We start from the raw sequence: 576,716 nt of genomic DNA, 5'->3' as shown, positions 1-576,716 counted from the left end.
CTTTTGGGATCAAGTTTGCTTGTACTAGTGATTGTGACACCAATAAGGCACTAAGACCTCGAGGAACCACAGAAAAAGTCATGCTGTGATTTGTAAACAAAAGCTTGACATTTGGAGAGTTCTGTAAGAATTGTGTGAGATGGAAAGCTCTTCAGAAACCCCATTATTATCAATATACCAGGGAAAGTAATATATCTTCTGGATGACCTAGGTATGTAGTTTGTGGTTGTTAGCCTCTTCCCAAGGTCCTTGACACTCGAGACTGATACCCATCAAACTGCAATGACAGCTTTAGTGGGGATAGAGCCCACTCCCAAGGCTCTAGGACCTTTCTATCACCCTAACCCTAATCCTAGCACTAACCCTTATCCTATGCTTGGCCACGCCCCCAGCCCAAAGCAATGGGAATTGTCTAATTTCAGATTAGATTTGAGAGGAAATGGTGCATAGTTACAAAATCATTTCACAACAGGTTAATAGCAGACCACATCAAGGTGTCACTCAGAGAGTACCAGGACATTCTGATGTAGCATTTCAAAATGAAAGCCCTTCAAATCACATTCATGAGACAATTTGTCTAATTTCAGGTGGTTATTGCCCCCTTAAGTTTCAACAAGCTGTGATTATCTTGGAGGTCACAATAGGTCATTTTATAGAGTGACAAAGTTTCAAAAGATTGTCTCACTATCATCATAACACATGTATACAATTGGGATTATTGAACCCACAAGAGTGTTAACTTTCCAGTCAAAGGCAGTTTATGCAACTCCCGACAATTCTTAGGTTTTGCCCCAAACTGCATGGGACTGCGTGTATGTAAAGGGCGCATTGTGGGTACCCACAACATTTGTATTCACCTATCTTGAGGTGAGAGGTCAAGAGACCCCTTTGAAAATGGCCATGCCAGTTTTTCCCTTGCCAAAATGTAGCCTACTTTGAATGCTATCATTGGATTCCTTATGCCTGATTCAGATTTCTGATCCTATGGATTCTGTGCAGGCACATCTCGCACACGCCAGGCATATATAGTACTGCAGATTGCACTAAGTAAGTAATATCTTGTCAATTTGGACCTGCATTTCACAAATCCTTTGCCAGGTGGTCTTTACATTTGATGGACATGTTTCAATAGTTCCATATTTGGTAAATCCCATTACCCGGCTTTGATGTTCAATCAAACTTCTGCGGCATCTGTAGAGCCAGGCCCGGGTCACATTATAGTATAATTGCGTATAATGATTATACGCAATGCTACTCTGCGGCTCTCTGGATGCTCTGCACAAGCTTTTCAGCAGAAGCCTAAATTACACTTCAGGTCTTCTAGTTTCATATGATACCAGGATCTTCTCTAGCTTTAAAATGTGTCAGCCGGGCCAGCTGCTGGGCCATTGGGTTAAGTTAAGATCTGTGAATATCATCAACACATTTTTAGAGGCCCCATTCTTGCCAAAGATATTCAAGATACAATAATAGACAGTATAAAAGAAGTGGACATAGTTGTTGAGACGTCACCCATTGGTTTGTGGACTTTGAAGCCTTGAGTTTGGCATTTTGTCTGTCAACATCTTGAATTTTGGCTGTTGCCATCTTGGTTTTTTGCAACCAGTGACTGGAAGAGGCCATGTTTGGAGTGTGGAGGAGTGGCGTAGAGAGGCCTTATATGACTCTGGTAGTGGTAGTGACTTGTAAATCACAAGGTAGCCCTCCCTAAAGCTTACCCTGCTTTATGGTCTATTTCCCTCTAAACCGTGTTGTGTTGAAGAAGACTTGAAACTAGTGCTTGAGACCATAAAATCACATTTACAATGTTTACTATGTTATTAAACAAGTTAGAAGTAGGATAATTCTATCATAGACTTCTATACAATCAGACTTCTTTTTGCAACCAGAGGAGTTGCCCAAGATGGTCAGTAGAGATTTAAGGCACTTCTGCATTGGCTTCACCTTTCAGAAGCCACCAGTAGTAGTAGTAGCCACCAGAATACAATATGTTATCCTATCGAGCTGCTTGTCCTTTCCCATCTTTATGTTAAGCTATGTCATGACTCCAGCTCGGTACATATTGATGGTCTCAAAAGGCAAGTGTAGTGTAGCGCAGACAATGTAGAACTTTTCCTTTAAACATTGAGGTGTGGTCAGAACTATTCTATATAGTATATGCTACATTGCATGGACAGTAAGCACATAGTAAGCATGAATGAAATGTGACATTTGTAGCTTTAAGTGACCAGCTTTAAATTCAACAACCGGTTTGAGTTGTGATAACTTAAGTGATCCCCTGACTTTTTCTCTTGCACTATCACCACGTTAAGAAGTGATTTCTTTCAGAGAAAACTGATCATATTCCAATGAACCACTTTGTGTTAATTACTAATTAGCAAATACTAGCATACTAAAGATGGAGAAAATTGTTAAAAACTACTGCTCTATGTAGTTAAATTGCTTCAAAACTAACATCTTGTAAACCTCTACCCTTACAAACCTCATGTCATGGAGGCAGAGTGACGTGTTTGTTTTGGGATCATCATGACACTCAGAAGCAACAACACAAATGAGTTCCAGGAGGAAGCTAATTAGTGTCTCGTGTGTGTAATTTAAGTGTGCATGTGTGAGTGTGGGCCTCTGTGTGGTGAGTGTCTTTGTACCTTAGTGAATTCTCATCTCAAAACAGTCTTATGCAATGTTGTTTTCCCCAGAATATTCTAAACACTGTTTCACATACATCGTCTGTTGAACTACTTCTTTCCTCTTACTATCTTGGCAACTATTTCATATGGTATTAACACGTGAACTGACACCTGAGTTAAGTTCCATAGATTTGGGAGAGGCAAAATATGAATGCAGAGAAATGCCAGTAAGAAGTGTACTGTAGCCTGTAAGGCAGCAATACCGTCTCATACCTCAGGTTCCTGTAGGGCTGCAGTAGCTCTTTAGTGTGACCACGTATGGGTCTCAACAGGTTTATGGTGTTACATAAGACCTTTAATAGGATTTCACTGCAGCATTTTGGACCACATGTAAGGAAAGTTCTGCTAAAGTAGGTGAAAGATAATTGCAAAAGTCAAGACACAATTTAAATTGATAAATGACTGGTGTCATTGACTAATTATCAGCCAAAATCCATCCACTCTGTTCATAGTTTTTTCAAAGAAAGAATGTTGGTGAAAAAACTCAAGGCGGCCTTGATTGCATCTAAAATTAATGTTGTGCTTTTGCCGCCATCTTTAGAGATACTTGTTTGAAAACTGAATTCAGGTTTTACCATTTAGAAGAATGAAGCTTCTGTACTACTTACAACACTAATCACGCTGCTGCTGCTACTCTTTAGTGTAGAAGTGAAGACCACCTAAACAGAGAGCAAATCATGGCCAGGACCAGTGTTTAGGGACCGTTTTGTTTGATGTTAACAAATGAATCACACAATACACGGATAATTTAGTGATATACCTCAATTGTGGTCTGGAAATAACATCCAGAGGCCTCTGTTTGAAACCGAGACAACACGGAGTAAAAATGTGGCTAATTCTGAGACCTTAACAAAGTATTCTTGAGAATAAGACCGATCTAGAGTTCACTCAACACTGCTATTTTTATCATTACATACTGAAACTACAACTACCACAAAATAACTGTTAATAACTGTAATAATAACAACCACATGTAGACCTTGTCCAACAACTTAAAACATAAAACTCAATAGTCAACAAGCTTCAGATGTCATGCTTATCCTTTGCTTGTAAAGTTATGCTGTAAAGCAATGCTCTCAGAAGAAACCATTAAACACTGGGGATATTAACACTCCCTCCTCAGTATTCATTTAGGTACACAGTGGGGGTTTGTTCAAGTGCAATTGTTTACTCCTATGGGACTTATACTGCTTTAGCATTATTAAATAAACAGTTCTTTCAAACAACCATCATGGGATGAGTGTTGCTTGCTATGCAGAACATGTATAGTAGTTCCCCACTGAACTATTTCATGTTCATTATTGGTGAAAATATTAACACCTATTGAGAAAAAACAAACTTATGAGACAAAGTTACTATTACCATTAATGTTTATCTAACGGATGCACGTCTATCTGCTTGATGAAGTTATCTCATGACACTTTTTATATGGAGCAGCTGTAGACTCTTCAATGTACAGACCCAACAGTTCCCACAATGAGCGACTTTTCCTTTAACACAGGGGTCCCCAAACTTTTTCCTGTGAGGGCCACGCCATATCACTGAACATATCGTTTGACCTAGGGCCGCACGATTAGGGGGGGGGGGGGGGTGCTACGTGGGTGCTACTCGCAGGTGAGCGACTGTTGCATCGTGCACGCGGATCGGGGCGGAACACCGCCGTGCGCGATACAGCGAGCAGGGGAATTGAAAACGCGCGACCATGTAGTGACAGATATGACATGCCGGCGTGTAAATAAATTAAGCACAAGTACTCGTCCTTCAAGCTCCCGTCTCGCTGCTCTTCTACTTCTTCTACTCTTCTACTTCTACAGGGTGCGCGCATGACAGCTTTCATCTCGTTCGCCCCCTGGTGGTTGGCTGATTCAGGAAGCGTTTGATTTGATATGTAGCAGAGCACGTATTTTAAACGTCAATATCGCAGACGATCATGCTCATTTAATCGTGGCAGCCAAAATCGTGATCGCGATTAAAATTCGATTCATTGTGCAGACTGAAAAAAAATCATAACGCGTCTCTGGTATTGTTCAGGGGGCCGGACCAAATGTGGAGGCGGGCCGTATCCGGCCCGCGGGCCGTAGTTTGGGGACCACTGGTTTAACAGGAAGAAACCTCGAGCAGAACAAGATAGAGAGGGAGGCAGAAGAGAGAAAGACATTAGTGATCCACAGAGAATAAAAAAGATGGATGTGTACCTTCATCACAAGATATGCTTCCCAAAGTCTTTTTAAGAGCTGAATTAGCCGGCGAATCGGCAGAATATGCTGCCCAACAGTTTAAGAACGGTAAGTGTAAAAGGTTGAGTCCTAGAAATGTATATAGTTGGCTGAAGTCTTGTAAGACTTACACATACTTTGTCAACCAGTTTATACTAATAAATTAAAACCATTAAAATATAATAAATAAACAAAGACAATTAATTATACCTCAGAAAAAAATGTGTTATTGCTGCATTGCTATTGTTTAAATGTTTGAGATGATGTTTAACGTGTTTTATCTGAAGTGTTGACTCACTGACCCCATATTTCCTTTTCAGTGTATTGAGGACATTTCTGCTCCATCATGCCAGAGGGAAATCAGAGCACCGTGACTGAATTTATTCTTACTGGATTCCCTGGACTTTATCCAGAGTACCAAGGCCTTGTCTCAGCAATATTGTTCTTAGTTTATGTCTTAACTTTGACAGGCAATGTTACAATTTTTTTTTTATTTGCAACCAACCGAAGTCTCCACAAGCCAATGTATTATATAATTCTAAATCTGAGTACATGTGACATCCTTTTTAGCACAACCACTTTACCTAAGATTATCAGTAAGTATTGGTTTCAATCAGGGACCATTTCATTCACTGCTTGCTTTGTCCAAATGTACTTTGTTCACTATCTTGGCACAGCGAATTCCTTAATTCTCTTCCTGATGGCTTTAGATAGGTATTTGGCGGTCTGCCATCCTCTCAGATATCCCATTGTTTTTAAAAACTCCACTATCAAAATTCTCAGTATTACAGCATGGATTGTTGCAAAGGCAGCCCCTTTAATGTTAGTTATTAGGGCATACCCTCTCCCGTACTGTGCCTCTAACATAATCAACCACTGCTTCTGTGATCATATTGGTATCACAACCCTGGCATGCACTAACAGAGCCCCTTATGGTTTTCCTGCTTTTGTGCTTGCAATGGTTTTCTTACTGGGACCTCTGGCATTTATACTGTTCTCATATTGCTCTATAATTATAGCAGTACTTAAGATTGCAAATTTACAAGGTCGCATTAAATCTCTGTCCACTTGCAGTACTCAGCTGATTATAATCTCCCTCTATTATTTACCCAGATGTTTTGTGTATTTAGCCAGCAATGTTGGCATTACATTTAGTGCTGATATGCGAATAGTAATAATCATGCTGTACAGCCTTTTCCCCCCTATGATTAATCCACTTATATATTGCTTAAGAGCTAAAGATATGAGAGAAAGCTTGTGGAAGCTATTCAACCGACGCATCATTCATCAAAAAGCACAAGTTTCTTCGATTAACAACTGATAAAAAAATGCATTAATCAACGTTTTTCCATTCAGCAGATTTAGGAAAGTTTCATTAAAAACACTGATTTGGGACAAATTGAAAGCTAAAGCTGTCACAATGTTAACCATGTCTGTTGGAAATTGTCTGTTCATGCAGTTGTTGCCAGGCCAAACACCTGCCTGGAAGTGGGAGTGAAGTAGTAGTTATACTACTACTTACCTACTCCCTCTTAACAGAAATATTGACATTGTCTTTTGAGCTGCAGCACAGAAATGTAGCTTATTTGACACTGGTCAAATAAATACTGAATTCAGTTTAGATTTTAGGGAAGTTTCGGATGTGCTCACGTTTTTTTTTACTTTGACTGCAGATGTTTGAAAAAAATATTATAACAATATTACTGTTACATCGGAAGCAACATATATTCATTTTTTGTCTAACTAGGAGGGTCTGCTTGAAATTTTCCTAACTGGCTAGAGTAAAGTTAACAATAATTTAAGTGTAGAAAATTATATAATATTATATTACACAAACATTTAATATCAATGAAAGAGTGAAAATATTTTTCATAAAGGCCCAGACAGGTGAAGACAACCTCTGTCACAGGGTTAGGAAGAGTAGCAACAAGGGAAGACTTAGGAACAGGCAAAAGGCAGGAGATTAGGCAGTAAGGCAGACAGGTAACAAGCGGACCAGTAACAGGCAAAAGATGCTCAGCAAGAAATTACCATATTGCAATTTTGACAAACTGACAAGGGGACACATGAACCGGACCGTATATCTAATCAGTGAATGATGAAGGTACTGAGAACAGATGAATGACGAAGTCCGGCAAACAAGCCTGAGGGCATCTGGTGGACAGGAAGGGAATGGCAAATGATTTTGAGGACGTGGGAATGTGGCTGAAGAGGTGGACAGAGAGGCAGAATGCGACAGCCTTAAACAATAAAAAAACAGCACCGCTGACGGTCAACTGATCAGACACTTTGCTTTGCTTCATGTCTCCTCATGTCACCTCATAAAAAGTTTCTCTTGAACACGATGCAAAGCAGGTGGATGGCCATTAGCTTTTGTGATTCACCTATGTTCTGTGCCTCACTGAGAGCAAATCAATCATCAGTCTGTATTCATTATCCAAAAAGCATAAAAAAACAACAAACACAAGTCGCCGGCCTCTTTCTCACACTGTGAATATGTTTACAAACAGTCCTGCTATATACTTTAAATACAAATTGAGAATACGTCTCATAGAAAGTCGCAACCGCATTGCACTAAAATCAGCAGCAGAAGGTTTAATTCTACTTGTGAAAAAAACAAACATTTGTTTCTGTCTTACCAGTTGCATTACAAATATGATTCTTATTTACAATTCCTTTATTGCAAGTTGTTATTCCGTGTCCTACAATAATGTTAAGTCTAAAAAACTCCCGGGCAGTAGGCACTGCATAGTGCACACAAATGAATGACATAATGCAATCTCTGGGGTAGCTAAAGATGTCGTTACGTCATTCACTATGATGAATATATACTGTGCTGTAAAGGATTCAGTTTGGAGTGGGATGCACCTTGATTGTCAGAATTGGGATTTGCCTCCAAGCAGCAAATGCGACATAGATCATAAAGACTATCTCTAATGTCTAAAGAATGATCGATGACTAATTACAATCTTACCAATTTCTTACAAGAGAGCATTTCTCCCAAAATTTTAACACCAAAATTATAATGATGAATACAAACATAACAGCAATCAAAGATTTTATAATACTTGGATTTCCAGGACTTGAGCCAACATATTATGGACCTGTCTCAACTCTTCTTTTCTTTACCTACTTGGTTATTCTAGTTGGAAATGGTTTTATTCTGATTTTTGTTGGGGTTGAGAGGCAGCTTTATAAGCCAACATATCTGATCTTCTGTCATCTGGCAATGAATGATTTGTTATTCGGGACAGTGACCTTACCAAAAATGATATCCAGATATTGGTGGGATGACAAGGTAATATCTTTTGAAGCCTGCTTCACTCAGATGTATTTTGTTCATTCCTTAGGAGCAATTCACTCTCTCCTTCTGCTAATTATGGCCCTTGATCGTTTTATTGCGGTGTGTTTTCCATTTAAATATCCCGTTCTAATTACAAACAACATTGTTTCTATGGCTTGTGGGTTTTCGTGGATTGGGACATTTCTTAGGATGATGGCAGTTGTATTTCATGCTCTGACTTTGACTTACTGTAATTCTAACATCATTGTGCAATGCTATTGTGACCACATTTCAATTACAAACCTGGCATGTGGTGGAGCTATAACATATGTCCGGGCTGTTGCTGTCAGTCTTGCAATGTTTAGTCTGTTGCTTCCACTTTCATTTGTAATTTTTTCCTATATTTCCATCTTTGTAGTTGTTTTAAAAAGAACAAACCAAGAGGGGCGATACAAAACCTTATCAACATGTACACCACAGTTATTGATTTCGTGCCTGTATTACCTGCCAAGATGTTTTGTTTATCTAGCTCATGCTACAGGATTCTCTTTTAGTTTGGAAATCCGTGTTGGATTGATATTGTTGTACAGTCTTCTTCCTTGTGCTGTTAATCCAATCATATATTGCTTCAAAACCAAACATATCAAAGATATTCTGATGAAGAGATTGAAGAATTCCATAGTTGGAGTGAAATAATGTGACCAAATGTGTGCATTAAATTCTTACCATAAAGATCTGAACAAATTTCTGCACTAAAAGGTAATTGTGAGAAAGTGACATGATCCATGGGGCATTAAAATAAAACAATGTAATATACAAGAGACCATAGTGCCTTACTTTTCTTTCACATCTACTAAGTTAACATTTGGTTATATTTCAATGAGCCAGATTAAAATGTGCAAACAAAATGTTTAAAGTTGTACTTTATTATTTCTAACACTAGTTAACCAACTGAGATGTATTACAATCCACACCGAGGGGATTTTAGCATGTGAGCCAGTTTCAGATATAACATAATCAGTGCATTCTTACTCCCAACTCGTCAAACACTGCCGTTTGGCCAGTGCCTCTTTGCATCGGATCAGTCTACTGTGCTGTAATACAAATATTACATCACGAAAACAGAACGGACACTACTTTCATTTTCATAGAGTTACTGTGAGGAACTTTTAAGTGTTAATGGAACATTTTCAATGTAATGACTCTATATGACCTACATAAGTGATCGAGACCAGCAGCAGAGGATGGCCAATTTCTACATCGTGATTCTTGATGCTTTTCGTTGGTGCCACCGGCTCAGATTCTGCACGAAATCAGATGAAATCATTTTTTAGGAGAATAGTACTTTAGCAAACTTATATATTGTATGTATTATATACTGAACAAAAGCTGCTCATTTTGTTGTGGGTGAATCAGTTTAGCATAGGTTTTGCATGCCACCCGCATGCATCGGCTCAAATATTAACCATATCCATTGTAGTAAACTAAGTATACAGTTCGTTGTTTTATCTTTATCAAAAGTGCTAAAATGACACTGTCCATTGCACTTGTAACTTCCTACTGTAGGAAATTGGACAGAAAACCCCATTATAATGCTGCAACCTTTTAAAAAGCAAAATGATGGGGCTGAAATAGACTCCATCCTGCTAAAATACTTTGACGCCAGACATAAGTGTTTGCAGTGTGTTGTTAGGCTACATGTTTAGGGTTAGGGAAAGACAGTGGTTGACTTTTTAAATATTTAAACAGGGTCACAGTCTTTCTCCAACCTCAACCAGGAGCTTTGAATTACATTATCATAACCATAAAAACAGATTGAATATTTACAAGTTCAAAAGTTTGGAATCGGCTGCCACAAACACTTGATTCGGTACAGTCAGATGGCTGAGAAGACTACGTGTTACAAATGTTTATGTATTTCATTGAGGGTTTGCAAAAAAGTAATGGTTTGTACATGAAGAACAAATCGCTGCACAATGGTTCACCCAGACGGATAATTCAAAGGGCAGAAAGAGACAGATTTGTATGAGCACCAGTTTAATAACAATAGAAGAAATCACCATTGCCTATAAGAAGCTGGAATTAACAGGCAAATTGCTTGAGCAAAGCAATTTTTTAAACTTTGTAATAGAAATAGAAGGTTAGTGTAGGGATAGCAGTATTGGAATTGGATCAGTGAATATCATCTGAACACACTATGGACTGAGAAATTACGGTTTAAAACCTCTTGCACCCGAGAAGGGTGCAAGAGTGCTAGAGGGGGGGCGAAGAGTGTACACATGTAGTACAAATCACTTTTGCGAAAGAATGAAATGATATTTTAAAATATTTCAAAAACGTACATGACGAAGAGATTCTGATCAAATGGACCATGTAACCTATTTTAATCACTTAAAAACATATATATACACAAAGTACTTCAAGGTACTACAAGTACTACCACAATTTCACCTATTTCTCGCCAGGAGAAGGCGAGCAATGTTCTCCGTTATCGATCCCAGCCGCGATCTACGGCACTTTCACACACACACTTCATATCCAGGAGCACGAGCACAACAAACTGCATCGAACTATCGCTTCCAAATTATTCTACTTTAAACCATTATAAAGTTACTATTGATCTGCCACAGATATCAACTCAGCCCATCATCATAAACATTGAAACGCTCCGTACCTTTTAGATGTTTCCTGGGTGAAAATCGAAAAAAATAAAAAATTAATCCGTGCCGCCATTTCGCTGCCGTCTCTCTCCTATGCTGTGAAAAAAACTGAGTCTATGACGAATGAGTAATAATTTCAGTTTTGGCCAATGGGTTTGACCCATGGGGGCGGATCAGAGTTTTCGATTATTTTATTGGCTTAAAATTCTGTAAACAACTCAAAGAACCAATGACTACACTGCCCAGAGTCTGCCGGGTTCAAATCTGTGGGAATTGCGCAAATCGGCCAATCAAAGGCTGTGTTAGGTTCAAATACATCACGTAAAACTGAAATTCTGACGAAAATTAGCCATATTTTACAAGTTTTTATATAGCCCAGGCTCTCAAAATGATGCCAAACTTCTGTATTAGATAGATTGAACACTATTAGTGATAAAAGAAGTGAAATATATAGATATATAGTATTTAAAAGTACAATAAGACAGCGATATGTGCGCCTTTCAAAATCAGAATTGACGTTGGCTGACCTCAGCTGACCTGTACACCGGCATTGATTTTTCAGGCATACTTCACTCTATCAAATCCAATTTATTTTTTAAAAGGACTGCTGACATGTTATGATATGATTTGGGAGAGTTTAGGCCTGCCTGTGCATCATGTAAAATCAATAAAAGTGCTTTTTAGGCACAAAAAAAAAAAAACGAACCTGAAAATTTTCAATTTGAGCTGTGTGTAACATTAGTTTCAGCATTTACCAGTAACGTATACAATGATATGTACACATATTAACAAAGAACACATTTATTTGTGTTATTTTGCCATTTAAATTATTCAAATATACCTTGTCGTTAGAGATTTACACTCTCTAGAGTTTGAGTATGACATTTTCGAGCAGAGGTCTCAAAATAGGCCTAGGGTTTAAAAGGTTTTAAACCTATTCAATCTAATCATGTAGTAGACTGCAGAAAAATGTTTTTGATAAAATAAAACAGTTCGAGCCAAGCACGGTTGGGGTTCAATAATGTTCTCAAGTCACTCAAGCAGTTTTGGACATATATACTATACATACAAATGTATATTCATCATTGCCTATATTTATTGAATTTGTTTTCCTTTTTTTTTCTTAATACTTTTGGTTTAATCCAAGCTTTTAAAAAAGTAGATAATTAGATGTTTTGTGTTCCTCAGTTTAACTTGGAAATAGAAAACAACAAACAAACGCATGGCTCTTTGATTAACATGATGATCCTTTGAGGATAGGTCAGATCAAACTTGATAAATGGCTGATATAACCTGGCATCCAGTCATTGTAATGTAGTCCTGGATATTACCTCCAAGCTCGAGCCGTATTCAGACAGGAGAGAATCAGAGTCATTAGATACACTTATTGGAATAAGTGATTTTTCAGATATAGGGGCTCATTTTGAATAGTTGGGTCTTGGATATCTCTTTTGAAATATATGGTATATTGATAGTGTATCCTGCATTTAATATCGTAAAGGTCTAATCAGTGTGCTTACCTTGCAGGTCTTCATTTCATGTCTTGTTTCTAATTTCTTATTGTAAACTTAGAATTATGATTGCCAATTTTACAGGGATGAGAAGCTTCCTCATTCTTGGATTCCCTGGACTTAGTCCAAAATATTATGGACCTGTGTCAGCTCTGCTCTTTTTCTTCTATCTTGCTATTGTTATGGGAAATATTTTCATTTTAACAATTGTTGTCCAGGTGAAGTCCCTGCAAAAACCCACATATCTGGTCTTTTGTCACCTGGCACTGAATGACTTAACATTTGGAACTTTGACTCTCCCAAAGATCATATCAAAATACTGGTTTGGTGATAGCATCATTTCATTTTATGGGTGCTTTACACAGATGTTCTTTGTTCATTATTTAGGATCAGTAACTTCTTTCATCTTGTTGGTAATGGCTCTCGATCGCTTTATTGCAATATGTATTCCACTGCGTTATCCTGTCCTAATCACAAACAACAACATATCTGTGCTCTGTGGGTTTGCTTGGGTCATCCCTCTGCCTTTGATGTTGACCATTGTAATCCATGCCCTCGCTTTACCTTTCTGTAAATCAAATGTTATTGCTCAGTGCTACTGTGACCACATTTCTATAACGAGCCAGGCATGTGGTGAGAATGTTATAATTGCACAGGTCACTACTCTCTGCATGGCCATGTTTTGTCTCTTGCTTCCTCTTGCATTCATCTTGTTTTCTTACATCTCTATCTTTGTGGTTATTTTGAATATATCCAATGCTGCAGGCCGCAGGAGAACCTTATCAACTTGTACCCCACAAATTTTCATCACTTGCCTCTTTTACCTTCCCAGGTGTTTTGTTTATGTAGCCAATACTGTTGGATTTTCTTTCAGTTTAGATGTGCGTATTTTATTGATATTGTTGTACAGTCTTTTCCCTGCTGCTGTTAATCCCATCATATATTGTTTCAAGACTCAAGATATCAAGCAGACTTTGATAAAGAAAATGAAACAAACCAGGATTGGAATAGAGATAAAACTTTCATTCTAATAACAGAATGAAACCTCAGTCATCCAGTCAAAACGTTTGGCTTAATTTGCAAGAAATGTGACAAATGAAACGTGATTATTTGTATTAAAGCTTGGCATGATGTGTAAATTACATTTTTTATGTGCATGGGTGTTTCTCTAATGTAAAGTCTGCAGTTCAGATGATAATGATATCTAAATGGAAATATCAGATGTAATTGCTTTACAAGAATGGCACTGTACACATACAAGGGATGTAATGAGCTAATAGAAAGAAATAATACAGTACATTTCCTGCAGTCTGAGGACTTTAGATACTAAAGATAAAGTCCTGTACTTACACACAAGGGTTTATTTTCCATTCATTTTAGGGGTTACATTTACTGAGCCCTACACTAGCCACTATAATGATGTAGTCTTCACCAACAGCAGTGCTACTCTCCAGCTAAAGTTTATGAGCAAAAATACAAGTACATTGCATTTTGTCAAAAGCCTGACAACTTGGCAAACCTCCACCAGTAATGGACTGTTCAGTAACAGGTGTGTATTTACTGTAGGGGGGCTTTGGGTAAAGTAAGTGGTGCTCCACACCTGATGCTAATCAGCTAATGATTACTTCTCAGGGTTTTTCAAGACGCCAGTGCTTACATGTTACTAATGATAACTGATAATTCACTAACAAGGGCCGCGGCAATAAAAATATGAGTTTCGAGAGGTTTATTGCGTGATGGAATGATCGTTAGATTTAGCAATCGTTCGTCCTTGGTACAAAAAAACAATTACTTCTGTTTTATCTTTGTTTAATTGAAGAAAATTCTGGCACATCCAGTTGTTGATTTGTTCAATGCATTTACCCAGCCCTTGTATGGGATTATAGTCGCCTGGTGATATAGTTATGTAGATTTGTGTGTCGTCTACATAATTATGATAACACACTTTGTTGTTTTCCATAATATGACCTAGTGGAAGCATGTAGATGTTGAACAGAAGAGGCCCCAGTATTGAACCTCGGGGAACACCACATGTCATTTTAGTCAGCTCTGATGTGTAATTAGCTACAGACAAAGTATTCTCAGTCCTTCAAGTAGGATTCAAACCAGTTAAGTGCTGTGCCAGAGAGTCCCACCCAGATTTCTAGTCTTTCTAGTAGTATGTCATGGTCGACCATGTCGAATGCAGCACTGAGATCCAGCAATACTAAGACTGAAATTCTGCCATTGTCTGCGTTTAAGTGGATATCGTTAAAAACCTAAACAAGAGCAGTTTCAGTACTGTGGTGCTGTCGAAAGCCTGACTGGAAGACATCAAAACAGTTATTTTATGGCCAAGAAGTTGTTCAGCTGTTGAAAACCCGCATTTTCAATTATTTTACTTAAAAATGGGAGGTTTGATATTGGCCTAACATTTTTCATTGTTGCGGAGTCTAAATTAGCCTTCTTTAGGAGTGGTTTAATAACTGCAGTTTAGGTAGAGGGATGAAGGGATGTAGGGTAGGGATTTGGGTAGCGGGATTAAGGGATGTAGGGTAGGGGGATGAAGGGATGTAGGGTAGGGATAGGGGTAGAGGGATGAAGGGATGTAGGGTAGGGGGATGAAGGGATGTAGGGTAGGGATAGGGGTAGAGGGATGAAGAGATGTAGGGTAGGGATAGGGGTAGAGGGATGAAGGGTAGGGGGATGAAGGGATGTAGGGTAGGGATAGGGGTAGAGGGATGAAGGGATGTAGGGTAGGGGGATGAAGGGATGTAGGGTAGGGATAGGGGTAGAGGGATGAAGAGATGTAGGGTAGGGATAGGGGTAGAGGGATGAAGGGGTCGAGGTAGAGGGATGAAGGGATGTAAGGTAGGGATAGAGGTAGAGAGATGAAGGGGTCGAGGTAGAGGGATGAAGGGTAGGGATAGGGGTAGAGGGATGAAGGGATGTAAGGAAGTAGGGAAGAAGAAACAAGGAGGGTAGAGAGGGTTGTAGAAAGGAGGTTGGGCGAGCGATAGGGGACCGTTGGTGTCCGGAGGCTGGCGGGAACTGGGGGAATGGAGACTGGAGGGTGGGGGCCGTCTCTTCGGAAGCTCTGGTGGTGCAGAGTCCCCCGTTGGTCCTGTAATCCTGCGAGAGAGAGAACGAAAGAGAGCGAGAGAGACTATATAGAAAATAGTAAGACAAAAACGGCGTTGGGGGAGGGATATGAAAACAGTCAAAGAGGAAGTGAACAGGTTCGTTGTGCTTAAATACTTTGTGCAGAAGAAATGAGCTGTGTTCTGGGCGTGGTCCCTGTTCCTGAACTAAGTTTATAAAACTCAATGTAACATGCATGAACATGAGTTCAGACTCTGTGTTATGGATTTAAATATGTTCACAAGCACTAAAGACTAGATTACAGTAATTGGCCCAGGACCTTCAGGTGACCTGAAAGGTCCAGTTTACAGTGTGACAATTTGATTAGTTGCAAATTAATGTATGCAACATTTTAGTACATTAGGTGGACAGAGAGGCAGAATGCGACAACCTTAAACTAAAGAAAACAAAAAAAACAGCACCACTGAAGGGCAAAAGTCGTTGAATCCTGTGTTGACTTTTTAAACATTTAAACAAGGTCACAGTCTTTCTCCAACCTCAACCAGGAGCTTTGAATTCCATTATCACAACCATAAAAACAGATTGAATATTTACAAGTTCAAAAGTTTGGAATCGGCTGCCACAAACACTTCATTCGGTACAGTCAGATGGCTGAGAAGACTACTTGTTACAAATATTTATGTATTTCATTGAAGGTTTGCAAAAAAGTAATGGTTTGTACATGAAGAACAAATCGCTGCACAATGGTTCAACCAGATGGATAATTCAAAGGGCAGAAAGAGACAGATTTGTCTGAGCACCAGTTTAATAACAATAGAAGAAATCACCATTGCCTATAAGAAGCTGAAATTAACAGGCAAATTGCTTGAGCGAAGCAATTTTTTAAACTTTGTAATAGAAATAGAAGGTTAGTGTAGGGATAGCAGTATTGGAATTGGATCAGAGAATATCATCTGAACATACTATGGACTGAGAAATTACAGTTTAAACCTATTCAATCTAATCATGTAGTAGACTGCAGAAAAATATTTTGGATAAAATAAAACATTTCGGGCCAAGCACGGTTGGGGTTCAATAATGTTCTCAAGTCACTTACGCAGTTTTGGACTGGAGAACAAATTCAAAAGCTAAGGGTAGTTGAGGGTATAGTATTGTCCCCTGTCATGCAAAACTGTACGGAGATTGATTAATTTCAAGTCTTTTGATGTCGGCATTATAGTGCCTTTATCTTTGTTGAAAATAGCCACTATTGAGGGAAAGAAGTAGAACATTATTATAATTCAATTTTTAACAGTATACTGCATATGTATATATATACTGTACATACAAATGTATATTCATCATTGCCAATATTTATCGAATTTGTTTTCCTTTTTTTTCTTAATACTGAATTTGGTTTCATCCAAGCTTTTAAAAAAGTAGATAATTAGATGTTTTATGTTCCTCAGTTTAACTTGGAAACAGAAAACAACAAACAAACGCATGGCTCTTTGATTAACATGATGATCCTTTGAGGATAGGTCGGATTAAACTTGATAAATGGCTGATATAACCTGGCATCCAGTCATTGTAATGTAGTCCTGGATATTACCTCCAAGCTCGAGCCGTATTCAGACAGGAGAGAATCAGAGTTATTAGATACACTTATTGGAATAAGTGATTTTTCAGATATAGGGGCTCAATTTGAATAGTTGGGTCTTGGATATCTCTTTTGAAATATATGGTATATTGATAGTGTATCCTGCATTTAATATCGTAAAGGTCTAATCAGTGTGCTTACCTTGCAGGTCTTAATTAATTTCATATCTTGTTTCTTATTGTAAACTTAGAATTATGATTGCCAATTTTACAGGGATGAGAAGCTTCCTCATTCTTGGATTCCCTGGACTTAGTCCAAAATATTACGGACCTGTGTCAGCTCTGCTCTTTTTCTTCTATCTTGCTATTGTTATGGGAAATATTTTCATTTTAACATTTGTTGTCCAGGAGAAGTCCCTGCAAAAACCCACATATCTGGTCTTTTGTCACCTGGCACTGAATGACTTAACATTTGGAACTTTGACTCTCCCAAAGATCATATCAAAATACTGGTTTGGTGATAGCATCATTTCATTTCATGTGTGCTTTACACAGATGTTCTTTGTTCATTATTTAGGATCAGTAACTTCTTTCATCTTGTTGGTAATGGCTCTCGATCGCTTTATTGCAATATGTATTCCACTGCGTTATCCTGTCCTAATCACAAACAACAACATATCTGTGCTCTGTGGGTTTGCTTGGGTCATCCCTCTGCCTTTGATGTTGACCATTGTAATCCATGCCCTCACTTTACCTTTCTGTAAATCAAATGTTATTGCTCAGTGCTACTGTGACCACATTTCTATAACGAGCCAGGCATGTGGTGAGAATGTTAAAATTGTACAGGTCACTGCTCTCTGCGTGGCCATGTTTTGTCTCTTGCTTCCTCTTGCATTCATCTTGTTTTCTTACATCTCTATCTTTGTGGTTATTTTGAATATATCCAATGCTGCAGGCCGCAGGAGAACCTTATCAACTTGTACCCCACAAATTTTCATCACTTGCCTCTTTTACCTTCCCAGGTGTTTTGTTTATGTAGCCAATACTGTTGGATTTTCTTTCAGTTTAGATGTGCGTATTTTATTGATATTGTTGTACAGTCTTTTCCCTGCTGCTTTTAATCCCATCATATATTGTTTCAAGACTCAAGATATCAAGCAGACTTTGATAAAGAAAATGAAAAGAACTAGGATTGGAATAGAGATAAAACTTTCATTCTAATAATGAAATGAAACCTCAGTCATCCAGTCAAAAAGTTTGGCTTAATTTGCAAGAAATGTGACAAATGAAGCGTGATTATTTGTATTAAAGCTTGGCATGATGTGTAAATTACATTTTTTCTTTAATGTAAAGTCTGCAGTTCAGATGATAATGTTAAATGGAAATATCAGATGTAATTGCTTTACAAAAACTCCACTGTACACATGATGTAATGAGCTGATGGAACAAAATAATACAGTAAATGTCCTGCAGTCTGAGGACTTTAGATACTAAAGATAAAGTCTTGTACTTACACACAAGGGTTTATTTTCCATTCATTTTGGGGGTTACATTTACTGAGCACTACACTAGCCACTAGAATGATGTAGTCTTCACCAACAGCAGTGCTACTCTCCAGCAAAAATACCAAGTATATTGCATTTTGTCAAAAGCCTGAAAACTTGGCCAACCTCCACCAGTAATGGACTGTTCAGTAACAGGTCTGTATTTACTGTAGGGGGGCTTTGGGTAAAGTAAGTGGTGCTCCACACCTGATGCTAATCAGCTAATGATTACTTCTCAGGCTTTTTCAAGATGCCCGTGCTTACATGTTATAATAATAATTGATTCATGCATGAACAAGAGTTCAGACTCTGTGTCATGGATTTAAATATGTTCACAAGCACTTAATTAAAGACTAGATTACAGAAAAGGGCTACTACACCAGGGCCCAGGACCCTTAGGTGACCTGAAAGGTCCAGGTCCTGACTCTTAGTACTGAATACAGCCACCAGATGGTGACAGACTTGGTCGCATCCATAGGAATGTGTGGATACCTCCAGCAGAGTAATTGGGGCCTACTATTCTGCATTTATCTGCCTGTATATCTCCTGAGTCATATGAATCTTGAACAATATTCATTGTTTTTATATCTATTTAAATTTTGGAGGGAGAATTACGTTTCTTTGTAACGTGGCTATATGGGATTCAAATGTGTCTTGACGTAAAACTCCCCGTAAACAGTCAACTTGTAAACAGCAATGGCAAAACACTGAGATTGCCTCATAAATTGTATCATGAATGTTGTATTTGAGTGTATTTTCACCAAATGTATAGATACAGTTGAAGTCAGAGGAAGAGAACACGTTCAGTTGCATGATTGTCCATAGTCTTTTAATGGTGATATGTCTTTGAGATTCAGATTTTATACTAGGCAAGGATAAAAATCATATTTTTTCCTTCATTGCTTCTCATGGTAATGGAATGGTAGTATAGTTTAGTTGACTTACAATGGATTCAAATTCCTTAGCCCCTAACATTTTAAAGGAGAACAGGTATATAAGCCTAATGCTTAAGGAGCTATTCCTGATTAATTCTTGTTCTGTTATTTTAGGCATTTTTTCCAAGGAATATTACTAGAAGTTAGGAGGTTATGAGACAGAGAAGACGGGAACTGTTAGAGGCATATAAATAGTTTGTGTGGTATTTACATTAAACGTGGTTGTCTTGAGATGGGTTTTAAACATTTAACCATCATTACCAGATAAATCTTCTAGCTGCTCTGAAGATGTAAAAAATAACCATGTAAACATGAAAAGATCAAGAGGTTTGGTTTATGTGAAACATCTTTTACTGCCTGGTCAAAGTGTAAACTAAAACATATGATTTACATGTCATTAATTAACATTTGTATTCAAATTTGGTGTATCAAATCATTTCAATAAAGTAACAGACTGCCTAAATATTTACCATTATTCCACCTGACTCATTCACGACACCAAGTGGCCATCAGATAATCTCCTCTATGTCACTTTGAATATCAATGCTATGACAGGGCTCAGTGGGTAGACATGCTAGTTCCTCAAATACAGGAGCATAGCTGCTGAAAGGTAGTTGCATATTTAAAATACTTCCCCATTGCTCAAACATACTGGATGGAGCACTCTGAGCTTCATGCTGACCTGCAGCAGAATGACAGGTGTGTCTGAAGCTGCACGCTGACAGGGATGACTGGTCATGTATGCATTTCCTGGCGCTGATGAGAGAAAACTGTCCACACTCAGACTGTGAGCAGGTGAATGTGCTGTCTGATTCACTGTCAGACGAAGCACCGATCATCGTGGTGGACTTGGCAGGTTCAGGCCTCGGGGATGCTCGAGGTGACATTGTTTGCTCCCGAGGAGTGTTTAATTTACTAATTTCTTCAAAAGTGAGGCATTGTGCAGGTTCCAGGAACTCTGGTTTTTGGAACTTCTTTTTGTAACGAGGGGGTGTTTGCTGGGAGTGCTCTGCATCGATCTTAGTTAACAACTGCTTGTTTAGGAAAGCTACATCTTGAGGTTTCGTAGGACTTTTTGGCCTCTCTCCACTGGAGCGTTCTTTCTTAAATCCTGCTAACAGCATCCTCAAATCTACCCACCGTTTAGGATCAGCTTTCACACACTTTGTGTCGTACAGGTGGTGTGTCAGTGAGGCAGTGTCTGAGTGAAGTGCACTAGAGATGCTGCCGATTTCATAATACTCCAGCTCACTGTTTGGCACCGGCTGAACACTTGATGGACTGGCATCACCGTAAAACTCCACACTTAACCTCTGCTGATCAGCGCTCATTGGGTTGTGTTGTTTCTCTTTTTCTGCACACGCAGCATGAGCGAGAGTTCTGTTGTCATCACAGTGAAACACTGTATTGTCTGTCCCTTGCTCTGTTTTCTTTGGCGAGCTATCACTCTGACACTTTGCATTCTTACGCCTCACTCTGTAAAGGGCAACACACAATCCTATAATCACCAGGACGGAGATCAGAGGAAGAATCACAGCTATGAGCCACAGAGGCACACTGCCCTGCATCTCAGAGCATTGATTACGGCTCTCTGTTGTAGAGATGCAGATATCACAGGCGTGGTCAGAAACGTTGTGTAAACAGACGCAGGACCTGTTCTGCGCGGCAGGTCCACACACACTCCACCGGTTTTGACAGTGTGCAGAGAGACAACGCCTCCTGGCTGTGTCCTCCTCAGAGCACGGCGAGGGGAGGCAGACACCCGGCGAGCTGCAGCTCGACTGGACAAGAGTCGAGCTCGGCCAGACATCCATCATCACACTCTGTCCACTGACAGGCAGAGTGTAACCGCTCACATTGAAATACTGCACACAGCCAGTGAACCCTGCCATAAAAAGAATGAAGTTGACAATTGTTCATTGTTACTCAAAAATGCTGAAAAACAACAACAACAAAAAACGTTCATTTTAGTTCTATTCCCACACCAGCATGTTTTGGCCTTTTTATGTCTGATTCACATATTAACACTTAATGAAATGTGAGGTGTATATTTACCTAACTGTTGTAGGTTTGAATCACCGGTCAGAGCTGCACCAAAAATAATCTTTTCCACACTAACAGGAGTGAGATCCATACTGCGGTCGGTGATGTTCAAGACGGAGTCGCTATCCAGAAGCAGGAATGTGTTCTGTCCATTGCTGAACAAGGAGAGGACATGCCAAAACCCGTCGGCCACGGGGGAGTCCACAATGAACTCTGACAGGTGGCCTGACAGTGTGTCTTTGGTAATGTACACAAGCTTTCTGTGTTTTATCTGAATGAGACAGAAAGAAAACAAGCAATTTCACACTTCAAATGTAAATTCAAGATGAGTAAATATCTGTTTAATTGCAATCTATACCTTCAGCATAGTGTATCCTGTCTGCCCAACAACAAATATTAACACTCCATTATCTTGGGTCTTAAACTTGATGTTAATCCCACTTTGGTCTCTGGCGTTTCCTTCTTTTTCATCATCCAACAATTCTTTTAGCAGGTAGTCTCTCTTGAATCGCTCCTTGATGACATACTCAATGTAGTCATTCCCATCAAATCGCAAAACAAGCCCCTCCGACATTTCTATTTAAGAAGACAAAACATGAAAAAAGAGTATTGTGAAATTGATGAAAATCAAACAAAAATGTGATCTGTTTATTAAAAGGTATATTTACCTTGAACACAGTTGCTTCCAGTAAAAGGGCTTTTGCACTCACAAAGATAGTCAGACCAAAGGTCATGGCACAAGCCGCTGTTCTTACATGGGTTGCTGTGACATGGTGACGGCGTTGCCCGAGGACACCTTTATAGAACAAAAATGAGTTACGAAGACAAGTTGTTGAAATGTATAGACAAAAAAATAGAGACATTTTCCATATTACAGTTTTTAAAGTATGTTTTGCTATTTTCATGCTTTAGTCAGGTGGGGGCAGTAGAGGTATGATGGTAAATGAGTTGGGAGAGAGGTGGTATGATACAACTAAGGTGCCCAGCATGACTCGGAACCCCAAAGTTTATTATTACAGTAGGAAATTGAATTGTGTATACTAAATACTTACCTATCAAGGATGTTATATGTTGCAAGGGCCATTGAAGGTCTCAGGAGGATGCCATTTACATAAACGTTACGAATACATCCAACAAAGTCATGCGTTTTTATCTGAGCAGGAAGCAGTAAAATAGATTCAAAAGTCCTCGTTCCTCCGAAAGTCATATTACTGCCAACATCTAGTGTTCTGATTGTAGATAAAGACAGAGAGAGATCATTGATGAAGGTTAAACACAAGGCCAAAGAATTAAATTATGAATTGTGCGTAAAGAAGAATTAATTATTATTTCACTGCTACCTCTTTAAGCTACTGCCATCACTCCGTGAAAAACAAAATCCATTGTTCTCAATGTCTGTGCAGTTGTCCACATGCAAGGAACCCATCTGTTAAATGCAAGTAGTGCGACATCAGTCTTTTCAGATTGACCTCTTTCATTTCCAATTAAAAAAAATGCCATCTCATTAACCTTGTGTATGTGCTGACATATCTAAAACTCACGTTCCCAATCCTCCTGGCAGTGACACTATGGAAATATCCATCGGCCACTTGCTTGTGTGTCTGCAGCCTCACACGTCCTGGGCCCAGGTCATAAGAGAGATGTATAGCCCCATTCAGTATCTCCAGTGCAATAAACTCCCTGCTAGATGGTCCTCCAGGGTTGTACAGGAGCAGGGAGTTCCTCTGCACTGTAGCAAACTCTAGAGAGATTAAATTAGTCCTGCGATCCAACGGGGGAAACTCCATGAAGGACAGCTCCTCAAAGCCATAACTGTGGTCCTCACAGTGGACTCCACTGACCCCTAAAACAAAGATGGAACATATTGTTTGTAAATTGTTCTCAGTTGTAACACAGCACACCTTAAAGGTCACTTGTTAAAACTGAATTGCAAATATTTGCAAATTCACAATTTGTCGTTGTGCAGGACTATTCCTTGGGCGACCACAGATAGAAGAGCTTGTTGATGTCTCACGTGCAGGTTTTTTTAAGGATTTTGTTTATTAATTCGGGAAAAATGGCAGACAATTTCAAACAGTCCCTCTTATAGTGTTGCACTCATTTGTTACACGTGAAAAGTGACAGAAGCCATTGCGTAAAGAATGAGAAACGAGACATCGGAAAGGTGTGGAGGTATGGGGTTTCAGTAGCTATTCAACCATCCGACAAGCCCTTCTAATGGAGTGTACTGGTGTCTGGTGTGTGTTACCTTTGGACAAAGCCAGGCCAGCAGTTTCACCCTGTTTCCCATCTTTGTGCTAAGCTAACCTAATCAGATGCTGGCTGTGGTCTTGTATTTAACTGACAGATTAGTAGTATAGAACTTCTCATCTAACTTTCCACAAATAAACAAACTTCCCAAAATGTTGAACTTTTGCTTTAATTAAAGAGCCTTGTTTTTGCGTTATTCTTACCAAAGGGACAATGACAGGAGAATCCTGTCTGTGAATTGATGCAGCTGCCCTGAACACAAGGGGTTGATCTACAGTGGTCTATGAAGTGCTCACACATTTCTCCTGGAAAACACAAACAAATAAAACCATGACTTTGAAGAGATTCTGGATTCTAATCATGCAATATAATGTTATTTTTTTAAATAATGAGTCTACCCTCAAATCCCGGCACGCAGTGACAGTGATATCCGTCCTGAGTGGAAGAACAAGTTCCCCCGTTTTGGCACTTCAGCTTCAGGCATTCATCTACATCAGTAGAGCAGAAAGAGCCAGAGAAGCCACTCTGACAGTGACAGTAGAAACTTCCTGCAGTATTCACACACGTGCCTTTATTCTCACAGGGATTCACCTCACATTCGTCGATATCATCTTCACACAGTGTCCCGTTGAAGCCGGCTGCACAGGTGCAGTTAAAAATCTCTTTCTGCGGTGACACAAAGATGACCGCCGAGCTTTCCTGAACAGCAACATCCTGGCTGATGTAAATGTTTTTCTTGCACGCTGCCCCATTTAGACAAGGGCCAATGAGACATGGATCGCTTGTGATGTGAGAAATCGTCACATTGCTATGGCCTTCTAGTAATTTCTTATGGCCTACAGAGATGCCAATGGCTATCTCTCTGCTGAGATATTGACCGTTGTAATTTTTCACCGCAGCCAATAGAAGGATTTCACTGCCAAGATGTTTAATTCCAAATACATGAGTCTTAGAGGCCTGTAGGTTAAACAGACTGTCCAGAGCTTTCACAAACCGCAAATACTTATTAGACATAAATTCTTCCATTGAGGATGATGACACATAGAATAATATGCAGCTGTCTATGGAAGCATTTGTGAAACCTTTGTAGTTCACATAGATGCTGTTGTTGACTGGGAAGTGAAGCTGGTCTGTAGCCTCGACTGTGATGTTAAATGTAGCCTCGCCTTGAAAAGGAGGCGACCACAGCTCACATGTGCCATTAGGTATTATGAACATATTCAGTTGTCCGCTTTTGATGGCGCAGTTGAATGTATCGGACTCATCCTGATCCTCAGGATGGACGTTACCGATCATCCCTCCTTGGAAAGAACTGCCAAAATATTTCACCTCGATGACGATAGTTCTAGGCAGTGAAGGGCTATCGTTTTCATCCACAATCTTGATGTGGATCGTTGTTGTTGATGATTGCGGTGGGATCCCAGCATCCCTAACAGCCACAAGGATGTGATATATAGCGATTTGTTCCCGATCAATAGTCCGTCTGGTGGATAAAACTCCATCAGAAGTCAGTGAAAAAGCACTTCCTGTTGAAGGATTTACCAACCAGTAAGTAAAAGGTCCTCCGTTCGGAGGAAAATCTGAATCAGATGCATTTAATCTGGCAACTACTGTGCCTTGAGGCTGATTTTCCTTCACTTGAGCCTCAGTGAATGTGAGTTTGGGAGCGTTGTCGTTAACGTCGTCGATAGTCACAATGACATTCGTAGTCCCAGTGGCTGGTGGAGAGCCGTTGTCAGTGGCTGTAACGGTCAGATTATAAACTGGACTGAGTTCTCTGTCAAGTGGAGCGTTTACTGAAATAACACCACTGGATGGCTCAATGGCAAAAGAGAAGTTTGTGTTTCCATTTTCAATGCTGAAGAAGAAACTATTCCACTCCAAAATGGAGTCTTCATCCAGAGCCCTCACTGCTATCACAGGTGTCCCAACCGGGTTGTTTTCTGTAACATTGGCCAAATAAAGTGCAGTGCTGAAAACAGGTGGATCGTTCGTGTCGATCACACTGATGTGGACAAAAGTTTCATCTACGTTCATGCCAGTGATAACACCAGAGTTCTTTGCCAGAACTTTTAAAACTACGTGACTGTTGCCTTGTTTTCTCAAACTGCCAGTTGTGTATATTTCTCCAGAAAGTTTGTTGATTTCAAAGCCCATGTATTTGCTTTGACCAAACATCAGGTAAAACACCTGACCTTCAGAGCCTTGGTCATAATCTGAAGCTGTTACTTTTCCGATCCTAGTTCCAACAGGCACATTTTTAAATGCAGAAAAGTTGTATTCTTTTTGCCTGAACGTAGGTGTGAACTCATTGACATCTGAGATTTGGATGACAATGTGTGCCAAACTAAATAAAGCATGGCCACCAATGTTTAAAGCTTTAATCGTTATATCAAAGATCTGCTCTCGCTCATAATCAAAGACGTCCGAAGTGGTGATAGAGCCATTTCTTGAATCAATTGCAAATTTATCCACATGGCCAGCAATAAGAGAGTAGGATATTTGAGCACCTGAATCAGCATCCGTAGCGTTCACAACTAGGACATTTCTTCCAATTTCTGAGTTTTCAGGCACTGACGTGGTGTACTCTGAGGATGAAAAGACCGGAGGATTGTCATTCACATCCATAACTACCACTGTAACATTTAACATGCCGGTTTGAGAGACCCAGCCTCCATCCACGGCTTTGATTTGGAGATGATAAATAACTTCTTTTTCAAAGTCAAGCTCTCTGATCAGTGTTAGCAGCCCAGATGTTTCTCCTACAGAGAATGGTAAATTATTTTCTGGGGTAATGCAGTACATGATGGCACCGTTGGGACCGTAATCTCTATCTTCTGCATGAATTTTCCCAATTACTGATCCTACCGGCAAGTCCTCAGGGACAGAGAAAATCACATCCGGCTCCCTGAAGCTCGGAGGAAATTGATTCCTCCCAGTAATTTCAAAAGTGATTTCAGTCTGTGATGACAAAGAGGGGGTGCCCTGATCTTTTGCAATAACTGATACTGTGAAAAACAAATTGACGCTCTTTATCAAACTCTGATTTAACATCACTTTTCCATTGTCGACTTGGATACAGAAGAAATCAGATGCATTGCCTCCATTGAAAACATATTCGATACCAAAGCTGGTGTTGCTGACATCCTGATCTATTGCTGTGAACTGAACCACCTCAGTACCAACATCCATGTGATACGGGATAGCAATCAGAGGCTGGAAAGGTAAAAACATCGGTGGATAGTGGTTATATGGTTCTAATCTCACTGTGACAGTGGTGTTACTGTACAGAGGAACACTGCCACAATCGAATGCAATAACACTAAACTGGTAGATTTGAAAAGCAGTATTATGTAACATCAATGGCTGCTTTGTATAGATCTCACCAGAGGATGCATTCACCCAAAACTGCTCATTTTGAGGTTCAATAACATACAAAACCTCACTGTTTTGCCCTATGTCTGCATCTAAAGCAAGAACCTGCATGACAAACACCTCTTTACCTTGTGTTTCAGGGAGGACAACGCTGTAAAAATGATCAGAAAATACTGGTCCATTATCATTGACATCCACAATGACTATAGTGACATCGGTGCTAATGCTCCATGCTGAATCATTTGCGTTTACCTTCAAGATGTAATGATCCTGCATCTCCCTGTCCAGAAGTCTTTTAACAGTTATGTCGCCAGTGTTGAAGTCAATATTAAATGGCAGATCATCACTTTGATCAATTATGGAGTAATTTATTACTGCATTGCCACCAGAATCCTCATCAGTTGAGGTGACTTGTATAATCGTGTGTCCAACAAGGGAATCTTCAGGCACCTCTGTGAGAAAAATCTGTGAAAAACGAGGTGCGTTGTCATTTCTGTCTAAAACATCCACAATAACCGTTGCTGTGTCTTTGTGAAGAGGGTTGTTTAGCTCTGCAGCTTCAACCGTTAAATTGAATTCAGGGGTATTTTCTCTGTCTAAATTTGCAGTGGTGCTCAGTAAACCATTTTCAGGGTCAATTGTGAAAAAACTATCAGTGTTTCCTTCTGTAATAGTGTACTGCACTGTGCCGTAGCTGCCTGAGTCAGCGTCAATGGCGAGAACATCACAAACCCAGGATGGCGGGGAGTTCTCCAAAACCTCACACCTGAACTCAGCTTGGGTGAACTGAGGGAAGTTATCATTTACATCACTGATGTTTATGTGAATTTCTGCAAATGATGAAAAAGGAGGCGAGCCGGAGTCTCTGGCTTCTATCAACAAGGTAAGTTCCTTTTTGCTTTCATAATCCAGAGGGTTCTCCAGGATCAACGCTCCACTCAACTGCTCCACATGAAACATGTCTTCAAAGTTTCCAGAAGCGAGATAAAAGGAGACTGGATCAGCTCTGGCGCTCGCCGCAGAGACAACCGCAACTAATGTTCCCACTGGCTCGTCTTCAGAGAGGAAATCACTCAGAACATCCACAGTCATCTCTGGAAACTCAGAGGCGTTGTGAAACCGGACACTGATAGTAGTAATGTCAAATTTGGGATTTTCTCCAGCATCTTCCACAAGTACACTGACAATGATATCTTCCGTTCTCCAGAAAGCACTTGAAGCAAATACAGTGCCGCTGTGTGGATGGATGGAAAACAGATCTGAACTTTGTCCATACAACAAAAAATGCAGTTCTGCGTTCATTTCAGTATCTCCATCTGTTGCTCTTACTGCACAAACAACTGAGCCTGTAGGACAAAAAAAAACATAAAATATAACTTCATCCTATTAAGTCCATGTTATCCAGGATGAAGCACATAACTGTCAAGTGGAAGTAAAAACTCTCACCTGGAGCCATCTCAGTGGGCACATAGGCCACATAGGGGCTGTACATAAACTGGGGCCAGTGGTCGTTAATATCTCCAATGAGAACAGTAACAAGCACTGAGCTTGACAGAGGCTGAGTCGGATGCCCATCACTGCCAATCACCATCAACCTATAAATGGCTACTGTCTCCCTGTCCAGGACATCAGTTGTAAACAACTCTCCAGATGTTTCTTCGATGTCAAAAGGCACATCAAGGTTCTCCATGGAATACCTAAAGGAGGGTCAAAGGATGTAATAGTCTATCAGTGAACTGGGATTAAGAATAAATCATTACAATGTATATATTGAGAGAGAGATTTCCAGTTGCTCTTGTGCAGCATATTCTGCAAATACACTGAGACTACAGTGTGAGAAATGGTAATCCTAATGCTACACCACTAGAAACATGATGAACCCAGCTTTAGCAGTATTTTAAGTTTGTATTATAGACGGTACTTCTCAACATTGCTCTCAAATTTTTAAAGGGACTTTTTACGTGTTACCTTATTTCCCCACTGACTCCCTCGTCAACGTCAGATGCAGTTACCATAGCAAACACGGTGCCTGTGGGGCTGTCCTCGGACACTATGGTGTTGTAGACTTCCTGAGTAAACTCTGGACGGTTATCATTGACATCATCCACTATGATTTGTATGGTTAGAGTTCCTGTTAGAGGCATCAATCCTTCACATGACAAAGTAAATAGTGGTTTATCAAACTGGTTGAAGTGACTGAGATTTGAAAAAAGATTACAGAACAGCACTTTATAAAGGTATCACATTTAACTTTGGCCTGAATTACCTGAATCAACAGCAATGATGTTGACAAAGTAAGATGATTCCCTCTCTCTGTCCAGGCTGTGTACAATTTGAAACGTGCCACTGGGAGTGATGGAGAACAAACCGTCGCTATTTCCTTTCTGTATCAAATAGGTCAGCTGGCCGTTGGCGCCTAAATCTTCATCCAAAGCTGATACCTGGTTAAAAAAAAGACAATATTAACATTTTGGAATCAACATTCAATGAAGTCTTCAATTAACATGAACCAGTAGCACCTGACGTGTCAGTTGAGCGGGGTCCTCATCGTTTTCTGTTACATGCATGGTCAGTGTTTGCGGAGTAAAGAGGGGCGCAAAGTCGTTAACATCCAACACTGTAATACTGATAGCAGCAGTGGCAGATCTGTGTATAGTCCCCTTATCTACAGCTGTTATGATTAAGGTGTAGTTTGAATCCCTCTCCCTGTCCAGTTTGTCCATGGCTGTGATGACACCTCGAACCGCGTCCACCACAAACGGACTCTCCTGGCTCAGCATGTACCCAACTTGTCCATTTGTCCCAATGTCTCGATCCAGAGCCTGAACCTGGAACAGGCTTATTCCTCTGGAGATGTCCTCCCTGATTGTCAAGCTGTAGGTGCTTTGAGAGAACTCGGGATCATGGTCATTAGCATCCTCAACGTGCACCGTGAGATTCATAATGGTTGCCATTCTGGGTGAGCCTTCATCAGAGGCTGTTACAGTAATAATCAGAGTGTCTACCTGTTCTCTGTCCAATGCCTCCTCCAGGTATATTTTTCCACTCCTGTTATCGATGCTAAACTTGCCACCGGAAGTGTTGTTCAAATAATATAAAACTTCCCCGTTGGATCCAGTGTCTTCATCTTCAGCATGCACAGTCACAATAGCAGAATGAAGTGCAGTGTCCTCTGGTATACTGACTGTTTTGGCTGACACAAACAATGGAGCGTTGTCATTGACATCATCAACCGTCACAATAACATGCGCCGTGCTGGTGAACTGTAACGACACAGTCTGGACACAGTCATTGGCCGTCACAGTCAGATTGTAGAGGGGTTGTCTCTCTCTGTCTAACTCTGTGTTCAGGCACAAACTGCCAGCTGTGTTTATGAAGAACACCTTCTCCTCATCTCCACCAACCACCCGTAGTTTCAAGTCTCCATTGTCACCTGGCAGAGAGGAAAAGATGATACATGATGTTACCACAAACGATGGATTGCCCTTCTCATAATGGCTTGGTGTGCTATGTATAAAACAAGGATCATATTTCAATATGTACAGACAACAGAAACCAACCACATAACCATCAGACAAATAACTAACAATAAATACAATATAAAGATCATATTGAGTTATTTAAAAGGCCAATGACAGCAGGGACAGATGAATTTGTCTATTAGTCCGGCTTCTTGGCAGATTGTATCTGCGGCCAGACAGAAGCACCTTGGAGAGGGAGTGGCAAGGATCAGCCAGGATTGACTGGGCCTTCTTTAAAGTCCTAACATTGTAGTAATAAAGTATTCATTAGCAATAAATAAAGGGGTCAAGAATAGGAATTCACTGGAAAATGTGAAAATAAAATGACACAAAGATAGAGAAGATGTGCGATCATGTCTCGATTAGACTTGCCAGATGTGGCAAGTCGAGCTAAGAAATGTGTGAATAATAAATGTTCACACTCATCATAAACAAGTATTTATTTTATTCACTGTTGCTGTGCAACATTTTGATCCTTTTGGATGTCGTATTTATATTGTACTCTTGCACTTACCATCATCGATATCTGACACATTCAAGGACAGGAAGCAAGTGCCCGCCCGAGCGTCTTCCAGCAGTGACGCTTGAAAGGTATCCTGACTGAAAACAGGGGGGTTGTCGTTCACATCTAACACATTGAAGTACACCCTGACACCGGATCCCTGTGAATCCCCCTGCTGCACCACCACAGTGAGTATGTAGAATCTTTGTGCTTCGAAATCCAGGCTGCGGGATAATAGGAACTCCCCTGAGAAGGGGCTGAGGAGGAACAGGTTCTCTCCATCATCCTCCTGCACTGAGTATGTGATAGGCGTGAGACTCTCAAACACAGTTTCCAACTTTCCCACAACTGTCCCTGTCAACACATGGATAATGCACAATCACTGGTCTAGTGACTGTGAAATGAAAACACAACATTTGGCAATATCCTCGTCATAAACAGAAGGACCTAAACTATCATTTCTAATAGATATTCGAAATGAGAATATATTTTAAATAAATCTTACTGACCAATAACAATAACAAATGAGGATATTATATCAAATCACAGGTTAAATTGTAGCATTTAAAAAGCAATAATGCAATAAATTAACATTATACATTTGTGCCTAATTTACATGGGGAAGGTCTTGCTGCACAGATGACTAACCTGGTACTGTGTCTTCTTTCACTTCAAATGAATAAACAGTTTTGGAAAGAGCCATCTGTGTTCGCCATCTGCTATGGGAGTGTAAGCCGACAGATGTATAATACCAGGAGGAAAGCGTATGCTGCCCTGAGACGATATCAGCAAACTGTCTCTCACTGCTCACATTTACTGTATTTCCAGATGAATGTTCATGTGAGGAAGTAGCATTAAACACCTGAGGGACCATGGAAAAAAATAAGAAATTACTCTTGTTTTTTTTGTTAGAATAGGCAACTTTTTAAGCATTTATGCAGATAGATTCTACGCATTTAAATGCACCATAAACGTATATACTTGATCAATTCAAACAGTGATTGATATGTTAAAACATAAGTTGCAATAAGTTATCTCTCACTGCTGCAACATATGAGCTGAGAGACCAACTTACCAGAAAATGAAACAATAAAATTAAATACTTTCTCCAGTGTCCAGTAGAGTCCATTTTAAAGTTCACAAGTGCCTCTTACTTGCGAAATCAAGTGAGAAAACAAGCAAAACAAAACAGACGTGGCATTAAAAAGTGAGATCCTAGAAACTTCACGGCATTAACTCCAAACAAGCCCAAAAAAAGGAAAACTTTAAAAGCTGTCTCCATAGTGATTACTCAATCTTCTCAGCTTGTAATCCTGACTGACACGCCCCTTTGACATCATTCTATGCAAATTCAGCAGCAGAGAAAAAAACTCTGTTGAGTCTCCAGAATGCAGCAGATTGAAAGTGTGTTGTTGTTGTTACATATATAACAAAAGAAAGCGTGCCTCGCAATCTTTAAATTAATTAGTCCACGTGTCTTTCTTTGTTTTCTTTGTTAAATGAATTCTGGCAAGTGAAAAAGAAAAGCGAAATAATATATAACACTATGTTTTGCTGAATCAGTCTGTTTTATATTCTCTCCGTGAACAGAGGTTCCTCGACGTAGCGCTGAAATGGACTCTTTGAACAGTTGCCTGCAGTAATGTGGCCTAGAGGGAGCCTTTCTTGTTGCATGTCAGATGAGGAATTCATTCAGAGGCTGCAGGGCGTTCATTCAGTGGGTGAAAGGAGAGAAAAGAAAAGAAAACTGCTGCTCTGATTCACAGGTTTCAACAGAGAGCTGACATGACACTGTGGCACAGAATGTTAAAACTGAATTACGTTTTCTTGGAGCAATTCATTTGAGTATATGACAAGCATTGCCAAAGTACTTTTACATTGATGGTTTACTAAATTGCTGTTACTATAACACATAACTGGTCCATCGGCACTGCTTTTCCCATTTAAAAAAACCAACTGTTATAATCTTTCTGTTCTCTACTTGCAGGAACACCGAGGAGGAAAGCCTGTTTCTCTGTGAGACCCGCTCATTGATATTTGCTAACACTTTTAAGAGGACAGTCCTTTGTATGGCAAAGGTCAACGCCACTGAGAAAAGCCTGATAAATGGACATGTGAACCCCCTTTCAAGTGACTGTGAGGCCACCGGGACTGTGAGACTGTCTCCAATTACACACAGAGGGAACTCTATCGCAGCGAAGGATCACAAAAGGTCTCTGCGGGTCTCACTGGGGGAGTGCACACAGAGAACGTTTCTCTGGACACTTAGGAGAGACTTGAATAGGCGCACTAACACCTAATGTCTTTTAAATGTGGCCAGTATAACTCAGCCAACAGTTTGGATTTATCTTCCTCTACTAATTCTTTAATATGACTATTATTTGTCTTCTCTGATTGAATTATACCCTTTCAGTAATATAATATGGGGACATTTTATGCGCTATGTTGTATGTTTGGTACAAACATAACTGGTGCAGAACCCCATGTGAAGCTGAATTTAGCCAACAGTTCATTTGCATTAACATTAGCTATAGAAACAGGAAGGATTCATTGATTTTAAGAAATGTTAGTGTTTTAGGGAGGCAACCTGTTTTGTCCGATTTCATTTGTTGAGTGTGGGACAAAAGAAAACGTTCTTTGTTTGCGATGTTAAGTTAAAATGATGTCTGACTAATGCAACAGTTTTTGTGTCCTATGAGTACATGTGGACTGAGCACTGTGGGCATGACACAATAACCAATTTAACTATGGTTTGAACTTTTAACTGCATATCCTCTACAGTTTACTTAACCGTGGCGCCACCTTCTGGATTTAGGTTCCCTAAACCACAGTACAATTCGCAACATCTCACTTTTCAAGGTTATTTGGGGAAAAAACTAAATAGAGCAGAGGGAGCCTAAAACATGATCGGACACAAATCAGGTTAGATAACATACATTGTACATGTGATTTATACCTCATACTCTGAACTTTTGCATATTTCCAAAACATTAGAGCACTTTTATTAAAAAGAAAGAAAGACATATAACAGATGTTTTGCAATATTTTTATTGTGCTCTTTTCTATCCTTATATTTATGTTTCTAGAGTTTTGCAGCGCTGCTTTGCATATTTATTGTTATGCAACAAAAGACCATTGGAAATTCCTATTTCCTTATATCCAGGTAAATGCAATAATCCTGCAGAGCACCGATTGATGACATCTTTTCAAATCACAGAAATGTAAGTCATTCAAATCGTGATTCTAACTATTATAGTAATAATGTTATTATATATAAATACTCAGATGCTGCTACGCTCCTGTCGAGTTGATCTCATTTCTGTTAATAGCAGCGTTGTTTCTACTATACTGTTGACTTAAACTGTGTCACTTTGCACTTATTCACTTGTGCAGCCACCAGCTATACTTATTAAATGAAAAACGTCAAACCACAGAATATTTTAAATGTTTATGTGAATACTTGGTAGGCTACATGTTACACATTGGGAGATGTGGAGATGGAGAAAAACAAACTTCTTTTTTAAAAAAACGACCTTTATTGAAGACATTCTTGAATTTCAACAGCTGTGTTTGATATTAGAGTGGTATTCAAAGAACAATAAAAAGACACTGGGACAGCACATAAAAAAATATTTTTTTTTTTGAAAATAAAGAGAAATAGACTACCAACTCAGAAATCATTCTTTTGAGTTGTAACACCTAAAGACTAGTTACTTTCATACTGACTTTTGTCCTACAAAATTGTTACATAATATGGCAGGGGATAAAGTACTACGACTAAAAAAAATATCAAACGTAAGATATGTAGTGTTAACTTTACAAAGGAAAAGGAGAATAACACTGTACATCTTAAAAACATCAAATATACACAGGTTCTTGTTCAGTCTGACTTATGTTTCAAGATGGTGGATTGAGTATATTAGAATTATATGGCATAAACAAAACTCCCATCCATATGCATTTCACTCATCATCCTCATCATCGTCGTCGTCGTCTTCCTCATCTTCTTCCTCATCTTCCTCCTCATCATCGGCTGTAGCAGCAGAGGCTGAATCCACTGTGCCCTTTGTGCGGTAAGCAACGACATCCTACGGGGAGCACAACAAATGTGTTTTTAGCACTACAGAGGAGCCGACTCTTTAACGCGCTTCAAAGTAAAAAGACAACAGCAAAATGCGATTTTTCAAATTTCACAGAAACAAGGCCATGCTTTGTCGTCTCACCTTGTCATATTTCTCCTTCAGCTTGGCCGCCTTCCTCTCATACGGCTGCTTGTTCTCTGCAGATGAGCCGTTCCACATCTCTCCCAGCTTCTTTGCTGTGTCCCCGATGGTAAGACCAGGATGCTCAGTTTTTACCTTGGGGCGAAAGTCTGCACAGAACAGGAAGAATGCAGACCTGTGGGGGAAAACAGTGTGTCAGATAAGTCATCATAATCCACTTGTCAACTGTCAGAAAAAATAACTGGTGTGGAGAAAGTTTATTATGGTACATACGGTGGTCTCTTGGGGGCATTGGGGTCCTTGTACCGTTTCTTCTTTTGGCCCTTGGGGGGATCGTAATTCTTCATGTCCCTCTCATAACGCACCTTGTCTAGTTTGGCCATATCTTCAAACTTGCCTTTCTCTTTCTGTGACATTGTCTTTGGGAAGATAAAAAGCAGTTTCAAACAATTTAGAAGACATGTGCTACTTGAAAAAAAATATTGGATTCAAAGGATAAAAAAAAAAAAAAGACAATGATATAGATAGAGATACATGTATTTTACCTTCCATCTCTCAGAGCATTTCTTGGAAAACTCTGCAAAGTTGACAGAGGCATCGGGATGTTTCTTCTTGTGTTCCTCACGGCATGTTTGCACAAAGTAGGCATATGAGGACATTCTGCCCTTCGGCTTCCTAGGATCCTTTGCCATCTTGGACCGCTAAATAGATATGAAAAGAAAAAAACGTTTTAAGAGAAATGCATCCAAGCCTCATCATGCAGCAGTGGCCATATCTAAATATATCCCTAGTCAATTGTCCCCCCTCTTGCTTTGTCAGTTCCATCTATTGTTTAAATCGGGTGGTAGGAGGGTGTCTGGGATGACTAATAATCCATTGTAGGTAGAGGCCAACATGATGCATACTTTAATATTCAACTACGCATTTAGTTTAGTGGTGCTTTATTTCCAGCATGTGTGCACGGTGATATAGCCGTTGGTAGAGTTCGTGAAAACAGAACGGAGCGTTGATGATATCATCTAGTTACGTTCGCCTCCCATTCAAATAGCATGCAGATGAGTAACGGTCGATTAGCATTAGCTTCCACCGCATTTGACTGTTCGCTAGCGGCTGGACACTGTGGGTCCACTCTCGCTTTGTGTCCTATTGGTATTGGCGATAGCCTTTTAGCTAAGCTAGCTAGCTTTAGCTGGCATGACACACTGCTAATTTCATGAGACGATTATTAAAATGGCTGATTTGATTGCGAACAAAGGCTAACGGGATGCCACCACGCGCCTCTAAACGGGCCTCGCTTTAACATCAAGTGGCGTGTCTGGATATTGCAGATTAATGTATTAGAAATGTCAATAAAAGTGGCGATAAAGGCATGGAAGGATGCTCCGCCTGCATCACAGTGGCGATGCTGCTTCAGCACCATTAACCTACGTTCACCTTCTAGCTGCTGTTAGCTTTTATCATAGCAACACGACCAGACCATTCAGCCACCATTACGGGGCTAGCGTAGCTAACGTAACAGGCTAGCTACCGTTATGAGTCGCTCGCAACACATTAGCGGACGTTACGATAACCCAGACGTAATAGTTGGCTTGGTCATTGGGTGATATACATCGGACCTTGTTTGGGTTATTACACATGGCCGAAGGTTATGTCAGCGGAGGTAACTTAAGTAGCAGGACTGTATTTAACATTAGCAAAAACTTGCTATTGTGTTAGCATCTTATCCAGCTCCGTCATGCAACTAAATTTGCAAGGTTATACGCAGATGTATACTGTGCAAAACTTGCCGCAGCCCACGGTTTCATTCACAGCAGTTCCACACAAGTCGCTGTGTGAAGTAAGTTAACATGGATCATGCTTACCCCCACTACGGCGCTATATGAAGCCATCTTTGCGTCGGTACGTCTCAAACAAAGGGAGGAAAAGCAGCGTTAATGCGCGGTCCTTCGGCTGAGAGAAGGATGCCTCTGTGCCTGTGTGTCGGGCTCCGGCTGTCGGACATTGGCTGCCGTAAACTCCTTGGAGTATCTTATTGGACACTCACTGTCTCGGTCCTGCTTGTTGTACAGTTGGTTTAAAAAAACTAGCGACGGTGGCGCTAAACTTGAATATCAAACCTCCATCGCATTTATTTAAGTGAAGGCAAAAAAAAATAATCAAGTAACGTTAAAATAAAATAATCCTTTATTAGTCCCGCATCGGGGAAACGTACAGGATTACAGCAGCATAGTGGATAGTGCAAACAAGATCAAAACAAGTATTCTAAATAAGTAAATAAACAGTAAAGAATATTAACTAAGTAAAAAGTAAAACATCTACAATAACTAAAATATAATTAAAATATAATATATACAGACAGAATATTTTTTTATTGCACGGTGTATTAATATTGCACATGCCTTGGAGTGAAGTTGCGTTTGAAAAGTGCTGACTTGTTTGGTGGAATAATTACCCATTATATTGTTTACTTAAGTAAACGTGTCCTACATTAAGGTAAATGTAGATTAATATTGTCAACAAATAAAGTATCAAATACATAACTATAATTTAGAGCGTTGTATTGTAATAGGCCTGACGTTATATAGTCTATTGCTGAATCATCAACATTAGCAGCGTTTTAATGCTGTTGCTGGTTAAGGTGGAGCTAATTTATTTTATTTTAGGTTTTTATCGATTTAGACAGGTTGAAATCAGATTTATAGATTATGATTATTTGATAACTGTGTGGTTGAGTCGAGATTGAATTTTGAAAATAACACGGGGAATCATCTGGAGGACTTCCTTCTCTGAATTTCTTGTGAGCTCTGTATCATAAATTGCAAATAGACGAGTTTCCTCAAATAAAGGAGGGGGGGGGGGTGAGAGACATTTGTAGTAGTTTATATGGGGCCTACAAATCATTCCATAAAATAGTTATAGCTTTTTTTAGGCCTATATAAAATGTTTATGTGCTGCGTAACCAGTAATTATAGGTGTCATTTACAATAAATGTACAGTATTTCTTTTGGAAATGTCATTGTTGGATATTATAGCACTAAATGAAATTACTTGACTAAATATACCTATTTTGCACTACTGTCGGTAACAGATATAAATAAGGCATATGGCCATGTTGAATTTTTAATGCAACATCTCCCCTGCTGAGCAGCTCACTGTGGCCATGTCGTAGGTCTCCATAACCACAGCACTGAGAGACATTCTTCTGGGATCAGCTCTGCCTCTGCTTAGATAGAAACAATACCTAAAAGCCAAACTTTCTAATTGTTATACACAGGGGCTCAAATGTATAGGATCCACAGCGGTCAGTAACGCTTTTTGGCAAACCACAAATGAATTGAAAGAAATGGAAAAAGAAAGGTTTTTATTATAGTGAAAACAACCATAGCACAAGATTCCAAAACAGTGGTCAACAATGGCAACCAAAGGTAATGTTATACCAAGAATAGCCGATGTAGAGATTGAATCTTGTTAACTAACTTGAAAGTTACTTAATCATTTTAATTGTTGTTATAGTTCATTTAGCAGCCATCTTATTACTTTCTTGCATTTGTATTACATGTACTGTTATATAATATGTTCATCTCATTATGTCGTGTAATTAAGCTAAATGATAGACTGGTACATTGTAATGTATTTCTAGTTGGAATAATTATTACTTTTGAGCGTTGCAGAGTCATGTCTTATTATTATTATTCATAATACTTACATTTTTACTTACAGCATTGTAATTATTAATGTAGAAATGTCACATTTAGTTTCCCTATTCATGCTATCTCGCTTTGGGGTCATTTTGGTTCATACCTGTTGTGTCTGAGTGTCACCAAGGGTGTTATTTTCACTGGGACGGGGATATGACTGCATCACTTTCCAAAATCCTATTCTTGTCCCCCTCAGCTGAACACCAGTCAAAAATAAGATAGTCAAACTAAAAAAAGGGTCACAATACAGAGGTGTGCATAGCATTTCTAACATTTGCATATTTGTTATTTGCTTGAATGATTTACTATTTTTTTTTCAATCTTCATTGTGCACCCAACTCATTGTCAGTAGCTTGAAATGACAGAGAACATATCAATAATTCAGGGTCGCATTCTAATGGTACATTTTTCTATAGAGGGCAAACAGTGGTGGGATCCATATCAAACATCTAATAGAAGACAATTCGTCTACCGGCCAAAGTCGGCTGCAGAGATTCTGGTGTAAGTTCTATTTACAGGCTTCTGGTGAAGAATAGGCATACAGAATATGTTTGTTTGTGTGTGTGTGTGTGTGTAATTGTATGTATATGTTGATGCATTTGCAGGAGCCCAACGTCAACTTCATTTATAGACTCCTATTCACAGTCTGGACCTTTTGGTTCAACAGTGTACAACAAGGATTTTAGCTGGAAGCCACCCTGTAAACCTGAATGCATTCGCACAGGAACATCTTCGGGGCAGAGGAGAAACAACCCGCATCCCAGTCAGGTTGGTATTTAAGCTGCGTTAGCCTCAATTTTACATTTATAGCTGAATGCCATGCTTGACCTCTCGCTGTGTATCGTAACCTTTTAATCAAGTTGTTATTTTTCTCCACATCGAGTCCTTCATGAAGTGGAGGCTGCCTAGGGATGGCGCACAAAACTCTGAGTACGTCGGCTTCCCTTGGAAATGTCCCCCATCTGAGGGGGAGATCTGTGAGGCCCTGACAGCACAGTACAGCTCCATCTACAGATGTGACTACATGGGTATGCGTCAAGGTATGACAAGTCTGTTGGTTCAGTCTTGTGTATGTGAAAGCATGTCAGAACAGCTACTGACATTCAGGAGCTTCCAAATCAAACAGTCTTAAAATGTCTCTCTATTTTTCTTTTGTTGTGGTACTTATTTGACAGGACATGATCTTAGTAATAAAGGAGGACGACTTGCACCCCGGTACAGCAGGCCTGAAATGCCACTTTCTACTGACACTGAAATGAGGGACAATTATCGCCAGCCAAAGCAAAGGCTTGAACTGCTGGGCAACTACTCTCTCTTCAGCTGCACAGAGCCTAACGTGGCACGTCGTGGTATAGGTACTATATGCCTAACAAATATGTTAATGTAAACACAGCAAAGAGTGCTTGCAATTCCCCAAGCTAATGCTTTCTATCCATTCATTATCTTGTGTGTTGCAGTTCCAACTGTTGTGCAGAGACACACTCAGCAGAAAAGATCAGATTTGACAAACTACGACAGGTTTTGTGGAAAGAGAGTCACTAATGTCACAAATATGATCAAGTCTCTGCTGCCCCAGGAGCTGCAGCAGTTACACAGCACTTTACCCGAGGAGGGTAAGCAACACCGTTAACAAGCTGCTTACTATTTTTGATTTTTGACAGATGGATAATTCCTGTTTTGTGTCTTTTTTCTTTGCAGAAAAAGAGGCTATAACAAAAGTGAGTACAGATGCTTATCCAAACTATAGGGATGAAGTGAATAAACTCCCACCTGTTGCGCTTCATTCCTGCTCACCAAAGTGGATATCAAGTTGGCCAGGACCCCTCTGAATCTTAATGCTTATGGTAGTTTATGTGTCTTTGTATTTGGGTTTTTTATGTCATTTCGTTCCATGCTAGGGATCAAAACTGTAATAAACTAGAATGGTGCACTCATCAGAGTGCAGATTTCGCCAGGTGTGTCTGTAACAACCACTCCCCGTCTAAACACCACTTATGCACCAACATTATGCTCACTCACGCACTCAGATGTGCACAACTGATCCATCGTCTTCCTGGCAGAGATAATAACAATAGAAGATAACATAATAATGTATTTGATTTGTCATTTGTGTGTGTAATTCGCGTGTCATACTTCTAGCTTTTTCTTTCAATTGCTAATACACTAGAATGACACATAGAGCACAATGATTGCATCTGACACTCAGAGAGGAAAACCTTTGCACAAGTTTAGAAATCGCTAAACATATATTCTGCTTTGCACCCAATTTTTTGTATTAGCAATTAAATGCAAGTAATTTATGCTTTATTTTTTGTTTGTGCACTAAATTGTACTTCTGTTCTGATTTTCAAAACAAAATGCAACCTTTGGAAATGCATGGCTGTGTTGTCTGATTTTAAAATGTGGAGAGAAAAATATATAATATATTATCTTCATCAGTCTGCTGTACTGGCCTTGTGTGTTGTCAATATTCATGAACTTAACTCTAACAATGTGTCACAAGGTGAGCAAAAATGGTAGCAGAGGATGGACCCAAACGCAGAGAGACACGGGGGAACAGAGGGTTGAATAACATTGGTGATTTTAATTATAAAGAAAAATGTTAAAAACAAAACTTGCAAAGCATGGAAGTCCAAACATGTGTAGTAAAAAATCCAAGTGAAAAACAAATAACTGGCAAAACAGGAAAAAACTGAGCAGAGCAGGACATCGAGCCACACAGGGAACATACCATTAATAATCACAGCAGAGCACGTAACACAACAGACAAACCGACACTGAGACAAGGGACACACAGGGTTTAAATACAGTGAGGGGGTGCAGGTGATTAGACACAGGACGATTCAATCAGGGACGGGGCAGACAATCGCAGGGGGTAAAACACACAAAGATAGGAAGTGAAGTGAACACAGGAGACAAGAGGCAGGGAAATTCAAAATAAAACAGGAAACCAACTAAACCAAAACCAAGACCATGAAACATGTCGCTGAAAAAAAAGTCAAACCTTGACTGTATCATTATAGTAAAAAAGTAAACTTGTTAAAAGGGTTTTAGATTGAACACAGCAGTGTGTAACTGGTTCAAACACAATCAGATCGTATGAATCATGTGTGTGCCTTATGGTGACAAAAATGTTAGAAACCACCTGTGATTAATTAACCAGCATAATAATTATAGTCTCATCCAGAGGCTGAAGGATGTGAGATGTATGTGGTGGCAGCTACAAGAGAATGACACAAGTGTAACAATCTCTCTTATATACAATCTATGGAAACAACATCCTAAGATGAGAAATGTAATAAAATAGCATGATACATTTAAAAGATAAAGTGTTTAACTAGAACACTATCATGTGGTGGGTATTGCTAACACGAATGGAAACAAAAGATGTTACTGGGTGAATTGATCAACGGTTTGAAGGTTAAATTCTTGATGTTTCCCTGATTAGTATCATAAAACACATCATTAGAGATATATACAATGCAGTCTACAACTACAGTATATATACGGTCAGCAGGGAACCAGCTAGCTAAGATAGTATGAAGAATATCACCTTATTTATTGTATCCTACTGAGATACTAAATCTTAAAAGTAGGAATGATAGATAGAAAGCTAAATGTCTTCTTTATAGCTTTATATATAATATACAAATTACATTATGTCTAGATACTATATATATATATATATATATATATACACACCCAAGATTAATCTTTGATTTTTCCAATTCATTAAAGTGTACAAATATTGTGTTATGCAGCCTGTATCATATGTGTTGTTCAAAGATGAAATCAAATATAAAGAAAGGCTGTTCTTAAAGTGAAAAATAAAGATTTATTATTATATTACCGTATATATTTATACTATAACCTGTTCTTAGGCTGCACTAGTTCCCTGTTAGGGGCTGGTGACATCGGAGGATGAAGTTAATAATCAGACAACCTACTCTTATGATAAGATGACAGTCTTTGGTATGTCAATGACTTTCTTTTGTGATCAGTATCAGTCTCCTTACTATGATAATGACAGACACATATACACATGGCTTTTGGATTTTTAGTTTCCTATTCACTCTCCGCTTATAGATAATGTTTGTTTAACTGTATACATTTCAAAGATGAACAACAGTGTTGATGAAACATTTGCTTTATTGAATGCAATAACTGTTTGTGAACATCCAGTTCAAATTTGTTGACATTCTGATCATTATTTCCAGAGCTACATATCACTCTTCACAGGAGTGTATGAGAACTAGACATCAGCCTCCTCCAGCCCGTGAAGCTGCTCTCCCTCCTGACTGGTGCTGAGTTCCTGTTTAATGTGTGGGGGCTCTGGGTCCTCCTGTTTCAGACTGGAGCTCCACTCCTGCTGCTGAGGGGGAACCTCTCCTTTAACCACCGACAGCTGCTGGAGGTCTGCAGGAAAACAGTAAACACACACACAGAGACGTTACAAAGACATTTTACACAACGCACCAGCAGCAATGAGGTCATCAGTAGTTTACATGGCAAAAAAGTGTGGCACTACCCAACATTGTTAAGAAGTATTCCTCCACAAAGTCCAGCTGAGATTTGATCATATGGGCAGTTATAGTTGCCTAATGTACGTAAACCTGCAACCGTAGAAACAGTGGATAGAACCTTCAGAAGCAGCCACAACGTAACCGTGGACGTGCATCAGGTGTATATGAGGCAAAACTCTCTGAGCAAAACCACCAACTCCTTGATCTCAGCAAGAAGAACGAGAGTCTCTCACAGAAGCTCAGAGTCTCAAAACCAAAGAAGCTGAACTCGTCCAGAACAATGAGGCCTGGAAGGAAGTCTACGACACTGTGGTGGAAAAGAACAACCAAGTCCTGGACCTGAGGGACCAGATCTGGGAATCCAAAATAACAGATTTGCAATTAGTCAACAAAGGTCTGGACGATCTATTAAACAAGGAGCTGGCTAAGACCGAACTGTTGGCAGAGACACAACAGAGCCAGGAGACAATCATCCAACAGTTGAAAGAGGATAACAAGGACCTGCAGGACATCTGTCCGACAGTAGAGAAGAAGAGGAGAGGATTCTTTTTCAAAAAGGATGGACAAACAGACTGACAGAAGGAAAATGCAGGAGAAGGAGATGAAGAAGAAAGTGAAGGAAGAGAAGAAGGAGACAGGGTTTTTCAGCTGGATGCACAAGAAGAAGACGTGAGACGGCGACAGAAAGGTGGACTGTGGGCTGGAAATCAGTAGCTACATCTTCCTCCCTCCTTCATCTCCTCTTCCTTCATCCAACCTCCCTCAATCCCCACCTCCCTCCTCCTGTGGGTCTTCTCCTGGCATGCAGGTTTCTCCCAAATAAAACAAAACAAAACAAGATCCCCTCCTGATGTCCGAGCTCCTTACCCTATCTCTAAGGCTGAGCCCGGCCACCCTACGGAGGAAACTCATTTCGGCCACTTGTAGCCGCGACCTTGTCCTTTCGGTCACAACCCAGAGTTGGTGACCATAGGTGAGGGTCGGAACGTAGACCGACGGGTAAATTGAGAGCTTCGCCTTCCGGCTCAGCTCTCTCTTCCCGAAGACGGTCCGGTGCAGCGCCTGCTTTACTGCTGCAGCCACACCGATCCGCCTGTCGATCTCCCGCTCCATCTTACCCTCACTCGTGAACAAGAACCCGAGATACTTGAACTCCTTCGCTTGAGGTAGGCACTCCGTCCCCACCTGGAGGTTGCAGTCCACCGGTTTCCGGCAGAGCACCATGGCCTCAGATTTGGAGGTGCTAACTCATCCCCGCCGCTTCACACTCAGCTGAAAACCGCCCCAGTGAATGCTGGAGGTCACGATCCGAGGAGGCCAACAGGACCACATCATCTGCAAACAGCAGAGAGGCGATCCCGAGACCCCCGAACCTGACGTTCTCCAACCCCCGGCTGCGCCTAGATATCCTGTCCATGAAAGTCACAAACAGGACCGGTGACAAAGGGCAGCCCTGGTGGAGGCCAACACCCACCGGGAACGAGTCTGACTTATTGCCGAGAATGCGGACACAGCTCCTATACTGCAGTCGTACAGAGATCGGATGGTCCGTTGTAATGGATCCGGCGCCCCATACTCCTGCAGCACCCCCCACAAGAACCCCAGAGGGACCCGGTCGAAAGCCTTCTCAAAGTCCTGCTGCAGATGTTTCAGATGGAGCTCACTTTAACTCTTTTATACTCTGTTGTTCAGTTTGGGTAGTTAGGAAAGGTTTGAAAAATTATAATGTGCAAAGTAACTAAAGCTGCCAGACAAATGTAGTGGAGTAAAAAGTACAAAGTTGAATAAAATAGAAATACTCAAGTAAAGTACCGTGACTTTGTACATAGTACAGTACTTAAGCAAATAGACTTAGTTACATTCCACCACTAATCATAATATTTAATCTAACCACTCGCAGCTTATCAAAACCTACATTTCAATGTTTATAAAGAGGTGGAATAATATAGAGCAGGACTGAGGTGTCAGGAACCTATAGGTCAAGGTTGACTCATGTGACCATGAACATATGAACCATTTTAGAATTCAACAAGCTGCAAAATCCACGTGGCGTTATCAAAGAGAACAAACTACTTTAAGTTGAAATATGTTCTGTCATATAGAAGCTGAGAGGACAGATCAGAAGAAGAATTGCAACCGAATCGCATTCCAACCTACATTGAAAAGTTAGCAGCCGGAGCATGAACAGTGTTTGTAAACTGAGAGAGGAAACAAAGTGAACCAACCTGCTCTTTGTTTCCGGACATGGTTGAAAACAGCCAGTAGTTTCAGTTGTCGCGCGTTCTCCTTTTTAGTACTAGAGAGTTCTTCCTCGAGCTCTGCTATCTTTTCTTCAAATACACCAAATACCTCTTCACCAGCCGCAGTTAGTCGTTGGCTGACTAAAGATCTCAGCATTTGGTCTTTCGACATTTTCACCAAACCACAGAATTGTTTCCTCTAGACAAACTAACCGTTACAAACGTTTAGCTCACTCTGACCTGCGCTGTGTTGCTAAGTTACGTTGGGGTCCGTCTACTTCCTGCTAGCATGCTAACTTCATTAGCTCCGTAGGACAACTCCGGTCACGTGAGCCGTCACCCGCGTATTAGTTCCTAGATACAAAAAGTACGTGGTGCGGTGTGGTAACCGTAACAGTTGTACTTGTATAATATAATTGTTACAATATTTACTATTATAACGAAGCATAAGAACTATTTAAAAGTTAACATACCGTTTGTCTTTTCCATATCTACACCATTGTATATGTATTTAAGTTCAACACTATAATAGTATACTCACAGACAATTGTATTATTTGCACAGAGCTACATTAGCTACATAGCTACATGTTTTCTTTCCAAGTATAAATTAACTGAAACTAAATGTCATCTTTATAAGAGCCAGGGTAAAACAAACAACTCCAAAACATCTCTATACAGTAAATACACACAACTCTCACTTGGATGTACTGTATATTTTTTAAAGTTTATGTTTATTAGTTGTTGACACCGGCTTCTGTTTTTTTTCCCCAGTACTTTTTTTTTTCATTTTGGCTATATATATTTTATATTAATTTAATTAAAAACTGTTTCCTGACAGTTTAGAATCATTATTTATGGAAGACTCCAACTCTGTTAGAGTAGATGTTTACAAATGGTCACTGTTAATGTAGAGGTCAGGGTTAGAACAGCACAGACAAAGGGGAGCACACAGACTAAATAATGCAAAGAGGAGGAGGAGGAGGAGGGTGATTGGGAACAACAGGTGAAGCTGATCAGGGCAGGGAAAGGTGATCACACTGGCTGGAAACACACAAGGTTCAGGAAGTGAAGATATCTGAAACGAGAGGGAGAGGTGAGGGACAAAATAAAACGGGGAACCTTAGAAAGATATGAATTCAAACTGACGCTTTAATATAATATATCAAAATAAACACCATAAAACAGATACAAAATATCCACAATCAAAAAAAGAGCTGCCTCTACGAACAACTCATGAAGGGCAGCTGATTGTCTGAACTTCAAACTGCATAAGAGCTAGAGAGATATAAATCAATATGTTGTGAAGTTGACATATTGTCAGCAGAAGATACAATATCTCAGCACATTTATGAAAATGTATGTGTGTTGAATGGAAGATGAGAGATCCTGATTCTGATGCTACAACTGACTGGTATCTATCCTTCCTCGTGCCATATCTCTCCCCCTCATCCTCCACGTAGAGGCCTGTAAAGCAGCACCAGATATAGGACCATGTTTTGGGACGCACCAGTGTTTCTACTACAACTCCTCAATGAGCTGAACTTTGAAGATAAGAGAGAGTGTCTGCAGAGATGTCGCACTGAGGGTGAGGAATGGAATACGAAACACATCATATGGGATGATGATACAATACATGCACCATCAATATGTTGCCAGTTTATTCTGTGTCAGTGAAATGTTTTTCTTGTTTGTTTTTTTGCATTTCATACATTTTTTTCTCATGTGTTAGCTGCGCACAATGCATGCTGGTTAGATTTGTGTGCGACTTGTCTGAAAAAATCCAACCTGGACTATATCATTAGAAAAGTAAAATTGTTAAAAGGGTTTTCGATTGAGCTCAGCAGTGTGTAACTGGTTCAAACACAATCAGATCGTATGAGTCATGTGTGTGCCATATGGTGACAGTAATGTTTTTCAGTGTTTCTAATTTTGCAAAAACATCTGAGGTGTTCCGCTACTGGTGTGTGGGGTTGTGTGAATTGTGCGTATTGTCTTGACAAAACGAGCCCTTTTTTAAAAATGGTGCCAAAGCAATCAAGAAAAAAAAGGCTTTATGTTTCCTTGTCCCCATAGTCTGCTGTCCGATGTTATGCAGTCTGTTTGCGGCCTGATAACGAGACAGAATCAGAATGTGTTGCGTTGATCTAATGTGTTGATCTATCGCCACAGAATATCACAAGCACTGTTTGATTCTTCTGTTTGGCATTGTGAAACACTGTTTTATTAGTCTTTCCAGAATGAATTTCACTATATTTTTTATTTAATTTATTCTTTCCCTTGGTAGTTGCATTGAAAATGTAAAAAAAAAAAGTGTGTCTGAAGCTGAAATTACATAACAGCTGACTGATTACAATGAAAAAAAAAGTGCAATATATTGCTAGTTTGTAAACTAGATTTATCCAGGCAGTTTCTCTCCCTGTGAGTGCAGCTTCTGGTGTTTAGTTGTGCAGTCTCAGTTGTCACTCTTGGTTTCTTAGTTACCGTGGGGCCACCTGCTCTGCTCAGGTGTAATGTTCGAGTGAGTGTCAGGTAGACTGATCTGTCCGATCAACATCTGTTTGGAGTTCTGACTGTGGAAATGTGCTGCACGCAAGTCTGCTTTTTACATTACATCACCATCTAACAAGGATGCCATTGGGGGAAAAGGTCCGCTCTTCTTCTGCTTCAGGAAGATTAGAAACCCAGCATGTGACCAGGTAATCTGCTGTTCTGTTCTCCTCCTCACCGCCATTGTACATCACATGTCTTTGATCAGTTTTGTTCCCATTTCTTTTTATCTTCATATGAAGAGCATTATGTCGGGTACCAAGGACATGTTTACTGTTGTCATGGCGCTTGAGTTGCCATGTGTGGCACCCCTGAGCAGTTACCATGTAGTACAGGAAGTCTGGTCCCCTGGCACCTACAATCACTCTCCTCAGATTAAATAGATCTATGAGTATGAGCACTTGCACTTAAGTAAAAGATACAACATTGACCTTTCTGATATGCTTCTAATGAGTGCCAAAGCAATATTTTTACATAATAGCAATGTACTATATAGGGCATGCATTTACTCAAAACTATATCTCAAATCCTCCAGCATGCTCTCTGAACTGGGGAGTGCAGGGAACAGGGCGACAGGGCCAGGTTCCCGGGGTGAGAAAGTCAAGGATAACTTCCCAGCACCAAGACAAAGGGATGTCAGTGAGGACAGACAAGAGCAGCCTCAATGGTTGGCTCGAGAGCTGCTGAGACAGAACGGCCGAAGGCACTCTGTCACACTGGGAGATGAGGCTGAAATCATGAGACGACAACACCACCGTATTGATTCAACTCGCAGACTCTGCAGCCTCAAGGTGTAGTTTTCAAAACCTCTAACAAAGTGATATGAGATAAGTAAATGGGATCAATGCGCATCTGAAAAGTAAATCTAGATTGCTTCGGTGCCATGATAGATGTTCACCCTCTCCCAATCCAGCTACTTTGTTAAAGTTACTGCTTATAGCCTCAAGGTGTCACTATAGTGCTACATTGTTGCACTCGGACTCTTTCTGGAGTGCTTCAACTCAACTACAGCAGCAGCATATCTCACTCACAAGGTGAGCAGCAGGATGAATGTGAGGTAATACCGAAAGGGCCATATTCAATCAAGCTGATGATCAATTTGTACTCGCAGCATGACAGCACATCGGGCAGGACAATCTGTCCCAGAGCCAGGGATGGACATTTGTCAGGCCAAAGTAAAACAAACATACAGTTGCCGAGCCAACTACTTAAAAGGTCCCAAGTAGATTCAAATTCTAGCCTTCAAGCTGACAGGAACGATGGACTGATGTAGGCATTGCAGTCGCAGATGTCAGTCTCACACTCTCCTGCTTAATGTTGTGAGCAATGTGCCGTGACAGATTAGACGGAATAGGCTCAGGAGTTCAGAGTTATACAGCTCTAATAAAGGGGTTTGGAAAGCAGTCCAGGTTCTTTTTAGCACTTTCCATCACGCTGACTGATAAAAACAATTATCTCTGCAGTTCAGGAGATACCGTGGGGAAACCTCGACTCTAGTTACATCCTTGAGGAATTAGGCTGTTTAGCCCTTTTATTTATTAACGATGGATCAAAGAGGTTCATGGATCAAGGACCCGTTGCTAGGAAACCGTGGCAAATTAACGGGGAGCATGGCCTGACATCTGGCCTTCTGCAAGCATCTTACAGACAATTGTAGCCGGTGATGGCTTGTGGTGGCCTTTACAGATAGTCATTAATACTCAGAGGTGGAGCCCTAATCATGTGTGTTGATAATTACATAGTGTTAATATCTCCTTCTCTCTAGCACGCACACTTTATGAATTGGCGCGTTTTTGCCAATCAAACTCTATTACTGGTATTATTGGGCATTGTGCTCTTTTCGTATGAGTATTCCTAATCAACCGGCGTTATTAATTGTGCTCATTTCATAGTACAATGTTACAATTTGTCCTCTCTCCAATAAGATTGATGAGACGATATCCCTCGACAACCTCCAGGAATTGAAACTAGCATTTGAGGTACTGTATAAACCCCATCTTTTCAGAACACACTGACAGCCTGGTGATTCATTTCTGGAATATTTGTCTGTATTTTCTCTTGTAAAGGAATGTGAAACGGGTGGCTTGAGATCCATTGATGCGAATAATTTTGGACGTATAGTGAAGAAGTGTCTGGGTTTGCCTAAGACGGTAAGACAGTGTGACATTTCTCTTTATATCTTACTCTCTCTCAGATTCTCTCATCTCTGTGTTCTCTATGTCTTATTCACAATAGCTATTCCTTATTCTTTTGTGCTTTAAATTTCACAGAGCAATGCGCAGATTCAAGGCTTATTTAAGAAGATTGATTATTCAGGCCAAGGAAGGATTTCATGGGTGAGATGACATTCATATTTGTTTCTTAGGGCATGCAGCTTTTTTATTTTGGAGAGTTGCTTTAGTTATGACACTTCTCATGCATGCTAATACCAGGAATTTGCAGTAAAAAACAGTTAGGGAACTATGAAATGTGACAGGGTTATTTTGGCAATTGTAATTCAGTTAGGATTACAGGATCAAGTGAACACGAGCATACATCAGCTTTCCTAACGCCAAGTTGACTGTGCAATAACACATGGAACAAAGCTCATTGTTTCCCAACATTGCTATTGACTCTAGACACTTGACTTAATAATCTTGACAGTGTTTTTTCCTTCAGCTGGATACGACTGTGAGAGGCTGTATGGATTGTAGAGCGGAAAAATGTTGTCCTGGTTTGCCAATTTTAAAGAAATGATTAGAAGATATTTCCAGATGTTTGGTGTAACACTGGAGTATGGATTGATTTTTTAATTCAAAGAGACAAATAACAAATGTTACAATTGTACTCGTATACATGGGTGTAATTTCCACCGGCGATGGGGGAGACACGTCCGCCTCACTTTTCAAAATCCTACTTTCTTGCAATAATTGAACATCAATCAAGTATTAAATATTAGAGAGAGACAGTAGAGCACTTTTCTCTTTTTAGTGAAGACATATAATATTTATCTGTAACAAAGAATGAGGTGTCGATCAACAAAAAATAAATGTGACTTTAAGGTTTGTGTATCAATCATACAGCAATTACAAAAAAATCTAATTTTTTATTAGACTATTATTTTGGAAAACAGGATCTAACAAACTTCATAATTTCTAGATTGATATCGGGAATAGCATTCATAATCTACACTTGTTTTTGCTTGAAGAACTTCTGTCTTTTTGTTTCCCACCTACCTCTGAAACCAAACCTACGGCTCTACTCATGTAACCACGATAACAATTTAATAAATATCAACATGCGGGCTAGACCACTTGAACCTAACGGCAGGTAATGTGACGCAGGGTGAGTTCTGCACACACATGCTGCAGAAATACAAGGAGAAGGAGGAAACTGAAAGACGCAGTAAGCAGGTGGCGTTCACTCTGCCAGCCACCATGAAGGCGTTGTGTCATGGCATCCCCATCGTCAACATCCACTCCACCCATGACGGCACCATCGTATCAGTGCGAGAGGACGGGGTTGTTTGCTACTGGAGCCCTGAACTTAAACCACTTAAGACCAAACACATGTTTGTATGTTTTACCTGTTTTACATTTATCTGATCACTTTAGGGATAAGTTTGGTGTCATTCTGTAGTTTTTATTGTCAACAACAACAGAGTAATGCAGGGATGATGTATTTATGTAGGCCACCTTGACAAACTCAAGTTCATGATACGTATATACGTTTTCTTCAGAAAGATAATCTTCACAAATGAACACAACTTTCATGATTTTTGAAGTGTGAATGCAATCGGCAGCTGAAGTTAGTTGTGATGACGTTTTGTAGTTTCTATTGTAGTCGTAGAACCAACGTAAAAATCTCTAAAGGTTGTGTTAACCACAGACCTTATTTCAGGAATCTAAACAAAAGACCCATTAAAAAGCCATTAACTTTGAGACAATGGAACATTTCCAGGTTTAGGACTCCTTCCTGCACCACTTTATGGAGGTCTATAGACCAAGCCTTGAATATTGTCCAAATGTATAGAAGGTGTTTTCCCTTTATATGTATAGAGAGGACAAAATACCACAGCTGAATATTTTTTTATAATTATTCAAGACTGCCTTGATTGCCTCAAATTATATAGCTGAGAAACATGGAACATTTTTAACACATCATTTTTAAAATTTCTTTCAGAATGATGGACCTGCAAACAGGAAGTCAAAGTGGGCAAGTGATTTTACTCTGATGACAGAGTTCAACAAGCTGATGATCGGAACAGGGTACGTTTTAACACAATGAATTAAAGAGCACATCATTTATATATAGATTACTCTCACTGCAGGTTCCAGACTATTCTAGCTTTGTTTATTGTGCGTGTCTTCGTTATCTTGCAGGGACAGAGAGATCCAACTTTATGAGCTTTCCACTCTGGAGCCTTATTGCCAGATCAATGCACTAGACACAGTGCCTTTGACATTAGACTATGGGTGAGCAACAAGACTGCACGTTAACATATCTTCCAAATGTCACAATAAGTCACAATCATGGTTTGTTTTCTTTCCCCCCATAGCTACACTGGCCCTGATAAATGTTGTATCCTGTACGGAGACACAGACGTAAACCTGATCCAATTTTAAAACTAAAACATTTTGTTCCACTTGATTACTGAAATGCTGGCAGAGGTTCATTTTGGTGTTTGTGTTTCAGGGATGTGTCACAATCATTTTGATATCCTCTGCTGGAGATACCCTCAGGTAAATTTGCTTTACGCAATACACAATCTTCTGTCACTGCACTTTGTACAATCTGGCTGGATGGTAATCACTTGCTATGCGCAGGATGCAGCGTTGGTGTAATGTACAAGGCCATTGTAGGCAGGTCACTCATGCATAGATTAAGGATGCACGGATCCAACTTTTTCAGTCCCGATACTGTTATCGATACTTGGCCTCTGGGTATCGGCCGATGCCAAGTACCGATCAGATACCAATGCTGAGTTGTATGCCTCGCTGTGTGGAAGTCAATGGGATCATTCTTTTATGTGTAAGGCAACATCAAGCTTGATTTAAACATTGCTTTCCTAACTTTGTAAAACAAAATGTAACAAATAAAATACATATACATTTTTTTAATTATTATTTTTAAACATATTGGTATACAGAACCAGATTGGCCCATTGTCACTTATGCCTGATCCACCTATTCGAGTCAGTAGCAGACAAATATCCAATATCAGTATCGGTGCAGCTGTAGCACATATGATGATTGATAGGAATAAATTTGATCTGGCTTAATAAGGGTTAAATAAGTAAAAAGTTAGTTAATCACAGTACACACTGTTATTCAGTATTATTCAAACAGTAAAAGACACCATGACAAGGTGTCATAAACACATTATGAAGGTATTACTAGTATACATATACAGTATAGACTAACTGTATAGTAAATAATATCATGTATGTCAACTTTTCCAGCAATATTCTGCCAGATACTCAAAGTCAGTGATTAGACTATTTTCCTGCACAGCAGGGTGACCAGAGAAAACATAGCTGAGCCTAAGGGAGACATCAGTCACAGCCAATTAGATGTGTGTACCTTCTTGTTTTCCTCTCACGTTCTTGACTGAGCAAAAGGAATTTGTCAGTGAAAAACAGGAATCTTTCCTCTGAGTGAGATACATTTGCAGCCGTTTTTGGTGTTTCCTGAGCAAAATAACGTTTTGTGCTGATAAGTAACAAATGTGAGACTCTCTGCTCAATAAAGTCATCGATTGCAGCCATCGCATGATTTAACGTATATTCTTTATTTGGATGTGTAGTTTACCAATACTGCAAGTAAAAAAACAAAACAGTTATTAACTGAATAAGATGAAGACTCATATATTTCCTTTCATCATTTTTTTTCGAAAGGCCTATTTCCATTTCCATTCTCAATTATGATTCACATTAGCAGGTAATCAAATGTTCTGGTTCTTCTAACATAATAACACAATTTTCATCTTTTCATTATTATATAGTGATCTCTTCATTATATCACAAAAAAATCTGAAATATTCATGATCATATCAGTCGATATGAAGGGCGTGATTGGGCTACATTGGCAGATTGATTCATTTATTGGATTCGTCTTTCACAGTGGTGATTGTGCAATTATTTTGTTCTGGTTATCACAGAGAACTGAGTGTATGGACTCGGTGAAGTACTAAAAAACACAGCTGGGTAGGAAGCTGTATAAGCTTCAAACTTCAAAAGTATGATGGTAAATTATACCCTTGCTTCCTATCTCTTCTTCCCCGACAATCAAATAAATGATATGCAGGTTATGTGAGTTCGGAAGTGTCTCGGAAAAATGTGACCTGTTTCAGGCCTGCTTGTTCATTTCAATTTCAATTTTTTTTTATAGATTATGGAATAAATCACCGAAGATTGAAAATATGCCCAACATAGCGGTTGACGATGCAGTGCTATCTCCCAATGTGACATTTGTCAGATGGAAGGTTCATCACGACTGGGTGACACAGGTGACATTTCACCTTTCCATCTGTATGTACACTTCCCTTACAAAGGAATGAATTTAAGTTCAGCTCAGTGACAATTTACAATATCTGCAGAAGCTATGTAACAACACATTTGACTTGCATTATGAGCAGATAACCCTGAAATAGACTGAGCAACTCTTCTCTCTAACTTTAGGCAAAATATTTTCAAAGTTTTCAAGCTGTTGCCTCCTCATCGAATGAAGAATCTTCTTCCCTCGTTATAGGTAATTCTGTTTTTCTTTGTCTGCTTTTGTTCAGCACCATCAGGACAATATCAAACAATCCGAGACTTCCATTGTCGTGATTTAAGATCCAGATTAGAAATGACGAATGCTGATGGAACAAAGTATCAAGTACTTTCGCTCTACAGTGTGCAGCAATTAAGCTTGGTGTTGAACATGAGGCAGCCTGGTAGGAGAGCTGTAAGGGATGACGCATGATTACTCGTCCTTCTCAAATTCACCAATCAATGCCAGCGTGTGTGTATGTGTTGTGTGTGTGCGTGGTCGGCCGTGTCTGCTTGCCAGCTTGCTCATTTATTCTGATAATGGCCTACCCTTGATCCAGAAAACATGTTTGATCGATGCTTACACACGGGCCTTGTAATGAAACACTTCTTTTTTTCTTTTTCTTCTTGAGGCTGTGCGCTACCTTTAACAGACGCTCATTGGCAGTTGAGTGAGATCAGAGAGGCCTGCTATGAAGGTAAGACCAAGAAGGTCCAACTGAGCTGGATTCCACAGCTCCGGGCATTGGGTGACCAGACGGTTTTCACCATCTACAAAGGTGTCAAGACCTTTGACCTGTGTCAGAAGCACAGCTTGCTGGTCACTGGAGGCATGGACAGACTCGTACGCATGTGGAACCCACATTTTTCTGGGTAAGCAGACCATCAACAGAGAATCAGAGAACAGAAAATCAACACTAAATAAAAAAAACAACTCCTCTTTGTTCTGTTTTTCTTGTTAGGAAACCAACCGGTATTTTGAGAGGCCACTCTGCTCCCATCGTCTACCTCCGCATCATATCAGAGGACAGTCAGATCTTCTCTGTCTCCACAGACAACACAGTGAAAGTAATTATTATTTAATTTTTTTTTGCTGTTTCGCTGACTTTACTACGGTCTAAACGGTTCCCTGTCTATATGTGTGTGGTACACGTGTTTAGGTGTCAGATTATGTCTGGAAAAACAGTTTATTTCTGTGAGTACATTTGATTCCAGTCCAGCTCACTTTGTTTTTGCCATTAGCTTTGTTCGCATGCAAACATTCTATAGTGGCTGAGACACCAGCAAATAACCAACATGATGAAACCATTAACTAAATCACTGCACATTATCTGACTAAAGAGGCCGTCTAAGCTCTGTGCATCACATGGCCAGACCTTGAACCAAATACAAAAGAGCTTTTATCAAGAGACCTCAACAGATAAAAAGCTGCAAGTCTTTTATATTTATTTAGTCAGAGATGACACATATAGATAGACAAGCATTCACATTAACACATAGTTAGATTATGAATGGACTGTACTTGACTGTACTTGTTTGACACATGTCATCATTCACCCATTCACACCTATTCATACACCATTCATACTATTCACACCCAGTCATTACACTGACAGCTGGAGCATCAACTAATAACATTCACACAACACTCATACACTGTGTATAGGCACAGCTTCAGGAGCAATTGAAGGACGACCCTGCTTTCCACTGAGCCACAGTCGCCCAGAGAGACCGATTCATGGGTGGCATTTCTGAAGGATCTTCTTCAGGACACTGTGGATGCTGGTCACAAGGCCAGAGGCATTTCCTTCTTTGATGAAGTGCACTCCATCAAATATTTTCCTGTTGTTGTATCTCAGGTGGGGATGTTCAATCACTTCACCGTCACAGTTGCCAACAGCCTTTCTGATTCAATTGTTGACGATCTTCCTGTCAAAATTCACCTCCCCTGGCTGTCCATATCTCCACGCTTGACGCTCATTGATGCAAGAATATGCAATTGTCATTCGAGGAAACTTTGCATGGAGCTGCATCAGGTTCTTTGTCATTCTGGATACAAGTTCATTGGCGGGCGTCAACCGCAGATCGTTTCCACCAGCGTGGATCACCAAAATGTCAGGGAAACTTTGAGTTTTCAACTCGGCATAACAACTGGGTAGGACGCCACTCCAGCACAGGCCTCCTTCGCCAAACCAATCAACTTTGGCATTGAGTCCGAAGTTCTCCCCAATGTTCTGATACGCTCCTTCCTCGTCGAATGTAACTCGACCCGATGATCCATATCTTAGCTCTTGTATCCTTCGTGTCCTCCTTCGTCTTAGGAGAGTTCTCAGGGGAGAGAGCTGGGAAGGAGATCCTTGGGATTATTTTTCTGCCTTGGGAAAAGTCACCAAAATACCTTTCTACCGGAGGTGTACCTTCCAAGATCTGTGTCTTTATCCGCACAGGGGAGGAGATCTCTGGGATTTCTCCATACGTTTTTTTTTTTACTGCAGGTGTACCTCTAGACATCTTCCTCTTCTTCCTTATAGGGGAAGTGCTGTCTGAGCTGTCGTTGCGTCTTTGTGAAATTTCAGCATAAGCCCTCTTTCTTTTTGCCAGAGGCTTGATGTAGACAATGCTAGATCTATCGTCCTCTGAAAATGGCTGTGGGTTTTGTGGACCACAGGAGGATCTGGTCGATGTCTGGTTATCCTCACCTGAGCTCAGACTTTGAGGACAACAGAAGTCCTTCAGGTGGCCCATTGTAGCGAAAGGATGCTGCAACACTTGGCTGGATGTTATCCTCTGAGCAGGATCCAGAACTAAGTAGTCCGAAGACTTGGAGGAGAGCTGGCTTCCTCTGACGACTTGAAAGTCCATGTTAGAAGAGGCAATGAAGCTGGACTTCTCGCACATTTAGAAATGAGAAACCTGCTTCTTGTAAATGTTTTTTTTCCAAACTTTTTACTCAACTACATTTATTTTGATACTTTTCAGATTAAGGTTGTACGCACAAACATATAATCAGTTTATCAAACAGATTAATACAGCAGTATAAAAAGCAGTAAAACATTAGCTGCACCTCAACAGTGTTTAAGTGCTGCTTACGTACATTAATAGTAATGATCCAGCAGTATAATAGAACACAAACTGGAGCCAGTCTGCAATATAAGTATGTTATATAGTATTTTAATACTTTAGGGTGTGAAGTATTGCACATTTTTGTACTTCTACTTAAGTGGAAATTTCAAATGCAGGTATTCTTTAGTGTGGTATTGCTTTTACTTTATTTATATGAATTCTTCTTTGATCGCTGTTCACCTGTTCCCATTTCAGATTTGGGATATTGAAGATCAGCATTGCCTGGTTACAGCAGACCCCAAAGCCAGCGGGATTCATGGCGACATGTCTGCATGCTCGTATTCCTCTGCTATGAAATGCGTCTACATTGCGGCAGACTGTATGGCTGTGCTCTCCCTGAAGATAAGGTTGGCTGTCATGCCTTTGTTCTTTTTTCATCATGGAATCCAATGTACTCTGAAGATGCTTTTTGAAAATGTTGAAAATGAACTCATTTAAGGACGATAGTTTGTGGAATTCTATGAAACAAGACAGCTGATGCTTTTGAAGATTTGCTTTTGAGGGATTAAACATCTCAATTTCACCCAACAGCTTTTAAGATTTAGTTTTTCAGAGATGACTGCAGCACCTTAATATTCATCCCCATGTTATTCATTTTATTATCTTCTGCCTCTGTAAGGCCACAGCTTCACAGCCGTCTGACTGTTTCACATAATGAGACTGTAATGTGCTGCGGCTACAGTGAGGAGTTTCGTCAAGTTGTCAGCTGCACTGAGGGATCTGTGAGTACATCCTTTACAACATTACATTTCCACTGTGAAGTTAATCAGGTCTGTCTTCAACATGATCATTTTTATTCAACGTATGTTATCTGTGAAATTACCTAAAAATGGTACTGGTTTCAGGTGGTGAAAGTCTGGGATTTTGACACCGGGCATCAGGTTTTTGAGTTTGGTGGCACAAATGATCTGTCTGCCACCACATGCATGACTTTTGACCCCAAAGGGAGGAGGTACAGCACAGGAAGCAGCTTGTGAAATGTTTCACTTTTCATAAAAAACATAGAGCCACTACTTCATCACACTACAGCATGTTCTTGTGTTTGCAGACTCATCACAGGTGGAAGAGATGGTTGTTTAAAGATCTGGAACTTCAACAATGGTCAGTGCCTAAAGACACTGAAGAAGGGTAAGTACTGCACATTGTCATTACTTCCTCAGACCAAAAACAAGAAAGAGAAAAAGAAATACTATATTATCCAGTAATTGTGAAAAGTCCCCTCCAATCTTTCCTGTAGAGGGTGAATGTCACGAAGTGTGCGACTGCATCTTTCTGCAAGTTCACAGGAATTTGTGAGTAATGATGTGATATTCGGCAAGTGTTCTTGGCTCAGTATGAATTTTAATCCATGTTGAGCTTGTGTAATCTTACGTTTGAAGCTATGTGATGTCTGTCGGCCGGGACCGGAAGATAGACATTTACCCAGTGAGTACAAAAGACATGAGTTCTAGATATTATTTGTCAGTTGTGTTTCAGAAATCCCAGTCCAATTATTTCTCCAATCCCTCCATCTTTCCATCGTATTGCATCCATTTGCATTTGTTTACATTGTCATTACTAGCTGAACTCCATTCTAAAACAGCAAAAAAAAAAGAAAAAAGACTGATAGATCATGCTGCTTATATTGCCTGTTTTGAATTTCATTATAACGAACATGTTTTGCTACAGGGCTGATGACACTTCTTGTCATTGTCTGGTTAATACGAATTTTAATGCGCCAATAGAATGTTCTTCCAGCTATTTTTATGACCCATTACAAAGTGTGTTTTGATTTAAAATGCCCTGTCGGCTGACTGTGCGTCTGCATTGTGTCAGGACATACCCGAGGACCTTCATCGTGTCCAGAGACCACAGCCTTCGTGGCAAGATGATCTGGTGATTAATGAACAGAAAATTGTCTTGACAATAACTGGCAGAAAAGATGTTCAGGCAGACCAAAATGATAACAATAGGCTCCGACTGACAGTTAGTATTCCCTCATGACATTCATGTCAGGCAGACTAGATGACAGAAACATCGAATGGATCCATCCATTATTCTTCCATTTCTACAAAGTACAGCTATCTGTGCTGAAAGTGACAAAAAGACAAATTGGGTGTTTTTGTTGTGAACTGAATGCTTGATCAAAAACTCATTAAGCAAGGGCACATTGTGTGCTAGCTAACCATCAAGGCATCATCTAGTTGCTACGGTTTATTTTCATTTATAAAAACAATTTCTGAAAATGTTCCAGTGGTGAGCAAGTATGTTTTCCTCAAGTACTGCATTTAAATACAACATTGAGGTATTTCAAATACTTCAAAGTATTACCATTTAAATGTCATTTTATTCTCGTACTGTAGTTTCTACTCCATTGCATTGATTTGACAGCCATGGTTACAAGGAATCAGATTATGATTTTAAATACAAAACATAAAATATGATGCACCGTATATATTTAAATAGCTAGTAGTATACAAAAGTGATAAATTAGCTCCACATTGACTGCACTATACCCATAAAATGCTGTTTACACACTAAATCAGTGTGTTATATAGAGTAGGGATGCTTGGCCAGTGCTGTGCTCTGCCTCAGTGCACCTTCACAACTGGAAAGATAAAGCCTCCCTGTTGGTTATTTGTTCATACCCACATGCACACACACACACACACACACACACACACACACACACACACACACACACAAACGACACTGCAGTCTTCGGTCCTACGAGTCATTTTTGCTGACTGGCTGGAAAGTTCAGAGAGATATGAGTAACAAAGCCTCCCTGATCTCTGCCCTTTATGCAGCATCACCTGCAGAATTATTTTTAATGCAGAAAGTTACCCCATCCCCGTGTCTTGCTTTTATTCTCCCTCATTCCTTGTTTTGATTTCTCTCAGCTTTGAGAATTTCTATTGCATATTTTGAAACGTTTTAGTCTCTTGCCACCCCCTGTACCCAAATGTATACACTAATATATATACATAGTGTAACTATATAGTAATAAAGTTTTCTCCCAAGCACATCATTGGTGATGTCCTCACATCACACTGCTTTTCTTTGTGTCAGTGCAGCCAAGCTTTGACCTGTCAGTATACCTGTCGTTTATGACAGGCTCTGCTGAATACCTGAGCTCTCACTGAAAGAAGAATGCCTTTATCACTGACTCAGTTCAGAACTAAAGGTGTGCAGCAAATGCCCCATGCACTCCTGCCAGTGTCTTATAGGGTTAAATATTTTATACCCTGTAGTTGTTTGCATATAAAATGGTATCAGGATTAGATTCTTTATTGTTGTTTATCCCAAAAGCAATACATGTATCTCAACAATAATCACCAATGCAGATGATTGTTCCCCTTAAGTGTCATAGTTTTGTAATCCAATAGCTGCTAATACATTGGTCTTTAGGGATTCTATTTCTTATCATTGAGAATTTATATTTAGTGGATTGGGAAAGAAACTCTTAACCTTTAGGCTATATATAGTCTGTGCTGTGAGCCAAATGCTAACGACAGCATGCTAACATGCTGATGTTTAGTATATTTAAAATACTCACCATCGTAGTTTAGCATGTTAGCATGCAACATTTGAAAATTAGCACTAAACACAGGGTTCAGATGCATCATTAGTTTTGCAGGTATTTGGTCACAAACTAATATGAGACAAATGAACGTTTTGGCATGATGGTGGCGCTAGAGAAAGATACTTGGGGATCACCATAACTCATTTGCATTCATCATCTGAGCATTAAGGATGTTTTTACCAGCTTTCATGGCAATCAAGAAAACATTTGTTCGTATATTTTACTGAATTCATTTTAAATATTTCTGCAATTTTAAACATTTGATAACTGATGATGTTACCTGATAATGAAGTACCAAAATCCCACTTCAGCACCTCGGGTAAAATCATCAAATACAATGATTAAGGCAGCCTCATGCTCTCAAAGATGTGTCTTCAGTCCGCCCAAAGATATCACACGACAGATTACAGTTCCTTTATCTGATTCTACCAGGATAAAGTGGTCAGGTTACCGTTGAAAAGCAGGGCAAAGTTCTCTCTCTACATGAGCTGTAGGAGGGAAAATGTATTCTCATTCACGCTGTGATCCATTATAGGAGATAACGCTGATTCCCCTTCCATCTCTTTTATCATGGCTGATGGTTACACTCACCCCCAAAGAGGCCCAGTAACAGAGCAGAAATAATGCATTACAGAGGCTAGTAAGTGACCCCTTTGACTATCTACAGAGCCGTCTCTTGAAATTGTTCTTTCATTAATGGCCTGCAAGAGGAAGATCAATGGGTTGGTCTATATACATTGGTATCTTTCCCTTATCCATTGAGCCTCGGGTTCACTGTGAATGTTTCTGTTCCTCCAGATGGCCAGTGTTGTGTTGCATCTCATTAATATTGTAACTCATGGCCCAGTTGAGCTAAATATTTTGCTTGGCCTAAAAATATAATTTACAGTTAGTCCACTAATCAGTGCCTAAGTCAAAACGTGCCATCTGCTTTTCCTGATTTGTGCACAGTTTCTTGTTGGCAGCATCACTCCAAGCTAAATATTCCTGTTGAGGCCAGACAAAGAAAGCAAGAAGCACATCAAGCATAAGATGAATTGCATTGCATCAGTGTGAAGTACAGTGGCAGGAGTAATGTTTGGCTTTTCGGCTCGCTCAGGGGTTTGACATCAAGCTTCTTACAGACAGTCGATAACATTTAGACAGTCATTGATCACACTTGGCCAGAGTTCTGTAAGAAAAAGCAGAACTTTAGTGAAAACTCTGACATTCATGGCTAAAAATGAGTCAAAACATTTTCCACCACGATTTATCTCAGGCCTTGAATGGGACTCCTTAGGTCGTCAGAGAGAAATTTACTTGAAGTTTTTGGTGGACAGACAGGTGACCTTTAACCTCACTTCACTTATTCTGTGTTGTACTTATTCTAAATTGATATAGTTGAGAAAAGCACTTCTTCACTTTTTCACTGGGAGTTAAATGAGAAGATTGATAACACTCTTATGTCTGTATTATGTAAGATAAATATAAGCTACCACCAGCAACCGGTTAGCTTAGCTTAGCTTAGCATAAATACTAGAAAAAGGGGAGCTTGCCTGGCTATGTCTGTGTCATTTTTAAACTTTGCTTTTTGCACAGTCTAAAGAAACAAGATATCCCATTGACCTCATATCCCATTAACTAGTGACCTTTAGAGGTGCTGGTGGGCAGATTTATTTCTCCCTCCTGACAAACAAAGCTAGCTGCTTCCGTACCATTCGTTGTGCTGAGTTTCTCATTTAACTCTGTGAGAGAGAAAATAAGCTTTTCCCCCCGAAACATTCCCAAGAAGAATTTGTTTTCTAAAGATCTGTACCGTTTGTTCCAAATCAGGCTTTATCTGTTAGAAAATACTCTGTAATATTTAAGTATTAAGTATATAAGTTCAAAATGTTCCGTAACAAAGGAAATGTAATACACTATATCTATTTTTGACCTGCAAACAAAGACAGGAATCTTTCAAAGGTTAGAGACCATTGGTAATAACGTGCCTGAACTTTTAACCCTGCAGTTGTTTAGAGACACTCACAATTTGTCTTTCCTCAGAAAAATGGCCATAAGGAGGACATCCTGTGTGTGGCGCAGTGTCCCCCCTCTCTCCTAGCCACCAGCAGCTATGATGGAGAGATTATAGTGTGGAACGTGGTTTCTGGACGTATACAGTGTCGGTTTGTCAGCCCTCTTCTTGCTGAAAATCAGAATGTTGAAGGTGATTTTGGAGCAAAGAGAATGTTGGGTGTATTCAATAAAAACTCTGACGTGATCAGAACATTGCATTTATTTAATGTGTTTTTTCTGTTACACAGGGCTGGATACAAGTGTTCCAAGCATCATTTTCCTGAAGGACTCCAAGTTACAGCACTTTTTCTCGACTACAGCTTTGCTGTCTTCTGGAGCCATGGGTCGGTGTTATGAACAGCACTAATTACGGCGCATGATTGCATTTTGCAACCTTTCAGTACACCGTTAATTACTGTATGAATTTCCGCTTTTAAAGGTTGTGTAAATCTCTGGAACGTGCTCAATGGAGGAAAATTTGTGGGCAGCTTCAAAGCTGTAAGATATTTAATTTTACAGCATTTCTCGGTTTCACTTTTTTTCTCTCTTACCTTCAGAATTGCTGATTAAACAGTAAGATAATTTGTGGTGCACTGTTTCTATGCTTTGGTTCTAGCAGATACCTTCCCTGCAGATGCATCATGGGACCCCATATATTAGAAGGTGGGGGAACATGGGGGCATAAAGCGAGAATAAAACTCATGCCTGAAAGCAGAAATTGTGTTTTGAGGCTATTAAACATAAAGTGCACTTATATTTCACAATAGACACAAAATACCTTGACAACCTTTTACCTATCATCATACCCCACTTGTGTTTTGTTACCTAGCAACAATGGCTCTTAACAATGATGGTGTTTTTAATTCATCTTTGATTTCTTCATGATTAGTTTCTACAAATTGTTGCACATTTGGTTTGATATTTGGTTCAGATAATCCGGAGAGCACTTTAAGCAGGGCGAATGCATATCTGCAGGGAGGAGAACAGTTAGTCAGCCATCACCAAGAAATGAACATGAATAGTTGGGATGTCAGTGCTATGACTGAAAAGCAATCATAACCATTGTATTCCTTTTTATTTTCATTTTCAGTCTAGATTCCAACAAAAGATTACAAAACTGGCTAAAACAGACAAGGACACGTTGCTGTACGCTGCTGACCGAATTGGTTACATCTACGTATACAACATAGAGAAGTTTGCCCCTCAGCAAAAATCACCTAGAGGTCAGCTGCATTTTTTGTTCTTCTTGCAATTAACTTTGATAACGCATATAATTAAAATGTGAAGAGAAACTGTCCATCAGAACATGCAAACTCACATTTGTGAGAGTGTTCCTGTTTGTATTGTTGACTTTCACTCAGCTGAAAACTTCTGGCGTGCCCACACCAGCAGAATTACTGGGTATGTAAAATACACAAATATGTTTTGTTACGGTCGGTCACAAATTAATCTTGTCTTAAGTTTAAAATGATCGGGTAACTGCTGTCAAACAGCAATTAGAATTTGCCTTGTGTCATTAACTTTTAGCTGCTTGTTTTTACTTAATATACCCCGGAGGTACAGTCATTCTCAGTCTGGGGTGTCACAGCCAGCAGGGGCTCCATTACTTTTCTCTGCTGCAGTAGACAAAGTATAGAAGAAACTGTGTGTGGGAAGGTCTTAAACAGACGATCAGTATAGGTGAGAAGCGGCCCGGGGTGCATCTGCCATTAGACGTAACAACAAAGTGGATGATTTAGAGTGTTCTGCCAGAAATGCCTTCTCTCATTTCATCTCATGTCTCTTTATTCTTGTCCAGCCTGCAGATTGTTGACAGTGATCAAGTGGTGCTTACCTCATCCACTGACTACACTGTGCGCCTTTGGAGTGCACATGGAGAATTCATAGGTCGGTGTCATTTTGCATCTGTCAATCCCCTCTTTCTAGACATTATTAATGTCCATGCAAACACTATTAATCATGGCACAGTGCTGTTATTTGTGGGAAGGTTCATTTCAATGTGACAGTACTGGCTGGGTTAACCCATTGGGGTAAAAACTAGCTGTTGGGCCCTTATGCTACCCCCTTCCTTCCACTCACTCTGCATTGTGTATGTGCCCTGTCACCTTCAAGTACCCGTCAAGTACTGTGCACACAGCAAATTACATGGCAGCTTAATTATATTTTGCCAAGAGAGCTGGTGTACTCCAACGCTACAATACTACCTAGCACCAGGTTTACAGTGTGTCAGTGTGTTACATTTTGGTGAATTCATTTCGCAACGTAGACCATGTAAGCACAGTATTAGCTTAATAAATAAACATATTAAAACTAGATTTTGAACAAGGTCATTCAGTCAGGTAGAGATGTCGGACCAACCTTAAGGTCATAGCATTGTAAACAAATATACTGGACATTTAAATGATAACCACTAACCAATTGACCCACAGTGAACCTGGGGCTTTCAGGAGCTGCACCCCTTAAAGAGATGTGTCTGTGCTAAGCTAAGCTAACTGGTTGCTGGCAGTAGCTTCATATGTCATATTTAATGCACAACCTACAGACAGTGGTATTACATTTTCTCATCTGACTCTTGCAATGTATTTACCAAAATGTCGAACTATTCCTTTAAATGTCTGTCACCAACCTCGTTGGTAGTCCACCCTTGATGTAAACACACTACAACTCTCACTGAATATCTACAGCCAAGGGAAGAGTGTGATCCACCTACTGAGACACTGCATTCATAACTATTACAAGAAAACTGGACAGAAAGAAGATGCTTTTCAATTTGTGCATAACATAATATTTATTTGTACGGTCTTCCTAATTATCAGTGTTATTTTAGTTTGAACTTAAGGCTCATTAGCTTTTCCCACTGAGGGAGAGAAAACAGGAAATTGGAAATGAAATTCACATCTAACTTGATGTTTTTGCATACTTTTTTACTAAATAGTTGCCTGTGAGGAAATGTCATTAATAACAATTTGGCAATTCTTTTTCAAACTGATTCATAACACATTGGAGAAAAAAAGGAAATTTCCCTGTTCTGTGGGTTTGTAGGAATTGTGCTGCACAGTAGGGCACTGCAGAGAAATGATTTCAAATGGATTCCGACATTGTGACATTTTAAAAAGCCAGAGTTTTGACTCCGTCACATCCCTTCAGCACCATGCCACACAACTTGGAAAAACACTGAAATGGAACATTTTGGCCTTTGTCCACAGGGACCTTTGGGCAGTCTGAGAGCTGGGGCGTCCACATCTCTTCTTCTTGGAAACATCCTGCTGTCCCCTATGAGGTCCTGATTGATCCTCTGAGTATGCCTGATCATGAAATTCTGAATGTGAACACATGTCTTTCTGATGCCATCAATCCTGACGAAACTGGGGCACAAAGAGGTGAAGCAAAGGTGAGCTGCATTACTTCAATAATCATTATGCTGTGTAAGCTTAAACTATGTGTGTCTCTCTGTCTCTCCCTCCTACAAACGTTGAACTGAATTGTGCCTGCTTCTCTTGCGGCATAATTGCAGTCAGAGACACACAGTAAACTGAGACTTCCCCCGACATCCATCAGTGACACAGACATTGAGGAAGATTAAAAGCACATTTTACCCAGAGGAACACAAGACTGGGTGAGTTATAACCATTACAACAGCAAAGGCTACTGTACACGTACTTTGGAAGTCTACAAACTGACAGATTTATATTAAGAGTGAGTGTGTCTTCTTTTGCATTTCAGGCTCAGTCATGAAACTGTCAGGCATATATATATATATATATATATATATACAAGCTATCGAACCAAGGCTGTCTGAAAGGCTTTGATGCTGTGGAGCCACCACCAGTGTAAGACCTGACCTCTCATTAGCAGCACTGAGGAGCTGGAGTCAACTGAATAAGATGAAACTGTACAATTGGGTCACAATTGGGAAACCGGATCATCCGACATTATAAAGTCATTGTTTTAAAATGGAAATAGTGAGAATGAGGGCTTTAGGTAATCATAGCAATGTGAAAAAAAATAATGGATTATTAATGAATGTGTGAAAACCTGTGGATTGCTAAATGAAAAGGCTCTGAACAAAGTGGAAAGTTAGGAAAAATACTAAGAAATCAGAATTTCTTGTCATTTGCATTTTTAAACACACAACTGTCCAGGTCATAGTCTTGGCATGAAGTGAAGTGAAATAAAAAAAAGGGGTTGGAAAACCATTACCATTAGACAAGAGCAATAATAACTTTGAGATTCATGACTTCAGACTGTGAGGAAGAGCATATTTTTCTCAGTATTCCTGAGACTCAAGTACACAGAGAAGCTAGTGAATATAGCGTAGTAGAGCATTTAGCAGCTAGAAATCCTGATATATTTCCCTCAGGAGTTGGTGGAGACCAAAACAGAGTTAAAAGGTCTGTGAATATCGTACTTTCATTCATCAGGTGAAGAAAAACATGGAACTGTTGCAACATAAATGTTATGTATAGCAATAGTAATTGATAATATTTCTAAGCTGTGTTTACATCTTGTTTCAGTGACCCCAAGTGGCCAAAATAATACCTGTTCTTGCAGATATTAAAACCTTTTTGTTCTGAGCTACTGGCTGGGATAAAGAGAATTTTACATTACTGAGCCAGTAGTCCAGAAATGATTTTAATCCAAAAATCAAATATATCATATCCTTTCATATAACATCCTTTCTTTTATACACTTCTTTATCTCCGTGATGTGATGTATTATCCGTGTTTTAAAGGCATTATCTAGGATCTGGCATATATTGCATTATTGATAACAGACGACATACTTTCACATTTGTCATCGTTATATGATTCAGTTTATACATGAGAAAAACATTAAAATGTATGTATTGCCCTTGTTGCAGTTGTTTTTGAAAAAAACCACAATTATTCTTCTAATACAGCAACTAGCACTACCCTATAACATAATTACCCACATAGGTCTTTATTATTCAGGTATGCTCAGTGAATATAAGTGCCTAGAGGGAGGGCGAGAACAGTCATTGTGAAAGTGGAGGATAGAACTGGGTGGGAAACATTTTAATTATAGGCCGAAGCTGTCCACAAATCCATGTGTTTTAGTTACACCCACGCTATAAAAAGAGTGTGGTGTTGTAACCTAAAATATGTGATTAATTACAATGACAATCATCCAGTTTTCTGCAGATTATCCATTATAAGGACATGTGCACCTCTCACAGAACTACAGACCCAAGGCTTTCATCAGACAGACACGTATAGACGCTTCAGTGACAGTGAACTGCTGAAACACTTTTTCTCTTTTGCCAGCAGTCATGAACCAGAAAATCTGACTGTGTTTCTGTAAAATCAAGTAACCGTCACTGTCCACAAATGTGCCCTTTCATTTACTGTCACAGGAGAAAATATCTTGGGTGGCGCTGCTTTGATTTTCTTGTGGAGAGACATATTCAAAGTCACAAATCTGGACTGTTCTGTCAAATCCATTTGAATAAATGCCACTTTCACAGGATGTCGGGTGTGTGTTTCTACAACTGCACACAACAGAAAAGGAATTATAAAGCTGTGAAAGTGGAACGCCCATGTTGACAAAATGTGGCATTTATGGGGCTCAGAACACAGAGGTATTGTCAACAACTAAAGTTTTATTGATATTATATTTTATGTATATAAAATAAAATTAGACCATGTTTTATTTGTTTTATATTGCTTTTAATCAAAACAACTTGATTATAATGCACATGCTTTGATGTTCCTTTTCTATCATTTAAAAGCTAAATCAAGCCACCACTGTGGTTAGGGCTGAGACATTTCTACAGGATCATTAAGCTCTCAGCTTCTATAGCTCTCAGAAAAACACATTCCCTTCAAATGATGTATTTCATAACTGAGCAAACCCGGAAAAGAGACATAACTGAACTGTTATCCTCATTCTTCATACCTTACAAGAAAATCTTTGCACAATTCCTGTAACAAGAAATGCACAGGGGTAACAAAAAAATGTTTCAGTTACACTCATGTGTACCAGTAGGCCGGCATGCTAAATAGCCCAGCAACAATGTAGCCATGCAATGTAGCCATTATCAATGTAATTTACTGGTATAGTTGCACATAATGTTTGACATGTAAAAATGCCAAACTCGTAACTCAGTAACTACACATATTTACAGGCTCAGTTCACCCGCACACATGGGTGTTTTCAGTTATTGTGCTTAATTATGCCTCTGCTTGGGTTGAAGATTATGCTGGAAATAAATTATGTAACCAATTTTCATGTGCTCATAACGATGATGGTGCAAGTTGTCAAAACTCTAAAATAAATTGCGAGCCCTGACTGGCCATTTTCACAACAGCCACTTTGACTCGTCATTGTAAGAAAGCACAGGTGTTATTTATAATATTAACCCTTAACTCCTCCATCACGGTCTGGTACGCTGCAGCCACTGCCAAGGACAAAGGCAGACTGCAGCGCATCATTCGCTCTGCTGAGAGGGTGATGTATACTGTGCACTATATTTTATAGTACATTTTAATATGTTTCTATACTTTTTGCACTGTGTTGATTGTTTAATGTTACGCACTATCCACCAGGTCAAATTCCTTGTATGTGCAACATAATCTGGCAAATAAACGGTTGTGATTCTGATTCTGATGGCGGCTTCCCATTTAGGGTTTCCAAAAGCAGGGACCACACTGGCATGGCTTACTGGGATGACCAAAGGGAATAGAGCCATTGTTCATTACAACAATTACACACCTGGGTCTTTCCTGCTATGACAAGACAAAATGTCTGGTGTGTCAAAGTTCAGAAAATGTAAGTCATTGTCCTTGGCATTGTTCCTCAGAATTATATATATATATATATATATATATATATATATATATATTGACACAGCTAGATGAGGCCTTTTCACTACACATGGTCACACAATGTTAAATACAGCTCCTTTAAGATATTCCTGACCTCAGTATTTTTTTAAAATCCTGGCAACGAGCCTGTTCAAGTTACCTCTGTATGAATCGCATTTCTGCTGCAGCTTGAAACTGGAGTCTAACAAGAAGCACTTGAAGGCAGCAGCAGAGATCCCGTGTTTTTTCCCCCATCCCGCCAGCAGAGCGCGTGCCTGCGCCTCGTACAGAAAACGGGGATGCCTCTCTTAGCAGAGCACAAACCCACTCCCCGTTTTCCGTGAAACTGTGAGAAGGAAAAGCTCTGTTGCTGCTGTTGTTGTTGTTTTTAAAACATTGTCAGAAAGCCCATGCACTGCGAGCTCTGTCCACCGCCTCCACTGCTCACAGGACTCTCACAGGATGCTGTCGAACGACCCTCACATCGGGCACAAAGTGGCAGGCTGCTTGATTTTCCTCTCCCTCTGTGAGTACTCACTTTACTTTCTAACGTTCATGTTGTAGTATCTTGGATACACACAGCTGCGAGGGACGCACCGACAACCTCCGCCGGTAACGGCGCGTGCTGTTTCCCAAAGGTGAAGCTCGTTGTTTGGAGCGAAGCGACGGCGTAGCGCCGGTTTCAAGCTGCGAGAGCAGACGAGCCGTGAGCGCATTTCCATAACTGTTTGAGAAGTGCGGAGCCATGATTCAGCCTCAACTTCCTGAGGAGTTGAAAGGCGATTTGTTCTCGTACTGATTTGCCATGTGGGTTCAGGCAGACCTTTTGGCTGTTAAGTTTACGTTAAGAGTCAATCGCGTGAAAACAATATCTGAAAGTCGTGTCATTAGGAATCACGGCATTTGCTGCGGAAATCCGCTCGCAAGCGGCGCAAAGTAGCTTCTTCCTGACACATCGACGTTTGCACTAGCGGGAGACGAGCCCGAGGATGAATGCGCCGCGGGCTATAGCTACTGTAAGCTTTACCAAGTTCTCTCTGCCAGTCTGGATGTGCAGCAGGAATTCAGCTACTGAAGTAGAAGAGTTGACGACACACGGTGATTGACTCCTCTTTTTGTTGCCATAGAAGGGGGAAAAATAGTCCTATCATCTACAGTCTTACCAGTTTGCGAGGACTGAGAGTGTTAGTGCACTTTTATTTAAGAAAAACAAAAAAAGTTGCATTCGCTGCAGGAACGCTGTGGATAAATTAAATTTGCAATTATCTTCCATGGAGTTAATTGTTTAATCAGACAGATAGTTAATGGCTTCGTGTCAAATCAACTTGCATGCTATGCCTGTCATCATTAAAAAATAGAGATCTCTACGTGCATGATTGCCAATGCACGTGTTCTGCACGTACAGAATAACCTACTCAGCGATGTGGCATGCACATTGGGTGGGGTGCGGCACACACAATGTGTGGCTGCAGCTGTGGAGAGGATTACAGTGGATATGGATAATGTGGACCATGTGGATGTCCTCCTGAACTGTGTGAGATACACGCTGAGCGCAGGACCCTTGCTGGGTCCGAAAACGGTCACTGCAATCATAAAAAAAAAAAAAAATCGATGTGCAAATATTGCTGCCACAAAAAGGGCAACATCTGCCTGGCTAAATAACACAGTCAGGAAATAGTAATGTCATGTGCAAGACAACACACAGATCGGTTACAGTGTTGATGACTCCTAATGCTGCAAGAAATTGCTTCTGGTCATACTGATATTATTAATTGGGGTCGACATACCATAGGATAATCAGGTTATTTTGCATGCATTAATCATAGATACTGTACGCACATATACTTACTGTTCCTAACCCACTATTGTTTACATGCAAACCGTTGGTAAAGTGAATTGTTGAAGGGCCTCTGGAGCTTTCTAGTCCCTTCCTCTTTGAATCAAGTCACTTCGATCATTGGGAAGTGATGTATCAGCGGCTGCCTTGCATTTATGAAGCTGCTCTCATTTCCTTTTATTTTGGCACTGACTCCATGGATAGTACTCTGAAGATGTCTTCATACCATTGCGTTAACAGTGTTTTATTGGGTTTTTTTGGATCCAATTGAATAGTATGCATTCTCTTGCTTAGAGAATAAGTTAATTCAGCAACTTAGATCTTCGAGAGTCGAAGACTCTCTGCTTTGAATGGCAGAATGTATGAGATATTACACTTCAGCGTTGTACTCAACTCCTCTCCTGACCAGAGCTTAGCCATTTTAGAACTGTCCCAAAAACACTGCATACAAGCTCCAGCTGACACTTTACACATGGTACACAGAGGCTAGCTGCTGGGGTCATTTGTTCTGTATTGTCTGTGTAGTACCCGATATTGCATTTCCTTAAATCTATTGCGTAGAAAAAAGGGATTGCGAAGCTCAGATACAGTCGTCCTGCCCTTTTCATAAACAGCTTGAAGATCCTTTTCATTTCACCTCCTTGTCTATATTGTGTCCGTTATATATGAAGGTGTCATGGGAATATTTAATACAACCTTTGTGTCTGGTGTAGTGGGTGATAGATGTCTTAATTGGCCCAAGAAAGGTCTTGTCCTCCTGAGTTACCTTGCATCTGTGTTAATAAGGTGGCGAGTGTAAAGATAAGCAAAATGTAATTTTGACGCGTATAAGTACATTATATCCTGCCTTGAACAAAAATAGCAGCATTCCTGCTGGGAAGTTCCTGTTGTTTATTGTCATTTTTAGCCTACACTTTGTTTGTGTTCTTCTCTGCTTGCGCTACCTAATCAACCCTATGGCATATCAAAATCTGCTTAATCTCTTCATTTATCCAAAATTGTCATTTTCAAGTTTTCATGGGAATGCAGCTAAAGTCGTCGCATATTATTTAGGATCATCTTTTCACTCTCAATTCTTAACTGGCCAGGGTGAGTGCTGCATTTCACCGGTGTGCACGAGCGAAAGCTGTATTAATGTGTTTGGCACAGAGACAGGCCCGTTCAGCTGGGCATCGGACTCTGACGAGGCTGCTGGTCTGCTCCCCCTGTATGTAATATTCATGGAGCTAACATCACGGTGTAGCCAAGGTCTGGAGAGAGTCCAATTTGGTGACATTAGGGTGTCACCTCTGCTGTTCTTCAATGATGTTGTTCATGAGGCCTCAACAGACCGTCATTTCTGATGTGCGCTGGGGCGGTCCGAGTGTGACGGTCTGAGTTACAGAGGCTTTACTTAATTCTGCCACTTGCGGTAGCTCCACAAAGTCTGCATGTGATTGTTGATGGGGATACCACGATTGCGCGATGTTTTGGGCAGAGAATGATGTACACAAAGTGTGGATCTGATTTTTAAAGCTGTTTTTTTTAATATGCGAGTGTGGTGAAACACTGCATATGTTAATATTTAGTGCAGCTGGAGATGATCTTCATACGCTTGGTTGGTTGAGGGACGACAGTTTCATAGCACACCGACAAACAACACCTGCTTTGTCATCTTAATTTAAGGTTGAACATCTGGAGAGTTGCTGATTGCCATTTTATCTCTCCATCCCCAGATGCTAAGACACCTCACTTCAAGTGTCTTGTGGTCTCACTCAGAAGTGACCATAAGGATTGTGAGATCGATGCGGGCGATGGTGGTGAGGAGAGAGCTCAGTCGCAGAGAAAAGATCTCAAGTAAACTGTCTTCCTTCTTTACCGCCAGCTGTCACGGGTTTTTTGGGGAGTGATTGAAGGACTGAGTTCACAGACACGAGCAGCCGCGTTGAGTTCTCTCGGCACGCTGGACCCACTCACTGTGGGTGAGGAGGCCTGTGATTCAAGAGGGCTTCAGGGTTCAGCTGCTGTGGCTGCCACTCACTGAAAGAGCCAGCTGAAGTGGATCAGGCACCTGGTAGAGATGTCCTCCAAAGAATGAATGGATGGAGGTCTTATTCATGTATCCAAATGAATCATGATTAGATTTATCTTCAGTTACTTATCATATAAGACAAAGCAGAACATCTTCACATTAGAGCAAATGGAACCAGAAAGTTTTTTGCCTCAATTATTAAAATTGTTGCATTTAGATTATTTCGATAAATCGACAAATCAATTGATCAGCTTAGCTTTTAATCTCCACCTATTAACAGGACTGATTCCTAGTCCTAAAACCATGACACATGTGGTTCCTTTTACAATGTATTTCCCATAAAAATGTTCACACTATGCAGAGATATATAAAATTACACATACTGTGATATAGGATTTTATCCATCATCTACAGTTAAGTGATGCTAAAGACAGTATTATGTTTTGCCTTTCCCTGTAAACACAGACGTTTGGCCAGGCAGAGCCACTGTTACAAAACTATAAAAATGACAAATGTATAAAGTCATTAACAGTAACATTTGAACATGGGTGTTAACGGTTAGTGTTAAAACTGTTTATATGATATGTTACATACATTCCAGATCAACTAACTAATGCTTTATGTTATATCAGACAAAATACTTCATGTTTAACTGTTTTTTTGTTTCCCTAAAATATGGCCTATCACTTTCAAAACACCTGAAGATGTTGCATATTAAGCATCCGAAGCTTTAACTGTATTTAGTTCAAAATAAATGATCACGAGAGAATGCTCCTGCCTGGGTTACGAGTGCCAGTATGGATTCTAGACGGCTGCTGGCGGCGCTTGAGTGGACATGAGAAGTTTAGATTTAATATGACTCAATGGCAGATGAATCCGGTGCACCTTGCATGCTTGCATTATTACAGTTGTATGTGCAGAGCAAACTGTGTGCCATCTGTGCCTGTTCTTTGAGGAGATACCTTTATCATGACAGTGTCTGCTGCGTCTGGCACCGTAAAGTCTTCATCCGTGAAATAATTATAGAAAGAAACATTTACATTTTGTGATTCACTAAACAGATTTTTCACCAACAATAAAAAAATAAAGAAGTGTGAAAGCTGCCTTAGTAATCCTTGATCAGGAACATAGAGTGGTATCCCAAAACTCCCTACAACAAACCTTGACATTCTATATCAACTCATCATCGTGAAATGTGTTCAGACTGAGCACAAAGCAAAATTTCAAAGGGAGACTGAAAGCATGCGATGGAAAGAATCAAACAGACTTGGATCTATGGAGCACAAATTGATGTTAAATCAGGTGTGCAGAGTTTAAAGCGTTTCTCATTAAGCTGTGTGACTCCGCTCCTCGAATGCACAAAGACCAGAATGAAACCGAGAGGGGTCATAGCAGACAGAATTGGAGTTCTTGATAAGTTTTGAGAGCGGTCTGAGCTGCACCGACCATATCGCCCTACAAGAGCGTCCATATAGAACCATTCTGCAAAACCCTGAATAGGTTCAGTGGCGAGGTCTTTTTTTCATCGAATGCCAATGCTTTAAAAAATCTCGCGTTCTGCAAGATCTGTGCACGGTAGCTAGGTTTGGTGAATAAACGTGGTTAAAAATAGAAAGCCAAACGTAAATGGAACATTGTTACATGTGAACAAACTCTACTTTCCGCCTCGCTACATATTAGGCAAACTGCTTCCTGCATTGGCACTAAACATTGGCGCTGGAATCACAGAATCATCCAATATGGACGTAATTTCGAGGTGGGTTGAAGGCACAGTCTGCACGGTGAACCAACAGCTGCAGCTCACCTCGGTAGTCAGAACTCGTACTGTGGTGATTACAGACGGCAAAAAAAAACCCTCTGCAGCCATCAAATTTGCATGAAGATGAAAGTGAACTTTGTGTTAAATTTTAACACACCTTAATGGCAGAAACAGACGACATGAGAATCCCATTTGAGTCTACTTTGTCACCATGGGTAGAAGTCCAATATTCATTCAGCTCTTACCTCTTATTTGATCTGCCAGCTGTAGAGGAAACATCTGAGTCTCTTTTGCTTGCTGAATGTTTTTACTGTCTACACCGTAGAGATAGCGTTTCTGCACAAACTCCGTGGCTGGGAACTGCTGTCCGTGGTTTTAGAAGGGCTTGGTGAGAGCTGAATCCAGGTTTAGTAGCCCTTTGTTTGGGGATGTTTGTGCATTGGTCTGCATGGCAGTTCAGTGCAGCTTGAGCTCTTCACTATTCGGCCTCTTTGGAGGCCTTCAGTCGTCTCAGTTTGCTTTGAACAATGACACGTGGACGTGGTGATTATCAGAGCTCCTTTAAAGCTGGCACTGACGGCTAATTAGCATTAAAGTCAATGTAATACAACCTCCACGTTTGCCCATTTGTATTGTGTAGTGTAAAGTGTGTAGCTACTTCAAAGTACTTTCATGTGGAGTCTCCATTTATTTCGACTCCCGCTGTACCCATTAAATCCTGGATGACGTGGAAAGTTCAGTCAAACAACAACCAACTGTCAATCAAGCAAATTATGGCACCACTTAATTCCCCTGAACCCATCAAGATTCTTTACCTTTCAGACAAATGGTTCGCAAGAAGGACATGGCTGCTGGCACAAACGTTCACCTGGAACAAAAAGGATTTATAGTCCTGTAAAGTACGTCGCCCCACCCACAATGCATATGTTCTTTGTACACCCGTACCAACCTGATTCCCTTCCATAGTTGAGAGCACAGTGTTCCCCCGGCTAATTGCATCGAGCGTCTCATTTTGTTACAAAGACGATGGGAAATTGAGAAGCTTGTTGAAAAGGATTCCGAGCTTTCAGCGTGTAGAGTGATTTGCAGAGTTTCTAAAAATCAAAGCAGGCGAGTGCCCCCTCGGTACGGCTCAAATGAAAACACGCGTAGAAACAACAGACTTGATTATGCAGGCTGAAGAGGCAATGAGATGGAGGTGCTCCCCTCAGCACTCCTGACTTCATGTAGGGAGTTACTCCTCTCCTCCGCGTGTCTCTGCCTCTCCCTCACCAGGCTGAGCAATGAAAAGATGGCAAGTTCGTTTTAGTATGTACTGTGATCATGTTCCTGTTGGAGGCTTTGTTTCACTGCAAAAATGTTGCATTTTTGGTGGTGTCCGAAACTGGGATGCCACATGACAATGCAGTGGTTACTCGCTCTACGGAGTTTGGGATTTGCTCGATCAAATGTTATGTTTGTGAACTTCACTTGGCAATTATGATTTGTGGACATTAGATAATACTGTGTTTAGCTTGAATTTGGTTTAGTTAGCTTTTCGTTGCTGATAAATAAAGGAGGCAGTGAAATGCAAATTGTTATTACATTTCCCATTAGTTCCTCCTTTTATCAGCCAGCACAGGCTTTTCTTTTCTTTGGGAACCATAATGATCCGTATAGGAAATTATACAATGGAGGACAATGGTTCGAGTGCAACAACTGCTGAAAATATGTAATAGATGTTTAAAGAAAAATTGTGTAGCTCAAGGTCTACTTAGCTTTGGTTTCTAGGGCTTTCAACCATATCACGTGATCATCAGGAGATACATTACATTACATTACATTACATTACATTCATTTAGCAGACGCTTTTATCCAAAGCGACTTACAATAAGTGTATTCAACATAGGTATTCAAGAGAACTACTAGTCACCAGAAGTGCATCTCCTTTTTTAAACAAGCATCTAGTACAGAGACAAACTAGTATGAATACAATAAGTGCTGAGTGGAAGGCTCAGAGTAGTACTTCTTGAAGAGGTGAGTTTTCAGTCTGCGCCAAAAGATGGGCAGTGACTCTGCTGTCCTGACGTCAGTGGGGAGTTCATTCCACCACTGTGGGGCCAGGACAGAAAACAGCCATGACCGGGTCGATCGGCCGCAGGGACCTCTGAGCGACGGGGCAATCAATCGCCCCGATACAGTTTCTTTGTCACAGAACTGTAGATGTTCAAACTTTACATTATTCTGAGCTCCTTTATGACTTCTCGTCCATGTTGGCTTATTAATTAAAAATTGAGATCGACAGTTTATTCAATAGTCGGCGATTTCAACAATATTGTTATTTATAGTATTTCTGATGTTATTTGGTATTATATTAAACAGGTGAATTCTATTAATGAGATGCCACTTTTTCTCAGCTTATTTGTCCTTATTTCTAGGGACTCTGGTTGATGTGGAGGACCATCAGAAGAAGGCATATTCTGAGCATTCCTATTCTCATCACAGAAAATGCTCTATTACCAGTAAACTGCAGTGAACCTATTCAAACAGCAAACAAAACAAAAGTGTGAAAATCTGATCTTCTCCCTTTTTGTCTTTCTGTGAAAGTCAGTGAAAGTGTAATCACTGTTTTCTGCTCTTTTGAAGACATCTTGTATGTCCTCTCTTCGAGAGGAACATGCAAAAATGATATTCCTTTGGCCTGGTTGGCACATTTGGACTGTGTGAAAACTGGTTTGCATCAATTGTTGTTTTTTGGCGCCTCAATGACTAAAATAATTTGGTTCATTACACTGTTCGTTTGTTGTGAACTGGTGGCTTTACTCCAGGCTTTAGACACTGAAGTGTTTTGAAGTTAAATCCGCTCTGAATAATTCAAGAAGAGGGTTCCCTTGCAAGGGAAATTGTATCTGATCAATTTACTGCAGAATGAGTTGCAAAAACAAAGTCACAGAGATGGTGTTTATCTTATATGTACCTTTTTTTTTATCTGACTTTTTTTTTTATTACAGTAAAGCCGGAGTTCCGAGAAATCGTTTCTGCGTTTAGCTTTTAATCAACACTCTCAGTTTCCCTCTATTAGCTGCTGCGACTCAGGAGGAGGAAATTTAACTCTTTCTCAGTTCTATCACCTAATTAAAGTCAGATTTAAAGCCAACTGATGTTGCAGCGCAGGCAGCCTGATTTAATTTGAATGGCTGTATAAATTCATTATTAGAGATGCCGCTGTTTTTGACGTATTGATTTGAAATCCTGGGAATCTTTCTGAGAAGATTTTCTCATCTCAGAATCGATGGCAATTTAATTGGCTGGAAGCTCTCACGGCTCTAATTACAAAATTGAATAGACGAATGGAGCTCTTAGAGTTCCAACATAGACTCAGCAGGAAAGGAATTAGGCTCTGAGTTATCTCCTTAATATGTCTTTTTATTTTTTTAAATACAATAACTTAAAGCAGGTCGTTCTGTTTAGCCCTGCCTGCGTACGCCAGCTTTAAGATAGCCTGAGGTTTAACGTTGATTTAAAAATAATTCATTGCTGTTTGTGTCATTGTGTAAAAGAATATAATTTTTCTCTTTCTATTCTTTCAGTCCATATCAACTTCTCTGCTGGCAGCTCAGGAAAAGGCTCACAGGTAAGGAAAAGAGTTGACACGTGATTCTTTAGTTCTTGTGTGGAGATTAGTCTGAACCTTTTCACTTTTGCTTGTTTCTTGATAATTAGGTTTAATCATTCATCACCTCTATTAAAGCCTTAATTACCTGACCAGCTGAAATTAACAACCGTCTTTTTTATGTTTTTATGGATGGATTATTGTATCCTCTAGACCGGAGGCTTAAATTCCTCCGCGATACAAAACCATGTGCTCTTTCCTTAAGTGCGAGATGATTTTCTGCAGTTGCATTCTCTTAAGTCTGCTGCTCGATAAATAATTAACATGTTCAGTTGCTCTACTTCTCATTGGTGTGAGAGGATGTTGACAGTAAGTCGCTCGGCAGAGGTGCTTAGCAACACAGAAATGGGAAATTACTGTCTTGCTTTTAACTGATGTCGACCGCTTCTCTCCCTGGAGAGGAAGTTTCACACTTGTGCTTTGTCGCTTTTTCATTTTTCACATACAGTTGTAAAGGATGTTAGGCAGTATTTACACATCCAGTGTAATCTAAGTGAAAATATACAAAAAACATGAAAAAAAAGTTAGCTGAAGTCTTCCTTAAAAAAAGCGAGTCACATTATCAGCTTGCCTTTTAATTAAAGATACTCAGTCATAGCGCAGTCTCACACAATCTCAAGTTATTTTTTGTTTTTTTCACCCCTAAAACGATTAGGGGACAGCTGCCTGTCAAGAGTGATAAAGCAACGATTTAAATGGCATCCATTCCGGAGAAGAAACCCATTAAAGGAAAGAAAAGAGCAGTGCTTTTGTAACAATGGAAATAAGGATTAAAAGTAATGTAATGTGCTGGGGAAAAGTAGGCATTATAAAAGCTGAGAAACTGTTTTATGGAGTTAATGTTTGCCTAAACTCTCACTTTATATCTGGACATAAATGTCAAAAGCATCAGTAAAGCAGCTCTTCCTGTCCTCGCCTCCCTTCTTGACCCTGACATGTGACTGCTTCTGTTTTTGTCGAGCTCATGGGTGGTGTTGCCTAGTTACCACGGGACCACGGCGGTAGTTTGTCTCCTTCACTCTCCCAACGTGCCCTGTGAATGCATTTTAATACCACTATTCTGACAGGTGTTTCCAAGACGAAGAGTGGGGCCCACAATGTGTTTTACTCCTCGTATCAGACATTTGTTGTATTTAGCAAAACCGGTGCAGAGCCCGTTCCAAAGATGGCTGCTCAGAACGGGCCAAATGCTCGGCCTGTGGCGATGCTGCTCGCAGCTTCCTCGAGAATCGCTCATACAAACAATTTCACACTCGACGCGGCGCTTCCTTTGGTCCTCCTGCCATGACATAGTTGCATCACACACTCGGGAAACACCGTTGAAATAGGTCTGTAGCCTAGTTCACCAGAAAAAAACACCGGGGGCTGACTTTACTGCAACCTTTAATGCCCCCCAACTAAAAGGGCCCCTAACAGCTTAAGATTTATTACAATGTTTATTTCACTTTCCTAACTCATTGTACCTCGAAATAATCCGCAAAATCCCCACAAAGCATTTAAACCATCTCAGCTGTATGGTAATCTGTATTCGTGTGTCAGGGAACTGTTACCGGTTACGTTACAGATACCGTTAAAACATAATGCATTATTATTCCTTAAACTAGCGAAAGAGCAGTTCTCCAGATATGAACAAACATTCAGATTGAGATTCCTTGCTTTATAGTTGGTGTGTTTTTCTCATCAAGCCCACCTGCAAAGTGGAAACCAGGTTGTTGCCCCCTTTTTTTTCGGTCTCCTGAGCCAAAGAACAACGTGAACAAATTAGAGAGGAATACAAATTTGTAGGTCGTGGAATCGCTCCACTTAAGTCATAGAAAGTCATGGCGGGAGGCCGGGCAGTCATTTACATACGGTACACAACATTTTGCAACACATGCATTATAAATTAGTAGAGTATAAAAGTTAACGCGCTTGATTTATTAGTGTTTTTGTTGGTTCTAGATGTTTATGAGATCATCAGAGTGTACAACAGCCATAACTCAGTTGTTAAAGACATCCAACATGATTGATATTTCTTTCAACTATACAGAGTTGTTTGGAATCATAAAATAGTACTTCAAATACTTTTAAGACATCACGCTGCCCTAAACATAGTATCCTACACATGTTTTAATGATTTACAACAAATCAGTCACTCTTATATTATTTCCACCCGGGGTGTGCAATATGACGTGAGTTTCGCTGTCTGTTTTGGTTCGTTGGTGGTTACTAACAGGGTCGGTAATGAACGACGCGTGATGACAGTTTTCAATGTTTTTGTATTTTTAGCTGAGCTATGATGGCAGTGATGCCGTTTTGCCCTCAATGTTCTCTGTGAAGTTTGCTGGCAGTGATGCAACGTAGCCTCAGTGTGTTTTATGTGGAGTGAGCGCTGCGCCAGACTACATTTAAGAAATAGCCTTTTAATTGCTACATTGTTTGCCAGCAGCCAGCCATATGGTTACTTTGGAGGCAATTTGGCCCTGTGTGCAGTAAACACGCCAGTCATAATTTTGTTATATTGAAAACTGAACTCCGGGCATTTGCTCCTGGTGTTCTTCACTACTGTTTTGGAAGAAGGAAATAATGGAAGTAACAGTTTAACCAGCTTTAAAAGTCTTTTCTTAATACTGAAGTGCTTTGAGGTGGATTTAATTAATGCCGATATAAAGAGTGGTTCATGTGGATTTAAAAAAAGTAACTTTAAAGTAAGTAACTTGCAATATAGTCTTAAAAATCAACCTGAATGAGTGTCACGATAAGATTGTGGATCTATGTATTGTGGTTATATGATAATAATGCTATACCCACATATATTTTCCCAAAGTATAGATTTCTTTAATGCACATTTCCTATCTTTCGGTCAGCCACTGTTAACCAATATGAAAAACAACTTCGACAGTTTTGCCAGTCTTGCAGAGCTTGATTGTGATTATTGCAGCCTGAAATTACTGGCAGTGATTGAATTTTTGTTATCTTTTAAATAAACGTCATTACTGTTTAACAGTTGCAAATAGTAGTGATGGAAGTAATTTGATCCTTTAAATAAACCATTAATAATCATGAAGTATATCGTTTATCTGGCTGCTGAGAAGCTGAGATTTTAGTGTGCTTTGTAAAATGGTTAACAAGTTAAGGTACAGTGCATTCATTGCATATTAAACCACCAACGTGTGCTTTTAAAGTACTGTTTAGGTTATCAGCTTATTTGAAGTGTTTTTTGGGCCAGTGGTCGGTACTGGAGATCTGGCTCTGAATACGAGAGGATTGCCCATCTGACTTCAAACAGCCAGGCTCAGCAGGATTAAAATCCGGCTAAATCTGCAGCGGCTCCTGAAGTGTGTGTGATATGGGTAACACTGATCTCAGAATGCAAAGTAGCAACCGGTAGTATTACACTTCCAACTACATGCTCATAAAATAAATAAAAACCGTGGCTTATTGTTTGCTCCCTTACCGCGGAGGAAGAGATGCTCATCTGTTTCAGTTTGCAGGCAGGATTTGAAAAGTTGCTCTGCTTTGATCCATATACATATATTGCTAAACATTTCTACAAAAGCCCTATGATATGTAAAGCAGGAAACATGGTTGCAGCAGTAAACATTAAAGTGTAATTGTCAGTGTCTTTGAACACAGTCCATGACTTGCATACAGAACCCGTTTTAGTACCCCTCCTCCTCCTTTTGAAGCCTGGAGCCGATGATGACTGGCTTCAGTTTGAACTTAGAATGACTTGGAGGAGTTGGCGAAGGCGAGCACAGGTACCGTGACTATCTGCCGCTTCAGGGCTTCATAAACGGGCTAAACAACATGTGTACTACAAGTTTGGTAATTTAAGCAGAAGTGCCTTAATCTCATGCACTCAGAGGACTCAGAGCAGTGAGAGGATGCACAAAGAAAGTATTTACGAACTTCCTGCTGAGGGCAAAGCCCATGAACAGCTTCAACTTGTTAATGTTCCTGTCACTTCTACTGACATTCGTGTCTTCATAAGACACATGAGGACACTTTTGAAAGTAACTGCACGGCCCAAGCAGGAAGCATTATTCTGAAAGGGGCGACTTTGCCTTCAGGCTCATTCCTAGATGTTAGTAAAAGCCACAACCAAGTCATACGACGTACAGCAGTACAGCAGAAGTAATCAAAAGTGAAAGTGCTAATCTTTGTGAGTCATTCCGTTTTTTCATGTTTTCCAGGCTAAATTGTGGCTTCTCAAGGTTACATAATCCAAACATTGTCTTAGGTTCTGTGCAAGTCAACAGCATATTTACTAGAATTCCAAATAATGACAAAATTACACTAAATAGTGTAAACTTGTAACCCACATAGGAGACATACGCACTTCTTGTTTGCCACCTTTAGTGTTTTGAAGAGAACTTCATCTCTCCGTGTAGACTGCATTCGATCTTAAGTGCCATTCAGTTGTTGACGTGATGACCAACGACCTATTCAGTTAAACTCATCGCGTCTGATTGGACAGCAACATATTCAGGTTGTCCTGCTTTATTGCAAACATCTTTTTGGAAACGTTGAAACTGTCATCAGCGTTTTCTTATCCTCCAGCATCTCCTTACCTTAGGCAGCTGTTGAAAAGAAAAATAAACTCAAGATGAGATGTGTGACTGATGTATGAATCATTGCCCCAACTCTGCTGCAATGACCTTATCTCAGAAGATTTCTTTTTCTTTTTTTTATGATTACAAATCTTCATGAATGCTGCCAATGTGCACCTAGAAATCCCATTGCAACTGGACAAAATCTGTGGTTAGCATCAGTTCTCCAGGTTGTACACACACACCTGCAACCATTAGCATCTTTTTCTGAAACCATTTTGTTGGGACAAAACCTGTGGTACTTGTAAATTTGGCAAATTTAGTTTTCTGTCTGTCAGGTCCATTCTTGTGATCTTGGGAAACTCCTTGAGCAGATTTCTTCAAATTTGGCACAAACACCCACTGGCACTGAAGGTTAACCTGATCAGAATTTGTGGTCAAAGGTCACGGTGGCCTCACGAAACACGTTTTAGGCCATAATTCAAGAATGCATATGCTAATTAGGACATTTCACACAAATGTCTGAAAGGATAAAAATTGAAGTGATATGGATGCAAACTGCCACATGACAGGTTGACAGAGTCATACAACCGCGAGGCAGTAATTCTATTTCTCGATATTTTTGGGATTATTAAAAGGAAGAAGGAGTTGTCATCTTGTGTTGTGTAGCAGGCTGCTGTCTGGCTCAGTGTGACCGTCTGCTCTGCCTTTGACAGAGCGCTGATGTTAGTGCTTTATCAAAGATTTGATTGGCTGCATCGCGATAAAGTCTCCCTACGTAGACGGATACCATAACAATATTCTGTCAAATGAATGCAAAACTAGGAGGAGCCATCATGAAGCAAAAAAGAAAAGAAATAATAGAAACGTTTCCCTTTTGGTTTCAGATCATTTTTCTCTATCACAGGACAAGTTATTTACAGAGCAGCTATGTATGCTATAGCAGACTCCAAAAAACAATTACATTTAAATTGGTACTTAAGCTTAAATTATTTGTTTTTCTACTTTCTACACTAACGACCCTGAATTTAAAGGATTTTTTTAAACGACTTCTTCTATTACCTTATTATATTCATAGAATTGTGCCCACTCATTTAATTTACTTTGAGCAGTAAGTAAAGTGGCGACAATACTGCGATATAATCCAGCAAGTCGAAGCGTCAGCGCTGGAGTAATGCTTTCCTGTGTAACCAAGTGGCTAAAATCAGGTGAAAAATATCAGGCATCTCATGTGAGGCCAGGGAGCGTACCATGACCCTAACTAAGTACACAGCAGGGCTTGACAGTAACAGTTGCCCCGCTGCCCCAGGCAACCAGATTTGGCCCACTGTCAACAATTTTGTGCGCGGTCTGGTCGCCTCTGCTGGCAACAGTTTTTTTGTTTTTTTTTCTTCTTCTGTGGTTAGAAAAACAAAGCTGAAGCCCTCCGTGTGCAGTCTTCTAACTAAGTGAAAGTGCCCTTGTTGAACCATTTTACCGTGTGAGAAATTCTAGAATGATGAGTAAAAAAAGAGGTATTTGCACAGAAATAAGGAGCAGTAGAAACTTCATAAAAGCTTGTGAGGTTATATAAAGTATATACAGCGGGCTGTGTAGGTTTGCCCATCCAAGTAAACTCAACATTTAGAGTCACAGGGCTGATAAACAAGAGAGGGCAGCGAAAACATGTTACATGAGGAAGAGAGCATTGCAGCGAGCAGGTGCAACTATACAAGAACAAACCAGAACTGTGCTCAGTATATGAGCTCAGAAATAAATCAGGATCTTGACAAACCTTTGATATTGTTTGCTACGTTCTGGAATGCCAAGAGCCTTTTATTTTTTCAGATTTGCCTCACGTCTCCAAATTAAAAAACCTGTGTGATGTGACAGAATATGTCAAGCTGTAGATTAAGCCAAGTTAAATATGCAGCCGATTGTAATTTATCCTGCTAATTACATTATCTTGCAAATGGGAAATTTGAATGCAGTAACATTAGTTGTTCACTCTCACTTTCATATTCCAGATTATTAATGAAGCAAAAGCCGCTTCATCAAATCCATTTTAATTGTGCGTTACTCAAAGGGAGAGAAACAAAGAAGGGCATGTAAAACAAAAAGTGTGTCATTTAACGTTGTTTTCAAGGCGACAAAGTTTTTATTTATTTTTCATTTTACAACTCAGGGTTGCACGCTGAAATGTAAGTTGTCGCCCCTTCACCCCACACGCACAGAGCACACTGTATACACAGACGTTTGACCCGTGCATATGAAATCATTCAGATGGAACATTGCACCCTACTTCACTGCTACCTACTTTACTGGGGGCAGGATGATGCTTGTTTCTATGGATACCATCCAATTATATATACACAGCATCTTACGCCAGTTAATTAGCCTATAAAATAAGATGCCTGAACAGGAAGCATATCATGACTGTCATCTGTTTTGGTTTTGTTACCTGCACAGTAAAAACGAGTAACAGCAGCTGCAGCGATGTAGCCTAGCATAAGCTAACGGTGGCCGTGTTTCCATGTTAGCGACTTTATTTAACACAGCGCCGAGTGAGAAACCTGGCAACTTTTTGGGCATATCTTAACTCCTCCCCCTTGAAATAAGTTGCCAGTATTTCTCAGAGAATTTGATCTCAGGTGACTTTGGCTTTGACCAATCAGCCGCCAGAGAGAAATGTCAATGTGTGTACCTAACGTCCAATCACTGATCCACGTTCTATTTGCAGGCAGCTACTTGCTTTTATTTAATTTGACCATTGTTCATTTTTTTCTCACAGCGCACCGTCTTTACAAGAGTGACTTTACTCCACTGTCTCTATTCATGACACTATACGTCTGTACAACTTGATGACGTGTTTGAATTTATATGCATCTTGATGAGATGATAGCAGCTTAAAAAAAGGATAATAGATAATGATAAAGCTAGCTACAGTCAGTGAAGTTTAGCTTGGCCTCATTGGCTTTGGCTACTTTCCATTGAAAATAGTCTGCAACACTGGCCATTAGCCATCTCTCTATCTTGCTCTGCTCTACACTGTCCATTTGTCTTCTCAGGCGTGGAGGGATCGAGTGAATCTGTCACAGACTTCCCTGACGTTTGATTACTTCTTTTGTGTTTCACACAGAGGCAGACAGTCCAATATTTATGATTTGACCATTCTTGAGCTCACTTTTAGAACTTAGAAAGAAGTTTTAATTGACTGTTCGCTAAATCCTTCCCCCCCCCCCCCCACCCCCCGAGCATTTATTGTCCAACCACAGCTTAGCAACCGTAACCAGGCACGGCAGGTCTGTGGCTCTTCCACATGCCGGACTAGTGTGCATCAAGCTCTTTATGAGAGCAATACTCGGCATTTAAAGAGTTTGGAGGAGTGTTTTTAGCCTTTCAAAAAACACAACAGCATGAGAGTAGGCAATTGATTAAACAGTGTGTTTTAAAGTGCTGCAATCCTCCATATGAGCACATCATAAACAGGTTACGTGAGAAAAAGCCCATCTACGAGTAGCTTGTTCTCTATTTAGTGTTTCGTAAATGTGTGTGGGCCGGACCTGGATGCTATCAAAGTTTAGGGTCAGTTCTATCCGGCTATTTATAAGTGAATACTCCAGAAACCTCCGCCAACGTTAGCCGTTAGGTTTGCTTAACACATCGGTCGGTCCTAATTGTACAGGCCTTTTCTCTCATATATGTATTTTCAACAGTATGTTTTTGCTCATAACAAGTATTTAAGCTAAGCAGCTAAGCAGGGTTTTGTTAGAAGTTAAAAGAGAGAAAATGATGGAAATGTCTACCAACTGAATTGAAAATGCATTCAATAGTGGTATTAAATATTTGCTTAAAATTTGATAAAATATTGTTCTTGCAAATTATACTGTAGACATTGTTGCCTGTTTTATAGCATGTCTTCTATATGGTTCATCAACTGGTGAGGATGCTGACATTTTGCCTGATATCATGTATGTAGCTATTGAAGACCCCTTTTTACAAGAATCATCTTTTAAAGCGAGTCTGCTGGACATAAAACAATCAGGAGACGGCGTCCTCAACCAATTCATGAAGCCATTTAGCTGTGTTAGCCAGTACAGCCACGTCTGATCAAATCTAGCATCGTCTACCTGCATCTGAAATCAACGAGGCATCGTTTCAAAAGTGGAGTACGGATTTCAAGAGGCAAATCTGCCGCAGTAATCTTTGTCAACTGCAGGCTTGACTGGCTTAGCAACAGTAACTAACAGTGGGCGGGCCTTAGCAAAAGGTCAATTAAAGACATCCTTGGTTGCCAGGTGGACAATGTCTTCTAAAAGTTACTGTCAGCCACAACATCACCTAACAGTTTTTCTGTCTTTATTTTTGTCCTAATATCCACTTGAAGTCAACTTTATGCAAAAAGAAAGGCCGTGGAAAAAAAAGCCTTCTGATGTTTCAATGCAGCAGTTAAGTCATCACATATTAAGAGCTTTTGCTCTGAAAAATGACTCTTCAATACGATTTTTCAAGGATACAAAAGGGGTTTTCATTTTTAAACCTGCTCAATAGATCTGAGAGCATCCTCAAATGAAGCTGAACAATTTACAAATCCCTTTATTCCTCATTTAATGTAATTATAGAAAGGGGAATATGAATAATGGGGTTCAACTCCTTAGGTACGGAAGGTCCTTCTAGACAACTAGCTTCTGTAAACATCCAATATTTTTCTCTCACATGTCAGAAGTCAGAAAATCCCGTAACCTTGAATCATTCTTGCCGTCAGTGAACAGAAAGCTAATGGGACCTGACGGGTCACTCACATCAGTGGAGCGCCGGTGCCCTCGGGATTGAGAGATGTAGCACGGGGCAGGAGCTCCGCCGTGCATGTGAAGGGCCTCCAAATCAAAGGCAGGCCTCAAAGGGTCGTCTTTGTGGGTGTCCTTGATTACATAACTATCACAGATTATGTAGGTTGAGCATGCCGAGGAGTTTACGCATGTACACCTCAGCCGGGGAAAACCTCTGCCGCGATACGCTGCCAATGTTCTGAGTTTAAACTACATGAGGCACAATCTTTCTGTCTGTCTGCATCAGTGCTGAGGTGCCAGAGACCAAAAGCGCTCAAGGCACGGTGAAACTAACCCCTTCAGATAGACAGTGTAGACTCATAGCAATTCCTTTTCAACACCTATGGGTGTCCGATTCCTGCTGCAAATGGCTGACAGCCGGCTGTCAGATGTGATTAAGGAGAGCGTTACCTGTGTGCAGAAGCATAGAAGGCCAAAAAGAGCTGAGCTCTGTGAGCCGAGAATAATTCATCTTTCAGTAATGGAGAAAATGATGTTAGACCTGATCTGAGTTCACTCTTGTGCAGAATATTGGACAATTTACTGTAGAAAGATGTGTGGCCCCGGTGTCACTCAACTACACAGATCTTTTTTGAAGTGTAATCAAGGAGCAGGATTTAAAAAGGTTTTGACCATGTAAGTTCTCAGTGCATTCATCTTGTTCTCACCAGGTTGTTTACATTTCAATCATAGATTGTGCCCGTGAGTAAAAATGCAACTTATAAAATATTAATACTGCAATAAAGCAACCATTTGCCATATTCATATTGGTGTGTAAACAAAAAGATGGAAATCAATCAGCCTTTTTGCGGGGGGTGGGGGTTCCAGGCGAAGTCTGACATGTTTTTTTTTTTTATATATTAGAAAATCGGCGATAAAAGAACCAGCTAAATGTAGATCATTTGACATAATTCAACATCTCAGCATGTATGTAATTACCCATAGCGCCCTAACTCCAGCAGGAAAGATGCTCACTTTGTTAGCAAAAAGAATGCAAATGCATCCATTGGTGATAATTTGGTTTTGAACCAAACTAAAAAGGAGAGCCAGTGAACGTGAAAGAAGTGATGTGCAAGCTGTGCTGTAAACAAGTTGAAACTAAAGATGGAAAAACAAATCTCCGCTACCGTCTTAAAACTCACCATCCGACAGAGTACGCCATCAGCCGGACTAAAACTCCTAAAACTCGTGACAGTCAACGGTGGATAATGAACATGTTAAACAGGGTATTGAATAAAAATAACCTCACCAGTTGTTATTCGTTGTTTTTAATAAGGCAACATTGTGGGTAGGGGAATTTTAATATCGCACAACCCTAAGAGTAAAAAGTCATTTACAGTACAAAGAATGTGTGCTCGCATGTCACTGATTGGTCAGAGCAATGCTTCGCTAGATGAGGTGTTGCCAGATGACCCCGGGGTTTTGTGCCGTAGGCAGCTGCGTTGGCAGACCTGCTGTGCCAGAATAGTGCACTAATTGAAATGAATTAGAGGGCTGCCCTTTTATTCAGACTCAACACAGGCTATAATACTACAGCTCATAACAAAACAACTCCTGATATACATAAAACATTACAAACTGATTTAAGAGAGTGTAGGCTTTGGCTAGAATTCTAATTAAGACCTCATTAAATCCTGTCATAATTCATTGAGTGTTATTTACCGTAAGGTCATGTAAAATCATGTACGAAACTCACATGCACACATTGCAGACACACACACACACACACACACACACACACACACAGTTGCACACTCACGATCGATATAATTGGTAACTTCTCCCCGACCAGTCCATTCATCACACCGGAGGTCTTGATTTATTTTGTTTGACAGCGACAGTGCAGTGATTTTCCGTTTCCTCTCTGCCTCAGAGTTGATTATGCTGAAGGAGACGGAGTAAAAAATCTTTGCACCTGCCACTCTTCTGTCACAACAACCATATTCATCCAGGCAAATTTATTTTATGATTATTTGCCTGTTGCCGTGTATCACATTTGTCAAAGTTGAAAAGATTTTACAAGAGTAATTATCTGATAACGAGTCAAATTCTCCCGGCCTCTGCATTTTTTTTTTCCTTTAGGTGCTCTCACTCTTCAGCTGAGGAAATGATTTCAGAGGAGAAGTGCGTGTGTGATAAGATGAGACAGAAACCTTGCGGGCATGACTAATGCTACTGAGTCCAATTAAGCTGATGTCTTATGAATTAAATCACCCTGATATGATCTTGTCTCCCTGTGCATATATTTTCCTTTTAACTCTGATCACCTGGAAATACGACCAGAGACAGAGCCTCGCATGTGCATGAATCATCGCTGTATATATGGAGAACTTTCGCTTATTATTTGTGCATCTGAAAATAAAATAATAATAATAATTGAATATAATAGGAGAGATAGAAAGTGTGAATCATGTGCCCTCTGTAAAATAAATGATTTGTTGCCTTGACAGTTGCAGGAAGCTGTTCATGAGCCGGAAATTGACTCAATGATTTGTTTTCTGTTATGAAATTTGCTCGCCCTCTAAATGTGATGAGATAGCGGGTTACATATAGGCCAGCTCACACAACAGCCACCAAAGTATTGTGATTCCCTCTGCAACACACCCACTGAGAGTGAATTTATGACTTAGTTAAGCTCTCTGAAGGCTGCAACAGCTTGCCAGTAAAGTGATTGTTAGTCTAGAGGAAGTGATAAATCAAAACAGGCCTGCGTTTGTCATTATCTATTAATACTCTGCCGCTCTCGTTCTGGAGTTCTAGAAACAGCCAGAACTCGCACGTTCACGTTCTTCTCCCAAAGACTGAAAGATTTCCTCAGGAAGATGGAGGGAAAAGACAGCTCTTCAAAGTTTGCTCAGCTTGTGATTGATTTACTCATCCCTCCATGGTCTGCCGCGTGCGCTGACAGCTCTGGAGGTGGAACAGTGTCGAGCGCCTTAATTGAGAGCCGAATGTGCGGAGCTTAAATGCTGCAGGCAGAAAACCCACACAATTAGGGAGGACTAATGACGTGGGGTACCACCCATTTTTTTCTCCAAATAACCCGCAGGGCTTTCCATATTTAGTATCACTAAGTCTTAATTAGTGATTAGGAAAATGAAATGGAGCAGTGAGCCGAAACTGAGAATTTTCACACAAGACATTTTTTTGACACTTTCTGCATCTTTTGTTAAAACATAAAAGTGGATTTATATAGGTCATTATTTAGATATGTGTTTGAAGATCTTCATTTTGTTGCTGTCATTTTTAATTAAAAAAAAACATCTGTCTTTTCAGAGCCACGATGATATGCGTGTCATCCACAACAATCAACTGGGTAAGTCTTTTTCTCTAATTTAAGCTGTAGGTAAGTAAGACACTGAAGAGAAGGAAATAATAACTGGGTATTGCTTTAGATTACAGCCCATACATACAGTGTAAATATTCTGCGCATATGCTAATGAAATACTGACTGAAGCTCGAGGAATAAGGAATAACACATTTTTATTGAGCAGGAACCCTGAATTAAAGTGCTTTTATAATCACCCAGTACATAATAATAACTGGGTACAGATAGGAAACCAATGGGCTTAACCGTTGTGTCATTTTAGCAATAGCTATAATAGCTATGCCATGAAAAGATGCCAACCTACACTTTTGCCGCTTTGCAGAAAATATATAAATAAGGTAATATTTACTTGACTGAAAGGTAGAATGGCTCCTCACATTATTCTTTATGCCGTGTGTTAAACTCCAATAAAGTTCTATTCAGGTTTAATGTCTTTACTGCTCTCAGATTTGATCGCCAGATGATCATAATTCTGAAGACATACTGTTTTATAGCTGCTGCTTTATAGATGCATCTCTCTTCTCAGGCTTTGTCTAATATTTTCTCCCCCAGCAACAATAATGTAGTCAACACACCATTTGTATAACAACAAACAAAAAGCTTTTTACAAAATGGTAATTGTTAAGTAGAGTGAATGCTCTCTTTCTCACACAAAGTTGTTATCTCCTTGTATTTCACTGATATCCCATATATACAAATTACATTGTGATTTGCAGGCTGTAATCTATCAAAAGTCTCTGTGAATATTTCTATTTACTTATATCAATGAGATCGCTGCTGTCTTTGATTATACCTTAAAGCAGCTATTCATCGTACGGGTCATATTTTGGACTCTGTTATTGTGTTAGATGTTTCAATAAGTCTGCATCAGAGGAACTCATTCTAAGAGATGACCTTTTGCTATTACCGAATATTTTTCAGTTTTAACCGTGTGCTCAAAGGATTGAAATACACTATTACTTGAGACAGTCATGAATAGTAAATCTTAAAATGAAAAATGTTGGACAAGGTGACATTTGAATAGCACATGCTAATGAATGAAATCGTTAAAAGGGCTTTTGTGTGGTGCCTTCCTTGAAAATGTAATCTTCAGAGTTCCTCAGACTTTTCCATAAAAATAGTCCCATCTCTTTATCGATTTGACAGGAACCTAGAAATTTCATAAGTAGAGCAAATAAAAAGATGTCATGCATGCCTTCCATGCTCCAGGGGGCTCACACAATCACTATCTGAGAGTGATTTCCGTGAGCATACAGAAGAGTTTGGAGCCAGTTTACTGGACCTCTGCCTGTTGTTCATTCAACTGGGTCACAGCAAACGCAAAAGCACACAAAAGCAACTTCATAATGCTCTCATTTGGCACCTCGGCACAGAGAGGAAATACAAACAGACAGCCATCTGAAAAATGGAGCTTCACTATCTGCCACCGCCATAGTAATTCCCTTTGTCACACCAAAAAACAAAAAAAGCTGCACTCGCCTGCAGAAAATATTGTTTGTTAGCAGGAATTCAGATCATGTATCAAGGAAAGTCTGGCGTTCTATCGTTTTAACAATACTGCATCAAAAGGAATAACTCGCTTGTTTATTTGAAAAGAACAGGTGACCTTTTAGAAGGTATTGTAAGTCATGATTCGAACAATGTTACTTTCAGAGGGAATGCAGGGGGCCGAATCTAAATGGAATGATGTTTCAATGATGTCTGAATTAAATCAGGCATCATATTGAAGTTTGTACACACTACAAATCTACATCATCACATTACAAGAAGCAGTGTGAGTCCTCTGGGCGCATTGTGCTGTGGTGTTTTTAATAATGTAACTTCGTACATCTCAAAAACACGGATAGCTGGAACTTAGGAGAAGATCACCTACAGAAATGCCTCAGGAAAAGAGATTGTTCAAATCAACCGCAGTATAAAGATGCATATCTGCATTGTTAAAATATGAGAGCTATAAAAATGTTCTCCATCAGTGCCGTGGGCCCCAAGTCCCTACTGAATGTAACTTCATTTCACAATCAACAAATGTCTGTTTTCCACACATTGTATTCTAGCTTCACAGTTTGCAGCATAAATGTTAGCTGACAGGAGCATATTTCTTCAATTGGCCATTCAAATTGAGTTCATAAATGTAGAAATATTGCACTAAAATGTTTTCTTCTTCTTTTTCTTCTTCTTAATCTCTAAATCAATTTATATTAAAGGATCAAAAAAACAACGTTATATTCTGCTGTATCACGAAAAACAATAGACATCCTAATAACACAAATCTTGTCGGGCCTTTGGCTGTCTAGCCCGATTAATTCAGTCACTTCACTTCATTTTCAGACTAAGAAGAAGAAAAATTACAACAGATCAAATGCCGTTTTATATGCAGTGGCCCAGTGGAGCAGTCGCAGTAATGAATGATAATGCATGTAAAGAACTTTTATAGAAATGAGTTTCCGATCATGTCCCGTGTTCTAACTTACTGCTCCTGCACACACGATGAAGTAATGCATTTGGACAGAAGTAGCTGTAAAGAAATTGAGAAAAAATCTAGTTTTATCCTGATTCAGACATTTGGATGTCTTGTCTGCCGGCTCAGCTGTTTCAGTAAGTAGATGTGAGGCAATGATGTTCTTATCTCTTATGTAATGTCTAAAGGAGGCCGTTTTGACTGAAATCCAGTTGGCTTTTCACCCAGACCACAGTAATTGCTTACTTTACTATTAAGCTGATGTCCTATTCTGTACCTTTCTTAAAATGTAGGCAATCACTGTTTTTCACAGATTTTTTTTTTTTCCCCTCCACATTTTTGTTAAAAAGTCAGAAAAGCAGATATGCAAGTTTTGATCTGATATATAACAGCTGGCTGCCTCGTCATACATTTATTTTTTCTCAAAGGAAATGAGAACTGAATACAGAGACCGTGAAGCCGGATTTGATCTCCTTACTTACTGTAAAGCCGCTTGTCTCTTCTGGTCATGGCCAGTATCTGTGTACTGAACGTTGTTGCAGATGTAGAAATATAACCTACCTCTTTGACTTTATCAAGGGAACACTACAGCAACAACATCAGATGTTCACCGTTGAAGTTGTAGAAAAATAAACGACCTCAGGTTTTGGTTCTTTTATATGTGAGAGAAAGAAAAAAATGTTTCAGCATGCAGCAGATACAAGGTACATCGACAAAAGCTTCGTTTTTTCGTTGTTACGTCAAAGGTGTTTTGATAGTTTAGGGCACAGGGCCACAGACAATGAATGGTATTGTTTGAGAGCAGAGAAGGTGTGCTAGAATGTAAATCTGATTATCACTATAACAATTATTGCGCCCAGGAAAGCAGTGCTACTGTCCCCTCAGCAGCTGTATTATATTCAGGAAGTGGCTCGGAGCCAGCTTCTTCAAACCCACGAGATACGCATTGCATACAATGTCCACAAGATGTTGACCGAAGTCTTCCTGCATACCAGCTAACATTGCAGGATTTGACTTTGTATTTACTTTGACTTATTTTCTGTCTCCAACCCTCTCATGTTTCCTAGCGACCGGCTGCATGTTTCTGCTTTTCTTTCTTTATTAATCTGAACACCGCACATCACATCTTCAGAAAATGTCACAAACGGCGCTGGCTTATGTTGATGTACGGAGTGTGAAATCACGTATCGTTAAAGAAAACTAAAACAAGATCTGTTACCGAGGATAAAACAAACTTATTTTCAAGTGGTGTCTCATCCAATTTCCTCTTTTATGGATAATGGGTTTCGTAAGCAAACCTGGAATCTGTTAAGTGTTAATTGCCCCAGCTTCCTGAATTATTGATGCTAAGTGAGGTTTAAGGGTTGAGTTCAGCTCTCATTAGTCTTCGACAAAGTTGTCCATAGAGTCATGAACTCTGGAGAACCTCTAATGAGTGTGTGATTATCACAGATGGGAGACTCTTTGCTCCAACCTTTACGTGTTGCATCTGCTGCGTGATTGTTTTGTGCGTGTGTGTGTTTTTTGCTTTACGACTTGGAGAGAATTGTAATGAGCTTACTTTTACATGAGAGAGTGACTTTTCCCCCTGATGGCTTTCCCCCTCATGCATACCTAGCACACACACACACACACACACACACACACACACACACACGCACACACTTCCTCTCTTTCTTCTTTTGCAATCTTTGTGCATCTACCTATCTCTTTCTATTGGTTTGCATGCTCATCCCTTTCTGTGTGCCTCTCTCTGTTTTACTGAGAGATATTTATGACACTGACCTTTTCAGCAGTAAGCTGAAAGTTAAATACACCATGTTCTATATTGATCGTGTGCCAGGCAATTCAAATTCTGTATTAATATGAGAAGAAGGCTGATAGCAAATCGTTTCACTTGCTGCAAGACACATAGGTCTCTGCCACACTAGATTATTGCCTATGGGGAAGGTAAATTCATTTTATATGGCTTAATCAAACCACAAACAGCCTAATAAGCTGGCTGTATTGGATTTGGCAGCCTGGTCACCTACAAGTTATGTTCCCATACAAACAAAAAACTGCACTGTCAATAACATTTCGAGGGAAGCTCCCAGATTTATGTTTGTTTTTGACGCATCACAAACACATTTTATATCCTAGTCCGTTGGGATGGGTCAAACAAACGCAGGACTTTTACCCAAGATGCCACCGTTTGTGTCCCAGGTGAAACAAAATGTCACGGTTGATTTATTTGACTTAATGTAAATGACGAAACAAACTATTTTAAGCCAAACAATGATGTTTTACTTAACCTAACCAAGTCGTTTTTCTTGTCTTTGTTACATATTTGTTTCGAATTCAACGTTAACCCTGTGTTTAAAACTGTGGCCCCAATCCGGGAGACAATAAACGTAATCGAAAAAGCAGTTTTGTTGTATGGAAACATAATTTTCTAGGAGACGGGGTTGAATTTGGCCTTCCAGATTGAATATCACCGGATGTCTGTGGATTGGCTATTAAACCCTGGTGCTGTCTGGTGTGACGGTCATGGTTAGTTTGGTCAGGAAACTGCAATCCAATTCTCTTCGGTGTAGTACGTCTCTTGGATGGGCCGGATTGGACGTGAGAAAGAGAGAGACGAAGGGGATTTTTTCGGAGAAGGATGATTCTTGGCCATCTTGTCACTGGGAGTGCAATAATGTGAGTCACTGGAGTGTAGCAGGTTTTACACCAGCACCATCATCAGCTGCTGGGTGAGGAAGCCAGGCCCGTCGACTATGGAAATGAGCTATTGACATCCTCTGTCATCTCTGAATATGTGCTGGCAATGAAGAGCTCTGGATCTGTCGTGACAGTTTCATTGTTCCCACAACAGCCTAATGGCCCCCCTCACCGAATCTTATCCCTCTCTACTTTTGCAGACGTTTGTCATTGAAATTGCACTATTGATCTGCTGTCCCTCCTCACACTCCTCCTTTTTCTTTTAGAATTCTCAACTAGATTCAAGCGCCGCTCTCCCAAACTTCACTCATTTGTGCATGCTCACTTCCGGTTAGCCATGCCATGGAGGTGTGTTTTTTGTCTTTACCTATGGGGATGGAGGTACTCCAGGCTGAAAGGAAACATTCCTGTGACAGCTCTGGTGACCAAACACACCTGCTCCGTGACACTGATGGAGATGACAGAGCTCCTGGAGTGCCTAGAGGTCAGTGTGCTCTCAGCTCCTCTGCCACTTGGCAACGTCTGCCATCCCGCTTCAAGGAAGTGTCACTATTGATTTGTGCCAATGAGGTGACAAGACTGCGGGGGCCAAGCCACTGTGAGAGCTACATTCAAGTGCAGATATTTACTTCAACCTCCCGTGCGCGTGCACACGGCAAGAAGTACAAATACATTTTATTTTATCCTCCTCGATTCTTTTATCAGTCTGATCCTCTGCCCTCTCTTATGCAGAGTTCTTCAGACGGTGATGGCCTTTAAAGGGTGGCTCCGTGCGCTGAGAAAATCATCAGATCAGGGAGAGAATGAGGCAGAATTCTCCTGTGTCTCATTTCGTCCAATATATTTCAAGGCTGATACAGTCTTTCTTTTCTGCCGAGTGGCCCCTGTGGAATACTGAATGAGTGAGGGGAGACAAACGAACACTAGTCTCATGCTTTGTAGTTCCATCAGCCTGGCAAAATAGAATCATCTGTTCCAAGGTGATGGGGGCTTTAGCCTCATCTTCCCAGTAACCTTCAATCTCTTTCATTCGAAGCATATCATTTTCAGCCACGAGGCATCCTCGGAAAATTTCACTTAACCACCCAAAAAAAAAAAAGAGCTTTGTGGCATGTTTGGCACAAGGCTGCTGCTTCACATCTTTGCCGTACTATTAAACAGATGAATTAAATGCATACTTTCACCTCTGGGAATACTGCTATTGAGAGTTAATACTGCTGGTACTAATATCATTACCGTAATCTAATGAGGCTGCTTTCTGTTATGATGGCCCTAAACTGTAGATCTTAGAACAGCAAACTCCCTTGGAAGTTATAAAAATAAATTAAAGACCCATCTTTTTTATTTGGCTTTTAATTCGGTTTGACTTTAATGGTATCATTGTTTGTTTTGTTGTATTGGGATTTTATTGTGATATTGGCTTTGCATTTAATGAGCTGTACAAGTAAAGTTATTAACCATGCAAAAATTAAAAAAACACCTTGTCAAGCCCCCAGAGTCACCGTAACAACCATTGCAATGACCACAAACACCTGGAAAACGAGCAACTTTCCTCTATATCTGAATAAAAAAACTAAATTAACCTTTTTTTTTGTCTATATGTACTTTTTTATGACAACGTTTAGTCCCCCTAACGTGTTGTAAACTTGTTATATAATTGTCAATCCCCAAAAAAAGGAAAAGAAAGGAGGGAGCGAACATAGTGAAGGAGCAGCAGCTAGGACTCTGGGCTATGGTTGAAAACCCTAAGAAGTATCCAAGAAAAGTTTCTGGAGTGGCTTCTCCAGATAAATACAAATTTGGCATTCAGAGGAAGGCTTGAATAAAAAAAAAAAAGAAAATGATCGACGGCGAGGACAAACACTAATCACCGGGGGAAATGCAGCGAGCTCACCTGCAGGCATACGTCATAAACCGGCGTTTGTGTAATTACTCTCAATGCCTGATGGGGAAGACAAAGGTTCTGCACCCCAGCTTGAAACAACGGCTGGACAAAGTGTAAAAAACACAAAATGTAGATTTTTTTTAACCATTCTTATTAAATATGTATGCCAATGTAGCTTCTCTTACACATTGCATGACACTGTCCCATATAGTCGAGGAGCAAACACAGCAAAGTAATCTCTGGTGTGCCTCCTTGCCCTTGGAACAGTCAGAAATCCCTGTTCTGATGGTGTGAAACACCTCCCATGGGACACAAGGCACAAAAACAAAGACCTCACAACCATGAACAGTAGTAACACCCTAGCAGTACTCAGAATTTCCTAACAACGATGTAGCAAACCACTAGCAACCATCTAACCAGCCGCCTCGCGACTACATCAAAAGCTCAAGCCTGGCCACCTCCCAGCACCTTAACGTCCCCCTGTAACGCCCTTACAATGCCTGAAGTTTTCTTCTCAGGCCAGAGGCATCCTTTGATAATCTCACCAATCCACTAAGAAAAAGTGTTTTGTGGCATCCTTTGCACCAAAGGCGTTGTTTTAAATCTTTGCCCCATAATTAAATACAGGTAGACGTATTGATTGCACAATTGTAATCTTGCACTGGCTGCCCTGAGTGTCGAGGGTGCATCAAGGGGATTTCTACCTGATAGAAGGACACAGGAATGATGGAGGTGAAGGAAGACGTTGTAACAGGATTTTTTCCTTCTCTCCCCATTGTTTGATGATTAATCGAAACCCATTAGTGTGGAGACGAGGCCAGTGAATTCAGTCTTAATTAGTTTCTTTTCTTATTTTTTTTACCCCCCCCCGACTCCCGACTCTCCTTGGCTTTGACATAGGGGATGTGCATTATCTGCACAATGAGGGATTGGGAACCCGCTTATCTGATTTTGCTGTTAGTCTCATGCAGCTGGCATTATTGCTGAACTGTGCAGTATCAGGAGGCTGGTACCAGGCCTGGGGCTTTAAAATGCACTGCTTTATGTGAAACCGTATGCTCACACACGTACGCACACACACACACATGCATAGTCAGTCATTTAGCAAACTCAGCAGAAGGACATTTAGAGGTGGTGTAGTGGTATTCACTCCCTAAGCTCAGCTCTCGACGGGGGTTAGATCTGTTGGGAGATGGACATGCTGAGATTTAGCAAGTAAACCGCCCCCGCCCCCGCCCCTCATCAGGGCTCCAGGATCAATGGGATCTTTGTTATGAGCAGGGCAAAGGAGCGACACACCCACCACCACTTAATTAAAAAGACCGGACACAGATACTGTACTCGGACACAGCGTCTACCCCCGACCCCGCTGCTAATATTTGAACCCATGGGATAGGTTCAAGTAGCGTAATCGAGGAGGAGGCAATCCATCTAATCCTGCCATGATCAGCACTCGCCCGGCCCCTTTTCCCTTGCATTGCTTCCACTGGGAAGATTATGGACCTGTCGGCAGTGGCTGTTACTTATTTATGTTTTGGAACACTAAAATACACTTAGTCAGCAAATTTTGCCGCACTTCATGGGAAAAGGTCCATCTAATCATAATTCATGACATGGTATACCCTTAATGACTATATTCTGTATAAATACTTAAGCAGCTAATTAAAATGTCTAAAGCAAGGGTGAATGATTTGGAACAAAGCTTGTTATGTTTGTCACAAAAAGATCTCAGCACATCTCATTACCGGGAGGTTTCTGAGCCGCCTGTCACAGCAGGGAAAAAAAAACTCTGACATCTCCTCTGCTTTTCTTCGCACCTCGTATTGGTTCCCACCTCTCGGCTTTAAATTCTTGAAAAGCCTGTTTTGTTGTCGCAGTCATTCCAGCCAGGTGCTGCGGACTATGTGAGGGACAGCTTACAGGATTTAGCAGTTGTCCAATGTAATTGTACTGAGCCAAAGATGAAATGACAGGATTTTTTTGTTTTGTTCTCTCCTCCTCCTCTTCCCCCCTCCGGTGCTTTGGTCTAGTTTTGATTGTACTGGTCGTGAGAGCCCCGGGGTTTATGTGGACGTGTTTGTGCAGCCAATGTCATTCTTCACTGAGCTGTGTCACTGTTACGTCCCTTTGAAGGGATTTCACATGAAGAGGAACTGCAGCAAGCTGGGCCAATGACAGTGATGGTATCTTAACATGTCGTGAGCGTTGAAGCAGCCTGTATTAGCAGCTTTTTTTTAAACCGACATTGTTGAGCAAGTGGCTCCCTGTTAACCTTGGCCTTAGCATGCAGTAACAATGCCGAGTTTTACTGTCGGTGCAGTTGTGACGCTCAGCCAGAAGTGGACAGCTGGGCTGTGTCAACCTTTTGGGGCGTTACTGCACCTCAGAGGAAGACTCTTCTGACTGCTAATCTTTTTTTTAAGTAACACGGACTGGGCTGTGACATTTATAAACTCTCTCCCCAAGCCAATTAAGCTCTTGTTGCGCTGGTTATTATCACCAGGCCAATAATGGAGATGAGCGAAACCACCTCAGTTATTCAGACTCTTATCTTGTCTTGCACTCAGAAGGTCATCGATTGCCATGATCCTTTTTTCACAGTATGTGAGCAGTCTCACATCTCCGTCCTTTGTGTTCCTCCAGACCTGCGGGAGATAGTGTTTGTCATCCAGAGTCAAAGCAACTCCTTCCATGTGAGGCAGGCGGAAAGACGGAGAGCAGACTTACTGAAGCAGGCACACAGTCTCGCAGAGGTAAGATTCCACACACCTTCCACTCATGCACTCAAGCTCTTATTTTGGAAGAGGAAGCGCACATGAAAGCTTTCTGAAGATATATGTAGCTAACGATCATCACTAGCAGCAAAAGTAGCGTCTGAATATGAGTTGTTGCAAGCTGTAGCATTTCTTTGATTGGACATGTATTTGGGAGAAAGTAAACATGATTTCCCTTCATACATTCATTACTACCCAAAACTGATCATTTTAAATATGGAATGATAGTTTGAAGAATTATTCATGATAGCCTCTATATTAAACCTCTTACGTCCACAATATGAAAGTGTAGTTTGTCGAAATCTGTATGTATTTAGGAAATCCAGACATTTGTGCAGCTTTGATGTTCTTCTCAGCAAATCAACCTTCCATTCCCGGCCTCTTGTAGGTACATTTTTAATGAGAAGTGATGATTATCCGAAGGCATATTGGCATCTTAATGAATGTTGTAATTCCAAAAAAGCTGCAGGAAAGTAAACCTTTGTTTTCTCCAGGGACGTCGGCTCAGTATTTTGTGCAATTTGTAAAGACTTCAGCATCATGTCAGAGGAAGACACAGAGCACATTTACAGGTCGAAATGCCAATTTTCTTCTCTTCATTAAATCTCTTCAGAGCCAAATGAAATGGGGTGAAATACACAAGTTGTATTCCGTTTGGTTAAGTAGTGAATGCAGCGTCCCTAATGACAATGTTACAGTAAATTAGATGAAGGAACTGCTTGCTGCGTTTGCTGTAGCGAGAGATTAATTTAGATCTCCTATTTGGGTTTATTCTTCTGTGCTCTTGTGTTTGTCGTTGTTTTTGTTTTTGACTCAGTCTCCACTACTGCTGGATGTCACACACCTTTTATCTTCACTACTGACTCACTGTACCAACCTGAAAAATATATAAATAATCACTTTGAGTCATAATTTCTCTGTTTATTGTTGTTAGAAAAATACTTAGTATCACACAGCATTTAAATATCTTGCTGCAACAACACTGAAATCCTTTACTTCACCTTCAGCAATACAAAGTCCAAAATACATTTATTATTTGAATCTTATAAGTGAAATTTGTTCACAATTTGGAAAGATTGTTTCATGTTCCCTGTAACGAATAGTGGCATCAGTCTGTGCCAGTGGATGGTATGTATCATGAACGGATTCAGTTACACTAATGGACATCACATTTTACCAGAAGAGACAGACTTTATAAATTCCACATCATGTTGTGTTTGCATTTATGATCCCAGAGATGTCTGGCGTTTTACTTTCTGTTGCATGCAATTACACAAACTAAGTCCAGGGAGAATTTTAATCAGCGACTTCTCAAAGAGGCAGTAAAGGCTTGACAGCTTTTCAAAGAGATATAAGACCCAAAGACTTGTGATCAGAATGAGTTACCTTCACAGAGTCAGAGTGAAAATAGCGTTAGCCTCAGGTGGACACACGGTAGAAAGCACTCAGACATCATGTGCCTCCACGGACTTCAGAAAGAAACTACGATTTATTTTTTGATAACAGTAAATGTTAAACATTTTAATTTAATTTGGATTCAGATCTGTATAGAAGATGATTTAATACGATTGAAATTATAAAAAAAACTATATACAGCTTGAAAAGCCAAATGGAATACCGAGTGGAAAAGAGAAAATACAAAAGAGAGGGATGAAAATGAAAAGGATGGATTCATACTTCATTTTCCCTTTTCTATTACACATTACAATTCAAACATTTGCATTTAAGCTTTCATATTGTTTACTCCTTGTTTATTGATTATCCTGAGTAGTATTTTGTTGTTGTTGTTATTTTCATTTAAAGCTTTAATTCATTTTTTGTTTTATAATTTTCAATTAAAATAGGAACAGGGGTTTATGCAAATCATGTCAGAAATAAACAGACAATGTTAAACGATCATGGATCCACACCAAAAGCTGGCTTGTTTCTTAGACCATGACCCAACTGAACACAATACTTCATTAACATCTGTTTTTAAGATCTATAACTGTCTTTTCAGTTGTAAATATATTTAAAACTGTCAGCAAAGTAGCTTTGAAACTAAGATTAGTAAATACCAGACCTCATGGAAACTGTGTTGGGATTATGGCATACTGTAATGCAAAATGTAAACCAAAAGCTAAATATGTTAGTAACATTAGTATACACTGTAGAAAACATGTAAATTCTCCAATTCGCCATCCACCACTTCACTCCCGCCACGGAGGCACAACACACACACACACACATGCCTATAATTCAGCTGTTTAACAATCATAGAGGGTGTTGGTGGGATACTGAAGGAAAAAAGATCAAAGCCAAATAATACAAGAGATTAGCTTAGTTTGGAGCTGTTAAAGATGTTTGATGTACAGTATCGTGTGGTGCATTGCCACGGAAAGCTTTGAGCAAAACCCTTGCCTTGAAAATATCTTGAAACCAGAACGACAGTGGAGTCTTTGGAGAACTGAAATAACCTTTGATTTCTAGTCCTACACGCCAGACACGAGGTTCAGCTTTTGTTTGAACTTGTATCATCCAGTTGTATTTGGACTTTATTTACTGTAGGTCAGGGAAAAAACGTAATAAAAAGCACCAGCTTTGTGGTGAAAAGCATTGTAAATAATACAAAAATGCTTTCTTTAAAGCTTCTTAAACGATTCGAGGCTGACTTAGTATCACTGAATCTCTGCACTTTCTGGCCAACATCAATGATAAGTTGAAGATGTATGACCTGATCACTGCACCGCCGAGACGGGAAACGCATGTACAATCTGTTTTTTCTATCTCCGAGCCTTTTTCATCCTCCTCTGACTGTGGAAGGTTTTGTGATATCCATAGATTTACACAGGCAGGAACTTGTGTATTCTATGTGGCGGCTCTCAGCCCATTTTCCTACAGTTTGGCACTGTGTCTCCCGGGAGGAATTCACATTGCATTTATACAGTGTTTGTGTCGTTTAGCCGATGTTCATGTCCGCCGAGACGCACACGTACAACAGAATGAGATTAAACTCAGAGACCTTGGACACATGGTGTGGTAAAAACACACCATGTGTCCAAAAGCTTTCTCATGCATCACCTATTATCTTAACAATGTTTGCATCTAAGGTGCCACTGGGATGAAACTATTTTAACATGGATCCCTGTTCTGCAGTCTGTGATTTGATCGACTATGTCATATTTGACTGCGTTTCATCACTGAAGTGGTTTTGACAGTCTCCCCTCCAGCCCTTCCTCGGGATAAAAGCATAGCTTCCTGTCCCTCCATTACATCCAGGTCTAAGTGACCCCTATCTTCTCCCAAGTCACCAAGCAATCAGTGTTCTATTCGTTGCAAGCATGTCCACATGAGGCCCAGCTCTTATCTGTTTCGGAGTCTGCAGCTTGCACACAGTTGCCGCCAAAGCATCCGTCTCCTCTTATTGAACGCTTCCTTCATCCCAGGACTGTCAATAGCTCTATGAGGCAAAAGCTTTGTTTTTGTGATTGCACTATTAGCTGAAGATGATGCTTTATCATTATTTTTACTTTTTGCTCTTTTTATATAACTGCGATGATGTGAAAGTCACAGACAGAGCAGTTTAATAAAAGAAGTTAGGCGTTATTGTGACATTAGCTTTAATATAAAGCTCATATTAGATGAGAGCTAACTGACTAATAGGGTGTAATAAGGGTAAACAGTGTCAGACCCATCCCCTAAATCAAACAGGCTGCCGTTAGACAGAATGGCTGAGAGGAGACTCTTCCCCCTGACTTCATGCATGATGAGTGGACCACGCCGTAATGAACCACAGGGTCTTACGCTCTGCTGCTTTGTTTTGCTCACAGTGTGAAACATTGGCTCTCTCACACACCTACTCGCCGCCCTCACCACGGAACATGTTGCTGAAACAGATTGCTCTTATGTGGACGGGATTGTGTGCACTGTCCACATCCTGAAATATCCTCTGCTTATTTCCATTAATATCTTATTTCTTACAGTGTATTGCGTAGTGTGAGGGCAAACGAGCAGCTACCCTGAAGGCAAAATTGTTTTTTTTAAGGGATAATGCCAGTTTGTTTACCAGCTTTATCTCCTTAAAAGATAAGATTGTAATTATTCTACATTTTCTTATTGTCAACCAATGACATGGAAAGATCAAAACAAACAAAACCGAAGGAAAGCCAAGGTCGGACAACACAATATGAGCCTGATAAAGCCCGGCCGTACAGACGCTGGGGATGAAAATGAGGTAAATGTGTGATTTGTAATATTTGGCTATATAAATAAAATGGACTTTATTGGAAATGAGCTCTCGGGTGCAACAATTGCTCATCTTACTCTGTGTAGTGTGTCCTAGTGAAAGACAACTGCTGTCCCAACAAAAACACTGAACAGCGTCTGCAATGTGTTCTGTGACGTCGGCCTGTAGGCAAAGCAAGAATGGTTATGCCTGCTGTTGATGGTACTATTACTAGTATGGTACTACTTCATACCATGGGTTAACTTTGTATCTTTAAAATCAGACTTTTCAAAATAAGGTGTCCTTTCTCACTTTAAGAGGCTTAGGTGGTTGACATTTCAGAATAGAGTGTCTCAGATCAGGCGCATTGGATTGAGCATTGTGTTGTCCCTCAACACCTAAAAACATTTGATACAGGTGAGGAATATCTGCAGCTTTTCCACCAAGGGCAGTTCTGTATGTAGTGTGCGCTATGTAGAGCCCACTATCACTGGCAATGAACGATGAATTATTGCAGGTTCACTGTCATTCATAAAAGTGTGTTTACATATGTAAACATGTATCGTTTAGTTAAGTATAATAGTTAATTAGGTATGCAAGGTGGCCGGATTCATGGTAATAACGGAACATGTCAATGCATTACAACAATGAAGATCTGTGGCACATCAGACAACCCATGCTTGTACTACACATGTATTGTTGGTCTTTTCATGGGATTTGTGGATGACTTGCAACCCTGCAGTCTGTCTTCATTTTTGTCAACATTGCACAATATTGCTGTGAGGTCAAGCGGCGCAGATTGTTCAAATTGCATTACCATGCAGTGATAATGTATCATTCACAAAAATAACGGCAGACAATGATGTTCACTGAGATGGATTAAACAACTAAAGTTAGATTTAGCGGTCAAGACTCTGCTAATAGATTTTCTTATCTTACAGACAATCTTTCAGAAGACTGCTTGGCTGCGTAGAGCGGTAGAGAAATATGTAAAAAAAATGTGAAACAAACCAGCCTGGATTGCAGAATGGTTGGATTTAATGTGGAGTTTAATTATGCAATTTGCAGTAAATGGGCTAAAACTAAAACTCCCTTTTAAGTAACAGACAAAAGGTCAATGCTAAAATCTAGACCATGCCTGTCCCCGTTAGAGGACAGTCTCAACACCAGTGCACCCTCGGGTCCTTTGTTGAAGAAAAGCTGCTTTAACTGTCTTAGGCTTTGTGTAGCTGTTGTTCAGTTAATAAACAAAACTGCATCTCTGTTTTTGTGTGGTGTTTCTTTCAGAAACCACCGGTGGTTTTGCTCTCACACACTTTATCAGATAGCGAAGGAGATTGGAGCATCCTTCCTCTGCTGCCTACGTAAGTATCCCTGAACTCTCGGGACTCGGTGCGCATGTCATTAACCAAAGATTTCAGGGTTCCAAATGAGGACAAAATGTCAGATACATTGTGTCTTACACAGTTGAGATTTTGGAGGTTATATTTTGGTTTTGAGGACAGTTTGTTAGCCACATTGGAAGGCTACGAATTGCTGAGAAGCTATTACCGACACAATAACTGTGATCAATTGCCTCACATTATAACAAATGCCCGTCTATAACTGCAAGAATAAGCCTCTTGCTGCAATAACCCAGTGGTCTGAACAGCATGATAACGACGTTAGTTACGGTCGTCTACATGCTCGGGCCTTCTCAAAAACCTAATATGTGTTCAATAATTGTTTTGTGGAGATGTGGAATAACATCTGAATCTGTTTTCTTCCTCCATCATGAAGATTTCAGACATAAATCACCAGAAGCACCCCGTATCATTACAGAGCAGCCCTCGCTGAAAGAAGTCTGTGTGCTTTTGAAGTTTTTTTTTGTCTTTCTGCCCTCTAGGGAGAACTGTGTGGCTGCCTTGATCCGACTGGGTCAAGAGCCTCAGTTGGTTATAGTTCCCCAGACTGGACTGAAATAACAAAAACTGCTCTGTGTAGTTTTTTGTCTATGCATGGCAATGTTCCATTTATTCTTGTTTTATTATTTAACTCTTCTTTTGATGATACTTTTCTTTTTCTTTTTTCAGCTTATCGTACTCCTTCGGGAAAAACTCATCATGGATTGTATTTCTCGAGGAGGAAACAAATGTGAAGATGTCTAAGCTGGTTCAAGTCCTTGCAAAATTTAACAAGAATAAAGTAAGTAGACAATATTTTCTCTCTGCCTGTCTTTGCAGCTCTGTCTCTCTGTGCCAAATTCATCAGCAAGACCAAAGCCTCCTATTCTGAGCTCCAGCTTAGTTGATCATCGGTTCAATTAAGAGATACAGTATCAGTTTGGCTCCAGCTTCGCTGCAGCTGCTGAGCTGCACTGAGCTCTGCCAGCTCACAATGTAGCCTGTCACACATGTCACTCCGTTCTCTACTGTAGCGCTAATCTAAGCTCTGTCTCTCCACTCATGAAATTATTTTTCTTGTATATGGGTCGGTGGCACAGGTCGAATATAAACGCTGGAGTCAGACTGCATTGGGGTTGTAATAAAAATTGTTCTGCATCAATAATTTGTCGGCTTATGCATTTTTTAATTATTCCAAATAACTGCCGCAGTTTAATGTTTTTTTTGTGCTGTTTGTTCTTGTTGACAAGCCTTCACAACACAAGTGTGAGTTGGCTTTCAAGTGACTTTGACCTCTTTCAGTAAAATTCCGCACAGCAATGAATGGAAACCTTATTCATTGTCATCTTGGACTATTTATATCCTGCATGGTGTATCACCTCCAAGTCAGAGGTGGAATTAAATAGAGTTGAGGGGGAGGCTGGGGTCATGTGCTATGGTGAGTGCTTAGCTTGTGATGGCAGTGTCAATGAGGGCTGGGAGGTTGGGAGCAGAGAGAGAACAATGGTTTTAGAGGCGGTGTGTGTGATTTTGAGGCGTTTCTTCCTGCTGGGGGACGGTGAGCATGGTGAAGTTACATGTGGAAGTGTCAAAAGGGTGACTTCTAAAGGGTGGACCCAATAGCAGGACCACTGACATCCGCATACAAAGGCAGGCGACCTCACACTGACACAGAGAAACACACAAGCTAAATACACAATAGGCTGATCAACTGATGACACGCAGGTGTGGTGTAAGAGGCAGGGAATTTCAAAATACAACAGGAAATGAACAAAACAAAACCCAAGACCGTGACAGTAGAGGACAATGGGTTCTGTGATGCTCTTGTTGGTAGCGTTTGTGGATGTAGGTAGTGTGATGATCAAAGGTGAGTTCATTGCCAAAGGACAAGAGTATTCATTATTGTGTGATTATCTACAACCTTATCCTGAGGAGAAGGAGACGGTGGAGTGTGCTGGAATAAGCAAGACAAAAACACCTCTGAGTATAAAGCTATGAAATTGAACAGCTTCCACAAACAGCAGCTTCCACAATGACCATGAAGTTCAATGAACACCTCTGTAAAACGGTTTCAACAAAAACTGAACTCTCAACCTGTATTAACAGTGCGGCTGCTGTATTAGACTGTTGTTGCTGGATGCTTCGAATATACTGGCAACCACGTCAGTGTCTTGAATCAAATATTTCAAATGACTTCATAAGCGCACGTAACCGCCATCAAAACAATAATGTGACATTCTGGCGGAGAGTTAGATGAGAAGATCGATACAACTCTCATATCTGTGCTGTGAAGATGAAGTTAAAGACAGCAGCTGGTTAGCTTAGCTTAGCACAAAGACTGGAAATGGGGGGGGGGGGGGACTGCTAGCATGGCTCTGTCCAAAGCTAACATAAATTTGGCTCCAAGCAGTTTTAAAGCACACCGAGACTTTCCTAAAATGTTGAACTATTCCTTTAACATGAATCTATTCATGTACGTATTTTCTTTGAATATAAGATATTTTTTTTACTCGAGATATGTCATGTTGATTAGAGCCTTTATGGCTACACTACCTGGTATTTCTTGATCTTTTTTCAATCACAACATCTCGTTATTTTCATAGCCGGTGACAAACGTAGTGACAGGAAAGAATTTCAAAGATTTTCTGGCAAGTGCAGTGTGAAAACTCCCAAATTGGGCCAGAAGCTTGATATGTTAATGGTAAAAAAAAAAATAATTTAAACACCTTAAAGTATAGAGAAGTAACCTGCTCTCATGCTAACATCCTGTCACGTACTTGTCATTTATCAGGAGTGGTTTCTTGGTAAGCCCCTCCATGACGAGGAGTCGACCATCATTCATCATTACGCGTTTGCAGAGAATCCCTCCACCTTTAAATATCCAGACTTTGCTGCTGCTTGGGCCGTAAGCACCCCCCTTGTTGTGCGGTGAGTATGTGCAATAAATCTGTTTGTGTCTGTAAAATGTATTCATTCCGTTCTATCACAGCTGTAATATTTGAGGGGTATATGTGTATCCATTTGTTGCATGTTTCAAATAAAGTTCTGTGATTTGTTATTTTAGGCTTGCAAACAAAGTGAGAGATGAGCCGCTGAAATCTGACTTCACCATTGACCTGAAACATGAGGTGAGGTAACACACTTTACAAGTCACACGGTTACCTTCAGACCTGTTGTGTTTGGAAAGTGATGATCAAGCGTCCTGTTTCTCACACTCAAGCCAGCGCCGACTGACTGTAATCTATTTGCACAAAAAGAGCGAGGCATGAAATCCATCTAACCCTGAAGTGAAATCGTATTACTTCGGAGAATTGTCATGGTACAGCATTGAGGTTCTTATTTTTATCACTGAAATGCAGTCAGGGAGGCATCTATGGGGATTTTGTTGGGTAAACACGGCATCAGATTTATCAGACTCAGTCTGGAAAAGGTGGTTTGGCTAGAGATGGCATGAGTTCAGTCCTAGAGATTCAATTATAGTATGGCACTGTATATTCTTTACATGCTAAAAAAATACAAGATGCAATGGGATCTTTTTTTAAATGGAATCAAGGAATGGTAAATTGTTTTAGAAAAACGTTACGTTTGCAGATTATTGGCCCTTCAAGCACCACAATGCACATCAACAACACGCACATGCAACCTCATGCAAGTAGAATAAAGTACAGACAAATGTTGCATGAATCCTCGATGTCAATCCAGTTCACTGTCAGTAGATTAGCTCCAGGCTGTAAGTCAGCAAAACATCATAGTTTCCGGTTTTTGTAGCTTATTCTTCCCGACAGTTGCCAATATTCAGACAGCACTGATTTGACTGTCCTCGTTACGTATTCTCTTACTGTAATGTCTAGATCGTCCCCTGCAGAATAGTTTAAATCCTAGATCTTACTTTGCGCTCCAGTAATACTCGCTAGCTCTCAATTTCTACCTCTCCGTTATCCCCTTATCTGTTTTGTTAGGCATCTTAAATATTGCTGTGAGAGAAACAGCTGATGTTGTATTTACTAGGAAAGAAGACTGAAAACATAAAGCTTATAATGCTCATATTAAAGCACTAATGCCTTAAAGATTGCATCTTGTCTTCAGATCAAATATCAATCTGTGTTATTACAGGTTGCTCTGTATATCTGGGACAATGGGAACGGTCCTCCTCTCACTGCTGTCCCTGAGCTGTGCACTGAGCCGGAGGACTCCCCCCAGACCCGCCACTGTGCCACCGCTCTGAGCACCGAGCCTCCTCTGTGTGTGAGTACTGCATTTGCTCTGTGTGCAGATCAATTAGATTGTCCTCGATTCCCAGGAGATGGTCAGGGAACAGAATTAAGCAACATAAAACAGAGGGCGCTTCGCTTGAAGATGCTGGCAGTTCTTGCGTTGATGTACGATATTCGGGCATGCTCACGGCCGCAGCACCAATACTTCACAGTGCAGCACGGCCTTGGATATGATTGCCTTTATCCACCATTCAGCAGAACACTGTGCATTAACCCCAAAAAGACAGGAGGACATGCTAAATTTGATTTATTCATCCGCCAGGAAAGAAACTAAGCCACAACATCCTTCAACATCCTCCCATAATCTAGAGTTACATCTGACTATTTTTGATATTCCTCTCAATGTGTTAAAGTTTATCCATCTCCAATACTGACTTGGTGTCAACAAATACTAACCTTAGAAGTAGTTTTAACAGGTTTTTGATCATCTTCCGTTAGATTTATCCTTTCATCCACAGCTGGTGACTAGCGGCTCTCAATCGCTCCTTTATCCTCTTTACCTCTTTATCTCTGTTGTTAGTCATCAGAATTATTTTACATGAGCACATATTTTGGGATGAATTTAAAATAAAGCACAAGGGTATAATATATTGATTTGGCTATTTCAACATTAGACATAATGATCAGGTCGCAAAGTAAGTACGGACAGTGCTCTCAGTGTCATGTACAAAATAACTAGTTTAGTCTACTTCAAATCAAAGTGTCTGTGCATTTGCATTCATTGTAAAAAGAAAGAGAATACTGTTACAGTATGTTATTGTGGCATGCTTTGCCACATTACACCCGATATATTGTCAGTATTATGTGTTCTCTCGCTGTGAGCCGATTAGAAGGTGTCAGCCATCCGTTAGCCGGCAGTTGTTGACCTCACGTGCGCCCTAAAACGATCAATAATGTTAAGAAGAACAGCAGGGATGTGTGCTTGACTGTAGCTTTCTCGAGAGTAGGTGAGGGGAGTGAAATTTGGGATGCGAGAACTACAGCAGAAAGTATCCCAATTCTGCGTTTCCCTCCCTCCCCCTCTTAGATCTGCCAGAAAAGAAATCCAATCTGATCTTCTCATTTGTGATTCAAATCACATTCTGCATGTGCATATGCGGTTTAGATTCTGATACATATTTGTTGCAGTCTGAATTGTCAGATTTATATTAATGCATTTTTCACCTCCCGGTGGAATCACTATCCTCATAAAACGGCATTCATTTGACCAGCAATAGGACAAAGACTTATGCAGCCAGTGGAGAATCGTGAAGGTCACAGGGAGAAGTTTCCATTCAGACCAAACAAGAGGGGACGTATCGTAATCAGACAGTTTTCGAAACACTTGCAAGACAAATTGCCAACAGGGGACCGCTGTGTCAACAAAGAGTCAAAAGCCTCAAGTGGCAGATTCAAGGAGGCAAGTCAGTCAACAAAGTCAACAAAGTGGCCGAGGCAGCAAAAACATGTCCTTTTTATTTCAGGCAATAAACCTATAGTGGTATTGCTGCTCTCTGCATTTCAGCACGGAGGCACACATTTGTATCAGACGTGAGTCTTTTTATAAAATGAGTGAAAACAGAGAAAAAGAGCCTGCTTACAGTACACACTGTCCTGTAATACTTGGATGAGAGTCTGTCTGACGGTGCTGTCAGTGTAGCTGGATGTTCTGTATGATCAACATTTGTAGATTCTCAAATATGTTGCTCTATAACTGCCGCATGTGTAAGTAAACAACTGTTTCCTAACAGGAAATGAATACAAAAAAGAATGACGAGTTGCTGCCCTAATTTGTACATTATTGATTTAAATTCCAACTTGTGTTTTTTATGATGCTCAGGCGTCATCAGGGCACAAGCGTTACTTTACATCACATCCTTGGAAAAGGGATGGTTTGCGCAGCAGCCGCTGACGTTTCTAATGTAGCGTACGCTGTTAATGCATTCTGTCTGTTGTTGATTTAGTGAATCTCTCTGTGTGACTGTTTGAGTTTGTGAAACAGTCCAGCCTCGTTCGTTTTGCACTGCATGTGGTAACAAAGGGCTCAGAGATGCGCACAGATCATCATCTTTCCCTGTCTCACTTGTTGCTCGTCTTTTTACTCCCAAGGCTTTTACATTTTGCAAACGTACACCTAATTCAGCATAAAGTCCTTCATTTTCTACACATGCTGCAGTGTTATCAGCTGCTCTTTCTGTAGTTTCAGAGGGAGAACAAAGACAGATGACCTCAGACAATTTACAGAAATATCCAATTCTAATTTCACTTTGAAGATAACAGCTCCCACAGATCACTTAGACACTGAATATTGCCTGAAACACTCAATTTCAACCATTTGGCTAAGCTGCATGCACAGTAAAATAGATTCTGTGTAATCATAAATGATTTATGTTCATGTGAGCATTTCTTTGATTCATGTCTCCTGTTTTCATCAAAGGGGGAGCCTGTAAATAAAGAAGATATATTTGTTGCTGTGAAAACGTGTAGGAAGTTTCACAGTGAAAGAGGTAAGTCACACTCCCACTCTTACAGAATCCCCCAAAGATGCACAATTTCCTTTTAAAATGGCACGTGCTTTTGTCTTGTTGTTTACTCGTAATGGATTTGTTTTAATGTGTGACTATAAAAGGTCTTTAGCGTATCATCACAATAGAGTCTTTTATTGAATTTTTCCACCGTTATGTCTGAATGGATTTGATAATATTAAGGCTTATTAAAAAAAATAATTTGGAGTGCTAATTGCATCCTGCAGATATTAAGAAATGACTTATTGATTTGAATCGGTTTATTTGCAAGCCTTGCTTGAAATTACGCTATCTGTGAATCTGCTTCTCTTTTAAACCCGATAACAATGTAGCCGGTTCAGTCAACAGATCAAATTGCAGATTAATTTCAGAGGGATCAGACAAATTGTACACTTCATTCAAAGAGTGTCACTCAAAAGTAATTGCACTAATTACCTTAATTACCATTTCCTCTGGCAAGCTGCCATCATCTGTTTCAAGATGAAATGAATATCAGATTTATGTATCAACGGTTAGCTTAGATCAAGAAGCTAAAGACATGAAATAGCCTCGTATTTCATTTACAATGTCACTAAGTGCTTCTTCTTCTTTATCTGTAGTGATTATACACAGTAGTACAAAAACAATGATATGGACATGAAAAGGCGCAGTCATCTATTTAGAAATTAGAGTTGGAAAAAGAAAGGTCTCTTACAATCTGATGTGGTTGCAGAGTTTTTCTGTTATTTTCTTTTTATGGTAGCTGAGAGATTTGTTGGGTTTTATTGTATCAAATCCGCACACAACACACTTTTCCAAATATTCTCCCGAACACCAAAACAAAAGAAATTGTAATTCCTACGTGGGACAAAACATACTCAATTCAATAAAAGCATATCACACAAATGTCTTATGTATAAAAATGAAGAGTGCTGTGCCTCTGCTTCATTACAGTCTCAATTGCAGGTTGTGACATGCATGTTGAATAGTACAATGTAGTGTAGTAATATAGTACATTCATTTGGTACATTTGTACCGAAATACTAAGTACAGTCACCATTTGCTTAAAAGGAATTTTAAAAAGTATCTTGTGTCCTTCTGTAACTCAGTACCAGTAGTCTGAAATGAAGTTTTGCTTTCCACGTGTTGGTTGTGTAGTTGGAAGATGTGTGGGTTGGCAGCATGTTTTAATGTGTTTTCAAACTGATCCTTAACATCTATTGATTGTCTGCTACAGTACGACAGGCAGTAAACCTCTGACCTGCATGATGCACTTTTGGTATATGTGGCGATATTTAGCACTTAATTGTCTTTCCTTTTCTTCATGAGTTCAGTTCAGAGCCTTAAAACGAAGCGAAGGCCAGCCAACCCAACTTTTGTTCTTCTTTGGTTCATTCTTTCAGTGTTCGATATGCCACTCTGATTCACTTTTGTTGATTTATGAGAGTTGAACACAGCCTCGAGCTGCTGCTGTGAATCTCCGGGTATTCTGTGTTTCTCAGCCCGCGTACACTCTCGCCTCAACAACCCAGAAACTCATCACAAAACCTCCAGATCTCATCAGTCAGGTTCCAATCAAATCTACTGGAAAACTGTCGGGGGGGGGGAGAGAAAAAACTGCTGCAACTGCAGAGAGTGCTTTTTTTTTTTACAGGATGTAAAGGTTTTGTGATTTTAACCATTAATAACACAAATGGAACATTAAGTGGCAAGGATTTAAACGTATTTAAACTTGAATTACTCAAATGACAAAAGGTGTCGTACACTCCACACTGTATCTGTGTCATACACATAATACCGAGGTCTGTTTTCGTGTCTTAGTTATCTGGAACCTTTCAACAAGGTGGGTTGATTAAAGACTAAATAAATCAACCTTTCTGTTGACAGGAAGAAGCATCAGAGAAGCAACGTATAGCCATACATATGAAATAATCATTTGCACAGAACCAGAGGTCTGCTTGTGGTGAAACTTGGTGAACACTATTGATTTTTCTCCCTTTTGCTTTAGTTCCAGTGATAAAGAAGACTTGGGAAAAGGATGCCTTCTTTTTAGAGTACTACAGTGACCATGCTGATCCTTCAATACCAACCATTAATTTAGGAGTCCCGAATACTGAAAGAGGTAAGTGCTCCCTTTGCAGGCTTTTGATGACACAGCTCTGATGAGTACTCGATTCTGATTGGTCAATAACGGCATGCTAAGGTCTGTTATTTCTTTATAGCTTTTTTACTATCAGACCATTGCTATGTACGATTTCTTTTTCATCTCCGTGCTCAGCGAGTGGACTACTTTTTCAAAGGGGATGCCAATAAAATCGTCTTTAAATCAAAAGCTACACGAAATGTCAAACCAAGGTTGAACCTTTATTTGACATTTTTGTCAATTGTGTTGGTATCTTTTCAAACTATTGCACGCCTTCTTTTATGTTTCCCCGAATAATTCTGAGTTGATAAATGGACCGGTGCCTTCAGTTTGTTCTTGAGTGTGAAGAGCTTCTCTCTGAGAGCTATAAACTGCACATTTACTCACCTGAAGCTTGGCCAACATCCACTGCTGAATTGCAGGACTGTCCGTATTTAATGAAATGTTTGCTCCAGATATTTGTTTGGTTAAGAGCTGGTGATAATATGTTTTTGTGGGGCGTTTGGGGCTCAGGAGGGAGAGTGGGTCGTCCACTAATCGGAAGACCGACGGGTCGATCCGCGGCTCCTCCAGCTCGCATGTCAAAGTGTCCTTGGGCAAGATACTGAACCTCAAATTGCACCCGAAGGCTGTGCCATCAGCGTGTGAGTGAGCGTGAATGGCAGCCTCTGCTATCGGTGTATCGATGTGTGTGTGTCAATGTTGACATGTAGTGTAAAGCGCTTCATGTTCAGGAGAATAGAAAGTCACTCTATAAATGCTCATCACTTTAATTCTCAATTGATTTTTAACCAGACATTTTTGAAACACACCTTTTAAAGTGTTGTTTTAAAGGAATAGCTTGTCAATTTTGAAACACGTTTCTCGAGAGTTATATGGGCTGTTTCCCCCCGTTTCCAGTCTCTATGCTGAGTTAGATTAGTTTCTACACACATGACAGCGGTGCACATATTCTCGTTGAAATTTATTTTATTAAGCCGGTGAGAGCATTTCCCATATTGTCAAACTATTCCTTCAAATCCACATCCATCATTATTAATTAAGTGTTAATATCATCTAACAGAATAGAAGTTTGAGAAAAAATATTTTTAAACGATGCAAAAGACATCTTCAATATTTATGTTTCATGTAATGGTGCAGACACAAAAAACATGTTGTCACATGTATAGGAACAAGCAAGTACAGAACATGTATCTTATAGTATTTATTTTTACACCAACTCAAAAGTAAGTTGAAATCAAGAAGCAAAGAAAACAAGAAAACAAAGCCCACAGTGGATCTTGATATATGTGCGCGGGGTATGGCTGAATGGGAAATCCTGGAACAGAGAAGGAAAACGCAATCGGCAGCTGGGAGAGCCTGGTGAATCCTTCAGCTTTTCCCGAGGGAAATGCTAGACGCGAGAAATCCATAATGAATAATAAACAGAAACAAGTATGAGAACATCAACCGCTCAAAGCAGTCCAGGGTAGCTTGCAAAGACGGCAGTAGATCTCTGCGTCTCTTCTGGTTGCCTGTGCCAGAGGCCACTTTGGCTATTTTACAGGACCTTAGACCTCTTATGTTGCACCTTAATGAGATGATGCATAGCATAGGCTGTAGCCGCTTTCAGCCAACTGGTGGGGGTTGTTGTTCAAGAGTCTTGTTTAGTCTCTTCAGGTTCTGTCTGCAGGCAGCTCCGATATTTAACAAGGGCCTCTTTGCATTGAGGCAGTGACTGATGCAAACTACTCGCAGGAACATGCGGACTAGTCTCTTGCAGAGCCGAGCCTCGTCGAGAATAAAAGTCAACCTTTCCTTGTAAAGCCACTCTGTTATCTGTCCAGTTTGTTGTTGATATGCAACCCCCGTGCATGAGGGCCGCCTCATCTCCACCTCGCCGTGGATAGTGACAGGTCTCAGCTGCTTCCTGCTCTGTAACAAATCCACCACCAGCTCCTTTGCCTTCCCGACTCTGAACTACAGGTAGTTCGTGCACCAATTGTCAATGCTCTTAGATTTCAGGCATACTACTGGATCATCACTGAAGTAATCACATTGGATTCTTTGAAATCAAATGTTCATGGGAAATATCCACATGGACCATCTGATTTAAGAAAGTTTGATCAGATTTCTGGAGATGCGTCTCGGCCCCAGCTGCTCAAATCTGATTTCAAACCTTTACGTCACACCTCAATGTCACATTCAGAACGATGTTACCCCCGTCAGCTAACCACAAGACAGCAGCGGGGATCAGCAGGGATGGAGGAGTTTCACTCTGCGACGAGATATTGTTGTTCTGTGAAGAGCAAGACAATCTGTCTTTTGTCCAGCCTGCTGCTTGTTATGTCTCCTCCGTATCTGGTGGTAAAATGCCACCAGTAAATGCAAATGTTTTGTTTACACCATTGCTGCAACCACTGACCTTACGGACGCATCTCATGAAAGTAGAATCATGACTGCAGAGCCTCTCGAGATGGCAGACCTACAGTGTAAAGTTGGAGGTGACTATAAAATCCCAGAGGCCACCACAGGGCCTCTCTCCTGCTTCTAATGCATCCCTACATCATCACTACATGTGTAATTGTTTGAAGTCAGGCCACTTTTGACCCTAAGAAATGATTAAAGATGTTACGACACAGTGAATGGTTCGGGTTCATTGTATGTGGGAACATGTTCATACTGTGCAGGGATAGACCTAATAGAGCCTCGTGGTTTAAATACGTCATTAAACCCTGGCTGCTTTATTGTTTGCCTTTTCCTATTTCTTTTATTAATTGGTGTATTATATTGACCTACCCATTGCATGGTTTTCATCCCATTGGTGGTTGTCAGAATAATAATTATACAGAAAGAATGTCCAGTTCACCTGCATTTACACACATAACAGGCTGAGAATATAATAACGTCCAGTACAACAACGCTATCTGAAGCCTAGAAAATGGTCATACATGGAGAGCTGTTGAAGTAGATTGCATTCGATAAGGGATGCAATAACAATCATTTTCATTATTGTTACTGTAAATCTGACATAAAAATGAACATGTTTACATGCTTATTTTCTTACATCTGTCTACGTCTGTCTGAATATTCCTGTATTCACCCTCTTTAACGACTCTAGTTAAGCCTCCCTTAACTGACTTTGTGCAAGGTGCACCTTTACAAAGGTAGTTCTCAAGCCGTGGGGGGTGGTACATTCTAATGCGTGTGACATAGGAAGAGGAGCCACATCTGATTGGCTTGTTGAATCACATGTTTTCTGATCCATTGCAGCCCACAAAGACGCTGACTGGCTTGTCTTATTTCACAGTTTGTGGGGATGGTCGGCACTCCGGCTACCCATATGTATGTGCACAAGCACTGAAAAAGGTATTTTTCATGATATGTCCCCTTTAAGTTTACTCTGATTTAATATATAGATAGAAAAAAGAATCAAATCCTCATATTTGACAATGTGGAACTAGCGAATGAATCGATTAACTGACTCATAGTTGCAGCTCTAGTGCGTAGATAAACCGGGAACCTATTCTGACCCAAAGATATGTTCAATGGTCTTCTATTCTTTCCCATTAAGCAGAGCATCATTAATAATCCAGATGTTTAGTTGATGTTGGTCATGATATTGTGCCCCACGCTGCAGATACTGGGCACAACAGGTGATGTGTGCTCCCATTCACGGTTTGCTTACTCCCAAGCTGGCAGGCTGACAGCTGGTTATGCCATGACAGATAAAAAAAGAAATCAAGTGCAAGTTGTCCGGCTTCTCAAACCTGCTCATTTGCATAAGTCGACACGTTACCTAGCCCAGAGCACTGAGAGTTGCTTGCGAGTTTGATGTCTCACACCAGAGAAAGCCACGGCTCTGCTCCTTTCAACCAATAAATGATGCTGTTACTGAAGTCTTTTCCTCTAATTTTGCCTTCCACTGCATGCCAGGAGTTTTACTTTCCGAGAGGCAACAATTGAGTGTTGGAAGTTTGGCAGCAATCCACGATGCCATCATCAAAGCGGGGGGATTTTCTGTAGTTTGGTAAGCAGCCAGATACTGAAGCTACTTTCAGTTTAGTAACTATGCGTACTGTCAATCAAACAAAGCACTCTTAATTTCCATCCTGGAATACGGACAGGATGATGGACAGGGGTGTGATTCAGGTGTATAGAAAAAGGGAGGTTTTAAAGATGAATGACCTTTGATTAAACAGCGCCATGTCAACAGAAAATCTCATTTGTACTATACCGTATATTTGAAAACACATATGCAATGGAGTCAGTCACGTAGGGGTGAGGTAAAGCCACTCGCCACTCTGCTAATCAGATAAGCATGCACTAAAATGATACATGGCTGAGGTCAAATGAAAAATGAGCAGTTTTATCTATCCCTCGGTGCCGAATACCCACATGATACCAATCAATTATCAGACTAGAATTGAGATAAAGTCGGGACATACATATTTACTTCCTCTTTTTTGAGCCCTTTCTGTTCCTCCGTGACCTCAGGACTTTTGGTAATAGTTGCTGCTTGACTCAACAGTCAACGGGCATCAATATGTCAGGAATCTGTGGTCACCCACATTATCCTATATTTTTTCACCTTCCACTGACTTCATTGATTCCACTGACTTGCCAGCGCTTTGACTATAGCACTAATGTAGGCTTGTAAAATACAATATTTCCGTATATTTTGAAGAGAATGGTCAGACCTTAGCTAATAGCTATTATTTAGCTCATCCATTTTAAACGGAGAGATACATACTATGCATGAAACATAAAGAAAACTGACCTACAGTCTAGTTTAACCAAAAAGAATACATTCACTTGGTTGCCTCCGGTATAAAGCTTGGACCCCATTCAAAAACGGTCTGGGTAATGGCGCTGCCATCTGTAGTCACAAAGAAATATGAAGTCTGGTAAAAACACAAAAAGTATATACTGTATATATATATATATTTTGAAAGTGGAAAAATAAACTCAACAGTCTGAGGTTGCAAGTTTTTTGATACAGTCAAGACCGAGCAAGTGAGGGTGATGCAAGAGCTTGAAATGGGAAAATGGCGTAGGAATTTAATCAAGTAAATACTCAGCTATTCATGGTCAAGTGTCTTATTCCGGGAGAAGACCCGGTATATGGAAGACACTTCTGAGGAGCTTTATGCTCAAGTAAACGTAGCAGTGGTAGGTCTCTTTTTTTTTGTGCCGACATTGTAATGATAGATACTGCATCTTTCCATGCCCCGGAACGGCGCTCACTAACCTCCTCCAACTAGAAATACGATTACCAGGCTTGTATGGAAATCTGCCTCTAAAAGTGAATTTTGGGATTTTATTCCTGTCAGCGGTTCAAGGTGTCCTTACTTATTCTATATTCAGATACTCGGAAAAAAACACCGTGGGTGCCTTATAAATAAAACAGTACGGTCTCAGTATTCTTTGTGATGCTTGCCACCAGGGATTTCCATGTCTCAGCCCTGATGGTGCGCAGATATTGGGATTCTGATGAGAATATCTCTTATGGTTCCGTGTTGTGTACTACCACGTCACTGTTTTTGTTTTTGGGAGTTGGCAGAACATTTTGTTCCATCTGGCAGTCATGTCAAACATGCCAGAGTAAAATTTTGATCTGCCTGGCGAAACATACCTTATTATGTCTTTGAGATGCCAGAATGTAGACAACAGCTTTCTCTCTGCTCACAAAGCTCTGGAGGACACATCCTTGCATTGGAGGGATTTTCTTTCATGCTGTACAATATGAATCTTAACAAGGTGGCAAAGTCATTTTTGCCCCTTTTTAATGTTTGACACTTGTTTTATCACTGCAGTGTGGCTGAGGTGTCCGCCTACAGCCCCGAATGCTTTTGAGGTGTCCTTGAGGAGAATGCAGAACCGCTACTTTGTAACTTGTAAAGCATGCAACTGTCAAGTTCATGCTAAAATAGAAGCGAAAGTTGCAAATGTACTGCATCCTTATTAGGTTTGGGCTCCGTAGTCGCGCTCATTTGTATCGCCTCCTCAAAGGCTCCTTTCAAGAGAACGAAAGTCTAATTAACAAATTGTTGTTTTCATATTGCTTTAAACACTATCGGTCACATCTAATGTTTGTTTTTTTTCTCATCAGGCATCGAAGCTGTTGTCTTATGTAATGTCTTCTCCTCAGTATAATGTTGCTGTTTTCTTAGTTAGTAATTGTGACAGTTGTTTAGCTTCCAAATCCATAAGCATTAGCGTAATTTACGACTCCTGTTCCTCCGTATGTATTTGTGCGTATGCAGGCGCGTGTGTGCGCATGTAAATACCTGCTTATGCCAAGTGTGTTTTTTTCTTACCACGGCAGGGTCATTTATCTTTGTAAACCAGAATACAGCACATGGTCAATATGTGATTAAGTCGTACAGGCCAGTGTATTGATAGCATGTCTCTTTTTGCAGGCCACTGCGGGAAAACTTTTGCAATCCTTCAAAGATTTCTAAGCGGCGCTGTCCCGGACACCAAGTGGCTCCTTGTCGTGGATGATGACACACTTATCAGGTAGATTTTCATCATCTGGAAATGAGTTTTCAACGTGGCGTTTCTTCACCTTCTTTTTTTTTTCTCAACTGGGACACAGCATCTCATTCTTTAAATGCCATGCTTTCATGTTTCTCCGAGTTTGAGTGACATTTACTCATACATTTTGTAACAGATTCTGTCTCACAGCCATGAAAAGGTCTGCCGAGTGAAAGAATGAAGTCATTTTGGGAAAATGAGTTCCAGAGATATTACCATCTTGTCGAACATCTGAAAAGCTCGGTGCATAAATCGAAGTCCGGCTGGCTTCACTAGCTATATATCTGTCAGGTTGCCCCTTTATGTGGAAGCCCCTGGATGTGTAATGGTGCATGAGGGACAGCAGTTCTTTCACCTTCTAAATGGACGGTTTCATATGTGTGTACGGCGCGGGCATTTGTGTATAATGATTATGAGCGCAGGATGAGTTTGATCTGTGCTTCCTTCAGCCTCTCCCGACTGCAAGTCTTGCTGAGCTGTTACAACCCCTCTGAACCAGTGTGTCTAGGGGAGAGGTACGGCTACGGCCTGAGCCAAGGCGGCTACAGCTACATCACGGGAGGTGGAGGGTGAGTATCTCCGCTCGGGGAATAATGATGAAAGATACAGAGGCGGCGGAGGGACTGTAAAATATGTAATGGAAAACCTGTAATCTGTAATTTACTGATAAACCGTTTCAGTTCAGTTTAAACGTGTGTTGCTTCCTTAAGGGACATCGTGGTTTGCAGGCTGCATAAAAGACACTCAATAAAAATATGGAATCACCGCAAAATACAGCAAACGGTTGATAAGACAAGATAGGGAGTCGATGCTTAATATTCACACTACATTATACAAACTGCAAGACAACATATAGGACTAATATAATAATTCCAAAGGGCCGATATTTGTGTTATTGCATGCAAGAAGAAGTGGGCAATAAGCACAAGTTGCATGTGAGCTGTCAGTGCTGGAGGGAAGCTGTGCAACAGACACATCTTGGGCTGTGAGTGAGCTCCGTGAGGAACTATTTACGGACACTTCAGTCTCTGTGACACTTTACAGCACTGCAACTGCCAGTTTTCTCAAAAGTGATATCTTCTAATAACTGTTATAAGTGGAGATGAGTGATATTTCTTTTTTTTTTTTGGCAACCCAAGATTTGTTTTTTCAAGTGTAATTGGGTCTCTTTCCAAAGAGATGTCACATCATTGTTGTGCAGAGCTGATTCACACCATATCAAACCATATCTCCCTCTCAGCTTGATTTTCAGTCTCACTCACTTACACTGTCGCCCCTCTGTGACTGAGTGAAATAAGCATGCTGAACAAGATGACAGCTGAAAGATATACTTGTTATTTTCTGGCCATTTCCAACATTTGCTGCCAAACTGATCATTTACGGTGCAGCTAAAAATCAGCCGTCCCATGTATCTATTTTAACATTGGTGATGTCCGTCTCTGTGCTGCTGCAGTATGGTGTTCAGCAGGGAGGCTGTGGTCCGACTTCTTGACAGCGGCTGCAAGTGCTACAGCAATGACGCGCCGGATGACATGGTGCTGGGAATGTGCCTCAATGCCGTCGGACTTCCCGTCACACACAGTCCACTCTTCCACCAGGTTGTCGTCACACTGTTACAATATATTCTTTGTGTCTCCGTCTGTGTGTATTTGTACCACTGTTGGTGGGATTGATATGGCTTATTTTCTTTTGGAATGAAATCCAATCCAAATATTTACTGGAAATACTTTTCTTGAGCTCGGTGACAAATCATCTTCTCTTCAGTGCCTGTTCAGTTCAAGGAGAAATGTTGCAGTGAGATTTGTGATGCCTTTAAACGAATGTACTGCAGAGAAAGTCAGATTTCATCACAGCTTTTACAGACTCATCATCCTGAGACAGATGGAAACCTCTATCTTATTGGTAGTCGACAACAAAACTGGCTGGTATCTGATGTTCAGGAGCCCTCACAGGTGTTTTCAGTTTTTCCAGCTGATTCGACCCCTGCTTATGCAGCGTTTAAGTCATATCTTAGACCGCTTTGCGGTACTTGTAATTTTACCTTGGAGATATCGTGAATTTCTGACAGCCACCGTATCTCCCATCTGGCAAACAGGATAAAAAAAAAAAATGACTGCAAAGCTTGCAGTTACGTGAGGATTTTCCAGCTCTAACCCTTCTGCTGACACAATGTAATTGCGGCATCATGTCACATTCACGTCACACAGGATGGATGGTAAAGATGGAAAAGATTCCCGAGGGTATAACTTGCTACTATGCACATCATTGGACGACTCAAGATGGTTGCAGGATTGGTTTTGTGAAGGTTAAAAACGCTGTGCAATGATATCATAGCTCTATATCAATTAATATGGGTGTAATTACTTTGAATGATTGATCTGAATGGGCATCCATATGTTAACCCTTTCAGGACGTATTGTTAAGTATGTGTCTGAGACATTTTGACTTCATCATAGCTGGAAAAGCACATGTGTTACTCATAACATTAACAATGGCTCTGCTCTATTCAAGTGTCCCAGTTTGCCATGGCAGTGTCACAATGAGCCAGCAACTGAAGCAGCTCAAAGGAAATCATCCATCATTAATTTTATTACAAACCACACTTGAGATTTTCCTTCTATGACGGGTCAAAATGAGTTCTGTAAGAAAATTGATTGAAATGCACACTCACACAGTCTGGCTTGGAGTGCTAATAAGCAGAGATGTGAGTGCACTGTGAGTGTGAAGGACTTTTATTAAGATACCAGATTTTTGTTGACAAATCAATACATTGAATTTTTAGTCTATTGTGACAGATACTCAGCCAATAAAATCAACAAAAAGGCCCTTTTCACAGCATGTCATAGCCGGGTAAACTCAGGCGTAATTGATCAAATTAACTATGGTCCTCTTCTAATTTGTGTGTCACAGCCATTCCAGTGAGCCAAAGTGCATAAAAGCAGAGCCTAAATGGAAGAGGGCCATAACTAATGTTATTGATTACACCTATGTTTACCCTGCAGTGACATGTCAAACTGGCTGCCGTGAAAAGGGCCTATTGTTACAACTTATTAATACGGTTACTCGTGTGTGGTTGAATTTCATCTCTAAACACACAATAGTTTCAGTTGCTCAGTTTTCAACATAAACTTATACCTTCATGCCTTCACTGTTGCTCTCTGCAGCACTTGCACGCAGTCTCTTGTGGCTGCTTCCAAATAAATGACTGTACTTAATCTTACCTTTCAGGCACGCCCAGAGGACTATGCCAGAGACTTCTTGGCACACCAGGTGCCCATCTCTTTCCATAAACACTGGAACATCGACCCCATTGCTGTTTACAACAAATGGCTTAAGGATGACTTGAGGGCAAAAGCTTCGGATGGACTTAATGAGAACGCTAAGACGGAGTTATAATCATTATAAGCACGTGTGTGTGTGTGTGTGTGTGTGTGTGTGTGTGTGTGTGTGTGTGTGTGTGTGTGTGTGTGTGTGAGTGTGAGTGTGAGTGTGTGTGTGTGTGTGTGTGTGTGTGTGTGTGTGTGTGTGTGTGTGTGTATAATTAATGGAACTGAAACATTGTTCTTCACAGATATAATTGTTTTTGTATTGTTGATGTCGAACTGTTGTTTAGAGGGACCGTGCGAGCGTGTGTCTACGACTTAATCTGTGAGTGTCTTCATGGCTGAGATGCATGTTGAGGTTAATGTTATTTTGGAAACATGGATATAATATGTGGATATTTATATCATATGAATAATCTGAACCTTACAAAGGAGAATCTGCTTCTCTGGGAGATACTGTATCTTTAAAAAAAGGCTCACTAATGCTGTACAATGTGCTCTATTTTGGCATAAAAGTATAGAATTGAGATTGAATTGTTTTTTGCTTTTCTATTTCATTGGAGGCTTATTATAGGATTCAAACCAGTAATGTATAAATGTAAAGGTTCATTGAGGCTATGACTAAGATGGTGAAACACAGACTGTTTAGTGCAGCTAAAAGGCATTAAAGCTCTCTAAAGTATGCTGAAGGTTTGTAATTACTCCCAACATGTAGCCTTTAAATGGGTCCAACTGCTGCTCGGGCAGATAAACGTCTTACCTTTACTTTAGACTCACCCTGACACCCTCATTACATTTTTGGCCTTAGACCATCTGTTTCTTTCGGCTCTCTTTGAGAGTTGCAGGAACTAAAAAGGAGCATCATTTCAAAGACACAATTGCTTGTAAAACATTAGCTGATATCCTGAGGTATGAGGTTGAAATTGTTTTTTATCAACATCAATAATCTTTGTTTTTCACAAAACGAATTGTCTTCGATAATTATTTGGCAGACTCAATGAGTTGCTAAACATTATGAGAGGTCTTTCAAAGACCTTGAGCTTGGGTTGAAGAATTAAACCTTTCTCCTAGCTGTTTGCCATCTCAATAAAAGGAATTTGCAGCTATAATGTATCATTCTCACAAACATAAATGGAGGTGGCTGTTTTCTTATGGTGGCAAAAGCTTTAGAAAACTTGAGGATCAGAATCACAAATACTATGTTGATCCCCGGGGGGATATTGGGTCACGTTACAGTTGGTACTTGTTCCCTGGATTATGAAAGGCTTGATATTCATTACACTGAACTAATGAAAATTTGAAATGTTAATGTGGAAAAACGCATTACTGTCAGTTCGTGAAAGACATACTGTGATACAGAAGATGTTTCTCTAGTACTCTTAGACAGGGAGAATTGTGATGCTAAATTTACCCTGTCCTAATAGCACAGTCGGCCAGCTCGAGTTCATGAAAAGTCTATTAGCCTCGGGCGTTTGAAGCATGTGTAATAAGTCAAGCAGACATCTCCTCACACACCTATGAATTGTAACCTATTTGCTGGAAACAAGTTAAAGTCCTAGTGGGACTCACCCACACATGGAGTGATGAGTGGTGGTAAGACAGTACTTTGCACTGAGGGAAATCCTCTGAGTAATTCTAAGTAGGTCCACACAACATGCTTGCTCTGCCGATATTTCTAGCGTGTCAGCAACAACATCCCAGTCGGGTTAGACTTTGTCTGGTGTTGAATTTTACGCTTTAATCCTTGTCCAAAACACTGAAACAGTAAGATGAGTGTAGCACTGTATTCCCTCCAAAATAACATTTGTATTTCCTGTTCAGCTAAGAGGTTTTTTTTAGAAATGCTGAGGTTATGCACTCCACCCCCTCAGAAGAAAGATGACAAGTAATTCAAAGAAACAAATGTATTTATTATTTGAACCTGCTTGATTGTATTTAGATTTGATTTCCCTACTTAAAGGTGTAATTGCTGTTGCAAGGCCTCTCCACACTGCCATGTATACATATTGTTGTATATATTGTTGGCCTAAAGAAATAGAAGTGCTTAAAAAAACACCATGTGTAACTTTCAACTATAGACTCTCCTGCAGAGAAAATGAAATTATTCACAGAAAGAAAGACATGACTTGGGTGTCCTCAGTAGGGAAGAGCACAGTCTGCAGAGCGACGTCCTGACCTTGCATAAAAACATCAGCTATGCGGCTATGAATGTGGCTTTGATGACCATTTTAGTTACTGCAGGGATTTTGCATCATATGCTTAAAGAAACACCAGGCTTGCATTACCTAATTCATTTGTGCCACAGTATTGCTCCATGAACTGTTTTTTTGTAAATGTGTTTTTTGCCATTTGTCCTCTTTGGTATCATCATACTTCACACATTTCATCCAGTTAGGGTTGTGTGATTTATGTATCATTTACTCATGATAATAGATAGAAAATCTGTCCAATTGTGTGAAAGAGGCAAAATCTGGGATGGGTCTGCAAGGCTTAACTTAACAATATTCGTCCTCAGTTTTACAGTGTGATTCACTTAAAGTGCAAAAAAGCATCCTCACTTACTTCTAGCTGTCATGCAGACAGTTGTGTTGTCCAGGTGTTTAGATTCTGAGATTATTTCTACCAAAGCAAAAGTCCTTATTAAAACTGGAATGCATGTTTCGTAATTTGGGGCGAACTAGCCTTTTATAATTTCTGTGGATTAAGTTGGGAACAGCAGCGAGGAGGTGGCGCTCTGCAGACACTCACCTTTATTCCTCCCCTTGAAGCAGTTAACTAGATTGGAAATTAACTGTACGGAAAGTTCAGGTTCTCATCATTTTTCAACGTATGCCTTCGTCTTTGTGACTATAGATTTGTGGCTCACATGGGCGGATTAATATTCATTAAGCTTTATTTGAATAAAAGCATGTGTGAGCCGTGGGGAGATATAGAATTTTCAGTTTGAACATAAGTGCTTTTTCCTCAGAGGACTCACTGTGACCAGCGGGCCCTCCAAAATGGAGCAGATGAGAAGAGCTGCCGCAGTCAGTGCCATCTCCGATCTCTGTTACAGGCGGCTCAGCTGGGGCTTTTATCATCACTCAGTGATCTCACTTGTTGCCAATCTGTTTCCCATCCCTCCAGGGGAACAACAGTCACTGCAAAGATCTCTTTAGCAAAACAATTATGAGACGCGAGCGAAGAAACTTAATTCTCTCCAGTTACAGTAAGTGATCTCATTTGGTAAAAGTGAAGCCTGGTGAACAATACACTGTGCAATGTCGTTTCTGTTGGAGCATTTTAGTGTCACTTGGCTCGAGGGATGTAAAATGATTGGTCTGTTAGTTGGTCCACAACAACTCGTGTGAAACGACTTTGACAATGCCGTGATATTGATCAATACCTGCAAAAAATGACATTCCCATCGGCCTCAGTTGTGTTTTGTGTTTAGTGCAATTTAGCACATGTTGGGTATGGCAACACACCAAACGAAGACAAACTCACGATAAACTGCTAAATCAACGATTAGCATGCTGAAGTTAGCATTTAGCTCAAAGCACTGAAGCCTTGTAATTGGTAGAATCCAAGAGATGGATTGTCTCTTACATTGTTTTTTTAGAAAGCTTTTTATATCAGTTTGATATTGATGGCCAATTTCACTGATACTATCCAATCAAATTAAGCACTAATTTTGAACTATTATTCAGTCAAAAGGTGTTCCTCAACAGGAGTCATCACTTTGCTTGTCTATTTGGAATAAGAAAATCATGATAATGAATGTTGGCAGGGCTGTTGAATTAATTATTTTCATGTATGTATAATTCAGTGGTGTCCTGTAAAGGTAATATGATTGCCGGCACAATTTAGCCTCAGAATAAACCCGGTGTAAATTATAATGCTGATCTCCAGAGGGGTGAATGGATAAAACACAGGGTGTTAAACCTCTGCAGATGTGCCGGTAAATGGGCGGTTGCAGTTAAATCCATGCAGCCAAGGACAAGCGTTGAAAGTCAAAACGCCATCAGCTCTTAACCACCGGTTACACAAGATTGGTTTTATAGCGAGTTCATAGTAAAATAAATAGTGTGCTGTCATAGTGTCAGGCTACTGATCGCGATTAAGATATTTCTGAATCCCCCTCCACCAGCTTGCTTGTTCCCGAGAAAAAGATTAGATTAGATCAAATAAACTTATTGTCCTTGAAGGGAAATTTGTCTTGAACATGGAAGTCAAAGCAGCAAGGACATGAAAACAGCAGTGCAGGATAAAAACAAATATATCATACAAAAATTGCAATTAATGACCTACACCATGGGGAATATAAATCTTATTAAACCAATTACTGGACACTGTTTGCCTTTGTTGTCATTCTTTTATAGTTTATTACCACACAATGCTCAATAAACCTCAACATCTCTACAGTTAGTGTAATTTGCATTGCATTATGGTTGTTGTGCAGATTTATGTAATTTACAGTAATTTTTGCAAATGCAAATTATGCAGATCAGATTCAGGTTTATTATTAGGTTTAGTAGGTTTTCACATACATGGAATTAGTTCTAGTGATTTGTTACAAAACAAAAACATTTAGATTAGATTCAGTTTTTTTAATTATTATAATCTTTGTATTGAAGTTGAGCAATTCAATTCAATAAATGATTCAAATTCAGTCACAAGTAACACATATTTCTACTTCATATTTTACATGTACAGTTTCAAACGAGCACTTGCAGGTGGGTGATGACCAGACTTTAAAACGATGTTGAAATGAATGCACATCAGTACCATGAGCCTCATAAATCTACATGACCGATGGACTAGTCACATTCACAACTCCCCTATGGGTTAAGGCAAATGAATGGGAACATGAGCTGGGCACCTGCCTTCACTGATGTTTTATGGTGAGGTATTCATACTGGTCCAACTGACGCCTTACAGAAAACATGTATTTCAATGTCTTGAAATACACCCCCCTCTGCACAACCTCTACACCATGCACCACTATCACCTCAACCTATATTAGGATTGTTTTGCATATTCCGATAGAAGCTTAAAGTTACAGATTGTAAATGCACATGATGTCACCCAGTCAACTACACAGACTGCATCCACTCAGGCTTTACTTGTAGTTCAACTGAATGCCAGGCCTGAGCTGCCCAACCATCCTTATCATTATTAAGTGAAACAATTACATTTATGCTGCAAGAATGAAACTACCCATCCAAATATGCAAACACAAATACAACTTTGACCCATAGAACACATTATTCTCCTAAACTGGAATCACAGAATTCATGGTTTTATGGTGGTGACACATTTTTCAAAACAACCAAAAATGCTACATTTTCATTTTATCATCACATTGAGGTCAGTATACTTTTGAAACTTCCGAATGAAAATAATTTAGTTGGATGTATTTGAATGTATACTGCATAACAAAAAAGGGATGAGAAGCGGGGGTGACAAAAACATAATTTATCGCCTCATTTCAACAGCCGCAGCACTGCAATGTTAAGCAGATATTAAACAGCACAGCACCACATGTTTGTATATCTTAAAAAGGTTTGTTTTAAAAAGTACATCCCAATCAAGCATATTGAAACATTACCATTTGCTAATTTTCCTTACTTGTAATCCATTCCCTGAAGGACGATATGCGCACGTAGGCATCAGGGTTCCTGCGGTCTCCACATTGCCGGCCGGAGGAGAAGACAACACCTGCTGCAACGCCATCGCACACCAACGGACCTGAATCCCCCTCAAACAAGAATTAGTTGCTTGCTGCACACCTAAATTAAGGTACCATCATTTTGCTCCAACAAAAAAGCTGATTCAATTAACAAGACAATCTGAGATCTTAACAGTAGATGTTTAATGTCTTTTCAAGACGTGTGGCTTTAAGGTATGCCATTAATGTATGTTTCAACTTGTGGCTTGTTTATATATATTATAGGTCATATGTATCTCATTATAGGGCCGCGGAATATGGTGTTGGCTTATCGTATAGCACTGCCTGTATTCTGCAAAGGTAATGCAAAAGTAGCCGCCTGGTTAGTCTTCCCTCACTGCGATATGTAGCCCTAAACGTTAATTTTAATATAATATTCTTCGGCCCTTTTAGGAGGAGGGACGTTGGCACTTCTGTTTTTGTCTATACCAAGTTTCTGGGTGGGGACTAAAGTTAACGAGAGAACGTGAGAAGAGCTAACTGAAAGCTGCTAATAAAAAAAAACACTTGCTTTTATGTTTGGTAAAGTTTCTGTTTATTCATTCAGTTAAAAGCCTGAATAAGAAATGGTAAAGTTAGTCTCGTTTGGAGCTTGGTTGGTAATTTTCTCTTAATTGGTGCAAATGCGGTAACCACGCCATATCCGCTCGCACTAGCTGGGATGAGAAGAGACTTGATTGTGTGCGGGAAACACATTTCTGAGTTTCTGAGCGAGTAGGCTCACAGACTGTAAACTGAGTACGTATGGACATGTCTGGTTAAAGAGTATAGAGACTTATTGGTGTTTGGATATCTGGATGCTGCATGCCACAACCATGTGGACAGAGCTTGAGGACTGTCCCTCCACCGCACCGATTGGCCATAGCTGGAAAGAGGATTTGAAAAACTTTTTGAACTGAAAGAACAATTTTCATGTCTATTCAAATAAGCTCCAACACGCCAACGATAGACTTGAGTTCCCAAAAAATCCTGGGTATTTAAGATTCTGTTTCTGTTTTCATTTTCATTATCACAAGGTGGCATGCCTTGTTTTTAATAAATATTTCAGTGAGTTACTGCATTTACATTTTGCTGCTTTGCATTTCCTCTGCTACTAGTTGACGACCGATAGATAGATAGATGTGTGCGTTGTACAAAATGCTTGTATTGTTTCTTCAAGCCATCGTCTTAAATGAGTTTTATGACATTGTTAATACCTAATGGATTTCATTTGTACACATTTTTGTCTTATATACTATTCTTATACATACTAATACCTCTTCTATGAAATTTAATTTTGTACTGTAAAATATCAAATATTAAACAGTAACCAGTGTTTCAATCTACAGTAAATAGTTAGCAATTAATGCTGTATAGCATAGACTATATTTAGTGATTTACAGTTGTGGCGACCCCTGCCCTTCCCTTTAAATCCTTAAGGATCCTTAAGGCCAACCGGGAACACCTGGTGTCAATAAAGCCCTGATTGTGACTCGTCTCTTTCTGCCTGCTTTGCTGCTGCTAATGCAGCTCTCCACTTGTCCTTTCAGGCACCTGTCGTTTTGTTGCCTAACTTCATATTTAGTCTTACACTCGAACACACACTCATGCATCACACACACTACCACCACCAGTGATCCAAACAGTCCACACCGTAAACATTCAGCTCACTTTTAATTTGGTCCAATTCGGGTTAATTTAGTTTGAATATAATTATCATAGTGTGTCTCCTAATTGTTGGGGCTGCGTCATAACAAATATTGTACTAAGAAACACAATTACAGTATCATACTCCAGAACATATTTACAGTACCATACTATAAAGCAGTTACAGTATCATTCTGCCACAGTGCTGCCTGTACGTTACCGCAAAAATACAACAGTGATAACAACTCGCCATAAATAAATAATAGGAAATAAGGAAAGGAAAGGATATAGGAATGTGAGGCAGTGTGTGTTTGCGCAGTGGAGACCCAGACATTCATTCTAAGTTAATCAGTTTTATTGGCAGGGGAACAACAGACTCCTTGTATCTGTTCAGGCAGCAGCATGGGACACTGTATCATCCGCCTGATGGGAAGAGATGGTTTTAGCTGTCCAAGATGTGAGTGGAGTCTGCCGATATATACACTGACATATAGGCTATATGTATTTGTTCTTGTGTGATCAAATTTATATATATATATGACAATATATCGATACAGTTAAGATGAGACAGGGGAAAAAACTAAACAAACCTACATAAATCACTTAAATACAGCATTTACAGTTCAAAGAATAACATTTTCACAGTGTCCCCATTTATTATTAAACTATAACTGTACTTTCTGGTTCCTTTTCACAGCTGTACATTGATGGCAGTACTGACCTTGAATGGTTACGTGTTGATTGTTGGTACGCTTCATGACGAGTAAAAGGGTGGGTCTTTAATGTTCAATTGAAATTAAGTTAACATTTTCTTTGGGAAGAAATTGTCATCACACTCCCACATGTATATAACCTGAGGCTTTATTTTGGGAATGTGTTGTTTTTTTACAGCCGTTGGTGTAAAAAGTAACAAGGATTGGGTAGAAGCTGACAGCAGCTATGTTGATAGTCGTGGGCTCAGGGAAAGTATTAACTTTAGCAAGTGTATATATGTGAAAAAGGAGTGGGAGCACTTGATTACGTGAGCTTTCACCTCCGGCTTCCAACACTGTACGAGCTACACGTATGGAGGTGTGACATAGCTGCAGGATTAGAGGAGAGTTCAGTTCTGTCACAGAGGAAGACGTACACTGTGATTTTACTTTAGCAGTATAATGTCTTCTTTTCCTGCAGACTATAATGTGTGTTTGTCGGGTACATTATTGTACACAGCACAGCCATTGCACTTGAAGTAATATATGGCGTGCCTCTGAGAGTTCCTGTGGACAATTTGTCCTCCGAATTTGACCCAACCCAACTATTTAGAAGCAGTAGGCCGCCACACTGCTGCACCCGGGGAGCAGCTCCAATTCTGAGGCAACTGTCCTTGACCGAGGCACATATTATATTCAGGAGGTGTCTTTCAGAATAATACTGCTCATCGCTGGTCCTGATTCAAATGGTGGAAGCAAGGATACCACCATAATGGTGATGGTGAGCATCGTTATTCAATAAGCAGGAAATAAAGAGTGCAAAGCAGCCCGGTGTGCAGGTGTCTCGATACTGTAACTGTGCATTGCAAACAACATGGTGTGATGGAACTAGTCGGAATGCCTCCCACACATGTTAACCCTCATTTATCTTTGGGACACAGAAAGCAGAGGAAGAAAAAAAAGCCACCTGTTCATTTTCATCAGCGTGGAATGTAATTATTTTGAGAGGTGTGGGTAAGTCGGAGAAGCGTGAGCTCCATAAGTCGCAGCTATGGTCTCTGATATGTGAAGAAATACTGCACCAGTTCATTTTGTTTCTTTGGATTCAAAAATGTGACGCCTCTGTTTGAACTTCTCTCTTGAAGTGTTTCAGTACACCGAACCACGCTTCCTTTTTAATCTTAGTTAGGTGACAGTGGTAACAAAGAAATGTTCTTTTAGAGTGCGCTGTGAGCCCAGCTTCCACAGTACTGAGAACTCATTCAGTGCTGTTTAATGGATGTGTTGTGTTTCTCCCACAAGGTTGGATGCCGCACTTCTTGTGTACTTGGGTGACCTCACCTAATGCCAGAATTGTATCGATTGGCTTGTAAAAAGATATTTTTAGGCAGTAATCTGTGCCATAATATCCTCAAAATTTGCTTTTACAACAGTCAGTCCGTCTGCCTCTTTAAATCCTTGAACACTTATTGATGACCTTTTGACCCAACCAAAGTTACTTATTACCATTTGTGAGGATGTTTGGAGTGAAAATGGTGGATTAGATGAATAATAATACGTTGAACGTATGACCTGTAGCCCTTTAGCAAGAATAAAATGGTGCGATGGAGGAGGGGAGAGCAGCTTTGAAAAGAGCAGCGTTTTAATGAAGAGCAGAATTAAATATGAGCAGTCTGAGAACGGTCCAAACACAGTTACTTATGTTCTGAGGGTGACCAGCATCTGGTATGGGTTTGTTGTTGATGTTGGTTCATTCTCACAAAGCTCGCCAGGCTACGCTCTTTTGAAAAATTGTTCATTTGTGAATCTACACTGTGATGGCGGCACCATACAGAGGATGCAAACCTCATGAATACGACCTCCCCTGCTCTGTATGTTGACAACGGTTGGCAAATATCAAGCAGCATGTGGCTACAAGTGATTAGCAATTTCTTTCATGCACACTTGATAGATTTCCTGGCTGGTCTGGTCTTTAGTATCATCTTATTATAAATTATGTACTTGTTGGAAGATAGTTTTCTGTTCATTCTGCATCTCCAAGTTAAATCTCTGGAGAGGTGCAATAAGATGTGGTGAAGCAAAGTTTTGAGTTTTTGAGGCTAGATAATTATATGTTTTTGAAATATGCATTTTAAGCATGATTAGCGTCAGTGTGAATTAAACCCCTAAATCTTGTACTATCAATATCATTCTCGGCCAAAAGAGCCTGTATAGGACCCGGTCCTGTAAAATAACAGCAGCAAACAAACGTGAATGTGAATAACTTGGCATAACAAAGGGAAAACATTCACTGCTGGGTCCATTAGTGCCCACTCAGCCGAACTAAAATAGCAGAGAATACATAGCAAATTGCACATGGAGTGGGTCAGGGGTCTATTAAATTGTTTCCTTCTGATGACTACTTAAATATGCAACTGCCATTATGAATCTAATTTCCTCACCATGTAGTAAGACCACTGTAGATGTCAGAAGTGTATTTGTGCTTCTCGAGTATGGAGGCAACCAGATGGTGCTCCTTGTGAGTTTCTTGTCAACAGAGTTTGCCCTTCAGCAGCTGTGGCATGAAACTATAAAGACGGAGACGCTGGTCCTGTTCTAGTTTTTTGAGACCAGGCTTTAGCCTCTTAGTATTTCGATAACTAATAACTTTGGGTGCTAAGGGATACATTTATTCGGTCATCTGGTATAAATCTACATACATCAGTCCAGCATTCCTATGTGTCCCAATGGTTATTAATATCACTTAAATTGCTGTCAGTATTGCATTATCTTTATTGTCTCCATTATTATTGCTCTGGCCTCATGAAATATAGTCCTCCTGCCAATTCATACAGCAGCGATGATGCCAGAGTGCAGAAATGTTCAACTGATCAGCAGGGAAAAAAGGAAAAGATGTAATCAAGGGTGACATTTAAAGCAGAATGAAGCTTCATCTGTCCCCTCTGCGTAGGGATGTTGAAGAGAGCCAGATACAGACTCTCTCCCCTTTTGTTTTATGTAGTAGTCACACTGCTCTCTGTTCAGCTAACTGATCCAAGTCAAAGCTGTAAAAGCAGTGGTTGACTCCAGGTACTTTGAAATGTCTATTTTTTTTAAAAACAAGACAAGTCTGGCCCATGCTAGTGGCTCTGTCAGGTTGTAGATAAATTGTTCACCTTATTCATCGTTATAGTTTAGTGTGCTAGCATGCTAACATTTGCTAATTATTAGCCATAAACACAATGTACAGCTGGGGCTGATGGGAATGTCATTAGTGTTGCAAGTCTTAAACTCAAGGCGAAATATCTTGTTCTGTTATCGATTGAACGCTTTACTTTTGTTTTACTTAACTAACTCACTTCAACGTTCTCACAGAACAGTTGAAGGCAAACAAAGTTCCGATGCAAGCAAGCGCGCCCTTATTGCTTGCGTTGACCTTCGCACCCAGACATGATTGCTTGGCCAGCAATGTGATGGATTTTTATTGTATTGCAGTCAATTCTAAATGTCTTCCTGGTCTGCTGAGCGTTTACTGAGCGAAAGCATTATTAAAAAAAACATCACAGATGTAATTAGTAATGCATTTAATTGTGTTAATAGGAGAGGATATTGCAGTCTTGGAAATATGAGAAAGCTAATTACGTAAGATATATGAAGGTTAAAAGTGTTGTTCAGCTCTCTTTGGCTTACTGGAATAGAATTACATCGTGTTCATGAGTAATAGCTGCATTACAAGCACTGTAAGAATATTGAGTGTATATTGTCTGTGATACGGTGTGATTTGTCCGCATTTGCTTCCCTACAAGTGTACTCTGTGTGGGTGAACGTCTCTCTTAATATTATTAGTTTCAACTTGCCATCTGTTAGAGATGTATAGCCCCTGATAGAGGCTCTGATTGAAGCTGTCCAATCCGGTTATGTGAGGCAAATTGGTGTAAAACACAAAAGGGTGATACATATTCCTGCAGATAATGATGATCTCTACCCTTCATCCTTTAGATCCCTACACAGTAATCAAATTAGGAGACGACCGGAGGACAAATTCTACGCCTTGGACACGCACAAAAAGAATAAAGCAGAGAGCAGCTTACCCGGCTGCAAAATGCACAGTTTCTGAGACAGATGTTTGTGCTCTTTTAGTAGCATGTCAATAAATGGAGTAGGATTCGAGGTTAATTTTAATATTATCAGAGGCCTCTCCATGACTATTAACAAATAGATAATTGTGACTCTGTTTCATTTTTTGTTCTTGTCTGTGATGCTTTTCTAACTGTGAGTCCTATATCATCTTGAGAGGAATAAACGTGTCTCCAGGCAGATTTGATCACACATTTCCATCTCAGATATTGTGAGTTATACCATACCCAATAATAATCTCCAACCAAAATGATTTGATAAGTCCATCTCAGCACCCTCTTCTTTTCTTTTTGGATCTTTTAATTTTAAGTGTCATTCCTTGAAGACTAATAACTGCCTAATAACTGGAAGCTGGGTTGTCTCTTGGTGTGTTATATTTCCAGAGAAGCAGATTGTTGATCAAATCAAAGATAAACAAGCGGCCTTCCTGCACGCCTTTGTGCCAGGCCCAGGCCTTCCAATCCTCCTGGAGAGATTAGCAGGTAGAGGACAGATTGAAACCAGACAGAGAGGGGATGATGAATTGAAGCATCATTTCCAGGAAAGTCATACACAGTACCTCACCGCCGTCTAACAGTGAGACACACACACACACACACACGCACAGATGTTCCAGCTGTTTTTCATCTGGAACTCATATCCATTTAATAGTTATATTACTTTTGCTGCCTCAATCAAATGTGGAGCAGTCAATAAGAATTACAGAGCCATCGTTACGACAACAAGAAACATCAAGGTCAAAAAGAGATCAGATGCAACAATCACAGATTATGCAAATTGGACACAGAGATGTACAGGCCATCATATTTATTACCAGCAATGATAAATTCCCAACAGCAGTGAGGCGGCAACGCTCAATCATCTTTCAAGTGATTTCTTTTTACGATGTTTGTAATCACTCACCTTAATTACATTACATCAACAGTTTGACAACCAAGCCTAAAACATTCTGAATCAAAAGATGACAATGTGCAAAGTAGCCACCACTGGAAAACATGCAAATTGAACAGATCTATCAGGTGTTTACAGATATGAGAGGGATGTATTCATCTCTGGAAGACTACTCAGGGACACTACCTCTTTTGTTTTGGGATGCTGGCACAATTCGCCGCTTAACTATATATGCTCTTAAAGTTATGAACCTATCTTATTTTCGTGTCCTTTTACGCCTTGACCACAACTGTCTGCGACAAGTAGATAAATCACGGCCCCCTGAAAATGAACGATCAGGGTGTAAAGTTCCTTACAAGTCACCTCAAGGCCTCATTGTTGTGTGTTAAAGGCTGACCACGCAAAATGCACTCAAACGAGACAAGTGTGACTCCACTGATGTCCTGACCAGCCGTAGGATTTGTTGCTAAATCTGAAGTGGAAAGAAAAACCCATTAAAGTCCTCTTTAGTAGTGCAGAGCATGGGGGCTGCAGTGTGCCGTGCACGGTGTGCCAAGTGGCTAGCTGTGCATAAAAGGAAATCATTGCCGTGGCTGAAAATGCCAGCTCCTAATTTGCACTTAAGTCAATTGTTACTGGTTTATTTGAACATTAGGATATATTGTCTTTTAATTTCATACCGTCCCTTGTCCTTCCTTGACCTCTCTATGTAAATTTCAGGCCCTTCACTGAAGGTGAATTCTTCTCTGACCACTGGTGTGAGGGAGAATGCTTTAATGTGGGGGATAATTAGCACTGGGTTTCAGGTTTGGTTTGCACAAAGAGATGTAGATTTTTAATTCCACTTGGGGAATGTATTATCCTCTTACTATTTTTGCGTTGATCATCTCTGCTCATGTACAAATAGTCTTGATATGCACATTAAACCTACCTTTGCTGTGGTGGCATTAGAGCCCGTAATGCGGGCGGCAGAATAGCTTTAACGCCACACTAGGCAAGATATTTATGGTAAGGACACCTGTTTTAGCAGCTTGTGCAGATTACAGGGCTGCAGTGGATTTGAGTGTCACACCCCTGCTGCAGTACGCGAGACCCTGAACACTTGTCAGCTCACAGAAAATGACTACATTCAAAAGTAAAATAGAAACGGCAAATTGCACACTTTCCATCTGTCTGAGCTCCATTATTTGGATCGACCTGTTTGCTACAGTTAAGACCACACATTCATCTCAAGCTTTCCCAAGCCGCCTTGCAGTTCTTGCTTAGTCTTTATATCCTCTCACATCATTTCTTATTTTCCTCCTCTCCAGTAGCAACAACATCACTTTTCTCCATGAAGCCACTGCTAATTCTGCCAAGTTCCTCTTTGTTACGAATTACAAAAAACCCAGTCGACTCCAATCATCTGAACAATTTTAATCCTATTTTTTTATGCTCACTTTTGGGTATTTTTGATGGGACTTCAAATTACAATACCAAGCTCTCTGCTACTGGTCTAAACTAACTAATGCAGAACAACTATTGCAGGACTGTGGCACCAAATCGTCACCGTGTCTCCTTGTTCAAATAATTTGCAGAGCTGGCTAAAGAGGCACAGCACATCTGTTGCCTCATCAATACTGTTTGTGGGATGGTGCTGCACGGCCCGATCCATGTGGCCAAAGCATCCCTGCAAGACATGAGAGCTCTGATCCACACTGCTGACCTGCCGCTTCAGTACCTTCTCCCTCTGTAGCCGCCTCTCAGTGGGGGACTGATCTCTTGTGCCATAACTCAAAGGTTTCAAAGGAACTCGTATTCTCCATTAGAAGAGGCAATGCATGAATCGAGGGGTCATCATGCCTCCGACTTTCAGCTGTGAGGTGGGTGCCATGCGGAAAACTTTCATATTATAGCAAGAAATCCCATATGGCGGTGCTGCAGGAGTATCAGCAGCCACAGAATAACACCGAAAAAATGTCAAGTATGCATTGAACGACTGTACGCTATCTCCAAGTGGAAAGTAAAACATGGCTTACTTTGAAGAAGATGTGGCTAATGTGATTTTATGCATGTCTGTGTGGGTCATGGCTTTCACAGCTGGTTTATGGAATCTCTTTTTAATTGGTTTGCAGAGTTTCATCTGAGCTGAAAAGTACCTGTATCAAGGCCCAGTGTGGCACTGTGACAATCATCCACATCCTCCTTTATCCTACATTTTCTCTACTCTCCGAAGAAACCAACAAGGGACACTTGACTCGGGTCAAAGCCGCGGGGCAGCTGCTTTGAATCGTGTCCTTTTGTGTTGTGGCACTGATGTGTTATTTCATTAGGTAGCCTATCACCACAACCAATATGTTGCAGCCAAGAGCACCTGGCTCAGTTTGGAGGACACACAGGAAAACAATTTCCAAGAATGAATTCCAAATTGCATCAGTGCTACTTTTCATTCAAGCTGAATGAATACATGCTGGTTTTATCAGAGCACCACAGTTATCTCCATGCACATGTCTGTTTATATTCCATTCACATGTCTGTTTATTTCTCCGTGATTTGAAAAGAAAAACTGATGTTGTTCTTTTTTATTTATTTATTTGTCTTGTAGTGCACCTGCTGCTTTTTAACTCCCTGGCACTCTGGAGCTCTGCTGTCATCGTGACAACTGACAAGCGCTGGTGTGTGCATACAGTCGACAAAGCAATTTTGTTGTCCTGGGCTGGACGGAGCTCTTGGGCATGCTATCATCTTGAATCAGTTGCATGCTCTCCCTGAGTGCTAAAACAGTGATGTCTGAGAGGTTGATGGCTAGCCATTGAACAGCGTAGCAGCCTTGTCAGGGTATCTGCTCTCATCTACAACAGCTGTGTCTCTCTGAGGCTTTGAGTTCACATATTACAACACACACCTTCGTTTTTAGTTTTGACATGTCTGTTTGAGAGATAATTGTGGATAGAATTTTTCAAGAAGTGTGGATGTGTGAAGTGCGATTGTAAACTAGAGAAAACACCAAGCTGTAGAATCATGTGCACATTTATTTCCTAATCCTATTTTCCTAAAATCTTTTTTGATAATCATTCCCTCCTACACTTCTCAGGGTTATTATTTTCCAAACATGCATGTCAGTGGCGTTGCTCTTCACCCCTTTTTTTTCAAAGCTATTTCTGCTTTTGTCATGTTCTTTGACGCCATCTGCTGGATCCTCATTAGATAAATTTCACAATAATCCTTTCTTATTGATTAGTTGCGCAACCGTAAACAAATTTGTTCAAGGAAAACAAAGTGTGGAGTTGAAATGGCAGACAAGCCAGGAAACTCAGTAAGTCTATGAGCAAAACTCTCCACATACAGCAGTTCTGTGTATATACAGTAGTGCTGCAGCAGTATATACCATATAGACAAATATAACTAATAATATGTGTAACAACTTTTTAACCCATTTTTAAAGAGCTATCATTCATAGTCCTTTTTTTGGTTAGATGGTATCTTGATTACAACATTGTTTTTCTTTGTAATAACTAATTTTTGTAATAAAATAATAAGTTTTCATGTTTTTTCCTGTAGAGTTATGTAATTGTGCAAAGGCCCATCTATCCATAATGGTCCGACTATTAAAAACAAACCATAAATGCAGTGGTATATAGCATTGGTCCGTACATGTCCCCACAACATTAAACATGAAATAGGTAATTATATCGTCAAATGCATTACAAGAAAGATAAATTAACTGTTTGCATAAAAATAAGAATCACTTGAAAAAAGTTTACGATCGATTCTACATGCGAGAGATGCACGTGGAGTAAATCTGCATTTATTTTAATTTGATTTTTTGCACCATATGAATATATATGTGATGTCTCTAGTGACTGTTGAACACCATAATGGTGTTGTAGTTTCTATACATCACTGTGAGTAGGCCTCCCTGTGAAACGAAGCACAGGGCCGCAGATGTGCGTGAGAGCGGCTGACATGGCCCTGAGCCAGGCCGTCGTGCAGACTGCAGAAAGCCAACGCTTTGCATGTTCTTCATTATTCAGGAGGACATGAGCAGGGTGGCTGCTGGGGGCGGAGTCTGTCTCTGCCGAGCTGATGGAGGGAGACCGAGGCGGAGAAGTGCATCTGAACAAGTGGATCGCCTGAAGGGACGCTGAGTGTCAAACTTGGAACCACTTCTCAAGTGGAGATGGAGTAAGCAAAACAAACGCACCTGCTCTAGTCGAAGGTATTTATCATCTTTACAAATGTTGACAAGTCTGTCGGAAGTTTTTTTTTTTTTACGGCCGTTCATCTTCTGGCGCAGTAAGTGTAGTGTTTTCAAGCTAAGTTTCTTTTGGTCTCTGCAGGTTTTATTCAGTAACATGAGGTCTTTCATGCCCTTGAAATTATGGTCTGGTTGCTCTAATTGGCCTAAATTGGAGTCGGAATCTTCTTAAATTGCATTTTAAAGATGAGATAATAAGTCTTTAATGGAGATTAGTTGTAACACAAAATGTCGCCAAATTGAGTTTTAGCCATTTTTTTTCTAAAAGAAACCCGATCTTAAAGGGAAACACCACCTAAATTAATAATTTTCAATATGTTATTTCCATGGCCAAGGAAAGTTCAATCAATAACACGAGCTACTCTCTCAAAGCCAGGAAGCAGAGAAGAAGTCTCTCTCTAAGTTGTGCTGTCATCAAGTCCAAAGTCTGGAGCTGCTACAGAGACAGTGAGTGGGAGAATGATATTGTGAATCCACAGATGTTTGTTTTCTTTTTTAAACCCATATGAGCGTCATTCTACTGTGGTGAAACAGAACATGTACCCATATACTCAGAACATTTCCCTGGGTGCTCTCACAGTCTTCTGTAACATATCCCACCAATGTGCTGTCTATGGAGCAGTTCCACACTTTACACTTGAGCACTCTAGTTTTTAAATTTGGTAGAGTTTTTTTATTTTGGGATTGTATTAGACCATAGGAATAACATGTGGGAATTTTGAAAATGGGCGTAGTTCCCCTTTAAAGCACCGCATGCTGTGTTGAATAAACTTTTAGCTGAAGTTCCTTAAAAGTAATTACCCAGAGCGGGCGGTGTCTTTCATTGGGAAAATAACATTCCAATGAAAATAATGTTTTGGTGTGCTGTTTCACAAACAGCACACCATCTCTTTATTGCCTGCAAATGTATAATTGCCTTAAAATGCACTTTTCCCTCTCAGCAACCTCCTAAATGATCAAAGCCTGATTCCTTCAGCTTGAAAAAAAATGGAAACTGTACAGTTATAAATATGTGTTACTGTAGCCGTGTCATGGACTACCTGCCCCGGATGTCCCGTCTCTAGCCTCATGCATGCTGGGCTAGACTGCAGCCCCCCCGGTGACCCTTGATGGATGTTTGAATGGTGCTTGGTTTTCTTATAGTATTTCAGTTGTCATTGAGCAGTCGTGGACTTTTTGAGTAGAGGTCCTCAGTGTTCTTTCTCAAAGTGAACATTTCAAATTCTCTCTCACAAAAACTTTCAAGCCGTCAAACTTTGCTTCAAAATTATTTCCCTACTGTCAATATGATTAAATTGCAAATTGAGGCAGAACATTATAATTTAGAATTCAGTGCAGCAATTCCTCTTCAGTTCAATATGATTGAAGATTTTTTTTTCTTTTAGCTCTTAAGTGGTGTAATCAATAAAAACACAGGCGAGAAAGACATTTTTCAAAACAGTTTCAAATTGATCTTCTTCCAAGAGGGGCAGGCGTCTTCAGTGCTTTTAAAGATTTACAGTCTCTCTCTCCCTCTATCTTCGTCAGAGTTTGTGCATGCCTGTAGGCAGTGATAAAATGAAGGCTTTAACAACTCAACTTAACATGTCGTTCCTTTTTGATATTTATGATCCCTTCTGAGTTACACGGATAAACCCCCGAGCTACCCACCTGCCGAAAAAAGACTGAATCGATGGTGAACATGTACTTTAAAGTTAGTAAGCGTACCATGCTGGGCAAATGCTCAAATATCCATCAGGGGCAATAAAGAAGTGATTTTACCCCAAAGAGGTGAGGCAATCCCGTGAAAGCACACAAACACACACGAACATAATCGCGTCACTGTAACTGATCCGCGCTGCGTTCACCTCACCTGGTCTCTTGTTTTCAGAGGCCTCATTGTGTTCAGTGTGAAGCCCCTCCCTCCCCAGGTTGATAATAGGCCGGCAGAGCAGGGAACAGGTGCAGATTGTGGACTTGTTTGCAGCCCTTGAATAGTCCTTTTGTGCGTTGACCCAGACCCAGATCCGTGCAGAGAACCGACCATTTAATGCTATGCTGGCTCCTTGTGTTTTCCTTACCTGTTACGGGAAGTTATGCACGTCAAATGTAAGGATGGATGGATCAAATGTCCGAGACTATGAGGCGTGTCTGACAAATACAATTTGGAAAAGGTTGATCCCATGTGGTATTAGGTTTTTATGCAAATTCCTTCCACTTTCAAGAGATTTGCAAAACGTTTAAACACAGTCACCTAATGCTGCTTCTTCTCCCGAGTGTCGAGTGTAGAGAAAAACATCGAAGTGAAATGCACTTCGGTGGCACATTTCATGCGCACCAATATTTGATCACTTGAAGCCGCTAAGTGTGTTACGCAACAGTCGTTTGGAGGCTGCAGCAGTTCCCACACTGTGCTGCGGGTTTTGTCTACTTGTTGCACGAGTGTGCGACTCAAGAGTCCACGAGCAGAGCTGTAAATGAACCTTCAGCTGGTTTGTGCTAACATTAGCGGCCTGATATCTATCAATTATTCATCATCTTCTGCTCTGCCTGTGCGAAGCTAAATGTGTCTCACCATGGAAACAGCCTTCTGTCTCAGCCGGAGGGTGTTTCAGCGGCCGCGACGACTCCGACCTCGTTTCTCAGTATCAGGCTGTCCCGGTCTGCTCCACATTCTGATACATGCGATGAGACAAACATGGGCCTAACTTCACAGTTTGTAGTGGGTTTTATGTGTCAACTTGTATTTGGTTCAATTTGTTTCCAGACTTGACAGATGTGAGTATATATAAGTAAGTACTACTAGCTTTTGAAGGCTTATTTCTTAGTACATTTATTTCCTTTGTTTTCCACATTGTTGTTTAGGGATTTGCTCGGGTTGATTTTTCTCCTGGATGCATAAAGTGCAGTCGTAGTTTTGTATTCACTCTCATTTATAAAGTGCGTATTAGATCTAGTGGGTGTTTTGTTGCTGACATTTATAGATCGTAATAAAGTTGTAAGCTGCTATAATATAATAACCATTGTCATTATAACATCCTGCTAATAAAGCTCAATCAATTCACAATTAGTTAGAACATTTCACACAACAGCGAGGCCGTTCCCTCAAAAATGAAAGTTGTTGTTGTTTTTATTATTGACATATCCACATTTTGCAATATATTTCATTAGATTGAGAAAGTTGCATCAGCTCCAGTTGTATCTGTCAATAGACAGAAAGGCCAATTATTATTGGTAAAGAGGAATAATAGTAAGAAACAGTACTGAATGATGACTGGGACTGCTGGTATTATGGTGACGGATTGCAACTTTTATGTAGTCGAATGCTGGTTAATAATAGACTCAGCAAGAGAGTAACTGCACATTGTGTGTGTGTGTGTGTGTGTGTGTGCAAGCATTCTTCCATTAATTATGGTATTACTTGTCAGTGTATTTTTGTTCAACACTAGAGGGTGCACTGTTACTGAGACATCCTTTGCTAGCTCCTGTTGTTTACAGTAATACTACATTACAATACTACACAGTGGCATGTGCCTCAGATACTTAGAATCTTTTAATGTTGAGGGTTTCTCATTCCCTAATATTTTATCGAAGGGGACAATAATTCCTGATAAAAAAAGAAAGTCTACCAAACGTAATTCAAACAAAGTAAAACACTTTAATATACATATGTGTCTGATACTAAGGATTCCTACTGTTGGTCTACTGACTGGGGATCTAGTCCTTTAACCCCAAACAAAGCGTGTCCTTACATGTTGCCTATTCTCTGCTTGTTATTTACGATAACATGATGATTCTTGTCCTGGAGGACGTTTTGATGTCGGTCAGGACCAGGACTCATAGATCATTATAATTCAGACTCTGTAGGTGTGGTGGAAACATGATGAATGCAATTTGTTGTTTTTGACAGTCTTCTCAAGTGTGCCGCTGCAGAAGCATTCCATTGAAACTGTTTTCTTTAGGCTACCTTTCTCTTTGACAGGTGGGTGAAAAGTGAAATTACTGCCGGACTCATTAGACTGAAGGAGGACTCGTTGCCAGGCGCTCCCTGTTGTGCAGCTATTTGACACAGTTCAGCTCTGTGTGTTCAGTCACTTGAGAAGTTGATGATATTTTGGTGCGACGTTTGACATTTTAATTGTGGCCACATGGCTCTGTTTTGTTCAGCAGCGCAGATTCTTGAAAAACACATCAGTGAAAAAAAAAAGAAAGAGTGTATAGGCTGGTTGTTCCATGTTCTAACTGTGGTTTGTTCCTAAAACAGAAAACGCCTTCCCTTCACGTACATACACAGGGTGTTTGTATTGCCAATGTAGGTCAGACTTGGAAAAACTGGTTCATGTTGTAGGTGTGTCCAGTTTGACTTAGTGTTTGCTTCAGTGGTTGAGAAAGACTGAATAGAGCAAAGGCAGCAAGCTGTGTGAATGTTTCTCTGGATCTACGTCTTACCTATTGCTTGATGCTTTCACACCTTCCACTCATTTCCTCAAATGACGCCAGCCATAAAGAGCAGGAAATAAGGCAGTGGGAGGACAACATGGTTCTCAGCACAGAAGACTGGATTTAGCAGAAAGTGCCGGGAACGTGCTGAACTGACGGAACCAGTGGGGACTTTTTCGGAGAGGGTGTAAATCTCTGTCAGTTATTGTGCGGCTTTTAGCTCTTCTCATGCTGGTAATGACACCGCCATTATTTGAGAAATTAGTTTGCGCCTCATTAACGCTGCCAGAGGCAAGACATGAGTGACTTTGATGTGTGGACTCCAAAACAAATACAGGATATTTATTCAGGAATGCCTCGTGGGCATGCAGTGGGCGGGGATGTTGTAGCTGTCACAGCGGCCTCTCTTTCCCTCTCCCACCCTATTTAGTTATGACTTTGCCCCTCTCTTCTCTGCCTCTTGCCTTTTTGCTGAAAAGAGGAGGGGCCTTTTAAGTAATCCAATAGCTGCCCAATTCATGAATGTTACTGTAACTCGCTGAACTGCCCTGACAAGTGCAGGGGTTAAAACACACCAGCAGACCGAAGCTGACAGCTCCGGCTGCATCTCTGAACAGCAGAAAAGTCGCTGCCCGACCTAGAGAGGTTTGCAAGGAAGGAAAAGGAAGAGAAGAAATAGACACTACACTCCAAAAAAAAAAAGAAAAAAAAAGAGGGGGAAACCTGGCACAGCTTCAAATGACTTCTTTGGAAGAATGATAGAAGTAGATGTGGGCTCCCTGCCATCCAACATGTCTTTAGAGGAAAGTGCTGTGAGAGACATGGCTGAGAGGGAGACGGATTGCTCTGAGGGACAGGATGAGGTTGTCCTGGGGCGCATTGCCAGTTTACCTCTGGATCCATTCCCACCCAGGGACTTCAGAGGAAAGTTTAAAAAGATGCGCCATAAGCAGAGGCCCACCATTCTTGAAAGTAGGTACCGCTTTGACTCTGTGAAACTGTGTTAGTCGCCTCAAGAATTCTGTTTTTTTCATCTGGGAGCAATGTGTCTTTTGAAAGAAATCTGGTGCGAAAGGCAATACCAGCAGTTTAGCTGCTACTACCATCGCCACTCTGTGAAATACCTCACCTCCCCGCTGTATTTGTCAGACTCACCTAGGAATGTGATTGCTTGTTAATAATGGAGTCAGACGGTGCAAGACACTATTTGTGATATTATTGAGCTCACATTCACAAATTAGCTTTCTGTCTGACCTCACTTTCCAGAACTTCAGTACTCCTTGTGTGTTTAGAAAAATGAGCATCCATGAAACAGTAAAGACTTGGAGAAAGTAGGGACTTTGAGGAATATGTGACCAAAAAAAAAGAGGAGAAGATGAAGAAACAACGGGCACCAGGGCCGGAGAGTAAGAGTGAGAGGGAGTCAAGTGTTAGAGCTTGATAACCACAAAGATGGCTGAACTGGACAGACATACCTCACATTCCTGACCTCCATCAGAGCCTGATAATGCTTTTAATAAGTGCTTAATGTGTCAGAGCCATCGCCCACCTAAAGCCTAATTAAGCAAAAAATGCTTACGACCTTTTTTGTGGTCAGCAATGCGTTTCTGATTCATTACTGTAGTAGTTTTTTTGCACAAAGTGACACTGATCCTATCCGGTGTGCCAGCAAACTGTCAGTGCTTTTCCTTAATGTGTGGCAGCAGTTGTGCCGACAAGTTTAGAGATTTACCGATAAGGCGTTCTGCCATAAACATCGTATTTAAGCTTCTTCAGAGTGACACTAGGTCTGATATTTTCATGATATCCACTCCTGGCTGTTATGATGTGGTGCGATAAAAACAGTGTGTTGTCTTCTCTGGCATATTTTTTACACATGTTTTTTTTTTTTAGATATCTGTGGAAGCGTACAGTCTGAGTCATGGCTGTCTGGTTCGGTCACCTTGAATCTCTCTGAGAGACAAGTCTACTAAAGTTACTACTGCTTCTCAAAAAAACAGGAAGCTTGGGAGATATCTCCATCGGTACGCCTCTACTTTAACTTTTTCCTGTTTAGCAGCCTTGTTGTAAAACGTTTACAATTATTCTGCTGGGGAATTACATAACCATCTGCCCTACAGAGGCCCTCTGAATGGACAAGTCAGGCTGACCAGATTATTACTGATGGATAAGTCAAGTAGTATTATGCTGTGACCATAAAAGGACAAGCAATTGCCCATAATAAGTCAAATTTAGTCTGATTAGAGTATATTTCTTATCGGTGTTTGTGTTGATTTTGGTACAGACATAAACATACAGTACATAAGTGAAAGATGTCTTTCTGAATACGCCCTGATCATATCTATAACAGAGCTGCTTTGCAGAATTCTCAACTTTATCGTTATCAGATTACTTGTAATTTACAGAGAGAGGATGATTATTGTAGAGTTTGTCCTCTAACTGTCAGAATGATCTTGTGTAAACTAGTTAAAATGCTAATATTGGCTCATTGTATTAGGGTGGGGAGATGTTTGCTGATAGGGCAAAAATACTGGTAACATCTGAAGATTTACTTATTTTAGAAGAAGCTATAATGTTCACCAGGATACATGTGGAGCTTTTTACTCTCTTCATTTTATCAAAGCATAAGCACATTAATAGACACCACAGACGAACTAAGCCAACAAATAGCCGGGACATATGGATTTGGGTCAATAGTGTGAATATGAGTGTGCAATTTTCACCAAAAATATCATTCGCATGTGAATTGTGTTTGTGTCAGCACCAGTTTAGGTAAGATGTGAGTTACACATACTGAGTGTCCACATACTGTCCCACCTAAGGTGTCTATTCTTTCATGTATTATTCAATACCCTGTTCAACTTAAAAGTGATGACAAGTTGCAGTATTTTCCCTTTAATGCCGATTTCACACAAACTTCATTACCATAACCAGCAGAACTGCTCCGCAAAGTGTACACATTGTCACCAGTCAGGTTCTTCACATGTTCAAAAAACAAAGCTCTCTGACTCCCTGTCCCTTTTGTTCATCATCTATGTCGTGACAAAATGAATGAGCGTGTCAGAAAGCGCAAGAGGTTGCAAACACAACCCTCATGAATGATGGCACAAGTCACAACAGCACTTTCGCACAAGGCGGTTTATTATGTGGTGGCAAAATGAAAACATAGTCACTGCTGTGGGAGGGAGGGACATCCTGTAAGGAGCAGCCGGGCAGCACTGACCTCTTGGGTAGAGTCAAGACACCTGAGGCCCTGAAATGTGTGTTTACCAAACACTGCGGCAACCAGCGATGGCCTCTCCATCACAGTGTGTGTTATGTAAGGAAGGTCAAGTGGCTGTCGCTTGATGGACGGACAGAGTTCTGATAGGATTATGCTAAGAGCGCTGAGGGACAGTAGAGTGAGGGGGGATTGGAGGATGTGCCGTTTGGTCCATATGGTTGATGACATGCATCTGATTTATACGTAGGAAGAAGGTTGTGAGGACTGGATTTAATTGTTGCATGCCAAAAGCAACAATAATGTATATTTTTTAAATGGTTGAGGCTGAAAGGCTGAAAATACAGATTGTTGAAAATGTAAAAGTGTATTTATTTGTCTTTTATATTAATAGTAATATATATGATACAATAATTGCTAGAATATAGAGGGAAAAATATAATGATCCCCTAAAGGCATGCATCATATTTGTCTTTATACTTGGTGCTGTTAAGGCAAATAAGGGTTAAAAGCCAACGGTCAGCCCCTGCTCCCATGCAGATCCCTTGTGTGCAGTTAATCCCGTCTGCCCGCTGATCACTTTGGTGCCTTCTTCTTTCCGCCGCTCTCACAGATGTTGCCTGCTATGTGTCATACTTCCCGCGTTCTCGATCTCCTCTGTCAGTGGCGGTGGCCTGTCAGATGCTCAGAGTCACGCTGAAAGACGCACGGGCCCAGCGATGTCATCGTTATCAGGCCCTGCACGCAGACAAACAGTGGTTATTATTAACTGCACTCCGCTAAGAGGATTGCTTCCTGCACTCTCAGCCTCCGCGCAGTTATTTAAAGGGAGCTTGCATTGCCGCCCACTGCCTGCCACGGCTTTAGAGAGAGAGAGTGAGAGGAAGGGGAGAGAGAGCGAGAGAGAGAGAGAGAGAGAGGGCTGATAGCCATGGACAGGACACAAGAGGAGGAGTAGAGCAGTGCTACTGTGTTTTCCCAGGGTCTCGTCAGCGCAGCATTGTGTGCGTCACAGAGAGGTGACAGCAGGCGCTACCTGCTGGTCCCAGCTCAGCTGCTGCTGCTGCTGCTGCTGCTACTACTGGAGGGAAACCACAAGTAAAGTGGGGGACACTCAACGGCAAGCTGCAGCCATGGCCAGCCAGCAGGACTCGGGCTTCTTCGAAATCAGCATCAAATCCCTGCTGAAATCGTGGAGCGGCAGTGAGTAGCGGTTTGTCTGTTGTTGTTGTTGTGGTTTTTGTCCTCAGCTGACAGGGCTGACTGACTCCACTGCGGAACCTGACTTTTTATAGCCTCTTGTTCCTGTTGTGGCTCCGACCAGGATGGGCTGTTGCTTGTTGCAGAATGAGCAGAGTGGGATTTGACTGTTCAGCAGGCCAGTCGCTGCAAACTTGGAAGCATCGTACTTTTAGCGGCAGAACACCGCACTCCATGTGGTTTTCAATTGTCTCATAGCAACAGCCAGGGAGATAAGTATCTAGCAAGAGTTGTAGGCCACGAAGAAGTTGCTCATCGTACACAGGCACACAGTGCTGTGGTACAGTTACTATTACTCAGATTACCCTGCGTACTATGCAGTAAATTCTGCTGATGTATCTATATCATATATTCTGCTTTTCTTCAATTCCTCGCGTTATTTGTCTTCAGACTGTGAGTCTCTAACAGAGTCTAAATAGCTCTTATTAAGTGTGAGGGCACAGTAATAGGATTAGCGGAGGTTCAGCTTGGTTGCATATTCTGTCCAGAGCTCACAGCTCCACTGTCTCCCATCATGGCCCATGAGGATGGAGCAGGATGCCTCTCTGCAACCGATTCATGGCATAATTCTGTTTTATGTAAGATATGAGAGCTGGATTATGAAGAAGGACTCTCTCTGGGGGAAAAAAAACAACAGGCTGTAGCTAAACCAGGAAATGTCACCTCAGCCAATGATACAGTTTGCAGTATAGATCCCCAATAAGAATTTAGTAACATATCTGACGTTTAACGTTGCTTAAGATCCAAAGTGAGTTATGCCGGCAAGTCAGCTGTGCCTCTCATGCAGCGTGGTTGCTTGTGCTATTGAATCTGAATGAAAAGAGATACCACAGAACATGCCGTCCTCGTCCAAACACTCAACATTGAGCCATCTCCCGATGATGTTGCATAATCCTCAGAGTGGGTCACTTCGCTGATAAAAGGCACAGGCACTCATTGTGCAATATCAACCGTGGCAGCCCACAGCTACGCATTTAACATTAAACGTACATGTAAATATGTGATCTCCTAATCTCATCTCTCTGCTGCCGTTTACATGCGCTGTTTCGTAAACGAATCACAAGATGACAAGAGAGACGGTGCATAAATAATCACTAGGATTTTAGATGTATTGGCTGCTGATCTGGAAAATAAGAAGATATATATATTTATCTTTTAATTGTCGAATGTATAAGAATTGATGAGGTTTGAATAAGACTAGAAACAACAGTGTGTGTTTCCCTGTTTATCAGATACTGTTTGCACTGTGACCACAGGGTAAACAACGTCGAGGTCCTTCAGCCAGTGGCCTCTTAAAAGTCAGTGTGTCCAGCTCTAATAAAACAGTGACAACCAGCAGCACACAACTGGCATTGTGCAGCAGCAGGGTCAGGTCTGGTGTTCTAATTGCCTGAAGGCCGGTCCACCATCAGCCAATCAGAGCAGGAGATGAGCTGCAGTGAGCCGAGCACAGCGGTGCTCCTCTTATGAGTAGTCACACGTGTCCAGTTCAGTTGTTTCTGTTGTGAAACGCTATTGTGCTCAATTTGCGTGTAGTTTGGCAGTTTCCTCACATTTTGACCACGTTTTTTTTAAATAATCCTTCCTCCCATGTTGTAGCTTGATGCTATATGCGTGCTGTGCTATACTTGTGCTCTATTTTTGAGGAGCTAGAAATAGTGTTTCAACAGTGAATGAAGTTATTCATAGACAAATCCTTTCCGTTTAGCTGGAAGCTTTTTATGGTCGAGGACTTTTATAAATGAAACGCGCCCTCACAGCAGGCAGCCGTTTCCAGCATGATGTCAGCTGGCTCAAACAGGGCTGATGGTCAATAGTTTCAGACTGACATTTAATCTACTTTTCACAGAGATCTGTAATCACTCACTCTCCCCATTGTTTTTGTTTGTTTTTGGGACACTCAAACTGTGAACTTGTGATAATGTATTAGTATTAGGATGTTGTTACTCTATTGCAGGGGTCACTAATAGGCGGACCGCGGTGCGGGTCCAGACCGAGACACCGTTGTGTCCGGACCTGGACCTAGAACCGATAAATAATTGAGAATTATTGAATTTTGATGGATCGCCTCTATTTTAACCGGCGCAGCTTTATTTAGCCTTTAGCAGGAAACACACCGACCAATTACATGCGTTGTAAATCATATCACGTGATGCTACTCAGCCAATCAAATGTGTGTATTCTGATAAGCATCGCGGCTTGAGTGAGATATAAACAGACGGGAGAGACTGGACGAGAGGCCGGACAGTCGGAATAGAACGTGAGTCAGAGAAGTCTTTTACCAGGAATGGACAGGCTCTTATATCTTCATTCTTCCCACAGACAGTTGAAAACCAGTATGTGTCTCATGTTCAGAGACCGGGATGATCATTAAAAGCGGCGATGTGAAGCACCACTACGAGACGAAGCACAACTCTTTTGAGCACTAACATCCAAAATGAAGGCACAGAAGAATAAACCTAAGAGCCGAATATGATCAGAATCATAATACATTCATTCACTGACCAACAATGATGTTAAAGAGAGGAATAGAGCTGAAACAAGTGGTTTCAATAACCACAGATAAAGTCCCTGCTCACTAATTTCTCTTTTTAGAAGATGAGAAAAATATTGTATCATGTTTTTTGGGGGTTTTTCTTCACACCTGAATGAACTGAATTTAAAGCTACAGGACAATTCAGTTCAGTTCATTTTTCTACAATTAAGTACTTTATTCTACATTTTTCAAAAGCTTTCTGTTTTATTTTTATACAACCCTTATAGTAATTGAAATAAGAGAAGAACATTCATTTATTATTTAGAATTCATCCAGTAAATTTAAAAACTGCCGATAAATATTGTTGAGACATTATTCAATTTAAACTTTCTTTATTGGATTTGACAGTCAGATGTTCACTACATTCAGACGTCAATACAACTTTTAGGCTGTTTCAATATATATATAGGACTGAATCATAGCACAAGTTAGACATCATTGTGATGTTCTGGACCTTTGCGTGAGGAAATTCTCTCGAACTGGACCTCGTTGAACTTTAATTGAATACTTCTACTCTGTTGGCTCCAGCTGTTGCCTGCCTCCTCTTTTGATAAATATTTCTGCAAAAATAGTTCAGCTTCAACTCCAAACAGCATTCCAGGATTTTAAGTCATAGATTAAATGAAAGCTCCAGTGAGTAATTCTGTTTCATTTTAATATGGAAATATAGTTAGTGTGGCACATCTGGTGGTTAACAGGGTTATTTCCTTTGACCTTAAACTTTATGATCTAAACCAGACGACAACATTTTTCCCGCTCATTACGTTACGTGACGCAAACTTTTTTTATTAACAACCACCTTTGGTGGAGCACCTAAGAACAGTGTCCCTTTATACCCAGCCTAGACGGATAATACTGTACAGTGGTGGAGGAGAGAATTAAATGCAATTTAAAAGCCTATAGATTGCTTACTAATCCCTCACAGAAATGCAGAGTCAATGCTTCTCCCAGCAGCTGGACAAAGTGCTCCCAAAGGTCTTTGTTGACTTTGGAATTTCTGGTTCCGTTAAGGAGGTCAGTGGTATCTAAATATCCACCCACTCTGTTCACAAACGAGTGCTAAGGCGGTTGTTTACTCAGTGGGACAGTAGTGAACTGCATTCTTTGCACATGTGTGTGCGTGTGTGTGTGCGTGTGTGTGTGTGTGTGTGCAAGAGGGACACTTGTTAGCCTGTTTGCATTGTCCTCTGGGGAGCACCACAATGCTCAGGGTGTTTCCAGCATGGCGATGATGTAATGCACACTGTGCCCGCGCTCCTTGTTTGCAGAGTCACATGTCGCGTCGAGTCGCGGAGACAGGGCAACAGAAAGGGCTTGATATGCACACTGGTTGCTCTCTTCGCCTCCTATTTACAGTTTAAGTAATTATGGGATCGTTTTGACACAATTATATGTCAATTAGATTTAATCAAACAAGTTGTGCCCTTTAAAATGTTCATTAAATCAGACGTGTTTGCATCTAGACTCTGTTGCTGGGAAGTTACCTAAAAGTCTGAGATTGATCTGATTTGCCTTAACGAGTGTAGTGCTTGAAAAAGTGTAAAAAGTCTTTAAGAACACGCCTGTGTGCCGAAGCAGTGCCTGATCAACACTGGTGTTTACACTCTGGTGGTCTGTCCCTCGTGCTTCAGGATGGTAAAGGAAAGGGGAGAGTTGCTCTGTCAGTATAGTGTGTACCCCGGGATAAATATAGTCACACAACTATGCCACTGTAGCATGTTAGACCTCATCGCCGGGCTGTGCCTCAGCTAAAAATTCCTGCCTGACCTTCACTCTTGGAAGGCACCGGGTGGTCACAAGGCTAGAGGAAGCCATAGCAGAAGCAGCTCAGAGAGAGAGAGAGAGAGAGACGGAACGAGAGAGATCTAGAGGTTGCGTGGTCTCCCGTACTAAACGCTACTCCCACTTTTTAAAACACACCCGCCGTTCGGCTCTGCGCGCCATGGAAACTATGCCCAGCAGGACAGTGCCATCTGACACACAAGACATGGACGTCGGTGGATTTTACTAGCAAGCGTTTGCCTCGATTGAGGACAACCCTGGATACCATATCGTCCTTCCCCACTATGGACAGGACGGCTGTGTGCTGGAGTAAGGCCAGCGTCATCAGCTTCATCAAGGGCCTGGGTAGGTGCTGAGTTGTCAGATGTGAGGGCAGCGTGTTCTGAGAGTTCGTCACACGTGCTGGGCATTCCTTGAAAGGTATCCCAACGCTTTGTGTCCTGAAAAGACCCGGAGAAGAAGACCTGTTCACTGGTACCACAGCGTTTCTCCAGCGTCTTTTGTGCAGCTTTGTCAGAGCTGCACACTCTTAACTGCACAGCCTCTGAAATATGCTCATTGGAACTTCGCTCAACTCCTGTCTTTTTTTGTGCTGATGTGCATCTCAGTTCCCCATTCCTTTGAGTGCATTGTGTCAGTTTCTTTCAACTACCTGTAAAGAGGTAAACTTTCTGAGTAAAGCAGTTTAGGTAATTCATTAGAGCCGCGTTTATCCTCCTTTGATCTGCAAGAAAATTGATGCTCCGGTTTGTCTGATTCCTCTTTTGGCAGACTATAGAAGTAATTACATTAAATTACCAGCTATGTGATTCCTCTTTTTAATACACACTGTGGGTTTTTGTGTCGTCTCAACATGAATACATAAATTAATTCAATTTCAAGGTTCGACGGGTCTGCTTGTGATGTGCTTAAACATGATGTGCAGGCCTACAGTATGCTAAAGTGCTGATTCTAATAATCTTATCTCACGTTAATTTAATTCAGCATTTCACATAGTGGTCTCAGAGAAATCTGTCAATATGACATTTGCACTTTGCATAACTTTGCAGCAAGGCCGAGCTGTTTTCAAGTGCTGTGTTTTGTCTTAGTGAGCTCTAACCCAACCGGTTTTAACAAAGGTTTGAAACAGTTATGATCCATAATTCAACGAGCAAAGAAAACAAAACTCCTGCTGGCCACAAAGTCTGGTGTTTGATATGATACTTTGACAGATGTATTGTTCTCCTGACACAGTGCAGGCTGATCTTTGCCGCTGCTGCTGACGTGATTTCTGTCCTGTCCCATTTATTTATTAGACTCACACACTTTAACACGCTCAGATTGCTTTGGCTGAAGGAAATGTGGTTGTAATTGTGAGGCAGTAAGTCTCCTCTGAATATTTAACACGTTAGATTTATGGCAGAGTGTGAGGTGGACGTGCAGTTAGCGCTCGCGGCGTTTCAGGCTAAATACAAATCTCACAGTTCTAATGAAGATGTTTGTATGCGGTTCTTCACTATATTTAGCACTTTTGTGTCTGGAAGCAGCGGAGTGAAACACTGAGGAACATTTTAACTTGTGCCTAAGCCAGGCCATCCGTAATCACACGTGGGCCACATCATTGAAGGATGGTCACGTGCACAAGATGTTTCGCTTCCCTCAAAGGGCAATGACATCTTTGGGACGATATGAAAACACCAGCTGCTGGCCATGGTGTTTTAATTTCCATATGCGCTCTGTTCACTGTAGCAGTAGGAAAGAAAGAGCAGGCTCGGGGCAAGCCAGTGCCCTTTGGACCGTCTCCCTCAGGAATGTTCAACATGCTGGGAACTTCATGTCCATGTTTGGAAGCTTCACAGTAATACTCTATTCGGTGATCTCTCTTCGTAAACAGATCAGTGGCTGGTCCTGTCCCACTCATTTGGTCTTGAATAGGAAATGTTCGACCTAACAACATTGTTTTCTCTCTCCGCAGCCTCGCCTGTGGGGAACGGATTCAGCAAACCCCCCATCCCTCCAGTCTGCTGTCCTCAGGGAGAGAAGGGCCCACCGGCCATGTTGCCCATCAGCATTGACCCGGAGAGCAAGCCGGGCGAGTACGTCCTCAAGAGCCTGTTCGCCAACTTCACCACCATGTCAGAGCGCAAGATCCGCTTCATCATGGCTGAGCCGCTGGTGAGTCGTCACAGGCTGCTGCTCTTTGTGTCCTGTGGTGATTGGCTGTTGTTGATATTTTTAAAGATGTGTGGAGATTGTCACGTGCTTCAGAAGTTGACACAAAATAAGAAAGATCAGATATTATCACTGCTCGTCAGAGGTTGCATGAATATAAGTAGTGTGCAGTTCAAACACAGCTTGAGTAAAGATGTTTAAAGATTGTTCCATTTGAATAATTTTAGGCTGGTAAAACTGTATTCAATTATTCAGGAAGTAAAAAGCAAAGATTGGAGGAATGTCCCCGACATAAGCACATTGCTTTTAAGGTTCATTTGTTTTTTTTCCTTATTTGCTGCCCTGTTAACCATCTCATGACCCCTTGTGGGTGTCCCGACCCCCAGGTTGTGAACCGCTATAACAAGGTCAGACAGGAAGCCTCGTAGATAGGCTAACAGTAGCTGGCTTGACATGAATGAATTACAAACTGTGGTAAAAGAAGTATTTAGATTCTTTACCCAAGTAAAAGTACCAATACAACTATTGAAAAAGTGCTTCAGTACCAGTTAAAATAATTAAAATCTACTTAAGTTAAGCTACAGTACATATTATTAGAAAAATGTAAAGTAAAAAGTACTGACAGATCACAAGCCACTGGTTGCAACAACTCATTTTAAAAGCTTATCATCCTGAATGTTTTTTTGATCTGACTTATGATAAATTCATAGTATACTGATATATATTGTTGTAACAACCAACAGGCTGACTCACTGCTAATGAAGCCAGTAACAGTTTTAAATTCAAAGTGATATAATACTGTCAAGGCCTTGGGCATGCAACTGAGTCTCGCACACATAAGAGCGGAGATGTTAACTACGTAGTTATATGTAATTGCCGTCAGCTAAAAGCCTGGTGGTTTTGTGTGAAGCGGCAGCTCCATCAGCACAAAGAAGGAAGCAGCCTTGGGACAGGAGGGGGAATGTTTAGCCAGCTTCATCGTGCGTGCTTCAGGGTTTACAGGCTTCAGCGTTTATCAACATAGCAGTTCCAGGTTGTTTTGTTAGTGATCGTGATGGTGATAGTCTCTAAATTGCTGCAAGACATTCTGTATGAATGGATTCATATCTACCTCACTTCATTGTTCAGTTCAGTAAACTTTTCAGTAAACAACTGCATTGTTACTTTACAGGAGGGTAAAGTAGCAATTATTTTCATTAGCAGGTAATCTGCTGATTATTTTTTAGATGAATCAATCAATCGTTTAGGATATGAGACCCTTAAAATGTTCAGCTTAGAAGGATAAATGACAAAACAAAAGCAGCAAATCTTCTCATGTAAGACGCTAGAATCAGAGAATGTTTTAGATTTTTTTCACAATCATAATCACACCATTCTGAGGCTTTCAGCTAACTCTCAAATGCCTGATATTTTAAATAGGAAAGTACTTCCGGCTTGAATATTAATCAGCAAGTCGTTACATTTATTTGCTTTGGTCTGTTCTATAGTGTGTTTAGCCCTTGTCTTTATACTACGACTGAAGATACAGACTAATGAACATTTCCTGAAAGTTAGATGAAGGTAAAAGCTTCCAATACAATCTTTGAGAGACTTTTTGTCCAGTGGAGGTTGAAGCCGATCAGTGGGGCCAACAACAGCTGTCATAAATAATTCTGTGTACAGACAGTCAGGCAGACAGGGAAGAGCTACCACACTGCTCAACACCTGCTCCCAGAACCACATTAGTATCATACAAGAGCTGCTGAAAGTCAACTACAAATGACCAACTGATCCATCTTACTAAGAAAAGCCTCAGAGAGCAGAACCTGTAGCTTTATGTCACTGAAGCATTGTTTACCACAAATAGTTACCCTTTAGTGGTGTGTAAATGAAACCAAAGTGTGGTAAACAAAAAGATGGTGTGGATACTATTTACAATGTTTTTATGCAGGTTGTACAGGGCTGATTTACTGTGGGTTTACTTGTGGCTGCTATGTCAGTCTCCAGTTTTAGGGAGTGTGATTTATAGGAAGCTGTTAGTCACCGGTCCCGGTCTGCAGGGAAGTGTTAATTGCAGGGAAAGTGAGCACCCCGTCGTTTCAGTGTAACTCCCTCTAGAGAACTGCAGGGAGGCTGTGTCCGTCCTTGTTTTTCCTCTCAGTGGAGACTGGGCTGAGTAATTTGTTTTAGCCCTGCCTAGTTATTGGCACACAGTTGTCCCTCCTGCTCATCCTCATCATTCAGGGGAATTAGTTTCACTCAATCTGTCCTGTTTGACAAACTGTAGTCAGAATTAATTCATCAAATACAGAAGGAATTTAATTTTGCAAAAAAAAGATGCTGTAAATCTGTGAGCTAATTGAATACAAACAGTGTTGCTGTATCAGACGGCCACAAAGGGCAGTAAAGTCCTTTTAAAGCTTGACTGTGCATGAGGCATCGACTTTTCTGCCCTAAGATGCAAGCATTTGTCCAAAAACTAAAAAGTTCATCAGATCAGGGCCTTAGCTGGCGTTGCAGCTGCAAGAGAGAGAGAGAGACATTACCATCAGCCCACGCAACGTCAGACACATGAGACGGTTAGCTGCTTTGGATTAATCATCAAGTAAACGATGTGCTGTGATTTGCTGTCTGGCCAACGAGGCAGCAGAGGGACCAATCTAGCAGAGCAGAGTAGCAAAAAAGGTAAAGGGAAGCAGATGCTTTTATTTGTGCAAGGATAGATCAGGTGGCAATGTAAACATGCTCCTATTACTGTTGTGTGTGTGTGTGTGTTAGACAGAGTGCCCTGCTAAAGCTGCGTTAAATATCTTTAAAAACTCAAATTAAACCTTCTTAATTTGATTTATTCATCTTCATTTTGACTTTTTCCCCAAACGATTACAAAGTCTGTGTTCAGGCAAGGCGTTTTATTTCTGCAAAAAGGAAATGGAATAGAACCATTTAAAGTTTGAATGTGTTTTATTGTAACCAATTCAGATTTACTGTAAATATTGATTAATTTAATTCAATTCCTTAAATGGAATATAAAAAAGGGTGCTTCATTGAACCAATTAGAAATATCTTAAAACCTGGTCCAAAATATATATATAAAGGCTTAAGGAAGCTAAGTTAATGTGTTAGTATGTAGTCAAGTGTTACAATGTTGTGTCAGGCAGAATGTTCAATACATTCACCGTCCTGGTCAACAGCTCTTGATATCTAAACACATTCAGCCTTCATTTACTAACAAGTAGGATGTGCTGCTAATGATACACAGAAGTCAGGACTGTCCTCACAGCCGGAGAAGACTGTGTATAACCCAAATCCCCCATGAAGGCCTTTATCTCCGATGATAGAAGACTTAATAATAATGGGAGCTGTCATGCCTGTCCCATCTCTAATATCTGACCCTGGCATCAGACTGATTGATGGCTCTCTCATTAGCTGGGCTGTAATGAGTCCCCGTTCAAAAATACTCCACACAGTCTTGGGACCTGGCGGATGGAGTTACGAGCTTCAGACCAAACTTCTCCAGTTTGACTTTGTACAAATATGAAAACCTACAAGAGTTGTAACATGACTCCCCTTTTCTGTGTTTTTTAGGAAAAGCCATTGACAAAGTCACTGCAGAGGGGAGAAGACCCTCAGTTTGACCAAGTAAGTGCTGTGAAAAAGAAAAAGAAAAAAGTGATGTACGCAGTTACTTTATTCATTTCACAATTAGATTAAAGGATGTGATTTTGTGGTTGTAATTTTATCTCCACGAGTTTTACAGTATAACCTGCAAGCGGTTATATACAAGACCAACATTGAACTGTTTTGCCTCTCCCTGTGAGCACCTTGGCAAGTCATGCATGATGCACTGTACCATGAAATAGCTGATGGGTGAAAGCTCTGCTCACATCCCAAAAGGTCTTTTACATCCAGTCAAAGGCAGGAGTGTTTACCTTGAGAGCTGGCACTAGCTACGCGCTAGGTGTGTCCAGCAGGTCCGTGGTTCTGGAGAGAAGGCCCTTTCACAGCCACAGAGGTGTGTTTGTGCTGCTGCGTGAGGCCATTCAGCCGCCACACAGAGCCAGGATTCTTCTCCGGCCTCGTGCTGAATGAAGGGCTCGCTGTGTTCCCAAGCCCGACCAGACTCTCCTCCCTTCCTGTGTGCCCGGCCCATCCCGCCCGTTCCTTCCTCTTCCCTCTCCCTCCCCCAAGACTGAGGGAGGCTGCCCCATGGGCACCTTGTCTCTCTGCATAGTCCGAATAAGGACCAGCTCCCCCTTCAATCTCATCTCTGTCCCTTAATGCCGCTTTGGACTTCACTCAAAAGCGTCCTCGTTTACTCCGTCTATTGTTCAAATGTTAGAAACATAGTGACACATACGTGAATTCTCTTTGTTTACATAGCTGTACAAATAAACAAAGGAAACGCCTACTGCTATCTCTTAGTTTGGTATGTGAACTGCCAAACACAAACATGCATTTGCACGACGTATGTGTCTTCTTCTTCCAGCTGATAAGCACCATGAGCTCTTTGGCTGAGTACTGTCTCCCCTCCATCCTGCGCACGTTGTTTGACTGGTACAAAAGACAAAATGGACTAGAGGAGGAGTTGCACGAGTATCGGCCAAGAGCCAACACCAAGTCCAAAAAGTGAGAATCGTTACGTTGATTACTGCATGCAACAATGGGTCACTTGTGGAAAGTATAAAGAAGTAATGGTGAAGCACACATGCACTGTACTATTGTAGCAAACCTGTGCTCTTGTTTTTTTTCTCTCTAACAGCGATGAGCAGCAGAGAGATTATCTACTTGAAAGGAGGGATTTGGCCATCGACTTCATCTTCTCTCTTGTTCTTATCGAAGTTTTGAAACAGGTGACTTGACTTAACTGTTGTGCACAAAAGCTGCCTAGTTTATCCTATTTTTATATGATATAAAACTCACTTAAGTAGAGCTGTTGTGATTTACTGCTGCTGAAAAAGGATACGTATCATGACCGGTAGTTTGTGAATGTGTTGTTTTTGAACATTCCTTCTCACGCCATTGTGTCTCCTGCTTGTTAACTAGATGCCGCTCCACCCGGTCCTCGACAGTTTGGTCAATGAGGTCATTAACTTGGCCTTTAAGCACTTTAGATACAAAGAGGGGTAAGCTTCTGTCTTTGAGCACCGCTCCTTCTTTCTTGTTGCTTTAAGTTTCTCTAAGGTTTGTCTTTTTTTCTGTCTGGTGTTGTGTTTCCCACAGGTATCATGGTCCTAACACTGGCAACATGCACACTGTAGCTGACCTCTATGCAGAAATCATAGGCGTATTAGCCCAGTCCAAGTAAGTAGCAGAGACAGAACTATGGATATATAATTAAGTATTATTGTTTTGTTTTTTTTCTTTTTCATCTGTCTTCATTGTAATTCTTCATTCTCTGCTCTATTGGGCTTTGGTGTCATAATGGTGTGTTGCCATTCCTAATGCCTTTCTGCGAAACGTCTCCCTGTTCAAGAGACTGGAACAGACTGTAGGGACAACACACGTTCGGACAGGTCGCCTTCACACCAAACTAGGACTGGAAATTGATGTCTGTTTATTTGAGGTTTTCAGATCATTGCAGCAAGGAACAGACCCTTTAAATAGAGATATGGTTGAGCCCACTTCATTCCTCCTTTCAAAAGTGCGCTCTGCTTAGTTTCCTGCAGAAGATACTTCCCTGAGAGGCTTTTATAGAGATCTTTACTTTCCTCTGAGGTCAGGAAAGAAAGAAAGAGGTCATGGATTTTTACTGTGATCCGAAAGTATTCAGGTGTAACTCACAGTGATATTTGGAGGTTTCTCAATAAGAAAAAATAAGAAACAATTTCTCCTCACTTTATTAAGGTGCAGAAACAGCTGTATTCAGTTGTGTATGAGTACACTACCAGGCACCAGAGAAGAGATTAAGAGATGAATTATCTTCTAAATTTAGAACAGCTAAAGAATCCCATCTCTGGTTCAATTTGGGCAAGGGATCCGGTGCTAGGCCAGGAGTTCATCTTGGGCCACAGACTCAGAGTCTGCATACTGAGGGTAAGACGAGGGGGTGATATTTTTGGGAGACGTGCTCCTTGAATATTGTCTATATTCTCTCCCCGTCACGACTCTGAAGTGGAGGAACTTTTTTGTGGAAGTGCTGATTTGGGATTTGTCTGACTGAGGCATGTCTTTATATAGAATTTCATTTTTTCTTCCTCTCAGGTTTCCTGCTGTGAAGAAGAAGTTTATGACCGAGTTAAAGGAGCTGCGGCAGAAAGAGCAGAGTCCTTATGTAATCCAGAGTACTATTAGCCTCATCATGGGGGTCAAGTTCTTCCGAATTAAGATGTATCCTGTCGAGGACTTTGAAGCCTCTTTTCAGTTCATGCAGGTACAGCAGACTTCTATAATCTATAATGATTATCATAAACCTGCCTTACTACAGTATAAACTCTATTTGTGTTATAAGCTATGGCTTCACACTCTATTTTCTTTGTGTAAACACTACATGTATAGTAGTGTAAAGTGTTTTCATTGTGTGTTAAATGTGTTACTACTCTGTTTATTACAGGAGTGCGCCCAATATTTCCTGGAAGTCAAGGACAAGGACATTAAGCACGCCTTGGCCGGTCTCTTTGTTGAAATCTTGGTTCCTGTTGCGGCCGTAAGTTGTTGTTTTTTTCCTTCAGTATGTGTTGCATGCATTAGATAAATATTGAATTTGAATCGTAGAAGAGCACTACTCTGGATAGGGCTGTGTCTCGTCACGTGACCGTGCGTAATGTTGTCCTAGGCCGTGAAGAACGAGGTGAACGTACCCTGCCTGAGGAACTTTGTGGACAGCTTGTACGACACAACCCTGGACTTGTCCTCCAGGAAGAAGCACTCGCTGGTTAGTTACTCGGAAGAAAAAACAAACTGACACTTGATTGTTGGCCTTGTTAGATTTGTAGACCTCCGTTTTCACTCTTGACACCCTCTGCTGCATGCTTAGATTTCCTGGATGCCTGTGGTCTCTGTGAATCCTCAAGCATTGCAAGGTCACTCTTGTGTAATGTTCTCTTACAACGTCATCGCCCACACTAGAAATAATTTATGAGGGAAGACAGGCGGCCATTTCAAAGCATTAAAACGAGCATGAAGGCAGTGGAGTATATATAAGCACATCTTAAAGTCTTCAACACAGCATTTCAACACAGCACTTCACAGTGAAATGGAAAGACAACAACCCTTACAGCAACAGCAAAAAGCATAACAAAAGGAGAAAAGCTCAGCATGTCTTCAAAAGAGAACTGGTCTTACGTTGCTGTATTGCAGAAATGGTTCAGAGATAATGCATAATTCCTCAAATTATCCACTCGAAGGACAGACGCAAACATCACACCTGGAAACTATTGTTTTTCAACCTCTCGTTAAGTCAGTGTGAAGCTATTTTAACATGATGAAAGAGATCTAAACACTGACTGTTCTCCACGCAGGCGTTTTACCCGTTGGTGACGTGCCTGCTGTGTGTCAGCCAGAAACAGTTCTTCCTCAACAGATGGCACGTCTTTCTCAACAACTGCCTCTCAAATCTGAAGGTAACGCAACCTTGAAACCAGCAGCCTTTAAGTCAGACTACAGTAGTCTTTGTTAATCACAGAGGACTGTTCAGATACATACAGGTTGTGTGTATCAAATGTGCACAACATTGTTTCAGTTGTCAACAGAATCGTGCTAATATAAATTGTTGCTTGGTATTTTATTGTATTCATGGCTTGATAATGGGGCTTCAGGTAGAAATGATTCTAACAATTCTCATCAGCATTACAGATAGCATATGAGCCTTGTGTGATTACAGTCACGATCTCTGTCATTTAGTAATCATATCATAACTTACAAGAAACCTTTAGGCTGCCACTTGTTGAAAAGCTGTTCTGTCATTGACTTTGTTTCATGACTCGTGTAATTACAGAGCAGAGACCCTAAGATGGCTCGTGTGGCACTGGAGTCCCTGTATCGACTGTTGTGGGTCTACATGATCAGAATCAAGTGTGAGAGCAACACTGCAACACAGGGGTAAATATCTTAAAACTCCTTGACCTCAGCCAAAGAGGAAGAATTATGGACTGCTTTTACTATTTTTTTCCTGTGATAATAATTTTCAGTCGGCATGGATTCTGGCTTCAAGTAGCCTTTTTACTGCAAACCCTCCATCTTTGTTACTGATTTTATTGGTGTTAGCCGAAAAAGGAATGCTTTTTTCTTTTCTGTTCCTCTTTTTTATGAACTGGGGTCAGGCCTGCACCAGATTGTCAGTTATTATGAGCCTGAGCCCACAAAAGAATACCAAATGGGTTAAGCCGGACATTTTAAATGTCTTAATTAGGCCCAAAATAAACATGTCCTAAAAATAAACCTCCTCTCAAGCAATGAAGTAAACCAAATTATTAAAGTTTTCTATGTTATTAGATCAAACCTTTTAAAAATGCTTGTTAAAGGTATCCTCATAACGTGTTTATTTCTCTGTGTCCACAGTCGCCTCAACACCATTATAACAACACTTTTCCCCAAAGGCTCCCGCAGTGTGGTACCAAGAGATATGCCTCTCAATATCTTCGTCAAAATCATCCAGTTCATTGCACAGGTAAACACAAGAATGTGCTCTACTGCACTATAGAGAAGTCACACAAATTATAATTCATGTAACTCTCTGTTAAATATACCAATACAAGGTATCTCATTGAAACTTGTATCTCTAGACAATCATGACATCACATTTTCACTTTCGTATTTCATTACAGGAAAAGCTTGATTTTGCCATGAGAGAGATTATCTTCGACCTTCTTTGTGTTGGGAAACCCGCAAAAGCCTTTAGTCTTAATCCAGAGGTATGCATTCAACATTCACTCATACAGTTTAATGTGTTTATAGGAAAAATGTAAAGAAGAAGCAAATGCCCCATTTAGCCCTTTAACGAAATATAATTATCTGAAAGTAATAATACTTCCTAAAAGCTTCTTTGTCATAAAGTGTCCTGGGCTCCCTACATCGATCTATAGTTCAAAAAGGAAATTAAGAATTGGTTGTGCTTCTTACAGATAAGCCAGTTTGTCTCTTATAAATTAAATGTGAAATAAACATAGTGTTGCTGTTGTTACAATTAGGTTTAACAAATATTTTCAGCTAGTTTGACAGTTAATATATCTACTGGACTTACAACTTTGTCTCACAGCATTTCCCTCGATTGTAAGGCAACAAAACAATCTATATTAATCTATTGTTGACTTCCTGAAACTGCAGTAACTGCTGATACAATCGATTCATTGTCTGTTGTGTTTACTCGCAATTTCTCGCAGGACAAATAATGCAATATTGAAAATTCATCCAAAAACAGCTGAACTTTTTTTGTGCAGAGAATGAATATTGGTCTGAGAGCATTCCTGGTCATAGCCGATAAACTGCAGCAGAAGGACGGCGAGCCTCCCATGCCTAACACTGGTTGCACTTTACCCTCTGGGAATACACTCCGAGTCAAGAAGACATACCTGAGCAAAACGCTGACAGATGAGGAGGCCAAAGTCATTGGTGAGAGAGACAGACCGTGGGTCAGGAATGCTGAAAATGCCATGCTGTTGCAGACTCAAATAGCAGTGACAGCTTAAGCATTAAATGTGGAATTTAAATGGCCATTTGCAGATGAGTAACAGCGGTATCAACCGTTTTTCTTTCTTTCTCCAGGGATGTCACAGTATTATTTTCATGTGCGGAAGGCTATTGACAATATCCTCAGACACCTGGACAAAGAGGTGGGACGCTGCATGATGATGACTAATGCTCAGATGTTGAACAAGGAGCCCGAGGACATGATCACGTAAGTGCACACGCCTCTCTGTCAGCCTAGCGGCAAAAACATTTAAAGTTGGTAAAACTCACGAGTGTTAAAAGTAGTTTCAGCCCCATCATGAACTCTACCTTAACTTAATTAACCCTGGGTGACAATCTGGTTATTTTCCCAATGCTAGTTCAGTTTACACTTGACAGTTGAAAACACTGAAAGCAAGCTTTTTGCCGTTAAACCTGCTGTAAAATGTGACCTTAACAGAGGTGAAAGAAAGCCCAAGATTGACTTGTTCAGGACGTGTGTCGCTGCCATTCCTCGCATCCTGCCTGACGGGATGTCCAAGCCAGAGCTCATAGACCTGCTCTCACGGTGAGTCACCTCTCTTGAGGAAAGCACCTTTATGAGGAAGACAAAGCACTGGCGGCACACTCCCACTGCCTGACAAGATAATGAACAATCAAGTGCTGTTAATGTTTGCGTTTCGGAGGAAAGAAACTGCCACAGTAAGAACCTGAATTTCCTGCTATCCCAGTTTAACCCAAGATGATAATTATAATATATAATTGGAATGATATATACTGTATGTACATGTGTTTGTGTATGTATGTGTATATATATATATATGTGTGCGTGTATTTATACAGTCTCCACACTCAATGGTTATTTACTTTACTGTGTTTAAAACAATGTAATATATGCAGCTTTCATTTTCATTACTGTTTGCTATGTTTGAAGACTCAGAATCTGGGGTTTCATTAAAATTGCTGTCGAAAGAGCATTTGACAAACCCTCGTCTGATGAAAATGCACTTACCATCCATAGATGACAAAATAGTTTCAATTCTGATCAGCACTTCAACAATCAGTTTGTTTTCTTACACTTAATGCTTATTTCAGATGTGAGGCAACTGGAAGCTTGACAATTTATCTTGTTGTACACAGCAGGCAAATTTGAGCTAGCTGAATGAAAGAAGTACCTCAGATGAGATGGATAAGATTTTTGCACTGTTAACATAACTGCCCGCCGGGTAATGTTCAGGTTTAGTTTATCTGAAATGAAACCTTCTCATTGGTAGAAGATAAGGGACTTAATTTAATGCCTCTAAAGAAACCTGTTTGACTCTAAGTTTTTCTTTGTCTTCTTTCTCAGATTGACAATCCACATGGATGACGAGCTGCGCCTCATTGCCCAGAATTCTTTGCAAAGTCTGCTGGTTGATTTCTCTGACTGGCGCGACGACGTTCTGTTTGGATTCACTAACTTCCTGTTGCGTGAGGTCCAAGACACTCACCAGGGACTGTTAGATACATCCCTCAAATTACTGCTGCAACTGCTCACACAGTGGAAACTAACCCTGGCCGCCCCAGGGAAGAGCAATGACACCGCTAAAGTACACACAGCAGAGGTACAGTACGCAGCTTTGTGTCATATTTTTGTGCCTTTCGCAAGTAGTAAATCACAATCCGACTCATTCAGGTTTATTCTGCTCCAACACTTGACAAATACCTGTTCTAAAGTCTCATTTTAATCATGCTTTTTTTTTAAATCCGCTTTTGTTTTATGTCCATGTTTATGTCACAGCTGCTGCAGTCCAGCTCAAGTGTTAAGACGCCTGCAGAGCGAGGCCCTCACTCCACTGTGCTGCATGCAGTGGAGGGACTGGCACTCGTACTGCTCTGCTCCTGTCAGCTGAGCACCCGCAGACTTGCCATCGCCATACTGAAAGAGATACGAAGTCTATTTATGACCATCGGGCAGTCTGAGGTAAATGGGACAAAGTTATACTGACAGAATACCTTAAAGTTTGATGACTGAGTATACAGACTGTGATTTTACGTGTTTTTTTTGTCAACCGCAGGATGATGATAAACCAATGATAGAGATCATGGACCAGCTCAGCCCTGTAATCCTGGAGAGTTTTGTCAATGTTACAGTCTCCGACACGGTAAGTTGTTTGTAGCTCCAAACTACACCTGGAGTCTCAATCGAGATTCATTCACACACAGATGCTCATTCGTTGCGTCTACTCAAGCTACTTTCATGGAAAGATCTGGTGTCATTTAAATATCGAGCCTCGTGGAATCTGGTTCACAAAACAGCAAATGCCTGTTACGTCGACTGTAAGACAGAAGCTTGGTTTTGTAATCTAGTGTGTAAAAGAGGGAACAGCTGGAACTGAGCAGCTGTTGACCTTTTGACTCTGACCTATGTAATCATCGCTCTCTCAACATGACGCTAAGATTTACTGAGAAAGGGATAATACAGTAAATGTCCGTGTATGCATTATTGAATTGTTTTTCAAAATATTCCATTTGATTATCTGATCAAATGGAATTTGATCAATTTCTTTTAATAACTGCATTATTTACATTTAAATCATCATTCTTAAGCATCAGGATGAAGAGAGAGACGGAAAAGACATGTTGCTATTAGGACGAGTTGTTCAGCCATCACCTTTGACCCTACCGCGCCACTTGCTTGTTTGCAGGTCCCGCTGCCAGCTGGCCACCACGTGGACCTTCAGTGGCTCGTGGAGTGGAACGCACTGCTCGTAAACAGCCATTATGACATTCGGAGCCCTTCACACGTGTGGATCTTTGCCCAGTCCGTGAAGGACCCCTGGGTGCTGTGTGTATACAGCCTCCTCCGGCAGGACAACCTACCCAAGCACTGCTCCACAGCGCTCAGCTACGCCTGGCCCTACGCCTTCACTCGAATGCAGATGCTCATGCCCCTGGTAGACCCAAAGTAAGTGTCCTTGAACATTCTTGTTTTAAGAATATCCACTTGATACCACTTCCCCGTTGCATACGATAAACTCCTCCTCAAGATCCTCTGTTATACACAGCTCAGATAAAAACAATGATTTTCTTTTTGTATGATTCACCAGTAACCCAGTGTATGCAAAGAAGACCAACACGTCTGGCAGCGGGGACAATTACGTCACCCTGTGGAGAAACTACCTGATCCTTTGCTTCGGGGTAGCCAAGCCCAGTATCATGAGCCCCGGCCATCTGAGAGCATCGACACCGGAGATCACGGCCGCCACGCCCGACAGCGGTGTCAGCTACGATAACAAGGTAGCTGCCTAGCTGTCCTCTTATTAAGTCCCAGAGTGCTTTGTCTCTCCAGGATCAGGTGTTCATACGGAGCTTGTTGATATTCAAGCTCTAAGCATCGAATTACACAGCAGCTACCTCACATGAATGGAACAGGACGCCGGTATATTCTTAACTTCACAGAAACACGTTAATGCAGCCCTGTGTAATTAGTGGTGTTCAAGCAGCGTGGGACATTTATGTGTGTGACTGAACCGTCGATGTTTGATGTTTCAGGTTATCGGGAGCCCATCTGTGGCTTGGCTCCTGAAGCAGTTGGTTCCACTGATGAGAGCAGAGAGCATCGAGTTGACAGAGTCACTGGTTCTGGGCTTTGGTCGCACCAATTCCCTTGTATTCAGGTATATCAGAAGGCATCATTTTTACTATAATTGATTGACACATTGGTTTTAAAGATGGAAAGCAGCACAGCATCAAAATATTATAGCGGCTTATTGAAGTATTGTTGTTGTCTCTTTTAATGGGACAGGACCAGTTAAATTAAAGTTGAGGTCTAATCCATTATTGTCTCTGTAGTAAAAGTGTAAGTTGACCTGTACTTGTGTGGATTTAAAGACAAAATAAACAGAATTATAGTTGAGTGATGCCTTGTTGCAATTTACAGCTGCATCTGTTTCCTCAAATCTTCTTTTTTTTTTTCCTCAAATCTCTTTTCCTTAGAAAATAACAACAGTCTTACTGAAGTGCAGTTTGTCCATTTAACAAAATGTATTTACGATGGTTGTTTGATAATGCATTTTACCTTAAGATGACTTGTGTATATTTTGACTGCCTGCACACAGGGAACTTGTGGAAGAGCTACATCCCCTAATGAAAGAAGCGTTAGAAAGAAGGCCTGAGGTTGGTTGATTGTATTTTCAGCACGGTACACAACACAACCAAAACTAAATAAAGAGTAATAATGATATCACCAGGACTTAAGTCATGAAGGATACTTCTTAATAATTGTTTGCAGAACAAGAAGCGGCGTGAACGGCGAGACCTGCTGAGACTGCAGCTGCTGCGGATCTTTGAGCTGCTGGCTGATGCAGGTGTCATCAGTGACAGGTTAGTGTGGCATTTGTTGACACATTACAGCCCCACTGTACACCGTCCTACTCACTGTACACACAGGCGGAGCATAAGTAAGATAACAAAACAAGATCATCAAGATAGAACCTTGGTGTTACGTGACTCCTGAGCATTAATACATGTTGAAAAAGAAGTTGAAATATTTCTGTTTGGTTTGGAATTTATTTTCACTGGGCGTCTCCCTGTTTTTCCGACAGTACAAACGGAGCTCTGGAACGTGACACCCTCGCCCTGGGCGCTCTCTTCCTGGAGTATGTGGATCTAACCCGGATGCTCCTGGAAGCTGAGAATGACAAAGATGCAGAGATCCTCAAAGACATCCGAGCTCACTTCAGCGCAATGGTGGCCAACCTCATCCAATGTGTACCAGGTACTAAAAGATTCAGCCTGAACGGCCTTTCTTGTCAATGCTCTGCGGGTCGGATTGATTGCTGAATATGTTGTTTTTATTTGGATGCCTGATACAATCCATCTGTCCTTTTTATCAATTAGTGGATTGTGAATTCTATAATAGGCTCCCGGTTCGGCACATCACATGGAGCTCAAGACTCCTGATATTGATCTTGATGTGGAGGTAGCCCAAGGGGAGTAGATCCAAAAATAGTGCAGCTTAAGGACAGAGCAGCCAAGGATAGATGATGACTCATGGGTTGCCAAGCCTTCACAGGTCCCCACTGAACAGCTAATGATCTGTCAAGGGACATCAGCACCTTGTTATATCGTGAAATGCACTTTTAGTAGTTGTTTAAGATGCTTGAATTTGTTTTTATTGCTGACTCCTTACTCTCTCAATGAGCAGACCTATAACAGAGTTTCTTGTCTCTCTCCCCAGTGCACCACAGGCGCTTCCTGTTTCCACAGCAGAGCCTGCGGCATCACCTCTTCCTCCTCTTCAGTCAGTGGGCCGGTCCTTTCAGCATCATGTTCACCCCTCTGGACCGCTACAGTGATAGGAATCACCAGATCACAAGATATCAATATTGTGCCCTAAAGGTAAACATACATAATACAATCTATTGCCTTCCACAAACTATTACATAAAATAATATTACCCCCTAATGCAGAGAAGAAATAGAAACATGTGACTCGGTCTGTTTTTATTCTATTACAAAGCGTACGTTTGAGAACAAGTGCAGAATAAGTCCACAAATGTCCTCTGTCTATTGTAGAATGATACAGTGAAATAGGTTTTGTGTATATAACGATCGAACCTATTTTGCTGACCGACAATCTTTGAAACGAGATGCTGCCACCTTTCTGAGACCAAAGAAATCCACCAATCTGTGTGCTAGCAAATCACTTTTGTGAAACGGCCCCTGCATCACTGCAGAAAAATCCTCCCATTCTTTCTCTGCTTTAAATGTAATTATGTTGTTTGGTATGGACTCTTCTCTCCCCACAAGACAAATACAAACGCAAGCACAGAACACTCTCTCCTGAACTGAAGTGTGACCGTGAGCATAAATCAGCCTAGATTTTCCCAGCCCACTTCTATCTTTAGGTTTAAAGCAACAACAGACTTTGTTGATTGGTAAACATGAGCGCTGCAGTGTAAAGTCACACAAAAAGGCTTCAGGGAGCTCAACACGTACCTCTTGCGGCCATTCTGAGCCGTGTGCAGTGTTGCATCTGTTGACTGTTTGTTCTTCCAGGCCATGTCTGCTGTGCTGTGCTGCGGGCCTGTGTTTGATAACGTTGGCCTCTCTCCAGACGGATACCTCTACAAGTGGCTGGATAATATACTCGCCTGTCAGGATCAGCGGGTATGTGGCCAATGCTTTACCACCGCGGTGCATTTAAACAAAGCGCTGACCCAGAAAGCTCCCCTTCTGATCGCTTACTGAGGCCTGCTTTGACTAAAAGCCCAACACTAGACATTGCCAAGTGCTCGCCATTATCTTGCAGGATTGCTGGCAAGAAGTGAAGATAGTTTTTGTGTCAAAATAAGTTTGTCTGATGTTCTCTTTTTTCCAGTTTACTGTGATACCAGATAAATCACCTGCATGTTTATTGAACACATTCTTCCTTGTCAAAATTGACTTTGAGCCCTCATCCTATCGTTACATGGCTTGATGTGTAGCAGGCACGGGGCAGGTAGCCAAGAAAATGTAATTTATCATATTTGCTTTATGACAGAAGTAAAGCCATTGGAATGATTTCACTCTCTTGGATCTTTGAGAAATACACACAGCCTCAGATATTTGTGTCATGTAAAATCAGGAATAGAGGTGATGCGTAAAGAATATGAGAAAAGACAGTCTGTGTTGGTATCTGCTCCTGGCTCAGGTCCACCAGCTTGGCTGTGAAGTCGTCATCCTGCTCCTGGAGCTCAATGCCGACCAGGTCAACCTATTCAACTGGGCAGTGGATCGCTGCTACACAGGCTCCTACCAGCTCGCCTCAGGCTGCTTCAAAGCCATCGCTACAGTCTGTGGCAGCAGGTAGGAAATCTCACATTCTCTCTGCTCTCTGTTCAGCTAGTTAAGGTCAGCTGCCTGTGCACAAACACGGTTTTCATCAAGGGCAGTTATGTTCCATCAGGTGTGATCATCCAGTTTTCTAGTCCAAGTGGGGAAACCAACAGCAAACTAGCTCTTTAAAGGATCACCTCAGCTGATCCTCTTACATGGTTCATTACTTATCTGAAGTTGAACTTCCTTTTGTGCTTTAACTCAAAAAAATGATCCCAAACATTATGTGGGACACTTAAGATATTAATACTGAACCTTTAAGTTATTTCTTTCTCTCTGTGTCCTAACTAGCAGAAACTATCCAAGTGATATAGTAACACTGCTGAATCTGGTCCTCTTCAAGGCATCAGACACCAACAGAGAAATCTATGAGATTTCAATGCAGCTAATGCAGGTGAGATACACAAACACAGCTGCTTCTTGTGCTTCTGTGTAGGGTTTAATGGATAAATGACACACTTCTCCTCTTTCTTTGAACAGATTCTTGAAGCAAAGTTGTTTGTGTACTCTAAGAAGATTACAGAGCAGAAGCCAAACAGCATCCTCTACGGCACCCACGGTCCACTGCCACCTCTGTACAGTGTCTCCCTGCCTCAGCTCTCCAGCCAGCTGGCCAGCATGTACCCTGAACTCACACTTCCTCTTTTCTCAGGTAGCTGTTTATATCGTATCTGTGCTGCGTATGTGGACACAATAGGGTTAGCCGTGGTATTTCCGCCTGCTGTAATACTCTCACAGGCTTGACATCTTCTTATGGTTTCCCACTAAATGCTGCACGCTCATCTTCCAGAGTAGACTTCCTCTCCCACCACCCACACAAATACTGTATGGACACTCCCACTGACCACAGAAACACTGAGAGCTTAAATCGAGTAAGGGAACCCCAGGCTTAAGTTGAATTCATACGCAGTCCAGGATTAAACTGACGATTATGGTGAAGCTGAGTATACAGCGTGTTTGATTTCCATGTAGAATATAAACACAGAAGTCCCCGCTGATGTTATTCTGATGTTAACATTGCCTTTTCCCTGCTTGTTCCAGAGGTTAGCCAGAGGTTTCCCACCACTCATCCTAATGGGAGGCAGATCATGCTGACCTACCTCCTGCCCTGGCTCAGTAACATTGAGCTGGTGGACAGCGGCCTGCTGCTCCCGGTCTTCACACCATGCACCTCGGATTATAACGCTTCTATCCAGACGACCAGCACAGGTTCATCCCACCAACTGAAGGGCACTGGCTGGGGCTCCTTACAGGCCACATCCATGGTTCTCAATAACCTCATGTTCATGACCGCCAAGGTAAAGTCGTGTTGGGGAAATGTGATGAAATGGGTCATGGGTAATCAGTCAGTGCAGCTAACATGTCGTCTTTTTTTAACCCCTGTGGTCAGTATGGAGATGACCTACCTGGACCAGAGATGGAAAACTTCTGGAATGCTTTAGTCTGCAATGAGAAGTGGCGCAACAATCTGAGGACCGCCCTGCAGTTTCTCATCAGCTTATGCGGCGTCAGCAGTGATACCACCCTCCTGCCATATGTAAGATATATGTATCATTAAGGCCAACTGGAAAACATCATGTAGCTACTTCTTTTTTAGTTTCTCACGTATGTTCTGTGATTTATTTGTTCAGATCAAGAAGGTGGTGATCTATCTGTGCCGGAACAACACCATGCAAACCATGGAGGAGTTGATATTTGAGTTACAACAAACAGATCCAGTCAACCCGGTGGTGCAGCACTGTGACAGCCCTCCTTTCTATCGCTTCACTGCTACAAGCAAGGCCTCCACAGCAGCTTCAGGTACGTCTTCATCTGAAACACTGAACAGAGGGAACACCAGTTGAAATTTGTATTTTTCTTTTTAATGAGGAAGGATCAACCAACTAGGAAATCCGAAATGTTCCAGTGGAACCATTTTGTGGCCAACCACAGACAATTGTGTTTGCTCTGGACAGATCCCAGTGGGGAATGTGAAGCGGTGTTGGTGTTAAAGATTATGCTCAGTTGACTTTCCTTAAACATACTGTAAAATATAAGTATTTTGCTCTTTTTTTTTTTTCTAGGCACCACATCAAGTAGCAATACTGTTGTTGCAGGCCAAGAGAGCTTTCCTGACACAGATGATACCAAGACTGTAAAGGAGTATGAGGAGAGGTAGGGAGCAACATATTAAAGCACATCATTAGATGAATTATACTCCTACCAATGCCCATCATGATCATTGTTTTTCTGACCTCAGGCTGAGCCACTTAATGAGAGCCCACAACCGCCTGGAATCACGCTACAGCAACAGCTCAGGAGGATCTTACGACGAAGATAAGAGTGAGTGTATTTCTGTACCAGACACCCTTTGAAAAACTGTAGTTGTCATAGTCTGGTGAGTGTGGAATACACAGGCTGGTTTGGAGGGTAAGATGGTGGCCGGCATGGTGTCATTGATAATGCATGAGCAGTGCAGAGTGTCCCGGGGTTCCTAAAAGGCTTCTGTGAGAACTGGCACTGAAATAAAAGTAGTGAAGCCCAGGGCCTCTGCACTGCTGCCAGTGACCCAAAAACGTCTTTATGATACTCTCTTGATCTGACTTGGTCCTGCAGACTAATGTGAATAAGAATGAAAAGCACCCTTTGACAACTCAGCTTAAAAATGGAAGTTCTCATGATTTTACATAGTTGTACATTATTTAAATGACCCTCCAATCTGTCATTTGCCCACATGCCATGTCCAGCTATGGAGTTCCACAAACTCTGATTGCAATTTGTCATATGTGTGTGTGTGTGTGTGTTGGATAAATGCCAGCATTATAATTTTCTGTAATCATTTAGGTGAACCTCTGCCCCCCTATGCTGATTGGCTGATGGTTGTCATTGAGACCAATCAGCCCCATCCTCTGCCCATGCCTCTGAATGGAGGATGTTGGGCTCCACTGGTGGATTTCTTGCCAGAGACCATCACTCCCAGAGGACCACTGCACAGGTTAGACTGCTGCATTCATTACGGCAAAATGTGATTCTGAGTCAAAATCTCTTTAAAATAATAACTAACTAGGGCTGTTTACTTTGAGATCAGACTGATCTTGGCCCTTAAATAAACTGTCACAGTTTATCTTTGAATGCCCGCAGATAAAGGCAGCACCACTCAGCTTTTTCCCTCTGATACTGTGCAATTCAAGGTCATGTTTTTGGAGATTAGATATGTTTGGTGTGTGGTTGTGTTTCATTTGATTGAGAGGCTTAGCAGTTGATGTTTTTGTTTGCTTTAGGTGCAATATAGCGGTCATCTTCATGACAGAGATGGTGGTGGACCACAGTGTGAGAGAGGACTGGGCCATGCACTTGCCTTTGCTGCTACATGCCTTGTTTTTGGGTGAGTTTACATTATTATCAGTCATTCCCGTAAAACCATCCATGTCATTTCATGATATTTGATGTAATACAACAAAAAAATCTCATGGCAGATAATGTTTAACCCTCTGAACTGCTAGCATTTTTGCTCCTGTAGCATTTTACTCACTGTGGCCTTTTGTCACGTGACTGTTGGTCTCAGCCGAGTCAAAAGAAACTCTAGTCGTTGCCATAACAACCAACACCGTGTCTCAGTGTTGTATTACTCAAGATCGATCTTGGTCTCAAGACCACTTTTTGAAGGTCCTGTCTGTACATCTTTCCTCTGCCTTGTCTCGGTCTCAAAGAGGACTTTTATTACAGGATCAGTCAAGACCAATAATCACTAAATTGCCTTTGCATTGTCTGATTTATTTATTATCATTACTGTGAACGGATGTAAAACGTCCTGCTTCAAGTGCCACCAATAACTACGAAACAAGAAAAGTCTAATGTGTTCGGTGGATGGTGAAACATAGAACGTGTTGAATAAAGATGGTTAAGTTGATTTCAGCTCATTAGATTTCTTTGCTGATAGAAAACAAAGGAACATTCTTCTCTATCAAGAAATTCCTCATGGTAAACGTATACTGAACATTCACACATATATATGAATAAATGTCTTCATTTGTTTTCTGTGGTTGTTTTTTATGGGAATGTGGATATTTCAGGTCATCATGAGGAGTGCTTAAGGTTTGCATGTTCCACATTTTGTCATAAGTCATGCAGTGGGAGACTCGCACTGGTCTGGTCTTGACTCAGTTTTGCCCTGCCTTGGTCTTGGTCTTGACTAGGTGTCAACCCCTCAAAGTCTTGGTCTTGTCTCGGTCTCTATACACTCTGGTCTTGGTCATGATTTGGTCTTGGTTTAGGTGGCCTTCTTGACTACAATGCTGCTTTATCTTAAAGATCACTGAAAAAAACTGACTGGTCCGTTCCTTTCCTCAGGTATGGATCACTACCGTACGGAGGTTTTTGAGCACAGCAAACGTCTCCTCCTCCACCTGCTCATCACGTTGTCCTGTAACAACAACTTCCAGGCCATCGCCTCAGTTTTACTGCAGACACGCGAGATCAACGGCACTAAGACCCTCACCTGCAAACCAAGTCTCCAGCCGGAATATTTACCTTCAGGTAAAAATATGAGCTTTTGGTAATACTCAACAGAGTTTTCTCAACTAAAACACATTCATACTGAAAGGCTTGGAGTCGACCTGGGTCCAGTTGACAGAGCTGCATTGGCTTGACACATTGCTCCTTTCTCTGGCTAATAAAAAACTTCAACAACAGGAGGGGAATGCTACCAACACATCTATCCTTACAGAGGATGGATAGGTTTCTTATCGGGGGAGAAAATATTTGGACACTGTGCCAAAAGCAATATTGAGCACAAAGGACATCAACGGTCTTGATTAAAGCATTCCATTCTGCTATTTTTGTCCTCTTGCCCAAATTGGGGCCATCTGCTCGGGCTTGGATAGGCTGGTTTGGCTCCCCCCACCTCCCCCTATCAATTATTTGTTTTGCAAATGTGAAGAGTATTATTTGTCCATTGGACAGTTTGAATACAACTTTCATGGTAAAGGATAATGTTCTTCCACACAGCCATTGAGATCCAAAGAAAACATCCCATTTTCCTCTCGGTCTTTGTAACATCTACACTCCCATGTTTATTATATGTGTATGAGGAGATTAAGTGTGCAGCAATTTAGGAGTTAAACTTGACAGTTTACCACATTAAAGGCATCTTATCAGTAGACAAGGCTAATTGGATTTAAATTCCAGACATGTCAAAACACAGGACATGCTGCTCCCAAAACGTTCTCTCCTCCAAGTTGCAGTTAGGGAAAAAAAATCAAACATCCAACTGAACCGCTGTAACCTGTTTCTGATCACAATCCTGTTCCTCTGTTGTGTTCAGGAGGATGTTTTGACTTCCTACGGGAGTGTCAAGCGTCTCCTGTGCCAGACTCTGGTCTGAGTTCTTCTTCTACATCATCCAGTTTGAGTCTGGGAGGCAGCAGCAACAACCTGCCGGAGATCTCACATGAGGTGGAGGAGCTGGTGGCTTCCAATAAAATGGACGAGAAGACTAACAAGCTCATCGAGTTTTTAACCACCAGGTGCTGATTTAATACGCTGTTCCCCCATTGAAATCATTTCCAGCAAGTGCACAGGAAAGGCATGTTACACAGCAGAGACGACCTTCTGATGCGCTGATATGCTTTCTCATATTTCTTGATGTAGATTACCACCTAGTGGTGCTGCCTGCATAGTGCAATAGATTATTTTATAAGTACTTTAGATTACATATTTCAATTTAATGAGTGCCATTTACCATGATTAATTGTACACTTTGGAAATATCAGTTAGGAGTGTCATCTTGCAAACTCTCTTGAAATGTTTAGAATTGGATTTGTTTAGAATAGAATATTCAGACCAGTCAGCTAATTGTCCCACTTTCTTCAATAGTGGACCTCCACATAGACACATAGACAATGTACTGTGTGTTGTTAGTAACTATGAAACTGTTGTTTTGTAGAGCATATGGACCACTGTGGTGCCATGAGGACATTTCGGCAAAGAACTACATTTCAAAAAGCACTGGGCAGCTGACAAACTTTCTGCGACATGTGGTTTCTGTGTTCAAAGAGTCCAAGTCAGGTAACCCTTCAGTAAATCCTTCACAGTAACTACTAATGAAGTAAACTACAGAACCTCACTTTACCACTCAATCGTTCTCATTTTCATGAGCACGCTCTCATCTGTGTCCTCGTTAGACTTCCACCTGGAGCAGCAGCTCAGTGACGTGGCGCTGCAGACGGCCTTGTGTAGTTCATCGCGTCACTACGCTGGCCGTTCCTTCCAGGTGTTCCGGGCCCTCCGGCAGCCCATTTCCGCCCACGCTGTCTCCGACCTGCTCTCACGGCTGGTGGAAGTCGTGGGAGAGCACGGAGACGAGGTGCAGGTTAGTGCTCTGTGTGATATGGGAATGTGGATATGAGAGCATTAGACATCAATAGGTTCAGGTGTTTAGGGATCATCCATGTAGGAATTCCTTCTTTGCAGAAACTGAGGAATTGCCTCAATAACCGTATATACTCATTTACTGTATCATTTGTATGAGTGTTTTTTTAGGGAAGTAGCACATAAATTCAATGCTGCTTAGCAAATGAGTTTGATGCCCCAGATGTTTGACCCTCTTATGAGCACATGAACAAATCTAGTAATCATCTAATGGCAGAAATCCTAGATCATCATTAAAGTCTAATCAGCATATCCTTGAACTACCTGTCCATCAAATATGATTTAAATCTAGCTGTTGCCTTTTAATCTATTTTCGTCACCAGTTAGGTGCTCTGTTATAATTAAATGATACAAGAAAATCCTCCACAGAACTGCAGTTGTCTTCTTCTCTCTTGCAGGGCTATGTGATGGAGGTATTACTTACACTGGAATCTGTGGTGGATAACTTGGCTGAATGTCTCAAGAACAACGATCTCATGGCCATCTTGACGAGGTGTGTGTCTCCTGTACATATATTTATTTTGAAAGTATTTTTTGTTGTTAAAACATACAGTAACTTGAATTTGTTGTTTGTTTAATTCCAGAGCCTCGTCTCCAGATTTCCTCACCAGTCTCAAGCTGCTGTCCAACAGGAAGAGCACAGGGCAGCTCAATCTTAGAAGAGAAGAGAGGAGCCGACATCAGAGGAGCTCCTCTGTCCCCAAGAAGTTTGGAGAGGCGGACAGGTGGTCTGATCCACCTCGCAGCGCGACGCTGGACCGCATCCAAGCCTGTGAACAGACCCGCAGCTCTTCCTCATCGAAAGACAACATCAACGACCCAACCAACATCAACCACCCCAGCAACCTGCTGGCCACCATCTTCTGGGTGGCAGTGTCACTGATGGAGTCGGACTTTGAGTTTGAGTATCAGATGTCTTTGAGACTGCTGAATAAGCTGCTGGGCCACATGTCGCTAGACAAACAGGAGAACAGGGAGAAGCTGGAGAAACTGCAGAGCCAGCTTCAATGGAGCAGCTTCACTGGGCTCCAGCAGCTGCTGCTGAAGGGCTTCACCTCCGCGTCCACCACTGACCTCACGCTCCAGCTCTTCTGCCAACTCACACCGGTGTCACGGGTGCCTGTGGTGGACACGTCACAAGCTATAGGTACACTGTAGGAAACAGTAGATATGGGATTGTTAGCACAGATTATATGATTGTTGATATTCTTAGATTTTAGGTGTCTGTAAACTGCTGTTTTGTGGCAGTATTGTAATAATGTGGTGCAGCACAAAAACCATATGTGTATATTTGTATTTGAAATATTGAATGAATTTGTCTGCTTCATCCATTAGGGTTTCCCCTGAATGTTCTCTGCCTGCTCCCACATCTCGTGCAGAACTTTGACGGGCCCACGCAGTTCTGTCAAGACGTTGCCGAGAAGATAGCCCAGGTTTGGCTCCATCAACATGTCTTTCTTAATTTTCCCTTAAAGATAATGTGTTTTTAAGCTAATGCTCTTTTTGTGCGTAGGTATGCCTCGAGGAGAAGAACACTAAGCTCTCCAACCTTGCTCATGTCATGACTCTGTATAAAACGCACTCCTACACACGAGACTGCTTCTCCTGGGTGAACGTGGTGTGTCGGTATCTTCACGAGGCTTTCTCGGATATCACCCTCAACCTGGTCACTTACATGGCAGAGGTTTGTGCAGCTACTTCAGCTGATCATATATTTGCAGTAAAAGGCTTGTAATATTAATGATATACTACAGCTTTACAAAGGGTGCTACATTAATTCATGGCATTTCGTTCTGTTGTAACAGCTGTTGGAGAAGGGTCTCCCCAGTATGCAGCAGACTCTTTTACAAATCATCTACAGCCTCCTGAGTCACATGGACCTGGGTGGAATTCAAGCCAAACCGTTCAACATGGAGGTGCTCAAAACAATTGAGAAATTTGTTCAGGTGAGTTTGACCATGTGTCCTACTGCAGAAAATGAGTTTAAATATGTGGTGAAAGTGTGCCTCACATTGATTTTCAGTCAAAGGCTGTATATATTTTGTAGTAAGTTTTGTGGTAACACTTTTGCTCTTTGAGATATATGTGCTCGTAAAGGGAAAACATTGAGATCGCCTGCGTCAGATGTGATCATTGGAAACCTTTAGGCATCGTGCTCTGAGTAAGAGTCTTGTGTTCCCTGTTCCTTTTGTAAGTGTTCATGGGGGAAAAAAAGGAGGGAAAAAAAGCTGTCTTGTGTCAGTGCAGTCAATTTGTAGACACACCCAAACTATAAACAGTCTGCCCTTCTGCCACAGGCTCGGCCTCTGCTTATTCTCACACTGAGTCCACTTTCCTTCATCAGCCAGAACACTTGTCTCCAAAAATAGAACCACATTAAAACACACAGAAAGACATTTGCGGTTGTTTCTTTCGAAACATGTGGTTGTGTTGGTTTTTTGTCTGCGTGTACGGGTGAATTAATGATGTGTATGTCTGTGTCAACGACAGACTGTCCATTGGAAGGAAGCACTGAATATCCTGAAGCTGGTGGTTTCTCGATCAGCCAGTTTGGTGCAGCCGTCATCCACACAAAGTGTCCTCTCCTATGAGGACATCAGCCGCGTATGGGACCGCTCCTCCAAAGCTTTGCCTGGGAAAACGCTGGATTTCCACTTTGACATATCTGAGGTTAGAGACGCTTTCTCTTTTACCGTGTTCTTGGTTTGAAAGTCCCTGTAGCTTGGGGAGAGCTTAATGCTTGTCTGATTTCCCCCGTATGCTTTCCTGTATTTTCCAGGGTGCGGTGCTTGCTGAGGTTGTGTGTAAAGCTTTTTGGAAAGGAAACAATTCTTCCCCTTCCGTAATGCTGATATTTCTTTTTGACCAAACCCCTCGAGATTAACTTGAAAGCTCCAAAGTTCAACACAATTAGCCAAGCAGGAGCTGGAAAGTGATGTCAAAGATACAGACAGAGTGGTGTATGTGTGGGAACTAAACAGGGAGCTATTTGGGCAGTTCATGAATGGCAGGAAATGATGTCAGCTCTTTGCTGCCGTCCTTTGTATGTGAATCAGTGACTTTTAGTAGATAGCTAACAGTGTGTGAATCTAGTGGGTTAAAGCAGAGGGATAAAGCCGAGCAAAGGTTTGTTTTTCCTCAAATGCTTCACGCATTCGTAATAACGAGTTGAGTATAAATTGTGAACATTGATAAAAGATAAATGCCAGTCATGAAACGTGAAATATTGATCATCTCAGATGAAAACAGGAGCTAACTATGGAGCCTGAGTCATTGATTGACTAAGCAGAGAGTGACTTTCTCCTCTTCTAACTTTCCCTGACTCATCGAGGTTTCTTACTGCACGTGTCTGTCTTTGTTTGCGTCCACGCTGTTAGACGCCGGTGATTGGTCGGCGTTTTGATGACCTGCAGCGTTCTCCAGGCCTAGACGTGAAGAGCAGGACCACAGCAGTGACCCGCAGCACCTCCTCCACCTCCTCTGGATCCACTTCCAACAACGTCCTGGTGCCAGTCAGCTGGAAGAGGCCTCAGTCTTCCCAGGTGAGCACTTCTGCCCTGTCCTTCTTAGAATAATGCTCATAAATATGATGGGGGATGATTTGATAATGGTTCTATTTGGTGCCTATTTAATTCATTTTATTTGCATCTTTTGTGAAAAATATCTCTTTCTCTGCAGAAAAGAACACGTGAAAAACTGGTGAATGTATTGTCTCTGTGTGGACAAGAAGTGGGGCTCACAAAAAATCCTTCGGTAAGATACACTTTATTTTAGCAGTGCTCTGAATTGTAATACTTGCCGTAAGCCCTTTTTAATTTGCTTTGACTCTTTGTTGCTCTTGTAGGTGATCTTCTCCAGTTGTGGGGAGCTGGACCTCATGGAGCACCAGCCCAGCCTGGTGTCCTCCGATGATGGGACCCGGGAGCCAGACAACACGGACGACACGACTTCAGAGCAACAGTTCAGAGTCTTTAGAGACTTTGACTTCCTTGATGTGGAGCTTGAAGACGGAGAGGTGAGTTTCTGGACCTCAAAAGTTTTGAAACAAGAAAACAATTTATTCTCCTTCTCACCCCCTCGCACATTTGATTGAAAACAAACATTGTCAGACTTGTGAAGCAAAAGCAACAAAAAGGAAACATGACTGACATCAGCACAAAGGTGCCAGAGTATTTTATTCCAAAGAGCACTCGTATACTGTTCTGGGTCAGGTTGCCTGCTCTGAGTAATGGGGTTTCTTTTTTCTGTTTTTTCTGTCTGTGCTATCTAGGAGCTACAGGTAAGTTTAGTCATGTTACATTTTCTTTAAAAGAGCGTTTGCTTGTGCAGATCAGTTAGTGAACTGCCACACTGATGGCAAAGGGAAACAAATGTGTGTGCATGCCTTGTAATTTACAAAACCGATTCTGCAATGTTCATGTAGTGTAAGAGAGATATATCCACACAATTCGTAAGTATTAGAAACACAGTAGCTTTAGCATATAGACATAGACATCACATAGGACTAGTAGTCTTAAAGTCACAACATCTTTAACCAGGATTACTGATTTTTTTAGCTCATGTAACCTCAGTTTTATTAAACAGTCTTTTTTCCTGGTTATAGAGAGAAAACGTTTTTTTTTATATTTTACACACAGCTGACCTATATTAGAGTAACATTTTCCCCCCTTCATTCAAGTTGCAGATCTCACTCGATTTTTCTAAATATAGTATGTGCACTCATTTGTACATAGAACTGTAAATGTAATTGCAGATGGGATCGCCATCTACAGACACAGTACAAACTATTCTCATACACATCACACTGAAATCCTTATTTTTGAAATACCAACAGTAAGTTATACACCTTACCATGTGTACACTTATTTATTTAATACGTTCACGCAGTTAACTTTTCTGTTGGTTTACCTTGAGGAGAAGAACATTAGACTCTCTCAAGTCAGTTCTGTCAATTTACACTGAAGCCCAAATGCTGGTGATATACACATTGTTGTTCACATTGTTTACCGCAATAACGTTGCTCTAACTGATTCAATTTAACATCACTCATGTTGCATTGTTCAATTATGAATATCTCTTTGTTTCATTTTAGTACTTCTTAGTCAAGCTTAAAAACCACAGTAACATCTTGGCATTTTCAGCAAAGTGATGCTGTGGGAATAACACATCTCTGTGTATGTAAAGCTGCACACTTTGCACACTGGAAGACAGTGTCAGCTGTTCTCCCAGTGCCTGCTTGAATTTCAGACGGACTGAAAACCTAAACAAATGCTGTGGTCGCCAAAAGTGCTACGCTGTCAGTTTTTAAGTTAATGACACCACAACAAGTCCAATGGCCTGACAGGTTTTTTCACCACATACAAACTTTGTTTTTGTTCACAAATGGTTTATTTTAAAAGAAAAAGAAGCTGGTAGACCAAAGTCAAAGCCTTTGCTTCCTATCAGTGGTAGGCATTAAGCTAATCGCCACAGGAACTCTCCCTTGTCGAATCTATTGATGTGGAGCTTTGGCGGAATGTGGAAGTTGGCTGAGTCCAGCTGAAAAGTCACTCCGCATTTTAAACAACAAACAGACAAACTCAGGGGCTAAAGACCTGTAAATATTTTAGTCCGACAATATATCAGTGTTTTTACATCCACATTTTTCTGCCAGTTTCACCATCATCTTGGCTATTTGGTTGTAGTTTGAGGAAACTCTCTGTGTGAGAATACTCTGCTCCAGTATTCCCTCCATTGTGAGCTATGAGGGGAAAAACCTCCCTCAGAGACTAGCCCCTCCCTGAACCTGCACTGCATGGTTGCGTGAATGTGTGTATACGGTATGTTTTTGTGTGTGCATGTGTTTGTGTTGGATTGTGCTTCACTTCTTGGAACTTACTTGGTAACTTAACGTCATTCTCTGTTGCAGGGAGAGACTATGGACAACTTCAACTGGGGTGTGCGTAGACGCTCCATGGACAGTCTAGACCGGAGTGACCTGCAGCCCCTGGAGGAGAGTCAGCTGTCCAGCAGCATGCCCAGCCTCAGCAAGATCACCCATGAAGACTCAGACGAGTCGTCTGAGGAAGATTCCCTCATCGCCAGCCAGATACTCTCCCAATCACAGCTCGTAAGTTCACTTCCATCTGTATGCCAATAGGTTGATGTCATAATGGAGGGAAAACCTAGCTGTTAAAGCATCAGGAAAAATATCTTTATCACAGGGTATGTGCAGGTTTTGAAAAGTCCAAAATACAAACATATTAAAGCAAATTAAATTTCATTTTGGATGGACATAATTCGCTAACCAACAGCTGTTCAACAGTAAAACATAACATTCATTTGCATTCTATGTGGTATTTAAAACATCTAAAAAGGTCTTACATTTTACTTGGTGAACCCTGCAGAAACCTTTTTATCAGTATCATGATATTGATTTCAACCATAATCCCTGACAAACCATATTGGCAACTTATTTGTGTCTTGGACAATCCACGAGCTCTCCTATTGTGCCCCCCTCAGGTTATTGTCAACATTGCACACATAATATCTCATAATTCAATTTGCTGAGCACATTCATGCTCCCAAGTGAATAAGGCCTTTCGACATTAATAATCATTAAGCTTTTCCAACCACAGGATAACATTTTTAAATCTAAAAAAAATAGCAAAATTGTCCACATGCTGTTTGTTCGTCGTAAATTGTAGGCTTTAATGAACACTGCAGTCTCCAGGGGCTGCTAGCAGAGATTTAAACGTTTGCATCATCTTTCTGTTATCCCTCGACTACTGGTCCTCTTGCAGTATTAGCTCAAGTTTGTGGAAACCGTGGTGGCAGATGGAAAGCCCATGTGTCCAAACAGCTGTCGTCCCACTGCTCTCTTGTTCCTGATTAGTTAGCCAGTCTACCACTGTCGGTGCTTACAGCTAATTCAGGAATGTTGACTTTGCAGCGTTACAGTTTTTAATCCAGTGTTTTGAGCTCTGCTTTTTTCTGTTTCTAAAAAACTTAATTGTTTATTAAAAAAAATTATTTAGAGAAGATTTCAACAAATTTGACTTTGTCTCTTTTGCAGATGGTCAGCCTCTCGCCAACAGCTGAGATCAGTAACAGGGACTCTCCTTCTGCCTTTTTCGATACAACCTCAGCTGATTCAACTCCCCTGAACACCAAAAATCCTAGTTTGCCAGAGGACTCGAAGCAGCGGGTGAATAAGGGCTTCAGAGTATCTCAGATACTGGGAACTACTAATGCCTATCGCAACTCCATTCTAGAGTTCTTCACTAATTTTGCCAAATAGGGAGCTATTCTGTTGCATCTTTTCTTGGGAAGTGTCTTGGATGTTTTATGTGCTTTGGGTTCAGTCTTTGTAAAGTATTATTTTGTGGCGCTGTGACTTTTCTCACATTTCCCCTCTTCAGAGTAGTGCATGAGCCGGCCTTTTCTTGATATTTATTTCATTGGTTGCATGCTAAAGGAGAATGAACTAAAACCTGCAAGCAGGCAATCTATAATGCTTTGGGCTATGGGCTAGTTTGTGCCTTATTTTAATTGTGGCAGTGTTAGGGGGTCGTAGCCAGCAATAGAAAAAAAAAAATCTCTTTCTTTCTGTGTCTGTCTGTTTAAGGCAATGTGTATACCTATTGCTCCTGTGTGGGTGGCTCTGAGCAACAACTAAAAACTCTTGGCATGTGGGAGGTCAAGAAAGGTTTACACATTGCCTGCCCCCCAAAACATGAGTGTGCAGGGCCACAATGCTGGCTGACTGAAATTATTTTATAATCTATTTGATTGGCCTAATTTATGCACACTACAATTACCAAATAAAAGAGAACAGCACAAGGAGTGTCCATAGGGTCCCACGCCAAGGTTAGTGTATCCATTTTACCCACGCAATTATCTGTTCAATAATGAAGTCTAACATAGGGAACACATTTCAGTTCATTATAACCTTCACTGCATGCTGTCTCAGTGTTTGTTCGTGACTAGTTCACTTTGCCAGTTGCTGAGAAAGCGTGTGTCCTCCCTGTGTTCTTTCAGCATGAGGTGTCACTAGAAGATGAAGACACCAATGTCCACGAGGACGACATCTCTCTCTCCATCAGTGAACTACCCCTTGAATTTCACTGTGGAGACAGTTTGATAATGGACATGTTTCACGTTAATTACAAAGGAGAACTTGACCTTGACAGCTGCCAGCCCAGGTACCTGCTCACGACTTTTCTCAATAGTAGATGATGTTCGAGGGGTAAAAATGACATTGATAACATGGCTTTATGTCCACTCAGTCTCGCCAAGGAGGAGAGAGACGACATGCTGGAGTCCCGATCTTCACCGCCGCCGTCACCCTTCTTCTCCGCCATCCTCGCAGCTTTCCAACCTGCAGTATGCGACGATGCAGAGGAGGCTTGGCGAAGTCACATCAACCAGCTTGTGTCTGACTCAGATGGATCGTGTGCAGTCTACACTTTTCATGTGTTTTCTTCACTGTTTCAGGTATTAGAGCATGGCCTTGTAACCAGCATTGCCCCCGCATTCTGTTAGCAGTGTGCCTGGTTAAAGTGAATAATTAAACTGAAAGGCTAACAGGATTAGTTATGTGGCTGACTAACCTTTAGAGAAAGAGCCTTCCTTTTAGACAATATCTGAATAATTACAAATCGGGGGCAGTCTATAGATGCTTTCAGCTAGAAAATCTTCAGATTCATTAGCCAGATGTTGTTCACTTCACTGACCAAAGCTGACAATGGGGATTTTCAGAAAAACAATGACAGAATGTAGGTCCCTAACATGATCTAAGAGTGACTTTGACAGTGTCACAGCCAGCCTGTTTTTCGTACTTTGCAGAATATCCAGGCCAAATTCTGTTCCTTGACCTGTGACGCTGTGAGTTACCTCGGCGATGGCATGAGAGGATTAGGATCAAAGCTTTTAAGGTCTTCTCACATGCTGACATCATGCTCGGAGTGCCCAACACTATTTATTGATGCAGACACAGTGAGTAACCTGAGATGTTTGTTTTTTTAACAGAATGACATTCGTGGTAGTTGAACAAATTCAACAACAAAACTCTATTTTCACAGATTATGTCTTATGGTTTCCTGGAAAAAATGAAATTCAGCGTGTTGGAACTTCAAGAGTATCTTGATACTTACAACAACAGAAAAGAGGCAGCTCTCACTGTAAGGACATTCAATAGTGTGACCTCCAGTCTCAATGTCACCTGCATGTTGTCACTGAGTTGTTAACGCTGTGATTCTGTTGTCTCTGTTACTCACAGTGGTTGAGCAACTGTAAGGCCACCTTTCCCAGGAGTGCTGAGGGCAGCGTGATAACAAGTCAACCAGCGGAGCACAAGGACAAGGTAAAACCTTTTTCTATGGTACAATAAAACCTGAACTTTTTAGGAATGTGAGCTATAACTCTGACATGCTGTCATATCAAATGAGTGATAATGAAAAATAACTGGTTTGGTTCTGTGGTTTAATGCATCCAGCCAGTGTGCAAACACACAAAAGGCTGAAGGATTTTAATGAAAAAATGTGTTGCTTCTGTAAGAATGGAATTAATAAAATTACTGAAAAATAGATTTCACTTCAACTGACCTCTCATACTGTACTCTCTGCATTACGATTACTGTGTGATACTTTAGCTCTGTGAGTGTTACCTCTAATTTTCTCACACTATGTCAATTTTAAGTTTTTGACAACGTTGAGTTGCCGCACGTCACATTGATTATTATCTCATTCCGATGTGCATTGTGATCATTTTCAGCTCTGCTGGGCATGGGAGCAAGGCCTCTTAAGTTGCATTTGATCTAGCAGTAAACAATTACACTCACTTCAAAATGGAGGAAAGGAAACAGCTAAATGGAAAGTTTTGCTGCTAAAACGTTGTATTTAATAGCTAAGAGATTCCCACCAAAGTGAGTGCATTTGTGCTAATTTACAGGCAAAATTTTTATTTGCTTGGCTGTTTTTATTTGGCTTTTTTTTTTATCAAAGGTGCCCTGTGGAGCTTTCTTCTAAACAAAAATAATGATTACATTCAGTTAAAAAAAGCCTTCCTCATTCAACATTTGCAAAGTGTTTTGGATCTTTGTTGCCGCATTGCATCATATCTTGATAAATTACCTGTAGATCAGTAGAATAATGTGACACCATCAGAAGAACTCTGTATCACATCACCCGCGTGCACACGATAAACAGAACAGGAACCCACTCAGAAAAGCACCTTGCTAGTGCTGCTAAACGTCAAAAACTCCACAGGGATCCTTTAATTCATGGCGACTACCAGCCCTCCTTTCAGTTCTAATTTGCACATACACCGATCCTCACTTTTCTTCCTCTCTGCATGCCAATAAAACCTGTGCTAATACGTTTCACCCTCTTTCAAATGGAAATAATGAGGAGTTGCATGCCCTTCTTTTGATTCTCTGTTTTTTTCCGACCTCTTTTCTGTCCTGTAACACGCTTGCTTTGTAGCAAATGGAATCTCTGGCTGTAAGTTGGAATGACTTGTTCCTCTTTGTCATTTTAAATGGTCTTCTGTTTTTAAAAGCAAACTTTTGGCTCACTGTAATCCTATGTTCAGCACTTTTAAAGTGTTCTATATAACTGCTGCAGGTCTGACTTAGTAGTTCACCAGTAGCTCCATGTGAGTGTATTATCAACCAAATGCAGAACCATACCCGATAAAGTATCAGTTAATACATGAGAAAGAGAAACCTAGATCAATGAAAAGGCCTTTTGCTAACAACCACTTTTCTCTTACTTTCAGCAACTGGAGCTCTGTCAAAGACTCTACAAACTCCACTTTCAGCTGTTGCTGCTTTTTCAGTCCTACTGTAAACTGATTGAACAGGTCCATGCAATAAGCTCTATTCCCGAGGTAGGTACACAATGCATTTGCTTGTCCTCTCTTTCCGGAAACCATGGCACCCACCTTCTGATGAATTAATGATATGAATCTCTTTTAACTTATAGCTGACAAATATGTCCAGAGAGCTAAACGAGTTGAAGAGCAACCTGAGAGTAGCAGCCGCCTCTGTGACGAATGATGAGATGGCTGCGTGTGAGAGCTCCTGCTCTGAGCCCACCTTCAGCTCATCCGAGGCTGCTGTGCAGGCCATCCTCGAGTGTCTGAAGAACAACGAGTTTCCGACGGCCATCCGCTACATTCGTGAGTGCAGGTGAGAAAAGGCTTGTTTTTCTCTATATGAGGAATGTATATAGTCAAAATATGTCCCCAGTGAAACAAATAACATGTATTTTTTTAATGCAGAACAATGTGGCCTAAAGACATCTTCGGCAGCCACTCTGAGGAGGAGGTCCAGACTTTACTCAACATCTACTTCAGACATCAAACCTTGGGTCAGACGGGAACTTTTGCTGTGGTGGGCTCTAAACAGGACCTGACAGAAATATCTGTCAAGTTGATGGAACTTAACGGAGAGATCCGGGACATGATCCGACGATCCCAAGGCTACCGAGCCATCACAGCTTTCCTCCCAGACTCCAGAGTTTCAGGCTCGACTCTTTGATGACGGTCTGGCAGCGCCTGACACCCGTTCCTGCACAGCAACCTGTCCCATGCCTTGCCTCTGGTCCTGTTTGGGGCTGCTGCTATTGTCTCAGTGGTTAACAAGCGCTCTGCTCTCACCTGGGAAAAACCAAACCCCCTTTCCCCTTCCTGCTCAGAGCACATCAGAATGTCATAAAGTCAGGTCATCAGATGTGCAGCAATACTGTTGTTTGTTTTTTAGAAAGATGAGAGACTTTGCTGTTGCAGAGAAACGTAAGCTTTTATTGCACTAATAATAGAAATTGTCACAAAGCGACCCTTTGCTACTGAGGTCAACAACTTTCACATTTAACAAATGACATACCAAAGCTAAGTGATTCTCTTTCAGTTATGTTGTTTTAATTGTCAAGGGAAAATGTGCAATCCTACACTAAAGTGGAAGAATTTTACTGTATCCTGAAAGAATGTATTTGAATATCATAGCATTGGAAAACATAAACATTGTTAGTACAGAAAAAGGGAGGCGTCATTACTTGGTAAAGGTAGTGGGTCTTTTGTGTGCGTGTGTGTTTCTGTGTGCTTGTGGTGTGTGTGGGTGCTCGAGTGTGTGACATAAACCTGAACACCATCACAGATGGAATTATGGATACTGATTTACAGAAATTGTTTGCATTTAACTACTTCGACATGCTGCAAAACTACTGTAACGTCTCCCAAACCTACACTACATGCTGCTGGGTGGGCTGTCTGTTACATGAAACATCTTTACTGTACCTTTTAACTGTGCAGCTTTTAGCGATTAGGCAAATTATGTAATATTATTTGCAATAGAAAAAACATGCATTTATCAGACTAGATTTATAGAAACCAAACATTTTGTTTTATCGTTAAACCTGCCAAGCTTGCAAATTCTATGTAAGTGTAATAGTAATGTTTATGAACAAATACAGATACTATTTTAACTGAATGATTGTACATAGTGCAATGGGGGCTTTGCTCAGACTCATAAGATTGTATTTTTATGAACTTACAATTTGAGCTGCATGTAGAGGGAAAGAGATAGCTATTTATAAAGATTCCACAAGAACTGTTTGTGTAGCTTCTCGCCGTGTAAATACTACTGCCTTTGCAATGTACTGTACTTTGGTGTTCTGCACACTTATGTAACAGTAAAATAAAACGTACATTTGTTATCTGTGGTTTCATTTTGTGAGTTGTGTAATATTGTTAATCCTAATGCCTGGAAAGTGGACGAGAGAGCGGGCGGCAGCAATAGGGGGCGTTAAAAAGAAACTGCTGTCAAGTAGGACAGTTTTCAGCTGCCTTCAAAGAATAAACAGGAAGTCAAAGAAACAGTTACTTCCTGTTAGATCGGATCTGTAGGCTACTTGTAGTTTACAGACCTCAATCAGATTAATTCATGTTTGTAAATATATATTTACGTGGAAATGTGCGTGTATCTGCAATATATGTTATCCGTTCTTTTTATGTCTGCCTGGGAAACACGTTGACGCTCGTGATATATAAATATGCTTTATTATTCATTTTAGCCATTTTGTTTTAAAAAATGTTTAGGCTAAATACGACAAAATTGAAGCCTTCAAACCAAAATAACAGTGTTTTTAATAGAGTGTAAATCATGGAGGATAAAATATAGGTTAATGTGGTATGTGTGGAGATTTCTTTGGCCTTGAGCCTCTGTGTGATGTCTACATGGTAAGCAACATCTAATAACTGATTCGATAGAATATAAGTAAATAAATAAACAAATAAATAGATAATTGTGCTTATCTCACTTATTATTTGCCATAAGAGAAGTAAATAATAATTTCAGAGTAAAATTCTGCTAGTTCAGGGAATTTCACATTTATATAAAGTACAAAACAACAACAACAAAAAACTCTTGCATCAGCATTAAAGTTATAGTAGCACCCCTCTGCTGAAAGAGCTGAACATTTTGATAGTTGAACGGTTTCTGTAGCTTAAAATATGAAGAAGAAGAAGAGTTTCAACAAAAGGGGGGACGGAAGAAATAGAGGAAGAATAAAGATTTGAAGAACAATACTTAAAAGCATTCCAACAATTAGCTGGACTTCAGTCTCCGTAGTTTAATTCAAACGGGACTCTTATTTTGAAGTTAGACTGAGTTCCGGTGTGCAGCGCGCGACGTTTGTTTTCCAAGCCGGGGCAAACTAGCTAGCAGGTTGACTCTTATTTAAAGTTCTTTATCATTTTATATCGTGGTTTTGTGGATTGTCGTCAACATTTTGTCAATAGTCGCATTGAGACATGAAAGTCAACACTACGCCGCCATGGTAAGTTAGACTAACGTAGTTAAAGTAAGTAGTTACATCTATTGTTGCTCTGTTTTCTTTTTGTGAACGTGTAACATCAGCAGTCGATGTAAGTTAACCTTCATGATGCGTTAGGGGGTTTCTAGGCGTTGGCAACCAACTATACCATTTGCCATGACTGTGAATCCAACGTTAGCAAGCGTTACTTTGTCGACATTTTGTCCGAAGTATTTTTAATGTCAAGTTGAGTTGCCGAACGTTAACGGAAGCTGATGAAGTTGATCCACGCTAGCAGCTCGCGCAAGGCTGTCCTTGCCCACCCTGGGGAATGTATACTAACGTGGACTGAGATAAGTTTCAAACTTTTAACTTGTGTTACTTTGTCCTCGCAGCTGTGCCACATAACAAAGTTGAGGGGTTACTTAAATCACCTGGAATGGATTTACCCTCTAAAAACATGTACGAGACATTCAAAGATGACATCTGGAAAGGTAAGACGTCTCTGTTTATGTCACAATGAAACATAAACATTACAAGCTACACAAAGATTGTCCATGTTGCAGGACCATTATAATGCATTACATTGTACAGCTCTTCCTGATGTTATGTCTAATCCTTTAAATCCAGCAGCATAATCAGATAATGGTACTTTTCGTGCAATCACAACAGACAAAACGTAAAGGTTGTGTTCTCATTACTCTTCTTCATATCATTATTCATTTTCTAATATAGACTTGGGAGCCTTGGATCCCGACTGGTTTGAGACACTGACATCTCAAATGTTCACTGAGGGCAATGTCTCTGATCAAGATGACCTGTGTGGGAACCAAGAGGCCAACTTTAAAACCCCCTTTGACAAAACTGCAGGAGACAGTCAGCTGTTCTCAACCCCCAAAGTCTTCAGGCACAGACGAGTTGTGTCTCCTGAAACTGAGGATGAGCAGTCATTCACTGGTGAACGAGGTTATGTTTGATTACAGTGTGACAGTACTGCATGTTATTATTTCTCGTACATACACTCATGCTAAGCACAACAAGAATATGGATGTCTGCATGGCACATTCTGAATGAAATGTTGTAAATTGTAGTAATCTACTTGTGCCTGCATTGAAAAGCTTTCTTGAAGTTGCATCTAAAATGAATGTTCCTCTGTGGTACCACCTAGAAAAGGAAACATTGCCGTGGGCGACAACCCAAAGTCCATATTTGTTCCAGACGTCAAAAGAGGGGTGAGTGCAACAACTCTGAGACTTGACTGTCTCTGCTATAGATATATATATATATATATATATATATATATATATATATATATATATGTTATTAGGCATTCTGAAGGGCTTTTCAGTTAAAGGAAAAAAGGAATAAATATTGTTTTAAATATCTCTTAATGGTGAAGAATTGTTCTTTGAGAAAATACTATAGATATAATAATAATAATAATAATAATAATAATAGAAAATGTTCACTACTAAAATATATTCCCATACTTTGTTAATTCTGTGTTTTATGGAGATAATTTAAAAGTAATTTTGCCAAAGTAATTTGTTTCGTCACTGCAGTTTATTATGTCTATTGTGGTCTTTATAGGATCCCAGGTGCAAAATATAGAGGTTTCCATCCTCAGAGTCTGGACCGTTTTGGTGAGCTGTAAATGTGTCTGTATTTCATCTGTTTGAATTATATCTGTGAAAAAAAAGATGTAACCATCTCTGGTTAATTTGTTTGCTTTTGTCATACGCACAGATCTGCTTCACACCCCACACAAATCCCCAGTAAGTGTACTGAATCTAACAGTGATGTTCGCTTATTTTCAGCAAATGTCAGTATGTGAATGTGGATAAATGGATAACATTAAGGTTTCCCCTCTTTATTCTGTTTATGTAATGATACAGGTCAGCCATGACAAGCAAATATCTGAAAGTCTCGGAGCCCAGCTTCACCCTGATATGTCGTGGACCAGTTCTCTGAATACCCCACCAGCCGTACCTTCCACACTCATTTTGTGTAAGCAAATCACACAATTGGTTGTTGTTTGTTTTTGTAAATCTAGATATGTGAATTACATGTAAATAGTTGTGTCTTTATTTTATAGCTAAAGGGGATGAGAGTCCCTTTCCAGTGAGTGTTTCTGCAGACAGAAATGTTGTGGTGAGTACTTTGTCCAGTCCAGACATGCAAGAGATAAATCTCTCCAATTTATAGAGAAATAAGAGTTACAAATATTCTGCTTATTCTATATTTCATGATCTGTATCATCATATCATATGAAATGTCAATAGATAAGGGATCAAGAGGAAGAAAAAAGGCAGATGTTCACATTAATTTATGTATTTTATATTTTTATAACTCTTTATTGAATTTTCCAAGTTGTATACAAAAACATCCCAACACACACGCGCACACACACATACACGCACACAGAAAGACTACATCCTAGCACACACAGACACATATCTGGCCTCTGAAACGTACCCCGTCCCACCCTCCCTCCTAGTGTACAGTAAACACAGTGAATAAGCCGGTGTGACAATTAAAATGTCTTCTGTTTTCGTCTCTCTCAGTTTGTACGGAAGCTTTTTCCGTCTCTTTCAAATGCATCCAGAGTTGGAGTGGTGTCGCCCCAAAACAATGACCTACCTACCATCCTCCAAGGTACTGTGTTTTTTCATTAGAATTTGCTCGTATCCAAGACGGTGCAGTAACACTGAATATGAATTATAAAAACTATGTATTGCAACAAATTCAAACTTATTTTCCATTGCGCAGGCTTTTAGATGCGTAATGCAAAATTATACTTTTTGCTTGTCTGTAATCAACAGGTGCTGTTTCCCCTGAGGCGGTTCAGAATACAGAGTCCCACGACTCCGCCCACAGCTCACTGAATCAGAGCGACCTTGTCTGGAAACAGACGCTACCAGATGCTATCGAGGATGGAGAAGTTCGCAGAACCGTAGCAAGTGTTCTTGATGGAGCTGAAAATGTTCTGTCTATGTTTTTCACCAACAGTAGCTCAGCACTGAGGAAAGTGAAAACTGACAGAACCAAAAGAAAGCACATCCTTCCAACAAAAGAACATGGCTGCAGCTCTGCGGACGTCTCGTCAACAAACAACGCTGCATCCAGTAAACAGATAACAGCTGATCAGCACCCTGGCGGGCTTCCCTCACCTCCACCGGTGAAAACTGTAGAGAGTGGAATCACCCAGTGGTCTCCGTTGAGTTTATCTGAACTCCCACCTTGTACTGTGCAAACGTCTTGCCATGATGATAGTCCTGCTATACAAGTGGAAAACAATGTTCCACCAGAACAACTGCAGCATGACTCTGGCCAGCTAGTAGTCAGGCCACCTATGAAACACACAGACTCTGGATTTACCAAGAAAAAGAGAACATTTGTTTACACTGTTGAGACCTCAAGACTGCAAGTTCAAGGAAAAGAAACGCAGTGCCAGAGGATGGACTCATCGCCCGCAGTTCCAGATTCTGGTAACGCATGTCTCATGCATGTTAAGTGTAGCAATGCTAAAGTAGATTATGTATTAACTTGATAAAAGCTCCTTCTCTGCGGTGACGGAATTTATCTTTTTTTTTTCATCCTGCTTTTTCAGGACAAGAAGTCAATGTGAAGCGGTTGAAAGCCCCAGATGAAGCGGACTGTTGCAGTATCGGGATGATTGAGATGCAGAAACGGGGAAATCTCCCCGTTGACGTAAATCTACGTCCTTCTGTACAAGCAAAGATCCAGGATCTTGACATGTCGCAGCTTTGCAAAGATTTCGCACAAGATTTCAGCCAAATGTCAGAACACTGTAAGCTGAGTAATGTGCCAGAGGAGGCTCCTGGAAACGGCTTCTCTCCATCGGCTTGTCTGTCAGCCATGAAGCAAGCCAAGCAGAAAGCAATGCGAGCAAAGCCTCACCGTGACGGCGCCGGTGACAGAAGACACGTTTCTACCGCTCATCAAAATAACACCATCAATGAGGGAACAATAGGTGACAGTGGGTTCCAGTCTGCTGCTGCAGATAGCGCTCACGGGACTGCACCGTCATTTGTTCTTCCCAGCTCAGAGATCGGTGGTCGACAGTGGGCCGATAAACAAAGGACCACTCCTGTCACATCTACAAATAAAGGGAAGGGAAAAGCCCATCTGGATGATATTTTACAAGCGGCCGAAACAGATGCCAAGTGGCCCAGTGCAATCGGGGAAAGCCAGACCCTGGGCCCTGGCAGAGAGTGTGAGTTGCACATAGAGAGCACATCGGCACGACGGCCCAGCAGTGCAAATGAAGCTGTCGAAAACAGTAATGGCAGTTCACTTAATGGTCAAGCTCGTGGCAATCTGCCAGAGAAAACGGTTTCTCTTCCTTCCGTCCATCCATCAGGATTCAAAACGGCTTCAAATAAAGGTATACGCATTTCTACATCCAACCTGGAAAGAGCCAAGCGTCTCTTTGAAGAGGCTGAAGGGGAAAGAACTTCAAGTGGCCGGCCCACCAAATGTGCCCACGACACTAAAGAGGAAAGGAGCGTGAGTCCCGGATCAGTGAAAAATCCACCCGCTAACTCAAACCAGCCACTTCCTTCAAGTGAAAGAAATGAGGATATCAGTTGCCAGTTAACAGCTTCACAAAGAGCTGATGTGACGGAGCTGTGCACTCTCTTGGAAGAAGCGGATAGCCAGTTTGAATTCACACAGTTTAAAACTGAAAAGCCGAAACAAAACTGTCCCGATAATGCCCCCTCTCCCCTAAAGGTTGACAGAGAACTTGACCCCGATTTTCTTTCGGGTATAGATTTTGATGACAGTTTTAGTTCAGAAGCTGAAAAGGCAGCAACCGTGATGCCTGTCGAAACGACCTCCATTTCAGATGGTAAAACGAACCGTGAAACATCTGACGTCACACGTAAATCCACAGGTTTGTCGTTGTCAAGCGTGATGGAAAAAGAAAACTCCTCTCCTGAAGAGGTGTCTACCTCTTCAAAGCACATCTCCGAAGGCAGTAGTAGTGTTATGTCAGCTGGACCCAAAATGCTAGACGGAGCTGTGCACGGTGAAACGAGCAAGCTGCAGAACACACATCCTTTCATGCTCGGTGTGGGGTTCAAGACCGCAGGAGGAAATGTTTTGAGGGTTTCGAAAAAGTGTCTGGGCAAAGCTAGAGCTTTGTTTGCAGATTTGGAGGAGAATCTTGTGACGAGTCAAACGGCACCGGACAAGCAAAGTAGCGAAACGGATGCCAAAAGACAGCTGAGGCGCAGTGTGGGTAATCCCACGGGTAAGTTTCTGCCTCATGAAGAGGATGATTCTACGTTCACAGGTCGTGGTAACGATGCTGAGGGGAGAGTTCAGGGCGGTTTTTCCAACACGAAGGAGTCCGTCTGCTCAGACAGACGGGTCGCAGGCATTCGAGATGAAGAGGCTGCAAAAAGTTTGATGAACAGCAAAAGGGACACAGTCACGTGTCAAAGCGGGTTCCAGATGGCCAGTGGGAAAGGGATTTCTGTTTCAGCAAAAGCTATGCGAGAGGCAGATGCTCTCTTCAGAGACTGTGATGCAATTGACAGTAACGCTGGCGTGTCAGTTCAACATAAAGAGAGCTTAGAAGCCTTGCCCGGAAGTGTCAGTCATGAGGAAACCCTTCCAAAATGTGGAGTTCAAGGGATGAAAGTAAACTTTTCTAAAGAACCAATCGGTGAGTTTGAAAATGTGAGCGCTGGACCATCTGCACGCCTTACAGAGGTTGTACAGCATAATGAGGAGATTCACAATTTGGGTTTAACAAACCCGTCTGCAAAGGCACTTTCATCTCTCTCATGCACAACGTCAGAGAATATTGGCTCCTCTACCATCAATACATTGAGCAGCGTTGGTGGATTTTGTACAGCCAGTGGGAGCAATGCGTCCATGTCAGCTGACGGACTGAAAAAAGCAGAGCGTATCTTGAATGAAAGTCGTACACCTGAGGACGCAAACAAACAACTGAGAAGAAAAGGGGATGCGTTAAGAACCGGCCATCTCTGCAACCAAATTCAGGTTTCAACACCTAAAAGTGGTGGATTTCAGACAGCCAGCGGCAAAGGAATGGCCGTTTCATCCGCAGCCCTAAAGAAAGCAAAAACTCTGTTGAGTGATTGTGATGAAGTTGAGGATAACATCTTTATTAAACCAACCCATTCCAAGATGCCGGTTCCTGGTCCAACACCCAGGAGTAGTGGATTTCTTGCAGCCAGTGGGAAGCAAGTGGCCTTTTCATCTGAGGCCCTGCAGAAGGCAAAAGCTCTCTTCAGTGACATCGGGTTCAATGCAGAGATCCCAGCAGTTCCAGATGCAAGGAACGGTGACAAGACACGAGACAATGCCGACAATACAGAGAAAACACATTGTGGTTTCACAACTGCAGGGGGAGCAAAAGTCCACGTGTCACAGAAAGATCTGTCGAAAGCAAAAAACCTTTTGACAGGATTCGATGACGGTTCTATTTCAGCAACAGCCATGCAAGAAGCGGATGCTTTCTTCGAGGACTGTGACATGATGGATGGTAACGATGGCATGTCGGTAAAACAGAAGAAAAGTAAAGCACCTGTGTGCAGAAGTGGCAGCGAGAAGAGAAACCTTTCAAAATGTAAAGAAGATCAGAGGTTGGACATAAACATCTCTGAAGAGCTCGGGGGGGGACACGCTGAGTTTGAAAATGTGAACACGGGGTTTGTTGAAAACCATGAGATGCTGAATCCTGATGATGTGGAGAGTCACAAAGGTGTTTTTAAGAATACGTTAGATATTTCCAACGCAGCTGCTTTACATGGAAACCCATCTTTGATGACGAAGACTCTTCCTCCCCTGCTGTGCACAACATCAAAGAACAGTTGTTCCTCCGCCATGAATGAGATGAGCAAAGTTGGTGGATTCTGCACAGCCAGCGGAAAAAAGGTATCCGTCTCTGATGACGCAATGACAAAAGCAAAGTCTCTATTGAATGAAAGTGCTACATTTGAGGACACAAACAGACAACTGAAACTAAAAGAAAGCACTTTTCCACCACAGAATGGTGGATTTCAGACAGCCAGCGGCAAAGGAGTGGCCGTTTCATCCGCAGCCCTAAAGAAAGCAAAAACTCTGTTGAGTGAATGTGATGAAGTTGAGGATAACATCTTTGTTAAACCAACCCATTCCAAGATGCCGGTTCCTGGTCCAACACCCAGGAGTAGTGGATTTCTTGCAGCCAGTGGGAAGCAAGTGGCCTTTTCATCTGAGGCCCTCCAGAAGGCAAAAGCTCTCTTCAGTGACATCGGGTTCAATGCAGAGATCCCAGCTGTTCCAGATGCAAGGAACGGTGACAAGACACGAGACAATGCCGACAATACAGAGAAGATACATTGTGGTTTCACGACTGCAGGGGGAGCAAAAGTCCACGTGTCACAGAAAGATCTGTTGAAAGCAAAAGAAAAACTGACAGATTTAGCTGATGTTGAATGTCATGATTCAAACTCAACAAGCCCACATGACGGTAAATCAGATCTATCAAAAGTGAAGATACCTTGTAATCCCACCACAGCCAGGTACAAGGACAGGTTCAGTGCCCCTCACGTAGTCAAATCTTTATCCTCTTTGCAAGAGACTCACCATGAAAATAAAACAAGTGTACCCCGTTGCATTTTTATCAACAGTCAGGAACATGCTGATGCATTTGGGGTCAGAGAAGACACAATTACCCCACCGGTGTTGGGCAACCTCCATGACGGCCCTGTAGAGGAAATGTCAAGTGTAAAGCAGACCAGCAGCAGAGAGCGATCTACGGTCAAAGGGCCACAGGTGTCTTCAGTTCTGAACTTCCAGTCACTTAACCTGAGTGGCTGCACTGAAACCCAGCAGAAGTTGTTCGCCCAGGAAGCGCTGGACTGCACTAAAGCTTTGTTAGAGGACGAAAGTCTAGCTGCCCAAAGTCTCTCAATGACTTTAGACAATGTGCCACTGCAAGAAAACCCCAAATCCAGCCAGAGGTGTGTAGAGGAACGACGGGGGACAGACAAAAGATCAATAGAGGACCCAGATATGACTGGTAAGGGTTTATTACTCAGACCTTTAAGTAGTACAACATGATTTTGTTAATGCTGCTGAATCTGAATTATTTGCTAACAAAAGTATTTCACTGCGGTCTTCAATGGATATTCTAATTTAAACAAATTGTTTCCACTGTTGACCATTAATGGTTTCCTGACTGTTATGAAACATTCTAGGTCAGCCTCCCCTGAAAAGACGATTACTGGAAGAATTCGACAGAACTGCTGATGGTTCAACACTCCATCCGGAAAAAAGTTGTCCAAACGGTAAATCCCTCGCACTGTAATAACATGTTATCTAAAGAACACATCTTGTGTCTTGTACATGAACTGATCTGTTTTATCTTAATGAAGGTGTGATGAAAGACAGAAGGATTTTCAAGTACAGCGTCTCTCTCCATCCAAACATCACGAGGCCACACACGTAAGTTGCCTGTGATTTCTCGGCCATGTTTTCAAGCGGCTGACACGCTTTTCAGCTCTTTCGTGATGTTTTGTTTTTTGTTTTTCATGTTGCAGCAGTGGAAAAAACTATGTGGAAACCAGATTGCAAAATACAACACCAACACAATACTCGGCCCCAGGAGAAAGCAGATCGTCACATTCCAAGAAGCCAGCGTTCGTTCCTCCTTTCCTCACCAACACAAAGACAGAGAGTCGCAAGGACACGATGCTCAAGGACAACATGCGAACACCTTCTGCATTTGTTCCTCCATTCAAAAGACAAAGACCTGGTGTCCAAGAGAGCTCCTCTGAACCACAGGTGGAGGAGGATAAACACCACCATCCCTTTGTAACGCCCTATAACAGCAACGCTTATGTACCGCCCACTAAGAAAACACAGTGCACTACAGAATTAACTGGTCATAAAAGCACAGAAGACGTTGAGGCGGTGGCCTTGGCTGACAATGCAAGTGACAAACTGATGAGGAATCAAAAGCTCCCTGTTGGCTGTGGATCAGAGGACACTGCTACAGAGGCATCACATGTGGAGGACACATTGTCCACATGCCAAGGTGCAGTAAGCCGTTTGGGACGAAGTCAGCACTATAAATAACTCGTACCATAGGTAAACTAATGATGCGTTTATGGTCTCCAGATATATTTCAGAATCTTCATAATGTAGAGCTGGCACGAGATATGCAAGACATGAGGATCAGGAAAAAGAAGCGACAGACCATTCGACCTTTGCCGGGAAGTTTGTTTCTAACCAAGACCTCAGGAGTGACGAGGATACCGTTGAAGGCTGCAGTAAACGGAAGGCCTCCTGCAAGATACACCCCAAAACAGGCAAGGCCAGAACCGTTGTGTCGGTAGATTCTGTTGTATTTGGTTAAAAATGAGATCACTGTCACGTGCAAAGCTTTTTGACATGTTCTTGTTCTTCAGCTGTATGGACTTGGAGTTCATCAGCATGTGTGTGAGATCTCCAGTGAGACTGCAGAATCTTTTCGCTTCAGTTTGAAGCAGTTCATCAAACGGGAAGCTTTCCTCGACGGAGGTGGGGTTCAGCTTGCTGATGGAGGATGGCTGATCCCCAGCAAGGATGGGACGGCAGGGAAAGAAGAGTTTCATAGGTATTATTTAAATCAGGCTTCGTAGTGTTGTGAAACGAGGCGTGTCTTGGTGTGTTTAAAAAGCAGGCTGATTGTACTGAATACCATCTTGTTCTACGCTGTCCACAGAGCATTATGTGACACCCCAGGTGTGGATCCTAAACTGATCTGTGAGGGTTGGGTGGAAAATCACTACCGGTGGGTTGTGTGGAAGCAGGCGTCCATGGAGAGATCATTTCCAGAAACAATGGGCAGCCTCTGTCTCACCCCAGAGCAGGTTCTCCTGCAGCTCAAGTACAGGTGGGTGGGATTATAGCGTATTTTAGTTCAATGTCTTCCTGTTGTTGAAGTTAATTTCATCATGCGCTTAACAAGACATCCACACACTGAACTAACAATGGTGTAAAACATTCTACTGCCATTTTGTGAAAGATTCAAAGGCTGGATTAATTACATTCTATAAGGGTTGAATTATTATCTTTTTCTATTTATACAATCAAGATAATCCAATGTGTTTTATGGCTTGAATTTAAATGTCATTTTGACTGAATTCATGTTGTGTCAGATATGACGTTGAGGTGGACCACAGCCGCAGGCCGGCTCTGAGGAAGATCATGGAAAAGGACGACACGGCAGCCAAAACCCTCGTCCTCTGCGTCTGCGGGGTCGTCTCCAGGGGTCAGACCCCCAACAGACGGGGTTTCAACGACACCAAGACCCCACGAGGTGCCGACACCAAGGTAGAAAACCCCTCTGCAGTTGTCTGGCTGACAGACGGATGGTATGCCATCAAAGCCCAGCTGGATGAGCCTTTGACCGCCATGCTTCACAGTGGTCGCGTGGCTGTCGGTGGCAAACTGATCATCCATGGGGCTCAGCTGGTGGGATCACAAGAAGCGTGCTCCCCTCTGGAGGCCCCTGAATCTCTCATGTTGAAGGTACTTCAAGGAGCAAAAGTTATTCTATCTTTCTACGAGGCAATCGTATAAATTGGCTTATTTGTGGTTTGTGTTTTAGATTTGCGCCAATAGCAGCAGACCCACGCGATGGGACACAAAGCTGGGATTTCACAAGGATCCAAGGCCGTTCCTGCTTCCTCTGTCCTGTTTGTACAGCAGCGGAGGACCAGTAGGATGTGTGGACATCGTCGTACTGAGAAGCTACCCCATTCAGGTGCGTTTAGTCTCGCATTGATGTGTTGTTACTGTTACGCCTGGGAGTTCATCATGTCCCCTCTGACTGAACGCTTGTCACACTGTGCAGTGGATGGAGAGGAAACCAGATGGAGGCGTTGTCTTCCGATCCGTTCGTGCCGAAGAGAAGGAGGCGAGACGATACAACGGCCACAAGCAAAAAGCGATGGAGATCCTGTTCGCCAAGATTCAAGAAGAATTTGAAAAGGAGGACAAAGGTAGTAACTGTGATTTCACCACGTTAGGTACAGGTTAAAATGGAATTAGTTTTAACACAATGATCATCTTCAGGTAATAACAAACCTCAACATAGAAGACGGACGATCAGTCGTCAGGGTGTTGCAAGTCTTCAAGCTGGAGAGGAGCTCTATGAAGCAGTGGGGGATGACCCAGCTTACCTCGAGGTGATAAGAAATTTGCTTCACAGATTGTTCACTTAATGTCTCTTATGAACAGAGCGTTAACTGTGCGCCTATTTCACTTGCATGCCCAAGGCTCATCTGAGTGACCAGCAGTTGGAGACTCTACGCACCTACAGGTGTTCTCTGATGGAGAAGAAGCAGGCCGACCTGCAGGATCGCTACCGACGAGCTTTAGAAAGTGCAGAGGACAGCGAAGGTAGCTGCGCCAAGCGAGACGTTACTCCTGTGTGGAGACTCTGTGTCGCTGATTCCATGGACCAACACAGCACTGGTGTGTTTTTATTCATTTTAGATGTACTATGGTTGTATATACTATTGTGTTTTCAAAATACTGGTTTCAAATTATGCTTTTTCTTTTTTTTTTTTGTATTTATTTTAGTTTACCAGTTAAACCTTTGGCGACCGTCCTCGGATCTTCAGTCTTTCCTGAAGGAAGGCTGTCGATACAAAGCCTATAATCTCACCACCTCGGATGGAAAGAAACACGGCGGCAGCACAACTGTTCAGCTGACTGGGACAAAGAAAACGCAGTTCCAGGACCTACAGGTACTGTGGAAACAAACTGTCTTGACTCAGTGTCCATGATGAATTGTAGATACAGTATTTATAAAGTCAGATAGATGATGGAAATCATTTATAATATGTAATATTTGTAAATCATTCAGTCTTCTCAGGAATGGTTATCCACACATTTTCAGCCGAGGGTCTCTACATGTTTTGTGGATCTTCAAAACCCAGAATTCCAGTCGCTGTGCGAAGAAGTTGATCTCACAGGATATGTAATCAGTATCATAGATGGACAAGGTAAGTTTTGTTGTGTTTCTCCTACCAGTTTCTGCCATAACTCCAGTATATTGTTTACTAAATGATTGTCTGTGCTTTTGAACACAGGTTTCTCTCCTGCGTTCTATTTGGCCGATGGGAAACTCAACTTTGTTAAAGTGCGCTGTTTCAGCAGCTTTGCTCAGTCTGGCTTGGAGGATTTGGTAAAACCACGTGTCCTGTTGACTCTGAGCAACCTGCAGCTGAGAGGTCAGTCCACGTCGCCCACTCCTGTCGTGTTCGCTGGAGATCTGACCATCTTCTCAACAAACCCCAAGGAAGGCCATCTACGGGAATCACTGAGCCAAAACAGAAACCTGGTCCAGGTACAGCAGTAAAATCCCAAACCTGTAACGCAGCCGGCGTGCTTCAGAAACAGTGTTTACCATTCACTCAATTAAAGACGCCTTGTTCTTTAAAAGGCTTGATGCTCTCACAGCCGAAGGGCTTCATGTTCTGAAGAAATCACAGTCCCTATAATTTCATCAAGGAACAGGTGTAGATTCTGGTAGGAATAGCAATGTTCCTCAAATATCAAGTATTGTTGTCATGCTAACTAACCTGACGGCTAAAAGAAGTCGTGCTGAACAGCATTGGAAATGCATTTGTTGAAAATGTGCTAAAATGGAAAAGTTTTAGTCAGTGTAGCCTTTTATAATGAACTGTAACGTATCTTACATAACTTCATTTCACACTTGGAAAGAGACAAACTTACTTTGATCTGACGAAGAGTGTTCATAAGGGTTTAAGCTTTCTCGTCTTACTTTTCTCCACCTCCTTGGTTTGGATACAATAAAATGTTGTAAAATAGGAAAATTACATAACTATTACTTTCATCTTGTGTTTTCAGAGTCAGGAAAACTTCTTTCTAATTGCTGAAGAGACGCTTTCACATTTAGTCACATCTGATGGCCTGAGGTCCATCTCCTCTCCAGCTCTGCAAACACGAGCCCCAGCTTTTACAACGGTCAGAAGACAAGACACAAAAGCAAGTGTGAGTTCATGTACTTGCTCTTCCATGCATTTGCTCTTGTGACCACTTCATATTCATTCAAAACTAAAAATGTGTCCTTTTATGCAGGTGACTTCTCAGCTGCCAGTCAGAAGCCTCGGATCCTTCACACCTGTCAGCAGGAAACCTCCTGCAGCAAACTGTTCGACAGAGAAAGACCCTATCGCCGTGAAGAGGAGGAGAGCTCTGGACTATCTGTCTCGTATCCCGTCTCCACCGCCTGTCCTCCATCTGGGCCCAGTGGCTTCTCCATGTGTAAATAAGACATTCAACCCCCCTCGGAGGTCTGGGACACCTAGCACTTTAACAACTGTACAGACTCCAGCTCGCAAACCTGTCATTTCACCGGTGGAGGATGAATGGGTGAATGACGAGGAACTGGCTATGATTGATACTCAGGCATTGCATGTTGGTGATTTACTGCAGGTACATAAGACTATATGATGCCAAACACACTACAACTTTTAATACACTGTACAAATAAATGAATGTACTGGCTGCATATGGAACTTATTTTGTGGTTGTTTTTGTTGTCCCACTGGACAAATTAAAGAGTTGAAATCACTACAGATTAGTAAAATCATGTCATTGCTTCATACGGATCTTCATTCTTCTCGTCTGTCTACTTTTAATTTTGTCTACTGTAAAGTTGAACTCTAATTTAGAATTTCATTCCTGCAGTTTAGCTCCATGATTCCCTGTTTGTGATGCGTTTGAGGATAAATAACAGGCCTGATGAGGGAGTCACACCTGTAGATAATGACATAGGTAATTTTATTTCATTTTTTTTTAAGTGAATTCTAAAATGTTTACATATACTATATCAGGGTTGTTATTTAAAGACAAAAATGTAAAGTACTTAAAAATGGAATCTTCCATTATTATAGTAGTTAAGTTGCTAAATAGTAGGAAAGGTAGTTAGTAATTTACGACGCTACAAAATTACCAAATGCAGGAAAAAGTGTATACTATGTGTTAAATCAGTCCAAAAACGCTGATTATAAGTGCAATTATAGAAAATTGCCCCAAATTCTGATTTTAAGTAAAATTATAATTTAAGAAGGTTAATGTCGTCAAAAGACTTTTATTATATGTTGAACTAACCCAGTTTGCCTTAAGTTAAAATACATTGTACTCCTAATAATCAAGCCCACTTCCGGTATTATTTTGTTTTTAAAAGGAGAAATAAGGGAAGAGAAAGCAACAACATCTTATATTTTGAATAGGATTACGATCATATTTCGTCAACGACTCGTTCGTGGATTTATTTGGGTGATGTCTATTGTGTCACACTCCAGTCCAGCTGGAGGTGCTGACGCACTCTTCAGCCGGTTCCCCGGCCAGCCCTACTCTGCCTCTGATTGGCTAATTCTGGTTGTATGGTAAGCCAATCAGAGGCAGAGTAAGCCGGTCATATATTCGCCCCCAGGCATCCGGCTGCTCATGAGGAGAAGAAGAAGAAAAAGAACGTCACTTCCGTAAACACAGGCACCTGCTATGTGAAACTCGTGTTTTTTGTTAATGTCGTTATTTCCATCATTTATGCGTCCTGAATATATACGGTGAGTGTTGATGAATAGTGACATTTACTTTATGTTGAATATTAAGGTAGTAATAATAATATATTACATACACTAATATTGTAACGTTGTGTTTTACGCCGTCTTCCGTGTAGCACGTTTAGCTAACCTAATGTTTTAGTTAGTTTCTGTTTCAGCCTAAGTGCACTGACATACATACTTATTTAACTGTTAGCTACTCACGTACATGCTTTCTCAGCACTAAAGACTGAATTTGTGTTGTTGTCCAATGCAGATGTCTCATAGTGGATCCTCCTGTACGACCTCTCGCATAAAAAACCCTTTGGTGGGTGTGGGTGGAAGAACCAATAATGGAAGAGATGGCTCTGCTGAGAAAAACGCTAAATTTGCGAGCAATGACTCCAGCAGTCGAGACAGACGTGTGCGGGAGCGAGCGGTAAAGCAGGTAGGACTCACCAGCACCACCTTCATTGGTCCAGCGTTTCCTCCCCCAAAGTCCACCAAGGTCAAGTCTGACATTGAAGATACACTGAGTGAGTTTTACAAAGAGCTTGAGAAGATCGATGCACCCGATGGTGCTTACGATAACTCAGGGAAACAACATGCAGGTTTTCTTCAACCACCCATGCCTCGCAAAACATCTACAAGCAAACACACTCGGGACGTAAGCGAGGAAGAAAATGTTTACACAAGCAGTGGGCAGAAACAGCCGTCCTGGTCCCACTGGTATCAGAATGAGCCGTACCACCCTAGAAGACCGGGGCCAGCTGCTCCTGCTCAAAACCAATGGCATAACCCTCAAATGTTGAACAGACCACCAAACCCAAGATTTCACAGACCCCCATTCCATCGCCCGCCACACCCAACTGCATTCCCAAATCCACAAAACCCACCATCCACCGCGAGTCCAAACTGGAGGGGTTCAGGCCCGACAAACCAGTATCAAGAGGAGTCGCATTTTCCAACTTGTTCTAGCTTTCCACCTCCAAATGTATGCGGTCCCCCCTCTCAGGGCTTTTATGGAGATTCTCCACACCACTTTGACAGGGACGACCGGCGTAGCTATGACCGGCACTCGGATAATGTAAATGTTGGAAGAGAAGAAGAATCGTGTCACTTTGTTGAAGATTATGACAGATCCCAGAGATACGACACAGAAAATCAACCGTGGGAGCATCCTTGCCGACCTCCTGCCAACACTAATGCATTCCATTCTTCCTTGGTGCTGATCTTGATGAGGGGATTACCCGGATCTGGGAAATCAACACTGGCCCGGTACGTGTTTGTGTAATCTCGCGTCTCATGAATACGTGCATTGTCAGTTTAAAGGAATCTAAAACTCCAACTCTAAACTTCCAAGCCTTGACGTTTTATTTTCATTGCACACTTTCATCTTATCTTTCTCACAGGGAGCGGCTCTTCGCTGGTCCCAACGGGCTGATACTGAGCACAGATGACTACTTTGCTTACAGAGACGGGTACCGCTATGAACCAGGCCTTCTCGGTGCAGCACATGAATGGAACCAGAACAGAGGTATTGTCTCCTTAAATGCTCAAGACAGCTTAGATGTTATAAAAGTTATTTCTTTTATGTTTTCATCACGAAGGCATTTCTGTCAAACTTCAATCAGGAGAGTCTTTACTGTGTTCCCTTCACAGTGAGAGTATTTCCAGACATGTATGGAGAGTAGTTAAGCCAGACAGAAATGCTAGTTCAGTGTCTCTGCCTGTTGGGAAAATGTCGTCTCCACCTAGACCCACACAAACTAACATCAGGCACCCTTAAAGGCTCATGAAGTGAGTTGTCTTTAGAGAATACTTCACGTCCCAAATGATCACAAATATCTCAGAACGGTAATTTCTTCAAATGTGGCCCAAACATCCACCTGTGGTGAAGTGATTAGATTTTTGGTGGTTAAAGGTCACGGTCGCTGTGACCTCACAAAGCATGTTTTGGCCAAAACTCAATAATTCATACTCCAATTATGACAATTTCACACAAATGTCTAAAAGGATAAAACAATGAAGTGATGTCATTTTGGACAGACACTATATGTAAACTGCAACTTGTCGGAGACGTACAACCACAAAGTGGTAATTCAAGTTTTGTGCTTTGCTCTATGGTCGTAATAATATCTTGTAGTCTGTGCATGTTTGAGATTAGAGAGAAGAACATCTGTGAACTTTCTCCTTATATGTGTGATGCAACGCAATTTTAAAACGCCTGTAGCCTGAGCTCGCCTTTAGGTGGATGACAGATTAGAAAATGGGATTTGATGGGATTTTTATTTTCCTGCCTGAAATCAATCTGTTTTTTTTGTGTTAATTCTCTTTCAGCTAAAGATGCAATGCATGATGGCCGATCTCCCATTATTATTGATAATACAAATGTCCAAGCCTGGGAAATGAAGCCATATGTCCAAATGGTGGGTATGGGATTTCAAATATCTTTGTGTGTTTTGATTATTGAGTACTACACCACCTTCATAGATCCTAATCAGATATTCTACAATTTGATCAGGCCCTGGAGAGAGGATACAAAGTGGACTTTTGTGAACCTGACACCAGCTGGAAGTTTGATCTTTATGAGCTGGAGAAGTACGATTCCTTACTCATCATATTAAATGTACATGCCAGACGTTTAGTGCGTATAGATACTAACATCACCACGCTGCTGTTTTCCTCCAGGCGGAACAAGCACGGCGTTCCACAGGAGAAGATCGCGCAGATGAGGGATCGTTTTTCATTTCCAATATCTGTGGACATTGTCATGAGTTCACAAGAGCCAGCTCACGTGAACCAGAGGCAGCGACCAGAGCAGCCGCAGATGATGACGAAGGACCGAGACTTCCGTTAGTTCTCCACCGGAATTTAACCAGCGAAGTAATTTGCCTCGAAGAACAAAACCTTTGTAATGGAGTAAATATTGTTAGCTACTGTTTCTACGGGATTTTATAATCATTTTTTAAATCATTTTTTTAATATTGTAAATTAATGTAAAGGAAGAAGAAATCTATTTTTTCTGGAGGGATTTTCATAATTAAATTTTCACATGTAACGTCTTTGCTTGGAAGAGAAGTCTGCTTTATTTTTGTATTTAATAATTGGTATTTCAGACTTGTGTGTTATGTACAAAAAGCAACAATATGGAAAACCATCTGCCTCGACATCAGCAGAGGAACTGCTACAAAGTTGTTTTCTGGTAAACCACAAGTTTCGTAGTTAATTTACCTCTTTGGTTTATGCCAACATGTTTCTTTAAGGCGAGGAGTTGTTTTTTGCCTACGGCCTGAAAGGCCGTTTTCCATTCGTCTCCCAGGAAGTGCCAAATATCCTAACATTAAAAGCCTGCAGGAGTGTGTGTTGTATTGTGGTGTATACACTTATAGTACACCGTAGCACTGCCGCCACGCTTGGAAAAGGGAGGGTTGAACGGAGGGGTATTTAGCTGATTGCTATCTGCAACCTCATTCTGTGCAAAAATGTATTGAAAGTTTATTTAAAGCTTCAGCAGTCTGTGAATATGTTCCAAAGTTATGGTCATTTAGTGTCAAATTCCCTCCTGAAAGTCAGTGAAGCAATGGTAAATATAGCAGTAGTACAGAATATCCGTTGAGTCTTGGTAAACACACTGAACCTGTTAGTTAGCCAAGCAGAACCCATTCATAAAAGCAACACACTTCATGTGTTGTTTCAATCAGTGAAGTCCTCTGGAGAGATAGGAATCATTTATCTGTATTTACTCAACCCTTACACACACACATTACACACCTTTCCTGTTCACGCTCCACTATTTGATGTCTTAAAAATAGCAAGAAGGATAAGAACGCTGCCAGTGAGGTGCACGTGTGTGGAGGCTTGAAATGCAACAGAATGGGCTGGACAAAATAACAGAAACATCTTAATTTAGTAGCTCTGAGTCAATTTAATGAAGCTCATCTTTTTTGTCGATACTGTCGATGGTCATATTGAGTCTGTAGATTGTGTTGTTGTCAAGCAAATATGCTTGTTGAAGTCTCATTTAGTCTGTGATGGTGAGGGTCTGCTTGTTTTCTGTTTCATTGTTTTGTCTTATGTCGTGATGTTTTAGACTTTAGTTATCCAGTCAATATTCGCTGCCCTTACATTGTTTTGTATCGTATGCTATTTCTATTAATTCATCCATCTCCTGTTGAACACACACAATTTCAGCAGCTCTTTCATCTTGCCAGCTGTGCATTTTTCCGTTCGACTTTTGCTTTTGGTTTTCAAAGTTTTTCACATCCCAGTAGCTGTGATTGTCTGAGGAGCTTGAAGTGTGATTTCCTTCATAATAATGAGAGTTAAGTTTGGAAACCTTCAGTAACTGTAAACATGCCTCTTGACACATAGATGACTCAGATTGCAGTATGCAATGTACTGTTGTCCACAGCTTCCTGTCTTTTCTCCGGAGGTTTATTTACACAGCGCTGACCTTCATCTACAGAATCCAGGGCTGATGTGCAAGATAACTTTTAGTGGTTAAGGAAATAATGTGAATCACAGCTTTTTCTGCAGTTTATATGTATTCATGTTGGGGATAAATGATTTGGGAACAGCTAAAAGAAGTACAAAACTACTGAATTGATGATATTTGAAACAAAGAGACGTTTTATTTTGACTGAGGGTGAAGTCATGAGAGCATTTTGTTTAACTGATTACAATCTCGAAAGGAAAATCTAATTGGTGTGTAAAGGGTTTTAATACACGTGTTGCAAAAGAGTATGCATGGTAAAATGATAAAGAGAGAGATGCAAGGAAGATGAAAGAAAACAGACGCAAGCGTGGTATTTCCAAATACATTTTTACTCAAGTAAATAAAAGCTGATGAGATCTTGGTAAATAGACTTTCCGTAGATATAAAGGCTAAGCTGTTCAGTGAGATCTCCCTGAGATAGTGGTGACCTTGTGTAAGAGAATCGATGTGGAGGCAGTTTTAAAGGAGCTTTTAACTGGGTTTATGTCCCTCATGTGGATGGCAATGCCTCCCTTTCTCCAATGCTATTTAGCAGTTTGAGCCATTGAGTGGTGCTGATGGATCTCTTTTCCAGTCTGGGGCAATAAAAGAGATCCATCAGTAAGCGAGAGGGACTGAGGGACGTTGACTACAATTAGTCCCAACTCGTTTTGCAGTGACAGACTTTAAAGACGATGTGGTTTATATGTGTTTGTGTATATAACCGTGCCCCTCATAGACATTTCCGAGGCTTTGATGGTTCCATCTTTCTGGTTAACGATCTATTTGCAATCTAAACCTGAGCCAACACAGAGAATACTGTTTGACCGAAGACAGACAAGCTTGTAGTTGACACAGAGCTCCTAAAACAGGTGGTCAGCTTGTGCCTTCACATAGGAAACCACCGTGCTTTATTCATAGGTATTGAAATTTCTACTTCAACTTGGATAACCATGAAATAAAAGAGAGGTTATGCAGACCGTGAACTGTAATTTGTGCAACAATGACATAATATCCTGCTGTGTTTTAACAACAGGATGTCAGACGCAGGAAAAGTCATGCATCTGAATCTGTGGAGGAGCTTTCTGCTCTCGCTGTTCTCTGAGCACTTAAATCACAAAAACTACATCTAAGGAAACGGTGGTCAAAGTGCAGAAGACTTAGGATCTTTAGTACCTATATGTTGTTGTGTTTTTGCTTTGGAGGTTTTGTTCCTAATGTATATACGAACATAAACAGAAATATAGATAAATATCAATGGCTTAAATCAACAAAATGACAATATGGCTCCTCTTTTGGCTGTCCCTCCTCTCTTATGTCTTGCATTATTACTGTGCTTTAGTTTCCTCAGCCAGAGAGAGACCTCTTGGTTTTCCCTCAACCTGTGAGATTATGTATGCCTCTGACTAACATTTGCAGCTGTATAAAAACACCAATATTCATGCTGGGGGATGGTAGAGTCCTTGACACATAAACAATGTGAAGGATGGTGCCTGCCTACTATGTGAATCCATCATTGAATAGATTAAACAGAGCGCAGGTAAAGAGGCTGACAGTAAATGCAACACTGTGGAGGTGAAGTCACTGTTGTTTATGAGCCTCTAAACCTCACCTGCGGGGACACGTGTGTTTTCAACATCTCTCCCTGTTCATTGGCCCACTGTGTGGGAGTGTGCTTTCAGCTTATACTTCTGCCAATGTGTGTAATTGTAATGTGAGGCAGTGCAGCAGCCGTAAAAGAGCATGTGTGCTCTGAATGGTGATGATGTGAGGGAGATGGGATGAGGGCTTTGTGCTCTCTGAATGGCAGTGATGAGCCACAATTAAGTCACTGCCATTAACCATCTTATAGGGACAGAAAAAGGGCGGATGAAATCAGAGCTGACGCACCTATGGGAGGCAGAGGACAACAACAACTGGATACGACATGCTAATGTGTGCTAATTACCACTCCACCAATGCAAAACTCACTGCTCACTGCTAACCATATTTATATTTTATTATTATAGTTGTTGTATTATTATGACCTCCATTTAATTTATGTCTTTGTAAAATCCAGTACACTGATGGACACTGTAGCTCACTATGTTGTGTATGCTTGGTGCCAAAGAGAGGAAGTGGTCACTGCATGGCTTTTAACAATATATTATTTTGTTTTTCAAAAAACACAGGTCATAGCCCTCATGTGTGTCGTAGATCTATTTGCCACCATGTGAGCCATACTGTCAAACTAAATACTGTAGATTGTTGTCCGCCTTAAAATTAAACTGATTTGCAAACTGATTAAAATACATTGATTCTGAGAAGGAATGAAACATAACATTTAGTTTATCATGACAAAACAAAACAAATGTAATAATTATGTTTTAGTTTTTTTTACAACTAAATGCATAACCATTAGCCTTTTCTGGATACTCAGACTACAGAGCACGTTATTTAGTGTGGTTGTCACGTGACCTTGACAGCCAATGACAACCGTGTTGTGCAACCGCACAGCGTGTCATCTCTTTACACACCACCGACCAATCATCTGGCTCAAGTCCACCACTATAAGACAGGACACTAAGCCTTCCATTCTTCAAAATAAAAGCGTAAACTTGTGTCATTTTGACCAGAAAAATGACAAGTAGTGAGCAGCTGTGTAGAAAGTGTACGGTATACAAATACGTACAGTTTTAGTAAATACTGGAGAGGACTGAAGTTAAATACAATAATGAAAGTGTGCCTCGCTGAAATAATCACACTTTTTTTGTTCACTTTTGATTTTAGTTTTCTATTAAACAGAGAAACCATCTCCTCCAGGAATCCGCATAGCTTTGCTTTTGGTTTATATTTGTAGTTACTGTGGTCTCCATGTACTTTGATTACAATCTTAGTAAAAAACAATTGGACACTGCAGTCCGTCAGTGCATTTAGTGGCATTCTTCAAGCATGCACATTGTCTTCATTGTATTGTCAATAGGGAGATAGGCCTATGTTCTTCAATCTACTCAATCAATATACTGAATAAACTTAAACGTCTTACATTTGCTTTGCCTTTATTTCATAATATACAAATGTAGGCTCTTGCCATGATTCCATGATTTGGTGCTTTGAGTGAAAATCACACATTTTAAAAGGTCTACACTTTTTCTTGTTACGTGCACACAGAAATATACATTTGTTATGGTAGAGGGTAAAGTCTGCCTCCAACATATTGGGTCAGCACTCAATATTTAGGCTACTTGGTCATCAATTGTCTCAGACGACTCTCTCGCCAATGAGGCTTTAATTTTGAAATATCATCATCGGAAGTCTTCCTTTCATTGCTTTCTACCTTGACAGGTGTGGCGCTCAACATGATATGGATTTGATAGCGTCCGGTGGGGGGGGGGGGGGGGCACGGTACGCTGCTGGCGGCGGCTACACACACTTCACACCGCTCACGTTATCCGTCCCTCACGATGTCGTTGACAATGTGCTCGGTGCCACCGCTTCGAGCGCGTGCCTCTGATCCTCATGGCAGATCGATCCTTTAGACCGGAGAGGGGCATTTACCTCCAGCGACCCGAGTAAAGAGGCGGATACTTGCACGGCGGTTCAGGCTACACGTTGTACGGTAAGAGGCTTTGCATTCTTGGTGGATCCGAAGGATGCAGCAGAGGATGTGCAAATATATACACCATTGTTGCATTAATTGCAGGATGGGAGTTGCATTTTGGTTGGTTAATGTTTAAAATCTGACCTTGGCTATATATATATATATTGAAATTTTTTTAAATCTAGATTTGAATCAAGCAATTTAAACAACTTTAATGGGACATAAAGTAGTACGCTAGTCTGATATCCATTCTTAAATTGAAATACATTTGGCTATAATTTGGAAAACCTTATACAATTGACATAAAAAAAAAATGATTTAGATTGAATTAAGTTGCACTTTATCTGTCCAATGACTGTGCTCTCTATAGCCTATGAATACCTTAACTCAATATGTTCTGCATGTTATACATTGCAGTGTGAGAACAATATGTGCTTCCAGCAGTGAATGGGAGTCTAAGTTTAGCAGACTACCTCTCCCCACATGTTGAGTCATTAACTGCTGGCACACTTGATGGGTAAACCTGTTCTCTGTGGTTCCTCTTCATGCTGCGGTTGGTGTCCGCTGGCAGCATGACTGTGCAGCCCTGTCTGCTCATAATAACACCACTAATCTCATCAAAGTACTGCTGAGGTCTGACCTGAGGGCTCAGTTCTCCAGGAAACATTTTGTCTAAAGTTAGATGTGTGCAGAACTGTGCAACTTTAAAGGCTATAGCCCGCTGCTCATATTGTGAGCTGTATGTGTTGTGACAAAAATATATTCATATATATTTCTTATTTGTGGAGATTCATCAGGGATGCTAAATTAAAAAAAAGCAAAGGCTAAAAGTCTTTGCTGATTTGATCTCCATCCAGTGAATGTCCTCTACCTCGGACAAATCTGTGTGCCAGACGTTACCTCTGTCCCCTTGATTTAATTTGAGTTCCCATTGTCAGTCAGAGGCAGTGCTCTGAGCCTCCCCAGCTGCCAGTTACATAATCTCAGTCGAGGACTGTCACATTTCACTGAGCAGATGGGGGACGGGACGGGGGGGGGCTGACTATACTGAAGGAGGCCAGGTTTACAACGTTACATAAGAAATGTTTTCCTTCCACTTGGCTGGGAGGATGCAGAGGATGGTGGTCCAGAAATAGGTCTGAGTGAAGGAAAGGGGGATGCTGCACACCCTGTATTTACCAACGGAGGCGTACGCAATCAAGCCTGGTAATGCACTGTGAGGGTACGGGTCTGGCTGTTTATAGAGAGAAATATTATTTTCATGTAGCACAGGCTGGCCTGTGTTACTTATATCCTGCCGTTCATGTTGCCATTTTCATTGTGTACAACGGTGCACACAAGGGGTACATTCAAGGACGTATATCAGTCTAATATCTTTTAAGAGAGGTTTGTGTGTGTGTGTGTGTGTGTGGAGGGGGGGGGGATAAATGTAATGTCTAATAGCTAATAGCTTTCCTGCTGGGTAACCTCATCAGCAAAGTGCACTGTGGCAGTACATGGTTCACTGGGTTGCATCTGTTTTAGATTTGATGTTTTGAATATCTTAACAGGCAGACATGCTTAAAACGGAGGTAGATGTCGACTGGAAGGACATTCTACATTTCTACATTTGCTGCTCTCTAATAGAACACTGAAAGCAGATGTTCACACTGTGGATGAAGCTGGATGTGGATGGAGGATGAAGTGGATCGCTATTCAATATTTACATATTTTCAGCGCTTATTGATTTTGCAACACACGGCGGCTGTATGATGGCAGTGATAAACGATGCATGCTGGTGTGGGTTGGCATTGACAACTTCCATCCGTCACATGTGATTCAAAATGACAAATGATCTGTTTATCACATAGAGCAGAAAACCTCCAGGCTAAGAAAGCAGCAAATGCATGTTCTTTGTGCATTGGTTTTGCACTGAGATTTAGTGATGACGTGTTGCTTAATATCAGTGTTTGTACCAATCAGATGTTGACTGTAGACACAGACAGAGGGCTTACTTCTCCTCTGGTCTTATTCAATTGTTAGAAAGACAACTTTTTAGCTACTACCACATATAAAAAGGGTATTTTCCTCATCAATTGCAGACTTAATGAACTTCTTCAGGAGCTAAGTTGGAGCTATGCGGTCTACAAAAGAGAATAAAAGCAAGATATTTCTAGCAGCCCACATTTTGAAGTCTTAGTGATTCAACATTTGTGAAGAGGAAACAAATCACTGTGACCTATCTGAACCGACTAATGCCGTGCTGCAAAGCATGTGATGAAGTTTTTCGGTAAAAAGCTCTGAAAATTGCTTAGTGTAAATGAGAAGCCTGCATGTTGAGATTTCTTTTTCCTAAAACAACAATGTCATTCTTTGGATAATAACGTAGGAAAAACTCTTTGTGCGATATTGTGCTTGAGGGAGCCGCAGCAGCACTGCAGGAGCAGTTTATTAGCTGCTGCTAATAAACTGAGAAGACTGCAGTGGGAAATGTAAAAACCAGACATAATACAAACAACAATTCCATGATCCCCAAATCACTGAACGTTTAACAGTAAAATCCTCATTAACATGATTTTACAGATGTCGTGGATAATTTTCAAACCATATTAACTCGCTTTTGGCTCGACTACATAATCTTTTCTCACAAATTATAAGAGTTAAAAAAAACAACTGTGAAATGACCATGAAAATGTTGTATGAAATGAAAAAAACAAATTTTTTATTTGACAAACAGCAATAACCTCAACAAAAGCTGTAACACAGTTTAGTTCTATTCAGTTATGCAATGCTGTCAGATGATGGAAAATAATTTCTGATTTATGAGTTGACCTTTTGTTTCTGCATTACGGCAAAAACAATTTGCCACGGCTGCTGTGGAAATGGAGCTGCTGATTGCTCTGTGAGATGGGGACTGCCGCCTCGCTGTTACCTCGTTAGTTCATTTATGATGCCCCCGCTCTGTTTTTTTTTTCCTTCAAAGTTGCAGACGATTGATGACAGATTAAACACGACTTTGTATTCATAGTGCTAAAGTATCAGTCTGCCCTTCAGGAGGACTGCGGGCTGGATGTGCAAAGAGAAGATCATGACCGCAGCGCGTACTTAAAGTACAAAGCGGAGGGTTTGGTGTTGAATTACCGCCACTGCTCGCTTGAGTGTGTCTCTCCTGATTACGGTTTCCTCTGGTCTGTTCTCTTCAGGGGGTCCACATTGCTATATTTTATTCTCCTATAGGAATAGAGTGAATGTTTGATGGATGATTCGTTTGGAAACATCTGGTGTTTTGTCCCTGCAGGCATGATACTGTGAGGCCGCTGCATGAGGCAGCCTGGACGGGCATGATGGAGGAGGCTGCCAGTCAGCTGGAGAGGGACCATGTGCACAGTGTCTATGACAAGATTGCTCCATATTTCAACGACAGCCGCTATAAAGCCTGGCCGAAGGTCCGACAGTTCCTGCTGGACCTGCAGCCGGGGAGCATCGTGGCTGACATTGGTGGGTGTCCCCTCCAGCAGTGATGTAATCTTGGCCATCCCGTGACGCTTGATCATTAATACATTGTTTGTGCTTTATTTTTATGGAAACACAAAGTCATTTGTTGCAGCTGACTGTCGTGTCATTGGCAGGTTGTGGCAATGGCAAGTATCTCCACATCAACAAGGAGGTGTTCAAGCTGGGGTGTGATGTTTGTCACCCCTTGGTGGACTTTGCCTGGAGCCAAGGACACGAGGTCCAGATGTGCGACGGGCTGCATTTGCCTTACAGAGACGGCTGCTTCGACGCTGTGCTCTCCATTGCAGGTAATGGACAAACACACACACACACACACACACACACAGTTGAAAGGAGGTTTTGATGTTGTTGATTCCTTCCATTCGGTAACGAATCGCCCCCTTCGTATGCATGAGGTGACACTGCTGTAGCTGCCATTTGCCTCAAATTCAATGAACTCATAACAATGATAAGCATCAGTTTACCACAGGCTTCTGTTGCCTAGCCAACGGTGTGAAGTAATTAATGTGTCGTCCAACAAAAGAGTGCAATTAGGAGCGAAGACGTCAGCAGACGCCCACATTATTCATTTGTGTTGTGCGCCACTCGCAGTGTACGTCATGTGTTTTGTCGACTGCAATGTGCTGAATGTGACTTCATAATGAATTAAATGCCGACTCATCATCCTACTTAATTCTGACAAATTAGTGCTTTTCCATTTTTTTTTTTTTACAGTCATCCATCATTTGTCCACCAAAGAACGTCGTATTCGAGCAATAAAGGAGATGGCCCGCACCCTGCGAGTGGGTGGACGCATCATGATCTACGTGTGGGCCATGGAGCAGAAACGTCGCAAGTTTGAGAAACAGGACATCTTCGTTCCCTGGAACCCCAACCCTCACTCGCCCTCCGATTTCCCCAGGGAGCACGCCAAACCCAGAAGGAGGGCCACAGCTCAGAGTGTGAGCGAAGCCATAGACAACACCGACAAGCACAGGAAGGTTAGAAGCACATCCTCCGTGGCGGACGAGGAAGATCTGGCCAGCGCCGCGCCCCAGCAGAGCACACAGAGACTGTGGTTCTTCTCCAGGTCCCTGGATTCTGTGTTTGACTTTGGAAGCCTAGCCATCTCCCGGTCGTTCTCCAGAGACCTGATCACTTTATCTTCACCCACGGGAGAAAACGAGGGGAACAAGGCCAGCCGGCGCGGGAGAGGGCGAGGCCTCATCAAACAGGTGTCCAGCTTCTTCTCCCCGTCGCCTGTGATCGGATCAGAGGAGGACGTCTTTGACCCCGTCACAGACCTGCACAAGGGACCAAATGATCCTGGAGGCAACAACAACAACAACGGCACACAGAGCCAGAGTGTCTCAGTGTCTTTAGCCCGGGAGTGTGGCTCCCTGGCCCTGCCGGATCTGGTCCCTTTCCAGAAGGAGCACCTGAAGCAGTCTGGAGATGAAAGAGGAGGAGGGCTGCGGGGAAAAGAGCAGCAGGAAAGCACAAGGAGTCCTCAGGGGAGCGAGGGGCAGGTGGAGGGCTCCTGCCTGAGGTACTATCACGTCTTCAGGGAGGGAGAACTAGCGGAGCTGATCGAGAATCATGTCGAAGAGCTTCATGTCAAACACACCTACTTTGATCACGCCAACTGGTGTGTGGTGGCAGAGAAAGTTCGGTTATGGAAAATATGATTTTAACTTGTTTTGATCAACTCTGCCTCAAGTTTTAGCACTGAATCACACGTTTGATGATTATGCCATTCTTGTGACTGAAAAGTGAATATACAGATGTAGCCATTGTTGAAAGTACACTAAACTACTCCTTTGCTGCAATTCTCTACTTAACTGTTAGTGTAACTTAATAGTTTCCGGTAGTACTAGAGCCAGCTGTGTGACAGACCTTTTAATATCGAGCATTAAATATCATTGTAGATGGTATGGTAATAGTTTTGCAGCAGCAGTAGAGGTAGGAGGTGTTCAACGATGGCCGTCACTGTACACTATACCACATTTTTTAGGTATTTATTCTATGTCGATACATGAAACCAACGAGCAGTATCCACACGTCCGGTGTGTGTGTTCCCTTTTAGTTTCCGGAATTAGTTTTTATTACGACAGCGAGCTCCAGCGCCGCTAATGATTTGAACTCTTTTTTTTAAAAGAGCATTTCTCTCTTTGGACTTTTAATATTAGCCAAAGAGGAATTTGTGGGAATACAGTTCACTCTTCCACCTGCTCTTAAATGTTTTAATGCGTTGATTACAGTGTAAAATTTGTACTTGATTCATTGTTTTACATGTTCCTTGACTCTTGAATATGAGCTGAAGTATCTGTCATGGACTGCTTGGGGGGGGGGAACTCCTTAAGCTGCTCTTGTGTAACATCTCATAACACTATCATAAGAAGAGCTGCAGATTATCTTCCAAAGCATTTGTGCATCTGCATTTTATCCTGCAAGCGTTTCTAAGAACGTGCTGCCAGTGTGTGTGTGTGTGTGTGCTTGATGTTTGTAATAGTCGTATACAGTCTCGTGTTGAAGTAACAAATACACTGCCTCATATACTGTGAATAAACATTGCACTGTACCACAAATATGTCGCTGCTTGATGTCGGTGAATGACATAAAAACATGGTCAAATCTGAAACCTATGTGCCAAGGACGGTGCGTATCCTTATCAGTGCAGTCTGTGTGGACCAACTGTGTTTGTTCTGAAGTGACACTGGTAACTTAATGTGACCTGATGTAAATACTTTTGAGTTTGGTTTTCCTTAATAAATATTTTTGTTCATGAGTGTTGTTGTGCTGCATTTACTGTCATGAATGATACCTGGAATAACTTGGAAGAGTCTCAATTTGTGTTTAATAGTTTAATAGTTACACAGACAGTTACTACCATAGAAGTACTGATACAGTATCTTGATGAGGTAAACGGCAAGTTAAATCACTCGTCAGCCAAAACATACCACGTACTGTGATGGAGAGTCCCTTGCGGGATCATGACAAGTGACTTCCCAAATTAAAATATCCTGAGTAGAGCTCAGATACTCTGAGCAGACGGTAGAATCAGTTAGGAATGAATCGTCTCCATGTACAGAATAGTATATATACAGTACATAAAACAAGTATTGATTCATATAATGTAGAATTACCAGGTTTTTAAATTCCAAAATATAAATATTGGCTCCTGAAGATGAAGTACCGGTTTGGGTCTGAGGCTCCTCTTCATTTAGGGCATAAAGGTTTCACATTCCACACTCCCTCCACACCTGAAATATGAAGAGCATTAATACAAAATCCACTCCTGTTCACTGAAACAGCTGACATGTTGTAGACCGTTAAAGTAAAAAGCCTCGTCCAACATCTGGTTCTTCCCGTGTACCGTACCTGAGTTGCTGCTCTGTGAACGATGGAGTGTCTGGCGGCCAGTTTGTCGATGTCTCTCGAGTATCCTCCTCCGATAACGGCAGCGAGAGGAACACCTCTGCTCACCACGGTCTTCATCACGTACAGATCTCTCCGATACAGCCCTAGGAGATACGCACAGTCATTCAAAAGAGTCTTAGCAATGACTTGTAGGTGGAGACAACTCGGGTGTCAAAGCTATCAAGTCACCTTGGTCAGTCAGACGGAGCCGCCCGAGTTCATCCTCACAATGAGGGTCGACGCCTGCGTCGTACAGGACCAGGTCCGGGCGGAAGGTGTCCAGCAGCCGGGGGAGGTGGGCCTCCACTGGAGAGAACATCAGACACGCAAGTAAGTTCATGAAAACACACTCTTCATTTAGCTCGTTCATTTTAAGCCTCTTTTTAAAGCAGCTAAGAGAAAAAAGACACAGCAACACCATCTGGATCGTAACTTTCAACACGTATTATTATGATTATTATGGCCTGTGTGAACTTGCCTGTGGCGAGGTACTCCTCGTCTTCCAGCCCAACCTCCACGCTGACATCGAGGTCACTCTGTTGTTTACGGAGGGGGAAGTTTTTCCCACAGTGCACAGAAAATGTAAACACACACGGCTCCTCTTTAAAAATGAAAGCAGTGCCGTCGCCCTGTTGGATGCAAGAGATGAAAGCTTTACCGCTGGCGTAAAGCTGAGCTGCTCGTCGGGAGCGATGAAAGACATAATGGCAGGACATTCAAAGACAGCACAGACAAGTTAACGCTACCTGATGCACATCTAGATCCACAATCAGAACCTTCCTTTTGGGCGAGGAGCTGCCCATCAGGTATTTGGCTGCAACCGCCAAGTCATTGAGGAGACAAAACCCTGAACCGTAGCTTGGAAACGCATGATGGGTTCCTCCTGCTGTGCTGCAGGCCAGGCCCCTCTGCAGAGCTACTTCAGCAGCTAGAACAGTCCCACCTGTCAACAGCAGAGAAGGTGACATTGTGATGTGTGATCTTTCCGAGGCCATTCAGCTGCTAGATCGCCTTGAGAGGTGTTCTTCTCACCCGTTTCATATCGACAGCGTCTCACAATGCCTTCGCTCCAGGGGAAACCGGTCCTCCTTTGCTCTTGCTCATTTATTTTCCCACTTATGAAGTTGTTAATGTATTCCTCAGTGTGCACACAGCTCAGTAAATCTTTAGAGGCAATTTCAGGGACCCACACCTACTGCGAAGAAGGAAATTGTCATTAGCGGGAACATGTGAGAAAAATAAGTGCTGTCAATGGAAACAATGATTTTTACTCATCAATCAATCGGTATATTTTTTATTGCTATTAAAAAAAAAAATTGTACAAGCACCCAGGGTAACATCTTTAAATGTGTTAAAATGATTTTAATATCAGTTGACTAATCGATTGTATTTGGTGACATTTCAGCACTAAATACTACTGTTTAGAATCACGACATGAATGAGTCGCTCACCTGCTTCTCTGTAATGACTTGATCTTTGATTAAATGGCGCAGAACCCGGGGGAACTTGCCCATGGGAAACCTGTGGTTGGGTGGGAGGTCACACACATACTTGCTGTGATGAACTATCGGAAGTGCGCTGGATTCATGTCTGACCTGCAAGGTGAGGAGTCCCACTGCAAGGTCAGTGTGAAGGCAAGTCACTGCGTTTATAGTATGCTCAATGAATATGAAGTTCTTACTGGCTCAGTGTGGAGACATCTGCACGCGGTCAAAGACGCACCGACCAGCCGTCCGACTTTAAAGCGAGGTCTTCTAGAAAATATGAGTGTAATGTGGGTCATGTCTCTCACTGAAAGACTGACTAGCACTCTGCAGGGAAATGTGAAATGTGCTGCAGGTAGATGTTATGAAACGGGACAGTAACCGTGCTGAAGGCGTGCTGTTTTGTCGGCGGATGTTTCACTGTGTTTGTCCTCTCTACCGCCATCTGCTGGGGTGGAGTGGAAACAACAGGAGACGTGTGCGGGGGTTCCACGGTGGATCATCACCATCTAACGACGCGGAGTGAATACTGCAGATGTACAACATGATGGTGAGAAGTGAAAGTGGAAAAATCAGTCAGACTCAGATATTACATGCTTTCATCTCTCTAGGAATGCAAGGCAACTTTATTTCATACATCAGGGCAATTTAATGTGGTTTACAGGGTAATAAAATACAACACAAGTGAGTGTAACAGTACATGTAACAGTACATGGTCAGAGTTGGTGCATGCTTTTTAGTCCTAGATGTCCAAAGGGTTCTAGGGGGTTCATATGTATATCACAAGCATATCAGAGATGTATCGTTGGGCCCTGAGCCACAGAGTGATTTGTAGACAAGCAGCAAGATTTTGAATGCAGGAATGCATCACATTTCTCCTTATACTATATTAAGTGAGGCACTTCAGTTTCTTACCAGAATGTAAGACAGTGTGTGATCCTATAAAGTCAATTATCACCAACAGACGCATTCAAATCAAATAAAAAGTACTGACATGATTGTTTTTGTCTCAGTAGTATACACAAACAACATTGTTAATTAATACTGCAGTAAGATTTTTTACAACAATTGTGATTTTCGTCATCGTGGAGTGTGAAAAGCATCACCTAAACTTGAGATTGGGATAAAGGCTCAGCACTAGAACTGCATCACAAAATGTAAATGTCAATTTTAAATTAATAATCTGTTTTTATTCACAACCCACCAAGGCATTTAGCCTTACATTCATCTCTCTTTTCTGTTCTAATTATTCCTTATTGGAACAAATGAGACAGTGAGGTTTGAATTTCTTGACAATTTGACTGGATCTCATTCTGTCCTATCTGATGACATTATTGTTCTGCATGTATACTAGCAAAGTCAGGGTGAGTGGAGACCCCATGCAAAGGAGATGAATTTATGATTTTCGTTCTCCTCCTGAGTCCTGATACACCAAATGATCAAAGCTCATTTTACTTTAAGCTCTTTTAGCGTATTTACATAAAGCTATGAGAGTATTTTTTTCTCTGCATTCATCAGATTTCCTCCTCGTTGTTTGTCAGTACCCTCACCATCTGTATCCCCTCCTCCTCTGCAGCCTTCATCTGCCCTCCTGTCGAGCCAGAGCGAGGTGGTTCATCACAGTTGTCGAGGATCATTTATGGTGTCACACTGAAATCACAGCCTTCACTGTCTCCACTCTCTCGTCGGGGTCCAGTTTCAAGTGACAGAGGACTCTGCCCGAGGGTAAGTGATATGATGCAAATAATTTACCTGCATTTTACAAGTTCACAAAAGTGTCGACATTTACATTTTGGTGCTTTTTATGGTTGGAAAAATGTATGTTTTTTTGGCTATAAAATGCCATAGTTTACTTATCACTGTCATGATCTGTGATTAGCTACTTTTGGGGCTGGTTTTGCCTCTCGCATCTGTCGCTGTCTTACATTGCTAGCAGGCAGCTCAAGGCACTGTCTGGCGTACTTTCAGCTGTGTGTGTGTGTGTCTGTATAAAGAGTCTGGTGAATGGGGATTAGTGCACCCCCACTGGGTAGGGCTAGTGTGCTCACGGGCAGATGAGAATCTGCCAGATAAGAAAAAAAGATGAGAGCGTTGGCCCCAGGTGCACAGGAGAGATCTCCTCATAATAGAGAGAGGAGATTAGAGAGCTGAAATCGATTACCGACTTCAGCTTTGTGAAGGAGCATTTCAAATAGGGAGAGAGGAAGGAAGGGATTCTTTCTCAATGGAAGACTCCAATATATCCTGACAGAAACATTGTTTGCTTCATGCAGGAGATAAAGGTTATATTCATTTATTAACATATTGATTTCTCTAATATTTCATCTTACCTTTTTAAAGGCTCACACCACTGGTTTTGCAGGTTTTAGCTTCACCTTTACTTTACATCACTGGTAAACTTTAAATGTTTGATTTGTGTCTCAGTGAACATTAAGTCTGCATTTAATTTTTTGTAAACATTTTTTAATTCTTTTTAAACTGTCCGATAACAGTCTGAAAGCACATATACTCAATTTGTTATCACGAAGGACTAAGACAACCAGTAAATTATCCACACTGGATTAATCAATTATTTTCAAAATAGCTGCTGATTACATTTCTGTTGATTGACTAATAGATTATATGTCTCAGCTCTATTGCAGAGCCTTCTAATCAGTCTACATGTAAACTGTAACTGTAATGCAGACTGTGATCGATGGCCCGAATCAAGCAAGTTTCAAGAATATGCTAATAGATTGTCATACCATTCAGAAACCAATGAATGCCCGAAACAATAGCAACGGTACATCCAAAAATCTAAAACTGGAAAGGATGTATTTGAAAATGGTCAACAGACTGTATTGTGCAAACACGCTGGCCTGGCGTGCTTCTTCAATATTTAGCACCAGTGAAAGAGAAACCACAGCTGACAGTCAGCTGTGAGTGAGCAGCAGTCTGCTTCAGAGCAGCTGCTTTCAAGGCCTTACGGCTCCTAACAAAGACAAAGAAGAGGCTGACAACTGCTCAGCTTTGATCACATTTTCTCTTCTCTCATCAGGCGAAATAAGAGCATGCCGACTTAAAACAAGTTTTTCTAAATCTCAGCATTGTGTTGTCATAAATTACAGTCAGATTGTCTCAGGTGTTTCCCTGCTTTGAAGGTATGTGGGACTTGGCTTAAAGAACGTGTTGGACACATATTGTAGGCCTTTGGTTTACACAAGCATGGGATCGATGACTTGCTGCACGCAATGTGGTTTAACCGAAAGAATAACTCCGTCATCTCTGAATAGCCCTGTCATCTTGGCATGTATCTTCACGTTCCTGGAAGCAAACATGTTTGTTGTCCGACCCCAGTGGGGGCAGTGGGCGGTGTGATGCGTGCATCAGACACTGGATTCAAACATACCTGTCAATTACACAACAGCATAAATCACAACGCCGGGGCCCGCAAAACCCCCCGGTCCTCACCCTCCGCCTCACAACTCAGAGCGGAAGGAATTCGCTGGTTGATTGCGAGTGCTGGCAGAGCGTGTTGCAGCAGGTGAGGACTGGGGTTGTTGTTGGAGGGAATTCATTTTCTCTCTGGGTGCTACGGTGACGGCCTGCTGCCTCGTCCCTCCGAGGCAATCCCCCCAAAAAGGCTGAGCTGATTCACCGCTCATCATCCCCGGCCTCCTATAATCACATACGTGCTACGAAATCATTGTGCAGTAGTGTAATTTACCCTCGATGTTTACATCCGTCCTCGTTATCACTGGTTCTGACAAATTCTCCAGCACCACTCATTGTTTGGGAATGTCCTCACAGCTGTTCTCTAAGTTTTGCCATGTTGTCGTGTGGCTGTTGCGCGGTGAGCAGTGGGTGCTGCTGCTCGCATGTGTTGTCAAAAAGCAGTAACGTGTGAGCCAATGAAATACCAAGAGTTCATGATTAGGAGTGAGGCCAAGAATATGCACATACCCCAATATTTGCCAATCCCCAAAGCGTTTTTTTTACATAAGGCAAAAAAAATCATTGTTGCAAGTTGTTCATCCATTGGGTTTTTTTTAAAGTTCTGAATGGGAACATTGCTCTTGGTGTTTCTTTCTGGTTTGATCGTCTGAGGTCGTAAAGTTTAGTGTTTAATCAGCTTTTTAACTTGTCAAATAATTCCGGCACACTACTGGTAGGCAAAGCTGAACAATTGGACAACCTAAGAAAGAAATAAAGGTAAAAAACAACATTTATAAAAATAATAGCTCTCATGGTGTTATAGAAGCAGTTTGGATTCTAATTAATGATGAGATGTGTGATTTCAGGTCCATGCTGGTGAGAACACTAATTAGATGATGATACCACAGTTAGGATGTCTCCACCATTTTACATGAAACACTCCTAAATACAGATGAAAATATGGACTTTGGGGATTTTGGAATACTTTAATGGAAACTGGTTGAATTTGATATCAGATTCAACATGAATACGAGGTGACTTTGGTCTCTTAGTATTCATCTGTGACCCAAATTAGACTTTCCCCATGAAGGTTTTTACTCTTATGTAATCTTACACATCAAAATGCTATAAGACAAAAACGTCATCAGTCTTAGCTTCATTGTGGATGTCGTCTCCTGCTGATTGAAAACATACATTTCTCATTTGATATGATTTTCTTCTTCATAACTATCCAATTTGTTCCCATTTGCATGTTGCTGATATTTTTTGTTACTCTGCTCTGAAAAACATGAAGGAAATGTCTTGATTCTTACTTTGATTATATTTACAGTGAAATTATGATTATCACCTCCGTGCCTTAGTTCTACATTTGCTCATTGGTATTTATGTAAAAGAAGATTTTAACCTCAAAAGAAGCTGTTAGATTGTGACAAAAATTATTAAATGTACACCTCAACAACCATCTAACACAATCTGAATAGTGGGAACATAAAAGCCGTTATCTTAGTACCCACAACAACTCCGTGATGATTTGATCAGCTCTTGGGATAGAGACAAAGTGAGAACGCAGAGAGAAGTGATAATGCAGAACATCTGCCCCGTGGTCTGTGGTATGCTTGGAATCCGATGGGGAGTCTGAAAGCATGCAGAGATATTGAGTCAGACTGTGGTATTGCTGGAATGTTTTCTAATGATGTCTACATGTTGTTTTATACTCGTCTGTTTTCCACAGTTGAGTGGTTCATGTTACATAAGAGTGCTGCAAGCAACGGCAGAAAAAAGCCCACTGAAATAGACGTGCGTGCTTTTACACGTACTGTCCTTCGATAGAAATGAATGTTATCAGTGTTGCGAGCGCAGATGAAATGTGATGATTTGCCACACTGTGGATGCAGCTTAGACCTGTCACTGTTTGCTGCCTTGACAGACTCACTCTTGTTCTGTGCAGCTGTAACATGTTGCGTTGCTGGCAGGCAAACCCGCGACCATACAGCCACATGTTTCAGCAACACAGCTGGCTCCATTCTCTTCCCCTCACTTTAATCTCTCTGTGCCATGTGAAGACCACAGGCAATTCAAAACGTCTGCCCCGTCTTGACAGCCGTGTTGATAGCGCTGATAAGGGGAAGAGGGAGAGAAGAGACAGCGAGTGAAATGACAGCGCAGAAGGTGTTTCTGCTCATACACTGCAAAACATTCTCATAAGCTGTAAACCATTCAATGATCGGATGATCAGTTACGTAATATAAATCTCCATTACTTTAGTCAGATGTGTAACAGGTTTCTTTTGCCATTAACTGTTTTGTTTTTATGTTGGTAGTTAAACAATTGCTCCAAAAGCATTTTCATAATGGTGTGTGCTCAAATATGAAAATGAATGTCTAAAATTGTTGCACCAGAGGCAGAATCATCCTAACTTTTATTCCGACATATGGGTCAAACTCCAACAAATGTTTCTGCATTTCCCATAATGCACATTGACAGCGTCTTTTTGTTAGACCATCATGTCTCTGAAACTAATCTCAAACCGATATTTTCACTGCAGGTTCTAATAGAGTAGTTGATATAAACTCTCTAAAGTAAATATTACTGAAGCATACTGTCTTCAACAGATCCATAATAAACGTAACAGTTTGGTTAGAGAGTAGAACATAAACCTTTCAAACGTCCATGCACGCTAAAAATGATAATTGTGAGAAGTTCATATTTACTAAAACCTAACTGTAGTTGATTTGAGGCACTGAGATGTTTTGATGAATCATTTTTACAGTGTATCAGATGGCTGTGTGTATACTCAGGGCTGAAATATCTTGCACAAGCTTGAGTCAGGATGTTACTTGTCATACTGTCATATTTTATAAAGTCTAAAATGCAAACAGACCAGAAGAATTCCAGAATAGAAACAAATGTGTTTTTCGCAGATTAAAATGTCATAATAAAAAGTGAATATGTCTAGTCTAGCTGGAGATTGATTATTCTTTGAAAATGTATTTTGTACCCTCAGGTGTTGCAATTCTTTAGTGAATAATTCATGAACTCTGTCACCTTCAATCTGTTACACTCTTCCAGCTGAAGTGAGCGGTGAACAGAGTGGCAAATGATCATTCTTATCGCCCTCTAAATCAGCCAAAGACAAACACATTTGCTTCTTTCTGGAGGGATTGGCACTGAGCTTCTCCGCCTGCTGAGGATCTGCGTCCGGGCCTTGGTATGCCTGCCATCTCTGGCACTTTGCTTTGGCAGCGTGTCCACAACCCCCCTCCTGTCTTGAGATATAGTTGTCACAGTAGTAATCTGCAGCAGGAGCCCTTGTCTTGTTTTTATGTGGGTCGGCACAGCTCTACTGCTGCTGGAAAAAGTTACATTTAGGAGATGAACATTTTCACTCAACCTCTGGAACGAAGAAAACAGAAGCTCAAATGGGCACACAGGCCCCAACATGTCACAGTGAGGACTTTTTTAGGATAACGAGATTTAGATGTAAATATACTTTGTATTTGAGTCATGTCAAGTCAAATTTATTCATAAAGCCCAATATCAAGAATCACAAATCTGCTTCAAAGACCATTATAACCTCTACAACATCCGTCACCCTCTTTTCCTTAGACCTGCAATTCATATCAGGGAAATGTAACTTTGTCCAATACTTTGATTTATGACTGAATACCTGCAAAGCATATGACTTTCCTATCAACCTCAGCTGCACTTTAAGAGTACAGTCCACTCTGTGTAAGATGGTGAACATCGGTATACCTGCTAATCACCGGCATGTTAGATGTTGTCATTGTGAGCATGTTAGCATGCTAATGTTAGTATTTAGCCAAAGTTCAGATGTACAGTGTCACTAGCATGGCCATAGACTCTTAGTCTTGTTAATAGCCATATTACCCAAAACAGCAAATTATTTTTTTATATAAAAGTGAGATCGTGAAACTGGTATAAGACTTTTGACATAACACAAGTGTAGAGAAGAGTGTGAAACTGGCAAAAGGAGTCATGGTGGAGACAGTTGAACACACTTGGCTGAAGCGACAGAGCTCGGCGTTTGGCCGGTGTAAAGTGACTAAATCTACAAAGGCCTTGTTCTCTTTTATTCCCTCCCTCCTGCTCCAGGTGCTGATTCTGCCCTCCATCCCCCGTGGAAGTAAAGTCAGTGTTTTTCTTGCAGTGACACAAACAAGGCTGTTTTTATTTCCACTAGAGGCGTGGGCAGAGAGGGGTCTCCTAGGTTAGCGTGAGAACATCCAGCCGTGTTTGAGCCGAACTGTTCTCACTCCCACTGGCCTTGGACCGTTCACTTGCACAGCTCAGATAGACCAGGCAGAGAAAAGGCTCATTAAGTGCAGCCAGTTGTTCAAGTTGGTGTTTCTCAAATGTTTTTTTTAACTGTAAGAGCCGACACAGGGGACACACACATTTTCTCTCTGTTCCTGTGTTTCACCCTTTCTGTCTCTCTCCTGCTCCGTTTCTCTTGTCCACATGCACCTGCATACTAGTGTTACCTCTCTCAGAGTCGACAAGACCAGAGCACATTTTCTGCAAATTGCTCCAAATTCATGTTGTGCACACATGAATGTGACTGTACACAGCCTAGGCAAAATTATTTTCGGATGTCTTGTCTTTTAGTGTTAACTGTGGAATTGAATAAACTGATTACTGAGGAGTTTGGTTTTCAGGGACGACTCTTTTATATGATTAGTTGGCATATAGGCTAAAGCTCCCGCTTGCCTCCTGCAACCTTTCCATGCAACCTTTCAGACAATAGGGGAAATGTAAACACAGATATCCAACAAGGACATCAGGAATGTCACTCGCTCTGAACAAAAGATCAGGAAACAAACAAAGGTTTGCACACATACCTTATCTCACCGGTCAAACAGTGGATTTATTGCTGCTGCGTGGCTGCTATGTCGAGTATGGCTCCGTGGGTGATCCCAAATACACCATAGGATATTTCTACCGTTGTCTTTTATGACTTCTATCTGAAATTTAGTTGGAAAACTACTGTTTTCTGCATCTTGTTAATATATAAGTACAGAAGTCAGTACAGTCTAAAGAAAGACAAGGCCTTGTTGATGGGTAAAGTGAGTATATGTTTTCAGAAATCAAGGCAGATGCTAAAGATGACTTGTAAAAGACATCAAAAAAAAAAGGGGGAAAACAGGAAGAAGCTTTGAAGCATTGCCGAGAGAGAATGACAGCCCCGGGCAGATTGCAAAGCATTTTATGAATGAGAGAAGTTAGTCAGCGCTCATTTTCTCCCCACTGGCCAGAGGTCAAACTGAGGCCAAGTGATGATTTGTGGCCATGGCTTCACCACCTCTCTCCCGGTGAGGGGACTGAAGGAAAAGGTAAATAAACAAATTAATGAATGAACCCCCCCCCCAATGCTCAAAAGTTAAGCACTTACAGAATGTGAACCCAGAAATTCTTTCTTCAGCACTTCAGTCCTATCAGGGAGCCCAGGGGCTGCATAAACAACAAGTCCTCAGCCAATGAACACGCAAATGCTCAGACCCACCCCTCTCATGTTTGCTCTCATCTCTCACTTTCACTCACTTTCACCCACACATCCCTGTGTGGTATACTTGGCTCTTCCTACATGCATTTTTAACTCTAAATCACAACAGGTCCGTTGTTTACTGAGGAATGCCTTGGTTCACGTTTGCAAGTTCATTAATCACTCGTGTCAAATGGGAATCGCTCACAGCTTCTGTTCGACTGATTGTGAATGACAAGCAGAACACGAAGTAGAAAGTATGTCAATATTACAGGATTATCAAATCCAGGATCTTTGAGAATGAAAATGTTTAACTTCAGTGTTTTCGATTATTTGGATATTTTGGACACGAACAGAATGTGTATCAACTATCAATAGGGAGTGCTTTTCCCTAGCATACCATTAAGCATTCTGTCAGTGCATGATTTGAATGAGACGCCGCAAATTGGCTCGCTCCTCGGTGGCAGATTTTCTATATTTAGTGTTGCACACAAACTTGAGGAAACATGCTTTTGGTTTCATTTCAGCATCAAATCCTCTTGTGGCGATATCACCTTAATAATCTTTGTGTAATGTTCCCCAGTGAATCACGGTGCTTCGCAGCTTTCCCCTTTGACTTGAAAGCATTCCTCAGGTCAGGGCTGCAGAGCATCTTGCTCCTGCAGAGCTCGGCCCGGTGAAGTCAGCCATTCCTCACAGCCTGTTTGTGAGGGCTGGAAACCTAGTTCACCTTGTTACAGTGCCAACCACTGCTGCTCCCTCCAACACTCACCCTCTCCCTCCCTCTCCCTCCCTCTCCCTCCCCCCCTCTGTCTCCTTTCTCCTCCTCTTTCCATCTCCCAACGCGTACACATGCTCCCTGCTCTTACGCATATTCTGAATGGTTTAGTCACTGCTAGCCCCCCAGGGGAAAAACAAGCGGAGGGGATTGTGGTTGTGATGACAAGCTTGCCAGTTAGAAGAATAGGCCTATGGGGACATAAGTGTGGCTCTGCGAGGGGCAGTCCAACCCTCTCTGCTGTAACAGGAGCAAGCCTCACTGCCACTGTTTTCTTTTAGCCATATGCTCTCTGTGACACTGTTTGGGCAACACAGACAACTCCTTTTCCACCCCCGCAGGTGAGTCTTTTGTTTTCTGTTCACCTGTGAATCTGACTGGCATGTGCTTATGATGGAGAAACAAATTAAAACTCTCAATTCCTCTCTTTGCTAATCCTCCTTTGCTGAGTTGAGAACGTTCTGCTATAGATTGTTTCTGCGTGAGAGGACTTGTTCGGGACGTTTCTGTTGAAAAATATCCTAGATGATTTTTTTTTTTTCACTCTTCTAACTAAGTTGTGGTTTTGGCTTGCAAGTCAACACTCCCAGTTCATTTTCAGTCTGTGACTTCTTCCCTCCATTTCAATCTGCTCTGCATTCATTTGAGAATAATGAGACCCTCTTTGCATAGTGTTTTTTAAAAGAGGGGTTTCTTGGAAGGAACCCTAATCTCTTGTACGCTCTCGTTCACACTCACCATGAAGGCACAGGTTTTACAGGAGGCACTATACACCATTTCATTTACTTATTATTTATACTGTATTCATACTGTATTTCTTTCATCCAGTCAGATTTCTAAAACATATCTTCAGAGTCAGATTTTGTCCGTGGTTGTTTTATCTGCTTGTGTCCTAAAAGCAAAAGAGTGTCTTTGCATATATGCGTGTGTGGGTGTTTGTGTGTGTCTGTGCGTGTGTGTGTTTGTGCGTGTGTGCGTTTGTGTGTGTGCGCGTGTGTGTGTGTGTGTGTGTGCGTGTGCGTGCGTGTTTGGGTGTGTTTCAAGTGTCTCAAGGCCATGGTAAAGGCGCTGCCAACTGCAGCTTTCTCACAGTAACAGCAGAGACATGTGTGTAAATTAATGTAAATTAATTAACTCTATGTAGCTGTGTGGAGCATTTCAAGAAAACTCACTGAAATAGCTGATTGTTTTCTGGGCTTACATTTATTCGATCAACTGTTTGCTGTTAAAACATGAGGGGAAAAAAATATTGGACTCAGCAGGTCTTGTGCAGGTTGTTTATTTTCAAAGTGTATTGGTTCAGTTGCACTGTTATCCTGACTAAAAATGCCCTCTGAGGAAAGATTTTTGGGTTGAACAAGATGATAATCATCTGTAGCGGCATAATATTGCAATTGTTTGCTTTTCCGTGTGCCCTTTGGATTTTCTCAAACCTGTCAAAGGTGTGTTTTAACAAAGGGCTTAATGAAGGGATGAGTGGGATGTTAACCATAGTCGACTGGGGACATCTTCTGCCCTGATGAATGGTGTAGCTCATAGTAAATCACCGACTGGGGAAGAGCAGTCGGATTCCTCTGTGCAGTGATGTCACCACGATCGTGTGTGAAACAGATCCAGACTTGAACAGCCCAGCCTGAGCCAGATGTTGAATTTCACAGCACACTTCTCACTGGATAGTCAGAGCTGTTCAGGGCTGGATGTAGAAGCTTTACATAAAACTCTGGTCGTATAGCGAGACTTCGACAATTACAGGACACAGAGACATCTAAGACGTATGTATAGTCCATCGTGTTGTTCCTGTGTTGTCTTTGGAATTAATCTTCATCTCACTCGCTTGTCAGATGTGTTACATGCCATTCACGTATTTTCTTTTCTGTTTATTTCAGGTCATCTGCTGCGTGGTTTGACTGAGCACCTTGGATAAAAATGGCCATCCGATACATCAAGCACAAGTACCTGTGGATTTATGTTTTGAATTATGAAAAACTGTAGAAAAAAACAGTAATGGAGATTCCACCTGTGGTGAATTTGGAGGACCATCAGTCTTGGACAGGTTCAGGATTACAGAACATTGCCTTCTCAACACAGGAGTTGACCTCAGAAAGCTCTGCTCTGTCGGCTAACGGCTCAGCCCACCACAGAGGGGATGATTGTCTCCCTGAAGCCCAAAGCTCGCTGTTGGAGTCGGATGAAGACATACACAGGCTAAAGAAGAGTTATATTTGTGTCAGTTATAACAACATTGAATCTGATGAAGCTGTGTGCTTACAGGAGTCTGAACAGTCAGTCCTTCTCAGTGAAGCACCCTTGGACCCTGGTCCAGTGGCCTCCGCCCAGCTTCATGAAGCAGGCATTGTGTCCACATTACCTTGGACAAATGGCAACTGCTGTTCGCTTCCTGTTCCGGTTGCAGAAGACCAGGTGGTTCAGAATCATGCTGGTCAGACAATAGATTTGAACTCTGAATGTGTAAAAACACACTTCAAGAGGTTAGAGACAATCTCAAATGGCCATGTCTTTATGCCTCAAGGGGACCCGTGTCCCATCCTCAATCTTGACTCCACTCCTACCCTCACTGTCCCTGCAACTGTTCCTTATCCTGGCCTGAGAGTCCTGGATCTCCCACGCATTGTGAAGCACAAACCGAGCTCCATCACTTTCTCACACTACTCCTGTCCCTCGGGAGCTGACGGCCATGCTTTTGTCAATGAGAGTTCCGACGATGGAGAGTCATCACTGGAGGAGGAGGATGATGATCACAATGATGGTGATGGTGATGATGGGGACGACGATGGTGTGTTCTCAGAGTTGCCTCAGAGTAGAGAGTATGCTGTCAATCGCAGACAGAGGGGCACAGGCAAAGACAAACAGAAGAGGAGAGGAGCTGTGAGCGCCCGAGCAGAAATCAACCACACGGCCAGAAACTGTGGTTATGAAGCAGAGCGGGAGACCAGCAGTAAGGAGGTATGCTGCTAATCATTTAAAAGCATCCACTAGGAACCCTTTACAAATATGCACGTACAATGTCCAAAAGCCACATTTAGTTTAGATTTGCACACGTGAAATACCTCAAAACCATGGAAAATGTCCGAAAACCCTGCGTGCATAATTGCGAATTTATCTCTGCTTAATATACAAGTTGTGTTTCACGTGTAATAAATCCACATGAGCTATTAAAGGGAAAATAAATAAAACATTTTAGATAGTAAAATAAAATAGAGGCACAAGTAATACAGTTCTAATGCAGGTACTGCATTATGAATCAGTCAAAGGCACCTAAAACTCTATGTATAGAAATCTAGAAAACCTTGTTTCTAAAAGAAAATAGACTTATTGTGGCATTATTCAGCTTCATTTGGTCCGTTCAAATTGAGTAACATCATTACTCTGTGAGATAATGCATAGTTGGTATCCTGAAAGTGTGTAGGAGTACACTGACTTCACATTTGTAGCGGTGAAAGGCAGATCCAGAAGGAATGCAAACGGCCTCTGCTTTCTCTCCACTCCCTCAGCAGGCAGCGGTGTTTTGACAGATCCCATTGCAGGCCGTATGAGCACTGAACATCCATTACTGAACGGCTCTCTTAATCTTCAACAAAAGGCACATTTCAGTCTCTTTTTCACACAGCCTCTTGCCTGACCTTGGTTGTAACCATCCTCTAAAGTCTAAACCCTCATCCCTGATTTTTGTTGCCTTTGAAAGCCTCATGTGAACATTCATAAATGTGTTCAAATCCGTTACAACTGGTGGGAACATATCCAATAACACATAACTGTCATCCTTTTCTAAACAGTCTGCAGATAATAGTGTACATGTAAACAGGGCGTAGTAAACGGCTGGTGGAGATTAGCTTCTCTGTCTGTTGGTGTGGTAAGATGTTGAGGTAATGCCAGCTTTGTGTGCCGAATGACACCCTGCTCTGAATGAGCTGTTTTGGAGATAAGTTGAGGAATGCAGGGAATCCAGGGAGCCTGTTGTCAATAATATCAAAGGACTGCAGGTCAATGCTTCTCATGTCATCCCACCACAAGCTCTGTTATCATAATGGTGGACTGCGATGTGGGCATCGCTATAGGAAAGTCTGGAAACAGGCTGGAAAGAAAAAATTTGTGAAAACAAGCTATTTTTCTCAACAACATATATCACTTTATATACACACACAGACACACAGACACACACACACACACACACACACACACACACACACACACACACACACACACACACACTAGATATCAGATAGCTTATCCAACCACAGAACCACAAAAATTAGGCCAATCATTTTATGAAAGACCTTAAAGGAACAGTGTGTAGCATTTAGGTGGATCTGTTGGCAGAAATGGAATTTAATATTGCAATAAATATAATCACTTTGAAATAAGAATCTTGTTTTTGTTACCATAGAATAAGTCGTTCATGTCTGCATTCAAAGCTGGTCCCCTTCAGAGAGCAGAGTGAACTGAAATAGCCATGATGTTAATTAAGTCATTTTTCTTAAAAAAGATGACGCTTAGAAAGAAAAAGACACTAAATACGAGCAAAGTACTAATATTCATCGTGAATGGGAGTCTCATTTGCATAAAAATAGCACTTGAACTGCATCCTTCTTACAACCCCACACTGTAAAACTTTATAAAAAAGACAAAATGATGACAGCAATTAAGACCAATATTCATAATTCATGCATGCATAAGTTTGAATCAAAAACACATTATCTGAATGCAGAATGCCACAACAATTATTGAACTAAATGTTTTAGTTTTGTAATTTAATCTGTGTTTAAATTGTGTGAAACCGTTGAAGTGGGGTAAATGCACATAGATGCAGTGGTTGAAATCGACCATATGAGGGCACTGTATGCATAGCGTTTTCACTGTGTGTCGTCTCACGACTCCCCCCTGCTTGCATCACTTAGCTCAACTTTGACTAAATGCCCCTAGAAATACACTTTTCTTCACCTATCCTTCCCGCTCCACAGACCCGGTTGTGGCTGTGTTCAGTTGGTGTTTTGCATCGGAGGATATTAAGACTGTAATTTATTCCTCCGAGTAGCCAGGTAGCCAATGCCCTTTCGCATGACCGCCTGCTACATTTGGATACCTCCATGGTGATCACTGGCACTCTCTGTGGGTGGCGCAGACTAGGCACCGAGCCCAGAGCTCACACACTTAACTCCTCATTTCCATGTCAAAGCCGCTGTGTTGGGGTTCACAATGTGGCCAATTTGCGCTGATAAAGTTATAGTGGGCTCACATTTTGTTGTCCCCAGAAGATAACATTAATGCATTTATCTAAAGGATTGACTCATACCAGCTCAGTTGCCATGGTGTGAAGACTTCACACAATTGCCGGGGCCGGATCGAGGGGAAAGGCACCAAGAGATGAATCAAGGGTAGTGTCTCACTTGAGCGTCAAGCCCTCTCTGGAATTTGTCTCATTCGAAGGAGAAGTGCCGACATTCCTAACCAGCACCTTGTGGGGATGTCACTGAAAAGAGACAGTGTGAATGTGTTCCAGATTTGTCTTGAGCATGTGCCAGAATGGGGCATCTGTTTCTTGCATTTCTGTTTGTCTGACTCCGGGGGTTAATTAGGAGTCCAGCGCCCAAGATCTGCTGCTTCTTTCATTTTCTTTTCTCATACAAAATACATTTTCAGTCTTTTAACTTAGAATATCAAGCGTTTTTCAAACGTATGTCTTGAAAGATTACTGAGGTGCAGCTTTCTGCTCTTGATCTGAAGAGTTACAATCATCTTTTCTCACACAAACATACACCCAAGCTAGAGGCTAATTTCTTCTTCATGGGCATTTCAGCAGGATTGGTGCCCTGCCATCATTACAGCTTAATTCCAGATTAACTCAAGTCTATACATAATATCCATAGACTCACAGTCGAATCAGTCTCTGTCTTGTGTTTAGTTGGAGGAATGTGCACCCACTGAGGTGCAGACATCAGGATTTGTTCAGAACTCACACGTGATAAAATTTTATACGCATATGCTTTTCGTTCCTTTTGATTTGGTGCTTAAAGGGTAAACTTCAGTATTTTTCAACCTGGACCTTATTTTCCCATGTTTTTATGTCTAAGTGACTAATGGGGACAACAATTCTTAAAATTGGTTCAGTATTGAGCAAGAATGCTGCAGACTCTAAACCGGCTGCAATGTAAGCACTCGGGGCAACTCCTCACCGTCATTGTTGGTCCACTAAAAAACCTTGTTTCTGCCACTGACAGGTTCAGATTATTAAAAGTGTCTGACAACATCATGAAAAGGACCATACAGAGAAATAAAACATTTTTTCTTTACCTTTTCGCTTGATCCAGCCTGTTGTTTATTGCGTGTCTCGCTCGAAGAAGTCTTGTTCTGAAATCTTGAGTCGCATCCACATTGTCAAAATCATCTAAATAGTCAACCATGACATTTAAGATCTTTTAGACAAATCTAAGCCACACTTTCTTTACTTCAACACAACAAACTCTGACAACACTGGCATTCCTTTCACCAACTCTCACTCACCGTTGCCTTCCAGCAACACGTCAAATGACAGAATAACAAACAGGCCGGATCAAGTGAAAGGTAAAGGAAAAGGTTTTATTTCTCTGTAGGGTTCTTTCCACTTAGAACAACAAACTTCGACACAAAAACACGGGAAAATAGGGTCCAGGTTAAAAAATCACCCTCCAACTAATTTTACAAAAACGTCTTGGCTTCATTGATTTCAGAATGATGATAAACAGGAACTAGAGCCATGTTTGTGTTCCTGCTCACAGGACCATATAACCAACCATATCACCGTTATTTTGTCAAATACAAAAAATGTTCATCAAACGGCATCATTCTTTGTATTTTTGTGATTCAGAGGTATGTATCAAATTACAATATAGAAAGAAGTATTCATGTCTCTTATTTCGACAATTGAAACAAGAGTCTTGTCCTTTATCTGCGATGACACTTTGATGCTCCCTGGAAAATATCTAAAATATAAACAGAAACTTAAAGTGTGTTGGAGGACTTTCTGGAAAACAGTGCGCATATCTTTGAACTAGAATCCTATTATAAGGCTTACACGGAGAGGAACGTGTGAGCAAAGGTTCATCTACAGTGTTCTTGTCTTATTACAGGGGTAGCGGTAGAGTGAGAATGGAGTGGATTTGTTATTGATCAGTCTTCTATAAAAAGTATGTGAAGGCCTTATATTTGTTGAGCAGACACAGAGGATTGAGCTGTTTAAACATACTGATCCCATGTCAAACCTGTTATATTCCCTGGTCAGCTTGGAAGGCAGACATGGCAGAGAAGCGTAGCATTTTGTTTTCCTCTCAGTGACCCCAGGTGACCCCTCAGGCCTCAGGGGTCAGCAGGGGATTGGCCAGATTTAGGTCATTCCTGAGAGATTGAGTGGTAAAAGGCATTCTCTCCCGCTGCGGAGTCAGTCAGCTGACACCGGGTGGTCAGCGGAGTAAATGGACCGTCTGGTGTCTGGTCACTTAATTCCTCCCAATTTAGGGAGAATACAACATAATATAAGTCTGTCAGTGCGTTTGTAATATGATATAGAGGTGTTGCTTCACGAAGAATGATTTTCGTGTTCACAACTGTAGAAAGGCATAATACTGATATATGCCAAATAAAGACATATTTACAGAGATGTATGTCACCAAACATTTTTTTGAACTGAATGATATTTACAGTTATGGGAAGTCAACGGTCTACGGATTGCAAACACTCTCAAAATAGATCACATGGTTGGCCTGTCCTCATTTGGACTCCAGCTCTTTTCTACAGTGAATCAAGGAAAATACGAAAACAAGTGTCATACTTGTTTAAGACAGTTTATCCAACTGCAAGATGTTCTGGGGATTTCCCATGAGAATATTTATTGACGAGTCCCTTCAATGAAATGATTGTGCATTGAAAGGCTTGATGTTAAAAATGGAATAATGACTTGATTTAGAAGTGGCTGGCGGTAATCAGGGCTAAATTAGTTTTAATTACAGAAATGGAGTTTTTATTTATTTATTGAGGTGGAGGGAATTAACCATTAAAGAACCATTGACTGTAGAAACGCATAGATGTGGCTATCTGTTATGTCATCCATATTTATCCATATTTAGATCATTTACTTTTTCATTCTCATCTGACCCTCAATCCTACTTCCTGATGCAACCATATTCTAGGACGGGCATCATAGGAAATATTGTCACTACTGTGTCAAAAACTTTGGAAGAGAAGAAAATACACTCCTCAATAGTTCTGGGATTTCACTCTGGGATTCTTGAAAATGTTCCACAGCGATGCTGTAGAAGAGTATGCATCATGCAGCAGCTTGTGACCCTCATCCAGGATTAACAATGTTAATTTATGCTTTGGTGACTGAGGAGCATCTTACTGATTTACGAGGCTGGACCTCCAGCTCCTCAGACACAGCTCCTGTCTGTGTGAGGACGCTCTATTTATATACACGGTGTGTCTGGGGAGTAGTGAAAGCCAGTGCAGGGAATTCCATCATGCTCTGTAGGGCACACATGTCTGGAGCCCTCCTCCTTTGCTCTTTCACCCTGAGACACAGCAGAGGAGATCACATTTCCATGTGCGAAAGCAGTGAAGTCCACTGATGTAGCATCTGCAATTTACAAGATACTTTTTTGGAGTTTGCCTGTAAGTCTTTTTGAGTTCGGGGCAGTGTGGTAAATCGACAGAGCTCTCACCTCACCGAAAGCTCTCATGTGTTAAATAAGTCTGGCAAGGATGACAGGCAATCACTGGACTAACTAATGAACCTGATTTTACCCCTGATTTCAATTACTGTTACTGCGGGTTTGAAAGTCAGATAAAGAAATTAGTTTCTGATTTTGATTGGTTTATCTGAAGCGTATAATTAAGATACTAATCGATTTTGATGATGTGTGTCAGCAGCTCTACTTGACATTAACCTCAAATGACTGAAAACTCACATGTGTAGCGTTGTGTGTATGTCTAGCTTACGTAGAAACGTGTGTGTGCATAATGTAGTTTATGTGATTAAATAAGGGAGTATCTTTTCCTTTGATTACTGCTGTGAATTGAACTTTACATTATGCAGATATGCTGCCATTTTGGGCAGAAATCTGAAAAGACAGATAAAATGAGATACAACATAAAAAATGGATTGATATTAAAACACAAAAGTTGTTTTTAATTCTTCACTTCATGATAACAAATTAAATTAAATCATTAAAATTCAACAAGACCACGTAATTATGCTTAAATACACAAATTCTGCAAACAAAACCTTGTGAATTGTATCAACCTGCTGCTATTGGCTCAATCTTTAGTAGCTTGTCTTTGCTTAAATCAGTGCTTCTCTGATTACCAGCAGGTCAAGTCTCCCTGGTCCAAGTCAATGAGCCAGCTGATGAGGAAACTGGACCAGCTTAATCTAGACATAGAGGAGGCGCTGAGTGCAAACTCCTCCCCCTCCAACACACCCTGCACCACCCGCAAGAAACAGGTGAGAGTGTGTTCACGCAGTCCTGCAGCATGACTGCTGTCACTCAAGTTAACACCATTCCTCCTAAGGGGTTTGACAAGAGCTTTGTACCTTATACTTTGATATAAACGCAGAAATGAACTGCGTTATAAAGCAGCATGCGGTGCCTAATGGTATGCGTGACGGTTGGTACTGTACACATTCCTGTGAATCGTACGCTGCATACTTGGTCATGCTTGTAAACTCCGCCGAATCAATTTACTTTGCTCTGTGGGGAGAAAATCCTGATGGATTATTTGGACCTGTGAGAAACAGGTGTTCATCGTAACTTTATGTCCTGCTGAGTTTTAAAAGTGTTCTACATTAGGTTTGGATTCAAACATGCTCTCTCAAATCCATAAACCCAGTATGTGAGAGAGGAGACCCAGTATGCTGATCTCTTGTGAGTCGTAACTGTGTCTGGGACTTGTGACATATGGGGATGTAGTCTGTCTGCAACACTACGCGCTTTGTCAGGCCATCTTATGGTGTCCTTCTGACTTGAGTCTGTTTTATGATGTAGGTCTGCCGCTCTTAGATGTGGTACTGGAGTGTACAGGGCTTTAGCCGGGTCACAATGGTGCGGCTGGAACAGACAGCCATTGTGCTTTTGAGGTTTGCGACTGGGACCAAGCAGCTCTGTCCCGAAAAAAAGGGCTCTTCTCATGGTGGCATGTTTCATGAAATATCCCACCAGAGTTAGCATTCGGGAACAAAAGTGCTCTTTCGGCGTCCATATGTATGTACCGCACAGAAGAGCTATTGTACTGAAGGGAGTTTGTATGATTTGGTCCATTAGGAATGGTTGAGAGAGGCTCACATGCCTCCCAGCCATCTGCATAACCATCCCAGGCATTCACTGTTACTTGCTTTAAGTAATGACAGGCGACTGGGCAGGACAAGACATCTTTACTGGGATATTTGACGAGGTCATAATCTCTGTCCTCTCAAAAGAAGATCCGCACATACAGGCTCTTTTGTGTGCCTCTGTCGAGCTGAATCGAGAGTGGAGATTTCACTTCCCCAGCAGTTGACCTCAGCCTCTTGTTTTCTTTTCCGCTGGCCACCGTTGAGACCATCCTGTCCCAGCCCGCTCGGCCGGACAGAGACGGACCCGATCTTTGATTGTTGTTGTGATGTTGTTGCAGAGTGGTGCTGTTTCAAAGTCCACGTTGAACCAAGCCCTGAACCACCAAGTTCTCCAACGACCAGACAGAGGGGAATGTCCGAGCCAGGACAGGTCCTCCGCTCCTCGCAGCGCCTCAATGGGAACAAGAGCAACAACCAAGAAGACGGTAAGTTTCTCTGAGTGTAACAGCTTCCTGCAGGGGGTCCCACGGTTTCTGTGAGTCAAAGAGGAATCATACAGTACAGGCAGTGTGTGTACCTGCAAACTTGCTATACACAGTTCTGTTTTTAACATCTCATCTTTAAGGCTGTGAGCTGCTGAATTCCTTTGAGTCTAACTCCACAACTGGTTGCACATGTTTTATTTTTTTAGCTCAAATATGGCTTTAGCATTTTTGGGGGACTGCAATGACCTGTTTACTTCCTGGACTGCGCCAAGTATTGAAATTCCGTTGAAGCTTTTGTCTTTGGTTGCTGAACAGTTTGTATTTAGACATTATGATTTATGTTTTACTGAGGGGTAAAAAAACGAAATGACTGTATCACTGAGAGAAGGATTTCAACTTTTACAACATATTTCATAAGCTTTCTTATTAGTTTCCTTCATGAAAAGAATCCCACTCTGTGAAACCTACATTTCACAATTACAAATTTGACCACTATGTCATGATCACTGTGTCGACAGAAGAAGAAGAAAAATCACAGATTTCTTAAGATAAATCCAACTTCACTCTGCTGAAATTCCGACATTCACATCTGTTAAGCTGCTCTTCCCTCTACATCAGTAAATATTTGAGGTTTTCGTCGAGAATAATGTCAGCTTAGGCATTCTTAAACAAGCAGGACTCACTTCGGCTGGACAAAGTATATAATTGTCACCATTCAGCGGCCCTAAAAGAAACAGACAACTGAGAGATTTGCAGAATGCAGGGCGGGTTTAAATCCAAAGCCTTTCAGCTTGTGCTTTGTGCTGTCTCGATGGCTCTGCTGCGATGGGATGGCAAACAACCTGCTTATGAGAGAAAACTCCAGACTCTCTTCACTTTACAATTTCATTTCACCATGTTACCATGTGATACTTTTGATAGTCCATTTTGTAGACTGCAGAAGGATGGAATCACACTGAAGTTCCTTGGGGTGAGACAGAGTTGAGCTTTACGGAGATTATTTTGTCTGTGAGCACTGGGTACTTGAAATGAAATGATGCTTTCTTCTCAGATGTGTTGCCATCTGTCTTTTTTTTTATGGAACCCATAAGGGAAAATGATAGCAGCATGGGTTAAAATGTGGCCTGAGGACAGCTGGGAATGTACACATATGTTAGAGACAAGAGTATTTTGACTGCAGTGTAACCTTGAGTATAATGAGATCACATGTTATTCAGCGGGCGAGATGTTTTAGGGTGTTTGATGATTATACGTGATACAGTTTCATCATAAATTATGAAATAATGAATTTCACAAATACTGCACTCAAATGTTCATATTCTTGTAGGTGTTGAATTAAAATGTGGATTTGTACAACTCTAGGTTCGTAGGTCAAAGTGATGTCTGAGGCTGACCATTTGCTGCATGGGAAAGTTTAAAGGTTTGGCGTTTTGGGAAATATGCTTATTCGCTTTCTGGCAAAGGTTATGTTACTTAGCTGAGAATAAAGACTGGAAACAGGGGGAAACAGCAAGCTTGGCTCTGTCCACGGGTAACCAGATCCCCATACCAGCAACTCTACTCTGGAAAAGTCTCATTTACAGCTGAATAAATATATTTTTATTAGGCATATTCCTCTAAATTACATTCTAACGCTAAACAGAAGTGTAGAAGCTAGTGATGAAAGCAGACAAGATCACACATCGGTCCCCTATCAGGTATTTTCTTTCATTGATTCATTCAAGACCAAATGAACGTATTCCCCAAAATGCCAAACTATTCCTTTAGCTTTGTGCACTGGTTTCAGCGTGACCCTGTAAAGTTTCCAAAAACAGATGAGACGAAATGTCAGCAGCTTTGCACATGCAGAGAGTTCCTCCTCTGAGTCTTACATAAGAGCTCTGGAAGACCGTATGAAACTTCTGACAGCAGGGAGCGAGAATGCGATACAGATTAAATCTCAGTCTTGGAGTCTAAGAATAAACAGGCCCAATGTGTGAGCCAGTACACCCTGCCTGAACAGCAGGTATGGATTTACTGAGCGATGCTTTATGGATGTATCTGGTAAAGGTTGTTGGCACCTGCACGATAACCTTTGACCCCCCCCCGCCTCTGGATGATCTCTAAAAACTGGAATGCACTTCATATCTCCCTAAATCTGCTGCACATCATGCAGGCAGAGCTAATCTTCGCTGGAATGTGTTGGATGTTGACAAAGATTTTGTCTTATGCAGGGAGATATGAATATTTATATATGTTTGTTTATTCTTCATATCATTACACAATACTTTATTACACAATGTCTATAAAGTGATGGTATGCTCTCTCTCTCTCTCTCTCTCTCTCTCTCTCTCTCTCTCATATATATATATATATATATTCATAATTGAAGAGCTGCAACTTACTATAACTTGCAGTTTTTTTGCCTAAAAGTCTACTGACTGAACATATTAGCGGGATTATCATTTATAGTAGTTGCTCCAAAAATGCAATTTAGTCTGTTTTACCAAGTGTGTTTTCTATTCTCAAAACCAGTCTTCTGTGACTTATTTAAAAGCTCTTTTTATACACTGTATTTAAAGCGGAAAAGATTTGTTGATTAATTGACGTGTCAACTCATACAATATTTTCATTTGTCAAGATAAAGTGCCCAAACAATCCCGACTTACAGCTTCTCAAATGAGAGGATTTGCTGTTTTTCTTGTGTTGATTTTGGCAGTCCCTGTGGACAAAATCGTCCCAGAATCCCTTTAGAAAACCTCTCATTTTACTGCAGCAGGGTCTGACCGGCGGAGCTGCACAGCGAAGCTCTGCTCCTGGCTGCAGGAGGAGCCGCTTCAGCAAAGCCAAAACTAGGTCTGTTTATCATTTTGTTTGATTTTGACCAGCATTACCAATAACCACATAGAAGTAGACTATATTCTCGCTGATGGTCTCATTTGCTTTGGTCATATAAAGGCATCAGTTGTTACTTTTTGTAACTTTAAATATCTTTGTTGTTTGTTAGACAAGACAAAGCAATGTGAAAACATAATCTTGGCCTCTGTAGAAACATAATTGTCATTCTTCTGTGTTTTCGAACATGTTATGGGCTAAACAAGTAACTGGTAAAATAATCAAGACATTTATTGAAAATGAAAACAGTTTAGCTCTTATTGTATAAACCTTGTTAGTATTTATCTTGACCCTGCTGCTCAGCACAATGTTGAGGCCAGCTCTTTAAAGTGTTCTAGTGTTGGTGGTTAGAGATGTATTTGGGTGGAGGATTCTTACTTTAATTGGTGTTGACAGAGATGGGCAGAACAGGGGACACGCTGCGCTGTCATTCGGACCGACCGGTCCTGTAACTGCCCTGTTGACTCTCAGTCAAGGTGTCATTTGTGCTGGGACAGCAGCGATCATTCACACACGCAGACCTGTCACTCCATGTAAACATAGTTGTTGGTGAAAGCAAAGACAACAGCTCTCCTGCGTAGAGGATGTCACTTTTCCTGACCTGCAGCCTTTGACATGTGTCCACCATCTGACTGCCACTGGACTGAACTACGCCGATGTGTTTTAAAGTGGGTCAGCGCTCTATATATGCCAGGATGAAATACTTTCTCTTTGCTGTTGAAAAAGAGAGAGTTAAGTCTTTGAAGCCTTGTCAAATCGGCACATCTCCACTGGGGCCCGGCATCCGGTTTTTGGAGTGCTAATTTTTGCAAGTTTATTTCTGAAACTGGGTCTAAAGCTGGTCCGTGGAGATTAACTTATCAAGTCCGTTGCATTTCCCTCCCTTCAAAGACATGTGTAGGTTTCGAATGCACAGAGATGATGGCCGTTCACGTTTCTGTACATTAAACCCTGCCATTGAGCTCTGTTACAGAAGTGTTTATATATGTGATGAAATTCTGCCAGACTGTGCCAAATCTCACAGTCAATAAAGAGGGTTACATCAGTGGCTTTTCAGAGACCCCGCTCACCTCTTCCATATTTAAACAGAGGTAAACATACATCTTTTAGGGTCTGAGTCATACATTTATGACTTGTTTTTCTTGTTTCTCTGTTAAGTAAGAGTCAGAGACACATACTGGAGTGGTTGAGCATGCTAACCCTGGAACCACATGGACACCCTTGGTGGTTTAATATAACCTGCCAGAAATCTGTTGGCTGGGACTCTCTATGCTTTAAATCTTCCTCTCCATCTGAATAAATCAAAACTGGACTTCCAGGTGCCCGCAGTCCTCCGACCTCATGCCGTGTGGCCTAAAAGTGTCAAAGACCGTATAACAAAGACAGATAGTGCACAAACAAATCCACCTGTCCTGTTTAATCCAGCCAATCGGGTCTTTTTTTTTGTTTGTTGTCACAGCAAAGTGGCAGCCATATAGGTCGCTCGTCCAGCCAAGTGCTTCTTTACACTGCGAGCGTTTCTGCTGCCATGACAACAGTGGGGGGCCGTGGCCCTCATGAAACATGCAGTACACGACGAACTTATTATGTTGAGTCCAACTGACCAATCAAACTTTTGCACATATTGAATCAGCACCACGTGGGCTGATTGCCAAGTGACCGTCCTGACGGAGAGTCAACCGTATTGCAAACCTGCAGGCTGGGAGTTTTTGCAGCGTTTTATCTCTGCCAGGGTAGAAATGTGGAAACAGTGAAAGCAAACAAGAGCGTAAATCAGAGCAGTGGGGCACTGGAGGGGAAATGGAGGAGAGACTTTGGCAAGGGAGGGGAAGCAATCCTGACTGGTCCTGATTAGGGAGACACTTTCAGTGCTCTGGCCTCTGGCGGTCATTTCATCACCTGCAAAATGAACCATTCAAATCAAGGACCTCTATCACCCAGTGTTTTAAGCATAGATTGCATACAAGAAGTGGACGTAGTCACCAGGACGTCACCCATTGGTTTGTGGACTGTGGTTTTTAAGACCTTAAGTTTTGCGTTTTGGCCATCGCCAACTTGGATTTTTGCCATCGCCATCTTGGATTTTTGCAACCAGTGAAAGGAAGTGCGGAAGAGTGACACCGTGTATGTATATAGTGACACTGTATAGAGCTCTGGTAGCGACCAATCAGAAGGTAGCCACACCTTAAAACGTACCCTGCTTTATGGTCTACTTTACTCTAAATGGGACCATAATTTACTAAATGAACATTATGCCAAGACTTGAAACTAGCAATTGAGACAATACATTCATATTTACAATGTTTACTGAGGTGATTATCCAAGGGAGAATCTTCTTTTTGCAACCAGAGGAGTCGCCCCTGATGGCCAGTACAGAGAATGTAAGTTTAAGGCACTTCTGCATTGGCTTCACCTTTCAGAATCAGAGGTCGACGCCTGGTTTTAAGTGAGAATCCTGTTTTGTTTTCTTTCATTTTGCAGGAATAGGTTGTATGTATCATCCATTTCCTTTCCCAAACACAAACAATGCAACAATGTGTCTCAATAAAATGTCCTGTAATCTTCTGCTAAAAGTTTGAATCTCATGGTGTTTCCTGTCTTTTTTTCCATTTCCTGACTTAACAACAGATTATTTGGAGTTAACAAGTGCTAAATCATGCCACCATCCCTGCTGGGGATTCTCTTTATTGACTTAGTCATTACGAGAGTGATTACACTTTAAAAGAATGCAGGGTGACATCCTCTATTCCTGAATTCAGGGACCTGGGTGTGTGCCTCTAATGGTTTTCACAGCCAAATAATGTGACAGGCTTTTTGAGCTGCATTCAAATAGCCAAAGCCAAAATCTCAGTTTTATTGTCGTTGCTCTAATCCCTCTTCCGTGGTTTCAGCTATCCACCTCCTTGTGATGAGTAGCCTCCGCTCAAAATGATCTTTCCTGTGTTACTAATAGCTTGTTATCTATTTTGTCTTGTAGATGTTCAATAAGATGACCAACGCAGCAGGGGCAGGTAAGACTTTATTCATATTTCTGATGCAATGTGCTTACATTGCTCCCTCAGAAGTCAACACTATCACTACACATAAGAACGAGTCAGTTTAGATCTCTGGGTCTTAAATATGTTGTCCCTCTGTCCGTCATGAGCCTGAGATGCACTGACAACCTTGTCCAGGTCTGTTTCTCTTCCTCTGTGCTCTGTGCATGCTGGGATGGCACCCAGTGACCCATGTTTAGCAGGTAGAAACAACAGATCAGTAAATGTGATAACAGTAGTGACCAAATGGATATTAGAAAGCTTAATAAATATTTATCTGTATGGCAGAGACTACCTTTATAACTCTGCACACTTTGCCTGCATGTTTATACTGTATTACCTTTAATCTAATGGTAAAGACATTTACATTCACTGGAACTGAAAAGGAATATCCGGGTATATTTCTGTTCCCATTCCAGCAAGAAAAGGTGCTGAAATGTAGAATTTAGACACTGTTGCCTTGTGAAATTTCCTGAGTAAAAGAATTATTTGTGTTCTTGACTGAACTTCATGCTTAAATCCGTTTCTGAAGCTTGATCTTTTATGGGATCTGTTCAGTGTCGGTCTGCAGTCAGCACTGTACTGCGATTGAAACGCTGCTGCGCTGCTGTCGGGCACATCATGAAAAATCTCCCTGCAAGTTGATCCTGCACTGTGTCTTGGCTTGAATGGTAGCACTGCTCAGGCCTCAGACAATGTTAATAAGACTGACAGCCACAGGTGTCAGCTCCCTCCCTCCCAGTCGGCGTCTCAAGAATGTCTCTTATTTTAAAGGCCTTCTATGTATTGGTCACTTGGCGGGATGCAGTTAAAATTAGGCAGCGTGCCAGATCATTGTTTTATGTTTTGCTGAGGGGAAATATTTGGCCTGTGTGATGTGGCCCTTGGGGGGCAGCTGCGGGATTTGGATAGATGCCATTTTGGGCTCAGGTTGCACTCTCACATGACCTCTGTTGTGCATGATCGTAACGCACAAGTGGACATTATGGTCTGGAAATATTCCATGTCACTTTTATGCTGCAGTTAACTAATGTGTGGTCTGCTGGTGTGTATGAGATATGCGCTGTGACCGATCTCTGGTCGTTCCTGACTGTAATTCTTGGAAACCATTGTGAGACCACCGTGAATAACATCAACAAGTTTGTCAACACGGCGATGAGATTCTCCTCAAACGCATTCATCATTCTATTTTCCCAACCTATGATTTTTATAGCAAGCTGCGTATTAAGCCACATGCTTTCTCTTTTAGCCGGCTGTCTCGGCCGAAATAAACCAGACTAGAGACGGTGTCGCCGTCAACTTTCTATTCAATCATGAAGTTAATGAAATCAACATACGGTGTCAACTGGACTCTAATAATAATATAACTGAATGAGAGTGATGAATGTTGTAAAAAAGGACAAAGCTGGCAGAGAGTCAGACACATTAGGTGTGATATTCCCTGTTTGTATTTTACAGCTGGGCTAAGGAGACCTCTTTTATGACACGGATACGGGGTGGCCAGATGGTTCTCAGTATCGTCCATAACAATGCCGTCCACCTCATTAAAATGACATTGTCCAGGAGAGGAAAGCACATTCTCTGGGTCCAGATCCAAAATAGCAAAGCAGCAGTGAGAAAACCCGTTGGTATTCTGAGCTTTGAATGTGCAGCGTCTTTTTATTGCTCTCATATGCACAGGGTCTGCACATTCAGTGTCTTTGCAAGCACACACATTTCCTTCGACAGCTGTCCATAAATAAAGCAATCTGGTAAACAATAGCAAGCTATTAAAGAGCAACATGTGAAATGAGTATCCATTTAAAACCTTGAATATAAAAAAAAACATGAATCTTACAGGCTCCCAATTGATCCTTCGTTTAGTCCCGCCTTTGAACGCAGTCTGGCCAATTACAGCGCAGCATCGGCAAAACGTTACATTTTTACCGAAAAACATCCTTCAAATTCCTATTGAAGACTGTTCCTTCTGCTTCTCTCTGGGGTCACTTTTTCCTTTTTTCCCAAACATTTGACGCAAGACGTACAGTTAGTGACAGTGTGGGCTCCATGGTAGCTCTACAAGTGATCTTTTTAGCATCTTAAAACATGTTTTGCAGTGTGATTTCAGTGCCATCATCTGCAAACATATACATTTTGCATACATATACAAAGTTATGTAACATTAATGCATACAAGGAACCTGCAGGAGCCATTAGTGAGTTTTATTTTGTATTAACTTTGCAGTTCACTCAGCTCTGCAGCGGTTACAACAGCCTTGAATTCTGCTACACAATGGCCAGTTTGTCTCATAGTCAACACTGATAGTAAGCACTGCAGCATTTAGGATTGAGAAAGTGAAGAGAGTTTTCAAAACTAGTTTGGGGGATTTCAAAGCTCTTCCTCTTGTTTTTATTTATTTAAGACTATGTAAGGAATTTATGGAAAAAAAACACTAGACCTTTTAGCCCACTTGACTTGTTGTTTTGTTTTTCCTAAGGCAAAAAAAGCAAAACCCAGAGCTCCATCCTAAAACCGCATATGGATCTGCTCAGAGAAGATTTGGTCTATGGAGGGAGGAAAAAGAGCTTAATCCTCCTTCTCAAATGTTTATTTTCTGAAGGCATTACTCAACGTGTATAGAGCATTTTTCAAGTCTTGAGTAGATGATGGGCCAAAAGTGCCTCATTCCCTCTCACACAGCGTAATTTGTACAGAAATCTATTCCCTCCAGTATCTTTAATTGCAGTGTGGAAATGAATGGCTTCCTCTGGTGTGAGAGGAGGGAGCTACGGTCATCCTGCTGCCTTGACTGACATTAATCAAAGAATTAATGAACCCGCAGTGACATTGCAACGCTGAGAGCTCCACATTCTGTCAGAGTTACAGTACATATAAGAACGATGTTGCTGCATTCATCCGTCTGGCCTAAGACACGTTTTTAGTTGACAGACATAATATTTTGTAATAGATACGGTTGTGATTTCATGTATATTTGGTAAATGTATTTGTGTTTAACAGTCAAATAAAGAGTGCAGCGGGGAGGTTAGACAAACGGAAAGATTGACAGGGTCCAAGGAGAAGCAGTTACGCAGAACTCTGTGACTTTTAACTTGCATAAATAAATGGTCATGTGCTTTGTTATGATAAACATCACCTTCCCAAACACCAGTCTGAGGGAAAGTGAGGCTTAAACAGCGCTCTCTGGCCCAGAACTGTCAGGACGAAGTTTCCCACTCTGCGCTTTCAAACAGACAGACTGTGCGCGTTTACACAGATCCTCTCTCTGAATAAATATGCTAATCTACTTTCAATGTGGAAATCTCCTGCTACTGATTATAAGAAAAGCAAAGAGGAACCTCTGCGAATCCCTTGGAGACTTCTTTCTATTTGTAAGGAAAGTAACGCTAAGCCCTGTCTCCCTCACACATTGGTGTGAATGATTCCCAGTGAAAAGCTGTAGAACAGAGGGAAAAGGGATGTGTTCAGTGTTTTAATCTAGCCATGTTTCCTTCAGTGGCTGTGTCAAATGATGGATTCCCAAATGCAGCCTAGCTGCTTTTATTGATTGTCTAATCAAGCTGCAAACGGTTTTCCCACTGAGAGAAGTGTCTTTGGCAAGTGCTCCAGGCTGTGAAAAGGGGGGGGGGGATGAAATAAACATTGAATATGTGGGATGTAAAACCAGAGAAATGTGTAAATGTAGTACCCCCTTGGCAGCAAATGTTTCTAATGAAATGAAAATGTTATAGGTGAGATTTATATATCTTTTTTATTGTTGCTTTGTTTTGGCAGCATTTCTGTTGATGAGCAGTATTGTGCGTGGAAGAGGTCAATTGAATTGTGAGATGTACTTTTCCTTGAATCGTCTGTCAAAATGTCAAAGTCAGTGCGTCTGTAGTTGCTCTAGTTCTTTATAGTGTATGTTTATCCATAGTGGGTTTCCCTGTTCAGTTTTGCTGCTTCCAGCAACTCAAAACATGTCAAATCGTATTCTGGAAATTAGATGATTTGATGAGAATGTGAACATTTTAATTATTTATGTGAAACATTTCTTCATTTTCCAGCGTTGTAGTTGTGAAATGAATCACCAGTCCAGCCATAGATGAAACACCAGTGTGTATTATATAATGTTTATAGCTACTAATGCATTACAGCAGGGTTGTCAGCTGTTCCCAGAGCCCTTCAGTCTCACCCCGGGTCACTGCCTGCTGGTGGAGGCTGACAGTGACCTCAGGCAGCTGCAGTGTCTCTCTTTCTCTATCTCTGGAGGCCTGTTACAGACCATAATATGCACATCACAAAACAAAACAAAAACATGTTAGACTTTGGATGTTGTGAGCTGTAACAAGATTATAAACTCTGTTGGTATTCACTGGTCTCTATTGGATTCTGACCTCAGTACTGTATTTATTATGATTTTTTTTTTTGTTGAGACAGAAAATGTTCACACTTAGCTCATGTTTTTTAAAGGAATAGATCATTGTAGAAGAATTGTGCGATACCATTCATCTGAACCCATGATCAAAGATGTTGGATGGGGCTGAGGTCAGGTTCTGTGCAGTCCATGTTCTTTCTCACCAAACTTGGAAAAACTTTTCTTTTGATTTGTTGACGCGGAGGTGGAAAACACACTATTGTCTAAAATGTCCTTCGCTGCTATCACATTCACATTTCTCTTAATTTGAAGTTGTGTCCACATACTTATAGCCTTATACAGCATTGTAATCATCATTTGGATTGACTGTTTCTGTGTCCGTGAGCACATGTAAATCTGTGCATCAACTATTCAACATGATATATGAGTGAAAAGTGAAATTAGTGACAGAACAACTGTTCTTCTCTGGAAGTTTTAAGTTATATTCCCATACTTTTGAGCGGCGCTGTTATAAACATCCAGCAATCAGACTGCATGCAAAGACATAAATAAGACGTTCTGGGTTAACAGGGAAAAATTACAAATTTGACAAGAACCAATGTATTCCTTGAAGGCCTAGAAGACAACATGGATTAGTTTGAGAGTACTAAGGGGAAGAGAGACCCTTCTTCTTCTCTGTCTTCTTAGTTAAGGGTATACGACAAGAGCCATGATGTAAGAGTCATCGAAACAAAGGAGTTTTTAAACTTGGTTGAAAAGGAGACGTGTCAATGAATCTGTCTCACCTCTTTGTCACCCCTAAGAATATGTGTGGCGCATTAGAAGTGGCTTCAGCATTGAGAAGAAAAGGCAACGTAGCATTTATTTTTTCCACCCCGATGTTTGAAAATCATTTTCATCTGCTCTTTGACTATTTAAAGAAAGCCCTGGACGCTGTGAAACGCCTTGATTTAAAGCCTACACATAGCTGCACGAAAATCAATTTTCACGAGATCGTACCGTTAGTTGTCTGTCCGTTCGGCTAACAGGTGCCAGATCAGTGACATCATGCGCTAAATTTATAAGCAAGTCGTCATTTGTAGATCCAGCTCAGACTATAAAGGGTGCTGCTGGCATGACGAGTGCATGAAAAATTCCACACATGGAGAGATGGAAAATGACTTGTGGTTTCCTGAGAGCAGAGGCCAACTCGGCTGTTTGACAGGGAGAGAGTGGGGGGAGCGGGTGGTAGTATTTCTAGACTTTTCTTTGTATATACAGTAATTTGTCAAGGTTGTGAAAACATTAGAGAAACTATTTGGTTAACGTACGCTGAAATCTTTTAACGTTTTTATTGCAATTTCAACATTTTCATTGCAATTATTGTAGCTATCGCACATAAAATAGCCCATGATATAGTTTAATAATGCCTTCAAGGCCCTTTTACTGAATGAGATCATCGTGTTCAACTATTACCATCATGTTCGGTCCTAATGTATTGCTAAGTATTAATCATCTGGTTTGATCGTGTCGTTGTGTTCGTAGAGCTATTTGAACAGAAACTGTATTATCCGACAGTTTTATTGTTCTTTGGTGAAAGGAAACAGATTTATTGTTCTGATTATTACCACACTGCCAATTAGAAAAGAAGCAATAAATCCTTTTGGGGAACAACTTCCTCAAAACGACCAAGGTGAGAGTGTTTTCTGTGTCTTTTGTGGTGTGTGTGTGTGTGTGTGTGTGTGTGTGTGTGTGTGTGTGTGTGTGTGTGTGTGTGTGTGTCTTGAGGAATTTAGGCCTGGGTTTTGTAAACTAAGTGGAAAGAGACGTGGGCAGCCGTGTCAGGATGCAGGCCAGTCACAGGAGGACAGGCACTGTGTGTGTGTGTGTGTGTGTGTGTGTGTGTGTGTGTGTGTGTGTGTGTGTGTGTGTGTGTGTGTGTGTGTGTGTGTGTGTGTGTGTGTGTGTGTGTGTGTGTCTGTGTATAAGGCAACACAAAAGCTAGCAGGTTGGTCCAGCACTGAGCTGCCAACTGAGAAGAATGGCAGAAACCAGATTTAGGAAGTAATGAGGCAGGACGGTCCACACTACCTCAAGAGCATGCACCAGGACTTAGTGACTAAACAGTCAACAGGCTGGAGTCCTGATATCTCCTTTTCTGTGTATTTGTGTGCGTGCACCTTTGCTATGAATGCTCACTACTGTGCGGTAAACAAATCCAAACAATAACTCCTTTCTCATCCAAAGCCTTATCGAGTCTGCTGCTCCACTTTGTAGTTCCTCAGTGCTCCTGCATGCACGCACCCACACTCACACACACACACACACACACACACACACACACAGTATCCAAGCCAAGAACATTTCCGTAGGGTCGGTTTAGATGCAGCAACCACATTGGCCTCCCAAATTTCCCACATATACCACAGAGATTCCAGATGTTGCAGGGAGGCAAAACGTCTGCTCCTCCGATGGGCCTGCAGCACCTCGCTTCCCCATGCTCGGGTTGGCCGAGCGCGTGGCACGGCTCACACCAAACACTGTGTCCTTCAGCAGTGAAGCAAGGCCGGGAGTAACCACGCTACCGGAGATTTACATAGCTGTGCACTTCCACCTGCTCCGAGATAACAAAAAAAGGCAGCGCGCCGTTAAAAGAGGCTCTGTCCCGGGGCAGTGTAGCACTTCAGCTTTCTTGTGGTTTCAGACCTGATTAAACAATTTGGCTCAGTAATCAAAGAGCAATAGCAGGCAGAGACAGAGCAGACTTCCTGTATCCTCTCTGCTCGGCGGCATTAAAGGTTAAGGGCCCAGCAGGACCTGTTTGTATCTCAGTTTGAAAACAATACCTGCACTGTACTTCCAGCTTATCATGGCTGATGAGTTGAGCAGAATTGTTGGACAGAGAAACCAAACACGCATCATTATTAGAACTTATCATTCATTTGCTGATGTTTCAGAGAGAGATGATGAAAGCACAAACACATTATTTTTTATCAGTAGAGTATAGACTGTTTATAAGAAGTGGACATAATCACTTTGACGTCGCCATGTAGACTGCGATTTTGAATCCTTGAGTTTGTTTTTTGGCCATCGCCATCTTTGTTTTCTCAATCTTGTTATTTTGCAACCACGTGACACGAGGGGGTGGAGCTATGTACACTCGAAAGCTGAAGAAGACATTCATGAACTGAAAACACACTGTGAAAGGGTTAAAGTTGTAAAGCGAAAACATAGACAACTTACAGACCGGACCATAATTTACTAAATGAACATCATGTTGTATCGAAGAAGACTTCAAACTACCGATTGAGACCATAAACTCATGTTTACTATGTTTACTGAGGAAATAAATGAAGTGTGAAGTAGGGTCATTTTCTCATAGACTTCTATACAATCTGACTTCTTTTTGCAACCAGAGGAGTCGCTGCTGTCATTAGAAATAATGCAAATTTAAAGCACTTTCGCATTGTCTTCACTTTTCTGAATTGGAGGCTGCCACCCGGAGACTTTATTTAACACTTTATTTCTTTTTTTAATTGTTTTCTTCTGTGCTGCTAACAAAAATGAATTTTGTAAACCTGTGGTCTGAGAACACTTTGTGTGTTCACACAGATGTTGACAACAGTTTTGTTTCTATTAGATGGAAATGTTCTATTTGGTTACTATTTTGAGAATCATGTGTTTGAGACCTTTGGGCTAAAACTGTCATTTCATAAGGATTTTATATATCAGACATTTGTCATAGGAGGGGAAACTTTAATTTTAAACAGCTGTCATTTCCTCCTTTGGTCTTTGTCAGACTCTTAACTCCAGTTTCTCTCTTGAGACGACGGTCATCTTGAAATATAAACATCGACTTCCTGTTTGAAAGGCCAATGTCATGCTACAGTAAGCTGTAATTTATGAAGAGTTATCCTGTCAGCTGTATTTATCAGTGATTGCTGTGAAGATGCCTTGGAGCAAAATTCCCCAAGTGTGCATTTCACATCATCAGAAAGGTGATGGAAATTAGTCCCTGGTGAAAAAAGAGACTTAAAACCAGCTTTAAAACGGCTTAAAATCAATAAAACATGAGCTTGTTTTCCGTCTGCCACCTCTGTGAGAAAAAGAGTGAAATGGAGGCAGTGAGAGTGATTGAGAGAGAAATGTACCTCTGTGATTAGATCCTCATTGCTCTAATAGAAACCAGGTGCTGGACAGTGGTGTAAATGTTTTCCCATGCATTTTTGTGGGCAACACAGCCTTAACAGATTCAGACCTGACAGCATTACATGCTATGTCATTCAATGAAACAATAGCCACGAACGCTTGTCATGCCAGTTTTACATTCCTCGTGCCTCTTTATACAAAAAACGTTGACCCCTGCGAGCTCTTCTGTAACAAACTGCTGATGTGGGAAGATTGTGATACACATTATGGGTGAGTCATGTGAAAATTTGCCATTTTTTTAATGTTTCATCTCTATTTTGAAAACAGGTTTCATGTAGTTGATCATCCGTTTGGGAATTAATGATTCCGTCAAGAACAACCTCCACTGAGGGAAGAAAGGTTCCAACACGCGGCCCTGTAAGAAAACAGAATTAGTGGCCACTTTAATGGATTGGGACCAAAGTCAGCCCCTCCTTCCCCAACCCCATAATCTAAACCCAGATATACACCACATGTGTGGCTCCTCTGGAAAAATGAACTGGACTTGGGAATATATTGTCAGGAAATTTATAGCACATGCCTGGGACGAGCCCTCGGGGGCCGGGGTGGAGATGGAGGGGAGATCTCCCCACTCCTCGCTCCCCGAGCCTTGTTTCCATTAGGCTGGGAAGAGCAATCTCCCAGACTATTTGGGGGGGGGGGGGCTGGTCTAAGACCTCCTGGCCAACAACATGACCCAATCACGGAGGAGAAACCAGTTTCCTCACATCTGGGATTTTCCCACTGCAGCTACGGGGCAGCATTCCACATCAGTCACCAGACCCGGACACAGCATAGACACACACAAACTCTGGAATTCAGATAACTTGAGAACAAATAAATATGTGTTTGTTTCTCTGTTTGTGGGGGGAGGGAGATAGCAAGCGAAAGTGGACCAAAATCTAGACCAAAAAAATGTGCCAGTTTTTTGGGGGAAACGGGCGCTTTCTCTCAGCTGCCCGGCCAAAACAAACAAAGTGGGTGAGTCAGCGAAGGGAAAACATTCCCAAGCTGATTGATGTTTCCTCTCCTTGCATCTGCTATTACTTCCACTGCCAAGGTCCGCTCCAGAGGCTAAGTCATCATCTCGCCACAATGATCCTCGCAGCGATAATGCTCATCTTTATTGTACAAGTTAGTTTTCTTTTGTTGGGCTAAGAGAGGAGAGGCCCAGCAGTGGGCTGTGTTTACCTCTCTGGTGATTCATGTCGATAGAGGTCAGAGCCTTGTTGCTGCGCTTCCTCCATCACTTTTACACATGTGGGCTGACAGGGACAGTATTGTCCGCCCGTCCATTCCTGCCTTGTCGGGGGATTGATACTTCGTTTTCAACTTATTACACTCATTCATTATCCTGTTAGCAACCCATGTCAACCGAGGGATTTGTAAAATGATGGACAGATTGTTTTAATGGTTCTTTATGAAAAATGTCATTAACTTATATGTGTAAGTTAATGCTTGCACCTTTTGTCAAGAGACAAAAATAGATGGTTTTATTACCAGTTCTACGTTAAAGTGTGTGTGGTAGTTAGTGTGTTTAGCCTTTTCTCTGTAACCTTCCTGGTTCACATGACCAGCGTAAAACAAGGTGCTTGACTCGGCCGGACCCTGACCCTTCCTTAAAAAGTCCCAGGATCAAATGAAACAGGTTCTCCTGACAAGTGTGCATGTTTTCTGTCCTGGGGTCTCAACAAGTGAGGCTGAAAATAGCAACGTGATGATGATGATCACTGGTGAACAGGTTCCTCCCTGTGACCCACACTGAACCCAAAGAAGGGCCTGCGTGTTTTCTCACTCATTGTTTCATTCCTGTGACAAGTAACGGTGACAAACTCCGTTAGATCCAAATGCAGATGAAAAGCTGTCACACTCTGAGAATTATTTAGTTTCCTCACCGCAAATGAGCAGAAACCTTTGATGTTTTGCTTCATAGGAAGGTACAATCTTTGATGTTTCTGTCATTCTGTCTTCAGCATTGAGCAGAGTCTATTAACCTGGAATATGTAGGTGTCAATGTTTTCATGTCAGATCCAGTCAAATCAGAGCCCTTCACTGAGGCACTCTTATTCCTCCTGGCTGCACATCATTTTGGTTTTAGAAGAAATGGAATCATTAATATTGTCCCCTCAGCCGCACACTCTTATGGCGCTCAGATATCCCACTGTGTGACCTTGTATTAATCTGTAAATCACCTGTCCTGCTCGGTGGCAAATGGGGTTTATCTCCTCATTGAAATGAAGTAATGTTAGCTCAGCTTCATACAGAGAGGGCAAACTGAGGTCAGCAGAGACTTGTTCATTTAAGAAACTGTCAATCTTCAGCCAGTCCCTCTGTGTGTGTGTAATGGTTTTAAACCTGTTATAACAGTAATCGCAGCTGGCGAACAAGAAATGAAGACAGCTGATATGATATCACCGCTCTTAGGTCATGCGCTGCCTTATTGGGCACACAATAATAGGAGGACATTCCTAAAATAATTATGGTATAATCATTACTGAAGCTGGTGTCTAGTATGCAGCCCTGTAGAAGACTGTATCATGTTTATTCTTTGGACATGAGCTGAGGTTTTATTGTCTGTTCCGTATCTGCGGTGAAAGATATTGTGACAACAAAAGTAAATGGTGCTGAAACTGAACCCATGTTTCTGTTGAAGGGTTGACCTTCTCCAACCTACCTGGGGAGAACTCGCTGAACCTTCGCTAAGCTTTAAAATAATAGACGACATCCTGCTGATGGGAGATTTAGGTCAAAATCCTAATAATAGTTAATAAATAGGTCTCTGTCAATCAACTGTTTGAGAATTACCTAAACAAAAAGTACCAGCAAGTAAAAATGATACCCAAGAAACACTTTAACAATAGTTTAAAAGAAGACAATAATATATGCGTTCAAGTTGGTGTGATTCTCAAGGTATTATTGAGAGTATTCCCTATTATGGAACACTTCTGTAATGCCGCAGTGCTGTTTTTCTTTTTACGTCTTATTGTTTTGGGCATGATAATGAAGTGAGCGGCTGGACTGGAGAAAGTGATTGCTCAGTTTTGTAATCTGTTATTTGAGAGCTGCGTGTGTGTATGTGGGCTGTTGAGCGTTTGCAGCTTGTGATGCCTTCAGGTGCTCTATGTATATTTCCAATTTCCTACTTCAGAGTCTTAGATTTGAATTGTTGGAAGCCTTTTTGGTCTAAACAAAAAGTTATGGGAAATTGACATTGGACATACTATCCAGACATTGTTTCTTGCATCACAGCATTATTACATTACAACATATTTTGTTGTAATCTAAATGAACTGTAGTCTATATGAAGGGTAACTGCACACGTCTTATATAAGAAACATTCATGGACATTTTATATTTGTATTTCTTTTACTTTTTTCCTCTGTAATCACTAATCTATATTTATTATTTCACCGTTGTTAATTGTCTTTTCTTTTTCTTTTTTTACTGAGAATATATGTTACTCGGGACGGGGGTGCAAACATTTGAAAGTGCCCTATTTTTTTCCCAGTATAAAAAACATGAATATGGTTCTCAAGAAGACTTTTCTTAACATACTGTATCTACAGCAATGCCGTGAGATGTAGGTCTAAAATGTTTTTTATAACATTGCATGGTCATAGAAACCTTCACGGAATGTTCCTTTAGTGTTCTTTGAGATCAATAATCACACAGGAACCATCAGTGTTAACATATCCTTGACAGAACATGTATAGAGGCATCCTCGTGGTGATCTTTTAGGGCAAATTAAATATTGCCACGGTGTAACCTTACAAAATTGGTGATGTTTGATGGGTCATAACGTGTGACATAATATTCAACAAAGGCTAGAAATTCAATAACCCTCATATATCATCAATAGCCTAATAAATATTCACATATCGTACAAAATAGCAATTATAAACTGCTATGTAATTATATATTTATTCATATATGATATATTTCACCATATGTCGATACCATCAGTCCTACAAGCTGTCCATCCCTCCCTTCCATTCATAGGCAACTTATTGGGTGGATCATATATGTGCTCAGCTGGTAATTCCCTTATTTCCTGCAGCATTTGAAGGTATCACGGCAGTGTAGCGCTCGCTGTGCGTGAATCCCTTCACACACACACATACACACACATACACACACAGACGCACACGCACACACATCTGGTGTGAAGTGTGAAACTCTGTCTTGGTGCTTTACAATCACTTTGTTACTTTTACTCGTGAGAGGAAAATATTTATTTGGTTTATCCCTAAAATGTTGACAACTGCGTTTGAAGAGCGGGCACCAAAGTCAGCTTTGCTGCTGCAGTAGAACCAAAGTTTATCACCGGGAAACGGAAAGGTGCCGTTCTGTCGGAGACCTTAACACAACTGGTTTGTGCGTGGACGAAGAGGATTGTGTTATTATGTCCGAGTGGAGGATCTGCGATGACATCTAGAAGAAACTCGGCGAAACTGAAGCTCCGGCGTTCTTTCAGCGAGCAGCTGCGGACCTCCACATCCAAAGCCTGGGATTTACTCTGGAAGAATGTCAGAGAGCGGAGACTGGCAGGTCAGTAGCCCGCCGCCGCGCTGCAGACCACCGGTCGCTCCGCTGAAAGAGTGTAGTGGTGGGTTCAGCACCGCAGCATGGAACTTAAGGTCAACTCATTTTATTAGGTCATTTCGGATAGCAGTGAATGAGGATAGCGTTCATAGTGTGCACCATAGCTGTCATTAATTAAAGTGGTGCAACAGGGGAAACGTTGAGAAACAAAAATGCAGTTTTCTTTCCCTCTAATTAGCGGGTAGCGAGGTGCAGTGCAACACACATTCATCCTGAAATAGATCAATATTCGAAGTGCATGACCAGTGCGCTGCGTTTTAAATATTAAAATGTGTCTCTGTAAGTTCTATTGAGAATTGAAGTTGAGTTGTGAACTAAATCCCGCCGAGTTCTATGTTGCTTTTAACTCATATTTATCATATAGTGGTCCAAGTGCATTTTCTTTTATGTGGAGAGAAAAAACTGGACGACTTTTGGAGATGGATTTCTAAAGGACTTTAAATGAAGATTTAAAAGGGAATGCTGTAAGTTTTAGTCTTGTGTCTTTTGAGCTATGTTTTTGAAAATATGTATAATGCATCACAATGGATAGTATGTGATTCTAGTACAGAATCAGTATCATCAATTTATAGCCCTTTGCACACGTGTAGGAAATTCATGCTATTGTACAGTGTTCATTTTATGCATTATCTGTGACCACTCGCCTGGAAGTGCCGCAGAGTGGCGCTGAGGAGTAATGTGTGCCCTGTGAAATGGAAAGTTTGTGAAAGCTGACTGAGAGTGGACGATATAGTTCCATTTTCCAGTTGAATTTTGGTCTAAAGGTATCCACGTGTTCACAGAGCACCTTCTATCTATCTATCTATCTATCTATCTATCTATCTATCTATCTATCTATTTATCTATCTATCTATCTATCTATCTATCTATCTATCTATCTATCTATCTATCTATCTATCTATCTATCTATCTATCTATCTATCTATCTATCTATCTATCTATCTCTCTATCTCTCTATCTCTCTATCTCTCTCTCTCTCTCTCTCTCTCTGAACCCATGCAGTTTTCTAGCATTGTGGCTCTAATGAAATGCTCTTTACATATTGATCACCTGTCTCGCTGGAGGACCGGACAACTGAAATGTATAGTTATTAATTCCAAGTCAAGCCTCTTCAAACAGCCAATATATTTTCCTCCATAATGTGAAGGGAAATTATGCATAAGCTTTTTAGAACCCTCTATTTTCTGCTGCCGTTTCGGACTGCAGATTAGAGTATTTAACTCAATATAGCAAGATATTGCTTTAAAGAATATCGGGGTAGAAAACAAATATATGTGACATGTTATACAGTGCGAATATTTTCTGGATTCAGCTTTAAAGCTACTCTGGGATACATTTGAAACTGAAGATGTAGAGATTTATGCACTGATTCTGTCAAAGGTCTTTAGAGTGTGTGTGAAAAGTAAAAATCATGTGTGCAGTAACCTAGGTCTACCACTAGGTGCTGTGTTTTGACCACATCAGCTCCTGGTGTGGGAAAGTCACATGAATTACAAAACAGCTCTGTCTTCATCAGGATGAGTTTGAGTGCTCATTTTCATACAAATAGACTCGAGACCAACTGCATTTGCTTTGTTTAACAGGATTCAAAGCTGCTGGTAAATCTTCACACACGGTTGTTGTAATGTGCGCAGGAAGTTTGATTCATGCTCGGCTCAGCCGTGCAGCCTGCTGAGGCATGAGTCCTGCATTGTTTGGATATTTGACACATAAATCTGGCATTCGCGTCCATGTACAGTACAGTATGTATCTCAGTGATAGGAGTGCCATACATCTGGCAGTCTCAGTCCTGAGGCCTTGCTTATAAACACAGCGAACAAGAGGACACATATAGACATGACGCACCTGACTCGCTTGACAGATTGATTGAAAGTTATGTGAATACTTATACTTAACTTATATATATATATATATATATATATAGGCTGTATCCAAGGCTGACGTAATATCTTGGGCTGAGAGGAAAAAACTAATTTCCAAAACAGATTCAAAGAAAATCAGAGGGTGGAATACTGTATTGGTACAAAATGTAGGTCAGGTGTTTTCGACCCCTGACAGCTCATTTCTCGCTCATCATAGATGATATGGCCAATCAACGAGGAAAGTAATGTGTGTCAAATCACAGATGGTGGTCTATTTGCAGTCAAGTATTCATATCTATAGTTTTTAGAGAGACGCGTTAAATCTTTTTGCACACCAAAGCATACGCTCCGACCTGTTGGACTTAAATTATGTTTGTCAATCCATCAGATAAGAAGTGTGGAGCCTATGCGTGACACATTATCGTTTGGGTCTGTATCCTGCTGCTTTGTTGAAGTTAACTCCGCAGTGAGCAAATGTTTAAAAGGACACGGAGGGCTTCATCTACTCCTGTGTGATTAATAGGCATTAACTGTCACAGAAAGCAGGCGCCACATACTGATATAGATTCATTGTTGAGATCATCGACGAGCAGGCAGCCAGTCATTGTGTTTCATAATGAATTGTAAATTCTACTCCGCAGTTATAATCAGCCATGTTAGTCAAAGCGCTTGGCTAGAACCATCCCTCACATAATTGGAAATCATGACACGGTCACTATATTTAAATTTATGTGAAATCTATTAACCCCCCAAGTGTAATGCAAGACGCATACCCTCCCCCTCCCATATACTATTTATTTATTTATTTTTAGTCATAGTTAATATACTTTACTATTACTTATTAGTTAATAATATGCAGGGCGAGAATATACTGGGACACAGCTATGTTTTGGGGAAAACCTAGTTAAACGCAGCTGCTGGAGGAGTTCTTGCTCACATGAGATTAAGGTCTGAATAGTTACGCATGGAGTGATCCTCACAGAGTTGAGTCACAGCTACAGTGGGTAAAAGGTCTCCCGTTGAGCACCTGCCACCTCGTCTGCCGGATAGCAGGGGCTTCTTAAACGCTTCGGGTTACCTGCACAGCAGCTCAACCGATCTCGCAGTATTAAAAGCGTGATTCATTTTCCAGAACTGAGCTCAGAATTCAGACATTTGGTGGATCATGAGTTGGAAATCTCCAGTCACACTGGGGCTATTCTTAAGCCTTAACCACAGGAAACATAGACACGGCAGAGCCACAACTGCCCAGGCCAGATTACATGTGTCTGCTGCTGAATCAAAACCACTTCAGAGGAGTGTCTAAACCCCACTCGACTTCCTCCGTACTCGTCATCTGTGGCCTTCAAGACCGTGATTCAGAATTTAAGTTTTCCCTTTTGTAATCACATCTGGTTTATAAGCTGAGTGCTGGGGCGGCGACTGAATGAAGACTGGACATGCATTTAACGCCCGCACAACAATTGCATTTCAACACGGCTTAGTTTGTCATCACGCAGCAACAATTTCTGCCTTTATTTGGATGAACAGTATAATCCGGGCTGTCTAACTGGCATCTAACGGAGCCTCGGTATATGTTTGTCTGCTTGTAATGTGAGTCTGGATTCCGGTTGCCATGCTGTATAGTAGTTGAGCTGTGAAAGCTAGACAGAGGCGTGTTGGAACAAGTTTGATAAGGGCTGGAGTCACTGTGCCTGACACATAACACTCCCACTAAGGACACGCCACAGCCATTTCTTCATGGCATGCGGCACAAAGTTAAACACAGGGACATCCAAAGGGAATGCTGCCGATCTCGCATCTCTTTCACAATCCCCGCCGAGGTATTTGAGTGCAGACAGACACGAAAACACCATTAATCTCATTCATTATGATGTTGCATAGCAGCGGGTGATTGATTCCGTAACACGATACGTACGATGCACTTAGTGAATTTCTCCGTCTAGACGGAGAGTGAAGAAGAAAACACAGAAGTGGGTTCAGGGTGTAGGCGCTGTTGCCAACATGCTGCCACTCACTTTCTTAGAATCCGACACCTGAAGCGATTCTTTTTACAGTATGAATGAACGCAGGTGTTTGTGTGTGTGTGTGTGTGTGTGTGTGTGTGTGTGTGTGTGTGTGTGTGTGTGTGTGTGTTAAAAAACGAGTCACCGCCCCGATGAAATCATCTGAATCGTGTCACACCATCACCTATTAATTTAAAATACAGTAACAATCACATATTTGAATAGTTTCACCTGAGAGGTGTGGAGAGGGCCATTAAACCCAGGAGCCGCTTATGAAAACGCGCAGCGGGCTCTGAAGTGTGCTGCTGAATTGTGGTCTTTGTGAGCTTAAGCTAGGGTGGATTTTGCCAGCCAGGGAGCGAAACAGAACAGGGGCTGTGTTTGACTTGGTCGCTTGCCCACTTGTGCTCGTTTCACATGTATGGCGCCATGCTCGTGCTACACAGGCAAGCCTGTATGCCGACGCCAGGGCAGTCGCAAGGAGAGTGGCAGGGGCCCTGACTGGTGCTGGGTGGGTCGGCCTGTGCGGATGTGGACTTTACTTCAGGTGTAAGGAGATTGTTGTTCCATGTTGGGAACTGGCCGATACGTGTGGACTTTTAAATCAGAGAAGCTTTTAGTTTTCATTAAAAAATACTTCTCACAAATGGTGCAAATAGCTTTTTTTTTCTCGTTACTAAATAGATGTTTAATTGACTCTTTTTTTTGTTTTACCACTAAATGTAACAGCACAGGCTGTGTCCCAAATAGATTTGACATAGAAAAAGCAGGTTTGGAGTATGTTCGCACTAAAAAAATGACTAAATCAATTAGTTACTGAGTTGCTGTAGATGGACAATCTTGTCCCACAATGCAATGCACGAATAAGTGGAGGAGCTACTCAGAGCTGCACAAAGTGAAAATAAATTGTGGATGATGGTGAAAGATCTTGAATTGGCAACAGTTATATTTTAATACAGTCTTAAGTGACATTGTTTTCAAATTGTCATTTTATTCCAGTTCACATGTCTTAATCTCAATATAGATACATATTCAAATTGCATTTTGTTATTATGATTTCTTTTGAAATTCCTCCAGTCTAAATCTTTGCTGTCTTCCATTGCTGTTTGATTGATGTCCATAACTCTTATATCCCTTCCTGTTAGTAGTACATTGTACAGTAGCTTTACAACTTCATTCAAAGTCAGTTTGATTAACGTGTGCGCACATCTTAAACCACTTCAGTTTGGTACGAAATGGAAAAGCAAAGGACTTCTCGCAAAAACTATATACCATGAACATTGCTATTTGCTAAATCCTACTGTATATATGTTTAGTGTGTAGTGGGGATAGATACAAAGTGTCACAGGAGGCTCTTAATCCTGTCACTGAACAGCCATCAAAACTGAACAGATGACATGTCGGAGCTGATCTTTCCTTTTGCGCTGAGTAAAAGAGATCACTCGTATGTATTCAAGCTCAAATTTATTTTTCCCCTGAGGAGGTGACACTCCGAGGAGACCTGCTGAGAGGCCTTCCTGTTGGCTGGAACTAGTGGTTATGTGGTGGGGGTGGGGGAGCAGAAATTCGCATTCTCCAACCAAGAAAACAGCTTCTCCCTCTCTTTCTGTCTCCTCTGCAGTCTTCTCTCAAATGGCACAAACTCACTTTCGCCCAGTGAACTTGGCACCTGTGTGACCAGCAACAGCAGAGGAGTTGTTCTAGTGCAGGGCGGGTCCAAAAAACACTATTTTTGTAAGCCCTCCCACACCCGTCGTTCTTCCACTCCTGCTCTCCTTACTCAGTTCATAGGCATTCCAATGGTATTTATATTTCCCTCCAGAGCAGGGGGAAGTCGACAAGCCTTCACACAGACATTGGATTCAGCACAGCAAGGTGGGCAGTGCTCCCACAGCTTCCTTGCCATTGGCCCCCCCTGTGGTCACATGACCTGCAGAGATAGACTGAAGTGTTGGCACTCCTCCCCCTAAGCTCCGCTCTGCCTTCCTCCTCAGCTCACTTTAGGCTTTTTGCGCCTGTATGTGAAGTTTTCTGTTGGTGGGAGAGTGTCTGGGTGAGTGTCTCATCGGCCAGCGGTCAGGGGCTTGTTCGGGGTACAGTGTTTCAGTTATGTTTCGGGAGCTCCCAGAGTCCACAGGCAGCGAGTGTCTTGGGAGTATGACCCCAGAGACTCAGGACTTCTACCTGAGAATGGACCATCACCGCAGACGCTCCGGGTACCGGCTGGGCAGGATCATTGCCAGGCAGCAACTACTCAAGAAGATCGCTGGAGGTAGGAGAGAGCTCTTTGGAAGTGACAGTTTGGGATTATTGGTCTTTCGGTTGGAAATCAGCCTCTTTTTTTTGAGACGAGGCTGCAGAGAAAGCTGTGAAGTCTTCTGTTTCAATGAATCCTTCTTTGTCATACCTCCAGGAATGTGAGGAGTAACAGAGAAGCAAGCTGGTAGTCAAAATATGGAGTGAGTGAGATATGACGTTTACGTATAAATATGACAGTATGCGGGACAACCGTGCCAAGTGAACGAGGGCATCGTTGTGTTTGTTTGGGATCAGCTGATTGTCAAATAACAGTTGATATCTCTGGCTTTTTTTTCTTGTGTACTCTTTGTCAGATGGAAGCGGAATTCAATAACAAACAAATGTAGTGGTAACTAAGTGTGTTTTTGTGTGTGTGTGTGTGTGTGTATGCCTCTGCAGACAAAGCCACACTTGACCTTCAGCCAATAGTCAAGGGTGCAGTTGTGGTGAATAATTAGTATTGACTGACTGTAACAAACACTGATAGGTGATAAGCTATAGGACCAGTTACGTAACACAAGGTTAGCCCACATGTAAACAAGAGATATCAATGTCTGGCCTGACAGTTTTACAAGCCCTCAGCTCATTTGTGGACTGCTGCATGCAGCCAGGAGAGCAAAAGTGCAGCCCGAACTCCCATTCATCTTTCTCCAAGGGCTGTAACCTCTCACTTTTGCTCTTACCTGGAGATGTAAGGTCCCCCGTCCTGGGAGGGGGCAGGGCAGCATAACAATAGAGAGGACAAAGCACTACCACTCCTCTTGCAGATGTGAGCAGCCCAACGCCGGATCAAAGGGTGGCCGCATTTCATGACAGAAGACGCTTGATCATCTTCTGCCATGAGAGGCCAACACGCAGCATAGTTGTCCTCTCAGTCACACCAAGGAGAGCATGAGTCAGATAATGCAGCCTCTTGTGCGGGCAAGGTTTCCTGTATCACCACAGAGGACTGAGGCAGCGCATGAGGCATCATGACGTTATAAAGGATACACAGAGCCTCACTGTTGGATTGATGTGTGAAGATGTCCCGGAGCTGTGTGTACGTACACTTGTTTTCGGGAGGAAATCTCCGTGATCTGATGTTTGCAGACGTGTGCAGTCATGTAACCTGGCATGTGCTTACAGATTACAGATGTCTGGTAGGACAGCAAACCAACAATTTAGGTGATCTGTGTCACGGACAGAAAATCATGCACATGTTTGAAGTGGGGTTTTAGGATCAGGTCATTTGAACAGTTTTTACTTGTGTGTTTATCGTCAGGTGGAACCTTTAAATACTTTTGACGATCATGTGCTTTGATCTCACATGGGTGAATATTAACTTTTTGATTCATTTGACAGTTTTCATCGTGTGGTTTCAAACTGCTTTGGAAACCAGACATTAAGCTGTTCATCCTCAATATCATAAATTAGTCTTTAATATTCCAATCAAGCTGAATATATGTATTAAATATCCCAACAATCAAATTGCTGCAAATGTAGCTGGATGTGTTCAAATGTGAGATGTACCTAGCTTTACTAACAAAAAACAAAAGGCAGTAAGCAACGGTAAATGTTAACTTTCCAGTGAATTAATCCCACATAATATTAAGCAGCTTGTTAAAACTTTATTAATGTTCCTCATAAATGGCGGATAATACAATTATCTCCAAGGTGTCTAAGAAGATAAAAGACTAAAACAAAAAAGATAACACTGTTTTCCAACCATTTTTGTTTTCTGTCTTAAGTGCTATAATTAAGCAATCCTAAGCAATCGTCTAGCCTAATTTTGGTAATTAAAGTGTTTTAATCTCACTTGCCTTAAATGCCTTAATTGGAGCAATTTCCTTGCAGTGTGTCAGGTTTTCTTCGTTTTCCTCAGGAGAGCAGTGTTTTAGCCCTCGATGGATCTTATTTTCTCTCATACCTCACGTCACCCCTTGTGTGATGCATACATATCTAACATACGGGGCACAACAGCGAGGTAGGGTTTCAAGGAACTGGCTGCAGAGCCACAGGATGGATCTCCATGTGTTGCAGTGGCTCCTGCATTCCAGCTGGCCAGCCCTGTTGACATAGCAGGTTGAAAGTGAGAGGGGGCCGTGGTGATGGGCAGAGTTACTCATGTATTGTTTCACCCCAAATTCCAGGGAAGCCTTTGGGGTCTTAGTCATGTATCCGATTTGATGGCTTTTCAAAGCACCCAGAGCTGTGTGTGTGTGTGTGTGTGTGTGTGTGTGTGTGTGTGTGTAGGTTCTCGTTTAGTCCTCTATGAATAGCTACTGACTAAGTACCGGGAGAGACAGAAGACCTACAAGTTCCTTCTGTCTGACCAGTATACCTCATCAGCTTGGACAGCCCATGGATATAAATGCACAGCTGTGTGACGTAAGATGGGAAGAAACATGCGTCTGAGTGCTGCACAGTGAGATTGTTGTGCAAGGGAAAGGGCCTGTTTTCGTTGTGGAGGAATGTGTCTCCTTCCCTTAAAATATATTTTGGGGGAGTATTCCAAAGTCCATCACTCTGGAAACTGCGTTTTTGCAACTTTCTGCTCTGTCTGCTGCGATTGCTCTTTGCTCGGCCCGTCGGATTCTCCGGATTTCTTTCATTTGGTGTTGCTACTCATGCATTTAACATACTGCAAACATACACTACATTCACACCTATTTGTTTACACTGTTGAACACATCATTGGTGAGTCAATGACATATTCCTGCCATCATGGTGGAAAATATCTTACATTTTTTATTTACTAATCAATATTAATTTAATTCTTAATGTTTTATTTTAGCAATTTCATAGAAAAACTGTGAAATAGATAGAAATGTACAATGCTTCTAAAATATATATTTTTTTCATTGTTTGTACTTTACTGTAGTTTGTGGTACTGAGTATGGAATTTTTTTGTTGGAATATCAGGAAATGTAGGGATGTATTGAGATGTGTTTCATACACAAAATGGGATTCCACCAAATCCCAGCATATGAACGAATTATCCGACAGTAACATGTCCATAGGACTCACATATTTCTTGTATTAGATGATGGTTTTCAGCTGTTTTCCAGGCTATTCGCAGATTGTAAGTGTTCCTGTTCAGCCACGGAAAAGTCCCGTAAACTTCATTGAGGCTCCGGTGGAAACCCTGAGCAGCTGAATGCCACGCCGTGACTAAAAGCTTCCTCGCTGACTGTGGCTGTTTGGTTCTTTTTCTCATTGTGTTTCGGACAAGAAGCTCTGTCCAGTGTGACCCCTCCGAGGCCTTTATTCATGGCTTATTGACCTTGGTGCAGCCAGCGGGCTCCGATCTCTGCCCTGGAAAGGCCGTTCGTGCATTTAGCCGTGGCTGAGGATGTCGTGCATCTGTTGTCAACTGACACAAGTTATTGCGTGGCAGCTGTGTGCTTATCATGAATCGGTCTGTGTCCTGGTCTTACAAAGCGTGCCTTTTATTTGGCTGCGTGGGCTGAAAGGCTTTTGTCTTTCGGGTTATCATGCTATCGGCCACATTGGTTCTCCTGCTGCCATCAGTGTTTGTACTGTGCACGCACAGTCTGTTGGCTCAGTTCTACAGCGCATATGCACTAACTGCTTTATACTGTGGTTAAGTTTAAATCCTCTGCAATGTTTCAATGCACTTATAGAGAAAACCTACTCAGCTAGAAGCAAAACGTTTCCGAGCAGGATAATAGTACAACACTTACACACTCGAAGATTTTAAACACTTGAGATAGAGAGGACAGGAACACTTCAGCTCATTAAGAGGACAAGCTCTACCCTCGTCCCTCTGTTCGTCTGCTGTATAGCAGATGGATAATTGTTATAAACCAGCTCTGGAAAGGGGTTGGATTGTTCTGTCCTTTGAGAAGTTGTAACGGTAAAAAGGCACTTCAAGGTGAGGAATCTGGCCGGGCTCTGTCCTCTCCCACTCAAGACTGCTCTCTCAAAAGCACTGAATTATTCATCAGGGGTCTGCTTCAAAATGTGGCGCGTTTGATCATCTGTGTGTGTGAAACAAATATAACTGCTCCCTCATTCAAATGGCGGTTTGGTGATTAGTGAAGATGGAGCCTTATTCATGAACCTCTCTGTTGTAGATGTAATTGCTATGCAGATTTTGTTTGCTACCTTCAGGGGGCAGTAAATAATACTGACGGGGAGCCAAAAAGTAATCCTAAAAATGTGATTAGCTGCTCGTCACCTCTAGCACTATACCGTCATCACACTTTCACTAATTCAATCTACGGCTTGTACTCCTGTTTTGTTCTTAAATTATATAATGATTCTGTTGAAAAGGTAATAAATATGTATTATGTTGATGGAACTATTTTCCAACTATTTTTGTTGTTAAATCCTACAAATTCTTTGACTAAAGTAGCAACATGTAGCAACTGCAGATTCAACTTTCTCTGAAAATTATTTCCGAAAGGCTTTAGAAGGCCTCTTTATGAACATTAACAGATACTGTATCATTATATATTCATATTGTAAGAAGTTGTAAGAAAGTTTATATATTTTTCTGATATATTATCTTTCCAACCCTGCTTTGTTGAGCAGGTAAAGAAAAGAAACCATGTCTAAGAAAACAAACAGAGCTCAACATTATATTTCAGATACATCCGCATATATAAATACGCGGATGTGAAGAGATTGTATTTGTCTCCAGCTATGAGTACTTCTGCTTCACTACTGTACATCCCAAAATTCAGCCACTAATCCTGAAGTCATCAGAATGTACCGACAGTTGGTTGGCTGTTGGTATTTCCCCGCCCTGATGATAAAAGAAATAACTTTTTAATGGCCGGGAACAAACTGCCTCAATCCAACCAACGTCTGGTATATAAAGGTTACATTCATAAAGCTTGTATGTGGACTCCCACTTTTTGCCCCTAGGTGGCCGGCTGAGCTCATGTCCTTCCTGTAAATCTTTCTCCCGTGCATGAATTAGTGTAGTTTAGCTGACAGCTGCCACATGTGCGGGGCTAATCATTCACTAAGAGGAGATTTGAGAAATGCCTCGGCTGTAACAGGAACGGAAAGTCACATATTAACAGAGCCGTGATGGAAAATTTCTCCTTTTCTCTGGTCTCTTACATTCCACACATTAGAAAATGCTAATTGACGGAGAAAGAAAAAGGCCTCATTAACGTACATCCAGCAAAAAGTACACAGAATATGTTTTGACCCTCTTAGTCATAATGAAGCTGCAGCACATTTTTACTGAATAAATGAAGCATATTCAAGTTTACATTTACATCGTATGACCCCGTGTTTGTCAAACAGATCCAAACGTCCACAAGTGCGTATCTAAAGAAAGCAAGGTTCACATAAATATCAAAAGACAGTGAAGATAACGGTAAGGTGATGAGTAACGTGCCTCAAATTAATTCGTATTTATTAGATAACTCTTTAATTTATCCATTCTTCACTTAAATGCACATTACATTCTTGAGATAGTGGTTGATGTGCCTCACATATATTGGACAGTCTGTATCCATCATATAGCATAGCGGCTAGCCCATTTCCCCCCAATCTGCATGTACACCATGCCCGAGTTCAGCACTTGGCTGCCCTCCTGTGGTAGAAATGTACATTACATGTCATTAGCTGGAAAAAGTGACAGAGGCGCAAAGGCAGCATGCATGCAGGCCACAGACATTCAGCCGCTGTCTCTTCACTTTATAGGCCTTTTAGTCAGGGAGTGACTGTCTGAACACAGCCTGTCATTCATGGCCACGCATGGCAAATTTTCTATTAGTGCTCTGTGTGTGTGTGTGTGTGTGTGTGTGTGAGGGAGAGACTCCGTGAACGCTCTGATAAAGCAGAACAATCACTTAGCTCTTTCAATGGGTAGCATTCTTGATACGCCGCACCTCATCGAGCAAAACGACACTCGCTGACAGTATCATCATCTCTGCTGCGACTCACAAGTCTGTTGCATGAGGGCTGCGGGGCTCCTGAGGCATGTCTTGTGGCCGCTCACTTTGATGTCGTTAATTAGGACCAGCGTCCCTAGGGATGGCTCCGTGCTTTTATTGTGGAGGTCCTGAGAGGGCTTTCTCACGGTAGGGACCCTTGTTCTGACATTGGCCCCCTCTCTACCCTCTGACTCTCCGAGGCCATTCCCAGAGAAGGAGGGAACCCCACGTAGTCCCCTCTGGGATCCAGTCCAAATGAGCAGGGAGGTGGACCTAATGGAGCTCCGCAGGATTCGACTTCAGAGGAGCTTCTTCTGCAATGTTTTTCTTCTCTTTTACCCATATCCTGTACTTTACAGGGCTGTGGTCGCACATGAAACCTTGTTTGTTAGTTCGCAGCATCTTTGTAGTTATTAGCATCTGCTGAACTCAAAAGGTCTCTCATCATGAGACATTTGATTTGTGTGGGTGCCGGGACGTACAAAACATGTGTTGATAGCTTTCCAGTCAGTCTCTTTCCATGTTGGAGTCGAGATTTCACGTCAGTTGGCTGAGTGTTTGTCAGTAATTCATAGTCATCTCCCTTTAGTTGTGTTATACGGCGCTCTTGGAAAAACAAATTACAGTCTTTATATAGGCTATCAAAGGGGGGGGGGGGGTGAACTACAGCCTCACAACCGTATATTACGAGTGGGAAAACAGCATGACATGGCAAGGCATGCCGCCTACTGGGCTTTACACATACCCGCAAACTTGTCGCTTTTCGGCGAAATTTGCCGTTTTGAATCAAAATATATCATCCACGTAAATCGTGTAGATCCGAAGAGGTTTTTTTTTCGGGGGGGGGGTCAACTGGCAAGCCATCGTTTCTCAGATTGGAGTGAGACGAGGAGAAAAGGTGATGTTGTGATCTTCACAATAAAATCTTTGATCTAAGTTCAACTCTGTTAAAGCCCAGTTTACTTTCACACCACAAGGGTTAGCCCATTAACAGTAAGACACAACACTAACAGTGTAATGCAATAACCTCTTATTTTTCAAAATAACTGTCATTAGAAATAAAGGCCTCATCACTATTCTAGGAAATATGATAGTTTTAGGTAAAAGATGAAACTATTTCAACTTGTTCAATCAAACTGAATAACGCTTTTTACTTTAGGAGCATTATTACAATGCAGAAGATGGGAGTGGGTATCTGGCATGGAGACTGAAATGTGTTCAGAAGGTAGCATCAGAGGGAAAAAAGAAGACCTGCAGTCAGTCACAAACACTAACAGGTATGTGTGAAGTCTCATTCATAATACATGATGAGGGAATAATCATATAATATATATATATATATCCTATTTTTCTTCTGGAGACGTAAGTGCCTGCATGGCCATCCTTGCAGAGTTTTCCAAGCCTTGTTTCTTATATCTTAGGACACAATATCATATATTAACCCAGTAATTGATAAAAGTTCCAACACTATTACAGGTGGTCTCGCAGAAAGAGACCCATTCAGGGTGGAAAACAAGCTAACCACAGAAAGCCTGTGCTGCGAGGCCATTGCGCTTATGAAGCATACTGATGAAGCATCTGTGACTCTGTCACTCTGTCGCTGAGTATATATAGGCTTCTTATGCTAATGAGACTGTGCTGTCGCTCGCACAGGATTGGCTGACGGCAGGAGGCGAGTCTTATACAGTACATGAGAACCGTGGAGAGTCAACCGTCACAGCCGCTCCGCCGTCCTGCTGAACACTGTGTTTTCTCTTCCACCATTTTGGGGATAAAACTCACGCAAGAGAACCATTTTTAAACACAACTGTTATCGCGGCCGCGAGAGGACAGTTTCCCCTTCAGACCGAGCTCGTGTTCGGCCACGAGGACTCGTTTATTTAACCCCAGGAGGCTTCAAACCTCTCGGATACGTGGTCACAGAGTTCCGTCACATTTCTCCTCTAAAAAAGTAATACACTGTTAGACAAAAAACATCAAAAACATAAGATTTTTATTTTTACCTCACATTTTGTTGAGTGACCTTTTGCATGCATCACTGATAGAAATGGACGCATTTGCAGGACATACTGCAGCTCTGGAAAAGACTCAACTACCCTCTGTACATACGGGTAGTATTTACACATGACATCAGTGCAAATGAACTCAATCTTGTGTTCTTTTCCAAGATTGTGCTGTAGGTAGAGAGGGTAGGCAAATATTTCCTCGCGAAACATGTGGAGACCTGCTTTCAAAACAATGATTTCTTTGAAAGGAGTTAATTTCATCACTACATTATTGTTTACTCTAAAATATAAAAAAAAATCTTAATTACTTTTTCAAAAGTGCATAATTATTTATGAATCATAGCTGCTACTGAAATGTCTAAAGACCATTTTAGTACCCATTAGATGTGAATAGGTTTCAAATTAAAATGAACTACAACATATATTTTGCATGCAGTGTCTGCAGAATGATGTCATCGTGCCCTCTTCATCCAGCCTGGGCTCGGACTTTCTGGTAGCCTCCTTCTCCTTACAGCGTAATATTGGCAAATATTGTCTTACCACAGGATTTCGGGCTTGTTTACATAAGACAAGACATGTATGGACTTTAAATCAGGTCAAACACAAACACACAACTCTAAGGACTTGTGATATATGTTGTGCGTGACCACATGGGACACTGTAGGAGCCAACTGTAGAGGAACTGGCATAAAGGACGAGGAGGAAAGACGAGTGAAAAAAAGTCAAATCAGAATCTTGCTAGAGAGAAGGAGGAAGACAGAGAAGGAGGGAGGAGATAGAGAGAAGTGGAGAGCTCGAAGGGGATGTTAGTGGATAGAAAACGAAGCTGGGGGAAAGTCAGGCAGGCCCAGGGTTGAACCTTCCCTTTCTGAAGTCTGTTGGACCGAGGGCAGATACGATAGCTCTCCTGATGTCTTACATCAGGCTGTCTTACTGTTTATATGATTTGTCAGATTGCTGTTAACTCTGAGAATCTCACTTTAATAAAAAATGTTTTATATATTTTGGAATTAAAGCTAAAAACACCACGAAGATAAGAATGGCTATTTGGCTAAAATCACCATTTCTGTGAGAAGAAAACTGTCCAATATCATCAGAGATAACTGGCCCTTTGGTGTGTGTTATCACCGACCAGCCTGCATTAGTCATTCTGCACTGTGTTATGTATTTATCTGTGGATAGACACAGTGATTACTCTGCAAGATCAACACCGGGGTGAAGAAAAAGTCCGGGGTTTTGGGGAGGTATGCCTGGATGAAATGAAAAAAGAAATTGCCAAAGTTTATGTTTTATATCACCAAAGAAAGCATATCCTTCATAAAGGCCTCCAAGATGGTTGTGAAAACACTTAAACATGCGTGGGAACATGGCTGCAATCCAGTGTCTGGAAGCGTTTAGCTAATGCATCGGGCCTTGGAAGTCACTGTAGTATGTATTTCACAGAAAGCTCTGCTGATTTCTGTTCTGCTCAGAGTTGCTGGCGGTAAACCAGAGGTACATGGGGATCTGGAAATTGCTGAGACGTCTCCTCCTTCCTCAACGTTCGGGGTCAGAGGTCCCCTTTCTAGTGAAGGGCACTTCTCTTGAAGTGTCCGCTGGCAGTCATGTTCCAAAGTGTCCTGTAGTGTGACCAATGGGGAAGAAGCAGAACACCTGTCTGTGAGGCTGCGGTTCACTCGACACTCCCCTCGCTGTTAGCTGTTTGCTAAGCGTCGCTGGGGAATCAACATGTGGTTGTTAGAACATTTTCTCCAAAGTGAGTGAATGTGAGACGGTGTATTGAGTTGGATGAAAACACGGCAGCGCAAACAGTTTGAACTTTGAGGCCTTGGCTTGTTCAGAGGCCACAGCATAGCCTATTATTTGTCTTCTGGCTGTGACACCCAACCCGATCCAGTGGGCCATCATCTTGCAGTTTGGGTTCGTCATCATTGAAATATAATCCTTGGCTCAAAGGCTATTTGCGGTAGGATGAGACCATGCCTCTCTGATAACCCCCCCCCCCCCCCCCCCCCCCCCCTGCTGTTTGGTGACTAGTACTATTATAATGTCTGCTTTTGGCTTGAAGTGATTTTCCGTCATTTCAAATTGTTTACTTGATGATGCTGACCCCACATGGTTCTAACTATAGCCCTCCTTCAAGCAGTGATCCATCTCGTCGTTGAGTTCTCACAGAGGACTGTGTGAAAGAAATGAATCAGCTTTGTCTTTTATAACGAGACTACTGGTAACCAACACTGCTCAGGAATAATGTAGATGAACGTGCAGGTATTTAAATGTCGTCAGTATTCATTAGTGACATGTAAATGCTGCAGAGGCTGGCGTGTTTCCAGACGTGAGAGGGAGACAAAAAGAGAGAGAGAGAGTTTGATGGGTTGTTACCCCTGAAGATGAAAGAAGCCTCTCTCTGGGTGTCCTTCAGAGGTGAAGGAGAGTGTTACCACAGCTGTGCTGCCCTTGTTTAAATTCAATACAGGACCTTCAAGAGAAAAACACAGCTCAGATGACTTTTGACCCAGCAGGCTTTGGCAATGGTCAACAACAGCAGCTCCCGAGCTCACATTGTCGTGTTATTTACACTCAGAATCAATAAGTTCTTCCTGTGTGTGTGTGTGTGTGTGTGTGTGTGTGTGTGTGTGTGTGTGTGTGTCTGCTGCAAAGTGAAAGGTGGACAGACAGTCTTTCACCAGTGGAGTCATTAAAAAATACTGCGATTCTTAAACCAGACTGTGTTACATATACTTAAAACGGTATGTATCTGGGATCTGGCTTTTAACAGAGAAGACAAATAACTGAAAAAGCTAATAATGATGATATGTGCTATGAAAGGCTGATCTGTATTGTATAAAGGGGCTCTTAAATGAATGGTGGATGTCGGTGAAACCCAGGCCTACGCAGCTTCAGAATGCTAATGCCTCCTTGGCACTGGCTTTCTCTGGGCTGGCACTGTGTTTGTCCTCAAGTCCCCGTCCTCCAGGAGGCATTGATGTCTGCTTAGTACATGCACTTGTTACTGGAGACCTGTGGTCCACTGAAAGGATCTCTCCACAGGTCACTGTGGACCACAGGGCAAATGCCGGCCCAGGATTTGCTAGCTCATTTGTATTTGAAGAAATTTTGCTTTGGTGTCTTAGCAACGCAGCCTAGAGCTGATCATTTTAAAACCTGCACCCCGACTGCAGGATAACAGGTCCCCCGTGTGCCCCACGGGATGAAATGAGGGGGCTGGAAGTCCGTGGGTGATTCAACACCAGCGCTCTGTAATTAGTCCTGGCCCGCGGAGCCAGCCAGCTCATGTGCCAATCACTGCGTCAAGAAAAAAAGTCACATCCACAAAGGCATTGTGTTGTTAGTCACCGTTTGTAGACAGATAATCTCTTAGATTTGGCCATTGTCCTTTGTCTCAACACCTTGCCGCCGGATGATTAGAAAGCTGAGAACTGAAGACGTGCCGAGATATTAGCCAGCGGCACCTCCTGTCACGCTGATGATTGGGGCATATTGTGCCGAGGATGTTGGAGTGTGAGGGACATGTGGGGCTTTGTTAATTAAAACCTGCTCTTGAAAATGAGCAGGCTTTATTCCCACGACATTTGGTGAATTACACAGGGCACTGCAATATTAATCCATTTTATGCATTGCCAGCATTCCCCTTAGACGACCTGAACTCTCACAAATAGAGAACAGATCTCCTGTGCCTCCTCTATCAGCAACCACGCTACGTCTCCATCTTTGGGCTATTGTTATTAGGGCTTCCTGTTTGCTCCCCTGTGCACACTTACCAACGGTGAGACACAAGGAAATGTTAGGCTATTTTGGTTGCATGAGACATCAGATGTTGTGGTTTTTGGGCAGACTGGGAGAGGGGGCAGTGTGTTTCCCCTGGCTGTCTGTCTAGTCTTACTTTTACAGTAAGGCTGACTGCTCACTGTGAGTGGGTGTCTGTATGCAATTAGCATCATAAAGGGAAAGACAGGCCTCTACCGTGCCTCCCGGCGTGACGACACCTCTCCGCCAGCCAACCCGCCAGTGGAATCTTTTTTTCTTTTCTTTTTTCTTCATATTGCTGGCTCGCTCCGTCGTTCTCCAGGTGTTTTTGTTACAGACAATCTCAACAATCTCAGTGCTCAGCTATGGTCTGTGTGTTTTTTTGACTGACATATGCGTCTGGCTGATTCATTCAGTTGTCCCTGCGGTGGTGTGCTGTGTGGGGAGAGGAATGGACGGACACTTACTTTTGTAAGGGTCTCCACTGTCGGTGCTTATAAATTCAAGCAGTTTATTTTAGAGTGCTTTTAAAGCTGGGATATGTGCCGAGTGTGTTTATTGTTGAATGGTTTGTTAAGGTGACTAAAGTGGACTGCCTGCGTCATGCTGTCTGTGCTCGCAGCCTGGTACCCAGCCCTGGCCCTAGTAGGTCAGAAGAGTTGTGTTTTACAAGAGGAAATGGCAGAAACGTCACAAAGCAGTAGCAGTGGGCGACATATGGAATAGTAATTACTCTGTAGGAAAGGATGGATGGATGCGATGTCCTTATGTAATCGTAGCGCCACGGCAAATCCAAGTAATTTACAGTGCTGCTCATTTTATCCACAAACTAATAGGTTTTCCTTATACGTCATAGATTATTGTGATCTCATTTTTAATGATATAATATAAAATTGGACTGTTAAATGAGTCAAATTGCTAAACAGTATGTTTGCTTATAAGCTTCTTTTTAATTGTGATTCAAATTTAATTCATATTTTATTATATTTTACTATATTATTATATATATATATTTTTTTTTTTCCTGTTTTATATTTACATTGTAGCTTGGATGGAAATGGTGAAACTTGCCCAAATATTTGAGAGGCTTTTAGATGTTTTTAACTAAGAAATAAATGACTTAAGAATATAATTCTATGATATATAATATAAATTTACAATTCCTCATTATTTCTTTGCAAGTTTTGTTTGTTCATTACATTTAAGGATATCTTTCCACACATTCTTGAAATAAGTTATTCATTGTTTTGTGTCAAGTGACACAGCTCCAGTGTCACTGTCTGATGACACAGATTACACAATTCCTCTCATTCATTGATTGTTGCCTCAGACAGAGAGGCCGAGACTGAGGTGAAGCAGACGAATATATCACTCTGGTGATGTGAGCGCGGAGTCTTGTGAGCCGAGTGCCTCGGCATGATTCACCGCTGCTGATTGCTGACAGTTTATGTCATGGTTTTCCCCCAGTTCAGCCGCGTGCGTTTTTTCCATTTCGGTGACCTGCTGGAAAAACATCTGGACTCTGCAAAACCACGCTTCCCATTTTGTTTGTTTAAATGAAACATTTCCCACGTTAACGATGACACTTCTTGGATGACATTTTGAAAGATCGTAAAAGCCGACATCGTGCAATCTGGCCAAAAATGACTGGAAACAAAGAACACGCATCAGGAAATGGTAGTAAATTCATCACGTTTCAAAACAAGGTCTTGAAATACAAGAAGGGAAGGGAAGCTTAGATCCTTGCCAAAAATGTGCTGAGTGGGGTATAAAAGAGTTGTCGTGGGCAGAGCTGGGTAGGAGGGTCGGGCACAAGAAGCTGAAGGGGGAGGGAGAGGAGGGTGAACGTTAGAGAGCCCGCCACAGAAAGGGGTGGGTTGAAGGAGAGATTTAGTGTTGGGACAGGCACATGGTGGTTGGGGGTAGATGGAAAGAGAAAGGGGAAAGAAGGAGCCGTGGATCTGAGTTCAAACTGCAAGCTGTGCTCAGAGAGAGAGCTGGAATGTGGCTCAGCGTGGGAATGAAGATGCTCTGACATGTTGAGAGACTCTTTTAAGTCTTGACGGATATATGAACCACTCTGGCTGTATGATGAAAATATCCCGTAAGTACACAACAATTTGTTCCCGGAAATAAACCATGGAGTTAGTTGATTGAAGGATTTTGGAGAGTAGACATACGGAGGCCTGTGCTTCAATGATGATGATGATGGCTTGTTCTTATTCACCATAAACGTGAATGAATAAATCTGTTTTGTTTTTAGTTTTTTTCCAAAAGTGCACTAAAGGAAGGGATTACTGTTAATCACAAAGCTTTGCTGTCAGACAGATGCAGCTCGGGACAAAACAAAGCATGCCACAAAATGCCTGGAAGTTTTTATGCAGTCGGTTGTAAATATTGTGTGAGGGTGGAATGTGATCTACCTTTTAAAACTGTCATCATTTTGTCAGAGCTTGCGAGCGCTGTCCAAGCGTGCCGTATCTTTTCCCGCGGCACTTTGTAACATGCCATATCTCGGCAACGAATTGCGTGACCCGACGGTCTTGATAGTGAACGTCGCATAAAGTCAACTGTGCAGGAAGGAGTCGCCCCTTGCCACAGATACTTTAGTCGTACACAGCTTTTGACATTCTGGGCCATTGTGTCACAGCCGAGCGGGGTTTCATCTCTTTGTGCAACTGTAATTTTACACTGTACACAGTTTTAGTGCTGTGGGTTGTGGAGAGCAAACACAAGTTCTCGTTCTTTGGCATGATGCCCGCCCAGCCTTTTATCCACAGGAGATTTCCTTAGAGAGAGGATGAGAGGACAGAATGTCTCGGTATCGTGTTACAGAATGCCAAACAGAGAGGAATTCCCAGCTCATGTTACTTGCTCCCAGTGGTCCAACCTGCGGCTATGGGACACAAGAGGACCTTGCAGCACCCTCACTATGTGCTGCCGCTAAATAATACAGCGCTGATATTATCCACCTGGGAGGGAAGCCTAGCTGCATGGAGAGCATTTAGCTCCTGGTGATACAGGTGGGAACAGGGCAGCAGCAGAGGCTCCTGGCAGTGTACACATGTTGACTCAACTGCTGGTTACGGGGTAAACAGTAGTTTTTTTTTTTGCTATCCAAGGACACAGGGAACTGTTAATATTTATTCAGTTGTCGGTCAGCCTGAAGACCAAAGTCACTTTTCATTGATTTCTCTGCGACACAGAGGTGAAGCAGCACAGGTGAGTCCTGGATAATCAGTGTTTTTGACCAAAAAAAAAACAGGTGATAGCAGTATCTTCATTGCAAGGTTACAGTCGCTGTAATTACACAGTATTGTGTGATGAATGGCCGCGGTTCATGTTTCAGCCGTAGTGTGACAGGCACAGACAGGGAGTGGAACAGAGACCTCAGATGTGTGATGGGAGAGCACCTTGTTACCCGTAGGTGCAGCTTATGTGTAACTTTTCTTGGACGTGATGTTTAAATGCTCCTGGAATTTTTTTGCATTGTGGAAAACTGGCTAAATCACAGGTATGTGTCTGAGAATAAGAGGCAGCGGGACATTAATTAGTTGTCTGGCTTTTAAAGAAGCACTGGAACTCGTACGAATATTTTCGTGTTAGATTTAAAGGCTTTAATCATATGTTTAATGATTGATGACATTTACCACATTGGGATTTCTAATTCTCAATAATGTAGTTATAGAATGACTGACTCGGCAGAGTTAATGATGGAAATAACTGCGTGTGTAGTTTGCTACTGAATACCCTGCTCGTGTGTTTTCCGATTTAAACATTTTATTTAGGGCTACAACCAACACTTATTTTTTATCGTCATTTTATGTATCAGTTATTTTTTTCAATCAACTGATCAATTGTTTAAAACATCAGGAAATAGTAAAAAAAAAAAAAGGCTTCAAATGTAGTTCACTATCATAGAGGACTGAGGAAACCAGAACATTTGTTACCAGAACAGACATTTTTACTTAAAAGAAATTACTGTTGATTGATTAGTTGACTAATTGTTTTGGCTCTAATTTTGTTACGATAAAGTGAGAGAAAACTGTGTCCACATATATTTAAAGAGTAAATTAGTGTCCGAATTTTAGGCAAAACTATTTATTTGTCTTGTTTATTCTGTTGGTTTTCTTGAGCTATTTATTGAACATAATTACACATTTCCTTTTTTTTTATCGTAAAGCAGATTGTTTACTGTAGCACCGGTGTGTCAGACAGCATGTCTCACTGAGGCGGTAAATGGCACCCGACTCTATTAGCATTAATGGAAAGGTGCCAACGGTCTGTTTCCTCTGCTTGTCATCAGCGGCTCTGAAGCCTGCAGACGGCTAGCTGTCGGTCAGCAGGACCAGCTTGTGATCCTGACCGCTGGGCTTATTTGTTTATCTGAGACACGATATGATAGCTTTTTGTAGAATGTAAGGAGTCACGGGGGGGCTGTGATAAAGGTAATGATTAAGCTGATGTATAGATTTGTATCATTCTTTTAATTTTGTTTTTGTCCTGTGGTTTATGCATGATTTTATTTCTGGCTCTAAATGCAGTGTTTGAGACTGTTTTTTTGTTCCCGTCTATTTTACCTTCATTTAAAGTCTTCAGTTTCTTCTTATAACACACATGTTGACTTCGAAGTAAAGAAGACTGGCCCTGGTTATATAAGGTCCCATGTTGTTTCATGTGAGTGAGCTGGGATACCTCCATCCAAGCAGACTGACCTGCAGGGTCGTCATCACATCTATGCTGTCTCAGAATAATCAGACAGGTCTGTCCATCCTTAAAGTCTGTTGTGTTTGTAGGGTTCCAGGTGCTGAGGTTTTTTTTTACGGCTTTGGTTGATGAAATTGAGTTTCACTTTTTCATCCCTGTTTTAACACGCACACTTTCTTGTGTTTCAGAAATTGAGGCGAAAGAGGCGTGCGACTGGCTGCGGGCAGCAGGATTTCCCCAGTATGCTCAACTGTTTGAAGGTAATAAAAGCACTCAGTCTACTCCCACACACATTCATCACAAAGGGGGGGGGGATGTTGTTTGGTTAAAAGATAGAGATTAATGAAGTAGCACACCAATAAAAGGGCTCTGTGATAAACCAAAAATAGCACTTTTAATTCAGCTTTTTATTTTTTATATCCGTTGTGAAACGAAACACTGTTAAAGCTTGAATGTAAGATAATGAGTGAATCATGGTACACAGAGTCGTCCGGTCAGTCAACACTTTACACAAAACCATGTATTCATTGGTTGCATAGTGCGCCTCATTTACCCAACTGTCCTCAGGATGCCTCGGAGCGAGGGCTCCAGTCTGATCCCCAGACACCACAAAACAAGCGGAACATCAGCAGCTTTTAAAGTCTAATCTTGGCCAAGCTACGGTTACAACATAAACACGTCCTCTGTGCTTAAAGACTGAAGTCATGGGAAGAAATGGGTTTTATCTGAGCTCAAAGTAGCTCTACTCCCTCAGATCTTTGTGTGAAGGCCAGACTTTTCATGTGCTTCGGAGCAATATATTTGTTTGCCGACAGTTTGAAGATAGTTGTAACAGAGCTCGAGCAATGTGCGCTGATAATGGCTGATGGAGTGCAGGGCAGATAACACGGGATCATGTTTGAGAAAGAACATTAATGATGAAATCTGTTATTAGGACATAATCATGTTTCAAAGCCTACAGTGTATCTGAATGTCTGCCCTCTTAAAGAACAGGCCGAGCCTTGTTGAGCATTCACTGCTGCTTCTGCTTTTCATAAAAAGTTAACGACTTCACATGAATGCGGTGGAATGTTAGATTCAGAGGGTCTGGATTCGGTCTCTTAAGTTATGTAAGAGGAGGCCCATACCCAGAGAAAGACGTAATGCCTGCACAAGCCTGAGCGCTGTTATTTGGGCAAATTCTGCCTCTGCTCATTAGCATCACATACAAAAGTCTGATGGTCTCCCAGCGTTCAATGCACTTTTGGAAAGAATGTGCTTTCCAGATCTTTATTTCCATTCATTCAATCCATGGATGACACTTTCTCTAATGTCTGTTTGTTTCTTTTCTTCAGATTCCCAGTTTCCCATTGACATCACTCCCGTGAAAAGAGATCATGATTTTCTAGAAAAAGATCTTGTGGAACCTCTGTGCAGGTAACCAGATGTTTCTGATGATTGATATTGAAAAAATGAGTGACTCGTCTATGAGTCAATGCCACAAATCATTTCCTCGCCCCAGGGAAGAGGAACTATGTGAAAATCCCGACATGAGAGTGAAAACCAATCTCATCATGTTGAAAGCATATCTTCATATATTGGCTATAAAGAGTCTCGTGAGGATAAGAAGATTCTCCACATGCGGCTGTTACATTTACTAAATGTATTAAATCAGGACATCAGTTCATAGAGACCTTCCTCTGTCGGGGCTGAAATATGAGACTGACATACTGATTTAATAAACACCCATCAACTGCAATTGCAGGAGCATTGGCACAAATCTTCTCCTAAAGATTTCTCTCTGACATAACTGCATGTGAAACACATGTGTTTTTTCACACTTTGCCAGACAGTATTAAGAATATAAAAGTGCACTAATTGAACAACTGGTGGTTCTACATCGCCCCCTTGTCGGGCAAGACGGCGGCTCGTGTACTTTTTTTTCAAGCGGCACTTCAGTTACCACAGTAACCACGGCAACCATCCCGAGAGGCAGGCAGGAGGAGCACGAGGGTCGCCTCGCACGCCTCAATATACTGTGACTCTAAACAACCCTAAAGCAACTCATCTAAATTCCAAACTAGCCACGGGATAAATAGAAGACAATTGGAAACAGTTCCACCTCCAATGGGATTTTGCCCGCGACTTCCCAGCATCTCTATGGTGACATAAGGGAGTCTTTGTTGTTAGTTACGCCACTACAGTCTAGTGTGCGCAAATATAAATACCACCCAACATACTGTGGGTGTCTTTGAACTGAAACTGAAAGATATCTCATGTATGCGAGTGCTCTCTCTGATCCCTGGCTATAAGCAGCCTCCTATTTTAGCAACCGCATTCAAAGCTCCTTAGGCCTGTGGAATAAAGGGCCCCCCCAACCTAGAAATCCCGCTTTCCGTTGGGTCCCACTGTGTACAGTAACAATCATGAGAACTTTGTGTCTACAGCACTGGGGCATAGTTACAGCCTCCATCTGAGGCCATTCACTGTCACAACAAAGCTGTCAATCTGTAAAAAAAAGACTGTTAGCAATATCTGGAGCTGGTAAAGCTGGTTATTTTCATACCACAAGAGTTACTTTTTGTCTAAAGCCAAGTCACGGTGAGCTGGAGTGTATTTTGTAATGCCGTCATCTTTTCCCCCATGCTTTTGTTGGTTCATGTACATTTTTAGTTCTGTTCCTTTTATATATATCCCAGTTTGCACACCCACAAAACCTCTAACCACCAAGCACATGCGCCAAGGCGTAGGCTGTAGCTTTGTTTCCAAATATTGAAAACATGACATTGCTTCCCTGACAACTGAGTTCAGGATTCAAACTGCATGTTTGTGTACGTCTTTGTCTGACGCAACTAAAATAAAAAAAAACTCAAAATTATGAACGGATCAAACGATTAGCATGCCAAGTGCAAAATAACATCGAAGACTGGTGCATCTGTAAGATCTTCAGAAGAAATAGGCTGTGATTGGAACATAAATCTAGCTAATCTATTGGTTTTCCTTAAATTTGCCCGTCTTCAAACTACTGCAAACCACTTTTCAAGCCACAATCACTTAAATCCAATGTTGAGAGATAACAGAGCAACCACCCATTACCGGTGTTCATTAGATTTAGGATACTGTGGAACGGACAAACTGAATTGGTTTGTACATCCAGACCAGACGCTGATCTGGTTAACACTTAAATAGCAAACAGAATGGGATTTAGTTCTGAAGTGGTCATTAGGAAGCTATTCTGGTGTTTGTTAACATCTTTCATCCTCGGGCCATTTTACAGCTGGTACAAAACCCATATGTCACCTGTCTTATCCTTTGAATGTTATTTTTTCTATTTCCATTTTAACTTGTATTGTTGTAATTCTCTGATTTATTTCATTGCAGTCCTAAAATGTTTTTTTATTCCTGTTTCACCCATGTAAAGTACTCTGTAAGTTTGTTTTGAAAGGTGCAGCATAAATTAAGTTTATTATTATTATTATTTCTTTCAGGCGACTCAACACCTTGAACAAGTGTGCCTCTATGAAACTTGACGTGAACCTTCCGAAAAAGAAAGTAAGTGTGGACTATACATAACATGCTTTAATGTGAAAAGGATGCTCTTGTAGTCTTTAGCTTTAAAGGTGGATTTTTGTATGAAAAGTGCAACACTATACGCAATATGCATTTTGGAAAAACACACTCCCCCTAAAAAAATACATATTTATAAAACATTGATGATTCAGCAGGCAGGAAAAAGAATTCAGCGAAGAGAGTGGGTTCTATGCTTTCTCTCTGTGTTTAGACTATTCTGAAATCAAGCACTGTGTATGTACCTCTGAGGGTTTGTTGTGTTTTGTAACCCCCTAGAAAACGTCAATGCCTTTGTAAAAAATGGTATTTTCTTACAAAGATTGCCTTAAGTTATGCACATACTCCCTGCACCAACGCAAATATAATGCGGGAATCTAGGTTTTATTCTTTTAACCTAGATTCAATGCTATTTGAGATTGTACCATTGTTGTATTCATGCCTATTGAGTGGGATTGCTTGTTATCTGTTCCCAATTTGGAATGTAGCCTGCTGGCTTATAGGAATGATTTTTTTTCCTTTCTTGGTCTATTTATGGAACAGTCTTCAAGTCAAAGGAATCATTTGTCTGGTGTTATATCACTGTTGGCCGATTGTATAATGTTATTAATTTTGAGCAGACACATCCTCTCGCTATTTCCTGCATTTCCTGTTTAACTGTTCCTTATGGCATAGAAGAGATGATTTGCGTGACGCTATATAGGCCTTACCTTGCAAGTACCGCTTATCTTTTGTGGACAAATTTGAAAATATGCAACAGCCGCAAAGTAATTTTGATCTTTTTTAATTTAATTGTATTTATTATAATTGAATTGGGTAGTTATGAGGAGACCTATATCATATTATATAACAGTCATTACTACAAAGAAGATTACAAATACCAAATTAATTCATATATGCCAGAGTAATTAATGTAGCATGATCTGTTTTCCCCCAGAGTGAAGACTCTGATGAAGAAGACCTGTTTGCTATCAGTGACAAATGGACTTTTGAGTGGAGCAGCCGGCGTTGGTCCAGGTTACAGGACATTGACTGTCTGCTGGGAAACCACGGAGAGGGTCAGCCCTCCAGGGACGACGTGCCTCTGAGAACCACCACCAGCAGCGAGAGTGTTCTGACGGACATCTCGGAGCCGGAGATCTCTTCTCTGCACAGTGAGAGCAGCGGGGGCAGCGGCCACAGAGGCCTCAGCACAGAGGACTCCGACTGCTCCAACCGCACCGGCTCCGATTCTGCAGCAATGCCAGACTCTACTTCGCTCACAATGCCCCACATCCACAAAGAAATTGCTCACTACGGCTCACTACCTGATAAGCACGGCACGACAAGCCGCATCCGTGCCAAAGACTTCCTGAAGCGCATGGAGACACTGCGCTCCCGAGGAACTCTGGGAAGGGGTCGTAAGACGTTGGTCATCGGCTCTCCGGTGCTTCATCAGGAGGCCCAGGCGCTGAAGACGCTGCAATGTGTCGAAATCATAAATGGAGATGGTGGGGCTCCAGAAATACCGTCCAACAAAGCTCTGCCGTCCCAGTCCGGTAGTGAGGGTAGCAGCCATTCCAGCGGCAGCGCTGTCAGCACCCCCAGCCTGAAAGAGCGTAAACCCCACCGGGCTGACCACAAGCGCAGCGGCATGTATTTAGAGGACATAGACATCTTCTCAGGCACCCAAGTGAATGAAGTCGCAGAACAAAACCGCAGGAATGAATTCTGCTCCTATGAAGACCTGGTGGTCCACATTCCCAAAGACCACAAGCCAGGAACCTTCCCCAAAGCACTGTCCATAGAGAGCCTGTCCCCAACCAATGGGGCCTCTATCAACTGGCACACAGGCAGCATGCACTTGGACTCCCCACTGATTTCATGTAGGAAGGAATCCAGGCCTGTCACCCAGTGCTGCTCCAGAGGCAGCCGCATCAGTGTGTACGATAACGTCCCTGGCTCGCATCTGTACGCCAGCACTGGAGACCTGATAGACCTGGAGAAGGAGGACCTGTTCCCTCACCTGGATGATATTTTGCTGCATGTCAATGGTCTACAGCAGATAGTGGACCACTGGTCTAAGAATGTGTTGCCTGTCAGTGAAGGGTTGGCGCAGGTGGACGGCGAGAGGGAACATACAGTTGGCCTTCAGTCCTCTAGTCAGATCACATTGGACTTTGAGGGGAATTCTGTCACAGAAAGCCAGACCACGCCTAGTTACGGGGACAGAGACAAAGTATCACTTGCGGAGACAGAATCCACAATCCTCAGGGAAAGGAGGGACTCTGGAGTAGGTGCTTCACTCACAAGACCTAATCGGTAAGACTCATGGAATCACATTGAAAGTGCTGAACCCTAGTTTAAGTTATTCTATGAACAAAAAGAAAAATGAGATTTTTTCATTTCTTTACTCATTCATCTTTTATGGCATTAGGTTACGATGGCCCAGCTTTCAGATATCTAATCGCCTTAGTCACTCAGTGGCATCACTGCAGATCACCAACCAGTCAGCGGGCCAGCTGAGTTTGCTGCAGAGGTTTTCTCTACTGCGCCTTACTGCAACCATGGAGAAGTACTCAATGTCCAACAAGCATGGCTGGACCTGGTAAGTCTAATTTTACCTTCCGAGATCCACTTGGGTTTCTTTATGAGTGAAAGCTTGTTTTATCTCTTTGAACTCATTTGGTATGCGACTATGTTTGCTAAAATTATTATATTAGTACAGTTAATCTTTGTCCAGTATGGTATAAATAGGCCTTAATGAATTACTGTGGAGCGCGGTGTCACAGATGTTGTGTCGATGTCTCTCCTAGGTCGGTGCCAAAGTTTATGAAGAGAATGAAGGTACCAGACTATAAGGATAAGAATGTGTTCGGAGTGCCTCTGATAGTGCATGTGCAGCGTTCTGGACAGCCGTTGCCCCTCGGCCTGCAGCAGGCCCTGCGGTACCTGAGGAGCCAGTGTCTTGACCAGGTCAGCCACAGTACGCAGACTCTCACGTTGCATTTGACCTGCATTTTTTACATGTGATGTAACTAATGGGTGGATTTATCTAATGTGTATAATGTGGTGTCAAATTTCTATGAACAATGCCGGAAACAGGATGTAGGCAGATACAATATATGTATAATAACAATACAGTGAGCGGAACTGCTGCACAGTGTAGATGTACATATTGCTGTCATGTTAATAATATAACACTTCTGTTTTTCCTCCAGGTGGGTCTCTTTCGTAAATCAGGGGTGAAGTCTCGAATTCAAGCTCTCAGGCAGATGAATGAGAATTCTCCAGACAATGTGAACTATGAGGATCAGTCTGCCTATGATGTGGCTGACATGGTGAAGCAGTTCTTCAGAGATCTACCTGAGCCTCTGCTCACCAGCAAGCTGGGGGAGACCTTCCTCCATATCTACCAATGTAAGGACATGGCTCTTTGCTTGTCTTTTGTCCCATGGCGGGTTTTAATTCTATTGTCTCAATTGGCTTTGTTTAAACTGGGATGGCACTGTGACATTGCACCTGAACTAACACGGAGTGCATCTGGCTGCATGAGGATGCAATTTCAAATCTAGTAAACGACCTTTGACATTTCATGATTGCTTTTCTGTGGAAATAATAGAAATCAATTCTCTCATATTTGCAGATGTGCCGAAGGACCAAAGGTTGCAAGCTGTCCAGGCAGCCATCATGCTGATGTCAGATGAAAACCGAGAGGTGCTGCAGACTTTGCTCTGTTTCCTCAGTGATGTCACTTCTTCTGTGGAGGAGAACCAGATGACGCCCATGAACATCGCTGTGTGCCTGGCCCCCTCCCTCTTCCACCTCAACATACTCAAGAAAGACAATCTCTCGCCACGGTACTTTTCTCGGGTCTTCTTGTGTTAGTTAGCTTGATGTCTGTGATTTCGGGGCAGCAACATTGCCCGTCATTAACTAATGAGCAAGACATGCATGCTTTCTATTGACTCCTGCATGATTATCTTCCCTTATTACTCCATAAAATGGGTTACAGAGTTTTCTCAACCCTCAGGGGTGCAATAGATTACTCTCTTTCTGGGCCACTTTTGAAAGGACATGGCATAAAGCTCAGTGTTTTATGAGATCATGCTGTGTACAAACAAAGCGAAGCTCTCTAATTTAGCGTGTTGAAATTGTTGCTAAAGGGATCAAAGGGGTTTCCTGCAGAGAGGAGGAAGGGTTTATAGACTGTGTTTTGTGGAGACATTGACCTGGGGACTCTGCTGGCCTAATAAGTTTTCTCTCCCCACAATCCCCAGGGCCATGCAGAAGAAGTATGCCACTGGCAGACCAGACCAGAAGGATCTGAATGAAAACTTAGCAGCAACACAGGGTCTTGCTCATATGATCATAGAGTGCAACCGTCTCTTTGAGGTACGAGAACCTGTAATTGAGATGATGCAAGAATTTTCAGCCTGGATGCAATATCCACATGCCTCCCTTCTGTGTGAAGTTGCTGTGAGTCTTACCCCATGCTTTCATGCACCCATTAGATCCCTCATGAGATGGTTACTCAGTCGCGTAATTCATACGTGGAGGCTGACTTGCATGCGCCAACAATTGATGAGCTGTGCAAGCATCTGGAGGATGGCGATGGAGTGTACCAAACTCACATGGAGGGGAGACTTCAGAGCCAGCTCAAAGAGGCCCGGGAGAAGTCCAAATACTGGGTGTCCTGCAGCAGCTCTGATAACACAGAGCTCTATTACAAGAAGGTTGGTGTTCCTCCTTTGATTGTGGCGTTAGTTTAGGGTTGCTTCATATATGATAGTATATCAAAATAATCACAATGTCCCTTATCAACTCCTAAGATGAAATACAAAAACATAATTTAACATTATAACAAGCAAAGCTTGAATCCTCACAAATAGATCTTGGCTTCAGATCCACAAGTTAACTTGATGGTTTTTGTGTGGCCCGTCCAGGTGGGAGATGGGAACCCTTTGAGACGCTGGCGAGTGTCCGTGGAGGTGGAAGCCCCACCGTCTGTAGTGTTGAACCGTGTGCTACGAGAGCGCCACCTGTGGGATGTGGACCTGCTGCAGTGGAAAGTGTGTGAGACACTGGACAAGCAGACCGAGGTGTTTCAGTACGTCCTCAATCGCATGCCCCCTCATCCCAGCAGGGACTTTGTAGTACTCAGGTGAGTGGTGGTGCAAAGAAAACACTCAGCAACATGTTGTCCTTTGTTTGGAAGTAGCCATGATGTATTTTTTATTAGGATACATACTCAATCTCTTTCTGTTTATTCAAGATCATGGAGGACCGACTTGCCCAAAGGCACCTGCTCCCTGGTTTCTGTGTCAATAGAGCATGAGGATTGTCCTCCTGTTGGAGGGGTACGAGCTATAGTCCTGGAGTCCAACTACCTGCTGGAGCCCTGCGGCTCAGGAAAGTCCAGACTAACTCACATCTGCAGAGTGGACTTGAAGTAAGTCCCACAAAAATCGTATTAAAACTCTTTTCTCACTAACTCTTCAGCCATTTTTCCTTATACTCATAAAATACATCAAAACATTTTCATGTGTGATTATTATTAGCATTTGAAGATGAGTATTTGAAGCTCCTTGTACGCGCCTGTAGGCTATAGGATATTGATTATACTGTTCTGATTCCAGGGGAAGGACTCCAGACTGGTACAACAAAGCCTTTGGTCACCTTTGTGCCGCAGAAGCTGCCCGGATACGCAACTCCTTTCAGCCACTAATCACAGACGGCCCAGAGACCAAAATCTGAACTGTTTGCCAATTGTGTCTGCTCAGCCTTGAGATCAAGATTGAGCCTTTGAGTCATCGCTAACAGGCAGACACAAAGCATAGACAAGACCCCGGAACTAAAGCACAGTTTGAAACGTTTCTTTTTTCCAGAGTATAAATGCTCTGAAAATGATTTTGAGCTCCTCTGTACTTGCACAACGACAAAAGAGGACATCTTATAGGTGCTGAGCATAATTACTCAGCGGGAAATTAATCATCCTGCCAATGTCCTTAGCCGTAGTATTCTATTTACCATCATGTTGCTAAACCTGTATGTTATAATTATTATCTTTAATAATATTGTATTACTGTTACTTTAATCTACAATGTCTAGGACATTCAAGTTCTTAAACGCTTCTGGGAAGCATGTATATGTTATTCATTTCAGATTTAAAGCTATAATTATTATGATGTAGACTCTGTATATATGTGTGTGAATATACTGTACATCCAAACAAGATGTATATATTGTATATATGTGAAGGGATGAATAGTACATATGTTAATATCCTATATATTGATTATTTCACTGTGTCAACCCTTCTGTAGGACACATGGTACAAAATTGTAAGCTGGTTTTACTTTGCTCCAGTATTGCCATCTTGGAATGGGTGTAATTTTATTCAACTTTGACCTCCCATGGTTGTGAAAAGAATGACTTAAGGTTTGACTTGATCATACCTGCTTAAGGGTACTGGATTGTGCAGTCAAGTACAGGAGACATCATTTTTTTAATAAAACTATCACAATCATAAAATGTTTGTACGCAGTGATTCTTCATCTCGTTGCCACATCAAAAAGACAAAACGGGAAATTTTAAGAAATGATGGACGTCATCTACTGACCTGTGAAGGAGTTGTGACGACCCTCCTCCTCCTCTACACTTGGTGCCCCTGCTGCCTGTGGTTGTCTGTTGCATGTGCTCATTGGAGGCTCATCATCTGGATGATGAGCAGACTGACAACTGATACCTACACTCTGCATTGTTTAATTAATGTTTGTGGCAAAAATAATTGCTTTTTTCCAGCAGCCAGCTGGCTTGTCTCCCTGTTTTGTTGCAGTGGACAGCGACAGAGTCTACATTCTGTTGTACCTGTTATGGACAATTTATATTAAACAGTGTCAGTAATGCTTTTGTGAACATGTTGACATTCCACAATCATGTATATATGTTGGACTACTGACTTGCACAGGCACAAACAATTCTCCCTGATCTGGGATGAGAGGGACCTCTACTGGACATTTAAAGGAAATACATGACTGCAGTCCACATGGATGATGGACTTGGACATGAACACCTTATTGGAGCTTGCAACTCGTTTTTAAATGCAGACATAACAGTGATTCAAAAGTTAAATCTAATGCAGACTGTAATCAGTTGTGGCCTGCCTTTCCTTACAGAGTGTGTGGAAAGGCAAAAACTTGGGCAGAACACACAAACCTGGTTGATTGTCATTTATGTCCACTAGATGGCCCTTTCTGATCAGCAGAAATTGGAGGTTGTGGCAGTTCAGACATGATGGAAGTATACAAAGAGATCATTCACTAAAACCATTACAGAATACAGTGAGAGGCTGCTGTGGCAGACCTTACCCAAACAATCATAACATGAACATTACTGTTATTGAGTCTGGATCTGCTTCAGTTCCCTATTATGCTCTTAGTGTGTAGAAGGAAAAATCAAACCCCCTTCATTGAACTCTACCTCTAAGTCATTTGCTGATCCAAAGATATAGCACTCTGAATAAAAGATAAACATTTAGAATAGAAGATAAAACCACAAAAAAAACATCGCAATATCATAACAATAACTTTATTTATATCGCAACAAAGCTACAAAGTGCTTACAAATAAAAACATGCTAAGAGTAATTAAGATCCAGAATGTAAGAAGTAAACCTGATTCAATAATTTCAATAGTTACAACAATAAACAATTATTATATTTAATTTACATAGAAGCTAAATAATAATTTGCTCTGCCACAAATTAAATCAAGTTTTAAAAGTAATGATAATGGTACAGCTGGATGGAGCCTAACATTATGTCTACCTCTTTTGAAGCCCTGCTGACACAGATCAGCTTAGTGAGGTCATGAAATGCAAGCTCAGCTTCTGGCTGTCAGTCAGGCCGATGGACAGGATTGTTGCCAAGCTGTCAGTGTCAGTCTCTTTTATATAACCGCGGGAACCTGGTGGCTTTTTTTGGTCATTACTATTTGTTATTGCATGCAATTGTCCATATGACTTTGGGCAAATCACAATTGGCCAGGCATGAGCTATTGGAGAAGCCACTCCTCATGATTGTCTCACAAAACATTCAGGAGAAAAGGCAGTAAAATACCAGTACAACATTTTGTTTTTTACAATACAATGCACTGAATCTACATGCAAGTATTTTCCTCATTGAAAAGGAAAAAAACAAATAAATAATGCATTTGAAAACAAACACTGTATTAATATAATTACGTAAATGGAAACATGTGTGATTAACAGTGTTGGATGCAAACCAGAATCTTCTACAAAATGTTCAGTAATAAACCATGCAATTCATGAATTTCCACCAATGCCGGTAAATGCTTAAATTCTGTCTGTAATTATCAATTCAACGTAATGTGTCAACAAGCAGACTAACTCATCAGGAACATTAAGAGAAAACTTGACCACGGGAATAAATCTCACTGTGATAGGATTCCTTGTATTGCTTTGCATATGACTATCCCCAGCAACATTTGTGCCTCACAGACTGATCAATAAACTGTACACACCTGGAGCGCAAACTGTAATGAAACTAGAACACATGAGATGTGAAGACAATAAGACATTTTAGGATAATAATAATCATAACAACGTCCTGAATGGCTCAGTGTCTGCAGAAAGGTCTCTTAATTATATAATAACCTTTAAGAATAAAAGCAATAGTCAATACTATTAACCATCAACACTTAATATCTTAAAACTTCTTATCTTAAAATGCATAGGGAGACACCTCAAGCATAACACCAATAGCTCTAACGCACTGATAGGCATAACTAATAATATTAATCTCTCCATTTATGTGTGCCAGCTCACAACTGGGACACCAAAATGGAGCAAAGTCATAATTAATGATATTTGGTGCACCTGTGCATTTCCTGCGGCGCCAAACTACAGGTAACTATGAACATTTCTCATTTTCTAAAGATTTTTTTTCTTCATTAAGCCAATTTTTGTATTACTTTAACTCCAAATGATTTTCCATTTATACAACATTGTTTATTCTTACAGGTATGAGCAACAGCAGGTAAAAGGTAGCTATGCAGGTAACTTCCGGCTGTCACCGCTCAACGACCCTCCACATGTCGACGACGTGCAAGCGGCTCACAGCTATCGATGAAACAATGCAAACTAAATGCGAAAATGCTGAGAGAGCTAACAGTGTTAACCCGAGGGGGAGCCCTGAGAAGTGTGGTTACAGTTCCGCAGCGATGCTGTCGGTCGGAACGGCATTATCAGCTGTAACCACCGTATGAAACCAATGCAAAGCTAACCAGTGGGGCGCCCTCAATGCACTAAAGCACACGCGGCTAGCCCGATAACAACACACACAGGGGGAAAGCGCCTTATTTCTCTGCTCAGGTAGACATTACTCCACTATGTCTTTAATTGTTTGCTGCCATATTCATGTTCAGAATGTTAAATTCAGCTCCTATAAAGTTTGTTTCGGAATTAAGCTAAATTCCCATGCTGTAGCTAAGTAAGCATTATGTGGAATATTGCTCGTTTTAGTTTAACTTGCAGCCGGATTGGCTTAATTGACTGACAGACAGAACTTGAGACATGGCTGTGGATGGAAACATAATAATTTGTTTAACTCGGCCAGCATGCTGGACTCTCCACGAAGCACTCCACCCTTCGCTGCTCCCCACCTGCCAGGTGGACAGAGCTCTCCAGCTCCATCACTGCAGCCAGCGCACGCGTGGTGAGTGGAACCGCAGGCAGGGGGCGGCAACATGGCGGTGACAGCGGCACAGACGTGGGAGACACGCATTTAAGAGAGCGGTACTCTCACATACACACACACATACACACAGCTGTGTGCACACATCGCTGGTCAGTCTGCTCAGTTAACAAAACACACCGGACTCTCTCACCGGAACTCTCGGGAGTGGATTTTACTGACAGAGTGATTTCTTGTTTGTGTTTTCTTTTCGCGAGTGTTCTCCTCTCTCATTTCTTTCTCTTTTTTTTTTTGTTGGTGCTCCAGAGCAGTGATTGGATTTATTGCCAGGAGAACGCGTGCAACTAGAGTCTGAAGCCGCCCGGTCCGGGTGGAAATGACAAGCGAGAGACCGGTGACAATGCCGGGCTCGATGTCGCTCTCGGACCGACATCCTCCTCCCGGCCAGAGGCAACTCGCGGCTGCAGTCTCCGCTGCCGCCGGTGAGACAATGATGATGTCCGGCTCAGGTTCAATGATGTTCCCGGCTGGGATTGTCAATCCATCGATCCCGATCCGGAATATCAAAATGAAATTTGCTGTTGTCATCGGACTGATCCGGGTTGGAGAGGTTAACAACCGGGATATTGTTGAAACGGTGCTGAATTTGGTAAGTAAACGTGTTTCCCTCCTGTCACTGTATGACTGGACGCTATTGCTTTATTCCTAACCTGGAGTGCTGTTCAATAACTGACATAATGGCACGATTGTGCTATTTTGACGTCGAGGCTGTGCAAATGATTATCAATTGTTTGCAGTACTGATATAAGTGCCCCGGAACATTTGAGTGACCAGCAGTATTCAAAAGTCCCACATGCACACTGAGGAGGTGGTTTGAGGGATGAGGGGACGCTAATACAAAGCCAGGGGTGAAGTTTTCAAGTTCAACAAATAAGTCCCAACTTCCTTGTGTTTGCTTGTAAATGAGGCAAACCGGTGTGGATGATGTCAGTGAGGGGAGAAGTGCCCACCTGCTTGGATTGAAGTGTTCTGTGAGTACTTATAGTTTATCTGCTGGGTCACAATTACATTCAAACTGTATTTATGTTGAAACACATGCTGCTGCTGTGTGTGGGAGAATCTGCAGGGCCTTGAGCTTTGGATCCCCACAACATGCCAGGGGGTTCAGTTTTCAGGGTGTCTTCTGGGAGCCATGAATTATTAGCATCCCTAAGTAGAGGGTTCACTAATTTGCCAGTGTTTGGTGATAATTTGGCCAATTCTGCTTCTCAGCAGCGTGTTGTAGAGACGACGAGTATTGTTGCTGGACCTTCTCCTAACTCGAGTATGCGTGGTCATCACCCTCTTCCCTGATTCATATTGACTCAATAACGTGCACCTTGTGTGAAGCTATGCCTTTTCTCCACTTTCCAAACAAGCATGGAGAGTGTTTGAACTGATGGTGGGACCAGCGCCAGCATGCCGACTGATATGCCGAGACTGTAGAGCCAGCTCACACCATTTGCCTTGACCATCTGCAGGAATACCACACTATACAGAGCCTGTTTGCAATAGTCGGCCTCCCCTCGTTGGCACACCAGAGATTAATTACGACCTGTTCTGGTACAACAGAAATCCACTCTGTGGAGCAAGACAAATTGTAGCCTTTGGCATGTTCGGACATGAGTTGTACTGCAATAGCTGGAGTCTGTGACACCTTGCCCCCTCTCCCTGTGCAGTGCTATGTTCACAGGAAATGTTCACAAGGAATAACCCACACTGTAGTCTCCACTTTTTTTTTTTACAACACGTATTGTCAAGACGGTGCACCATCTTGTGTATGAAATATAATATAATTTCTCCCTTTCACTTTATTCTGTTGAGCCATTGAAGGCAGATGAGTGATGTCACAACTGCCTTTTACTCCTACTTTTAGATTTCAAAGTAATTTATGTGTGCTCTTATTTATAACGTGCACTTTATCCAAACACGTGTCAGTCACATATAGGTCTCAAACGTTTGAATGACAGATATCATTAAGAGGTTATTTGTGCTTTGCTGTGGTTAGCTATTTGAGAAATCAAGCACATTTGATTCTGCCGGATGTGTTTGTAAACAGAAACACAACCTGCACCCAAATTATGTGCATACATATGAACCACATATAATCCAGCTGTCTTGGGACCAGTCACCAGATGACACAGTAATTCTTGTTATATCTGCCTCTTCATCTACATCGCAAAATGTGCATGAATCATACTAGCCAGGGAAGAGGGCAGAGAAAGCAAACAACCCTCCTGTCTGTAAAATGCCACGACTACAGCAATTACTATGCTTATATGTTCTGGTTATTTTTGAAGCGTAGAGAGGGCCCGGAGATCCAGAAGGATCCGTAACTGCATCTCGTGGGGTCCAATTTGCAGAGTAATGAAAAAAATGTTTTCCTCCTTCTCTCAGGAGCCTCTTGGAAACATTGTAGTTAGATGTTCAGACCAGGATCCTCCATCATGGAAAAGTATCTTTTTTTTTTAAATGTTATTTAGCTGCAGTTGTTGTTGGTTAACTGGCCTGTCATTTTAGAGATTTGACATCAGGCATGTCATCTGATTTTATGAAATGGCCACCGCCCGTCAGAAAGGTGAATCGTAATTGAATCAGACACAGAACTCCTTCAAATAGAGCCACAGCTCTTTGCTAGTTTTATTTTTTTGTCTCATCAGATTGAAATGAACTAATTAATTCACTGCATTGTTCCTGTTCAGGGTCTTGGGGATCTTTAGACTTTCCAAACACATTACGCGCAGGAGTCAAAATACTCTGGACGGTTTGTTCGTTTATCTTCAGGTTGACATAGATAGACTGGCAACCAGTTTACATACACACACACACACATTACAACAGTAATCCTCATAATATATAATGTCAAACGCATCATTTGATTTCAATTTTACAATATCAAGAGATTAACGTGTCGTCTTCGGCTTGAAATGTCTCCACAAAGTAGTCGGCAACAGTAATTGACTTACTTGGTCGAAATTGGATAGCGTGTATGATAACCGAGTTATACTAGGAAGATCAAAATGTTGTCCCTAAGGTGTGAAACAACTTGTTTGTTTGTCTTTTCAGCTGGATCATCAGCTGCACATGTAAGGCTTTCAAGCTCTGACCCTAAATATAAGTCGTACACCTAATCACATTTGGCACAAGCAAGACGCCGTGGCTTGTTATCTTCTCACCATGAAGTGGATTTGTCTCGTGCCCAGATGTGCAATTTACAGTAGTCACCCCCCCTGCGAGCTGTCAGCCGACTCGCTGCTTGCTTTCTCCGAGATGAGAAAATAGGGGTGCATATTTCTACTTAGCTAATTGTCACTTGGTATGAATCATTCAATGAACTTCTCTGACAAAAGAGAATGTCGCCTTACTCAACAGCCCTCATCTTCATGATCAAAGTCAAGTGTGATCTGATGGCGAACGGAGAGAGATGTGAAAAGAAGAAAGTGTGACCTATAAAATTAAGAAAAGCTTTCACAGCACATCTCCATCTTGATCCTGACATGTGGGAGTAACACACTTGGTGCTGTCAGTAACTGGCTGTTTACACAAAGGAAATGCTGTCATGTCAGGTCCGTTATCACCAAGCTTATTTCAGCCTCCTTAAACGGATGCTTCATGGACATTCTCTTCTTTCAGTATCAACGTTAACTCTAGGAGGTGTGTGTGTTAGAAGTGGTGTACTCCTTCACGAAGAACAGGAGCTGGTGAACTTGAATTGTATACCAGTTGCATGGATTCTAGTAGGTTTATAAAAAAGATCAAACCACTCCTACATTATCAAATTATCCATTCGTTCACTCGTGCTCCACATGTTCATATTTTACCCTGTCTGTCAAAATATGGCATAATACAGTTTATTTGTTGCTCCTGCACTTAGCTGATTATGTTATCTGTTTGCGACTACATTTGCTTATGTGTCTCAAGGGACTGTGTGAGAAAAGCTACAAACACGTGCAGTGTGCAGTGTTTGACAGATTTTGGTGAAAATCTGGATACTGAGCAGGATAAAAAAAACTGCCAACATGGTCTTTTAAGACTAAGGGGGGGGTGATTGAAAGTATAGTAAAACTATTTTTAATGGATTATCACTATTAATGGATTAATGACGTGCTTCACTTTGTAGGACAGAGCTCTCTGTCTACCAATTGGCAAAAACAGTTTTACTGAAAACATTTTCAGAAAAGTGTTCTACCGACATCCTGCTTCCTATCTGTGTCAGTGACTTTACAGTTAATGCCTGTCTGGATATGAGATACTTTCAATGAAAAATGTACAGATTCTCAGTGTTGTATATGCCGTCACTGCTTTGTTAGATATATATATGATCATCACAAATCAATTATTTTCATTAGTTTAATGGAGTTACACATGCTGCATTTATCTTTAGGCCAGGCACAATGATGCACATTGGACTGTGATTAGTGATCACTGATCCTTGCCGTTTCCGATTTATAAAATGCTTTAGAGACCGAATGAGGAAAGGAAAAGCTCTACGGTGAAACACATTTTTCATGTGAGACCTATTGTTGTATCAAAAGCCGAATTAGTCACGACGCTGGCCTTTTGTTTAAGGGTAATGTGACTAGAGAGTCGGCATTCCTGCACCATGTGACTGCTCTCCAGGCCCGGTGTCAGCAGAGTGCAATGGAGCTTCGAGCTGATTATCTGCTCCAAACAGGACTTTGCCACTCAGCCAGGCATAATTAACTCGTGGGAATCGACCATGTGACTTAGAAATTATGTTTATGCTTTTCCAAATTGTTTTCCAAATCCTTCTGAATGAAGCGCTACACTGAGGATCCGCATCAGTGGCAGTGAGCTGGTCGTGGCTGTCGACGGGCATACAAAGAGCATCCCGAGTCCTGTCTGTGTTCAAGAAAACATATGAAATGCATTGTCATTTCACATTTACTGACAGGTACAGTGTCAACATTATTGCAACTTGCCAGAGAAGTCAATCAACAACATGTCCTGATTTATGTTACTTGAATCATATGCAACATATTCATTTGCGTGCTACCTAATGGCTTTGGCGTGAGACAGTAAATTCTCTAAATAGTCTCTAAATGTCTCATTGAAGGTTTTTTTTGTCATACAATACCACTACATGGTGTGGGAGCAGGCTGGTGAGGCTCATTAATGTAGCCAGTGAGTTAATCAGACCTCCACAGAGCTTCTTTGGGAACAAAGGGTGAGGAGGAAGACTCTCAGAGAAACCTTTACTTCCTCTGTTCTCCAGATTTGAGAAGCTAAATTGTGCAAGGCGCTACAGGAAGCCTCTGACTACAAAGAATGTGTCTAAGAAGTCATTTATCCCACAGGCAGTCGGCTTGCTCAATTCAGAGAGACATTGTTTTAATCTTCTCTCTGTATTTTATTACTAGAAAACATAATATCAGCGGCGTGATGGTGCAGTAAATTTAGCTGTCAGCTCACAACTGGAAGCGCAGCTGTCCAATCTGCTGGTCTTCTGTGGAGTTTCAATTGTTTACTTGGATAATATGTCCACAGACCGAAGACATACTTTTAGCTCCAAATAGCTCTCAGGTTTGCATGTGAGGGTGAGTAACTCTCTGTCTGTCCCCAGCGACGGACCGGCCATCTACTCAGAGACTTGTAGTCCCCTGCCAACGGAGTTCTTGGATAAGCGTCAGTCCCCTGAGTAAAAATAAGCCAAACGATAATTAAAGAACATATATTTTGGCCCATAACTAAATAGAAAAAAATGCCCTCGTGAAAATGAATTTGGAGTAATGACAAAACAGCTCGGGTAAGCATACTTTTGGCACATCTCCAAGCAGTGTCTCACTGTAAACATTAACGGGTCAATTAAACAAGAATTGAACATCATTTCCCCGCGTGAATCTAAAACCTTGTTTTTTGTGCGACAGATATGTGTCAATGCTAGTGTTGTGCCACCATCCATTATTGAAACTAATGAGAAGGGAGTGCCGTTAATCTTCCGTGTAACGGCAGCCCGAAATGAAAGCTGTGATTGAGATAATGTGATGTAAAGCAGGTTGTGGAGAAATGTGTGCAAATGCAACCAGGGTGTGTGCACGTCATGCGACGCAAATCATACTCTAGCCATCTGAGGAATGGTTTTTTTAGCCGTATTACATATTTATTTTAGTTTTTAGGAGACGGTACCATCTTTGATTTTGAAGCTACAGAGTGGGAGACCTGAGCTGAGCATGTTACAATAATCCGATCTAGGTGAGAGCAATGCATGAATTAGAAACTCTGCATCTGAGTGCTTTAGAAATGGGTCAAACTTGAGCAATGTGGAAGAAAGTTGCTTTAGTGGTGCTGTTCAAAGGTGACAACAGATGTTTAACCGTTGGATTTGCTGAGAGCGGCATTTAAGCGTCTGTTCTCATGATAAAGAATTATGGGCATTTTCTGCTTGGATTGTTTCGTCTGTCTGGAAAACAGATCTACGGTATGTTTTTGCAGAGAAATGTCTCTTCCTCTACTGACAGTGGTGCAGAATACAGTGCCGGCACAAAGTGTGTTTCGACTAAGATTTTGCTCATTTGGGTAATCTGCTCTCTTCCTGTTGCTAATGCCACAATTAGAACTGTTGCTGTCATGTTGTTTGCTTCCCCTCAGATAAAGTTGCTTATAGCTTCTCAAAATGTTCTTCAAAGTTGTCCACTAATTTGCCGCAGTCCTCTCTTTGGCATTTAACTCACTTTATCTTGTGATTACAAAAGGCTTGATTAAAATTATAGATCCACGACCGCATCTGTCAGAAGCAGGAAACCAGTGGAAGGCCTCGTGCCTCAGCACACTGTTTTGACGTTACAAAACGTGACTAGATGTGACTTCAGTTCAGTATTTATAGACACGATATCTGCAGCGGTGCCGTCTGAGAAGTCACAGTTTTAATCATCACTTGTGACAAGTTGTCTCTTGTCTTTAAACTTCTTACTGAAGTGCAAATACACAATGCAGCATCAGGGGAGGTCTGTGAACTAAAGAAGCAAAATTACAGCAAAAATAGTAAATCACCTTTCTGACCTCAGGCCTCAACTCCATCACTCCATCAGACTTTTTAAGCCCATCAGATGTGGCCTCTTTAGATCACCATGCTTGTCATCCCGAGGTCTACATTTATCACAAAAGATGAAATGCTTTTGCTGTCATGGTCAACACTCTATAGAACGGCCTTCTGGAGGAAGTTTGGTCTGTCCTTCTTTATTTGAAATATATTCATTTTAGTGTATGTGTTTTCTTCTGTTTTGTTTCGATGAGGTTGTCCTTTCGTACCTCCTCCTACTAGTCAGACCCTGATAGTCACCCAAGTTCTGTTCTGTGCCAAAATCTCTGTTTTCTGTGTGTTTGATTGTTGGTTGTTAAAAACCAGCAGGCATCATCTCTATTTATAGTGTGGACTTAAATCTGGTAGAAATAGAAGAGTCTGGGAACTCTCTTTATGTTAATCATAAATACATGCTTATGGGAAGACTTTCCATCTCCTGCTTCTGTCCATCTCCTGCCAAGCTGGCAATTTGACAGATGTTTTGTCATTGGAGCAATTGAAAACCGTGTTTATTGGGTGTTGCAAAACATGTTATTCCATAAAGAATTAATTGGAAGCAGAATCAAAGCTGCTCTAAATTAATTAACTTTTGTTTCATAGTGTTGAATGAAAATCAGTGGAACCAACCGAGCGTAACCTTTTGCTGTCAAGGAACAATCGGTGTATCTGAAACTGCATTACAGATGAAATACTTGTGTGTGTGGCCTGAGATGCTTTGGGTTATGGCTGGCCTTCTCTTTAAGCATCCCTCTGCTGCTGTTGAGTCAGTTGCACAGTTTGATCAATCTTTGATCGATATCACCTTTTAGGCACTGCTACAGGTTTTGCAAATGCCACGAATGTTTTCTGTGCCACTGTTGAAACATTACCTCATGGGTCCGGCCTTTTTGCTGCAGTGCAGACACACTGCATGCATGTATGCGTGTGTGGCATTACCATCAGACATTATATACCATTGAGTCACTTTATTTTCCTTTTTTAGGGCTTGTTCCAAAGCTTTTGCTGGAAAATACTGGACGAAAGCTACTAATATCTCGACCTGGTTCTGGATTTATAAGACGACATATCAATTGATGATAATGATGATTAATTATAATAAAATAATTGACCTCCCAAAGAGGTGTCTTAGTTATTGATCTGATCCTTGATCTATTGTTATTCCATCCCTTAGCTCTACTTATGTCCTGAAGCATTCATCTCTTCTTTAGGTCCAGAGATGTGCACTCAGACATCTGTGTGGTGGGGGTCGATGAAAGATAATTTATGGGTCAATTAAGTATCACTTAAATGTACCTGCGATAGGACCCAATATGCTACACGCTCTATACAGGGGAACATTCATCAGGAATATCACCGTGTTCACCTTCATGAAATCTTTACTAAGCCTTTCATATTTTCCAGTTTGGACCACATGCTCCGTAGCGCGCTACAGTATGCTTAAATTGTGCTTCCTCAGTAAAATATATTCCCTACCAAGCATCCAATTTCTGCCAAGAACAGTTCACTCTGATCCTACTCCACGATAGTCTTCTCAGGGTTTGAGGGATAATTGAAATTCTGATTCTGTGCAAATTTGTTTGTTTAAAAGTGTTTTATCTGAACTGCTGATTGATTCAGGGACCATGCTGATGAGTATTTTCGTGCCCTAGAGACCAAGGACAAAATGAACGGACTGCATTTTCAACAGTTTCTGTGTACTGCGTCTGTAAAGGTGTTTTCTCTGATATCTAAGTGTTGTTGTTTCTAATTTTCACAAGGTCTCTGTAGGTTCTTAAAAAAACTCTTGATTCACTTTATATCCATTTTCTATGTTTATAGGAGTTTACTCTCATACTCACCACTCGTGCTACTTATTGGGATACTCAGAAAACAATTTTATTCTCTGTCGATTGTTCACTGTTTGTAATGTTGCTAAAATGGAATTTGATGCTAGTTCTGGATGTCGGCCTTCTCCAGACATTATCAAAATGTAACTGTTGTTTGGTACAGACCCTTAGTGGTTTTATTGATAACTAACAGCCAGTGCCCTGAGGGAAAGCTAGAGAGAGGTCAACCCACTGCACAAAGGCCATGGCGGTGTCTCCTCTCTGTTCTGCCCGCTGCCTTACTCTTCTCCTGCTCTGCTCATCCCTCTCTCTCGCTCATGCAGCCTCACCCCGGAGAGATGCTGATGGTACGTTATTTGGCTGCTGCTTGCATTTGTGTCTGGGTGAATTCTGGGATGCATCCGCCAGCTCAGTGGGGTAGTGCTTAGCAGGGTCACAACTGACGCCTGGTTGTTGTGGCTGACCCCGTCTGTCAGGACTTCATCCATACAAATGTGCTGCAGTGTGATGAGGAAAAGTGTGCGAAGTCCTGTTGAAACCGTGAGATAGCAGAACGCTTGATAAATGAGTTGAGCAGCTGCTGCTTCACACAACACATTGTTAGCATTACTTAGTAGTCGTCAGTTACTGAGCTGTCAGACCCGTTTACAGACGGGGACAAGTGGGTTGGATCAGCAGCAGCAACAATGTGAATACTCAGGCTGACTCCCAGGTGGAGCTCGTTTTTGTCTTCAACCAAATGCCAGCCTCGGTGTTAATGTGTGTCTCTTCCCACAGGAACGAGGCCCCGCGCACACATGCTCATTTCTATGGAGATGAGCTGCATCTCTCATCAGGCAAACATGCAAAGTCATATTGCTGGCTGCAGCAGGGTGACTGCCGCTTACTGTAGCAAAGAGTCATCACAGAGTGCAGATGCGGGAAAAGCAAAGACAACTTGTTAACTAGATAGCGAAGGTGCAAATCAGATCCGCGGCCCTGATCCTGACAATCATCACGTGATCCAGTTGTGCTCGGAGATGGAAATCTCTGTCTAATTTGTTTCTAACAGGAATATATGAATGAAAGCCAGGTAACATGTTTCTGTGCTGTAATGTTAGAGCGCTTGGCTTGTATTGGATGTGGTCCAGCTCGAAAACAAACTTGTGTTTGACACGGAGCAAATTAATCCAAAAGCAGTCATCGGTGTAATTGGGAGTCAGGGTGTGAGTGATTTGATGTTTGAATTGTCTCTGTGTCGAGGAATTATTTGTACACTCTGAAGTCCTGTAAGCCAACAAATGGATTTAGGTGGATAACAAGTAAAAGACATACAGTACTTGCTTTTAATAGCAGCAGCTTTCTCACTTTGGCACCAGTCGACCTCTACTTTTCCACCTCTTTTTTCTTAATCTTTACATTTTGATTTATTCACATTTCATGACATTTTCTCAGCTCCCTTTACTCTTTTGAAACCAGGTTATTACAAAGGGTGTGGACATAAAAGTAAGAAAGTGAAACGAAGAACAATATCTGGATGTCAGCATAACTAGTTATATCTGGCTAGCTCCATTTGACCCAGTTAAGATGGCATTCAGTAATGTATATATTTGAGTTGAATCCATCATTAATTACAGTAGCATGGTTTGGTCACTGAAGTAGTGGAAGGATCTATATCGCGTACCTGTTTCTATGTTTCCCTCAGGCAGTGAATGAAAGAATAGACGCGTCTGTATCGGGTGCCTTGGCATTAAGTATTTTACTGAGTGCTGTGCATCAACAAACAGGTACTTCAACGCATGTTCACTCACTGTCACACAACAGTGGCATCCCAATAAAAATATTGTCTTTGTAGAAGCAGTTTCTCTTCCCATCTCCTCTAGTGACAAAACACATCAGAGAGAGGGAGAGACTCACATTATTGGTGTAGCAGCAGAAGGCATCTGGGGTCCGTATTACAGCAAGTGACAGATTTACACTTCTCTGTTGCACATGAGCCACTAGGCAGTTAATGATGTGTGCTGTGAATACGGATTTCTACATTATGCCTGACAATGCTGTCATTGTTGATGTGGTGGTCCTGTTTCCAATGCGTTTCCCTGTAAACTTCGTCCCCTTTGGTGTTGAAGTGCTGCAGCACCGTAGCCTGCGGTGTGCTGCTGCGGCCGTCCTGCTCTCCTGCTTTGTGCAGTCCTGTAAAGGCTCTGCTTTTGATAAAGGTTAGTGTAATCAATCTCCTAGATGTTTGTATTTATTGCTCCAGTACAGCCGGGATGTTTCCATTTCCGGCTGATATTGAAGCATGAAGGTCTCTCTAAGAGCTAGATCGCACACTGATTTAATGTAGCTGAAGTAAAGGGGGGAATAATGGGGGGCTTAGTGAGAGTTAGGGGTTTGGATTACAATTAATGCTAAGGGATCAGCGTAATGAACAAAGACACCCTCCATTTTTATGGCTCATTATCCTCCCTGCCACATTAGAACTGGACCTATTTATAATTAGTCACTTGGACATACTTTGTCTGCTTGTTTTTTTCCATCTGGTTTATTAAAGCACTAACTTTTGAAAAACATTGTGATGGACTCTCACCAGTTTGCTGTTGAATATTTAGGTATTTCGTCTTTAATGAAACATCAGTGGAGCTCAACTTCTGATTCAAATGCCACAAAAGTGTTGCTCATACATATATTCATTAGAGACTAATGGACACCAACGTTAAGTTCTACTTCCCTCGTTTAATTAAAAGCTTGGCTTCTCTTATATAGTCAATCATTTCAGACGGTTTACGTTTCAGTTGACCTCAGTGTTGTAGACCTAAGAGCTACTGTACCCTATAGGTTTTATTTTCTGTTTTAATTTGATTTTTTTTTGTATAACGAGATTTGTTAACATATGGAAATGATGCATTGTATTCTCAAATATGTGCTAATTTGCACAACAGAAATCTTAACATTGGATAAAACCAGTTTACAAGTTCTTGTTTTGTTACTTGACAGAGTCAAAGGTTTTTACTGAGTGAATTTTGGATATCTTTTTATCACTTCATAAATCAAAAAATACTGCCATAACAAATCAAATTTCGGCATGTTTGGTGAAAATAATTATGTATATAAATCAGGCTATGAATGATGGATGAACAAACCACTAAAACTTAATCACCATGAAGCCTCCCCAGTCGATTACTTTCATTAAGACAATTGTATTTCAAGTCTACCGACACAAATAAACAAAGTGTGATAAGTGTGCATTTTGGATTCTTTTCTTTCCACTAAGAAGCAACGTTATAGAAGCAAAATAGCCCAAACTTTCAAAATTGACCAGTGCAAGAAAAACAATGTTTTTGCCCGGGGTGTCTCCCCTTAACACGATAGAACAGTGGGTTCATTTAACGGCTTCATGCTGCACTGTATTTCTCTTTTGTAGCACAGGCTATGCTAAATGTGTGTCACTGGCTAATGCTATTAGTTGTGAGAGCTGGCCTGCTTTGAAAGGAACATCTGGCTGGAGAGCCTCACTGTTGCTCAGCAGAGTCTCAAGCAGAGAAGGATTACTGCTGTGGCATTTGGTTTAAGATGATTCAGCCTGGAATTAGATGGCCTATATGGAACCCAGCCTGGGACAGTGTGACAGCCTTACTCCTCTTGTTAAAATGAATACAGGGTGTTAGGAGTGGTGAAAGTCTCTGGATATTGCTGAATCCCAGCATCATGCATCGGACTGATAATACACGCTTTGATTAATGATTGAGGGCTTTATCTCGTATTCCCTGGCTTTGGGCAGAACATTCCCATTCTTGACCATTTCTATAAATTGTGTTGACCGTATTTTATTTCTCAGCAGGACGGTCATTCGGTGTGAAGCTTTTTCAAAGCTGCAGGCTGTATTTTGATTATCTATCCACAGTATCAGTATCCCACCTGTCAGTCCCATCGCTACCCTCAAGCATTTTCCTCTACACACATCTGAGGGAAAAAAACAGTGAACAATGAGAAGTACTGATTTATCTATGATGAAAAAGGTGAACCAGATGGCTTGTAAGCATTAAATAACTAGCAGAAAAAAACTTTTATTCTACTTCTATATGATTCTCTTACATTCTAAAAATATCAACATAAGCCTGGACATTTTGGTCATCTGATATGGCTCCAAAACACACTTCCAAGGCCCTTTTGGAAAAGTGTTTTAGGCCCCTCAGGAACCTAGACAGGGATATTTTATACATTATCATCTTGTCACCAACATCAAGAATGTGTCAGAGAAAACGACAGCTCTCGTAGAAAAGTGAATTGTAGACATAATGATCAGTGTGGCCCGCTGCCATACTAAATAAGTTAAATACCTATATTTACGGTCTGCGCCTTACTGCACTTATATTTCCATTCAAATCGATACACCAAGCAAGTCTCTCTATGAATGTGCAATACTTCAAGGGGTCCAGGTCGCGAGCCAGACGAGTAGTGCAGAACTGCCTCTTCAAGGGAGCATGAGAGTGCTCACTGAAGAGAGCGGCTCTGTATCCAAGGTGTACGTTTTTGGAGGTGGCATATTTTCCCCTAGAAAGCACGCTGTCGTCATTATCCTCCTGACGACCTTTTCTGCACACCGCTTGAATATAGGGCTGTACATTTCTGGAGAGAGTCTGAGTGTACTGTTTAGTTTACTTGTATCACAGCAATATTGTGTACTGGTTTTCACTCACCAGGGGCATAATTGCTTTCAGCAGGTGTCCCAGGTCTAAATCAAAACTTCAAGAACGGATGATTAGAACTAAAACCAACAATTTTGTTTAGCAATCACTTGCACAGCGTGACAGATAAATAGAGCATTGTAGTCGATCAATACATGAGGCAGAGGTCTCTCTTCCCAGTATCCCTTGATATGATGGTGCCAGTACCAACCAATGCATTTAACTCTCCCTAACTCTCTATTTTGGGACTAGAATGATGCTTCTTCAGTAGAGTATTAAGATGCCTGGCTTGTTTCTGACAGCTGCTTTTACAGTCTGCGGTTCGGTCACAGCAATGCCACACAGAAGTGTCCCATTGCCAGAAGCAGGTCTCTGTTGCCCTTGGATAAAAATCACTGCATCGCCACGCAGGGGGAGGAGATGGAGGACGGGGAATGGGGTGAGGAGAAGTTCAGGACAGCCTCATCGGGACTGCAGGGCACGAGAGGACAGCCAAGCTAAATCCAAGTGGCGGCTGCAACTGCATTTTACAACAACAATATGTTCACAATGTAGGCGTTGACAACGATTAGATTGTTCCAAGTTTATCTTCGGGGCTAACAATAAGAAGTGTCCCTGCGGCTACAATCCTGCAGTGGTGATTGTTAACGTTTCCAATCAGCCGTGCAGCTCTGCGTCTATTGCTCACAGCCAGAGGATGCTGTCTGTAGCTGTCCTAACGTTTTCTCTGTTAAAAGGAGGGCACTCTAGTGCTTTCCTTCCTGAATAAATTGGACCCTTTTACAGGTAGTCTGTGTCTGACAGTCCCAAAGAATGTCAGTGTGATTGAGTTGTATAAAAACAGTTAATGCTCGTGGTCCCCCCCAAATGTCTACGGACCAGCGACTCAGGAGTCAGTGTTGGTCTCTGTCCAGCTGCACTGGAGTCAGTCTCGCTTTTCAGGAACAGTTCTATCTGTCTGACTTTATTAAGAGTGTCGTACAAATTAGTGAGCCACTGCTGGCCCAGAAATGTCCTTGAGGCTTAAAGGTAAATTTGCACTGCCAACTCTAACAAAGTTGTACATCAAATCTCTGACAGCTTCCCAATCCCCCAATGATCCCGTGTCATTGCTGACTAATCTTGTCTTTGTCTCAGAAGAATCACCTCCTCTGACTTTGGTCAAAGAGACACTTTTATGTTTGTAGAGGCTTAAAAACAGCAGTAGGAAAATCCTATTTTGAAGGTGGCGCTGGCTAGCTTGCGGAGACTGTGAGGTACAGTGACACTCTATTTGAAGAGATACATTTCTGTTGTCAGTCAGAGCGTCAAAGTCTGTATAAAGTGGTTACTTCATTGAGTTGCATTAAGTTTAATTGTTATCAGTGAGAAGAATGAAAGAAAACATTGACAAGAACAAGAGTGACGGGCCTACTTAGTCTCCTTCTTTATCTTTCAGCATTGACTAATGAGACAGACACGAGCATAAAAGGTCTGGTGGTTGAATCGTGGTTACTTGCATAACATATGGAAATATACTGTTTGTTTTGTTGTATATAGTGATTACCAGCACGTATTTAAACTTTGTTGCAGGGACTGAACATTGTCTGAACTAATCAAATGAAGGTAAAAGCATGGCTCTCTAACACACAAGTCTCGGCGTCTGCTTCACTGGCTCAACATGAAGTGTTAGCAAACGAACATTTTCCTCATGTACATTTTTTTTTTTATCCTGGGGAACATATTTCTGTGATGTAACTTAAAATCTTTCTCCAGTAAAGGGTACTTTGGCAGATTACGTTTTCAATTTACTGACTTGGCCGTTGCGCCAAGATGTTAATTTCGTTCACTGAGAGTTAATATTTGCAAAACATCCTAAAATCTGGTCTTTTGGCAACATACGCATACTGAGCAGCAACATTGACGGATCCACAGAGCTCCATGGACTGTTTGTCCCTGAACCCAACCTTGTTTTTTTATGGAATGCAGACTGCTGGCTTCTTATATCAATAGTGAAAAACTGCATTTAAGGAACACTTTCACAGGTTCAGTTGCACAATGTTTTGTTTCCTGTTTTTATGGTACTGTTCGACTCAAGTCACTGGGACTGTCATGGTTGCCTCCTATTCTTACATGCCTTATACATAACTAATTCAACCTTTTCAAGTTTGGCGTTAAAGTTACTTTTATTGTCTTGGATTATATCAAAATCAAACATGACAATAAAACATTTAATAAGAACACACATGCAAGCATCAGCCTGAGTCTGTTAAAATATGTTCATACATCTGAGAACATACACAGATGACCTGCAGTTATCTGAGAGCCTCCCTACCCTTCTGCCTATCCTGCAGGAGTTGGTCATTAATCAGTTTAACTGACAGAGGGACAAATGAATGGTAAGAAGGATGGTGCTTACACAAGAGACCCTGTACCTCCTTTTAATGGATCTTGAATAATTAGCCCAGACTGCTGGCTTCTTATATCAATAGTGAAAAAATAGCACTTTGGCACTGCAGCAACAAGTCATTGTAATATAAGAATTAGAAGACGGAGCATTAAGACTTTTGGATTTTTGGTATCGTTAATCGTTTTTTTTCCTGATCCCAATCACAGTCCTTTGATATTTGGTATCTGCCTCTACGGAGTCCAGACACAGCTGCCCAGGGCTCATTTACTGTATGTCTGATATATTAATGAAAAATCCACCAGCATAGTTCTCTTTTTAATGCTTTTTAGTTTAGTTTTTGCAAAACAATAACATAGTATAAGTGAGGGAATTTGACTCCTATAACTGACGTAATTGGCTCATTGTCTGTAGAGAACACTCAGTCCTCTTGCAGCTGTACAGTGGCGTTACAAGGTGGAGGACGTTCCTTCACAAACGGTCTTTGGCTGAGTACAGACACCGGCTGCAGAGAGCACACAAACCTGACAACAGCCAAGTTTCAATTTTGGCCCGTCATCAAATGACTCTGTCAATGAACGTTAATTAGTGACAGCTGATGTGACCCGGCACCGCCGTTTGTCATTTTAACCAGCCAAAAGCGATTGGCGCTGTCGGCTAAAACTGAGACGCTGCTACCTGAATGCTGTGTCCACTGCTTCGTACTAGATGCCACACATGAGTTTTGTTCATCACTCGCTGTGTGTGAACGTAAATGTGATTAGTTTAGTGCAGGGGTATTCAATTAAAATTAAACGAGGTCCATTTAGAGAGAATTTCCTCACGCAAAGGTCCGGGACATCACAATAATGTCTAACTTGTGCTATGATTTAGTCCTGTGTATATTGAATTAGCCAACAGTTGTATTGACGTCTGTATGTAGTCAACAACTGACTGTCAAATCAAATAAAGAGTCTAATTGAATAATATATCAACAATATTTATCATCAGCTTACTTATTGAACTGGATGAATTATACATATTACATACTCCAGTCATAAATAAATGTTGTTCTCTCATTTCAAGTAAAATAAGGGCTGCATTTAAGATACAATTACAGAACGGAAAGCTTTTGAAAATTGTGCATCTTAAAATAAGTACTTTTAATTTTAGAAAAATTAATTTCACTGATTTGCCCTGCAGCTTTAAACTCGGTTCATTCAGGGTAAAGTGATGTCTACCAAGAAAACCATATTATATTCGTCTCATCTTCTAAAAAGATACATTTGTGAGCAGGGACTTTATCTGTGGTTATTGAAACCACTTCTTTCAGCTCTATTCCTCTCTGTGAACATCATTGTTGGACAGTGAATGAATGTATTAGGATTCTGATCATATTGGCTCTTAGGTTTATTTGCTGTGCCTTCATTTTGGATGTTAGTGGGTGCATTTGCTCAACAGAGTTGTGCTTTGTTTCATAGTGGTGCTTCACATTAACGCTTTTAATAAACCTCACGGTCTCTGAACATATGACACATACCTGTGGGGAAAAATGAACATTTAAGACTCTGGTACACGCCCCTCTTTTTGGAGAACTTCATGTGAAATAACTTCTCCGATGTGTGTGTGTGTGTGTGTGTGTGTGTGTGTGTGTGTGTGTGTGTGTGTGTGTGTGTGTGTGTGTGTGTGTGTGTGTGTGTGTGTGTGTGTGTGTGTGTGTGTGTGTGTGTGTGTGTGTGTGCGTGCGTGCGCGTGTGTGTTTCTGTTTGTATATCTCACTGGAGTTGCGACGCTTATCGGAATACACATATACGATTGGCTGAGTAGCATCACGTGAGATGATGTACAACGCATGTAATTGGTCGGTGTGTTTCCTGGACCGTTGAACGAGTGCCGTAAACGCTGGAAAAGCTGCGCCGGTCAAAATAAAAGCCCCTCCTTCAAAATTGAATAATTCTCAATTATCGATCAGTTGTAGGTCCAGGGCCCACCTATTAGTGACCTTTGGTTTAGTGTGATAAAAATGGTTCTGCATGTTCACGTTGTGCAGTGATTCTCAACTGCATATACTGTACAATACCTACCATTGTGAGTTTTCAGCTGCTGCTTTATGTCAGTGAAGTCTTAGTCGCTCATTCCCTGACAGCTGTCATTTCACTCACTGAGTGGGAATGATTTCACCAGCAGTCAAGCATGTTTGGAGTTTGGACCGGTGTTCTGTTGCTGGTTTATGTGATTGAGTGTGACCTGTTCTATGGGGGGTCATCTCGAGCTTGGCAGGGGAAAAAGAGGGAAGTATCTGGTGAGTGACAGGAAAATAGAGTAAGCAGAGGAGGAGAAAATATGTTCTACTCAGTTAATCAACCCGTCACCATCACCCTCAAGCCTCGAGTATGCAATTCACCACAGTTCAACTCCATCAGTGGGATTCAAGCTCACACATTCAGATACAGTCTGGCAGTAATTATTTTAATGCATATCAATGATATATATTTTCATGAGAGATGAACATTTTTTTTTCTTAATTGAAACGAACACTACATGCACATCCTCAGCATTAATAAGACGTATTCAACAGAACTTAATGTTCTAACTCAATATTTAAACAAACTCAAACTATTTTCTTTCATACTTCGCACAAAACGTTTGCTGGACTCGTGTGACTCAAAATGCAGAATGTCGTAGACTGTTTGCTCTGCTGTCATATTTAACTGTATTTATTCTTTTGGTCAGGCTGCAGCCCTTTGACTGTGCCTGGCTGGACCCCAGTGTCTTGTTTTAATTTGTCATCTGTCATGTATACGACTTCGAGTTAATCCCATTTTAAATGATGCATCTAAACACTGCATATATTCACTGACCGACAGAAGTGCTGAGTTAGTAGTAGGTGTCGCTGTGAGATCCATGGCTTGTATGGTCATTATTATAATTAATAATATTTGATTATAGTTTTGTTTGTGATGACCTGCTTCTTGCTTCTTGCTGACATCAGAATCTCAACCGCACGGAAGAATAAAAAACATCTGCATTGACAACATTTACCAACAATGAAAGCGGTTAGATGGGGGGAGTTCATGCCACAGTAACCAGTTTAAGAATTGATGTGAGACCATTTAACCTAATCCTCATGACAGCAGTCGGAGCTTAACCAGGTTATTCTAAACAAGTTAGCACATTTACGCTCGCTGCACAAAAATTGCATAAAAACGGATCGCTTGAGTAACCAGATTAAGGATGACATTCTCCTTGCCTGTAAGCGTGACCACTGATTGAATCAAACGCTGACTCCTAACACTCAGTTCAGCTCCAGATAACCTCTCGTCTCTCTGTCCACGGAGCCTCCAGAATGACACTTGAGGGGCGAGACAGTCGGTCCCTGTCAGTACGTTCGTTCTCAGTCAGAGGGCAGCTGGTGCTTCCAGGTCCGTCACTGACTCGGCGTGTTGTGGACGATGTGCCTGTGTTTCTGCACTGAGCCGTGTGATTGCCGTGTGTCAGAGAGCATGGCCAAGTCTCACCCGGGGCATCTGCAGATTAGTGTGCATTGCCTGAGTGACTACGTTTCTGTCCAATCCTCTCCTTTCCTTTCCTCTCGGTCTTGAGACGCTGGCTGGCATCCTAAACACACTCCAATTGTACTACTGTTCTCTACGTTAGCATTAAGGTAGCAATGTTTGGAGCCTGTAATTATTAGGTTCTCTTTGGATGTGCTGGTGTCATGCACGTTTCCTCTACAGCAGGTTTGGGCAATTCTTTTTCCCAAGGGGCCACATGAGAAACGGGGACTGTTGTGGAGAGTCCAATAGACTGAACTCAGTCCTGCTCTATATTATTCCACCTCTTTATAAACATTAAAATGTAGGTTTTGATAAGCTGTGAGTGGTTAGAGTAAAAATTATGATCAGTGGTGGAATGTAACTAAGTATATTTGCTGAAGTACTGGACTTATGTACAAATTCAAGGTACTTTACTTGAGTATTTCCATGTTATTGTTGACTGACATGTTTCTGCAAAATTTGTACTTTTATCACTATTTTTTGTAGTCCAATGAGCTCATTTTCTGTTTGTCAGTTCATGAAGGAGTTTACTGAAGTCAGGTTGAATGTGTGAGGTGTGATCGTCAGTGAGAGAGAATCTGGATTAATTAAACTCCATCACGGAGAATGTTTGTTCACATATGTAGTAAGAATACATTATCAATACAAAACAAAAAAGCACTTGTCATAATGGAGACAGACCACAGAATGCATGAGTCGGCTTATCTCCATTGACTGTGGGGCGTTGTACTTTGTGCTTTTTAGTGAGCCCGTCTGTACATAGGTAACCTTTACCTATGTAAAGGTTTCATAGAAAACTATGAAACTAAATAAATAATTTAATCTTCAAACTCTTCTGTTTCTTAGCAGTGGAGTTGCTGAAAGACTAGATGTGTTGTTTATGTCTATAACTAAACAAATGCTGTTAGACCTGTTGCAGAGTTTGCCTGAATGTTGTCAGTTGGCAGGCACGTAACTAGGGTTGAACTAGTTTTGACTTGTTTTAATTAGTGGCCTTTTGCCCATTACGTAATTATAGAAATGATCAATATTTACTCCATAACTGGAGGTAATTACTGTGCTGTGATGATCTAAAGGACTTCCTACTGTGGACCAACTCCACTGTTGGCAGCATAAGGTGACTCTGCTGTTGCACAGCCATCTGTCTGCCTGCCTGTCTGTCTAGACTCGGGTTGCTCCACCTCTCCCCTGTGTATCTATACATGTGCTTTTGCTCATAAACTGCAATATATGGGTCTAAAGATTGCGCATGATTTCCATCGTATTCTTGCAATAATTTCTGTACTATTTAGCACTCTACCAGCACCACCAAAATGTCTTTATGCCATAATAATAATATTATAAATATAAAGATTCTCAAAATGTCCCCCTCACATATTGATATTGATAATAATATGAATTATTGCCATTATTATTACCGACCCTTTCAGTTCTGCGTTTAGTTTGTCCAAGTGGTGTTGCCGTATCTCTGTGGTGATGCTTGACTGCTGTGTGTAGGTACAAGCAATGTCAAACACTGTACTGCCTCTTTATGCATTACTTTAAAATGTATCAACAAGTCGGGCGCTAGAATGTAATACGAGTGTTGCGTAGGTTGTGATATTTTGTGTTATGAAAATGATAATTTTATGAAGAGATGTATGGAGAGAGAATATTTCGGTTGGTAATTAAAAAATGTACTTCAAAAAATCCGATACATGTGACTGGTCACGGCTGATCAGCTGATAACCGGCCGGTTTTGGCCAGTTGTCGATTGATCGGTGCATCTGTAATTAAATTGGTGCCTAGCAATGTTATTTTCAGGTCTTGCAGAGCAGAAATCCTTTAAGCCAAGACAACCTAATTAAACAGCATATCATGTAAATGCATTTCTTCTTTCTTTCATTGTGTTACTAATCTACACACTACACTGTGCACAGAACAAACAAACCTCGTTTTTGGACCATCTGAGTTAAATCTGATTTGAATATTCATATGCATCGCAAAAGCTAACAGCGCACTGCCTGCGACGCTGTCTGGAATTGATCAGTGCACGAGAATGAGAGCGAAGCATTTCTGATATTACTCCGACTTTCAGTGAGCAACATTCTGCTCGGCAGCCTTCGTGATGTTGGGCAGTTTGAGGCTGACAGGTTGTGTTGATGCAAGTAATTACACAGTAGTTCATATAAGACCATAATAGAGCCATCAATCTGAGACCATACCACACTCGTACACATGCGCCGCGTACCCGCATGAACACACACGGAGAGTTTGATGAAATGACTGCAGTCTTTTTCTTAGACAACCTTTTTTAAGAAAAAGCTATTTTATTTTCCTTATACATTCTGTTTTAAAATGCAGCCCTATTTTCCCAAGCATCTGTATACTCTGTCTGAAATGCAGTTTTTTTTTTTTTTTTTTCGATCGATTTTCTGAAGTTGTTCTTCAATGTCAAGAGACTGTCAATAACAGCTTTCCATGCAAACAATTCCAGCTTGTTCTTGCTGTCTTGTGTTTGTTTTTGGTGTTTGATTACCTATTTGACATTCAGCTGGAGAGAAAAGTGAAAAGGCACTTTGTCTTTGCCAGATATAAACTGAGCATGGCACTCGCCTTTTGTTGTTTTATGTTTCTGTGCCTTGGTTCAGAGGAGCTTTCAGAGCTTGTAAAAATCTCTGCTGCAGAGGGGAAGGGAATAGCCTCCCTCTCCAACGCCGTCACAACAGAGTGAATGTACGGTATCACTTAATATCACACCTTATGGTGAAGCCTGGCAGCTGGCTTGAGCTTGAGTTGTACATGCTTTCATGTATGATGTGCAGCTGCATTAGACTTTCCCCTTTCATCCACCTCATTTTGATGGACAGGGTTGTAAAAATGCCTTCATAATCAATAATTACTTGTCATTTTATCAAATCTTTTATAAGAAATATTTAATGGAATGAAAGTTTCATTTTTTGAGAATGACTACACGAAAGCAAGCTTATGTATTATGCATGTAAAAAGGCATGGAGAGAGAAAAGATGAGCAGACATGTCGACACCACACGATGCAGATGATTGATTTGTTTTTTCTTCCTGCAGTGACCACGAGAAACACTGCAGCCAGTGTCCCTTCATAGGCAAATATTCAACAACAATGACATTTTACAAAATTAGGCAATTACAATTTCTTAATACATTGATCCATCCTGCAGGCACTTGCTTCACTGGGAGGAAATCCTGCTGCACGCTGCGCTCCTTCTGCACCAGTGTTGCAGCTGCACCTGTCTGTGACCGACCCGTTCTCCCAACTCGTCAGATACTGACGCTTGGTCAGTGCTCCTCGGCGTCTGATACCTACACACAGAGGCACCCCTTTGGCGTCTGTGTAAGACACACCAGGTTTTCAACTAACTCCACTGTATGAACCCATCAGCGCCATCATTAGACGGCCAGAGAATGTGTTTCTGTGAGCCGTATTGGTCTCGTACGTACTCCAAGGCCTCTGGTCCTTAGCTCTTTGACGTGCTACTATAAATAATATTAAGTAACAGTAGATCGCCCTCAGTCTTCTAATCCGTCAAAATGACTGCCGTCCTTCAGATTTTTCCATCGTTGTTAAAAGAATTTAGTCAATGACGGAAAATATTCGGTTTGCGTGGACTGCTCAATTATTTCTCCATAGAACAGCCGGGCTGAGCTTGAATTGCTCATTCTCTTTTCATTTCCTCCTAACATGAACATGACAGTCAGGGTTGAGGTTGAAGTACGAGCATGTCCAAGGAAAGACTCATCACTTTCTGTCCTGACTGGCTGTCCATTGTTAATACAGCATCACTGAGTGAATGAAGTCGTTTGGACTACATCTGCTACTGAACTCTATTCATATTTGGAAAACAACGGTTTGGCTCCACACTGTTATTACTGAATGTGAAGCGATGACACAGTGGCCGAGGATGAGGTGTGGAGCATCAGCTGTGACTAGAGAAAATGTTTGCACCACATCAACATTAAATAAGAATACTGTCTATGCATCCACACATTTAGGCTACAGAAAGTATTTGGACAGATCAAGAATGAAGTTGTAAATCTAACTAACATTCTTTTGTCAAAACATCCTTTTTGCCCAATGACACCCAAAGGTCTTCAAACTTCAACTTAGAACCACTAAAAATAAATTTTAAATAAATCTAATTCCACTTATAGTCCTACTATATTATCAGGTTAATATGTATATTGCAAAAATATATTTTATGACCATACAATGGCATGGATAGCCAAGCAACAAGAAAACACTTCTGTTAAAGGGATGTATCAGAAAACAATCATTTTTACATTAACAATAGATAGTTGGCAGTCCCCAAAATTGTTACTTTAATATTAAGAACCTAAAGAGGGAAATAAATCCCCAATCAGTCAGTTGTGTATTCAACTACATTTCACCAAAACAGCATTGCTGCCTATACATGTGATATTTCCTTGCAAGTTCTGCACTTCAGAAAAAATGATTTATTTTCCATTTGGCTCTTTTGTTATTTGTATTTTCATTGAAACTTTCTTCAACTTTTCTTCACCGCTGTGTTTTGCTTTAATTCACTTTATGATTCTGGACTACTTGCATATTAGGTGAGAGGGTTTATGTTGGCACACCAGCAGCATGCATCCTTTTGAATTAGGAGGATTAGGAGGAAGATCCAGCAAGTGTCTATCCCGCCTTAGATAATGTTCAGCTACTCTCAATTCATATTCCATGTGGCATGAGAGGAGAATTACAGATGATACCAGCCGCCATAGGTAAATCCTCACAAAGGAGCAGAGATTTCTTAATTTTCGCTGTAAGTGCTGGCCTAAAATACAGGAACAGTTTCTCTGCAATGTTTAATGCATGTGTACTGTAAAGCAGGTATGTTACTGTTTTCACCGTACGCATCAAGTGGAGCATATGGGGCCAGCATGGGATGAGATTTGTCCTTTTGTCTCGGGGTAAGGACCATGCATTTCCCAGTAGTGACAGGCCAGGCAGGTGGGACAGGCAGTACGCAGTGAAGTAATTACCCTGCAGGACCAGGGGGGATAAAGACAGGACTCCGAGGTGGCTGGCCCTGCCCTTGTGGCGGTGACAGATTGTTGAAAGAGGGCAGCTGGTGCTTGAAGCGAGATGTGGTCTGTGTCACGAGCAGTGAAGATAGTGACCCACACCTGGTCAGTAGAGCCCTGCAGATAAAACAGATTTTGAAAGAGAGTACCCAGACTGACGATATATATATACGACATGAATACGACATGTCATGTAACACAAAATTGACTCCGCTCAACTATTTTATTTTTTAGGACAGAAGCAGGCTACCCGTAAATTAAAACAAAATGTGGCAGAATAGTTGCTTATTATGGCAGGGAACACCCTGAGTTTTTATGTATTGCATCCACATTTTGGCAAATTCCACAATATTTTGTGTTTTACGGTCGATATTTCGTCTGTATTTTCCGCATTGCGGAAACCATAGGGTCCTAGTGCAGCATCGCAACAGATTCTCTCCATATAGTTGCTGTCCAGATTGTTATAGCTGTTGGGGTTTAACATCAGATAATAGACGTCAGTGATTTACAACAGCAGGGCCCCTCCCCCTTACTCCCATTACTCCCTGCAGAATGCCTTTTGAAGTTCCCATGAAGCTGTTAATGTACCTGGACTGAGAGACGACAGGGTATCCCACTTGACCCCTGCCTCACTCCGATGTTGAATATGCAAAGCTCTACGGAGGCATTCATGATGAGCTTGAACACATGATTAATTATCCACTGGCTATTAGAAAACGCTCTTACTAGTATCTAGTACATAATGATGCATGGACGACCAGTGTCCTGATGCATTTAATCCATACCTGCCATTGCTTTTTGTGTTGCCCTTGTTTATCCATATTTCCATCCAGAATCTTGCAGCATATTTTCAAACTGTGGATGTTGCGGGTCCACTATGTTCGTCAGGCTGCTCAGATTTGAGCTGTGAAAGCCTCTGTTGGTTGGGCATGTTGAGTATCTAAAGCAATTGAAGTATAGTGGATGGTTGCTTGGTGGTACTTGTAAATAGAAATTGCTGAAAGATCAAGGGGATTTAAATATACATACCCCAGGCGAGGATTGTGAGTGTGGTATTCGGAGAAATGGAGTCCAAAGAAAGGGAAATGCTTTATTATGCTTATCCTTGAGAGAGAGTGACAAGGTAGGAGCTCTGTTCTTGTTTTAGGGCTCAGAAATTTACATTTTTCCTTTATGAATTTAACAAGGGAAATGTATGTTTTCTTTATTTACTCAGCTAATTGTACATAAAGCTGGTGGTTAAAGGGTGTTTACGATAAAATATGTGATTCTCTACAAGGCTGAGAGCTTTGACCTCGGTGTACAGCTGCAAGTATATTCTTTATCACTTTCAAGAATAAAAGCCTCGGCCTCCAAACCCACAACATAGTTTATTCGTTGCTTGTTGTGGATAGACAACGTGCCGACACTGTGTGGACGTGTAAGCTACATTGGATCTGCCCTCATGCAGAATAGACAGAAAACGTATGTTGGCACATAAATATTACATGATGTTTTTGTTGAAGTAGTTCCTGTGTGTTCAACACTGTTGTTATCCGGACGACACGTGTGTGTATCTGTACGTGTCATCTGAGGTTTGCCAATATCCTAATGGCTCTGTGAAAGAAAGCCGTATGGCTTGTTGCCAGAAGGTTGATGCATGGTCTGTGAGGAAACCGTGTCATTAGGGTTGTGGTCAGACAGAAGTGGGGGATCACCACAGTAAACACTGTGAACTGTCTCCACCACTTTCTTCCTCTCCCCCTCTCCGCTTCTGTGACCTGAATACTGATCCCTGTTTTGTTTTTTTAACCAGAGGACATCTTGTCCCAGCCTGGTAACGGAAATGGCTCTTTGATGATGTGGAGAGGACAGAGTCAAGAGCTCTTCTGCTGTCATCCCCTTCTCATCTTTTTGCATTTCTTGCCTTCTATAGGTCCATCTCAACCCTCTCTGTTTTCCCGTTCTATCTCTGCATTGCAGTGTACTTTTCTTGCCCCGATCAAGCAAGATATGTTTGTATCAGCAGTGGACCTTTAAACTCCTCTCCTCCTCTCCAGATGGAAAACTAGCAGCACATATTTCTGGCTGGATGCGCTTTTCTCCTCTCCTCACAGTGTACGAGACATCCGGAGAGCATATGTTTCTTTGACAGCGTTATTCAGCAGGAGGAAACTCTGCACACTAATCACAAAACCCCTCGACTGTTAGGTCTTTCCCCAGCTTGTCGGCTTCATCCAGTGTCGATGCAACATGACGTGTTGTTGAAATGTGAGCTTGATTTCAACCAAATTATATCTCAAGGTCAATAGCAGCCGGGGTTAATACCAGCTCACAACTGTTGCTCCATATCTAATGTGCTTAATTAGCTGGGAATTAGAGGGTCTCGGTTGATACGCGTGTGCTCGGAGATGGAGAGGAAGACGTTTTTGTTTCAGTTGTCCTGTATTATGGGATTATGTCACATGGCTTGACTGCGTCAACAAAGGTGAACAGAGGAGAATGCTGCAGTGCAGAGTACTGTCAAGGTGACTGTCTATCTCGGGTCAAATTCATAACTAAGTTATGATAGCTGCCAGTGTACACAATTATAGTTTTTGGAGAGCAGCTTCATGTCTCTGCAACCTGTTTTTGGATTAACGGGGTGTTCCTATTCAGATCATGTACGAAATGTTGTATTTTTGCATCCTTTGATGCCCGTGCTGTCTTTCAAATTTGGCCTGATATCCTCTCTTGACAAGAGCATTCAAAAAAATGTTTATACATTAGACTGTACATATTTTCTGTCCTGTGTGCCATGGATGACGTGTGTTTATTCAATCAGGGTTTCCTTGTAGATGTGTTCACACAGTACACACTCTTTCCTTTGCAAAATATATTTCCTGCAAGGTTACCTTTTTAATTTTCTTCCTTCCCCCTCTGGAGAGGTGAGCACTCCTCTTGTTTTACAATTCCAAGCATTTCAAGGGATTAGAGGAACGACCAGATGATACAACCCACCAGAATAGTAAACATGCCGCTGTCGCCACACAGTAAGCTGTGAATATGAGATAGGGAAAGCAGTGTGGCTGGGACACTTTTCCCCTTGGACCGAGACCGCTTTTCCACTAAATGCCCCACTGAATGCTGCCAGCTAAAAGGTGTGATTAATTAGTAGAGTGAAACAACGGCAAAGTGCTGTCACACTCTTTCCTTAAGTGCCACTCACCGACTAGCATTATTGGGTTTTGATCCCCATTTAAGTGTATTGCACTCTGGCTGCTTTTAAAGTGTAAGACTGGCCACAGATGAAAGGCATCACTTCTTTGACCATTGGCTGCTCCACATGACACGGTTCAGAATGGGGCCGACGAGCTGCGGGTAGACGGTGGCAACACTGTACAAAAGCATTTCACACCCTCATGAATCCACAGAAAGTGAGAACTCCGTGTAAAACCTGAAGCGGACCCTCCCGTTGGACAGGTCAGGAATGTTGCGCTGATTCTCCGCTGTGTTCCACGAGAAAGGAGCTGTCCTTAGTGCTGAAATCAGGACAGGCAGCTGGTGTCCGGCGCAAGAGCTGAGGGATCATCGCAGTGATCAGTCACCTCATGGCCTCCCACATGGAGGGAATCTTTTGGGACCCTGCTACTTTGCCCTTAAATACGATTTTTACCTTTTTTAAAAAAAACTCTTCCAACTGTCCTCTCACAACCCGCTTTGCTTCAAATGCCGCCTGTGCCGTCTCTTTTTTAGTTTGAACTCTTCCTGATTAGCAGAGAGGTTAAACATTAAGTATTTTTTATTATACCGGGGAAATTATGATTAATGTGACACCACACATTCAAGTAGCAGGACCTTCATGGTCCTTTGTGCTGCTAAATGATTTTACCACACTTGACATGTATTTCCATTTATTCCATTTTCCTGCAGATGGAAATTGTAGTCATGCTATTACTTCTAATTAAGGAACAAGCATGAGCAAACAGCCTGACCATTTTTGCTTTAAGTCCAGGCAGCCAGACAAATACCACTTTCTGTGCTTTTTGAAATTGGCTTCATTTAACTTTCGCCTTAATTTATTGGCAGAGAATATAAAAACTGAAAGAGTTGACACCTTTCCCAAGGCTTCTTACACTTGTCAATGGAAAGTGTTTTTAATATTCAGGTCATGTTTCTGTGCTTCTGTCTTCTTTTTGTGAGATCAACCATTCTCTTCAATCCATTTCAAATGTTTTTTAGTGTTTGCTTGGGTTTTTAGTGACTGCTGATTTGATATAATTTTCTCTGCGATTTGAAATAATTGTAGCAGCTGTGTCAGTTCGGGGAAACATTTAAAGAAAAGTTCTTTACGGATCACATTCATGCAACAATTACAGAGAAGCAGTCCTTGGCAATGAAAATCTTAAGTCTCCGGCTCCCTCCAACAACGCTGATTAAAAATGTATGACAAAGAAGTTCATGTAATTAAAAACAAAATGAGACTCTACACATAAAGTAATGTAAGTTAAAATGAGGGGCAAAATATTGCATAGTAAAAATACAAAACAAAGTAATATGTGACAACAAATTATTGGGTGGGTGTGAGTTCAAAATCCAGTCTGTTTGACTGCTCCTCCAGTTGATGATGTTCTCTCAGTTTGATGTGTTTCACTCCCCGGATAGATTGTCTATTACAGGAGAATCCTGTTATTCCATCTTAGAAATGAAATTTCACATGCTGATGTTGTGGCAGGAAGCAGAGACCAGGGCATTCGATACAGCTGCACACTGCCAGGATCGAGAAAAGATTAGATATATGAGGTGGCCATGATGTTTGGTGGGTCACTCTGCTGTGCACTGCAGATGACGGGAAGATAAGATGGGGAGATGCACCGCCCTCTGGCCTCAGTCAGTTGTGTCCGGGCTTCACCCACGCAGTCTTCCTCTGCCTTCTCACACCGGAAGGTCATATTCACCACATAGTCTTACTTATGTTTTGCCTCGGTGGCTTAGTAGTAGTTAGACCTGACCCCTCCCCGAAAGCTCCAGTATTCAGACTTTACCCTGGTTTTTTTTTTGTAGGTTTCATCTGGTCGGGTTTCTTGCCTTCGGACCGGTGCCTGCTTTTGACCCTGAATAAAAACAAGCAAGTGAAGACAACATGACTTACGTGTTTTTATCCCGGGTCAAAGGCATGCACTGCCATGTCATCAGTAGACCCTATAAATCTCTTTTTCTCTGCTCGTCTCTCTGTAACTGCACTCTCCCTTACCACTCTCTTTGTTCTTCCTACTGTAGCATTCTCACCTCTTTCATTTGCGCTTTCCCTCAGTCTGTATCTTTGCCATGAAAAAAAAAAAAAAATTATGTGACTGATCTCACCGTCATGTCTCAAAATCCACCAAGATTGTGCCCAATGAAATCAGACGCATTTGTAAAAATGTAATTTGGCGGTCTAGATATCCAAAGCTTTCACACTCTTGGGGAATCTGCACCAATTTCTGTCTTCGAGTTTCCCTGTCGTGCTCCAATTAACCCGGGCTCACCCTGTTGTTTGGAGTGAAATAGAGCCAGGGAAAATATCATCTACTCCGACCTCGAGTTTCCGCTGAAGCTGGTACGGTCAAGTGTTTGTGAGACTGTTGACAGAGCTAGAGCTCAGCATTTGAACATTTAGAATTTGCTCAACCCCGAAACTTTACAGTCGCATTCCCCCCAGTGCTCCTTTATTGGCTTTATATATGCCGAGTGATATTTTTTTCATTATCTTGTCATTATCGCACATTGCACAGCCTACACACATTGTCATTAACCATTGAGTATAAATAGTGTATTCTGCAGATTGCTGTTGTGGGTACTTACTTAATTTATTGGCAAATGACTAATATATTGTATCCTTTTTATTTAGAGGTACACATTGCAGTAATTAAAAACATTGGAATTGCTGCAACTATTAATCTATGACCTTCAAAAAAAAAGGAATTTAGCAGCAATTAAAATTGTGAAATATATTTTACATGAGGTTAAAATACCTGCCAGGACTAATGTATTGGTGATTTGGGTTCAATGGGCACATACAGGAAAAACAGACAATATTTATTGCATCTTCCAAAAGCACAAGTTCTGTTAAAAACATGTTTAAACAAAAAAGGTACATTCGGTACAATCCAGATCTCCGCAGGTATGTCAGCAACAACCACGGTTTTATTCTGTGATTTAATGAATAAAACCCACAATTGGCAAACCCCCCGTCTAGACACTAATCGGCTGTAATACATCGTAAAACACAATCAAACTGAAGAACAAGCAGCGACGTATGCAGGCAGTCTGCTCGACGTTGTTTCATAACGCATTTCATACAATCTTGCCAATGACTATATTAAACTCACCAAGCTGCCCTCGTAGCAGCAACTGAATGGCGGCGTTGTACTCAGCACGCTGGTAGTTGCATTAGTTGGTGGCTGATGGCCAAACACACCGTACAAAACAGTACAATGGAGCAAACTGTCCCCTCCCCCCCACACTTAGAAAGTGTGAGTCACCACAACAAAGGTCCTTGAGAATTCAGCTATAACTGGGCACCCAGAATATTATCCAGTTTGCTGAAGCAAAATGAGAGATTATGGTCTGGACAGACACCGAGGTGCACCCTCACTCGCAGAGCGGACGGGACACACTCGAAGGATCGCATGATTCTCCTGGCTGAGATAATGAAATAACTTTTTATCTGAGACGTATTACTTAAAAGTAGCCACAAATCGAATGAATTGAATCCTTAATGTGTCTTAATGTGTCTTAATGTGTCGGCCTTTAGTTAACTGATCGACGATGACTAAGCCCGGCTGGTAATGACAAGGTGGGAAAACGAGGTCGTTACTAAACTGACTGACAGATGTTTACAGACAGATGATGCATTTGTGCCATTCTTAATTAAATTTAGAGACGGGAAGAAACGCAGCATGAACTGCAAAGATTTTCCAAAATCCTTAGTGAAGGACTCCCCGGTAGACTGAATCATTATGAAACACCTTTCATTTCCTTGGGGCTTGTTAGCTGCATTTGTATGCTGCAGGCATCCAGTTCAGTGGAGCATAAACACTGTAATCTCTAAATCTTGAGCAGTGTTTCCACAAACAATACACCAACCCTCCTGACATCTCAATCACAGTCTGGTCACATGAAGGGAGTTAGTCTAAAATGCAGGTCACACTCTCCCCAGGCCCTTCAGTGCTCACTGGTAGGTTTATTTAAATGCAGTCAATGCTCCTGTAGGTTCTGTAAATAAAGGCACAGCGGCTGTACTCACTGGTCGGTGGTGGGATTGACTTTTAGTTCCTAAATATTGCTTCTGTAATTGTTAGCTTCATGGTTCCTTGTATGAATTGTAGTCTTTTCTTTCCATGATTTATGATCCCGTTTATTTTATTTTCAAGCACTTTCTCGTTTAGGTTTTATCACTGAAATGATAAATATGAGGAAACAAGTGCTGTACTTTTCTTTTTTACACAGCTCAACTACTATTCGGCATATGGACGTCAAATATAGACTTGGCGTGGATCCACACACTCTGAATTTTTGAGTACATCTCCTGCCATGTAAAGTCAGACACACCAGGTGGCTGCTGTCTGGTAGCTGTTAGACTGAGTCTAATTTTTAGTGAATGAGAGGAGACTCTCCAGGTGCCACACAGAAGGAAATGGGCATTATGCAGTCGTTGTGTCCTCTCACCTAGAGCTATTCAATCATGTACTATCCCCTCAATGATGAGGTACACATCCACTTCACAGTCTGTGGCGAGATGAGAAAAGTTTGCTTCCAACTTCTGGCTGATGCTTGTTTTTGTGTTCGGATGACTGGTTGATAAGATCCCAGTGTTGATTTCATTCAGTGACCCACATGGCCAGTATTACATGTTTGGCCTTGGTAAAATCCATGCAGTTTTCACATGCTTGGGTGATGGGGGCGATGCAAATATGAGCCCAGATATAGAAAAGGAGGAAGTGTTCCACTCTCTCAAGCATGTCAGGAGCAAGATATGGTCCTGTTCAGACTGTCTCATATAGATATATCTATATAGATATATATCTATATCTATATAATCATTGTCTGTCATGCTCTCTTTTGCTCGTACACTAGTATTTTGGAAATGCATGCTGTTCCAGGAAGCGCCTTGACCTTGTTGCAAGTTGTCCGAGACACTGCAACGGTTTTCAACATGTTTTGATTTTATTGTGGCCAATAAAGATGCGCTATTAGTTGGAGGCTGCTGGAGACGAGATGGGAGGGATAGGAGTTTTCCTCTCATTGAGGCGTGTGTCCTAGTATCCTATTTTAAAAAAAAGAAAAAGAGGCAGGCAGCTGATGTTTATGCATAGTGACTACTTTGTGTTTTTGTTATCCCAATCATTTGCATCAGCAGCGAATCTCTCCACTTGGAATTATCCGTATACCTTGTCTGAGATCCTCACATCAACATGTCAACAGTCTGGGACATAGATTGTTAGCATTTCTGAAAACTCAAGTCTAGATGTCTAGATTTCTATTCAAGTTTGGCTCATGATTTTACTTTAGGGACTCAACAACAAAAAAACAGATGCACAAGAAGTACTTTAATGATTCCAAGTTGGCTCATTGATCCTTTCTCTTTCCCTCTCTGTTTCTTTCTGTTTTGTACATGATTATTGCCTTTTAAAGGGAAACACATTATTATTTTCTCACCCAGTGTGCAAATCTGTTGTGTGCTTAACTCCTCATTTCAGCGGAGTGTGGTCATTAGCACGGTCCAGCCATGATGTGAAGAACGTTCATCAAACTCAATGGAACCACAGAAGCTACACCTTTGAGATAACATATGCCCAGAGTGCAGTTTGACAATTTATGGAATTTTTGCATGTCAGAGATGCAAAACAAAAATCCAGATTCATATCCTCCTCCTTTCTGTGCTTCTGGCAATAGTTTTGCTTTTGTTGATAAACTTTTTGTTTTTGCAATACACAAGTGTACACTGTGTACACAGAAGTAGGGAATGAGATGTTAGCTGGTAATAATCCAACAGACAAAAAAAGAAAATTGCTTCTACATATGGTTATGAACACCAATTAGTATGATGGAACTGGCCATAATTATAGTCACGTAATGACCATATTGGCAGCCTGATATAATGGTCTGTTAAATGATTAACGTTCTAACCTTCAAGTTTCATTACGTTAGCACTACAACTGCTACTATAAGAATGAATTTATTTGCCACTTCAGTTACAGCATCCAAATGACTGAAATCAAATACTCTGAAAATCTTTAAGGGTTGAACATTTTTTTCCACCCTGTTCAATTCTCTTGTCTTTTGTGGGAGTGTTTTCATTATCATAGTACTACCTGTCTTTCAAAATGCAGGCATTTTAAAAGTATTCATAATTTTTTCAATAACATATTCCAAAAAGTGTGAGAACAACATATCTGTAGAAATGTAAAGTTATTTATGCCAGTGTTTTTGTGAAGTTGTGAATGAATTTGCATTAGATAACTTCTCTTTTATGTCTTTCGTTTTTTGAAAAGTTCAAACACATTCATCTGCCTTTTCCTCATCATGGCTGAAAAATGTTTTTTTTTAGAGTGGCTGTGAAATGAGAGGGGTTTGTTGGAAGTCTTCTATATGGATATTGTGTTTTCTCCCTCTGGTGTGCTGCTAAGCACTTGGCTGCAGAATGGTCATTTATTTGTTTCCCCCTCTTTACTTACCCCGCTTTTGCATCATACTTTATCCCTTTGACTGCTTTCTGTTTTAAAAGTGAGCTGCAGGCTGTTCTGACTCAGAGCCGATCCTTGTTATTGTGCTAAGTTAACTGTTACGTCCACTCACAGAGTTTGCCTTCTGTTTTGTACCGACTGATTTTTTATTTTTTTTTCTGGATTAAGTCAGCGAGTTACTGTATATGGTCCTTTTGATGACATCCATGTTTGTTTGTTTCCCTGGTTCGGTCTTCTGCTTGTGAATGCAGTGCTGTCTGTTGGCAACACTAACCATCATGTTTGAGCTTCATGCTAGCACGCAAACCTTATACCTGGGCTTTTATCAAGCCAGTGCAGTCTCTGGTTGTGATGATTTTGATTGGTCAGTAGAGGAACCAGTTTAGTGTGATTGTAGTGATTTTAGTGGCAAAAATTTGATTTTGGAAAATGGGGAAACGACATGTTACACACCTCTTAATATTCATTCAAAAATAACGTGTTGGACTGGACACTACTCCTGTCAGGATCTGCTGCTGTCCACATCTGGCAGACTAGATGACTGTGTTTCTGAACCTGGACCACTTCATGTTCTATTCACTTGTATCTGGGAGGAAAACCATCGCGAGCTCCACATCTGCCCCCGAGAGACTCCTTCAGTGCGCACTCCAGCAGCAGCCTTTGTAAATAGGACATCAGATCTATTTATTTTCACCCAATTTAGTAGCCACTGTAGGCTTCCCTTGGAAACTGTCTCAAGTCCAATCTTCGCTGCCTGTCACCATGGCGACGGCGAAACCTTCAGCCCCGGCCTAATCGGAAGCAGTCGAAAGTGGAGGGATTCACGAGGGCTCAGATGTAACTCTCTTAATTCTCTGCCTCCATAGCAATGACGCACGAATGATTTCCTTCTAAGAAAGAAAAAAACAACATCCTTGATTGAGGCTCATGATCGTTGGGCTGAAAGAAAGGAGCCACGGGGGTGAACAATTAAACTAAAGCACACACCTTAATTGCTTTCGCATAAACCATTTTTTATTTTACCACGCAGTAAACTAATTGCCTGCTTGGTGGAATTTACTATTCCCAGCACATTAAAGAATCACAATAATAGCTACGGCTCTTTCATTTCCTCAGACACAACAAGCTCTGCTGGATTTTCTGTAACATCACAGGATCTCAATCTTTCCCGGCCAGCCACCATGGCAGACGGACAAGACCTGCTGGACGGCATGCAAAAAAACAAACGGGCATGACGATATGTTGCTATTGAGTTGGAATGAAATCTATTCAATGCAATTATTTTGTATCTACTATTTTATTTCATATTCTAGTATTGCATATAGGTATAAAATCCCGCTTTCTCTTGACATTCTATTGCAAACATGTCACCTTGTGTGAGGGAGCTACGTGCATCCCCTTGTAAATTCACTAATTAAAGCATTTAAACTTTGGACAGCAATGGCATCTACCATTCTGGTTTGCCGTCTTCCTGATTCCATGTGAATGCAGCATAAGCTCGCGAGCAGTTCACTGAGCCTCAGGCTAATGTGCAAGATTGACTGAGAGGCATTATTTGCTAATCTAGTTTCACCTTCCAGTTTGTGAATGGTAAATCCTTCTCTCTAAGTCTCTGTGCTATTACAGTGAAGGGAGCTAGCCGTCACTACTCTGGTGTAACCACCTTGACAGGTCTGCCAGCTCCAGCTGCATAGATATCAGCTAGAGCCTAATTAAAGTGGTATTACTCTCCTGCCTCATATTGTAGTCTTATTTCTAAAACCTTCCTCTCTGGTTTGTAAATCATCGACCTGCAGCTCCACTGAGCCTCTGAGCGTCCTAATAATCCTGAACAGATATTCTTAATTGAAATTGAACGATCAGCCATAGCTGCAGGAGGCGGGTTTCCTCCTTCAACTGGCCCCTCTTCTGGAAACAGGGAAATGCGTTACCTCTATCCGCACAGCAGTGATTTGAACCAGCACATGGGTATTTGCATCATACAGCATGGATTGCTGCCTGCTGAATTTGCCTCCCTCCATTATGCTGTGCTTCTACTTGGTTCAGCTTTTGTGTGTGTGTGTGTGTGTGTGTGTGTGTGTGTGTGTGTGTGTGTGTGTGTGTGTGTGTGTGTGTGACTCTGCAGTTCGGCGCATTCACACAATATAGAACGTTCTTTGATGTTGAATTATGTTGCTTTCAAAGAAATGCCACACGATTTAATTCCATTGGCCTTTATGTTTGAGAGGAAACAACGTGAATACAAATTGGTTGGGTGGTTGTGCAGAGATAAATGCTTAAGCTGACACTTGACATGCTGACTGACAAGTTGTCTTTTACTAGGAATTCAACGCAGTCTTTTAAAGACTGGTAGCACCTGAAAGACTTCAGTCAGCCCATAATTTTTCAATTTCCACCCTTTTAGTGAGACACAGACACAGAAAAGAGCATGCTGTACGCAGAATGATTAGTTGGCTTGACATTTCAGGTCATTGCTCACATGGATGAATGAATCCTGAGGGTGTTATCATCCACCATACATTTATTAACAGTTCTCCCACCCAGAAAGAAAAATACAGGTAGACATACACAGCTGCAGGCTAATAAGCTTGTTTTCATTTGTAAAAAAAAACTGAAAACAATTTTTTTTGAGTGTGATAAATCTAACATGCTTTTCAGTATTTCCTCATGCTTCAAGCGAAGTTTGAAATCATAGGGTCCAATGGCAACTGTGAACAACAGAGGCACAACACAGATTGACTGGCAGATTCATTGGCAACATGTTGACAACACGATGAGGAGGCCTGCAATGATGAACTCCAGAAATCTTAATATGATACTAATTTCTCATACGAATACTGATGGCATTTTTACTTTAGGTTTAAGTCGTTGATTTTGTAGATTTAAGTTGTTTTTAGTTTTCCAAAGAGGACCTGCTCCATATATGGATATAAACGACTTATTCTAAGGTAACTAAAAGACAACACATTCTTATTTCCAAGTGTTTATACACTAAAGAAAACAAAGTTATTATTCCATATGTACCAATAGACCCTCCTGTACACACTGTTCCTTTAACGTTACCATTACTCTGGTTGTTCCAGCGTCTGCCACTTCTGCTGCCTGGGTATGGTAAAATGACCTCTTAGTGAACTGCTCTATGGTTAGCAGTGTTGCACTGTATGTGTCTCGGTCTTTTATTGTGAAAGGAAAGGACGGAGTAAGGGTAGCTATAATGCGCTGCCGTTCACAACTTGGTCGGCAATAAAGAGTTTGCCGACTTGGTTCAGACTACGGGGCCTCGTTCTTATTATCTTATCGTCTTCATATATATCGGTGCAACTCGGGCGCTGTTCTCTGCCTTTGTGTCATAAATCAAGGCTTCATTTTCTCGGGTGAATGTGACCCGGTGGCAGACAGAATTGCATAGTGAAAGCGGGGCTTATAGGGAACCAATCTAAGCGCTGATGGTTACAATATTCAATAGCCGTTACATTATGCTGTCAACATTAAATTCATAATGATAAGTTAAAGCAAAACACTTGTATATTGCCACTTTAATAAATGGATTCATTTCCAATTGGATTACATTTCTATACTTAGTTAAACAAATAATAGCAACACAGCTGTGCTGCTGTACTATAAATCAGAACAGCAGCCCAGCAGTCAATGTGCTAAATTGTTAAATCAACCTTTTGGTTTCTTTAAATATCTTTTGCATCTGAATTCATGACAATTGTTTGTTTCCCAAAGCAACTCCGACTTTATTGTGCAGATCACTGATAGGGCTATCATCAGAGTCTCGGTGAGAAAGGGTGTAGCAGAGGAGCTCAGTCTCACCAGCACACTGAGCTGCCGTTAGCTCTAATGTGGTAAACCGACCAAGGCTAGCAGTGTTCTATCATCGGAAACCATCAGGAGCAGAAGTCAGAGATAGGGGCTAAATAAATAAGTGTACAGCCACAATCTCTCACTGCCAGTGTTTCCTGCTGTTATATTATTTTAGATAAGTCCTGGAGAGCCAGCAGGGAGCCAGCAAGCAAACGAATTGTATAATGTAGATGGAGTTTTGGACGGAGCGAAAAAATTCAACCGGCGTGTTTTGCCTCTTCCTCTTGTTGCTTCTATTGTTCCCTCTTAAAAACATGAGAATGTAGCAGCGGCCACTATTGCAGAATAGATCATTCACTTATCAAATGATACTGTGCTACACCCACAGACTGCTCCTCCGTGGCATTCATTAGGCAATTGTATAATGTGAAGTGTAACACCTTTTAAATTGCATTACGCATTGCTTAAGAAACTACTAATGCAAAGGGAAAATTAGAATACATGTTGTAGCAGACACATTTTTAACATTTAGTCATTAAAGATGCAAGTAAAAAGTAAAAACATGTTTTGCAAATGTATTAAACACCCAGTCTAATTCCCCTAGACGTTCAGACATTCCGGTATCTCCACGGATTTTCAAACCGGTTCCCCTCCTGTCCTCTGCCGGTCCCTTGGGTCACTAGACACTGAGAGTCTCGTCATGGAGCCACTGCATGTTGACTTTGCTGTGTGCCGAGAGGTCATTGTCATGCTGAACGTTGAATCTTCACCACATTCCGAAGTCTTCTTGCATTCAGCTTTGTTTATTGTTTCGTTAGTCGTATTGGTTATGCTGCAACCATCATCCTCGTCTTCTTTGTCGGAGCAGTATTAGTCAGGTGATGAGCCGTAGCTGTGTGCTGCCGCTCGGTTTGCCACATGACGTTCTGGCCAGCGTTCCATTCATCCTCATCATTCTCACCAGACAACAGAATACATTTGTCTTGTGTAGTCGGGTTTACGGTCGTTAAGTAAACTCCAGGCAGGCTGCCCCATGCCTTTTTTAATGTAGGGGTGGAATCTCTCTAGCTATCCTACCAAGAAGGTAATTAATGGACTGGTACAGAGATTGTTGTCTTTCTGGCAGGTTCTCCATCACTCCGAAGCTCAGTTCGAGTGGCCATTTTGTCCTAATGAAGCTGTAACAAATAGTGGTAAAAAATGTTATACCCTTCCCCAGATTAGTGCCATCAAAACGGGTTTCTCATAGTTCTGTTGAGAGCTCTTTGGACCTTTTTTTTAAATATTTTTTGTTTTGTCAGGCTTGTCTCTAAAAAAGATTTAGAGAAAAGTGTTTATGCTTTCCCTTGTAATTATTTTTGCAATCTGCTTATATTAAATAGGAGACAGTAGACAGGAAATGAGTCAGCGAGATTGAGGTATGACATGCAACAAAGGCCCCCTGTGTATGGTGTGTGTCTTAACCACGACACCCACCAACATTTTTCAAAACCTGTTGTTTACACAGGTGTGTAATTCAATGCAAATTACTCACACAAATACCTGTTGTCAGAATGAATTTAACTGGTTACGGGTTGTGAACAATTTAGCTTTTATTGCTGTAATGTATGAACAGCAGTTTGCCTCTTTATGCAGAGAATCTAATGATTTACTTCTTTACACTGATTATGGGGTTTTCATCAGTGAACTTAAGTGGCATTCAAACGGCATCGATTTCCTCTGTAGAATTATTGTATTGCTCAGAGAAGCTCAGCTCTCCACACATTAAGTGTGTAATCAGTGATTTCATGTCTTTATTAACCTCTTGAAGCGTAATGGGTGAAAAATATTCTGAGGATCTGAATGTGCAATTACACCACTTCTCAGGATTGTGGCGTGCCTGTGAATAGTGGGAATAATGACAATAGCGGTGAATGACAAGGTTCAGACTAAACCTCGTGACTCTTTTCTCCTACTTGCATCCATGATGGCTGAAACCGGAGTCTTTTTTAGTCTTAGTTTTAGACGAACAACCTTTGACAGCCTCCCGATCCGTTCAAAGTATATATATATATATATATATATATATATATATATATATATATATATATTCATTTATAAAGGCATGGCGGTTTTCCTGTCTTCAGCAGCTTGATCTGTAGGTCTTTGTCCTGGCATTAAACTGCACTTTCCCCCCCTCCTCACTTCATAGTGCTGCACTTTAGGTAGCGAGACATTTGCACTTTCACTGGAATTCATAAATGATTATAAAGCAGGAGGCAGCTTAACTGGTACTGTGATGACTCCATCATTAGGTTTTCGGCCCTAATACTATTTTACATATTAATATAATGCCTAGTATGTTTGATTTTGTTTCATGTGAATCTTGTTTGTCTTGCGTGTGCTCTGTTACAGAAACACAAAATGTGTTGTTAACTTGTGTAGGATTAAGGGTATGTGTAATATGTCCACTATATGTGTGTTTATATTGCTTTGTGTAACTGACCATTTCTTTTTGTTTAAGGCATGATGCAGTGTTTCTGCTACCAAACTGATATCATACCGCAAAATGTAATGCTCTCTACTTAAGTAGACTTGGCCACCAGAGGCAACATGTGTTACCCGACAGAAGGATGAAGCAACAAAATGTTGCTTTATTGTGTTTGGCTTTCTGCAGCAGGACATGCATGGTGGCATTAGGCAGGTGGTAGGAGGAGTGGGCAGTTTGGCAAAGAGGATTGTCTGCGTATGAAAAACAAACGTTCCACCAGTCTGTTCAGTTTCCATACCAGTTAACATAGTGACTATATTTAGAAGGTAGACGTGTGTTACACCTTGCTCGGCTCTATAGGTTTCGTATGCAGATTACCCTCAAACCATGAGTTTTCAACCTGTTATTGTATCCCTGTGCTCATTGATAAAGATGTCTGGTTTTCATGCTGAATTTAAGCTTTGGAGATTGTTCTAAAATGATGTTAGCAGCTATAGCTTTGACATTTTTTTCAAGACTAACCTCCCGCTGTAAGTTTCTGAAAACTTCTTAAGATTCACTCCATCATGTACTTCTAGGATCTACGTATCTGCAACACCAGTTGAATGTAGAGACTTAAATGTGGCTCTATTTTAATTCTCTAAATGAGTGTAAGTAGAGCTGAATGACGTGGGAAAATGATCAAATTGTTATTTTAGACTGATAATGCGACTGATTCAGTATGCGATTATTTTAAAAGTTCCTTATCATCTGTATTATTCAGCATACACAAACAATAAATCATTGTATAGTATGACCAACACAACGTTGGATACAGTCAACATACAAACTGCTCTTTCATGTCGGCCAGGCCTGTCTGTTATGATCTAATGAGATGAATTGATGCATGCATTGATATGAATAACATATCTTTATATAGCTATTGTAGTAGAATATAGTAACATGTAATTTCAAGCCATGTAATATAATCATCATGACTAACTTTTTAATCAAATCTAAAAAAGCACAGCAGAGCAACGGCCCTGGTGTGAATGTTTATATTTGAATCTGACTGATCTCCAGTCAGTTATAGTAACACATCTCACAAACTACAGGAATATAAAAGAGCAAATATCAACACCTGATTATGGCTGTGCCACTCTAAAACATATTGTGATCACTTATATCCCAATGGTACCATGTGAACATGTTGATTTAACTTGAATGAATGTGATCTGAGCGGCCCCCTCTCTCCTAATTCACCAGAGGCCCAGTCTGAACATTAATAAATATGAATACTTACTGATCTCCAGTCAGTAACGGTATTGAACCAGATCACACAAACTGAAGGGCTCTACCACTCTAAAAATATTGAGATAACTAAAAGCCTCGTAGTAAACTTGTTGTTAACCGTCACGGCTCCCGCCTCCAGACCCGGTCGGGAAGCACGGGGGAGATTTTGTTTTGCCTCCGGGGCCGATGCTGGTGCTCACTTCAGGGCACCACAGGAACTTTTCTTTGGTCTTGAGGAGCTGCAGCATTTAGTCAGAGACAAACTGAAACCTACTCAGTACATTTACTACCACTTGAAATCTTGACTGCTAATTTCCTCTCTGCTATACGATCGCCAACATCCACATCCACTGTTTTCTCTCTCTCTCTCTCTCTCTGTCTGTTGACACACTACGCATTCAGCTATTCCCCAAATGAGTTGCACTATTCTAACAACAATGCCCTTAAACCCGTCCTTGACCTCAAGCCTCCAGGTAACGTACTGGGCTTTGGCACGTGATACCTTGTGGCCCAAAAGGACTATTTTTCCTATAGACTTGCATTGGGACAGATACATCTGTAAATCAGTGGATAATCTTTTTTTAGGTATATCAATTGTCCAGTATGGACACTTAAATAGCAGTAATTTACATAATTTGATCCTAAAAGCTGTAAAATGCACTAATAGCAGGGTTATTTCCCTTCCTCCATTCATGTGAATGAGCAGAGTGGCTGGGAGGCGGGTCAAAGGAAACGCTAATGTGCTTGCTCTATGGGCCACACAAAAGCTGCAATTAGCAAAACAATAACCTTTTTCATTTCAGTTGCAACTTTTGCGATTTGGAAATGACGTATTACATGGGATGTCGGTTTTAATCCAATTAATCAAAAATCCCTAGTTTTTAGTGCATGACTTCCCATAAAACTTTCTTTCGCCTGCATGTCATACCTGTGAGAGAATCAAACCTTTGCAGAGTTACTTTATTTTTTATCTGCACAACCACGGCACTGTGATGAAAGTCTCCAGTCTCCATTTAGTCCAGTGACACACATCATTGAAATGTAATTGCCCCAAGATCTGATGATGACTGAGGTTAGGCTGCATTTATACCTCCATGGACAAGTCTCATTCCTCTACTTTAGGCTGCTTTTGATTTCACCAGCTCTTACCTGTCAGTCACAGTAATGTGCAGTGGTGCAGTATCTAGACCCATTTTCCAACTGCTTGCTTTGATGCCCACCAGCAGGCTGTTGTCAGTGCTCTCCATATATACCATGCACTTCTTTAGAGGGCTAATTTCATGCTTGTTGAACTTTAGGAACTGCATTATTGATTGTTGTTTTCTACTTTCTTAATAGTGATTATCATTTATGACTCAAAAGGGGCAGCAGGGCTACAGGGACTCCGCTCCCCTCCTCTTTTCATTAAAATACCAGGCTATTTTGTTTTCATGGGTGTTTAAATTCTGATCAAAACCTTTCAGAAGGAGAGAGATCTCCACCTCTCCGGTCCTGGCTAGCCCGTTAACATCACAGCAGTGACCTGGAAAATGTGCGACCTCGTGGTTAATTTCACCTCGGAGGAAAGACCTGATCGAGGACAGGGTTGAAAGGCGGGTCAGACGGCAATGTTCAGTGTGAAAGTTTAGTTTAATCCTTGTTTCTTTATGCTGGAGCATTACATCAACGGAACACAATTCAAACAACATGTGAAAGGCACAAAGATCCAATCTTTTCTTGCATTCCCTGTCTGTCCCATCTTATTCTGCAGTTGGTGGGTGGTGAGTTCGACCTGGAGACAAACTTCATTATCCAGGATGCAGAAGGCATCGGCTGCATGGTGGAGCTGTTGGGGCACTGTGACGCCACCTGCCAGGCTGAAATCTGGAGCATGTTCACCGCCATCCTGCGAAAAAGTGTTCGAAACCTGCAAACCAGCACTGAGGTGGGCCTCATCCAGCAGGTGCTGCTCAAAATGAGCTCGGTGGATGACATGATAGCAGGTATGATAATGGTAGCAGTGGTAGAGCATGTATTTTCATTTTCAGAGGGATTGTTATCTTGGTAATGTCCGGCGAGTGGTATATGGGTTATGTCTTCTTGTATGTGTATTTTATTTTCATTGTCATCCCCTTTAATTTCTGTCAGCAATAGAGTGCTGCAGGGAGAATGTATTTTTGTAGGCCAATCTGGAAGCTAGCATCATCTTGAGTCCCTTGGCAAAAAGCAAATGGTATTTTTCCATTGGATTATTCTAGAAAATAAGCTCTGCGGCAAACAAACATTTACGATACTTGCATTTGTTCTGCAAGATAATCTTCACAAAGGAATACCCCTTTTAACTATGTTTTTTTAAGCGTAATTGCCAGAAGTAAAGCGCTAACGACAGGCTATAAACAAACTAGTCCAGTAGGGTTGATGTGTTCTGTGTGATGATGGTCTGTAGGATCATTGAACCACTTGTTAGCAACAGCTTTTTTAAAGGCATGTAGAAGCTTGAAAATTCACAAGGGGGGAATTTACTTGAACAAAATGTTGAAACCTCTTCAGCTTGGGTTAACCACAGACCGTATTTCAGGCATCTAACCAAAAACCCATTCAAAAAAACAATAACAATTGGAAGTGCAAAACAATGTTGACTCATTTCTGGGTTTTAGGACTCATTCCTGCACCACTCTATTTTATTCTATCAATTCAGACAATTCTTTGAGACAGTCAATGCTCTTCAAAGTAAATTTTGATTAAAATTGAATTCAAACAATTGTACTGTACTTAATAATTGGTATTAGGAAAAAGTCTTTGCTTTACAAAAATATTAAAATTGTACAAATTGGAGCCAGAATATTTTAGATATATTTGCCCCTCTAGTAGCAAAGCCTCATGATGCTCTTTTGACAAATAGGTATTAATTTATTAAGAAATTGGTGATCATCCAGAGGTTGATTGCTGTGTAGTTGTCCCTGTGTACTATTTAAGTCCTGCACTTTTGTCTATGAACATTGCAGTCTGTAGGGACTACTACTTTCTGGAATGAGCCCCTCAAATCTGTATTTAGGTCACTGTGGGGCTCTCTGTGGAAGTCAGTGTCACTTTGATATTTTTAACTGTGCAAATTATATCCATACCTTGTGTAAGTTCTAAATAGTGTTTCAGCTGATGATGTGTTTTCCCTGCGGTAAGTTCAACAATTTACCAGTTAGACATCACTATGATTTACAACTCAGTTTCCATGTAATTGTAGTGGAAGTGCTTCTGTGTTATGTATAATGGGATTTCAAAGACACAACTGTTTTTGCTTTAATTTAGCTTCATTCTCAGTTAATTTATTATCTCAGGAGTCGATGCATATGAATACTTTTCACCGTGAGGACCCCCTGTGCAGTGTGGATGAATTATAATACCTGCAAAATGCAGCTGCATATGATAATTGTCCCCTCTCTCCTCTTTCTTCCCTTGTTTTTGTGTGTGTGTTTGGTGATGAATGCATGCTATCTTGCCTTTTACAGACTTGCTAGTGGACATGTTGGGAGTGCTGGCCAGCTACAGCATCACAGTGAAGGAACTGAAATTGCTCTTCAGCATGCTACGAGGGGAAGGTGGCCTCTGGGTAAGTGATAGCGGGGACCGAATGCGGCGAGTTCGACACAAGTGTATGTTAGTTTTACACTCTCACTTGAGTCGCCCCCGGAGAGCCCTCACACTGATCTGTTTAGGGCTTGTTCTGTAATCGGCAACCTGCAGAATGAGTGAATGAGGTAATTGACAGTGTATTGACTGCCGTCCAATCAGTCAGAGAGAAAGCCTCAACTGTCTTGTTATCCCTCTTGTTTTATCTTTACCACCTGTGCAGCCGAAGCATGCGGTCAAAATGTTGTCGGTGCTGAATCAGATGCCCCAGAGACACGGTCCAGATGCCTTCTTCAACTTCCCTGGTCGCAGTGCAGCAGTAAGCTTTCACAAGTCTCCACTCTGCAATCAATTTCAAAGTGTCACAAATCTGTGCTTTTTTACGGAGACCTGCAGGTGAACCTGCAGGTCTCCGTAAAACAGGGTAGAACGATTGGCAATCGATGAATGTTAAAGGTGACTCACATGATGTGTTCAGCAACAAAACAAATCCATATATCAAAACATTTGCCTCGATTAGTATATTTTGATTACATATAATAAGAAAAGAGATGTGAAGTGGTCTTAACATGTAGATGGAAACCGCTCCACTGGTACTGCATATACCTACATGTACACTGTGTTAAGCAGGAGTAGAAATGTGACTAATCCACCCAGTGTAAGATTGACATCGTAGTGTGACCAAATAAGATTGGTGCAGTTCGGAGGTGCTGATAGTTAATCTTGGGATAATATTGTAGAGGCAGATGGGTTGACACTTGTTACAGAGTGCAGCATACTGTTCATTACCGTCGCATCGTTTTGCATCACGTCAAAGCATGTTGATTAAGTAAGCAAATGAGTCATCACAGTACTTTCATTAAATGTAATTTTTCACTGATGGTTAATGACTTGTTTTGAACTATCCTCTAAAGAATCCTGGAGATTAATAATAATAATAATAATAATGCAACTTTTTCGAAATGCAAGTAAGACTAGAAATCACAGCTGGATTTATTTTCAAAGAGGCTGGACCCTTGCCATCATAACAAATTCAGCAAGAATTATAATGTGATCAATCGGCCAGTAACATTCTGGAGTTCACCACATATTTGCAATTTCAGTTGTGTTATTTAGTTTTATAGAAATAAACATTTGAGTGACCTACGCCAATATTTTATACATTTTCATTAATATTAATAGGCAGAAAAGAAGCACAACGTATTCATATTACACTTCCAGTTGGTCACTTTTTAGCACCTTAGTGTTATGTTGTTCTATCATAGTGCATCTTCATTTCACTGTAACTTAGTCTAGAAGAGGCAGTGCAACACATTTTTTATACAATTGTCTCTCATACTGCACAATTGCCATCTCTTTGTGTTTTGTCCCAGGCCATTGCTTTACCTCCTATTGCTAAGTGGCCTTATCAGAACGGGTTTACATTCAACACCTGGTTCAGGATGGATCCCTTAAATAACATCAATGTCGACAAGGATAAACCATATCTCTACTGGTGAGTAAACAATTACTCACATTTGTGCGCTCCGTGTTTCCAATGTCTTCAATACATGCCTAGCTCTCTCACAGAGGTGCTGTAACATTATGACGCCAGAGAGAAGAAAATTACACTTTCCTGTTTTTCATCAATCTAATTGCCTTAGTATTAGAAAACATTCCCTCTCTACAGAGTCCTATAAAGCCACCAGCAGCTTTATTGACAAAGCAATATGCTGTCTGATACTCTGTGACCTACTGTGATTTCCCCATCTAAACAGATTATGACTGGAACTTGTATTTCAAGGTTAAACTAGTTGCACAGACACACATTTCCACACACTGGTTACACTTATGTATTGCGGTTTGTGAAAGGGCCTCATTCTTTCCAGATGATGTTCATGAATTACAATAGAGAGAGAGAGAGAGGGAGAGAGCGAGAGAGAGAGAGGGCTTATTATAAAGATTATTGAGATTAAAACCCATGAAAGCATGAACTACAGCCACTGCTGCAGTGGGAGGCACTGCGGAGGTATTAATTTAGATTTGAATATCTTCCACATTAGGCCCACATACCTTCTCTTGTAGGGGCTTGTGGGTAATTAGTGCTAAAATCAATAACTAAAAAGTGCAGTGATATTCAGCTGCCGTTCTTTCTGTTTATGAGAGGAGCTTTGGGAGAAAATCACTCAATACAATGGGACATATAAAAGAGTTGTGGAGGGGAATGAAAGACAAAGTTGAATAATAAAGATGAAAAGGTAGAGTTGGCTGACAGGGAGCACTAATTGGTCAGAGATAACGGTATCGTTAGCTGTATTGTCTGCTGGCTGCCATTGCTTTACCTGGATCACACCGTTTGAATGAAAGAACCTACTCGCCTTGGAAGGACTAGTTCTGCCTCTCTCTGATGTGAACATCAAAAAGAAGAAAAAAAAGAAATATTGCCTAAGTTGTTGGTATTCATGCGGCAGCGATTCCTCTCTGACAGAGTCACAAAAAAGGCTGAGATATGCCAAGCTAATCCTGTTTTTATGCATCGCTCCGAGGGCCTCGTAGCTCAGTGGCAGGGCATGTAGACAACAAATAAAAGAATTGTATCTTCAGAAGCGGACCACGGTTGCCGCTTTCCACCTGATGTGTAATCACAAGCAGGCTTGTCCACTGGAGCGTCTCGGCTGGCTCAGTGGTAGCTCGGCGTGAGGCTCTACATCTCTCTGGCCCGGCATGCGCCCCACAGTATTAAAGGCTATGCTGTCTTTATCGGCTTTGTCAAAGAGGCCCGTTTGTTTTAGATGATGCCAATGGCCGGTGGTGGTTGGAGGCTTTAAAGATAGTAGCCTATGGACCTAAAAATTGTGGGAGTGTAGTGAGTACATGTCAGCAGATGATCGATACAAGCAGAGAAAGAAGGGAGAACTAGTGCAGTATTGTAAGCTTGTTTGTGTGCGGAGGGTGTGGGCTGTACGGAGTCTGCTCATATTGTATACAGGTGGCAGTGTTGACGGTGCTGACATATCTTTTATCTGTGGAGACGAGGAGATCAGAGCAGAGGGATTAACCATCACTGAAGTGCGCTCATCAACTAAGTGTTCCCCTTGTTGTCTTTGTAGTTGTTACCATGTCTGCACAATTTGCAGTAGCTTTAGACTCACCTCAGGAAATTCCCTGTTCTAGCTTAAGTGAATTATCATAATTCTCACAAGAATCGTAAGAGATACCTGTCATTTACTCCTGCAAATTGATTTGTGTCTGCGTAGTGCGAGGCATTCAAATATGATGTTGGCCCCAATCTCATTATGCAGAACGAGGCAACTAGGTCACTCCATTTATTGGTTTGTATGATTGCGCAGTATTGTAAAGGAGGAAATATCCAATAGAATACTTAGTAGTGGTCTGAAAACGTCTACCTTATGTGTTAAAAATTAAAATACATTTGATCCTGCTTGTTGATAAATTATTTAGGTTTACCCTGTCAAGTTCGCAGCTCACGAGCTATACTGTGCATGTTTTTTGCTTACAGCTTTCGGACCAGCAAGGGCATTGGGTACTCTGCACATTTTGTTGGCAACTGCTTGATCGTGACATCACTCAAGTCTAAAGGGAAAGGTTTCCAGCACTGTGTGAAGTACGATTTTCAGCCCAGGAAGGTAAGAGCAGCTTTGTCTTTTAATCATGCGTTTTTCAGCGGTTATGTTATTTAGACCAAAGCCATTTGGATTGAAACAGCGGATCCTCAAGACAGAAGTAGAAGCTACTCCGGGTATATGTAAGCCACATCTGAACATGGTTTGCATTGTACCAACCACTAAATGCTACAACTGCATCATGGCCTGTGCTGAAAAATAAGCAAGGCTTCAGATTTCATTTGGGAAAACAAAGAAATGACAATGCCGTTATAAAACACCCTGCAGTTTTGGCTATAACCCGGACTCCATACCCACCACCACCTGGTCTTTTGTTGGTATTACAAAGTTGTATGTCTACACATATACCGAAGTGTTTAAAACCCCCAGAGGAGTCTTACAGGTGTAATTGGATGTAAATGCAGATGAGAAGATGGAACTTAATTTAGCATGGAATGTTGCGTCGCTGTCCCTGCAGAGAAGAGAAGCCGGCTCAAAGCATGTGTCAAACAATTAGAGCCTTCACATAACACCTGGGAACAAGCATTCATCCCATTCCTACTGCAACCGTGCAGGTATCGTTTTTGCAGAAGCTCTTAGAAGATAAAACATGTTGAATTAAGTTTTTAATTGATTTTGGGCTCAGACATCTGCGGATAAGTGTCGTTGTAAATTATCTGCGGGCAGCTTGCACTCTTCCCCTCAGCCATGAATCCTCTTTTAAGTGTCTTTACCTTTGTGTGTAGATGGCTGTAATGTCATTACACTGCTCCCAGTGCCCTTTATGGGTTAAGCTAATAAACAGCGGGTACACAGTCACAGATGATGCTGTGAGTTGTTGTGCCAGTCCTAACCAGTGTTCATACACATTTATGAGCTTCTTGATTGTTTGTGTGTTTTGGGTCTATTCCGTGTAGCCAGATTGCATTCATGCAGTCTGCAGCTCCAAAGCTGTGAACGGCACATCTTGTGTTATGCTATGATACTTTTTGTTTCATTTGTTTTCTGATAACAGAAAAAAGTAAAATTACTTCAGAACTATCATTCGTTTCCATAAAGTCTTTGAAATAAAAGATGTTGAGAGCTGAGAAACTCTGAATGGCTGCAAGCTCTTGACCATCCCGAGCTGCTGTTTATGTTTATGACAGCGTGGTTTGTTGATGCTACTGATGCTGATCTGAAGACAATAGAAGAAGAACCCTAGGGTATCCATTTCTGTGTTGTCAAGTAAAAGTGACTTTAGTGGTGAACAGCCACTTGTCCGTGACTGACTTTGATTTTTGTTTTGTTTTACTCTTTCCAATGAAAAGCTATAATGTAATATGTGTAGTTATGTTTTTATGTGCAGTCTGCATCACTTCTATGACAAGAACCCCACTTTAATGCCTGAAGCAGTGCAGTGCAACGGTTCCCCGTCACTCTATGGTGTCCCTTTATGTTTTTCATTTAAGTCACAACAGCAGAATCCTGAAGTTTGGACTAAATTGGCAAAGCTGATCCCTCTGTTTTCACCTTTACAATTCAAAGAGGCAAAAAGATGATCCGAGAAAGGAGAAACATTTTTGAAAGACCTTTATCAATGATAAATCAAAAGAACGGCCATCAGTGCTGCAACTGCTGCATCAGCAACACAGGTTGTAAGATAAAGCCTTGGATAGAAGCAGAAACTTGAAAAAGTGAAATGCAGCTACAAAGTGTTCTTGTGAATAAATAATCTTAAGCTTCTGCATTAGCAAATGTGAGCAAATTAAGTTTAGATTGCTATACATACACGACTTAACATATGGTCCACTTTGCTGACTTTGTTTGTGGTACAACAAGTAAAAAGACTTTACTGCATATAACATTAATTATTTAAAATATGGGAAATCTGAATGTTGGAATAATTGCCTTCGATGGACATTTTAATAATAACTGAATAACTACAGGCAGTGTCTTACATGGCTTTGTGCAGAGTGAAAATGACTTGTCTTGCCTCCTTTTAGCCTTTTCTCTGATCTATTATTCACAATGTTCCACTGCAGCTTTCACAACATTAGATCGTGAACCTCACTGCTGTGGCTTTCTAGTAACTTTGAAGTTGATCTGAATGAACCGGATTAAAGCAAAACAAATTGGAGAGCTGACCAGAACTGTTGTTGATGTTCAATAAACCAAACTCAACTGTCGTTTTTAGTTGAGCGTGGTCAAATGAATCAAGTGTAACAATGTTCTTTAATAATGACCCACTTAATAGATGACCTGTTCTGTAGCTCACTCTTTACATGTTTTCACTCTGATTCTCTTCTCACCCTCAGTGGTACATGATCAGTATAGTTCACATCTACAGCCGCTGGAGGAACAGTGAAATCAGATGCTATGTTAACGGACAGCTCGTTTCTTATGGGGACATGGCATGGCACGTCAACACAAATGATGTAAGTACTCTTCTTTTTACTCCTCCTCCCCATTGGCACCTTTTCTTCCCTGATCTTAATGTTTTCTGGCTCAGGACTGACTGAGGCTGTCACATCGTCGTCTCTCATGGTTGTAAATGGTGACATCCATACATGTTCCATAGCGCTCATTGGGCAACATGAGTTTTATCATGTCTACATGGATTTCTCTCAGATAGCTGACTGGTGTTTCAGTCTGAATTTGAATATCCCTTCAACACAGAGTTGTTCTGCAGTAGAGAGTGGAAGATGGAACATCAAACATTTGGACAACAGATTTATGTACAGAGTGAAAAATGATTAAATGTCAGCATCAATTGTAAATATGTGAACAGAAATTGCAGATACCGTCAGACAGAAGCATTCTTGTTTTAAAATGTATGACATTTTATGATGTTTGCACGTTTTTCTCCGAGCCAAAAGGAAACCTGTTGTCACACATGGCTCACGGTGACAGAGTTAAAAAGCAATTTGCACTCGTGGAGATGAGAACTATTTCCAAAGATGTGCTTCACACTGTAGCTGTGTATTCAAGGAGAGATTGTGTGCACATGACAGGTTGAGATGTAAGTGCTGTTCATGACACATTCTACCACATTAACTAAAGCTCCTTGACTATTGAAATGTTCCCACACCTGAAAAGAAAGGTGGCATTATTCTGATGAGGAGGATTTTATTCTGTGAGGCTGCATCGCAAGAGAATAGTTTAGATTAGATTAGCCGACAGTATTTCAACCAAGTTAGGTGGTTTAAAAACAAATCACACAACCACATTGAAGTACCAAGTATGGAAATATTCCAGACCCTCGCAGTGTAACGTTTGCCTCGATTGTGGCATATGAGAAGACAGCAGCTGTTGCTGTTTAAATAAACCCAGAGTGTAGTCACATAACGAGTGATCTACACAGACAGTACTGTAAGACGACAGCTAGACTGGTGCTACATGTGGTCAGTCTCTGGTAACTAAGCGATACATTGAAACTAAATTGTATTATCTATATAATATTTATTCTCTACTATTTAGGCTCTGATATTATAACCTAAATGTTACCATTCATATATATATTTATATATATATATTTTGTTCCTGTCCCTCTGTTCTTGCCAAATATAGAAGTATGATTGGAGCTAAAAGTCTTAACTGTCATATTTTCACAAGCTTAGTAATCATATAATTGTGTGTGTAAGGTTTATTTTGTTCATAAACGTTCTAGGTAGCACATCACTCATAAATCCGATTGGATGGGCTTTTCTAACAGTGTTAAATATAAGACAAGCTTAAGATTCAAGATACTAAATTATCTGTAAAGAAATCTGATGTTATTTCTTCCCCAGTACCACTTGTACTGTATAAGCCTTCATACTGACTGTGTTGTCTGTTGTTAAAAAGCTGCTGCTGTTATAAGTTATCCTTCAATTTGATCCTGATTGCAATCACAGTACGTATTCTCTCTATCCCAGAGGCTATATTAAGGTTTCCTAGCTTTGTAAATCAGGGACATTGTTTTCCTCTTTCCGATGGGGAATTGTCAAGCTAGACACTGAAACGACACAGAAGGTGGTGTTGTTTTTGATAGTTATATTGACGATACTATTTCTTGGAGAAATATTTAAACCTTTCGGGAAATCAAATGTTGTACTTGTTGTCAAATGTTATTTCATTTTTTGCCCTCTTCCTAAGTCAGATTTGTGTGTGAATTTGGGCATATTTTTTTCCTTCAGTCCCAAAATATAAAACGTTGTAGCCTTTTCTTTCTTCGTCTCTCTTGCAGAGTTATGATAAGTGCTTCCTTGGGTCCTCGGAGACAGCAGACGCAAACCGAGTATTCTGCGGGCAGCTAGGAGCCGTCTACGTGTTCAGTGAAGCCCTCAATCCCGCGCAGATATTTGCAATTCATCAGCTCGGACCTGGCTATAAGGTATGTACTTGAGGGTGGCTAAATTAAATTACATGTAAGCAGTCTGCATCACCTATCAATCTGTGAAATCAATGCCCAGTGCTGCGCCGCCACAGTTCCTTCGCCACGATGTGTCTCCGTCCTCGGAGCGATGCTTTTCCTCCCAGATAAACGGCTGCATAAATTACTTACTACTGGGAAATAATGGCACAATGCACCGAGGGAAGCAGCGGGCCCTCTGAAGGGATAGAGTCCTGAGCCGACTGTAGCGCTCCCAAGCTTCTTGACAAAGACCAAAAGATAGGGAATATAGAAAGATGCTGACCTACTCAGAAGGGATTCAGCTGTGAATGTTAATCACATGGTTTTTTGTATTTATTTATTTTACAGTATTTACTCTCTATCCCCAAATATTCCACTCATCTTGAACGAGATACAGAGTGTGCTCCTAGTTTATTCTCATATTCAGAGACTGCTCTCACTCGCTCTCACTGTCTCACTTTCCCTGTTAAGCCCTGCACTCTGTCACAAATGGAGGACTGACACGCACTGCCAAATCAGTTTTTACACAGGATGTGTCTCTGACAGTTTACAATCATTTTACACCAGCTATGTTCTCTAGCTGTTTCCAGGATAAAATTAGTCTTTTTTTTTATGGCAGGAAGAAATATTGCTCATTGGTATTGTAAAACCTACACTGTGAGGATTGTGAGATGGATGTCTGTGATTTCAATCAGGTCTATGAATGCATAGGGATTCCCAGGTGAAGTCTTTGTTTGGTCTTTTCGCTAATGGCAGACGACTTGCCATTTACCTCCTTAATTGTGGTTCTAGACCTTCTATTAGAGAGGCAACACACAACGGTGCAATCCTCCAGATTTCACACAATAATGAAGAGCATGTCCCGGGGAGACAATTACCCGCAATTGATGAAGCTGTGAATGGTGTTGGTAATGGTGAGTATGATAGAGCCAGCCAGGTGAATTGAGGAGGAAGGTCAGAGAGTTGTCAGCCTCACTGATTGGTTGTTGTAATGGGAGTACTGTCCAGGCTACAAGAGGCCTGTCTGTTTTAATTGAGAACTGCCAGGAAGAGTCTTAGTGCAGCCGATCACAGTCAACAGTTTGTACATTGGACTTTCTGTATATCTGTTTCAACTCTTCTGCTCAGCTCCACAGCCAGAGGAAAACAAACAAACATCTGAGCTGATGTATGATTTATTTTTCGATCCATGGTCCTCTCATCCATGTTTGATGTTTGACACGCTTTCCCTTTCTCACACAGTGTATTGAATGTAACTGTAACTCCTGCGGTTAGTTGAAATGCAGAGATTATTGCAGCCAAGGGTTACTATTTCTACTGCACGTTATGATTTATGGCTGAAAATCTGACAGAGCTGTTAGTAGAATCTGTTCCCTGGGCTCATATTTCTGTATGGAAATTACACTCTGAACTGAGATGGACTCCCAGTTATTTAATTTAAAGTACCAACAACTTTTGCTGTATATTGCCATCTCTGTGACTTGAAACCTTCCCAGCCATTCAGAGATAACATCAAGGGAGAGTGTTGGTTCTACACACACTGAGGCTGACGGGAGCTGGCTGTCATATTGGACCACCATTCATCCCTGCTGTGTTAGCCGAGTTCATAAGCTTTGGTGAAAGTCTAGAAAAGTGTGGGCTGGAGGATTCATATAAGAGAATTTCCTCACAATTGTGTGCGATGTAAAATAATTTGCAATGGAAACTGTCAAACACAACAGAGTTTATTTGAATTTTGTATGTTTATTCTGAATAACTACTTGCCCCTTTCCAGCTCAGGGGAATAGCCTGGTCTGCAGTCAGGAAGTAACGTCTGTCACAGCAATATCCAAAGACGGCTTCACTGAACACAACATATTAGTCATTTAGTGGACTCGTCAAAACAATTAGGCCATGACTCTACGCTTTTTCATATGATGCACTTAGAGGTATTTCCGTCTTTGCCCTCTATCATCACTACCATATGTGCTCTACATGCGTCAGATTAGCCCATTGGATTTGTTCCAACTCTGCTCTGCAGTATGCACCACAGCTTGCTGCAGACGAAACTGAGGAGCTGCACAGTCCTGGTCCTCCCTTGTCAGGGAAGGCGAATGTTATCTCTTGGTAGCCGCCATGCAATAATACAATATTGATGTAGAACATTAAATGACAAGCTCATAGATGACGAAACATTTTGAGATACTATACAGGCCAACAAATGTAGGCCTGTTTGCATTAAATACTCAATGTCAATGGAGCAACAGCTTAGTTTCATACTTAATTAAAGACTAAATAATACCGCCAAGACTCATACAATAGATGATGTTTGATGTAACATTTTCTCTGATCAGCATCAGAATACACTTTTGGTTTTAGGCAATCAATGGATACACGAGCGGGAAGTAAGTGGTTCAACTTAGTGGTTGAAATGTTGTTCAACATTCCTCTGTCTTGCAATAAGCGCGACTGTGGGTAAGTGGAGAGCAGGGCCGTCCTTCAATCAGAGGCTCGGCGGTTTGATCCCCAGCTCCGCTAGTCTCATGTCAATGTGTCCTTGAGCAAGCACTTAACCCCAAATTGCTCCCGTAGCTGTGCCTACGGTGTATAAATGTGATAGAATCTGAATTGTACACTTCACTTTGATGCTTTTGATTTGTATACTTATATACTTTGATTAATAAGTGATTGTAAGCGTAATTAGTTGTAATTAGACTCCAAATTGATCACATGTTTTACTGAGTAGTGGTAGAGACGGGGCTGTACAAAAGCCCCATTACAGGCTCCCGGATGACTGGTGCGAACACATCGGGGAGGGCATGGGGCGTATTACTGTGTGATCGCTCCCAAGTTTTAACAGCATTTGACCTATTAATCAGGGAAAATACCCGCACTGGTGTACTTGGCCTTAAATAAAGATCAATAAGCTCGCTTCCTGAACAGATTTCACTAACAGCAGATTCATTTAGTCGAAGTTCAGCTTTTGAAATCATGCTAAAATCACATATCTACTACCACAAAATCCTGTGGTTCATTTGCTTTCACACCACTAACGAACCCAACTAACCGGGCAAACTAGCCGGAGTTTGTTCTAACCGAAAAGATCGAAAGGTGTACAAGCACTGTAAAGCTAATCACTTCTCCCTGGCAGATACACTTTTACATTTGAGTCAATACTGAGAAAACTTTGTATCGGTTTGCATTATTGACTATATGGTTCCGCTTGTAGTCGTACTAAGACTGCAGGTACTTTAGCATGGGAGAGTCCCCAGCTCTTCGAATGTCTACCTGTTTATTGTAGGGAGTTGTGGGGATGCCCCTGGTCGATGACAGCTCTCGGCACTGGGCTGAAAAGGAGGCAACTGTAATTCTTTTATATGACTGGCCAGTGGAATGAAACTGTCATGCTACAGGGTTTGTTACTGTAGCCACAACCCATGAGATCATTATTTTCACACTGCAGTAGGGCTCACACTAAAGTGCCGGGCGCTAGAGCTTGTTATTTCTTGTCACTTGGGTTTCATGAGTAGGAACTTTTGAAGGATGTTAGAGACTACATGATGAGATGCATGCTAGCTGCCGTGTGGACTTGATCATAACGGATGAACAGAGCGCATCTTATGTCTTTTTTATCATCTGACTTAAAGGATATGCCATTAAATGTGGCTCAACCGTCCCTCATCGTTTCTGAAACGTCCCTGTAAAACTCCTGCTAGAATAATGCTGCCAGGCAACAGACACAGTATAGATCTAAATGGACTTTTGGCCAGATCTATGCAGTAGGTAGCAGGTTTATAGTATGATATAAATAGCATTAAACACTTTGTATGTTTCCTCTAAAGCTTGCCTTCTGTTTTGATTCTGAGTGCCCATAACCATTGCTCAATTGACAACATGAGTTAGCTCACCTTTTATCCATTTACTCCTTCGGTGAAAACAAGCAACCCAGATTTAGATGCCTTTTAGTCAGGTGCACAAACCCTGTTAGTTTGTGTTGCACACTGTATTTATCTCCAGTCCCTCTAGGACCAGACGGTTGTTTCCTCACTGTTACTTCAGCTCTCCCCGTCTCTCTTCATCTTATCATCATCCACTTGCTGTTCATGGCACAGAGAGGGAAGGAAAAACATTTCTCTCGTTCATTAATAATTCAACCCTCCTGATTAGAGGACTTGATTTCCGTAATAAGCATATTCAATTCACACTGTATTGACGGATTAATTCCGCTCATCTGTCAGCAGCTAATTGATTGAGTAAATGAAGTCTAGTCTGTTATCGATCAGCTATTCCTTATGTCCGCCATAATGAATGTGTTGCTGAGCCATTGACCGATGGAACCTCCGGCCATTTTTTTCACAGCCATCAAATGGCTTCATATGTCTTCAGACATAATGCAGTTTCAAAATACATATGACACATTAAAAAAACATATAAGACACTGATTGATCCCTATACATCATCAATGTAATCATGAAGTCATCAGCATTATTTGTTCATTTATTAGAATTGAAAAGGGTCAGAAAAGCATATGTAGATTTGCGGTTTATAGATGTATCTCAGCTTGGTGTAATTTAGTTATAGTTTTTCCTTCTCTTTGGTATGAGGTAGGTGGGCTGAAATTCAATAAAAAAATCTTATAAATAAACACTGAGTTTGTATATTAATCTCAGCAAGTATTTGCACAATGTTTTGACTCAGAGTCTGGTTACTGTGGATGTGAAGTGACACAGAAACCCCATGCTAAATTGCAGACTGCCGGCTTTAATTTGAAGGTGTTTTCAGCCATGCTGAATAAACTATACTGGTATTTGCTCCTTTTCCGTGAGTGCAGAGCATATTTGAACAGAAGAAATCTAGAGAGGATAGAAAGAAATATAAATATCAATAGAAAGAAACCTATGCATTGTTGGACTTCTTAACGTGTGCCAAGTAAAAGACTGCAATCATGGCACAATCTCTGTAGCGTTTTCATGAGGATTCAGCCGTGACTGTCCTTGGCTTGAGATTGGGCAAGAACAGGCTGGAGTAAATAACTTGGTAGAAGTAATGAAGGTAAACAATCATCTGCTCCTGTTCCTCCTGATCATTGTACTCTGCAGTAGAACCTGAAGATTTGTCATCAAACATTGATCCCACAGAGATCAAAATGGAAGGATACAGCTTTAACATTCAAAGTAAAACAAAATGCAAATGACCAAAAAAACACCAAATAACATATAATGTCATATTCCACCTATGAGACATAAAGATAAAATCCTTAAAATGTCTGCACTGCAAAATAATAATCTATTATTGTTACATTTTATGCATCGTTTATTTGAAATGGAATCAGGGTCTCTTCTTCTTCCTCCATTTTCTTGCACCTTTTTAATGAAGCTTTTCTTAAGCAAGGTAACATCGTACTGCAGCTTAACTTTGCTTCGTGCCCTGACGCAAACCTGTGCTTTGATGTTAATCACGTTAAGAACAGTTTGCTTCCCTAAAAAGCAAATACATTTGCTTTGATTTGGTGGTTGCAGCGTTACAGAACGATTGAGATTAAAAGGATGGATTTCAATCAATATATAAAAAAGTTTTTCCTGTAATGCACTCAGTTCCAAGAAAGACATCTTGACCTCTAGAATCGTGTGGTTGCTAATAACAAAAGCAAGAGATAACACCCAAGAGACACTGATGGGTTGCATGTGCAGGAAGGAGCTAATAAATCTCTCGCTCTCTCCGTCTTTCTCATTCAACCTCGTTTGCGCTCTCTTTCTTCTCTTTCCCAGAGCACATTTAAGTTCAAGTCCGAGAGTGATATCCACTTAGCAGAGCATCACAAGCAGGTGTTGTATGACGGTAAGTTGGCCAGCTCCATCGCCTTCACCTATAACTCCAAGGCCACCGACGCCCAGCTCTGCCTGGAGTCCTCGCCCAAAGAAAATGCCTCCATCTTTGTGCACTCACCGCACGCCCTTATGCTCCAGGTCAGTTGCTTTATCCAAGCCAGATAGATCCTAAATATTGATCGATTCATTGCTGTTGCACTCGTTTTAAGATGTCAATACAAAGTTGTGTTTTGTTTGGTTTGTATTCTCCTCACAGGATGTGAAAGCCACAGTGACTCACTCCATCCACAGTGCCATCCATTCCATCGGTGGGATCCAGGTACTCTTCCCGCTCTTCGCTCAGCTGGACAACCATCAGCTGAACGACAGCCAGGTGGAACCCTCTGTTTGGTAAGAAGTAGAAAGGTTGTTACTCTACAAAATCATTTCACTCCTTGGAAATCTGAGTTGATGCCTTTTTTAGAAATTATACACGTGAAATAGTCAGTGACAAAAGTTCAGTTGTGAATGTTTTTGATCCTTAAATCCTGAACCCTTTTAGACTTGCGAATGAGCGCATTTTGCAGATTTTTGTATAAATATGTAAGTATCTATATTATCAGCATCTTCTAATTGTGATGCCATAGACTTGATAATTATAATCCCTATTTCGGTGGTGTTGTGGTTGCAGGCAGTGAAATCAGAGTGCAGAAAGTGACACATAGGTGATAAAGTCTCAAAAGCCAGAAATAGAGTACATCTGTATTACATCAAGTACTTATTTCTGAATTGTATACTGTATTTTTCCTTGTGTATGTTAGTCAGCATACACAGTATGTACACCAATACCGACATATCCGTAATAATCCACTGCCTGCTTATAATACCAGCTGAATTCCAGTTTTCATTATTATCTCTACTCTCTGGTTCAAGACTCCTCTCATCCCTGTCAGCCTGAGTTGGTCCGTCCAGCACTTCCCCGCTGTGCCCTGTATAGAGTCTGAGCTCTGCTCTAATCCTGCGTTAGTTCAACAACAGCAGTACCAGATAGACGCAGCAGTGGCCACACAGCAGCACAAACCCCCGATGCCCAAAGCTCACTGCTTCTGTAGTTTCCTCTCATCTCTGCTCTCCGTCCCTCTTTCTCCCTCGCTAGCATGTCGAGGGCCTTTCCCTCGCACTGTGTCACTCTCCCCAACACTTGGTTTGTCCTTGCCTTGGCTTTTAGAGTAAGCTTTTGCAACAATAACTTTCTATAATGCCCATGGATCTGCTGTGGCTGTTCCCAGCAATGGATCTGCTGTGGCTGTTCCCAGCAGCACCCTGGAATAGTGATTTAAAAACATTCCTTTTAATTCATTCATATTAATCTGTGCCACGTTGAATTCCAAACCGCACGGACATAAGTGCTCTACCAAATTGGAAGGAAGCTGTGTTTGCAGTGAAGGATCAGAGACTAAACCAAGAGCACACAGATTTGACTGTCCCCCACATCTCTATGTTGTCTCGTTTTGTCTACCTTGTCAATTTGCAGTTGCTTCTTGGTCTCACTACTGTTTCAACTTGGCTATAATTGAGCAAACAGACGCAGTGAGATGTTCACATTCCATCGTATACGTTTTAATGCATGTTGTGTACGTGCAGCATCTGCGGTCAAGCCTGCACAGGAGTGATTGTGTCCTTGCGATTGTTGCGCTGGAGCGAAGGCCACTAGAAGATGTGAGGGAAAGCTGATTAAGAAGTGTCGGCGAGCAACACTGTCGCTCAGCCAAAGGCTTCAGCTGAAAAGCCCTCCAACAAAGAAAAAAATTGTCTTCAGTGCACTGCTTTGCCCTCATGGACCCCTTTCCCCGCACACCCACATACATAGCCTGTTACAACTCGCCCCCCAGACCATTCTGTCCCTAGAGAACCCAGCGAGCCCAGGCTTTCTTCTGAACTGAAGAGGGATGAAAGTGGTGAGCTAGAGTCCCCAGCTGATTGCTGACATCCTCTGAAAATAACCTTGTTTTTTTCTTCTTGCCACAATGTCTGCTCATGCTGCTGTAGTCTATAGAATAACTCCTTTACCACCTGGTGTGTGTGTGTGTGTGTGCGCGTGTGAATAGATGGGTATTTTATCTCCGTGTGAGATGTTGTGTGTTCTTGTTTTGCAGTGCCACTCTCCTGGCCTTTCTGGTTGAGCTGCTCAAGAGCTCTGTGGCCATGCAGGAGCAGATGCTGGGAGGAAAGGGATTTCTGGTCATTGGATACCTGCTAGAGAAGGTATGGTACAGCCTCATTTACATATAGCAACTGATTTCTAACCTCAGTTCTCAGGAACTCATTTCATCTCACCCATACATAAACCGTCTTGTTTACACTTTTTCTCTCAGGACGTTGTACTAGGGAATCCCAATACATAGAGAACAATAGTCTGGGAGCAGGCTACTCATCAAAGCATCATTGTTTTCTCACTTTGAACTGTGATTAGAAAAAATAAATATGTCCAACTCTTCATTTCCGTCTTGAGTGAAATGATGAATGGGAAATGATACACTGATGTGCAGACATCTGCTTTTGAAACTTCTTTCCCCCTCCCCACTATCGAGGTGCACTGGATCTTGTCTGCACTCTCCTAGCCTTGTCAACGGTCTGATCTTCCGTTGCCTGTAGCAGAGTCCTGAATGTGTCTTTGAACTAAACGGAGCCGGAGGAAGAACAACACAAGACTGCTTCCCTTCCCCTTTCGCTCCCTTGGTTCTTTCTCTTTCCACATCAATCTTTATTTACCCATTTTGTGATGCAGATCTAGCAGATTGCCGGCCTCCCCAGAGTGCTAGCTCTTTTAGAGCACTGAGAAATGACTCCACTTTGTCACTCAGTGACTTGCCTGCCTGCTGGCTTCAGCTGCTGTTAACTAACAGCCAGGCAGAATCGGCACCTGAGAGCTGCGTTTTATTTATTTTTTTTCTTGCTTCCTTCCCGCTGCCAGGTTTCACACTTCCACATATCGCACCATCTGTTTGTGATGTGTTTATGCCACACCTTCCCTTCTCCCCGTGCCTTCATTTTTCCCACTCTGCCTTCACCAAGTCCCCACCTGGGCAGAGAACAGGTGCCAGACAGGAGTGGTAAGAATATTCGTCAGAGTAAAATACTCTGCAAAGTCAGGCTTCTACAACTTGCCTGAATTTTGTTTAAACATTTTTTTTTGCCTCCGCGCTGGTGAAAGCTGCGGCTGGAGGCATTATGTCTTCAGGATATCTGTCCGTCCATCCGCCCGTTCTAGTGTTGATATTTTGGGTACGATATTTACCTCAAATTTACCCTTAAGAGACCCTGGACTCGAGGATAAACTGTGACCTCACAAAACAGACATGCTAATTGTGACAATTTCACACAAACGTCTCATAGGATTAACTAAGTAAATTAATATCACCTATGCAAACACGTTAACCTGCTGCTACAACCTCATGCTACAACATGAGTAGAACCATAGACTGCATATATGAAGTGGACGTAATCATCACAACGTCACCCATTGGTTTGTGGATTGCCGTTTTGAAGCCATCTTGGATCACGACCATATATGTTGGCTGTTGGTAACCAATGAACAGAAGTTACCATATTTGCAATGCGGAGGAGTGATGTAGAGATTCCGTATACGGCTCTGGTAGCAGCAGCCAACTGTCAATCCCAGTAAGCCCGCCCTAAAGCATGCTCCTATTCATGGTCTATTTTACCCATAATTTACTAAATGAACATCATGCTGTTTGAAGACGTCTTGCAACTAGCGATTGAGACCATAAACTCATGTTCACAATGTTTAAGACTTCCATACTTATTTTTGCAACCAGAGGAGTCGCCCCTTGCTGGCTAGTAGAGAGAATGCAAGTTTTAAGACACCTCCGCATTGTATTCACTCGGCAGAACCAGAGGTTGCCACCTGAGAAGAACACATGAAACTAAGTGATCTCTCAAGGAGGAACTTAATTATTTCAACAGTTGCTTTTTTCGTATTGCATGTTCCAATATGTATGTACCAACAAAATGCATGCCGCATTTATTTAGCATGCAAAGCAACCCAGGTCAATTGAAACATTTATCAATACATACAGGGAAAAACAGAATTTCATTTTCTTTTTCAAATTTGGAAACTGTAAAAAGTTGCTTCAATGGTGAGACCTATCGGGCTTCTTCTACCTGTCATTCAACCCAAAATGACTCACTTTTTTTACAGAGTTACACATAAGGCAATTTTTGTGTGACACGTAGGTGTTCTCTACAGATGGATACTGCAAAGAGACATTTAATGAACATAAATACACGCTTGCGCTTAGAATAGGCGTGTCAATGTAATTATTATTTAACATGCCTTTGTGCTTCTCCCTACAGTCATCACGTGAACACGTCTCCAGGGCTGTATTAGAGCAATTCCTCTCCTTTGCAAAGTATCTGGACGGTCTGACACACGGGGCACCACTGCTGAAGCAGCTGTGTGACCACATCCTGTTCAATGCTGCCATCTGGATCCACACCCCTGCCAAGGTGAGCTCCTGCAGGTAATGCCCATGCATGAAGGGACAGGTGACTTTCATGTGAGCTGAAGTGGATGTATATCAGGAGCTTTCAACCCCAGAAGGCTGTAGTAATCCTTTGCGTCATCATTGCTTCTGTAAAGATGAAAAATAAAACACGAGCCAGTTTCACACTGGTGTCAGATTCCACATAGCACCAAGTGTAGGCGAAGATAAAACAGTAGAGTAGAGGTAAAATATGATTGGAGATGGATATTTTTCTAAAATTGCAACTCGTATTAATGAGCCCAATGCAAAACTATGTTGACTCAGTTGAGTTATTATGAGAATATTATGCAGTTTTACCCCATGACTGGGCCCAACAGACATCGGCCAAGCCATTGCCAAGTGTCTGAAAAGTGGAGTGGAGCGCACAGATTTATAAGACATTACATGGTTGCAGAGTTCATCACTTGTTTCCATTCTGCTGTCCCTCAACCAAGCCAAGTATTTTTTAAATGTTCCAGACTTGTCGTCCCCTTCTCCCCCCACACGCCTTTTAAATAATGACCCATGAAAAAACGGGATAAGGTATATCAAAGGAGCTGAGTTTGTGTGGCAAATATATTTGCTTCAGGAATGCTGCTTATGGGCCAAGCCATGAATAAATAAAAGGAGGAAATAAATACAAAGTGTCTGGAGGCCTGCCTGCGACAGTCCTCCAAAATAGAGCATAGAGAGAGAGGTAGAAAGAAAATGAGAGAAACACTGAGGTAACGAAGTGGGTTAGAACACATTTAGCTACATCGGCACAGAGAACTACACTGGCTCTTTCCCTTAGGACATGCCACAAAGTCCCAGTTCCTCTGTCCCTATCCTCAAGCTGCACGGGGTAAAGAGAGGCAGCTGTGTGAATGATGGCAGCATGCAATATGCATTAATTACATGGGTCCACTGACCTTGACCTAATAGACAAATAAGATTTTGCAAGTGCATTTTACTTTCCTCGTTCTCATGGAAATTAGATTACCAACCGCCTGGTGTACCCTTATCTGAAGTGTTTAATTTCAGTCGCCTCAAACCATATCACATAATGCTCATACTGTAACCGCGCAGCTGCCTTTCATCATGACTCACATTTGACTCGTTAATGTCCTGTGATTTATGACATATGGGGAAAACGCCCTCAGTATTTATAGCTGGAATGGCTGTGGTGGAATTAAGGATTCTTGTCAGGTCTGTTACTAATTACAGAGGACATGCTAATCATCACTGAACAGAGTGGAGCTGTGCGATTATGAAATTGAGCGATATAGGGTCAGTGGCCATCCCTACCATACACCTGCAAGGATAATAGGCTCAGCTGGTGCAATCCACCACAGTCAAATGTCTTGGTTAGTCTAAAAGGTTTAAGGTTCAGGGGATTAATTACACTGTGCACTTAATAAAATGAATACGTGTACATGTGTGTTCCCACTCCAGGTACAGCTCTCTCTGTACACCTACCTTTCTGCTGAGTTCATTGGCACGGCAACCATCTACAACACGATTCGTCGCGTGGGCACCGTGCTTCAGCTCATGCATACGCTAAAGTACTACCACTGGACCGTCAACCCTGCAGACAGCAGCGGCATCGCGCCCAAGGGCCTTGGTGAGCATATTTATTATTTTTAATTTTTCTTTTCAGCAAGCTAAGTTTATATGCTTATTTTTTTGCTGTGGCATATGATTTGATTTGGGTTGTTTTTAATTAACTGTATTCCATCCATCTATTCCAAGTTCTGTATTTTGGAAATCATTGGGAGTGAACCAATCACAAGCATTGTGTGCAGTCACAATCCTGAAATCAAAGTGTGCTGGTGAAATGGCAGCAGCTCCTCCACATTTGAAATGACTCATCTCCACATGGAAGCGCTTGCCTGTCAGCTGTTAGGACCGTGGCCATCATTGGAGATGACAGTGAGGCAGACACGCCACATCAATACTGTCATCCCACTAGGATGCTTGGTGTGGGTGTCAGGCCTCTGAAACCTGGGCCAGTAGTAAGACTGGCATCCTCTCTCTATGAAACAAACATACTTCACATAGCAGGCTGGAAGGCTGGAAGTGAAAGTGTCCTTGAACTGTCATTTCCTTTTTGCTCACCGTTATTCTTTTCTGCAACTATCGCAGTATAGGGGTTGTTTTACAATGCTACTGAGAGCTCAGTTTATGCCGCACCAAGGCCTAATGACATCTACTCCCTGAAAGCTAAAGGTGTTTGAGATTTAGCACATATCTATGATTGTGGGATTGCCTCCACAGGGCTCTCAACATGCAGCTAACAGTGCTAACGGCATGAGCAGTGCAAACAACTGCAATAGAGCTAATAGTGGTAACTTGATTATGAGCTATTAACCGCCGTATGAGTTCAGTTAAGAGTGGCAGAAGCCGAAGTGGGGCACGCTCAAATGGAATCCTATGTACTAACATGCACACACGGCCAGACCGGCTTCTACTTGACAACGTTTATGTAATTATTCTCATACAGTCAAAGGGTTTTTCTTGACTCCCATCGACATTGTTAGCACCACTAATATTGGTCTTCTATCTCAAGTGAACATCCTATTCATCAACTGCAAGATGAAAACTAATTCTCCCCAGCACTTCAGCCTATTTATATGCCCCATCAAGGCACTTGGCCAACATTCTTGATCAGCTGGAGCTGGGAGTGATCCTAACTGATTTCTTACTAATAAGTGGTAGTGACTTCTAGACTGAGGTTAGCTGGGATAATATGGTTTTTATACGGTTTTTCCTCATTTTAATTTGTTCTTTGTCCCACCTACACGGCGTAGTGTCCCTTATCCTTTCTTATGCTGTGCAAGGAAACGTAACAAGACTTAATAGCTGATGAAAGCTCATCCTATCCAGAGCTCATGTTCTAGGACGATGAGCTATATTTAGCTTGGACATCAGAGGAACTCTTCGCTTGACTTTATTTCTATCACGTCCACTATGTTGGACACTCTTGGCAGAGCTTTCACCTCTGCTGAATAATAGATTTTGATGTCAGAATCACTTGTTTGGGAAATCTGTTTCTGTGTAGCCTCAGGCACTGTCATATCTATGTTCTGCTTTTTATAGGAGCATCACAAGACAGAGTAATATTCTGATTTGTCTGGGAGGGTCTGAGATGTTGACGGGGTTAATCAAGACCAGATGTGTTATAGTGTTCTTACCGTGATTCCTGTAATTTGTTCACAATTTACAGGAGAGTCGCACAGTATTAATAAGTGCAAATGTTGACTTAATATCAGTGTGCAATGTGGGCCTACCACCTGCAAGGATAGATATAGATGTCTGAGTTATTACAACAAGTGCAGAAGCAAATACAAAGAACAGAACTCAGTCCTCTGTGGTTATGGGATAGCAATATATAGAGCATGTTTTGCTCTTATAAAGAATTACATATTGTAAGGACTAATGGAATACACACTAACCGACATCTTGTCATAGTTTTTCAACTACAAAGAGGTGCACATGTAGACATATTGGACTCCAGCCATCCACTAACTATACCCATTCGTATCTTTCCTTCAAGGAGCTTTCTAGTTAAGCCTTACATAAATATCGCCCTCTCAAACACGACTGTAAATACGCTGCCGATGTTGTTGAAGTCTTTGGAGATTATGACGGCCTGTGAAAATGGCTGGAATTCACTGTAAGACATATCTGAGAATGTATCACCTTGCTGCTGTGGTTGATTTTCAGAGTGGGGTCTGGTTCCACTTATCTGCGCTCGATTTGGCAGGTCACTTTTTTCTCGCCGTCCTTCTAAACTGAGAAATTACCTAACAAAGAGGGAGAGAGAGCCAAGCAGGTAATGAAGTGTTCAATTATAGGGACACAGAGAACACATTTCAAATGGAGCTCCTCCAGCTACTCACTCTGTTTCTGGAAGTGCCTCATCCTTTTTTTCCCCCTCAGGTCTTAATAAAGAGTGCTATCAAATTAAAGCTATGTATCATCCATTTATACACATAATCACTGCAGGCAGTCGCAGAAAGATGCCCATTGCTCAACTTCTTCCAGTCTGGGACATGGGCCCACAAGCCAACACATAATCTGTCTCAATCTCGATCACTCTCCCTTTGTCTTAGTCTCTGCCCTGCCTCTGTTATACTAAATAATGAATAATGAGATGACGTGCAGCAAAGCTGTTGGACAGTAGCAGTGTTCAATTCAAGCTGGTTCTGTCTTGTTCCAATTACATGAGAAATCCCCAGTGACCGACATGTAGGTGCTCCAGATGAATAATCTTATCAAGGCTTGTGGAGGATTTTTGTGTGTGTGCCTTCATTGTGATTAATTAATCTCATGTAAGACACAAATGACTGATTACAGGTAACAAGAACGGTTTGGCACAGGCTTGCTCTTCTTTCAACACTGACTTCAGATTTACACATTCACACATAATCCACACAGAGATGGGTACAGAAGGCCTGAGAGGCAATTGAGGAAAAATAAATTCTGCAGATCCAGTCTGATCTAAATTGTTTTCTCTTCTGTGTTTATGACTTAAGAAAAGATAAACTTTTTTTTTTTTTGCCAGGATCATTTTTCTGAGGTAGTTTTTACTCATTGTGAAAACAGGTGGGGAAGTTTGCACACAAGAGGCTGAAGAGCCCCACAACCCAATGTGTTAAATAGGACTCAAACATTCATGTTTTCTACCAGGTGAGTTTTAATTTCTCCATGCGCTCTAAACACAAGATATGTGTATATATAGCAAATTACATCAATTCAAACTCACCTGGAAGAAAACATGAATGCTTGACGTCCTATTAAGACCATGGGCTGTTGGTACAATTCAGCCTCTTGTGGCCGAAATTAGTATCACAACAAGAAATACGCTTTGAAATTCCCTTGCAAAACGCTTCATTTTTACCTGATAAATCATCAACACGGGAGAAAATTATTTAGATCACACATCGAAAATGGATCACCGGAATTTTGTTCTCACTTGCCTGTCAGGACTTCCATAGATGAGCACTTTACCCATTAAATCATTATTTATCTTTCCATTCATGTATGTCCTGTGCGTGTCTGATGAAATGTTTGAAGTCATTGCCACTTAACCTCTTAAAGTCAAAATACTCCAGATGCTCCAACCAGAGCAGTTCAAACAGGCAAAGCATAGGTTAGTTACAACTCAAGAAGAATCCTGGAAAGCAATTATTGAGGCTGTAATTCACAATACTTGTTGCCTTAGAGTTTTTTTCAGCCTTTGTTTATTTAAAAGGATTTAGGGATTGAAAACGTTATGACTTGTTTTATATTGAAATGTTTGCACAAGTTTGCAGGACGCATTCTATTGTTGAATGCATGACTTAATTATCATCAGGTATAAGCCGGAATAATTCCTGCATTAATCACATGGACATCAATTGTTTTTTCAATAAACTCTCTCTCCTCGTGCCCTTGGGATGCAGGAAGTAAAGCAATATGTGAATGAGAAACAAGAGCTCTGCAGGGCTGCTGAGCATGATTGGTTGTGAATAACTTGGATGCAGTGGCTGCGGTAATAATGTTCTTATCACCCCTTCTATGTCAGGCTCTGTCCCTGCACTGGCTTTTCCTCTCTCCCTCTATTAATCAGTGTCGGCATGCAGCGGCACTCGCCATCCTCCTGCAACCTCAGGGAGCCTCATCATTGATTACATTGACTGGCTGTTGAAGGAGCAGGATAGTCAGGTGTCTGCTGTCGTTGTATCTGTCATCATACTACTGTCCCCATTTCAAATGAACATGGGTCCAGCCACGGTGGAGGTTGGAGTTTATCAGGGCTGAGAGGAGAGGGGAAGACATTGGGGGAAGGTGACCAATTTTCCCTGAAAGCCTGTTGTATCCGGCCCAGTTACTGCCATTTAATACCTCTGCAAATGTAAAAGATTTTGTCAGTGTGTTTCTACCTGGCTGGCTGCACAGGATGAATAAGCAATGAATGAATATATGCCAGGTTTTACAGCCAAAAGGGAGCTTTTGTGTTACGCTGAGAGTGCTGCTAATCTCAAGGGGATTCATGTTCGTATTGTTATAAGTGGTAATATATGCCATATCCTGTATTTTCTGATGTGCGTGTGTGTGTGTGACTGAGCTTTGTGTTGTATGGATCTGTCTGTTGCTGCAGCCCATTAGTGTGCTTATTCAGTGTGCGTGCAACATTTCTTTGGTGAAAAACAAAAATAATTTGACATATTGAATAGGATCTTACCGTGTCAAAATGAATCCTTGTGCCAACCAAACCAATGCAGCAGCAGCTCTGTGATATGACAGTTAATCAATGCTTGCTGTCATATTCTGTCATTCTTCTATATTTGCACGACAAACATACACCTGCTGACAACATTCGGCCCGTCAGATGTTGAATGAGGTTCATGACAGAGATTGATTGCGATGTGATGCCTACTTCGGAGTGCCAAAGTGACCTTAAGTTGGCAGAGGCATTGTGGGTAGTTTTAATGAGATGTTGGCCAGTGTGATGGGCAGGTGTGACCTTGGGCTGGCTGCCCGAGCACTATCTTGTGACCAAGGCTACCTGTGAATCTGGAATACACTTCGGATGCAGCATGACTAATAAATCAACTACTCAGAATGACTTCTCCTGCATGCTATTTATATAAAATATTTGTATATTTGCAAATTCTTCTGTGTTTACAAAGTGGAACAATGGCTCCTTGTGCCACACTCCCTGTCTAGGTTATTGGGAAAACCTTTGATACGCAAATTCAAGGTGAATCCAGTAAGTCACTACAAAGCGGATGATGGAGCGAAGAAAACTGAAGATGTCATTGAAGGTGTCACTGTTTTGTCTGCTTTTTTTTCAAAAGGATGACAACACACAGCATCAATGAGATAGATATTTCAAGGCAAACACATCGCAGAGGAACTTAAGATCATGTAAAGAAAACCCAAAATAACATGTCAAGTAAAAACATCAAAAAATATAGACACGACTGGTAACGAGAAAACTGGAAGATATCTTATTTGGTTCCAATACTTTCTCAGTTGTATGGCTTCTCTCTCTATCAAACTACAGATGGTCCAAGGCCGACCCAGAAAGAAATAATTTCTCTGCGGGCATTCATGCTTCTCTTCCTCAAGCAACTCATCCTGAAGGTATATCCCACCTGTCTTCATGCCTCGCAGCCCTTCACACGGCTTGATTTTGAGCTGCACAGAGAAAATATGGAGATTGTCAACCCCCCCTTGTGTTATCCTTTAAAACATTCTGCCATTCTGCTCCTCAGTAAAATCAGTGATATTTATTTATTGATATTTTCTAAAAAAGGTATGTTGAAATAAACCAGTTGTGCTGAAACTATTCAGTTTCTTTTTTTCTTTTAAAGTACTTTATCAAGTAAAGATAGAAAATGTGTTGGTTATTCCTTAAATCATTTCTAGAACTTTCTATTTAACTGTACCACACAAGAAATACTGTGATGCTTTTTGGCTATTGGCAGACATACTGCACCTTTTGTAATGTAATGACCCTTCTCCTAATACATCATTTAATCTTTCATCTGTTTTTCTATTTTCAGGACCGAGGTGTGAAGGAAGATGAGCTGCAGAGCATCCTGAACTATTTGTTAACAATGCATGAGGTACATGAGTCTATACCTGCTGCAGGTGAATTCATTCAGCGTGGTAGTTGGCCACTTTACTGCACTAAGCCACAAGGTCACATTTCATCTTTCAGCGTTGCTGTTCCGTTCAAGTTTATTTTTGCCAGCATTTAAGCTTACCAGCCAGCTGAACAAATCATTTCAATTAGCAACGTATTTTTCATTGTGCAATGGCGAAACCACTGCCCCTTTACAGTTGCAAGGTGTACTAGGGGCCCAGGTGTATTCTACAATTACAGGTGATACAGTTCCCAAGCATATACATCATGTCTTTGCTGCAGAACAAAAACTTTATTCTCTCTCTTCACCCTTTTCTATTTTTCTGTCTCTCATTGTCTTTCTCTCCTGGTTTGTCTGCAGGATGAGAATCTGCATGACGTGTTGCAGCTGGTGGTTGCCCTCATGTCTGAGCATCCAGCCTCCATGATCCCTGCTTTTGACCAGAGAAATGGAATACGGTAAGCCCCTTAGGGGAAGGCACAATTTCTTCGCTGCTCAGGCTCAAAATGAAGAGGTGACTCTACAAAATATATCTAAGCGGCGCAACACTTGTGCTGCTGCCTTGGGCTTACGTGAGCATGAATAATTCACAAGTTCAGTGAGAACAAATAGAGAAACCTATGCATGGAAAAAGTAACAATATTAACATATTGATTTCACAATTATGACACAGATGATCAACCTAACCGCATGTGACCCTGTCAAATATAAATGCACACGGTGTAGAACTACTTTTAAGTTCCGAGAAATTCATTGTGGATGGACGGCTCCTTTCATTAGGACATTCATTTAATGTTAATGTAAATTCACTCTGAAGGAAAGTGGTTGTCAGCTAACCAGTGGAGGGCCTCTTTATCAACTGTGCTATATTTTATTCTGTCAAGACCGTGTGCTGTTGCCAGCTTTCGCTGCTTGTGTCTATTCCAGGGTAATCTACAAGCTCATGGCCTCTAAGAGTGAAAGCATTCGAGTACAGTCCCTCAAAGTCCTTGGGTACTTCCTCAAGCATTTGGGCCACAAGTAAGTAAACAATTTCAAGAGCTGTGTAGTATATTGTAATTACACACTCTTAAGTGTTTTTAAGTATAGGTGTCTGTTACATGTTTATCTACCGTTTATCTACTCCTGTGTTGTGTAAAGACATTGAGATAGGCTAATAGGTTCAAAGAAAAAATCATAAATCAGGATTTACATCCAGAAAGATGATTTATCTGTTCCTGCCATTCTAATGAAAAAGTAGACAATTAGAAGAGCCAAACAACTTCTGACTGGTTGCCAGTTTTGCAGATTCGGGTGTGCTTCTTTGTGCAACACCTGAATTCCTGGCGTCGAGCCCTGAAACCATTACTTCACATAAGAGAATGGTGGGAGAGGTCTAAGTTAGTGTCCCACAGAGTGAATAATCAACTACCTATGAGGATGTGTCAGCATATCTTCTGTTTGCTGCATGTTGGAGAGGAGAAAGAGTGTCTACGGATGGAGAGTCTGTAATTAGAAATGCGGGATGCAGGGATGGATGGAGAAGATATGTGCTCACAATGGTAGGGCACCAGGTGTTCCTGGTGCCTGCTGAATGGAGAAAAGGGCAGGCATTGGCCCGTACTAAACCCCCCCCCGACAGTAGCAAAAAGGCCTATATCCTCAAGGGACATGAGGGCTTCATGAAAGCCTGCCTTCACCCCTCACTTTAATAGCATTCATACATTTGATACCATCCTGCTCTTTATGAGCTCTAGTGCAACTCATAACATGTTTCTTCTGTTCTTTCTTGATGTTTTCACTTTTGAGAATTTAATTTGTCGTTTTACTTTCATTCATTCAGTTCAAGATATTGTAAGTTGTGTGTGTGTGTGTGTGTGTGTGTGTTGATGAGTCAAATAGTCAGTAGGATGTAATGTATATATTTGTAAGAGTTCATTCTTTTTTGGGGGCCATGCTGCACAAAGCAACCAGAATCAGCAAAGAGAGAAAAGCCAGGATATATGACATAAGCTTGGCACAAACCCCTGCTTATATTCAAACACCTCATCATCAACATAATAAATAAATAATACATGTCAAGTATATAGTTTTAGAACCAAATATGCTTCCTGCTGTATGATTACCTCGTCCCTCTAACAGCAGTGTATTTTTATTAACTGATGCAGAGAGTGACTTTGTCTAAATTTAAACTCATGAAAGCATTTATAACCGGGCCCATCCTCCCACTGTACCTCTTTAGTTGAGCAGAATTGTAAGTTCCACCTCAGCTTGCTTCGCATCATCAGTTTGCCCTTTTCTCCCACATTTCCATAGTTTTACAGTTGAGAGAAAATGCTACTCTGCTCCTAAGTGGCCAATTTGCCAGCCTCTGCAATACAAAATAAATAAATAAAAAAGATTGGCGACTTATTAGGAAAGTCCCAACTTGGCTTGAGGCAGTGGCTGCAGCTTTGACTTAGCATTGTGACAGCAGTCCTTATGCTGTTTGCAGAGGTAGTTTGTCGCTGCTGAACCCATTCACCTGTGGTATGCCTCCGTTGTATCTTGGAGCCCTTCTTAGTGACAGGCCAACTTCGTTATCCTACACACCTCCAACGGAATTCCAACAATTCTTGACAGCAGGCAGTTTCTGACACTTGTCTCCAGAGCCCGGCTCCCTGTGGGTGAGAATGGGGAAGCAAGCTGACGGCACTCACTGATCCTTTCAGTGGCTTAGGGAGCTCTAAACAAGCCACTTTACCATTATGCCTGTTTGTGTGTGTGTGTGTGTGTGTGTGCGCGCGTGTGTGTGTGTCTGTTTGTTTATCCACAGGAGAAAGGTGGAGATCATGCACACGCACAGCCTCTTTACTCTCCTGGGAGAGAGGCTCATGCTGCACACCAACACTGTGACTGTTACGACCTACAACACTCTGTACGAGGTAACAAAACATTTTCCTCTCAAATGTCCCAACATTACTGCACAATTGTTCTCTGTACAGAGTGTGTGACTGAATGTCTTCTCACCGCTCCCTGCACCAGATTCTGACAGAGCAGGTGTGCACACAGGTAGTTCACAAACCCCATCCTGAGCCCGACTCCACTGTCAAGATTCAAAACCCAAGTAAGCCTGTTATGTGTCACATTGAGTTTTATTCTTTATAAAGTCCTCAGTCAAATTGACTATATATATATTTGTGTTTGCTTGAATGTGATCCCAGTGATTCTCAAGGTGGTAGCCAGCTTGTTGAAGAGCTCCGCCCCCAGCACAGAGCTGATGGAAGTTCGGCGGCTCTTCCTTTCAGATATGATCAAACTGTTCAGCAACAGCCGCGAGAACAGACGGTGAGCAGAACTGAAACCGCCTTTTACTCACCCCTCCCATCAGTTATCGTGCTGATTACTGTATCAAAGAAAAGAGAAAATATGGCACCCCGTTTCCCCCTCCTTGTACCATGTTTAAGAGGCTCAAGTAGCTCCACTCGTGTTGGTGCTAAATCATCCGTAGACATGCACATGTTCTCCAGCAGATGTTTCCGTGACAGTTTTTGACAGTTGCTCATTGCTGCTTACTCTCTTTTTCACTCCCACCACCCAATCTCTCCTTCTGATGAACACACACACACACACACACACACACACACACGCTTTAAGACATATTGCAATTAAATTATAAGTCTCAGGAAACCACCGACCTAAATCAACAACATAATTAGCCTAAAATGAATAGGGAGAAAGAGCTTCTTCAAGTTAAACTGTTGAATTGAAAAAAAACAACACTTAATTGGTTTTCACGTGCTTCCCCCTTTTTAAAAATCTTCTGTCATTTTGTTTTACTGCTGCCAGTTAAACAAACAAATAAAAATCCCAAAAATCTGTTATAATGTGAATAACAAAATGCCAAATGACACCAGAAAGAATAATTGGCCTAAATGCTTTTTAAGTTTGATTGAGGTAGAAAAATGATTCCTTTTAACACCAACATCAATTATAAATGTTACACTTGTTAAATATAAGAGGATCAGAGTTTACTTAGATTACTGAAACTTTTATTATCTGGCTTACATAAGGCATATTGTATTTGCTGATTGTGCGATAATGTGCGTATTGCAGGTGTCTGCTTCAGTGCTCAGTGTGGCAGGACTGGATGTTTTCTCTTGGCTACATCAACCCGAAAAACTCTGACGAGCAGAAGATCACTGAGATGGTGTATAACATCTTTCGTATTCTGCTCTACCATGCCATCAAGTACGAGTGGGGAGGATGGCGCGTGTGGGTGGACACACTCTCTATAGCTCACTCTAAGGTGAGTACAACAAAGTGGAAATACTGACCTCTGCTGTTGATGGAGACATTTGTATCCGTTTTATCTAATCTTAACTGTTGAGCTTCTTCTAAAATGATCCTCACAGTCGCTTCAATCATAAATATCTGGCTGACACTGTCTTTAATGTTGCCCTTTTTAAAGGTGACATATGAGGCACATAAAGAGTACTTGGCTAAGCTGTATGAAGAGTACCAGCGCCAGGAGGAGGAGAATATCAAGAAAGGAAAGAAGGGTTTCGTCAGCACCATCTCTGGTTTATCTGCTCAGACCTCTGGCATCATTGGTGCAAGTGAGATCAGAGAAATGGACGATACCTCCCAGACACCTGAGAGTAAAAAGGACTATGAGAGTGCAGAGTCGCGCAACCTGCTGGCTGAAGGAAAGGGGCCTGAAGAAGCTCTCGGAGGAACGGAGGATACCGTAGATGGGGTCAGGGTCGAAGTTCATGACCTTCTGGTGGACATCAAGGCCGAAAAGGTGGAGGCTACTGAGGTTAAGCTAGATGATTTGGACTTGTCCTCTGAAACTCTGGGAGTATCTGAGAATGGAGCACTGGTGGAGGTGGATTCTCTGTTGAATAATGTTTATTGTGCTGCCGTGGAAAAGCTCAACAGTAATGTCAACAGTGTGTTGATGCCAAAGTGCAGCATGGATGACCAAAATGCACCCCCTCTCATTACTCTAGATGATTATAAGGACAGCATCCCTAACAGCAACAATTTCCTGTTTGGCAAGGTGGCAGGAAGCATGGAAGACAAGCCACTGCCTGATCTCGGTACAGCTGAGCCTCTGGTACTGCCCAGCCCAGAGCCTCCAGTCCACACCAGCGCCAGTGATGAACTGGGCCTTCTTGCTCACATGACGGGCAACTCTGAGCTTGGCTCCTTACCCAGTATCCTGGAGCAGGATGAGTTTGAACTACAGGCAGCCTTGGAGGGCATCAGCTCTGTGGCTGGTACCAAAGCTGAGGCCTCCTCCACAAGGCCAGAGGTCACAGCTGCAGCGGCATCCGTAGGGCACCCCTCATCTGTTAAGACCAGCAGTGCAGCAGATGCAACAAGCAACACTTCTGACACCGAGAGATCGGATGACGGCAAAGACAAGGAGATGAACAAGATTCAGACTACAGCCACCACACAGGTTGGTCCCAAAGCTGAATCACTATGTACTTCATATATGTAAATTGAGTTCTCCAGTAATATGCCATTTTTTAGACTTTCACATGAAATAAATAATAGAGGTTCGCTGACTTCACCAGGTTCAAATTAACAAGAAAAGCGTTGTCGGTGGGAAATGGAACAGCAGACGATCATGAATGCCAAAACAGAGCAGCGCCTAAGTCAAAGACTGGAAACCGAGTAGGGAGACCATTTGTCAGGATGTGTCGGCCTTTTGTGAACACTTCTGTATTAGCAGACCCAAAGGGACCCTTTCCTTTCCCAACTCTGATTATATTAGGGACAGGATGGCCTGGTGCACATCAGGCAACATCCCTCTGAGACTCGTGAAAAGTGGGCTGCTGGAATAGTTGGCTGAGCTAACAGAAGGGAAGAAATAGACAGCATTATTCTGCAACCATCGCCTGGGATTTGTTCCTTGTTCCCCTCCTCTCCTATGAGCTGTGCTCTTTTGCCCAGACTGGGTCACTGATGGAAGGCCAGTGGGAGTCGGGGGTTTATTTTTAAACCTTACTCTGGTGTTGCGTAATTGCTCATGTTCCATTCATCACCGCTGCTTTTTTGCAGCACCTTGCTGACTCATTCAACTTAAAGTTAGAGGTTGCATTAAGCTTGTTTTATTTTTCCTTACCCGCAGGCAGGAAGAGGTTATCCGAGGACTCACTTAAATCTGGCAATTCATCATTCACAGTGAATAGTGTGACAGTGGCATTAAATCTCGTTACGGGTGCACTATTGATCTTTGACAGACGAACAGGATTAGCAAATGCTGATTGAATGTGCGATGTCAAATTATTTAGTTTACTGCATTTTACTGATTTATTGGTCTCCCATCAGAGTCTACATGGCCACCTAGCTACTCAAATGGAGAGGGACATACGCGTGGACTTGGGCTTCAGGGGGACACCCATGACAGAGGAGCAGCGACGGCAGTTCAGCCCCGGCCCACGCACCACCATGTTCCGCATCCCAGAGTTCAAATGGTCAGCCATGCACCAGAGACTGCTCACTGACCTGCTGTTTGCACTGGAGAGCGACGTCCATGTCTGGAGGAGGTGTGTGTGAAGGGGTTTTATGTGCACTTGAGAAAGACAGAGGGGGAGGGGGAGCATGGTGCTTGTGGTGATAATCAGATTACCCTTTCCGGATCAGAACTAACATATCATTTTATTTCTGACATGTATTTAATCTGTCTTTTTTAAACATCCAATAAATGTTTTTAGTTTACTGCAGAGTGAAATGTATTTATTTATTTATTCATAATAATAATTTTTTCCCCCCTCCTTCCCCTGCAGCCACTCCACCAAATCTGTCATGGACTTTGTTAATAGTAATGAGAACATCATTTTTGTCCACAACACCATCCACCTGATCTCACAAATGGTAGACAACATCATTATCGCTTGTGGAGGGATCTTGCCCCTTCTCTCAGCGGCCACGTCTCCCACTGTAAGTGCGCCTCACTGTCTTCACTGTGGGGGGATACTGCCATCTAGTGGTAGTTTATTATTACCTCTTTGGTTTATGGCTGTCTGTGGTGTACTACAGGACGGTATGTTTATTTGTTTGCTCAGCTTCACTTTGCTACAGTTAATGCTGAGGACATTACTCTGAAACAGTTTATAATTAACTTCCCTGTGTGTCATTCAGGTTTTCTTTCATTGATTTACTGTAATTATCAGATTTAATTAGCTGTCTTGAACTAAAATGGATTTGAATCATCTTATTTAGTTTACTTTGTCAATGCAATCTCTAGAGCATCATGGTTGTTATTTATGCTGTTTTAAGTTCTCTCTTTCTCTCTTAATTACTGTATTCAGAACCCTTTTGTGCTTAATACTCATTAAATAGATCTAAAAATGCACTGTCCCTGTGGACTGGTGCAGATTGCACCCTTCTCAAATATTTTCCTTTGAAAATCTTTACGTGTTTTAATACAAAGGAAATGAGCTCCAACAAAAGTGTTGCTTGTGCTCAACCCCTAAAAAGATATTTGATAAAATATAACATGGGTGGAGTTGGATAGTCAGATGAACTCAGATCAAACTCTCCAATTCTTAAAATGTTGAATAATATCTCTGCCTAATCAGAGATGAGGCGCTACTCACCCTCATGTAATAATAAAGGCCCTTGCTGCTGCCCTCTTCCTGACCTGCCACAGAGAGTCTCTGTCCTAAATTCATTAGCACCCATAAAATCTGTTTAGAATCAGAATCAGAAACTGTTTATTGCCAAATACGTTACACATACAAGGAATTTAGCTAGTTGATTTGTTGCGTAACAATAAAACACAGTGCAATAGTATTACATCATTTAAAATAGAAAATATGAAAATTTACAATAAAATATGGTAAATAAGAGTATGTTAAAACAAGTATATTATTAAAGTGTCACATGTACATTTATATCTGGGATATTCCATATTCAAATACATGTAAAAAAACCAGAGGTGAGAATGTGGCAGAGATGATATTGTACATTGGCACTTTCTTTATGTGACTGGTGTCTTCTTCTTTGTTGCTTGTGCAAGACGGAGGTGGAGAACATTGAGGCGACGCAGGGCATGTCTTCAGAGACCGCCATCACTTTCCTGTCCCGTCTCATGGTTATGGTGGACGTGTTGGTGTTCTCAAGCTCCCTTAACTTCAGTGAGATTGAGGCCGAGAAGAACATGTCCTCCGGTGGCCTGATGCGTCAGTGCCTCAGGCTTGGTAAGATCATGATTGTGTGTTTTCTGCTGTAGACGTGAACATCAGTCAGTGCAGTGGGATGGTAAAACCATTACAATGTCTTTATGTTGAGTGCATCTTTTGCCAGTCACACTGGAAAATTGCTGAGCTGGAAAATACCGTGACAGTATTCTCATCACAGACTAATAATTCCTCTAATCTCCAAAAATCCTGTTTTATCGGTAAAGCTAATTATTTTAAGAGTCCTTTGCTAATTGTCAACTAAATTGAGGAATGTGCAGGGTTTTGCTGCAGTTTCCAGCAGTCAAAAATGACAGGATCATTAATTTGGAATTCATAACATGCAGAGAGAATCATTTGCAGTGCAATCGAGTACTCTTTGCAAATGGTCGCCTTTTGTGTCTGTCATTGGTGTGTCTCATATGACTCACAAGGTCTTCTCTGCCCTTGTGGGTGTTTAAATGTGTCTGCATTCAAATGTAATTCATCAAATCTATATTATGTGCACAAAGTAGATAATTAGTAAATTGAGTTGTATTGAATCAACTGTAGGATACAGTTTTAGTAGAATTATTGTGTATTTGTGTCTCTTATTGTCTCGGCGTGCTTGAGAGTGTTTCTGTGTCTATATCTGTTTGCGCCTGTGGGTTTGTGTGCGCGTGAGCCTGTGTTTGCTGGATTGTTGACTCCGAGTTGTGCTCTGGGGGATGACAAATAGCCTTCAGACTTCACAGTGTCCTTGTTGCAAACATACAATTTCTCATCACTGGGTTCAGTGTGAAATCAGTCTGGCTGCTGATTTCACTCCCGGCCTCTGTCCCAGCAGCCTGGAACAAATAGTCATCAGAGATAACTGATTCATTTTAAAGAGGTCATGCATGTTATCAACATTTAATTTCCATTTAACTCTGAAGTGAGAGCCTATTTGATTTTTTGTGTGTGTGCGTGCAGTGTGTTGTGTGGCTGTTAGGAACTGTCTTGAGTGCAGACAGAGACACAGAGACAGAGGGAATAAGTCTTCCATTCCCAACAACAACAAGACTCAGGAATTCCTGCAAAATGCTGTGACTTCCAACAAGGTAGGATGTGTGGCCCTAGAAAACGTCATTCATACATGCATTTTACCCTAAGAACACAGAACCCCATGCTTAATAATGTGACCTGTACTGATGCTAAATCAGATCTCCTATTCTGTGCATTAGTGGTGTAAGAAAATATCGCATTATTAGTTTTTTGATACTGTATCGATTCTCAAAAATACTATTGATTTAAAATGAATAGTTTCCATCCAAAGATTCATGGCAGACCGTGGTTCATTTTGTGTTGTGTGACTGCTAGATCCAATCTAACAATGTCAACTGAAGATGGGAAGAAGCGTGACATTTTTTTTTACTCCGATTTTATGCATTCTTTGTACTATGACAGCTTTCCCAAAATTTGATTTAAAAAATCCTAATATGGCAATATATTGAATTGTAACCCATTCATCACAGTCGCCAGATTCTTGCCAATACACAGCCCTACCAAGAGTCATTTATACACCTGGTGGTACCAAATCTGTCTTTGTGTACTAACATACAAATGTTGGACGATGTTATCGGTTCCATATTTTACTGTTTTCTAGTATTGTAAATTATGTAAAAACAAAAAGTAATAGAAAAACGAGCTTGATTGAGCTTCGACTGAACAGAGTAGCATGCCATATTGTTGTCTCTCTGCTTTAGACAGCCATAGAGACTGTCCCTAGTAACCTGTCTCCCATCAAGGACCCCGATCGCCTTTTGCAGGATGTGGACATCAATCGACTGCGCGCTGTAGTGTTTCGTGATGTGGTGAGTGCTGGTGTGTGTGTGTGTGTGTGTGTGTGTGTGTGTGTGTGTGTGTGTATATGTGCAGGGCTTATTCATGCACGACATCCATGTGTTTGTCACAGAGACTTGGCTGCAGGTAGAGACGATGATAGGATTATTTAATTTTTTGTCAGACAAACAGATGTGCAATGTAATACCTTTCAATCAACAGGTTGAACACTAAGGGGGCCCTTGTCGACCGAGCTGCTGTCTGTTGAACACAAGCCCAAAGCATTTGAAGGGATATATATCAAAGCAAGTGTTAGAAATATGTTCGAGTAATGGCAGTCCTCTGAATGTGTTTTCATGCTCTATGCAAGATGCATTAGCTGTGAGTGAACCATTTCAGACAGCAGCAGTGGACTGTGTGAAATGAGATCTTCTGAATAGAGAGGGGAATAACCGTATTGTGATTCCTCCCTACAGGATGACAGTAAGCAAGCCCAGTTCCTGGCTTTAGCTGTGGTGTACTTCATCTCTGTCCTCATGGTCTCCAAGTACCGCGACATCCTGGAGCCCCAACGTGAGACTGCCAGAATAAGCCAATCGGGCCGCAGCATGCGTCAGGAGATCAACTCGCCAACCAGCACAGGTGTTGACAGCTGTGCCCTACCTTTCTTACATCCATTCTTCCTGCTCACTAATCTTAGCTTGTGGTGACCGTGTCTGGTATAAATGAATAGTCGGTGTCCTTGGTCCTTTCTGATGCATTGCTGCCAGCTTGAGCTGAAAGCTCATTCAGTAAAATAGCAGGGATACCCTGCCTGCACTCCACCGGCTCACCTATGATTTATTCATGAGCTTCGCTAATTGCATCGCAGAGAATTAAATGTGGAAGCAAATGGAGACTGGCGCTGGAGATGGAAGTTATGAACTTGATTAGACATCATAGTTCTCTCAGAAATGAAAGGTAGTATTTGCCTCAAGTCATAAATCATACATTAAGCCACATGAAAGGAAATCAGTGGTTGCCTACAAAGCTTTAATGCAATGTCTGCTGCGGTGCCAACTCGCTATTATGAGATGCACGAGCGAGCATACTTTATCAACTTCCTTTCAGACAAAAGGTGAAGTGAATAAGAGGAAGAGGAGAGAGAGGCCAAAGGAAATTTGAGGAGCTTGGAACACACAGAAAATAAAGAAAAGGAAGATGAGCTGGGGGAAGTTGAGAGATGGGAAAGAAGCAGCATGCTGGCCAACTACTGTGGTTTTTTGGGACAGTGGAGCCAGGCTTGCTATTTTCAGCCCCATCTGTCAGTGCCCATTAGGCAAGCAATCCACCAGAAGAGAATGGGATCATAGAGGTTGCTGGGAGGAGAGGGAGGCACACTGCCGCCTTCATAAATTTCACCAGAAAATGGGGGAATTTTCCAGACGGCATGTGGCAGGCGATTGTCTGATGGACCAGGAAGCCAGACGACTTGCTGGCTAAATCAGGCCCTGCTGACCTCGTTAGGGGGGCATGTGATGAATATTAATATGGCCGGCCTTGCATCTACTGTAGGTAACTACTGTGTTAGAGTGAACCAAAATCAGACGAGAAAGGCACCTCTGCAGGTTTCTGAGGATAAAGAAGCAAACGGTTGTTTGCTGTAGACGATGCGTTTTCAATGTATGAACAGACAGAACGCTGCAGATTTAAATGCAGATAGAGGTACAGTATGCAGTATATTATGTGCCATAATAAGAGAGCAGCTATCAGCTAGCTGACTTTTCTGTCACTGTTTAAAAGCTGTTAAATAGATAGCCTCTCAAGCCTTTAGGCAGGAGGCAGCTGAAGAAAAGGATTCATGTATGTTTTATTAGCATGGAAGGAGAATAACCGAGAGATAAGCTCACCAGAGGATCAGAGCTTCCGGAGAAAGATCTAAGAAGCTGTGCTGGCACACGTCTCTTTCTATACATACTAAATGTACTCTTTGGCTAGGAATGTTAAGCTAGCTCTGGAATGCAGTTTAAGTCAATGCTATTGTTTGATTATTCAATTTAAAATCCCCATTTCTTACTCCTCTTGACATACTATGTTGATTGTAGGCATAGATAGACTTACTGTGAAAATATTTGTGGTATATTGATCACTATAGTGTAGGGATCAACAGAAAATGTAACTGGCTTATCCAATGTAGATATTAGCATTGTACATATATTGTTACGTGGCTGACTGTAGTCTACCTCACTCCCTGTTTTTTCCGTGTGTTTGTTCTACAGAAACACCTCTAGCATTTGACAGCAGTAAGGACCATCCTGCACCATCAGACCTCCACATGGAAAGCTCCCTTCCCCACACAGACTCTGGTATCGGAGAGGAGCAGCTCGCCAGCATCCTTAACGGGTCTGATCTGGACCACACCGGGGGACTGCTCATATCTACGCTGTCCTCAGAGGTGAAGAAGTCCCAGGAGAGTCTGTCTGAATCACCCAGCGTGGAGGTGCTGAAACCGCCCTCCTCCATCATCAGCATTAGCCAGCCCAACAAGGGCATCAATGTGAAGGAGATACTGAAGAGCCTGGTGGCAGCTCCAGTGGAGGGCTTGGAGGCTGGGCTGGAGGCGGTGTCCTACCCAGACCCTGCTGCCAACACCCAGGCCCACGCCATGCTGCCCATGCAGTTTCACTCATTTGACAGGTGAGGAAGTGTCATTGGTCGTTCAGAAATTCACTGTTGTTGTTTTTTTTATTCAAGAAGTGTACCAGAGGTTTGGTATGTCCCATTTACTACAAATCCTATACACTTAAACTTTTAGATCACTTTTAAATCACTACACTTCTTTGAGGCTCCTTATATGATATTTATATATAATTATGTTCTTTAAATGCTTACATTAGCTGTTCAAATGGTCGATCCCCTTCTTAGGAAGCAAAAACACCTACCAAACGCAGACGCACTAGGATTGCATCCCTGAGGTGCCAGACAACCTTTGCCAAGTAGAATAAATCTCATAATAAACATAAATTATCATCACAGTTGAAACACTTGCTGTTGCTTTTTGAATGTATTTTTCCAAGCACCCATTCAATTCTAGTTATGTCTTTACAGTATGAAAATCAATTAACACGCTCGCTTGAGTTGTCAAATGCATCAAAGTGAATTTGATGAAATTCATTTGTAGTTGCATTAAGAAGCAATAACTTGCTGAAAGCCCAGTATGGTCTTCAACTGAACTGTGTTAAAGGCAAAAGGAAATCTAGATGATGTAAAACAAGATAATAATTAATTATATTAATTGTTTGACTGTATCGTTCTCTGAGATTTAACCGAACAAAAACATTTCATGCCATAAAAGATGTGTGTGTGTACGTGCGTGTGTGTAAATGCTATCACTCAAATGCTGATGTTAATCCTCTGAGTGTGTTTTAGTTATACAGTTTACCACTAATGGTTTCTAAGTAGCATGCGACACATTATTCATTTCAGGCCACTGGCATTGTAATCATCCCCCACGGTAAGGAATTCCTCTGTTTGAAAAGGTCTCTGGAGCACTGAGGCACTGCTGCGGTTTATTTACGTTCACGGATTAGATAAAACCACAAAGTAATCTGTATGAATTTGGGAGTTTACAAACCTGCTCCTGCAGGGATTTCAAGCTTCAAGCATCTGATCCCTATCTCCTATGGTTGATAAAGTTTTGAAAATCATAATTTTTCTGAAAGTAGTTTGAGTCTGTTTGGCACAAACAGGCTCCAGAGAGATTGCAGAGGACACACCGAGTCAGAAAGAACAATGGGGCCTCACTTTTCTTTTAAATGCATGCTGCTGCTGCTGCTGCTGCTGCTGCTGCTGCTGCTGCTGCTGCTGAGGTGAGCCTGGTGAATAGGGGAGAAGATGGAGGAGTGTGTGGAGAGAGGACAGCTGAGAGGGTGGGGGTCTCCAGGGTGTTGATGACAGATTAAACAGAAGCGGCCTCACGCCACACCATGGCCAGCCCTGTCGCCCTCACCGCTCACACCCGTAATGGGAACTGGCAGCCTGAAATGAGTCGCCACAGCAAAGTGTATTATTTTTGAAATGCTTTCACACAAACGCTCCTGACCACATATACAACTTTGTCTCATGCTTTTCGTGTCACTCCCCCCTCTCGCCTCTATTTGCTGTGTCTAATTGTTTGCCACCTGCCAGCGAAATGAGCTGCCAGACACGGACAGGCCCTTCATTTGTGTGTCAGGGCGACAATAGATTGGGAGTGACAACATCAAAAGGAGGGAAAAAAATGGCTTAAAGTGGAGTGCACAGGAGCAGTCGTCGCAGAGGCCCCTCCAGTAGAGACTTTCATGGAGCTTTGAATTGCTTAACATCCAGATGTACATTAGACCAAATGGGAATACAGTACAGAAATACTTAAGGTTTACTGAACTTCCTCTCTTTCCCCCTCTCCTTTACCAGAAGTCTCCATATTAGCTCCATTATTTGTCCTTACATATTTGATTTTTCCCATGTTGTAGAGCAATGATAATTGGTTTCAATTATGTTTGCGCGTGGAATGTACATTGAGCATATTTCGTCTGTGTGTATCCAAGTATTCCTGAATAAAGCACCATTAGATTAGATTCTATCTATATAGACGCAACATTTCTTATACTTTACAAAGCATTCATCTCACACAGCCGCAGAACTTATTAATATTAACTCCAAGATTAATCCTTTCTTTATTCTGCGCAACTCAATTAAGACAATTCTATTAATAAAATATGCGCTGGATAATCTATACATGATTCATGAGTACTCCGCTAATTAATTATTCATTAAAAGAGGTCCGTGTTTTATCTACATCCTGTAGATCAAATGTAACGTCCCGGTTATGCCAAAGAACAGACAGCTCTCTGCTGGAAGATGCACGCAAGGGATGCATTTGGAAAGCAAGATTAATTTCACGCCGACTTCCGGCAATCAAAACAAAACATGCTCCTGATGTTCTGATATGTGTCAATGAGATTTCACAGTGGAGAGCAGCACGGAGATCTACTAAATAAATTATTCCTGTCATCAGTGTTCTTCAAAGCGCAGCTGTATCTCTGGAGATAAATTCCAGTTGGCTTTTAAGCTTTTCTCGCTCTCTCTCTTAACTGAGTAGATTTTGATCTGCTAAATAAAAAAATATATTTATTGTACTACTATTTTTGTTTTTGTATGCTCGCCTGTTAGGTGTTGTCACTTAATGTGTAATATAATCAACTTTTTGCATATTTGATCCATAGAGAAATTACCAAGCTATTTCATTAGTTACATAAAAAACGTGGTTTTGATCACTTTGAGAAACAGTGGAAGAGGATGCGATATAAATTACAAAAAAGCCAAGTTTGATTTGTTTGCCATGGAGTCCAGCATGCTTTAATTTATCGATGAGATAGTCGGTGGATATACAGTGTAATTGCAACATGAAATGGTAAAAGTCTGTGTTGTTTTGTTGAGGAAGGATTTCTGGGGATTTGGTTCAGATGACAGCAGGCTTAGCTCGTGACAGAGCAGAGGCCTGGCCTGTGTCACCCAGAGTAACTGCCGGAGATTGGACAAGACATTATCTGGCACCCTCACAAACCCTAAGGCCAACCGCAGACCTGATAAGGACAAGCGCTCCTTCTCCTTCCTGTCAGGGAGCTCTTGCAGGGCCAAGTTCACTGCATCATCTTTAATCCTTGGCCAATCAGATTGCATGTGAGCAGGGGTCTGGTGGGTTAGTGGTGTGTCTGTGTTTCCTGCACTGTTACATGAGGTCACAAGTGTAACTTTCATCTCAAGGCTCCACAAGCCTTTCTTGTTATGTTTAATTCATTAGCTCGGTGCCTTTCCCTTTTTAGCACCATGTGATGTTTTGTACAGTAGCTTCCACAAATATAAGGGAAGCCACTGATCATTAATGAATTATGATTTTTTTTTTCACCGTGGTCTGGCTGGCTTTGTGAAGAGTCTGGTAGCTTCAGATAATATGTGCTGTCTGCTCGATGTTTATATATAATGTATATTATAAAACCAATAAACTGAAAAGTCAGAATAAACCATGATAATAGTTATATACACTAAGTCCAGGAGGAAAATATGTCTGTATATTTGTATCTAGGTGTCGCCTACATTACCCACTATACAGTGTTTGTATCCAGTTGTGTGTGCACAATGTGTACGCTTGTATATTTGGAAATAATTATGCAAGTTTGTTTCTGGGACTAAATACACACATTTATGTGTGCACGCATGTTCTTTTCTCTTCATGCTCTTAATTATTTATCATGTTTTATTCTGACTTTTCAGTTTCTTGGTGCCCTCTCTTGCATATCTATCAAAGTTTCTGTTTCTTCAGAAAAAGAAGTCTTCCATTGAAAACTTGCCAAATGTAAGCCATAATCCGCAAATATGTACTTTCTGTCAAAAACCAGATGCTGCTCTGTATGTCTGTGCAGAGCAAATGCCGAATAGAAAGGTCTTGAATCTCATCCTCAATGAGCTGTAGTTCTGTCAGTCCGAACACAGGCGGTAGCTATGCAAACGTGTGTCCGTAACAACTACCAAGTTGCTCCTGGAGAGCTTCTAATTAAGGTAGGGGATGTTTTCAGCTCTTCTGAGCACATCAGAGGGCAGCAGATGTAAGGGAAAGTGTAGTAGCTGGCTGGCTGGCCTCTTGCCCTCCGGTTTAGTTACTTCAGCCTCTTGCGTACGTGTGTGTCTGTGTTTTCGTTGCATGCGTTACGCTGACGGATGGAGTTACAGGTCAGGATGTTTACCTTTCCCAATGTCCTGACTAACGTCGGTCTGGGCATGCTCATGCTGGCAGGGCCTGAGAGCACCAAGAGACGCCGAGGACGACTACTCTCTTTTTCTCTTCTAAAATATTCATACATTTTGTTTTGTTTTTCAGAAAGGAGGATTAGAAAGTCATCAGTTAAGTTAAACGTCAAGGAAATCCTGGATTTTCTTTCACGATACTCTTTTCCAGATGCTGGATTTACTGAAAGTCAGTTTTATTATGATAACATTTGTCTTAAAGCTTGCCTGCGTATGGCTGCCTAATTCGATTTTAAAATAAAAAGGTTGCATTCACCAACAATCTGCAGTCACTGCAGCACTCTGGAGTGTCTTGCTCAAGGGCACTTTGTTAGGAAAAATACTTGTAAACGTTTGGCATAAACCCACAACCCAATTTCTGTTTCTAATATTCTAACTGTTCAGTTTAACTTGTGCGTGCATGTGTGAATTAAATATAGTGTGTGTGTGTTTCCTGTAGGAGTGTGGTGGTGCCTGTGAAGAAAACCTCCCCTGGCAGCCTCACAGTTAACACAGTGGGAAGCAGCAGCAGCACCTCCTCTGGGCTGACAGTTGGCAGCACCCCCAACATCTTTGCTGCTGCCTCTGCGACCCCCAGAAGCATGATCAACACCACGGGTATGTCAAGGACAAGGTTACAGGAATGTGCTTGTACTTAAATTCCCACATTCCGCCCTAGTAATGTAGTTCTTTTTGAATAAAACTGTTTTACAGCATGTTGAATAATTACTGTGTGTTTCCAAGACCGTGCTTTGTCTGATGCGAGTCCGAGAATAGAAACAAAGCGCCTTCCATCATCTGGATCATATGATCATGTGATCCATGCCTCTGCAGGAGCTCAGTGTTGCCACTAGATGGCCCTCTTTACCTTCCAATCAGTGTCTGCAGCAGCTCCGTGCACTGCTAAGTAAATATTGCTCTCCCTCAGCCACAAGTATTCCTCCTGATCCTGAACAGCCAAACAAGTCCATTTAAATCTACCTGAATTATATATTAAACAAATGCCTTTTATAATAGTGACAATGGTTTGTACGCACGGCTTTCCTGTGTACTGTGTGTTCCTGTCTGATTGGCCGCAAGCCCTCTCTCCCTCCCCCCCGCTGTCATGTTGCTTCTCCTGAGTCTCTGCTGCATTAAGCCTGTTCCACCTCAGGGCTCCTGTAGTCTGGGCCTCTGAAAGGACCCACTTAACACCAAGAACCATTAGGAGCACCAACACCTTTTTAATGTGCTCTATTAAAAAAAAAAAATGCCTCTCCTCTCTGAACCCCACTAAAGGAATGTGAGAAATTTATCCAAGTCAAAGTGTGCTTTCAGCTGAAGCCACAGGCCTTCACCCAGACCCCATGGTCACAACCGCTGTGGTTTTAACCTAATGATTTCATACTTCTGACTCAGGGCTTACCTTTAAATTACTGCTGTCACTACACCCTAAGTTTGGCTTTGATACCAAAACTAAGTGTAATATATAACAATGTGTTGCAATGTTTTGACGTGTTATTTGATTATTCATGTTTGTCATCTTTAGTAAGCAAAATAGTTCCATATAATGCTGATGACACCAGCTTGAGCAACCAGCATAGGTGCACTTGGATTTAGTTAAAGATGTGGTGCATGATGTGACACTTTTAACAAGTTTTTATTTGTTTGACTTGGTTGAAATTTGCGCTGACTGCTGAAGTCCACTATCAGGCCAGACTGCGGCTGGTTTTATAACTTCCCATTCTTTCTTTTTTCAATTATTTTTCAATTATTTTAGTCTGTGTGCCATTACATGAATTTACAGCCTCTGGAGAAGAACATATTTAATGATTTTTATTTTACCACGTAACTGTGACGGTATTAAACACAATTTTTTAATTATACATTATTATTTGAACTTTTATTGAATTCATTATATTAATATATAAAATAGTATTTTAAATATATTTTACTTAATCTGTTTTAATTACCTAAAAGTTAATCCTCACCTCTCTGTAAAATATAGATTATTACACGTATTTAGTCCTAATATTTCTACTAATGTTGCATGTTTCTGTTGGTCTCCCCTGCAGGAGCAACTGATGGTGCCCCCTCGACCTCCTCTTCCTCCAGTTTTGTAAACGGAGCCACCAGTAAGAATCTGCCGGCCGTGCAGACGGTGGCCCCCATGCCTGAAGACACAGAAGAAAACATGAGGTACAAAAGGGTCCTTACTCTTCAGCCATACTTGTGGTTCCTGTGCTCATTAATTCACTCATTTCAAATTGTGTGACATATTTATAAAATGTACTCGTACGTAGAGTTGTGTGTTTAGCAAATTTGTGTATCAAACGCATTGTTTTTCCTCAAAATATTCTGCTGTTTTTTTTGCTTTTGCTTTTCCATTGAACTGAATAATTTATTTTCCCTGATCTGATTTGATGGATAACAACGGTGCTCACCTTTTGATGAAACAATTGTCTTTGCCTCTACATCAAAACAAAATACAGCATAAAAATGGAAGTGGGTTTTTTCTGTGAACAACATGGCGAAGTTTGGCCTAATTCTTTGTGTATCTGTGTGTGTTTATCTTGTTGTGACCCTGACTCATCTTCCTCACTCGCTCTAATAGTTTGTGACAGGCGTCCTTAGTCCTGCTCTCCCACTGACTGCCGGGAGACCAGGTCTTTCTCCAGAGTCTCTCTCTTTCTCTTTTCAGTTGCCATGGCAGCAGTAACCGACATCACTTAGCGTAACTGTGAAGTCAATGATAGTAGGCTTACTGTCTCGCTAGAGAGCCTTATATTTTAGATGAGGGGGGGGGAAAAACATCCAGCTGAACTGAAAATATGAGTATATTTATGTGTTTTACCATATCATAATTCATTCATGAGCCCACCCTTTAAGTCACAAAACAACATGAAGCAAGTACTGCCTGTGGCTTCATTTTTCATTCTTCTCTCTATTTCAGTGCCTTTTGTGAAGTGGACCAGTGTCCACTACGCCAGGGACTGACACCTTCTGAGCTCAAACCCTTTAGCTCCCTGACAGGATTACAAGCAGCCTCCAGAGATGCAGGCCAGTGTCTTAGGCAAGGACATTTATGTTAGCCACCTAGCCCCCCCTGTCATCCCTCTGCTGTGTTTTCCCAGGGTGCTGGGAGGCAGATTACACTGTACACTCCATACAAATCCTAAACCAAACCTTCCCTCTTCCCCCTCTCTGTGTCTCTCTATCCTGCTGCTCTCTGTCCATCTTAGCTGGGAAAACAAGCCTCTACTCTCCTCATGTTGCCTAGTATCTGTGTTTGTACACATACGTAGGAGCACAGAGATATGTTGCAGCTTGAGTCGTATCTCTGCTTGTATACAGTCTTGAGTTGTATTGCTGCATGACTCCAGCTCACAGTTTGTCTGAGGTGCTTAGATAATGTCAGGCAGCAGCATGTAGTGAGTGTGTAGGAGATAAAAAAAACTTCCCTATGCAGTCAACTGTTATCCCATGTGCAAGCTTGGTAACATGTCACAACAAAGAATGCAAACAAACTGCTGAGAAATCCCCTTTAAATGCGAAAAGAAAAAATACATAGTGTTAACATCGCCAACATTTTGACAGAATATAATCTTCTCTTATTGACATCTACAGTGATAGCAACCATGATATCACAGATACCCGGCTTGGTTTGCATCCTCTGTGTGTGTTGGTTACACTCTGCACCCACTAGGACTCAGTCAGTCTGGCTACACACTAACTGGTGTTAGCTGCGTGCACTGGGTTTACTGTGAGGCCATCGCCGCTCTTACCCTCAATGGAAGGGGCACAACACCATACCTCCCTTACATTTCTACACTTATCAGGTGTCTAATCTCCTTTTGTGACTTTATTTTGATGTGTTTTTATTTGACAGCATCACTACGAAGCTGGAGAGGGCCCTGGAGAAGGTGGCACCCCTGCTGAGAGAGATCTTCGTGGACTTTGCACCCTTTCTGTCACGCACCCTGCTGGGAAGCCATGGGCAAGAGCTGCTCATAGAAGGTACAGATGTTGTGTAGTGCATTTTATTCCCCAAGCTGTGTGTGGAGTCCTGCCCCCCCTTCACCGTACCATTGCATGTACTACACCGGCTGCCTCATTGATGGATGCATACACAGTAGTAGGTGTTGACAGGAGAGTCACTATTTTGCACACAAGCTGGGAGTCTGTCACAGTCTGATTTAAATCTGCTTTCGCTTTCATTCATCTTGTGACGTCTGTGTGTTTTGTCTTCCTCATGATCCTCTCCACATATTGAGGATTATTCCGAGATGTAGTATTTTTAAACATCAGTGTTTCACAGTCACAACAGATGTCATGTTGAAATAATTGGTGGCCTTTGCCTCGTGCCAGTGATATTTTTAGCATCTTAGGTCACCCTGCTACTTGCTGGATTTTTGTCTTTTTTTGGTCAACTTATTAGTTTTTCATTTCAGAATAAACATTTGGGAAGTGATGTTTGTTGGATGTTTTGTGATTGTAGGACATTTTGAAATCTTTAAATGTCTTTACATTGAAATGAAATGACTGATTTTCTGCACAGTCTAACCCAAATCCAATTACATGGAAAGTCAAATAAAGTATAGATTCTTACAGAGACCGTGTTAAATGTTAAGTAATGTCAAAGAGACAATGCAGTAAATGGTTTGTTTATGTTAAAGTAATGCAGCTTGCAAAGAAACCTGGAATCATGGATGTTTCAGCACAAGTTGGTAATCTCTGTCACAATAAGACGGCCTTCAAGATTAATGTCTTTACCATTGAAGCCTCGTGATTTTATTTTAAAAAGCGTTAGAGCCGTCACATTGCATATATTTAAAGTGCTGGTCTGACTGGCTTGGTTGTGCACAGTGTTTGCACAGAAGTGTGTGATCCTTCGGCTGCACTCCACTCCAGTCGTATTTCCTGGTGGTTGTGTGAAGGCTCCCAGTGCTTTCCTCAGGCCCCAGGTTGGCAGTCTTTCACAGTGCTACTTGTGCCTAACCTCAGGGACTGTCTGCCTGCATGTGTGTGCTCTGCCACTCCATTCCCAATACTTGTTTTGGCTTGCATATGCAAGGACACGCTGCCACCACACGCACACACACAACCACACTTGCGTGTGATTGTGTGTGCAGACATTTGTCTGTGCGTGCACGGTGCGAAATTCATGTGTGTGGCCTTCAGTCTGTTGACTTGCAGTTTGCACAAAGTGAAATGATATCTCTGTGGTTTCTCACTACATAAGTCTTTTCTTTTAAGTGTAAGCAAAACCGACATTAGTTTCAGAAGTCCATGCAGAGAATGACAGCAGGCTGAAAGAATGCATCCCATAACTTTCTGAACGCTGGATTCAGAAAGAAGTTGTCTGACACGTGTCCACTTTCCAGAGCATAGTTTACTTGTATGTTTTCACTGTTTACACTGCCAGCTACTTTTAAATAGTACATTTATTATTATTGATAGATATTATTGAACAATAGTATTTGTTGCCAGTGTTATTGTGTTTTGCGTAACATAATATAGAAACTATGATATGCTGTTTTTCTTAGCTTATTTTTGTTATTAAGCAGCTAGAACTTATTTTTATCAGAATGTATTACTGGTATTTAATTTCAGCTTTGAAAGTAATCAATTTAGGGAGGCTTATGAGCTTGGTCTTAATAATTTGATGCCATTACTGTATAATATTCCATACTATACTGCCCAATCCTTGTAGAAATGATTGGTGAAGTGATGAATTAAGTTGTCAGCTGCAGACATTCAAAGGGCATTTAAAGAATGACTTTCTTTTTTTTTATGTTTCCATTCCAGCAACTAAAGTTCCACAAACAGCCACATGTACTTTTTCCTCCATACATCATGCATATATCATCCATATATTCATATGTAGATCGCCATGTGGGTAAGCCATGCACATGTGGCTAAGGCTACTCACTCAAACTCAGGGGAAAGGAATGCAAAATCAGGTAGCATAGCCTTGACAAGTGTGAATATGTCTGTTACCCTTTCGCTCAAAGTCTGTCAGCAGACTGACCAAGCTGACAAACCAGAGCTGAGCTGAGAGTGTAACCCCACAAACAAGGTCGCGGATAGACAGCTCGGGCCTCAGTGCTCCTCACCAGACGTGTTTAACCCTGTCTGGGTTTGTGAAAAGTGCACCCTTTGCCTGACATGAATTAGAGCAGGTTTATCTGACAAAACAAACCCGCAGATTCACCGCATGTACTGTAAATCTTAAAATTGCAACGAGACACTCAGGTCAGGCCCAGTTGCAGTGTGTTTGTCCAAATGGTGGAGCTGTCCCTCCCGCTTTTTTTCCTGGCCATTCCCAGGCTCACAGTTGAAATACTGTGCTGTAGTGCAAAGGCGCTCCATTTACCAGTAATTACCAGTCATCCATCACTCCTTAGATTGCCCGAGGTCAAGCCCCCCGGTGCCCCGTGTGCCCCTTCGCCTCACCCTATTCCTTCAACCCCCCTGCAGACGTGGTCACTGCGGCAATTATGTTGAGTGCACCCTGAGCTTTGCACTTGGAGTTGGTGGCTAAGTCCTGTGTGTGAACACTGCTGCTGTTGTGATGCCTGCTGCCTGCTTCTTGCTGTCCCCAGAGTGGCCCAGCCTGCCGGCGCATTGCCCCACAATGCCACAGTCACCCGTGCCTTAACCCTGCCCTGTTTACAGGAAAGGACTGGCAGGCCGTGTTTAAATAGAATGCATTTAGTTTGTCTACCAGCACAAGGCCAGGGTCAGTTGGCCACCTGACTCCTGTGTCAGACTGAACTGACTTATGGCTCAGCATGTCACTGCTATAACAAGAGGTCAGCAGTGGCACTCTGTGTACAAGAAAAGGGTCACTTCCTCTCAGAGTATTTGCAATACGCTCCCTCGGACACTCTTCGCTCATGAATAGAGGCGGGGGTGGAATCAGCGACCAAGAGATCCGTCAGTCCAGAGTTCTGAATATTTAGCATTCTTTGTTACATTGCACAGCACTTACACAAGCAAAACCGAGTCAATTCAATGTTAATATCACGCTATAATATTAGCTTATATATTTTGTTGCTGTCGAGTATTAGTCTCGATATAGTGCCTGTGCAGTTACAGAATCGTGCAAATACTGTTATTTATTTATTGGTTTATTTGATAAGGGACACATTAATAAAAACATTGCTGTAAATGCGCCAGAGTTAGCCAAGAGGCTATTTTTCATCTGTAGTCCCAAGGCAGATGTTACAAAGTAAACCTAAGTTAAGGTCTGTTTCCCCCTCTAAAAGGTGGTCAGATATATGCTGCATACTATTGTGTCACTCCCTGAGAATCATTGCGAGTACAACCAATAGTGCCACTACTATTAGGATTTATGTGTATGTTGTCCTGTACAATGCACAACTTGTGCAACAACGTTAACTGAAATCTTAGATTAAGAATATTCAATTCTCCTCTCTTATCGACACCTCGTCACCCATGGAACAATGGCTGCTGTGTGGCACAGAGTTAAACTCCTGCCAGCTTTTAATGAGTCCTGGAGAGTTGCATTCTTTCCTTTACTTAATGACTGCACCTTTTAATGGTGCTCGCCAAGTGCAACAGAGGGAGTTCGAGGTGCAGAATACGAGACCAGTTGCAGCCATTGTTTCTGCAAATGAGCTTTTCACACCTGCCCTTGTTTCATTAGAGAGTTGTCTGCTTCTGCGGCTCACTGTCTACAGAATGGAGATGAGGAGAGAAGCTGTGACTGTCTGTGTTCACTTCCGTAAATGTGTGTGCATGTGTGAAGGTAGGTGTGTGTGTGTGTGTGTGTGTGTGTGTGTGTGTGTGTGTGTGTGTGGAAGGGGAACATAAACGTGTTCATTTGTAGGCATGCAAATTATTTTTTTTTACAGTTTTTTGAAGGGCAACTTGGAAGCACAATTTAGGGGTTTATAAATAATTTTTTTCACTGCCTGAAATTGACCTTATGCCAAAAACAATATAGCTTCATCCAAGCTCTAAACTATGTCAGAAATTGAAATGTGATTATTTATTCTTAAATGATTATCTTGTACTGCGACACGACCGATTATGGACTGATTGTACCTACAGCTATTCTGTGTTAAATACTACCTTTATAGTTAATATATAATTCTGTTCATCTGTTTTGCCTCTACAGGTCTAGTGTGTATGAAGTCAAGCACTTCGGTAGTGGAGCTCGTCATGCTGCTTTGTTCTCAGGTGACTTTTTTTCTTTCTCCTCTTCACAATCCTCTTTCTCAGCCTCTCTTTTTCCTCTCTTCTCTTCTTTTCCTCGTGTAATATACCTTCATCTGCTACGCCTCTCTAGATAACATTTCTGTCAACACTATGTGGATATCTGCTTGAGATTTGTTTTAAATTGGACATGTTCAATAGTATTAACCATGTATATTATTTCATACACCTTCCAATTTTTTAAAAGCTATATTCTAAACACAAAAAAAAGGTTGTCTTTATCCTGTCAAACTGCCAATACTTTAATGTATAACTGTATGGCTAATGCTTGGTTAAATGCTAAGGGCACTGTCGAAACAAGTTGTTCAACATATTGTTTTTTTTTGTAAAATGTTCCATAAGCAAATTGTCCACACCGATGACGACATACAGACACTAACAGCTCTCTGAGAATCCAGGGACTTTCTCACCACACCCCAGAGCTTTAATCCAGAGCCCTCCTTCAAAGAATGAGTCCCACCTCGTGCAACGCTGCTAGTGACTGATCACCTCCGAGCTGACCCTCTGAATCTCTTGTTAAGCCCTTGTTTTAGAGAAGGTCAAAGCCCCGATGTAGCAGTTAGAACAGGAGATATTTAACATACCTTCTGTCAGCCCATCAGTCTTGCGTCGGGAGCCCATAAGGAAGCCATTACTCGGTGCCTCTTTGTGGATCCAGACTGCAGGGCCAGAGCCTTGAGGAGGTGGATTGCCACTATGTGCGCTCCGTGGTATCCGCAGTCCAAAGCCCTCTTCAGCAGGGAGCTCAGCCTCTGTTATATGGAGGCCATTATTCAGGGCCTTTCCTCCAAAGAACGTACATAAATAGGGCAGCCAGCATTGAGTTATTGTTGCTCTTTTGAAGGTTTTTGACGGGCTCCTTTTTGCACTGCTTTTCTGTCTGTGGAGTATCTGTGGGAAGTTGCTTTTTCCAGCTCTAGGATTTATTACAGATGAGAGCGTCAGCATGCTGTTAAGGGTCTGAGTCCACCCCCCCTTTACACAGATAGCATTACTGCGGCTCCAGAGGTTCCTGCCATTAAGGGCTCGAGGGATAAAATCCAGGCTGAGATATCGATCAGACAGCGAGGGCTTGAAACTGGACCGTATAGCTTGGTGTCCTTCTCCAACCTTTCAAATAAAGATGAGCCATTGCTTTGTATCATAATGCTGCTCGATCAGTAATGAATCCAGTTGTGTTGCCAGCTAATATGAGTTTAAAATCACTCTGTAATGATTGTCCTCTATATTACTTCTTCCAGGTGACAAAGCTGATATGTATGCAGAGCTGCTTTATCACCAGCAGATATGTTTGCTCTGACTGATAATTGCATTGTCATATACTCCTAAATAATGTCTTTGGTGTTGCATACTGTATCTCAAGTTCTTTCAAAAAGCCCAACAAGTCTTCTCAGATGCAGGATGAGCTGTGGCTAACATCATTAAAAAATGCCAACTTCAACGTATCCCTCACATATTTCAACATTTATGTTTTAAGACAGCCAGGAGGGCACTTAGCTGACCTTTACTCCCTCTCTGTTTTGTGACTTGTCAGTTTTATGAATGAATTAGTGCTAATGATCTGCCTTTTCTTATTTATGCATACTAATCACAGCAATCATCGTGTGGCTTGCCACGGTTGCAGACACTGTGTGTCTCTCCTCAGCCTGGGCAGCTGAATGGAAAAGGTCAAGCAGCTCTGTTTCTTGTAACAGCTTAAACATACAGGGGGGATCTAGAGTGGAGCCTCGGAGATTTAGTGATGGAAGGCCTCCAGATGTGGAGAGTATAACGGAGCAAAGCAGAGCAGATAAAAGCAAACGCTCCTGCACACTGACAGGGCGGATTGAAACACCACAAATACTTAGTGCCCTGTTGAATTTCAGGAAGATGAAAGTGGGAGAAGAGGAAATCTTCTCAAGGCCAGAAAACTGTTCTGTGGGTTGGGAGTTGTGGGAGTTTAGTTCCGACATAAAGGTGGTGGTTTTATTGAAGATAGATGGAAGAATTGGAACGTTGTTCCAAGTGGAACCTACAGCATCATCATTTCTAAGTGTTGCATGTTGCTTTTTAGCAGCTTCTAGCAAATTGTTTTGTTTTACACACAAAAGTTCTACGATGTACTCTGTAGTTTCATCGCTCTCATTAAAATTGTTTCCAGCAGTCGCAGGCAAAGAGAGAAAGCTCAGGCAAACAAATTGTATACAACCTGTCCAATGCCAAATACAGTGTTAGCAAGATCCTTTTCCTCAGCAGTAAACATTTAGTGACTATTCTAGTAACTATTGGACTTTCATTTGTAAGCTCACCTGAAACATGACCAATGCAAATGTTGCAAAGTAGGTAACTGTTAGGCTGTTTTTCAGTTTATTGTTGACCTCTTCTGCCCTTAAAAGGCCCAAAACGTAATTGATGCACATTCAAATTAAATAATAATAAAAAAAGCTACTTAACAAACTTCCCACAGTCAGCCAGAGGTGTTGTATTCTGGTCGTGGTCTGCATTTACATCAAGGACCACATCTCTCTTTTTTTTTTAAGAGTTGCATGTCATGTCTAATTCCCTTCAAATGGGCAGCAGAGGAATCTCATGCAATCAAAGGCAGCCTCCTCTGGGAGCTCTGTTCTCCAGTAAAAAAAAGACAGCCTCTGAAGTGCTTTCTCAGCTGTCAACAAGCATAGCTCACACAAGATACCAAATTTGACTAGTTCATGCTATACCTCCACTGACCTACTGCCATTTTCCTGGCAACGCCCCAGTGTCACATCTGCCTTGATTTCTGTATTTATTTTTGTCACGTGAGCGTGGTGCAAGTGGAGCCTCAGACTACTGGCTGTACATGATCCCTGTCCAAATCAAAAACAGCTTATTCCAGGCAGATACTGTAGCAGAGGAAGGGGGTCATGGGGAACATTTGGATACCAGATGCTCAGCAGTTTGTCAGCACCATCTCCCTGACTTAACGCATTGTAGGGTCAGACTGTGTACTCTTGCGTGAACCTGTATGTGTCAGGCACGACAACTGTGTACAAAAACACATGCCCATACATAATAATGTCAATGTCAGTTATTCTGGTACTGTACACAACAAATGCTGTTTACCTTGACCAGATATTGACATAGAAAAGGCAGTGTATCACTGTTTCTACAACTACAGAGTAAAACCGCCTATATAGTCTTTCCGTTGTGTGTGTGTGTGTGTGTGTGTGTGTGTGTGTGTGTGTGTGTGTATATGTATGTATATATATATATATATATATATATATATATATATATATAAATAACATTGTTGTCGGCAAATTTGAAATGGATAGTCTAGTTCAAAGGCTCCTTATAAATGTGAATAGTTGAGAGTTCCATATACATTAGTAGCCCTCAGGACTGAAAACCTTTTTTCCTTCATTTTCCTCTGTTTTTCTTCCTCTTTTGAACTGTGGCCTTCTCTGTTTTCTCTTCCATTTGCACCTCAGTGAGGGTACAGGAGAGCTGGATTTCCCACAGTGAAAGGCACGCTCTCAAACTGTTTTTTAATCATTTCCAGAGCATGTTGTGAGACAGCAAGTGCTAGCACTCTGGCCCAGGGCTCGGATCCCTTCCAGGCGCACACTGCAGGGCTCAGTGAGCCTGCTCAGTAATCTGTCACTGTAAGGGACAGAGGAAATGGCTGTATTTAAGTGAGAGGATACAGTTTCATCCCACAATTACATCTCTCCTGTGTGTACAGTTCTTTTCACATAGGAAGAAAGGGTGGTCTCACTGGCCTTGCAGGAATTTAGCTTTTTTAGCCACAATCCTTTTGTCTAAGGGTAGATGAACTCACTGCTTTGTTTACCCACTTGAATTACAAACTATGACATGTAATCTAGATTACAGGTGCAATATGCAATTTGGATGGTGAAATGTGATTCTTGTCATGCATTTCTGAGAGATCTTTTTGCAGGATCAAAACGGTGTTATTTTTACTGTGTTTTACTTCGTTTTAACTAAAGCTGTTTGAGAAAGTATTCTTTTAGCTTTACTAACTTTTTAGGTAAACCTTGCTATACTGACATGGTTTTTTTCTTAACCCATATCTTATTTTGATTATAAGGATGTATTTATATTGTCTTTCTCTTTAGAACTTTTAATAAACCATTTACAGCCCAAAAACTACACAAACAAATGGAGATCTTCTGTAAGTAACGGATCACAAACTGTTTCATTTCAGGAATGGCAGAACTCCATTCAGAAGAATGCTGGCCTGGCTTTCATTGAGCTAATCAACGAAGGAAGGTAAATGTGTCCATTCACTTTAATACATGAAGTCAGTTTATCCTTCTGTTATCAGTATGTTCTTCTAAACCTCTTGGTGACTGCTCAGTAGGGGTTAACGGTAAATAAGATTGTGGCGACTGGATGAAGTAAGAATATCAACACTAAAGAGCGATCACCCTCTCCTATCGTCTGCCTTCTTATATCTCTGTGTGCGTGTCATACTGTACATCCCAGTGTCTGCGTTTCTCTTTCTGTCCCCCCTCCTCTTCCTCTCGTCTCTGGGTGTGGCCAGACTCGGGGTTTTCCACAGAGCAGATCAGGGGCGGCTCAGCCTCCTTGCCCATCTGCTGACCCATCTGGCCAGACCTTCTCTATGCCCGGCCTCTTGCTGCAGCCCAGCCATGCTTCTCTGAGTCCCCTGCTGGCCCTGGAACAAAGAGCTTCAGTCAGTTGGGCCACACGGCGCTGTCCAGGGTGCTGCTGATGGATACATAATTTCGCAGTGTTACTCAAGTCTCTGCACACCTGCTCTGCCTAACTAGACAGATCTAGAGGTAGCGAGAGTCTGGTAAATCTGTTTGCCTTACAAGGCGTGGCCGACAAAGACGTTGTTTCGGCTGGATGTGTGACAACAGATACATCAAGTAGTTGTGTGCTGTTCCTCTGATTCATGTTGCAGCTGTTTGAAAGCAAAGCCACTTTCCAACATACTGAAAATGCCCTGAACTGTCTGAAAGTAAAGGGATCACTTTACTTTATTATTACTGGCCCTCTCTTGCGTGACTGTAGCTGTAAGTCACTATCTTTGGGAAAGAACTGCCTTAGGTTTACTGTTGGTACAGTATTTACAAATACATGCAGTGTTTTTTGATGCACACAGCTCTGTTAAGACAGTATCTTAAAGTCTCAAAAGCAAATGATGCGGGGATCACAATGTTGACCCTGACTAGTGTTAAGAAAAAGACAAAATATAGGGTCCTGTGAGACACAATCTAATAATACACAAACACATTTTACACTTCCAAAGACCAGTTTTACAATTCATTTTTTTTGTTTACAGCACAAGCAACACACTGTCAGGAGGTTTTGACTGGGATGATCGCTGATATTAGGTGACAACCTCTGAACAAATAGTGTGATCACCTGTATTGATTAGTGTTACCTTTCTATAACATATTAACACAGAAGGGTTTTTTCAGTCTCCAAATATCACTCGTCAACTTGCGTTCTCATCTATTCTTGGTCTGGAAACAAAGCGTGGCGTTGTCAGCCTCTGTCTTTGAACGGTGAACGTCTGTCTATTAATGAGTGCTTGTCAACAATTAAAGAGGCAATAGCAGCTGATGAATGCAGCCTCGGGATTACTGCCTCTATTTGGGACAGGAGGGAAATTACAATCTGTATCAAGCACTGGAGAGGAACAGGGGCTGCTTTAATTAAAACAAAGCTAGCCTAATGGTGTGTAAAATGGCATGTAATCTGCACACAGTAGCCAGGGTGTTCTCAATTATTAAGGATAGTGGAATTTAAATGTGAATGTGGGTGGAGACCATGGAGCCTCCAGAGTCAGCCATGTGAGAAGTTGTTCACGGCCTGACTCGTCAGCAATACAGGCACTGGGTTGATGTTCTGGTCAGTGGGAAGGGATGCTCAGTCAATCAGGAGTATGCCAGACAAGCTTCAATGCTCTAATGACACTCCATTCCCTCCTTAATGCTACAGAGGGAACTGTCACTGACCTGCAGCCTTGCAATATAACACAGACAAATGATGCTGTTTACTAGTCTGCTCTTTCAACGAGCAGAATGTTGCACAATCCTGACTAGCTATATTTGCCTTAACCCTGCTCCTCCCCTAGAGGTGTCATTACGACAGATTTGATCTAATAAAGAACTGGATATTTCCTTATTAATGATATTTTGTGTATAAATGTACGCTGTTTTCCTGTGATATCAAAGGTTGCTCTGCCATGCCATGAAGGACCACATAGTTCGAGTCGCCAACGAGGCCGAGTTCATCCTGAACCGACAGCGAGCAGAGGACGTCCACAAACACGCAGAGTTTGAGGTATGAACCGTGCCATCCTTCATTGCATCTGGACTTAAATGGTAACAACCAACAGTGAATAGCAGTATTGCAGATCACCGGTTCTTCAAATTCAAATTTTACTATCTTCTGTGAAAATAGAATATATTGTCAACTCTAAATAATAGTAATTCAAAGTTATGTTAAATGATTAAAAAAAATTCCTTCAGGTGTATATGCTCAGTAATTGTGTCCTGAGGATTATCTCCTGACCCCTACAATTCATATAATCATATTAATCATATTCATTTAGGATTTTCATATGATTTGCCAACCAACTCACAGGACAGCCTCCTGAGTCTGTATTTAGCCTGCCCACATCAAACCACTCATATTTTGTACATGAAAGGAAAAGCTAACAAGATGTAAGCAATGTTGGAATATTAATTTTCTTGCAGTAATCAGTATTTAGCTTTTATTTCTCCCTAATCTTCGTCTTTATAGAAAATGTGAGAAAGAAAAACACGGCCCTTTTCATTTTTCAGTGCACGCTGGTCAGCAAATTAGCACATGAAGCAAATAAATGCCACAAAGATTGATGGCAAAATATAAAGACGCTGCGCTGTATTAAAATAGTTTGTTTGGTTATTGTAGAACATTAGAAGACATACAATCACACAAACCTGCACACACACACACACACACACACACACACACACACACACACACACACACACACACACCACCTCTGTTAGCAGCGGGTACATATGAGGAGTGATGAGTTTCTTATCTGGGAAAAGCAGCCATCCTCAAACAGCTGCTTGATATACAGTTCTTGAGGATCCTTGACCTGCTAGATAAACTGGAAGAGACGGCTAGATATGCAATGTCAGTAGAAGGGGGAAGTGTACCTGGCCCCATCCGTTCTGTCTGCCAACGCCAGACAGCCTACACTTTTCATCTAAGCCTGATGTTACTTTATTACCCACTCTCCAAGATTGAAGATTCAGGACGCAGATAAGACATTTTTACAATTAAGTTGGTGTCAGGGCAAAGCGTCATATGCTTTAAAGTGATAAATAACGTTTGATATTTGTCACTGCATCACTAGGTGATGTGAGTTGACAAGCGGAGATTGAGTTATCCGCCGTATGAAGAATATGTTGAAGTATAATATCTGACAGAATTCAAATTTGAAGCAGGAAATTCAATTAACTTCCAGCTTCTGTTAGCAAATTAGATTTTGAATATTAGCAAGGGGTTCCCCCAGGGTGGCATAGTGAGACAATCTTGTTTTAGCAGCAAAGATAAGGTCAGATGTGCTCCTCTAGATTACTTTTAGCCACCTGGAACACTTAGAGAGTTGCACTGACTCCTGGAAATTGATTTAAAGCCAATATCGCCATTTTTCATATTGAGGCCAATTCATATTTAAATAGATAAATGTAACCCTACCAATGCGGACATTTGGATATCAAACATTATTTGGACTATGGTACCTTCAATATTCTTATTTTCTATGTTTGCAACTTACAGGAGGCAATGTGTCTTTCTGGGACATTTTGTTCTAGAAAATGACTGCAGGCATTTGACACCATTCCTATACCAGGGGACAATAACATATTCCTAGATATATTGGCAGTGTAGATTTGTTAACCTTGACAGACTATATTCTTTGTTGATCTATGAGAGTATTTTCCTTTCTCCTCTAATAGCACCATCCACGGCTACATAGCGGGGAGCCTCATCTGTCCGCAGTTAGGGAATGGACTGCCTTCATGTGCTCGCCATGATTTACTACACTCCTCCAAGGGTGCAGAAATATATCTCTCAGCTGTCCACTAATATCTTTATGCACTCAAGTGTGTTGAATGAAGCCATAACATTCTTCAGTGTGACAAATGCTCCATTAGAGGATATATATTATTCTGGCTTTATTCAAGTAAAACATTCTCAAATGCTATTAGTATAATGTCAGACATCACTTTTGGCAGTGGATACTGTACTGAAAGTCATAAATATACAACAAGGTTCACACTATGCTTTTCTCTCTCTCTCTCCCCCCCCCTTTGTTTTTAATCTCAAATTAGTCCAACTGTGCCCAATATGCTGCTGACAGAAAAGAAGAAGAGAAGATGTGTGACCACCTGATCAGTGCCGCTAAACACAGAGACCATGTGACAGCCAACCAGTTAAAGCAGAAAATCGTCAACATCCTCACCAACAAGCACAGTGCCTGGGGGACTCTGGCCCAGAGGTAAGCCCTCACACTTGTACAAGTTCACCTTCAGACCAATGTGGGCCCCACTAAGTCTTCAACGTGAACCATAGCTGTTCAACCTTAGGTCCAACCTAGAGGACAGAAGTTACCTCTTCACAAAACTCTGCAGTGATGGGATTGGACCACCAGTTAATGTCATTTTCCCAGGATCCGATAGGGTCAGCGATCGGGTCAGCAAACGCAATTACAGTGTGGAGTGGCTTAATCCCCTGGGGACAGCTGATTGGCCAGTCTTCCGACAGACTGGGATAGAAGAGGGGGAAGAAGGGGGTTGGGGTGTTTCTGCAGTGTTGTCCAGGCATTCATTGACCCTCTCAGTAACACAGCCCAGCACCTGGTGGTAGTTGCAGACTTCCCCATGGGCCCTGTTAAAATAACCGCGGGCTCTCCTGCTCTGCCTCCCACTTCTCACCTGCATCCACATGGTCCCACAGATACAGAGTGGAGTAGCAGGATCAAGAGCTAGTTCTAATGGACAAACAGACGTGTTACGACATACTGTTTTGTACTGAGCTAAGAGCTGAGAATTTTCACATTTATCTGTTGTTACAGATGTAACAGCATGTCATCAATTGTCATAAAGTCTATATGGGGGAGCTTCAGTTGCTGCTTGCAGACTCGTCTGTTGAAAATATCTGAATTACAGGATTCAGATTCAGATGCAGTCAGACAGCAACATGTTGACCCAAACAATAATTAGAATACCTAATTATGCTGTAAGCTGCATTCTGCAAGACAAGGCCCTTGAAAGGCACAAACCACCACCACTGCTGATTTGCCAAAACAAATGTAGACGCTTCGCTGAAACGGTAGCTTTGGTTTTATTATTACATTTTGAAAATAGAATGCAGATGTTCAACCATGGTTGCTGAAATTGGGTTTATTTCATACTGTATCTTATACCATATAATATTCTAGCTGGCATAATAATTTTTTACAGCTATAGTTTGTTTTTGACTTGCAGCAAAGTTCAAAGACTTCCTGTCATAAGCATTCGTTTTTCTTTTTTTCATAGATTCATTAGATTATGCATTGTGGCACACCATGTCTACTTACTTCATAAAATCAAATGTTTGTATTTTGTCATTGTTCACTCTGTTTTTACGTTTCTATGCTATTAATTGGTTGTGATTAATTTCTTAGAATTTTCTAACAATTGTGTTTAGTTTTTATGGATATTGTCAAATGAAAAAACGTATATATTTTTATATATATATGTTGGCCGTGACTGAGAAGGCTACAGTATAAAACTGGCTGCACCATAGCAGCAGTACCAGTGACAAAAATCTATTGCATTGAATTCTGGGCTCATGTTCAAATATTTATGGAGCCCCTCAGAGGCATAGCATTTGCATTGAAACAAAAGGCTATTGAGCGTGGGTGCATTGTAAATGATACCGCAAAACTTCCAACAAATTCAAATTTAATGGTAACCTGCTGGTGAAGAAAAATGATGCAATATGCTCACAAGCTCAAGGCAGTGTTGCAGTTCAGCAGCTTAGTCTTATTCAATGCTACATTAACTTTCCCATTTATGCTGCTCTTGTAAGATATAAAGCCCTCAAGCATTTTGAGGTGGCTGTCTGTTATGTCTGTGTATGTGTGGGGGTGTGTGTGTGTGTTTGTGAGAAAGAGAGAGACAGACTTATCAATGTTTGTTTTCGCCATCATGCACAGAAATTGCTTTGCCTTTTACTCCTAAGTTCTGCCTGGAGACATGCCAAAAGATATTTATTTTTTGTCTAGAATATATTATAAATGCAATTATTCTCAGCAATGCAGGGGGCAGAAACTAGTATAACGTACATGTTCATAGTTTACCTGTCTGTGTTTTGAGCGGTGCTCATTAGAATATGATTTAACCATCTGACTTCACGTAAAATCAATCTGCTTTTGTCTGAATTACAGACATCTGCACATTATCTGCATCTCTGAAGGCAGCTCAGTCTTTGAGCCGTTCTCTTTGTGGCAAACAGCATAAGAAACTGCGTTGCAGCACCTACGACAACAGCTGACGAAAAGGAAATATTCTGTGCAAGGCTTGAAAACAGCTGCTCTGCAGTCATGCGATCTGAGTGAAGAATAAGCAGATCAGACCCTATGGTGCCCTGTTAGATCATACTATATGCTTGCTTGATGATGAATGTCCCGCTGTATAGACTCAGCATGGGAAAATCAATACTCCTCAAATTGAAACAGTATAGGGTTGTATTGATCTGCCGTGCTAAATCAAAATGAGGAGGCTTTAATACATCTCTCCAAGACAGCTCCCTGCCCAGTAATGACACACTATCAATTTTAGCTTTACACTGATAAATCAAGTTGAAAATTGGATGTCAGAGTTTTTTCCAGGGAGAGAGTGATTTTTCATGCCCTCTGGTCCCCTCTGCTGTTGACCCCTGAACCCTGCCAGTGGATTATAAAGTTCAGGCTCGTCTAAAGTGAAAGTAGATGTCAAGGCGAGGTTGATGAATTCATTGAAGAATAGCGTCCACCACTTTTGCAGCGTAGGACTGCCTCACTGTGATGATACACTGAAGTCGCTCTCATTCTGCAGTTCTCTCACACTGCTGAAGAGTAAATCAAGAAGCAACTGTTCAATGTTTCATACACGTCAAACATCTGTAACTCATTAAACGATTTAAATACACTTTTAGAATTATACAGACAGGTGGTGTATGTGCCAAGTTTTTACAAGTACATTTTTTTGCATCCTTTTTAATGTTGCATCACAAATGTTTTTAAAACACTTGTACGGCCAATGTATTCTTTATAGATGTTTGCACCATGTACCTTATGTGCAGGTGACGCGGCCTTACACAGATAACCAGGCACACCTACGTACAAGTGAAACTTAAACTGCAATAGTCACAATTTCCTTTTGTCATTGTCTACCATTCATTCTCCAGCACTCCTCGGTTACTAATTGTTTCGACACAACCACCTTAACAGAAATGTAAAAGGGGCTGATGGAGACAAACCTCCCTTTGTTCCCATGCGGGCGTCCGTGTTCACATCAGCAGCATCCGTGACAGGTGACGGAGGAGCCTCCGCTGGCCCCCACAGCAGACCTTAACCTTACCTGACTAGTCTATTGATTGTCAACATTTCTTCTGTATAATTACTTTTTTGTAGCAGAGGAGAGAAAGGAAAATGGCGGCATATATTGATCTGTGGCAAGGCAGTGAAACAGCCGTTTCCCTTGACTAACGGAGAGTTTCATCTCTCACACTTGATGAATGGTAACAATCTGCCTGTGGATAATAACTTTGTGATGGAATGAACCTTTTTACTCACGATGCGCACAGAGTATTTGGTCTCGCCTGAAAGGGTTATCAATTCTAATAGAAGTCCTCTAGCACAGGAGGGGGGCACCTTTATAGCCTCAGAGGGTTCGAGGTCTGATGGACCCTCTGGGGTGGAAGAGAAAGGCCAAGGTCTCTGGTTGGTCCTGATAATAAAAACAAAAATCACTCTGATGATAAAATGTATATAATTCAAAAAGATTATTCCTTTTGACATCCAGTGTCGCAAAATATGTAACTACTTCACTTTTTTAAACAAATAGATTCTTGTTATCGATGTTTAATATTCTGTTACAATTAGTAAGAATATATGTCTGCATGCAGACTTTAGAGGTTTCTATGATGCCCACTCCCCCAAAGCTATTTTTGGTCTTACCCAGTCCTCTGCATAACATCTTTCATTTTTCAGTCAATAAAATGACGCCCCTTTTATAACAGCTTGCGAGTGATAATGTTTTTAGTCTTCGTTTAATTAGATCTTACTTATCACATGATGCTCCTTTGTTCTTGCAAGCTGATATTCTCTCTGCTTGCATTTGTTCTTGACCTACAGCAAGCTCTAGTCCCGTGGGGTACTCTTAACCTTGCACACTGTGCTAATTATCTCTGGAAAGAGGCCCACTCACACAATCATCAATTTCACCGGGTGTTGAAATTGAACTGGGCATCGTCTGACTGTGCCCCATTTCCGATGAAAGATGGGGATCCACAAAGCTGGCGATCCATGGGAGTTCACCAACAGTACAGTAGGGCTCCTCATCCTTCGTCTGAATGCGTACGTCTGTCTTCATTACACCAGATGACCTGGAGTTAATCTTGTTGCTGCTGTGTTTTTTCCCTTTCGTCTTTGTCCAATACCCATTCTTCCCTGTGTCTGTGCTCTATCTCAATCTACAAAAGGAAAGTCATACCCAATAACTAGAAGCATTTGAATCTTAGCTTGGTATCCACACGTCTGCAACATCGTTGAGCGTAGTGATGATAGGAAATGGCGAAATTTAAGCGATGAAAGTCTTCTTACCCTCTGCGGTAATCTGATCATGATGCTGGCCATATAGTCACTGTGAAACCACTGTGTATTTTTTTCTTGGTTTTAAGGTTACTTTGAAAGCAGTGGGCTGAGAAACGCTCATCACCATATGGTTTCCAGTCACAACTTTTTGATGCACAGTGCCTTTTTTTTTATTTATTTTTTTATCCAGCAGCAGTATGTTGAGGAATGGGCTGTAAAAAGGCTTACCAGAAAGAATGCAATTGTTGACTGACAATGTTTTTAGAATTTCCTCGCATTGGTTTTAGTGTCTGCTGGCTGCCTGATGGTTTTCTGTATCATCACAGACCCGCATATCTGGTTGTCATATTAATGGCATCATGAAGTAATGTGATTTAGTCAAATGAGAGTTGGTTTCTTACATGTCTGTACTCAATACGGTGCCAGAATTAACTCAATAATTCTCTGTTTGGGCAGGTAAATGTTAAGTAGCAATGCACTATGTCTTTTGTTTATTTTATGGTCAAGTTTTATTTATATTTGTTTTGTCTTATTTCATTTTTCATCACGACTTTTACACCCTTACATCTCAAACAAATTCCTCACGTACTTTGTAACTCATAGTCGGAGCCTGTTGGGACAACTGAAAACGAAAGAAAAGACCACTTGTCCTCAGAGTTGCACTATAAACTGACGTGTGTTCAGTGTCCCAGTGTGTGTGTGATAGAAACCAGTCACTGCGCCTTTGAATAGAATTGTCACTGATTATGGGTATTTATTATAATTACCCCCTATTCATGTCACCAATGGAAGCTTTTAAAAGGAATATAATAGCGTTTTATTGAATCAGCATGTCCCTGTCCTTCCTCCTGACCGCCTCACACAAATCTCCTCTGAGGATAAATAGAATGAAAAAGGAAATATTTAACCATGAGATCCTCATCTGTCTGCAATCCAGCCCCGTACATGTTGCATTGAGCCATTCTGGTTTAAGTGACTTGAAAAACATGAAGGTAGTTATTGCTTTTGACAATAGATCTGTGCAATTGCTTTTATTTCAATGATTTAACTGTTATCGAATGGGATTATGTTTCACTATGCAATTGCATGAATCTTAGTGAGCACTGGCCTGAGCCTTTAGTGATTTGACACACAATTTAGGCCTCAAACAAGAACATTTAACCTCATAACAGCACTGTTTTTTCCTTGCACTGGCTCAAGTTTACCTTTTTACTCTAACAACAATACTATTGTTTGAAAACAAAAGGGTCTCTGCTGCCCTATTGTACCAGCAGCACAAAGAATATATCACCCTCTAATCTAATATGAGCTCTTGTCAGCTGTCAAAAGTATCTCTCTCTTCTAGAATGATGTCATAGTTTCCTATAAAACTGTTATCAATCCTTTTATTTTCCTCCCCATCTTATTTTGAATTATGCCTGTCAGCTTTCCCTTTCCTCTTACAAACAAAACACATTCCCTGTAGACTGGGGTGTTAGATCTGGCAACTCAAAAATCTCAACACTGGCTCCTTGAGGAAAGGTGTGCTTTAAATACCTATTTGAAAGCAAAGAGAATAGACGATAGTCCTCATACACATTTATCCTACTGCACTTAGCAAGTCTGAAAGCAACCATAAATAATGGTGCTCCTGCTTCCTGTAGGTTATCAGTGCTGGAAAATTAGCTTTTAAAATGCGGTTTGAAATCCATTTGGGTGATTGATGGGTGACGGGACTAATACATTTTGGCAGTTTCTAGGAGGCCAATTCACAGCCATTCTTTATGGTTGTCATGAAGCAAGACAAATTTGATGTGGAAAATAAGGAGGTCCCGAGCCGACCACGCTTAATAAAGAATGCTATTGTATGAACAATTTGTTGTTGTTTCACAGACAATACAGACAACTAGCTTTCTATTAATGATTCCGAAATGACCGTTGTGCAGCTGTGGGAATGTGTGCCATTTTATTATATGGTTGAGTCTAGTGGTGCAACGGATCATAAAAGTCACGGGTCAGAGTCACAGATCGGGTCAGCACAAAAGAAAATCCCTGATCATGTTTTTCTTTTGCCACTGATACTAATTGCCGATCATTGATGACCCATATTGTTGTTTCATCATTATTATTATTATTATTATTATTATTATTATTATTATAGCAGCTAGTCTACTATGCTCTAGACTTTTATTTTGCCACCGTCCCAAACATCATTTCAACCGCTCTGAAGTCTGAAGTGTAAACCATCAAAAACTCTAAATATTTAGTTTTTACTTTGTTACAGTAATTTGTTTTTTTTTCATTAAAACACACAATTCAAATGATAAGGAAATAAAAGATTGTATTTTTATCAATTAAAACAAATCTTGTCATCGGTAGTTTTAATGATGTATTATAAGTTTCTTAGAGCTAGTGTCAACATAATTCATCTCTAATATCTATCTTGTTGTTGTTGTAAAAAAATGTCCTTCAAACAACTATGTTTATTCAAAATAATCACCAAAACTACATTTTACGAGATTACACGTGAACACATCATGATAAGGTAATAATTTACCTTCGCCAAATACTCATTTTCACTGAACAAAGCCTGAACGCATCATAATGTAACTGACCTGAACTTTGTTCTCCTTGTGTCCTTAAACACAGATTAGTTGTTTACAATGTAACATTATCAGAGATCGGTGACTAGAAAAGCATAAACGATGTCGTGATCGCATATTTGACTGATTTCACACTGTGATAGTTAACGTTAAACTGTGTAATTAATCCGAGGTTCACATGCGTGCCGAACCCTGATGGGATCACGAATCATCCAAGGTCCGAACTTCTTGCTTATTCCTTATTTCCCATCGTGCTTTTAAGACAATGTGCTGTTTGGTGGCTCGGTGCCACGTCAGGAATCCCTTGTGTGACAGCTCAGTAGCTCCCAGCTATAGATCTCCATCAGGGGTGCAATCCTCCTGAGCACTTTTTGGACCACCCTCAGAGAGGAGGTTCCTTCAGCACAGCACTTTGGCACAGTCCAAATCCGGTCAAGCACTTACCACATAGTCTAGAACATCACAGGTCCTATTTAAATACAGAATACCACATTCAAACTGAAACCATCTGCACAGGACAGATCAAGGGGAAGAAGCATCAAAAATGTTGGCATCCAACTCTTGAATCAGTCATTGTAACTAAAGGGTTTATGTTGTGCATTTGATTGCTGTTAAAGACAAATGGATGTCTTAGACCAAAGTTGTACTCAAATGAGCGTCCTTAAGCAGACCAAATAAAATGCATCAAATGCAGTTAATACTGTTATAAGGAAATCTTCAAAGTGGTGGATTTATCCCCCACTGGCATCTGCTGTCTATTTGCAAGAATTAGGGGACATAATCTTCAGGAGTAATCGCCCAGTTGCCTAGAGTGGATTTACATTTTTCACACTGTGTAATCTCACATTTACAATATCATTTACGTGGGTTTCTCCTTTCAACCCACTGACATCTCTCTTTTCCTCAGTTAAGCTTTGAGGGAGATTGACAGGGGACAAGCTCAAGGCGTTGAGTCTCGCTTTGCATACAGCGACTCATGATACTTTGTGCATACAACGCGCGCACATGGACTCAATTTTGATTGATACTTAACTGAGACTGAGCTCTTGTTGCTGTCAGAGCCTGGCTAAGTCTCCTGAGCCTTTTGATTTCTGACATTTTGTAGATATTACATTCATGGAGCAAGCAGGCTGTATTTTGTGATGTGATCCCCTGTAACACTTTAATCTGTTTAGACTGCTTCAATGCTGTGGCAGGGAAGGGTGCAGAAACCATACAATGCAATAGACGGCTGCCTGCCAAGATCTTACTGTGTCCTGCACACACTGAAACATCTCTTCTTAAAGTACCAGCTCCAAGGTTTTATATGGAGCTTTGGGTGGCTGCTTTTAGTGTTTAACTTTTTTATAATAGAGAGGTAAAGGCAACATTTTAGATAATAGATAAAAGACTTTTGTTCTACTATAGCATGTACTTTGTGTACTGTGTGGGTATTGGAATGTGCCGTCGTATCCTCGCATACTGTGGCTGTTGAAGTGCAAGAAAATGAAATTGAATGATGTCATATTCCTTCAAATTTGGCTGAAAATTGCATGAAAATGAACCTCAAGCCAGGCTGATGTAATCACATCTTACCGTACTGTCAACTGCACACCAATTATTCGAATCATCACTATTGTTTACGTATTACGCCTCACTGTCGAGGGTAAATTAAAGCTAGACTTTTTATTTTGCTGCATTTCCCTCTAAAGGAAACATGAAACAATAATTCCTGCTAGTGCACAGTTGGAACAAGCAGCACTTAGTAACCTAATGCTAGGCCACGTGCTTAATGGTTTGCATTAGCTGCAAGCAATAAAATTATCCCAGGTCCTCACTAATGTTGGAATAATCATTTACAAAGATGGTTACCACATGCTGGAACTGTTTTCTTCTTTTTCTCTCTTTTTTACGACCCTAATTCGCTGTTATTAATAATGAATAAAAATGCAATTTTCAGTCGGGTTGCTCCAGGGCTCTGGGAATCATTTCAATGAATATTTCAGCACATTATTTTAATCATGGCTCCACATATGCAGGGAGGGGGCTTGTTTTATAGGCTCATGCCTCAACCGCCCCAAGACCCCGATCATTAAACCCCACGCTGTCTGCGTAGAGGTTCCTACCTTTGATTTACAAGACTTGTTAAAAAACATTGTAAAAAAGGAGGCAAGCTGTGCCATTTATACTTGTAATTTGATGCTGTATTTGTTAATGGAAGTGCCTGTGATTTATGTGTGCTGCTGCTGCTGCTGCTCCCTGCTGTTCTAATGCTATAGACTTTAGCAGAGGTAACATTACTGGACCTCTGCAGAGCATGCCACTAGTCCTAATAAATCTGCTATCTGTGGCCTTATTTTCCTCCTGAAGATGTTTCCCCCTGATAAGGAAGTGACTGCTGTAATCAGACCATCAGTGAGGGGTGTGTGCTCCATCTAACCTGCCTGTCTTCTTGTCTCTCTCATAGTCAGCTGCACGACTTCTGGCGACTCGACTACTGGGAAGATGACCTGCGGCGGAGGCGGAGATTTGTCAGAAACCCATTTGGATCCACCCACTTAGATGTCACATGCAAGTCACTGCTGGAGTATGGTGAGTTAGTTTTTTTGATTAGTATTAGTATTGATGAGTATTTCTTTTAAAGCCATCAGAATTCGGGAGCTTAACCTTCAATAATATCATCACCCCGTATTAAATATAAAATATCAACATTGCCTGAAAGCATAAAATAAAAATCATTAAAGTCAGCCCAAGCTTGTCCATATAGTGTAGTAGCATATTGCTTAGTGGAAGTTAGGAGTTATTTTTATAGCTGACGTATTTATGAGTCCTGTGAATTGAACATGACACATACATTTTATTGCACTTTTTTATTTCCATCACAACACGTACTCAAGAACAAATTGGATCGCTCGCTTTATTGTTTCTTCTCTTTGCCCGAAACTTTTTTTGTATTGACACAAACATTTTTTCAGTGTTGCCCCACCATCTAAATTTTGCCTTATGTCATGCAACACTGACCTTTTTAAAGGAAAGCAGATTCGTACTATAAAACACCATTGGCCCTTCTCTCCCATCTGTAATTATATAGCAGAGCAAATGTATTAACGGCACATGGGGCGAATGTATTGATTCTGAAATTAATGGAGTAAGCATCTCGTTTACTTTATAGAAAATACAAAACAATGCAATGCATTATGGTCAGGGTAGCCTTTTAAAATGACTGTAGACTTACAGCAACACATGCACAATGACCACAAGGTTCACTGACCCCTGGCTGTTTCATTGTTTAGCTACTGAAGCTGACCATTGGTTGGGTTCACGATGTCATCTTGCTGCTTTGCTAGCTCTGCTATGACTGCTGTATGAAGCTTGTGGCAGCACTGTGGATAAACGCGTGCCAGCTGCTGCTTCAGCTGCAGGTGGTCCATATAGAGACACGCATGCAATAATTGCACCGTCTGCTTTAGATTATGTGCTGGTTCCATTATTTTTAGCCATGCACTAATTCATTGGCTTTTGGTGACATGTTGATACTGCTGAGGGACTCAAGGTAACAAATGTTACAACTTAAGCACTTTTAACTCGCTTGGAAATATTATAGGTTATGAAGAACTTCGATGTTGTTTGCAAAGAAATTGCTTTGCATCGACATTGCCCACCTGTAAATACCAGCACAGCTGTAAAAAGGTATCAAAAACATCAATAGAAAACTCTTCACCTAGTTCTGCAGCATGATCCACCTAGCTTTTGGTCCATATTTTCAGTATGCTGCACCTCACCTTGCTAATAACTAAGGGTTAAGTAAATACGGGTATGCATAATATAGTTTGGCTTCAACTTGTATCTTTCAGCCATTTCTGTAATCGGTTGTGGATATCTACTGTTTTTGTAGCTGCTTATTTATTTATTCTTGTTGTAAAGAGTATTTTATGTTATTAGTCTTTTGTAACTTTAAGGCAGAATGAGTCGGATTTCTCGATTGCGATTGAACACATCATACTGAGTTGGTCCCTCCTCCCTGGCTCAATGCCACCAGAATGATGCTCTGCAGTGGGGGACAGCCCAAAACAAATCGCAATATGGAGAAATTAAATTTCACAATATTTTTGACCAAATACCTCAATATCGATATTGCAACAATAATGCAGGGTCGACCATTGGCCAAAATATTTACACAATGAGATTTTTAAACAGCTCGAACAGTCGGATAAGTAAAATTACGTCACTATACTGTAATGCAGCCTTTAAAATTAGGAAAAGACATTATGCAGAAATCCGTTTTCCAAACGGTATCTAGTCTCAAATTAAGATATTGATATAACATCAAAATATTGCCCAGCCCTAATGCAAACACACTATTTCTGGTGGAGCTTCTGAGGTATGAGGGTGTGATGCCACCCTCCTTTTGACCTACACTGTGCTCAAATTAGTATGCATGTGCATTATTTCTGTCACCTATGTGACAGATGTCCTCAAGACAATGCTACAAATACATATCATATTAGTCCATCAGATCACGGGACTATACTTTTGAGCTATCAGTTATGTCTCTGTTGTTTGACATTAATCCCTCCGTGTAGTTGACTGAAGACTTGTTGAAGTCCTGCTGACATGCAGTAGTTTTAATGAGCAGAATAAAGTATAAACTTGTCAAGGGATGGCCCGCGGTGGGATGGCCCTCTTGCTCTCGTTGAGAGGTGAGCTGCACTTTCAGGCTTTTTCCAGCAGGCTTTGATGTGGTTGCACAGCGGAGGTTTTGTTATGAGTTTAAGTGAGAAGGATCTTTTGTTCTTTTTTAGAGCTTCAGTAGATGTCGTTGGCAGGTTTTATTTTAAATGTATGACAGGTTGTTTTTTTATGAATATTCATTTTTAATTAGCATGATATTAAAGATAGGACCTGTCTTTAGTAGATAACCCTGGTGCAGAATCTCAGAGGTTGGATATCCATTAGTCATAACATCCCGACTTTGTTTCCTAGATTTGACAGGGATTCTATTGAACTTTTTAGTGGGTTGCCGGCTGCATGCACCAGAGTAGAAAAACAAAGAGGTTGTTTGAGTTGGCCCCTGAGAGTCATTATTAAAGCTTTAAAATCTGGGACTATTGGAGAACCAGTAAGTTGTCCAAATTAAATACACAGTTTCTGGTTTGACAGCAGGATATGACAATATACGCTCAGCCACCATCTTGAGTTTGAAGAGGGCAGACTTAAACTGTTGTGTTCACAGTAAGCGTCAGTCTTACAAGCTCGCTTGAGGGAAATGAAAGTCAGCAGGAAAGTTTTCTATTTTTTTTCACAAAGAACATTTCAGTGAGTGAGTGGCCTGTGTCATTTTTGACAGCAGAGTATTGCAAGAGTCTCACAATCTTTTGGGTTTTCTCTTTACAGAATAATGTTACAAAATAAAAGATGATTTGTAGAAACTGTAGAAACTGGCTTCATGTATTCATTGTTGTGTGGATTTCCAAGAGAGATTATTTGACCAATTATATTGACCACTTGCCAAATCGACATTTTTGAAACCCACATTTTTAAATCTTTTTTGGAAAAGTTCAATGCTTTCTTTGAATTTGTTTATGCCAATAAAAAAAAATGTTCTTCGTAAAATTATTTGAGGTCAAATGTTAAAGTGAAACTTTTTTTAAATCAATTTGATATATTGGCAAAACCAGTGTATTTTTTTATTTTTTTACTTTTGTGCAATTTGTGTGTCCTTGTGTGTGAGAGCGTGAACATTCATGAACGTGTGTGATGGGAGGTTAAACTCTGCCTTAAACTCTGCCTCGTTGTCTATTAGCAGCATTGACAGCTTAGCCAGCACATTCTGTCTCTGCCCTGTGCCTGTAATAACCTGCCCTGTTAACAGCCAGCCTCGGCCCAGTATCAGAGTATATTGTTAGGTGATTGGAATTGGGCAAGCATGAAATGGAAGTCACGTTAATATTGATCCAAATGTTTAACGGGGTGTTTTACCTCTCGGTGTCCTTGCTGTCTCATTTCAGGTGAGCGGCTTCTCTCAGAGCGGATTGCCCTGGGCAGAGATCTTTATAGCTCTTTAGAGGCACCAGTCTCCTGATGTGATATTAACATTCTCCTGCTTTATAATCAAATATATTCAACTGTGGCAAATGACACCCAGGCATTTACTAACGTGCAAATACGGACATTTGAATGCAGCCTTTCGGTAAAGTCAGTACTGGACACTGCTGTTAATGTTTTGATGGGGAGAAGATGAGGCTGTTTGTAACCTCTGGCAGCACACGCACTGCACATCCCAGGATATTGAATAAAGATCAGCTCCAAGAGGAAGTGTATGCACCATATAAACTCACTCTACATCAAAGTTATATTGTTTACTTTTACAGTCTCAAAACACATTCTCCGCGAAAACGGTGGCTTGCATCACAGGAAGTATGAAGCTGTCCCCCCCCCCCCCTAATTTCATCTTTCAGTTCAGAGTAAATAAAAGTGAAGAGACAGAGGGCAGAATTGCATCACCCTACCGGTAATGCAATCCCATGGACTGGACTTTTTCTCTCCATGTGGAATGTGGAGCCCGTGGAGAGGGTGTGTAGGAGGGCAGGATCTAAAACAGATAGACTCTGAGAAACAGAGGAGATATATTTAAATCATTCTATAGAGCTCATGTTATATGGATGCGGGAATGCCTGCACAAAATACTGATGTTTATTATAAGGTAGTATGATAAATAAGCTATGGAGCCGGGGATTGTGCTAATGCACGTTATCTACAGAGATCTGACAGAATGAGACGTAACACAGAATAGTTCCTGCAGAAGTCCAGAGTTTAAGCTCTTCCTCCAAGTCTTTGTTTAGAAAGAGGTTGAGATAGCTGGGTGTCTTCAGCCGTGTCCAAAATGTTGCTTGTCATATCATTCGACAAACATTCAGTGATTTTTACAAGAGGCCGCCCTTTGCTTGCTTCCTTTTCCAGCATCATTCAGATCATAGCACTTGTCAGAAAACCTTTAGGTATTTTGTGTTTTATTTATGGTCGTGGATAAAGTATTTGTGAGTTCTGCTTTTTTTTCTACCTGTATGCGTTTGTTGAATCTTAAGTGAAACATTATGTTGAAGATTTATTTTTTTAAGGACTGGCAGTGAAGTGGTTGAGGCTGGGTGTATAATACATATGAGACTTACAGTAGAAAAACTCATGCTCGCCGGCTCTACGGAGGCTATAAAAATGAAAGGCCGGTGCCAGTGTTGCAGTACGTGAAACATGGACACTTGGCAACAGTATTGTGGTTGATTCAAGTCTTTTAAAGGCCTCTATTCCATACTCAATGGTAAAAGTATTGAACACTGACATATTTCTAAAGTGGGAGACTGTATCTGAGATTATAAAGTTTATTGAAATGGATTTTCAAAATACAATCGTTTTAGTTTTATATCTATGAAGGAGGTTACTTACAGTAGCATAAACACTAATAAGCACTAATAAGTTCTCTCTGACTCCGGGATGAAACTCAAAATCTGAAAAATGTATTTGGTGCTTGCATAAGACCCATCAGGTCATTTTATTTGTGATTTGTCATGCAGATTTCATTACAAAAGAAGTCAAAAATGTCACCCAACAGCATGTTTTTGATGTCAATGTCTTGGACGTGTGTGAAAAATTGTGCCACAACAAACAATCGGTAGACACCCTAGAGCGAACTCAGGACCATGGATCCTCGTTGAACTCCAGTGATGAGTGCTCAGGGGCGTCCTCCATTGGTCACAGCTGGCAGGTCTTCATCAGCCTCCAATGGGGTCATGAAAGCTCTGAAATGCACTTTACTGAGTGTAATTAGTGCCCTCTGAGGCAGTTTTAACTCAGTGATTGAACAAGAGGACCCGTGAGACTGGTGATCGGTGGCTCCTCCTGGCACTGTTTCTGAAGGGCTAGACATGAAATTAAACTTCTGTGAATTTTTTTTTTCACATCATAAAATCAACTGAAAAAAGAATGTGTAAATCAGTCAGTATATGATGATTATATGTATATACATAATATCTACCCCAGCCTGCACTTGTCCCTTGTTCTTTTTCACTTTAGGCAATTCATATGAGTTATATCAGATACTCAAAGGGCCATTCTCTTTGTTTTGCCATTTAGTGGTCAACGGTGAACACGGGAAAATGTTTGCAATCCCACTGCACAGCAAGTCCTTTAATAGTGATGAATGGCGACCCTTCTCACAGGCGCACTTTTAATACAAGAGTGTCTCCGAGTCAACGGGCTATCAGTCATGAGAAAATCTCTTTTCATGTCAGCACATTTTCTCCTTCATGTCATAGCTCTTCATTTCTTGTTATTTATAACCGTATTACTTTGTCTGTGAGAACAAAATTGCATTGTGGGTAAAGATGGTCCCCTCCCCCCACAACAGTTGACGTTGGTCATTTGCATGTAGAAATCAGCATAGTTTATTTGGTCAAGTCAACCCAGCAAAGATTTGCCAATCAGATCATCAGCCTGTCTGCTGAACTTTCCCTCATTTACTCGGAGCGTAATGATGGTTTACAGAATTACAGTTTTAAGTTTCACTCTTTCTGCTTTGATCTCTGACCGCTGGCTGGCTTTTGCCTTTAACATTACACAGAATTCGTTTCCGAAACGCACAGACTTCTTCCCTCCGTCTGATGAAAGCACTCCAGATATGAGACAGAGCAGGAAGCAGACTTTTTTTCTCAGTAGCAGTGTTGACAACAGTCAAATGTGACCTCTTCAAGACAAGGTACATGTTCCTCAGGGGAGGGAGAGGCGAATTAAGAACTGTGCTGAAATGAAACATGTCAGACGGGTGTCAGCCATCTCACATATCTTGATATGTGTTCCTTTCATACACGCAAGTTTTTCCTCTGGTTATTTCCTGCATTGGACTTCAGAAAGACAAATTCACATAAACGTTGTGAGCAGCCGTGTGGCAGGCACATGTTGGAGATGGGCAGATTTAAGCTGATAAATGTGTTGCGAGACCTCTTTGTTTTGCAGGATGTATGAACACATCCTTTTCAATGAGCTTGCTCCACTCTAGCCATATGATGAAGTCCTGGTGTAAGCAGCCTCCTAATTGTGCTGTCTGTTCAGTCTCACTCTTGTCAAGTCTCCATAAGCGGCAAATAATATCTCTAATCGACTACGAGCTTGAGATGTATCCCCCGACTGAGCTGTTGGTCTTTCAAGATACAGATAGTGTTTCATTGTTGACCTTGTCTAAAAATAAAAGCTGAAACACCTCTGATGTTCAACCACGCAAAATGTATTCAGCGAATGAACGTGTACCCTGACATTCTTTCATATGCTATGGCAAGTACATTAGTGAGCATGTCATTTCAGCTTCATCCTGCACATATGTATTTCATACAGAGGTTCTCCATGGTTTATATCTTTTTATATATTTGACTATATGTTGTGTATTTTAATAACCCATGAAAGAAGACTCGTGTTTGAACTTGTGGATATGCAGAAACTTCATTAGAATAAACCTGTTAAGCTCATACTGTGGTTATCAGGAATGTGGTTATTTTTTCCTATTTCTTCAAATGTAGTCTGAAAACACTTATGATTAGTGTGTGTTGGATGAATGCTGTTGATTATTTTTTTTCTAATGCTGTTGCATTTTCTTTTACTAAATATGTTATATGATTTTATATGTTATTTTTTTATGCCTGACTGAAATGTACTGTATATTGTAAATTGTATTGCTTGCCTTACATTGGAAGCAGGCTATTTCTCAGTCAATGAGTACAACAGTTGAAGCATTTCATACTTGCAGGATAGTACAGTATTGCCGGATAGAAATGCATCAAATGAAACTGCAATAATAAGTTGCAGAATAGGAAATAGGTGATAGGACTTTGCCAACGAACAGACCATAGCCAGGTATTTGTTTCTGTAAGTGTATACCGAGTAAAAAAGGTCAGATTGCAATTTTTAGCGCTTTCTCTTCCCCGCAATTCTTTTGACAGGCACAGAGGACGACGAGGTGGTCAAATCCAAGAAAATCTTCTGCAGCCAAACTGTGACGAGCCAGAACCCCGAGATAGAGCTGATGCTGGAGGGAGACGAAGATGCCGTCAGCCTGCTGCAGGAGAAGGAGATGGACAACCTGGGTGGTAAGTCAGCACACCAGCACCTCCATTAACCCCAAGACTACATCGCCTCAGCTGTAGCATCAGGGCTTGTCTTTTATCTGTCGTCTTCCTAATTGCTGGCGTAGTTAAAGTGTACATGATTAATATCAGTGAATCAGATTAAGTGTTTGGATCAGTGTAGTGGCTTTCAATCATTATAGTGTACTGGCAACAGTACAACTGAAAGGGGGAAACTTTGAGATATTTGGCTACTATTTAGTATTCAAAATCAATGTATCTAATGTATTTGAGGTTTGAGTTCACAGGTTGCTTCCTGCAGTTCACTATCAATGTAGTTCTAGAGTCAAAGACTTTGTCTCTGTGTTCTAATCTGGACAGCGTTGCTTTGCTTTGACAGCGACATAATGTGTCCTTCTCTGTTTTGTTTTGGATCTTGTCAGCACGGTTCCTTCCTCGAGTGTTTATCTCCAGAGGCAAGTCTTCTAAAGTTAAACTAACACCGGAAAGATGATCAATCCAGATATGTCACATTTAGGAGTCATATTTTGGATTCCTCAAGCAATCAGTAATTAAAGTTGATGCGAACCACTGCTTGCTAATGCGTGACTTTACAGTGGCCTTATTTAACTTGTCATCTGACTTTATCTGTATCTTCAGAGGTTTCGTGACACCATTCAAAATCTATTTATATAAATTGAGTAATTGTATTAAGTTTATACTTTCTTAAATACAAAGAGCATTATTAATCAATGGAAATTCTGCTGCGCCGAGGCTTCTGTATATCGATCACTACACTTTAATAAGGCCATAGTAAAGTGTCACTTATTGTAATCAGTGATCCGCTGATTAAACATTAATAATTAATTAAGCTACTGAGAAAAAATCTCATACAATGAGATGCTGTATTTCATTACTCTGATTCAAAACCCTGTGTATTAATATTACTCACACAATCAAACATGCATTGCAACATAATCAATCAACAAATTCTTCAAATACATACATTTTGCAGTAAATACGATCCCATTCCATTCAAAATCTGAAAGTGCAGCAATACTCTTTCCTCATTGAAATGAATAAAATGTTTTATATTTTAACTGAACCAAGGAACTCCTAGAAGGAGTTAGCCAAGAAAACTACTTGGTGTGTTTTCCATGTTGATGCGAGATGTTAAGGGAGAGTAGACAACAGCTCAATTATCCTGCAGTCAAACTAACCCTCATTCTCTCATACAGTTGACAATCATTAAGGGTATAATTTGCCATTAACGGTTGAGGAAAGACAAATAGAATATTATATTTTTGATTTATTTTACCCCTGTATTTTAACCCAGCTCTAATAATTGGTCTGACACAATTCATTCAATTTGTGCAGCTTACTGCCAAGGCCAGGGTTGCACAATGTTCCTGTAATTTTCTGGCATCACACTATCAAGCCAACTGTCATGCTTTTCCAGTAACTGCCATTACTTTTTATAAGGTAAGCTATCCAGATTTCACTTGAGTATTGAGTGTAGATCAGGAGTACTGCCCCACATACTCATCAATAAAGCCCAATCTTCACTTAACATCTCATGCTAATAATTGGTGTTTTAAAGAAGCAGAGGCTGCCTAATGATGCAGACTTTTTGTAGAATATAAAGTAATACTCATCCCTGGCAGCCATTGCCAATTCCAATAATAACTTTCCAGTGACAATGATAATGAGCAGTAAAGAAGTCAAGGTTTCTCCTCTAATGGTGAGAAGTCTGGGACATTGTTGTTGACAGCTGTTGTCACTGCATGTGGTTTTATTTTGGATTATTGGCTACTTCACACAATGTAAATGAACATTCACTGCTCCAAGACTGTATAGTATATTTTTAGCTCTAAGGCTGATGTGTTGTGTATTAAAACATTTTTTTTTTGCAATGAAGTCTAATGTTGAGATTTTCCTATTCTCAGAGAATTTACTAGCTAGATTGTGAAGAAACAAAAATGACCATTGAAATTGAAATGAGGTTCTTGTTCTGGTAATGGAATTGCAATAATAATCTAATGTTGTGGATTTTGTGACTAGGTTCTGCAAGTTAAATGATTCAGTCTACAAAGCAGCTTGATGCGGTAAACTGTGTTTTAACTGAAGTGTCACAGGTTTGTTTGCATAACATTTTTACTGTTACCAAAATGTCTTTACTAATCCAGGAGGATCCGGGCTGCAACTGAAACATGTTAACGGTAACGGATATAAATGCATGTATGTAATTGATTCATTCCAGGTACAAATTGTGATGGAAAGACTCACAGACATGTAGCCCTGTATACATTACCTAGTTATCATGGCTTAGTAAATGAAGCTCCGGCTGAACCAGGGCAATGCTGAGCGGTGAAATCCCCTAAGATCCGACAGATGAATCTCAGAGGGGGAGGCTAACCCCTCCTCTTTGTCCCAGGGCCAGCAGGCAGCCTAACACTCCATGCCCAATCAAAAGAGGAAGGCAAGGGCTAAAATCCAAGCAGAATGTATCATCCCCAAGAACCAATAATGACCTTGTACAAAACAGAAATGCTGTGACTGAATATTTGTGATACATTTATGATGTGTGAGCTTGTTTCAAATTATGAACCAAATCTTGAAGATAAACATTGACTTTTAGGAATAAGTGCTTGGATTTTAGAAGATATATATATTTTTTTTATGTTAAATCGAAGTTGAGCTCATGTTTCTACGAACATGGAAGCTCCCTCACACTGTAAGATTTGGGTTATGTTTATACCAGGATGCACTGTCTGTGTTTGGCCTGTATCTAATCTCAGGCATGAACAGCCTTAATGAGAGATCTGGGACTAGATCCTTGTCAACAACAGGGCTCCTCCTGCCAGCCTTTGGGTCAGTGCCTGCTGCTGCTGCTGCCAAAGGGGCGGTGCCTGCACTCAGCGGCCCAGGCCGTTGTGGTTACTGAACCTATGATTAGTTTTGCTCCCCCATAGACATTGGAAATGCTGTCAGTGCTTGTGCTTGCATTAAATTAGCCTTTCTCTATGCACATATACTGTCTCCAAAATGAGGGAACATAGAAACTTAAGATGAGCATGTGTGAGGATAGCAGAGGGGAGACTGAGCCTCACGAGGTGTTTCTCATGTCAAGCAAGTCTGTAGATTTGACTGCTCTGCTGGCATACTGGAACCATGTTAGTATAGCCCAAAGTGTGGTTTAGCAGCCACAACCATTTTGTTCTGCCTTAATTTAGCCTTTCTGTATCCATTTTAGTCCCCATTCACAATACCAATCCCTTGAGTGGTGACATGTTATAAAAGGCCAAAATCCCAACCCAACATTTCTGAATGTGTAATCTCAAGAATAGAAGTGAGAACAAGACGGGTGTTATTTCGCTTTTGCCGCTTGTTTCTTGTTTGTTTCTTTGTTATTCAAAGATCTACATGTTCTTTCTGAATACAAACGGAACAGGGACATCTAAAGTACAATATATAAACAACTGTGTACATTTTTATACATTTTAATATTTTTTAATTCTATGTATGTATGTCTTTTTTAATTGTGCTGCAGCCTTATTAAATAGTCTGTAGAGCTGATTTTCTCAAGCTTTTACGTGTAAATGTTGAAAGACAAATGCTTGGTTTGAAAACGGGGGGAAAGAGACCATCGCTTTAATGACTCAAATGAACAACAAGGCACTGTGCCTCAGATACTCAGCATAATGGCTGCAGCTGTGCATGTGCATATGTGTGTGTGTGTGTGTGTACTATACAGTAAGTCCACATGCATGTTTGAAAGTGAATGATGGTGCTCAGGTGTGCAAGTAACCCACTTCCACTTGTATTTCTCTCATAATGTAAAATATAAAAGCTCTCCTTTGCAAACACTGCAGTCCAGCGGATGATATTATATCCATCTTTTCAGTATTTCTTCCAAACTCCCACCACACCTTACTTCATTAAATCGGCTTGTCATTTGATAAATATTTGCGTTTCCATTAAAAGAAAGACCCAACAGCGGAGTATTCCGAGCTTTAGTCTATTTACACACCACTCATCCTGCGTAACTTGCCCTTAATTTCATTATTCTCGTGTAAACATTTTAATGCCATATAGCCTAATTATGGAAAGATCCCTGAGGGATTACTGCCTAATCCTCTTCCTCCCCATGAGCAATGGATGCTGTGGCTTAATGCTTCAGGCTGGTGTCTTTCTCTCTTTGTAGCCCTTTAGGGCCGCAATACAATACATCAGCCCTAGAAGTGTTATTTTTAGTAAGAAGTGAAATGGGCTTGTAATTTAAGGACTTGAGTGAAAATAAAGACAATCTCCTCCATTTGGCAGAAATATTTATATATTAGCAATGTTAGTTTTACTTTTGAATGGCTTGCAATTGAATATTTTAAACATATTTACTGTTTTTCTTCTTTTGTAAATAGACTACACTAAACATTATTTAAAATGCAGTAAAAAAAAGAAGTTATGCAAGTATTTACTCTTCGTATGAAGCGTGTAAGCAACGTGTAGCGCCTGTGCCGATAGCATCAGCAGATAGGATCACCGTTAATGGACCCGAGCAACGCTGAGAAAAAATCCAGAGAGGGCGGTTTGACTGCGCAGCCTGCAAGAGCGATGGAGGGGCGCTCTGGGAGTTGAGACCGAAATCCACTTGTATTCCTGTAACACTATCGGCTATAATTGGCTGAGGAACGCAGATTAAGATTGATGAGACATTAAAGTGGCTCTTTGGAGTTTAAGGGATCGATAAATATCCTGATTTCGAGAGCTTTCGTTTGAGAGCAGACAAATCACTGTAACGGTGCTCCACAGCGACACTGATCTGAGAACATGGAGGATGAGGCAGAGGAAGAGAGAGAGAGGGAGAGGGGGGGGGGGGGGGGGGGGCTGAAATAAAGACGTGATCACTATCAGCTGGCGGGGTCACATATACCACCGTACAATTCTGGAAAAGTAGTTTGACTTGTGAACGAGCTTGTAGTTTGATTGTTTTCCTACATGTCTTAATCGTTATGTGGGTGCATTGTTAAACGGTTAAACAGCAGCTTTTTTTTTTTTAATTTTCAGAATCCCTTTATAGGCTGCTCCTTTTTAAAGCAGCCCTGCATGTCAGTGACGTACTTTTCTATTTCTGAACTGCACTGCAAATGCGTTATGATGATATTACCATGCGAGGGAAATAAGGAATGGTTTTATTTTTATTTTTTCACTTCAGGAAAACATTTTATTTTGATATCGGTGGTTGTTTGCGTTTGATCCGATCATGTCATAAAACCCTCAACTGTTATTAGCGCATCACTAGTTTACTAACAGGTACACATAGGTAGCCTACTGTGTAGATAGGCCTGGTAAATCCACTGTATAGCTGTTATGCGCATAAAAGGTGTTCAAACGCCTTTGTTTTGCTGCGCGATGAATAACGCAAGCTACTAAAATGAAGACCTTCACAGAGCTCTTATGATGAATTATATTTCAATAAACTACATAAATACATTTTGTAATTCCCTAATGTTTACAAGCGCGGTGTGTGTATCGGTAGTTAACAGGCCGCTGGTACGATGGTATTGCATTGATCAGCAGAATTAACCTCAGCCTCGCTTAATTCAACATAATAATCAACCTTTATTCTGTGCATGCTGATTCATTATGTGGCTGCCCCCTCTACACTCTGCAGGCCCAGTGGTCCTGAGCAGCCCGGCCCAGCTTGTTGCCCCCGTCCTGGTGGCTCGGGGGACTCTGTCCATCACCACCACTGAAATCTACTTCGAGGTGGACGAGGATGACCCTGCCTTCAAAAGGGTCGACTCAAAGGTAAGTAAGCTGCAAGCAAGTGTGCAGCCCAAGTTTAAAGCGGTCAGTTTGGCTTCCGACATGTTTCACTGCGGTTGTTGTTTCTTCTTTTCACTGTAACTGCCCAAAATGTACTCAATATTTATTATGTTTCAAATTCAAACGAAATGGCGCGGATTTGCACACGCGCTGCGCCTGCACGCTGTGCCCTGCTTTTTTATTATTAAATGGCGCGTTGTGCCCAGAATGTTATTGTAAATCCCCATTTCTACTTTGTGTGTTTAAATTTGCTGCATTTATGCATTTTTTTAAATATCATAAGATGACTATTGAGGCTTTTCGTCGTGCAGGTTCAACCATCAAGCTGTGGTGATCCACGAATTTGTAGGCTATATATCATTTATATATAAAAATGTACGCGAATTTCATGAACATGGGGTTGTGATTTAAAGAAAAGCAAACTGGTCGGCTGCTCCAGATCTATTTAAAATGTTGAATATGAAAATGATCCGTTCCTATTTCCCTGTCAAACTCACCGTGGAACACCTAAGGGTCCCCATAATTAAAGATCCCATTATATTATTATTGCTGGGCCTACTGTCAAAAACACATTTGAGAAAACCATAATGGGACACAAATATAAAACGGCTCGTTTTATTAGCTCTTTAAATTAGATCAAAGACAGAAAAAAAATCAGATCACAGATGTTATAATCCAGTGTATTTCAAGTGCATTTTTTCAATTAAACTGTAATATATATATATATATACTATATATATGTTATCATTTTCATTTTGTATCATGTAGGCCTAAGCATGGTAGAGATAAACAACAACCAAACATGTTCGAGTACTTTAAATAATAATTCAAGTAAATTGATGGAATGTTTTCAATATAGCAAATGTTGTACGCCTATCAAAATGTAAACTTTCAAAAAATTAGACAATGTCCATTGAAACAGATGAATCAGACTACCACTGTTGCAAGTATAAATTAATAACGTTTCTACCAGATAAAGAAAAAGTTCAGAAGTAGAATTAAACAGGTGGATCCTATTTACGTGTCACAGAACAACATTCACAATTTTCAGACCACTTGAATCACAATCTATGAATGTATTTACAGTATAAAATGTACAGATGCGTGTTTGTATTTTTTTTTTTCAAAGTTTGTCACGGGGCTTTATTTTAAAGCATTTAAGGAAAATGTAGAATTTAGGCAACCATGTGGCACGGAGAGAAAAGGAACCACTGTGAAGGTGGCCTGCTGAATTAATGGTCGCCAATAATTTAAACTTTTAAACTCCTAATTATTGACACCACCAAAAGGTGCACGGGGAAAATGGCAAACTCAACTGTCATAAAAAAGCATCTCGAAACAGGCTAGGCCAAATCATAACAGAGGACAGTCACATTTCACAAGACTTTGCAAATTGGTTGGCAATATTTTTTCTGTCCGTTTAAGAGCTCGTTAGGCCTCTTTACCACAATGTTTTAAGACGAGGTGAACTAACGCTTTTTTTTTTTTACCTCAGAGTTTCTCCAAGCTTTTGGGGTTGGTCAGTATTTCTCTTGCCAGTCGCCAAGTCTGTTTGGCCGCATTCTCTAGACCAGAGTGAGGTTTTCCTTGAAACAGGTCTAAATTAGGCAGGAAATAATGCGGGCACCTTCTGCACTGCAAACACGAAATGAGCTGCAATAGTATCCCGTTCAGGCGGTCGCCGAGGCAGTTCTCATCCCAGTCTGACTCCCTGGGATGCTTCTCGCACTCGTAGGAAACCAAAGTTTTCATGTGGTAGTTGTTCAGAGGTGTTCCGGGCAGTTCGAGGTGACGGTCACGTAACGTTTTGAGGACTGACAAGCATTTCTTCCTGCATCCACCCAGGATGAGCCGGTTCTCGGCCTCGGCGAACTGCAAGACCCAGGCGTCGCTCTCCGCCGAGCTCTGCTTGCCGTTAAGGGAGTAGCACTCTTTGGATAAAAGATTGAAACCTTCCGCTTTGACTTCTGCCACTCGGTTGGGTCCCGGCCAGGGGATGTGAGGCAGAGGCCAGTGCGCTGCGCTTCGTGGCCAGATCCCAGTGCACTTGAAAGCCGGCGTGATTTGCACCACGTATCTGTCTCTAATGCGCAACTTCACCTCACTTGTGTCAGCGACCATTTTGACAACATCTCTGTAGCTGCATTTATCCACTGCCTGCGCCACCAGCGTCTGAAATCTCGAGCGGATCTTGCGAGCCGAGAGGTAACCGGAGGCTGTGATGAATTCGACCCAGAGAGACATGCTTCTCTTGCGGCCGTCGCTGAGCTTGAGCACGGCGCAGCCCGGGAGAGATCCGTCATCGACAAAGTTGAATACTCCCATCTGATTTAGATAGAGTACAACCTCGAACTCGGTCGGCGAAGTGACCTCCAGTCCCTCGAAACGGTTATCTATCTCGCTGAGAGAGCTGATGAACCGGGGCTCCTGCACCTCCACCTCCTTCAGGACATCCGTCACCACCTTGCACACCTCCCGGATGGACTTGGAGATGGCTGCTTTTCGAGACTGACATTTCTCGTTGTAGTATTTGTTGAGGTGATACACCAACTTTGCCTGGGCGGCTATCATATTTGGGCAGAGATCCGGGTTGTACACCGGAGTCTCGCAGTAAGCCGAGGGATCCAACGCGGCTGTTTGTATGGGAGCCAATTTTAGAGAAGAAAGAAATCTATTTAAAATGAAAAAAAAAGTCTATTTATAAGACAGCTATTCAAAGCAGCGCTCGGAGCACATGCGTTATAATGATATCATAACATTCACAGCTGTTGTACCGTAAACTGCATTGAAGTGCACGATGCAAGTCCTCGAATCTGTCAGGATGGCCTGCTTAAAAGTCCATTTCTACCTTGTGAGGTTCAGTAGCCCGAAAAATACCTTTTGGTTTTTCCCTGATCACTGTGCCAGTTAGGAGTCCGCGTAATTGCGCAGAGTGGAGTGTTCCCTCCAGACGCAGACGCCCGGTGTTGCTGTGTTTTACAACAGGAGACACACACACTCTTTATTATAAGGGAGGAGTTGAAACCAAGATGTCCAATCGCTGTCTGATGCGTCACCGCTTCCCAGTTTATCGAAAACAAATTCATCCCCGGGTGCTATATACGAGTAAAAAGTACAGGTAGTAGTAGTATATCGAGGAGCGGAAGTACACCTACGTATTTGGAGAGAAGAAAAAAAAAACAGCTTTCACTGCGTTACGTTGCTTTCCTTGGACTGTATCTGCTGCTTTTAAGTCCGCTATATTGACTTATGTATGAAACAGTAGGTGGATTTAGAACTGTTAAGTATGTAGGCTGTGTTCGGATGACAGAACTTAAAAATTAGCCATATTATTTAAATATTTTATTTTATTTCAGTGGACCGATCTGTTTTCTTCTACATAAAGCGCATCAGATAAATGCAGATTAGAATGTAATAGTTGTTTGTTTTTTTTAAACGAAAATGTAATCGCAATTTATAAATTGAGTTTGTCTCATTTGTGTGTTTTGTTTTTGATGTCACAGGTTATTAAAATATTTATGAAATATTTTTTTAATAAGACCTTACAGGGTTAGTTCAATCGAACAATCTGGTATCAGGCTTCTTTCTGAGACATGAACAGTTATGGTGCTATTTACATTTAGCTTGTTTTACCATGCAGATTGTTTTGCTCGTTTATTGTGCGGCATAAGTCTGTAGTATGTTAATTCCACATGCAGTCATTTAATTCATGTAATGTAATGTACATTACATAATATATACAATATACACATATCTTACAATACACATCTATTTTAATTAATTATTATATTGCTCAAAAACGAAAAGCACATTAACCAATATACAAATAGACTTTATATTGCAATGTGTGTCAATCTGCCAAAAGAAAGAAGAATGTTTAAAAGAGTGAATGTGTAGGTATGTGCTTTTACAATTGTTAGATTATATTGAAAATACTTGTAATGTTGAATTTGTTATTGTATTTGTTTTCATAAATGCCAGCAATCAAAATGAATTATTAGATGTTGCTGAATAATAGGTTGTAGAATATCAATGTCTGTTATTGGTTATTATATTTTTTTCTTCAACAAGATACAGATAAAATAGGGGGGGGGGAATAATATAAAAAGCATTAATTGCTTATAATTCTAACAATTAAGATCGATATGGCTGACCATTTTATATAAAGTCCCCATGATGTGTTGTTTTTAGGCACAGCTATGTTGGTCTGATATAGGCAGTGATTCACAATAAAGAGATCTTGCATCCACACTAAACCGTCTCTGGCTCTCATCATTGCACTGGCACTCCATCTCACAAGGTACAGTGCATGCTTTGAAGACGACTTCAAAAAGATAATGCTGCACGGATCAGATAAGGAACACAAAGGCATTTACGCTCATCTCTGCTCTAGTCAGAACTGCATAAGACCAGACATTATGAGGGCAAACCGGCACTCGTCAGCTCTGACTCACTACATGGATGCGGCTGAGCAGGAGGTGGCGTGTGTGGGAAGGACCCTGATAGATAGGTGACTCCCATTATCATCACAGCCTGTCACGGACACACTGCCAGTAGCTAGTGATAATTTCACACTGTTACCAGGCAGACATTACAGATGTGGAGTAGCATCCTTTTTCTTTTTTTAACAAAAATTAAAACATGAGATTAGATCCATATTTCTGACACTTATCACATTTAGGTCTGAATAAATTTCACAAATGAAAATGTTTGTATGTGCAATTTCTGAAGGCTACATAATGGAGGGTTTTCATGTGGTGAGAGGTAGCTCAAAGCGTCGTGCCCTCTCAGGCTTTGATAGTTTTTCCTCTCACTTCACTGGTTCCCACTGTCTGTGGCCCAGCAGGTACTTGCCTTTTATTGAAACCAGACTAGCCTCACCACAGATACCTCCGAATCCAGTTCCATCTCTTGAGTTTGTGCTCCGGCCTTTGGCCATACATATGTGCGATAGAAGGGGGGATTTTCATTGTGATGATCACCTCTTAACCTAAAGCATGTGGCTGCACAGATCTCACAGTAACTCAACCTGCTCTGCAGTCCCAAGACGCCAGCAGTTGTCAGGTCTGGCCTAAGACAATCGAATCTTCTTTGCCATATCTTTACCATTACAACATTGCAAGCTTTGTTGCTTCATTCGCTATCCCGCTAGGCTAAGGGAGGCCCTTCAGTGTGATATATGGGGCTGTGATTCCAGCACAGGCCTATTTCTGACCCAACAAAATGCATGCACGATTGTGTAAATCAATACAATGACTTCTACTTCCCCTAATTTTGCGCAAGCATGTGACCCTGTTTTCAAGGCCTCTTTGTTTCCAGAGCATGCCTCTACACTTATTCATTTTTTTCCTCCATTTTTCTTTTTCCTTTCTTCTAGCAAGACTGATAGTCCTGTTAACATGCCCGGGCATAAGGTCAATGGTGCTTGTCTGATGGCTGAAATTGCCCTTTGATGACACCACTCATGCTATGAGTGACTTGAAATTATATTCTACTGATTGTACCCAAAGCCATTAAATGTATGTTGCTTTATTTTATATTTCATCCTCAAAGCTTTATGCAGTATTAATACACACAAGTTAGTCATATCATTTAACTAACACATTTGTGTTTATATATAAATGAGTAAAATTATTTTTATTGTATGTACAAAACAGTATAGCCCCAAGAATTAAATGACAAATTATAATATTTTCAAAAAGTGACTCTCCGGAGGGAAAATGAAAAACTCATACTTATAACCATGAATGTGCATTGGCTGTTTTGGCCAACACTATCCTCTGTGGATCTGGCTTTATCCATATTTTACAAACAAAAGGTTTTACCGTAACAATTATGCATGCTGTTTTAAGTTTCAATTTCCTGTATTTCCTCATGCCTACAAAATCAATGGCGATGTAATTACAGCATTTAGCTGATTTTAAGCTGGATCAAGACCTTTATGACCAACAATCCTCTGACTGGTATCATAATTATGGATGGCATTTTATGATTTTAATAATCCTATTACATGAGAACAAATAAGGTCTGCCATATGCTTTTTCATTAAATTTCTGGGGTCATTTAGTTTTCAAAAAGAGACTCTCAAGCCAGATTCCATACAAAGGGAGTTTACCAGCTAGCTCCCAAGCTAATATGCAGATTAGTCAAAGTGGACTTAATAGGATGACATATTTCAATATAAATCAGATTAAGAGCAGTGACACTTCAGAGAAGTGACATCAACACCGGCTTTCAAACTGTGCGAAATAATATACTTAAATCTCATGGGATAGCCTCTCATGTTGACACATTTCCTATAATTTTATTTGTCACAAAATGAAATTGTCATTGGGATTTTTAATAACAGGACGTTATTATTCCAAGCAATATGGTGTCTCTGTAGGAGGCCAGTTAATTTTTGGGCCTGGAGCCTCACTGAGGACCCCCTTTGGATTGTGTCCATTCATTTGTTTTATTCTCCTCTGTGTATTAGCAGCCTCCTTTGGGGAAGTCAGGAAGCGGGACCACGTGGCCAGGGGCTCTCAGAGACCCTCAGTGATCACCTCAACAGGCTCTGTTCCCTATGAACCATATCCACCATGGCACATACACACGGAAAACATCAAACTTATCAGCATGATGGACATTTTGAGAAGACGGAGAGGTGGAAAAAAAGTGTGAATTATGACTCTTAATTGATTGTCTCAGCTTCATTTGGCCCCTCACCCCTCCCCTCTGCAATATGGTACGCTTGTCAGCCTTCGTGATAAATTACATGCATGTATTTGCATGAATTTAGCACAAATCCAAATCTGTTTTGTTTGCCAAAATAACGATCCAGAAAATATCTGGTTTGCTTCACAAAAGGAAAATACAGGCTTACATTGTGTTCAGTGCACCTTCTTCCTGCACAGGTATGCAGTTGAGTGCTGGTACAGTGCTCTCCAGTGGTTTTATAAGCACACAGGTTAGTGTTGTATTTTGTTGTACACGACGATGCTAAACATCGAATGTGTTGAAACTGGGGCAGGATTGTGGCTTATTATTACTTTATTCAGCATGTTTTTTCCTATTTTCCACCAATCGGTAGGGCTTGGATTGTTGTAAGAATAATTGACTAGTTTATTTGTAAACCTGTAGTTCTTTTTCATTTCCTTTTTACTTATCAAAGAAAACCTTATGCTTGACTTCCATCTTGTCTGTCGTCAAAGGCAACCATTCGCCAGCAGCCGTGTGATTAATCTTAATGTCTGCGAGATGTCTGCCATCTAAAGGTGGGCGCTGTAATCATTTGCCCACTGACCCCATGATGCTCATCTACAGTCCTCCTTGCAGCCCCCGTGTCTTATAAGTAATTTCAAATCTCAGATTAACTAACCACAGTTCTCCCCCACGTGTCATGTGATCTCAGAGTAAGAGTACATTGAAGCACGAAACAAACGGAGTGGAAGAATCTGTGGCATATTCTAGGTTTGGGACTGTTGGTAATCAAATGCTGCTGGTGAGGCCTGTGATAAAATTAGGCATTGTTGCCTAAATAAGGGATGAAGGGTTCATAATTGCCAGTCCTAGAGATCTGAAGTGCCGGGTGCCAACTGTCAGAGCAAGGCTAATGATGACAAATGTCCCTCTATGCAGATTGCTGCAGCAGCACGGGTGTGCAGCTGAGAAAGAACAAGAAAAGAAAAATGCACAGGGCCTATTGAGAGAAAGCCTGTGTGCATATATTTCATGACCTACATGGAAGCAAACCTCCCTAACTGATATACTGCCTTTGAAAGTACTAGAGCTTGATGCTGCTATCATAAAATGGAGTCCCCTACAGTACCTGTGACTGCTATTAATAGTCAATACTCTCTATTACGAATATGCAGTACTGTCTCGCACTTAAACCAATGCCTTGAACAAAAAATAGAAACTATAATCAACTCACAATTGCTTGCAAGCATGTCAAGATGATTTAACAATGAAAATGTGTCATGTTGGAAAAGTTAGCTCTAATTTCAGCTAAACAGTCAATCAACTCTAGTGTAAGCAAGAATCAGCATCGTCCTTGTGTGTAGTTCTCCTCATTAGCTCTTCTTTGGTCATTATTGTGCAGGATGGCAAAGTTTTGTAGAAAGATAAATGGCCTGTTACTTTGTGGCTCATGTACAAAATAACAGGCTGTTCCTGGTTAACATAGCTAAACTGTTGTTGGTTAACATGGCTTTAAAAATAAGTTATTTGTGTCTTTAAAGTGTGCTTGATTTGAACCTCCTTTGTAGCAGAGAGCCATAAATCTGATTTCTCTTACTGTGACGTAAGGCCCACGCTAATAAAAGAGCAAACCCAGAGTGTTGCATGGCCAGATTTCCCCAATTTGTTGCATGAATGGCTTTTGAAAGGGGTCCCTCTTTGTACAAAGGGAGTCTCGTCTTTGTTTGGTTTCGCCCCATCTGTGTCATCTGGTGGTCTGTGCAAGAGGGTGGTGTCTCGGGGTGCTCCCCAGCGGCGATGCCAGTTGTTTTATGGACTCGGCGGAGTGGTGCTGGGAGTTCATAAGTTGGCTGGCCCATTGTGTGCTGAGCCCAGCTGACACGTGTGAATTGACTCCAGCATATTGACAGATCATTTCCATTAATGAATCGGAGGAGTCTGCCTTGTTTCACTCTGTGATTTATGCCCTTGCTTCATCATCCTCTGAGCTCAGGGTTAACTAACAACCCCCCGAATGACTGAACCACAAATTACTGGATGAGGCGAGTTTGCTTTGTTCAGTTGTTTTCTGCATGCTGGATATACTCCAAGTGATATTTATGCAATTTATATCTTAGATTTCAAGTTGAATCAAGGGTATTTATTTATGTTACCCAAAATGACAAGTCCGTTGTGGATTTTACAATTTGTTCAACGTATAACTCCTCTATCCGTAGACTCGCTTAGAATCATCTTAGTTCTATCTGATATTTACATCTAAAATAATATCATTAGTTAAACCATCATCTATAATTCTTTCTAAATGTAATTCTGAACATTAAAACTGCCTACGAGGTTTAACTAAGTGACATACAGTCGGTTATTAACAAGCCAGCTTTAGAGACCTATGTTTGTATTTACCAAAGAACTGTTTAGTTTTCGGGATGGGTGGCCACCCTCCTGTTTCTTGATTTGATATTGAGCGGCTTTTGTTTGTAACCGCTGGTGTCTCATCAGCTCGGCCCTGATCCTCCATGGCGACCATCCAAATTGTTCAAAGCAACAGCCACACACTGCTGATAGCGCTGGCCTCAGCCTGCCCTGTCACCCCCACACTGCTGCCACATGGAAGGCACATTTGCTCGCCACCATTTTATGCCGCTGTCACCCTCCCTTCAAGAGCGAGGGGAAAGAGGGGAGGTGAAAAGGAAAGGAGGGAGAGAGGGAGGCTCACCCTGAGCGGATGCTAGACAAAGATGGCAGCAGAGACATTTTGTCTACTTTCATTAGTTCTGGTGGGGGTGAGCTGTGCTGAATATTAGCCTGTAACTGGCAAAGCCACACATTGTGAAGCACAGACGGAGAGCATGTCACAATCAAATCTACCCCGCTTCATTTCCATCTTCCTCGCTGAAAAAGTGGGACATATGGGGCAGGGTGCCAATTGCTTATTTTATATGGTAATTAACATCCCTGAAACCATGTTATGTGGTAGGTGTGCCTCAACCGTGACAAAGTTTATCACATAAATTTATATATATATATATATATATATATATACGTATACATATATATATATATTCCAAGTAAGGTAAGATATTTTCAGATCCTAATGGACTTTAAAGGCGTATGTCATTAAGAAATGAATGAACTTTACTGGCCTTCACTCATGTGTAATAGTTTTGTTGCGACAGTGTCACATTCAGCTAAACCCAGAACCATCCTAAATCAGTGCTGTCATTTCCTTGAGTATCTACTATCTGGTATCTGTCAGCTTAAATTGGGACCCTACCTAAACCCATCCACACATTGTATGGGGGGGTGTGTGTGTGTGTGTGTGTGTGTGTGTGTGTGTGTGTGTGTGTGTGTGTGTGTGTGTGTGTGTGTGTGTGTGTGTGTGTGTGTGTGTGTGTGTGTGTGTGTGTGTGTGTGTGTGTGTGTGTGTGTGTGTGTGTGTGTGTGTTGGTGTGTGTGTGTGTGAGAGAGAGAGAGAGAGAGTGTGAAAGAGTGAACAGGGGTGTGTGCACTAATGCATGTGAGTGAAGTTAGGCAGTTAGGTGTGTGATGTTTGCACATGCCTGTGATGAACTTAATTGTGAGATTGCTGTTGTTTGTGATCAGCATGACATATTCATAATCACCGACTCTAACACTCCTTTTTGGAGCTCTGCCAAAACACAGATGCTTGATCTGGTTTCCTCTTCTCCAGCCTGCATCTGATTCTTTTGTTCAACAAAATATCAACATTCACCCAGCAAGTCCCTGATAGTTGTGAACCCCAGTGTGTGTTTGTTTGTATGTGTGTGTATATAGATGTATCTGAATGTTGTTTTGTCCTGCTGGGCTTTCATCTGTTGGACTCATTATAGTAGTCATCTCACTGGGCTGTAAAGAAGCACAGGAGACGGGCTCCCCATGAAAGAGTCATGATGGAAGAAGAAGTGCTGATGTGCAGGTTTCTGCCTGGAGGCTTTCACCTGCTCAGGAACAGCCCCAAGGCGAAAAGAACCAGGCCACTCAGACCAGCCATTGAAAGGCTACACCGCTAAAGTCAGACTGTGTTAGTGGTGCTTACTGGAATTGATGGAAAAACGAAAAGTTAAGTGAACTAATTAGTACGTGAATTTTCTGAATCTCTTTTTAATGACAAAAACAAGTCAAAAAGGTGGATGAAGGCACCAAAAAGATGGATGAAGTTGTGCCGTTCTACCCTGGTGAATTTCAAATGATTTTATTAGAGTGTCAATTCTGTGGTCTTGGCAGGGCTTGGGAGGTGTCTAAGTGCGGGAGCAGGGTAAGAGCATGTCGGCTGTTGACACCATCTAACGAAGGGAGGATTAGGAGTTTACAGAGGCAGTAATATGATAGGTCAAAAAGAGGAGGCACTCCTCCACAGCACTTGGCTCTGTAATGAATGATTGACTGGAAAAGGAGAAGCTGCCACTCGTTGGCTGAGTGCTCATCTTGACGCCTGCCGCACCGCTCCACGGCTCCCCTTGATCACGTTTCGCTGCTCCCTTCTCATCTAAGGCACCAGTCTGCAGGGAAAAGCTGCTTTTCCCTCTTATTTTTCCTCCTAATTTACACATTTAAGACATTTTTGTTTGCTTATTTGCAATTCCTTTTTTTGTCAGTGAGCCTCTCAGTCCTACTCCCAGTACAGTCCTGAAACCAGACTCCCCCCCCCCCCCCCCCATACGCACACACACTTACAACCTTCCCTTTCTCTTCTGTTTGCCTTGAGGCAATGAACTAATTTCAGGTTCCATAATTGCGGTGTGTTGTACACCTGTCTGCTATTAATCCTCCCCTGTCTCTCATTCTCTTTCTTAATGAGATATTATTGTAATTATTGTCATTATGCTATTTTCTGTAATGAACTTGATTGATGTTTTTGTTATGGCACTATTTATTCTTTATAATTAGTGTAAATGTTTTGAGAACTTCTGGCTTCAGGCTCTGATAGTCTGAGACTGTTATAAGTGAACTCGGCCCTTCATTCACTCATCAGCTGACCTCAGAGTTCCCGCTTGGTGCAGAGTTTGCCTTGGAGATGGAGGAGAGAGCCGAGCACCCTGGTCACCACTGAATAGGGCCCTGCTTGTAGCCATTTTAAGACCATTACAACAGTGAAAGACTACACAATAGCCAGGGCTGGGCTTTGTTTCAGCCTGTCACTTGCCCCCTGTGAAAATCAAATAGTCCTTTGCCTTGAAAGAAAAGGTGAAAAAGGTTTTGCCTAAACTCCCATTTTTGGAAAATCTGGTTGTGTTTTGAAAAGGGACTTGATTTTGAATGTTATTGTTGGAGAGGCAAACTACTGGAAGGAATGCTAAAGAAAATCTCAGCTGAATGAACAATGTTGAATTTTTTTTCCTTAGCTGCTCTCAATCCAATTAGGAGTTTAATAAGGGTCATGCATAGGGACTTCACGCTGCAGGTTGGTTTCTTTTGGGTGCCTTTGGGGAGTAGGAAGGGGCTGCAGTTGGATAGGGCCTGACTGAAGGCTGGTCTCTTTAATGTGTACTGAGGGGTCTTGTGCCCTGGTGAGTCATTGAAACTGTCTGGGGAGCACAGATGATCTTTTCCGTTATTCTGAAGGCGAGGTCGGGAGATAATCTGACACTGTGGTTTGTATTGGTTTCTCAGGTGGTACCAATTACCTGATCTCCCACAAGCCTTTGCTTCCCCCCTCATATGCCCCACTGGTGCAGTCTTGTTTGCCTTGGATTTTGCCAAGTATTTAGTACTTTGTACATAACATCTTTTCAGTGATTCTTATTCAAGTCAACATCATACAGCTCTTATTAACTCATTTGTAATCCCTGGTTTTTGGGTTTAGTATCTTACCTGGAAAACTGTAACCCTTCTTGTATCTTGGAATGTGAGTAATACTGCACAAAGGCGATATGGGCCTTTAAAGGGGCCTTGGTTGATCTTTAATCTCTGCCTATGAGAGGGAAAGTGGGTAGGAGGGCCCTAGAAGTGGACACGTTCAGCCTTTGTGGGTTTGTTCACATGCTGGGGAGCTTTGAGTGTCTGACAGCCGTTTAACTCCACACGACCTGGTTCTCAAGTGCCATCATTTGGGCGCTCTTGAATCCTGTTAGGAGCCATAATTACAATTCATGCACTCCCTGCGCTTCTTTGAAGAGGCATTGAGAGAGCAAAGAGGGGTGCGGAGAGCCTGAGAGAGCCCTAGCAATACTGGCCCTTCATCAGTGTGGAAACACTCTCAGGGGCCTTCAGTAAACTGACCAGAATACTTTGGTGCAACTTAGTTTGACGATGCAGGCCAAAGTTTTATGTAAGATTCACAAAATTATAAATAATTGGGTTATAGAATGGCAACTAGTATAAATATGTATATGAGAAAGTAAGCATTACAAACTGCAGGGATTGGTCCCTCACAGTGCACATGGGAATATACAGATTTTTTTCATGACACATTTTATAAAATTGCCCTTCTTTCAAGTATACAAATATTTTGTAATTTGAAGTGCAAGTGAAGTGAAGCACATTCACAGACTTTCAAAGGGAAAGAGGAGACTGGGTGAGCATAATGCCTAATAGGTGCTTTAGTAATTTCTGAGTTTTCATAGCTTAATCCGTTCTGAAAAGCTGAGGAGAAGAAAGGCTGCAAATGGCCCTCAGTATTAATTCGATGTGACTTCTGTACAATAAGGGCTGTGGATCCCAGAAGCCCATTTTCAAGCTTACCTTCTTTCATCATTCTCAGCCCTTGGAACTTTTGCCTAAATGTTTCATGAAACCAAGGCTGTAAGCCTCTTTGGTATTCTCTCTTTATAACGCCTGGTTTAAGACTATTATTACACCATGTTCAAGGGAGAGGGGCACATACAAACAGTGAAGCTGCCTCTCCATTGTGAGAAACTCAGATTGATTTGGTACAATTGGGAGAGCACTTGTATTAAAACACACATATTCTATGGCTCATTTCCCCCCTTTCATTTTGGAGTTTTGCAAATGCAAATGAGGGTTGGTTTCCCTCCTTCTTTGTACAAAGTATTCTCTGTGGTTTTCTGAGCACTGATCTACTCATTTTTAAAACGGATCAAATGACGTGTCCTTTATTATTTATACTTATCATGGATTTCAACACACCATTTCTCCAGAAAAACAAAACTACACATAAAAACGGCGCCTCATTACTCAGATTTCCCCACCGATATTTTGCTGAGATAAAAATCAAATTAAAATGAAATGTTGATCTGTTGTTGTCAGCATGCGGAGACCCTCCTCAGCCCCCCTACCCCCATCAAATGTGTAAAAAACTATTTTGTGGAGATAAAGCAGGCAAAGGATTTGTTTTCAAAGAATCCTGTGATGATGTGCCTCAGGAACGTGCAGTCTGAATCTCACAGCTATCTCTGCTATGGATGCTTTGAAACACATTCTCTCCCATTAAAAGAATTATGTCAGGGATATAGATACATGTTGGTTGTTTTATAATGCCAAGAAACAAAGAGGCTTCTTTCTTTCTTGTGTATGTTTTGTCTACACCAGATAGGGGGAAACTAGCAAGGGGCACACTGGGTGGGTCAGTGACCCTGGAGAAAACAGCTTGCATTAATATGGTTTAATCCAATGTAATTAGTCAAATTACAGCACGCCAAGCAGCTTGTCAGGGGCTGTCGGCTTTGGCACACAAGATGGCCTTGGAATCCTGCTGGACAGCAAAGCCGCCCTTCTGCACTTACTTTTACTCCTTTCAGTCCATTTTCCTGGTCTCCTCCATCTTTCTTTCTTTACAAAAAATGGGGAGGGCTCTTTCTGCCATGCTGCAATGTTTTCACCTTTTCTGAGTCGTCTCCCATACCCCCAGGCTGCTAGCTTGGCTTTCTGCCTGCCTGCTAAGGTGGATCAAAATGATATGAGGATTCACAGCACGGGCTACAGAAAGTCAGAGTAATTATATCAGTGCTGCACTCCTCCTACGTGATTTTATGAGAGAGTCAGATGCACGCTAACTAGCGCCGCTAAGAACCACAGACATGGTTAAGACACTTCCTCATGTTTTAGGATTAGCATTGGTAAAAAGATTTAAACTATATAATTACAAGAGGATAAAGTACAAATTATCTAGTGCACTCAACAGCCAGATTATCATACCCCTGCAAGCCCCGTTCAGCCCCAAGGGGTGAGGCTGGATGACAAAAGGCCCTCATTAGCATATATTTACAAGCTCTCTCGTTCAGAGTAGCTGATAAGAACCTGTTCCACCTTTGCTTTGGCCCTGAATGGCTTGTTGTGCTTTTGGCAATGACAGATAAGTCAGGGTAATTCCACTTTATGCCTGGAAAAAATGATGCTCCAGATTCTGGCTGCATCTCGAAGGTGTCACCCACGATAATCCTCAAAGAGCGTCCAGCAGAAAGGGGGCTGTGTGTTTTCCAGATGATATACTGCGAATGACAGAAAGAATTATACGAAGGAGGCCAAATCTGTAACATGTTATTAAGCAATTCCCTTTGAATAACAGGGATAAAAGGATAATGGATGAGGGTGTCGTTATTACCTTGGTGCTGAGGGAAGCGGCAAAGGTAGAGAGACAAGATTAATTGAGGACGAGTGAGGCGCTCATTGCTCATCAGGCCCTCTCGTCTAACCACTTGCTCTTTCTGTCCCTCTCTTCCTCTGTCTCTCCGCCTTTCCATCCTTGTCTCGTTCTTTCTCTTCGTCTCGGCCTTGCTCTGAGCCCCTATCCCTCCCACGCACCAGCAAAAAAAAAAAAAAAAAGAAGAAAGTGGGATTTATAGCGATCAGCTTGGCACTCTCAGTGGCAGCCAGAGGAAGCGGGTACCCAGGCCAGGAAGATTTCAGTCATCTTAAGGCTGACAAGTCCCTGAAAAAGTCCCATTAGGAAAAGCTCGCTGAGAAGACCACATACCAAATGACTGCATCCCGTTTCTCAAGCTCCTTATTGAAGGCATCCTCAAGCTGTTTATCTGGATGATGTGCTCACTAAGTGTGTTCATGTATGTGTGTGGATGTGGCTGTGCGTGGGTCATCACTTGAGCATGTTCATATGTGTATTTAAATGTTAGTTGTGACCCTTTCTTTGTTTGTTTACTTGCTAGCTACATTACATTTACTTGCAAGACATAATTAAGTTTCCTCTTACAGGGAGGAGACAAAATAATGAACATTTCTGGAAAAATACTTAAATTCTGGAATAACTTATTCATCATTAGTAACATTAGGTCAGTCATACAAGCATTGAATGCTTTAAAGAAGTGTTGAATCAGTTTCACGTGTTTTTTAAAAACACAGATAGCCATTAGAGCCACAACGAGGTCAAATCATATGCTCCCAAAATGGTAGGCGGTTGGTTAATAAACGGCTAAATTATTTAATTCATGAAGTGGAATACATCACAACATGTGTGCGACAGTAACAAACTCCAGAGGAAAATATAGGACCAGTGTATATTGAAATCAGCTGAAATGCTCCATGACTATGATCCACCTAGCTGTGATTTCAGCAGTGATCACCTCAAAAGTGTCTTTTTTTCTAGTAGTTTTAGCACTATTTTAAATACCCATATTGTGCACTACTCCTGTGAAGGGTAAAAGTGTGAACATGCTCAAGACTACATGTTCAAGATTAAAAATGTAACTATATGACTATGTATTAAATAGAAGAAAATACATAAAATGGGATTTGATAATTACATTTACATCACTGAATATGAATTTTCCTGCTGCACTTGTATATAATTCACTGTGCATATCTTTAAGGAAATATATTTTTACATTATATTTTGTGTTGTTTCTACTATCCTCACAGAAGCCTTCTGCAGGCACCACATGGCTCGATGCCAAACTTTGTGTATCATCTCTGTAGGGAACCACAAGTCTGAGTAACAATTTGGATTTTTCTCTTTTTTCCGTTGCATTTCTTGAGGCTTTATATTTTAACGTAGACGGATAAAGAATTTTTAAAGAACCATGACTCTTTAAGAAGAAATTGCATACTAGGACAACGGCCCCTCCCACCTGTCCTACCATGTCGGTGTTGAAGACAGCGCTGCAGGGCCTGCTAATGTGCGTGAAATACCATCACTGACATAAATGTTATTGACAAACTTGGCTGGACATTTGGGGCAGTGAACTGCCAGCATATTTAATGCATATTCATCTCCTTTATCCCACTGGTCTTGCCAGAGCACCCGAGCTGTGTCATCTTGCCACACTCCAGCTACCACCTAAATGTATAGTGACACTGATTATGCAAATCTGTATCTTGTTTTCCCCCAATACCTGCATTAGGAGCTTGCTACTTTATTGAAGTTGAGATATGGCTCTCACAGTGAGGAGCCAAGTGGAATGCTGATTTATTTTTTAATAATCTGTGGGAATCTTTTTACATTTTTGTTTTATACATTTCATAGCAGTTGTCATATTTATGGGGGATCAGATGAGCGACTAGCTTTCATGCTCAGGTATAAATCTTGCAGGATGGAAAAGGGATTAAAGTTGATATAAAAGTGTGAATTTGGGCATGTCGTGGTCGGACAACTCCGTTTGATATGATTTAAGTTTAATTTCACAGTGTGGGGAGCACCTGAGTTATTTGTGGAAAGAAGAATATATACAATATGTTTGTTCCTATGTTTTTTCTTTTAAAGGGTCAGTTCACTTCCTTACCGATAGTGGTATTTATTTATTAAACACAGCTCTCGCTCTCGCTCGCTCGCTCGCTCCCCCCCCCCCCCCCCTTTTTCGTGAACTGGTCTACCACATTGTATATGGCTGACGATACTCTCCCACTGGGCTGAGAGTTGCTCTTGCTGTTGCCAGGCTTTATGATTTCTCTTTGCCTTCTCCGACTGCTCAACCTCTTCTCAGATTTGGCCCATATTGCCTAGGGTCAGCCATTGAATACTGTATATGCAGTGTGTGCTGATCCTCCAAATTACAATGTGTGAAATCCATCCTACTCGCCCCTGGGGGAGTAGTCCTACCACTCAAAATGAAACTGCCTCTCGTATCCTCCCCTTATTCTTCCACTTCGCTGTTCTCTCTGGCCGCCTGGGACCATGCAGTTGTGAGGCTTTACAGTGGAAGCCTATTAGACAAATCTTAGATGAATGCAGCGGAGGTGCTGTGATACCAGGTTGTCAGAGAGCTCCACAGTCTCATATAAATATATCAGTCATGCTGGCTTGGAGGTCTCACTGAATTGTATTATTTTGCTGTTTTTGTATAAACGCGGTGGAGGGGGATTGTAAAATTGCATCAGGTTTTATAGAAAATGCTTCATTAGATTTATTAATAACCTCTGTCATAGTGTCTCAGCCAATGTTGGGTTAAAGCTATTCGGAAGTCAGATATGATTAGAATCTATTTCCATGCATGAAGTGGCTTTCTATCACTTTTAACTATGATGTGCTCAATTTGAGCATCTCCACATTATCATATACGAGTTTCAGCCTAAACACCGGTGTCACCTGTGCCTCTCCTCATCTCATCTGTCACAATATTTTTTTCCGTTCTCCACCTGTGATGTTCTACAGGCGGAATGCAGCCTGCCCTCTGTCAAATCAGGGAAGGAAGAGAAGGGGAATAAAGGAAAGAGAGGACAGCGACGTTAAATTGCATTATGGCTATTATGCTGTAGTGGTATATTTCCCTGCAGCTGGCAGAGCAGCGCATGCGCCTGTGGGTCTTAATGAGCCTGCGTGGAGGGACCTGTGTGGAAACAAAAGGCTGCACTTGTCGGCCATACCGGACCCCTCCACCCGCCCCCTCACTGCTCCCCCAGCCCTGAGCGTGACAGACCAAGAGCAGAGCGCCGGTCCCTTCCTGGTGGCGTGATTAGATTGGGGCCGAAGTCTCCAGCTGGCAGGCCTGTCTGTGACTGGAGGCGGCCGTCCCCAGCGCTTGTCACTAGCTGACACCTCTGACAGGCAGGGGACAGCTTCAGCAGACAGGTTCATTAAATGGCATTTTTTACAGCTGGGCCTCCAAAAATGAGGGCTGGGCTTTGTCAAACCTCCAAGTCTACAGGGGCCCCTGTGTGTTGGTTTAGACCAAAGCTTTGTTGTTATGACAAATTTTTTGATCTGGGCTGTTTGAAATCCGCTCTTTTTTCTCCTCTTTAGCCTCTCTTTTGTTGACAGCTAGCCCTTTGGCCTGCACTTTGTCATGGCAGCAAAATGTTCACTTACGCTGGGTAACAAGAAACAGCCAACGCTAAAACAATATTATGTTGATGATCGGTTGCCATATTATAACTGTATATATATTTTCAAATCTTGAGAACCTGAAGTGACAAACCTGTGTAAACGGCATTATTTATTATCTGCTGGGTTGTTAGTTGCATTTTTTGTTTTTTTATAATACTTGATATAAAAAATGTAATATTTAGGCAGCAAATGTATGGCACTGTTAGAATAAAATAGTAAAAATATTCAAATGAATAGAGACTTTGAAAATGACAAACCAGTCAAAGTCTTTCGACATCTACATAACTTAATATGTATTCAAATAACAGCTCACTAGTGCCTTGATGGAGTAAGCTATGGTAACCTTCCCATGATGCATATCTGTATGACTTGCCTTTAAGCATTGCACTCAGAAGACTACTTCCACAACATCTGGCTGAGGGGCGGGGTGGGAGGGGATAAAAGCTACCCTGCCTCAGTGAGCTGCTGCTGGCCCTCAACAGTGTGCCTGCAACTCCATAGCCGTCCCTCCATCTCACCTCCCTACCGCTCTACTCTTTCTCCATTCAGCACGCTGCCTCCTCTGGGCCGTGCTGTCTCTATGACAACTGTTGGGGGTTGGGGGGTTGCAGAGGTGTCAGGCAGGGCATTACTGGGAGGAGAGCACCAGAGATGCTGTGCTGCACATCCAGCATCTCCACCTAATCCAATTTTAATTGAGCTCCAGAGATTTTGGATGTGGCACGGAGGTCGAGCATGAGCTATTCCAGGGAGAAATTAAGCAGCCCGGCTCGCGCTGCACTCTTCCAGCCTGTCACTATTTTAAATGAGCATTAGCATCAGACCTAACCCAGCTGAACATCTCACTCTGGCTTCCCTCCCTCCCTACCTACTCCACCTCAATCACCCCCACACACACATACAGACACCTACACGCACACACTAATGTACTGTAGGGCCTCACCTTCTTACTATACTGTTATATCTTTATTCTCTCTCACACACACACTCTCTGAACTGAACCTATGTGTGATTATAACCTGGGGAGTTGATGAGGTTGGTCCTCGGCTCACACTGTTGGACAAAATTGTTCAGTCAGATGGAAGTGAGATGGAAAGAGGGGAGGAGGTGTGTGAGGGGACCATTCTCACCTGCCAGAACAACTGTCTTGGTTTTTTATGTGGACCTGCAGTCCCAGTGGTACTGCATACACTAATGATCCTTTGTCTAGTCTCTCTTCTCCTTGGCATGGTGGTTGTTATTGATTATTTATGTGTCACTAACCCAGGGGGTCCTTTTTTGACCACTTGAGTTTTATAGACCACCTGAAAAAGTGTGAAACACGCAAAGAGAATCTGTAGAGAGTTTCTTATTATGTAGAAAAATGCTTTGAGATATGGTATAATGTCTCACTAATGCTGTGCTACTCTTAAATCTAAAATAAAGAATGAATGAACTGGCACTGGTGTGATATTTATATTCCAATTTGAATAAAACTGGTGGAATAGTTATTAAGAATTCATTTTATTAGCCTTATGGTGAGAGGAATTGGCTTGCGAGCATCAGGTTTTAATCCCAGTGGTGAAATAGTGGGTATACTAAAGCACCAATGTCTCACCAACTATTGCTGTGGTGCCAATAAACAAGACGGTTCACAAAGAAGTACTGAGAAGTGCAACAGCTGCTAACCTTTTAATAGTAAAGCAGTAAACCAACGTTAAACACTGATCTCTCCTTTTCTAGAATTTTGATCAGGTCATATCTACTGTCATGTCATCTAATACAGTTTGGAAAATACAGTTGGCTCACCGATTGCTTATGTGTCCATGATGCAACAACGCAACGGCTTAGTTTACACCAATGCTTTGATTAGTTCAAATAATTGAAATCCTAATCTTAGCGCTTGCCAGTGGCATTGTAGAGAAACATTACACAATCATCAAACAGCCTGTTATTATTATCATATCTGTAACACTGTGTTGGTGATGCTTTCTTATTTTGTCATAAGCAGTTTTAACATTGAACACAATGAACTGGACAGTTGAAACCTGACATGATCTCTAGTTTTATACAGCTATTTTAGCCTAAGGACATTTTCTCTTCTTTCTCTGCCCTTCTAGGTCTTAGCATACACTGAGGGTTTACATGGGAAGTGGATGTTCAGTGAGATTCGGGCGGTATTCTCCAGACGCTACCTCCTGCAGAACACCGCGATGGAGGTCTTTATGGCCAATAGAAGTAAGTTGAAGTGCCAATTACAGCTTTTCAAATCCATGCTTCTCTTCCTCTTCATCGCTAAGGGATATCTCTCACTGTTTCACAGCATCAGTTATGTTCAACTTTCCTGACCAGGCCACAGTAAAGAAAGTGGTCTACAGTCTTCCTCGAGTGGGAGTGGGCACCAGCTATGGACTTCCACAGGCCAGGTGGGTCATGTATGCCAAAAGAAAATGAATGCAGTGCGGTTTCATCTTTTCAAGTTTGTAATTCCTTCATAACCGATGTTGCCTCTGTATTGTGTGTTGAAGCATCTGTTAGCCTGCAGCAGAGTCTTTTGAAGTCCCATTGGTCCAGTTATTGAAGTGGATGTGCGCTGACCCTGACTGAACTGACCCAATTCTCTGACAGAAGACTCTATACAGCAGAGCTGCAGCCAGGCCACTGACCACTCTCGTGGTGCTAACAGGCCCATTTATACACTGTTACAAAACAAGCTCATTTCCTTAAGGCTTATGTTAATTGCGTGGATGTGAAAGCAAGCCATCCTGAATTAACACATAGTAAATCAACCTACCTTTCATTTAATCTACTGGAATCAAAATTGTGTAATTATGAATGCCATTGCATTGGTTTCCATAATTATTCTCTAATTTGCAGCTTGACGTTTTGTGCATGCTTTTCATCTCAGTATGTTCATTCTGAACTGTGCTAGACAAAGAGCTGGTTATCAGCTATTAAATGTCATCATTCTTGTACCAGTTTTCTGCGATGTAGCCAATCCTCTGGATTTAAGCATTGCTTCATATAGAGTTACTGCTCTTTCCTTTTAAATTTGTAAAAGTATAGGTTTTTATAATATTGCAACTAACACCAATCTTCTAATTCCTGATTTGTTTTTCAAATGTTTATTTTCCAGGCGCATCTCCCTGGCCACCCCTCGGCAGCTTTTTAAATCCTCCAACATGACCCAGCGCTGGCAGAGGAGAGAGATCTCCAACTTTGAGTACCTCATGTTTCTCAACACGATATCAGGTAAGGACTCATATTGCTGTGATGTGATTCCCAAGAGAAACTCTAGACTTTTAGTTTGGAAATAGCTGAAAGTATGGAAATTATATACGGTATTCTCTTTTTCACAGCCATCAATTAAATAAATAGATTGTGATTTGTTTTCTTCCTTATCCGGGGAACATTCACAACCAGTGAAAGGGTGACGTTTTAATCTATTATCTATGTGAATCACTTCACCATTAGAGTCTTAGTCTATAAGTTTTACTATCATGATCAATAAACATTATGTGTCAGTGGCACTGAAAACATACTATAAGTGGCCTCAGGTTTGTCGAATTTGTTTAAGAATCCATGGTAACATTAAGTGGTGCTCATAGCGGTAGACTTCACTGTTCATGTGAGTGTGCTGTTTGAAGCAAAGCGCAGGCACAGCAGAGTTTTCCAGATAATTAGTGCCTGGCTTTGTGAGAGCGTACACATGTGTGTCTGCGGAGTTGAGAGGTTTTGTTGTCGACTCTCTGATCTGAACTGCAACTAACAGGGAAGGCGAGAGCGACTGCACGCTACTCTGCTCTGAGAGGTGTCATCCTCTCTCTCGCTGCATATTCATGCATATTTATATTTAGCCCGTGCTTGAGTTCGATACATTATTGTCAGCTAATTAGATGTAAGGCAGAGAGAAAAGCATGCCCAAAATTCATTAAAAATCCCTGGTAATGACCTGGGCTGACAGGGATGTCAGAATAGTGTGGGGCGGCAGACAGGCGGGGGGTGAAGTGCTGGGAAGAGGTGCGAACGGGAAGTGGTCTTCTAATTAAACACTATTCCACTGTTATTAACATCCTGCCACCCCAACTCAGGCCTCAGCACTATCAGGTCGAACCACACCAGCACACCCAACTCTTCTTCCACACTTGGCATAGCTTTTCACTATGTGGCATTAACCTGGGTAATTAGGCTCTCTAGCCTCCCTCAGACTCTGGATATTCTGCAAAACCTTCCCATTGACTAGCCTGTCACGCATTATCACTTGCTCAGCTAGATTTAGATTATTTAATGCCAACCTGCTGCAGTGCAGGAGTGGGCAGAGACACCCTTGCTGGACTGGTGTAAGTTAATCAAATTTTGAAGGTATTCATTAAAAACTGTATGGCTCCAGCAAGCAGATTCAGGATGAGTTTTTCCCATTTCGTTCTATTGCATAATATTGTGTACTTACACATGAGCTTTCATATAGATGTAATAAAACAGTATTTATTATTCTGACCTTCTAGTTGGCACCTCTTGATTATACCTTGATTTGAAATGCTCAAAGCTTTGAATGTGCTGGCTGTTATTAGATAGAGATTGATAGATTGTCATCTTCAGAAGACAATGTTCTTTGTGTCATTGAACTTGTTGATCTAAGGTATTCTTGGACTGTTGTGAAAATGTAATATTAATGTTAATGCATGAGTTTCTCATTTCCCGCATTAGACCTTGTAATGATGCAATAATGTGTAACTTTAAAGTTTCAATTGACCTCCAGTTAAAAAAGAAAATCACTGTTTCTGTATTAGTCTTAGTCTTAGGATAGCATGGTATACTAGTCACCATCAACAATATAGAAAATAATAAATCGTGTGAAATGTTTGTGGAAAAGATATAGTAATTATAATATTCTATTAAGAAAGGATGTCATAGGAATGTGGTTAGAACTTAGAATTAGTTCTGCTCCCTTTTACAGTTTAGATTTTAATATTTTCTTTGTGGGTAAAATGAACTATTCTTGCCTTTTTACTATCAATTTGCTTTGAGTCTCCATTTTTAGTTTGATTTATTGCCAGTAGTAAACATTCCAACTAAACCATCAATAGCAGCCCTATCCCAATCCTGGATTACAACCACCACCTGACCTCACAGCTGTATCAGTGTCATCTTCAAAAGGAGAATAGAGCATTAATGACAACATGGTAGATGCTCGTGTCTTTTCCCATCGATTTCCTATGACACGTTTTGCCATCTGAAAACCATATTGTTGCTGCGAAAGCATAGAGGAAATTCACATCTGGCCAATCAGCGCATCAAACTTGCAGTGACATTTCAGGCATTTGGAGTCATGGCCCTCAAAAGAATCAATATCCCTCAAATTACATCAACTCCTCAGAACTTAGATACTTATGTTCTCCATACACTTAAAGACAGCCTCCCTAGGCCTCCTGTTATTCCCACAGTCCATTGATAAAAGTCCACTCAGCAGGAAAAGGCATGGGGAGTACAGAAAACATTCCCTCATAGCAAAGAAAGTTTGCCATTAGTTTATGTGTTTCACTGGCAGACGCCATATGAGACAGGAAGTACGTCTGATTGAGGGCTCTGAGATTGGGGGGCTTGTTGGAATGTTGCATGCTGATCCCCCAATGTAACTGAAGCCTCAAGTGTACCTTGCCCCGCTTTCAACCCCTCGATTCCCTTCCAGTCCTTCATCACTCACAGATTTCTGTCTGCTCTGTGTGTCTAGGGAGGACATACAATGACCTGAACCAGTACCCGGTCTTTCCCTGGGTCCTCACCAACTACGACTCAGAGGAGCTGAACCTGACCTTGCCAGGGAACTTCAGAGATCTCTCGAAGGTACCGAGGCCTCTTGGCCATGCAGCTCAGTATGACAGCAAGACGGGGAGGGGGAGGGGGAGTAGCTGCAGCTGACTCTGACGGCAGGGGATTTCCTGACTGTAAAGTGATATCATATTTAATCGCTAACGAATCACGTTCAGAATATAAACTCATGAGATGGAATGCAAAAGTGGAAAATGCTGATTGTAACATCCTGAAATGCTCTCAAATACGTAACCCACTTATTAACTATTGTCTCAGCACATAGTTTGCACTTGACTGTAAGCTTATAGTGGCTTCCTGGTTTCTGCATTAGAGAGGCTTGTACATCTTATAACCATATGTGCCTTGTATAGTAGACACCAACTCTTTCAGAAAGGCGGCTTTAGATGCATCGTGTAACCCAATAATAATTTTCATGTTCTCAGGAGGTCTGGGCCATGTGGTTTGAACCATTATTACCATGTTAAAGTTGTTATAGTTGATATTTTTACATTAGCACTATAGTACATGACTACTTGTAAGGGAAAGGGCTCGCTCGTAATGATGGACCCACAGAGAGCTATGACCCAACTCTGCAGGTCCCCTCATGCCAGACAAAGTTAGTGACTAGCTGGTAAACACATTGGAGCATTTAGCTCCTTAAGAGCCAGATACTTAAGACAGGAGTTGATAAAGAGCAAAACAGAACTAAAAGAAAATTGAATATTGGATTTACATTCCCAGGTGGCCATCCACCCGACTCCAAATGAATGCTAATGTTGCTACGTATCTGCTGGATGTTGCTTGATGAAAATGTTTTCCATTGTCGATATACTGCATATCTTATCATAGAATACATTTTGTCCAGTGCAGTGAACTGTTTGATACCAGACTCTTTGTACGTGTAAAGGAAAAACTTCAATAACTCATTTTATTAGTTTTTAATTACAGCTTGCTCTGAATTATTTAAAAACATTGTACAACAGTGTGGTCATATCAGCACTATAGGATTCATTTTGAATTCTTTTCCAGCCTTAATTTTTACACCTGATTTTTACACAAAAACGTATCACATACTGTATTATTTAAAGATTACAGCTGGTAAGTGTATTCATAAAACATTGTTATTTAATAATTTAAGTTTCTGCTTAAATGAGACTTTCAAGGTTGATGAATTGATAAGAGCAGGTCATGAGCACAGTGTTGCAGTGAAAGTCTTTCTAAATGTGGCTCGTCAAAAACGCATCACGCTGTGCAGTAGCAAGATTCCTGCGAGCGCTGCCAAATCACAAGAGCTCAGACACAATGACACTAATGCCCCACAACCCTGTGAGATAAAGTCCAGCATTATGTTTGCTCTGGCTTTGACTGAAGAGTAAAAGGCAGCACAAACGGTGGCCTGGTTTACTTGTTTACCACCCCCCTTCGTTTTCTCTGTCTCTTTCTCTCTCTCTCTCTCTTGCTCATGCAAACTGCAGCTCACTGACCTGAAAACAGTCACATTCCTGTCTGAGCTCTCTCTCTCTCGCTCGTTTTATCGCTCCCTCATTCCTCATCGTTTCCCTCAAAATGCCAACATTCTGACTGAGAGAATCACTTGGCCATTTCAGCTCTCAACAGTTTGTATCAATTTTCAGCTTTTCAAGGCATGCGTGTGCTGTGTTTTGCAGTGGGAGAGGAGGATAACTTTGAAGTGGGAAAAAAAGGGGTTACTATGAAACACTCAAAGAATCATGGACGAGTTTGAGTGTTGTGAATTAAAAAAATGAGCACCAGCCGCTCTGGAGCACTTCTTCGCATTTCAGTAAACTCAAATTTTTTTTGACTAACAGCCCAGAAGTGTGCCTTGCCACCATCATCTCAGCACTGCTTTTGTTGGCTTCAGCCTGTGGGCCATCCAGGTGGACTGATAGAGCCAAGAGATGTGTGCGTGTGTGTGTGCGCGTGTGTGTGTGTGTGTGTGTGTGTGTGTGTGTGTGTGTGTTTGGGGGATGATCAGGGCTGAGCCATGTGCAAACCTCCTGCCCTGGGGAGACAGTTATGTATTGTAATGTATTCCAGTGACATCCTCCCATGCTGTTTACAGGGCTGAGCTGCCTTTATTAGCATGAGTTCACAGCCTGTGTCTCCTGACAGTTGTCCTTGGAACCCCAGGGCTGTTATAGCTCCAAAAGTTCACAGCTAGTGTAGCAGGGAGGGACAGAGGCCCCCACACTTCTCCTCTCTGCTTGGTCTGCCCTTTTGTTCAATTATGGATCAGAGGTAGCAGCACAGTCTCTAGAGACTTCTTCATTGTATATTAGGGCTGTGTGTGTCTCTCTGAGGTGTATGTCCAGTGGGTGTGGCTGTGTACCACACAGGCTGTGTGTATGGTAACAATCCTTTTTTTCACTCGACAAAAAAAGCCCAGATTGTTGTTCATTGTGCCAACCACAAACAGTTGCACAATAACTTTACTTGAATAATACAAGAACAACATTATAATTTAAACAACTGTCTGATTAAAGACTAAGTAAAGAAAAGGACACATTTAAAAGCCAGTTCTCAGTACTTTGATGCAGTTTTTGATACACGGCGCTACAGACACATCAGAGTGTTTCTGTTGCTTGTAGTGGCTACTACATTAAGCTCTTTTTGTCCATTTTCTGTTTTAATTTGTGTCTATTTTTGTTCTGCATTTCAATAATATAATCTGCTACTCCATGACTCAGTGAGCTGCAGCATTATGACTATAAATTGTCATATGATCTTAGGTCAATATAAAAGTTAAAGCTAAATTGTTATTGCAGCTAAACACTACAAACTGAAGCATCATTAATACTATAACTTATTCTCAAATACTCTCACGCTGACATTGCACCATTTGGGAGGCTTACTTTCCCACAGATCAGAGTCATACCTGTGACCTGTTTGTTAATTAGTGGTTACTGCCACTTGACAGACGGCATTGTTCAAATTACTGGAGCTCTGTGCTGATCTTCCAAGTAATATCCTCCCAAACCTTCTGCACACACCTACAATTACCTGCTGGTTGGGCATTCAGTCAGCTGTGAACAGTGCTTTTGAACACTGCATTGCTTTGCCTCGGGCCAGAGTTGTGCATATTTGGATGTCAGACACATTCATGCAGTGAAGTGTTTTATTAGATTCTAATGATTATTTATTGATGGAGTGACATGTGGATGATAGATAGGGGGAAGCCAATCTTCCTCATAGCTGTTAAATGATGTGTTGGAAATTCATACAATTGCATAAGAAGGCAAAAGAAGCAGCTATGGTTTAACACTGCTTCTTCACCCACTGACTAAAATGCATTAGATGTATTCTTTGTAAAATATTTCAGAAGACAGGCAAGAGCAAAAAGTGAAACGAGCATTTCTCAACCCGTGTCATTTAAAGTGTTAACTTAAATGACTGGCATAATATTGCTAATGTTAATTTACCCTGGAAAGCATACTTTGAATGAGCTGTGCTGAGATAGAGAAACCTCTTTTTAATCGGTTTCCTTCTTAAAGTTCCTGCTGTGGATCTCATTGAAAGCTGAGCATCTCTAAGAGACACACATTGAGTAATAAACTCAGAGCATGGTTGTTGTAAAGACCCCCTCCACATTTTTCTTTCCATAATGGAGCCTTCTTCACCTTCACTTCCACTCCAGTCAGGCTGTTTGGAAGTACATCTGCTTTATCTTGAGTTTGAGCAACTTGATTGCATTAGACTGGAGCTGCATGCAGCCCTGCCTCTGAAAAGGCAAGCAAAAATGACCGTGACTTCTCCTGACAGAGCACCATAGCAACATACTGTAATGTAATTACTTTTGAAATATAAAATGCAATATGCGTCTCTTTGGGAGGTAGCTTAGATATAACCAAAGAAATGGAGCTACTCTCTGCACACTCATTCACCAGCAGCTGTGTTCATTTCCTGCATTTGGAAAGCCACACCAGAAATGATCCTGATTGAATCTGAAGCCAAATCTAAGTTTGTTTGATCATACTTTGTTTAGTTGTGTTGATGTATTTCACTGGGTCAGGTGTTATACAAGAAATGAACTCAGATGGGAGCAAATGTGGAACTGTCTGAACCAGTTGTTTTCATTGTCTTATACCTGCGATCAGTATGATATGCCATGCAGGGAAAAGGGAAGAGGTGATTATTCTTTGTTGAATAGAGGTAAGCAAAGCCTGATTTGGGATTATTAACAGATGTGGCTATGACAGAAATAGAGGTACTAAAAGACTGCTGAAGTGCTTATCCTATCTTATCATAAATATGGTTTTATTTCCAATTGCTAATCAGTCAAACTTTCTTCTCATATTTTAGTCAAATAATAGCATATCAGAAGCATACATTCATGTTTGGACAGTGTTATTTGACCTGAATTTGAGATTTGTATACAGAATATACCATATCTATAGAATGTTTCTCTATGGCCTAAACTGCACACCGAGTCTATGTGAAGATATACAGGATTTAGACTGACCTTGAAGTAGCCTTTTAGTTTATTTTATGCTTGACCTCTACTAGCCAGCAACAGTGTGTGAGCTACATAATGCAAAGCTGAGAGTACGTTGTCTTGGCAAACATACTGGAAGTAGTGTCTCTTTCAAGGCTAACTATGCTCCATTTATTACAATTTGACACGGTTTCTTTTATTGGTGTGCTTTGGTGTCAAACACTGCCTTCATACTATGACACATTACATGCTTTTAATTCTAAAAACAGTGACAGTTAGGACAGCTATTCTCTCAATTGTTGTATAAGATTGTAACATTCCACAGAATAAATTAGTTGAAAATGTGTGGTAGTAATCATCACCTATTTTAATTTGAACTGCAATCACAACCATTGTGCAGTTACAGGGTGACAAAGTCTCGTCGAAAAAGAACTGGAACACAAGGACTCAATAAAACCATCCACTGCTCAAGATTTGCTGGGGCAGGGAATTACAGTCGTCTCTCTATTCTCATGTTGACTTTGGCGGGATACAATGAGCTCACTAACCAACACTCAACACTTTACAACACATTTGTTATATACATAGAAACGAGACCACAAGCCACCAGAACAACTTTTATTTTCCTTCTACTTTCCTTCTGCTTTAATTGATTCATGTTTTTAACTTAATTAACAGCCCTCTGTTTATGTTTACATATGCACCTTACATCTATGAATATACATTGAATTTACTTTATTATTTGAGTCAATGCAACTGTATTAGTTACCCGTGAAAGAGCCAGCTGGCCGTTTGTTACCCTTCAAATGTTGTTGTCTTTTTACATTTTATTGAGTTTGCTGTATTTTTGTTATATAACAGTCAATTTGAGCAGTGTTCAACAATCTGCCAGCTGCAAATTCCCTTTAAGATGACAGCAACCTGGATATAGGTGAACTGATACAAGTTTTGCCATGCAGTCAGTATAATTATCCTGGCTCAGCAACAACACACATTTTCAAGAAAACAAAATATAAGCATTACTTTTTCAAGTCACATAGAAAACTTTTTATTTTACGTATTACTATGTTTATGCTTTCACAGTTAAAAAACCCGAGGACACTGTGAGAACATTTTTGCCTCATTTATGTAGCACCAAAAAGAAGAATTAATAGGATATAACTTGTCAGCAAACATGTCTTCACATCCCTTCCTTGTAACTTGGTGTTTCATTTTAGAAGTGTTTGTGGTTACTTAACTCTCAGGAAAGGGTTGAGAGGTTGGTGGCAGCCAAATTGAGTCTAGAATTAAATATCTGCTTTTAATATCCATTTAAAAACAATTGAACTGTTCACATCACATACATATCACAGACTATGCTAATATAGCTTAGTTTTTTCCCAGCTTTTTTTGGTACAATGATATTTAAATGGGTTAGTCAAACATTTAATAACACTGTAAATCAAAATATTTGCCATTTTGTAAGCTTAAGTTCTAATACCTGTTATGCGAATTGTTTACTTATTCCTCTCACGTATTACTATTACCTGCCGCTGTCTTTTCCTTATTCCTCTCCCTCTGCTGTCACATGTATTATCTGGATCCTTCATACAGCTCCAACCGGCATTAGTTACACTAGCGGCGGTTTTACAGAGTGCGAGACGTCTTGTGGCTTGCACCCCGATCCAGCTGGGCCAAGACGTCACATGCGAGGCCATTATCACCCCATAAATCTACGCAGATCTCAATAAACTTCTCTTTCAGTCTATTCAATTGTGCTAACACTGATGTGGACTGCCATTAAATTCTAAGGAAGAACCAAAAAAAACTGGCCCCATTTCATTTTGACTTAGAGCTTCAGGCATGTGCACTGTGCCACACATGGATATGACTAATCTTCAATATGACCAGGAGAGTCTGTCTGTCGCGCTGAGCTTGCATACAAACTGTACCCAGCCAAAAGAATAATAGTGCAATTTTAATAATGTTAGAATAAGTGAATTTTTAATTGAGGGCTTTTATTTAATTTCTTCTGACCTCTGAGCTGCAGCTTTCAGGTGGAAAAGCTGCCATTGATTACATTACCATTCTCCCTTTCCCCTCAGTAACTGAGTCAGTGATACTGAGTATATTAATATTGACTGCCAATATGCCTCCAAGGCTCTTATATTGGACAGGGTGATTGAAAAGGCAGGGAAAGCAATTTCTTCACCACTAAACGTATGTTTAATGGGAGTAATTTTGTTGCCTTAAGAACACATGAAAATGAAACAGCCCCCAAAGGGCAAAAACCCAATGATGGTGTCGGTACAATATTGAAATTATTACTGAGGCTGCGGTTAAATAATTCACTATGCAATCCAAGGTTTGGCCTAACTATGAAATAATTGCATGGATGTCGAATAAATATTGCAGTGATGTTTTAAAAAATATATATATATTTATATCCTTACAATAATTTGGCAGCAGTTCATCAAATGCAGAGCAATGAATAAGGGACTTTTTATGATCCTAAAAGGCTGTTTTTTAGCAAATGGGTTTTCCTCTTCTTTCCTCTACTTCAAAATTTCACTTATGATTTAATCCTTTTTCCATTATTAGATTGCACTATATTGTATATATCTTGGTAACTCCCAGTGCCCAGTAGCTCAGAAAGGGCTCTGAACACAGATGGGAGTAGCTGTGCTGAATAAAGTGTTTGGCTCGGTGGGTGCGTTGGGTGTAAATCAGGTCAGCCAGGGTTAATCCACATGGATTACCCACAACATTTAGCAGGAGGCGCGCATATCTCCTCCCTCCATCCTCGGCGCGCCATCCTGCTCACCCCTGCCACCATACCCTTGTAAATTTTAGACAGAAGACAGCACAACAGGACATTTTTAGGGTTCAGGAGAATAATGGGGTCTGACGGACAAATCCCAGAGTAAAGCTCCTTGACTGCCCTGAACTCTCCCCCAGCCTGTCTGCCGGCTTCACCACATGTAGCGTAATGGGGAACTAGTTTGACTCTGCAAGTCTGTCTTAATTAAACTCAATTCAACTTTTCTATCCTATTTCCTTGTTCTGTCCTAACAAAAGTAATGGGAAGGCAGTAGTTTATGCTATGCACCCAACTTAAAATGATTACCTGTAAATCATAGTAGAAGAACCGTAGCTTCATTTCCGGCTGTGGTCTTCAATAAATTTCACTGCAGCCATGTGTTTGGACCATCGCATCAACCACTATATGATGAGATTACTGGCAGCAAATTGTCTGTGTCACCAAGCAAAAACTCTGCCGCTATTTGTACAAATTACAATGATGCCTACAAAGCGTGGTAAAAGAAAAAAACGACCCTTCACATGGTATGGGCTACACGAAAAACATAAATTGTCTATGGTTTTTTGCACTCTAATAATCTATTTTACAAGTATATGGAGTGCACATTTCCAATTATTCTTTCATGACTGTCATTTAGCCACATGATCATTAAACTTTGATTTAGATGGAAGACTGGTCCTGAGACCTGCTGTTAGTTGTAACGTTTTCCATTTTGAGATTCAAAAGCACTGGGTTGTTCATGCAGACAAAAACAAGCCAGCTCCCTCTTGCATGAGGCTTTGAGTGTAACTAGTGTGGTTTTCCAATAAGTAAGTCAAATGAATTGCATTATATGAATAGTTCAGTACTGATGTTTAATACAATGTTTTACTTATAGTGAAGTTTTTTCTGGTTTTGGAGAACATAAGAATGTAGATGGTACATTATAAAAACAAAATACTTTTTCATTTCAAAGAGACCGATCTTCATAATTTGATATAGTGTAGATTATTCCCAATTACTACTACATATTCTATGATAAAGCATTGTCTTGCACTGACCCACAGACATAATTTTGGTGATTTGACCACAAGCCATCTCCTTAAAATGCCATGTGGTCTTAACCTTATCTATGTAGTATCAATTGTAATTTTTCAGAAGTGTAACTGGTTTTCACTGAAGACAACATGCTCTGCTTCCAGTATTTCAACAAGCCATATATTGGAGCAGCTACACAGCAGTGACATTTGTACTAACCTGATGACACTGTAATGTAAGTTAAGTCAGACTGTGTGGTTGTGATGAGAAGGCTGTAAGAACAAAGAAAAGACCTCATATCACTTCTTTTATAAAGTTCTCACGCTGGCTTACTGTTAGTCAATATATATTTTAAAATCCTTGAACTTGTCTATAAATCACGACTTGTCTTTTACTATATTGTAAATATGCTGCCAAGATACGCGCCTGGTATAGTACTCAGATCGACAGACTTTCTGCTGCTGAACCAAATACCCACTGAAGCTTCTTTTTTTGTATCCAAACCCACAACGGTTTAAAGATAGGAATTGGAATTGGAATAGGAAGAAAGATACATCGAGGTTCCTCATTCCGTTTCATGTCAATATGACAACTGGTTGATCACTTTGACAGTGTACTGTAGTTGCTGTGGTTTGTTGTAATATATTGGGCATGATAGGTATCGATACAGATAGATACACATGTGATCATTTCTATTTATGGGATACTGTGATATCAGCATATTAGGTGGGGATACATTTCTAATAACAATCTTCAAACACCATTTTTATACAATATATAGAAGTGCATATCAAGCTGAAATTTGCCTTCACAAAGCATATGGCTTAAAAATCCTTACAATAGGACATGTGTACAATGTCTTCAGGGATTCTATGGGGGGGAAACCTTTGCTTTACTTACACAGGCAAATAAGGAGAATATGACTTATTTGCAAGAACTTGACTTCATATTCTCTTGTTTTCTTTCCAGCCTGTTGGTGCTCTGAATCCGAAGCGTGCAGCATTCTACGCTGAACGTTATGAGACTTGGGAAGATGACCAGACGCCACCTTGTCATTACAACTCCCACTACTCCACAGCTGCCTCCACCCTGCACTGGCTTGTCAGAGTAGTGAGTAACTCACTCCTTCAACCATCTTCACACTCATTATTTTAGTTTGTTCAAAATCCCCAAATTAGTCAAGCATCTGAATAGAAATGAGGTCTAACCCACATCCTCAGACAGCTTTTCATTTTTGAGTCTGCATTAGTTGATTGTCACTTGTCAGACTTGATGATGCTGTTACTTTGAGGTCTGTCGGTTTCTGCACAGGAAACAGCTCAACATCTCAATTTGATTGGGCCGGAGTTAGACCAATGGCGCTCAGAAAACACATTTCACAGGCCAGTAAACCGGCATATGTGAACTAAATAAAGAGTGGCTGGGTAATGATTTACAGAGGCTGCTCTGACAGGTTTATGTGTTTCAGACAACCTAGTGAGCGCTGGAGACATGTCCATCAAGGTTACTGAGCACTGTCCTCATTTACTCTGAAAGAGAAGGAGGAGGCATACACACTCTAACCCATTCTGTTCCTCACAAAACAGGCTCTTATAACCTGCACAGCTTCTTTGAGTTGGTGTACATTTGATTTTGAAATCAGCTTATTATTTGAAAGAGCTTTGTACTGTATTTATCCTCCTCCCTCATCATTAGTAGGAATGGGCTGATGAACCGAGGGAGCTCCCTTGACAGCAGTTAGATTGGCCTCTGTGGTTTTTTCCCCACAATCCCTTTCTTCCTCTGGTGAGTGATCCATCCGCTCCAACCGGCGATGGTCGCCATCTCAGGCGGAGAAAACCAAATTTGAGCCAATTATCATTATGGCTTACTGTATTCAGGAAGAACACTAATTAATTCTCCCCCAGGCTTGGATACAATGAGTGACTGATCTCTACAGAGATCCTGTAGTTTACCGCAGAAAAGAATAACATTGAAATAATGCTAGTAATTCAGGATATTCAGATGTATTTTAATAAGCCCCATGGTAATCCAGGATATTCAAAACAGTGCTGATATTTTCATTAAGTTGATTATGATGGTTACAACTGAAATGGAGATCAAGAGGGTGGAGAACTTTAATCTTTGTAATGTCTTATTTGCTTTCTCTGTAGGAGCCCTTCACCACGTTCCTCCTTAGTGCCAATAACAACAAATTCGACCACCCTGACCGCACCTTTTCAGCCGTTGCCCGCTCCTGGAGAAACTGTCAGAGGGACACCCATGACGTAAAGGTGAGAATCACAAGAAAAGCGATGAGTAAAATTCATGTTTACATTTATAGGATTAATACAAAGGTCTAGAAAAGTGTTCCCTAAAACAAGTGGAAGTCAAATATGTGATCATTATCTATATATTTCCTTGCCAGACACCTTTTATAAGCTGGTGTTACGGACATGCGGGTATCGTATTCCGAGGACAATGATAGTCAATATGTTGCGCAACGATTACAGTATGTATAATTGGCAATATAACCATATCAAGCCTCCAACTCGCTATGCTCCCCTCCTCAGCCAATGTGCTTCAAAACCACTGCAAAAATATATACCATTAATTATAAATGTCTCATCCAAACAGCGAATCACAAAGACCCATATTGTACAGGAATACCCTAAGCAATTAGAAATGCACATTTGATTTATCCCATGCAGAAAACAAACCATCTCAAAGGTAGACTGATCTTGGATCTGTGCATGCAAGCACTCATGAGTTTGAACAAAGGCTGTGTCTGAGAGAAAGACAAAGCCCTCCCACTGCAAATCCACAGAGCAGTCTCCGAAAATGCTGAACCCTGCTGATACGCCTCCATTTTGCCCACTGCATAACACGCAGCAGGAATACGCACTGACCTCAAAGTGTCATATATTTCTAGCACACCCTGTATCGGTTAGTGTTGCCCCAGGCAATTAATAAAGCATTAATGACAAAAGCTATTTAAAATGTAGTCTTTTATGTACGGACAGGGCTTTTACTCACCAGGATGGGGGGAGAGCAGCCAACTATGTGAGGCAGAACGCTGCGAGCCAGCGAACAGCTGAATAGTCAAAGCCACCCTGTTAACAAATACAGCCTACTTTCAACTACTTGTATGTCTGCATGCATTTGTTTTTACACACATTGGATGGTTAGCGATCTATTAGAAGAGGCATTGTACTGTGGAGGACAATGCTAACAGTATTTCATAATGTATTAGAAGCAGGAAAATATTATGCAAGCGCTTGTTTGGTTTACTCATTGTGCGATGGGGTAAACTATGAGGCAATGCCAATAATGACTGATTAGATTTAGAATGTTGCTGTGATCCTTTTCATTATCATTTTAATGTCAGTTATTTCTCTTATATTTCTTTCATACTTAGTATTTAGGTTATTTTTATATAATCTTGAACATAAAATGAAAATGATCATATTAAGCAATGCCCTTTTAATACAAAGGGCATTGCTTAATATGATCATTTTCATTTATGCCAACTGAAAGGCACTCAAACATATAGACAGACACACAAATGCCACGCACAGCCACAAAGTAGCAACTGATACTGAGCGGAGAGTCCGGGGTTAAGGTCAGCTCCGGCCCAGTACACCGAGCGGGCCATCAGGTCTCTGATTAAAAGGCAGCTTGTTTTTACCAGGGTCTCCCCTTCATTAACCCCGGCCTCCTCCAGCCGTAATGACGACAAGACCAAAGGAGGCTGAACCCCTGATGGGGATGACCTCCTAAAAGAGCAAGTCAAATGGAAACAATCCTCCTCGACCACCCCATCATTATTGTGCATTCAAACTTCTCATTTATTTCTATGTGCATACACAGCTAGTTTAAGCTGGCACAGCCACCACGGGCAGGGACAGACAGACTTTTCTTGGAAGTAGTGGGCACACATACATATACTCTCATACACACACACACAAACTGCCACCATGCTGTCTGAATGAATCCAGCAGCACTCCACCGGTGACAGATTTTGACGAACATGTCATTAAGGTGACACAGTGTAAAGCAATGGAGGCATGTGTGATTGACTTGTTAGCCCATTACGATGCTGTTGCAGAATTAATGGCTGCCATGGGAGGCTGGCTTGAAAACAGAGCTGGCAGTTTTAACGGCTTGGCAGTGAGTTACGGCAGGAAGTTTACGAATAAAAAAAGGGGAGGGAAAGTGCGGTTGTGTGTATGTGAGAGACAGAGGGAAACCGAGAGGAATGGCTACTTTACTACCTTCCCTTTCGTGTGTGGAGGGTGAAATGTGACCAACAGCAGACCAGCAGTGTTATTGGCCTGTACCATGTCATGCTATTTTGTTCTGTCAAAACCCCGTGATTTATAGGGGCCTAAAAGCTCTGCACGTTATGTATCCCATAGGCAATATAAAACTTCATTGTACTACTGAATCTGACAAACACAGCATTCATAAAACAAGCCTGTTACAAGGAGTTAAAATACTGTCTTGCACCCTCCTTTATAATCTCAGGCTAAGAGACAGACAACCGCATTTAACTTTTCTTGTGAGTATGTTTTCTAATGAGGACAGAGTGGAGGATCTACATTCCTCGTGTGCATATGCCTCATTGTGCAGAGGCTTTACTAACTCATCCTTTCTGAGCTGTATGATTAGGAGGATAAAGGGTCAGAGTGGGGACTACAAAATCGCAGAGAGTATACATACAGTAATTTATGTTGCAAATACCTTATCGTTAGAATTTCTTAAATAACTATATCGGTAGTTTTGCGTGTAGAGCCCATTACCTATCCAAAGCATGCCATAGTTTTTAAATTAACTGCTTGACATTCAGGAAGCCTCCATTTAATTTCTGATTGCTATGAAAGTTAAACCTGCTTTTCTTTTTTAGATAGGTCATCATTAAATATAACATTTCTTATTTTTTGGTTGCATGGTAATGCAGATGGAAGCAAGAGCTGTATGTCATAAGTTTCTTACTTTCAAGGACAGTGTGACATCTAAATGTACCTGCCAAAGAGCATTGTGAAAGGTGTGTTTTTTGGAAAAACAAACCATGGCAAATAATAAGCAAACATAAATGTTGTGAGAGTTTTGGAATAATCTCTGTTGTTCATGATATATAAATGGTTGACCGAAAGTTATGAAATGATGCGTACGTAGTACTTAAATGTATACCAGTGTGGTCATTCGACACAGGAGAAATTCCCAGAAATGTAGGAATAGTCTTCAAAACACAGGTAAATATTTGCTCTCTTCTTCAGTGTATGGAATCACACCAGGCTTTATGTAGGGGGCTCCTTTACCATGCCGACTTCCCCTCTGCTGCGAGGTCCTGACCCCATCACAAGAGCCCAGAGACCAGGCAGAAAAACCCAACTCAGTTCCAGTTTCATTTAACACACATTACACCTCTGCCTGGAATAACTGGACTAGCACCTCTCACCGCCTTCTCATGGCCTGCTGTTAAGTTTGTTTGTGTTACCTTTCCCCTTGAATTCTCACTTCATCTCAGTGGGATACAGAGCCTTTTTTTTCTCTGTTTTTCGTGGCTCTGTCATCACATATGTTATTTCTTGCACTTTGTTGAATTGTTGGGTGATTATATGGTGAAAATTGTGGTATTAAAAGTTGTGGTCTCGTCAGTGAGCTGTAAAAATGTAACATCTCTCTTCCTTTTAAACGTAGGAACTGATTCCTGAATTCTACTACCTCCCAGAGATGTTTGTGAACAGCAACGGCTACCATCTGGGAATGAGGGAGGGCAGGACCATGGTTTGTGACGTGGACTTGCCTGCCTGGGCCAAGAAGCCTGAAGATCTTGTTAGGATCAACCGGATGGTAAGGTTTAGGCATGTTTCAGGCTAAAATGGTAGAGTTACTTGTGCCAAAATGATACCTGAATATGCTACTACTACCTTTATTACCCAAATATAATATTAGGAAACCTAAATAGTAATAACGGAACATACCACCTCATTATTGTCCATTTTCTGCTTTTTTTTTGGGTCTCTGCCCACAAAACATTACTTCTCCTTTTTTTCCTTGTCAATTTAGGTTGCAGTAATGTCATTATTACCAAGGTGAACAATGACAGTATAATGATTATTGGCCCCTTCTTATACTCATCAGCAGAGACCATCCATATGTCATGTTACGTCCAGTGGTGTATTTTAACATCAACATAGCCCATTTTAGTACTAAACTGAGATTCTACTAAAGGTCAGGGTTATGTATTTTAGATGTATTGTTTAAATTAATTATTTGTATTTAGCTCTTCTGCCTCTGTCTCACAGCAGCAAAGAAATCCATTTCCCACTCTTCCTGCTAACCTTCCCATGCATCTGTGTCTCCTTGTCTTATTCATGAAGCATCTAATAAAGTGCACCGCTCAATACTAACACTGTACCCCTGACCCCAGTGATGTCACTAAAGGACAGGACTGAGGGCAAGTTTGCCCTATAGGGTTACCTTCTGTAATGTCGGGACTCATCACTTTGGCAGTGTGCAGGGCCCTTTCTGTGTGTATGTGTGTGAACGTCTGTGTGCACGCTTAAAACAGACAGCCTATCAACATGTGGTCCACCACTACTCCCAGCAGATTTCAGGAGCAGCACGGAGAAGGAAAAGGAGATCCAACATATCTTTTGCCGTCAGATAATCCTTGTTCTCCCTTTAATCTGGAATCAATTACTGTAGAAACAGCTCAACTCAATTTCGTTCAAAATTACATGAAGAATGGCCACGTATGCGTTGTAATTTAGGCTTGATGAGTAGTTCCTCCTTAAAACCTCAGAAACTTTAATAATACTGCTAGGAAGACACAGTTTCATGCAGGTTATGTTTCATGAGGTTGGGGGCCACAGTGTTTTTGGACCAGAGGTTGAAAGAGGCTCTGGGAACACACTTGACCTTTTCAGCTGGAGTGACAGATCTGGGCTGGTCTTATGTAGGTGACCTTTCCCTGTGCTCTACCCATGCTGCCTGGTTGAGCGCTATCTGGCTTGTATACCGGCAGTTTGGGGGGGAGGAGGGTAGAGAGCCGGGGAGTTGTTAAGGGCATGTCTGCATCTCCAAAACAAGGAGAAAGGATGACTGAAAAAAAGGATTACAGTGGATATTTTCCCACTGTTGAAGGATACATGTGTGATTTTGCCTTGCATTGTTACATTCGCAGACCAGTGTATTCAACGCCTAGACATTCATAGTCCTCCATTTTTTTGTCTTTCTTTTGTTCTGATCCCTAGCTAGCCCACACTCTCGCTTCCTCTATTATTTCATTTCTGTCAGTAAATCTCTCTCTGCCTCCCCTCTGTCTCACTCTTCCTCTTTTTCCCTTCCCTCCCTCTCTTTGTCCCTTCCTCCCTCCCTCCCTCCCTCCCTCTCTCTCTTCCTCCCACTTCCCATCTTTGCATGTGCCACTTTCAATTGAAGTGATATGCCCTGTGGCAAACTCTGCCTCTGTGTGCTCGAGCAGGCTTTGTTGGTAATGGCTGTTATTCCTGACGGGAGGGGAGGAGTGTAAATTCCTCTAGCAAAGCCTTACACCAGGATGCATATAGGAATTATGTTGTACCGTGTTGTGGAACAATATATCAACCCCCCATTGCATGGCTTCCAATGGTATATTTATAATAATGATTAGCATTGAATCATATTCCAAATTTCTCACTAACACTCCCACAAGAAATCAAGTCTCCCTTTTAACGCTCACAAGTAATTTATCAACGTTGCTCCTGCGGATGGTTTTACAGTAAAATGGATCCCTGTTAGATTTGAACCAATTTCTTTGTCTCCATGCAAACGTGGTCGGCTGGGTATTTTCAGTAGACAGAGAAATGTGATATGAGAGACTTGTCCTGAGTTAGTTGATTACATTAAAAAGAGGGGATACAGTTTATTTTTATTTTCTTTATTATTATTTTATATATAATATATAAATATTTATGCACAATAAAACAGTCAAATATTTATTTGTTTAACTTAAGTAAAAAATAAAAAATCCTACAGTACTCATAATTAGTTTTAGGTGGTTGTATGTGATGTAATGCCCTGGTAACTCATTTGTGTAAAAAGCAAAGTAGGCTGTGTTTCGTTGTGTTCGTTGTTGTGTGGAAGTACAATTTGTGTTGTCTTTTGGCCCATGTGCTGTATGCTGCTGGTATGCCTCTCACCTCTAATTGCCCTGTACTTCTCTCACAGGCCCTGGAAAGCGAGTTTGTGTCATGTCAGCTGCATCAGTGGATTGACCTTATTTTCGGCTACAAGCAGCGAGGCCCGGAGGCGGTGCGTGCCCTCAACGTCTTTCACTACCTGACTTACGAGGGCTCCGTCAAGCTGGACAGTATCACTGACCCTTTGCTCAGAGAGGTAAGGCACGGACACACATTGCCATGGAGACAAAGCCCCTCCCCCCTCTCTTATTCACCATAGGCCCAACTTCCTGTCTCTATTTGTCCTGGCATGTGTTGGAGCTCCGGGAGCATTCATATCACGCATCTGTCAATCAATTATTGTGTCATGCAAATGTAGCCCGTGAGAGAATTTGGCAGAGCTGCTGAGTCATCGAGTTTGCTTTGAGATTAGCATCATTTTGTGATGACATGAGTTATTAATTTTCTCTTTCTCTCTCAGATAAACGGTAATCTTTTAATATCTGTCTGCAGCATGCATAGATCCTCCTAACGCTTTGCTCTTTTCTTCGTGGTGCTCAATATACTGTATGTTCCTTTCCTTAATCAGATCAATGAATCTCATTGAGCTCTTTGATCAATCAACAGAGGTCACTCTGTCAATAGATGAGGGACTGAATCCTTTTGTTCTTAACAAATTAATTGAATATCTATTAGCTCGGCTGTACTACTCGTGAATAGCTTAATTGCGTAGAGGGGAAAGGGGACCAGAGACTGCAGCAGCTGGCGTGCATTGTGGTACTTTCCAGTTTGAGCTTGTCTCTCCCTGTGATATCCACCATCTGCTGTCTGCAAAACAAGTCATTTATATACTGTCACTTCCAGGGGCGCCTTTATTTATCAAGTGACCACTATGCAAATCACCTGCAGAAGATTTGGCTGATCTAATTACCAAACCATATTGTGAGAGGTTTGGTTTCCATCATTTTGAGGAAGATTTAGGTGATGCCTTTTTTATTTAGCATATTTTGCATGAGGGATTTTAGCTGTCTTACACCCTGCCTACTGTTACCCTGTGAGATGACAGTGCTGTTAGTTAGTTGCACATTAGGAAGCCTGCTACTCAGGCTCCCTAATTGTGCCCAGTTGATGTTGTCGCTATTGTGACATGTGAATGTATTTGTGCTGGAGAGAGAAATTGCCTCAGCTAATTGCAACTGATGTAATGCTAGTATGATGAGCACTAATTACGACAAGCCTTCATACCTTCAATCATGTTTCTCATTCCAGATAGATTCTTCCTCTCCCTGATACATAAAGTATAACCTTGTATATCTAAACTCCATACACTAAAACCAAGCAGTATCCTAAGAATGCATTATGAGTAAGTCTAGACAGTCCAGTTAATATATAATAATTGTCTTTCCTTGCGCAGAAGATTTATTGGCAATTCCAAATGAGATCATTGTAATTTTTTAACAATAATACTGAAAAAACATTACAACAGTTTTACTGTACTTTGATTCTCTCCTATGAAATGATTAGATTTAAGTTGAGCAATTTCCTTCACAGTCTATAGTAAAATGATTGATTGGTGATCTCTGCAGGATTTATCGTGTCATCATTCACATTATTGCATTTTTACAACTCCTACTATCCCACACAGGGCAGGTCTGTGAGCTGCCTGGCTGAGTCAGTAAGGTGGAGCATGGAAAAATGCCCAATGAATGTCTCGCTAAGACCTGCTGAAATGTGACGATTGACTCCGGGGTATTGATTCATTCTGGGCCTGACAGGTGAAGCTGCATATCTGGCGTTAGTCATAACAATTAAGGCATTTGAAATGTCAATAAATTAGAGGTCATGAGAGATAATTTCCGCCTGTGTGTCAGATTGAAATGATGACACCCTCTGACACGCCTCTGGTTGAGGGCACGATGACAGGTCTACTGGGCACACTGCCGGAACAGCAGTCTTTCTATGCAATGCTCCTCCTGACAGCCTTCTCTTATGGAAAAACATGACAGCAACCCCTTGATTCAGACCACTGTGTCACTCAGAAGTAAACAGACAAATTATTCATCAGTGGGACTCCATTCCTCCTCAGCTGCCACTGTCCCTCCTGTCCAATCTGAATCGACAGAGACAACAAAGTGTGCTGTGGCTAGCCAATGAAGTGTTTGAGAAGATCAAGGTGAAATCAATTTAAATATACCTCAGCTACTTCATAGTGATGGGACACAAGTGTTTTAAATGATTGACCTTAATGATAAGAAACTTGGTAAACGCATTATTTGAGACATTTCTGCTCCCACATACAGTAGTGCTCATATCAACTCCCAAGCTGTCACTCAAGAAACACCCTCAGGCTAATTCTTTGTTAGTACTTAAGAATTTAAATAAATCCAGCTCAGCTTGTCTTAAACACAAAAAGGATGGGCAGCAGTGTCGTGACATGAGGGAGTATCACAATTACACAACAATTACATGAGTAGTTTGTTTATTGGCATGGGTCATTATGGTTTCTGTGCTGCTTTATCTGTTTTTACAATCAGTTTATCTACTTAAAAGCCAGAATTAACTAGCGAAAGCAATTTGCTTTTGCAATCTGCAGAGTCTGTCAAAAGGTTAAAGGTTGAGCAGCTTCATATTTGTACTAGCCATCGCTGATCTCAGGTGTCGTGACTCAGCATGATCCCACGCTTCTTAGCGGGTCACTGCAAGGCCATGTTTGCATTTTGTCTGACAGAGCTGTTGTGTTGCTGCATTGCATGAGTGCACTGGAGGATGCTGTTGGGGGATCATCCTCCACGGAGTCTCTCTGTCACCAGTTTGGGAACCAGGCAGCAGATAGAGAAAGAACTGCAGCCGCTCACTTCTGAGGCCTTTCGTTCATGCCAAAATCAGATGCGAACAAAGTCACACAGACAGACATGCAGACACGGTGTGTTATGATGGATGTTTGGTGCTCACCCAAGCAAGGCAGTTGTTGCTGGGAGGGGAGATCATCCAGATGGCTTTGGCAATAAGTGTCACTTATCAGCCCAAAAAGCAGAGCCTGAAGTGACTTAAACTAATGAACTGCCTGTTAAGTGCTCTGCATCTCAAACGGAGATAGAAATATGTTTTTGACATACCTCAGAGAGGATTAGTGTTGAAGCACCTGAAAAATATTGACATGTTTTGATCATACAGTGGAGGAACATGTACTTGAGTTAACCTTCAACAAGTCAGACTCCCTTCCCCCCACACACACAAAAACACAAACACATACAGACAAATCATTCCAGTTGCACTCTGGAAACAATTATTGGGTGTCAACCAAAACGGGACATGCAGCTGCTCAGTTTCCCTTTTAATAGAATCATCACAAGAAATATGGTGATGCTGTCCACATGGCCTCCTCAGTCTTTCTGATCTTTGTATCAAATTTCTTTATTTGAACAGACATCATGACCCTCACCCCAAACCTAACCTTAAATAGCCATAATGTCAGCTGCTTATTACTTGACGGACTGCGTTGTAAAGAAACACTGACTAGCACTTAATGGTTGCCAAATGTGCTCACCAACTCACATGAAACTTTCACTGCAGTGCGACAGCGCTCAACCGTGTGGACAGCGCCTTTTTTGGTGCTGCAAAAGATAGGAAGTGACCAGGGGGTGTTGGGGGAGACTGTTTGGCTTGCAGGTGGCCTGTCCTGAATCAGTATCACCTCCAAACTTCCCTTCCCACATCTCCCTCTGTGGCATGTGCTACCCAATAGGTCCTTTTGATTGTGAGTGGTGTGTACAGGCGGAGGAAAAATGAGGGCTAGTCACCCAGGCAGTCAGAAGGGCGGGCGAAAGGCTGAGCGATGTATGTTCCATTGTGCACAGTGGCATTGACGGACGTCTACAAGCTCCCCTCTGATGGTGGAAGTGGCTCCAGTCACATCAATCACTTCCACCATGGAGTGCCCCACTTTCAGTCAAGCTCAGCAGCTCCTACTGCTTGTTCTTTCCTCACTCACTTTGTCTGTATAAAAGGAAGTTATTTTCTAATTATAGTAAATGCTTGATTGTTTTGTTTTTTTCCTGTACTCAGGGACACGGTGCTGTTTTTATTTTTTTTTCTTCTTTGTCTCAAGCATCCATACTCACATTATATAACCAATAAGTCATCCTTCATCAAGGTACCCTCTTCCAAATTGCTTTGGTCTGCTTGTGTGATTTTGTGCCTCTGTTTCATACTCATGTGTGCGCATGGACATGCTTTTCCCCTTTGTTTCAAGCACAAGAACATCTAAAAGCAGGCCGGCCTGCTGCAGTCCTAGCTGGATGTCACTCCAGGTTAACGTTTATGCAGTGGGGGCCCCTACGCCTGGAAATGGGAATGGTTAACTGAAGCATGTTAATAGGAAAAGGCTTGTCTCTTCCGTACTAACACTTGGATGACTCTGCAGGCTTGGGAGGGGGGGAGCACCCAGGCGGATTGGGAGTGCTCCCCTTTTCCTTTACCTCCCCCTTTCCTCAGAAGCACGGCTGAGTTAGGATTTGCTTGCATTGTCAAGTAACGCATTGACCCATCACTTTGATGCATATTGATTGTGACAGCCGCTCTCTCTCTCTCTCTCCCCTTCTCTGCTCTCTCTCTCCCGCAGGCCACAGAGGCACAGATCCAGAGCTTTGGACAGACGCCATCTCAGTTGCTTATTGAGCCACATCCTCCACGCAGCTCCGCCATGCACCTGGTGAGAGCCACGAGCATGCTGGGAAAATTTCCTGCACCTCTGGTGGTGGTGTGTGTGAGAAAGGATGTGTCGACCTGTGCAAGCCTGGATGGTGATGGTCTGCGTGCCTGTGTTGTCCCTGATTTCTTACTGTCCTTATATATACTTCCCTCAATCCACTCTGTTATAACAAAAGTTAAATATTTCCGAGGGCTGACCTCATGTAGGTCACAGACCCACAATATAACAACACATTTTCAGTACTAGTTGTCTGCCTTGTTTTATAGTCGTTACTTCCTACTAGCAATGTGGTGTAAAGGAAAGAGTGCTCCCTACTGGCCTAGTAGCTCTCCTCTTTTATCATTATCTCCACATGGTTCTCTCTTTGTAAGGCAGATCCCTTTAAGACCTTTTAGATACATTTTCTACGTTTGCAATAGACGTAAATATTTTCATACACTACTGTCAAAAGCCTTCCAAATTTGAGACAAGATGAGAGCCAAATCTGGCTCACAACTCAGAGTATGGTCACCATCACCTCCATTGCTTTTACTTATGCTATACATGTAGTATTATCCAGTGTTCTAAAGGTTGAGTTGAATTTTTACAGTGGTGAAATAAGCGCATCTTCAAAAACTCATGCATTCTCTTTTGATGCTTCTTCTTTCTGGACAAATCTCAATCTTTCTGATGCATGTGTATCATGTATGCACCATCTCATGTTTACAGCATACACCATCTCAGTTTTCCATGTCTTACCCTTGTCTGACCAGTCCCTCGTCTGACTGCAATGTCCGAAGGGGGCAGTGCATGAAGCTCTCCTCTGTGTCTGAACCTAGTTTTTCCTCCAACCTCCTCACTAATTGGTTCTTTCCATTCTTTTTCTCCAATCTTTTCATACCTCTTCTTTTCATCTTCTCCATCCCCTGCCTTCCTGCTCCGTCCCCTTCCTCTTCCTGCTCCTCTTTCCTTGTACTCCTCCTCCTTTACCACCATCACATCCCTCCATCCTTTACACCCCGTCTTTTCTCTCTTCTACTCAATAGTGTTTCCTTCCACAGAGTCCCCTCATGTTCAAGGACCAGATGCAGCAGGATGTCATCATGGTGTTGAAGTTTCCATCCAATTCGCCAGTAACCCATATTGCCGCCAACACCCTGCCCCATCTCACCATACCTGCTGTGGTCACTGTCACCTGCAGCCGTGTATTTGCCGTCAACCGATGGCACAATACCGTTGGTGAGTGGAGCTCAACACACATGGCAGGTGCTGTGTTCAAGCATACACATATGCCCTTGTAAAAAAAAATGTGCAATACCACATGTGATACCTACCACAGCAGTGGCCCTGTAAAATCACTTCATCACTGTCTCACACAAACCTGCCCACCACTCATAATAGAGCTGTAGCCAGCTGGCTATGTGAGAGGCTAGCACCTCCTAGGTAAGCTGACCATGAGTGTTTCCACATGTTCCTTTTCAGACATGTGTGAACAACATTACCCACAGAGCCCCTCCCTGAGAATCAGCCTCACCTCAGGGTCAGAGGGCCAAAGCAATGGTTACTAGGAAATTAGGCCGCAACTGCACCACATTCTCCTCACACGTCCCCATCTGTCACTGTAGAGACACACTGAGCTCAGGACCAAAGAGTCCGCACTGTGTGGCTGCTCTGGCTGCTCCTACACTAATGAACACAGCTGCAGCACCCTTGCCATCCTGTCGGAGAGGAGGGAAATGTGGTTTGGCTTTTCAGAATAATGATGATAATATGGTTTCCATATTTTCAGGCATGTTGCCGTTTTGAAACTGGCTCCAGATACAGATTGTATGGATGAAATGTCTCCATTCAGTTTGACACTTCTGACAAAAAACGCCTAGTAAGACAGATGGAAATTTTTCTGATCGACCTGATGGAAGAGTGTGTGTGTGTTTAAGAATGCATGAATGCACACGTGTAGAGGTGAGAAATAATTTCCTTATGTATCCCTGTCTGAATCCAGGTCTCCGAGGAGCACCAGGCTACTCTCTTGAGCAGGCCCATCACCTTCCTATAGAGATGGATTCTCTGGTTGGTGAGTAAGCTTCCTTGTTTTGAATTGAGAAAACACCATCAAACAGAAAAAAAATTGACCTTTGGCTTCGGATTTAGCTATAAGGGACTTAATTAATAAGTTGAACACCTCAGGTATTGACATGAGTTCTGTTTTTCCTTTTTCTTCCACAGCCAACAGTACTGGAAGCAACAAGCGTCAGATCACAGACCTGGTGGACCAGAGCATCCAAATCACAACACACTGTTTTGTGGTGACAGCTGACAACCGTTACATACTGGTGTGTGGCTTCTGGGACAAGAGCTTTCGTGTGTACTCCTCTGAGACAGGTAGGTTACAGTGTAAACTCTATTTCCTGTAGAGGTGTGCACCGATGTGTGGAGGGCTGAGAGCTACGATAGGAATAATACAGTATTGTCTCTCCTGACAAGCTTTGTAGACAAATTGATGATTATACTGTAATACACTTGAACTCACTGATAAGTCTCTTTCTGCTAATTTCCTTTCCATTGACAATAATTCCCCGGAGCAATATCAGCAACATACCTGTTTAATTATATAAATGATTATCACTGCACCTTGACAAGCAGCATTTAACTAAATGGTTCCAAACTTGGGGGAGTTACGACATCCACAAGGGGATGAGATGAATCTCACAAGAGGATTGACAGGATGGGGAAAAAATCAGTTGTTTATTTTTCTTCTTTTTCTTTTCCCTCAAATACTGGAAACGTTCAACTCTTCCCGTCGACAAAAATCGTTTCGCAAAAACACTATAGTGGGTTGGACTGCTCAACTCTGTCCACACTAAAGCCATAATCTGTGATGAGGGGTAACAAGCAGGCAATGTTTTATTTTAAGAGGTCACAAACCAAAAGGCTGGGAACTACTGATTTCGGAAACATTTTTCCACTATTTCATTCAATACTCACATAACACTACAGGGGGGATAGTGGGGCTTTTAAAAAAAAGTCAGCAGTAATTTTACCGTTTTTCATTTCAGGAACATCTTACTAGCAATTTTTTGTCAACACCAAAAACATGTTTGTACTTACTTTCTTTAGGCAAGCTGACCCAGATAGTTTTCGGCCACTGGGACGTGGTGACGTGTCTGGCCAGATCAGAGTCCTACATTGGAGGAGACTGCTACATCGTCTCTGGGTCCAGGGATGCTACACTTCTGCTGTGGTATTGGAGTGGACGGCACCATATTATCGGCGACAATCCCAATAACAGTGAGTCAGAGAAAAACTACATACATGCCATGCTCACACACAGAGTGTATACAGTAGCATCACCCTCTGGACAAGGTTACATTGTTGAGTATTTCATCAGCGAAAAATGCTACTTGGTTGTAAAGCAAGAGCCATTGATCAATAATGGAAAAAAGGCCTTCTTCCCTGGAAATCAAATAATGTGGAGAGACAGAGAGAGGATAATTTATCAGCACTGTAGATATGATATATTAGTGCTGCTTTCAAATAGAGGACTCCAGATGTCTTGGCATTCAAAATGGTAGACCCCAGTGTTATTTCTTCTGCTCAGTTCATTTAGTTGCATATTGTCACTGATTGTGTGTGTTCAAAACAATCCATCAGGGTAGGGAAAACAGATATACAGTACATTTCAAGTGAGGAGCACCATATATGGTGTGGAATTGGAAAACTGAAGATGGGGAAGAGTATGTGTGTGTGCTATAAAATGTTTGTATTTTGAATTGTCACAGATTCTAGGAGCTCTGGTTTAGTTGCAAGTGTTCTCTAATTAACTTCACAGAGGCTCCGACAGTTAATTAAGAATTTCAGCTTGGGTGCCTCCAATTAGCAAGGGGCAAAAGCACTGGAAACCAGTATTCCCCTGATATTCACACTGCCAGTGCTTACAATGCATCTTCAAATGGACAATGGAGAAGGAAAGTACACAGCTCATCTCAACAAACAAGACACAGGATTCCAATGTCTTATCAATAACTAATCAATATATCATGACGTCAGAAACACTTTGGGCAGCAGATAATAATCTTGGTTCTAGAATGCAGAGCAAGTGTGTGGGAGCCTGGACTGTGTGAAGGAACAGGGGCAGTGCAGAATCAGCTAAAAACTTTATATACTGTATGTTTGACACGGCATTGTACAAATATCTACAGCCAGTCATTATCAGCCATGTTCAAATATATATGGCAGGCATTTGCAAGGAGCCTCAGGGATAAGACCGCCCTTTCATGTCTTCACACTTGAAGCCCTCAAATGAATGTCATATACCACACAGAGCACCAGAGTCCTCTTTATTCCCGTACTTATTTGCTTTTTCATTGAACAATCTTTTACACAAGTCTCATTCGGGTGATTTCATACTTATTACGTTTTCTATTTTGCTGGTTGAAGGTTGTGTGAATATGTAGCACCAGCCCTTCGGATCACTGCTTCCTCGTCCCTGTGGCAAGCCAAATAAATTGATTTCACAAGCGCCCCAAAAGGCTGCATATGTCTTAAATGTATAATAATTAAAATAACTTCCAGCTCAATCATGGCCCTGCCTCACAGACCCGGCCCATCACACCGGTGCAAGGGGATATTTGCACTGGGTAATTGTGGTGGGTGACTTCGGCTTGTCCCAAGGGCTAGGAGAGAGTGGGGGGTACGCAATGCAGGCTGATTGAATCTTTTGTCGGTTAGGTGAGCTGCACAAGGACCTGTTTTCCCCCTGGAGGCTTTTTCTGACACTTGTCCTATTCAGCTTCCCTCAGCAGTGGGTGCTGGGACTGACAGCGCTGCTCAGGTCCTGGTCTCTAAGGAACTGTGCTGCATCGATCACAGTCCAGCTCACTGACTGGACCGCTACAGCTGCAGAGGCGATATGCCGAGCTAGACGAGGAGATGATGGGGGAGGAGGAGGAGGGGATAAGAGGAGGAGAGCGGTCTGACACATGTCCACATCATCTATCTGGACTTAACTGTTATCGTGGAGGATAGAGAAACTTTTACTGAATTGGCTGAACTTTAAGTCACATGTGGACACCAATAAATAGTGTATATGTTAATTTGAGTTTGCCATCACTAGTGGAACACACAAACTGTAGTATGATTATCTTATTTAAAAGTAACAATACAACTTTAAAATAAAAGATTCGAAAATATACAATTAAATAAAAGTATTTTAGTTTTTCTGTTGACACAGAATTCCTATCTAACTCCTCCTACCCCGACCTTTATGGTTTAATACTTCATGTACATTTTAGACGGTTTATTTGCCTTTCCATTGGCTGCATTTGGTCTGCATTTCATTTTTTATTGTCAAATACATATTATTTCTCCTGATTGCATTATGTTAGTAATAGATTCAATATGTTAAACTCTCCGTAAGACGCAGCAGTATTTAGGGACATGATGAGGGTTTATTCAGTATTGGAGATCAGTGCATTTCCGAATGAGCCCAGAGGTCGGCTCCGGTGCCGCGAAACTCCCCTCACTAACCTCTCCCCTGGTCATCATCAATCATGTGACACATGGGATGAAATCAAGTGGCTCGGCAGCATCCTTGCATTTACATGACAATTCAAAGGGACCGCCCTACTCGCAGATGTGTGTCACAATCACTGTGCTTGTGTTTTTGATTTGATTTGACTTTATTCCCTAGTGAAGGTGTGGTGGTTATTGAAGACCATTGCACAGAATTCCCAATTTTGGAAATTCAACCAATACATTTAGATCACTAATTCGGATATTCAGATTTTTTTAGGTGATGTTTTCAGTGTCATTCAATACATTTAATCAATTAAGCCAACAAATTAGTTTTATTCTATTGTGTCATTCTTTAGGTGACTATCCAGCACCACGAGCAGTTTTGACGGGTCATGACCATGAAGTTGTGTGTGTATCAGTCTGTGCAGAGCTGGGCCTGGTCATCAGCGGAGCCAAAGGTCAGTGTACTTTTCTGTTCCCCTTTAATGTCATCGCCATCAGAGAGGAAAGAGCAAGTGAGGGGCACTCGTGCTTTGAGCTGGCAGATTGGAATACAATACTTTAGGTTACCAGTCTATTACCAACCCACATAGATAGACAGGTATTTTATTTCAATGAAAACTCTCGACCTGCATGTTTACCCAGCTGAACAACATGCAAATGCCTCACAGAAAGTGGTGGAACGAGGAATATATCTCTGTGCACGCTGTAGAACTGTAGACATTTTATTGTCTGATTTATAAAGACGGCATAGATGTTTTACATGATAGCGGTTTGCTCATATTTGTCTGTGTATGTTTCGGGGCAGAAGGTCCATGTCTGGTCCACACCATCACAGGGGACCTGCTTCGGGCTCTGGAGGGACCAGACTACTATCAGTGCCCCCGGCTCATCTCAGTGTCCAGTGAGGGCCACTGCATCATCTACTATGATAGGGGGCGCTTCTGCAACTTCAGCATTAATGGAAAACTGCTGGCACAGATGGAAGTCAATGATTCCACCAGGGTAGGACTTTTTGACACCAGTATAATCCATTAGAGGTGTGAATGTATCTTTGTTCATCTGCAGTCTTAGGTACTTTAACGATTTAAATAGTGGGCAGCTACAAATCTTTAAGTATATAAGCTTGGATTCAAATGCTGAGGCATTCAGTGAACAGAGCAATCTGACTGATATAGTATGTTTGTTGATCAAATACTTTACATGGCCTGGATCATAATATATGTTGTTTTAGGGGGAGGGAAATTTAAGTTGTCCCTGCCAGGTTTTGAGATGTAAATATTCTAATTATAATTGTATAAATAGTGTTATTACCAACACTTGGTGTACAAAGCAACTGCACATCGCTGCTGCATGTTATTCTCATATTGTACATGAAGCTCTACGATCACAAATGTTGGTGTTCAATTTGTGTATAGAGCCATTTGTCATTAAATTACATCTTTTACATGCTCCAGCAAGACAACTATCGTTAGAAGGTACAACAAAAGTTCATTTGGAAGTGACATGTTGAACCGCTCTCTGTACCAATTGTAGGCTATTCTGCTGAGCAGTGATGGCCACAACCTTGCCACAGGTGGGGATAATGGTGTGGTGGAGGTGTGGCAGGCCTGTGACTTCAAACAGCTTTACGTCTACCCTGGCTGTGATGCTGGTATCCGAGCTATGGACCTATCACACGATCAAAGGTCAGAGCAGTATGGTAGCAGTTTTGAGGCCACAAAGAGCTGAGACAATGTATACAGAAAACCATATTAATGCTTTCTCTCCCACTCATCATATACAGTATAGCTTGTTTAAATAATGCATGTATTTCTTGTGGCAAGAATATGGTGTACAATATGGAAATATAATCTGGAATTGAGATGGAAAATATACTTACATATTTTAAGTAAGTGTCACTACAAAATGTTCAAAAAAAGTTCTAAAAAAGCAGTACTTAATTAAAAAGTCATATTAAAGTCATAGTATAGTAAGCACTGAAATATTTCTGAATATAGTCACGTGAAAAAACATGGTATGCCATAAACATTTTCACTAAATAGTATGCCATAAAAATGTAATTAAAATGTAATCAGAATTTAGTATCTCATGTCATATATATAATACATGAAAATGTCATAACAAATTCATAGTATGGTATGTCATAGAATAGAATAGTATGTATTTTGACAAGGTTGTAAAAAAGTATAGTATAGTGTGTCACAAAAAGTTATGGCATAGTATGTCATAACTTAGAAATAAGAAAAAATCATAGTATAGTATATCATTGGAAACGTTACTAGATGTTACCAAACATTACCAAAAATGCGTAGTCAATCATACAAAAATTAGCCCCCCCCCAAAAAAAGATTACTAAATGATTTTGGTGAAGTGTGTAATAAAAACAATCTCGAAATGTCAAAGTCATAGCTTGTATGCCTGAAATAAATCAGAAACAAGTAATTGTGTAGTATTTCATTAGGTCATAGTATAGTACAGGGGTATTCATTTTATTATTCAGCGAGGTTCATTTCCTCATGCAAAGGTCCAGAACATCACAATAATGTCTAACTTGCGCTATGATTTAGTCCCATATCTACTGTATATATTTAAGTAGCCAGCAGTTGTATCAAACTATGTATGTAGTCAACAACTGACTGTCACATCAAATAAAGAAAGTTCAATTGAATAATATGGCAACAATATTTATTGGATAAATAAGTAATAAGTAATACATACTAAATGAAGGTTCTTCTCTCATTTCAAGTACAATAAGGGCTGGATTTAAAACAAATAAAATACATGACAGACATTTTTTGAAATATTACTCCTAAAATAAGATACTTAATTTGAGAAAAATTAATTGAAGTACATTTTCCTTGCCCTGCAACTTTGTATTCATTTTATTCAGGTGTGGCGTTATGTCAATCAAAGCTATGCAATTATGTTTTAGCTCTATTCCTATCTGTTAACATCTTTGTTGGACAGTTAATTAATGTGTTAGGATTCTGATCATATTGGGCTCTTAGGTTTATTTTTCTGTGCCATCCTTTTGATTGATTGGATACGTTTGCTCAAAGAAGTTGTCCTTTTTCAGGTAGTTGCGCTTCATATTATTAATAATCGTCACGGTCTCTGAACATATGAGACATACTGGTTTTGAATTGCCTGTGTGAAGAATGAACATAAAAGATATTATCCATTCTTGGTTATACAGTCTATGGTTAAAGCCTCTGATTGAGCTGTCCACTTTTCTCTTTTTTGAGCACGCCATTTGAAATAACTTCTCTGTCAAATAAAGTTAAAAAAAGCTATATTATAGTTTGTTGAAAAATGTAACAAAAATATCAAAGTATATTATGTCGAAAACATTCAGAATATGGTATCATGAAAATAGTCATGAAAAAGTCAGTGTAGTATATTTAAAAAAAGTTGTGAAAAAGTCATAGTATTGCATGTTAAAAAAAGTTATAGTGTAGTATAAGTTATGAAAAAGTCATAGTGTAGTATGTTGAAAAAAGTGATGAAAAAGTCGGTTTAGTATGCCGAAAAAAGTCTTGTAAATATACTATAGTAAAAACAAAATCCATGAAAACGTCAGTCTCGTATGCTGAAATAAGTCATAAAAAGTCTTAGTGTAGTATGTTGAAAAAATTCATGAAAGATTCATAGCATAGGATGTAGAAAAAGTCTACATCCTAAGCTATTTGCATGTCGCAAAAATGTATCATGTTGTATGTCAGAAAAGGGGTGGTATAACCATGAAAATATCAGTTATGTATGGCGAAATAAGTCATAGTATAGCATGTCAAAGAAAGTTATAGTACAATTTGTTGAATAAAGTCATAGTATAGCATGTCAAAGAAAGTTATAGTACAGTTTGTTGAATAAAGACTTAAAGTCATAGTATAGCATGTCAAAAAAAATTACTTTAAAAGTCATTAAATTCAATCAAATAAGTCATAATATCGAATGCCATAAAAAGTCAGTGGCATAGTATGCCATATCATTGCCATACAAATTGTTTCATGTTTTATTTAATATATGTACAACAATAACAGGGAAACAATGGAAATGTTAGATCTCAGGTTCCCTTCAACAATGCACATTATAAAATAAAATAAGGAAAACCTGTAAATAGAAACGTTTTAAAGTCACAATAGTGATGAGCTTAAAAGTTCAAAAGTCTAATGTCCTATGGAATGAATCTGTCACGTTGCCTGGAGGTGCATTCCCAAATGCTGCAGTACTGGATGCTGGAAGACAGAACAGTGTGGAGCTGGGGTGGTTGGGGTCACTGATAATCCTGATGACCTTCTTTCTACATCACTTTGTGTAGAGGTCCCCGATAGATGGCAGCTCCATCCTGGTGACCCTGGACCTACAACCGATAGATAATTGAGAATTATTACATTTTGACGGAGCCCTTCTATTTTAACAGGTGCAGCTTTTCTAGCCTTTACGGCACACGTTCAGCGGTCCAGGAAACACACCGACCAATTACATGCGTTGTAAATAATCTCACGTGATGCTACTTAGCCAATCAAATATGTGTATTCTGATAGACTTCTCTACTCGAGTGAAATTTACTCATACAGGAGAGACGGACGACAGACCGAGTAGTCGGAGAATGGTACGTGAGTCAGAGAAGTTATTTCACATGGTGTTCTCTAAAAAGAGAGAAGTGGTCAGTGAGACCAGAGTCTTTAACCAAGAATGGACAGACTTCTATATGTTAATTCTTACCATGGGCAACCATGGGTATGTCTCATATGTTCAGCAACCGTGACGATTATTACCGGCAATGTGAATCACCACTACCAGGCAAAGCACACAACTTGTGAGCAAATGTACCCATTCACATCTGAAATTAAGGCACAGAAAAGTTATAGTAATAGTATAGTTTAAGGCTGCAGGGTAGCTTTAAACTATACTATTACTATATTACTTCGTACTAGTCATAAAAATGTCCTAGTATATTACGTCGTAAAAAAGTCATAGTATAGCATGTCGAATAAAGTCACGAAAAAGTCCTAAAAATATCATAGTATGTTGTATAGTCAAAACAAAGCCATATTATAGTTGGTTCATGAAAATGTCATAGTATAGCATGTCAAAAAAAGTAATATTGTAGTATGTCAAACATTCATAATATAGTATCTTGAAAAAGGTCATAGTATTGTATGTCCAAAAAAGCCATGAAAATGTCATAGTACAGCATGTACAGCAATATTATAGTATGTTGAAAAAAGTTATATAGTATATTGAAAAAAGTCACAAAAAAGTCCTTTTTAATATCATAGTTAAGTATGTCGAAAAAAGTAAAGAATATGTAGTTATGTATGCCGAAAAACGTCATGAAAAAGTTATAGTATAGTATGTCAAAAAAAGTAATAATATAGTGGTAAAAAAAAGTCATAGTATACCATGTCGCAGACGGTGATCGTATTGTATGTCAAAAAGTGGTGGTATAGTATGTTGAAAAAAAGCCGTGAAAATATTATAATATAGTATGTCATAAAAAGTCATAGTATAGCATGTCAAAGCTTTTGTATGGAATATCATGAAAGCAATGTCACAGAAAGTCCAGAGTACAGTATGTTGTAAAATTTCACAAAAAAATCATAATCAAAAGTCAGTCCATATATTATGTTATGATAGTGTCTAGTATCTCATGAAAAGTCAGAGTATGGCATAATATTTTATTAAAATGTCATCAGTTATAGTTCAGTATGTCAAATAAAATGCCATACAAAATCATAAAATGTCATAAAGTCCCAAAACATGTCATAGTACAGTATATTATTCCATAAAAGATGTCATAGTAGAATTAACTTTTCTATATTAAATGTCATTAATAAGTCAAAGTATAGTACGTCATTAAAACATGTCTAAAATTCATGAAATAAATTAATAAAATGGTCATTTAAAAGTGTCATATATAGAATATCATGAAAAAGTCAGAGCTTGTATACTAGAAGTATGTCACAACAAAGTTTATTATGTCAAAAACATGTCCTAAAAAAAGTCATAGAATAATAACTTAAGTTATAATATATAGTATATATATATATATATATATATAATATAAATGTCATAACGTTTTTGCTTAGTAGCCCATAAAAAATCATAGTATATCATGTTATATAAAATGTAACAAAACAATTCAATATATAATGTCATTAAAACTGTTACAAAAAATGTCATAGTATAGTAGAAAATAAAAAATGGTGTCATAGGAATTTCACAGTATAGTTTTTAATATAAAGGAAACTCACAAAGATCTCACAATAAGTCACAGTATAGTTAGCCATACAAATGTCATAAAACTCAAAATGCCATAAAAAGGGCATAGTATAGTATTTAGGTCATAAAAAAAAGTCATACTGGTACATAGTTTCTTAAAGTGCCTCCCGCTGGCCATAGGTGACACCCAGCGCAATGTTTCACTTTAGACATGTTCAGGTGCCAATTTGATAGACACTGCCCAACCCTACGGAGAGTCAAATCCAAATGGTTTGCATATTTTAGTGAATGATGAGAACAAGACGTGATGTTGGCTTTTCGGTCATTGGAAGGGCTCGCTTACACAAATTCTGCGTGTGCGCTACTAAGTTAACTACATTACAGTCCGTGTATATATGTCACTGTGCATTTTAGTTAGTGGAATATCCACCGTGCTTTTCTTTTAAATACAACCTACAGTTGCCTTAGGAACAAAACATTACTGAGGTATCTTCATGGATGCTGCAAAAGTCAGCAGCATGTTTTTCCTTAACATGTGCATCTCTGCAAGATTTGTAAGTAGTAATATAATGGGTGCTGGCTTGGCGGCGTAGAAGAAACAGTGTTCGCTCTGGGGCTATAAGCCTGACGTCATCATGTGACCCTGGCAGTCAAGGGAGGTTATAGAGTCTGAACATTCAAGCTACACTTCGCAACCACCGGTCAATTGCCCCTCAGCACTTGCGGTCCGGCCCAAAACAGAGGCCTGGTTCTTGAGCAAAATAACTGCACCATCATGAGTAACTGCACCACCTGTTAAGGTAAGCAGAGAATGGTTAGATTAAGGATGGAATTTGTTCACAGATTTCTTTTTAAAATACTGAAATTAAGCACTATGCTATCTCTTTCAACACTACTAAACAAATCACTTCCGTTACATATTTTAGGAACCCCTTAATTCGTTTACAACATCTTTCATCAGTAAGTTGACATTAGGTAACACAAGTGAGCCATGCACCGCAATTCGATTTACAGAGGCACATTCTGCTGCTGCTCTGTTCATTGTACTTGAGCATTTAAGCCCTTGGGCTGTAGCAGTACAAGACGACCCTGTGAAATCAGCTGCTTTTCCTACATACCAGTCAGCCTCGGATACAAGAGCAAACTGGTTGCAGAAAGATACTAGGAGTCAATGATCTACTTCAGTTGTCAGAGGAATCCCGTGATTTAAAGTCGGAGCCCCTGATGACCTCCTGTGCTCATTTCATTCAACACTGTGGAAATAACCTTTATCAATGAACACATTTTAATACATTAGTTCCTTGCATGTATAAATACACCTTTAGTACAGTAAATCACAATATGACAAAATGAGATTAATGTAGCGATTTTCTATGTTTATAATCTGTTTCTTGACATTAGGATTTCATGTCATGGTTTTGTTGCTCTTCAGGACTTTGATCACAGGCATGGCCTCCGGCAGCATCGTGGCATTTAACATTGATTTCAACCGATGGCACTACGAGCATCAAAACAGGTACTGAGGAGGAGAGACAGATCAATGCAGCAGGAGGGAGTGTGGAGGTTTAAGAGAAATACCTACCAACCAGTGACCGAGGTGTGCTGCAGAAGATGGAGGAGAGCCAGTGGGCTGGAGAACATCACCATGGAGACACTAATGAAGAACAAGGTGTGTTTACATGTGTTCATCTGGCCTCTGAGGCAAACTTGTTGCTATGTGTCTGTTGGTTTTCATGTCTTACCCGAGCACCAGCTGATGCATTTCCCCCAACTCAAACAGCTCTGTTGATCTGGGCAAAGAGAGACTGAGATCACAGTTACTAAAACATACATGTCAGCGTTAAAGTTCCTGTTTTAAACTGTGAAAATGCAAAACAAAATGAATCCTCGTTCGGAACATTTATACAACATTTGTATGGCAGATACATATTCACTGGGAACACTTTTCTAAAAAAAAAAAAAAAAAAAGTGAACTTATACTGTAAATATGGACAGTGTAAAGTGTTTCTTCTCTGTAAAGGCTGAGAAAAAGATCTAAATGCTGTTAAACTAGCCACCATGTTACCGACATATCACACAAGCTATGTAAAATTGTCTTCATTGAACTTCAGATATTAGTTGGTTAATAATACATGTATAAGGCCATTGTTTGCTCATTGTTATTAACAGTGGTCAAATGTATGTGTAAAGACAAAATGTTAGTTTGTTGTATTTGATTGTCTATGTGGAAGAAAAGTAAAATTCAGTGTGAGCTTAGTCCTTTGTGAAATATTTGTTTTTAATCATGACAATAAATTGTGATATTTCCATATTAACTTTGAATCATGGACCATTTAGTTTATCAATGACAGTGGGACATTTGAAACAGCAGTTATCGATCTTTTGTTTGTTTCAGCTTCTTCCAAAAACCTATCCAGAGGATTTAACACCAGATTTGTTGAGTAGTATCTCATGACTGTTACGATGTTTGTGGTAAAACTGTAAGAAATGTTGTCAAAGGAAGTGTCATTTTAAAAGGCAGTCTACAATTGTTGTAAATGCAAACATTAGTACTGTTACATGTCCATCTGTTTGCCTATTTTTGCAAAAAGTTTTGATTGTTTATTTTGTGTATGTGAATTCATGTACACCAGTTCATGCTGAGACACATTGGTAAGCAATATTATCACTTAGTTGTTGTAAAGGTCTAAGGATTTCAGCTGCCTGACAAATTATCGAAAGGATGGATGAAGTGTTACAAAAATGACTATGGTCTATTGTTGGTGGTGTGAAAGCTATTGTGTCTGCATTTAATTGAAGAAGTCTGTCGCTGTGAGTTGAGAATTTAAAATGAACAAAAATATGCAAATACATTTTGAGTTTGCATTCTGATTTTCCAATGGTGCTACCAGACACCACCCTACCCAAAGCTGACATTTTTACATGCTCAGAACTAATCAAGGCTATGGGTTCACACTTTGCTGTCCTGCGAAATAATTCTCATTATTGTGAATTTGTATGACAAAAACAATTTTGTTTACATGTTACAATTAAGCAGTGCATTTTGATTTAGTGTAATATATTTTAAAATATGCTATGATTTATATATTTTAGTTGCATTATCAATTGTTTTTGCATACATTTTGAAAGAGGTGGGATGTTTGAAGCTTGTGATTATAACTAAATTCAGCTGCTTTCATTATTTTTTTTGTTTATAATAAAACTGAATAAATATACCAGTGAGCTTTAACTTGTGTATGTCTGCCTCCAAAGCATTCATGCATGTATTAATGTGATCCCATGATAAAGTATGTATAACTATTGCTCAGTAAATGCATGCTATAAATGGAATTAGATGTCATAAGCTTGCGTTTGATTATACTGCCACCTGCTGTCTAAATTTGTTGCTGCAGATTTAGTAGGTCCACCACAAGTCATCTTGCAAAAACAGTTACGCTGATTCACAAATTATTTAAATCCTTTTTATTCCCAGGTTTGGTTTCATCGCAGATAGCTACATTGTTGGAATTATGTTTAACTACAATCAATTTTTTTTTTCTCCATTAGTTAAAAGATTTAATGTTTTTTAACATCCTTACAGTAATGGAATATGGATGACTATAATACAGCATTCACATTCTTCATCCACTTCCACCTAATACTGACATTCCCAGTTGTCTTAGAGTACCATTTTGTCATAATGTATATAAACATTAAATGTTTTTCAGATGATGAAAAACAGTCTTGAAAGCAAAACATTCCCAAAAAGTCACTTTCACAACTTTCTGTCCTTATGCTTTTTGGTTCAATCCCTTCTAGTCGAAAACTTAAAAGCCCTTTTACAACAAAGTTAGTGGTGTGAGATTACTTTTCTGTTAAAATACGTATACAAGTTTTAACTTCGCTGTGGTACGACTATAGTCTCCCTTATTAACTGAACTGCATTCACCAAGACAGCATGTACAAAGACAACATAAATGACTTGATATCTGACAGGCGTATAGCAAACAGTAGAACACCCATACGACTGATTTAGGATGCATATTAGTACACATGCAAGTTACAGTCTCTGATGAAGGGAACAGGACATTCACACCAACAATTATTTGGTCTCTGTTGAACCAATGTATGAAGTGGTCAGAGAACACAGTCTCGTGAGCAAGACTTCTTAGTACTGACTGAATGAACAAAAATAATGGATTTTACTGGAAGCACTGTTGTGTTTAACATTTAACTTGTTTCTTAAAAAAAAGTTGGCTGCCAATAATACCAGCAATAGATCCATTGTCACTCATTCCAGCATTTCGAAGGACACATTTGATACTGTGCTCATTGGGCACTACACCTAATTGTACTTAAACCCATATAAGCCAAGGCCAGGCTTTACACATGCACTTACTACCAACTACACAGCACTGACATTCATCTGTACCACCACTGAATTACAACCACTCAAACAGACGTAACAAATCTACCGTTTCAATAATCATCCTCAAGCACCCAGGTGAGCTGGACTATCAATAGTCCAATATTACCATCCTCAAAAAAGTAATGGTACTGGGTGGCAGGACAATATTTGCCCTACACAAAAAAAACATTTTAAGTACCGATAATGCTTACGGTACAATATAGCAGCATGTTTCTTAAGTCCTGTTAAACAGTGTGCCTAAGGTTTATGCACCAGAACCTTAAGTACCTCGGCACAGAGAAATCTAAAAGTCAAAGTACAGCAGGAAGGTGACTGTTACTGTTGTATTGAGAGTAATTGTTAAACAAGCATTGGTGTTTAAACCACGATAATAAGTTAAATTTACCATCATATCACAAAATCATTTAATTTAATGTTTAAAAGCTAAGGTTTGAATGGTTTTTATTTACATGTTCCATTAAAAAGCTAAGTGATTCATGAAGCAGGCCGTCTTTCCTGCAGTATACAATATAAACCAGTAGAGGGCTCTAGGGTGCTACAATGAACCAGTGTTTGGTGAATAAATAAGGCGTTTACAGTTTTGTGACCTTTTTGAAGAAATAAAAAAAGGGAAAACATTGTTGCACGCTCTTAAATTGTATTCTTTGATCTAGAGATCAACTTGTCCCTTACTCTGATCAATGCATTTTATAATTAAAGTATTATGACTGGGGAAAACTTAAATAGGTGCAGGTTGGTATGCAGCCTGTGAATGTCCAGTTCAGCAGACTGAACCCAATGTTGGGTCTTTCCATTTTGCACTCCACCCTTTCCCACTTCCAGAGGGGTAGATGTGGGCTGTGGCCTCTGGGAGACTGTTAGAACGGAGGAGTGGGTGAACGAACAGTGTCAGCCGAACTTGGAGAATAGTCCTCAGTCTCAGAGGTGAACTCAGCGGCGGAGAGGACGGGGTTGGCAATGCGGGAGGCGCCGGCACCGATACCGTGTGGTAGGTGGGGTGCGAATTTCACATCCTGGTGGCGTCTCCGTTGGAAAACTTGCTTCTCCTTATCAAGTGGCGTGGTCTGAGAGAGGGTGACACAGCAGCAGCTGTTAGGTGCTCCACATGAGACCCGACATGAGTGGCATCCAATCAATCACCAGTTAGAAACTTGGCAAATTTTAGATGAGCTAAAGTTTGCATGCAGCTGTATGTGGAAAAAGCTGCATTTACTGCACTACTATTCTCTTTAGAGTTTAACTTTTTGTGACACAGAAGGTTCAACTTTATCTTGTGACACAGCAAAAGCAGGGGCAACAACAAGAGACAAAAAGGTCTGCCACGACAGGTGTGGGACATCTTTATGTATTTTAAAACTGCATTCTACTCTTGAAACAAAATCCAGTGGATGAATAGTTTCTATATTCTTTTATGTCATTCTATACTTTTACTTTTTCAATTACATTTTTTACAGCATACCATGATATATTTGGCATACTTTTCTATGACTATCAGGATTTGTTTGTTATTTTAATGGCATAAAATGGTATGACTTTTTTATGGCATGCTATAACATGACTTTATTAATCTTTCATGGAATTGTAATGGAATTCAATACTATGACTTTTTAAATGACATTTTTGGTTTCATACTATACTGTAACTTTTCTGGCATACTGCACTATCATTTTTAAAGAAATGTTTACTTGATGGGCCTTGCATTCATCAGTGTATGAATGTGGGTGTGAATGGGTTAATGGTGTCATGTAATGTACAGTGCTTTGAGTGTTCGAAAGACTAGAATGATACTATATAAATGAAAAGTCCATTTACACTATTACTTTTTATGACATTTTCTTTGACATAATACAGTATGAGATGACATACTATACTATGACTTTTTTAATTATGTTTTTATGGCATTTAGATAGCATACTATACTGAGAATGTGTCATGACATTGTGTACTATGTCTTCTTTTTATACCATTTGAGTGGCATACTATTCTATGACATTTTTATGGCATAATATACTACAAATTTTTGAAAATATTTTTTCGACATACTATATTCTGACTTTTTATTGCATATCATACTATGATCTTTAATTATTCTTCATGGCATTTTAATGGAATAATTTACGATTACTTTTTTCTAATATGCTATATTCTGATATATATACATTTTTTTTTCATTGCATCCTATAGTTTGACTTTTTCTGGCATATTAATGGTATACTATTTTATATCTTTTTATGACATTTTTGGAAAAATACTAGAAATTCTTTATGGCATATTCAGGGCGATTTGTTCATGTTTTCACAATTCGGCAGACTAGATTAACCTTTTCAAGTAAACAACCCTTCTGCCCCTGCACTGTCTCTTTTACTAGGGGATGGAGAAGGAGGATGGCAGGGCATACTACTGGGCATACTATACTACTTTGTATGACATTTCTTATGGCATACTATACTATGACTATTTCATGACTAAACTTTGCATAATGGACGTGCAACTTTTCTATGTAGAATAAGTAAGGAGCATTTAAACTGAACAAACAAGAGGAAACAGCTACAGCATTAGTGAAATGAAGGAACGTGATAAAGTGATGGATTTGATGAGTTAGATAAGGTGCGAGACATGAGAAGGTCTTCATTGTCTGGCAATGGGCCAAACCCTTTGAAGGTGGTAAATGAAGACTGCCAGCACCTTGACTTATAAGAACTGCATATTAGAGGTCAACCAATTAACCAAGTAAAGCACGTCATAAACTCTACTTGATGTCATGGTGAAACTTTCACTTCTCTCTTTTTCAAAAAATAAAAAGGCTCTCACCCAGATGTTTTATGCGTAGTGTGATGTTTGGTACGGTTTGGTAACGGCTGACCAATTGAATATCGGCTTTTTCCTGCCCCAAACTATCGGTATTATAACAGCCTTTTAGAAGTCCACTATCGGTTGACTGCATATTTGTGCTATGCTGCATCATACCTTATCTAGCACAATCCTGGATGATGGTTGTGAGCCAAAGAAACTGACCTCTGGATGGCAAATTCCTGGTGCAGCTAAGCAACTCAGAGGATCACCTTGAACTCAAAGAATCACTGACCTGATTAGCATTAAGGTGCTCAACTCTGAACTTCTTTTTATAACTGCTGTGTTGAGAAGGACAAAAACTGGCATGAAAATGTCGTGTCATTATCAACTGACATTCTGTGAACTTTACACAGCCAAATGTAAAAATCCAGTTCAGCTTTGAAACGATTTAAGAAATCATATCAACCGAAACCGTGTCATTGTAGGCCAACTTTGTTATTCATAAGATCTCTTAATATTGGTGCTGACAGTCAATCTAAAAGAAGTGGATGAGAGACCATAGTACACACAGGAAACCCTGGCAGCAAGAGGTAGATGCACTGATGTATACAGAGAAGAAAGCAGAAAGTCACTAAATTATGAATGACAAAAGATAAAATATGGCTAATGGATTAGTTTGCTGCTTTGCCAAACGTACAATGTTAGTTCCAACTGAAGCACGACTGAATTTCAATGACATCCAAAGGATGAAGTTAAAAAGCTTTTGCACAGAATGAGGATTTAAGCTGCAGTTGCATATAGAGGATACTGGTTCAAAATGATTTTTCTCAATTTTGGATGACATCATTGCTAATGCACATAAAAAAAAGAGCCCAAATGTAATCTATGAATGCAGAGATACATGCAGTGTCTGTGTGTGAAGGGGTGCAGAGCTTACTGTAATGACTGACACCCCTGCAGTGGTGCTGTTGAGCTTGGGCCCGGTATTGAAGTGCTTCTTGATCTTCCCAGCCACAGGCAGCTGGTGCTTGTTCTCTGACACACCATCATCCTGGAAAATGCAAAGAACAAAGCTTCAGAAACTCTTCTTGCTGTATCATAGTGCACTCTATCATAGCAGTGTTTGTATGTACACAGGTGATTCCGATGAAAGGACTAACTTTAAAATGCTGAACTTACATTGACCCAGCTGTGATCAAGCACCTGTACAGCCGTATATCTCTGATCCACCTCTACCTGCAGCATCCCAGTGATCAGATCCTAAATAAAGACACAGCTACATTATTATACTGGATACTCATGGCTAATGTGAGAAACCATCTCAACACACCACTGAAAGATTGTGGTGTTTCCCATGGAGAATAACAATGGCAGATGAGGAGAGCACTTCCAGACACCAACCTTGGCAGTCTCAGAAACACTGTCCCAGTATTGTGCAGGAAAATCAAGCTGGGCCTTCGAAAGCTGTTCAAAGAGAGCCTCCTGATCTTCACCACTACTGTAGAAAATAAAACAACAGGTATTTTAGAAGCTCAAACTAAGTTCCACATAATAGTCTATAATGTGATGGCATACAATAGACATTCTGAATAATGTGATTCAATTCAATGTGGTTAAAACATCATACTTCAAAATAAACACTCTGATACAGGAGCACGTACCCGCTGAAAGGAGGAAAGCCACACAACAGTATGTAAGTGATGACACCAGCTGCCCAAATGTCAACCTGGAGGCCATACCTGTAATTGAAGAGGAAGATATCAGGTATCAACTAAGCACATCTGCAAGTAGCAATAGTTCACAAGAATTACTGTAGAAGTTTTTGATTGGGAAAATGGTAAAAAAAAAAAATTATACTTTCTTTTTACAGCAAATACCTTAATAATCAAGTCTCAGATGAGGACTCACCCGGTCTCAGCGACAATCTCTGGTGCTACATAGGTGGGTGTGCCACACACAGTATAGAGGGGCCCGTTGACGACAGTAGCCAAGCCAAAATCACCTAGCTTCAGAGACTTACTACCATCCTGGTGTTCAAACACCTGTGAAACACACACACACACAATACGAGAAAGTGACAAACCGTGATTAAAGAGGTCTCCAATTCATATTCATTCATTCATTTTGTGATAAAGATTCCATTAATGTGCTTGATGTGATTGTAAAATTAGGGAACACTGAGTGCAGAGAATGAAACAGAGAACTTAAGAAATAAAGACCTGGGAAGGGACTTTGATGCAATTGCATTACAGTAAAAACAGACTGTTTTGGAAAAGTACCAGAAAAGAACGCAAATACGGATGGTCTCTGTAGAATAAAATGTAGTTTTTTGCTTAAATCATTACATGAATATTATGTAATAAATGCAAAGGCTCAAATAAAAAGTGCAGCTGAGACTGAGTTTAATGTAATTGAGGTTTGTGCCTTGTTTTAGTCTCAGGCTTTTCTTTTGCTGATGTGAATGTATGTCCTGCATTGTTTTGATTAAGATACTTAAGTATTCTGCTTATAAAATTGTAGTTAATAGATCAAAGCTATTTTACATCTAGGTCAGACTTTACAGAAGTTGAGTTCCAAATGACCACAGTGATATGACACAGTAAATACCTTGTGGAATTGTGTACAGTAATTTCTTTTCATGATTTAATGTCTTTATCCTATGTATGTTACATGCCTTCATGCATGTGTAATTGTTAGTTCTAAGTGCAAACTTGCATGTACAAACTGAGGAGAAAAGTTACAATGTGAACGGGAAAGAGGATTAATCGGGGAACATGGACCTATGAGGTTTGAAAATGGGAAGCTTTTACAATTTGGCTCCACTCACTGCCAGTACAGAATCTTTGTAGGGTCATACTTACCAACAGGTTTTCAGGTTTTATGTCTCTGTGGACAATATTGAGGCCGTGCAGGTACTTGATGGCACTTGCCAGATTGAACAGCATACAGCTGGCATCTCGCTCTGTGTATTTGTTTGAGGAGATGATTGCATCAAAGAGATCGCCCCCCTGGAGAAAGAGTATTTGGGATGTGAAAGAGCACTGGTTGCTAGTTTTCAACCATATTAATGGGTTGATGTAGCTTTATCCATTAACAGGAATCAAGTAAAAATCCATTTAGATGGACTAATATAAAACTATGGTACAAAAAGATGTTTAGTTAAAGAAAAATCTTAACAAAACGTATTGATCCTAAAATTTCACAATTATCCCTAAAATAGGATTTTTACTGCATTTGAGCGTGAAATTGCTTTGAACAATTATGTATTACCTTAACCAACTCCATTACAAGATAGAGCTCACTATAGGTGTCCATTTCCTCAATTAAAAGTACGATGTTGGGATGTTTCACATGCCGAAGGATCGACACTTCACTCTGGATCATGTGCTCCTGGGTAATAAAAGGAATATCAATCAAAGGAAGAAAATCTATCAACACTGTATAGAGAAAAGAATGTATACAGAAACATATCAGTGGAATGTGAGACTGGGTCAAGTTTGCGCTGAATATGAAAGACAAACAAGTTTCTTAAACATCGCAGAAATTTTGTCAGTTGAAATAATTTTGATCCTCGTTAACACTACTTAATTAGCTTTATCTGATATTCGACTGGTACATGAACAAAAAAGAAAGACAATTTAGTCCCAGAGCAGATAGCACCATCTGCTGATGAAGAAAAATACAGAATGAGCATCCAAAACAGAACTCTAGATTGTACACAGAAAAGAACTTCTTGATAATGAATTTGACCAAACTTGGTGATGTGATAATTGAAGTCAGCGGATGTAGAGGTTGGTTCACCTTTCCCCTGCATTTATCTTTGTTGATGATCTTCAGAGCGTACTCTCTTCCAGTGGATCTCTCCACACACTCTCGGACCACAGCAAAATTTCCATCCCCTAAAGTCCTCCCCACTTTGTACCTCTCTGCTATGGACACAGGCACTGTGCGGTACTCATCCACTGGCTCAGCTGTGGAGAAAAACAAAAGATCTATATTGTAAAGATATGAACAGTAGCCTTTACATCGCTTGCAAACAGTATTTTTCCACAATGATTACTTCTTACCTTCACTGCCAGGCCCATCTCCTTCATCCATTGAGCTACAAACCTTGGTAGACGCTAAAGAGAGTGAAGAGCCACTGTGTTGAGATCCCTGGAAATAAGACATAATACATGTACAAACAGAGCTTGTGTTTACCGAGGGATATGAAGTTTGGGTGATTTTTTTTCTAATACTCATGTATACAACATGCATATGAGCTGATATTTATATCTGTACACCTGTGTACATAGACTTGCAATCACCCATGTCATCTTCTTCTTAACATTTCTCAGTAACACAAACAACACTAGCAGTGCTTCCAGTCGCATTACTGAGCGACATAAACAAACAGTAAGGTCAACGATGTATAGCTATTGTAGGCTCACACATATTTGCTGGACAATATTTTAAAGGTGAGAAATCAATAAAGTTTAACGCGTCTGTTTAATTCCATGTCACTAGAATACTTTTAAACAATATACATTGATGAAGGGACTTGTACTCCTACCCAAAGTTGCTCTGGTATGATGTATGACAACATATAAAATACATCTTTAAGACATGAACATATTTACGGGAACATCCATTTTTATTACCCGTCGTCTTCGGAGGCTAGATGGACTGGTCGGAGAGGGGCTCAAAGACTTCCCAGATCGAGATGTAAGCTGACTGCTAGCAGTGCCATTAGCTGTCGGTACATTAGAATTGGAAACAAACAATCGGCATAATGATGAAATACTGCAGGATAGACCAAGTGTATATGTATGCCTAGAATCCTATCAAAAAACTGTGTGAAGTTTTAGAACAATACATTTACTTTCAAGTGACCCTACACACCTACACACCTACACACCCACACACACACACCTGAACCAGTGGATGACGGGGACTTGCTCCTGCGGGACATCCCACCAACTCTTGGCGAAAAGAGACCCTGAACGGAGGGGAGCCGGCCATATGATGCAGACTTTACTACCTTGCAGTCTATACAGAAAGAAAACACTTAAAGACGTACACTGCTGGAGCAACATTTTTCTAGATAATACAAGGCTACCTTATTCTACCATTTTGTGAGACTTGAGTATGTGACAGACAGATTAATTTCATTAATATGAAGTATTTTCTTTTGGGTACAACAGCCTATAAACCACAGAGCCACAAAGTATTAGTGATGACATCCTTGTTTATTCTGACCTGCACATTCATCAAACACATACTTTATACCACAACTATAAACTAGGCCACGCTAATGATAATGCCCTTCATATCATCTGTATTCAATGTGAAGCAAATTTGTATTTTAGTCCAACTCTCTCCTCACTATAACAACTGTAAGCATAAATACTATGGTAAAGCTGTGACACCACTCCACTAAGGCTATTCTGACACCCTTTCATTCATAAGTGGTCTTAATAAAATCAGAAATCGGATCTTCAGTATGTGGTATTAAGAGTCCCGCTCTGTTTGAAAAAATATGGTGTCTACATTGTTAAACAGATTTGTAATGAAATAAAAGTAACAGGGAACAAGATGGAAGCGACACCTTATACTGCATTTTAGTAGAGCTCCAAAAGATATGAGCAATAGCAGTAACAGCACTAAAGAATAGATGTATGAGAACAAACCTGCAGAGGCACAACAATAAAAGTTCCACATGTTTGGCCTATCCTGGATTTACTTTGGCCACAAAGAAGGATGGTTTGATAAAAAGCTATTCACAAACGGCATTAGTCCCATGTTTTCTCCACTGAGCGACCATATAAATGAAGGTACACTCACCACTTTCATCCAAGTTGAAGTCATCCTGATAACGGAACTTCTCAGCACCACAGGCAAAGAAGATATCATCCTCCCCAAAAAAGTCCTGAAGGCAGGTGACCTGGTGAAGATGGAGATGCGTCTCAATTATAGTTCAAAAACAAGTTTGATAAGTGATGTGTACTCTACCCAGTGACACTGTACATAATATTAATTCCAAAGACAGTACCATTTTCTCGAAGTAACTAACATTCCAAAATCAAATGAACAATCTAGAAAGCTACAAATATAGGTATTATTTTTCAGTCATTACACAGACAGTCTGTTGCTGCACTCAGGTCAAGTTTTTAACCACTTTCAAACTTTAATGAGTATCTTGGTTCAGTATCAGAGGTTCAGTAATATTTCAGTGTGCAATGGCAGTGACCAGGTCCCACAAAAACACCTCAAAGAGGCGTATAGTTTTCAGACAGCATATTATATTATCGAGGCAACAATGACATCCATATGAAATAAATTGAATGAAATGTACCGGCTCAGACTCACAAGTGCAATAAAAAAAATATACAAATAAAAATATACATCTGTGTAATCGGATTTTATCTGTAATTACGATTAGCAATTATATTGTATTAATACCATACTTCCACATGCCAAAGCGACAACAATTTTACTATATTAAATGAATGTCATATCTGTACATTTAAAGGATAGTTTATTCTGTAGGATACTTCAAATAGAATACCTGATGCTGCTGTGTATAAGTCAAAAGGACACACAGGTCCACATGATTTGCCATATTTGGAAAAATCTTCTCAAATCTAGATTATATAAATGTAAGTACATATCTACACATCGTCTTTCAGGTCATCTCCGTGTACAAGAGACAAAACCATGAAAGAAATACCACTGAATTAAGGATTGCAATTGAGCAGATATGCTGTAATCGCATTTTCAAAATGGCCAAAGTACAAAGGAAAATAAAAACTACAGTGTACAGCTTATGAATAATGTAATGAACATGTATTCCCAATGGTGTATCAGCCTGTTTGCATATGAACATGTATCTAGGGAAAAAGCTCCTTTTAAACTGTTGGATTTTATTCAGTACAATCTGGGACAGTGGCGTTTTCATACTTTGTGAGAGATTAACTTAATTGCCCACTATTGTCTTGGACTATTCACTGTAAAAAGCATGTTAAAGCATTCTTTCAACAACAGTCATCCTTTCTGGGAGCTACAGTAATTATGTGTCACCAAGAAACAGAGCGTATTGTTTCTCAGAAGGAAACACTCAAAAGTTATTCGATAATTTGGCCCAAATATGGTAAGTGATGGTATAACCTTAACTAACCTAATATTACAAACTGAATCCACAATAAGCCTACAATCTTTAAAACTGAAATAAATTATATGGTAGGAAGTTAAATAGTGCCTTTTATGTTTAAAAATGTTGGTTAAAATAACGTATCACATATTCTTTGATCTCAATATCAGAGAAATATAAATTATAACCCTCACATTTCTACAAAGAGAAACTAGATGACGTTGTTGATGCATCTGCTGTGGTCATTAATACAGGACCCCATCGCAGTGGATGCAGTGTCATAAATAAATGAAGATGCTAATGGAGTCCTGACCTTCTACTCAACAGGGTTATTGATGTACTTAACTACAGCAATGCACCAGAAAATGTTTTAATTTTTCTCTACAGAAGGGTGGACTCTGCAAAAGCTCCATCATCAAAAATGTGATTCCATATAAATTATTAGTCAGTAAGTGGACATTTATCTTGTTTTGACTTTGCAGCGTGGCAGCTCTCCATCTTTAAGCCGGAGCTTCCGGCTGCAGGTCAAAGGCGTGAGCAAAGCCGGATCTCGGTCTGTCAGCGGAGGGCTGGTTGCTGCCAAAGGCACAACTGGAGTCTGCGCTGAAGGACTTTCTGGTGAACCTGCATGATTGTCACCTAAAACATGATGTTTGTCTTCGTACAATGTAGTGAGGGACAAAAAGGTTTATAAAACGAGACAATTGCCAACATCTAATATGTACATACATTATGTATTGTCTCATTGTTAAGAACCACGAGGAGTTCAGCAGAAGCCTAATAAGATGAATTAAGTGCTTTGACATGAAGAGGACAGACAAAGAAACCCGACTGCCCTCTAACCATATATTAAATGATAGGTTAGCATCCTCCTCAGTTATGAATGTGAATATGGTCTAGTTTTATTAAATCTCAGATTATTTTGGAAGAAATGTAACCTTTAAAATGGTCAATAATTAAAAGAATACGGTATATGCAACTTTGATATTTTTCATCCAAAATATTGAAATGCTGGATTGTTCACCAGACAAAAAGGGATTGGAATTACTTTTTTGCAGGTTACAGATAAATAGGTACAGGTAATTCTCACCATGAAATCTTTTTATAAAATTTAGCACATTGGGAGGCTTAATATGGACATTTTCTCTGCAGATGGTCCACTCTGACAGCCCCTGCCCCCACCCCTCCTCCAAGAGCGTGAGATCCCAGAGGGAGGAGAGATGCACAGCCGTTGTCAGGGAGACCAGACAGAATCACAGCTGAGTTTGAGATGATGAGAGCGACACGACTGCTTTAAGATTGTCCTGTCAGAGCATATCTGGAGCACTGGACATTACAAACTGCAGACAATAGAACAATGCCACAATCAGTCTAGGTAAGACAGAATCATTTACAACATCATGTCACTATGAAGATGTGGGTTGAAATCTGGCTTCAGACCTATGGTTAATGGTCACCCACTATAACTCTCCATTTCTATCTTAAGCAATAAGTAAATCTGAGTAGAAAGAAGTGACAATGTTCCCCAATAGGATCAGAGATCTAATCAACAATGCACACCCTCAAAACAACAAAAATATGTCCAACTATAGAGTGACAAAATATGGATTGCTTCATATAAAGGTTTTGAGTCAAATGTGTCTCGCTGATTTAACAAGAGCCACTCTTTATCTGTTACAAGTAACTCTTAAATAACTCATAATACATTAATTGCATATTGTTCATCTGGAATACTAGGAAATAGGAAAACGGCAAACTTCTGATGGAGCAGCGTCAATGAGGCATTCATGATTGTGCTTTATATTGATGCCTGCTGGCTGAGTGACACAGCAGCCATAAGGCCTACCATCCCCCCCCCCCACACACCCACACACAAACACACACCCTCCTAGCAGTTCTGAAGCATCCTGTACAAATATTGATCGTCAGGGTTTTATCTGTTTGAAAAACAATGGGCAGTATGCATGCTTTGGAATCTAATCAATCTGAGGCTTAGTAAAGACCATAGATTACACACAAGACACAAACTGGTAATAAAACATTGCTCAAACAGTAGACAGGTGGAGCTCTCCAGGGTGCTAAATCTCCCATTTGAAGCGCAAGACGGAACAAAGCAGCGTCACTCAGAATGTCAAGGAGAAACATGACTCATCTTCACATGCAATTTTCTAATTGTTCTAGTTCATTTTGCATGGGCTGCCCTCATTTACAGTTTCAGAGCATGTTTTACTTTTGTAATTTGTATCCTGTAGGATTAAGAATGTCCAGTAGAAAGAGAGGATGGAAAACAGTATCTTCAGTGACATACATTATCCAATATTCAGATTGGGTGTGCTGCAGAATTTTGTGACATAACTGCAGTTGCTGCATAGAAAGATTAGAGTAATAGCTGCCTTAAAAACTGCAAGTCAGCACTATGAGTACATCCATAAGGACACACCCACAACTCAAGCACACATATGAGCTATAACTCTAGCCCTCACATTTTCAGCATTCCTAAAAACAAAGCCCTAGTCTTCAATTTCTCTATTTAGCTTTTAGTAGTTCTAACAAGGTATGCATTTTAGCAGCAGATATATTATGAGTCAATATATATAAAACATGTTTAAATGTTAAATCAATGCATATCTATATTTACGTATGCAGACATATGTTAGTTCTCATTCCAAATGCTCTTACGTCTCTGCAGTGTACAAATTAAAGTACAACAGCAACTTCCACTTTGGCTCAAGCATAATTAGTAGCCTCCCAGAACAAAAAGAGGATAAGGCAGAAAATGTCTTCTCTGCACACCAAATGCAGTAGGACACCGAGCATGTCATTGTTTTGTGTTTAACAGCCAAGTCACAGCGGTAGGTGAGCAGAAAGCCAGACATCGTCACTATCTCCTTCATCCTTCTTTCTACCCTTTAGTTACAGAGATATTTAAAAATAGCAGGGTTTCAGAATAATGTAATTCGTCAACAGCAAAAAAAGTAATTCAATTCACTATTTTATATTCGCACCAGAAGGTAGTTAGTCTTTCTATTGTTAATAAATATCTTAAATACCAACGAAGTTTACGTTAATGTCACTGAATTGCAGGAGAACATCATTTGATGCTCTTCTATAATCATTTTGTGGAATATAATTGATTTTAAAATATGGCCACAATGCATCATACAGGAATGACATCTGTGGTATGAGCAGAGACCAATAGAGATTCAGTATGGACACTCACAGGCCAAACCAGGAAATGGCAGAGTCAAGGTCAACTTGAATTGTTTTTAAGGTTTTACTCTCTGACAAACGGTGCACCATACGTTTCATAACCTCTTCCACTATATCATTTCTTAAATGTAAAAAAAAATGTCACATCTACTGATTTACAAATTTTACGATGGAGAATTAAGCCTCTGCTTTCGTGCATTGATGTCACGGCAGGCTCCGTCCTTGGGTGGCTGTTTTGACATCTATTTCAACAAGAAGTGTTGACTCTAAAACACAGAAGTTAGCGATGTGCATAATGCCATTACAGAGCAGAGCCATACCTTATGGAATGCCATGGCCTAAGTCTCCTCAGACGTCATGCAAATGTTTTCTGCTCCATCCAGCACAAACATACCAAGCCATAGCATTTATTCTTGCTATGGACCTCGTCTGCAGATTGTTTGTTTATTTATAGCTTTCGGTGTGGATAATGTTTTATAAACTATTAGTCATCTGCAACCCAAAAGCTTTAACTTGGCTGTGCCCATTTGGCCAGGGATCACAGCCATCAAGCAGAGCCACCTGAGAAGCAGATCCACTAAACGTGAATCATGAGTCTAAAACAAATGTCTGTCGATGACTTTTGCAGTAGAAGAATCAAGAGGGATAGACATGACTGAATGAAGATATCAGCAGAAATTGTATTAATTTTAAAACTGCAGCAAATACACCAATACCAGACATACATAACAAGCAGTTATACCATTTTCAGTAAATATATAGGCTAATCTGTTGGCTGATTGTTTTATACAACAAACCTGCGAGAGAGATAATCGTTTCTGCAGAATGGCATCGTCTCAGGACCAACAGCACAAGCAGCTATTTTACCACAAAAGGTTAAAAACCCATGAAAACAGGCCCTGTGATGCCAAAGGGTGCTTATTTGGCCATCTGCAGTAACATGACAAAAAGTAACTAGAGCACAGAGCTGCATTGCCAAGCACATAAAACAGCTCATTAGGAAAGCATGGCAAGGAAATCACTCAGCTGAATAAGCAAAGATACCTTGTGTGAGAGACAGACGGAGAACCAGAGAAGGAAATTCTAATATGTTACTTTTAGAGTATACACAATGGACATGTACCTTTGATCTATTGCAATGGCATGCCCGTTTATGCTTTGCTAAACAATCTGTATTCCTTAAACAATTCAGAGGATTTCTGGAGGCAGATTTGTTTGTTGGTGTGAAAATCCTTAACTGTACGCTCTACACACCACACCAGAATAGGATTATTCCTGAGCCATGTGCTCCGTCTTGCCGCCATGTGTATCAAGAGGCTGACAGGCCGAGCACTGCCGCTATGAGCCCTCTCACACTACACCTACAGTCCTGACATCACTACTGCACTGCTCTGCCGCAGAGGCTGTTCCTTAGCAACCAGCTCAGGAAACCATGTCACCATAGAAACCATCAGAAGAAAAAAAAATAACAATATTGTGTGATAAGGATACTAATAATACTGCATGCTGCAGGTGATACAGTTAAAAAGCTGATTATTTCTGTGGGATGTTTTGAAACTATTTTGTGTCAGTTGAGCTCTAAGTGAAGTTGCCACTTAAGTGTTATCCAATCAAATCAGCCCATAGTGGCCCACATCCCTCATAACTGTGATGATATCTAGAAGAATATTAATTGCTTATGAGTAAAATGTAGTGTGAAATAAGGCATTGCGCCAGGATGTCAACAAAGTATAATAATGTAAATAATGGCTACTGTATCTGTGTGTATTACTAACTCACTGAGTGAATACTGTAACTATTCAACAGTGTGCTACTGTTTATATGAGATAGGGTTCTAGAAACCCATTTCTTGTAATACAGTTAGTACATTTTCCCAGTTGACTTTGAACCTACCGGATAGTCTCTCTCTCTCTGAGAAAGCAATTTTCAGAGAATGACAGTTATATTTCTTTAAAACCTCAAAATTCCCTTACTGCGCTAGAAAAACTCAGCCTGCATTGAAGGAAATGTGTACCAGGTCTGCCTCATGTGCAGTGTGCTAATGTAAGATTCCTATGTGAGATACAGTACCACAAATGGGAAGACAGAATGTGGAGAGAACATTTAAACTGAAACAGCAAAATACTAGTCTCCACAACCAAATGTATCTCGCTACTGCACACAGTATGAACAGATAAGAGAAGGTCATGCCAGTGATTTATATCGAACAAAAGCATAATTTCTACTTCCCCAATGTGAGCAATTCATTGATCAGTGGTGGAACAGGGTGTAAGATAATGATAAGATAATAATGAGATAATAAGATAATGATAAGATAAGATAATGACTCTCTCAGAGTATAGAGAACTTAAAGTTGTCCTGGCTGCTTCACATTGAAATAAGCATACTGTAAATAAACAGCAACAAGTAGAATATGGGCTATATAAAAGGGTGCATCTCTTAAATGTATGGAAATTAGGTTAATTTTCAAAACATACTGATTAATCAATGTTAGTTACAAATGTGCAACCAGCTTTACCAACTAGTTCCAGACAGAGGTAGGGCAATGCTTATGAGAGTCTCACAAACTAAAGTAGATATGATTCCTTAATTTACTGGTAGACACCATATCACATATTGTGACACACATACTGTAGCTAGCTATACAAACTTAATATTGACTGTGTACTTCAGAAGAAAGTAACATTACACACACAGCTAATGTGTCATCATATTCTACAGTGCATTACATTCTTGTTTTCTGAAGTTTAAATATAAGAATATAAAGAAATGTTGTTGGACCTAAAAAGTATAAAGAAAAACAAGCAAATTATTGTATCTAGCCATTACCAAAATGAAATTCTCTCGTGTACCCTTCTCGGAAGCATGATGGGGAAAATGAGCGAAAGTGAGGCTCACAAAATCACCACTAGAAATTCAAACTTAACACCTACCATCTTGCCGTCAACGGTATATAGCTTTTTGACGAGCCCAGAGTCCAGCTTGATGGCGTCTGTGACGTCAGTCATGACTTGCTCAAAGGAGTGTGCAGTCTTCTTGTTGAGCAAGATCCGTACGGCCTTGCGAGGCTTTACTCCACTGCGGACAATGGTTACCAGTTTGGGCTTGATAAAGTCCTTGCTCTCCCTGGTTTCCGGGGATCCAGCCATGGCGCTACCAAGGGAAGAGGGGTCACGGATGGACGCAGCAGTCCAAGCACCAACAGCCCAGTTGGGATTTACATTCTTTGTGTAGTCCAGCATCTTGTAGGGCTCTATGGATGCACAAACATAGCTCTCCCCTGCAGAAAATCAAGACAGAAAAAGAGATTTTTGATTTTCCCCACAAACAAAAGCTGAGACGCATTGGAAGATTAAAAAAAGTGATTATCACATGATAGTGTGACACTGGCTTATTCTGCTGTACAAGATGGAGTAAGTCGCGCATTTTGTTTTGATCTGAATTAGCTGTTAATTTTGGTGTGGTTTGTGGTTTGATTGATCTCACATTACTCAATATAAACATAATCTGGAGCAAATTTACAACAATTCAAGAACACTACTCACCTTCCACCAGCTGGTCCATACAGGTGATCTTTGTTGACCCATCAATGGTATATATGGTCCGCACCCCTTGTGGCAAGTTGACATTATCTGACAGAGATCGTGTGAGGTCAGCCAGCAGTGCTTCTATAGACCCAAATCTGTCCTGAGAAATGGCATACACAATCCCTTTGAAGTAGCGGTCCCCATTGCGATAGAAACGAATCTTCTTGGCCTTCTTTTCTGTGGTCAGTTTTTGCAGTGTCCTGGTTCTGTACAGGCTGCAGTGAGCGCTATGAGTGGGACTGGGGAGCCCATTCCCTCTTGAGCCCCTTCGGGTGTATCTGAGAGCCTTGTCCCGCTCATCAAAGTGCTCCAGCTCCATGTCTGTGCAGTGCTGTTAGACCATAAATAATACAGGAGGAAAGCTTACTTTGTGAATATGCCATTCAATTTGATTTTGCATAAGACATTAGTGCAATTAGGCTCTCTGTCAGTTGTTTACACTCCTGATACAGCAATGATACAGGCTTTGTTGCTGCTACTGCTGCTCCTACACACATAATGAATTAACATGTCACACCCATTTCATGCTCCCTTGTGCTACTCAATTCAATCTTTACAGCAATGAAATTCACATGCATTTGCAGTGGATATTAGAACATCCAACAGTGTAGGTCTGGTACAGAATGGTGGCTGAAAGCTTATTGATAGGTAAACAATAAAAATATATAACATAGCAAGAAAATGGTCTAGAACATATGGATTTTCTTCTACTGGTACAATCTCTCTTACCTTTGAGGCCAGGACAAATGCAATAAAGCTGTTTTTTTCTTCCTATAAGCAGAACTTGTCTCAATGAATCATTTATTCATTTGATGCCTTGTAGATTAAACATGCGTCCCTTTGTTGCCCCCGTGATGGTGCTGTCCTCCTGCTTGCCTGCCGTGCGTCTACTCCGCTGTGTGTTAGCATGCAGAGAGGAGGCAGGGCTGTAGCCGGTGTCCTCCACCCTCCCCTCCTCTCCTCTCCTCTCCCATTCTGCCATCGCAGTGATTTACATCAGACCGCTTGGGGGTCAGCGCTCCTCGTGCACATTGCTGTCAGAACACGCCCTCATAGAAACCTCAATGCTAGTTTAGCTACATGGTGCGCGTTCACGTTGACCTTCTTGGCATAACCTCATACCTGTGATACTTAGGTAGCTAACGTTGCATATTAATGAAACAGATCCACATATCGCCAGCGTTTAATACGGTTAAAGCTACCAATCTACCATACTCAATACATTTGTAACGTTGTCGTTGGCCAGTTAGTGTTCAGTTCAAAGCCAAGTAGGCTAAGCCTATCGTTAGCCCATAGCATCAGTTAGCTGTTTTAACAGTCAACGCGGGGTTTTGTTTATTTCCGGTTACCTTAACGCTACAATGTAAATTCTACTGCAGGAAATTAGGTGTTAAAAATGCCCTCACGAGGTGACCGAGCAGAGTAACATGCTGGGGTTACAGACAGCGCTAATACTGCACTCAAAATGTGATATGACTGGCCTGTTGGAGACCAACCCACACAGGTGTAGGTGATGTTTGTAATTAATTGGTTCACCTGGAGCGCGTGGATAAGTGTGACGAGCGGGTTAAGGACGCACAGGAACTAATACATAAATTAAGTATGAGCAGAATACCACCTAATTGGTAATTTGCACGTCTTTTTGTATGCAAATATTCACAGCAGTCTGTCACACTTCCATAGTCCAACATCTTGAGTGAATACTTGTGGGAGAGGAGGAGTGGCTCTAGGACAAGTGACATAATGTTACTTTTATGACTATCAGCATTTTTGAATTTGTTCAACCTGACGTAACCAATTACTTTATTATAGGGCTTCCATCCAGTTGGCCTGCTGCAGGCACAATTCACTTAACAATATTTTGAAGGTTGTTTTCTGATCAGGCTGTCCAACGACAAACTTGTGACTTTTTGAAAAGTTGACTTTTTTTTTTTCCTTTCAATATTTTGTATCTTAAAATATTAGTTTAAAATTCATCTTTTTCACATTGTGTTTTTGTTTATTGCCCCAGACAGTGTAGAGATCTAGATAGTTAGATACTTATACGATATACTGATACGCTTATAGACAAATGCTCATACGTTTTCAGTGAATATTTGGGATGTAATGTGGGTCAGAAGCACTTTCAAAGCACCTAAGATAAGTGTTGGACTTCATTTATTGTCAATAACCTGGGAGCAAGTCATTCCAATCATATTAAACCTCTGCACCCGAGCAGTAAGGATCTAGGGATAGTGTCTAATGCTGTACAGGTTGTGATACATTAACAATTGACTTGACTAGAGAAGAGCACTGATCACTTTTCATCTTCCTTTGTTTAAGTTGCTTCATATGTAAATCAACAGTTTTTAGTTTTTTTTGCTGTAAGAGCAAAGGAGGTTCTTAAAGATGAACTTAGAGAGAAATGCTACCCTTCTTCAAAAAAGCAACGTGACCTCCAGGCTTCCCTTCATTCTTGCAAGGACCAGAATCGGAGGTTAGACTAGTCGATTCCAGATTGTGTTATCAAAACAACTAAAAGTGATTATCTGCTAAAACTCTTGTGTTTTCTGCACAGTCATGGGAATTTTGTACATTACATATACATTGTTGTATTTGTGTTTTTGTTTTACTTTATTTTTTTGCTATATGGACTCATGAGTCTGAAATAAAAGTTGAATATTATGTTTGAGTGCGTGTAATTCTGCTAATTTGGGGATGATAATTTTAGTGGTGAAACTGTATCAACAATAACTTTTGAGTCAAGTTTACAGTATATATTCAAAAATCATCATATATTCCGCAGGCTACAAATCAGAACATCTTGTTGACGCTTGTGTGACCTTCTGCCCTTTGTCAATTGTCAGTTAGACACAGCAACCACATTAGAGCTCACTGTGAGGTACATGAACTACCTGAAGGAGACTCTACCTCCGAGCATAAAGTCTACTGCATCCCTTTGGCAGCATGGGAAGACAATCTTTTGCTGTGATCATTTTCATGACTTAATGTCTTGTTTTCCACAGGTTAATAAAGCTGTTGAGGAGAATGATAGTTGGAGGAAAAACATACAAAGGCCACAGAAGATATTGTACATACTGTCCTAGCCAAAGAGATATTACGACTAAAGAAGAATATTTTGCACAGAGCAAAGCCAGCTGCTAAGAAGTCAACTGAGGGTATGAATATTTATTTATTGTATTATATTTTGTGTCTTTTGATGCAGTTGTATTGACCAAGATGTGTAACATCTGCCCTGGGACTACAGATGAAAATTAGCCTCTTGGCTAGCTCTGGCGCATTTACAGGAATGCTTTATTAATGTGCACTGTCCCTAAGCAAATAAACCAATAAATAGAAAATAATTCTCATAAGCCTGGGAAAGCAATTTTCAAATAAATGTATTGCATTGTTGGAGAATCTTTCCTGCAGTGTGGTTTAGTATTCCATTTCAAATCATTCCTCAAGAAGATGCACTCAGCAGAAGATCTGTCAACAAGTAAATCGGACATCTAGCACAATAACCAATCCTCTGACAACGGCTCAGATGCTTCCTCCAGCTGACGGTCTGACCACAGTGCATGCCCCGCCAATACTGTTGGACAAATGCTGCCAGTGTGCCAGGATCAATCTTTCCCTGCCTCGTTTCAGTCGGTGGAAAATAACTGGATAAATCCGACCTCTGCATTCATGAACCCAGCTTCATGTGCTTTCATGTCAGCCAACCTTTTCACCACAGGTGGATCTGCACCCATCTTCTAGCCATGTGTTATGGGATGTCACTCCTGGCCTGGTGGTTCCTGTTGCTCTACCATCAGTGCATTTTGACCGATGGTAACTTGTGCTCCCCTGATGCTAACCTTGTAAACATTATTCTTTCACTGTACACAGGATCCAATTGGCAATATGACTGGATACATTACAGATGATATGTGAAATATTAACAGCATATATTGGCCAAATAGAGAAATAGATAAAGAGAGATATTGGTTAAAGTGTTCATTTTAGTTTGGTCTATAATGGATTTGTAAACAAAATAAAGAAAGTTGATTTTTTTTTCTCTCTCTCATATTGACCTAGAGCTGCATGGCTGTGATTTGCTTAAGGGGGTCAACATACAGTGGTTTGGCATGCAATTAATGTCATTAATTGGCATAATTGCAGCCCACAAATAAGTTAGCTTGTATTGACAAAGTCCACAAGGTCTGTATGCAGCATATAATATGAGCCCCAATAAATTCAGTTTAATTTTCCCCATTTACAAATGGAACCTCAGATCATCTTTAGTGCATCTCTTATTTTTTAACACAACATTGTAAGACATAATAGCCCTGCATCTCTTTAATATCTGAAGTAAATAAAGCAGATCAGTAATATTGTATTGTATCATCCATTTGATTTTATTTATAAATAACTAATCCACATTAAGCGAGTACTTGTTATATAAGTTTGTCTTTCAGTTGAAAAAGCATTAAAAAATATTTTGAGTCACTTTAGGTATGAATAATTTTGTGTTAATCTTACAAATTAGCATGTTTGACTAAAAGTGCAACAAAGCCCAATTTTTAATTCAATTTGTATCGAGTGAAATTCAGCTGACTCGGCAGAACAAAAAAAATCCCATGAAGCCCATAAAAAGGACTCCAACCCTGGCTGGACAAAAAATTATTTCCTCTGTTGATGTTCATATTTATAACAGAATAAACCGTCAGTTTATTACACTGTAAAAATACTCTGTAATTAACATGTAAGTCATACAGCCACTAGATGGAGGTATTAGCATGACAGATGTAAGGTAGTGTTTATTAGATTTAAACAAAACTACACAAAAATAAATGACTGAATTTCTTATTTCTTTAAACATTTTATTTTTTCAGAAAATGCTCAGTATTTCAGGAGGGAAATAAATCTCAATGGCCAACTAGAATACTAGAAATCCATTTAACATTTACATTAACCTGCTGAAGTCTTCAAGCTGGGGTTTAGAACGATTACAAACCAGATCACTCAAAAACAAAAGACTAAACAGGTTTGCAAACAAAATCAGCATCACACTTCAAAATTCACATTTATCTAAACGTTGTCCATCAAAATAACGTTTAGATTTATATATGAAATACTAGAAACATCATTTTGATCCAACTGAAGTGAAATGCAGACTATAGCACAGCACATTGTACCAGAAGCCCTCATTCATAGGAGATGGGAAACACTCTTAATACGAAATGAAGGTCTAACAAAAATACATAAAGCACTATAGACTTAAGTTTTAGCTTTCTCAAGACATTACATTTCTATTATTTTGATGTTTGTAGGCACAGTGGGCAGCAGCGATTATACCTCATATTAAACAACAGTATAACAGACACTTTTTTATATCCAAAGATACTGACAAACAGATCATATTTTTTTAATCATTCATTCAAAGTATGTAAACTGCACGTACTCTACCAGTGATAAACTCAAACACACAGATGCTTCACAAAGATTAGGAATGTTTCCAGTGTCTAGTCAGCAACAATTAAAGGCTGTCTTCGTACAAAGAGCAGAATTAAACTGATATCTCCCAAATTAAGTGATAATACCTGAATGTGTCAAAAAAACGTAACCATGTTTTAATTTGAGTTATGAAATCTGCTGTTTCTCTTCCTTTGGGTCATCTATCTAAATTAACAAAGATTAAAGTGCTCAAGAGCTGTACCAAACTATAGGATATGCATATAACAGTAGTTATATTGTAAATATAGAACATGTTTTTTTTTTTATAAATAATGCATATTCAGTTTATAAAATGGATTTGATAGAAGAATATAAATTATACTTTAAGGTGTGGCTTAGGGACTGAGGCAGGGCACGACCTGCTATTTGCCCGACTTCTCCACCTGCTTCCCATTCTCTGGTTTCTCCTGGAGCTTGTAGTCTTCCAAAATGGTGCGCGCCGTCTGCTTGCCAGTCTTTTTCACCACAGCTTTGATTCCCAGGTTGTCAACATTGAAGGCAGTGAGGCCGACATTAATGGCAGAATTGACAGCATGGTCTGTGGCCTGTCCTGCGGCTGCCCCGTACCTTCATCAGGAGTCAGATTGAGTGAGAGGTCAGAGCCAGAGGCGAGAAACAGAAGGATTTCGGGGAGAGTCAATTAATATGCGGTGCAAGGATAGCAAAGATGGCATGCTGTAGGTCAATTTTAGTGTGAGGATTACACCCATGCAAGCGCAATCTTAAATTAAGACATTTCTAAATGCCAAGATCAGAATTTTAACGATTTTGTCCACCGTGGCTCAGAAATCTAAGGGTGGGAAATATAGATGTAATCAACTATAATGGTATATATATATATATATATATATTTTTTTTTTTTCCCATAATATCGATGTATATTGAAATTTAAATGACAAAAAAAACAAAAAATAATTTTGGGCTAATCCAGTTAATAAATACCTGTCGAATCAAGTACTTCCCTTAAAAGACTACACAATATTCAGAGCATTAATAAAGCATCAAACAACTATTTGCAATGTAAATATGCATAAGAGTAATGAGAATGAAGTCTCTCTCCCTCTCTGTGTGTTGTAATCATAGCTTCTCTGTGCTTTGTTTACATGGCCATGCAGGGTGTGCATGCCTTATAGTACATGTGAGCGTCGCTCTGCACTGGGCTCATATGGTGCTTCCAGCTGATAACGCCTTTCTGACCGGCAACAGAAAGGTAAACAATGTTGTCTCTTTCAGCACTGTTGCCATTGTTTGCTCAGCCGTCTCCATGTTGAGAGCTGCGTGGAGGCAATAATGCTCTGAATTTCGTATTGAGCACCTTTCAAGGGAGAAATTGTAAAACAAAAACGGTTGATAAATATATCAACTCAATATGTAACATGATAACCACCCAACCTGATAGAAATCAATAATCAGCTATATTGTGTTGATATTTTGCTCACCATTGGAACAATGTAGCACCAATACATACAATGTAGGAAGATTTTAAAATCAGGTGGGACAGAGAAGTTACTAATTGTGAAATTTCCATTAGAAACATTTGGAGAAAGCAGCACCATCATGTGAATTGTTACTCGGGGAAGGGCAGTGGATTGGCACAATATTAAGACAAATCATTCAGAAAAAAAGGGCATAATCATGCTTATAGTGGTGAAGAGTTGAATAGCTTTGTAAAATTAGGAACAATTACGCGTATTGTCATTAGGGGAGTCAAGGATGTTTTGGAGACCCCTAAATCTGCAAAGTAAATTGAGAAAGGGAAATAAGTGAGTGCACGTTTGGTTCTGCATGTGTAATGCAGGAGGTCCTTTGCAACACACACACACACACACACACACACACACACCAACAACCTGTTTAGTAAGCAGTGGTGAGGAAAATGTGCATTGATTTATATTGAAACAAGTGACAGTGGTCAAACAAATCATCAAAAGGGAAGGGAAGACCTACTTATGTTTCACGGTGGTGACCGTCTCTGATGCTACACTCGTAGTAATGTCCTTTGCTGCTACTTCCAAACCAGTCCACATGGTTGCAAATCCTGAGCAAATACACAAAATACAAAAGCATGTTGGGAACATTTTAGTACTCTTCTGGTGAACAACTTCCTCTTACACAATATTAAGTGTAGTAAGTACTCTACCTTGCACTCCACTGGCAGCCACCACCATCGCTCCATCTATGTTGGACCGCCCATCCTTATCTTTCTTCATAGACTCTGGGATCAGCTTGCTCCCGTGTTTTTTCACGTGTGGAGCCAACTCTCGACCCACACAGCCGGCGACCATGCACACCCCGTCCACTGCAGTAACACAGCATTACTTCATTAGACGTCCGCTGCTAAATAACCACACAAGAGGAGTGAAACATGCTGACTGGGGATGACGTAGTCACCTAGAAACTGGCTGACTTTGACAGCTCCTCCTGTCGCTTGCTTGGCAACATGGAGGCCTTTGGTGACTGAGGGGCTGACGTGGGTGGGTTTGTCCTCCGGGGTGATGTGCTCTCGGAGTTTAGATGCCCCTTTGTGGATGGCCATGCCTGTGAACTCCGCTCCTTTCACCAGGCCCCAGCTTAGCCATGACGCACCTGATAGGACAACGGGATCACACAAGGCTAGTCTTTCCCGGCGGATTGTTGACAAACAAAAGCATTAAGATGTTTAACAGGAACATGCGGTTTGAACTCACCTGTTAAGATCCCACTTGCCACCTTTTCACTCCACTCGGGCAGCGCCTTCTCCTCCTCGGTCACCGCTGGTGCGGTCTCCTCAGGTGCAGCGATGGACACCTTCTGACTGAGATTAATGGTGCCTGCAGCTTCATCTGGAGCCTGATCGTATAGACACATTGTTTAGCTACTGTAAGACGAGGACAGACACTGTATGCTGAAAATAAGACCTGCTTGTCAGTCAAATCTTTGGCGAACTTCGTTGCGCTACCTGTACACATCTCCATTCTCCATTCTACACAGTAGATGCTCTCATTAGTCTGTGCTTCTCGTTACAACGCACTATTTGTTTGCTACAAAGAGACTGTCAAAAAGGGTCTCTGTGCGGTCTGAAAACAGTATCCCATTGTGCTGAAAACCTCACATCTACTTGATCTAAAAATTCAAACACAGAAATGCGTACTTGCTGATAGGGAATTACGTCCATCAGAGAAGATACGTAGCCTGATTGCGCGCATCAAAAATGACCTTGTTTGGCATCGATCTGAGCCAGCGTCTCCACCTTCATCATGGCTGCACTCGCACTTGTCTTCCAGCTGAAACTCTAAAGGTTGTTCCAACGGCTGCAGATAAGAGCATTATGACTGATTAATTCCCCTCACCTGCCTGTCTCAAAGCCCCACAATGCTGAGGCAGGGGTAAGTTGGAGAAGTGTGCCAGCTCACAAGTAAGACGGCACAAGAGTTTCATGCAAGAGGCCCAAAACAATGAAAACGTTAGATCCTCAAAGTATCGCGTAAGCAGTAACTAAAACCTCTTCATGGGAGGAATAGATGTAACATCTGCAGCGTTTGCAGTGATTAGAGAATATGGGATGCTTTTAGGAGAGTGGAGGTTGTTTAGGGACTGTCAGCACTATTTTGGTGCACTTATGTCAGTCTTCACTTTCATCTGCATTTCCATGCAGAATTTCTAAACCAAATAAAAAAATATATATTTATGTGTACATAAATATTTAAACATATGTTGATGTGAATTGCATTAAGCTGCAGATGACCTGTATTGATATATATAGACACACAAATATACTGCCTCCATTTGCATTTCTTTCATGTCAAAACTTGTGTTGGGTTTTCACAAAACTGACTGTCGGGCGACAATGACCTGAACTCTGAGATCCGTATTCTGGGAGAGCAGGTCCTGGAACAGCTGTCTGTCTGCAGCAGGAAGCTCAGCGGACAGCACCACCCCCACATAATAGCCTGGCGTTGGCGCCATCATGTCCGGAAACATAAACACGCCAGTGTTACACAGCAACACTGGCGAGTCCGAGGCCATGAGAGGGTACAGCCAGTCACACACCTGCCAGGAAGTCAAAGAAAAAAGGTAAGAAAAAATAAAGAGCGCAACAGCTGGAAAATATGATGATAAATAGATACATGCGTGACGTTATAATGATGTGTATGAGCCCAACATGTTCTATTTACTTCTGAACTATGAAGGTAACACGATGATTGGTTTTGTAAAGAGATCGGACTAAAACACAGGATTCTAAATATAACCTCGAAATGACAAGCCTTAACTTTCTCATGGAGTCCAATTAGTGCAACACAGTGAACCGTGTGACAGAGCCAGAGGACACTGTCCCCCTTTGACTGCTGCATGTCTAACTGGATTATAGGGCATAACAGTGGCAGCAGGGTTTAGATCGTTACTCATGTGAATCACTGATGTCACTCGCTTTGGCAATAGCACCTGGGAAATTCCCCAATGAAGAGTCAAATGTCAGTCTCATGATCCACTAGAGTCAGTGGATCGCCCTGAGCTGATTCCTTTGCAGAGCTTCATGGAATTTCTTATCTATGACCTCCACGTTTTAAAACAACCCTGATTGGTTCAAAGGCCCGATGGTGTGCACACTGGCGGAGGACAACAGAACATAACATTTAGCCGTCCTTGTGAAAACCTTTGTTATCTCAACAAAAAAACGAACGTGATAACCCTCCTCAATGTAGGCGTTTACTGTGGTGCTGCTGGCTTTGATTGCGTCAGACTGTACAGGTGTATTTTAAGCACCATACTGGGAGAAAGATCAGCTTTTGGTGGCATTCGTGAGGAGTGCAAAGATATTTATTGTTTCCTTAGTTCATTTCTAGTAGGTCATGAGTAAGGTACCATCTGTGTCCTAATCTTGAGCCAGTAATGATCCTGATTTGGGAATTCCCGGGTGGATGACATCATATCCATAAACCCATTGGGGCTTAGTGTGCCGCGTAAACAACGCTCACATGATCACGTCCATCGGGAGAGGCAAAGGAGATCATTAACAAGCCTATCACCTCCTGCTGATGACTCAGTCAGAGATCTTACTAAATCAGGTTAAAGGGCACAAAAATAGACTGGTGACACTGCAGTGATGACATTCTACTTCTTGCATCAGACGTGCATAAGAGTTGCATATCTAGTCCTTTCAGGCTTTATGCCAGCGAATGTTTTAGTGGAAACATTTATTTTTATCTTACCTGCAAAAATGCTGGTGGTCGGTTGGGCATCCCGTCCTCGGGGTCACTAGTGAACTTGACCAGCCGCAGGTAGCCCGGGTACGACGGGGCGCTCACCTGCCCTTCAGGCGTGACAAAGAATATCTGCACGCCATGAGGGATGCACACCAGCTCCTCTCCATCTTCACCCATGCTCTGGAGAGACGGTGTCGAGTTAGATGTACGGCTGTAGAACTCGTCCCCGACCAATGACATCTCGCCTGCGTCTGTTCCATATGAGACAGATAAGTGGCCGTCGGCCGCCTGAGCAGAGTAAGCTGGCGGCTGTTGGGCTGGAGCCGCAGGCTGCTGTCTGCTGGGCGAGAGAGGTAGAGCCTCACTGCTGCATGCAGGCAGGCCTCCTACAGCTCCTGCTGCCTGGCCATTAGCAGAGAGTGGGTTTGGAGGAGCTGGCCTCTCCGGCTTGTTTTGGGTGGGAAGCTTTGGGTAGAGACCTTTTTCAGACGTCTTTGTGGCACCAGGGCCATACACGTCGCTATTGTTCAGTGCAGGTGCAGATCCCAGGTCAAAGCTGGTCTCGATTATGGCCAGCCGGGTGGTGATGTTGTTCAGCGTCTCCTGCATCTTTATCTGCATCCGTCTGGCTGATTCCCAGGCGCTGCCGACACACTCCTCTCCCCCGGAAGGCACACTGATGGCCCGGAGAAGGTGCTGTCGCCCCCGCTTGTACAGCTCCAGGGCCTGGGGCTTGTCTCCAGCTTCATCTACTGTGAGACCTTCATTGATGCACTCAAAGGCCCTCTCATAGCCATCTTTGATCACTTGAAGTCTGGCACTGTCGAATGCATCTTGTTTAGCTTCCTCCATTCCCTCTGAAACAACACTCACAATTAGCTTTATTTACAATTTGTGTGTCCATCCAAACATTGGCTGACAATGATGAGAGGGGGGGGGGGGGGGGGGGGGTCACCATAACTAGAATTGAACACACTTCATAATACTTAAAGTTACTCTAACGTTCCTTATATTTAACTGTATTAAGACCAGCTTATCCACAATCAGTGGACATGTCACATCACTCAGAAGAGAGAGATACGTGAAACTGAATTGACTGGTTAGTTTCTCTGACTGATGATTTATTACCCTATTCTAGTTCTGTGCGTTGGTCCATCTGGTATAAGAGAGGTCGCAGCAGTGGCTACAACAGGCTAATGTTGATGATAAGAGTTGTCAACACGAGCTAACAGCAGCTAACGTCTCTGTTTACACGCGTTCAGCTGATACGTCATGTCATTGTACGAACAGCAACATGAATATAACAAAGTATTATGAGCGAGTTTGCACTAGCAAAGCTCCCTTCACTAGCTAACAGTATCCACGCTTACCCGAGTGAGCGAAAACAATCCGAAGATAAGTTTAATCAGCCAGTTAGCTATCGTGTAGCTAACGTCACGTGTCAAAACTCTGGACAAAAAGGGTCCGTCTGCTCTCGAACAGGGTTAACGTCTTAATTAAAGTTGTTCACGACTCACTAATATAGAGTAGTGGTGTCACACACTACTCGCCACAGTATTTACCTTTAAAAGTATCGTGACAGGATGTGTCGATGCTTCGTATTAACACGACAAAATAACGGTTGCCTCAAGCGTGATCTTCACTTTCGGTTTTATTTTGAAAGTATTTACCGGAAGTGTTATCATGGCTGCATCGACGCAAGCTGGACTAACGTTTGTCTCGACTGGTCTCGAGGCTGAATGGATGGTGACAGGGTAGTTGGTATTAGAATAACTGGATTTTACTGCCACCAAGTGGCCACAATGAGAAACTGCAGCTGATTCAAATTAGTCAAATCAACGTCAGTTGAGAAACTGGAGCATACTAACACTTTCTAGCTTAGTCTTACAAAATACAGTGACCAAAACAAATATACTGACCAAACGCAACACATCACCAGCGAACTGCATTGACGCTGGTTTGACTAGTGTGTAGCAGTTTGTCGCTGCTAATGTGTTTCTATGTGGACATGGCAGCATACTACCAGACCCCTTTAAAGAGAGAGTCCCGTCATCTCCTTTCACTCCAATGGGGCTTCTATGTGGCTAAGTAGTGTGTGTCTAGTATGCGCATGTGTCTAATGCGCACGTGCATTACAGCATGTTCATGGATGTTCCACCACTAAATTAGTAGATTTAGAGAATGCTAACAGATAACATATTAAGCTAATGAGAAGATAAAGCAACACATAACGGTAAACGAGGCAACAACAGCCTCTGAATTTTAAATTCCGTTTAATAAAGGCCATTATATGAAACGTTGTATAAGACGTTAGAGGGATAGAGGCTTCTAAATGGGATTTGTTTATGGGATAGAGGGATTTAAATATTAATATTCAATATCATATTTTGTTAGTTAAATATAACATTGGGGCGTGTGATTATAGAGTTGTGGATGTAGGTGATGGCATGAGCATATCAACTTTGAAATATGAGCCATAATAATAATATATAATAGAAATAAATAATCTGCATACTGCTATTGACGCTGCTTTGACTAATGTGTTGCAGTTCGTCACTGTGGCCACTGGAGGGCAGTAAGCATACAAGACTGGTGCAGGAACAATGCCGAGTTGACCTGAGTGTATTTAAAATGCACGAGTATTTACTCCCCTCTAGTGGCCAAAGTGAAAAACTACAACAACATAAAATGTGTCAAGCCAGCGTTAATATAAACATGGCAGCAAACTACTACTTCCGGTAAGCTCTTTCAAAATACATTGACCAAACTAAAGTTATCGGAAGTGGAAGGACAAAGTTAGTCGCCAAATTTAATTACGTTTATTCTAGATTTGTTTAGCTGGAAATGTCTTCCAAAATACCAAGGTTAATAACAAACAGAGGGAAAGCAAACAAACAAGTTGTATTTCTCATGAACTCAAATTAATCTCAAAATATCTGGGAAAATTACAAAGTCCTGATTTTGTTGTTGGTTACCACTTTACATCAGGACGTGCTAACAATGCAACATCAACGCAACGTGTAACATCATGTTATAAAGCAAAAAGAGACAGAAAATGGCCACTTAATAATGAAAAAATGATGACAATATGGTTGATTGATGATTTCATCAATGTTTAAACAATTGTTGCCAGATAATTAATGATTCATTAGACACATAGTTGTCAGGACCAACGGGTTGAGTGAGGCAGACAAGCCATGAGCACTTCTTCGCCTTTCTGTGCTTCATTTCAATTCCTTACAGCGAATGCCAAACTGTGGTAAAATATCACACTGTAGTCCGTTAGGATGTGTGCACACCTATTATCATAATAATATGTTATAATGATAATATTTTAACTGCAGTAATTTCATCTTTACTATTGTAAACACAAAGTTGTATTAAATAGAAATACTTTTTGTGTGTGACATAACATGACTGCAATGTTACTGCATCACATACAACAAGTATGACAACTTGACTATTTACTTTTCCATGAAGATAGACATAATGCCTTCCATAGATAGTTAATAGCCAATTAAGTAATCAGTTAAGGCATTCCTAAAGTACTGGTGTCAGATAAATGTAAATTAGCTTATTTCAATCCAAAGAAAAATGGCTTCACAGGCTTGACAGCTTCAGCCCCACATATATTTAAATGATGTACATCAGCGTGTGGTTTTGTTTAAATTACACATCAACATATACCGAAGAGTGTTATCATACGGAGAGGAGTACTGATGGATGACTATGTTCTGCAGAGGGCGCCAAATCCTATCCTAAATGGGAAGAACTGACGAGACATGGAAATGGAGACAAACAGAGTGGTGGTTATACTACGGTGGGTTCAAGTTCATCAAAATCTTTTATAACCCTCATAATTCAAGCATTTTGTCAGAGCATGGACATGATTAGGCCTACAGCTTGGCATAAATGTGCCACTAATTACATTTAATCGCCAGCATATGGGCATTAAAAAGAGAGGGCTAGAGGCATTAAAAGTCAACCAAACATGCATAATCCACGAAGCAGTCACTTTTTCACAATTTTTGTGTGAATTGTGTCCATTTTGTTATTGTGGCTGACACCACTTTCTGCTGGGTCCACATAGTCGTTGTCAGCCTGAAGGCATGTGATGAACATTGGTCTCATCACCAGTTTGACATGTTCCCAGCATACATCTACAGATGCCACAGCAGAGGGACCAGCCTGGACACGCTCTTCACACACGATGAGGTAATACATCGGTGCTTTAGTTCTAGTGCATATATTATTTAACTATGTTATACCAAATCACATTTTTGGTCCCCATCACAGACAAAGCTTGTTCATTTGTTAGTTATCTCAGCTCTTAAAAGTTGGGTGCTTATTATTTTTTTAATTACTATTGTGCATATTGTCAACGCCAACATAGGTAAAAGACAATTAGTTGATGATTCTCCTGAGAATAAAATAATAAAATACACCACACAGCACTGTAGCCTCTATATAATTTACTTTATTTAGTTATCTGGCTATGCACATTATATGGTTCATTATGCATCAGAGATATATTGCATGTCTTCATATCGTTGGCTATTTTTCTAGCTGCACCTCTAAGAGGAAGTTGTAAATTAACTATATGTTTCCTAGTGGCCTCAACAACAGCAAATGTCTGGAACTGAAACAGACTGCTGGTACTCATATTCCGTCTTTCATGAATGTTCACATATGAGCAACACATGTGCCCTTCATGGTTTTGCATGGCTGGTTTCTTTTAAATATATAGAAGCATAGATGTGGTTTGGTCAGAGCACTACTATTTCAATATGACATAAGAATAACAACGTAGTTTCATTGTTAAAAAAACCACCGATTATCATAATAGCTGCACTGTTAAAAGTTGATACCATTACCTCTTTATGTTGTTCTCATTGTTATCGTTCTTCATCAACAGTTGCCACACACAAAGAAGCCACATTAAGATTACATGTAATCAAAAACAGCCTGTCAGCATTCCCTGTGCAAATGAGCAGACTTGATAGTTTCAGTACTCACTGAAAGGAACGATAGCACAATGACAAATGAGGAACGATAACTCAGCCAACATTCAAATGATATGCATGTGCGCTTGGTGAAAGAAGAATAACAAGCTAAATACAATTCTAAATTGTTTCTTGATTCAATTGATACTTAGCTATCTAAGTGAATTTAAATTCACCAAGCTGTATGTTCATGAAGTTCAAATTTTGAGTTTTCCCCTCAATGTCGTTGCACGCATAAATTCAACCGCTATAAATGTTTATGGAGCATCTCAACAGATGAAACTGGACACGAGCCTTGAAGGAATGTGCTGCCGTTCACTACTGTTTTTTTACAGGCTGCGTACACTGCGTACACTGCTACAAAAAACACTGTTTTTTTAAAATTAGACACAGAACTGTTTTGTACTCTTTTATTTTTCTCTGTGCCAGATTTTATTATTTCAACTCTGGATACAATTATGGCGACACTTTATTACTTTCTTACTGGTGTTCTACACCCATCTTTTTTTTAAATAATGACAGGGTGTAGGTCAGAAGAAGAGCGGCAACAGCTATCCATGGGTCCAAACAACTGCAAACACACATAGAGCATCACACATGGGACTTCTTGGTGGAAAAAGCTTGATGTGTGTAATTTGTAGCATAGATAAAAAAAATTCTGACAGTGTTAAATAAAACTTTGAATTAAAAACATGCTTTGCTCTAGTTTTTGCATCAACTGCAGTGGTCACTTGTAATTAATGTCTGCAGTATTAACTTATTCATAGCTCCTCTGGTAAACCCATTAACTGAGCTATCAACATGGAACAAGGAAGATGTCACTGTATTGCCATGTGAAGTTAATTACTAAGACACAGCAAAATGATTACATCTACACATGTTGAAATCAGTATAGAACAGCATATGCTGTCACCAATTAAAGGTATTCTATCAATACATGTATGAAAAAAATAGAAGGTTTAATTATGTAATTCCCTGTGTCTCCTGTTCGTGAGATAAACAGATGTATCAAAGGGTGATGGAAGAATTGTAACTATGGACAGAACGAGACGGAAAGAATGCGACCAGGACTGAGGGGAAAACACACGATTCCAATTAAGGCTAGTGTCATAACTTGGGTTGTCTTCTTTCCCTACTGAAGACAGAAACAGACACAACAGAGCAGCTGTGTCCTCTGTCCCTCATTTTATTTCAGACACAATTGCACACCTAATAAAATCCATATGAATTCATGCAGTTGCTAATGGACATCAGAACCTCAAGTCCCAGTTTCCCCTTCACCGTCCGCTGAGGCTCATCATTTGGTAAGTTATTGTCCCCGCAGTGCATACAAATCTCTCCTCGAGGCACCAAATATGTGCTCTGGTTTCAAGATAAGTGTCACCCAGCAAGTTCACAACAACTGTTTAATTGAATCCTGCTTAATAAAATAATATTCCAGTAGTTGTTTGATACTTTTTCTTATGATGAAGTGAAGAAAACCACCGCAGGATGTAATTATTAGGATATAATCATTCTTTGTGTCATTGAGAGAAAGGCTCAAAGTGTTAGAGTATCAGACTCAGACTGACAGAGACGGTCAGGGTGGAGCGCTAAACTGTTGCCTCAGGTGCTCATATTTATAACTCATCTTCAGCTTAAAAAGGAATTAGAAGGAATGTGAAGACACTCCATTAATCACAAGAAATGACAGATGGGTTTTAGATCACATCTGTCGTGAAAAGCTTCCATTCAGTGTAAATGTGCTCGTCCTATCTTCCGTTTAGATTTTTAATAAGTTTTTATTGTTCTCAGTTGACATCCTCATAAGTAAAAGGAGGCTGATTAAAGAAAAGAAAAGTTGTATCTTCGATTGGTGGATGAAGGAAAAGGGACTGGCTCACGCTCCCTTGTAAACCTTTCTCTGCCCCATGATTTATGGGCAGAGATCCTGTTCCTTTCTGATTCCAAGAAGCTGCAGTCTTGAGCTTTCATTCTCGAGGTTAACCAAGACTCAATATTTGGAAAAACACTCTGTCCTCAGAGCAACTGCTGTGTCTTATTGAAAGTGCTAAATATGGAGTGCGGTACAAGTAATCTGAAACAGTCTTATACCCGGTAACATGAAGGTAAACCTTAAGTGCTCCCTCATAATAAATAAATAAAAGTTTCTTCAATAAATCAATCAGCTGTTATAACGTTGTTAGCTTTAGGCTATAGTAAGTCCTTCCAGGAATCTGACAGCACTGCACACATGAGTACTTTACCTCAGGAGAAATGGCAAAGATAACTGACGTCATTTGCACTAAAAAAGGTATGTTTCCCATAAACTTAAACTTTAACAGGTTGTTGTGCCTGGATATAGTTTAGTTCAGAGATATTAAAGTAAATGTTGCCCCTGTTGCTGCTTGTTTCTGTTCTTACATTTATAATAACGTTAAAAATATTGAAAGCAGTCTGTGCATGGCTCAACTAGTGAATTTTTGTCATGTGGTTGTGAAATACTCTAATGCTAAACCACATGAAGTAGTTTTGCTTAATTGTAGCAACATGATATTGAGATAATATTACTCTGTTTGAACTTTCAGTCCATGGAGGTTAGTGCACTTTCACTTACCAGTGCAGAAGTTATCTAATGCTTATAGTAATGTGCATATTGCATACTTTCTTAGCAGAACTGGAACTGTACTAACATAGACACATGTAATGGCTTTGCTTCCAGCTAGTCTGATGAACCACATTTCCATTTCAAAGCTACAAAGTTGCCTGAGGTCATCACAAATGTATGAGTGAAGTTCTGTCTTTGTCGATTCAGGAGCCAGGTCTAATTTACTGTATCTCTATTTGTCTTGTGTGTGGACCTCAAGTGACTGGCCATACTTTAAAAAAACATCAAGTAGATGAGAAATACTAATAACAATGCCAGTAGTGGAAGATTCACAAACACATGCAAACATCATTGGTGCGGTTTCCCAAGACATTAAAATATCATTTTTCAGGAAAATGTGAGAGGAAGGACAAGCATATTGGATCAACTACATCAACATCAAGACAGCCAACGAACGATCTAAGAGATAGAAAAACAAGGAACATATCTATGATATTGCTTGTATGACATTTTTTTAATAATTAGCAAAGTTCATTTAGATATAAAGATCTTTTTGTAATAAATTATATATTTTTACAATGATGCAGAGAACAGTGATGTGAAAAACAGAAGCCACTCATGGGGGTAAATGATTGAAATAAAAGGACTCACTCAGTCCATGCATCCCTGAGAGAGAAACGATACTGTTATAGTCATCATGACTGACAAGTTATGTCAAGTTTAAAGTGTTTTTTCAGCTTCACTATCAAAATGCAGCATGATACAGAAGTAGGAATTTGTTTAAAGAGACCATACAGCCACCAACACAAACTTTGAGGAGGGGTTTCTACACTTTGGCTATATCCTGTTTTTGATCCTAGATGTGTATCATATAAAGAATAGTCAAATTAATGTATTTACTCGTATAGCATAGCCCACAAATAAGAAGCCAACACAAATCTTGCTGTACAGTAATGTTCCCACTTGTCTCAACACATCATCAATTACAACACTCTTGGCTACATTTCCAAGAGTGGAAAACGGAGAAGTGTTCAGCATGCCAGCACACAGAAAGGAATTCATCAGCTGTATGTAGGTGTGGCTCTACTACATTGTCTAGTCTCACAGAAATGTAAGAAATAATGGATGAATAACATGGCAGAAGCAGGTTTTAAATGTATTGTAATCCAATATGTACCCCACAACCCTATGACTCACCAGTCATGGTGTGTACATTACTGTAAAGTACTGCGTTAAGTAACACAATATTACATTTTTAGCTGTCCTATCTCCGAATCTCCTCAAATTTCCCATACAGCTTCAAAGTTTGAAGTCCCCCCCCAAGCATATTTCGAAACTAGAAGGCTGTTTTCAACTTGATAAGCCGAAGGGGGAGAGTTTCTTTATGTTCACATTAAATCTGACTTTATAGCCTGTACATACGAGCAGGATTTTGTGTTTGGCAACCAATCAAAGTCCAACATGCATCTTACAGAAGTGCGCTGTGCAAACTCAAAGCATCCAGAACACATACACTGAATAGTTCAGTGAAGTAGGAGTCATCTTGTATCCAGCAGATAGACTTTTGCAGTCAGTTACATATCAGAGGCAAATTACCATTCAAAGCAGATATTTTTTGTGCATCTTAAAACAAGCCTAAAGAGGATCTTTAAACATTTTCAAAATGCTGTTTGAACTCACATATTTTAGTCGGTCCGTTGGCTTTAATGAGGTATTAATTTCCAAGTGATCAGTTTTTATGGACTTCAGCATTGCATCACATGGACAATTAAAAATATATTGTGCATCATGTTGTACACATTTTCCAATAACTTAGCTTGGCCACTTTCTTTGAAGACTCTTTCTTGAACTCAAAATAAACCCCTGTGGTTTTGAATCATGCTTGAAAACATCAATATGTGATGATGGCTGCAGTCCTTTGGGATAATGAGGTTAGTTCAGGCGTGGCCTTAATGAAACCTTGCACAAATCTGCTCCTTTCACATCAGGTTTTCTGCAGAGAATCAGAGGGGGGGGGGGGGGGGGGGTGCTACTCGTGTGCCACTCGCAGGTGAGCGACCGTTGCATCGTGCGCGCGGATCGGGGCGGAACACCGCCGTGCGCGATACAAGCTCCCGTCTCTTCTACTTCTTCTACTCTTCTACTTCTACAGGGTGCGCGCATGACAGCTCTCATCTCGTTCGCCCCCTGGTGGTTGGCTGATTAAAATTCGATTAATTGTGCAGACTGAAAAAAAATCATAATGCGTCTCTGGTATTGTTCAGGGGGCCGGACCAAATGTGGAGGCGGGCCGCATCCGGCCCGCGGGCCGTAGTTTGGGGACCACTGATCTACAGTGATGCAGAAACATTGAGTCATTTCTCAGACCATCACAATATCACTGGCTGGACAGAGAGGAAATGGCAGACTGGAAATCTGAACCGCGAAGCACAGGGAATCCCGTCTACGTGGCTCATGACTCCCATAAACTGCTGGAGGAGGGGAAGTGGAGTGTTGTTGACGACCAGCTAACTGATCATGAAGGAAAAGAGTGAAATACTGCCTTCCCACTCTTGTAACCAGCAGCAAAAACAAAAGTCTTATATGTTGCCCAAACAGTGATGCAACTGGGAACCTGTGCATTAATGGCTTAATTGTTAAGTCACATGCAATGGATAGTTTTTTAACATCATTCCCTGAGGAAGTGTAATTCAGAGTTTCCTTGGCTCTTCTGTGCATGTCTGTTCATAAATCCATTCTGATGCATTGTAAAAAAACCCGTATACTTGGAATTCACTGAAAATAATCAACCACAAGGGAGATGTATTTTACGACAGAGTCACTGAATAAATAATTACGTAACTTTCGTAAAAGTTATTGTTAAGCAAGCCCTCTAGCTTCTAAAGAGTTGGAAGACTCACAAAAAAAGATCGTGGAAAAAGAATTGTCAGAAATCATGCAGCAGAGGGCAAGATATTCAAACTTTTGGTCCAAGCTCCAGGATGCATTATCCACTGTGCAACTTGATAGTTTCATTGCAGCCTTCCCTCACGCGAGGTGTTTTCCCCCCATTTGTAGTGTATAGGCTTTCTGTTAAAAATGTTTAGCCTTCAAGCCCAAGCCGAGATAACTCTGGTGTCATCGCTTAGGTCATCATCTCAGACGAGACAAAACGTCCTCTAAAACCACAGAAGAAATTATACAGATATGTTTATAGAAAAGTCAGGCCAGAATTCCTGGTTATTACGTCTTTCTGCAATGGTCACTTCTGCATCTCGCGATTCATATCCAGTAGCAACTTTACAGGCAGAAAGTAAGGATGATGAGATTGATGAGGATGATGAGTGTAAAGCTCCTCAGACTTTTATGCAGGAGATTTGAGTTTGTATCCCATTACATACCTGCAGTTAACTTTTGCCATTGTATTAACTTCAACCAGGTGTTTACTTGCCTTATAATGCTGCGTCATATTATTTGCAATAACCATCTTTTTTGCAACCTTAACCATATTGTAGTTCTCTTGTAGAAACAGGGGATTTGAAATCATTGGCATTGAATGTATTCTGGGGTTTTGCAGAATATTTTAATATTGACAGTCTTGTTGCCTGGCAATAGGGTTGAAGAGGTGACACTCTGTGACAAATAAACTGGTCTAGATATGTAAAATCAGTTGATTACCCTTTTAAGCTACTTAATCTTTAGCTACTTCCCGAACAGGTTATATAATGGTATTAGCTAAAACGTAAAAGTTGTGGTAAATTATATTCTGAGGAGGAGTTACATCACTGATTGGCGTTACACCATTTGGATACACATTTGATCACTACACTGCATGTCCTTCTGTGGCACAGTGGAAAATGTCGGGAGGTTTTCCATGAGGGTGAGTTATGAAAAAACACAACTGAAACCTGTGCATGGTCTGTTGGCTATGCTGTATTTCTTTCCCAATAAAAAGTAATGTTCTTCTTGCTGTCACTTAAGCCAAGGGTGCTCAAGTAAATAGCCAGTAAAAATAAAGTGTGTCATGATACCACTGTCCAATATGTGTGTTCAACGAAGAAAGCAGAATGCTCATTCTAATGTTACACTAGACTTTATAAATCTTCTGTTTATACAAGCTACCACATTCTTCTTTGAAGCACTTAAATTGCACTGAAAAGCATTTACCAGCTGTTGAACTTGTTTCTCGGTCAAAAAAGACAATGAAACAGTTAGTGCAGAAGTTAACAGCTACAAGGCTGCCATTTAATTTCATAAAAATGGCCATTAGATGACATGGGGTACAGTATAAACTAATGAACAGGGTTCTGCTAGGTTCTGAAATAGTTAAAATCCTTATTATGTCATCCAAGCTGTCCTGCAAGCCAGGGCTCATAATAAGTACAGGCCATTTCACAGTATTTGGGTTGGCCCAGGCATTGAAAGATGTTGAACCTGAAGGCGATAAATTGTTTTTAACAAGATTAATTTGAACATCGTATCCTCAGGTGTCCTTCATCAGCACGCAGGAGCTTTCTGCTGTCAGGTTATAAGTCAAAATAAGTCAACAGCTCAAATGCAAAACTGCACATCAATGTTCAGAAGAAATGCATTAATGGTAACAAATGGTAACAATGGTAAGATTTGTCAAAACTAAGAATAATCCAACTACTGGATCGTAGAGTTCTTACTATCAGAGAACGTATAAAAATGTTACACTGTCAAATCTTGTCTCTCATGTGCCTGTCTTGCTCTAGGTAAAACATACAACACATAAACATAAAATACCATAAAGTATAATGAAAATACATAAATCAAACAAAGCACAATGTGTATAATAAACTGACAGCATAAAATCCAGCTATCACTATCCAACCCATAACAGTTATTTGCAGGAATCATTATCATTATTTAATAGCAGCAAACGGTATAGGCCTGAAATAGAGTTGGCTATATTTACAGGTAGCCACATCTCTGAATTGCTGCCCATATCTTGCATTTTGTCAAGCAGTTTAGACATTCAGGATATGGATATCAGGCTAGATCAGAGAGGCCATTCGTATATCATTTATACAAAACTTTAATCCAGCACCAGAAAAGAGTCCAGGAATAACTTAGTCCGTCCACTGAGTTATTGCTTCTGTGTGTCAATAATCCAGTGACTTTCCCATTTGTTTCAGAGACTATGTTCCTGATCCTTATTAAACACTTAAGGATTTGTGGGTTATGTTCTAATTTGTGTATATGTATTGTGTGACATTTATTTAAAAGTTGACTTTGACAGGTGGTTGCCTTTGAAAAGGAATTTGGAGATATTTGTGAGTAAATAAAGGGATCATGTTTTTCAGTCGGCCAGATATTATTTAGTCTATATGTGCCTTTTATTTCTTTTTACATAATTATCTAAACTGGAGCCAAATGATTGGTATAGTTTGGACCTGTAATATAAAGTAAGTAAGAGTAAAACATAATGACAGGAGTCTCTCACAGGTGAAGAATATTGAATTCATCTGAAGACAGAATAAATGTTTAAATTAAGAAATATTGATCTATTTAGTGTACAAATATATGGGTATAAAAAAACGCTGTTTGCAGAAACAGAAGTATGTCGGTCATGTACAGTTTCTAACCGTATTCATTTGTGACCATTTTAATCACATTTTGGACCCTTATAGAATTTGAATCTTGTACTATACTGACATTTTATACTGACAACTATCTGCAGAGTTCATTTTGCCAGATTTGCTCTTTAATGCTCACACATGTACAGTGTCCTTTAATCTTCATTGATAGATGTGATGGAGATGAAAGCAGGTTAGTATTCATTTTCAAAACATCTTTGAGAAATCTGTTCTTTTATAATACGTTCATCCCGGGGATGAACCTATAATCTTCCTCACATGCATCATTCTAGCTGCCCAAATATTATGTAACGTCTTGGTATTCATGACTGGAAACAGTGAAACAAAATTCAAGGTCTTTGGACATGGTCATACGATAAGACTTGCATAGAGTAACTGATTTTATTATGATTAATAATTATGATATATTTATAATTATATTTTTACATTTATATTAAATACAAAATAAAATAGAGTTCTAACCCAAGACATTTAGGTGTGGAAGTATATAAAGGCATACTTATATAACATCTGGAGAGAAAGATTTTTAGCCACATAGCATAAAAGTATATAAAACTCTTGGCAAAAGATTTTACTTAAATATAGAAAGGATTATTTATTGGGCTCCATTTATGGCGCTCTGGCAATGATTCCTAGCAGTCTGTCAGAGCACGACAGGTTACGTAACTTTTGAATCTGTTTCTCTGTATGACACATACCACAGAGATGGAAAACAAAAGTCACTGTGCTCTACAGATCTTTATCATATCTAAAATGTCAAATGATGTTACCCAGCATGGTTATTAGTGTTAGTAAGGTGCAGTTACATTCTAGTGCTGACAGAGCTAGGTACTAACTAACCATTTCTTTAATTGAACTTTAAATGAACTGTATGTTTGTAGTTCTCTAATGGTCACTGGGACGGAGTTCCACTCTAGAGCAGCTCGTAGAGAAAATGCAGACTGACTGAAAGCACTTTTCCTGAGTGGGATAATGCAATCCCCTCTTGCTGCACCTCTTGTGAGCTGATATGCAGTTGTTCTTGACATCTAGTATAGACTAGACGTGATCAGATTCCTCAGTGCTTTAATTTGTCTTATTTTAAAGTAAAAGTTTGAATTTACAATTGTCGTGTATAGTAAAACAACCCAATCTGTCAGTTATTTTTCCTATTGGCCAATAGTGTCACTGGGGAACTGTTTGTTCTCAGAAATTTAGACTGCATCATTTCCACTAACAGTAAGGTTAATACTGCTATCTTAACCTTCTAACTAAGAAGTAAATCATACACAACCGAATGTTTGCAGGACTCTTATTAGGTTTGGTATCACATGAGCTGTTAAACCATCCTAACTGTCCTCAATCTGTCCATGCTGACACCTGTCTGTCTGTCTTGAAATTGCCAGTCGACCCTCATCTACCTGCATGCATGTTTTTTATTGTTGTTTAGCCGTGTCAGACTGACTTATATATTTCACTTACTCTGCACGCTTTTTAGTTTTCTGTCTCTGACATGGATGTGTTTTAGTGTTTATCAAATAAACCAATAAAATGAAAATTGTGAAATGGTATTACATCATAGGGGATTTCAGAGTAGAAATGGGAGCGGACCTACATGCTGGAAAGTGAGTTTTTGAAAGATAAAAATCTTGGTGTCTGAGGCCATTCTCACAATACAGCAAGTTTATCAGTGACAGGCAATCATAAAGCTGTCTATAAACCTAACATACCTGGACCTACAAAGCTTGTTATCTGGCTCTGGCATTATGGAATTTACCAACCCAGCTATATGTGCATTTACATCATGTGGGATTATAAACAAAAATACACAACCTACAGCCCCAAAATTAGCCTGGAGGAAAACTATAATTCTCCCGTCATGAGACATAGATAAAGTATAAACTGAGTTGTTAGTGTTGATAAGCTACCGTCAAACAACCCCTGCAGATGATTTCTATCCATTTTGTGTTACAGAACAATACAAACAGGGCTTAATTCACATGTAAGCAAACAATTTGTACTTGTAATTCATTCATTTTGAAAGTCACCCTGTCAATTCAGATGAGTTGGTGGTTTACCAATTTTATCAATTTCAAATAGCTTTACTGCTTGGGTATAGGTACATAGGGTTAAATCATACCTCGCATCTCATTTGGATAAAGACTAAGGTTTTATTTTATTGTGGCCAAGTCTATACATGATGGCACTGTCGTGAAAACTCATCCAAAACTCAACTACCGTGCCAGGAACTTGACAGCTCTTTGGAGTCAATGATGCATCCAGATGAAGAGTTACTTTCACACAGCTGCATAAAAGGCATTCACTGTTGTGCACATTTACTGAGCCAGAGATTTCTCCTGGTATGCTTATACATGTTTGATTGATTTGGGCCAATTAAAAACAGACTGAAACCTTCCCTGAACTCCAACATTTGTGGGTCAGATGAGGTAAACGTGTATATTACATCAAGGACATTATACTATTAATCCTACTTTTCTAAATGCAAATATGCAAACATCCTGCATTTTGAAGTGTGATTAGATATACTTAGACCTTATTTGGATAATTCACACCTGAAAGGATCAGTTTATAACCAAATATATTAATAATGTCATTGCACAGTATGTATATAATCAAATCATTAATTGATTATTGGATTCTGGAAGACTTTGCTCCGCTCTGCCTGTTTCAGGGATACCAAATTTAATGCAGTACTATTATAAAATCTAGGATGCTAATTTCATTCTGTAGCACAAAGAACATATTTAAAAAAAAAAGTGTTTTGTATTAAAGCATGTTAAAGCATGATGCAACTTTCAAGGCTGAAACTAATGTCATTAAGACAGTATTAGGTCACAAAATTACAAACAACAAAAGGCTGTCTATGAAGGCAAATCACTGTCAAAATCCGAGAGTGCAAATGAGATCCATGCGCTCGCGTATTTTACTTTGACGAGCGCTTTTATATCACTCCGCAAGCAAAATTCACTCTCGCGCGAGCAAAAGTCGCTTGAGAAGCTTAAACCTGTTCGCTTGCGAAACTTTATTCTGCTCACTCTCGAGTCTTTTTACTGCTCGCTCGCGAGTAGTTTTTCTTTTTGACAGTAAGCGGGCGGACCCAGTCTCCCTTGTATCTCTACATCTAATTGGTTACAATGCTCGTCTTTGGATAAACCGGATATCACTGACACAGACGCCAGGTCTGTAAGAGGTGGTTATCAATCCGCCACTAAACACTACTCCACTACATTGCCACTACATTTGCTTTGAATTCACTCCATCATTCTATTACAGACAATGTGTGTTTGATAGTCAAACTGTGACAGACAGCTCAAAGACACTCTTTGATCTTAATTGATTAAAACATGATGCGATCATATTTAATCATACTGTTGTGTTTACAGAAGAGATATAATGTAGTTGTATATAATATGAGCAACAATTTGGACCTGCTCAAAGATCTGGAGCCAAGATTAGGGACCACTGTTTGTATATTAACTGTTAAATCACTGACAAGTAATTAGTGGATGAAAAAGTATTCAGATCCTCACTGCAGTAAACGTACTAATACCATACTGATGAAACAAGAATCCACTACGAGTAAAATACCTGCATTCAAAACCGTAGTCAAGTATGTTATTATCAGCAAAATGTACTTTAAGTGCAGAAAGTAAAAGTACCCGTGCAGTAAAATGTACATTATTTGCCCCTGACCTGTAGTGCAATCTGAAAATCTCCCCCTGACATCTGTGTCAGTGATATCCGGTTTATCCAAAGACGAAGATTGTAACCAATTAGATGTAGAGATACAAGGGAGACTGGGTCCGCCCACTTACTGTCAAAAAGAAAAACTACTCGCGAGCGAGCAGAAAAAAGACTCGAGAGCGAGCAGAATAAAGTTTCGCAAGCGAACAGGTTTAAGCTTCTCAAGCGACTTTTGCTCGCGCGAGAGTGACTTTTGCTCACGGAGTGATATAAAAGCGCTCGTCAAAGTAAAATACACGCGTGCATGGATCTCATTTGTGCTCTCGGATTTTGACAGTGATTTGCCTTCATTCTGTCAGATAAGTGAAAGCTCATTCGGCATAACGATACTGGAGATTAATTAGATTCCTGTGTGGTTTCACTTAAGAATGAGCAGACAGCTGCCTGTTGCTGATAGTGATGAGCAGTGGAAACTGTCGAATGAAGTTTGAATCAATTGTTGGTGATACCAGCAGTCTAATAAATTATTTAATACTTGATTGGGAGATCACTGTAGTCACTGTTGGACAATCCAAAACCAAATGGAAAAGCAATAGGATCCTCCAGCAGATGTTTTCTCAATTTTCATGTCCTGCTGTGCATCTGACTGCAGAATGTATTCAATCTCTCAGTAGAAAGATTTTCATGTTACTGTAGTGCTTTGCTCAAATAGTTACTTAATCTTTGCTGGTACACCTAATGCAACTTTGACTGATATAGTCTAAACAAAGAGGAAAATATCGCCAAACAAACAAGCAGAGGAATACATTTTTTTTTTAATGTTTATGGCCATGACTGTATTCCCAGCCCCCCACCAGCATTATTAAAGACAACTTAATAATGATACTGAATTAGGGTCAGTCACTTGCAACAAGACCCTCATTACACAGGACAATACTATGGACAAGACACTAAACTCCCCAAGTAAAGCAAGCAAGTTTTACAAAACTTGTTGCAATAACCACAGAGTACAGATATGAATGTGTTGGTACAGGATTTAAGGGCTATCTTCTTTTTTTTTTTTACATTCGTTGATCTTGCTGTATAGCAAACAATAGAGTAACATATTATCGTACTTTTTGTTTGGTTGGCAGGCAAGTTCTTTTTGGGGTTTTCCACGGGCCACTGACTGGATGAACAGATTTCATTTTAATATTGCTGAATAAAGCAGCATTTCAATGGCAAGACAACAATGACTTCATCACTTCATCACTTGATAAACCAGCTGCCTTGCTAATAAAGCCTGTTGTATACTCAAAATTATTTTTTAAACATAAAATTACACATCTACAAAAAATATCTTTACATGTCGTGTTTGTGCTTTAGTTCTGTATTTTGCAAGAGTTTGCGATTTGTATCCATTTCACTCCATCCAAGAAGTCATAAAAAGCACTGAAGAGTTTTTCACATGAGCCAAATAACAAAGGAGCTGGGCCTGTCCCAAATGTCTGCACACAACAGCTCACACAATGTCCCTGCAACCTCAACGTATAACAATGCATTCATTATAATAACAATAAAATAACAATTACTGATGAATGATTCATTTGACACTATACAATTGATATAAGTTATCCAGTGTGGCTGTAAGCCTTGTGTACAGCACACTGACAATTATCTTTTTGGGCCTAATTGTGGAAATGCTGATTCATGTTATCATAATCTTGTTGTCCGAAAACAATGCTTTTAAATCATTCTGAAAACAACTTTTTAACAAGTCTTTTTTATTGTTACCTATGTTCAAAAAACAATGTTCTATGAACGTAAAAAAAACTACAGCCAAAACCGCTAGGAAAACAGCGCCCCAAGAATGTTCAGAATACGAGGATTCAAGAATGTTCTTGAGGCTCCAAGATCTTATTGTGAGGCTAAAGTTCTTTGAATGTTTGGAAGAAAAAATTCCCGACAACATTAAGAAAACAACGTTACGAAAACATTAGGGATACACATTCCAAGACCAGTCCGAAACAACGTTTCAAGAACGTTTTGAAAACAGCATTCCAAATATGATAGGAAAACAACGGTGGTCAATGTCTTAGTTTTATCCAATGGAAAATAATTCCTCATTTGTTTTACTTGTAAACAACATCTGTGAACGTTGGATTATAACCTCTTGAAAGCTTTCAGAAAACAACGTTCTGTGAACATTCGGAAACCACATTCCGAGAACATTCCAAAATCAACGCCTCTAAAACCGCCATTATAAACAAAGTTCTGAACGAAGACGTTCCGAAATTAAAGTCCCGAGAATGCTCAAAAAGTAGTGTACCAGGAACATTCAGTAAACGCTTGGAAAACAATATATACTGAGAAAGTTTGGAAAACAATGTTACAAGAACCTTCCGAAAATATTGTTCTGTGAACGTAAGAAAACCAACGTTTTAAAAGTGCCAGGAAAACAAATTTTATTTCAAGAATGTTCTGAAAACTATGTTTTTGAGAATGTTAGGAATACAACGTCCGAGAAAGTAAACATTATAACGTACCAAAAACGTAAGTTAAACGTTACGTTAGAAAAAAGTTAAAAGAATGTCAGTAATTCAACATTCCAAGAACATTTGTAAAAGAACATTCTGAGTACTCCATAATTCAGAGAACTTTAGGAAAACAATGTTCTGACGTTTGGAAAATAACTTTCCAAGAATGTTTAGATCATAACATCCCAGAACGCTCTAAGAACTTTCAGAATATAACGTTCGAGGACATTTGGAATATAAGACTCCGACAACATTCAGAAAACAACATTCCAACAACATTAGGAAAACAATGTTCTGAGAACTTTCTGAAAACTACTTTCTGAAATCAACGTTCCAAAAACGTGAGCAAAATAATTTTTCGAGAATGTTTTGAAAATAATTTCCTAAAAAAGTTTGGAATATAATGTTCCCAGAAGGTTCCAGAAAAAAACATTCAGAGGACTTTTCCGAGAACGTTCGGAAAGTATCATTTGGGGAAAATTTGGACTTTAACGTTTCGAGAACTGATACTACTACTACGACTTCTGTTACTGCAGTTCATTGCTTTTGGGCTTTCACATTTTTCAGGAAAGTAATTTCATATTTCCGCATTTACAGCAAAACTTTGTGATTCTGCAGGAAATGCATTTTCTAGTTCAGTGTGGCGCAACAAGGCTGTAAGTACACTGACTATTATCCTGCAGGTGTATCGCTTCTTATTGTCCATCTTCCGTACAGATCTTCTGCGCGTTACTCCTCTCACATCGTTGCCACCACCTGTACAAACATCAAAACGTGCGGAATGACTTGGAATGGAGTGCTTTCCTCAGAGAATCTCCTCACTGTTTTCACGAAAATCGCAACTGTGTGTACACACACTTAGGAAATCGGCATTTAGAGAGACTAAAAACACTCATATTTAGGCCCTTAGTGGTTTGCCATATAGACATTTTCTTTTAAGTTTAAATGATTCAAAAGACTTGGGATTTTATTGGACCAAATGGGTATTTTGATTGCTAGCATGGTTTTCATGAAATCACAGTTTAAGTTTCAGCAAAATATTGGGACCATTTCAGATTTTATAATGGGTGTGTATTGGACGGAATGTTCAGACTTAGAGCAGTGACATCACCGCTAGAGAGAAGAGGAGCTTGATAATTATTTTGTAGATTTTCCAAACAACTTGCCCTCATTACCACAATTTTCCCTTCGTACAGCATTTAAGATCAAAACATAGGACATATTGTGCTGGTCGCAGACATGTATCGATGGAATCAAATAGACTTACAGATTTAGCTCAGGGAGCCTGAAAGTGAAATGAATGCCAAACAAGTGCCCTAATGAACTCAATATTAACTCACAATGTTAACAGACAGTACCTGTTTTGTAACCTGCTCTCATGCTCACATATTGACACCACAAATATAAAAATTACATCACCATGTTCGGCAGAGTCTTATAGACAGCTGACTTGACTGAGCAGCAATTATGAAGCATTATGATACTTGATCTTATCAATCTATCCATGATCTGTACCGCTGGCCTTCAAAATGCTTCATAATGTCTTATGGGTATTGCTATAAAGAATTATGAATATTAATGACTGATTATAACTATTAGTATACAGTACCAAAATCAGATTAAACGGCATTATATGTATGTTTATAATGCATTATAGACATGGGCGTCATTGAAAGTGTTTCATGTACAGTTTTATATAGATACATATTTTCCAGGAAAAATGGAAAGAGTTTTTTTGCACACAGTTTATTTGAAATTTTACAAAGTTTTCAAAGATGGGCTGCCAAGCTCCCTCCTAAATATACATTAAAAAGATGGCATTGAAAAAGATGACTCAGAAATCTTAGAGTCTAAGAGATTAGTCTGTTCTTGGAAATACAAAATTTAGATTTGACATTTGATATTCAACTTTTCTAAACCATAGTTGACGACTTAAAAGCCTTCCAAGTACATTAGAAAAGACTCCAAACAACGGCCTTTTTAAATTGGCATATTTATATAAGAGAATGCACTTTATTGGAAGATGTTTAAAAAATAGAAAGGAAACAATCTGCAGTTGGATACATCGATCCAAAAAATACAGGACTGTCTCAGAAAATTAGAATATTGTGATAAAGTTCTTTATTTTGTGTAATGCAATTAAAAAAACAAAAATGTCATGCATTCTGGATTCATTACAAATCAACTGAAATATTGCAAGCCTTTTATTCTTTTAATATTGCTGATTATGGCTTACAGCTTAAGAAAACTCAAATATCCTATCTCTAAATATTAGAATATCATGAAAAAGTATACTAGTAGGGTATTCAACTAATCACTTGAATCGTCTAATTAACTCGAAACACCTGCAAGGGTTTCCTGAGCCTTGAAAAACACTCAGCTTGGTTCAGTAAACTAAATCACACGTATGGGGATTATCACAATATTCTAATTTTCTGAGACAGTCCTGTACAAGCATAGACACAATTTACATGAAACCTTAAACAACTCACAGCCATGGATACGGAAAAATCATTGAAGTCTGAAAACACACCATTTATTTATTGTCAATTATAAAAAAACATTTAAAATCACTGACATTTTAAGTGTATTCTGTATTAAAAAACACCAGTTTCAACCTCTGGGTTTGGTGTCACTCTCTGCCTTTACATGGTCGATATTCTCATCCGTCCATGCTCAGTCCCTTGCCCTCCTCCTGTTGCCAGCTGTTAAAAAAACAATACATGTCTGTCAGCCAACTCATGTGGAATAAATTATTATGAGAATGTAGAATATGTACAGCATGGAAGTTTTGAATCCAGGCTCTGATTGCCACAAGGGAATGTCAGCTCAGCAGCACAGCAGGGGGTGATGATTATAACTTTATCCATACGGAGGCGTATAGACTCCAAGCCTACAGGTGGATGCTGCGGTGGAGGTGGGGCTCATTCAAATGGAATACAGTATGAACAGCAGCCGCAGGGGCATCAACACTAAGTTTCAGCAGAGCGTTTAATTGAGCTTTATGGCCGCAAGCGTTGCAGCAAAAGCTGGAGCAGCGCACAGTCAGCTTGAAGGAATAGGAAATGTGCTTATTTGCTTTCTTGCCAAAGGTTAGATGAGAAGATTGATACTATTCCTGACAGTGGTATCAATCTTCTCATCTAACTCCTAGCAAGAAACTACATTACTCAAAATGTTGAATTATTCCTACATGGTGCGTTGGATGAATGATACAGGGAGAAGAATGCGCCATGAGAGCATAGCAGCGGACTTATGTTGACTGCCTGAACCAGCTAACAGGCTACGCTGCATTTATTACAAATGCAGGTTCTTTTGTAGACTAGCTGATTTTTTTTACCTAAAACTCTCCGGGAAGTGGGTCTTCTTGAACTTGAACTGCCTTCTAAAAAGGCAAACAAACATATAAATCCCACATTATGTATGAATTATTATTTCCAAGTCACTGAGAAGAACACACAGATAGGACTTACGTTGGATAACTTGGGCAATTCTTTCACTGTCCCCCTCAAAGTTTGAAAGATCAATTTCTGCAGGAAAAAGAAAACAGACTTAAAGTGAAATTGCAATATTTTGTACAGAGATGCATTTTATTGTGTTGTAAGAAACTTAGCCTTAAAGAAAATCACATTTTATTCTGGTTATTTTAGCCTTAATATAGAAATTCTAACATTACGATTGTACCTAAATATTATAACATTTTTTAACATTATAATTTTAACTATTAACTATAGTATGTTTGTATTTTATTAATTCATGATTTGGAATTATTTATGGGATTACTTGAACTAGTGTTAATCTAATTTATATTATTTAATATTTTAAGAGAGATACAAAAAAGTATGTCCCTACAAATCCAACCACCTTTACCACAGCAGGGAAGAGAGCAATACAACTCTGAACACCATTGATCCTGATAGTGACATAGAACAATAAGCCCCAATGTTTAATATAACTAGACTCATCCTTACATTTCTTGTGTTTAAATCATAATCAGTTTAACTGACCTTCCAGAGCGATGTTGCTGGAGTGAGAGGTGACCGAGAGCTGAGGGCCTGCAGACGACAGCAATTCATGAGTTTGTGAGATGATTAATGATATGAAACTACTGACGTATTGATTCAAGTAAAAAACATTTACCGTCAATGACCCTGGTAACCTTGGTGATGGATGGTTCGCCTTCAATGACCCTGGTAACCTTGGTGATGGTGGGTTCACCTTCAATGACCTTGGTCAGTTTAGTGATAGTGGGTTCCCCTTGAATGACCCTGGTGACCTTGGTGATGGAGGGTTCACCTTCAATGACCCTGGTAACCTTGGTGATGGTGGGTTCACCTTCAATGACCTTGGTCAGTTTAGTGATAGTGGGTTCCCCTTGAATGACCCTGGTAACCTTGGTGATGGAGGGTTCACCTTCAATGACCCTGGTAACCTTGGTGATGGTGGGTTCACCTTCAATGACCTTGGTCAATGTGGTTATACCAGGAGCTATAAAAGAAAAACTGCATTCACTACATTGAAATTGCAGGCAGTACAGCATTGCCCTCCAAAACAGAGAATATTTGCATTCAGGTGTCATAACATTGGATCTTTCATTGGATCAAAAAATTTGCTTTGACAAAAATGCGATTAATAATAATTGCTGACTGGTATGAGAATTAGCCAGTAGCAGATAACAGATACTCTTATCTTCTCTCTAATTAATGCTACTTCAGCTGTCAAACGCTACAACCGTGTTTTGAGCATGCATTTGTAGAATCAGGGATTAACGAAAAGTGTTGGTGATTGATCAGCACGTTTCAATTCAGCAGGAAGCAGACTACTTTTACCCCAATTCTGTGCATGCAACGTTTCATTAACGACATATTAATCAATCATCATTACTGTACCTTGCTGGATGATGATCCTCTCTAAAAACAACAGGAGATATAAATCCATTATTGAGGGAGAAGAATGCCTTTTAAGAGATTACAACTTCTGTACAGCAAAAAACACACAAATAAACATAATAATACTGCTACTTACTCAGAAATGTAAGGGGAACTTCCTGATATCTGAACCCTGAAATGAACTGTAAAAAATAAGTAGAAAATCTATTACAGTCGATTACACATTGACAACATGTACAGTATGACCATCATTTGTTTGTGTATGCTGCATAATAAAGCCAATTGTCAATTAATCTATAAAACCAACTTCTGAGTCAAAAAACCCTAGTTCAAAACCACTAGCAGGATGCTGTGTACAGATGGTTTTCAAGCAGGGTCTTGTTCTGTACTTCACGTTGAGTGAAGTGTATTATATTTTTGGCAGCCTTAGAGGTAATAAAAAACAACACCTGCACACAGAAAACTGCACCCTGCCCTTTATAAGTATCACAGCTTTAATTACTAGATGTAAATCTTTGATATGACACCTTGATTTGCATGTAAGTGATGAGCCTCTTCAATAGCATGAGTAAATCCTGGCTTCCAACAGGGATATCTAAAAGAAAGCACAGGGCGTTAACTTAGGTTGGGCCTTTACAACTGTTATAAAAGAAGGGCAGAGAGTGCATCTCTTGACAGATTTACAAAAGTAATATTAACAAAGTTGACAGGGTAAACATTTTACCTCCTGGATACAAGACTTGATTGACGAAGTGGATGACTCCATTTGTGGCCATGATGTCAGAATCAGGGACTTTGACAGAATTCACTAGCATAGAGCTGTTTGCCTGAGGGAGACAGTTAAAACAATTACAAGCAAGAAAAACACATAATGAAGGGCTTAAATTAACCTGTATTTCAAAATAAGGAATTCACTCTATTCTTCAGTAAATAATTATTATCAGTTTGCAAAGGTTACTGAGTTATACAATTCAGGATGATATTTTATCAGATAATAATGATCTAGATTATTATAATCTTAATGAGTAATTTAAATACATTTTTACACCGTTATACTTAAAGATAACACAAGATATAAAGGTGAAAAGTTTATTGACGCAAGATAAATGTTTAGTCTTGCTGTTCTAAATACATACAGACATCACTCTGAGGTTGCTGCCCTGAAGAGACTTGAGAAGGTTTGTCACCCCATTCTCCAAACCACCACCAATGAAGACACCATTATTGATGTGATACAAAAGGATGGTTCTGAGAGCATTTACGTCACCTGAAATAAAGAATGGCAAAATTATTAACTTCATTTTTTTGTTTTGTTTGTGATTTTTAACTAGTAACACAAGGGCTTGAAACACATTGATAAAGGTAGTATGGAAGACCTACTCTTCAACAAGGACAAATCACTTTCACTTAAACCAGCGAAAGCCTTATCGCTTGGGGCAAACAGAGTAAAGTCTCCCTCTTGTTTCAGCAGGTCTGTCAAGCCAGCAGCTTCCATCAGAGACAAAAAGATCCTGCAGCAGAAAACAGTAACTTGGTTGTTACAGAACCCACCTACATATTGCAACAACAGCACTTTCTGATTCCCATATGTGCCATGTTGATTTAATGGAAAGATACAGAAATATGTGGTGGTGCCGCGTTTTAATATGGGCAGTCCATTTTCACTACACAACATTGCTCTTTACTTACTTGAACCCTCTATTTTCTGTCAGAATTTCAAACATTGATTTTTCCGCCGTTTTCAACAGAGTCCTCGTGACATGAAGGGCCCCATTGCTTCCTTCTTTACTGCCTCTTAACAGACAGGAATTCTCAATGCACACAGCCTGCAGAAATAATCCACAAGTTAAAGGCAAGGGGATTCGTTACCTCTCAAAGATATGAGGATTGATGGTAAAATAACAGGGGTAATGTATATATCGTGTGTTCAGTGGCACACAGCCACAATTTTTGGGCACAATTTCAGAGAAGAGGACGCACTGTGCGATAGATGAAGACTCTCAGAAATCTTCCTGCAATGGTCTCCAGCAGCTGGCCATTGAACAACTCTCCCAGGACAATCTTCCTTTTCAAGATGTGGCTCTCCAGCATAGTCTTGAGCAAACTCTGATCTATGGACATCACTTCATCTGTAGAGGAAAGACATTTTATGTTCCCCATTACAAATGAAGCATACCAGCAACATTGTACATTTATATCTAATGTATTGACTTTTGCATCAGAAATTGCATTTATATTTACATTATTTTGAACATAATGTCCAGAGAGCAGTAGCAACATTTCTAACTGCGCAAAGACCTGCCATTAGTGACTTGATTTACTGGGCAGTTCTATTGATGGACCACATTAACCTATAAATCATAGACATGATGTCCTGTACATGAAATAATTCACAGTTTGAATATTCTGTTACATTCAGCTGTTGCTTGTGCATATTTGTGCACCCATTTAAAACCATATGCCTTTGAAAATAATAGTATTCAGCCTCGATCAATTACACATTCTTGTTACAGACACAAAACATCTTTACTCCCTTCGGGTGAAGTCCAGGAATGTTGTCAGGGGGAGTGGGTATTTGGTCTTACATGGCATAACGATTCTGCAATATTCCAATAAATTCACTATTTCCCTGAAGCTCCATTTATGTACATTTCTATTCAAGTTATGACTCAGCATGCAATGGGGAAATACTAAATATCCTCCTTTATTCTTTATTCCAGACTGTGACTGAGTGTGGAGCAGCCTAGGTTCATATTTAGCCACGTGCTTAGTGAAAAACAGAGGGGCGTTCATGATGTAATGAACACTGTTGCTCACCATTGAATGCAGCATTCAAGGGAGCCAGCAATGTGTACTCAGCATCTGGTCTCATGGCCTCAGCAAGGCCCAGCTCGGATACCATGTCACCAAACGTTGACTGGGAACTTCCTACCAGTTCCATCACCTGTTTAGCTTATAGGACAAAGACAATCCCACCACCATTAAAATATGGATGACAGAAAAACATGAAACACCTGGTGCATTATATATTCATATAGTAAACCAGGTATGCTTAAATAAGAGGAAAAGATGGTAGTCTAACCTGAGTCTGGCATGAGCACTTGGTCAATAAGGTGGACGACACCATTGGTGGTGACAATGTCCTTCTTGCGCACCATCTTAATGCCGTTGACTGTTAGACTTTCACCATCGCAGCCAATATCAATATTGTTGCCCTCAAGGGTCTCATAAGAGGTGCCAGACATGATGGCCTCAGAGCACTGGACTGAGTCCAGAAGGTGGAAATTCAGAAGAGCTGAAAAAGCAAGACAGTTTTGAATTAATGTATAGTTTAGGTGAAGATAGATGTTTATTTGAAGTAGGTCAGTTTGCTGCATGGACTAGTTTATGTTCTTTCGCATGTTTCACTGCAGCTGAGGATAAAATGCCTTGGGAACCTGAGGACCCTTTGGGTCCCTTGGGTCCTTGAGTCAGAAGACTTGTTATTTTGTAACAGTTCTGTTTAACGTTGTGTGAAATGGTCTGATCTCACATCATAAGGCAAGCTGTGGACCAATAAAAGTGTTGGGTTGTTGCCAATTTGACCAGCTTGCTCAATAAAGCAGCTGTTTCCTTCCTCTCAGTGTTGACACAAAAAAAGATAATGTAAAAAAAATTGAGATTCTGCACTATTTTTTCCTGGATTTTTTAAGAACTTACGGTCACTGTATACTTGAAAGCTTTAACTTGCTCTGATTGACGATTACAGTGGAACGATTCTTGAAAATATCTGAGAAAAATACTAATAGCTACAGTATATTAATCCTGACTTACTCACATGTATACCTCTAAAAGTATCAAACCAAAAGTGTCAAATGTGTCAAATTGTTTGACTTTCCATTAACAATTTCATGCGAGACTTGAAACTTGAGACTTATCTTTACAAGTCTCAACTCTATTATGTACAGCTTGCCAAATATGTGTAAGTTCCAGATCAATTGCTGCGTCATCTGTTTTGAGTTGGAAGAAGTTGAACACGTGAAAAAATGGTTGACTTAGTCTAAGAAAAATGCCGCCAGGGAATCACCGAATTTATTTTCCTGTACCTCATCGATAAATGTAAATATGGTCCCAGTTTGCAACAGTTAAAATAAATTCTCAGTTTCCAATGCAGTGGTTTAGAAGGCCTTGACCTCTTTGAATGAAAGTCTAGTTTACCCATTAGGACCTCCTTGTCGCCCTGAAGTCTCTCCAGCGCTTCACTGCCCAGACTCTCAAAGGCTTTGTTGGTGGGGGCAAATAGAGTGTAATGTCCTGGTTGACCCAGCTTCTCCAAGAATCCAGCCGTTTGAGCCACATCCTACATGGTGATTTCACCAGCAGGATTATGTCCAATTAACTTAAATATACAATAGATTACAGTACATTTGCAGGAGACAGACATAACAATCTAATCATCTGAAAAAATATATATTTTAAAGTAACTATATTGCAAATGCAAACTCTGCATGTGTTTTTCCATTCCCTCTAAATCCCTGCATAGGTAACGTTTTTACCTGCAATATTTTCTAAATTGCTCTGCATGCTTGCATTAAATTTTAATAACTTGTAATGTGTTTGCACTTACTTTACAATCCTGGTCCTTGAGGTGTTTACATTATTTTGTCTATCCTTGTATGTATTTACTTACGCTCAGAGTTGTCAGGTCATCGTCAACCTCAATGAAATCCTGGATTGTGTTTCCAATAGCACTGATAACACGGTCAATGACATGCACAACGCCATTGGTGGCAACCTGATTGCCATGGATAATCCTAGCGCAGTTCACAGTCACCACCTGCACATAACATACACAATGTTATACCACTGAAAAGTGTTTATAGCACATCTACAAAAGGACCACGTGGTAATCTTGAATGAAAATACTCACCCCATTGGAGTAATGGTTAATTAGGAGACCAAGGTCATTGTACATGGAGTTGACTGTCATTCCATTCTTTAGATCTTTAGTCAAGAGGCGTTTGTTAGCCATGTGATAATGCAGAGAGTTGTACAGTTCAATGTTGACATTGTCGACCAGTCCACTCCTCACTGTCTGATAGGTGAGGAAAACGAGATGTTAAAACCTCAAAGACAGAGAGCCTCTCGCTTATTATTTTGTTCTTGACTTACTTCATCCAAAAGCTCCCAGGCATCGTTGCTGGGGGCAAAGAAGGTGAAGGATCCAGGTCCCTCAATCTCAGTCTTTAGCTTAGAAATATCAGAGTATTTTTGGGTTGAGGTGGCCTTCACCAGACCCAAGGTGGCATACACATTGTCAATCGGGGCCACTGAGAAAGAGATTTACAATACGCATTATTAGATGTCAGCCTGCCATTCCAATAATAGACTCTACATGTGTGGAAAGTATGCTTCACCATCTTTTTCTAGTTTATTTAGTCTAATTTCAAAACTTGCATACAGCTGTTCTACTCACTGTACCTGCAGGGCAACCAGGCATGCCCTCCAACTTCATGTACCCTGGGCAGCACTCATAGAGCACAGTCCTGCAGGCAAAATACACAAATCACAAATATGGGTATTATCTTAAATAAGAAGCACATAGCTTGAAAGTATCTTTCAACATTGTAAGACATTTTTTTTCTGGCTGCCATGTTTTGAGCTGAATCGTCATTCCACCTTGGTGTATTCAGTGTTTCCAGATGTTACTCATTATCTCTTTTATAACCCAAACCGACCATGGGATCCTATAGCTTAGGAAAGGGTGCCTCAAGGATTATGCTACCGTTACAGTAGTAGATTTATAGTACCAAGACCTCCTCTTGAAGCTAAACAATTAGTTTGAACGATTGTACTTATTTGGCTAACCTCAGAAACATTTTGGCCTTGAAAGACTGCAGTCTAATTACAGTTGAGTTTTAGGAAATTTTGGTTGACAGGGAACATTTAAAAGGTTTGATGGTCTTTATGTAAACAGTTGGGCTAATCTGAAAAACAACATTATTTAATTGTCACCAGGTGTTTTAGAGCTGTTTTTTTACTTTTATAATTTAGAAAGATAACTATTGTGATTTCAGTTTATATAAATTAGACACACATGATATATGTTTATTTGCTGTTGGACAAACATTTGAGAAGTAGTGTCTGTACTCCACTCTAAATAGTGCTGGACAATGTAGCCCGAGGAGGGTAGTAAAATTCAAAGTGCAGCTGCTACATATAAACATGACTATGCCCCTTGGGTCAGCAGGTTTGAACATGTTGGAACTATATCATTGTTTCCAGCTCTTGGAAAATCAGACATTTGGAAACGTACGTTTCACCTCAAATAACTAACACCAATAAAAGAAACACAAGACATAAATAACAGAGTTGGCTGTGGAGTGCATTACTGTAGACTGCCCTGTAGAACCGTTAGAAAACTCGAAGCTGCTTCTTTTCCCCATTTAGCTCAACATGATTTAAATAATCTTGAAAAATAGTAAAAGCATTATTCATTCTTTGTCTATTACAAACTGTTCACTTGTAAATAGCATCATGTAACAAGTAGCTTTTCATTTGGTTGTGTAGGGGAGTGAACAGAGCTGGTTCTACATGACACAAAAGGAGGAGGAAGATGAGGACAGCACCAAGATTTAGCAGTTTCTGTCAGCAGTTTCCCTATGAGATCTGCACACCAGGAATGCTCCACATGTGTGCCATATGTTGTTCAAATCAGACAATTTTGACTTTGTCAGCATGGTTAGGGATAACCAAAGACATTATTGGATTTAATGATTGGATAACTAAAGGATGCTACACGTGCAGTAATTGATAATAGTGGCTCTCGGGCAAAACACCTCTAACAGTGAGATTCCAACACATCATAAAAAAAAAAAGAAGAAGAAAAAAAACTTATTTCAACTGTCTCAGACAGGGTACAGACCGATGCTTCTGGGTCATGGCTTACTGCAAATCTTTAACAGCTGTATTTGAATAAAAGTTGAATGGAGTTGGGGGTACTGGGATGAGATCACACAAGCCCTAATGGGGCAGAGTCAGCAAAACCCTCGCTACACTGCTCTCCCACAGAGAGGGATTGTATCTGGCCATGGCGTAGGAAACTTTTGACTTGTCAGCATCTCTATAAAATAACTGTTCCAAGAACCATGATCATTTTGTCAAACATATAATAAGCTGTATGTGGTTTTATTCCAATTCAACCCATCAATAATGGACAGTTTAGAAGTTTGGTTTTGCAAAGTTTTCTTCTTGAGATAGCTGCTCTGGAAGCCAAAATAATCTTACTTCTTGAATCAGTGGGACAAGTACAAGTATTTGGCTAGCTAAATTAAGTTGCACAGCATCAATTGCCAGATACCACTGTAAAAAGTGCAACCTAAGCCATATTAGATCATTTTGGTTAGTGAGTTAGCGTGAATTAGTTTATATGTTTGAGATTGTAACGCTTTCCTGCTGCTTCTCTGATACAGTAGGAGAGATATCTTATTTTATTTGATCTTATACACAAGTTAACCTTGCTGCATAAGTTATACCAATTTCATTAAGAATAAACTTGATTCTGTTCTGATTGGTATAAATCAGTGTGGGAGAGAGACGCTGAAGTCAAAGGTGTATGTACTCTGCAGCAGGCAAAATTAACAGCTGATTAGCGAAACGGTTTTCTTTTAAATCAACTCCACTAAAACACTAATGAAAAGTAAACTTCATCAACTAATTAGAACATTTCTGCCTCCAGTGCAGCTCGGTTTTGAATAAATGGGTGTAGCTCAAACTTGTATTTATATGTTGTGATTTCAGGACACCTTGCATCATCATACAATAACCGGTGTAAATTAGTAATCCGGTCTACCATGTGAATTAAACTTTGGCCCACTTATGTTTTGATTGATTCCACAGTCCCATGTCATGCTCCCATTGAAATAGATACAATTATTTGGCTGTTTCCAACATTATCATTTGCCAAGTTCAATGAGCAGTGGGTATTCATCATAAAGAACTAAGCCTGTTTAGAGTGCTAAGCATGACTTAGGCATAATGCAAGTGTCAAGGGCAAGCTGAATGTGTGTTTGTGCAAGTGAGAGAGAGAGAGGAAGCGAGAGACTGTAAAATAGACATGGCTTCGATCCATGTTTAAACACAAAAGTGCTGAAGGGGCTGGAATAATATGAAAAAAAGAGTCCGTCTAGTATGACTGAACTGAACGCTTTTCCATTCATGAATACAGTCAACATTTTGCAGCCACATCATAGCCTGGAATCAGTGGTTCACAACTCCACGACAACCAGGCTTTTTAAGTTATGAAAAGCTGAACGCACAGTTTACAGGATCGAATAGGACCGTCTCCAATACAAAGGATTTAGGGCTGTGTCCACAAATGTGTTTTTCATTTTAAGCGGTAGTTTATTCAAAGTAAGATAACAGATGTCTGTCTCTATGGAAACATTCAAGTTTCCACGAAACACTTAAAGAAGAAGCAGGAGAAGGAGCAGACACTTAAGATAAATGCTATATTTTTAAAATACGTACAGAACTGAGCACTCAGTAAAACCTTTAGTCATTGAATTTGCTTAGAATGTTCATCTTTAAACAAGAGGAATTAACTTGTCCTATTGGAAACATGAAAATACACTTACGCTTTCTTTCCACAGATGGCCTTGCGGTACCAATTACGACAAGTGCTAAAGTACTTCTTCTTGGTCCCCATGACTTGCTGGAGCGCGCAGACATTGGGTCTGATGAGAATAGAGAGTATAAAAAAGTAATGAAGCATATATCAGCAGGTAAAACACAGGAGGAAGAATAATTATGTGACAAACAGCCCTGCTGGGTAAGACATCAGTGTGTCAAGTGTGAAGATTTGTATATTTGGCAACTGGCCCAGCTGCTTCTGAAACCAGACAGTAAAATATTACTAATCACAACATCCACATCTGTTGGATATCAAATTGGTTTGTCAGATTTGGGTTATATTTTGACAACTATAACCCTGCTGGTTTGTACCTTTTCTAAGTGAGACGTAATGTTATAATATAAAATATATAAAAGATGAACAATTCATATTTTAAAACAATTGTGGCAGCATAAAATATAGCAGCTTTAGCAGAGACAAATATGCTGAAATGTTTAGAACTATGCTTGTTATGCTCAAGGCGTAATACTTTTGTATGCAAAATGAACTAACGTGACATTACAAGGATGTAAAAATATTAATAATGAAACATATTGATAAACTTACCCTTCTTTTCTTGCCCTGATGCGACTGTGGGAAACAATTTTGTCATAAGCTGAAGAGTCAGCCTTGTCAAATGTGGAGAACACAAAGAGTGCAAATGCAGCTACAAAAAGGAGCTTCATCCTTGATTTCTAAGCTAGCCCCTCCAGACCCAGAGTGATGGGAGCAGACTCAGAGTGGGAGTTTATATACTAGTCTCATCCTCCACTCATGGAGGATGGCAACATTTCATGTATGCATGGACCACCCAGAACCTCTTAAAAACCACATTCTATAAACACATATACTGGGTTTTTTGGTGTGATAAATTATGATGATTAGTATTTAAATAAGGATATTTAATTTGACTATTTAAAAAATAAAATAAACGAGACCACCATCACATTCACAAAATGTTTTGTAATATTTGCCTCTTTTATGCATATTTAAAGATGCACACATTTTGATGCATTTCTCACAGAAAGCTTTGTCGTGTTTATTTAACCTTTTTTAATAATTTTTTAGATGTCACATTACAGCTAGAACACTGGCAGTGGTATTTAACAAAAGAGTAGATTTTACTGGATTGAAAAAGATAAACACATTAGGAAACATTTTTTGTTAAAAAAAACTATTTAAGATTTTAAAGCTCAATATTTAGTTTTAGATGGATTTATGTAAATATACTTCTCACTTTTAGAGACATGATGGGATGCATAATCCAGCTGCATTGCTTCTGTTAAAGTGTCATTCATTTGGACCGCAAACAAAGAAACATTGCATAATCTCTGCTCTGAAGAAATGCCAGAACATCATATGAATCTTTCAGAATGTAGTTTGCTCCACCAAGTGGTGGGAAAGAGTGCAGGCAGTGAGTGTTAATGAGCATCAGTATTTTAAATGGATAATATTTTTTTTTCACATTGGAGAGGCATTAAATACTAAGGTAAATCACTATTTGAGATATATAAGACTTCCAATCAATCCACGACCACCCAACCGTAACACCTAAACTTAGATGTAAAGTCTCAGTTCTTTTCAGTTCTAAATCTGAAAACGTGTACTTGTATCTCTACTACATCACTGCTTTTATCATTTTGTCAAATGTATTCTCTCATTAGAGCCACACCAACCTTTCAAAGCCACAACACTTGATCTTGATCTTGTAAGACAAATAATAACAGGACACAGACATTTGTACTTTAATGTTAGCAATCACATCTTAAACTTCTTGTTGTGAGCAATTGTCTGTGAATTGGCACACACTTGTACAATGTGAAATCCAAGAATTATTTGAAGAAAATGATAATAAGCTGCAACCTACAAACAACATGAACACACATGTGTCAAACATATTAAATCCGCTAATTTAAAATATGCTATTGGATCTTCTTGATTCCTTATTAATAAGCAAAAGGACATATGGCAGCAAACATTGTAAATTCTAAAAGTGCAGCTGTTGTTAAGCTTTACCAGTGGGTGTTGTTACTCACAGGATGCCCAAGTGGCATCACTTACACCATTCACTCTGCCACATGTTATTCCAACCTCCTGGCTAGACAGATGTTACAAATGTGAGCAGGAAAGAAATGTCCCCCCGGCCAAGTCGATGGATTGTTAGAATGGGAAAAAGAGCCAGTCCAATACTGCAGCACAGATCTGAGACAGAAAACCAGTGGCCATGTGTGTATTTTAACCAGTGAGTAGAAAAATATAAAATATCTGAAAATGAACCATTCTGCAAACCAAATTTCCATTAAAATACAATACTTTCAAGGTAACGAGCCTCTTATGACCTTGATTAGTCAATGCCTTTAGAAAAGCACTTACACATCAAATACCTACACGGCATTTTCTTCTAAAGACTAGAATACATTAACTTTACAATACACATATCCAACAAAAGTAAAGTAAAGACTCAGTACTGGCATGCATGGAGGAATAATGGTACAGATGAACTAGCTGCAGTGATAATAAAATGTGTTTTTACATTTTGATTTAGACACTGTCTGAATCAGTCACTTACACACACTGACACAAACACTGCATGTGTCATACAGAATGGGTAAAAGTATGTCTTGGTCATGGGTAGTTTACTCTCTTTGTATCTTGGTAGTAAGCTCCTTTTTGGAGTGGAAATTTAAGGAAAAAAAATGACAGCTCTTCAGATAAAGAAGATCCAGCAAAATTGATTGGCTTCCTAAAGATAGTGTGATTTGCTCACAGCTGCTATGGTAACAGAAACCTAAAGACCCCAGGTTGCTTGCAGTTTTAAGCTATGAAGGTGTGCAGTTGAATATGTACAGAATATAAGTAACTAAACTTCAGTAGCACACTAATACAATTGATAATAATTAAACCCTACTAATATCAATAAACACTGTATTTATAGCAACAATACAGTAATTACTGTACCACAATAAACTCAATGTTAGTGGTTAAAAGCTACTTAAAGGAAGACCTAACATATGTATGTGAATGTTCTGCACATATTGAGAGGTTTTTTTTTTACTTTAAAAGTGCTGTTCATGGGTGGGTGTACAGTATTTATACAGTCATGCCATGTTTACATATCTTCATTTAGCCCACAACACTCCACTAGTCTTTTACATTCTTACACATCACTAGAGGGCGCCTGATGCTTGATAAGTAGTAATAATTCCACACAAAGTAATTAGTCTTCTAACCACATAATCACGAAATGATTAGAGAGAGCTGGAAAAAAAACATAATCAGTGTTGTTAAGTGCTAAATTTCAACAGTGTTAAGGCCCCTAAATTAACTTAGTTAATACTTTAAATCAACGTCAACATGCAGAATTACCCCTTTCAGAATTATGTTATTATTGGATGATCATCACTCAGTTTACAGCTGATTGGAAAGGCATCCAGGATGTGAATAATGTACCAAACAAGAATTCATTCGAAAACTAAGAGTGCACCAGAACCTTGGGTAATGCTTGTTCTCTGACAGATCTGAAAGAGACAAAAATCTCTCAGGATGTTTATGTTAACTGTGCATGTAGTGCACTGTGTTAGAGGGACCACTGTATATACAGCCAGAGAGAAGGTAACAAACTATTTACTGAAATCTTTTCTGCAGTAAACAACATGAAAGCGAAGATTCCAGCCGAAAAGGCCAACATAAAAACGTCAGTTGTTTTCTTCTCTGTTGTTGTGCCATCTTCTCTCTGTCCTAATGTTAGCAATATGCATATTTTGAAATGGATAAAGAGTACAGCATGTTTAAAGGGGTGGCAACTAATGACTCATAAAAACATTTTTTTTTCAATTACATTCTCTTATTTATTTGCAGAGTCATTTCATTACATTACAAGTAATACATAAAATAGCACAGTAACACAGTTCAAATAAGGGCCCTTACGCCTGCAACTTATAGTATATGGCGCACCAGGTTAAGGAATACAGCTCGCAACAAATCTCAATTAGATTGCATTGCATGCCTCTTCTGCTTCCATGACAGAATAACAGTAAAATATGTTCTCACCCATAACAGGTTAGGGAGTTAATGGTGGAGTAAAAGAGAAGCTGACCCTACACTCTGAACTAGCTAGGTGTTACATTGCTAGTTAATCAACAGTATTATTTGTCCAAATTTAATACAGAATTATTTCCGGTATTAAATACAACTAAACTTCTGTTAACTCAGTGGCGGAGGAATGGATATTGTAAGTATACAATGAATATTACTTTTATAAAGACATAGAGAAGATGATTTTGCATATCACAGTCAGATATAATAGGCAGCAGGATGTCAGGGCTCTTTGGAATTAAATGCTCATGGTAAAATAGGAATTAGGAACTTGCTTCACAATTCAAGTTAGCCCTTACTGAGGTCTATCCTCTCTCAGTTTTGTTGTATCTTCCATCAATCAGAGATGAATGCATGTAATATAATGTGAGATAACATAATATTACTATACCATTATATGTATTGCAGGATACAAGATTATTTTATCTGCATATATGGTTTAACTTATAATCATGAGATAATACGACTATTTTTGATAAGCTGTTTTACAAACGGTCGTTGAAGTACTGAAAGTTTCAATCCAAAAATGTTTTAAATCATTATCAAAATCTCTCCATTAAAAACACAAATTAATTTTAATATTTTTTCTGACCATTTTTTACTGCCTTAGTGTGTTCTTTGCAAGAAATTTCAATCTCCTGAATGTCTTTGTCCACTTTCTGTACGACTTCAACGATCACTCTCTCAGTCTGAAGGTGTTTTTGGTTTCGTCCACCAAATCCCGACGTATCTGAGTATATTTTATCATATTTCGGAGAGGGGAGTCCCTGTCCCTGGAGTGACCCAGAATCTGAGAAATTCTTGGACAGCTCATCCTGAGTTTGTCCTATGCTGGACCGAACAACTGAACCATGTGGTTGCCTGTTAGAGCCCACAGAGCTGGTGGTGGTGCCAGCTGCGCTCTGCAGGGTGGCGGAGGTGATGTCAAACACGTTTAGCTTCTGTTGAGGCTCATCAGTAGGGAATTTGAGAGAATACTTGAAGGAGTTTCCAGGGTAAGCCAAGCTGGAGCTTGCAACATTACCTGCGACCCCACCTTGAGGTTTACCCTTCATCATTCCGAGGACTTCAAAGCGGAAGCTGGAGATATCCTGCTTGAGCTCCTATCAAGTATTGAGAACCAGGGATTAAACAGCAGAGATAACACAGCAATGAAAAACAAACCTGAGTGATTGACTGCATACTACCTTGAAATTCTCTTCTGTTAACCCTTCCTCTGTCTTGGCATCTCTGATCATTGCTGCAACATAGCGCTTCATGAGGTTCTTCAAAACCTCCTAAAAAGGATACATAACGTCTTGAGGTAAAAAACCATGGAATTGTTTTTAAATAAAGTTTCATCAAAAATGACCAAAGTCAAAAACAATACATCAAATCTATACAGTTAATTGAGTAATACAAGTCATTACCTGATACTCATGGTTTAATCTTACATTTTCGGCCGCACGTCTCTGAAACAAAAAGAAAAAATGGTACATTATCCAAGTGACATGTTATCTCAGTTTGCAATGGTAGGGCGCCCTTTCTTAATACGAGGTTGCCCTTTCTTAATACGAGGTTTTATTACATAGATTAACTTAGTGACTAATCAAATTCTGAAGATAACAGGTGATGTAATTTACTCTTCATTCTTTTGGAGCCACCCGCTTTGACTCTATAATACCAGACAGGCATTGAAAACATATGCAATGCATTGGTGACAGCATGAATCGGAACAAATATCAAATATCTCCTTACCCCCAAAGTTTCAAAGGTTTCAAGCCTTTTTAAACTTGTCCTCTTAAATAAATGTGTATTTATCCATCCAAAAAAATAATAAATTGACTTTGGACTGGGTATGATATTGAATGGAGATGGCAAAGTTCCCCCTTCTTCAAAATAGCTCATCCATAATTTTGTTCTTGCAAATTTCCACTCTATATCTGCATGATCCTGAAAAGAAAAACAAACAGGATTTGTAAAAAAAACAATACAAGACAAATTAGTGTGGTAAAACTAATAAATATGTAAGCTCCAGCACTCACAGCAATGTGCTGGTAGGAGTTGTTCATCATTGCAATTAGCATGTTCAAAAGCACTACCAGGGAGATGACGTTATACGTGCCAAACATGGTGCTGCCTACAAACTCAGTGAATTCATGGCGTGGTTTGACATTGGTCACATGGAGGGAAATCAGGCCGAATACAGACCAAAATAATGACTGCAGTGTCTCGAACAGCCTGAAAAGCAAACAACCATACATCACACAATGCGCTGCTGAAAAACAAACGGTGTAATTAATAACAATGCAGATTTGTCAGGGACAAAATATTTGAAAACTTGCGTTGAGAAGGCGTTGTTTTGAACTTCACAGCGAATACCCCTGCATCCACTGCCCATTTTTGTGTCATAATAAAAGTAGAGTTGGTTAAGGCCATTTGCAAAGGCTAGCAGCACTAGACAATAGATGAAGAGGAACTTGAGGATGTCCAGGAGCATGCGGCCCAGTGAGATCTGTAAGGGGCCCAGATGGGAGTTGGCAGTGAAAAGGCAAATGAGGCGCAAGGAGCTGAAGATGTTGGCAATGGCAAATAATGCCTCTGCAACCAAAGTCGGATGCCACATATCCCAGCAGTATCTCTCTTTGGGCCCACCGTACTGTAAAAAAGAAGAGCACAAGAACAATGAATTCATAGACTACCATACAAAATAGATGCTGCAACGTTTCAAGTTTTTCAGCACACAAATTAACTGTTCTACTTTAAAGTACAATACTGTGATACTATATATTTTCCCTTTCCTCTTAATAGTAAACTATGATTGAGGCTGCAGCAAAGTTAAAAGATGGGGTTAACATACCTGTTTTTTCAATTACATTAAAATGCTGCAATCTTTGATATATTGTGTTGATAGTCATATTCAAATACCTTGCACTGTAAGATGTACAATACCTTTGTAAAGGCAACAATCTTCAGAGAAATGGTTGCAATATACAAGGTGTTCATTATGAAGTCCATTAAGTTCCACCAATCATCTATGTAGTCTTGGAAACCACTATCCCACATCTGTTTGATCTCAGTCCATATAAAGCCTCGGAGAGAAGAACAAAAGGTTATTTGTCAAAACCATCACTCAAGTATACAGTAGTTCCACAGGAAAAGATATGCGACAAACAACTGGTGTGCAGATAGAACAGTATGGTTGTGGTCACAGTAAGCACAGTAAGTTGTTTGACTTTTTCCAAATGTGTGTGAGTACAGTGTATAGATGTACAATAGTGCACGATAACATCAGGATAAACAGCAGTCTGTTAGTGTGTGTGTGTGTGTGTGTGTGTGTGTGTGTGTGTGTGTGTGTGTGTGTGTGTGTGTGTGTGTGTGTGTGTGTGTGTGTGCGTTGTTACCAAGCACCCAGGGCAGGATCAGCCATTCCACAATGGTGGGTGCTGGTCCTTGATAGTCTTGATATTTCGAGGGTGCAAAGGCTATATGCTGCGAGGCCAACAGGAGCAGGAAGAGGAAGGTCAGGTAGGAAGCAGTGTGACAGATGAACTTGATGAAAGGCTTACGGATGAATAAGCCATAACGGCTCTTTGGAGCAATCACATAGAAGATGGATAACAGCGGAAAGAGAAGGCCAATGAAAATACATGTGATGAGTTTCCCTGCCCAGTGACGCCTCCTCCAGCCTGGGAACTCATCATACCACTGAGATGCCAGCAGCTGCTGACAGTTGGGCTGAGCAACAAACTAGAAGTAAGAGAGAGACAAAGAAAGACATATCAACTCAAAATGAACTACCTCCTTGTCCGTGAATTCCATTCAGAAAATGATGGACAAATCAGAACAAAGGCCATTAAGCTTAAACTACCTGCATTAGAGACATGCAAACTGTACTCAAAAACAAAACAATACATATAAAACCAACAATTACCAAGACACTGCACTACATAGTATCTCCCTAATGTTGGGATGTGAACTTGAATTATTACAATTATCTTGGCAATAATGATCTCAGTACCATCTCATCTCTATACAATGACATAAATGGAGTAAAAGCTAACTAGCATTTACATGTTTTGATTTAAATAAACATGTTAAATAAATTATAATTAGAACAATGTGCAACTTCTGTTGTTTTTGTTCTCTGCAAACAAAACTGCTGACATAATTGCTTACTCCACTGGATAAATGTTTATTTGTACTATTATGCTAAGTATGCTAAGAAGAGGCTATATGTTTTTTATAGTAATAGCCCGTGTTCCGTGTTTGTTTTATGAAGTCTAAACTGCCACTGAAACCGGAGGTATAAACACCTCAGATCAGATTCTTCCTCAAAGAACCAAGCTTGTCTGTCCCCTACATGAGGCTCAATAGGACATGCCCCAACTACCTCAATTTATATACAAGAACAACCCAACATCTAGAACCTTCATGAAATCTCTAAAACCATCCTTCAGGAACCCCTCCAACAGAGGACATTGAACAAACATGTAAACTGGATTTTCATTTTCTTTCTTACTGTATGTTGTCTATTTTATTTTTAACACAACTTATCTAACATCCAATCGCAAAAGTTGAATCCAATCACTACATGACTGTAGACTCGTATGACACAAAATTAATAACAGACTTTTATCTTGTGAGCATGCAAGACAAAAATTTCAAGTGGGAAAACATTTCCGAATCTTGTTGAGAGAAGTGATTGACTGTGAGATTTGATATAAACATCTGCTGGACATCTGCAGATGGGGATCGAAGTTAATTTCAGCTTAACCAAGTTACGGCCAAATGGATCCCAATTATGGTTCTATATAGCATTATATGGGGGATGATGAGGTCATCTATCAATGCAGAATCTGACATCTATAACGTTTCTTATTCGTCCTTGTGAGATGTTGACTTGCTGTTACATGACTGGAGGCGAAAGGTGGCATCTGTTGGGAACAGATTTTGGCTGAGGACATTTTTGGACGGTGAAAACCCCCCTCTTTCACATGTCACACCACTCTCCTCCTAAAACAATATGATTAATTCTGTCCTAAGGCATGTTCTTAGTGATGACATACTGTGTTGTGCCTATTAATTAGCTAATAAAAAACATGTCAGTTTATTTTAACATGACCTAAATCAGTTTCACAGAAAATGCAATTTATACTATAATATTTTGCCATTTTTGGTAGATAACATTAACTGTCAGTTTACGTTTCTGTACATGCATGTTGTAGATAGAAATACAACAACACTTATTCAGCGATTACATTTTGTATTCAACACTTGACCATGTTTTGCACTTGTTACATTTTGAAATAACAAGCCATCATGGGGAGTTTTCTGAATGCTTAACCATTACAGTGACACAACTGAAAAGCTACATGGTTCTGACCCTTTTCTTAATTCTGTTTTTTACAGAGCTAAGAGCAAATCTCTACAATGCATTCTAATTGTAAATTTGTGAAATAAAAGGTTTATGTTGCCACAAAAAGCAACAACCTCTAACAGAAGGTGGTCACAGTAATACAAATTATTAAGCTGTTTGTTCTATCAAGTTCAATATTTTTTCTTGATTTAGCATCACTACAGGACACGCAGGCCAAGTATTTAGATACACAAGATAAAGTTGTTTTATGCATTATTGCTCCAGGATTTTACTGGCTGAAAACTGACAACATCTCTGTTTCCAAAGCGTGAGTCAAGTCTTAAAGAATTTGAATCTCGAGGAAGTCAAATCTCACTGCAGAAGACTGTGATTATCATCATTATCACTGCGATTATTATTATTATTGGTAGTAGTAGTTGTAGTAGTAGTAGTGTGGTAGTGCAGTGATGATCAATGTAAAATGTAATCCAAAGATATCTTGTCCTAAACACCCATCTGTGTTAAAACAAATAGCCACTGAGCCCTTGAAGTTTAGCTGTAAAACCTTTTGCCATGGAGACCAATTGTGGCACAAGGGGCTGCTAACAGTCACACTGATCTTTAATTCTCACATTACCAACTGTCGCATCAAAACACAACAGAAAAGCACTGCATGGAAGGACTCTTAGATGCTGAAGGCGAGACCATATTTAATGTAGAAGAGCATTTAAGTATGCAATTACTACACACCTACTGTATGCAAACAAAACCCAAAAGCTTGACGTAGTCTCTTAATGAGTGGAACAAATAAAAGACACCTGCTGAAATTAGTCTGTACTTTATATATAGCCTGTTGTACAGGAACCAACAGAAAAAAACAGAATGACCCTGAGCTTTCCTTTACTTGTGTAAATGCAGTAAAATGTTATCGTGCCACATTTCCTGACCTCCCACTATAAAGACAAGTCATTTTTACCAGCTTCCATTGTTATCACCTGTTGCTGTGTTTAGCAAAAATCCATGCAAAGTATTTACATTTACAGATAAACCTCACTAGTGGTGCTTAAATAGTGTTGATTAATATAAAACCCTTTTGACATATCTCATTCTGTTACTGCCACTGTGTAACCACAATTTGTAATTTTTTAGTGGCTCTATTTCAAAACAAATGACAGAAAGTTAGCATTGCATCCAAGGGATACATATTCCAGAGAAGATGGTAAAATACAGTAAAAAGTTCCCTCCCTAATTAAAATATTATGAGTATGTATTTCAGGGAAATGGCCATCACTTATTCCATCATTATCCCCAATTATCCAATTGTCACGGGACTGTCTTAGAGTGCTACTGTAATGCATTGCTAAGAGCCAGCCTGGCAATTATATGTTGCTCTAAACTCCCTAAGGACATCTCCACCCATCTGAGGCCATTTACAACTCATCTTGGAACCGTTCTTGTTATCCAGTCCATGTTGTTATAATAATGCAACACGTATTCCTTATTGTGTGTGTGTGTGTGCCAGTGTTACCAAGACAAATTGTTATTAAAATGCTGTTGGACACTGCAATAATGCGAAAAAGAGGATATCATAATCTACAAAGAGCTTACCTCCTTCTGGCAATATTTGATAGCCAGCTTTAGTCGAGCCAGATCATTGGTGATCTCATCCATCAGAGGGTTGATGTCATCGCGGTAGTTGAGGATTATTTCCAACTCTTTAGAGCTCCGGGTCTGGTCCAAGAGGTCCTTTGCAAATTGTTTACACATTCGGGACAGTTCCTCATACTCTGACTTGAACTCGTTCTCTACTATGCTGAGCTCCTTCAGCTCCCAGCTGAGTTGAAACGCCGTGAGGAAAGGATCTTCACTGGAGAGGGCGATAAGAGACGAGCTGGCAAGGGCCTTGTAGATGTTAAGACGGGAGCGTGAGTGGCGTAGGCCGTCCACGTCTGAACTGGACAGACACTCCACACAGTTGCAGCGCACAGCATGTGGCTGAGGTACGGAAACACCTCGCTGCAGAAGTAGTTTGATGATCTCGTAGTTGTTGGTGTGGGCTGCAAGGATGATTGGAGTGATGTCTGGGGTGAAGTCTGAAAACTGTTTGTCCAGTAGAATTGGTGGAACCTTTTCAGGAAGCAGAGAGAGGCAAAAAAAAGTTAGGAGAAAATGAAACGGAATAAATGTATCGTATACTAGTATTTTTTAAGATAGTTCATAAAACAACATTGCTTTTTAAACCCCTCACATGAACTGAAACAACTGGTTTGAAAGGGTCTAATTTCATTTGTCTTGAGTCTCTGACGATCTTGTCTAAAAGCAAGCACACAGCTAATGGCTTGTGGTTCAGCTGGCCTCAAAATATCTTCCTGGTTGGAAGCAACTGCATCCTTTCTTTTTTTCCTTGTCTTCACATAATACACCAAGCCCATTACAGAGAGACCCAGTAGTGTCAAAAACATACAGTATTTACAAAGATGTCAAGAATTTGAAAGCAACCCAAACAGTGGAGCATCACTATTTGTTGTAAAAGCGGTGGCAAAAAAAACAACACAGAGGAAAATATAAGATAGATTCCTAAAATAAACACAGCCATGTCTGAAACTAAGAACAGAGGAAAGCGCAATCATTTTGTTTCTTTCTCTCTATCAGTGTTAGACTTAAGAATAAAATGACTGAAAACTTGTCACTGATAGCTGACATAACATTGACCTAAATGGTGATATTGTGATCTCCTAGTAGCTTAAAAGTAGCTGTCCAGCTGGTGCTAGTTTTGAGGAATGGCAGGCATGTTACCAACATCTAGGAAAATCGATTTTCTAAACTGCATTTGTTTCTGACAGTCTGGACAGGAGTCTGGACAGGTTGCCAGTGTTAAAAAAAACTTAACGGTAGCGTAATATACTGTACTCTGTTAAAAAAATGTTTTGGTCATATAAATAAATGTTGCTTTATAGGGTGAATTGATTCATTGAAGAATAAGAATACTTGTTGCTAAACAGGACAGCTAACAATGTTTTGCATCAAAGCAGATTGAAGGCACCACATATTGTACATGTGCCCACTGACTCCTATTTTCTGTACAGTATGTGCATTTACAATTCAGACAAACTGTGAGTAGGATGTTTTCAAAAAGAAGTATCACATAATAGAAACAACTTTATAAGCCAAACTGGAATTCGTAGCCGACAGTGAGACTCCATGATTCTTCTGCCCTACTGAGTAAGACGACTAAGCACCCTACCTCGACAAAGGTTTCTGGAAAATTGATACACAGGTTGGTGACAAATGTAAATACGAGTGTACAGTACAGTAATCACAGGAGGCATAACTGTGTGGGCAGGTTGATTAAAATTCTATTACAGAAGAAAAGCGGCTCAGAAAAAGTTTTGTGAACATAGCTTGAAGTCCAAAAATTAATTAAATGGAATTGACCGATGCCAGAAAGGTTAGCAATAAACAACAACTTCAACAACAAGAGAAAACCCCGTCGGAATGTAAACTGTACATGTGATGTGCTCATGAATGTACTACCTGTTTTTCTCCACGGGGCTTCTTGTGGTTGAGCAGCAGCTCCACGGCCCCCACCACTTCTTTGCGGATGGCATGTAGCAGGGCATCACCCACATATACGTTAAAGCTGAGCAGCAAATCAATGATCTCCAGGTTCTCATTTTCAATGGCAATGAGCAGCGCTGTGCGCCCCAGAGGGTCGATGCAGTTGATGTTGATCCTGAAGTAGATCTCAGCCTCCTCCAGGGCTTGTTTCACACTGGCATAGTCCCCTTTCTCAACAGCACCCAGGTAGGCCTTCTCCAGGGCAGAGAGCTCAGACTCGGCTCGCACGATCCGCAGGGGGATGCGGTCCCTGTATGACGAGTTGTCAGTTTTCCTGTAATACAGCTGTGACATTGCTGCTACAGCCTCAAAGTCTCAACTGAGAATGAATGAGAAATGATAAGACAAGGGAGAATATGGAATCAAGTTTCAGTGTTAGCTTTCATGTTTCAGACACAGTGGGGACAGTATCAGTATACTGAACCTCCCAAAACAGTCTTTCTATAATCATCTGAACAATCTAACAAAACTAAAATGTTATAACGGAAAACAAAGCATTTAGGTCATTAGCTTATAAAGTATTAGCTTATAAATAAGCTTAATGCTTTTTTGACAGCAAATTTTGCCTAAAAAGATGTAGGCCTATTTGTCTTTTTCATTAAAATTATTGTTGAAACATGTTATTGTTAAACTGGAAACACTCTTCCACTAGTTAACATAAACATAACCTGAAACATGATTAAATGTATTTTTTCGTTCACAGTTTACAACTAAATAGATGACAAAAAAAAGACACATTTTCGTTAAAAACGTGCATAATCACTCATAACAACTCGGCCCCCGCAATAACATTATTTATTTATTTATTTATTTGCACAATTCAAACAATGAAATTCAAAACAAACAAACATAACAGAGATAAATGAATATCACAGTGCAGGAGGAGGCAGAAAGCCAACTGGGCTTATTTGAAGCCTCCACCTATATAATATTGAAATTTTACAAAATTACAAACATAAAGTATGAATAAGACATTACATTACAACGAAAGAAAGGAAGAAAGAATGAAAGATAAGATAAAAAATAATGTAATTGTGTCAAGTGTGTGCGAGCATGTGTGTGGATGTGAGAGTGAGCATTGTCCTGTGTTTGTTCAGTGATGTTGGATTATACACCTGCAGTAACTCATAAGCAATGGCAATACAAGTCCCTATGAGTAAAACAACTGCAACATTGCACAAATAAAACACGGAAACTTTACCTTCCTCCTGTTGCTTTCCAGTTGTGATTTACTCAAGAACCACTCGACGGAGAACCAGATGATGGGGCAGTCAGAAAGGAAACAGGCGCATCATCATCTTATCAGTAAAAGTCTCCACACTGTAACTTATCACTGGCATGTCGCCCTCCACCCCTTTCGCTCTCTCGTCTGTTGGAGCATTAAGTAAATGTGACTGCCCTGTCCTGCACGTCTCTCCAAAATACACGCGTCGAATCAGGTGACAGACTGTATCTGTATCCATCTGTTAATCGGCGGACAACGCATCTTTAGCCACCACCGCCCCTTTTTGACTTCGGTTTTCTGTATCAGTGTAGCCTAAATAAAAAGTATTGGTGTAAGGGGGAGTTCCCCATCGAGGCAACCAGTTCCACCTTAATACTATGTAAAAGTAATACATTTACTTTTTTATTAATATTGTCATATTGTCCAACAACAATGCAGCGTTTTTTTAATAAGATGTGACAGTAAAGGTATCCCTTTATCTTTGCTCACTTGTTTTCTTTTCAGGTTTTATAGGCTAATTAAAGTAAAACGTATACATATCGTGGACATATAGGAATCCCAATAGTTTATACGTATTTATTTATGCTTTATTCATTTATTTTTGACTGATTAAAATCGTGAAGGCATTGCTTGCGCTACTAATCAACAAAACCCATGCAGCTTAAGCCCTTGTTAAAGTCTCTTTGATCCCGCTTAAGTAACTGCAGCACTAGACAACTATTCATAGCTTCAGCAGATGCATGCACTTCAGCATCGTATTCTCAAGATGGTTTCCAAGAGTTATGTCTTTCACAAGTGTATACGTTTACCAGAAACACAAATAAACATGTATATGCGAGACTCCTACCTGAAAAGGAGAGCACTTTACCAGATGCGCCGACATAAACTTTCCTTAATCATGTGATCAATGATCAGCGAATGACCTGGAGGGAGGAAGCCGCAGGTGTCCCTTGATGGTCAACATAGCTAAGATTCCCCTGCTGGTGGCCTCTGGGAACTGCTACTACTTTAACGGCTTGTCGGGGATGACTTTATGTAAATGTAGCAAGAAGACACAAAAATACTGTACCACGACTGCTGCAACTGGCAGTAAACATTGCAGCCATATAATTTGACAAAACTGAATATGCTCAAATTTCTGAATATGAAAATACTAAATAGGTAATTACAGGTTGCTGCAAATTATTCCATCTGTCAGATATGTGAGTGTTGATATAGCCCAGCTGCATTGGCAGTAATAGTGCCACAATGTCAATAGCTACATTGGGTAAACCCTGCAAGAAATTTCCACACACGGTCCTGCAAATGTTTCACTATAAAGCCTTATTAGGAATAAAGTGATTCTGTCCGATGAATGCTAGAGGCTGTGAAGAAGAAATGAATACAGGGAGTGTTGCGCTATTAGCAGGATAATGTAGTAACATAAATTAAAAAAGGCAAAAAAGAGCAGATCAGTAAACAATGAGGTTTCAATTTAAACAGGTAATAAGAAATAAAGGCCATGATGAGTAGCAACTCACCACTTGCTTTGTCTTCTTTGTGATGCAGGGAATTACCTGAATATCCACCTCTAAAAAAATAGTCAATTCCCTATTCATCATCTCTGCATTGATTTATTTAAAAAAGAATCACAAGGACCTTTCTCAAGACATACTGTATCAACAATCATAAAGTCTGCTCATCAACCCAAAAGTGCATGATAGCCCACAGCTGTGTTGGAGGCTGTTCGTGATCACACACACAAAACAACCAACCACTCAAGACTACTTCAACCATCAGAAACCTACATCCTAATTTCACAGCACCACTCTAGATAGGACAGAGGTACGGGACATAAAACACACAGGTCAGTTATATCTATTTAGGGATTTGGATGGAGGTTGACTTTGTCTAACAGGACATTTTACGGGAAGACCCGGAGATCCATGTCCTCGTTCTGTAATGCAGAAATCCAATATGCCTTACGTCTCAGGAGGGCTTCCTTCAAGTTGCCTCCTCTTCTGAAAATTTGAACTCTCTTAATTCCAGTATGTCGGAGGATGTTTCATATGTGCAAAATGCAGGACAACTGGACTGTCTTTGTTCGCATTTCTGTTTGAAGAACGATGTTCCGCCACTCTAGTTATTAAAGTTATTTTTGTCTTACCAATGTATACTTCACCACAGGGACAGTTGGTGAGGTGGTTGTACAGGAAATCACATGTTTTTAGCTATGCCCTGTTTAATTATTCATGGGCACATACCATGGAAGACTTGGAGTGGCCTCTTTCCACTCTTGAATCTGCAAATACTTAATTCAATGCTGTGTTTGGTTGTTCATCATCATATCCTCTGTCCTTGAATCTTGCCTTGGTATTATCCACCTGTTGTTCTAAAGACTTTGATGTGTTACGGATCCGCTGTAGTATGTGAAACTAAGAAATGGCATCCTTATTGTACCTTCTCTAATAAATGCCTATTTCATATAAGGCAAGGAACCATCTGCATGCCCTGGCCACTATTGGAGGATTTATGGTAATAGTTCTCTTATGGGACTACGGATGCAGAGAGGATGAAAACAAGCGGGCAGGCGCCGACTAGTTAAATATGCAGCCTGACTAGAAATGCACAAGAAAGAAGGCCTATAAACACAGAAGACTGTTTGTATGCGAGAAACTTAACGAATACTTGCCTTTTAAGATTGATTATTCAGCAGATGAGGGCCATCACACAGTACAAGCACATGGCTCAATAGAGAAAATGAATCAAACCCAAAGTCTTATAAAGTGTAATAATCTGGAGTGCTTCAGACAATGTGGATGGACAGCTTTGTCTAAAACTATGACACTGCTCTACAGATGAGACTGAATTTAAACTAAAGGGAACTTATCCATTGTTGAAAATATATTATATGATGTTTGCTGGAAACCACAAGGACGACATACACATCATTATAGAGTAGATGCTGGGGGTATAAAAACACACAGTGGCCCTATTGACTGTCATTACAACATGCTTTACTGCGACTGAAACATGCATGTGCACAATTTGCCCTTTAGTAATTCAACACATGTTTACACGTGAAGCACATAATTGGATCCATGTAGTCCCACATACTCTGTTTCACAGCATTCAGGGTTTTCCCAGAAATCAAACATCCCCAGCCTCCAACTGTTCTGTGTCCAACCTTTCTCCATTTTATACTTTTGCACTGCAAGGACTGTTTGTCAATATCCCCCTCACCCCCTTGAGATACAGCTGATGTTTAAGTGTGTATAGAGAAATGTTTGTTAATGGCACTTTGACCAAACCGTGGTTTTATGTTTTTATTTTGCTATTTTGCTGTGATCTCATTGAAGATGTTTTCTAAAGCTAAAAGACTGGGGTAAAAATGCTCTTGTGTAGATGCACTCCAATGGGTGCAGTCTTGCAGGTTTGACAAATAAAAGTGCATTAAAAAAATATCTAGGGACAAATTTCATTACAATCTACGTAAACATAGTAAACATAAATAAACAACAAAAAAAACGTATGATAATACGATGTCAAAATTGAGGATTTTTGTTCTTACATGTACATTTTGATTAGTCCTTTGAAATATATTTATGCCCATTAAGAGTGAGTTCACATTCAGTATTTCCTCCTTTTCTTCTTGGTCATTGTAATCAGCATGTGTTGGGTTCTGGAGAACTGGGCTTTTGTGTGATTCTGGCAGATACTGTTTGTGTCTGTGAGGACACAGTGTATGATAAGATGCATTTGCCTCCCTTTGAATCAACAAAATCCCTCACTTACAGGACTTGTGGTTATTTTATCATCAGTGCAGCTATTATCACGCCACAATCGTCATGAGACATCTGCAAGGCAATCTTGTTTGTGCTATTACCAACTCAATCACAGGATACCAGCACCATTATCTGGCAGCACAGTGAGAGACAATATCACGAACAGACACAAGATTTAATAGGACTTTTCACAAACATTATGTATACATTGTGAAACATATTTTGTACAATATCACTTTAAAACACACTCACTCATTATTATTAATACTAATTACTATGACCCAAAAGTGACATCCAGGAAAAACAATTCAAAAGTCTGATGTACTGTATTGCCAAAATGAGTAATAGTGTAATGAGAGTCCATTCAGCTTACTGCTCACTCCAGTGTAATACGTTTCCTATTGGTATGACTTAAGATATGAGTCAATCTTAAAACATGATCTTCTATTTCTCACTGGGACACGAGAATTCCCCAGAAAGTGAGCACAGAGTTCCTTCAAGTTTCAAGTTTAATTTGTCCTTAAACAAGACAAGGAAAAGGTATTTTCTAAAGCCTTTACGGCCACAGCGAATATGCCCATTGAAAAAAGTTATAACCCACAAAAATGTACTTTTGAAGAGAAGAGATCAAGTTGCAGTTTCACCACAAATGAGAATTTGTAAACATCTTGAGATTAATAAAACATTAGAGCTTCCTGCTTCTGTGCACTTGCAGCCATCTAATTTAAGGTAATAAAAACGTAAAGGAAGTCTGCACACTGTAGCTCCCTTAAGTGCAATTTATTGGCACATCCACAAGTTCTTGTATGTGGATGTGCCAATAAATTGCACTTAAGTGTCACAACGGTGTCCACACATTTATTTATGTTTTCATTACTGTGCGTTACCCCTATGTATTGATTTGACTTAAATTCTACACATTAATTTTTGATGCCAAGTACCATCCATTTTGGCAGCTAAATCGGATGCTCAGAACATGTTGCATTTTCTTGTCTTCTGAGGTGTTCATCCTTTAGATTATTTATTAATCTAATACAGTTCTATTTAACTGGGAAAGCATAATGGCCAATAAAGTATGTATAGCTAAATTGACCCTGTCATTTTGTTGGGAAGGTTACAGAAGTAAATAAAGTTGCTCGACTGAATATGAAGCATTGTCAACCCTTTTTAATTGAAGGTGGGAAACTGAGAATAAAAAAGAATAATTCTAGGTGTTTTGTATGGTTCATTTTTTCATAGCAAAATGTCTTAAAACAGAATAAAGCAATGACTTAAGAACAAGACATTCTTCATAAAACCATTTTAAAGCAAAGAATGATTGAAAAATATATAAATTATAATGTATAGAGGACAGTTGTTGATAGAAAGAGCTGACTGCAGAATGTCACCTGTATTGCAATATTTTTCCTCTTCCTGGTCCAGACATAATGCAACAAATCTAGGTATCGTTTACACCTTCTGTTTATTGCTCTGTGGCTAAGCATTTGTTTATAGCCTTTAACATTGCCACAGACCTGAAAAACAGACTAAAGAAACCATCTTTGCAAACAAAATGTTATCCCCTACAAAATTCTGATATAAAAATATTATCAGTTGTGAGAAACACACAAATGCTATTTTTTTATTGAGAAACCATTCTCTTTAACTTTATGTGAATGTACAAAGTCAACAATCTTATTGAGCTAGTAATATTAACTCTGTGATTCACTTGATAAATCACTAAGCTCACTTGCCACTAGAGGGCAGAGAGAGATTTCCTTCTCTGCTAAAATCCCGATGAGCCTCATCTGGAGCACAGGTTTTTAAGGGCGCCAAACTACTGGCACTTTTTAAAAATGACTGTCTGTTTTATCTGCTCTTTGGTGGCAGCTGCATACCTGGAGAAGTCACAGACTGTTTCTCCTTTTATGGAAAAACATTTCCTGAGAAGGTTCCCCTTGAGTGAATGTAGGGGGAGACTGTTTGAGAAGCAAATAAACTTTCTACAAAGGTTTATGTTCAGTGAGGGTTTTAAAATCTAGGCCACATGTTTGTTAATGATGTTTGCTTTTACCAAAGCGTCTTCTGACCCAGTTCCCGGTATGTTGATTACTGCTTTCACCTTTTCTTGTGCCAGCACTTGGGGTTTATGTCTTTAATCTGCATATAATAAATAATGAAAACTGAAGAACACTTAGAAAAAAGTGTGTGAATTGTCAGCGGTAAACTTTAGATCAGATTTCATGGTGAAATCAATGCATTTCCAAAATGTTGTTTTGTGTGTTATGCATGGCTGGTTTCACTTCACAGGAGGCCGTCAGTCTTTGCTGTGCAACTGGGTGTAGAACATATTTGGCATTGCAGTCCAGCTGTCTGTTAATTAGATGCAGAATGTATCATCCATGTTTTGACCCCGCTTCTAAAAATGAACGCTGATGCAATAGTCAACCTGGCAACAGAAATTCAAAGTCATTAGATAAGATCTTGAACTAATTAGGCCTGCCAGTCTTTCAGCTGTGAGACGCTACAACACAGCTACGGTGAATGTTTTCTACAGGTCTGGCAGTAATGTTTAATGATGGTTATTATTCTCTATTAGTTCCAGATCTGCCTGCAAGCAGAACATTCATTTGCACTACATGTATTTAATTCTGTCCCATACCCTGTGCCATAGCACATAACTGATAATATGATGCACCATAATTCGAAGTAGACTTACAGTTTCTTTCAGTTATCTCTGTTTTTCGGTTAAGATGTTTCATGTTAACTTTAAACCCATATCTATGTACTTTACATTAGCTTCAATCAACGTTAATAGACATGAAATTACACTTACTTCATCAAAGTAAAGTCAGACATTATGTTTTAAATGATGTATTATTCTTTATTCTTAGACTGTCACCGTCATTATATAATAGATGCTTTGCAACACACTATGTATAATGGGATGTTGCCATCTTCTGGCAGTGGCAGTGAAGTATATGGTCAATCATATTCACAGTTGTTATTATTATACACAAAATGTACATGTTTGAATATTGTAGCTTGCTTTCTGAAAATCTAAATCTAAATCAAATGTTCACTTTTCTCACTATCCAAATAAAAGTGGTATATTGTTTGTCTCCAAATACTGCAGCGATTTGTTATTTGCTTCCCGTGGAGGGGTGAAGATGCTTGGAGGTTATAGGTTCTGTTTATGTCTGTCTGCAGGGGTATTTACCAAACTCAATAAGATCAGCAACACCCCATCACCTGACAAAAAGGAACAAGAGTTTGTCAGTTTGTGTGCTGGTGCTTATTAGAGCTGTCAGCAGGGGAGATGTGTGTATGTTTGTGTGCAGTGCTGTGGGGTAAGGGGTTAAAAATCACCCTTAAATCGCATAGCTAACACGCACATCTATCAGGGAGCATAAAAAGCACCTTGTTACAACAGTTAACTCTAACAGATGACAGCTGACTTTGGTGACTTGGGGCTAATGGGAAAGATTAAGTCAATTACAGCTTGGCAGGGGGACTTTGAGACATTCCCCAGACTATTGGAACAATAGGCACTCACATACTGTTGACACTGTCACTCCGAGGCAGTACATTTCATTATGTCAGAGTAAATCCAACACAATGTACTTTGTTCTCTTTCTAAAAAATAAATCTTGATAATAACATAACAATGATAACACTGAAACGCGGTGCAAGAGAAAGCATTACTGTCCCCACATGTGCAGTGTGTGCAACTTTTTCATGAGCATCTAGTGAATGCACTCTGTTTCATCAAGATGATATTGTTGCTGACTTAGTCCCCAACTTTCGATCAAACAGTAAAAAGAGAACACATTCAGCTCAGCAGAACTCAAAAGGGTTGAGGAGCATACAATGTAGCAAAGAGGAATGGCAAGACTAAGCAGCTGCAAGTCCACTACACATAAGAAGATTCAATTCTTGAATTTAATTAAATTTAACGAAAACATCATTTCAATTTTCTAGAATTAAATTGTTTTCATTGCACTATTTATTATGTATTTTTTTTTAATCAAAGTAATTTCCTCTCAGTGCAGAAAGTCATACGCTACACAATTTGCACTTAGTTTCATTATAATCAAATCCGAAATCTCATAATAACATTTTTCTGCTGATGATGTGACAACATGCAGATGGCACAAAGTGACTCCCATTGGGTAAATTCTCATTTTTCTTTCGTTTTGCGCAGTATAAATGAGTTCAGCCCGCAGGGTGGCCAAACATGTTAAGTGCCTCTCAGCTTTAAAACTCATCAGGAGAAGGAATGCCTGCAGGGTATCTGGCAGCAATCCGATTACATGATGTAACCTTTGGCCTGTGGGCGACTACACCTCCACAGGAAGCCCAAGATTTTGAGTTTTTAATAACATAAAAGTCTGAAGTCAAAGACGCGGTTTTCAGTTACGGATGAATGATTAACTGTCTGCTGGTTGGCCTTTGCTTTTGTCCTTAACTGCCACCATATTAGTCAGGTTAGTTAGAATATAATGAAGGCAGTTTTGACAGTGCCCTGGTGCCCCTGCAATTGTTTTTGCTCTGTTAGAGGCTTTTTGGCACAGCACTACACATCGTACTTCATTAAAATCTCTCTGTAACTTGCACCTTGCAAGAGTGCAACAACATCAAGCAATTAATGTCACACATTGGTAACAGCACAGTGGTTGTGTGTTACACCACTTTGTATTTGTGGCAGACACTGGATGCATGTAAAACAATACATTTACTAGAATTTATTTAAATGGTTTCATAGCATTTCTTAACAACATACATACAATACAGTACATCTTCAGAGTCGTCAAAACTAACATTTTACAATATTCTGAAATATTAAAGCAATGATATATGTCACCCTTCACAATATGGCCAGATAATGTCTACTATGTGTAAATTGCTATTTTTACTAAAGATTATCAAATGTGCCCACATGTAAGCAACATAATAGAAGCACAATGAAATGGAAAAAATATTCAATTTGAATATATTGGATTGCAGATGGACAGAAAGGTTTACGTGGTACTTATATGGTTTGACGATATTTTACAGCCGGATTGGTGTCTTTTAACTCAGAAGTCTGTGTGCAACATTAGACAGAAACAACAATAGAGAATCACTGTATTTTTCCTAAAACAGAAAAAAAATCCCTATACAATAACAAGCAATGCAAAAATCTACATTTATTAATATATTACCTTACAATGACATATACGTATATACTATTGACTAACACAGAAAGTATTAAAGTATTTTCAGCTTTATGTTTTACAGAATTTACATGAAAAAGTCATCTATGAAACTTTGCATTTCTGAATTGTAAATTCCATCACATTCACTACTAAATAAGCTTCATATTCTGCAAAAAAAAAAAAGGTTTTTGAGGTTTGAAATTGGAAGACCGGCAAACATTATTCTGCTTTATTCTGTAAGCACCACTCTCCATTTCATTCTGTGGTTTTACTCCTGCATTTTGATGATAAACCGCAAGTCTGAGGTTATGCCCTGCTTCAAGTGGAGGTCAACAATGTGGTCAGAGAGTTTTAACCAACTGAAACTTATTATCTACACACAGGAGTGCAACAACACACACACACACACACACACACACACACACACACACACACACACACACACACACACACACACACTCATATTTTACACACAGACATTTGTGTCCCCATTATTAGAACTCAATTTATCTATTTTTCTTTTGTTTTGTCCTTGGATTTTTTTTGTCTCATTTGTTTTCCACAAAGCACCGCAATGAACCTATTTGTTAAAAGCAGGCTGTAAATAAACCTAAATAAGACTTGATTTGTTTTGTAAGCAGTATGATTGCTCTGGCCATACATTATCTTAATACATGCGTCCACACACACCTGGGGATTGTGGGAGCACAAATGCAGAATATGATTAAACCTGACTGGTTCTGCTGCCTTTTCAGATCTGTAGTATCCCAAGAGTATTATAAGCTGTGGAAGATGGATTTGGCTGCCGGTTGGCTCTGCTTTTTGTTTCTATGGGTTACACAATTTACCTTTTATAGTGGAGGACTTCAGAATAGCAGCTGCCACCAATCCGGCTTCGAACATCAAAAGAATTGTCCCTGACAGAGACGTAATGAACTAAAATAGCCTGAATGACATCAGTGGGGCTGGAGTTGTATTGTCTCTCGGGAATAGCTAGCAACAGAAATAGTCCTGATAAGTCCAAGGTATTGTTAAAATGGAGTCACTTTAGCAACACCACCACAAACAGTTGGGTGACACCGAAGGAGACAAATATCGAAAGTATTTCGAGCCATGAAGGGAATATATTTGGAATTGATAAGAGATACCGTCTAAATTCCCGATTTATGTCTGATCTTGACAATTGTATTTACTTTATTATTCATTGCTTTATTAAACACATAGACAGTCAATGTTAGGGGTGTAGGGCTCAAGCATGCAGGGCAATAAAACATGTTGTTAAAGATATTATACACAAACAAAACAATGATTGATAGGAGTTCACTTGGCTGCCGATTTCAGCACTGCGGACACAGATGGTCCATCCAGCAGAACCTCATTATCCATGTATCAGATTGACTTGATGTCACCTCTCAGAGCTTAA

General features: G+C 40.8%; 20 protein-coding genes across 35 annotated transcripts; 13 read left to right on the top strand and 7 right to left on the bottom strand.

Moving 5' to 3' along the window:
• Nucleotides 1-5,249: 5,249 nt before the first annotated feature.
• On the top strand, nucleotides 5,250-6,224 carry LOC306701146 (olfactory receptor 2AT4-like; the record flags this gene model as incomplete). The annotated part of the gene is made up of 1 exon (XM_079166399.1): nucleotides 5,250-6,224. The coding sequence occupies one exon, from the start codon at nucleotides 5,250-5,252 to the stop codon at nucleotides 6,222-6,224; it is 975 nt and encodes a 324-aa protein (XP_079022525.1).
• Nucleotides 6,225-7,928: 1,704 nt separating this feature from the next.
• Nucleotides 7,929-8,882, top strand: LOC306701145 (olfactory receptor 52E8-like; the record flags this gene model as incomplete). Its single annotated transcript, XM_079166398.1, has 1 exon — nucleotides 7,929-8,882. One exon carries the CDS (start codon nucleotides 7,929-7,931, stop codon nucleotides 8,880-8,882), a length of 954 nt encoding a protein of 317 aa, XP_079022524.1.
• A 3,540-nt stretch (nucleotides 8,883-12,422) lies between these two features.
• LOC306701144 (olfactory receptor 2AT4-like) lies at nucleotides 12,423-13,388 on the top strand (the record flags this gene model as incomplete). Its single annotated transcript, XM_079166397.1, has 1 exon — nucleotides 12,423-13,388. The coding sequence occupies one exon, from the start codon at nucleotides 12,423-12,425 to the stop codon at nucleotides 13,386-13,388; it is 966 nt and encodes a 321-aa protein (XP_079022523.1).
• A 3,883-nt stretch (nucleotides 13,389-17,271) lies between these two features.
• LOC306701143 (olfactory receptor 2AT4-like) lies at nucleotides 17,272-18,237 on the top strand (the record flags this gene model as incomplete). The annotated part of the gene is made up of 1 exon (XM_079166396.1): nucleotides 17,272-18,237. One exon carries the CDS (start codon nucleotides 17,272-17,274, stop codon nucleotides 18,235-18,237), a length of 966 nt encoding a protein of 321 aa, XP_079022522.1.
• A 16,462-nt stretch (nucleotides 18,238-34,699) lies between these two features.
• hmgb1b (high mobility group box 1b) lies at nucleotides 34,700-37,401 on the bottom strand. The gene is made up of 5 exons (XM_079166676.1): nucleotides 37,272-37,401; nucleotides 35,955-36,110; nucleotides 35,683-35,828; nucleotides 35,410-35,584; nucleotides 34,700-35,274 (listed from the first exon to the last, which is right to left on the bottom strand). The coding sequence occupies exons 1-5, from the start codon at nucleotides 37,296-37,298 to the stop codon at nucleotides 35,149-35,151; spliced, it is 630 nt and encodes a 209-aa protein (XP_079022802.1). The 5' UTR covers nucleotides 37,299-37,401; the 3' UTR covers nucleotides 34,700-35,148.
• A 2,103-nt stretch (nucleotides 37,402-39,504) lies between these two features.
• tex26 (testis expressed 26) lies at nucleotides 39,505-40,936 on the top strand (the record flags this gene model as incomplete). The annotated part of the gene is made up of 6 exons (XM_079166395.1): nucleotides 39,505-39,608; nucleotides 39,713-39,875; nucleotides 39,991-40,147; nucleotides 40,283-40,462; nucleotides 40,565-40,720; nucleotides 40,806-40,936. 6 exons carry the CDS (start codon nucleotides 39,505-39,507, stop codon nucleotides 40,934-40,936), a joined length of 891 nt encoding a protein of 296 aa, XP_079022521.1.
• Nucleotides 40,937-48,500: 7,564 nt separating this feature from the next.
• Nucleotides 48,501-67,238, top strand: wdr95 (WD40 repeat domain 95; the record flags this gene model as incomplete). Its single annotated transcript, XM_079166394.1, has 29 exons — nucleotides 48,501-48,568; nucleotides 48,955-49,210; nucleotides 50,345-50,398; nucleotides 50,486-50,569; nucleotides 50,690-50,755; nucleotides 51,743-51,973; nucleotides 52,581-52,666; nucleotides 52,781-52,873; nucleotides 52,957-53,002; nucleotides 53,094-53,140; nucleotides 54,788-54,905; nucleotides 55,078-55,147; nucleotides 55,563-55,803; nucleotides 55,893-55,998; nucleotides 58,249-58,400; nucleotides 58,673-58,775; nucleotides 58,899-59,005; nucleotides 59,102-59,181; nucleotides 59,291-59,345; nucleotides 59,433-59,478; nucleotides 59,869-59,928; nucleotides 63,644-63,806; nucleotides 63,904-63,999; nucleotides 64,095-64,153; nucleotides 64,746-64,878; nucleotides 65,017-65,056; nucleotides 65,454-65,542; nucleotides 66,862-67,046; nucleotides 67,170-67,238. The coding sequence occupies 29 exons, from the start codon at nucleotides 48,501-48,503 to the stop codon at nucleotides 67,236-67,238; spliced, it is 3,003 nt and encodes a 1,000-aa protein (XP_079022520.1).
• Nucleotides 67,239-70,941: 3,703 nt separating this feature from the next.
• b3glcta (beta 3-glucosyltransferase a) lies at nucleotides 70,942-126,983 on the top strand (the record flags this gene model as incomplete). The annotated part of the gene is made up of 15 exons (XM_079165781.1): nucleotides 70,942-71,005; nucleotides 79,656-79,699; nucleotides 92,355-92,394; nucleotides 102,096-102,205; nucleotides 107,718-107,794; nucleotides 108,503-108,614; nucleotides 110,604-110,740; nucleotides 110,877-110,940; nucleotides 111,926-112,057; nucleotides 114,503-114,572; nucleotides 116,578-116,691; nucleotides 123,114-123,213; nucleotides 123,681-123,800; nucleotides 124,685-124,829; nucleotides 126,460-126,983. The coding sequence occupies 15 exons, from the start codon at nucleotides 70,942-70,944 to the stop codon at nucleotides 126,625-126,627; spliced, it is 1,497 nt and encodes a 498-aa protein (XP_079021907.1). The 3' UTR covers nucleotides 126,628-126,983.
• Nucleotides 126,984-148,207: 21,224 nt separating this feature from the next.
• On the top strand, nucleotides 148,208-194,731 carry frya (furry homolog a). 6 transcript variants are annotated; one of them, XM_079166190.1, is made up of 61 exons: nucleotides 148,208-149,217; nucleotides 158,998-159,197; nucleotides 162,759-162,812; nucleotides 163,660-163,799; nucleotides 163,933-164,023; nucleotides 164,217-164,296; nucleotides 164,394-164,474; nucleotides 165,375-165,543; nucleotides 165,724-165,816; nucleotides 165,946-166,044; nucleotides 166,631-166,732; nucleotides 167,107-167,210; nucleotides 167,670-167,778; nucleotides 167,936-168,022; nucleotides 168,548-168,719; nucleotides 168,873-169,005; nucleotides 169,237-169,344; nucleotides 170,125-170,380; nucleotides 170,557-170,739; nucleotides 170,834-170,920; nucleotides 171,464-171,723; nucleotides 171,866-172,055; nucleotides 172,311-172,435; nucleotides 172,877-172,934; nucleotides 173,050-173,141; nucleotides 173,363-173,535; nucleotides 173,998-174,158; nucleotides 174,818-174,928; nucleotides 175,452-175,606; nucleotides 175,931-176,030; nucleotides 176,117-176,288; nucleotides 176,678-176,934; nucleotides 177,027-177,173; nucleotides 177,268-177,436; nucleotides 177,700-177,790; nucleotides 177,876-177,958; nucleotides 178,460-178,610; nucleotides 178,897-179,000; nucleotides 179,966-180,151; nucleotides 180,939-181,140; nucleotides 181,560-181,681; nucleotides 181,798-181,985; nucleotides 182,443-182,537; nucleotides 182,629-183,191; nucleotides 183,380-183,477; nucleotides 183,558-183,728; nucleotides 183,850-183,990; nucleotides 184,535-184,714; nucleotides 185,422-185,586; nucleotides 185,723-185,797; nucleotides 185,889-186,059; nucleotides 187,953-188,153; nucleotides 189,099-189,230; nucleotides 190,064-190,227; nucleotides 190,312-190,519; nucleotides 190,871-191,020; nucleotides 191,107-191,205; nucleotides 191,304-191,387; nucleotides 192,803-192,913; nucleotides 193,009-193,214; nucleotides 193,307-194,731. In XM_079166190.1, exons 1-61 carry the CDS (start codon nucleotides 149,001-149,003, stop codon nucleotides 193,563-193,565), a joined length of 9,135 nt encoding a protein of 3,044 aa, XP_079022316.1. In that variant the 5' UTR covers nucleotides 148,208-149,000; the 3' UTR covers nucleotides 193,566-194,731. The 6 variants fall into 6 exon arrangements, with proteins under 6 accessions (XP_079022316.1, XP_079022315.1, XP_079022320.1 ...); XM_079166189.1 differs by having other exon boundaries at nucleotides 175,928-176,030; XM_079166192.1 differs by lacking the exon at nucleotides 148,208-149,217 and adding an exon at nucleotides 152,471-152,668.
• A 1,545-nt stretch (nucleotides 194,732-196,276) lies between these two features.
• Nucleotides 196,277-209,373, top strand: brca2 (BRCA2 DNA repair associated; the record flags this gene model as incomplete). The annotated part of the gene is made up of 27 exons (XM_079165699.1): nucleotides 196,277-196,331; nucleotides 196,573-196,794; nucleotides 197,006-197,069; nucleotides 197,428-197,480; nucleotides 197,584-197,612; nucleotides 197,733-197,844; nucleotides 197,933-197,988; nucleotides 198,402-198,492; nucleotides 198,660-199,325; nucleotides 199,448-201,662; nucleotides 201,846-203,899; nucleotides 204,078-204,167; nucleotides 204,255-204,324; nucleotides 204,420-204,916; nucleotides 205,000-205,190; nucleotides 205,290-205,477; nucleotides 205,586-205,756; nucleotides 206,022-206,394; nucleotides 206,474-206,629; nucleotides 206,720-206,867; nucleotides 206,941-207,053; nucleotides 207,144-207,342; nucleotides 207,451-207,617; nucleotides 207,737-207,875; nucleotides 207,963-208,219; nucleotides 208,744-208,887; nucleotides 208,975-209,373. 27 exons carry the CDS (start codon nucleotides 196,277-196,279, stop codon nucleotides 209,347-209,349), a joined length of 8,895 nt encoding a protein of 2,964 aa, XP_079021825.1. The 3' UTR covers nucleotides 209,350-209,373.
• Nucleotides 209,374-210,373: 1,000 nt separating this feature from the next.
• n4bp2l2 (NEDD4 binding protein 2-like 2) lies at nucleotides 210,374-213,767 on the top strand. The gene is made up of 6 exons (XM_079166697.1): nucleotides 210,374-210,467; nucleotides 210,721-211,721; nucleotides 211,856-211,980; nucleotides 212,784-212,872; nucleotides 212,968-213,044; nucleotides 213,135-213,767. Exons 2-6 carry the CDS (start codon nucleotides 210,721-210,723, stop codon nucleotides 213,301-213,303), a joined length of 1,461 nt encoding a protein of 486 aa, XP_079022823.1. The 5' UTR covers nucleotides 210,374-210,467; the 3' UTR covers nucleotides 213,304-213,767.
• Nucleotides 213,768-218,368: 4,601 nt separating this feature from the next.
• Nucleotides 218,369-224,608, top strand: trmt9b (tRNA methyltransferase 9B). The gene is made up of 4 exons (XM_079165887.1): nucleotides 218,369-218,518; nucleotides 221,778-221,977; nucleotides 222,109-222,282; nucleotides 222,710-224,608. Exons 2-4 carry the CDS (start codon nucleotides 221,821-221,823, stop codon nucleotides 223,660-223,662), a joined length of 1,284 nt encoding a protein of 427 aa, XP_079022013.1. The 5' UTR covers nucleotides 218,369-218,518; nucleotides 221,778-221,820; the 3' UTR covers nucleotides 223,663-224,608.
• A 291-nt stretch (nucleotides 224,609-224,899) lies between these two features.
• Nucleotides 224,900-227,201, bottom strand: hdac12 (histone deacetylase 12; the record flags this gene model as incomplete). 2 transcript variants are annotated; one of them, XM_079166654.1, is made up of 8 exons in its annotated part: nucleotides 224,900-225,237; nucleotides 225,356-225,498; nucleotides 225,584-225,700; nucleotides 225,873-226,023; nucleotides 226,141-226,337; nucleotides 226,427-226,586; nucleotides 226,846-226,915; nucleotides 227,076-227,201. In XM_079166654.1, the coding sequence occupies 7 exons, from the start codon at nucleotides 226,906-226,908 to the stop codon at nucleotides 225,214-225,216; spliced, it is 855 nt and encodes a 284-aa protein (XP_079022780.1). In that variant the 3' UTR covers nucleotides 224,900-225,213. The 2 variants fall into 2 exon arrangements, with proteins under 2 accessions (XP_079022780.1, XP_079022779.1); XM_079166653.1 differs by having other exon boundaries at nucleotides 226,846-226,989; nucleotides 227,076-227,177.
• An 11,373-nt stretch (nucleotides 227,202-238,574) lies between these two features.
• Nucleotides 238,575-298,976, top strand: stard13b (StAR related lipid transfer domain containing 13b; the record flags this gene model as incomplete). 3 transcript variants are annotated; one of them, XM_079166729.1, is made up of 17 exons in its annotated part: nucleotides 238,575-239,534; nucleotides 245,938-246,063; nucleotides 247,230-247,376; nucleotides 253,228-253,261; nucleotides 289,141-289,212; nucleotides 290,287-290,368; nucleotides 292,420-292,483; nucleotides 293,436-294,799; nucleotides 294,915-295,085; nucleotides 295,294-295,453; nucleotides 295,699-295,897; nucleotides 296,124-296,337; nucleotides 296,758-296,872; nucleotides 296,992-297,213; nucleotides 297,424-297,641; nucleotides 297,753-297,929; nucleotides 298,117-298,976. In XM_079166729.1, the coding sequence occupies 17 exons, from the start codon at nucleotides 238,575-238,577 to the stop codon at nucleotides 298,232-298,234; spliced, it is 4,443 nt and encodes a 1,480-aa protein (XP_079022855.1). In that variant the 3' UTR covers nucleotides 298,235-298,976. The 3 variants fall into 3 exon arrangements, with proteins under 3 accessions (XP_079022855.1, XP_079022854.1, XP_079022856.1); XM_079166728.1 differs by having other exon boundaries at nucleotides 245,932-246,063; XM_079166730.1 differs by lacking the exons at nucleotides 238,575-239,534; nucleotides 245,938-246,063; nucleotides 247,230-247,376; nucleotides 253,228-253,261 and adding an exon at nucleotides 279,636-279,748.
• A 3,591-nt stretch (nucleotides 298,977-302,567) lies between these two features.
• nbeab (neurobeachin b) lies at nucleotides 302,568-488,882 on the top strand (the record flags this gene model as incomplete). Of its 5 annotated transcripts, XM_079166660.1 has the most annotated exons (58): nucleotides 302,568-302,840; nucleotides 345,736-345,967; nucleotides 347,471-347,571; nucleotides 347,815-347,910; nucleotides 348,965-349,086; nucleotides 351,091-351,217; nucleotides 353,491-353,610; nucleotides 355,401-355,547; nucleotides 361,316-361,513; nucleotides 361,632-361,765; nucleotides 363,511-363,619; nucleotides 365,732-365,884; nucleotides 367,336-367,504; nucleotides 372,935-373,014; nucleotides 373,437-373,499; nucleotides 373,881-373,978; nucleotides 374,448-374,540; nucleotides 376,315-376,423; nucleotides 376,524-376,605; nucleotides 376,703-376,826; nucleotides 377,595-377,787; nucleotides 377,950-378,948; nucleotides 379,824-380,041; nucleotides 380,282-380,435; nucleotides 381,517-381,697; nucleotides 382,628-382,755; nucleotides 383,401-383,508; nucleotides 383,953-384,118; nucleotides 385,735-386,152; nucleotides 390,738-390,895; nucleotides 392,332-392,455; nucleotides 393,210-393,329; nucleotides 394,146-394,279; nucleotides 398,403-398,464; nucleotides 402,687-402,751; nucleotides 404,692-404,800; nucleotides 406,849-407,015; nucleotides 416,385-416,509; nucleotides 423,901-424,047; nucleotides 424,467-424,499; nucleotides 429,695-429,831; nucleotides 450,820-450,937; nucleotides 451,023-451,125; nucleotides 451,836-451,951; nucleotides 454,431-454,543; nucleotides 463,750-463,890; nucleotides 464,934-465,053; nucleotides 468,463-468,615; nucleotides 470,977-471,144; nucleotides 475,549-475,638; nucleotides 476,664-476,856; nucleotides 477,620-477,691; nucleotides 477,844-477,999; nucleotides 478,735-478,905; nucleotides 481,488-481,589; nucleotides 481,940-482,136; nucleotides 482,668-482,819; nucleotides 488,792-488,882. In XM_079166660.1, 58 exons carry the CDS (start codon nucleotides 302,568-302,570, stop codon nucleotides 488,880-488,882), a joined length of 8,832 nt encoding a protein of 2,943 aa, XP_079022786.1. The 5 variants fall into 5 exon arrangements, with proteins under 5 accessions (XP_079022786.1, XP_079022785.1, XP_079022789.1 ...); XM_079166659.1 differs by lacking the exon at nucleotides 424,467-424,499 and having other exon boundaries at nucleotides 380,282-380,525; XM_079166663.1 differs by lacking the exons at nucleotides 393,210-393,329; nucleotides 424,467-424,499 and having other exon boundaries at nucleotides 394,146-394,273.
• mab21l1 (mab-21-like 1) lies at nucleotides 430,467-432,692 on the bottom strand. The gene has a single exon (XM_079166664.1). The coding sequence runs from the start codon at nucleotides 432,418-432,420 to the stop codon at nucleotides 431,341-431,343; it is 1,080 nt and encodes a 359-aa protein (XP_079022790.1). The 5' UTR covers nucleotides 432,421-432,692; the 3' UTR covers nucleotides 430,467-431,340.
• Nucleotides 488,883-492,624: 3,742 nt separating the features above from the next.
• dclk1b (doublecortin-like kinase 1b) lies at nucleotides 492,625-509,230 on the bottom strand (the record flags this gene model as incomplete). Of its 3 annotated transcripts, XM_079166669.1 has the most annotated exons (16): nucleotides 492,625-492,831; nucleotides 495,498-495,611; nucleotides 495,740-495,820; nucleotides 495,962-496,058; nucleotides 496,222-496,299; nucleotides 496,469-496,602; nucleotides 497,422-497,568; nucleotides 497,831-497,950; nucleotides 498,362-498,552; nucleotides 498,628-498,715; nucleotides 499,201-499,292; nucleotides 499,472-499,588; nucleotides 500,384-500,483; nucleotides 507,833-508,179; nucleotides 508,445-508,817; nucleotides 509,216-509,230. In XM_079166669.1, 15 exons carry the CDS (start codon nucleotides 508,803-508,805, stop codon nucleotides 492,625-492,627), a joined length of 2,274 nt encoding a protein of 757 aa, XP_079022795.1. The 3 variants fall into 3 exon arrangements, with proteins under 3 accessions (XP_079022795.1, XP_079022793.1, XP_079022794.1); XM_079166667.1 differs by lacking the exon at nucleotides 509,216-509,230 and having other exon boundaries at nucleotides 498,362-498,531; nucleotides 508,445-508,805; XM_079166668.1 differs by lacking the exon at nucleotides 509,216-509,230 and having other exon boundaries at nucleotides 495,962-496,055; nucleotides 498,362-498,531; nucleotides 508,445-508,805.
• Nucleotides 509,231-513,325: 4,095 nt separating this feature from the next.
• spartb (spartin b) lies at nucleotides 513,326-520,649 on the bottom strand. The gene is made up of 8 exons (XM_079166795.1): nucleotides 520,518-520,649; nucleotides 519,154-520,004; nucleotides 517,796-517,993; nucleotides 516,652-516,793; nucleotides 516,356-516,550; nucleotides 516,105-516,263; nucleotides 515,912-516,002; nucleotides 513,326-514,531 (listed from the first exon to the last, which is right to left on the bottom strand). The coding sequence occupies exons 2-8, from the start codon at nucleotides 519,997-519,999 to the stop codon at nucleotides 514,327-514,329; spliced, it is 1,836 nt and encodes a 611-aa protein (XP_079022921.1). The 5' UTR covers nucleotides 520,000-520,004; nucleotides 520,518-520,649; the 3' UTR covers nucleotides 513,326-514,326.
• Nucleotides 520,650-541,051: 20,402 nt separating this feature from the next.
• On the bottom strand, nucleotides 541,052-552,783 carry postnb (periostin, osteoblast specific factor b). Of its 2 annotated transcripts, XM_079166123.1 has the most exons (22): nucleotides 552,644-552,783; nucleotides 552,042-552,140; nucleotides 548,887-548,951; nucleotides 548,578-548,735; nucleotides 548,336-548,500; nucleotides 548,096-548,242; nucleotides 547,624-547,765; nucleotides 546,509-546,721; nucleotides 546,244-546,378; nucleotides 545,407-545,555; nucleotides 545,116-545,252; nucleotides 544,807-544,937; nucleotides 544,563-544,693; nucleotides 544,151-544,253; nucleotides 543,954-544,021; nucleotides 543,563-543,608; nucleotides 543,427-543,447; nucleotides 542,678-543,025; nucleotides 542,545-542,592; nucleotides 542,011-542,067; nucleotides 541,878-541,922; nucleotides 541,052-541,242 (listed from the first exon to the last, which is right to left on the bottom strand). In XM_079166123.1, the coding sequence occupies exons 1-22, from the start codon at nucleotides 552,760-552,762 to the stop codon at nucleotides 541,214-541,216; spliced, it is 2,556 nt and encodes an 851-aa protein (XP_079022249.1). In that variant the 5' UTR covers nucleotides 552,763-552,783; the 3' UTR covers nucleotides 541,052-541,213. The 2 variants fall into 2 exon arrangements, with proteins under 2 accessions (XP_079022249.1, XP_079022250.1); XM_079166124.1 differs by lacking the exon at nucleotides 541,878-541,922.
• A 4,064-nt stretch (nucleotides 552,784-556,847) lies between these two features.
• On the bottom strand, nucleotides 556,848-565,421 carry trpc4b (transient receptor potential cation channel, subfamily C, member 4b; the record flags this gene model as incomplete). Its single annotated transcript, XM_079166393.1, has 11 exons — nucleotides 556,848-556,944; nucleotides 557,033-557,274; nucleotides 557,359-557,448; nucleotides 557,581-557,622; nucleotides 557,909-558,103; nucleotides 558,196-558,391; nucleotides 558,496-558,809; nucleotides 559,103-559,242; nucleotides 559,555-559,900; nucleotides 563,118-563,636; nucleotides 565,044-565,421. 11 exons carry the CDS (start codon nucleotides 565,419-565,421, stop codon nucleotides 556,848-556,850), a joined length of 2,559 nt encoding a protein of 852 aa, XP_079022519.1.
• Nucleotides 565,422-576,716: the final 11,295 nt, after the last annotated feature.

This window comes from Pholis gunnellus (genome assembly GCF_910591455.1).
Source record: "Pholis gunnellus genome assembly, chromosome: 9".
Taxonomy (NCBI): domain Eukaryota; kingdom Metazoa; phylum Chordata; class Actinopteri; order Perciformes; family Pholidae; genus Pholis; species Pholis gunnellus.
The sequence above is the reverse complement of the archived record's forward strand: the minus strand, read 5'-3'. Positions and strand labels throughout refer to the sequence as shown.

Bases quoted from the DNA above. Each gene is read 5' to 3' on its own strand.
- frya (XM_079166189.1), top strand. From the start codon at position 149,001: ATGATAGAAGTAGATGTGGGCTCCCTGCCATCCAACATGTCTTTAGAG. The intron at 168,720-168,872 runs GTGAGAGAGACA...TTCTTTCTCCAG, and splicing joins TGAGGAGGCCAAAGTCATTG to GGATGTCACAGTATTATTTT. The intron at 190,228-190,311 runs GTACCTGCTCAC...ATGTCCACTCAG, and splicing joins CTTGACAGCTGCCAGCCCAG to TCTCGCCAAGGAGGAGAGAG.
- spartb (XM_079166795.1), bottom strand. From the start codon at position 519,999: ATGGAGGAAGCTAAACAAGATGCATTCGACAGTGCCAGACTTCAAGTG. The intron at 516,794-517,795 runs GTCATTGTCGCC...CTATACGATCAG, and splicing joins ATACGGATCTCAGAGTTCAG to GCTCCAGATGAAGCTGCAGG. The intron at 516,003-516,104 runs GTAGAGTACTTA...GTATTTGCTCAG, and splicing joins GGCTGCCAGTGGAGTGCAAG to GATTTGCAACCATGTGGACT.
- hmgb1b (XM_079166676.1), bottom strand. From the start codon at position 37,298: ATGGCTTCATATAGCGCCGTAGTGGGG. The intron at 36,111-37,271 runs GTAAGCATGATC...ATATCTATTTAG, and splicing joins CATATAGCGCCGTAGTGGGG to CGGTCCAAGATGGCAAAGGA. The intron at 35,275-35,409 runs GTGAGACGACAA...TGCTCCCCGTAG, and splicing joins TGAAGGAGAAATATGACAAG to GATGTCGTTGCTTACCGCAC.
- n4bp2l2 (XM_079166697.1), top strand. From the start codon at position 210,721: ATGTCTCATAGTGGATCCTCCTGTACGACCTCTCGCATAAAAAACCCT. The intron at 211,722-211,855 runs GTACGTGTTTGT...TCTTTCTCACAG, and splicing joins GGGAAATCAACACTGGCCCG to GGAGCGGCTCTTCGCTGGTC. The intron at 211,981-212,783 runs GTATTGTCTCCT...ATTCTCTTTCAG, and splicing joins TGAATGGAACCAGAACAGAG to CTAAAGATGCAATGCATGAT.
- postnb (XM_079166123.1), bottom strand. From the start codon at position 552,762: ATGAAGCTCCTTTTTGTAGCTGCATTTGCACTCTTTGTGTTCTCCACA. The intron at 544,694-544,806 runs GTAGGTCTTCCA...TCTTTATTTCAG, and splicing joins TGATTTGTCCTTGTTGAAGA to GTGACGTAAATGCTCTCAGA. The intron at 543,609-543,953 runs GTGTCATATCAA...TATTTTTTACAG, and splicing joins TCACTTACATGCAAATCAAG to TTCATTTCAGGGTTCAGATA.
- mab21l1 (XM_079166664.1), bottom strand. From the start codon at position 432,420: ATGATAGCCGCCCAGGCAAAGTTGGTGTATCACCTCAACAAATACTAC.
- trmt9b (XM_079165887.1), top strand. From the start codon at position 221,821: ATGATGGAGGAGGCTGCCAGTCAGCTGGAGAGGGACCATGTGCACAGT. The intron at 221,978-222,108 runs GTGGGTGTCCCC...TGTCATTGGCAG, and splicing joins GAGCATCGTGGCTGACATTG to GTTGTGGCAATGGCAAGTAT. The intron at 222,283-222,709 runs GTAATGGACAAA...TTTTTTTTACAG, and splicing joins CGCTGTGCTCTCCATTGCAG to TCATCCATCATTTGTCCACC.